At 45.7% G+C, this 477,681-nt stretch overlaps 1 long non-coding RNA gene and 1 other non-coding gene across 3 annotated transcripts; one reads left to right on the plus strand and one right to left on the minus strand.

The window, feature by feature from the left end:
• Window positions 1–17,609: 17,609 nt before the first annotated feature.
• LOC103164744 lies at window positions 17,610–320,598 on the minus strand. 2 transcript variants are annotated; one of them, XR_003755743.2, is made up of 6 exons: window positions 320,531–320,598; window positions 281,829–281,912; window positions 280,102–280,185; window positions 195,971–196,027; window positions 23,228–23,315; window positions 17,610–17,884 (listed from the first exon to the last, which is right to left on the minus strand). It is a non-coding gene; the product is annotated as an uncharacterized LOC103164744 (long non-coding RNA). The 2 variants fall into 2 exon arrangements; XR_003755742.2 differs by lacking the exon at window positions 320,531–320,598 and adding an exon at window positions 304,642–304,987.
• Window positions 305,838–305,975, plus strand: LOC114807764. The gene has a single exon (XR_003755837.1). It is a non-coding gene; the product is annotated as a small nucleolar RNA SNORA7 (small nucleolar RNA).
• Window positions 320,599–477,681: the final 157,083 nt, after the last annotated feature.

Below are 477,681 nucleotides of genomic sequence, written 5' to 3' on the forward strand. Positions count from 1 at the left end.
GACCTGATTATCCTGCATCTACCCTAGCGTTTAGATCTCTGTCTGACATAAAGAACACTCGATAAATAACATCATTAAATACTTTCAGTAGTGATTTCTTGGCAAAAATCAATCTGCCCGCTTCATAATGAATACGCTCCGTGTAGATTTAGAATGATGATAAGATCAGGTAGCTACCCAAAGCCAAGTAGAAATCGTCTCAAATCAGAGCTGGAAATAAAGATTTTGTCAGACTTCTTTTTTTCTTCCCTTTTTTTTTTTTTTTTTTTTCCCATTCCCCTCAGTTAATTCTGTTTTGCAAGTGAGCCAGAAAAATACTCCATAAATGAGCTCCCAGAAACACTGCAGATATAATTCCACAAATAAAAATGATCTGCGGTAGTTTATCATTTCATTCGTTTCAGAAAGCTCTACTGCCATTTAGTTCATGTCCTGGTTACCAATCAAGTCTCTGCTCCAAATCTGTCAAAATCTAGACATTTTTAACTTGAGACCACTTTTTAAAACTGAAAATGCCAAATCAATAAAATACGGTTCAAGCTGGTCTGTGGGGTAGAGTCGTGATTTTCTGCTGGTTCGCTCCGGGTTGCCAAGCGTGAAACCTTTCTGAACTGCAGTGTAAAACACTTTGTATCAAAAAGGGCTGAAGTTCACAAGTGGCTTACAAAATAAAAATAAGCAAAATCGGGGAATGAATTAATAAAAGGCACTTTAATATCTGAAAGATGTCCATAGGGAAGGAGCTGTATTGCTTTTGTTGTGCTCACTCATCTAGTAATAGATAGAGACTGCATTGCAGTTCCAGCTAACTTGGTTTCAGCCAACTGATCTCTATCTTTAAAGAGAAACGCCATCGCCGGGCCAGTTAACATTGGACCCGAAGGTGTAGAACACACCCGCTCGGGAGGGAAGGGGGAGGCCTTATTCGGTGTCCTAGAACCGTGCAGCATTTTCTCCTATCGGACAGGCTTCGTCAGACTGTCAGCACCTTGCGGGCAAGGAACGGGGTCACTTTGTTTCGGGAAGCAGCTTGGCTGAGTGGAAAGACCTTGGGCAAATCCCAACTTCTCTGAGCCTCATTTCCCTCTTTCGTAAAATGGGGATTCAATATTGTTCTCCCTCCTACCTAGACTGCGAGCCCCATGCGGGACCGAGACCGTGACCGACCTGATTATCGGGTACCTAGCCAGTGCTCAGTGCAGTTCTTGACACAAAAGAAGCCCGTAACGAATGCCACAGATTATTATGATTATTTGTACTTCAAGTGCTCAGTAGAGTGCACCGCACCCCGTGGGTGCTTAATAAATGCTGTTACTATTACTCCTAGAGCCAATTAAAATCTCAAGCAAGAGGCCCCTTTGCTTTAGTGGTAAGGTCTGAGTTTTTAGCGTTTTATCCAGGCTAGCCTCACATCTACTCTCTCAAATCATGGTTTTATTAGAGTTCAATCAGGAAAATAAAAATCAAGAGTCAGGCTTTTATTTACCTATTCATAATCCAAATGAACTTGTAATAATTAAAAATGGCACGCGTTAAGCGGTCGTTATGTGTCAAGCGCCGTTCCAAGAGCTGGGGTGGATATATGTTAATCAGTTGGGGCACAGTCCCTGTCCCATATGAGGCTCACAGTCTATACAGATTATAAACTTGTAGGTTATAAATGTCACGGCCAACAAGTCGATGAAATACATCTGTATGATCCACCAATCCGTAGAATTGGTTGAGCGGCTAATGGGTCCAGAGAACTCGCCTGTTAGAGTATTAACTAGCTGCGAGAAGGGAGTCAGTCCTATTTATTGAGCTCTTACTGTGTGCAGAGTATTGCACTAAGCCCTCGGGAGAGTACAATTTCTAGCAGACATATTCTCTGCCCATAGCAAGCTTACAGTCTAGAGGGAAAGACAGATAGAGAAGCAGCGTGGTTAGAGAAGCGGCCCGGTTCAGTGGAAGGAGCGTGGGCTTGGGAGTCAGAGGTCATGGGTCCGAAATCTGGCCCTGCCACTCGTCAGCTGTGTGACTGTGGGTAAGTCACTTCACTTCTCTGTGCCTCAGTTACCTCATCTAGAAAATGGGGACTAAGCTTGTGAGCCTCACGAGGGACAACCTGATGACCCTGTATCTCCCCCAGCGCTTGGAACGGTGCTCTGCACATAGTAAGCGCTTAACAAATGCCAACGTTATTATAGCAATATAAATAAATTACAGGTATGTACATTTACGTAAGGAGGGCATATAGGAAGTGCTCAGGAAATGCGATTGATGGTCAACCGATTGATTGGACTGTGCCCCTTCTTTATCCTGTACTTCCCAAGCAGCCACTACTGTGCACCACACCACGTGGATGCTCCATAAATGCTCCTGGGGACTGCACTAGCTATCACTGTGGGTTCTCTCCCAAATGTTTGGAACGGTGATCTGCAGCCACCAGCCACCCTCTAAATACCTCTGTCTGATGGCTTGGTGGAGGAACCAATCACCTGGGGCAAAAGTCCATCCACACGATCCCAGTCTCCATCGTTCAGCTTTTTCAAGCTGAATCATTTATGGTACGTCTTATCAGTTCAGACCCAGTCCCTTTCCCACATGAGGCTCACAGTCTAAGCAGGAGGGAGAATATGGATTGAATCCCCATTTTACAAATGTGGAAACTGAGGCCCAGGGAAGCTTCATGTCTTGGCCAAGGTCACCCAGCAGGCAAGGGGCAGCGCTAGAATTAGAACCCAGGTCCTCTGACTCTCTCACCTTTGCTCCTTCCACTAGGCCATGCCGCTTCTCTGCAATTCTCTGAATCGCAAGTAGATGTATAAAGCACAGTAAGTGCTCCTGAGCCACTCGGGCCAACAAGCAGCAAGTCATACATTGCTCATTCCATGGAGGCCCAGAGGCAGTCTGGGAACTGCGTTCCACCTCCGGCTAGCTGCACCCCAGGGAGACGGGCAGTAACAACCTGTAGGGGACTGTGGGCCACCTTTCCTCTTCCTATGACAAGTCCCAAAAAACAAGAAGAAAAGGAGAATTCTAACCTACAATTATTTTGACTTCATCTGAATTCCCTGGCTTCCAGGATCTCATTTAGTTGTACGTTAAACTAAAAATAACGAAGAGAGACTAATTGAGCTGAATGATAGTGACGGGAGAGAAGGTTATTGCACTGAAATGCTGTAGAAGGGAGCGTTATCCCTCACGCTGACATAGGCAACCCTCGGGTTTCACCCAAACAGCCAAAAGGAGGAAGATTTCTGAAGAAACTGAAGGCTGTGTCTCACAAGAGAGGCATATACCCCTCCTTGGCAAGTCAAGTTAGCAGAAATGCATATTGGCTTACTACAGAGAGTCCCTTCAGAAGTCAGTGATGATGTGTTCTGTTCATTTCCTTGTAGTATCCCCTTTGATGACACCAAGGAGGGGAAGAGTTCACACAATGCATAATTCAGGGTCTGAAAACGAATGGAAATTTTTATTTCGGGTTTCATGACTCTGAAAATGTGTGATTCCTTTCAGCATTGGGGAAAAACGACATATCCTCCAGTAGGGTACTGGTAGTTTTCTAGATAAGGTCCCCGCCCCCAAAATGACATCTGATCAGTAGGAGTAACATAGGAGCAGGAGTGGTGCCCACTTTATGCAGTGCACCGTCCTAGGCGCTTGGGAAGTACAGAATAGCAAAGGGACACATTCCCCGGCCCTCAAGGAGCTTATCCTCTAAAATCAATCGCGCTAAGGGGTTTTAATTTCTGCAAATTAATGTCAAGGGTATGAACAATAATGATCTCTTGTGAGCGCCTTTTGGGCTGGGACTGTGTCTGTGATATTACGATAGTGAACTCTCCCAAGCACTTACGAGATGATGAGGTTGGTATTCGTTAAGTGCTCACTAGGTGCAGAGCACTGTTCTAAGCACTGGGGGAGATACAGGCTAATCAGGTTGTCCCACGTGAGGCTCACAGTCTTCATCCCCATTTTACAGATGAGGTAACGGAGACACAGAGAGGTTAAGTGACTTGCCCAAAGTCACACAGCTGACAAGTGGCAGAGACGGGATTCGAACCCATGACCTCTGACTCCCAAGCCCGTGTTCTTTCCACTGAGCCATACTGCTTCTTGTTCCGCACATCGCGCTCAATAAACGGGATCGATTCACTCCTACAGTTCATCACAAGATTTTAGGATCCACACGCCAGGGGAAACTATACTGCGGCTGATAATTCCAGGCAAGTACTAGACGATGCCAATTCTCGATCATCTCTTTATGGGAGGGTGACGGTGATGTGTATAGAGGGTCATTCCAGTGAGATGCTTTTCTGGTTCACTGGGTTGTCAAACCCTGTCAATCATTTTCCTAACAGTTTGGTGTTACAGTGTCCTCCGCGGAAGCTGCAGTATGAAGTCACGTTGTCGAACCCGTTTATTCCGAATCTATCCGCTCTTTCCACTCAGCCTCAGTAGATAGGAAGCTCCTTGGGGCTGTAGAGCTTCCATCTTACTTTGCTCTATACCCTTCGCTTCCACTGTACTTCCCCAGGTGTCCAGAACTCTACCCATTGTACATGTACCAAAAATACCTACAGTTGATGAGCTGATGAGGCAAGCACTTATATCCGCCTTGACTACTTCATCGACCTCCTCTCTGAACTCCCTGCCTCCTGTTTCTCCCTCCTCTATACTTCCCTCTGCCCGGATCATTTTTCTTAAAAAAAAAAAAAAAAGAAAAAAAAAGAAATCTGATTGATACAGAATATCAGACAGTATCATAATAATCGGTACCAAAATAATTTGACCTGATCCCCATCCCCCTACAATGGGGATTTTCTCCAAGTTTCTGAGTACTGATTTTTTGAGGCCCTGCACTTTCACGGTTAGCTTGGACTTTATGGTATCTTTTTTGATGGTATTTGTTAAGCCCTCTCTATGTGCCGGGCACGGTACTCAGCACTGGGGTAGATACAAGTTAATCAAGTTGGACGCAGTCCACGTCCCACATGGCGCTCACGGTCTCAATCCCCATTTTGCTGATGAGGTAAATGAGGCCCAGAGAAGTGAAGCGACTTGCCCAAGGTCACGCAGCAGACGAGCGGAGGAGCCGGGACTGAAACGCAGGTCCTTCTGCCCCACCAGGCCCATGTTCTATCCACTACTGCCCATTGGCAGGTTCTACTTCAGAAGTCTGTGAGGGCATCTAAGGAGAATGAGGCTCTCTGTCTCATCCCCCTCAGCCAGTTCAAAGAAGTCTTGCCCCAAGTGGAATCTGAGAGCATGCCCACCTTGGTAGGATGGAAAAGGTGGGAGCAGAAGTCCCAACAAGGAACGGTGAAAACTCGACGCGCCTCTTGACGAGTGCTGCCTGCCATGCCCCGGGAAACCCTCTTCACTGAGACCAAGGAAATCCCATGCTGCCCCACTGGGCTAAAGTACTCTAGACTTTCCCGTGGAAAATAATGGGAAGAGCACCAGGACACCGCCAGCACCCAAAGAATAGACCAAAGCCATATAAATATATTTTAAAAGTGATGAAGACACCATGTAGTTAGAGAATCAGTGCGGCCTAGCGGCGGGAGCACGGGCCTGGGAGTCAGAGGACCTTCGTTCGAATCCCAGGTCCACCTCTCGTTTGTGTGGCCTTGGGCAAGTCACTTAACTTCTCTATATCACTTGTTTCCTCATCTGCAAACATTTTACTATGTGCCAAGCACTGTTTTAAGAACCGGGGTAGATACAAGCTAATCAGGTCCCACGTGGCGTTCTCGGTCTAATCGGAAGCCAGGTTTGGAGTCCCCATTTTGCAGATGGGGGAACTGAGGCATCGAGAAGTTATAAGCGACTCGCCCAAGGTCACACAGCAGATAAGAGGCAGAGGTCCTCTGACTCCCAGGCCCAGGCTCTATCTTCCGTGTCCTGCCGCTACTCTGATCTACCCCAGTGCTTAGAATCGTGCTTGGCACATAGTAAGCGTTTTACAGATGCCACAGTTAGTAGTAGTAGGTCTGCTCTGCAGTGAAGTGGATACCGTGTGGGGGGGGAAGTTAAGGGGGAATTTTGTTTCCTAGTAATTGTCTGGGTATGTACATGCGTCCTTGCTTTTGTCAGGGGGTTGTATGTGTTCTCGAGGGTCTGTGGGAGGAAGGGAGTGAATTGGTGCTCATGTGTTCTTCATGCTTGAAAAGGATGCCAATAGGGAATTACGTGCAGTACCTCAGAAAAATCAGAGGAGACCTCCTGCTGCCCAAGTGGAATTCTTCTGTTATTTCACTGACTCGATATTTAATTAGCTAAGGAGAACCGGATGCCATTGCCTAGAATTCACTCACTGCCGATAAAGGAGACATTAAATACGTTTCTTAATCAGCATTAATGCCGGCAGGTGGATGACTCAAAAACCTCAAGATAAGCAGTCTGAGGAAGAATTTTATGACATGATTTTTGGTCATCAAACCTATTCGTTGACCTCCAAGCGGTCACTTACCTGGAGGGACGTTTAATCTCTGTGATTTTAACGCTCCTGTGATTCATGACTTCTCCGACATGGCACCTAAACTCTCTTTAATTACTACCTAGATTTCCAAGGAGATACATCAGTTAGGTTGGCATAGTTCTTATTTTGACTGCTGAGTCTACCAAGCCCCAGATTCTACTTGGTTCTTGAGAACAGAATTCTTTCTTTAGGTTGCTTTCAAAATCCAAGAGACTGCCTGAGGAATTTTGAATGCACTTTCATCTTACCTTCTTCTGACTAGCTATTCTGTATTTCCCTAGAGGACAGAACAAGAGAAAGTAGGCTTAATTTACAGCAAGATGCAATCCAGCTAGACACTGGGGGGGACTTCCTGACTCTGAGAAGGGTAATGAATCCAAATACGCTTCCAAGAGAGGCTGATGGAAAAACATCAATAATCCCCTGTTCCTAGAAGGTTTGAGAATTCATCTGTCTGGTGACACAGGGATTGACAAGTTGACCTTTTGAGTTTCTTTTCAGGGTTTCAATACTTTGAAAATCAGTGTCATGTGATTTTCTGTTTTAGCCCAGCATTTAGAACAGTGCTTGGCACATAGTAAGTGCTTAACAAGTACATTTATTATCATTATTATTATTATTCTGAGACATGAAACCAAGTAAAAATACAAGGGACTTTAAAGACAGGTACTTAGTGGAACGTGTGTGAGTCCAGGGATTGGGAGACCTGGAAGCAGCACAGTCTAGTGAAAGGAGCAGGGGCCTGGGAGTCAGAAGGACCTTGGTTCTAATCCCGGTTCTGTCACGTGTCTGCTCTGTGACCTTAGGTAAGTCACATGTCTTCTCTGTGCCTCAATTACCTCATCTGTAAAATTGAGATTAAAACTGTGGGCCCTGTGTGGGACAGGGATTGTGGCCAATGTGATTACCTTGTATCTACCCCAGGGTATAGTACAGTGCCTGGCCAGTAGTAAGCACTTAACAAATACCACAGTTATCATTATTATTACCCGGACTCCAATCAGTGATATTTACAGACTATTATATGCAGAGCACTGGACTAAGCACTTGGGAGAGTATTATCCAACTGAATTAGTAGTCACAATTCCTGCCCACAACAAGTCCTAGCCCCACATCCAGTAGCCCACTGTGTGACCTTGGGCAAGTCATTTAACTTCTCTGGGACTCAGTCTCCTCATCTTTTAAATGAGAATAAAAATCCCTGCTCTTCTCCCTCTTCCTCAATCTATGAGTTGCACATGAGAGAGGGACTGAGTCCCATCAAATTACATCTATCCCACGTCTTAACACAATGCTTGGCACTAGCAAATGTATGACATGTCCTGGCCAGTTGATCACAGGCCTGGGAGTCAGAGGACCTCGGTTCTAGACCTGGTTCGGCACGCTTACCTGCTCTGTGACCTTCGGCAAGTCACCTCACCTCACTTCTCGGTGCCTCAGTTCTCTCGTCTGTAAACTGGGAAATCAATACTTGCTCAAAGACCTATTCTTCCTCTCCCTCAGACAGTGTGCCCCATGTGGAACAAGACCTGTGCCTGATCTAATTACCTTGTAGGTCTCCCAGTGCTTCGCACAGAGGAAGTGCTTAGCAAATAGCAAAATGATTACTATCACTGATCAACACCACTAATTATAAAAGGAAGTAAACTTTCGGCTGCCTGGCGCTGCTCATACGTGGGCAGAGATCTCCGCCCTCCCCACTGAGCAACTGGGCTGGACAGCCAGTGCTCCGGCAACTGAGAAGCCCGATTTGCGTGTCGAGAGTGACAGCATGGGGCGGCTTGTTCAGGGACCAGGACCCGGGCTCCGAGGCTCCGATTAGCTTGTATTCACCCCAGGGCCTAGTACGGTCCCTGGCATTTAACAAATACCATTGAAAAAGTTCCACAGCTGGGAAGCGGCACAGGATTCCGAGGAACCTGGGAGCGGAATGCAACAGCTTCAGAGCAAGGGGGCCTGGAAGGGTTAATTCCCCCACTCCCTCCCGGTGATATACGCTCAGCTCTGAGTAACCAGGATAAAGTTTGAAACCAATCCTCATCTTTGGTCAGCCGTGGTTACCCCACGTTGTGGTCGCTTTGCTTTCAGGCTCTGTCCTAACTGACCCACTGAGATTCCCACAGTATCCAAAATGGCCCAATGTTATGATGGAATCTGCTGGGTGCTTTCTCTGGGCCAAAACACGGTGCTAATTACCGGGGTGGATGCAAGGTGATCGGATAAGACAAAGCCACCGAAGTCTCCCATCGGCAACCACACGGGACGACGGCAGAGAATCATCAGTGGTCTTTTCTGACCACTTACTGCACAGGGAGAGGCAGCGGGACCTAGTGGAAAGAGCACGGGCCTGGAAGTCAGCGGACTTGGGTTCCGATCTCGGCTCTTCCATCTATCTGCTGTGTGACCTTGGGCAAATCACTCAGCTTCTCTGGGCCTCAGTTACCTCATCTTTAAATGGGGGTTAAAACCGCAAGCCCCACGTGGGACACAGACTATATCCAAGCTGACTAGCTTGTATCTAGCCCAGCGCTTAGTACAGCACCTGGCACGGAGTAAGCGTTTAACAAATGCCATAAACGACAAACTGAGCATTTGAGAGAGTAAAATAAAACAGAGTTAGTGGACAGGTTTCTCTGCCCACAGTGAGCTTAATCAGGACCAAAAGGCATCACTGCCCACTCTAACAATAGCAATGGTCGTACGTTCCCTAGTAAGTAGACGAGTTCACCAGCAGTCAGTCGATAGTATTTCCTGAATGCTGTGTGGAAATCACTGTACTAAGCACTGAGAAGAGTATAATGAAACAGAGTTGGCACATACATTCCCTGCCCACAACAAATACCAGGGAAAAAAAGAAAAAAAAAAGTTCAGTAAAATAATCTGGACACCTAGAGCATACAAAATGTTCTCCAGGACCAACGCCCTGAGAATCAATGTATTTGCCGAATCCTTACTTTATGCAGAGCACGGGATTAAATGCTTGGGAGAGTAGGACCAAATTGGTAGACCCAACCCCTACCCTCAAGGAACTTACAGTCTAACAGGGGAGAGAGACTTTAAAATGAATTACGGATAAGGGAAGCGATCGATGCAAGTATACGTGTATAAGTGCTGTAGGGATCAGGGGCGGAAGGGCCTGAATGCTTAGATGGTGGGACTAAGTGCATCTGAGAAGCAGTAGGGAGGGGAAATAGGGCAGGGGATTAGAGCTTAGCCTGAAAAGGCTCACTGGAGGAGATCTGACTTGGCTTCAGCTTCGAAGATGGGCAGAGTGCCGGTCGGTTGCAGATATAGGGGAAGGGAGTTCCAGGCAAGAGGGAGGGCACGAGCAAGGGCTCAATGGTAGGAGAGATGAGAGAGAGGCACAGTGAGTAAGTCGGCGTTAAGGGAGTGCAGTGTGAGGGCTGGGTTATATTGGGAGAGGAACAAGGATAACTAAGGGGGAGACAGCTGAACAAATCATTCTCAGCCCCTCTGAGAAAACACCGATTGGGTGCTTTCGAAACGAGAGAACATGTTTCAATCCCTGCTCTGAGGGTCTGGAAGGCTGCGGTCTTCTTAAAACATCCTGAGTTACCTCCTGCAGAACAGATGAATGTCCCTTGACTCTCATTGCTTTCTAAATTAGATCATTAATCTTTTAAGGGTGGGGAATGACCTTAAGAATAATGAATACCTACATGGAACAAAAAAGAAAAAAAAATTCTCATTTCAACCCATTTATTCCTCTGGAACCTAAGAACATAGGAGCCCCATTCAAGGCAGTAATACGAACAGGTTAGAATCATCTTTCAGCCCTGACTGTTCCTAAACGTCTTTGCATTATCCTCTCCCTTTCTCCTCCATGCCTCCCTTTGGTTCTCCAATTTGTCACCACCCATCTCATTCTGACTTCCCATCCAAACCTGATCCGGTGCCCCTGCTGAATGGCTTAGGGCTCCTATCCCTCCGGCTTTCCCTACCTGAAAGGTGTAAATCATATCTGTTGCTTGGATCTCACCACCTTCCCTGCATTCATTTTCCTAGCTGCTAGGAGAAATCGGTGCTATTTATTGAGCTCCTTCAACCCATGGCATTCATGGAGGGCTTCCTGGGTGCAGAGCGCTTAACTAGGCACTTGAAAGAGTACGGCAGAACATATATGGCCAACTCCCCGCCTATAATGAATTTACAGTCTAGAGGGGATACGGACATTAATAGAAATAAATAATTTGTGCATATGTGTGTAAGTCCTGCGGGGCTCAGGGTGGTACAAAAACAAAATGCCTCTAGGATACAACAGATCCGAGTGCACTGATGACAGGGAAGGGAGAGGAAGTCGGGGAAAAGGAGTCTTAATCTGGGAAGGCTTCTTGGATAAGATGTGACTTCAATATGGCTTGGAAGGGCGAGTGGTGATCTGGCATATATGGATGGGGAGGGAGCTCCAGGACAGAGGAAGGACATGGGAGGGGGGCTGACAGCGAGATAGACAAAAGAGGGGCACAATGAGCAAGCTGGTGCTAGAGGAGCGGAGTGTGTAGGCTGGGCAACAGTAGATCAGTGAGGTAACATAAGAGAAGGTGAGCTGACGGAGTGTTTTAAAGCTGAAGGTAAAGAGTTTCTGTTCGATGCAGAGGTAGACGGGCCGCGACTAGGGGCTCTTGAGGAGTGCAGAAAAGTGGACCGAATGCTTTTTTTTTTTTTTTTTTTTTTTTTTTTTTAGCAAAATGATTTGGTCAGCAGGGTGAAGTCTGGACTGGAGTGGGGAGAGACACGACGCAGGGATGTCAGTGAGACGGAAGCTCACCTCAAGCTCCATCGGTCAATCCTATTTATTGAAATCTTACTGTGTGTCGAGCACTGTGCTGAGCGCTTGGGAGAGTATGATGTAACAGAGTCGACAGCCACGTTCGCCGCCCACGGCGAGCTTACAGGGGGAGTACATCTTTAGGACTAGGCACGTGTGATCTTGTCCTCGGCTAACCGAGGGCAAAATAGATTCCTTTAAAGTTGCTTCCATCCCTCAATTTCCCCTGTGCTGCATTTTCAAACGTTAGGTGCTTTATGATAAGCAACTATACCTCGCCCACCAGCAGCAATAATATCCCTCCTTTCAAACTCTTCCCGGTAATATCCCTCTGACAGGCCCCGAACGACCCACGGGAGCCAACGCGTGATTTATCCGGTGACCTTCTCGAATACCCGTCGTGTTTCGCCGAGCTTTCCGATGAAAGATACTATGTAATCTTGTATGAGCTTCCATTCCTAAGAGCCTGTGCTCTCGACACTCCGTAATTAACTCTCAAAGCCATTCTAAGGTAAAAATAAAGGATTGAAATATGAGCTGCGCTGTACAAACAAAAATGATATCAAGGTAGAGTCCGGCTGCCGTTCTACGGAGCAGATCTAAGACTGCTCTCCTCCCAATATGTGCGCAATTCATTTCTGTGATAAACCAGAAGGGGTGACGGGGGAGTTTCAGATAGTTCCCAGGCCTATAGCCAGTTAGAATGACAGAGGCTGGTTGGATATTCTGACCTTTGACTAGTCACATTTTGCTACCGCACGACCCCAGGGCCGGCTGCCTTTCCATAACCAGTGCTCTCGGCTCTTCATCTGTGCTGTTTTTTTTTTTTTTCACGGTTGAGGCAAAATGAATCACAGGGGTAAATCACAGCTTAATTCTCGCAAAGAAATAGAATACCCCGGTGCCAAAAATGTAAGGGCACTAAACCAGGCAGGACCAGTTAGACAGATTCATCAGACCTCAGCTTTCTACTCCTGCCGGGCTGCTGACCTAGAGAGTCATTTATTCCAGCCCACCCAAAGTCTGCACTCTTCTAGCAAGAAATGTTCTCTCCTAAATCTTAGGGGAAGTGGGAGAGGACTTGTTGGAGGCTGAACGGTATTTTATTGGCTACTCCCAGTACTTCTATTAGTAAATCAGGGGTGAGAACATGAGCCGGGTGTGAATAGAATGTGTTGCACGGAATGAGAAGCAAGATGACCAAATGGGAAAAGCACAGGCCCGAGAGCCAAAGGGCTCGGATTCCAATTCCGGCTCTGCCACGTGTCTGCCGTGTGACTTTAAACAAGTCACTTAACTTCTCTGTGCCTCAGTTTTCTCATCTGTAAAACTGTGAGCCCCATGTGGGACGGGGACTGTGTCCAACCTGATTAGCCTGACTCTAAACCAGTGCTTAGTACGGTGTCTGGCACACAGTAAGTGCTTCACAAATATCCTAAAAAAGTGTTCCAGAATCCCAGGGTTCCAACTGCCAGCGGTGCCCTGAAAATTCAGATCTCCCACCTGCCTTCCCTTGCTTGTCTGCCCCTAGCGTGGCTCAGTGGAAAGAGCCTGGGCTTCGGAGTCAGCGGTCGTGGGTTCGACTCCCAGCTCTGCCACTTGTCGGCTGTGTGACTGTGGGCCAGTCACTTCACTTCTCTGTGCCTCAGTTCCCTCATCTGTAAAATGGGGATTAACTGTGAGCCCCACGTGGGACAAGCTGATTCCCCTGTATCTACCCCAGCGCTTAGAACGGTGCTCTGCACATAGTAAGCCCTTAACAAATACCGACATTATTATTATTATTGTTATTATTATTACCCACAGGGATTGGATAACATCTCAGAGTAGCCACCGTACACTCACGCCCTGGAGTCATCAGACCCCGGAGGGAAGGACACAGAGCTCCAGGGAGATGCTAGGAGGGCAGAGGTGTGGCGGATAATTCAGGGGCAATTCATTCAATCGTATTTACTGAGCACTTACTGCACGCAGAGCACTGTACTAAGCATTTGAGGGAGCACTATACAACAAGAAACAGGCACATTCCCCGCCCACAACGAGCTTACAGTCCAGCGTGGCTCAGTGGAAAGAGTACGGGATTGGGAGTCAGAGGTTATGGGTTCGAATCCCGGCTCTGCCACTTGTCAGCTGGGTGACTGTGGGCAAGTCACTTCACTTCTCTGTGCCTCAGTGACCTCATCTGTAAAATGGGGATTAAGACTGTGAGCCTCACGGGGGACAAGCTGACGACCCTGTATCTACCCCGGCGCTTAGAACGGTGCTCGACACATAGTGAGCCCTTAACAAATACCGACATTATTATTATCAGAAGGGGTGAGACAGACATTAATATGAATAAATAAATGACAGATATGCACATAAATGCTGTGGGGCTGGTAGGGGGAAAATGAACAAAGGAATCAGGCCAGAGCAATGCAGAAGGGAGTCGGAAAAGAGGGAAGAGAGGCTTAGTCAAGGAAGGGGAGCCTCTTGGAGGAGATGTGCCCTCAGTAAGGCTTTGAGTGGGGGGGGGGGGGGGGGGAGATTAACTGTCTAACCTCAACACACGCTATGGTTTTAGGGCCCAAAGAGTCAACAGTCACTCTGATGGCGACCGTATATATTTTCATTACCCTATTTATTTCGTTAATGAGATGTACATCACCTCGATTCTATTTATTTGCTATTGTCCCAGTGATACGTTCATCCCCGCGATTCGATTTTTTGCTACTGTTCTTGTCTGTCCGCCTCCCCCGATTAGACCGTAAGCCCGTCGAAGGGCGGGGACTGTATCTGTTACCGATTTGTACATTCCAAGTGCTCAGTACAGTGCTCTGCACATAGTGAGCGCTCAATAAATACCACTGAATGAATGAATCTGGCCACTGGGCCAGGCAAGACCATGGAGGACAGAGTCTCTGGGAGGACTGGAGGGGCACCCGATCACTCCTGGATTTTTAGAATTCGGTCTTGCATTGCCATTGTTCATCTAGAAATAAACCCAGTTTAGTCCCGTGCTGGAATGTGGTCAAAGTGAAGTGACCATTGGCAGAATTTCTGTCCCTTGAGATTTCTCTCGCCGTCACCTGGCAGTGACCGCTCGGTAATGTAAGTTAATTTACAGAGAACTCGAAACAAGCTTCGCCTCTGGGGAGCAGTCATTCGACGTGGCTTTGGAAGTGGTACAGAAATCGTTGATGTGCCACTTTAGAATGCTGCATTTTCACAACAGTTTGGCTGCAAGGTTGTGGGACAGCTGACAACAATGGTTGTGGATTCATTAATGCGGGGCAAAGCCTAGGAGACAAAGGCCTCCTTCATGAGCTATAACAGGGAGCGAGCTTGCATTCGCCAGAAAACTTTTAACATTCAAATGCAATCTAGGGCCGAATCAGAGAGTTTCCTTTTTTGTTTATTTTTCTATCGACCCGCCCGGGTAGGTCACTCCCTCGGGAAAGGATCGGATTTACAGTAGGGAATTCTGGGTGTAGAAAGAGGAATGGATTTTTCAGATTTATGAGAGGAATATAAATACCACCGAGATTATGGCTTACAGTTTTGAAGGGCATATTCAGTATTTCCGCAAAATCTGAAACTGACCATGGTCCGGGGATTAAGTATTCAATTTTTCTTTATCCAAGTCTAATGTAAGACTCTTGATAACACGTAGAGGCCATTTGTACAGTCCTGGCTTATGCATAATTGCTTCCTACATCAATCAATCTATTCATTAGTATTGATTGGACACCTACTGTGGGCCATTTGATTTGGCATGGGGCAGCATTAATCTAATTTTGGGAAATTTTCCATAAGCCCATCTCCCTGTTTTAGTGGTTGGTTAATTTGCCCAAGGCTTTTTTTTTTTTTTTTTAAATGGTATTTCTTAAGCGTTTTCTTACGTACGAGGCACCGTACTAAGCACCGGGGTAGATAATTAATAATCAGGAAAATCAGGTTGGACACAGTCCAAGTCCTACATGGGTTTCAGGGTCTTAATCCCCATTGTGCAAAGGAGTTAACTGAGGTGCAGAGGAACCAAGCGTTTTGCCCAAGGTCACACAGCCAGACAAGTGGCAACACCGGGACTAGAACCCCGATCCTCTGACAACCAGGTCTGTGTTTCCATCAGGCTACTCTGCTTCTCAAGAAAGCATCTTGTGTTCGTTAGGCAAAAGTGACAACCCCTATAACCCCAGAAATCTCCCAGGCTTCCCCCTAGTGTCTCCATTGCCCTGCCTCCCCTCCCTTTTCCCTTGAGTCTGCAGGAGGGACAACTGTCCTTGACCAAGGCATGGACAATAAAGTCCTCCGAGCACTGAGCAACCAGCATCCTGCTCACTCCTGATCCACTCTCTTCTCCCACTACGCTCCAGTTCTCACTCATTCTGCTCAAGCTCACCTGCGCAGTACCCCTTACAGAGCGACTGCTGACAGCACTCATCACTTGTCACTCTTCTCTCAACTTCCCTTCACCTTCCCCCACCCACACAAAACACTAAACAGCTGATGAATAATTCTAATGGTGGTATTCACTAACGACTTACTATGTGCCAAGGACTGCACTAAGCACTGGAGTAGATAATAATTGCTTTAGTTAAGTGTTCATCTTTGTGCCAAGCACTGTATTAAGCACTGGGGCAGATATAAGGCACTCAGGCCCCAGATGGTGCTCACAGTTTAAGAGGGAGAATATGGAACTCAGTCTGAGGAGGAAGAAGAACAGGTAATTTACCCTCGGTCAATCGTATTTATTGAGCGCTTACTGTGTGCAGTCCATTGTACTGAGCATTTGGGAGAGTATGATATAACAATAAACAGATGCATACCCTGCTCCTAACAAGCTCACAGTCTCACTTTACAGAAGGGTAAGGGAGGCCTAGAGAAGCAAAGTGACTCGCCTAAGGTCACAGTGCGGGCGACCAGTGGAGCCTGGGCTAGAATCTGGGTCGCCTGCTCTTTCCCAGTCCCGGGCCCTTCCCACTAGCCCACACTGCTTACCTTGGTTGGGAAAGAAGAATCCCACAAGAGTTATCACTGCAGCCTATTCCTTTACCCACCCTGCTCCCCAGCCCCACAGATCTTCAGGTGAAAAGACAGTCCTGCCAGAAGTATCTGACTTCCCCTTCTTCCAACATTCTGGCCAGAGTCTGGGACGAAGGGATGGTGGCATTAGTCGTCAGCATCTCATGTTCCCCCAAGAGATCCCATGGTACCACGAAGCCAGTCTGACTGGCATCCTCATATTTGACCAATTCCCCACTTTAGAGACGGCTTTACGAGGCGACTATTCCCTTCCGAGTCCATTAAGGTTTGATCTCATCATTTCTAGAAAACTGGGGCCTGGGCTGGGGGAGGAAGCAGGGTGGTTTTTCCCAGAGATTCGCAGGGAAACAGGAGAAAAGCCGAAGGAAGAAAGAATATTTTCTGTAAGTTAATCGTTGGCACGGAATATAACCATTATATGGTTGTGTTGTCTTCTTGTCTTCTCCCAGGCCCTTATTACAGTGCTCTGCACACAGCAAGTGCTCAATAAATATTATTGATTTGCTTTCCCTCCCACTTGTTTGCCGCTTATTATCAGGCTTCATAAAGTTCGCCAGGCTCATAAGGGGGAGAAAGAACACTTCTCTCCCTTCCACCTCTAACTCCATCCAGACTTCTCCTCTCCTAAAGGATGGGCAGACTGGAAACTTGGGAAACAGTGCCCGCTGCCATAAGCAGCAAAGACACCACGGTTGCTGATCGCCTGCCATTCCCACATTCCTGCGATTAGATCACTGCTGTAGAGGACTCAACAAGCACACTTGGGGGGGGGGGGGGGGGGTTAATGGTACTTTTTAAGCTCTTACTATGTGCCACGCAATGTACTAAGCGCTGGGGTAGATACAAGGTAATCAGGTTGGTTGCAGTCCATGTCCCACATGGGGCTCACAGTCTCAATCTCCTTTTTACAGACGAGGTAACTGAGGCACAGAAAAGCGATGTGAATTGCCCAAGGTCACAAAACAGACAGGTAGAGGAGCTGGGATTAGAACTCAAGTCCTTCTGACTCCCAGGTCCGTGCACTATCCACTAGACCAATTTTCCTACCAATCTGAACTTCCCTGGAGGAACCAACCAATCAGAGGAGGAGATGGGAGGGGCAGATCATAAACCAATGCTTGAATTGTAAATCAGAACAGTGAAAGCGTCTGGGAAGACATGAAAGTTATGCATTAGCATGTTTCGTTCTCTCTCGAGTGCTTAGTACAGTGCTCTTCGCATAGTAAGTGCTCAATAAATACCACTGATTGATCCATTAGCAAGCTCCAAACCAAGCCTTCCAAAGTGGGGCAAAAGGGGTTAGCGCATTTGATGTGACAACTGTAATGATTTGGAGCCTTCTTTATTGCTAATCATTAAATTGCTACACACAGTGGGGATGGGATGTTCTTTTCCAGGATGAAAATGAAACAGAGTTGTGTTAGCTGTAGAAAGGGGACTTCCTGCCTCTACCAAACAGCTCACTAACCTACCCAGTGCTCATCCGGTAATTTGCGTAATGTTGTTCAGAGATGACCCCTGCCACCACCAAGACAGTAATTGTGACATCACTTTTGATCCAATTCATAGGTCCCAGTGAATTTTCTGATAATGGTGTTCTCCTAGGAAAAGATGCAAAAATTGCAGCGAGTGATAAGTGGCTTATGCATTCATTTTAGCATGACAAAATCATTTAGGTAATTAGGTTGTAAAAGCAACACTTACTAATTCGACATTTATTTTTAATATTGTATTCCATATTCATTCACAGGTGGCTTTTATTTTTAACCTGCTCTCCCTCCCTCTTAGACTTGAGGGACGGGCACTGTCTTTGATCTGATTATCTTGTATTTTTCCCTGTAGTTAGGACAGTGTTCGGCATATCGTGAAGTGCTTAATAAATGTCACTGTTATTGTTGATATTACCGAATGTTTTGGAGAAAGATGCAGAATGTTTTATGATAACTGATGAGACTGAAAGGGGACAGAAACCCCAATGCAGGGCGAACTTTATATCAGAACATTAAAAAAGAAAGAGGGTCGTTTCCTTTTGATCCTTCTATGGGTCTGTCGGGAAGAGGCTGGGGATGGGAAAACTGATAGAAAATAGACTCTGTAGTACAAGGGAGATCCCAGAATAGTAAGAAACCAAAGAGGGATTCTTATTCTTATTTAAATGCTCACTATGTGCCAAGCACTGTACTGACCACGGGGATAGATACAAAATGATCAGGTTCCACATTAGCTCGCAGTCTAAGTAGGAGGGAGAATGGGTATTTAAATCCTGTTTGGCAGATGAGGGAACTGGGGCCCAGAGAAGTTCAGTGAGTTGGCCAAAGACAAAGTAGGTAAGCGGCGGAGCCGGGATTGCAACCCGGGAAGCCTTCTCTGGCTAATCTCTCATCCCATGATTCCACCTCCCTCCCTACTGCATCACCAATGCTTGCGGGTCCTCATTCCCCGAAACACTTGGGTGTCCACTCCTCCTCTGTTTCATCATCTGCACAATGGGGGCTCGATATCCGTTCTCCCTCTTACTTAGACCGTGAGGGAACTGAGGCTGAAGTTAAGTGACTTGCCCAAGGTCCCACAGCAGACCAGGGCCAGCGTGGGATTAGAACTCTGGTCCTAAGAGTCTCAGGCCTGTGCACTTTCCATTAGGTGACGCTTGCTTGTGTTAGAATCAGCGGATGGGGCAAAGCAACATTAGCTTGGAAAAAGAGATGAGGGAAAAGAGGACACAGAGCACTGAGGAAGTGGAAGTGGAGTGCAACTTTTCAACTCCGGGAAGGGAAATATTGTGCCCTCATTCCAAGCGGAGCACTGTGCTCAGTGCTTGGGAGAATACGACAGAGTGAACAGATTCACCCCTTGTCCTCAAATAGTTGATAGTCTAATGAGGGAGAGAGACACTAAAATACATTACAGGTAGGGGTAAGGAGGAAGAGATGAAGTGGGGAAGGGGTGCAGTGGGACAGGATTGGAACTCAGGTGGTTTGATTCCAGGCACACGCTCTTTCTACTAGGCCACAGTGCTCATAGATTCCCCCCATTATTGTCCAGGCACTGTTCATGGCTGGGCTACATCTGACCCAGTCTAAAGCAGGGAGAGCCGGGGCTTCCTGAAACCCTGAGCAGAGCAGGAGGAAGCAGATCTGAGACTGAGTTTGGCAGCACCATAAACAGAGCCTTTAAGGTTCCTTCCTTCCTTCCTTCATTTAGTCAATCGTATTTATTGAGCACTTACTGTGTGCAAAACACTGTGCTAAGCGCTTGGAAAGTACAATACAGCAATAAAGAGAGACACTCCCTGCCCATGATGAGCTCATAGTCTGGGGGCGGGGGGGGGGGGGGGGGAGACAGACTCAAAAGTAAAGAGGCATCAATATAAATAGAATTGTAGATAGATAGATAGATAGATAGATAGATAGATAGATAGATAGATAGATAGATATGTGTGTGTGTGTGTGTGCGTACTATGGGGCATGGAGACAGGGGAAGAGCAAAGGGAGAATCATGGTGAAGAGGAAGGGAGCGTGAGGGAAAGTGGGGGGCTGTTTTAAGGTGGCCCTGTTTGTGCATAAGAAGCCTTGTTCTGCGGTTGGAGCACGGACAGACTTGGATAAGGGAGAGGGCAAAGAGAGAGGGTAGAGAAAGGAAGAAGGGAAGGAAGGCCAGACTCCCGGAGAATAAAAGCAACGTGGGCCTGTGGGGATGAGTGAGAAAATTTGAAAAACTGCATCAATAAAGAGCAAGATGGCATAGTGGAAAGAGCACGGACCTGGGAATCAGAAGAGCTGGGTTTAGTTCTGACTCTATCAGCAGTCTGCTGTGTGACCTTGGGAAATTAATATAGCTTTTCTGGGCTTCCTCATCTTGTAAAATGTGGATTCAACACCCGTTCTCCCTCTTACTTGGACTGTGGGTTCCATGTGAGACAGGGACTGTGTCTGACCTGATTATCTTGTATCAACCCCAGCGATTAGGATACTGCTTGGCACACAGTAGGCACTTCTTACCCCTAAAAGACCAAAGCTCTGATACTTCTGAGATTTCCCTCCGGATCAAGGCGGAGAACAGGGGAGAGGATGAGTCGCGCATTTCTAAAACCGATAAATAAAAATAACCAACAAAATTAAAGAAGTACGGTAGTTAATCACAGAAGGATCTCTCGGAAAGGCAGATAGCTCATTTGCACTGGAAGGGAATTGATGAATGATGCACTACGCACTAAAATCAATGGAGATGATACTGATAGACTTGCATGAACAGTGACTTTGACAACATAACTCTAAAGGAATACCACAAAGCTGGAGGAGGGACAGTTCTCTGAAACTCAGTCAATCGTATTTGTTGAGCGCTTACTGTGTGCAGAGCACCGTACTGAGCACTTCGGAGAATACAATATCACAGCCACATTCCCTGGCCAGTACTGCAAATCCCAACAGTAATTCTGACTGAGTGAAGTCAAGCCACGCTGAGGGGATCGGGGAGATGACGTAACAGGGAATTCGCCACTGCATTTTCCATCATCTTTATCGTTATGTTCATTATTTAATCCTGAGCAAAAGACCCCCTTGGCTTCTCTTTCCACCAGAGAGCTGAGACAAACTAATAATAATAATAATAATGTTGGTATTTGTTAAGCGCTTACTATGTGCCGAGCACTGTTCTAAGCGCTGGGGTAGACATAGGGGAATCAGGTTGTCCCACGTGAGGCTCACAGTCTTAATCCCCATTTTACAGATGAGGGAACTGAGGCACAGAGAAGTTAAGTGACTCGCCCACAGTCACACAGCCGACAAGTGGCCGAGCTGGGATTCGAACTCATGAGCCCTGACTCCAAAGCCCGTGCTCTTTCCACTGAGCCACGCTGCTTCTCATGAATCCCCGCTGCCTGCCAGTAATGCCACACTGGGCTTCTGGTCCCGACATGGTGCAGGCCCACTGGGCTAACCAGATTTAAGCAGGCTCCCCAAATTTTAGGCAGCCTGCCACTCACCTGTCTGCTGTGTCAACCCGGTCACTTCATTTAACTGCTCTGTGCCTAAGCTTCCTCAGCTGTGAAATGGGGATTAAATCTTACTCCCTCTTTCTTAGACTGTGAGCCCCAGGTGGGACGGGTACTTTATCCAACCTGATTATCTTGTACCTACCCTGGCACTTAGTACAGTGCTTAACACATAGTAAACACCATTTTTTTTTAAAAAAAAAAAGGCCAGATCGCTTCTCATCACCACCAAAATTGTTGCACTGTGTACTTTTATGTTGTTTTGGATTTATACGATTTCATCTTTCATACTGTGACTGCCTTCAAATCCTTCTCCACCCGATTTTTTTAGATTATGAGTTCCTACAGGGCCACCTATATGTTCTTACCCAGCACCATACTCCGTGCTTAATAAATATTCCTAGAATGACGGCTAAATAATTAGTAATATGGTAGTTCTTCTTTCTTCTTTTTTTTTTTTCTATCTGTTAAGCGCTTACTATGTGCAGAGCACTGTTCTAAGCGCTGGGGTAAACGCAGGGGAATCAGGTTGTCCCACGTGGGGCTCACAGTCTTCATCCCCATTTTACGGATGAGGGAACTGAGGCCCAGAGAAGTGAAGTGACTTGCCCACAGCCACACAGCCGACGAGTGGCAGAGCTGGGATTCGAACTCATGAGCCCTGACTCCAAAGCCCGTGCTCTTTCCACCGCGCCACGCTGCGAAGCACCTACTGTGTGCCAAGCACTGCTCAGGTAGAATCAAGATAACCAGGTCGGACCTAGGCCCTGCCCCACATAGGGCTCACAATTTGAGCTACTTCCTGTCCTACCCATGCTCTTCCTCTGGTTCCCACCTTGTAAATAGTTTCTGGCTGACTTTCCCCTCTCAGACTGTAAGCTCCTGTGGAGCAGCAGGAGTGTGCTCTGTATCGGTTCTACTCTCCCAAACACTCAGTAGTTGCTCAACAACTGATGGAGAAACCAGCCAGAAGGAAAGTATTTCCACCAGGTAAATTTTCAGCGGAGGCGGAGTAGGCTGGAAGGGGAGACATTTGTTCATTTAATGTTCAAATAAGCCATTTTGAGGGGACTGGGTGTTGAGTTACACTCCACCTCCTTGTGGCAAACAATTACTGGGGGGAGAATTTGAAAGCTAATACCAAGGGAGCTAAGTACAAAGAGTTCTGGTTATCTAATTAGGGTGCCAAAACACTAGCAATACAAATTAAATTAGCAACTGAAATGTAATTGGCTTCTGAGGAATAATACATCTAAGCCAGCCCAGCGGAATATTTGCCTGCCTGTGGGTCCGGCCCACAGCCCCTGGCAAGGACTCTGTCAATGGACAGGGAATGTGACTGTTAATTGTTGTACTGTATTCTCCCTAGGGCTTAGTACAGTGATCTGCAAAAAGTGAGAGCTCAATAAATACCACACTGAATGAATGAACACTTCTGGGGGAGACCTGGCATCATGTGCCTTTAAGGAGTGATACACCTAGAGCTTAGTATCAAATTGAACTTACTTTTACTTATTACTCTTTTCTCTGTGGAAATGCTGAGTCTCAGACATTTTACGTGGTTTGGTGGCATTAATAATAGTCGCATTTCCCGGATGCCCACTTAATCAGTGGTATCTACTGTTTCCAGAGAACGGCACTGAGTGCTTGGGAGAATATAAGAGAATTAGGAGACACGTTCCCTTAGACTCCGACTTGGTCTCATACTGTCTACCGAAGTGCAGAACAAGCAAGTGTCCCATTCATCCCTTATCAACGAAACCGATGGCTCAGAAGGAAATCCAAACAAGAAATGCGTCCAATCTGATCACCTGCATCCTGCACTTCCACCCTTGCTTTGGGCGCACAAGACCCGCTTAAACAAGTATCATGAACCAAGCCTATATCCCACACACTCCGGAGGCTGGGGGAGATCCAGGGTCTCCGTAGACACACAGCTCTCGAGTCGACTCACCACACACTTTTCTCTCGACAGCAATCTGTGCTGGTTACCTCCCAGCCACACATTGGTTGTGTAGACTCTGCGGGTCGAAGGTGTTGCCCTGGAAGAGAACAGAATCAATTCGATCGTGTTTATTGAGCGCTTACCACGTGCAGAGCACTGTACTAAGCGTTTAACGGCCTTGGGAGTGGGCAGCAGCCGAGGAGCGACAAGGGCCCGGCTCCTAAACTGGGAGAAAAGCCCACCGCCCCTAGCCCCTTGGGTCCGGCAAGATGAAGCAGCGCATTTAGGAGCTGGTAAATGGATGCTCTCCACTAAAAGGGCATGTGCAGCTAGGAGATCAGGGATGCCCAGAAGAAACACTGGTTGTATTTCACATTGGACTTGCTCTTTGGATAAACTGTTATTACAGTGAAGACTGAGGTGCGTTAGCGTCTATACCGTCCCACGCAGTGGTTAGAGCAGGGGCCTGGGAGTCGGAAGGTCATGGGTTCTAACCCTGCCTGCTGTATAGCTTTGGGGAAGTCACTTCACTTCTCTGGGCCTCAGTCACCTCGTCTGGAAAATGGGGATTAAGACTGTGAGCCCTAGGCAGGACAGGAACTGTGTCCATCCCGATTTGCTTGCCACATAGTAAGTGCTTAACAAATACCATAATGATTATCATTAAATAATAAATATTAATTAAGCACTTACTAAGAGCTCAGCAGTGGGGTAGATCGAGGATAATCCCTTCAGACAGGGTACCCTGCCTCCTCACAGAGCGCAGAATATAAGAGGGAGAGCGGGGATACTTTCCCCATTTTACAGGTGAAGAAGCTGAGGCCCAAGGTCCCACAGCAGCAGGTCAGTGACAGAACTGGGACTAGAATCCCATTCTCCCAATTCCGAGACCTTTGCTCTTTCCGCTACATCACACCGGCTCCCACCCAGTGGCTTAAAGCAAGGGGTCAACCGTCCCCACTTTACCATTCTGACTAAAGAAAGCCTGGGTGGAAGGCAACCAACAAAGGGGATACTGTGGTCCGGTGGAAAGGGCTCTGGTCTATGAATCGGGGCATGTGGATTCGAGGCCCAGCTCCACCACTGGTCTACTGGGAATCTTGAGCAAGTCACTTCGCTTCTCCAAGGCTCCGCTCCTTTATCTTTATCCATCTCGCTCTACTTCCCAATGATGTGGTGTGGACAAAAGAAGGTCACTGATGTGAAAGCCTCTTGGACCTTTTTTTTTAAAATACTCTATCCTCGCAGGGTATATCAGGGAGGGAAAAAGAGGGCTGTGGCATTAAGATCCTTTTCCCATAGGTAAAAATAATGACTGTGGCATCTGCTAAGGGCTGAATATATGCCAAGCTCTGTACTGAGTGCTGGGGTATATACAATTTATGCAGATCAGACACCATTCCTATCCCACCTGGTGTTCATAGCCTAAGGGATGGGAAGAGCAGAATATCCCCATTTTTATTGACAAGGAGAGTGAGGTAGAGATCAGTTAGGTGAATGGCCCAAGGGAACACATCAGCAAATGGTAGAGCCAGGTGTAGAATCCATGTCTCTTTACTCCCATGCTCTTTCCACTATACCATGCTGCTTCTCGAGGTGCAAAAATCAATCAATAGTGCTTATGAAATGATTACTCCAGGCAGAACACTGTTCTTAGAGTACTCTACAACAGAGGTGGTAGACAAAATAATAATAATAATAATAATAATGTTGGTATTTGTTAAGCGCTCACTATGTGCAGAGCACCGTTCTGAGCGCTGGGGTAGATACAGGGTAATCAGGTTGTCCCACGTGAAGCTCACAATTAATCCCCATTTTGCAGATGACAGAGAAGTGAAGTGACTTGCCCGCAGTCACACAGCTGACAAGTGGCAGAGCCGGGCGTTGAACCCACGACCTCTGACTCCGAAGCCCAGGCTCTTTCCACTGAGCCACGCTGCCTCCAGCGCGTTCCCTGGAGTTTACAACCTTGAGATGCAGCATGGCGGAGTGGAGAGAGAGCACGGGCCTGGGAGTCAGAAGGCCAAGGGTTCTAAACCCATCTCTGCCACTTTTCTACTGTGTGACCTTGGGCAAGTCACTTAACCTCTGCGTGCCTCAGTTACCTCGGCTGCAAAACGGGGAGTGAGACTGTAGCCCCAAGTAGGACAAGGACAGGGATTGGGTCCAACCCAATTTGCTTGTATCCACCCCGGTGCTTAGTACAGGGCCTGACACATACTAAGCACTTAACAGATACCATAGTTATTAACCTAGAAGAGGGAAACATATAATAAATTGCAGATAAGTAATAAATTACACCCAAGTGTTTTGGAGCTGAGGGTGGGGTGAATAGCAATCTCTTAAATGACAGAAAGCCATTCTCCACTTCACAACTGCATGAGTAATAAGAAGTGTGGTATTTATTAAGCCTTACCCTGTCCCAATCAATGTACTAAACTCAGGGATAGCAAGGAATCCTGCAGATAAGAAGCCACAGGATTAGCAGACACTGACCAAGAATCATAACCATCCTTAGCATTTAGTCATACTGGAATATGAACCTGTGCATTCAATCAACGGTTGGCATTCACTGAGCGCTTACCACTGTAGGAAGTGCTCAGAAGAGCGCAACGGAATTGGTAGACTCGTTCCTAGCTTGCAAGGAGCCACATATTCATCTGTTGAGCCCGTCCTCTTCCTCCTGCTCCCCATATCTGTGAATAATTTTTCTCTCTTCCACCCCCCAGAATAGTGAAAGGGCAAGCAAGGGGCGGTTTGCTTCTTTTGGAGTCTTTCAAGGGCTTCAGTACAATGGTGTTCAGTAAGTGCCACTGATCCAGGGCAGATGAGTGCTACAAGCGGGCCCCTCCACGCACCTCTAGGGAGTGATCAGCCCCTGATCCTTAAAGCCCTCAGGCCTTCTCCTTGGGCTGCAGGAATTCTTTTAAAAGGGAAACCGACTAGGATAGGGAGCGGCACTGCCCAAGGCACTTGGCAAATCAGCAACTGGCCAATAAACCAAGTAAAAATCACACGAAGATTTCTACACTCACACCAGTTACACGACCGAGTTTGGGTGAAATCGCTGCGTGCAGTTCAACCACTGACCCCGACTTGATGCACCGCATAGTGGAAAAATATGAATCTTGAAAAAGATTTTCCCGGGATCACCAATCCGATCAGAACATCTTGCTCCCTTAACACCACAACACAAAAGCCACGAGCCTGATCCCTCCCTAAAAGGTCAATTGGAAGTGATTTAAGTGCTGGTGAGCTGACTCACCTAAAGACCCGGCGGGAGGTGCATCTGCAATTGGGAAACCTTCAAACGGGATGCAGTGATTCTTCCCCGCTCATTATTCTGTAAATCCCAAACCGCATGGATTGAAATTTAGACTCCCCAAGGGAGCAACAGTTTGTTTACTCCACGAAGACTTTCCAATTAACGCTAGATGAACAACAGGTGATAATGGAAGAAAACAATATGCTCCCAATTGAATAATTTAAATGATGTTAAACGCATTTATGTCCATGTGCTTAATATTTGAAGATATCGCCGATAGGCGAGGTGGTAAACGAATATACCAAGGAAGCCTTTCGCTAAAGTATTTCCCTGTCCATTTACCAATATCAAGATTCTCTCGCAGACTTTAATCATCCAAGAGTCCCTTTGTGCATAACATATATATGTTATATTGACGACCAACACGCCGGGCACATTTCCTGATCGCTATTCTGACCAATATGCATTCAGCCCGCTTTTGAAATCCGCAGAACTTGCCGTGGGCGTTAAAGGGACCCATGCAGCGAGTGACGAATGCGTCTGACTTCAATCGGGAACACAAGTGATGTTTTCATGGAAATCAAACACAAACCCGCACGACTACAGCGTGTGCACTTGGAGTTAATGCCACGTTCTGTTTCGATCATAATTAACGTTACAGATAACTGGTGCTGGGGGCCGCCCGGTCATCATTTCCTAAACACTCAGAGGGTTGCTCTGCAGTTTCGCTGCCTCTCAGCCCAGTCATCTCCTCGAATGGGTGCGGGGCGGTGTGATCCTGACCGCCCCTTTTCAGACCTGATGACGGTGGTATCTGTTAAGCGCTCACTAGGTGCCGAGCACCGTTCTAAGCGCTGGGGTAGATCCGGGGTCGTCAGGTCGTCCCACGTGAGGCTCCCGGTTACTCCCCATTTTCCAGATGAGGTCACTGAGCCACAGAGGAGGTGAAGGGACTCGCCCACGGGCACACAGCTGACAGGTGGCAGAACCGACTGAAATTGGCGGCGTGGGAAGATCCAGACCCCCCCCAGTTCCCAACCCTTCTCTCCAAGACAGAAGCACCGGTCGGTCCCAATACTGACCCCAGGAAGGACCGCTCCCCTAAGAGTCCACTTGGGGGGTCTTGTATATATTTTTATTACCCTATTTATTTCGTTAATGAGATGTACACCCCCTTGATTCTGTTTATTGCTACCGTTTCTGTCTCCCCCTTTCATCATAATAACGTTGGTATTTGTTAAGCGCTTACTACGTGCAGAGCACTGTTCTAATCGCTGGGCGGGGGGGGGGGGGGGAGATACAGGGTCATCGGGTTGTCCCACGTGAGGCTCCCAGTCTTCATCCCCGTTTTCCAGCTGAGGTAACGGAGGCACAGAGAGGTGAAGTGACTCGCCCACAGTCACACAGCTGACAAGTGGCGGAGCGGGGAGGCGAACTCAAGACCTCTGACTCCGAAGCCCAGGCTCTTTGCCACTGAGCCACGACTATAAGCCCGGCAAGGGGCAGGGAATGTCTCTATCCGTTGCCGAACTGTCCATTCCGGGTGCTCAGTTCAGTGCCCTGCACATAGTAAGCGCTCAATGAATACTACTGAATGAATGAAAAGCAGAGGAGCGAGAAACGCCACGACATCCGGCCGTGAATCTGCGGGGGCGGGGGGTGGGGGGGTCCCCGTACCGAGAAGCAGCCTGGCTCAGTGGAAAGAGCCTGGGCTTGGGAGTCAGAGGTCGTGGGTTCTAATCCCCACTCCACCACTTGCCAGCTGTGTGACTTCGGGCAAGTCACTTCACTTCTCTGGGCCTCAGTGACCTCATCTGTAAAATGGGGATGAAAACTGTGAGCCCCCACATGGGACGACGTGATCACCCTGTATCCCCCAGCGCTCAGAAGAGTGCTTCGCACATAGTCAGCGCTTAACAAATACCGTAACGGTTCCCTGGGCCCGCACGACCACGCCCGAAGCCTTGGGTTCAGAAACTCCAAGTCACCCTACTGAAGGCACCAAGCGACAGAGGCCCCATTACCTTTTCAAATGTCAAGATCACCCCCAAAACACCATTCCGCCGGTTGGGGAGAGGAGCCTAATGCGATTTTTAACCATCGAAAGGCCAGACAAGGATGCTTTTCCTGACCTGAGCCCATGGTGGCTTGGAAATCCCGGCTGAAGCACGAGGAAAATGCAGCACAGCTGGGGTGAGAGGGCGTGGGAATCTCCAGCTGGCCCCCTGCCGCTCCCGATGCTTCTCCCAGGCTCCGATTGGCCCATCCCACCCTCTCCCAGAGGGTCCTATCCTCCCCCCCCCCCCCCCCCCCCCCCCCGGCCCGGAGAATCTGAGGAATAATAATATTTATTGAGTGCTTACTTTGTGCCAAGCACTGTTCTAAGCACTGGGGTGGATACAAGGTAAACAGGTTATCCCACGTGGGGCTCACGTAATCCTTAATCCCCATTTTGCACATGAGGCACAGAGAAGTTCAGTGGCTCGCCCGAGGTCACCCAGCAGGCAAGTGGGGAAGTGGGATTAGAACCCGTGGCCTCCGACCCCCCCCCCCAAGCCCGCGCTCTTTCCGCTAAGCCACGGAATGTGGTCCCTCGGGAATCCGGGAAATCCAGTTCCCACAAAGGAAGGGATTTAAAGAACTACATTTCTTATTCCTTCGAGTTCACTTGAAACTACGGAGAAGCTCCATGGACTAATATTCATTCAGTACTAAGAGCCCACTGTGTGTAGAGCACTGTACTGAACGCTTGGGGAAGTTCAATATAATGATAAAGAGACACATTCCCCGATCATAACGGGGTTACTTTGTGGTATTTGTTTTGCACGTATTATGTGCCAGGTGCTCTGCCAAATGCTGGGGTAGACATCGGCTAATCTGGTTGGACACGGTCCCTGTCCCACGTAATAATGTTGGTATTTGTTAAGCGCTTACCGTGTGCAGAGCACTGTTCTGAGCACTGGGGTAGATGGTAATCAGGTTGTCCCACGTGAGGCTCACACCTAATCCCCATCTTACAGATGAGGTAACTGAGGCACAGAGAAGTGAAGTGACCTGCCCAGAGTCACAAAGCTGACAAGTGGTGGAGCCGGGATTCGAACCCATGAGCTCTGGCTCCCGAGCCCGGGCTCTTTCACACTGAGCCACGGTGCTGTCACGGGCTCGATCCCCATATAACAGATGAGGTAACTGAGACCCAGAGAAGTAAAGTGAGTCGTTCACGGTCACACAGCAGACGAGAGGAGGAGTCCGCACTAGAACCCGGGTCCTTTTGACTCCCAGGCCCAGCCACTATCCACCAGACCACTCTATTTGTCTAGTTGAAAGAGCCCAGGGGCTGCGGGTCAGATGGCCTGGGTTCTCATTCTAGCTCTGCCACATATCTGCTGCGAGACCCTGGTCAAGTCACTGAACTTTTCTGTGCCTCAGTTACCTCGGCTGTAAAATGGGGATTAAATCATCCTCCCTCCTACTCGGACCGTGAGCCCCGTGTGGAACCAGGACCGTTACCAACCTATTCACTTCTATCTACCCCAGTACTCAGAACGGGGTTTGACACAAAGAGAGTGCTTAAACACTATTAAAAAAAATGTTCCTTTCTGGAGCTAGAAGTAGAAGGGACCTCAATACGGATGACATTCTCGAACCTTAAAATTTTGAGGAAAGTAGCATAGCCTAGTAAGAAAGAGTATGGGTCTCGGAGTCGGAAGCCCTGGGTTCGAATTTCATCTCTGCCACTTTTCTGATGTCGCATTAGGAAATTCACAGCTTCGCTGTGCCTCAGTTCCCTCATCTGTAAAATGGGGATAGAATAATAATAATAATAATAATAATGTTGGTATTTGTTAAGCGCTTACTATGTGCCGAGCACTGTTCTAAGCGCCGGGGTAGACATAGGGGAATGGGGTTGTCCCACGTGGGGCTCCCAGTCTTTATCCCCATTTTACAGATGAGGGAACTGAGGCACGGAGAAGTGAAGTGACTCGCCCACGGTCACACAGCCGACAAGTGGCAGAGCTGGGATTCGAACCCATGACCTCTGACTCCAAAGCCCGTGCTCTTTCCACTGAGCCACGCTGGGTATGAATGTGAGCCCCATGTAGGACAGGGACGGTGTCAAATTTGATTAACTTGCACCTAACCCAGCCCTTAGTATAGTGCACATAGTAAGTGCTTAACAAATACCAAAAAAAAACAAAAACCCTGATTTGTTTTCAGTTTCCCTAAATGGGCTTTTAGATTAAATATTATTTCACCCCCTTCCTGGCGAGATCCATTTTACAGTGTAAATGATGAAAATAATATATTTTGGGTATAGCAATTTATGTTTCAATATCAAATTTAATGCCTGTGTCTTACCCGACCATTTGATTTCAAAGTCTAAAAACAGTTAGGGCTTTGAAAAGACAAAAGTATCTCCTATTAAGCCTACATTGACACAAACATTTTTGAAATTGGACATTTTGCTTATTTCAACGCATTTATCAGGTTCTGCATGTCGGTGTGAGAGAATGTGAGAGCAAGTAGATGTTAACCTGACGGTCATTTACTGGTCTAATGGGAAATTAAATGTTTGGACTCGAAGTGCAATAAATCACTAGTATTTACTGAGAACTATCATCATCATCCTTATCATTAATGGTATTTATTAAGCGCTTACTTTGTGCAGAGCACCATACTAAGCGCTTGGGAGAAGACAGTGAAACAAAGCTGGCAAGACCCGATCCCTCCTTGCAACGAGCTTTCAATCTCGAGGGGGAAACAGACTACTGTGAATAAATAATCTATAATATATCATTTAAATTCATTTATTCATTCATTTATTTGTTAAGGGCTTACTATGTGCCAAGCACCGTTCTAAATGCTGAGGTGGATAGAGGTTAATAAGGTTGGAGACGATTCCTGTTGCACATGGGGCTCACAGTCTAAGTAGGAGGGAGTATGATTTAATCCCCATTTGACAGATGAAGTAACTGAGGCCCAGAGGAGTTCAGTGACTTGCCTGGCATCACGAAGCTGGCAGGTGGCAGAGCCGGGATTAGAACCTAGTTCCCCTGACCCCTGGCCCACATCCTACCTCTGGCCGCGAATGGCCTCCCTCCTCAAATCCGCCAAACTAGCACAATTCCCCCCTTCCACGCCCTACTGAAAGCTCACCTCCTCCAGGAGGCCTTCCCAGACTAAATCCCCCTTTTCCCCTGCTCCCCATCCCCTCCCCATTGTCCCGACCCTTTCTCTTTGCTCTCCCCGCCCCCCCCACCGCAGCACCCGTGTAGGTATGTACATGTTGATCATTAGACTTCTACTCATTTTTATTAATGATGTCATAAAAGAATTCTATAGTCTACAAATATTACATATTCTATAGCCTATGATTCTATTTATGTATAATGATGCTACCGACGCCTGTTCACTTGCTTTGATATCTGTCTCCCCCTTTCTCGACTATGAGCCTGTTGTGGGCAGGGATCGTCTCTGTTCGTTGCTGAATTGCACTTCCCAAGTGCTTAATAACAGTGCTCTGCACCCAGTAAGTGCTCAATAAATATGATTGAATGAATGAATGATTCCCAGGCCCGTGCTCTTTCCATTAAGCCACAGTGCTTTCAGTCTGCTGTGTGACCTCGGGCCAGTTAGTTAACCTCTCTGTGCCTCAGTTACCTCGTCTGTAGAATGGGGATTAAGACTGTGAGCCCCATGTGGGACAACCTGCGTACCTTGTATCTACACCAGCGCTTAGAACAGTGCTTGGCATGTAGTAAGGGCTTGATAAATACCATTACGATTATCATTATTAAAAATAAGTGTTGTGGGGTTGAGGGCGGGGTGAATATCAAAAGCCTAAAAGTCACAGATCCAAGTGAGTAGATGTGTGTGCAGCCTCAGGCAGCAGAGGCCTGAGAGCGGACTTGGATCTCTGCTCTCAGGGAGTTTACAATCTACTGAGGGAGACACAAATGGAAAACCTGTTTATAAATGGTCCAAACGTCTGTCACCGGACGGGACTCTGGGGATTCCCGTGATTTTTCCCAAGGGGATGGGGAGGGTTGAGGCCAGAAAGGCCTCGGATTGTCTTCGGCGGAATAACCTCGCTAATAATGATGCCCTGTATAGGGCTTGCACATCGATTCTCTAGTTGGATATCTGTGAAGTAGAGAAAACAGGTATTTTAATCCCCATTTGGCCGAGGAGGAAACAGAGGTACAGAGCACCGAGATCACCTGGCAGGCCAGTGGTAGAGCTGACACGAAAACCCGGGTCTCCTGAAGCCCAGGCCCGTGCTCTTTCCGTTAGACCACACTACCACTATCGCCCGCCCCTGTGGAACCCGCTTCTAGTGAACCGTTTCGGGGCAGTGCGGCCCATTGCAAGAGGAGTGTTCGAACCTCGGGGCTGCCAGTCACCTGCTATAGGACCTTGGGCAAGTCACTTGACCCCCTCGGGACCTCAGCGTTCTCATCTGAAAAATGGGGATAAGAAGCCTGCTCCTCCGCCCTCCGAGAGCCCCCACGTGGGACAGGAATACGGAGTCTTTCACTTTAAGACCTGCATGGTAACTAAACTTATTTTGGACTGTCACTGTAGTGCAACGGACTTATAAAAATGCTCTGGGTGATTCACTGTGCTCCAAATATTTTATACCCAATTAATTCTAAAAATGTACACAGCGGTGTGAGATCCCCCCCAAAGTGTCTACCTACTGCAGTTCTCGCGCGCTGTATTCAGTCGCAGCTCAAGTTTCTCCCAGGCTCAAATCTCAAACTACAGGTTCCCCGCGGGACTCGAGGAGAACTCACAGACATAAACAACGTGACCCGATTCTCCCATATCTGGGGGCTTACGTAAACTCAGTTCTCAGGGATTATAACGGGCAAGCAGACAGATATTACAGAGCTCTTTGTGGGCCGGGAGTGGGTCTACCAACTCTGTTGAATCGTGCTCTCCCAAGAGCTCAGTACAGTGCTCTGCACGCACCGTGTATACCACGGAGTTCTGACTGATCGCACTTCTGCCCCTCAAATTCCCTCCGTAATGTAGGCGAGTCTCCAGGCACTTCTTCCTGATCTATCTTAATTCAGTAATGCATACCCCCCATTCTCCTAGAAAGTGAGGTTGGGTTCTTGCAAACCCTCATGTTGAAGAATACCCACGTTAAAAAGGCTCACCCCAGGGTCTTGTTGATTTTTTTATGGTATTCGTTACGCGCTTATCATACGCCAGGCACTGTACTTAGAGTTAGGGTAGATAGCAGCTAATCAGGTTGGACACAGCCCATGTCCCACATGGGTTTCACAGCATACATGCAGGCTTACAACCGTTTCTGCAGGCATCCCGCTGAGACAGGATATTCTTAATTCGAAAGGATATTACTTAATTCTTCCATCGTATATCCTATCCACAAGGTGCGGTGAACACATGTGATCTGGCATAACTTAGTGTTTTGGGAAAGAGGCAAATCATCGATCAAATAAAACGAAAATATAACTAATTTTACCTTAGGTGCCTCTCACCTCTGACAAAAGAAGCCCGTTGGACAAAGCCTTTTGGATTTATCCTACTGTCATTCACTCTGAAGTTAACATCACTGTGGGCCCATGCTGTATTTCAATATCCCTTTCTTCCCCCAGCGTGGTCAGTAGACATTAATACCTGTAACATGCATTTAAAAGAAACACTAAACTCCGTTCAAGTTGCCTGTTAACACATCATATCTCCAAGGGTTACCAGCTCCCATTTCTCTTAGCACCTGAGTAATTGCAAATGAAGCAATGATCTAGTTAAATTCTGAACAGGCATTATTCATTTCAGAAACTGTTGCTTTCATAGTGCAAAGGAAGCATTTTTTTGCACCTTTGGCACTTGACAATAAACTCATTCTGATCTGAATTGATTGCTGAGGGATTATCTTGCAGTCATTAAAATATTGCTGTATTGACATTCTCTAATGTCTTTAATTAGCAATTTCAAAGTCCAACATTTGGCATTAAGCATGCACAGGTACAGTTTCTCAAACCCCTAAAGTTGTTTGTTGTTTTTGTTTGGATAGTCATTAAGAGTATTAAATTTTGGAGCCTGAACTATAATATTCAAATATTGGCTTTCTACTGAGAACCGAAAGCTCCTTGGTGGCAGAGTTTGCTTCTACCAACTTTCTCGTACCGGACCTTCCCAAACAGCAGCATGGAAGAAGCATAGAAGCAGCATGGCTCAGTGGAAAGAGCACGGGCTTTGGAGTCAGAGGTCACGGGTTCGAATCCCGGCTCCGCCACTTGTCAGCTGTGTGACTGGGGGCAAGTCACTTCGCTTCTCTGTGCCTCAGTTACCGCATCTGTAAAATGGGGATTAAGACTGTGAGCCCTGATTCCCTTGTGTCTACGCCAGCGCTTAGAACAGTGCTCTGCACATAGTAAGCGCTTAACAAATACCAACAGTATTATTATTACTTATTACAGTATTCTGCACACAATAAGCACTCAATAAATGACGTTTTAAAATGGCATTTGTTAAGCGCTTACTATGGGCCAGTCACTGTATTAAGCACTGGTTTGTACATTCCAAGCGCTTAGTACAGTGCTCTGCACATAGTAAGTGCTCAATAAATACTATCGAATGAATGAATACAAGCTAGCCAGCTTGGACACAGTCCACGTCCCATATGGGGCTCACAGCTTTAATGCCCATTTTATAGATGAGGTGACTGAAGCACAGAGAAGTTAAGAGACTTGCCCAAGGTCACACAGCAGACAAGTGGTGGAGCTGGGAGTAGAACCGGGGTCCAACTCCCAAGTCCATGCACTTTGCACTAGGCCATGCTGCTTCTCAACTGATTGACTGATTTTTAAAAATGGTATTTGTTATATGTCAGGCATTGTTCTAAGCATTGGGGTAAAGAAATACAGGTTAATCAGCCCTGATATGGTTCTTGTGCAACGTGGGTCTCACAGCCTGTCTCTATGTGTTGCCGACTCGTTCATTCCAAGCGCTTAGTACAGTGCTCTGCACATAGTAAGCGCTCAATAAGTACTAGTGAATGAATGAATGAACAGCCTAAGCAGTAGGTAGAACAGGTAGTGAATCCCCATTTTGCCGTTGAGGAAACTGAGGTACAGAGTAGTTAAACGACTTGCCCAAGATCACACAGCAAGCATGTGGTAAAGGCGGGATCAGAACCCCAGTCTTCTAGCTCCCAGGCCCAGGTTTAATCCCTAGTTCACATTCGCTGCTGGGTTGATATTTCCGGTTTGGTGTTTTTTGTTTTTTTTTTTTAATGCTTACTCTGTGCCAGGCACTGTTCTAAGCGCTAGTGTAGATCTAAGATAATCAGGTTGAACACAGGCCATGTCCCACATGGAGCTCACAGTCTAAATCTCCATTTTATAGGGGAGGCAACTGAGGCACAGAGAAGTGAAGTGACTTGCCCAAGGTCACACAGCAAAGTGGCAGAGCTCTAACTAGAACCCAAGTTCTTCTGACTCCCAGGCCCATGCTCTATCCACTAGGCTAGCCCGATTCTCTTAAAGTAATTTGTTTCCCATCACTACTTTCCTAACCCCGGTCGCCAAGCTAAAAAGAAGAGATCATTTGAAGATGTAGAAAAGAATAGGTGCTTAAACGTCAAATGTCTTCCGCAAAAGTAGCATTAAAAACACAACACGGACCAATGGGGTGTTGTAAAAAAGAGAGAGAGAAGAGCCACCCGGTGGCCCGAAGACATCTTTTCAGTGAGGCTGCTGGTGGAGTTGCGTTCCAAATGGAAACTGAATCCATACTCAATAATTAAGGGATTAATATAAAAAGGATTAGTCAGGGCTCCGCAGGCCTCTTCCAGCCCGTGGGTGAGTCAATCGGTCAGTCTATCACACTTACTGAGTGCTTACTGTGCACAGAGTACTATACTACGCGTTTGGCCGAGTCCACTATGAAAACGGAAGGACACGTTCCCTGCCCACAGTGAGTTTACGGTCTAGAGGGGGAGACGGACATTAATATAAACGAATAAATTACAGATAGGTAAATAAGTGCTGTGGGGCTGGAAGGGGGAATGAATAAATGAGTGAATAAAGGGAGTATGTCCGGGTGACACAGAAGGGAGTGGGAGAAGAGGAAAGAAGGGGTTAATCAGGGAAGGCCTCTTGGAGGAGATGCGCCTTAAGAAAGGCTTTGAAGGACGGGAGAATAACCGTCAGTCGGATACGAGGAGGGAGGGCACTCCAGCATAAGAGGAGTGAGGTGCTCGGCCTGGGTTCTGGAAAGTAGTGAGATGAGGTAGGAGGGTGCTTTAAAAGGACCTGTGAAAACTTTCCATTCGATGCAGATGTGGACGGACAACCACTGGAGTTTCTTGAGGAGTGGGGAAACGTGGCCTGAACTTTTTTGTAGAAAAATGATCCGGGCAGCAGAGTGAAGTATTGGACCAGAGTGGGGAGAGACTGGAGGCAAGGGAGGTCAACGAGGAGGCTGGATAAGGGAATGGATTAACTCGGGTGCAGTTGGAATGGCGAGGAAAGGGTGGATTTTAGGGTTGTTGCGAAGGTCGAACCGACTGGAATTAGTGATGGATTGAACATGTGGCTAATAGCCTTCTGTGGGTCTGCCTCCGTTAAAGAGGCTACTAAATGAGCCATGCCCCCTCCCAGGAGGTAGCCAATCAGGAAAACTCAGAGGGTCATCCTTTCCCAAGATGTCAATCCGACTGAAACCCAGCACTTCGTTGGCTGCAGTCTTTTGGGGATTTGGGGTTGGCCCTCAGCTCCAGAGAAGGGAGCAGCGGGGAGAAGAGTGGGTGGGGCTGCACTGTCCCTACTCCAATCTTGCAACCAGAACCTCTTCCTACCCACTACCATAACCGGCTGCACTGGGGTCTTTGGAGGTCAGGGGCTGGGCCCGGTCCAATCGAGATCTCTCCCACCAGCACCCGCCACCACCCACCCACCAACCATAACTCATTTCTGCTGCTGCTGCTGCTGCTACTAAGTACTCACCTGTAGCTCTTCCCTGCTAAAGTTGACACATTTCTGACCCACGGCGACTCCGTGGACATATCTCTCCCAGAAGGACCCACCACCTCCATCTGCAATAGTTCTGGTCTTGTATCCTTAGAGTTTTTGCGATTGCTCCCTTCCAGTGGAGAAAATGCTAATAATGATTGTGCTATTTAAGTGCTTATTATGAGTCAGGCACTGTACTACGTACTGGGGTGAATATAAGCAAATCAGGTTGAACACAGTCCCTGTCCCACATGAGACTCACACTCTCTACAGGCTGTGCTTTGGCCAGTGCCAATGCAGGAATCACTGTTTGACTGTAAGCACGAGGAGGGCAGAAAGCCCAAAGGTGTTCCTCTCTTATGGGGTAGCCTTTCATCCCTAGGCACCTCCAGCTTTCTTTCATTTTGCGGATGCCCCGAGTCACAGTGCTCCGACGCCCTGCGGTGCTGGTGCCGTGGTGCCTTGTGGCTGTTTGGGCTTGGGCTCCTCCTGTCTCATGATTTTCTTAGAGCTTAGGTTCCTCTAGACTGGCAGATCCTTGTGGGGAGGCAACATATCTACCAACTCAGTTATACTGTACTCTCCCTAGCGCTTAATACAGTGTTCTGAATGCAGTAAACGCTCAATCAGTAGGATTGATTGAGTGATAAAAATTTCTCTGTCCTGGATTGCAGTGCTCCTTGCTCGTCTGTCTGCCATGGGTGTCTTCCAGGTTCCAACTGGGATGCGCCGGTATCTGAGATTTTGCTTCACCTAGTGGAGCCAACAGTGGTTTCAATGGGAAATCAGGGATGAGGGAGAAGTAACATGACCCAGTGGAAAGAGCACAGTCCTGGAAGACGGAGAACCTGAATTCTAAGCCCAGCTCTGCCACTTACACTCTGTGTGATTTGAGGGCAAGTCACAACTTCTCTGTGCCTCAGTTCTTCCGTTGACAAAATGGGGATTCAATATCAGTTGTCCCTCTTATTTAGATCGAGAGCCCTATGTGGGGCCTGATTACCCTGTATCTACCCCAGAGCTTAGTATTGTGCTTGGCACATAGTAGGCACTTGATAAATACCGCAATTATTACTAATTAGGGAGAAGATAGTACATAGCTTCTTGCTCACCCGGTGCAATTCAAGGCTATTGTCAGAAGAGTGTCCCTAAGCCTTCCCCGTGCTCTAGCCAAAATCTGCTGAGAGGACACGTGTCTTGGAAAGCCTGAGACTTTCAAAATATGCTGACTCTTCTTTCTTTACAGGTAAATGTGTTCAGCACTGATGATGACCATAACCAGGACCCCGGAGGATGAACGAGTAAAAAAGCTGGTCGTTGAAGAGAGAATTCTAAAATGAGATTATATACTACACTCCTGTGCATGGGCGTCCCTCAAATCATCATCAGTCTGAGAAGCACTAGGTATAGAAGTGGAACAATGACATCATTTTAGAATTCTGTGCGGCTTAAAAATGTCCCCAAATAACGACGCCTTGTGTTTTGTGTATGCTCTCTCTCGTGTGCCATTGTGGGAATGAACCGCAAATAATTATATTATCCTACCAAACTGCTTTTTAAAATTTGTGTGCTACAGTGCCATTTGTCACTTAATTTTAATGGGATGTTCTGAGCTGCAACTGTCGTAACTACTCGGCAGAGGATAGGAGTTCCGATTTATTACCCCGGAAAAGAAAATTAATAGGCACAGGCCAAAAAAACCGAATGGAATTAGACCCATGTGGCAGAGATGAGAAGCTAAAAAGCCTCAGAATGTGGAGAATAACAAAATCACTCACCAGAAAACATTCCAATGTTCCCCTTAAAGAGGAGCTTTGCATTTGTCAAAGGGAGCGAGGCACATCATCACTTGTCCTTTACTTCTACGGGTAGTTCACTTTCAGAGTAGTTGACAGATGGAAAGTGATTCCTTTGGACTATCACCAGCTGGTCTCCATATTAACATTATCAATCAACCAATCAATCAACCAGTGGCATTTATTGAACATTTACTGTGTGAAGAGCGTTGTACTAAATGGTTGGGAGAATACAGTGCAGTAGCATTGGTAGACACAATGCCCGCCCTCAAGGATCTTGCAATCTAGTGGAGGAAACTGATGCTAAAATGGATAATGGATAAGGACAGCAAGCAACTATAAGGCTACGTATGCAAGTGCTGAGGTGGGGAGGAGAGTACCTAAATCCTTGGGGATGGGACTAAGTGCATGGGAGAATAAGAGTTTAGTCTGGGAAGGCTTCCTGGAGGCGATCTGATTTCAGTAGGGTTTTGAAGTTGGGGAGATTTCTGGTCTGGTAGGTATGTAGTGGGAGGAGGTTCCAGGCAGGAAGGAGGGCAGGAACAGCATGGCGAAGTGGACAGAGCACGGGCCTAGGAGTCAGAAGGTCTTGGGTTCTAAGTGACTTGCCCAAGGTCACACAGCAGCCAAGCGGCAGAGCTGTGCTCTTTCCAGTAGGTCATGCTGCTTACCATTTTATTTTCTTCACCTCTCCATATTCATGCTATCACCTAAAATGCTCTTCAGGCATTTATCAGCGAAGCAGGATGATGTAGAGGATAGAGCCCGGGCCTGGGCGTCAGAAGTGACCCCGCCACTTGTCCGCTGTGTGACCTTGAGCAAGGCACCTCACTTCTCTGTGCTTCAGTTACCTCATCTGTAAAATGGGGATTGAGACCGTGAACCCCACGAGGGACAGGGATTGCATCCAACCAATTTGCTTGTATCCACCCCAGCACTTCCTAAGCGCTTAACGAATACCGTTTTTATTTAGCTCTTTTCATTCATGCATTCATTTATTCAATCGCATTTACTGAATGCTTACTGCGTGCAGAGCACTGTAGTAAGCACTTGGGAAAGTACCACAATAAATAGACACATATCCCTGACCACAATGAGTTTACAGTCTAGAGTGGGGAGAAAGACATCAATACAAATAAATAAACAGACAAAAATAAATGCTTGTACTGGTCTAAGCACTAGGATAAGCACGGAATAATGTGATCAGATCCAGTCTTAGGGCATGGGAGTTCTTTCTCCTACCCCATTATTGATAAGTACACTCTCTCTATCTTCCTCCTTGAGGGAAAAGACTGTCTTTTACTTTAGGGAATTTTCACTCATTAAGTCTTTAACGTTGAAAGGACTCAACCTCTGCCTGTTTTTCCACCTCCACTAACCTTCCAAAATCATCCTCTGTGAAGAATCAAGTAAAGTGTTTCCGTCTCTTCACCAGCACTTAGAGGCGTAAAATGTTTTGACTCAGGTTTCCTTCAAATCCACTTTCTGTAGTTCTTGTTTACAGTTCCATTTACAGCAAAGACGGTAGTATTCATGTGTGTAAAAAGTAGTTAGAGGAAAAAACTAAACGAGAAATAAGATTATGGATTCTCCGAAGTGACCAAATAGTAGTAGTGGAATTTATTGGCTGGCCACTACGCGATGCAGTGAACTAATTCAGCCTGGCGTATGGATAGAGCATGGGCCTGGGAGTCAGAAGGTCATGGGTTCTAATCCAGGATCTGCTCTGTGACCTTGGGCAAGTCACTTCACTTCTCTGGGCCTCAGCTATCTCATCTATAAAATGGGGCTTGAGACTGTGAGCCCCACGTGGGATAGGAACCCAATCTGCTTGTATCACTCTAGCGTTGGACAGTGCCTGGCACATAGGAAGTGCCCAACAAATACCACAATTATTATTATTCTTACAACGATGAAGTGTCATGTTCCCTGTTCACAAGGAGCCTAGACTCTCCTCTGCTGGGGCAGACTGCTGTACTAAGCCCTGGGAGAGAATACGCGGGTGGGAAGTAGATAGGGTCCCTGTCCCTCCATTGGTGGGGAAGGGGTGGGGGCTATTAACAATCTAACAATAAAAAGTGGGAGAGGACACTGGTGACAGACACATAAGAGGAAATAAGACAGCGTGAAGACAAAAACAGCTCTTCTCTAGACTGTAAGCCCGTTTTTTGTGGGTAGGGAATGTGTTTATTGAACTGAGGCAGAACTGAAGCACAGATAAATTAAGTGACTTGCTCAAGGTTACACAGCCAACAACTAGGCCACGTTGTGTCTCGTATCTGACTGAAATCTCTCCTGCTTCAATTTCAGTCATTACATTCAATCAATTAGCTGAGTGTGTACTGTGTGCATACCACTGTGACAAACACATGGAATAGTTTATCGGATTAGAGTTTACAGACTCCCTGCTCTCAAGAAACTTGTAATCTAATGTTTCCCAATGGGAAAAAGAAGAGTTTCCCATAAACTTCTTTTCAATGTTTCTCTGATCTAAACTACCTTAGTACCTCAAACGTTTCTTCATACGACTTTGTTTTCAGTCTTCTATCCTTTTCCCACTTTTCTCTGCACCATCTCCAGACCCTTTTTCAGCCTGGGGTTCAGAGGCAGTTCATTTTAATTATTCAGGTGGACTTCAAAGGCCTGAGAGCCACACATCTAAGCTAAAATAAAATCTACCTTTTGAAGTGGCAAGTGTTCTCTAAACATTTCCAAGACAAAGCCACCCCAGTCCATTGAATTTAGTCAAATGATAGTCCTGTGCATAATTCAAATTCCTTTCCGTCCACAGGAGGCAAGGATGTGTTAGCTCATATCTCATTACAAGAATAGGTAGTAATAAAATACTGGCATTTTCCAAATTGCTAACATAAAGTATCTTCGGGAAGATGTGGGTATAATGTCCAGACTCTCCAAGGGGTTAACCTTTATGTTATCTGTTTAACATGAATTATGTATTAGCCGCTCATATTTTTATATATGAAATTTGCCCGCTCGATCCTGTTCCATAGATGACCTTGATACAACTGGAGATATTACTGTACTTTCCCAAAGACATTAATCAATAACTCTATAAAAAGAAGCACTATGAATATTAATAGTGCTACCTTGAATAATTCAGATTTGGTGTCACTAAAGATAAAGCCAGTGTCAGGCCCGAGATTCCATATTTTAGCAATCCCTGTTCTTCCTGCTTAGCCGAGAGTGGGAATTTACAGAGGCTGGAACAATATGGCCGTTTTCTCTGTGCCTACTATCCTTCTTCCATCCGTCTGCCTCCTTCAGCACACACAACTCAGGCCTATTAATAAACGATCACCTTCCCGTGATAGTGACTTCTCCCGGAAATGCTGATAGTAACGATAAAGATGGAGTGTCCCATCGAGAGTGGGCGAAAACTTAGTCCCCCATCTTCAGGTCAGAAGGAAGGTAGCTCTAGCGGTTTGGGAAGTGGCACTCACACACCCTTGTCCCCACCAGTCCAGTCCCCCTCTGGGGCCTGGAATCCAACGAGAAAGGGATGCAGTACATGGCAAAGTGCACGTGAAGTGCGCTATCGGCCGAAACGCTCACACAGCTAACTGGTGCTAACACTGGGCCGTCGGAGCATGCCACAGCAGGCAATCCACTTAAGTCTTTGCCACTCACATTAGCCAGCTATTTTGGGGGATTCCTGCTGGGTTAGCCCACCCTTGCGGAACGCTAGAGATCTATCGATTCTTCCGGCTATGGTTGCTAACTCCATCCCATTCAGTTCTCACCTGTGGACAACAACGGCAAAACATCACTGTCAGAAGGAGCGGTCACCAAAGGAAAGGTTTGTTTAGAGCTCAGAGACTGGAAATGGATTTCTGGGCGGTTAAGCTTGCAGCAACCTCGAGCAGAAATCCAAACCTCCCCAGAGTCAAGAGTTCTTTCTCTCCTAGGTAACCTGGCCAACCAGAGAAGCCAGTTTACATTTTGAAATCTATTTGGTGTTTTTGTTACTGAGAGGAAATGGCTCAGGATTAAACTGTAATGTTACTTTTGATTATGTGCACTCTAACCCTGACTCTTAATTTAATATCTAGTGTCAACAAAATCCTTGGATCATTCAAGGTAGAACTGTGTTTTTACCTTGGTTGGGTTTTCCGCGCTTCTGTATTTCCCAACTTCTCCACTTTGTGATCTTTGTGATCTCATATCAGGTCAAAGTTGAGCTGATTATAGTGACTGACCCTAGAGCCATATTTGCAAATGTCTTCCTCGCAGAAAGACTCATCCATTCAATCGTATTTATTGAGCACTTACTTTGTGCAGAGCACTGTACTAAGCACTTGGAAAGTAAATTCAGCCACAAATAAGAGACAATCCCTACCCAACAACGGGCTCACAATCTAGATCAGACCACTGTAACCTGGGAGAAGAGGTGGGCCACTGAAGGGAGGCGTTCAATATACGAATATACCACTTACGGCTTTTTTAACCTATATTTGTTCCAAGAACAGTGCTCAGCACAGAATAAGCCCTCAATAAATATGATTGGATGAATGAATGAAAACATTTCTTATGCCTTTTTAAAGGCATTTTTAGGTGATGAACCTGCACTGTTAATATGCATCATTCTTGTCAACCATCTTTTTCATCATTCACCTCTCTATTCTTATCAGCAGATTATCTTTGAAGGGGCAGGTTTAAAGGAGAAGGTGGTGGAGCTGAATTGGGAATTTCAAGAGAACCTGAGAAATCCCTTGGAGTTCCAGGTATTTTTCATCCCTTATTTCCCTCCAGAATGACCGTGGCCATGGCCAGACGATGCTATCCAATAATATAAAGAACTACCCATCCTCAGCAGGTTGAAAAAAAAAAGGACCAATGGTTGTTCTGGTGGGTCAGCATAGCACACTTGTGTCACCCTCCAATCAATCAATCAAATAATCAATCAATAGTATCTATTGAGGACGTACTGTGTGCAGAGCACTGTACAATATAACAGAGTTGGTAGACACGTTCCCTGCCCACAATGAGCTTTCAGCCTAGGGTTTGGGAAGACAGGTATTAATATAAATAAATAAATGATGGGTATGCACAATAGTGTTATGGGGCTGATGGAGGGGTGAATAAAGGATACGAATCCAAGTTCAAGGGTGATGCGGTAAGGACTGGGAGGGTACGAAATGAGACCCTAGTTGGGGAAGGCCTCTTGGAGAAGATGTGCCTTCAACAAGGGAGAGTGACTGTCTGTCGTATACGAGAAGGAAAGCATTCCAGGCCCATGTGGATCAGGGATGGTGTCCAATCTGATTATTTTCTACGTGAATCCCAGCCCTCTGCTCATTGCTTGGCACATAGTTAAGTCCTCATAAATGCTCTTATTATTAGAATCGATAATAGTAGTAGTACTACTACTTAGAAGCAGTGTTGCCTAGTGGCTACAGCACGGACCAGGGAGTCAGAGGTTCCTGGGTTCTAATCCTGGCTCTGTCACTTGTCTTCTGTGTGACCTTGGGCATTTCACTTAACTTTTCTGTGACTCAGTTACCTCATCTGCAAAATGAGGATTAAGACTGTGAGCCCCATGTGGGGCAGGGACTGTGTCCAACCCAATTTGCTTGTATCCATCCCAGCGCTTAGTACAGTTCCTGGCACATAGTAAGCACTTAACCAGTACCATATGAATTATTAGTAGTAGTAGTAATAGTAGTGTCTGTGGAGGGCCCACAGAGAGTTTCAGTGTCACCACCAAGGTCTGCATCCCTTCTCTGGCCTGGGAAACAAAAAGACCTGGGTTATAATCCCAGCTCCACCACTTGTCTGCTGTGTGACCTTGGGCAAGTTACCTAACTTCTCTGGGTCTCTGATACCTCATCTGTAAAATGGGGATTAAGACTGTGAGCCCCATGTGGGGCAGGGACCGTGTCCAACCTGATTAGCTTGTATCTAACCCGCACCGTGGCGCAGTGGAAAGAGCCTGGGCTTCGGAGTCAGAGGTCATGAGTTCGACTCCCGGCTCTGCCACTTGTCAGCTGTGTGACCGTGACCGAGTCACTTAACTTCTCTGTGCCTCAGTTACCTCATCTGTAAAATGGGGATTAACTGTGAGCCTCACGTGGGACGACCTGATTACCCTGTATCTACCCCAGCGCTTAGAACAGTGCTCTGCACATAGTAAGCGCTTAACAAATACCAACATTATCATTATTTAGAACAGCGCCTGGCACACAGTAAGCAATTAACAAATACCATCATCATCCCTTCCAGCCATCGTACAGTTTGTACTGTGGATCTCAGGGGGAGGAGGAGAGAGAGTGTGGGTGGCTCAGTGTAAGCCATCATCCCTACTGTAAAAATGACTCAAACACAGGTGCTGCTGACTGTAGGATATTCCCTCCTCATTCCTCTAAACTCAACAAGCCTCTACAAATGGGCTTAGTCAGGATTCTGGCCATTCCATCGAGGAAGAGGGGGACATTTAGCTGGGGATTTTCCTACGTCTGAGTACTCCCAGCCCCCCGAAATGGTGAAGGTCCTAGGAAAGAAACTCGGAACACTGATAAGGATACAGGCCCGCCAATCCTCCCCATCAATATCGGACTGCTTACAGGAGCCTCCTCTCTAAGCTCTTCTATTGTACTGTACTGTCCCAAGAGCTTGGAACACTGCTCGGCACCCAACTAACGCTCAAGAAATATCATCGACTAATTCATTGATTGATCCTCTCATGACTTCTAAAGTTATCTCAAGAAACCAGTGAAGTTATTATTGTATCAAACATTACGTAGTAATAATAATTGCTATCTCCTAAACACACAACTCTATTCAACTGTGGAATTGTTGCTGAAATTATTATACTAGCCCACCAAGATCTGTTTAAGGTCTCTATTGCTTGATACTCGATCTCCATCATCATCATCATCATCATCACCGTTATCATCATCCAATGGGCATCTTCCTTTACTCCTCCTAGGCAGTGAAATGCCAATATTTACAAGGGAACCAGCCTTTGTTTAATTAACAAACACACTAGGGTACGGCAAAGAGATATTGACATCAAATAAACTAAAACAAACAGTTGAAGCACCACTAGGCAAAAGGAGAGGGGTTAGGACAGTAATGTTTTTGTTTGTATGGTGAACTAGGGCAACATTGACAGAGCTCTGAGCATCATTATCACCGACATCATTAATCAACTTCTATTTACTGGGTGTTGAGCCTTTGCCATCTTGTGAATGGCACTGAAAGGGGCTAAATATCTTATCTTTCCTAACAGTGTTTGACCATCAAGGTGGTGAAGTTGAAGCCTTCAAGAGGAATGGTAAGGAAACATCGTCATCATGATCATCATCATGATTATCATCAGTGGTATTTATTGAGCACTTACTATGTGCAGAGCACTGTACTAAGTACTTGAAAAGTACAATACAATTGTTCCATGTCCACAATAAGCTTACAGTCTAGTAGAACCACAATGAAGAAAGAGCAAAATTACTAAGAAGACTGAACTATAAGGATATTAAACTCACAAATTTCATAGCGTCTCGATTACTCTGGACAAGAAAGGAGGGGATCATTGTCCCATCCCGGAGATTTAATATTTATAAACATTTAACCAGGATATTATTTACAATCCCTGAAATCATTGCTTTGGCTGAGTGAATTTTAATGTATCATAATGAAGGGTTTATATCATGATGTCGAATCCGCATCTCATTACAGAATGTGTAGAGAATACAGAGTGTAAATCAAATACACCAGCGGGAGGCAGTGTGGTCTAGTGGAAAGGGCTCTCTGTATTCAGAGTAGGGAAGGCCAGTCTGTGCACTTTACATCACCCAGCTACACAAATCTCTCCTCTAGGGTTTCCCTCCAGATGTGGAAAACACAAGAAGACTCACAGGACGATAAAGAGCAGGTTCAGTTCATAGGCTTGATAAATCCTCCGCCGTATGAGAATTGAGCTAAATTTTCATTAAGTACAGCTTCATTAATCATCTTACTTAATGGATTTGGGGAACGATTACAATACGTCCCATCCAATTTGATTTTGGTTTGTTGTGTTTTCACTCCCATTTTCTCCAGTGGAAATGCAGTGGCGGACATGACGCACGTTGTCAGCATACACTCCGTCATCACCGTCATCATCATCATCATCAGTAGTCACTAAGCACACACCGAGTGGAAAGCACTGTACTTCAGCGTTTGGGAGAGACTACCAAAATCAAGCCTCCAGGGGTTTTTCAATCTAATGGGGTGGGCAGACAAGCAGAAATTATTTATAAAGAGTGGGAGGAGGAGAAAGAAAAAGGATATAAGCAATAGTCATACAAATCCAGGCACACTCCATGAAACAACGTCAATGCAGTCCTCAGAAAAGTGGCTGGATCACCAACGGTGCCATTGAGGAATATATCGTCACAAAAAAATGAAAACATCGGCATTACGATCCATTCCAAAACCTCTGGGAAGAAAGGTCATATTCTGGTACGTCCTCAAGTTAAGCATCACTAAACTCCAGGTTAACATTTATTATAATATATTCAAAGGCTCAGCATTAGGTAAATGAGGAGATGGAGTACATCAGTCAGTCAGTGGAAGTTATTGCGCCCTTATCGTGTACAGAGCGCCGTACTAAAAGCTTGGGAGAGTACAATACTGTAAACTTCTTATGGGCAAGGACCCTGTGTACCACTTCTGCTATATCATGGTCTCCCAAGTGCATAGTACAATGCTCTGCACACAGTAGGCGCTCAATAAATACGACTGATTGAGTTGGTAGGCACGATCTCTGCCCACACAGAGCTTACGTTCTATGAACCTTTGCAGGAGCCTGCAAATGTGGAAACTCATTCTGCTGACTGTCACTGTGGTCCTTCAACTTCAGTGAAGATTTTTTCCAATTTAGAAGGCATCTTCTTTCCCTCATAAAGTACCCTGTAGCTGCTCAACCCCTTCCGGATACCACTTCACAGCTCTGAACTCTCTATCTGGGTGTTTCTCAAAAATCTTTATCCATGGATTCACGTACATCCTTTTTTAAGAATCGATGAAAGGCTTCTTAATTTTTATGGCATTTGTTAAGCTCTTACTATGTGCCAGGCACTGTATTAATCACAGGGGTAGATGCAAGCTAATCAGGTTGGACACAGTCCATGACCCACATAGGGGGCAAAGTCTTAATCCCCATTTTACAGATGAGGTAACCGAGGTACAGAGGAGTTCAGTGACTTACCCAAGGTCACCCAGCAGACAAGTGGCAGATTTGAGATTAGATCTTTCTGACTTCCAGACCTGTGCTCTATCCACTAGGCAACACTGCTTTATTCCTGCATAATCAACTTGAGTTTATCAACTTGATTGCTGGTTTTATCACACTCTTTTCCCTATACTGGCTGATTCTACACTTTTTAAATTACTGACCTAAAGAGCATGTTAATTGTCAATTGTTCTGTACAGATTCTGTCAGAAGCAGGAGCCCTGAATTGGGTGCACTTGTTAGCACAGTAACATAATTATAGGATGCTGGAAAGGACTTCAATTCAGGAAGGGGGCAGCAAAATCACTTTCGTTAGCTACATATCGCTTCATCCTCTTTGTCACTATTTCCCTCAGGGAGAGAGAACCCAAAATATTTTTCCATTTCTTTGGAAAGGCAAGTTGACATTAAGCTTTGCTTGTTAATTAAAGATTCAATTTCCTCTGCAACAATTTCCTTCCTGGGATAATTTTTAACGAATCAGAATGCTTATTTCAAACGCTTCCTGAGAAGAAATTCAAATAGATGCTTGATTCTGTAAACTCTCTGAACCCTCTCTTTCTCTCAATCCATCTCCTCCATCCCCTGAAGTAGAGCAACCGATGTGTAGAGTTTTCTGCCATATCGTGGAGTGTGTAATCACCCATCATTAATATCATCATCAGTGTTCATTGAGCACCTACTGAAGGTGAAGCAGTGGGCTAAATACTTGGAAGAATCCACCAGAAGCAAGACAATCACTGTCCAGAAATTGACAATTTTTGTTTGGACCAGTGGTTCTTCTTCAACAGTAGTAACCGTTCTACCTAGAGTTTTTGTCTTTTTTGTGAGCCAGTCAATTGTATTTACTGAGCACTTAATGCATGCAAAGCATTGTACTAAGCACTTGGGAGAGCACAATATAACAATAAAAAGTCACATTCCTTGCCTGTTTTCTTCTGATAGTATGGTACTTACTATGTGCCAGGTACTGTACCAAGCACTGGGATAGGTACAAGCTAATCAGGTTGGACACAGTCCCTGTCCCCCAAGGGGCTCAAAGTCTTAATCCCCATGTTACAGATGAGGTAATTGAGGCGTGGAGAAGTTAAGTGACTTGCCCGGGGACACAAGGCAGAAAAGTGGTGGAGCTAAATTTAGAACCCAGGTCCTTCTGTCTCCCAGGCCTATGCTCTATCCACCAGGCCAGGCTACTTTTCCATCTCAGTGATGTTGTTTCTCACAGTGCATGCTACCATCCAACAGATTTCTTCTTTGTGCATGCACACACACACACACACACATACATTCTGTTTTCTAGCATTTCATTTTTACATTAGGATTTACTTATAGCCAGGTGGCATGAAAAACACAATTTCCTTAGCATTTAGCTCTCATGTTTGGTACATTTACCCTTGTCATTTAATGCTGTCCCGTCCTTTGTCTCTCTGTCTCTGTCTCTTTTTCTCTGTTTCCCTCACTCTCTGTCTCTCTGTGACTCTTCCTCGCTCATTTTCTCTCTCTCTCTCTCTCTCCCTCAACCTGATCCACCTCTAGCTGTTGCCTGCCTTTAGACAATTCTTTGCTCATTAGCACTCCCACTGAAGGTCTGGTAGAGCAGAGAGAGAGAATAACGAAACACGAATCAGTCCGTTTGACCCTTCGCCTATAGTTCCCACAGGAGAAGTGGAGGTGGATGGGGTTGAACTCATTAGCTAAAATGCAGACTCTCTCCTCTAAACTGTTCTACACCCTTGGCAACCCTCGTTGCTCTCCGGTCCAACCACAATGCTTCATGCTTCCGTGCTCTAATGGTGAGCAAAGTCCGCCTTTCACAGCTGCCTCACTGGTTAGTCTGAGGAGAAAATGTTCCCAAACGGTCTCACTCCAAGGTCAAGCAGCCACCCTGCCCCTGCTGAGACACGAAGCCAGATAGTCTACTGGCCAAGGCCTGGCAGGCTACCAAAGGCCTGCATTGAATCTGGAGCGTGTTCAGTAACAATCAGCGCGTGGTCTGGCCCGGTAGCTGCCGTCTGCTCCCAAAGCCAGAGCACAGAGCTGCAGCTTCCCTCATCCACAATTCTGCCAATGACCACCCCATCAAGGATCATCCTGCCAAGGCCCTTCTCCTGAAGGAAATCTCTCTCACCAGTAATTGCTAAGATTGGTGGGTTAATCTGGCCACCGGGAGTGACACCTGCTTACCTCGCTGCAGTACCCAGGCAAATATTAAAGTTGAAATTTTAGGGGCACTCTCTCTCTGCTAGCAGAGCTTTTGCTCATTGGACCACGGGGGCCCCTGTTTTTCCCCTATTGTTGACCAGGAAATCACACTTTCTCAGCTTAATGGCCCCTGCGGTGGTCCAATGAGAGATGCTTTTTCTTCTCGGGCCTCTCATTAGCAGGCCACAATTCCTCCGTGCTCCTTACCCAGCGCTCCCCATGCCGAGGCTTGGTGAACAAAGAGACAGCTGTTCCCCAAAGCAGGGTGGGGGGGGGGGCAGGTGGCATGGGGATCCTTTGTGAGAGTTCCTCAGCCTGGGCTGGTGATGGAAGCTTTCCCCATCTGCTCCTCCATTCCCCAAAATGGCTGCCTGGATCAGGGAGGGGACCGGGAGGCCGGTGCCACTTTAAGGACAGAATGATCACCCAGAGACTTCTTGTTTGTTGTGGAAGTCTTAGTTTAGCAAGCCAATGATGTATCGTATACCTCTCTCCGGCTTGAAGATGGAACCTTCCTCAATTTCCAAAGCAGGAGCCGGTGGGGAGAGCTTGTTACATATTAAGTACTTAATAAATATCATCATTATTATCCAGGGTATTAGTTGCTTGTGTCCTGAGGAAAAATTAACACAAGCAACAACTTGAGAAGCAGTGTGGCCTATCGTATAAAGCATAGGCCTGGGAGTCAGAAGGACCTGGGTTCTAATTCCCACTCTGCTGTGTGACCTTGGGTGAATCACTTAACTTATCTGTGTATCAGTTGCACCATCTATAAAATGGAGATTAAGACTGTGAACCCCACAGGGGACATAGACTGTGTCCAACCTGATTAGCTTGTATCTATCCCCAAATGCTTAGTATAATGCCAGGCACATAGTAAGTGTTTAGCAAATACCATAAAAAAATATCATCAATAGCAACTTTTTTCTATACAAAGGTGTGGGGGGGGGGGGGTGTGCGTGGGTGTGTGCGCGCGTGTTTGCTTCCTCCACAATATTATCTGTGGTGAAGGAATAATGGAAAGTTTACTGGAAGTAAACAGTGGCTAATATCTGTGAAGCTTCCCACTATTTGGTGTTTCATTATTGAAGTCACTACGGTTTTCAGTACTTCCACAGCTATTATATGAATAAGTATTGTCTCTGAGGTCCATTTAAATCATTAATGGAAACATAAATTGGAAAAACAGCAAAATGAAAGGAAGGTTTCAGCAGAGCACAATCGAGATGTTCCATTTGTCATTCACAGGGAAGGAGATTGGAGCAGTCAACCCTATAATCTGTCTGAGATCTCTTGAACATTCCCTCTCGGTCTAGACTCCATCTGATCTTTGGTCCTTTAATATCCTTCCAAGCCCCCACTGCTCTCTCATTACTGTTCCAGCTGTCTTTCCAGACACCGAAATTGGCTTCTGATAGCCTGCTTACTCCTCCACTTCGCTTCTAAACTTCGGATCTGCATTAGTAGACCCAACTCAATCAATCAGTCATCCAATCATATTTATTGAGCACTTCACCATGTGCAGAGCACTGTACTAAGTATTTAGAAGAGTACAATATAACAGAGTTGGGTAGATGTTCCCTGCCCTCATCGAGCTTATGGTCTAGAATAGTACTCCCTACTACTATGCCCTTCTTCCTATTTTCTGGAAGTAATTTCTGTCTTCTCCCCAAGAGTGTAAGTGCCCAGAGGGCAGGGAACACGTGTCTGGCTTCTGTTGTCCTTTCCCAAGTACACCTAGTGCTTCACGTTCAGTAGGTGCTTAGTAAACAAGACTGAGGATTGACTGAATGAATGACTTTCGCTCTTCTTTCCTCTTCGATCCCACTCCCCTGAATGGATTCCCCATTTCCTCTATTGCTTTAGGGAAATAGTCATTTTGCCAGTGGACAGGAAGAAGAATGACAAAATAATCATTTTGCCAAAGGACAGGAAGCAGAATGACCAAAATAGTCATTTTGCCAATGGACCGCAAGGCAAAAACGACTTCCTTCCCCAGACTTCAAGCACCAAGATCAAGATCCAGATGTCTCTCTTGAAGACTTCAGGCTACTATGTTTCAAGATGCTGAAGCAATTCCAGCTCCACTAAACTTGCTTGCTTCTAGTCACACTGGTTCATCTAGACTGTAAGCTCGTTGTGGGCAGGGAATGTGTCTGTTATATTGTTATAGGGTACTCTCCCAAGCACTTAGTGCTCTGCTCACAGTAAGTGCTCAATTAATATGATTAACTGACAGGCTGATTGACCCTTAAATGAACTGGGAGATGTGTGCCTGGGTTCTAATCCTGGCTCCACCACATGCCTGCTGTAGGACCTTGGGCAAGTCACCTGACCTCTCGGGGCCTCAGTTCCCTCTTGTGTAAAATGGGAATTAAGGCTGTGAGCCCTGTGCGGGATAGGGACGCTGTCCAACCTGATTATCTTGTATCTAACCAGTCCTGTGTTTCTGCAAATTCCACTTATCTACATGCTTAGCGTAACCTATGAAAAATGCACAGTAGTTTTTGATCCCATAGGGTTGTTTAGGTGACTCTTCTCTTATCAATTTAAATTTAAACTTTGGTTTCCTATTCCTTGAACTTGCCTAAATGACCGACGTTTTCATCCATCATTCCAGTCAGTCAATCAATAGTATTTACTGAGTGCTCACTGTGTGCAGAGCACTCTACTAAGTGCTTGGAAGAGTAAAATACAACAGAACAACAGAGTCGGTTAGACACATTCTGTGCCCATAACAAGCTTGCAGTCTAGAGAGAAAGTTGTTTTATGACAACTTTCAATGCTGCTTTGCTTTGGAAAACTCATAATGCCATTAAAGGAATGCTGGGTTTTAAAAATCAGAGTGAGATTGAAATTATTACATTTGTGGGGAGATAACTGGGGTGCTGATTTTCTGTCCATCATTTCTTGATAAACAATTTTTAGAACCAATTGTGAAATCCCATTGAGACTGCCAGTTGCACAAAACAACACACGCAAATCTAGGAAAATCTTGTTCCTAAAAGACTCATTAAACCCGCTGGTTTAATTGCAGAGAGGATTCAGCTGTTTTTTTGTTTAAAGGAATTTACTAGGGGGCTTCAGTTATTTCCAGCACAGCGTTGGTGGTTCCCTGGTCAGATTTACGAAGGTTTTTAAAAGGTAAGAACTTAATCCATTTCATGCTGCAAAAAAAATAAAATAACCAGAATTTGTGTGTCTGTGAAAGTTCCTTTCTCAGATTCAAAAAGTGACTCATTCCATGCAGGGTTTGCATAGACTGTGAGAATCAATCGATCAATCAATCAATCGATCAGTGGTGTTTTAAGCACTTTATGCAGCACTTTACTAAGCACTTTGTAATAAATACCAACATTATTATTATGTGACATTACTTGTGTTATTATTGTGTGACAACATGATTATGTGACAACCTAATTAGTTTGTATTAACACAGACCAGAACATTAGAACAGTGCTTTGCATATAGTAAGCGCTTAACAAATACCATAATTATTATTGACATTATTATTCATTAAATCGTATTTATTGAGCATTCACTGTCTGCAGAGCACTGTACTAAGTGCTTGAAAGACTACAATATAACAATAAACAGACACATTCCCTGCCCACAGCCTAGAGAAGGTAAAGTACAATACAACTGGGTTGGTAGATATGATTTCTACCCACAAGGAGCTCTCTGTCTAAATCTGAGGATCTCTGCAGACTCAAAGCTGATCTTAAAACTTTGTGGTTTATACCTTGGGTTTAGGTCTATGTATTTGATCATTTTCTTCAGACGGGCTAGTACCCAAGTCATTGAGAAAGTAATTAGTAAGACTTTAGTATAGTGCCTTGCTCTCATACAGTGACTGGCCCCAGTGAGTGCTCAATGAAGAAGCAGTATGGCCTAGGAGAAAGAGCGCAGGCCTGGGAGTCAGAGGACCTGGGTTCTAATCCCCCACTTATCTGCTGAGTGGCTTTGAGCAAGTCGCTCCACTTCTCTATGCCTCAGCTCCCTCGTCTGTAAATTGGGGATTCAGACAGTGAGCCCCACGTGGGACATTGGACTGTGTCCCACTTACAGTTGCTCGCATCTACTTTAGCATCTAGTACAATGCCCGGTGCATAGTAAGCACTTACCCAAGACCATTAAGAAACAACAACAAAAAATCCCATCACTTTGGGACTGAGAACCTACTGGGAGGAACTGATTCTAGGCCAGATGGCTTGTCCCCGGCATTCATGCTGGAGCACAGACCACAGTGAGCAAGTAGGTGGGAAGAAGGGTTGCATATCACAAAGAGCCCGTTACCGGGGAGTTTATCAACCTCCCCATGAAACAAAAACTCCTCACTCTTGGCTTCAAAGCTCTCCATCACCTTGGCCCCTTCTACCTCACCTCCCTTCTCTCTTTCTACTGCCCACGCCGCACATTCCACTCCTCTGCCGCGCACCTCCTCACAGTCCCCCGTTCACGCCTATCCTGCCGTCGACCCCTGGCCCACATCCTCCCGCGGTCCTGGAACGCCCTCCCTCCTCACATCCACCAAACTAACTCTCTTCCCTTCTTCAAAGCCCTTTTGAGAACTCTCCTCCTCCAAGAGGCCTTTCCAGACTGAGCCCCCCTTTCCCTCTGCTCCCCCTCTCCTCCCCTCTCCCCACCCTTTGCTCTTCCCCCTTCCCTCCCCAGCACTGTGCTCATTTGTATATATTATTTATTACCCTATTTATTTTGTTAATGAGGTGTAAATCTCCTTGATTCTACTTATCTTGATGATGTTGTTTTGTTTGTTCTGTTTTGCTTTGCTGTCTCCCCCATTTAGACTGTGAGCCCGTCACTGGGCAGGGATTGTCTCTATCTGTTGCCGAATTGTACATTCCAAGCGCTTACTACAGTGCTCTGCACATAGTAAGCGCTCAATAAATACTCTTTAATGAATTGAATGTCCTGGACTCATTTATGACGGAAATGACCATCGCTCAGTTCTGGAACTCCATGACCTAGCAAGATGCAGCCTCTGTAGCAGCCGCAGTCTTCACCGTCCGCTTTGGACCGCTATTTTTCAGAGCGGTGAACTTTTCTTTTTACGGACCCATTGCCCTTAATGTCCCTTCTTTCAAGGGATGCATCAGATAGGCAAGGGTGAATGCCATCTCCCCCATTCCTGAGGGGGAGAATCTGAGCAGTGTCCAAGGCTGAGCCCGACTGACCAAGGTGAAAGTCAGCCCCAGTACACCTTTCTGCAATTACTCTCCGCCTGCCAACTTGATGTCAAAATTACTGCCACAGTTCCCCTCTGCACCTACCCAAAAAAGTTGATTAATTAAATCCATTTGACAGGTTACATCTCACTTTACCTTGAGACAATAATTCTCATCCCTCTTGGCCTTTTTCTGTTTAGTTCTGTGTAAGGAACATCTCCAAATTTAGTTCACATCTGCATAGTTCATCAGTGTTACTGTTTGCTTGCTCTTTCAGATTATTAATGAAGACTTTGAGTAAAGCCAGAGCAAATATTGATTTTGGAGCATGACATGAGTTATCAGCCTCAAGAGGTTATACAGCTTTTGATCACTACTCTGCTTCTACCCAAGCAACTGGATTTTTGAATAAGGTTGCAGGTGGTACCGTTAGAGAAAGCTAAAACTCAGGTCACGGCTGACCTAAAGGATCCTCCGATCTCCTTTTCATTTAGTTCTATATTTGTTTTCAAATTTTATAATTAGTTCCTACTTATTTCTCATCTTCTATATCATTTGCCACAAATAGCATATTTCGTTGTCAGGAAAAATGTAGATTTTTGACTAGGTTATATTTCCACATTACTTTGGATAGAGAAGAGGCAAACTTTCTTAGGTCTAGGGCAGACTGCACTATGCCTATCAGGACTCCTTTCATGCCCCCAGTCAATGTTCCGTTGAAGAATAGGTGACAGGAAAATAACTACTTGCTGAGCCAGCATAATCCATCAGATAATGATACACAGATAATTTCATTTTGCCTCTAGATTAAGAAAACAGTTTCATTTTCTCCTGTCCTATCACCCTTTAGCCCCTTCCGTCTCCAAAACACCTTAGGTTTGATTCTATAGATTTCCTAATACTCAATAATGCATGTCAACTAGTTCTGGTAATTAATTCATTCATTTAATTGTATTTATTGAGAACTTACTGTGTGCAGAGCCCTGTACTAAGTGCTTGGGAGAGTACAATACAATAATAAACTGATACATTCCCTGACCACAACAAACACAGTCTAGAGAGGGGGAGAGAGACAATAATATAAATAAATAAATTACAGGTAGGCACATAAGCACTGCAGGGCTGGGACGGGGGAAGAACAAAGGGAGCAAGTCAGGGCGACACAGAAGGGAGATGGAGAAGAGGAAAAGAGAGGCTTAGTCAGGGAAGGTTTACTGGAGGAGATGTGACTTCAATAAGGCCTTGAAGGGAGGGAGAGTAATTGTCTGTCGGGCTTGAGGAGGGAGGATGTTCCAGGCCAGAGGCAGAACGTGAGAGAGGGGCCAGTGGTGACATGACAAGATTGGAGGCACAGTGAGAAAATTTGCATCAGAGAAGCCAAGCGGGCTGAGTTGTAGTAGGATATTAGCGAGGTGAGGTGGGAGGGGGCAAGATGATGGAGTGTGCTTTAAAGCCAATGGTGAGGGGTTGTTTTTTTATGTGTAGGTGGGTGGGCAGTCACTGGAGCTTTTTGAGGACTGGGGTGACACGTCCTGAATGTTTTTGTAGAAAAATGCTCGGGGTAGCAGGGTGAAGTATAGACTGGAGTGGGGAAAGGCAGGAGTCTGGGAGGTCAGCAAGTAGGATGATTCAGTAATCCAGGTGGAATCTTGTCTTATGCTGTCATGTCAGCTCCGACCCATAACGACTCCACGGACACACCTCTCCCAGAACGTCCCACCTCCATCTGTAATCATTCTGGCAGTGTGGAGGTTTTTTCGGTAAAAATACACAAGTTGTTTATCATTCGATTAGACTGTAAGCCCGTCAAACGGCAGGGACCGTCTCCATCTGTTGCCGACTTGTTCATCCCAAGCGCTTAGTACAGTGCTCTGCACATAGTAAGCGCTCAATAAATACTATTGAATAACCTTCTGCCATGCAGTGAACTTCAGTCTCCACCCTCCCCTCTCTCCCACGGTGCGGCTGCCCAGCACTGGTGAGTTTTGACTTGTAGCAGATTGCCTTCCATTTGCTAGCTACTGTCCAATCTACGAATGGAATGGGTACGCCTCGGCTTGACTCTCCCTCCTGTAGCCGAAACTGGTAGAGTATTCCACGTGCGACCCTGAGAAAATCCCAGGAGGTATAGAGTGACTGACTGTATTAACCTGGTAGCAGTTTGAAGAGGAAAGGGCAAATTTTAGCAGTGTTGTGAAGGTGGGACCGACAGGATTCAGCGATGTATTGAATAGGTGGGTTGGAATAAGAGAAATGAGTCAAGGATAAGGCCAAAGTTGTGGGCTTGTGAGACGGGAAAGTTGGTGGTGCCATCTGCAATGATGGGAAAGCCAGGGGGAGGATAGAAAGGTGGGAAGATAAGGAGTTCAGTTTTGGACATGTTAAGCTTGAAGTGAGCTGAGGACATCCAAGTGGAGATGTCCTGAAGTCTGGAGGAAATTCAAGACTGCATGGAGGGAAAGAGATCAGGGCTGGAGATGTAGATTTGTGTATCTTTCACATAGAGATGGTAGTTGAAGCCATGGGAGCTAATGAGTTCTCCAAGGGAGTGGGTGTAGATGGAGAATAGAAGGGGATTCATGCATGTATATGGTTTTGCCTCCCCTTCCAGACTGTAAGCTCACTAGGGGCAGGGAATGTGTCTACCAACTCTATAACCAACTCTCCCAAGCGCTTAGTAGAGTGCTCTGCAACTAATATCATCTATTGATTGACTGTTCAAATGTATATTTGCAGAAGACCCCTCTGTTGGTGAAGTTCACCTGGGACTGTGTGTGTCACTGGCGAACTGAGTGCATGTGTCACCCACAGTCCTGGCCCCTTTGGGCACACCTTATTGTGCTGTTATGTTTGATGGTTTGCAGCTTCTGATGATGTTTGCTCTTTTGCCGCCTTACGAAGCTTCTGCTCGAGAGGAACCACTTCTTTCTTGAGGACAATGTGCCATGCTGATCTAGCTCCAGCAACTGAACTCCCATTTTTCAGCTGGGTGCCACATTGCCTGAGGCTTTGTTTGCTGCGTTCTTAAAACACCTCCTCTGGCCTTCTTGCTTTTGGGTTACTTTCTTCAGTTATCCGTAGAACAGTTTTTTGGGAATTCTGTTGTTCATTTTTGTCACATGTCCCATGCAGTGTAGCATAGGTGAGCATAGCTTTGATACTGGCCTTCTCCTTTACTACAACACAATGGTGTAGATTTACTTATTTTTACTTGCCCCATAGAAAGTATGGTTTAGATGGTTATTTATGTAATTGGATAGGTCAGAGATGGCCCTCTCCTGCCTCATTTTCTGGGGGCATTCTGTATTCTAAAATATATTCTTTCTGCCAAGGTACACGGATCTCATAGATGTAAATAAAATTTTTGGACTTCATGAATGGTATCTAATGTCACTACTTACCTGCTGTGTGTCTTTGGACTAGCCACTTAAATTCTCTTTGCCCTAATTTCTTCACTTGTAAAGTGGGGATAAAATATTGTTTTTCTTCCCCTGATTGTGAGCCCCATGTGGGACAGGGATTGCATCTAACCTGATTATCTTATTTATAATAATAATAGTAATACTATTTACTTAACTCCTACTGGGTACAATATATTGTTAATAATAATACTACTAATGATAATGATGGCATTTGTTAACTGTTTACTCTGTGCCAGGCATGGCACTAAATGCTGGAGCGGACACAAGCAGATCGAGTTGGATACAGTCCCTGTCCCATGTTGGGCTCACAGGCTCAATTCCCATTTTATAATTGAGGTAACTGAGGCACAGAGAAGTGAAGTGACTTGCCCAAGGTCACACAGGAGACAAGTGGCAGAGCTGAGATTAGAATCCCTGACCTTCAGACTCCCAGGCCCATGTCAGTGCTCTATCCACTAAACACATACTGCTTCTCTGTTTGGAAATACTTGCTTGGAAAAGTGTAACACAGAGGCGTGAACCATTCCCTGCCCATGAGGAGCCAGTTCTTTAACAGGAAGAGCTAGATATAAAAATATTTACGTATAGAGTAATCAAAACCAATAGCTGAATAAACAAAGATGCTAAAAGCCTGAAAGTAGGTAGAAATAGGCATCTATAGGCTAGAGATGACAGATGGGCTCATAGAAATTGAAGTGCTGGGAATGAATCAGAAAGGTAAATAGGAGAAGGTAGAGTTTCAGGAGGCACAAAGGGAGCTAAGAACTGTGCTCTGCACCCAGTAGGCATCTAGTACAGTGCCCTGAGAATGGCAGGTACTCAGTACAGTGTTTTTCCTCTTATTTGACTTATAAAAAACCCTGTCAGGTAGGTGCAATCAGGTATTAATAATGAGTTTGTTCCATTTTGCCAAAATGCCACATATGTCTGAATGAGGTATTTTAGATTGTGACAAAGCTGACACTGGGAAAACATTTTATGCCTCCGTTTTTTTTTTTCTTAGCGTGAGAGGGTTTAATTAATGGCAAGGGCCTAGCTAGAAACCATGCCAAAAAAGTAGCATTAATATTGTTGTTTTAAGATAACAAAGAAGGCAATGAAAAACTCAATTTAGTGTTAAACATCACATCTTCAACAGTTGAGGAAAATGTGATCTAAAACACCATTAATAATGGAGAACAGGGAGCCAGGAGCCTTCCCGGAGAAACAAAAACAATGAAACTCTCAGAGAAGCCAGAATAATGAGTTGAAAAAATGCAGGCTGAACTATATTCATCACGACTTTGGCATTGGATCCTGGCCGAAACGCTTTTATTATTTTTAATTTATAGACATTTTGGAAATATATTCACTACTAAAAACTGGTCAGGTACTCCAGTAGGTAATAGCACTACTAGTAGTAATAACAGTAGAAGTAGTATTAATAGTCGTAGTCAGAGTAATGTTATTTAGCAAGAACCTGCTAGATACAATATCCTGGAGGTAGGGCATTCTGCCTCTCTGCGTCTCAGTTTCCTCCCTGTCAAATGGGAATAAGACACCTGCTCTCCTTCCCTCTTAGACTGTGAGCCCCATGTGGGATGGAGACTGTGACTGATCAGATTATCTTGTATCTACCTCATGTACTGTCCTTTCCCAAGCACTTAGTACAGGGCCTCGCACACAGTATGCATTCAAAAAATACCAAAGATGATGATGGCTTAGTACGCCGTAAAGGCTTGATAAATGTCCCCATTATTGTTTTTATTAAGCTTGGAGAGGTACAGCAGAAGCACGAGATGTGTTCTCTGCTCACCAGGAGCTTACGTTCTGGATTGACATAAAAATATTTGCAAGCAGTGAAGATGTCGAGGACTTATGGCAGCCATATCACAGCAGCCTAGTACACTTAAAACTGATATTGGGATTGATCCCCCAGTGCCCCCCATTTAAATTTCAGATCTATAATTTGGATCCTCCTTTGTTATATTAGTAGTAGTAGTAATAGTAGTATATATTTATTAAGTGCTTACTACGTGTCAAGCACTGTTCTAAGCACTGGGGTTTATACGAGCTAATCAGGTTAGACACAGTCCCTCTCCCACATGGGGCTCAAAGTCCAAGTAGGAGGAAGAACAGGTACTGAATCCCCGTTTTATAGTTGAGAAAACTGAGGCATGGAGAAGGTAAGTGACTTGTCTAAGGTCACACAGCAAGCAATTGGCAAAGCCCTCATTAGAACACAGGTCCTCTGACTCCCAGGCCTGCGCTCTTTCCCCTAGGTCACGCTGCTTCTTGTCATGAGTTTTGCTTTTCTGTCATGAGCTTCACAGATTCTTGTCAAAGTCTTTCAGTTCAAAAAATACACCACTTATTGTGCTTGGTCTGATTCTTCTGTTTTCTCTCTCACATTGATTCACGCTTCATTGGACGGGGTCCTTTACTGGGGCAACACTAACTTCTGGGTTGGCAGTGAGATGGTTAGTGAATTGCCTGGTCTCATCTAGATCCTGGAGCTATTTCATCTGTGCCACTTCCACGCCACAGTCAACACCAAATGGAGGGATAGTGAGGTCGGTTATGTTTTGACGAGGCCAGTGCTCATTACACTGTCAGCTCTCTGAGGGCAGGGATCACACCTTAACAACTGTGCTATTTGTTAAGAGTTTACCATGTGCCATTACCAAGCAGAGTGCCAAATACTAGTGCAGAAGCAGCATGGCTAGGGGATACAGAATGGACCTGCAAGTCAAAAGGACCTGGGTTCTAATCCCGGCTCTGGCGCATGTCTGCTGTGTGATCTTGGGCAAGTGACTTCACTTCTCTGTACCTTTGTTACCTCATCTGGAAAATGGGGATAAGAATGTGAGCCCTATCAGAGACAGGGACCTTGTCCAACCTAATTAACTTGTATCTACCGCAGCACTTAGAACAGTGCGTGGCACCTAGCCAGCATTTAACAAATACCATTATTATTATTATTATGCAGATATAAGTTGATAAGCTCAGACAAAATCCCTGCCCCACATTGGGCTCACATCTTGCCTTTCTATTCTTCTCTCCCCAGCGCTTAGAACAGCGCTTAGAACACGTAGAAGTCTCTCGATCATTTCTGACGATTGACCGATTTCAGAAGGTGTTTTTTCCCAGGATGTCAGCTTCCATCTCATGCCTTTCTGTTCGTTTTTTTTTTTTTTTTTTGTACTTTCAAAACCAACATGACATTTTGCCTCAACTTTTTACAATCCTTTTTCATGGATTTATGGATAGAAATGTTTAAGAAAACAAAATCCTACTATTGTTGGATGAAGAAAAGTATAACTAAATTTCTCTGACTCATTTTCTGTGCCCTGCTGAGAAAGATAAAATCGAGGATTTAAGTCATTGTACATTAAGGTTGTGGAGGAGTTAAGACTATAGGAAGGTTTGAGTCAGAAGTGGCATAGCTTCTTTGCAAACATAGGAAGCTGTGCAAAAGAGAAGAAAGACAGAGAGGATAATACTTGTCACAATGGAGAAGATACAATTAGTCTTTTATAACACATATTACCAAAAGGGTACAGGTTCTTTTTTTTTTTTTAGATAGGAACGAGTATTAGTGTCTGATCTGTTTTCTATTGTTGCAAGAATTATTCTGTCTAGAAAAGTGAGATTTAGAAGCTATAAGCGGTCGGGGTCTGAGCAGTGAACAAATTTTATTCTAGCGGTCTCAGGGAAGAATAAGAACTCTGAGGTGAAGTAGTCATTGAAAACAGCCAAGTGTCCCACAGGAAGTCAGAGACAGGAAGTGGGATTATCAGCGGGAAAGGAATAACATCTTTGTGGCCCTCTGTGGTATTTTTGTTACAGATTTAATCCATTTATTCACTAAAAAGGTGGTTGAGAAGCCTAATTATCAAAAGGAGACCAGAATGATGGTAACTGTCATTTATTGTTTGTTTAATGTGAAAGGCAGGGAGGATTTCCAGCTATGGTTGAGAGAGAAGTAAAATGAAAAGCGTGTTGCCCTCAGCCTTGTATATTCATACTTCAGACTCTAAGTCTCAGGAGAGCAAAATGGAGTTCCATCTTGTGTCTGAATATTTTGCAGTCACAAACAGCCAAATGAGTAGCTTTTTAGGCTGTAAGCTCCTAGTGGGCAGGGAATGTGCGTACCAATTCTGTTATACTCTCCCAAGCACTTAGTTCAGTGCTCTGCACACAGTAAGCACTCAATAGTGCTCAAGAAATACCACTGATTTATTGATGAGTATCTGAATCTATCTGAAAGTGTCAAGTTGTATACAAAAAGCTTAGCATGACTTTTTTTTATCAGTGGACTTAGTAAACTGAAAAGCGAGTTTGGAAACTATAAGCATACAAAACAGATTAAAGTGAATAATGCATTTGATTGGTAAAGCTATTAAAATGCCTTCCAGAATATTATTTAACTCAAAGAAAATAAAGCCATTCGGTATTTGCAAACAAGCCTGCTCTTAGATTGTGCTCTGCACCCCCACCCCTCGGCTCCCCCGAGGGACAGGGACCATATCTAATTCCCACTTATATTCTCTTCCAGTGCTTAATACCGTGCTCTGCGCACAGGAAGTGCATAATAAATATATTTATGACTCCTCATCCTCCGTAATATTGCGATTAAAGAGGGGCTGGAAATATTCTGCTGCACTTTACTGAGCACTTGGGTGTTTATAATGGAGATAGTAGTCACCATCTCTGCCCTCAAGGAGCTGACAATCTAGCAGGGAAGAACATTCCAGACTGTCAGACGTACACACATACACACACACACACACACACACACACACAATCAAAAAGATTTTTTGAGCTACTGGGCATAGACAGCACTGTACTAGGAGCCTGGAGAGTTAATAGACTTGATCCCTGCCCTCAAGGAGGTTCCACTCTAGCAGGAAAGAATAATCCTGTCACAGTCACAGTTGAAGTAAGCAAAAGGTGTTAGAGCTGACTCTCAGACTTACTATGAGGTCTTTCTTCCTCATACCCTTTCGGAAAAGATGTCTCATTCATTCAATAGTATTTATTGAGCGCTTACTATGTGCAGAGCACTGTACTAAGCGCTTGGGATGAACAAGTCGGCAACAGATAGAGACGGTCCCTGCCGTTTGACGGGCTTACGGTCTGATCGGGGGAGACGGACAGACGAGAACAATGGCGATAAATAGAGTCGAGGGGAAGAACGTCTCGTAAGAACGACGGCGACTAAATAGAATCGAGGCGATGTACAATTCATTAACAAAATAAATAGGGTAACGAAAAATATATACAGTCGAGCGGACGAGTACGGTGCTGTGGGGATGGGAAGGGAGAGGTGGAGGAGCAGAGGGAAAAGGGGAAAAAGAGGGTTTAGCTGCGGAGAGGTAAAGGGGGGATGGCAGAGGGAGTAGAGGGAGAAGAGGAGCTCAGTCTGGGAAGGCCTCTCGGAGGAGGTGAGTTTTAAGTAGGGTTTCGAAGAGGGGAAGAGAATCAGTTTGGCGGAGGTGAGGAGGGAGGGCGTTCCGGGACCGCGGGAGGACGCGGCCCGGGGGTCGACGGCGGGACGGGCGAGACCGGGGGACGGCGAGGAGGCGGGCGGCGGAGGAGCGGAGCGTGCGGGGTGGGCGGTGGAAAGAGAGAAGGCAGGAGAGGTAGGAAGGGGCGAGGTGACGGAGAGCCTCGAAGCCTAGAGTGAGGAGTGTTTGTTTGGAGCGGAGGTCGACGGGCGACCACTGGAGTTGTTTAAGAAGGGGAGTGGACAGGCCCAGATCGTTTCTGCGGGAAGATGAGCCGGGCAGCGGAGTGAAGAATAGACCGGAGCGGGGCGAGAGAGGAGGAAGGGAGGTCAGAGAGAAGGCTGACACGGTAGTCTAGCCGGGATATAACGTCAGGGAAAGGGCTGAAGGGGATTTTCCAGGAAACTAGGACTGGTCTCTTCCATTCATTGGATTTAATCCCAGATTGCAACTTAATAGAGGCTCAACCTGAAATAGTTGTCAACTATTCACTGTATCGTTATCCTTTATCTGCTGTAGTGTACTCTCCTAAGAGCTTGCTATAGTCAGCATACAGTAAGTGCTCAATATGTACTAATCAGTCAATCAATCAATCAATCATATTTATTAAGCGCTTACTGTGCTCAGAGTGCTGTATGTTTTATATGCTTACAGAGTTAGTAGACACTTTCCCTGCCCACAATGAGCTTGAGGTCTACAGAGGGAGACAATCATATGCCCATAAATGCTACGGAGCTGAGGGAGGGGTGAATAAAGGGAGCAAATCCAAGATCAAGGGCAACGCAGAAGGGAATGGGAGTAGAGAAATGAGGGCTTGGTCAAGGAAGGCCTCTTGGAGGAGATGTGCCTTCAATAAGCCTTTGGAGAAAGGGAGGGTGATTGTCTGTCTGTTATTGTCGTTCGCGGTTAATAGAGTTTTTGATTAGCCCACCTACTGTACCATCAACCTAACCACTGTCCCTTCGTCAATCAATCAGTGGTATGAACTGAGCACCCCTTGCGTCCACAGCACTGTACCCAAAGTGTTGGAGTGGAAAGAAGAATCAAAGTCATGCACATGGTCTCTGGATCTAAGGAGGGTATAATCTAATGGGGGAGATGGGTAGGTGCCAAAATATCTACATATAGACCCAAAAGAAAGATATGACCATTCACAGCTTGAATATGGCAGAATACATATAGGAACAAAGCTGTGCAAATCAATGCGAATATAGATGTCGGTGGAATAAACACAAGTGCTAAATGTCCTTGTTTAGAGGGTGGAGGGAGAGGAAAAGAAAAAAAAGAGAGGGGAAAAGCATCCAGGAGGAAGAATTTAGTGTTTCTGCAGTAATAAGTGGGGGCAGCGTGTTTTGGGGGAAAGAGTAGAGGTCTGTGAGCCAGAGGACCTGAGTTCTACTTCCTGGTCTGTCACTGGTCTTCTGTGGGACCTTGGGCAAATCATGGAACCTCTATGGGCCACAGTTTTCCTCGTCTATAAAGTGGGGATGAAGTACAGCTAATCCTCTCCTTAGCTCAAAAATGAGATTAGTAAAGCAAAAACACTTTGGAAAATGAATATCACCATACAAATTGAACAGGCCCACCTCATTCTTCATTCATGAGCCCCCCGGAAGGCCAGGGACTACTCCTACACACCTCTATATTATTTCCTCAGTGCTTAGAACAATACTCCACACACGGTAGGTACTCGATAAATTCCAAGAGTACCTTGACTAAAAAATTCAAGGCGTCATTAGGAAATGCAAACCCGAGAGGTTACTGCCTTTTTCCTCCTCATCCTTAGGGACTTGCCTACCTCGTAACAGGTGAAGCTGTAACAGAGATTTCAGAGCTACTTGTGGAAGAGCAGAGAGTTGTAGGAGGGCAGGTACACTGTGTGAAACCAAGTGGTGTGTTCCAGTTGCTTCCCAATCAAACACAACTGCAGGCTTTGCTGATTTATTGCGAAAAGTGTGATCAAAATCTTTTCTGGAGGGTCTTGGGGGCTCCTGCTTCTCCAAATATCGGAAAACTAATTGACTGTGGTTTAGTAATGAATTTTCTTAAGCTAGTTAGATATTTCCCTTAGGATTCTTAGATATATGTCATCTGGCTCTAATGGTTTATGAAAATTCAGCTTCTCCAAGTACACTCTCCTCTTGCTCGTTTTTAACCCTAACTGTCTGCTACTTAGCACAAATTCTATGTATTTAATTGTATGATGTAAGAATTTATTGAGCACCTACTGTGTGCAGAGCACTGTACTAAGCACTTGGGAGAGTACGATAGAGGGACAAGGTATGATCCCCGACCTCAAGGGACTGAGAACCAAATAAGGAAAAGTCACAGCACATCACACTTGAGGACAATCTTCATGTGGTTACAATAAGAGTCATAATGGTATCTACCGAGGATGCGTCTGGGTGCAAGGTACTACGGGAAACTTAACCTGCTAAGACCATTCTTGAAATCAGGCGTCATATCAGGTGACAACTGACAACCACCAGAAGTATTACCCAATTCATGATGATAGAGGAAATTATCTACGAGGCAACTGCTTGTCACATGAGAATGATCTTTGATAAATCCTGGTTTGCTATTCTGTGTGTGTTCACCTGCCTTGCTTTCTTGAGATCAGAACAAGGGGCTTTATCTTACAATTTCTGCTCAAACATTTCCCTAAATCTTTGGCTTCCCTTAATGAGATCAACCTTCTGACCCTTTGCACACACACTTACCAATAAAAACGATTTCTTTCTGACCTGACACCAGGGTCCAATGTGTTCTTCTACAGAGGATTTCACGAGGAAAGGTATCTCTTGACATATTGAATTCAGACAGTGACATGAGTGTCAAACAGATGTGCAAAATTGTTTGTTCATCTGCAAGTTCTTCCAACTAGTTTCTGTCCCATTTCTTGTTAGATTTTCAGTCTGGACTTTTGCCGGCCTCTCCTAGAATCTTCACTAAACGGCCTCTTTCACATTTTTGCTGATGGGAGGGGCCAGCAATGATCTTTGTAAGTTTAGGAGATTCTGGGATCTGGGCAGGGGGTAACTGAGAAGCAAGGAGTGTTTAAAAAAGCAGAAAGCATCAGGTGTTGCCTTGCAACAATCTCCATCAAGGCAGGTTACCTTGTGTCAAGGGGAAGACCTACTCTTTGGAAGCCCAGATGCTGTGAAAATCAGTCTGTCAGACTGGGCAAGGGAACGGCCGCCTTGGAAGAGTTGCATGGCGTTTCAGGGATAGCAGTGACATTCCCATGAATGTGCTATGTGATGGCAGCGTGTTCTGCTGAGTTTTCTTCATGCCTCCTCTAGAAATGATGCTACTGCAGATGATCGCAGATTAGCATCCTCAGTAAACACCACTACGATTCAGATAGACCATGGGCCTGAGAGTCACAAGGAAATGGGTTCTAATTCCAGCTCTGCCACTAGTCTGCTGTGTGGCCTTGGACAAGTCACTTCACTTCTCTGTACCTCAGTTACCTTATCTGTAAAATGGGGATTAAAACTATGAGCCCCACGTGGGATAGGGACTGTGTCCAACCCAATTTGCTTGTATCCACACCAGAGCCTAGTACAGCGCCTGGCACATAGTAAACACTTAACAGATACCACAATTATTACTGTAACCACATGAAGAATGCCCTCAAACGTGATGCCCTGTGACTCTTCCTTGTCCCCTGTGCTTAGTACAGTGCTCTGAAAACAGGAAGCGCTCCATTGATACCATCGACTGACTCACTGTCTGCTCTAGCTCAAGGGGAGGTCTAGGAACTGCCCCAGGAGTGATGTGGTCGGCAGCCCCCCGACCCCCTCCAGTGTAAGTTGGGTAACGAAGTCAATGGTGCGAATGCAAGTAAGACACTGGTGGATGGTTCACCGCCTAAATGGCTCGTGGCAGCCACTGCTTATGTGCAGAGTTCAGGACTGAGAGGCAAAAGCAGATTTAGTCTGATGTCTCCCACTGAACCTAAAGACTACTGAAACCGGGGGAAAACAACTTGTTACAGAAGAAAGGCATTTGTTTGCAATGCATCCTCACTGCCATTCAGGGCACCGAGGCTAATGAAAGGGAAGAATATCAAATATTTTTTTCAAAGCCATTTCAATAATAATAATGATACTAGTTCCATCTAAGCACTTACTATGGGTAAAGCACTGTACTAAGCATTGGGGTTGTTACAAAATAAGCAGATGGGGGTTCACATGGGGGCTCACGGTCTAAGAGGGAGGCAGAACAGGTATTGAATCCCCATTTTACAGAGGAGGGAACTGAAGCACAGAGAAGTTAAATGATTTACCCCAGGCAACATTATTGTTATAGTGTACTCTCCCCTGTGCTTAGTACAGTGCTCTGCACACAGTAAGTGCTCAATGAATACAATTGAATGAACAAGTCTAAGCTCCGAGAGTCCACCTGAACACGGGATTTTGGGGAGCAAAGTGGATTTTCCAAGAATTTCAAAAGCTATCTGTGCATCCTGCAGGACGGAGCATTCGTATATAGCGGGGTAGAAATGATTCAGTACAAATTTTAAAAGCTGGATCTTAATCTGATTTCACCAGATCCTAAAATAATCTTTTTTTTTTAAAATTGTTTTGCCATCCTGCAAACTTCCAATTTTGGACTTTCACGTTAACTCCATGAAATATTTAACCAGTCACTTTACTCGATAATTAGTCAAATCTTTATTTTAGCTTCTCTTTGGCTTGTGGTTATGGTGCATGTCAGAGAGGATTCTCCAACTATCTAACTGGAAGAGTAATTTTACGGAGCTTAATAGGCTTGTTGGCGGCTAAACAGAGAACTTTCCATTAACAAACATGCCTTTGTCATCTACATTCATTATTTCCTTCTGTAGCCATTAAGATCGTAAATGAAATAAATAGCTTGTTCATTCTGAATTGCGGGAGCTTCCTCAGAACTAATGCATTTTATGAAAAGAACCTTGCAGGCTCTCGACAGATTTCTTCCTGTGAAACCGCTAAAGAATACAAAGAAATCTCACATCTTTTTTTTCCCAAGGCAGAGAAATTAATATTGGTATGCCTAGCTGAGGGAGAGATCTATCCTCGTAGTGGTGTTATTTGGAACTGGAACGCACTGGCCGCTCTCTTTGGTATGTGATTGTAGATCTTTGGCTTGGAACAGGGATCTGTAGGAAAGGGGAGGTGGCTTGGTTCACTGGGTGGTAATAATAATAATAATAATAATAATACTATTTTCTAAGCACTTACTATGTGTCAAGCACTGTTCTCGGCACTGGGGTAGATACAAGCTAATCAGGTTGGACATAGTGCCTGTCCCACACAGGGCTCACAGTCTTAATCCCCATTTTAAAGATGAGGTAACTGAGGCCTAGAGAAGTAAGGTGACCTGCCGAAGATTACACAATGCATCCTGCAACTGTTATGTGGCAGAGCTGGGATTAGAACCCAGGTCCTACTGACTCCCAGGCCCGCGCTTTACCCACTAGGCCATGAGAACATAAGGACGGCTGAGACAAAAATAATAATTATGGTATTTTTTTTAAGCGCTTTCTAAGCCCTAGGGTAGATACAAGGTAATCGGGTGTCCCACGTGGGGCTCACAGTCTTAATCCCCATTTTACAGATGAGGTAACTGAGGCCGAGAGAAGTGAAGTGACTATAAGAGAAGCAGCGTGGCTCAGTGGAAAGAGCATGGGCTTTGGAGTCAGAGGTCATGAGTTCGAATCCCAGCTCTGCCACTTGTCAGCTGTGTGACTGTGGGCAAGTCACTTAACTTCTCTGGGCCTCAGTTACCTCATCTGTAAAATGGGGATTAAGACCGTGAGCCCCATGTGGGACAACCTGATTCCCCCGTGTCTCCCCCAGCGCTTAGAACAGTGCTCTGCACATAGTAAGCGCTTAACAAATACCAACATTATTATTATTATTGTCCAGAGTCACATCTGACAAGCGGCGGAGGCGGGATTAGAACCCATGACTTCGGACTCCCAAGCCCATGTTCTTTCCACTAAGCCACACTGCTTCTATATAATAATGACTGTAAAAATTCGTTAAGCACTTACTAGGTGCCAAGCTCTGTTCTAAGATAATCAGTTTGTACCACATGGGGCTCTCAGACTTAATCCCCATCTTACAGATGAGGTAACCAAAGCACAGAGAAGGTAAGTGATTTGCCCCAGGTCACACGGCTGATAGGTGGTGGTCGGGAATAGAACCGCTGACTCCCAAGCCCGTGCTCTTGCCAATGAGCCACGCTGTTTCCGAAATGTCTTCCTTTTCTCACTAGCCTACAAGGGCCCCATCTCGGCGCTCCAAGGACAGGAAGGATGGGTGTCCTTCCGAGGAGATGCTGGGTACCCGAGGCTGCCCACCCGGGGAAGTAGATGCCCCACTGTGTCCCCTGGCACCATCTCAGGAGGGCAAGAGGATGGCTAGGGGGTGGTGTGTCATAGGCCACCCCGGTGACTACCTCATGCCTATGCAGACCAGCCTGGGCTAAGTCATAGCATGAGAAGCAGCGTGGCTCAGTGGAAGGAGCCCGGGCTTGGGAGTCAGAGGTCATCAGTTCGAATCCCGGCTCTGCCACTCGTCAGCTGTGTGATTGTGGGCAAGTCACTTCTCTGTGCCTCAGTTACCTCATCTATAAAATGGGGATTAACTGGGAGCCTCACGTGGGACAACCTGATTACCCTGTATCTATCCCAGCGCTTAGAACGGTGCTCGGCACATAGTAAGCGCTTAACAAATACCAACATTATTATTATTATAGCATCAAATCCATCAATCACTCGTATGAACTGAGTGCCTGTTGAGGGCAGAGCTCTCAACTAAGCCTCTGGGAGGGGAGGACATTCAGTGTATTGAGTGGTTGGGAGAATACAATACAGTAAAACTCAAGAAGCTTACCGTAACTATCCTCGACACTCTTGTATCTATATTTATTTACTTGTATAGTCAATTATTTACTTTGACCACACTACCTGTAAACATTTTTATGCTTGTCTTCCCTGTTAGACTGTAAACGTCTACCCAGGAGGGAACATATGACTTCTTTTTCTGTACTTCAGAAGTGTGTAGTACAGTGTACAGCAGTGAGTGGGTGCTCAATACCCCTGCTACTACTATCCTCCCCTCCCAGGCCCACAGCACTTAGGTACAAATCTGTAATTCATTTATTTACATTAATGTCTGTCTGCCCCTCTAGACTGCAAGCTTGTTGTGGGCAAGGGAAGGGTCCGTTCATTATAATACTGTCCTCTCCCAAGCGCTCGGTACAGTGCTCTGCCCACAGTAAGTGCTCAATAAATACGACTGACTACTACTATTACCCTTTTCCTCAAGGTACTCGTAATCTAAAGGGGGAAAGGGGCAGACAGAAATGATTCATAAATAGAGGGCAGGAGGAAGAGCGATGATAAAATAATGAAGATATTTATTAAGTGCTTATTATGTGCCCAAAACTGGAGTTGATGCAAGATAATAAGATTAGATTCTTCCTGTCCTACCTGGGGCTCATGAGCAAAGAAGTAGGGAGGGTGGAGATCTTCAGCCCGTGTTACAGATGAGAAAGCTGAAGCCCAGAAAAGTTAAGTGACCTGCCCCAAGTCAAACAGGGGGCCCATGGCCAAGCAGAGACTAGAACAGGATCTCAGACAAGTGGAAGAGCCGGGATTAGAACTCAGGATCTTCTTATTCCCAGGCCCGTGCTCTACCTAGTAGGCCATGCCGCTTCTCTAACTCTCCTGAACTCTCCTCAGTGCTTAGCACAGCACTCCGCACTGAGTAAGCGCTCGATAAATATTCTTGCCTTGGGCAACCCGCGACAGAGAGGTGAGCCCCTGCCGGCTTCCACCACAGAGCAGACATCGGTTCTGTGCCCACCTAGGTGCCACGGAGCCCCACGCTTAGAGCTTCTGCTGCCATGGGGCATCCCTGGCCTGTGATCTTGTTGTGGTGAGCTCCGCGGGGCAGAGGAAACTTCAGCTGTGTCCTCTCCCTACCCACCGTCATCCGGGCTGAGCTCCAAGGGCAGAAGAGACTGGAGATGCTTCATCAGCTCCACAGTGTGGGTTTTACTCCTCTTCGCGAGGGTGGCCTCTGAGCTGCTTGTCCTCTGGAGCTAAAGCCATTCCCTCCCGACCCTGTCTCACTCACGGCAAGGCCTGGGGCCCTAAGTTGCCACTGCCACTGAGGAGCGGCTCCATGGTGCTCTGGAGTCTCCGTGCCCTCACCTCCAATTAATCCCAGGGCCCACTGCCCCCTGTCCACACCCACAGGCCATGGTGTACCTCCCCCGCCCCCAGCCCCTGCCCTGGAGCACAACCCCCTGTCTCCCCTGGGGCCGCCTCAAAAAACTGCCAACACCTGCCCCATCGCAGCTTGGGACTGGCCCTGGCACCCTGTGTGATCCCAACACCTTGGAATCTTGGGGTGCCCCCCAATCACCCCACCCCCCCCATGTGGCGCCAAGACGGCAGATCTGGCCACAAGGTGAAGGTCAATGGGGGCACTGAAGGAGGGATCGAGAGTGATGAACGGGTACCACTGGAAACTGAGGGCTGGCAATTTCTTACTGGACCACCAGGGAGAAGCTGCAGAATCCAACTGGTTGCATGGAGGACTGATGATGGTCTGCACCGGCAGGATTCACTACAGGAGGGCCAAGGGAGCTAACTCTGTCTGCTAGGGTTGGCAATTACATAAAAAGGAACGATTCTTTTAGCCAGTACCTGAACCGAGTGCAAAGACCTCCCGGGGAGGATTAGGATTAAAGGAACCAGACTTGGAGTATTTTATTGTCCATCTTTGCAATGGTATTTGTTCAGTGATTATTATGTACCAGGCATAAACACTGGAGTAAGTAGAAGCTAATCAGGTTGGACACGGCCCATGTCCCACACAGGGCTCCTAGACTTAATCTCCATTTTATAGCCAGGTGATTGAGGTACAGAGAAGTCGAGTGATTTGCCCAAGGTCATAGAGCCTAGGTCTTTCTTACTCCCAAGCCCACATTGCTTTCTATGCTACACGTCTTTGGGAGTGATAGCAAATACCAGCTGATAATGATCAATTTCTATTATAAATGGAAACCACTGAGGACAGAGCACTGCCTTAAGCACTTGGAGGAGTATGATACAGGAAGTAGACATCATACCAGCTTTAGGAGGCATAGCCAAATGCCATCTGATGGGCAAAGTGGCCTAATTCGGAATCGAGAAACCCCGCCCGTTCTTCCACTAGGGAGAGCGTGCATTTCCAGCCCCAACAGAGGATCTTGAAGACAACAGTCGAAGAGCAGTTTCCTGCTGAGCTATGCAAATCGGCACCCAAAAGATGCCCCCTTGTCAGGCTCAGCTGCCGGGACAGTCAAGATTAGCTCCATTACCGGGAGCAGCTTTTTGAGAGAAGTTCCATCATAAGCACCTGGGATGCAGCGAGAGAAACCAGCAAGTGACTCAGGCTGATCAGCAAATGGCTCGGCCTTGGGAAATTTGAGAAGGATGTATGTCAGCAGGAAAATTCAGCAGCAGCTGCTGGGTTATGAGTGGAAGAGACCTTGAACGCCGGCTCAAGAGGCATGGTAAGGATCCTTTGATGTTCCTCGCAGGACAGCCTGACAAAGGGGTGGGGAGCCAGAAGCCAGAGCCATAGAAAGATAATCTGGTAGCCGGCAGTCAGAGGAAATACAAGAGAACCCGCTAGTGTACTAGGAAACAGAGCAGCGATGCACTTCAGGCTAAATAATAATGGGCACCCATTTTGGTTCCCATTTTCCAGAGGGGGAAAACTGAGGCCCAGAGTATCCAAGTCACACAGCAGGCAAGTGAAAGGTTGGGACTAGAATCTGTGTCTTTCAACTGTCAGACCAATGCGCTTTCATTCATTCATTCAAGAGTATTTATTGAGCGCTTACTATGTGCAGAGCACTGTACTAAGCGCTCGGGATGAACAAGTCGGCAACAGATAGAGACGGTCCCTGCCGTCTGACGGGCTTACGGTCTGATCGGGGGCGATGGACAGACGAGAACAGTGGCGATAAATAGAGTCGAGGGGAAGAACGTCTCGTAAAAACGATGGCGACTAAATAGAATCCAGGCGATATACAATTCATTAACAAAATAAATAGGGTAACGAAAAATATATACAGTCGAGCGGACGAGTACGGTGCCGTGGGGAAGGGAAGGGAGAGGTGGAGGAGCAGAGGGAAAAGGGGAAAAAGAGGGTTTAGCTGCGGAGGGGTAAAGCGGGGGTGGCAGAGGGAGTAGAGGGAGAAGAGGAGCTCGGTCCGGGAAGGCCTCTCGGAGGAGGTGAGTTTTAAGTAGGGTTTCGAAGAGGGGAAGAGAATCAGTTTGGCAGAGGTGAGGAGGGAGGGCGTTCCGGGACCGCGGGAGGACGCGGCCCGGGGGTCGACGGCGGGACGGGCGAGACCGGGGGACGGCGAGGAGGCGGGCGGCGGAGGAGCGGAGCGTGCGGGGTGGGCGGTGGAAAGAGAGAAGGGAGGAGAGGTAGGAAGGGGCGAGGTGACGGAGAGCCTCGAAGCCTAGAGTGAGGAGTTTCTGTTTGGAGCGGAGGTCAACGGGCGACCACTGGAGTTGTTTAAGAAGGGGAGTGACACGCCCAGATCGTTTCTGCGGGAAGATGAGCCGGGCGGCGGAGGGAAGAATAGACCGGAGCGGGGCGAGAGAGGAGGAAGGGAGGTCAGAGAGAAGGCCGACACGGTAGTCTAGCCGGGATATAACGAGAGCCCGTAGCAGTAAGGTAGCCGTCTGGGTGGAGAGGAAAGGGCGGATCTTGGCGATATTGTAGAGGTGAAACCGGCAGGTCTCGGTAACGGATAGGATGCGTGGGGTGAACGAGAGAGACGAGTCAAGGAGGACACCGAGATCGCGGGCCCGAGAGACGGGAAGGATGGTCGTGCCATCGACGGTGATAGAGAAGTCTGAGAGAGGACCGGGTTTGGGAGGGAAGATGAGGAGCTCAGTCTCGCTCATGTTGAGTTTTAGGTGGCGGGCCGACATCCAGGTGGAGACGTCCCGGAGGCGGGAGGAGATGCGAGCCCGAAGGGAGGGGGAGAGGCCAGGGGCGGGGATGTAGATCTGCGTGTCATCTGCGTAGAGATGGTAGTCGAAGCCGTGAGAGCCGATGAGCTCACCGAGGGAGTGAGTGTAAATGGAGAACATTTACACTAGCGCTTTTCACTAGGCCACCAGATAAATTGACCCTCCAGACTCTTTGAGCCCCTTCTGTCAGAACGTGGGTTGTGTTAGTGTACTGTTGGTCAGTAGGCTGCCTAGGTAACAGTTCCGTGACAGCATTTAGCCGCGTTGCCAGTCTGAGAGTTTGGTTGAACGTACAGCTTCTGTAGTGCGCGCTGCTATATTACTGGGTTTTCCTCAGACTTTCTGTCAGTGCTCACCGCCAGGCAAATGTGGTGAAATGGTTTACAATAATTGGCTCGTCTTCTTGGAAGTGTGTCTCTAGAGCATAGTCAACGGCACCCGGCAATACCTGAATGACCGTCTCTAGGACTTTGGATGATACTCAAAGCCTATTGGGTTGGGAGAGTTTAACAAGTACCAGGGGTTTTCATCAGACTTTCATGTGCCTTCCTTTATAATTCCCGTTTCATAAATATTTATGTTATTAGGTTTGATCATTACCGAGTATATTACAGAAACATAGTTCCCTTGGTCTCCATAAAGTACCCAGTCACTGCTTCCAAAGCAATTAGAAATTCTTGAAATAGAAGGATGCAGCTGGAGGGTCGTTGTGAGAGGGGGACGGGGCACAGTGAGATAAAATGCTTCACAGACACTTGCTGAAAATAAAATTATCAGCCAATCAGTAGTCTCTGGAAAAGTACTTAGGCCTTAGATCAATCTATTGATGGTAATTATTGAGCACAAACTGTTCGCAGAGCACTGTACCAAACACTTGGGAGAGTACAGTACATTAGGGTTGGTAGATACGATCCCCACCCACAAGGAGCTTACCGTCTAAAGGAGCTGACCGATTTGGCCGAAATAAAGTTGAACTGCAGGAAAGAGAACGCCACGAGAGGATAGATGCTGACAATACATAGAAAGGTTGAGGAGGCCGTAGATACTGGGGTTCTCTCTCATAGAATCCTGAGGAACCTGGTGTTCCAAAATGGTGCTGGAGGGAGAGGAGGAGAGCAAGTGTGTTCCCACTGCATCAAAGAAATCTGCCTTCTTAGAGGAGTCGAAATTCAGTCCTTCTAGGTGTGTATTCTGGCAAGAAATGTTATCGGTCTGCAACCAGTCTCACACCCGAGTGGTCTCCAAGAGGTCTTCCCTAAGCCCTCTTTTCCCCCTCCCCCCTCCCCTCAGTGTCAACTATACATTTGGCCGTTTACCCCTTCCTTAATCGATTTATGATGTTCATCACTGGGCGCAGAACAGTGTATAGGCGCTTGGGAGAGTACAGTACAACAGACTCAGTGAGGACTTTGATTCTCACTCCAGCTCCACAGAACTTATGAACATATCCTTATAATTTAGCATTTCCCCGTTATCTAATTTATTTTAATGTCTGTCTCTCCCTGTAGACTGAAAGCTTGTTGTGCACATGGATCACTTCTACTGACTGTAATATTGTATTTTCCCAAGTGCTTAGTACAGCGATGACGACGATGCTGTTATCGGTTAAGCGCTTACTCTGTGTCAAGCACTGTTCTAAAAGTTGGGGTAGATACAAGCTAATCAGGTTGGACACAGTCCCTGTCCCATAAGGGGCTCACAGTCTTAATTCCCATTATATAGGTGAGATAACTGAGGCACAGAGAAGTGAAGTGGCTAGCCCGAGGTCACACAGCAGACAAGTGGAGGAGCTGGGATTAGAACCCAGGTCCTTCTGACTCCCAGGCCTGTACTCTATCCACTAGGCCACGCTGCTTCTACACACAGCAAGCACCCAGTAAGTGCCATCGATCGATCGGAAGCCACTGAGCCCGGTTCCGTTGCAGGGCGGGACTCTCACTGGATGTTGAGACCAAGGGACTGCCCGGAACTGCAGCACGTCCGTCTGATGGCGTGTGGCTGTTGGGATCCACAGCGCTGCGCTGTCAGGAGAAATGGGCCTGAGCACCCATGGGGTGTCAAAGCGAGTGAGCCAACCAACACGAGTAGTCTTCGTCTCGCCTCCTTCAAAGACTTATTAAAAGCACATCTTCTCCAAGAGGCCTTCCCCGACTGCGACCTCATTTCCTCCCTTTATTCACTCCCCACACTCCGCCCCATAGCACTTATATACATATCTGTAATTTATTTATATTAATGCCTGTCTACCTATCTATCAATCAATCAGTGGTATTTATCAATCACTTACTTTATGCTTGGCACTGTAGTGGGAGTGTCTCTATCTGCTGCCGAATTGTACATTCCAAGCGCTTAGTACAGTGCTCTGCACATAGTAAGCGCTCAATAAATACTACTGAATGAATAGTAATCGCTTGGGAGAGTACAGTACAACAGGACTGGCAGACACATTGCCCATAACAAGCTTACAGTCCAGGGGCTATAGTCTGTTAGTTCGTTGTGGACAGGGAAATGAGTGTCACCAACTCTGTTCTACTGTACTTTCCTGAGTGTTTAGTGGCATAGTGGAGAGAGCATGGGCCTGGGAGTCAGAAGGACCTGAGTTCTAAACCCAGATCCTCCACAAGACTGCTGTGTGACCTTTGGCAAGTCACTTAACTTCTCTGGACCTCAGATACCTCATCCATAAACTGGGGATTAAGAGTGTGAGCCCCATGGGGGACAGGGGCTGTCCAATTTGTATCTACCCCAGGATTTAAAAGAGTGCTTGGCACACGGTAAGCACATAACAAGTACCATGATAATAGTCATTACTATATTACCATATATATGTATCTCTATATATCTACTATAGTACATATAGTATTACTATAGTAATTATTATCAATCAATCATATTTACTGAGCCCTTATTATGCGCACAGTGCTGTACTAAGTGCCGGTGAGAGGACAACAGAATTAGCAGCCACGTTCCCCGCCCATAACGAGCTTACACTCTAGAGAGCACAGAGTAGGTGCTCAATAAATATGATTAACCGATTCAGAGTGGGGTGGGGTTTTGCCCCGGCACCCTGGGAGAGAAGAATATAGTGCTATGGCGGGGAGATGGACAGCACACATCGACCGTGTGTACGATGGGAAAGGTGGCAGCATACACTGGGTGTATGGTGGGGGAGGTGGACGAAGAGGTGGACAGCATACTGTGTGTACGGTCGGGAAGGTGGACGGACAGTTGGACACACACAGACGACTGGGTCCTGGAAATGGGGATGTGGAACCAAATTTCCACGGGGTGAAACACACCCCTGGAACTAAGGTAACACCTGCACTGGCGGTCTCAAAGAGACAAGTGGATTGTGTTGGAGCCACAAAGCTCCGTCCATCCTCAGAGCCTGACGTCAGTACCTCGACGGCTTGCATTTCAGGCTGCTCGGCCTGGCTTCTTCGGTCCGCCAATTGGAAACCTACTCTGCGTAGAGCACTGGACTAAGAGTTTGGAAGAGGCTAATTGAGTCAGAAGGCACAGTCTCTGTTCTCGAGGAGGTGACAGTCTAACAGGAGAGATAAGACTGGGAAATATTCAACTAAAAAGGTGAGAAAGGATTAGCCACGTAGCTAAGTGCTGAATGGGGAAAGTGTGTCAGTCGATAGGTACTGAAGTATTCTGGGTATGCAAGTGCATAATGTGCACAGGAATGCTGAAGTGGGAGCAGGAGTAATATGATCTGAGTAGAAGAAAAAAAAATGAGTGGAAAGACAGGTCACTTACTTCACTGGAACTTGAATAAAGCTTTTCATTCCAACTTCAGATCTCACAGACTCTTACAGTGATATCTTGAATGTTAAGTGATGCTTTCACATCACTTTTCTCATTTTTGGCCTCCAACAATTGTTGTGAGGTAGGGATAGGCAGATCTAAAAATCCCTTTGGACTGAGGAGGAAACTGGAACACAAGGAGGTTAAGTGACTTGCCCACGATCACAAAGCAGAATCACAATTATTATTATTACTACTATTATTATTATTTATGCAGAAGGTCAATAGGGAAAAGAGATATTAGGGAGCCAGGTTCCCCGAGCAAGTGCTGTGCTCATTCCATGAAGTCAGTCGTGCCTCCCTAATAAGCCCTTTAGCATCACAGGCGGATAGGAGGAGCAAACAGTTGAAATCAACACACACACACACACACACACACACACGCACAGGAACATACACATATATTTTCAAACAAATGTATTTTTTACACTTGTCAACCACTCACTATTTGCCAAACACTATACTAAGTGCCGGGGTAGATACAAGATTATCAGATGGATACAGTCTCCCTGACTCTTCTCCCTCTCGACTTTCTCCCTCTTTTTTGCTCTCCCAAAAGCTTCATACAGTGCTCTGCACGCAATTTAGCGCTCAATAAATTCGACTGATTTTACACTGATGGACTGACTCAATACTATCAATATGTGTAAAACAAGGAAATAGAGAACATCTCATTGCCATTTTTAATACCATGCGTCTAAACAGGCCAGTGCTTGGGTTAGTGAATATGTATAAAGGGAAAATACTAATTTCTCAAGGAATCTTATTTCTGTCAGAGAAAAACATAGAATCCATACTTTCACAATTAATCGCATTAATAAGATAGAAAAGTTTGGCAAATCAAAGATATAAAGCCAACACTGTTATCAGTTATCCCTTCACAGTGACCTCCTTTAACATATCAATGTGAATTTTCACTTTTTTCTCAGTTCTTTCATCTTTCCTTGCCAAACTGTAGCTTGCTGGTAGGGAGGGCTCAGTGAGTCTCTGTGCATATGGCGTTGGAGAGTTCACAAGGCGTACACCTTTCACTAAAGAGGATTGAAATTCAATCAATGGTATTTATTGAGTGCTTATTATGGGAAGAGCACTGTACCAAGCTCTTGGGAAAATACACTACAAGGGAGTTGATGATCACTCAATCAATTGCATTTATAGAGCGCTTACTTTGTGCGGAACACTGCACCAAATTTCATTCCTGCCAAATTTTGCTTGCCTAGCCAAATCTCATTCTTAAAAACCTATCAGGAAAAGAGATGTCAGGGAATGTCACGGAAAGTCATCCTCTTTCTTTCACTGAGTCTTTCCAGTCAGCAGCGGGCCCTGCGGCTTCCTCCATAGATAGCAGAGTGAAAAATGGGGCTTTGAGCCAGGCCATCCTGCCTTGATCCAGCTTCGTGCAGAACACTGTATTGAGTGCTTGGGAGAGTACAACACAACAATATAACAGACACATTCCCTGCCCACAGTGAGCTCACAGTCTAGAGGGGGAAACAAACATTAATATAAATAAATGGATTATGGACATGTACATAAGTGCCGCGGGGCTGGAGCGGGTAGTGAGTAAAGGAAGCACGTCAGGGCGATGCAGAAAGGTGTGTGAAAAGAGGAAATTAGGGCTTAGACAGGGAAGGCCTCTAGCTCACTGGGGGCAGGGAATGTGTCCTTTTATTGTTATACTGTACTCTCCCAAGTACTTGGTCCAGTGCTCCGCACAAAGTAAGAGCTCAAAAAATATGACTGAATGAATGAATGAATGAGGAGATGTGCCTTCAATACAGTTTTGAAGATGGAGAGAGTAAACTGTCCAACGGGGGGGAAAAGGGAGGGCATTCCAGGCCAGAGACGGGATGTAGGTGAGAGGTTGGCGGCGAAATAAATGATATTGAAGTACAGAGGGAAGGTTGGCAATAGAAGAGCGAAATAGGAGAGATTATGTGGTAGACATGACCTCTGCCCTCAAGGAACCTACCTGTGTTCTAATCCCAGCTCTGCCAAATGCCTGCTGTGAGGCCTTGGGCAGGTCAAGTAATTTCTCTGTGCCTCATTTACCTCATCTGTAAAATGAGGGATTAAATACCTGTTCTCCCTCCTCTTTAGATTGTGAGAGAGGGTCTGTGTGGGAAAGGGTCTGTGTTTAATCTGATCATTATATACCTTCCCCAGTGCATAGAACAGTGCTTGACACCTAGAAAGCCCTTAACAACTACCACCATTATTATTACTATTATTATTATTATTTATGCAGAAGGTCAATAGGAAAGAGAGAGATTAGTCAGGGAGCACTTCTTAATAGGAATTTTAGTAGGAATTTAGTAAATTCCTCATAGAGGCTTTTGGGAAACTAGAGACTCAAAAAAGACCAGTCCTTAGGACTGTTTGGCAGCCAATCCACAATTTACCTCCTCCACTTTCTGTTTTAGTGGCATTCATTGTTTACTATATGCCTAGCAAGGTAATCAGGTTGGACACGCTCACATCCGACATGTGCCTTACAGTCTTAATCCCCATTTTACAGATGAGGGAACTGAGGCACGGAGCAGTGAAGTGGCTTGCCTAAAATCACACAGCAGACAAGAGGTGGAGCCGGGATTGGAGCCCAGGTCCTCTGACTCTCATGCCCGTGTTGTTTCCACTAAGCCATGCTGCTTCCTGTCATGAGCTTCACTTTTCTGTCGTGAGCTTCTCATATGCTTGTCAAAGTTCCAAAACACACCACTTTTGGGGCTTGGTATATTCCATTTCTCTCCGACTTTCCTCCTTCCTCCCAAATCTCATTCTTAAAAACCTATCAGGAAAAGAGATGCCATGGAATGCGTCCTGCAGTCATCCTCTTTCTTTCACTGAGTCTTTCCAGTCAGCAGCGGGCCCTGCGGCTTCCTCCATAGATAGCAGAGTGAAAAATGGGGCTTTGAGCCAGGCCATCCTGCCTTGATCCAGCTCTTAGCATTAACTCCCATTTCAGCCTCTCTAGAGGCGACAGAGTCAAAGCTGTTTGGCATCAGTTGCCAGTTCTTCTGTGGCAAACTCAGAGGGGCAGTTTTTTTCTGGACTCCCTTGAAGTCAAAAGGCATCTGGGCACTTTCCAGTATGTGATTCGTGAAGTGAGCTGGAACCGTGAAGTCTGGCAGGAAACCGACATTAAATTTGGGCCTCAGAGGGCTCTCCTCACTAGGGCCCGTAGCTTTCTGCCAACATGTTGCCTCTCACCAGTTCGGCAGCTCTGATAATTAACAGGTCTCAAAGGTTCTGCAGTTTTTAACCTTTATAAAAGAGGCCTCCATTCGCGAGGGGTGTAGATGCCATTTTGACAAGGTCTCCTCCATCTCACATGTTGGCTCATCACTGAACAACAATGAATCTGCATTTTTCAACTTTTATTCGCCGAACAGCCCACACGACATAATTGTTCATTTTTTTCCAGCTTCCCAAGAACTCGATTCTATTTGCGTATGCCCCGTCAACAAATCTGCTGACAGGTAAGTGCCCAACCAAGCAGTTGATTTAATCAAAACATTTTCAAAAATCCCTTTCGGAACTTAAAATAAATGCCCGAGGCACCCACAAAAAAGGACATTTTGATCCCAGGAGAATTGGTTTGGTCTTAAACCTTTAATTTTGATCTTCAGTTGAATCTAATTTTAAGTTTGTGCTTTGCAGGTCTTTTTTAAAGGTCTTTAAGATGTAAATGTGTTCTTTCTTCTTTGTGAGAGCATTATATCCTAGTGGGAGGAGAAGGGAGCAAAGGCTGTCATGACTTTTGGAAGACTGCTCAAGGCAACCGTGTTGGATGGGCAATCAGCCTGGGTGTGGAGAACAGGGAGGCTAGGCAAGCAAGCCGCCTGGCCCTTCTACTTCCAAACTAAACAAACTGTTCTCAGAGAAGGTCAGGTGTCATATCCAGGGCTCCAAAGTTTCCCTTCGTTGTGCAGTTTTACGCTCATTTAGGAGATCTGGGAGATCTGAGGTATTTCGCTCGAAGGTAAAATTTTAATGACTTAATTCATTACCCTTGAGGGAGCGAATCTGTACATTTTCTTCAGATGGGCCTTGTGCCTTTTTATCATAAGAGCCATCCCTTGGATTTAATGAATTGCCATTTTGGGGAAAGTAGCAAGGTCATTAAAATTAGAACTTAGAAGTGTATCGCCAGTGGTAGCTCAACTTTCTACTTCTTTATCAGTCTTGGCTTCTAAGGTCTTTCTCGGTCAGCTGTGGCACGTCTTAGATGGAAATTGGAAAACTTCAAAGACCTTGGGGGGCAGCGGGGGACGTCAAAAGCGAGCTCCAGAATTGATGTAGGTTGAGTGAAATGGAGACACTGTAGAGGAGCACTTTCTTCATAATAAATGTTGTGTTGGCAATCATTGGCCACTGTGATTGTTGCCGAGTCATACTCCCGATGGATGAAATTATAACCTCTCTGACCAAAAGGGGGATCGATCGATCGATGGTATTTATTGAGAGCTTACTGTGTTTGGAGCACTTTACTAAGCACTTGGAAGAGTACGATACCAGAGAGTGGGCAGACATCTTCCCTGCCCACAGCGAGCTTACAGTCTAGAGGATGCGAACCCTAAACCTTTGTACTCTGCTTGCAAACTGATCTCTCCTTCCCACTCCGGCTCTCTAAGTCGTCTAGATCGTGAGCTCTTCTAGATGGTAAGCTCGTTGTGGACGGGAAATGTGTCTGTTGTTATACTGTACTCGCCCAAGCGATTAGAACAGTGCTCTACACAAAATGAGAGCTCAATAAATACGACTGACTGACTCTGGCCAAGTGGATTTCTAGGTATTGAAGTCAATTCAGGCATAATGATAACTCTGAGATCGTGTGCAGGGCAGGGACTGTGTCCAGCCTGATTATCTTGTATACTTGTATGTTGTATCTAACTTGTATCTTATATCTTGTAACTTGTATCTTGTGTCTAACACCCCAACATTCACCTGTCCCTGGGGGCTAGGGACCATGTTTAATTTTTACCTGCATATTCTTTCCCAACACCTAGTATTGTTCTTGACACATAGTAATTAAATGCCTAGCAGTGAAAGTCATTTTCAAAACATTAAAATCATCCTCATTTTTGCTCATTACTTTGTCCCAGCCTTTACCTATCCTCAAATTCCATCTCCCCATTTATTTCCTTCTCAACCCAGTTCAATTCAATCAGGGTATTTACTGATTGCTTACTGTGTGCAGAGCAGTCAGTCAGTCAACTGTATTTACTTAGCAATCATATGGCGGGCACTCTACTAAGCCCTTGGAAGAGTACAGTATAACAGACACATTCCCTAAGAATAAAATACAACAGAGTTGGTTGACAGTGCCCTGCCCACAACGAGCTTACAGACTAGAGGATGAGCAATTCCATCCTACTGCCTCATAAATTCAACTGGGGCCCCACATAAAACATCTGTAGCTGTTGACATCTTACGAGTTAGCTTTAGTCTTGTGCTTATTGTGCGTACTGAGGGGTGTCACCTCTAAAAATTTGTTCCCAGGCACTGGACTAAAACTGTTACAAGCAAATAGTCATTTGGATCAGAGTGGAACTGGGTATTACTTTCTCATTAGAGAGCACTTGGAGGAGCACTTAGAAGCAACATCTAAGAAGTGGGAATTGGTAGGAGTGTTCCCGGGTTTTGGCTTATTTATTATTTTCTGAAATTACACTAAATGCAGCAATCTTCCACCCCTCCACCCCCTCCTGAACACTGGCTGTTGGTTTATGATACATTTGGAACACAGTTCGTTTTGAAAGGATCAGGGATACCAGTTGGGAAGTCTTATTCCAAGCTTAATGGGCAAATCGCAATTTCATCTTGCTCACTTTTTCCAGTACAACAGCTTTATTGGTATTGCCCTTTTCTGCCAAAGCCCAACAAATGTACTTTTCATTAAATACTCTCTTCTACCACAACATGCCTCCTCCTCTCCTCTTCTGCTTCTTCTCCCTTGCTCAAGCCCTTCCCCTTCAAATCCACCAGACTACGGCTCTCCTTATTTTCAAATCCTCTTGAAATTGCACCTCCTCCAGTAAGCCTTCCCTGATGAATCTTCACCTTTCCAGGTCGCATCAATACACCCCTTAGGATTTACATCTAACCTTAACACATTTAAATATGTATATATATATATATATATATATATATATATATATTTGGGCATTGATATAGATTCTAGGCCGTGAGCCCATTGTGGGCAGGGATTGTCTCTGTTGCTCAATAAATACAATTGAATGAATATTCATATCAATCAATGTTTTTTTTTTAACCAATTAGTGGCATTTATTCAGCACTGACTGGGCGCAGACCACCGTTTGGGAAAGTCAAATTCAACAGAGTTGGTAGCCACATTCCCTGCCCACGATGAGTTTCCAGTTTATAGTCTGGATGGACCTGACGACCTGGTGACTATTCCAACCAAACAGTAACAGTTTACACATGTTTTTTCACTGATTTGTCCTTTCATATTCCTGCTTTCAACATTTGCAGTGGTCTATTCTCTGCTGCTTCCACTCTCTATAAATCATTTATGTCTATCTGGTTCCCCCATTAGTGTGCACATTCCTTGAGGGCAGGGCCTGTGTCTTTTCCCTTTCTTACATTCTCTCAACCAACAGCTCGACTGGATTGTGATTCATCTTGCTCAGTCTTGTGTGCGAGTAATAGTGGTCCTTCACAGATTGTAGAACATTGAGGAGGCAGTGGCTGCAGCTGGGATTAATTAGACTGACCCCCACCAGATGCAGGGCATGCTGCTCTTTTCGCCTCAGAACTCTGTGGTTTTATTTGAGTTCATTTTTGCATTTATCCCCATCCTTGCCCTCTATTTTGCTATGGTCAGGGAACGTGTCTGTTACGTTGATGTGTTGTGCTTTCCCAAGTGCTTAGTACCGTGCCTTGCACGCATGAAGTGCTCAATAAATTTGACTGATTAATTGTGATTTCATGTTATATGTTTCTTCTGTGTCCACTGTCAGTCCGTTGAGTATGACTGTCAGTCCAAGTGCTAGGGAATCTGCCTCCTTTTTTTCCTTTTCTTTTTCATTCTTATAGTATTTCTTAAGGGCTTATTATGTACCAGATACTATTCTAAGCTCTGGGGTAGATACAAGCTCATCAGGTTGGACATGGTCCATGTCCCACACGGGTTTCACAGTTTTAATACCCATCTTACAGATGAGGGAACTGAGGACAGAGAAGTGAAGTGACACCCCAGGCCACACAGCAGACAAGTGGTAGAGCCGGGACTAGAACCCAGGTCCCTCCGATTCACAGGCCGGCACCCTATCCATTAGACCGTGCTGCCTCTACTTCTCACCAGAGCATTCTTTGAAGGCACTTTAGTGCGGTGCTTTGCACACAGAAAGCTCCTAGTAAATACTACCACTATTATTATGGAGAACAGTCCTTTGCACTCGATAATCAGAGAATAAACAGAGAAGCAGCGTGGCTCGGTGGAAAGAGCCCGGGCTTGGGAGTCAGAGGTCATGGGTTCGAATCCCCGCTCTGCCACTTCTCAGCTGTGTGACTGTGGGCAAGTCACTTCACTTCTCTGTGGCTCAGTTCCCTCATCTGTAAAATGGGGATGAAGACTGTGAGCCTCATGTGGGACAACTTGATTACCCTGTATCTCCCCCAGCACTTAGAACAGTGCTCTGCACATAGTGGAGCTTAACAAGTACCAACATTATTATTATTATTATTATTAATAATCACTCAGTACAAATTATTGCTTGATTCATACTAATAATTTAGTAAACTTTTCCAAAGAAGTGAGCTACATTTTCTTCCCAAGCACTCAGGATAGAGCACTGCACCTCAAGGACCCTTAATAAATAATACTATTACTACTCCTTAGCACTAGTATTTCTAGTAGGAATAAGCATTACTACTATTACTATTGAGAAGCAGTGTGTTCTAGTGGAAAGAGCATGGGCCTCATGAGTCAGAGGACCTGGGTTCTAATCCCCACTCTTCCACTTGTCTGCTGACTTACCTTGGGCAAGTCACTTAATCAGTCAATCCAATCAATGGTATTTATTGAGCGCTTATTGTGTTCAGAGCACTGTACTAAGCACTTGGGAGAGTGCAATACAACAGAATTAGCAGACACATTTCCAGCCAATATGACCTTCTGGAGCTACCCGCTGGGTGATCTCGGGCAAATCATGGAACTTTTCTGCGCCTCAGTTCCCTCATTTGCAAAATGGGGATTCAGTACCTGTTCGCCCTCTCGTTTAGACTATGAGCCCCATGTGAGGCCTGATTGTCTTATATTTACCCCAGAACTTAATACAGTGCTTGGCCCACAGTAAGCACTTAACAAGAATCACGATTATTATTATTATTACTACTACTACTTATTTCAATCGTATTTATTGAGCACTTAATGTATGAAGAGCACTGTACCAAGCATCTGGGAGACTACAATAAAACAATAAACAGACACATTCCATGCCCACAAAAACCTTACAGTCTAGAGGTGGGGAGACGGACATCAATACAAATAAATAAAATCCCAGATACGTACCCAAGTGCTATGGGGCTGGGAGGAGGGAAGTGCAAGGGGAACAAGCTATGGTGACACAGAAGGGAATGGGCGATAAGGAAGGGTGGGGCTTAGTCTGTGAAGTCCTCTTGGTGGAGATGTGCCTTCAATAAGGCTTTGAACTGGGGGGAGAGTAACTGTTTGGATTTTTAGGAGGAAGGGCGCTCCGGGCCAGAAGCAGGACGTGGGCTGAAGGTCAGTGACTAGATAGGCGAGATCGAGGCCCTTTGAGGCGGTTAACATGAGAGGGGAGAAGTATGCGGGCTGGGTTGCAGAAGAAGAGAAGCGACGTGAGGTAAGAGGGGTCAAGGTGGTGGAGTACTTTAAAGCCAATGGTGAGAAGTTTATGTTTGATGTGGAGGTGGATGGCCAACCACTGGAGTTTTTTGAGGAGTGGGGTGACATGTCCTGAATGTTTTCGTAGAAAAATGAGCCGGGCAGCAGCGTGAAGTGTGGACTGGAGAGGGGAGAGAGAGGAGGCTGGGAGGTCAGTGAGAAGGTTGATGCAGTCATACTGGTGGGATAGAATGAGTGATTGCATTAACGTGGTAGCAATTTGGATGGTGAGGAAAGGGAGGATTTTACCCGTGTTGTGAAGATGGTACTGAAAGGATTTAGTGATGGTTTGGAGATAACTCTATAAATTTCAGATAGTATAGAGAAGCAGTGTCGCCTAGTGGATAGAGCGAAGGACGTGGGTTCTGCTCCCAGCTTCCCAACTTGTTGGCTGTGTGACCTTGGAAAAGTCATTTCACTTCTCTGTGCCTCAGTTACCTCATCTGTAAAACGGGGATTAAGGCTGTGAGCCCCATGTGGGACAGGAACTGTATCCAACCTAATTTGCTTCTATGTACCTCAGTTCTTAGTACAGTGCTTGGCACATAGAAAGCTCTTGAGAAATAGCATGGTTACTATTATTATTATTATCATTATTGAATATACAGTGTGTCTTGTGTTTGATTAAATAAAACTGGGATGTGCTAGATTGTTTCATTCTGTCTCTTCAGAATATAAGAAATATTTGACTTCTTTCAGTTTTATAATGACCTTAAGAATCTAAATTCCCCTCTGGACTGGAAGCTCTCTGTGGGCAGGGAATGTGTCTGTTATAGTGATACACTGTACTCTCCCAAGTGTAGTCAAGCCTTAACCCTGCTCATGTGTATAGGTACTTAGCGAATACCATTACTGATTATTATCAGTAGTAGTATTACTGTTACTGACTATGTTTAATAAACAGTTCATGTATATGCATTACTGTCACTGAATATGTATACTCATTCATTGTATCGAGTCCCATCTAGGTAAACAGTGACTGATAAGGCCAGGATCCACTTTATCGGCACCCTTAGCGACAACCAATCACTGACCGCTGGTGTAATCCTTAGACCCCCAAATTGTCAACAGTGAAATTCCTGAAGGCCATCTGCAGCCTTGAGACCCCAGATTATCAGCAATCCTGTCAACAGTGAATTCCTGGCCATAAACCCATAGCCTTGAAACTTTACACCTGCGTTTGCCGAAGACTTTTTGCTGAAGACTTCTCCGGCCACGGAGTGTCCGCTGGATGACCTCAAGCCGATAATGAAGGAGCTTGGTGTATAATGAGAGGCTAATGAAGACAACAACAAACAGGGGCGGAGCGGCACGTGATGTGCCAATCCAACACACGAACAAATGGGACTTGACGGGAGAGGTTGGACTAGAGGGGGGGACTTGGTGCTGCGTCACCCAAGGAAGGGGGACCGGTGGAAAATATAAGGATGGACTCATCCTCAGGTCTTCGTCTTTGTTTGGCTACCAAACTGCCACTGACCTTTTGTTGCAACAAAATGAATAAAAAGCTGGCATAACCCGACGGGCTACTTGGGATATTTTCCAACATAGGCGCTTAGTACAGTGCTCTGCACACAGCAAGCACTTAATAAATACAGGTGATTGACTGATTGACTGACACGGAAAAGGGCAGTAGTCTGTATCTTAGCCTTCCCTTTGGCCCCCGGACAATTGTTCTGCGATGTCCCTTTCCCCAAGACCAGCCTCATCCAAAATAACCGATTTACTGCTGGTTCACATGTTTCAACAATGAATTTTAAATGGGAAAAAAATACCATCCGTTTAAATCTGTGGCATACTTTCCCTTTTGAAAATACAAGAGAGAAGATTTATAGTGTGGATAATGATCAGCTTCCAATAGCTCCTGAGCTCTTGGAATTCAGGTCCAAGACATTAATCATGTGTGGTCATCATCAAAATATGCACATAATCAAGGCTTGGTGTTTGCTCTACGTGCCCCCGTCTGGAAACAAGAGTGACACTAAATTATGTCTGAGAGATAATATATAAGCCATAATATAATATATAAGCTTTCAGGTATAATAGAGTATTAGTCTTGTACATGTACATATATATGTTTATATATATATATATATAAATCTTCTCTCTGACTTTGCATATCCATAGCTAATATACACAAACACAAACATACACACACACACACACACCCCAATTGTCCTTATAACAGTTTGTCAAATATAATATGATGTGTATCTAACGTGTATAGCTTAAATTAGTTCCTTAGTGCAGAGCCATTTGTGAAAAATGCCTTTGATTACATGTTGTACCACACGATCTCAATTGCTCATGCCCATCTCAGCAGGGAGCCCAGTATTTGTTCAATAAAATTAGCCACCCTTTCGAGGGCTTGGTTTCCACGCATCTCTCTACCGATGCCTCCGCACTGGGGGCCCACACGGACTGACTTGGGGTTTATTCGATGCTTCCTGAGACTGTCTTCCACTCCCATTCTCTTTCCTCACACCTTTAATTCATTCGAACCCCTTCTAACCTAAGACCTTGAAACGGTTTCTTCCTCGTATCGTTCTATTTCGGCTTTCTTATTGCCATCCAGCGTGACTTTCTCCCTTTGCCTGTTCATTCACTGACCATCTGTGATGTCGATCCCGGAAGCGGAGATTCGACTGTCGGCTGCCACGAAGACCCATATCTGTGATTAGATGGGAATCTAATCATACTAACGAACTGTACCGATGTAATGTTCACCAATGAGCTTGTTTCGGACAGAGAACGTGCCTGCTATTTCTACAGTACTGTACTCTCCCAAGCGCTCAGTACAGTGCTCTGCAAATAGTAAGCTCTCGATAAGTACCACTGATTGATTGACTGCTGTGATGGTAGTAACAGAAGTCGTAACGGTAATAATAGTGGTAGCGATAATGATAATAATAATAACAATAATTGTGGTATTCATTAAGCGCTTACTATGTGCCAGGTATTGTTCTAAGAGCTAGGGAAGGTATGAGTAGATCAGGTTAGACGGAGTCCCCGTCCCACCTGGGGCTCACAGTTTTCATTCCCATTTTACAGATGAAGTCATGGAGGCAAAGGGAAGTTAAGTGACTTGCCCAGGATCACGCAGCAGACAGAAGTACGGAGGTCCTTCTGAATTTTTGGCCTGTGCTCTATCCACTGCACCGTGCTGCTTCTCAACGGTTGTAGTCATAGTAATAGCGGTAGTAATAACGATGGCATTTGTTAAGCGCTCACTATGTGCAAAGCACTGCTCTAAGCGCTGGAGGGGATCCAAGGCGATCAGGTTGTCCCAGGTGGGGCTCGGAATCTTAATCCCCATCTTCCAGATGAGGTCACTGAGGCCCAGAGAAGTGAAGTGACTTGCCCAAAGTCACACAGCTGACAAGCGGCGGAGCCGGGATTAGAACCCACGATCTCTGACTCCCAAGCCCGGTCTCTCCGCTCAGCCACGCTGCTTCTCGTTAGCAGCAGCAGTCGTCGTAGTAATAAAGTGGTAGAGGTAAAGGTGTATATGGGTAGTTGGGAAAGCCACGGAGTCCAGAAATAGTCTTTCCTGCTTTGTATGAAGCACAGTGTTTTGCCAACTGTAGGCATTCAATTAAATCACCCTGTCTTATTATGACGGTCAGAGAGGTAGACTGTAAATTCCTCGTGGGCAGGGAACATAGCTAATCATGTCTGCTGTGTTGGCCCCTCCCAAACATTTAGTAGAGTGCTCTGCTTACCTAAGCAGTCGATGAATACCACTGATGGATTGAAAGGAGAAAAACTGTCCCCATCTTCAAAGCCCTACTGAAATCACATCTCCTCCAAGAAGCTGGCCTCGACTAAGATCTCTTCCCTGATCCACATTTCCCCTCCCACTGCCTCACCCATGCAACTCGGTCCTATCCCCAAGCCTGTTAGCTTCTCACCCTAGCCCCACGGCGCCTATGTTTAGACTTAATCGCTTTCCTTGCCTGTAATTTATTTTATTGTCTACTTCCCATATTGGGCTCCTCGACGGCAGGGATCGTGTATTGTACTGTACTCTCCCAGTGGTTTATTAGGATGATCGGACCAAAATGAGCACTCAATAAATAGTTCTGACTGATCGATCAGGTGCTGCTCTTTATTTAAGCAGACGATACAAAGCGCATAGAGAAGCTGATCCGTTTCACGGTGCGCACGGAAGATGACAGGATAGTCGTGATTTGCTCTGTGTGGCATTCTAAGAACTCCTGGAGGGTTCGAGGTCAGATAATAATAATAATAATGTTGGTATTTGTTAAGCCCTTACTATGTACAGAGCCCTGTTCTAAGCGCTGGGGTAGACACAGGGGAATCAGGTTGTCCCACGTGGGGCTCACAGTCTTAATCCTCATTTTACAGAGGGGGTAACTGAGGCACAGAGAAGTGAAGTGACTTGCCCACGGTCACACAGCTGACAAGTGGCAGAGCCGGGATTCTAACCTGAGAGGACTAGGAGAGAAGGTTGGCAGGGGCTTTATTTTGAAGCAGCGTGGCTCAGTGGAAAGAGCCTGGGCTTCGGAGTCAGAGGTCATGGGTTGGACTCCCGGCTCGGCCACTCGTCAGCTGTGTGACCGTGGGCGGGTCACTTCACTTCTCTGTGCCTCGGTTACCTCATCTATAAAATGGGGATTAACTGTGAGCCTCACGTGGGACAACCTGACTACCCCGTATCTCCCCCGGCGCTTAGAACGGTGCTCCGCACGTAGGAAGCGCTTAACAAATACCAACGTTCTTACTATTATTGAAGGGCTGCTGTTTTAAATGATGTTGACAGCAACTGTTTGGACCGTGGCCTGCACTGAGAGACAGCGTTCCATAAACACATACCCGCATGCTATCCGTTGACATATTTCCACATCTCCTTTGTAGGCGCTTGAAAATAGCCGTCGGAATTATCGATTACTGGGGGAGAGCACTGGGGCAATGCGCTAGATGGCACCAGAGCATACGACTAGGTTACTCACAAAGCGATGTGACAAATCTGAAGAAGTGTCCCTTGTAAATCTGCAGCAGCTAGAATGACAGTAATCTGAGTGTGTTATATATGATAGAGATTTTCTCTCTAGGGAGATCTTGCTTCTCTACTGGCCTCTCCCAAGCGCTTAGAACAGTGCTCTGGACCTAGTAAGCCCTCCGTAAATGCCATGAATTGATTGATGTACCGCTTATTTGAAAGAAGGCAGGCCTGAATGTTCTGTGCCTTCCTGTCACTTGAAAGGACTGGACTGGTGAAGCTAGATAAGCGACGCCCAGGACGACGTTAATAATAATAATCATAATAATTATGGTACTTGTTAACCATTTACTATGTGCCAAGCACTTTTCTAAGCGTGGAGGTGAATACAAGATAATCAGGTTGGACACAGTCCCTGTACCCCAAGATGCTCCCAGTCTTAATCCCCATTTTGAAGACGAGGTAACCGAGGCCCAGAGGGGTTAAGTGAGTTGCCCAAGGTCACGCAGTAAAGTGATGGAGCCAGCATTAGAACCCAGGTCCTTCTGACTACCAGGTCCGTGCTCTATCCACTAGACCACTCTGCTTCTCATGCCTAATGAGCATGTTTTCAGAGGCCGAAAAGGTTAAAAAATTTCAATGCCCACTGAAAGTGTCGACGGCCCACTAAATTCCCTAAATTCGTACACATTCTTGAGAACAAATGTCTTTTTCCAATGATTCCATTTCACATCTTACGGGAGCAACAAGAATCCCTTGACTTCAGCATTTAAATTATTTTACCAGAATTGTATCTGGCAGGGAGATGAGGTCTTTTTTCTTTAATCTGGCTACTGTTGGAGTTCATCAACTATTACAATCTACCAATAAATTGGTTTACTGCAGTGACATAGATTTGGGGTGTCTCATGTAGTGTGGGTCTTCTAAAGCTTTGATTCTCCTGCAGAAACCTCTACCCAACTAAGATTTATATCAAAAATGAGAGGTGGATAGAGATATCTACCTGGGCCATCCTTCGAGAAAATAAATCTCTGAAGCCTTCTTTAATTAGTTGTCCATTTGATGCCTAGAATAGCGACAAAACTGATTTTCATACTGGAAGGCTATAAATAACGAAAATCCAGACTGGAATGTGTTTTTTTTTTTTTAAAAAAAAAAAAACTTGTCTTGGTTTTATTTCACTTACTAATATTCTAATTTAACTGGACTTTAATTGAATTATTAGAGCTGCCATAGAGATTTAATTCGTGTTGAAGATCATTAGTATTTCAAATATTAATTGAAAGGGAAGACTACCAATAAATCAATCATATTTATTGAGGGCTTACTGTGTGCAGAGCACCATACTAAGAGCTTGGAGAGAACTGTATATTAGAGTCGGTAGACGTGATCCTTTCCTACAAGGAGCTTACAGCTAGAGCGGGAGACAGACATTAACATAAATTACGGATATATACATCAGAGCTGGGGAGCTGAGGAAAAAGTGATTAAAGGATGCAGATCCAAGTACAAGACTAGGGATTTTTCTGACAGAAACCTGAAAGTATATGGACCCAAGGCCCCATCTCAAAATAACAATAATAATGTTGGTATTTGTTAGGCGCTTACTGTAATGCAGAGCACTGTTCTAAGCACTGGGGTAGATACAGGGTAATCAGGTTGTCCCACGTGGGGCTCACAGTCTTAATCCCCATTTTACAGATGAGGTAACTGAGGCACAGAGAAGTGAAGCGACTTGCCCACGGTCACACAGCTGACAAGTGGCAGAGCCGGGAGTCGAACCCATGATCCTTGACTCCAAAGCCCGGGCTCTTTCACACGGAGCCACGCTGCTTTCTATAGGAGGAAAACACCCAGTTAGTTATTATTTGTATCGAATCACCGTTTCCTGATTGTGTAATTATTGCTGGCACTATGCCAAACAAAAAGCAGGAAGAAACACAGTGTGGGGCTCTGTAATGGTGAATCAACCCTCTACACTAATATGCAGATCCTGAGTGAAGGTCCCCAAAACACATTAGCCACGCTGAGAGCCTGCTGTCCATACTATTCTACCATCCATGACTTAATTGATTTGGTGGGATAGAAGAGGGAATCGGGAGCAAGAGAAGACAAGAAAGAAGTAGATCAGATGAAAAATTTGAGACCCAGTAATAGTCATTGAACTTCAAATGAAGGATCATCCAGCATGAGCCTTTTCTGCATTCACTGATTTAAGAAGAATTATTATAATGACTGCGGTGTTTGTAAGGCTGTTACCATGTGTCAAGCACTGTACCAAGCACTGGAATAGATGCAGCATAATCAGATTGGACACCGTCTCTATCCAACATGTTTAAGGGGGAGGGAGAACAGGTTGTTAATCCCCATTTCACTGAAGAAGAAATGGCAGGACAGAAAAGTTAAGTGACTTGTCCAAGGTCACACAGCCAGCAACAGGCAGAGCCAGGATTAGAACCCTGGTCTTCTGACTTCCATGTCCGTGCCCTTTCCCCAAGGTCATGCTGCTTCTCATTTTTGTAACTTTTTTGTTTAGTCGTTAAAAAAAAATCACACTCTTGCTGTTGCTGGTTGTAGCTATATTTTTCCACCTGCCTCCACTGATCAAATGTACTTTATAGCTGGCTATGTCTGCCATTAGAATGGAAGTTCCTCAAGGCCAGGGAATCCAGGGAATGTGTCTTTTGTTTCTGTTGCACTGCATGCAGGAGTACTTGCTCAGCGTTATAATTTTTATTATTAATACTACGTTATTGTTACTGTTGTTGTTTTATTTATGTGCTTCCTCCTTGCTAAAGTACTGTGGTAGAGACAGTGAGATTGAAGGCAGATCCTGCCACAGGCAGGGCTCACAGAGAGGGAGGGAGAGCCAGGTTCTCTTACCTCCATTTTAGAGAGGAGGGAACTGAAACCCAGAGAGGATAAGCAACTTACCAAGGTCACACAGTAAGCCGGTGGCAGAGCTGGGGCTTCAATAATAATTACAACAACAACTGAGGTATTGTGAAGCACTGTACTAAGCATTGGGGAAGATTCAAAATAATCAGGTCCTACACGGAGCTCCACAGTTTATGGGGGGGAAGGAGAACAAGTATTGAAATCCCATTTTGCAGAAGAAGAAACTGAGGCATGAAGAACTTAAGCAAGTTGCCCAAGGTCACGCAGCAGATAAGTGGCAGAGCTGGGATTAGAACACACTGATCCTCTGATTCCCAGGCCCAAGCTCTTTCCAGCATTTTTTTTTTCTCTTTCTCTCTCTCCTCCCCATCTAACTAATCTATCTAATCTATCTGTCTGTCTGTCTGTCTGTCTATCTATCTATCTATCTATCTATCTATCTATCTATCTATCTAACTCCTCTCCACCACCTGTCTTAACCAGTGGTATTTCCTGAGGCCTGCTGTGTGCTAAGCCCTGTACTGACAGTCTGGGAGAATACAGCAGACACAAAAGATGCATTCCTTGCCTACATTCTCTTCAAGTTCATTGCGTTAAACCCGTAGCACTCGCAACCATGCCCTGCAAATTCTTCCATCAGACTGTATGTTCCTTGAAGACAGGAAGCGTGTGTTTTGTTTCTTTGTAACTCTCCCAAGGGCTCATTATAGTACTCGGGACCCGGTATTTGCTCAAATACCACCGGGTAAATGATTGGATCACACTGCCTCATAGGGCTGGGATATAAATAAGTCTTTTTTCAGAGGTGGGCCACCCATCTGGGAGGATCTTTGGTTTCTATTCGATGGATCTTCACTAAGTCTATTACATCTCCACAGGACTCAGGGTGTACCTCTCTCACTATTCCAACTGAGTGAGATACACCCCCCTCCCCCCACACACACACACCCCTTTCTCTGTCCCTCTCTTTCCCCCCACCCCCCACCCCCATCTCTCAGTCTCTCCCTTTCTTCCTCCCGCTCGGCATTAGAAACGCTGAGGCAGAAATGGCAGATGGGGAAAAAAAAAACAAAGCCCAGAAATGGTCACCCTTGGAGCCCTCTCCGCTGCCGCTACTGTCTACTCTGCTCCAGGGTGGACCCAGGAGGCAGAGCAGGAAAGACAGCCCTACTAGGTGCTGCAGCCGATTGGTAGCCCCTTAACTTTGTATTGTACTGTCCCAAGTGCTTAGTACGGTGCTCTGCATACAATAAGCACTCGATAAATACGATTGAATGAATTGAATGAATGAATTTAACCACGGCTCCCTTCCACAAGTGCCACAGAGGTCAGCCTTCTCCATGACCAGCCACATGATGCAGACGAGGGGCAGTCAGGGCTGGAGACGAGGGAGGGTGAGATGGCAGAGGCAGTGAGAAGCCAGACCTGCCAGACCTGCCAAATTAGACCCAATCTGTCTTCTGACTCTTCTCAGCTTCTTTTGGCTGTAGCTTCTCCTGCGTAAGACAGGTTTGGCCTAAACATTAGAGAGGGTCTGTGTGAGTCAGTAAGTTGTATTCATTGCCTTTCACCACTATTGGGAATGGCATGATTTTCCAGGTTAAAGATGTTATAATGATTATGGTATTTGTGAAGGGCTCACTAAATGCCAAAGCACTGTGCTAAGCACTGAGGTGGGTACAAGATGATCAGATCAGATCCAGCCCTATCCCATGCAGCATTCAATGCCTAACAGGGACAGAAAGCAGAGAAAGAGAAAGCATTTCACTGGCAAGCAAACTGAGGCTTAGCGATGTTAAGTGATTTTAAGATGCAAGATGATAAAATCGGACACACTACCTGTTCCACAGTCCTTTCCCTAAAGGATAAGCCAATATCTTATCTCCATTTTAGAGATGAGGAAATGGAGGCCCAGAGACGTTAAGTGACTTGGCCAAGGTCACACCGCTGGCCAGAGACAAAATTGGGATTAGAACCCGGCTCTCTTGACTCCCCATCCTGTATTCTTTCCCCTAGGATTTGCTGCCTCCAAAAGAAATATTTTGTCAGTTCTCTCGCAAACACTGGCTTGGTCATATGCCCGAGAGTTAAGATGGAAAAAGAAAACAACAGGAGCAGTGGAAGAGGAATTCACTGGAATAGAAAGCAAAGATGAAACTAAGAAAATTCTGCAGGAGACACGGACGGGATCCTGCTCCGGGCCTCAATCTGGTTTGAAATCGCGGTTGGGGGACGCTGGGCCTGCCTTGAAATGGAAAATAATAATTAGGGTATTAGATAATAATTGAGGTATTAGAGAAGCAGCATGGTGAAGTGGATAGAGCAAGGGCCTGGGGGTCAGAAGGTCACGGGTTCTACTCCATGATCTGCCACTTGTCGGCTGTGTGACCTTGAGCAAGTCATTTAACTTCTCTGTGGTTCAGTTACCTCATCTGTATAATGGGGATCGAGCCTGTGAGCCCCACATGGGACCAGTACAGTGTCTGGCACATAGTAAGCGCTTAACAAATACCATTATCATTATTAATATTATGAGTTGTCTTACTATGCACCATCCCTGTATTGAAATACAGGCCTGGGGGCTTTCAAAAGTGTTGGGGTAGATAGATAATTAAGTCAGGCATGGTCTAAAGGAGAAAGAGAACAGGAATGCCATCCTCACGGTACAGGTGAGAATACGAGGCAGAGAGAAGTCAAGTGACATACCCAAGGTCTCACAGGAGGCAAATGTCAGAGCCAGGATTAGATCCCCAGTCCCCTGCCTCTCAGGCCAGAGCTCTTTCCACTAGACCACACCTAATGCTAAGTACCCACGTAGGTACTAGACTCTCATGAATCGGGGCGAAGAAATAGTCTGCACTGAAATAAATCTCGGGCCAAGAAGATTCAAAGCAGTTGACCGGGTGAAAACAGAGCACACAGAAGGTAGGACTTCCAGGGGAAATTAAAGCAGAGCTTTCAACAAAGATGCCTTTGATGTCAAAGGAGAGACACCAACCTGCTTTGGGCCAGTGAAGGATGTAGCTCGCCTGTCACTTCCTGCTGTGTCTTGACTTCCAACGGGCACCTCCCAGCTGACAGAGACCTGGGATGAAACCCTGGAGCGGTGAGCCAGCGCGTCGGGGGAGAGGAGATAAACCCCAGAACTTGAGGGAGGTCAGGGGAAAGGCACAAACCCCTGCCTGGCAGACAGTCTGCCAACAAGCATCTTCAGAGTCCCCCTCTATCAGCCAATCAACCAACAGTATTTATAGAGCACCTTAAATGAGTAGAGCATTCTACTAAGTAATAATAATGTTGGCATTTGTTAAGCGCTTACTATGTGCAGAGCACTGTTCTAAGCGCTAGGGTAGACACAGGGGAATCAGGTCGTCCCACGTGGGGCTGACAGTCTTAATCCCCATTTTACAGATGAGGTAACTGAGGCACAGAGAAGTGAAGTGACTTGCCCGCACTCACGACCTCTGACAGGTGGCAGAGGTGGAATTCGAACTCACGACCTCTGACTCCAAAGCCCGGGCTCTTTTCACTGAGCCACGCTGCTTCTCTACTTGGGAGAGAGTACACCCTTCCCTCAAGGAGCTTACAGTCCAGTGGAAGAGACAGCTCTCCAGGGTCAGTGGCAGTTCTGGAGTGCTAGGGAGGAGGGTGATGATGAGAACGCCCTATGGTGTGGAGTTCAGACAGCCTCCTGGGACAAGGGGTCTGGGGAGGGCCAGGACCTCAGGTTGCAATCATACAGAGGCTCAGCACACGTGTGTGAATCCTGCCCTCCAGGTCCTTTCCTCAGAGCTGAGGAGGAGGAAGAAGGGGAGGTAGCTTACAGTCTAGGGCCTTGGTTTTCTTCTTGCAGAAAGATGAGCAGAGGGAAACAGAAAGGGAGAGAAAGAAAGAAGAAGGCAGAGGGAAAAGAAAGAGGCAGAGGAAGACAGAAGGAGGCAGTTTGAGACAGAGGAAGGTCAAGGGAAGCAGAGGACAATAGAGACAGAGGGAAATAGAAAGAGACAGAGGAAGATAGAGGGAGACAGAGGAAGGAAATGGGAGGCAGTGTGAAGCAGCAGTAGCCACAGAAGACTCATCAGCCTGGTGGTCAGAAATCAGAAATGGGGGACTGACTTTGTGCAGAGGCTTCAGGAAGATCAGGACACCCGGAGAGAAAAGAAGACAGTGCCAGGCACAGCAGGTAACTAAAGCAACAGTGTAGTGGGGGGGGAGGGGGGGGGGGTACTTGGACCTGAACATAACAGGACATAACCTGAACATAGTCTTGCCCCAAATCAAACCATCTTCCAACCTGAAGGACATCAATACTTGATGTGCGTGATGCAATAAAGCCTAATAGGATTCAAAATTATTGCTTTCTTTTCTAATTCACAAATGGAGACTGATGTGCCAGGTTTCCTTTGGAACAATTTTTGACTACTTGGAGCTATCTCTATTTTTTTTGCTCATTTAGGATATTGAGATCACCGTTTTAGAGAGAAACCAATAACAAAAAAAAATAATTAATGGTGGTTGAGATGAAGGGAGTCATGCTTTAGCCATCTGGCCAGGCATTACCCCAAATGCACGTTTCTGATTAAGAAATAAATTGTCAATGTCTCCTGAGTCCCTACATCTTCAGAAGGACCCGGGTTCTAATCCTGACTCTGCGGCTTGACTGGGCAAATCAGTTAACTTCATCTGTAAAATGGGGGTTAAAACTGTGAGCCCCATGTGGGACATGGACTGTGTCCAACACGATTAGCTTGTATCTACCCCAGCCTGGCATAAATTAAGCACTTACCATTAAGAAAGAAAAAAAAAAAAGAAAGAGAGGGCCACCCAGACCCCCAAACCCTCAGATCTCTAGAAGAATGTCAATGGTGCAGCACTTCTAAAATCCGAATCAGTGAAACTGAGACAGATCCTTGGGGAATCATTTTGAGTTTACAGGGGCAAAAAGGTGGCTGGAAGAAATCAGATTACACATAAGTAAGGATATCACCCTAATTCTCAGCATTTAACACAATAATAACAACTGATCTGCAAGCACCACCTCTATTCACCGACTCAGGCTTTATAAGGTCTAATTATAGTCAGATAGCTTATTTTCTACTGCAGCACAAGGAGATATCTAAACAGTTGAAAGCCATTTCTTAGGCTCACCTTAGCCCTCCAATCCTGGGGTTCTGATTTTTTATTTTAGCTCTGTCTGAGTAAACTATGCATGGGCAGGAATAAGCCTTGAGTTTCTGCTGGATTTCTGAAGGGCTATATACAGTGCACTACATTCTGAGGGTACGCCATACATATTACCACTATTGCAAACCTGAATTCTTCCCATCCAACTCTTATTTTTCCCCTCTTCTCTCAAACCGTAGGTTCCTTTCCCAGCTCTGCCACTATTCTGCTTCTGTGACCTTGGGCCAGTCACTTCACTTCTCTGTGTCTCAGTTACCTCATCTGTAAAATGGGGATTGAGATTATGAGCCCCATGTGGGACAGGGACTGTGTCCAACCTAATTTTCTTGTATCCACCCTAGTGCTTAGTACAGTACCTAGCACACAGTAAGTGCTTGACAAATACCACAATTACTATCATTATTATTTTGCCTCTAACCTATTTAATTTCAACTTCCACGCTTCCTCTAGATTACCATTTGTTTCCCTGATAGGCCTGTTTGCCACACGTCATTACTTCCATTTCTCCTTGCCCTCCAGAACCAGTGTTGAAGAGCCTGTATGATCTAAATACCCCATATAGGTCGACAACCTTGGTCTTATGGCTGCCTTTTCTTTTTAGAAGTCAAACAAAAATATAGCTTGCGGGAATGGAGCTCTGTCCTTTAAGCACTTGATAGTCACCCCACTCTCAGCCCCACAGCACTAATATGCAGATCCATAATTTATTTTAATGTCTGTTCTCCTCTAGAATGTGAGCTCCTTGTGGGCAGGGAACAATTTCTCTAGAATTATACTCTCCCAAGCACTTAGTACAGTGCTCTGCACACAATGCCTTACAAATACAAGTGATGGATTGATTAAGAACTGGTATTTAATCCCCATTTTATTGCTGAGGACACTGTGGCACAGAGAGGTGAGTTAGTCACCCAAAGTGACACGGCAGGCCAGTGGCAGAGGCAGGATTAGAATTCGGGTGTTCCGACTGTCAGGCCTGATCTCTTTCCAGTTAATGTTGGTATTTGTTAAGCGCTTACTATGTGCCGAGTACTGTTCTAAGCGCTGGGGTAGACACAGGGGAATCAGGTTGTCCCACGTGGGGCTGACGCTCTTAATCCCCATTTTACAGATGAGGTAACTGAGGCCCAGAGAAGTTAAGTGACTTGCCCAAAGTCACACGGCTGACAAGTGGCCGAGCCGGGATTCGAACCTATGACCTCTGACTCCAAAGCCTGTGCTCTTTCCACTGAGCCACGCTGCTTCCAGTTGGCCACACTGCAACACTGCGTCCCTACCACATCCCCCTGAGCACATCCAGTTCAGTCCAGACGATTCCTCACCAGCCCCCGATCTCTCACGGAGTATCGCTTTATAAACAACCTCCTTGAAATATACCTGGCAATTATCATTCCATCCGGTGGGATTTAAGATAGAGCAAAGAAATCCTTGCTATCGCAGAAAAAATTACAGCCGGTAATGTACAGTGCTGCAGCTAAAATATAAACGATTGGCCCTTCTCCTCACTATGTGGCAGTCGGGATTATTTATCAAGGTTTATGCTAATTCTAACCAAATGTACGAGCATTTAACGTAAAGAATGGTTCTCACAGAATAAACCAAACACCGCTACCGGGCGGAAATGATGATTATGTTTCTTCAACTCTTGAGAACATTAGGAACCTCTTCTGCCTTTCTCGTGAGTTATAGACCTTTTATGCACATGAGAAGAGATAATGGTTACAGTCACCTCACTAGTATTTACCACTGGCTGAATTTCAACTCTCAACCCTCTCTTACAAGTTGGGAGTGAGCTTCCAAAGCTTTGAGGAGGCTCCTGCTGTTCCCAAATTGCTGTTCCAGTGGGTCTGTCGCATGGCCTTGTTCAGTCGATGCTCCTCACTCCTTCCCTGGCTGTGAAACTAAAAAGGTGTTGGAGCTGCATACTGTACTCTGGCAGACGACTAAGACTGGGAAGGGCGGGAAGGAGAGAGATTTGAGCTTACGTACATAACCCTAACTTATTTCAGTGTCTGGCCCCCTTGGTGGTGTAGTAATATAATTTGATCGTGATGTTAAGCTCCTTGTGGGCAGGGAACATGTCTACCAACTCTGTTGTATTGCACTCTACCAAGAACTTACTACAGTGGAAAGAGCACGGGCCCGGAGGAGGACCTGGATTCTAATTCTGGCTCCACCAAGTAACTACTGTGTGACTTTGGGCATGTCGCTTAACTTTTCTGTGTCTCGGTTCTCTCCTCCACGAAATGGGGATTCAACACCTGCTCTCCCCACTGCTTAGATCCTGAGCCCCATGTGGGACCTGATTATCGTGTATCTACCCCAGCTCTTAGTAAAAGACTTACCACAGTTATTATTACTCTGCACACGGTAAACTCTTCATAAATACCACTAATTGGTTGATTTATTGATCGACACTGATCGATTGAAAGGACAGGCTAATTAACCCCAGGGAGACGATAGACTTAACCAAATACTATCGATAGACTGACAAACGGGTCCGGTCACATTCCACATTCATTCCTCACAGATGATCGGTCAGTCAATTGTATTTACTGAGCGCTTACTGTCTGCGCAGCACTGTACTAAGCACTTGGGAGAGAGCAAAATACCACAGTATAACAGACACATTCCCTGCTCACAGTGAGCTTACAGTTAGAGGGGGAGACAGGCATGAATAGAAATTAAATAAATGACAGATAGGTACATAAGTGCTGTGGGGCCGGGATGTGGGGATGAATAAAAGGGGCAAGTCAGGGTGCCACAGAAGAGAGTGGGAGAAGAGGAAAGGAGGGCCTAGACAGGGAAGGCCTCTTGAAGGCGATGTGCCTTCAATAAGGCTTTTAAGGGAGAGTAATTGTCAGAAATGAGGAGGGAGGGCATTCCAGGCCAGAGGGAGGATGAGGGTGAGAGGTCGGTAGTGAGATAGGATTTAGGTACAGTGAAAAGGTAAAAATGGGACCGCTTTTCACCATTTTGGAAACCGGCATCTTCAACAAGGACAAAGGAGCTTTCAGAATGAAGAGAATGAGCAGGGAGCGGTACAATATGACAGAGTTGGTAGACGTGATCCCAGCCTACAAGGAGCTTCCGCTAGTCTAGAGGAGGTGGCAGATGATGAATCTCTTCCCGTTACCTACTGAAGGGGCTGGTTTGTTGGACCTAAATCTAATTTATGGAAATGAAGGCAAAGGACGTTTCATTTTTTAAATGACCCATCGCCGGTCACAGACCTGCTGCGTGAACTTGGGCAGGTCACTTAACCTCTCTGTTCTTCAGTTTTCTCATACGAGAAGTGCAGGTAAGGGACCGGCTCTCTTTACCACCTACAGTGTGAGCCCTGTGCAGGACGAGGACTGTGCGATCTCAGAATCTTGTATCTACCACGGTACTTAGAACGGTGCTTTAGTTGAGAGCAAGCACTTAATATCACTATTAGCAGTGCAGAAGTAAAATTTCATTGTGACGTTAAGCTCCTCGAGGGCAGGGGTCATGTCTACTAATTCTGGTAAATTCTCCTAAGCGCTTAGTACAATATTCTGCGGATAATAAGTGCTCAATAAATACCACTCATTGTTCGCCACATAGCAGGCACCGAGTACAATGTTCTGCACACAGTAAGCGCCCAGTCTAGTGCTCTGCACACTGTAAATGTCCAGTCCAGTGTCCTGCAAACAGCTCTGTGCTCTGTACTTACTCTGTAAGTGCCCTGCCCAAGGCCTGTACACAATAGCGAACCGATACAGTGCTTTGCAATCCATCAATCAGTGGTATTTGAGTGCTTAGTATGTGCAGAGCACTATACTAAGTGCTTGGGAGAGTACAGTTTAAGAGCTGCCCACAGGGACTTACAGTCTTGAGGGGGAGACGGACATAAAAATGTTATGAATGTGTTCCTAAGTGCTGTGTATTTTTCACTCAGTGGATGTTTAATGCACTTAATTGATTGATAATACAGAACATTTGGATTTCTCTATTTTCAGCTGGCCCTCCCTAGGAATTGTGGCCTGATACAGTTTTGTCTGGCAGACCACTGATTTTACCTTTGTACCTGCACACAGTTGCTGCCTTTTTATGAAACTGCCCCTTTTTAGACATTCATGAGGAGTATCTGATTAAAAACAAAAACAAAAATTCCAAGGCCCTCTGACCGTCTCTGGTCTTGGAACAGGGAGGGCCGGGTAAACGGCTGTCTAAAAATTTCTGCCCAAATTCTGACAGCTCTGACAGTTTTTCCATCTGCACTGAAGTTGGTCCTGCTGCACTGATCCTGTGAACAAAATGACTTGAGTTGCTCTCCAAGGCTATCACTGTGGCATCTTCTGTCCGCATGAAAATTAATGAGAATATAAGGGGAGAACAAAATAACTCTCTTCACTGAGCTTTCACTACTGTTCCTCAGCCGTTTATTTATGAGGCTAACATTTAAGCCCAACAAAAACATTTTTAGACTAAAATCACATCTGTGCCTTTAGAGCTAGTGTGTTTTGATCTGAAAAATTAGGTCCTTGTCAAATAGCTTGGGCAGACTTTTTGTCCACAGCCTTGAAAACACCTCTTAAACTTGCTCATCAGGGGAGGGGGTTTCTCCTACTAGGCAGGTTCCCTCTTCGGACCTCCGCTCTTCCTCCTCCCTGTTTCCCTGCTCATTTCTTCAACCACCACTCTGACAGTAATAATGATAACTGTGGGATTCATTAACTACTTACTAAGTGCCATGTACTGTAGTGAGCTCTGGGATAGATAGAATATGAGCAGATGAGACACAGTCTCTGTCCCACATAGGCCACTCAGGCTAAGGGATGGAGAGGGGTGGGGGAAAGGCAGAACAGGTATCTCCATTTTATAGTTGAGGAGGCAGAGGAATAGGAATGTTAAGTGACCTGCCGAAGGTCAGACAGTGTACAAGTGGTGCAGCTGGAATTAGGTCCCTTTGGTCCCAGGCCCTTGTTTCCACATCAGTAATTGATCCTTGCCTTCCAGGTGCTCAAGGGTGCTTCGGGCCCCCAAATTGCTTTGTGTTGCTTTGTATTTTTAATGGTATCTGTTAAGTGCTGACTACGTGCCAGGCACTGTACTAAGAACTAGGGGAGATTCAAGCTAATCAGGGTAGACACAATCCATGTTCCCTGTGGGGGCTCAATAGTTTTAATCCCCACTTTACAGATGAAGCTACTGAGGCCCAGAGGAGCGAAGTGACTTCCTGTCACACAGCAGACTGGTGGTGGAGCCGGGATTAGAAACCAGGTTCTTCTGACTCCCAGGCCTGTCCTGTGCTCTTTCCCCTTGGCCACGCTAATCCTCAAGAGAACTTCTGAGTTCTAAGTCCACCGACATGGGAAGGAAAGATTCTTTGCCAGGGTGGCCAGATACCTTTGTCACTCCATGGAGAAGCTCCAGTGGAACCACCAGATCCCAAGCCTCAGACAGGCCCCAGTTATCGAGTGTGGCCCAGGTCTAGTTTCAGCCACCGACTGCCTTCTGACTAACGTGAACCGCTGTGGTTGCAAACAGGGACCATGTCAGCTGAGCTGTTGCAGAGTCATGCTGAATGTTCTGGTGACTTCAGAATCATCACTCTGGCTAATTCACCACAAAGGGGTTTGGGGTTGGTCTTCAGGCTGCTTGAAACCTTCTACGAGTCACAGGTGCCAAGTTCTCACTGGGCAAGTGGGGAAGGTAAAGATTGTAAGCTCATGGTAGGCAGGATTCGTGTCTCCTTACTTACTCATAGTCTTCTGAGAGCTTAGTGCAGAGCTCTGCACACGGCAAGAGCTCAGTTAAATAATTGTGGCATGTGTTAAGCGCTTACCATGGGCCAGGCACCGTTCTAAATGCTAGCGTAGATACAAGATAATTGGGTTGACACAGTCCTTATTCCACACAGGGCTCACAGTCTCAATTCCCATTTTACAGCTGAGGGAACTGAGGCACTGAGAAGTGAAATGATTTGCCCAAGATCACACAGTAGACAAGTGGCAGAGCCAGAGTTAGAATGCACAGCCTTCTGTCTCCCAGGCCTGTACTCTAAGCATTAGGCAAAGGGACAGACATTTTAGGAGAGCAGAAGACTGTGGGGAGTAGGTTTTACAGATCCAGCAGGTCAGAAAATACCATTTTGAGCTCTAACTGGAATCTCTCATTTCTTGTAATAAATCCTGGGCCAAGCCAGGCTGGGCATCCAGTCCAGGCGGTTGGGCTGTCCAAGGCCCCTGTGGCCCCTAATTGCCCCCATGCGTGGCGCCCGGGCCACGAGCGGTCCGTCTTTTTCAAGACCGCTGATTCCACAGCCTCTCCTTGCTAGCCTTTCAACGCCTAAAGTAGTAGGTGCCATCATAGTGGTATTTACGGAGCATCATCTGCATGCAGTGTGCTACAAGAGCGCTTGGGAAAATATAACAGAAGTCAGAATGACAACAAAGGGGAAAGAAGAAATTGCCATGTTTGTTTTTAGAGGGAAAGGTGAAGCTGATAACTTTCAGGACCCAGGAAAATATTGACGAGGGCAGTCGATGATCTGATTGGGGGTAAAGCGTGTCTGTTTAATGTATGGTTTAGGCCATAAGGTACATTCCAAGCGCTTAGTACAGTGCTCTGCACATAGTAAGCGCTCAATAAATACTATTGAATGAATGAATGAATTGTGTGAAACAGAAATGAACTTCTCCTTGGTCCTTCCTGTCATCCTGAGTTCTCCTTTCTCATGATGAATTTTTTTTATTTTATGGTATTTGATAAGCGCTATGTGCCAGGCATCGTTCTAAGCACTCGGGTAGATACACGCTACTAAGGCCCAAAATGACAGCTCTTTGGCCTGCTGGCTGACTTGTAATTACTACTGAGCATTCACGTAGGTTGGTCCCCTGAGAGAGTGGCTAAGGAAGAATCTTCCCCTTATCCCTTTAGGAACATTTATAGACCCACAGCAAGAATGTCAGGTGCCGCAGAGAGGGCCACAGTGCCTCAGCCCCCGCCGTCGAGATGGGAAATCCCAACCGTGCATGAAATCAAAGGGAAGACGGGCCCATCCCCTGAGAACACACGAGTAATTTCCATTCCTTGAGATCAACACTAATTCCTTTAGACCCACTTCCAGACTTCCTGTATAGTCATCTTCCACCAAATCTGATTATTGCAAGGACAGTGGCCGAAAGGGAAAATGAATGTCCTCACAATTCACTCGCTATTAGGGGCCCATCGCATTTTCCTTCTTCCAGGATAGGGAAGAGGCAATGTCATGCCCCAATCCACTACCACAGTGTGAGTTGTTGGAGCATTATCAATGGTAATTATTGAGTGCTTACTATGTGCAGGGCACTATACTAAGCTCTTGGGAGAGTGTAATACAAAATGGACGGGCACGTTTCTTGCCCAGAATGAGCTTACAGCCTAGAGACTAGCTCACAGCATTTAACAAATACCACAATTACTTTTATTATTTTTATTACCCCACTGCTTAGTACAGTGCATGACACAGTAAGTGATAAACAAATATCATCTGATATTGAATCATAAACATGCTTAAACATTGATTAAGTTAAGGAACCTGGGTTCTAATCCCAATTCTGTCACTTGCCTGTTGTGTGACCTTGGCCAAGTCAATTAATTTCTCGGTACCTCAGTTTCCTCATTAGCGGAATGGGGATTATATTTCTTTTACCCTTCCTCCTTAGACAGTGAGCCCTCTATAAGCCCCTTTTTGGCAGGTAAGCTGTCTATCACAGCTCCGTTGTATCGTCCTCCCCATGTGCTGAGAAGAATGCTCCGCACACAGTAGGCACTCATTAAGTGCCATTGATTGATTTTTTAATTAACTGAGGAATTACATTTGATCTCATTGAATTATTCCTACCCCAGCACTTGTACTGGGCTTGGCATGTAGTAAGCACTCACATACCGCAATTATTGCTAATAAATATTTTTGAATGACTATTCTTTCAGTCTTTCCCATGATGTAAGAGTGGATTCCTAAAAATTTATTTTGAGAAGCTAGATGTTACAATTCTTAATATAAAAGTCAACTGAATTTTTTTTTTTTTTCAGTTCATTTCCAAGTACAGATGAAATGCAAAATTCAAGCAGTAATTAATACACGGGTATTTAATTGTCTGTAATGATGAATGAGAGGTTCTAATACCATTAGATCCCATTGCTTCTGATGAACCTGTTATTCAGAGGTTTCTTTGATGCTCTTGCTAACCTAATATAGTCCAACCCATTAAATATGCAACGGAGCTGGAATCTTAAAGTTTTTAAATGTTCTCAGGATTCCATCATGACAGGTCTTTAATGTTTAATGTTGTCTAACCTGCAATGTATTAAATGTCCCTGCCAGATCAGATGTAGAGTTTATTAAAGTCAAAATGATTCCTTCACCTGAAAGGTTCAAAACACACTCAGAACCAAAAGGAGAAAAAAGAAATGATGTCTTGTTTCCTTGTTGCTGCTGTTGGTAAAGTTCACAGTGGAAAAAATGCAAAATTCCATACGTGTTTTGCTTGTTATTCCTTTTTGAAGTTGAAAGGAAGAACCAAATAAAAAAGGACACCTCAAACAGACCTGCCAAATGCGATTGTAATAAATCATCAAGGGGAAAGAAAAACAAAACTCACTTTTGGAATATTAATTCTCAGATAAAGCCACTGTGGTTTTTAAACAATATATAAATGAATGTCATTAAAAAAAACCAAACAACTGAAGTAAAGACCTCAGCTAATATTCTATGCATTTTTTTCCTTCATTCCCATTCTTGGACAGAGCGATGCATAGTTAAGATTTTCAATAATAGCGTATCACTAGCTGTCAGGTCATTGTTGCAAAGACTTCCTCTCACCAGCTTGCTCTTTCGAATTTGGCATCTCTATTTTGGACATTGATTTTGGAGTCACTGAACTCTCACAGGCTTATGCCAACACTGCCCATCCTCCTTAATTCCGGATCGCAGCCTTATTTATAGGTAAAAGAGCAAAATCTTCTCCTGTACTACCCATTCCCCACAGGCATCAACCTATTTCTTCCACTTCTACCATTCTGGCACATCTGCACCATTGAGCCACTTAGGAATTCACTATCTCCTTCCAACCACTGTGGCTCAGTGGAAAGAGCCCGGGCTTGGGAGTCAGAGATCATGGGTTCGAATCCCGGCTCTGCCATTTGCCAGCTGTGTGACGGTGGGCAAGTCACTTAACTTCTCTGTGCCTCAGTGTCCTCATCTGTAAAATGGGGATTAACTGTGAGCCTCACGTGAGACAACCTGATTACCCTGAATCTCCCCCAGCTCTTAGAACAGTGCTCTGCACATAGTAAGCGCTTAACAAATACTATCATCATCAACCATAACAATTGTTTCCATATCTTTAAACACTGTGGTTTCCTCCTACCTGAAACTTATTCTATCATCCCCACTAGAGTGTAAATTCCTTGAGGGTAGGGACTGTGTCTACTCACTCCTTGTCTTCTCCCTGGTGCTCAGTCCAGTACCCTCCTCAGAGTAATTGCTCAGTAAATAGTACTGATTGGTTGACTGAGCAAGCAGGTGCCCCAGGATACAGATTATTTGGAAGTGACACGAAACTCCAGAAGCATTCTTTTAAAATCAGAAACCAACATGGCAAAACATTCCAGTGGAGGGAGTTATCATCACGGTAAGTGCGGATAAACCATTTTCCTGGTGGGAAGAGAATCTCCCATTGCTCCTCACGAGGTGCACTGGTGCAACCTTAGATGAGATGGCCGCCAAGAGGATTCCATTTCACTGGAATGGAGAAGCTAGGAGGGTCGATCCTCAAAGGTGCCACTGCTCTTAGCTGGGGAGACACACAGAATGGCCACTGTCTATAGGCCCTGCTCCCGGTATCTTAATTGTGCTTACTTCCCCGTACCGGGTGAGAAAGCTACCACCTCAAGGATCAGGATTTAAAATTCAAATCGTGCCCGACAACACGGTGATGTGGGAAAATATGACAGGTAAAATTTAATACCGTCAAGAACAGGATAGATTCACTTAATGAGGGGGGAAAAACATTTCACCACAACACATGGAAGCTCAACGGAAAAGCTCTACATTTAGAAAATCAAACATCATTGCAGGTAGAACTGTCAGGAGAGGAGACTCAAAGCCTCAGTGCAGATGGCTGGGTTGGGTATGAAATACGGAGAGAACGGGGGTTCCGCTCATCACAAAGTAAGCCCGGCCTGCCCACATTACTGGTCAAACATGGGTATGAACACTGGCCCATAATTTGAACTCTACAACTAACTTTGATATGTTGTATCCTTTGAGGTCATTTTCTCAGATGATCTATACATAGGAGAAGCACTTTTGTCTCCTGGATACAGCACGGCCCCGGGAGTTAGAAGGACCTGAATTCTAATCCCAGGCTCCGTCACCTACCTGCCGTGTGATTTGGGGCAAGTCCCTGCACTTCTCTGTACCTCATTCACCTCATTTGTCAAATGGGATCAAGAATATGCGCCCCATGTGAGACGGGAACTGTGACCAACTTGATTAGCTTGCATCTACCCCCACATATTGGCACATAGTAAGCACTTAAATGCTGTAACAAATAAATAAATAATACAGTCCTGTGGAGAGTGGAGATGGAGCCATTATCATCTTAGACCAAGTCACCTACACAACCCGCCTTCCCCATTGAGATGGGGATGACACTTTGGGGCATAGAATCCAGTCGAAACACTTTAGCAAGAAACTAGCTCCTACTATAGCTTACAGAAGCAGCGTGAAGTAATGGAAAGAACCCGGGGCTGGGAGTCAGGAGACCTAAGTTCTAGTCCCAACTTTGACACTTGCCCACTGTGAACTTTAACTTAATAATGTTGGTATTTGTTAAGCGCTTACTAGGTGCAGAGCACCGTTCTAAGCACTGGGGCAGATACAGGGGGATCAGTTTGTCCCACGTGGGGCTCACAGTCTTAATCCCCATTTTACAGATGAGGTCACTGAGGCACAGAGAAGTGACTTGCCCACAGTCACACAGCAGACACGTGGCAGAGTCGGGATTCGAACCCATGACCTCTGACTCCCAAGCCCGTGCTCTTTCCACCGAGCCACGCTGCTTCTCTGGGCCTCAGTTTTCTCATCTGTAAAAATGGGGATTAACTACCTATTCTCCCTCCCACTTAGTTGTTGGTGAAACCCAGGCGGAGCAGCCTGATCTTCCTTTATTGTACCCACCCCAATGCTTGATACATAGTAAATGCTTTTTAGTAGCATTAATAGTCGTAGTAGTATAGCTTCTTCAGTCTATTTATTCTGCAGTCTTTTTATTTTTACACTGTACTCTCCCAAGAGCTCAGTACAGTGCTTTGCACATTAACTGCTCAGTGAATACAGTTGAATGACTTAAGGAATGCTGTCGGAGCCAGAAAGAAATGGGAAGGTTCCCCTCTATCTGAAGACATTCCTGCAGAAATCCAGCAGCTCAGAGGCGACCTGGTCTCAAAGAATCTGCATGGGGAAATGCTGCAGGACTTCAGAGATACCCCCATGCCTCCCGTACACACACGCGCACACAAACCCGCTCACCGCCTGCCAGAGGAAAAGAGAGAAGGCGCTGGCTGCGGAAACCCCCGGGGAGCCTCCCTGCTCTCTGCCACCAGAACCCTCTGAGCGGACTCACGGAGAAGCTAGTCGGTCGTACCTACCCCGACCCCAGTGCAGCTTTAGACCCGTCTGCGGCACCGCAGAGCTGATCTCTGCAGGGCAGCAGATTCAGGGAAAGGGCAGAGGGCGGCCTCCGAGGATCTCCCCGGCCTCCTCAGGCTCCTATCCGATGGAGCGTTCAAAGTCCGAGGGGCAGGTGCCCTGGCCGCCCCCTGCCCTGTAGGAGGCTCCTGGCCCTGTTTGACCCCACTCCCTGCCGCTGTGCTAGAAGGTACGGCATGTCAGAACACGCTTCCGATCTTCCGGCCCGACAGGCCCGTGTCTCGGGAGCGGGGCTCGGGTTGGTCAGGCATGGCTGGATTCAACCACTGCGCTGCAGAGACGCGTGCAGAGACAGACATGCGGACCACTCGGAATCGCATCACCGACTCCGCACGACATGCAGGATGGAAGATAAATCTGCAGCCAGTCACCGACCGGCTTTCGCCTGGGCACTGCACACAACTAACCGATTCACAGGGAACACAAATCAAGAGCTATCGAGCGAAAACCTCCAGTGGTTGCCCAACCGCCTCAGCATCAGTCAGAAACTCCTAGCTGTCGGTTTTAAGGCTCTCGATCAGCTCTCTGGCTGCTATCTTACCTTGCTGATTTCCTACTACAACCCACCCTCACACTCTTACCCCTCTAACGCCAACCTACTCTCCGTACCTCAATCTCACCTATCCAACCTCAGAACCCTTGCCCACTTCTTACGTCAGGCCTGGACCCCATAACTCTCCCCTTCTAAACACACAAGTCCTCCAAGGGGTCTTCCCTGAATAAGTCCTCAATTCTGCCCCCTCATAGACTATGCACTTGACTGTGAACCCGTTAGGCATTTCAATACTCATCCTAGCCCCACAGCACTTATGGAAATTTCCTTATACTCTCCTATTTCCTGTATCTGTATTTCATTTTAATGTGTGTCTTGTCCTGTGGACTTTAAGCTCCCCGCGGAGAGGGATCGCGTATACCAACTCTATCGTACTGTACTTTCCTAAGCAGTTAGTACAGAGCTCCTCATGCTCTTCACTCACTAAACACCATCGATTGATACGAATTAATACTGATGTTGATACTGATTGATAACATTACCGTGACCCTCCTGATTAGTTTGTGTCTACCCCAGCGTTTAGAACAACGGTTGACACACAGTAAGCACTTAACAGATACCATCATCATCGCTATTATCATTATTGATTGATAATGAGCAGAACCTAGAAGACCAGTGTGGCTTTTTGCAGATGGCATGGCAGAGTACGGCGACGATGGGTGCCAAGACAAAGGCTGGCATGTTGCTGTCCAAGTTTCTTTATGGCTGGACCCCCTGGACCACTCTCAGACCACCCAATAGCCTCTGTACTAAGTGCTCGGGAGAGTACAATTCAACAATAAACAGATACATTCCCTGGCCACAGTGAATTTACAGTCTAGAAGGAGGAGGCAGACGTTAATATTAAAAAGAATAACAGATATGTGCATAAGTGCTGTGGGGTTGGGAGAGGGGAAGATCTGAGGGAGCAGATCAGGGTGATGCAGAAGGAAGCGGTAGAAGAGAAAAGGGGGTGCTTAGTCAGGGAAGGCCTCTTGGAAGAGTTGTACCTTCAATAAGGCTTTGAAGGGGGAAAAAGTAATTGTCTGACATATTTGAGGAGCGCAGCTCACACCCTCCCACACCATTTCCCAGATGAGATGACTGAGGTACAGATGAGGTAACCAAGGTCACACAGCAGAAAAGTGGTGGAGCTGGGATTAGATCCCAAGTCCTTCTGACTCCAAGGCCAGTGCTCTCTCCACTAAGGCATGCTGTGAGCACCTGATTATCCGGTATCTACCCCAGCATTTAGTACAGTGCTTGGCACACAGTATTTGAATCCCACAGTTATTATTAGTATTACATGTAGCTTAGATCCCGGCTCCACCGCTTGTCTGCTGTGTGACCCTGGGCTAGTCACTTCACTTCTCTGTGCCTCAGTTACCTCCTCTGTAAAATGAGGATTGAGACTGTGAGCCCCACTTGGGACAGGGACTGTGTCCAATCTGATTGCCTGTATCCACTTCAGCATGGCTGGGTATTAAAATCAGTGCGTAACAAACCACAAAAAAATCCACTTTCAGACTGGCACTAGACTTCCCATTGCTCCCAAAATGCAATATGGGAAAGATTGTTTTTGTTTCTTTGGTCCCGCAGCCTATCATTTACGCTTGGCCTTGGAAGTTCTGTCGGCTGGAGATCTACACACCTCCTCCTGCCCATATGCTGTCCAGGGCTGGATCCTTAAACACAACTGCACCACAGCTCATCAGTCACTCACCGTACGGGTGATCAAAGTGTTCATTCGGCAGCCTCAGGGCTTAGTGAGCCCTGCCATGTGTCGGCTCTGATGATGCCAGATCACAAGTTGAGGGGAGTGGCGGGGGAGGAAATGCCAAAAGAACCCCGATCCGGCCTCCGACCCCTTTTCATTCTAGCTCCCCTCAAGGGGTTGGAGATGGAGCCGAAACCACAGGGCTCCTCGATTAGACCGCACTGGAAACACAGAGACCTGCGAAACCAAAGATGATGGATTCCAAGTATTGGTCCCTGATTACAGTAAGTCATTCTAAGAGTGGAATTCGAGGCCCTTAGGGGTGAGCGGGAGCTGAGGTAGCATGATGAAGGTGGAGATAGGAATGAAGTTAGCATTCCTCTGTGCTCTCGCTCAACCATGCACGCAGCCCTCTCCGAGCTAAACAGACCTCTCTTTAAAAAGCTGTCTTCCTTTTTGAAGCAAAACACATTTTTCCCACACGTGGTCTCTGCCACCCAAAGTAGCCTGTCTCCCTCACCGCCCTGCAGCTTTTGGCAACTTCTTCCAAAAACCCACATCTCCTCAGGGCAAGGAATAATCGCTCTAGCACCCAGACAGAACAAAGGAAATCAAATGCACCTTTAAGAGCATTTCCAATTAAAATGTCCCAAATTGCTTAATCCTGCTTCAAAGATGACTTTCTGGCCTGCAGACTTCAATGACATGCGAGTAAAGTGAGGCTATCATTAATAATCGCAAATCAGTATCAGAAGATTGCACTTGACTGAAAACTACCAAGGCATTTACAGATGTCATCAATCAATGGCATTATGCGACGTTTACCACGGGCAGCTCACTGTACTAAGCGCTTGGGAGAGGACAGTACAATAGAATTGGTAGCCTTGATGATCTCTGGGCATAAGGGGTGCTGTAAGGAAAGGAAAGCAGAGAAAACAGCGGGCTTGGACAGTGTCCAACCCGATTATCTTGTATCTATCCCACTGCTCAGAACAGTGCCTGGCATATAGTAAGCACTTAACAAATACCATTATTATTATCATTTCCTATTTTGTGACAAGGATATGTAAGGAAGAATCCTCTCCCCGTCCCTCAGACTCTCTCCTTTTCCTGGAACCCACATTAGGGGTTGGACTTGCAGCTCTCTGGGCAGTTAAGCACCCAGCTAAACAGTGGACGCCACTTGTGTAGCTTCCTCTATGTCAACAAGTGGCGTGGCTTCGTAGATAGAGTATGGGCATGCGACTCAGAGGACTAGGCTTCTAATCCTGGCACTGTCATTTGCCCGCTATGGCACCTTGGGAAAGTCATTTAACTTCTCTGGGCCTCAGTTGCCTCATCTGTGAAACAGGGGTTAAGACTGTGAGCCCTATTTGGGACAGGGACTGTGTCCCAACTTGATTATCTTGTATCTACCCTCAGCACTTAGTTCAATGCCAGGCACGTAGTAAGCACTTAAATACCACAATTATTATTATTATTATTATTATATGTAAAGTTGTCAAACAGGAAAAACTATTTATGAGATTAAGGGCGGCACTCCTTGTCTCCAGTAAGGCTACAGAATGTTGGGCGTTGTTTTATTGTCATTCAAGATAAAGAATATAAATTTGTGCCTTTTTCAACTAGATGAGAAATCTCAGGCAGGACAGCTGGCCTATGCCCATTAACACTGCTGTAACTCCACTTTTAATGAGGGCCCCCCCCCCCCCCCACCACACACACACACACACGTTCTTGGGTTTAAGGACCATGCAACCTTCCAGAAATCAAACAATCAAACACGCCTCCACACCTCCACTGTCTCTTACTCTGGATCCTGAACGCTTTTTGCGAAGTGTTTCTGTGTATATGTTTACATCTCCTCGCCCCGCTGCACTGTTTAGTGTTTTAGAGAGAAAGGCAGTTACTCTGCGCTCGGCTCTCCGGTGGATTATTGAGGTAAGAAGGCGCCGGTGGGATCAGTGAGATTCTGAGAACACTGAGGAAGATGGTGGGGGAAGAATGGGAGGAGGGATTTGAGTAGCAGAAGTTTTCGTTGTTCTGTCTTGCCCTGCTCCTGGGCTCTGAGCCATGTCAAGCAAAGTGGGTGAAGGAAAGGAATGTCTGGTAGCCTTAGATGCACATAGATCAGTACCTTTTAAGCACTTGATATTCACCCCACCCTCCGCTCCACCCTACTTATATATACATATATATATATATATCTGTAATTTATTTTAATGTTCATCTCTCCTTCTAATAATAATAATGTTGGTATTTGTTAAGCTCTTACTAGGTGCAGAGCACTGTTCTAAGCGCTGGGGGAGATACAGGGTAATCAGATCGTCCCACGTGAGGCTCACGGTTAATCCCCATTTTACAGATGAGGGAACCGAGGCACAGAGAAGTGAAGTGACGTGCCCACAGTCACACAGCCGACAAGCGGCAGAGCCGGGAGTCGAACCCACGACCTCTGACTCCGAAGCCCAGGCTCTTTCCACCGAGCCACGCTGTTTCCCCTTCTGGACTATAAGCTCCATGTGGGCAGAGAATGTGTCTACTAGCTCTGTAGTACTGGACTTTCCCAAGTGCTTAGTAAATTGCCCTGCACACATTAAGCACCCAGTGAATGAACAGCATTGATTGTTTGGTTGAATCAACACTGGTTGCCGAATGCAGCGGAAGCAGCATGGCCTAGTGGAAAGAGCACGGGCCTGGAAGTCAGAGGACTTGGGTTCTAATCCCAGCTCTGTCAATTGCTCTGCCAGTTGCTCGCTCTGTGACCCTGGGCAATTTAACCACTCTATGCCTCAGTTTCCTCAGTGGTAAAATGGGAATTCCATTTCTTTTCTCTCTCCTCCTTCAGACTCTGACCCCATGTGGGACTGTCTCCAACCCAGCGCTTAGAAAAGGGTTTGACACTTTTAGTCAAGTTAGTCAAGTATGGTACTAACAAGTACCATAAAACAAAAGGAATAATTCTCTCAACTAGCACCTCAGGATTTGGGTGTATTCACAACCACCTGTATCCTTTCAGAACATGGCTTGCACATTCAATTTCTTGTGATTATCTTGTTCTCCGCCCCCGTGCTTAGTACAGTGGTTTGCACACAGTAAGCGCTCAGTAAGTACCATCATCAGTTGATTGATAGCTGCTCAGCCCAGTATGAGCAGCCTGAGATCAGTGGCCAGGAGCCTTGGGGGAGATCAGCCTTGAAAGAGCCCCGACTGAAAGAAGGCAGAAGTCAAGCTGAAACAGATGCCAGGAGGAGTAGGGGGTGTTCGATGTGCCAAAGATCTGGTTTCTAAGGCCTACAGGACTGACTGCACTAAGGCCCTCAAATTGACATTCTTCATTTAAATGCTCACGCGCTGCTGTTAATGAACGTTGTTGTCAAAGGAGAGGTCCATGACTCAAGAGTTACTTTTGTCTTGCTGGCAGGACTCTTGGTAATGCAGAACTTTCAGATGAGGGAAAAGTCGCATTAAAGTAGTGCAAAAGTAAAAACAACAAAAAACGAATACAAATCCTTAGAAATAATTAGATTATGGCTGACTTGGCAAATGCAGGATACGGAAGTAATACTTTCCACATAAAACAATATCTGGCTTTTTAAAAAAAAACAATATTTGGCTTTGGGAGAAAAATTGCCACTTCTATATCCACTGTTAGGTAGTGATTTGGGGAAATGGGGTGTTTTTAGCACATCGATAACATTTTGTTAAATTTATGTGCCATAAGCTGTCAACTACCTCCAAACCCTGTTAGCGCTGTGATATGGAAACCTTTCACTGAAAACTTGCTAAAAACACCTCTGGGAATGTATATTCACGTCCATTTAAGCTAGTAGACTGACAGAATCTGCCTAACCCGATTGGAGAAAAAATCAATATAAATTCTCTTATCAACTAGCCTCCACGCTTTTTGGTCATTACTGGCTCCGTAAGCCATTTGGAGAGAAGTTCTGTCTTGATGTGACTTTGCGCTACGTACTTAACAGTCACACAATTTTATACACTCTGGAGTCACGTGGGATGTTCGTGGCATACTTGAATTCCGTCACATATCCGTTTATACTTGTCCTTTTTTTTTTGTTGGTATTTGTTAAGAGCTTACTATGTGCAGAGCACTGTTCTAAGCGCTGGGGTAGACACAAGGGAATCAGGTTGTCCCACGTGGGGCTCACGGTCTCCATCCCCATTTTACAGATGAGGGAACTGGGGCCCAGAGAAGTGAAGTGACTTGCCCAGGTCCACCCAGCTGCCAAGTGGCCGAGCCGGGATTCGAACCCATGACCTCCGACCCCCAAGCCCGGGCTCTTTCCACTTCATTAGCGAAGACGACTCCACTGGCAGGGAAATGAACCAATGAGCTGTGGCTGAAAGGGACAGTAAGGGATCCATAATCCCAGTCGCTTTGTACGCACAAAAACGCAGTCCCCACATTGTGGGTTTTTTTTTTAATGGCATCTGTTGAGCAGTTACTACATGCCAGGCACAGAACTAAGCAAGTCTGGACCCAATCCCCGTCCCCCAGGGGTTCACAGTCTTAATCTCCATTTTACAGGTAAGGTAACTGAGGCACAGAGAAGGGAAATGATTTGCCCTACGTCACACAGCAGATGAGTGGAGGACCTGGGACTAAAACCCAGGTCCTTCTGACTCCCAGGTCTGTGTTCTATTCACTAGGCCACTGGAGGGGATCCAGACGCCGTCTTGCATCCCCTGCCGCCAGGAGCCAATTCTTAGCAAAGCATGGGTAACTTGCTGGAGCACAGGCGAGCTGGGGACCAGCAGTGGCCCTGGTCTCCCCAGGCCGCCAGAATCGCTGCTGCCCAGGACTTGGGATATCAGGGGGAGCCGTGGCTGTCACCGGGGGGAAAGAGAAGCAGAATGGCCCAGCAGAATGCCCTCCCTCTTCATATCCTCCTCATACCGTGCATATCTGTATAGATCTGTAACTTATTTATTTGTTGAATCCATTTATTTATTTATTCATTTACATTAATGTCTGTCCCCGCCTCCAGACCCTGAGGTTGATGTGGGCAGGAATGTGTCTGTTGTTATACTGCGTTTTCCTAAGCACTTAATGCAATGCTCTGCACGCAGTAAGCGCTCAATAAATACGGTTGATTGAATGAATGAATGAATGAATGAATGAAAATCCGACAGACGATTACTCTCCCATCTTTCAAAGGGTTGGCAATTCATTCAAGGGATTTACGTGAAGGGAGTGAGAGAAGAGGAAAGGAAGGAGGGGTTCAGTCTGGGAACCATCCTCCCCATCTCACAAGCCCAAAACCTGGGTGTAATCCTTGACTCTGCTCTCTCATTCACCCCACATATCCACTTAATTTCACTGGGCCTCATTTCCCCCACCAATCAATGATAACAATAACTGTAGTATTTGTTGAGTGTTTATTGAGCCAGGCACTGTACTGAACTCTGGGGTGGATACAAGCAAATCGGGTTGGACACAGATACTGTCCCACATGAGGCTCACGGTCCTAATCCCCATTTTACAGATGAGGGAACTGAGGACCAGAGAAGTGAAGTGACTTGCCCAAAGTCGCACAGCAGACATGTGGCAGAGCCAGGATTAGAACCCAGGTCCTTCTGACTCCCAGGACCGGGCTCTACCCACTAGGGCACTCTGCTTTTGGAGATGGAGAGTCAATAACTGTTCTCCCTCTCCCTTAAACTGTGAGCCCCATGTGGGACAGGGAATTAGCGCTGTTCTAATTGCTGGGCACACAGTACGTACGTGCTTATGGAATATCACGGTTAGAATTCTCCTTTTTTCTTTGCTGCCTCTCCCCTTCTTCCATTTTACCTCTTCCTGTCTCTACCTTCTAATTTTCGTCTTAAAGAAAGGCAGGGTAACCAAGAGAAAGCACACTCGGAGATACAAATGGCTGTTCATAGTCCCTGAAGCTTGTTCACCAAGTCTGTACCAAGAGCGGGCTCCCCATCCCCACCAGGCAGCGTGTTCACACTGAGCCCTGGAGGAAAATTAAAGGAGGAATCAGTCAAACACATGCAGGCTTTACTGGAGGAAACAGCACCTTTTAGCCAGATGAATATGAAAGGGAAAACGTCCACGCTGTAGAAGCAAACACAGGCTGGAGGATTTGGGAAAGACTGCTAAATCCTTTAACGATCTGGCTGTTTAGAAGTTACTTGTTCCCACTAGCTCTGTAATGAATCGTCCTCCTTGAGGTGATAAATTATTTGAGTAATGAAGAGATCAATCAGTGGAGTTCTACAGCGGAAAGCCACCGCTTTTGGCAAAGTACTTTCTGGGCGTTTCCATTTATCACAGACTAGACCAGGCTTTGATACAGCCCTTTGAAAAGCAGGTATTAATCATGGTTGCATTACAACTGTGGGGTCCGAATAGCTTTGTAACTGTCAGAAATGTTTCTGATGACATGGTGCTTTTGATACTTAACCTTCTGAACAGCGATTTATATATGTAAGGCCCTACTCGCTTATTAGCAGGAGGGATGCGGGGAGGCAGCACGGCCTAGGGGAAAAAGCATCCGCCTAGGTCCTATTTTCAGCTTTGCCAGGTGCCTGCTGGGTGACCTTGGGCAAGTCACCTGCCCTCTCTGGGCCTCTATCTCCTCATCGGTACAACGCAGGGAAAATATTTGCTCACCCCATCCCTTTGACTGTGAGCCTCTCCCGGGAAGGGATCAGTGTCTGATCGGAATAGTTTGTACCTATTCCGTCGCTTGGCACCCAGCAAGAGCGTAAGAAGTATGATGATCATGAATAAATCAAGGGGTTCCAGACACACGGGCCAGGGAAATCTATGGTAGAGTGAGGGTCACCATCAGAAACTCATTTAGGGGGTGAATCTCATCACCCTGGCTATCATCACAATTAGGCAAGGGACATTCAAGCTTTGGAAGGTCACGCACTAAGTGTGGGAAAACCTTTGCAGTTATGATTGCTGCCCTATCTGGCCCAGTGATCCTTTTCCCGTGAGTAGTCCATGAATGAGCCGGGCCAAAGCAGCCATCCGTAAGTCAACTGTATTTATTGAGCGCTTACTGTAGGCAGAGCACTGTACTAAGTGCTTGGGAGAATACAATTCTCTGCCCACAGTGAGCTTACGATCCAGAAGGGGAGACTGCCATTAATATAAATAAAATTACAGATATGGACATGAGTGCTGTGGGGCTGGGAGGGGGGATGAATAAAGGGAGCGGGTCAAGATGGCACAGAAGGGAGAGGGAGGAGAGGAAAGGAGGTCTTAATCAGGGAAGCCCTCTTGGAAGAGATGTGCCTTCAATAAGGCTTTGAAGGTGGGGAGAGTTATTGCCTGTCACATATGAAGAAGGAGGGTGTTCCAGGCCAGAGGCAGGTTGTGGATGAGAGGTCGGCGGTGAGATAGACGGGATCGAGATAAGAGTACGAAGGTTGGCATTAGAGAAGCGAAGTGTGCGAGCTGGGTAGCAGCAGGAGAGTAGCCGTGCACCCACATGTGGGGCCCACGAGCAGGAGAACCCCATGTCGCAGGAGTTGATCTGCTCAACTCTCACAGTGGGCGGCCCCTCTCCCCTGGCCGCCGAGCAAGAAGATGAGAGGTAATTGAGAGGGGCCCCCGAAATCGCCAAAGGGGTGTTAATAAAGCCCAGAACTAGACAGTCCCAGTGCTGGCCTGAGAAATGGATTTCCTGATGGCAGACTGAGGGCTAACGGATTGCTTTGCATCTAACTTTATCGACCGACTCTTAAGACACCCTTGTTAGGAGAACACAGTTTTTTTTTTCCAAAATCTCCCTGTCTACTGTTTCCCGTGAGCCAGCGATCACCAGGGCCCCCTTAACGAATGGAGAGAAAGGATACAGAAAACTGTGTTACCAGGGAGGGGGTTATGATGGGCAAAAGGGAATACTGTTTGTGTGTGTGTTCTACATAAAAACGGACACACATGCCGGCCCACACATGCAAACACAGAAACATATGCCGGCACAAACATACGTTCCCCCTCACACGTGTCTTGGGGAAAGGGGAATTTTACATGAAGTGGGTATGATCTGAAGAAATCCTCTCAAAACCTGCGAAACTGCATGGTCTAGTGGCTAGAGCCCGGACCCCGGGAGTCAGAAGGAACTGTGTTCTAACCTCTGCTCCTTCACTTGTCTACTGTGTGCCCTTGGGCAAGTCATTTATATTCTCTGTGCCTCAGTTCCCTCCTCTGTAAAATGGGGACTCCATAACGGTGCTCGCTCCCATTTAGATTTATATCCATATGGGACCTGATTACCTTGTATCTACTCCAGTGCTTAGTACAGTGCTTGACACATAATAAGTACTTCAGTACCACGATTACAATTATTATTATGATTACTGTTATTATATAACAGTAATCATAATAAATATCTATTTATATAATGTAATGATAATGATTCCTTGGCTTCTAACATGGCTGTCTGGCTAGACATTCAGAGATATTCTGTAATACATTAATTGCATTCTCCAGATAAAAGCGGCCTTCTAGAAATGAGTTATTTGAAGGCAGGGATTGTGTCTTCCAATTCAATCGCCCCTCCCAGAGGGGCCAGTGTGGAGCTCTGTTCAATCCATCAATCAATCAATCAATCAAACTGGATATATTGAGCGTTTGCAGGGCGCAGAACACTGTACTAAGCACTTGGGAGAGTAAAATGCAACAGAGCTGGTAGACACTTTCCCTGCCCTCAACAAGTTTACGGTTTATTTATTCATTCATTCATTCATTCGTATTTATTGAGCGCTTACTATGTGCAGAACACTGTACTAAGCGCTTGGAATGTACAATTCGGCAACAGATAGAGACAATCCCTGCCCAGTGACGGGCTTAGAGAGGGAGACTGACATTAATATAAATCACAGATATGTGCATAACTGCTGTGGGGCTGAGGGTGGAGTGAATAATGGGCACAATTCCAAGTACAAGGGTGATGGAGGAATGGGGGCTTAGTCAGGGTGGGTTTCCAGGAGGAGCCGTGCCGTTAACAAGCCCTTGAAGGTGGGGAGATTGATGGCCTTTCAGATAGACCCGGAGAGGGAGTTCCATGCCAGAGGAGGTGACCAATAAGTACTGTTAAATATTACTGAGGGGGGAATCTGTTTTAATCACTCAGTGGTAGATTTACCGTGCGCAGAGGATTGTACTAAGTGCTTGGGAGAGTACCATGAGAAGCAGCGTGACTCAGTGGAAAGAGCAGACTTGGATCAGAGGTCGTGGGCTCTGATTCCGGCTCTGCCACTTGTCAGTTGTGTGACTTTGGGCAAATCACTTGGCTTCTCTGTGCCTCAGTTACCTCATCTGTAAAATGGGGATGAAGATTGTGAGCCCCACGTGGGACAACCTGCTCACCTTGTATCTACCCCAGCAGTTAGAACAGCGCTTGGCACATAGTAAGCGCTTAACAAATATCGTCATCATCATCATCGTCATTATTATTATTATTACAATACCGGAGTAGGTATAGAAAATCCCTGACCACAAGGAGCTTCCAGATTAAAGGAAATTACTAACTTTCCATCCCTTTTCACTGTCTTTAATGACGCCCGATCTCTCCATTCCAGACTTAAATACTTCCAGAGGGGTAGGAAATCTTCAGTAAGAGGTTGGTGTGCAGATGGTAGCTATTGGCTCATAAACAATAGAGGATTTGAAAATGAACAATACAATTATGAAATTGAGAGAGACGGCAAGCATTACGTTGCCTTGTTGGGGATGATTTGATACAGTTTGTCACTTGATTACGAAAAGCATTCCACTATCTAAATACGAAGTTTCTATGAATAAGGAATAAGAAATATAAGTTGAAGTTAGAACTAGGATGGATCACACAAACACCTTCCGCACCAAAAGCTAAACGGAAAAGCGACTGATTGATTCATAAACCCCTCTCCCTGACAGAAGAGCCTCTAATTTCCACAACAGATCATCAACATGACTGTTATCATTAGCCTGATAATTAGTGCAGTGCTCTGCACACAATAAGCACTCGATAAATACCCCCGATAAATTGATTTAAGCACTCCCTTTTGGCAAAGCACTGTTACTTACACTTGTGAGCCTAGCTTATCCACGTGGAAAACAGTCCCTGCTCTCAAGGAATTTAGAATCTAATGGACAAAGGAAGGAAATATGCCGATGCGAAAGGAAAAACAGTCCTTCGAGAACAAGAGCAAACAAAACTGTGGTACACAACAGTTTAAAGGAAACTCCACTACTTACACCTTCCTTTTTCCTCCCCTTCCTCCCTCTTTTCCACCTTCTGTTCAAGTGGGCGTGGGGAGCAGGGCTCGCTTCTGCAGAAGGGAGGTTGGGGCAGGAAGAGCTGGACAGAATATAATGCGCCACAGTAAACAGCCGTGTTTGACAGGGACCTTGTTTGACCTAATTAACTTGTACTTAGCCCAGCGCTTAAGACAGTTTTTGACACAGAGTAAGGGCTTAGCAAATGCCCATAAAAAAACAAAAACCCGGCAAAGGCAGGATTAGCACCCAAGTCTCCTGATGGGTTCCTAGAACGAAAGCTCTTCCTCTAGACTATAATAATGATGTTGGTATTTGTTAAGGGCTTACTATGCGCAGAGCACACTGTTCTAAGCGCTGGGGTAGACACAAGGAAATCAGGTTGTCCCAGGTGTCCCACAGTCTTAATCCCCATTTTCCAGATGAGGGAACTGAGGCCCAGAGAAGTGAAGTGACTGGCCCACAGTCACACAGCTGACAAGTGGCCGAGCTGGGATTCGAACTCATGACCCATGACTCCAAAGCCCACGCTCTTTCCACTGAGCCACGCTGCTTCTCTATAAGCTCACTGTGGGCAGGGAATGTGTCTGTGTACATTGTTGCTCTTGTGTTGTACCCTCCCAAGGGTTTAATACAGTGCCCTGCGCACAGTATGCATTCAATAAATTCTACTGATTGACTGATCAGGTCATGCCATTTTCTCCGTAAATGTGCACCATCATAGCTCTCTGGCTTGAGATATGGCAGGTTATGGTTTTATCCCTCTTTTCCCTAACCCCCCCCTCCCACATACACACCCCTCTCACTAGCTTAACTTCAGGGCAGCTGAGCAGGTTTGCAGTGTAGAAAGTGATTAAGCTTTCCTATCTCCTGTCTGTTGCTCAGTTCTCCAGAATGCGCCCAAGTAAAAAGAGAACTGCAGGGGTAAAGGGCGGGCTTATAGATGGTCCAGTCTCCCAGACGCAGCAGAAGCTCTCTCTCTGCTTCTCCCGGGTTCGCCTGCTTCCACAAACCGCTTGGAGAGCGGGAAGACAGTCCACAACGGGTGGACGTACTTATTTAGGGGAGGCGAGGAGAGGCTTCGGAGGGTCTGCTCGCACTGGCGCGTTGCTTCGGCAGGAATTGCAAGAAGCAATCCACCGATGCCTACTGGGTGCAGAGCACTGCACTGTGGAAAGAACCTGGGCCGGGGAGTCAGAGGACCTGGGTCCTATTCCAGCTCTGTCACTTGTCTGCTGTGTGACTTTGGCCCAGTCAATTTCTCTGTACTTCAGTTCCCTCATCTGTAAAATGGGAATTAGATAATAATAATGATGGTATTTGTTCAGTGTTTACGATGTGCCAAGCACCGTTCTAAGCACTGGCACTGTGCTACGATCCTCCTCCTTCCTACTTAGGCTGGGAACCCCACGTGGGGCAGGGACCGTGTCCAACCCGATCACCGTGAACCTAGTCCAGCACTTAGTATAGTGCACGGCACAAATCAAGCACTTAACAAGAGCCACGATTTATTTTAGTACACGCTTAGAGGCCACCCCTCAGAGGCAGAACAGATACAACAGCAAAGCACCAGAAAAGCAGGGCGCCAGTGAGAGCGGACCCTCCGAAGCCTCTCCCCGCTTCCGCTAAATACGTACGTGCGCTGCGGACAGCCAACCTACTGCGGACCGCCTTCCCGCTCTCCAAGCGGTTTGTGGAAGCGGGCAGACCCAGGAGAAGCAGAGAGAGAGCTTATGGAACAAAACGGAGGATTATGAACCGATGAGGTACGCCTTGTTAATCAATGCACGACCATTAATGATTCCTAGAATATTTAAACATGAATGACACCCAATCCGGAATGGAGGTGGCAAGCGCAAACACTGCTTACATTTTATCATCTTCCTTAATCCTCTTTGGTCCAGTTTAATAGCCTTGCTGAGCTGAGGCTTGTTAATTGGATCCAGTGACTGGAGCCTGAGGTAATAAAGGACTCCAAGTTCAATGATGCTTCATTTAGGGTTTTCATGCAAACTGAAATTACCTTGGGACGCCGATGGCAAATAAGTCACTGCTGCAATATGTTTCTCGCAGTTCTTAGGTTTCCTCAGTGAATCTGGGGAGAACTGAGATTCAGAAATACGCCGGTACAGGGGAAAAGGGAAGGCAAGTATATTCTCAGTTTACCCACATACTAGGAGGTGACATGGATTAGCACAAAGTGCCTGGGACTAGGAGTCAGGAGACAAGGGTTCAGGTCCTGGTTCTGCCGCTGGTCTACTGGGTGACCTTAGACAAGTCCTTTAACCTCTCTGGGCCTCACTTTCCTCATCTGTAAAGTAGGGATAATATAACAGTTCTCCCTCCTAATTTTTTTAATGTGTCTCCCCCTGTACCTTGGGCAGGGATTGTGTCTGTTGTGTACTAAGTGCTTAGTACAGAGCTTTGCCCACAGTAAGCGCTCAATGAGTACGATTGAATTAATGAATGAGTGTCGTATCACACTCTGTTGTATCGTACTTGACCAAGCTCTTAGTTCAACGTTCGGCACACAGTTAGTGCTCAATAAATGCCACTGAATAACTGAGTGATTGAGCCCTGGGTGACACAGGAACTACAGTAGTGAAAGTGTATCTTGAGCACCTATTTGGTGCCATGCCCAAAGTCCTTGGCAAGACATAAATTGAACCATTAATCAAATTTATTGAGAGCTGACTGTACAGAGCACCGTACCAAATACTTGGGAGAGTACAACATAACAATATAACAGACGCATTCCCTGCCCACGACGAGCTTAGTCTAGAGAGAGCTTAAGTGGCACATTCCCAACACATAAGCATCTTGCTCTCTAATTTGTGAAGTTTGAACTGCACATGCACTTCTACTCCAAGAGGCTTAGATTTTCAAATTTAGAGTGGTGCCTCGATGGGTCAATTTTTATCAAAACTAGTAAAGTTGGACCCCAAAAGATGGGACGGCAAGTTTACTTCACCCCATTATGTATCCACAGGGACTCTGCGTTCCTGGGTTATCCCACCGGTCAAAACATTTGGGGCGTAAATTTGAGCATCTGTCAATATTTTTTTCTATCTGTCAATAATTTTTTCTACCTTTCTTTCCCACTAGATTATAAATGCCCCGAGGACAGGGAGGCTGTGTTTTTCTTCCATCGTATCTTTCCAAATGCAGAGTGCAGTGCTAAGCACTCAATTCATGATCAACAAATACTGTAGATTCACTTAGTCCTTTTGAAATCTAAGATTTGAAATAAAAACATGCTTCTAATAGGGGAAATAGTTTCATCATCCAAACCTAACACAACTGTACTTCATTTTTCTTCCTTTATAGTTAGGGCTGCAACCAAAATGTGAGAATTTAGGTTGTTGCACATGCGAACACAGTTGGCTATATTTGCAGAACGACCTTTTTCGAAGATTATGAAGGACAGAAAAGCAAAAATCAAGTGATCAAAATGGCCTGTGTCTATACAGCTTTAATTTTGGGAATCATTTATGACTCCAGAACCAAAAGATGATAATGCATTGTGTTGTCAAGTGCTTTCACAGCAAACATCTCACTTTATCTCCACACTATTCCTGTGAGAGGGGGATAGACAGCTTTCATTATCCCACATTGTACAGATGGGGAAACTGAGTTCCAGAGAATTTTTTTCTGGTATTTCTTAAACGCTTCCAGGGCCAGGTAATGTACTAAGCGCCGGGGTAAATACAAGCTAATCAGGTTGAACAGGCCATGTCCCTCAAGGGACTCGCAATCTTAATCCCCATTTTACGGATGAGGTAACTGAGACACAGAGAAGAGATTTGCTCAAGGTCACATAGCAGACAAATAGCAGAGCTGGGATTAGAACCCAGGTCCTCTGACTCCCAGGCCCAGGCTCCTTCCACCAGGTCACGCTGCTTCTCACTGCTTTTTTGATTGCACAGTTGTAGCACAATCAGATTCAAAGCCAACTTTGGCTGAGTATTATAAAAAGAAACAGTTTGCTCTTCCTTGGCCGGAGGGTAGAAGTATTGATTTGCCAACTGATGGTCCAAGCACCCTGGATCACTTCCACTCAACTACATGAATTTAATGGAGTGATTACCGCTCGCAGTCAAATCTGTAACCACGTCAGAGTTAACTTGTAGTTGAAGCCATGTTAATGGATCCTGGGGGTAGGTGTCATTTCTGTTTTTTCAGTCCCACCAACCACTTTCTTCAGGTAGCCAACACATGACAGCTGGGAAACTGTGCTAAACACTGCAGAGAAAACCGCAGAAATTGTATTTGAGGAGTCCCTGGTCTGTTAAAGCCTGTGTGCTTTAGACTCTAGACTGTAAGCTCAGTGTAGGCAGGGAAGAGGCCTATCAACTCTGTTGATAGAGAAGCAGCGTGACTCAGTGGAAACGGCATGGGCTTTGGAGTCAGAGATCATGAGCTCGAATCCCGGCTCTGCCACTGCGGGCAAGTCACTTCACTTCTCTGTGCCTCAGTTCCCTCATCTGTACAATGGGGATTAAGACTGTGAGCCCCACGTGGGACAACCTGATTCCCTTGTGTCTACCCCCGCGCTTAGAACAGTGCTCTGCACATAGTAGGCGCTTAACAAATACCAACATTATTACTGTACTGTACTCTCCCAAGGGCTTAGCACACTGCTCTGCACAAAGTAAGCGCTCAGTAACTTCCACTGCTTGAATGACTGATCCCTCTAGATTGTAAACTTGTTGTGGGGAATAATAATAATAATAATAATGTTGGTATTTGTTAAGCGCTTACTATGTGCAGAGCACTGTTCTAAGCGCTGGGGGAGATACAGGGTCATCAGGTTGTCCCACGTGAGGCTCACAGTTAATCCCCATTTTACAGATGAGGGAACTGAGGCACAGAGAAGTGACGTGACTTGCCCACAGTCACACAGCTGACAAGTGGCAGAGCCGGAATGCGAACCCATGAACTCTCACTCCCAAGCCCGGGCTCTTTCCACTGAGCCACGCTGCTTCTCTAACAAGCTATAATAATAATAATAATAATACTAATGATGATGGGATTTGTTAAATGCTTACTATGTGCCAAGCACTGTTCTAAGCGCTGGGGTAGATACAAGGCAATCAGGTTGTCCCACATGGGGCTCACAGTCTTAATCCCCATTTTACATATGAGGAAACTGAGGCACAGAGAAGTTAGTGACTTGCCCAAAGTCACACAGCGACAAGTGACAGAGGCGGGATTAGAACCCACATCCTCTGACTCTCTATCCCAAGCTCAAGAGTTAGGACAAGGGTTCGAGGTCCTGTCGTGCCACTGGTTTGATGGATGACCTTGGGCAAGTCACTTAACCTCTTTGGGTCGCCATTTCCTCATCTGTAAAATGTGGGTAAGATCCCTGCTCTCCCTGGCTCTCAGATTGTGATCCTCATGGGGAAAATGGACTGGTTCCGATTTGGCTATCTCGTACCCATCCTAAGTGCCTGGCACAGTAGTTGACACTTTGGTGATAATCATTAATATCAACAACAATCACAACTTCCTCCTCCTCATCTACTCCAGCCTTTCTCTCTTTGGCATCGCAAGAGCTTTATCCGGGACAAAGTGGAACTGATGATTTTGTGGACGCACACACCGATACATATACACACACGGTGCGCTCTCTTTTTCACCCACCTCAGGGAATCCTAGATTTGCATTTCCTGATCCGAAAATTTGTTATACTGAAACGGACTTCATTTATCTTTGGTACAAACTCATGAAGAACATGACTGTTAATGATAATAAAGGCAGACACGATAACGCCGTGGGGCAGGACAAGGATTTGGAAAGGGGCCCGGGTACCTAGCCGTTGACGTGGATGAAACCTCTTCGCCTCTTTGGATCTGTACCCTTTGGGCACTTGGCATTCAGCCCGCTGTACCAAAGCATAAATCCGTAATTTATTTATTTATATCCATATCTGTTTTGCCCTCTAGACTGCAAGCTTTTTTTTTAAAAAAAAAAAGTATGCTGAGCGTTTACTACACGCAAGGCACTGTACTGAGATCTGGGGTAGGTACAGGCTAATCAGGTTAGACACAGTCCATGCCCTATACGGGGCTCACGGTCTTAAACTCCATTTAACTGATAAGGTAACTGAGGCACAGAAAAGTTAAGTGATTTGCCCGAGGTCACGCAGCAGGCAAGGGGCGGAGCTGGGATTAGAATCCAGGTCCTTCTGGCTCCAAGTTCTGCACTCCATCACCTAGGCCATGCTGCTTTGTTGCGGGCTGGGAACGCGTCCACCAACTCTGTTGTACTGTACTGTCGCAAGCACTTAGTACAGTGATCTGCACACAATATATACTATGAATCGATCAATCCCTATAGAAGAACAATGACCGAACCACTTCCTCTCAGACTTACTCAGAGTGCCTCAGCGCCTATGCAGCTTCCTCTGGGCTGATATTCAGTCCGTGCTTACTATGCGTTAAGCACTACGCGGAGACGCAAGGACTTTTCAGTCTCTCTGCTCCCTCACCCTTCAGATGCTGTCTTAATTTGCCCCATGAGGCTACTGCTGAGGCTGTGAACATCGACCCAAAAGGCTAACACGTTGGCTTATAGTGATAATGTCGGTATTGCAGAGCACTGTTCTAAGCGCTGGGGAAGATACAGGGTAATCAGGTTGTCCCATGTGAGGCTCACGGTTAATCCCCATTTTACAGATGGGGTAACTGAGGCCCAGAGAAGTTAAGTGACTCGCCCACAGTCACACAGCTGGCAAGTGGCAGAGCCGGGAGTCGAACTCACGACCTCTGACTCCGAAGCCCAGGCTCTTTTCCACTGAGCCACTTATCCCATCCCCAGGTATCATTCACCAAACCCTGAGTTAGTTGGCCCCTATTAAATTAGCTGGCACCTATCAAATCACTGGTATTTCTTTCTGACAACTGTGTGTCATTACGCTCACCTCACTGCAGATTCCTGCCTTGGTGTGTGCTGGCTCTGGGTCTGAGAGCTATCGGTGTCTGACCTATTAACTCCTGTTTTCAAACATCCAATTGTGCAATTTCTTCCTCCGCTAAAAGATGTAGTGATTGCCACAATTATGGGAGCAGAAGCAATTATTAACCTCCCATCTTTGAGTCAGAAATCATCTGGCCCCAGTAGCAGGCATGACTCTCTTCTATATGCCTTTAATAGTCCTGAGACAGGCCCAGTGCAGAATGAATTTTTTGTTTTCTGCAGAGGAGCCGAATGGAGTGGTTTAGGGAGAGGCTGATGCCCAAATCTGGCTCCTAATAGCAGTAACTGGGAAATCCTAGTGGAAAGCACTGGGAAAGAAATAGATCGATGAGCTCTAGACATGGGTCCGTTACTGCCCAAGGATTGCGGTGGGGCCTAATGGAAAACCCACGTGAGTGGAAGTCAAGAGACACAGGTTCTACTCCCAGCTCTGCCTCTGGCCTGCTGGAGGACTTTGGGCAAGCCCCTTAACCTCTCTGGACCTTAGTTGCTCCATCTGTGAACTGGATATCTGCCTTCCCTGTCTCTGAGAATCTCAAGTCCGGCATCGGTCAAGGACCGCGTCCAATCTGACCATCTCATCCACGTCCACGCTTAGTCGAGTACTTGCTCATCACTGGCATTTAATAAACATCATCATCATCACGATAAGAAATAGGGGCGTAATAATTGTAATATTAGGCCAGTCTCTATGTTTGCCTAGAGCACGTTCTACACTCTGCTTGCTTCCAGGCAGTAGATGCACAGTACCCAGTGAAGACAGGACTTTTTTTTTGCCAGTATGTGGCACAAGAAGCAGCATGACCTAATGGAAAGAGCCGGAGCCTGGGAGTCAGAGGACCTGTATTCTGATCCCGGCTCTGCCAATTGCTTGCTGTGTGACCTTTGGCAAGTCACTGCACTTCTCTGTGCCTCAATTCCCTCCTCTGTAAAACGGAGATAGAGACTGTGAGCCCCGTGTGAGGCATGGACTGTGTCCATCCTGATTAGCTTGTATCTACCACAGCACTCAGTACAGCGCTCGGCACATAGTAGGAACTTAAATACCATTTAAGAAGGGAATTAGACGTGCCTCCATCCTAGAGCCTGTTTACTGGAACGGGCTTTCACTGGATTCTGCTACCTAGCCAGGGATGCACAGATATAGACCAAGAAATAGAAAATCAATTTGCAAAGGCCAGTGTTTCTCTGGGGCGACTGATGGGAAGAGTGCGGCCACAACGGAATTTCAAACAGCATGCCCAACTGAACGTTACAGATCCATTCTACTTTCCAATCTTCCTTGTGTCTTAGGCTGCTTAAGCCTGTCCCAAGGGCCATACGGCTTCTCGGCAGCCCCGCCACTGTCAACCTCATGTCGAACCTGAACTGGAAAAGCAAGATGGAATGACCTACCGCAAGGTTCTGGAACACAATACTTCACCAGCAAGGAGATCGTGTTCATCTCCATATAGCTTTACTGGCCCATACAGTACCCATACGTCTCTTCTTCCCTGGTCTCCCTATCTTCAGTCTCTATACTCTCCAGTCCATACTTCGCCATGCTTCCCTCATCATATTTTGTGGTTCTCCACAGTCTTCCAAACCCTTCACCAGTTGGCCATTCCTCTCAACATCAAGCAATATTAATCAGTGGTATTGACTGAGCGCTTACCGAGTGCAGAGCACTGTATTAAATGCTCGGGGGAGTACAATACAACAGGGTCGGTAGACACGCTCCCTGACCTGACTGTAGGTTTCAAGGTGATCCACCGGCTCTCGCCTATCAACTCTCTTCTCTCACCACACCCCAGCTCGCACTCTTCGCTCCTCTCAAAGTCACCTCTTCACTGAGCCTCCCCCGCGTCTTGGCCTGAAAAGGACAAACCCGTCAATGCAATCAAAGACGGTTGGTTTTATGAGTAAGGCGGTAGCGTATACGTTCCTTATCCACATTGGGCATTCGTTGCATCAATAACTCGAGCGTCGATTATTCTGGGAACATTCCCCGCCGGTGCTAACGGCTGAACGGTGCCGGCGGTGGTGTTGAGTTTGTCGACGGACAGTCAGTTCCGAGTCCAGCGTCTGTGCGGCCATCTGCCGCCCGTGAGGGAGGACGCCGCCATCACAAGGAAACAATGCAGAGGGAAAAATGCAAGAACATTTCCAGGATGAGCAGAAAAGAGGAGCTGAAACAACAAGCACGCTACACTGCAGAAGCCCCAAGAAAAGGGAAGATGGACTGTTGAATGTGGATTGAGGCAGGAGGATATGAGCTGAGGAAGAGAAGCAGAATGTGGAACTAGTTTTACCGGCAGGTAGCAAACGGTCAAAGGGAGTCTTCCATTCCTAACCGAAAATTTTTGGTACGAAAGATACAATGACCCCAGGATTCCATTTCCATCTCTAAGACCAACATTAACAGTCTTATGACTCAATCCCTGTCCTCGGAGTTTCAGTGGTTTTCGGCCTCTGCCCTCAAGAAGGCGTCCCCAAGCCAAGATGAGATTTGACTTTGGAAAGTCATCTGCAAATTCATCAAATCAGAGATGTTTCCCAGTGTGGCTAAGGAGCTTCTCCCACCTCCTTCTCTGGAATACAGTAACTTTGCTATTTCCCAGTCGGGACGGCGGAGTAATGTAAACACAAGACCCAGTTGGACATTTTAAAGGAACGGCAGGTAAACAAACCTTTGGCTTAGTGTCACTATGGCAGCAATCAAATGTCTACAACACAGTAATGTCCATAATGGCCTTCTTTCAACTCATTCCTTCATTTCCCCTGCTCAAGTCAGTCAGTCAGTTGTATTTATTGAGCACTTACTGTGTGCACAGCACTGTAGTAAACTTTCGGGAGAGTACAATACAATAAGAAGCAGATACATTCCCTGTCCACAGAGAGCTTACGATCTAGAGGGGAAGACAGACAATAACATATAAATTACAGAGATGTACATAAATGCTGTGGGGCTGGGGGGGGGGGGGCGGTGAATAAAGGGAGCCAGTCAGTGTGAAGCGGAAGGGAGTGGAAGAGGAAAGGGGAGGCTTAGGCAGGGAAGGTCTCTTGGAAACATAAGGCTAAGAAGTGGGGGACAGATGCCTGCTGAGGAATGGACAGGAAAAACTGCACTGCAGTTGGAGAAAGTGCATATTAAAGTAAGGTTGAGAGTCTCTTTATTCAGAGAAAATTTCACATCTAGCACCCTCTTGTTTTCCTGCTGACTATTGGGTATTCACCTGTCACTCAAAAGTGGGGTCTACTGGAAAGAGCAGGAAGCCTGGGTTCCAATCTCAGCTCTGCCACTGCCTGCTATGGCACTCTGGGCAGATCACTTTTTCATGGTATTTCTTAAGCGTTACTATGTGCCAGGCACTCTCCTAAACACTGGGGTAGATACAAGCTAATTGGGTTTGACACAGTCCATGTCCCATATGGGTGGGGCTCACAGCCTTAATCCCCATTTTACAGAAGAGGAAACCGAAGCAGAGAAGTTAAATGATTTGCCCAAGATGACACAACAGCCAAATGATGGAGCTGGAATTAGAACCCGGGTCCTTCTGACGCATAGGACAGTGCTCTATCCACTAGGCCCCACTGCTTCTCTACATGGTTTCTATCATCAATCAGTGGTATTCAATGAGTGCTTTTTATGGTATTTGTTAAGGACTTACTATATGCCAGTCACTTAACTTCTAGGTGCCTTGGTTTCCTCATCTGTAAAATGGGGATTCAACACTTGTCCTCTGGAAAACAGAGACGGGTCTGTTGAGGACCGAGCCATCAGCACAGGATCTAGCAGAACCTCCCTTTTACACTGTAGACTGTAAGCTCATTGTAGGCAGGAAACATGTCTACCAACTCTGATATACTGTACTCTCCAGGTGCACAGTATAGTGGTGTGCACAGAGAAAACACCCCATAAATACAATTGACTGAGTGTTCACTGACCAGTCAGTCAAGCCACAGTCTCTCACGTGGCTGGGGGCTCACCATCGATAGCATCATCTTTGAACGCAAAAGACCACGTAGAGAAGCAGCGTGGCCTAGCGGGAAGAGCACGGTCCTGGCCAGCAGGGCACCCGAGTTCTTATTCCATTTCTGAAACTTGTCTGTTGTATAACCTTGGGCAAATCACTTCACTTCTCTGTGCCTCAGTTACCTCATCAGTAAAGTGGAGATTAAATCCTACTCCCTCCTACTTAGACCGTGAGCCCCATGGGGGACCTGGACTGTGTCCAACCTGATTATCTTGTATCTATCCCAGAAAAAAAAAAAATCTACCACTCGTCAACCAAGCTAGTCACTTTTACTGAGAGAAACAAGTCTCCTGCTGGCTGCTTTGTAACTCGCTGGTAAATTGTCTCTGAACAAAGCCGTGTTGGAGTCAGAAGTCCAGCTCAGAGCTACTTCGAAGCCCGAAGCAAACGGTCCCTGCAACGTCACTGACTTTTTGCCGCTCACCGCGTCACGTCGAGTTGACTTGTAATGAATTCAGTGGGCCCAGAATTAATGGAGCAATAAAACATTTGTTCACATTTTGCCTTTTCCCAAGCTGAAAATTCAGTTGTTTGATGATGCTGGGAAGCTGAGAAAAGCATTGTAATATGTATCATCTGAGATTTGTGAGATTCAGAAGAATCTGATAACCACTTGGAAAGTAATAAATGAACAGTTGCTCTGCAAATGTAAAACTAAAGAAAAATGGTAGGGATTTTTTATTCGAGAGACACAATGTAAATATTCAAATAGTACAGTGAAAACCCAAGGTGCTAAATATTAAAAAAAAAAAAAAGGGATAGAAAATCAGAAACCCTAAAGCCAATGTATCTTTTGTACCTCATCAATTACTGAGCCTCAACTGTGGGCAGAGCATGGTGTTAGGAACCAGGGAGAGAGTAATATAAGTAGAAAACATGGTCCCTGCCCTCAAGGAATTTACAGTCTAATAGGATAGACAGGCAAGTGTAGATTGGATATATACAGTGGGAGCAAGGGTAATGATGCGATAATAATTGTAGTATTTGCTAAGTTCTAGGTTCCTAGGTTCCTGACTATAATAATAATGTTGGTATTTGTTCAGCGCTTACTATGTGCAGAGCACGGTTCTAAGCGCTGGGGTAGACACAAGGGAATCAGGTTGTCCCACGTGGGGCTCACAGTCTTAATCCCCATTTGACAGATGAGGTCACTGAGGAGTCACTTAACTCCACCGAGAAGTTAAGTGACTTGCCCAAAGTCACACAGCTGACAAGTGGCCGAGCCGGGATTCGAACCCATGATCTCTGACTCCAAAGCCCGTGCCCTTTCCACTGAGCCAAGCTGCTTTCTAATACTAATAATAATGCTTTCTATACTAAGTGCTGGGGTATATTCAGGATACTCAGGTTCCATATGAGGTTCACAGTGGAAGTAGGAGAGAGAACAGAACAAAATCCCCATTGCGCTGATGAGGAAACCGAAGCCCAGAGAAGTTAAGGGACTTGTCCAGGGCCACACGGCACGTATGTGGAGGAACGGGATTAGAACCCAGGTCTAAGAGAACCTGTGCTCTCTTCACTACACCCTGCTGACAACGGGCAGCAAAAAAAAGGGTGGGGCATCGGGGGAAAATGCACTGATAAAATTCACAAGAACCAAGCAGGGCTGAGTAATCGATACGACCTGGGAGATAGGGATTACTCAAATTAGTCAGGGTAGGGAATTGCTCATCTGCAAGGTAACTGCCCTACCCACTTTCCCTCTCTACCGCCATCTCAGCACTTCCCCGTCACCGAAGTTCCTGCCTTCTCACACTCCCCCATAGCACTTGCTTAGGTTTATCTCTACGTGCTATTGTTTTTCCTCTACTATAACTGATTTTAGTGTCTGTCTTTCTTGCTAGATTGTAAACTCCTCGAAGGCCATGTCTAGTAATTCTACTGTAATTATGGTACTTGTTAAGCACTTACTAGGTGCCAAGCACTGTTCTAAGCACTGGTGTAAATATAAGCCCATCAGGCTGCCCCACATCACAATCTAAGTAGGAGGAAGTAGGATTGAATCCCCATTTCACAGATGAGGTAACTGAGGCAGAGACAAGTTAAGTGACTTGCCCAATGACATACAGCAAATAAGTGGCAGAGTCAGAACTGGAACCCAGGTCCTCTGACTCCCAGTCCCATGCTCCTTCCATCAGGCCAACCTGTCTCTCTACTATACTCTCCCCAGTGTTTTGTAATAATAATTGTATTTGGCTATGTGCCACCGCCCTGCAATAACCGCCCATTAACTACAATTAATCGACGGGGCATGGCCGGGGCGTAGGGGTAGGGGCCTTGAAGATGGAGAAAGGTGTGGTTTGGAAGATTAGAGAGGGGAGTAAGTTCCCCCACAGGGGAAAGGGATACCCACAGAAAGCTGCAGCCATTATTTTATTTATTTTTAATGCCAGGCACTGTACTAAGCGCCAGGATAGATACGATTTAATCAGGTTGGACACAGTCCCTGCCCAACACGGTGCTCAAGGTCTTAATCCCCCATTTTTCAGATAAAGTGAATAAGGCACAGAGAAGCGTTTTGCCCAAGGTGTCGCAGCAGACAAGCGGAGGAGCCGGAACTAGAACCCAGGCCCTTCTGACTCTCAGGCCCGTGCTCTACCCGCCAAGCCATGCTACTTCTGCGTCTATTGGTTTTGAGCATTTTCTTCGAGCACGTGTGGTAGACCTAGGATTAGAACCCAGGTCCTCCTGGCTCCAGAAGGTGCAGCAAAATCTTCTAAATCCCAGGTTGTTCCTTCATTCTACCATTTCCTACAGAAAAGAGCAGAAGGCTGGGATTCAGGAGACCTGGGTTCTCATCCAAGAATTACCACGTGCCTGTTGTGCGAACCTGGCCATGTCACCTAACCTCTCTGGGCTTCAGGTTTTTCGTCTGTGAAATGGGAAATACCCCTGCCTCTCTTTACCTCAAAGGTGCTCGTGAGAGAGATATGACATTAGACTCTTTGGAATATAAAAAGTTCATTACAAAACACAAGGGATTGCCATGGAAAGAAGGGAAAACGGTGCTTGCAGTTTACTTCCTCGTGATCTTGAAAAAACCGACGGACCTGAAGACAGCAGATATTTGTCCTTGACCATGCTAACTGAGCCTCAGCCTGGCCATTAGTCTTGGCTGGAGTTTCTGCAGAGGGGAAGCTATCCAGATCCCTTGTTTTACACACGTGATTACATACGTGACCCCCAATCTCTTGTGCAGGAGTTTGTCTCTTGCATCCCTCCGCTCTGGTTTTGGCCTTGTGGGGATGCCCAGCCAGCCATTTTGGAAGTGCGGCTCCCATTTTTTATTTTTGCAATGGTATTTGTGAGCGCTCACTCTGTGCCAGGCACTGTACTAAGCAGTGGGGTAGCTACAAGCTAATCAGGTTGGACACAGTCCATGTCTCACATGAGGCTCACAGTCTTAATCCCCACTTTATGAAGGAGGCACAGAGGCAGTGAAATGACTTGCCCAAGGTCACCCAGCTGACAAATGGCAGAGCCGGGATTAGAAACCAGGTCCTCCTGCCTCCCGGGCCCATGCGCCGTCCACTAGACATCACTGCCACCCTGCGAAGAATCACCAGTCTTGCCCTGGATGGTTTTGAGCTCCAGAGAATGGGGTCAAGTGTCATTAGCCCTGTCGCTGTTGCTCTGTGTCAGCAGCGAGACCGGTTCCGCCTGCCTAAGACTTCACTGTCCACGTGGGGCTGCCCCACGGGCTCCATCCGGAGCGGGCCAACTTCTCTCTCGTTCGTTCATTCAATCGTAATTCATTGAGCACTTACTCTGTGCAGAGCACTGTACTAAGCGCTTGGAAAATACAATTAAGCACTGAAGAGAGACAATCCCGAGTGTGAGAAGCAGCAGGCCAGACCCAGAGCCTCAGATGCAGGGGGACACTCCCACCAAAAGCTGCCACCCGGTCTCTGTTCTGACACAACACAGCACGATTCCCTCTTCATCGTCTCCAAGCCTAACACATCGGGACATACAAAGAAAAGAACCTCTCCATAGCTTCAGATCCGTTTTGTCTTCCTTCGGGTTGGGGGTGGGGGCGGCTGGCGGGTGTCACTTACACCTCACGAGGCAGTACTTCACCGAAGATGAGAAATAACCACGTCCTTGACTGTGCATTTCATTAAGGGTGAACCATTTCCACTGCAAAGACTTTTTTCCTATCAAAGTGACAGGTGAGGCTGATCATAAAACCACAGAGCGGAAGAGGGATACATTTACCGATGGTTACACCTAGCAAAATATGACGACCGAGAGCGATTTGGGACGCTGAAAGGGAGATATAATGCAGTAGACATAAATGGCAACCCAGGTAGAGGTAAAAAGGCCTTTCTATTTCTACAGTTTCTACGTCACTGGTTTCTTCAGACGGATTATGGGCTGACATGATAGATAGTTCCAGTTTTCCTCCATCTTATTCCCCCCTCCCCTGAGAAGCATCGATACTCCTCTGTGTCAAGAGGCAAAGGCTGGCAAAAGAGGATGTCTTACTCAACGCTGAGCTATGTGAACTGAATGGAAAGGGCACGCAGGAAGAGCGAGGGTTTTCGTTCCAGCATTTGGAGGGAAAACGCTAGAAACACTGGAGGGAACACGGTGGAAATACTGGAGAATGCTCTTCCCAAACCACAGCATGATCTGGCATAACGTGATGCACGCTTTGGCATGGGTTGACTGTGGGCAGAACTGAAATCCAGGAATCTGTATTGAGACTGCCGGTCACGGGGGGATTATAGGACTGTCTATCATGAAGCCCATTCACTCCCGTTGGGTCGTTAGTGGTCACTGGGACAGAGCATGGGCTTCGAAGTCAGAGGATATGGGTTGTAATCCTGGCTCCACCATTTGTCTGTTGTGTGATCTTGGGCAAGTCGCTTCGCTTCTCTTTGCCTCAGTTTCCTCATCTGTAAAATGGCTATTAAGAGGGAATGGCTGGGAGGGGGAAGGGGTGATGAAGGAGGGTGGGGAGGGAGGGTGAGGATGGAAGCCCAGGTCCACGAATCCACAGGACCACTGCTGAGGGCGGCAGTGGCTCTCTCTCTCTCTCTCTCTCTCTCTCTGAGCACTCCAGCCTCCTTGAACATGGGGCTCGCCATTCTGGAGGTGTACTGGTGCAGCAGAATGCCCAGAGAATTCATCTCATGGGCTGAGATCGGGGGGCAGTGAGGGGCGCGGATCTCTCTGGGGTGTAGGGTGGGGGAGAGCAGACCACCCCAGCTGCCCCGAGAACGAATTCTGATAGTTACGACCATAGACGCAGAGCTCAGGAGCTGTCCCCAGTCAAACCCTGGAATTGGCTGGGCCCAGAGCTTGGGATGAAATACAGTGTCATCAACCAATCACATTTATTGAGCTTTTACTATGTGCAGAGCATTGTACTAAGTGCTTGGAGAGTACAACAGAACAATATCACAGACACAGTCTGTGCCCACAACAAGCTTACTGTCTAGAGGGGGAGGATGATATTCATATAAATAACCATGTTCACAATCATGGGCATCGTGACCACTGATTTTAATAATAATGATGGTATTTGTTAAGCACTTACTATGTTTCCAGGAACTGTATTAAGCACTGGGGGCGGATAGAAGCAAATTGGGTTGGACACAGTCCCTGTCCCACGTAGGGTTCACAGTCTCGATCCCCATTTTACAGATGAGGTAATTGAGGCTCAGAGAAGTATTCACTCATTCATTCAATAGTATTTATTGAGCGCTTACTAAGTGCAGAGCACCATACTAAGCGCTTGGGATGAACAAGTCGGCAACAGATAGAGACAGTCCCCGCCCTTTGACGGGCTCGCGGTCTGATCGGGGGAGACGGACGGACGAGAACGATGGCGATAAATAGAGTCGCGGGGAAGAACGTCTCGTAAAAACGACGGCGACTAAATAGAATCGAGGCGATGTACAATTCATTAACAAAATAAATAGGGTAATGGAAATACATACAGTCGGGCGGACGAGTACGGTGTTGTGGGGATGGGAAGGGAGAGGTGGAGGAGCAGAGGGAAAAGGGGAAAAAGAGGGTTTAGCTGCGGAGAGGTAAAGGGGGGGGTGGCAGAGGGAGTAGAGGGAGAAGAGGAGCTCAGTCTGGGAAGGCCTCTCGGAGGAGGTGAGTTTTAAGTAGGGTTTCGAAGAGGGGAAGAGAATCAGTTTGGCGGAGGTGGGGAGGGAGGGCGTTCCGGGGGAGGACGTGGCCCGGGGGTCGACGGCGGGATAGGAAGTAAAGTGACTTGCCCAAGGTCACACAGCAGACAAGCGGTGGAGCAGGGATTAGAACCCACGTTCTTCCGACTCCCAGGCCTGTGCTCCATCCACTAGGCCATGCTGCTTCCCTAACAATAGTGACAACAGTTATCGGACTGTCTCCCCACTCTGCCCTCTAATTTTCTTCACATAGAGTGGGCAGCCTGGCTTTGTGGCTAGAGTCCGTGGCCTATTTTAGCCTTAAATATTGTCATCTGTAAAAGTGAGTACAAAGTACAGTGCCAGGCATCCCCTTTAGGGCTCACAGTCCTAACCCCCATTTTACAGATGAGGGAACTGAGGCACAGAGAAGTTAAGCTATTTGCCCAAGGTCACACAGCAGACACTCAGGGAAGTCGGGCTTAGAACTGGGATTGGAACCTGGGTTCTCCAGCTCCCGGGCCCGTGTTCTCTCCTTTAAGCCATGCTGCTCCTGCCTCCGTTTTAGACGGTGAGTTCTGTGTGAGACATGAACTGTAGACCATCAGATAATCTTTCATCTACCCCAGTGCATCGTGTTCCCTCGTTCTAATGTGAGGAATCATGAGCATTTGACCGCAGAGACCCATAGTAACTTCAGTCTAAGTTTAAACTCGGGACCACACAACTACATTCATTTAGCTAATTCCCAACCCAAAAAGGTCTATGAGCCTCAGATACCTGGATACTTCCGGTAAGAGTCATCATAATAGTAACAATGTTGGTATCTGTTAAGCACTTACCATGTGCCTATGTGTCATAGGCATCCTGACAATGAAGAAAGTATGTATCTGTCTGAATGAGCTGGATCGTTTCCACACCGAGGTCTGGTATCGTGTTGTATCAATGACTGTCTCCCCATCTAGACTATAAGCTCATTGTGGGCAGGGAATGCGTCTGCTAAATCGATATATTGTACTCTCTCAAGCACTCGGTACAATGCTCTGCGCACAGTATGCCGTCAATAAATATGATCACCTGTTTCATAATTGTGAAAAAGGTCAGCTATTTTGCTCTTTCCCCAAAAGTATAGAGTGCCATGCAGAATCTCTCACTTGTGCAAATGACCACTTTGCAGAAAAGAGTTCGGGAAATCCAGAAATCGGGGGTTCTCTACTCTGGTGGCAGTTTGTGTTCTGGGTGAAGGGAGCTGATTTGTGAGTTTAGCCAGGTCACTTGGAGCTGTACACTGGCCTTGTGTGAAAGGCTGACCCTGCAGCAGGCAGTTTCGTTTGAAATCAAATGACTGGGAGCCGTAAAAACTCACGGCAATATTTGTTAATGGCCCCGTGTTATCTCTCAACGACAGAGCCATTAACACGTCTCCCAGCCTTGGCCCGCACTGCTGTCTTATTTACTTCATTAAACAGGGCCCTGGCTGGACGTCCCAGGGAGACGGTTCATTTCGTGCTCTGAGGGACGTGAAGATAAACATTATGAAATGTCGGAGGGGACGCGGCTTCACAGATGCGCGACTCGGAAGCGGCTAAATTGAAATGTGCGCTGACTTCGTGATTCACCAGATTCAGCTGGATTCTTGAGAGCAAATTCAGTGCATGAAATGCCAGGATTGCATTAGCCGCAGTACTTGATTCTCTTGTCAGTTTGGAGATCGAGCACGTCATGGTTTCCTCAATGGCTTCTTCCTTGGGTCTGCAGTTAAGCTTAGACTGCAGTTACTATGGGTCTTGGTAGCCCACACATTTTGCTTCTTTACTGCCAACCTACTCACTATACTTCAATCTCATCTATCTCAGTGCTTTTCCCTCACTCTCCTCCTACCTCTGGCCTGGAACTCCCTCCCTCTTCATTTCTGATAGACAATCACTCTCCTCACCTTCATAGCCTTATCAAAATCACATCTCCAAAATAGAAGGCCTTCCCTTACTAAGCCCTCTTTTCCCCTACTCCCTCTCGCTTCTGTGTCACCCATCCACTTGCATCTGTACCCTTCAAGTATTATTTCATACTCACTGTACCCTTGGCCCTACAGCACTTATCTACCTATCTGTCCTTTTTTTTTCAATGTCTTTCTCCCCCTTTAGACTATAAAGGGCCTGTGATCAGGGAATGTGTCTACCAATTCTGTTGTACTGCAGCACTCACTATACACCATCGATTGATTGTCATTTCTATCTGAGCACCTGAAATCTCTCCCAGATGATCATCTCTGTGACATTCACAGAGTAATAATAACGATAATAACGCCTGTAACACTGGTTAAATCGAGAGGATTAATTGAGCGCTTACTAGCCCGTTATAGGCAGGGAATTTGTCTGCTGATTCTGTTGTTTTGTAGTCGCCCAAGCATTTAGTATAGTGCTCTGCATGTAGTAGGCCTTTAAGAAATATGTTTGATTGATTGACTGCGGACAAAGCATTGTTCTGAGCATTACCACAGCACTAAGAACGGTGCTTGACACCTAGTTAAGTGCTTATTATTATTAATGATAATAATGATACTTATGGTGTTTGTTAAGCACTTACTATGTGCCAGGCACTGTACTAAACACTTGTGCGGATACAAGTAAATCAGGTTGGACACAGTCCCTTGTCCCACGTGGGGCTCACCGTCTCAATCCCCATTTTCCAGATGAGGTAACTGAGGCACAGAGAAGTGAAGTGGCTTGCTCAAGGTCACACAACAGACAGGTGACAGAGCTGGGATTAGAACCCACAACCCAGACTCTCAGGCCTGGGCTCCATCCACTACATCATACGTAAGTGCTGTAAGGCAACTGCCCTGGAACCTGGCACCGTTTCATTTATTGAACCCCCACTGTGGATGTTCAAGTGCTAAATACAGAATGACTATTGCGTGCAAAGTCCCGTCCTGAGCATTTGATATTGACCGAATGGCTGCCGTTTGCTAAGGACCATACCGAGGAAAAGTACATCAAATGCTAGGCACTGGTATCCTGCCTTCAAGGAGCTACAGACAGACATCACCTATTTACAAATACACCCCTGCTCGCACCAGTCCTTACTGCCAAATGGAAGACAGTCACCTTGGCAGCCTCATTTGTATCTAAAGAGTCTGTTGCCAAATTCCCAATATGGCCTCTCAACCAGTTGCTGCTACAATCCCAACCCAAAAGCTCTTCGCTTGAACCTAATAGGCATGATGAAGTAAAAGGCAGCAGGGAGTGTGTGGTTACTGAGGCCAGAGGTTAATGGCGTCAGGAGAGGCAGGGCTCTTAAGTCAAGGGGAGCTTGATCCTTCCAGTCACAAAGCTTTCAGTTCTGGAGGAAACGGCCCTATGGCACCTTTAGCCAAGGAACCTGAATGAAGACCGTTTTTTAGTTTCCGCTTGTTGACTGCTGAAGAGAAATGAAGTACTTTAAATCCAGGTAAGTGAAGAAGTTCCGTAGAGATAGATGCTTAGGGATTTGTACTGTGATGTCTTTAAGTTGGACTATAGATAGTTATGCCCTACTTTCTTCAAAGACCTTCTGACTATATTTTAGTTTAAATCAATACTGTTACTGAAACACCTTCCAAAGTGTAATCTTTTATTTACCCTTGTGGTCTGGTCTGTTTATGACAAACTCTTCTAAATGTCTTGGGAGAACTAGTCTCCCCTGACTTAGGAGAGGCGTTGGTTGACGACACTGGTGGAGCGCTCGAGAGGGTGCTTTATGAACCGAGGAAGAGTTGAATCGCCCCCTTACATCTTGGAGAAGCAGCATAGCGTCGTGGATAGAGCTCGGGCCCGAGAGTCAGAGAGTCACGGGTTCTGATCCCTGCTCCACCACTTACCTGCTGTGTGACCTTGGGCAAGTCACTTTACTTTTCTGAGCCTCAGTTACCTCATCTGTAAATCGGGGATTGAGACTGTGAGCCCTACGTGGGTCAGGGACTGTGTCCAACTGGATTTCCTTGTATCTGCTCCAGGGCTTAATAAAGTGGCTGGCACAGAGTAAGCACTTAACAAATACCATAATTATTATTAGTTGTTATTACTGTGAGCAGAGCACTGTCCTAAGAATTTGAGAGATGAGAACACTGGTCTCTGAAAAGCAGCCATGCCTGGTCTGTTGTAAAGAGCATGGTCCTGGGAGTCAGAAGGACTTGGGTTCTCTGCCACTTGTCTGCTGGGGGATCTTGGACAAGTCACTTAACTTCCCCGTGTCTCAGTTACCTCATCTGTAAAATGAGGATTAAGACTATGAACCCCGTGTGGGAAATGAATTGTGTCCAACCCGATTATCCCCCCAGCTATTAGTATAGTGCCTGGCATAAAGTAAGAACTTAATACCATTTAAAAACAAAACACTACAGTGTGAGCTCCATAAGGATGGAGATAATGGCTACCAACTCTTTTGTATTCTACTTTATTCATCCCAGGCACTGAGTACAGTCCTCTGCTTTGCACATAGTAAGCGCTTAACGAATGCCATCAAAAAAAAAGGTGCTTAATAACTACTATTGACTGATTGACAGACCAGAAGGAAATACCCACAAGGAGGTTAGGATCTAATGGGGGGAGACATGCAGACAGAAATGATTCAGTGCATATTCAGCAACTTTCTCCAGAACAGAAAGGAAAAAGTGCTTTGATATTTTCTGGAAAGGGGCTGAGTTCAGAACTTTTCTTTACCATCATTTACCTTTTTTCATTCTCTGACCCTCTGAAGATCGCACCTGGAGGGTTTCCAGTCTGTCCGACTCAGCTGTAATAATGTTAGCATTTGTTAAGTGCTTACTACTGTGTGCCAAGCACTGTTCTAAGCGCTGGGGTAGATACAAGGTAATCAGGTTGTCCCACGTGGGGCTCACAGTCTTCAGCCCCATTTTACAGATGAGGTAACTGAGGCCCAGAGAAGTGAAGTGACTTGCCTAAGGTCACACAGCTGACAAGTGGCAGAGCCGGGATTAGAACCCACGACAAGTGGTGGAGCTGGGATTAGAGCCCAGGTTCTTCTGACTTAACTGGCCCACTTCTGTCAATCAGCAGCTATTTGACCTAGGGCAGGTCACTTAATTTTGCTGTGCCTCCTCAGTTTCCTCATCTGTAAAATGGGGATTCAATACCTGCCCTCCCTCTCCCTTAGATAGTAGGCCTCAGATGGGACAGGGAACGTCTCTGACCTGATTAGCTGGAATCTACTCTTTCTATAGCCTCTCCAAATTGAACATAGAGATGATTACCTGCCCCTGTGACTGGGCCCTACAATGGGGAGGCCAAGAAGCCCGGGAAGTCTTTACACACCTGTTTTTTGATGCTAGAAGTCTCAGGGCTCAACAGAAGTTGAATAAGGCACCTAGGACTTGGTGCAAAACGGTCCTGAGCTGCATAGCCTCGTGAACGCGGCATGGAACTGGGAGACAGGAGTCACAGGGTCTAAACCCACCTCTGCTACTGCCCTGCTACATGTCACCTCACCTCTCTGAGCCTCCATTTCCTCATCTGTAAAATGAAGGCAAGAAACCCGCTCTCCCTTACCTTCATCTGGAGCCCTGTATGGTTCAGGGACTGTGTCTGATTGGAATATATCATGCCTCACCCTGGAGTTTAACACAGTGCTTTGACACATGAAAAGTACTTAATCAAATTAACTAGACTTGATAATAATTCATTTCTTCTTTTTGTTGTTAGCCACAAGCCCTAAAAAGGAAGCCAGGAAAAGTCTTGCATCATTTTCACATTCTGCAGCAAAATAACAGAAGGGGCAATAGAAAGTTTGAACCGCCATCAGAGTCACTTAAGACAAAATCAGTGATTAATTATTGCCGGGAAAGCCCAATATGGGCAGTTCTGTGACAGTGATACACATTTCTTCCTGCAGATTTTCATTAATCTCGAAGGGAAAATTAAAGCGTTTTCCCAACGGCGATGAACTGTAACAATTATATCGTCAGCTACTCGGAAGTCATTAATAGCATTTTGAAGAGAAGCAGACCCGTCGTTCACTATGGGTGGACTTCGAATGTGTCACCGGCTGAAGTGTTGGGGAAAGTGACTTCCCCCACAAGAGGCAAAGGACACAGAGCGGACGTGAGGACTGATCACCCACAGGCGGTCATGTCACTGCCTCCACACAGTGTACACACTAAGCACACACAGCGCTCACACTGAGCATGTGCACACACACCAATACGCACTATCACTCATGGGCTGGGCTGCTGTTACCTCACAGGCCACTTTATTGCTCCCACGTGTTTGTTCCCTCGCTTGCTCGTGGAAAATGGGCCTTTTCTGCCAGTGATGACCTGAATATTGAGAGTTTTGGCAACAATGGGCTTAAATGGTAAGGTTCTTCGGGGAAAGCACCGTCTCTACCTCCACTCTTCTCTCCCAAAGGTTTAGGGCAGTGCTCTACGTACACGTAGAGAAAGAGTGTGTCCGAGCGGGCCTGGGAGTCAGAGGACCTGTATTCTAATTCTGCTTCCGCCACTTGTCTGCTTTGTGACCTTGGGCAAGTCACTCAACTTCTCCCGGCCTCAATTGCCTCATCTGAAAAATGAGAGATCAATACTCGCTCTTCGCCCTACTTTAGACTGTAAACCCCAGCTCGTTGTGAGCAGGGAATGTGTCTTCCAACTCTTATACTGTACTCTCCCAAGTGCTTAGTACAGTGCTGTACATATAGTAAGTGCTCGATAAATACAAGTGATTGATGTGGGATAGGTTCTCTATCCACTCTGAATATCTTGTATCTACACCAGAGCTTGACACATAGTAAGCGTTTAACAAATACCATATCATTACAGTTCATATAGCAATTGTTTTCCTCTGAACACAGGCTATTAACTTAGCTTGTGGTGCATTAATTTCTGCTGGTTGTGCAATTCCCAGTTTCTGTTATCCTTGCAGGTTTTTCAGGTCTCAGATTTCCTCCAGGATCTGCCTTCCTCCATGACCTGTCCCTCTATTCTCTACAAATAAAAGAGGAGGAAAGTGCTGCCACAAACAACCATGGTCCTTGGCAATCATCTTCCTTATCAGTGGTAGTTATTAAGTGCCAACTTGGTGTAAAGCACTGTACTAAGCTCTGCGGAGCATGTATTAAGAAGGTACAATAGAAGTGAGAGACAGGGTTTTTGCCCTCAAGAGGTTTACAGTGTCTGGCTGCTGGCTGAATGCACAAACCTTCAGAAAACTAAGTCGCTGGGTGGACAGCTCACCCACTGCCCTGTGGCCAGGAGCAAGCTTGACCGAGGAAGGAGAACTGATCTGTGACCTTGAGAAAGTCACTTCAAGTCTCCGTGCCTCAGTTACCTCATCTGTAAAATGGGGACTGAGACTGAGAGCCCATGTGGGCCAGAGACTGTGTCCAACCCCATTTGCATGTAATCACTCCAGTGCTTAGTAATAATAATAATAATGATGGTATTTGTTATGTGCCAAGCACTGTTCTAAGTACTGGGGTAGATATGAGGTAAGCAGGTTGCCCCATGTGGGTCTCACAGTCTTAATCCCCATTTTACAGATGAGGAAAGTGAGGCACAGAGAAGTTAAGTGACTTGCCCAAAGTCACACAGCAAACAAGTGGCTGAGCCGGGATTAGAACCTACGACCTCTGACTCCCAACCCCGTTCTCTTTCCACTAAGCCACACTGCCTGGCACATAAGCACTAAATAAATATCACAGTTACTATTAACATCGTTATTATTATGGAGGGCTCTAACCTTATTATTCTTCTGGAGTTCTGGTTAGAGTGCTGGGGCAGAGTTTGGCCCGAGATCCTCCAAGAACACTTTTGGAAGAAATGGATTGACCCTCCCACTCAAGGAGACTCTCCTGAAGGGTGAGAGCGCACCAGACTTAACCAGATCATGGGGTTCTCACACAGAAAGAAGGGGAAAGGGTGAGAGCGCACCAGGCTTAACCAGATCATGGGGTTCTCACACAGATAAAAGGGGACTTTCTGGGCAGGCTGTCCTACCATCTGCCAGGGAGATTTTGGCCTCCCTGTGGAAAGGAAAATAAAAACTCAACCCTGAGAGAGGGATGGGAGAATGGTTAACTGGGAGGTTGTTTATAACTCTGACATAAACCGTCCCCTGACAGTTAAGATTCTTGGTTTTTCAATTGTCGGCCCTTCCGAGAATGATGAAGCAGGGTGGCTCAGTGGAAAGAGCGCGGGCTTTCGAGTCAGAGGACATGGGTTCTCATCCCAGCTCTGCCACTTGTCTGCTATGTAACCTTGGGAAAGTCACTTAACTACTCTGTGCCTCAGTTCCCTCATCTATAAAATGGGGACTGAGACTGTGAGCCCCACATGGGACAACCTGATTACCCTGTATCTACCCCAGCACTTAGAACAGTCCTTGGCACATAGTAAGTGCTTGACAAATACTACTATTATTATTATCACTATTGTTTCTCTCTTTCCCTCTGATCACCCTCTGAATTGCATTTTATCATGTGTGGGGAAGTGATTCTTCATGGGTAAGGCTGGACTTAATGTGCTGAAGCTTATAGCTTCTTTTATTATGTTAGTGACATACCTTGTTAAATGAGTAGAACTACAGTCAGGGATATTTCCACTAATTAGCATTTCCTTTTAGATGTTTAACATTCCCTGGTCACCGGAATATTTGGCAAAAACAGGAAAATGCTTATATAATACCTTTCCCCGAGAATCTTCACTAGAAATAGGTCAACACCAGTTTTCTTCATTTTACCAAGCCACCTCTGACCTGAAAAAGAAACTTCCTCTACAAATGAGGATTTCAGATTCTCCATCTGTGGCCAGGAGAACTGCACTCAGAGAAGCAATCATTCAAATGTCTCATATGTTCTTTCCTGTTTCTCTAGGTCAGATGACTCGCTCATACCCAATTCAAAAATTAACCTTCTCTGCTACATCTTTTTAAGGGGTCTGTTAAGTAGCTACTGGGTGTCAAACACTGTTCTAAGCGCTGGAATAGCTACAAGTTAATTAGGTTGGACACACTCTCTATCCCTGTTTTCTAACACTGGTACATTACTCCTCCCTTCACAGACAGGCAAAGGGGGAGGGAGGAGAAAGGGATGAAGAAGGATGGGGAGAAGAGGAAGGATTCTATCTGATGATATTCTCAGAGTCACCTTAAGACATTTCAGCTAATCTTAAATATTCATATCCTAAATTGGGAAATATTTTAACTTGAATATTCAAACTCTAGAAGAACAGTAACATCAAATGCAAATAAAGAAGAGAAATCTACATTCCTGTGGGGAGAAAAAAATGCCCACCCTTTTTTTTTTTTTATAGTATTTCTACTGCAAGGATTTGTGCTGAAAACTGGCCGGATTTCAAAAGCTGTGTTCCAAAAGATTTCTTAGAAACCAATAATGACAATCCAATTTCTCCACGACAGGAAATAAAAGTTTATTCTTAATGAAAAGGGCACTCTCGATATGAAATATTTAAAGACTGCACTCTAAAATACTTACCACATTTCCAACATTGGCCTTTTTCCTTCCTGTTTTCAGCAAGGACACATCACGTGACAAACCAGAAAAAGAACTGAAATAGTCATTATACCCCTATCCGTCAAAGCTAAGCATTTGTTTGAATATGATATTTGAAAAGTATTGGTGATTAAAGACAGGGCCTGCTAGGAGTGGCAAGTGCTTGGGAATCAGAAGGACCTGGGTTCTAATCCTGTCTCCACCACTTGCCTGCTGTGTGACCTTGGACAAGTCACTTCACTTCACTTCTCTGTGACTCAGTTCCCTCATTCCCTCATCCGTTAAGTGGGGATTAAGACTCTGAGTCCCAGGTGGGACAGGGACTGTGTCCACCCTGCTTACCTTGTTACTACCCCGGTGCTTAGAACAGTGCTTGGTACAATATTATGTATTTAACAAATACCATAATTGTCATTATTATTATTTTCATAGGGGACTGCTTAACTGCAGGTAAGGAGCTAAAAGAAGACATGCAGTCAGTTGGCTGGAGATAGACAGCTACGAGTCTTTACTTTCATTCAATCAATCATATTTATTGAGCGCTTACTGTGTGCAGAGCACTGTACTAAGCGTTTGGAAGAGTACGCCAAATCAGAGTTGGTAGAGACGTTCCTAGAAGGGGAGACTGACATTACTATAAATGAATTATGGATGGTTACATAAATGTTATGGGGCTGAGGAAGGGGTGAATAAAAGGGGCAGATCCAAATGCAAAGGCGACAAAGAAGGGAGTGGGAAAAGACAAAGTGAGGGCTTAGTGGGGGGAGGCCTCTTGGAAGAGATGTGGAAAACGCTATGTTCTCCCCAATAAAAATCATAATAGCGCTTGCTAAGCAGTATTCACTCTCTGCTAAGCAGTAGGATAGTGGTGGTAGAAGCAATAACAGCATTTATTGAGCACCGACTTTATTTTTTTAGGGTGTCGGTTAAGCACTTACTATGTGATAGGCACTGTACTAAACTTTGGCGCAGATATAAGTTAATCATTTTGGACACAATCCCAGTCCCATATGTGATTCACAGCCTTCCTCCCCAGTTTACAGATAAGGTAACTGAAGTCCAGGGGAGTTAAATGACTTGTCCAAGGTCACACAGCAGAGAAGTGGAAGAGCCGGGATTAGAACCCAGGTCCTGTTGACTCCCAGGCCCGCGCTTTTCCACTAGACCACACTGCTTCTCTAGCCATTAGGCCATGCTGCATCACTTGGCATGACACACCGTCCTAGATGCTTGCAAAGTACAATACAGAGAAGACATTCCCTGAAATATATCCGTATCAGACACCATCCCCGTCCCACAAAGACAAAACAGAGAGGGAAGAAGAGCCAGCATCTTATACCTATTTTATGGGTCGGGAAACAGGGCCACAGAGTGGTTAAGTGACTCGTCCAAGATCTCACATAGACACATGGGGGAGCGGGGACTAGAACCTGGAGATGACTCAAAATTCCCATGAGCTTTTCACTTAGTCACACTGCCCTCATCTTTCTCTTCTAGCTTCACTCACGTCTGCCTCCTGGGCTACAATTTACCACTATGGGTGGGGAGATTTCAGGCTCACATGTGAGTTAATAGATTTTTTTTTTTATGGTATTTGTTAAGTGCTTACTATGTGCCAGGCATTGTATTAAGGGCTGGGCTATGCAGCTGACTGTTTCTGCCTCCCTCTCTGCGGAGATATACATTTACGCTTTCGGTTCTCTCTTTTGTAACCTGTTCTTCTCAATGTCTGAGCCCCAAAAGAGCCACCTTATTTCCAAATTTTTTAGTGGTATTTGTTAAGTGCTTACTATGTCCCAGGTACTGTACTAAGCGCTGGGGTAGGTATGAGCTAATCAGGTTGGACACAGTCCCCGTCCCACATGGGACTAACAATTTTAATTCCCACTTGACAGATGAGGTAACTGAGGGACAGAGAAGTGAAGTGACTTGCCTGAGGTCACAGAGCAGACAAGGGGCGGATCTGGGATTAGAACCCAGGTTCTTTCACGTACTGAAAGAGTCAGTCTGTTGCTGCTATTTCCCACCGGCTCATCAGTCTGATTTCCACTGTCTGAGATTGTCACAGCATCTTTGAAATGTTTCTTCTGGTCTTCTTGGTCACAGGCCCTCTCCCATCTCCCTAGTACACGTGTGTGTGCATACACAAACACACACACGCACACCCTGAGGTCCCCCATGTTGGACCTTTATGAGTATCCTGTTGTGATTCACTTTCTCCAAACAACCCCTCAAAGAGTCATGAATAACTTCAGGGTTAGTGGATAGAGACATTCATACGCATGCATAACTAAATGCTCAATACGATACAAAAACAACAAGAAATAATCCAGATCAAGGAAGGGAGCCTGAAGGTCAAAAGATACAAGTAATAGAATCTTGGGAAAGAAAGAAGAAATAGAAAGGAAATAGAAAAATTGTGAAAACAGATGAAGAAGAGAGGCTATTAAATGAACAACAAACACATGACACATTTCTTTTGTATTATTTAGGTATATTAGTTGGAAAAAATTTATATCACGCTTTCTGGTTTTCTCCTTGTGATATATATTGGAAATAGTTATTTCTTCAGAACTAATCATATCATCGCTATATTATCTTCTCACTCTAATATCCACAATACACATTATGCATCCTTCCATAAATTATTTAATGGCAGTATGAAAATAGAAATGGCAACTTTAGTCTGTGGCACATAAGCAATATGAAATTATCGGAAGTTTCATCTAGACTTTGTTGAGAAGTGATCTTTATTGAAACGGGAGGCTTCAGAACAAAAAATGGCAATATCAGGGGACAGAGAAATATACGACACAATGTTTTCTTCTGTGACTGACTGATTTTGACTCCATAGCTAACATTCCTAGTCTCCCAAAGACAACTGGAGTACACTGAATCCTCTCAAAATGGGCAAAGATTTACAAGGATTCTTGGTTCAGACTTCTCTCCCTGTTGCAGAGGACAGGATTTGGATGTATTTTTATCTGCCTTGAATACTGGTGTAATATGCCGGTGCAATTGCATATTCAATTATGTATTCTGCTTTTTCATCCTGACACATTCCTCCTCTTGCGCCCTCTATTTGTTCATCTTTTTCCCCCCAGGCTCTCTCCCCAGCCCACCGGTAGATCATAAATGCCCAGAGACCTGAAATGTGGGTCTCACTCCTGTGTATTCTCCCAACCTCCCCATCCTTTCATAGTATTCTGCACTCTGTACATGCTCAACAAAAACCACTGAGTTGATCAACGCACTGCATTGGGCCCAAATTATTTACAAACCCTTAACATTTTACTTCAGGCTTTTTCTATTCCGAGGTATCCCTTTTTAAAACAGGAAGAAGAGAGTCGATTAGCAAAGTTATTTTGTTTTCTTTACAAAGGAAACAGATAACGAAAAATAGAAAGAGGTCATTTTATAAAACAGCCTCCTTGATAGGATTACCTAGAAAATTTGCCTCTCTACTTTTGTCATTTTGGGCCTTGAAGAACCATCACTGGAATCCTCTGGTTTGACTATCCAAATAGTCAGTGTTAGCAGCAGTAGGTAAGCAGGGTTACTGTGACAGTGTGAAGTCTGATTCCTTAAGCTTTCAGCTCTCAGATCACATTCTACAACCGCTCTGTCCACCTTACTCCAACAGACACTAAAGTAAACAAGGCAGTCACAAAATACTGTCTCTTTTTGTTTTCCTTTCCCTGGTGGTCAAATGGAAGCGAGAGGGGAAGGAGTTTGAAAAGACAGTGGCTAAGTCCCCCCTGGATCCTATTAGATAGACCGGGCCAACAGAGAGCTCGCTAGCCGAAATGGACTTCTTACAGTACGTTTGATAAATTGACATCATTTCGGGCAATTTGAAGTAACGCAATCTTTATGTCTGAACAGGGTAATTACTAGATATGTTTCCAGGTCTCAGAAACACTTCAGATCAATCACCGGGAACACTCAGCGGAAGCTACTGCTGTTTGCTCCAGGATGATACAAAGCAGAAGCAGCTTAGGAAGAAGGTGAAGAGACCTAGAAAAATGAGATGGAAGCTTGCACATTCCCTCTTCCTCCACCAGTCATGTGGGGAAAAATGAAAGCAGAGAAAACCACCCTAGTGTAATGTATCTTGTACAGCCCTCAGAAGACGATAGCCAAATGCAACCTGTAGTCGGGGGAGCTTATTTTTCAAATGAGTAATAATCTAAATCAATGTCATGAAAAAGAAAAATTCAAAACTAGGCCTGGGACAAATTGACCACCTCCGAAAAAGGCTCAGAAGTGAGATCGAGGAACAGTAAAGCTCTTGACAAGGATGGGATTCTTTTATTTAATGGCTCTGGTATATTTTTCAGGCAGCAGAAAGACCCATTAGTGCCTTTTCCCAGGTATCTTATCCCCTTTATACAGATGAGGAAACTGAGCCACAGAGGGATCGAATGACTTGCCCATGACACACAGCGGGAAAGTGGGATTGTCCGCATTAGAACCCAGGTCTTCTGACTCCCGGACCTCTGCATTTTCCACTAGGCCATACTGATTCCTAAATCAGAGTGCAGGTGACAGCAGCATCATTTCACTGTGGCCGTTCTGTGTTCCAGGGATACCCTTCGAGGCTTCCCACTCACCCCCTAACTCTGCTCTCAATATTCTTTCGAGACTGTGAATTTCCCTTTAAATCACAATGAACGAGAGCGAGGTCCTTGGGTGTCTATTCAGCGGCCAATGAGTGCAATCCACTGTTTCCCCAGTCACTCACCCCAAATCGCCCAGCGGACGAGTGGCAGAGTCAGGACTGGAAATCAGGACTCCTGATTCCCTAGGAACACCTTAGGTAGTTCTTCAGTCAGAAACCTTTTTCCCTGATGGAACAGCCCCAACAGACATTCCCATGAGGCACAGCCTGGGTTAAAACCCCGTTCTCCTGATCCCCCCTGGCCACCCCTCTGGACAAAGACCAGGGCTTAGACTTTAAACACAGGGGAAGACTAAGAAGGACAAACTACAGTTCCGCGAACCAAAGACGGAACAAAAACATCACTCAAACAACAGTATTTACTGAGCTGTAAGCTCTTGACTGCTCACCCAAGACTGCAAGCTACTTGTAGGCCGGGAACACGTCTACCAACTTTGCTATATTCTATTCACCCAAATGCTCAGTATAGTGTTCTGCACATATTGACTGAGCACTTGCTGTCTGCAAAGCACTGTAATAAGCATTTGGGAGATCACCATCAATCGTATTTATTGAGCGCTTATGGTATGGAGGTCACTGTACTATGCACTTGGGAGAGAACAACTGAGTTGGTAGACACTCTTCCTGCTCAGGGTGAGCTTACAGTGTATCAGTCAATCAATCGATGGTATTTTTTGAGCACATACCGGGTGCAGAGCACTGTATTAAGCACCTGTGAGAGTGCAATCAATCGTATTTATTGAGCACTTACTGTGCACAAGGAACTGTACTAGGCGCTTGGGAAAGGAAAATACAAAGAGTTGATAGACATGAACCCCACCCACGACAAATGTAGAGTTTATCAATCAATTAATTGTATTTCCTGAGTGCTTACTGGGTGCAGAGCACTACATTAAGCGCTTGAAAAAGGACGATACAACAATGTCCCTTGTCCACAAAGAGCTTACGGTCTACCAATCAATCAGTGGCATCTATTGAGTGCTTGCTGTGGGCAGAACACTGAATTAGCAATAATAATAATGATAATAATGCTGGTATTTGTTAAGCGCTTACTATGTGCAGAGGACTGTTCTAAGCGCTGGGGGAGATACAGGGTCATCAGGTCGTCCCACGTGAGGCTCGCAGTTAATCCCCATTGTACAGATGAGGTAACTGAGGCACAGAGAAGTGAAGTGACTTGCCCCAGTCACACAGCTGACAAGAGGCAGAGCTGGGATACGAACCCATGACCTCGGACTCCCAAGTCCGGGTTCTTTCCACTGAGCCACGCCGCTGAGTGCTTGGAGACTAGAAGACAACAAAGTTGGTAAGTAGGTCCCCTGTCATTGTGGAATTTTCTGTGAAGTGGAATATGTGGCAGAAGATCCACTACCTAACAGTGACCAGAGCGGATATGTTTCCCCTCTTTCCAGAGCTCTCCACAGTACCAAGTTGAAAAAAAAAAAAAAAAAAAGTGGTAAAGAAAGCTCTTCCTTCCCCAGTCTCCTTGACTCCTTGCTGATCATTTTTTATGAGTACAGGCTTATGCTAGGAGATTGAATAATGTACACTATAAAAGTTTTTGCAAAGACGAGAAAGTAGGGCAAGCATTATCCAAAGCAAGTGCTACATCAACATTGGCTTGGCTACTCTGAAAATATTCCCTCCAGTTCAGGTTCCTGGGTTTCCTCGCCGCTGACTGAATGCAAACACTGACACAGCGGAGAGATCCCCTCTTCCTGCTGGGGCGGAGAGGGGCCAGGGCTCAGAGGCAAACACACGTGTGCCCTCAGTCCTCCGAGGCCACGGGCGCTGGGAGAAGTTGCCCCGACCGGGCTCCCCCACCAGCCGCACGGCAGGAGAAAAGTCTGTCTGAATGACCTCTCCAAAGCCGGGAAGGTTGTGGCGGCTTGGAACTCCGACCGTGGGCCTGGGGTGGCCCAGTGCCAGGGCACTGTCCTCTCCAAGACTTTTGTGCGGATTGGATTCATTCATTACCCTCGATACTCTGGCGGCTTTTACTTCGACTTGGTCTCATTGTGTCACCAGATTGATTACTACTCATTCACGGATTCGGCCTTTCGTTGACTACTTGCTGCATGCGAAGGCCCGTACTAAGCGCTTGAGAGAGTACAATATAACAATAGACACATTCCCTGCCTACGACGAGCTTACAGTCTAGAGATGAACTTACAACACTAGAAGCGGCGTGGCCTAGTGGAAAAAGCACGGGCCTGGGAGTCAGAGGACCTGAGTTCTAATCCTAGCTCTGCCACATACCTGCTGTGCGACCTCGGGCAAATCACTTCTCTGTGCCTCAGTTCCCTCAGCTACCAAATGAAGATTCAATACCTGTTCTCCCTCCTACTTCGACTGTGAGCCCCATGAGCTTAGTACAGTGCTTGGCACATAGTAAGCACTCAACAGGTACCACAGTTCTTATCATGATTATGGCATTTATTAAGATGATATTCTTCTGTTCTGATTGCTGTCCTCCCTCGAGGATTGAGAGCCCCTTATGGGGTGTCTAAATTGAATCCTCTTGGGTGGATCCTATATGTAACTTGAACTTAGGAGACATTTCTAGATAGCAGTAGTAAAAATAGGCAGTTAGTAGGTAATCCATTGGTCACTTCAGGGCTTAGTAAGATAAAGTGTCAGATATCAGGGAACAGACCAACCAGTCTGGTGCCTGGCAAACAACCAGTCAGTCAGTGGTACTCACTGAGTATCTACTGTGTGCGCAGCATGTACAATGCATTTGGGGGTGTATAATACAACAGAGTGCGTAGAGAAGCAGCGTGGCTCAGTGGAAGGAGGACGGGCTTGGGAGTCAGAGGTCATGGGTTCTAATCCCAGCTCTGTCCCTTGTCCGCCGTATGACCGTGGGCAAGCCGCTTAACTTCTCTGGGCCTCAGTTTCTTCATCCATAAAATGGGGGTTAATAAAAATGTTGGTATTGGTTAAGCGCTTACTATGTGCAGAGCACTGTTCTAAGCGCTGGGGGAGATACAGGGTAATCAGGTCGTCCCACGTGAGGCTCACAGTTAATCCCCGTTTTACAGATGAGGGAACTGAGGCACGGAGAAGTTAAGTGACTTGCCCACAGGCACGCAGCTGACAAGTGGCCGAGCGGGGATTCGAACCCATGATTAAGACTGTGAGCCCCACGTGGGGCGACCTGATTACCTTGTATCTACCCCAGTGCTTAAAACAGTGCTTGGCACATAGTAAGCGCTTAATAAGTACCATTATTAATATTATAATTATGTCCCCTGCCCACAAGAAACTTACAGTCTAGAAGGATCAGGAACGGAGCAGTAACTCGAAGGATCGTGAAATACGGGGGATAACCCAAAGGCAGCAGCAGACGTTGGAAGCAACAAACAGGACAGCTCACCAAGGCGCACACAGCACAGTGTGGTCACAACTCCGGGTTCCGCGTCAGCCTTTTCGCTGACTTGAGTCCTCGTGGGTGAATTTCCACCAGCGGTGGAGTGAAATCGACCCCAGTGGGGTAAGAACAAGTACACTCTAACCAAATTCACAGGAATCAGCATGATCTAGTGGAAAGAGCACGAGCCAGGGAGTTGGACGACCTGGGTTCTAATCCCTGCTCTGCCAATTGCTTGCTGTATGACCTTGTGCAAGTCACCTAATTTCTCTGGTCCTCGGTTTCCTCATTTGTAAAGCGGGGATTAAGTACCTGTTCTCCTTGCTACTTAGCCTGTAAGCCCCATGTGGGACAGGAACTGTGTTCTACCTATTAAATTTTTTACCTACCCCAGCAAGTGCTTAACAAATACCATAAAAAGTGGCATCTTCCAATACAACGACAACTAGGCATATATACTGATAAATCCCAAGCTTCTCCCTCGCTTCCCCCCACCCCCACCCGCATGCACATAAGTACCAAACTAAGCATGAAAGGCAAGGCACTCCAAGGGTAGTTTACCGAGCTTATTTATCATCTTCAGTGAAAAGCAACTATATTTTCAGTAACTGAAGCATAATCGTTTGAGATTCACTTTTCACCAGGAGGGAACACAGACTCACTCCACAGACAGTTTCTTATCTTCTCGAATGGCTGCGTTCAGCTTTCCCCCGAACTTGCCTTGACCTTGAAGCTTCCATGACTCCAGAGGGTCAGGGAGCTTAAACAATCCATCAAACTCCCCCTCAGATCAGCCAAGCCAGATGCTCTTGCTCTCTCCCTCAGCGATCAAACCCAGAATCCACAAGAGGCCCCTTTCACCACACAGCGGGTCTCGGGAGGCCCTCAGAACAAACTTCAAAAGCAAATCCCTGATTGCCTGACCAGGGGAAAGCCACCGCTACTGTGGACTTTTCCGCGGTGAGAAATTTGGAACCGTCGACAAGTCAGATGTGATTTACGGCTTGAATGTGAACTACTGGTCTTCCTGCATTCTCAACTTTCGTTTTATTATGGGATGAAGATATAGTGTGGTGAGGGGGGAAACAAAGCCAAGAGAGTGCTTTTCCTGTGCTCGTCTGGGGGCTCAACAGCTCAACCGGCTAGCTACCAATCAGGACTTCCCGCTGGCTCTTTAGAGCCCCTCGTAATGTCTCCGAGACCCCTCCCAGGAGCCCCTCCGGGACCCTCGGCCTCATTTCTCCCCCCATCTCAGGCTTATCCCTAGAGAGCCCAACGTCCCTACTGTACATCCATTCCAACCCACCCACACGCTGAAACCCATGGGAAAAGCATCCGTGCCCACTGGGTGCCTGGATCCTCTGCACTCCCGGTTCGGCCCAGGTGCCCTGGACTGTACTGTAAAATGCACCTCCTACCAGGGACTCGGCCAAACAGGGAGGAGAAAACACATCCAGTTTTGGTCCCATGCTGCCCTGAAAGCTTGGACAACTAGGGAGAGAGCACAAGAAAGGGGGAAAGGAGACAGGCCTTTCAGAGAAGCAAAAAGAAGAGGGAAAGGAGCACGGCTTATTTATGTTGGTATTTGTTAAGCGCTTACTATGTGCCGAGCACTGTTCTAAGCGCTGGGGTAGACACAGGGGAATCGGGTTGTCCCACGTGGGGCTCACAGTCTTCATCCCCATTTTACAGATGAGGTAACTGAGGCACCGAGAAGTGAAGTGACTCGCCCAAAGTCACACAGCTGACAAGTGGCCCAGCCGGCATTCGAACCCATGACCTCTGACTCCAAAGCCCGGGCTCTTTCCACTGAGCCACGCTGCTTCTCAGTGGATAGACCATGGGCCTGGGAGTCCAAAAGATCTGGCATCTTGGACAAGTCACTTCACTCTTCTGGGCTTCAGTGACCTCATCTGTAAAATGGGGATAAAGACTGTGAGCCCTATGTGGGACAGGGACTCTGTCTAACCTGATTTGCTTGTATCCAACCCAGTGCTCGTAGAGTGCCTGGCACGTAGTGCTCCAAAAACTACCTCAATTACCATTATTATTATTATTATTATTATTACTGGGAAAGAAAAGGTTCTGAATGGTTTCCGGTTCTAGAGAACTGGGAAGGAAGCTGGACTGTGAGGAGAAAGAAAGTGGGCTGGGAATCCAGAGACTTAGGTTGGAGTCCCAGTTTCACTACTGACCGCCTGTGGCAAGCTACTTAAACTATCTGGACCCCAGTTCCCTCATCTGTAAAACTGGATTCCAGAACCCGAATCTTCCTCCCTCGATCTGTCCCTCACGTGGACTTTTTAAGAGTTGAACGAGAGAACTTCGGTGAACGTGCTTGGGTAGACTACAAGCCCTCGAGTAGGACAAGGGACATCCAGGGCTACCAGGGTCATCGCACGGGGCCAGAAGATGTGACCGAGGCAGCGTAACGTGAAATTCACCTTGTTGAATTCCTGAAAGAGAGAAGGGTGTGTCTTCTCTGTGGGACATAGTATTATCTTAATACCATAATCATCATTTCCCCCTCTCGACATGTGAGCACACATGTCCACAGTGTGCTCAGGGAATGTAGTAATGTTGGTATTTGTTAAGCGCTTACTATGTGCCGAGCACTGTTCTAAGCGCCGGGGTAGACATAGGGGAATCAGGTTGTCCCACGTGGGGCTCACAGACTTAATCCCCATTTTACAGATGAGGGAACTGAGGCGCGGAGAAGTTAAGTGACTTGCCCACAGTCACACAGCCGACAAGTGGCAGAGCTGGGATTCAAACTCATGAGCCCTGACTCCAAAGCCCGTGCTCTTTCCACTGAGCCACGCTGCTTCTCTTATTGTTATATTGTACTCTCCCAAGCACTTAGGACAGTACTCTGCACACAGTAAGTGCTCAATAAATATGATCGAATGAATGAATTACAAAAAACTCCATTGTCAGTCATATTTATTGAGACTTACTCTGCGCACAGCACTGTACTGAGTGCTTAGCAGAGTACAACAATATAATAATAATAATGATGATGATGATGGTATGTCCTACCTCTGTCCTGGAATGCCCTTCCTCCTCATATCCACCAAAGTTGCTCTCTTCCCCCCTTCAAAGCCCTGCTGAGAGCTCACCTCTTTCAGGAGTCCTTCCCACACCGAGCCCCCCATCTCCTCTGCTCCTCCTCCTCCTCTCCCCATCGCCCCTACTCCCTCCCACTTCTCTAGTCCCGGATCTGCCAGTTGCTTGCCGTGTGACCTTGGACAGGGTATTTAACTCCTCTGATCCCATTTCCTCAACTGTAAAACACCTGTTGTCCCCCTCGCTTAGACAGAGTCCCACGCAGGACAGGAACTGGGTACGACCTAATTAATTTGCACCTATCCCAGGACTTAGAACAAGGTATGACACATAGTAAGCACTTAACAAATACCACTTAAAAAACAAATTCTTGCCCTAAGCTCCATCTCCCTAGAACTGCCCAAATCTGGCACCGTTATCAAGAGGAAAACAAAACTGAAAAGGCAAAAGCCTTGATACCAACTAATTTGGTGCCTAGGAGAGAATTTTTTTTTTTTAAATACAGTAAATGCATCTTTAAATCAATTGCTAAAATGCTCAAAACTATGTAATTACATTGTTCAGGGTGTAAGGCAATTATTGTCAGTTTTAATGCTTTGCCACCGTACCGTGCCTTAGGCAAATGCTCGCTGTGCCCATGAATGTTGGAAGAAACAAATCATAAATCCGTAAGCGGAACAGAAGCATCTTTCAAGCTGCCTGGAGCCGGGGGGGGGGGGGGTGGGGGGGGCGTTTACAAGGAAGAACATATATTTTAATCTGGCCACTGCTGTTTTCCTTAGTCGCCGTCCATCTAGCTGTCTGTCTTTCCACCTGGTGTCTGTCTAGACATCCATCATTTTCCCAATTAAGGGCAGGCGCCACGACGAGCACGACGGCCGCTTGTTGGCCAATGCCGCAGACTCTCTAAGCAGAAATGATTATGGCACACGAAGCGGATAGAGAAGCAGCATGGCTTATTGGAGAGAGCACGGGCCGGGGAGTCAAAAGGGCCGAGGTTCTAATCCCAGGTCCACCTCACATCTACTGAGTGACCTTGGGCAACTCACTTCATTCCTCTGGGCCTCTGTAACCTCATCTGTAAAATGGGGATTAAGACTGTGAGTCTCATCTGGGACAGGGACTGTGTCCCACCTGATTAACCTGTCTCTACCCCAGCTCTCAGTATGGAATTGGGCACATAGCAAGCCCACAACAAAAACCCGAATTATTATTATCTATTAATAATAATGATAATCGGGTTAAGGGCTCACTACGTGCCAGGCACTATCCTGACTGCTGGAGTGGATACAAGTAAATCAGATTGGACGCAGTCCTTGTTCTAAATGGGGATCACAGTCTTAATCCCCATTTTAAAGATGAGGTAACTGAGGCACAGAGAAATGAAGTGACTTGATCAAGGTTGTGCAGCTTTATGGCGTAGTCCTCACCCGCGGGGATCTGACCACCCAAATGTATTCGCTAAGCACTTGACACATAAGTATTGGGATTGGTTCAAGCTAATCAGGTCAGACACAGTCCCTGTCCCACATGGGACTCACAGTCTAAGAAGGAAGAAGAGCAGGTAACAGCCCCATTTTAAAGATAAGGAAACTGAGGCTCCAAGAGGTTAAATGCCTTGTCTGAAATCACTTGGGAGGCAAATGCAAGAGCCAAGACTAGAACTCGGGTCTCTTGACCCTCAGTACTGGATCAGATCGTTCGAAAATGGTAACGGATGAAGTATGCAGATTTAGGGAGGCTCCGGCCCTGATGTTCCCAGATCCCTGCAGGTCAGTCTGAATCCCCCACCTCACAGAGGAGGAAACTGAAGCACAGAAAAGGTGACTTGCCCAAGGTCACACAGAAAACAAGTGGTAGAGCTGGGATTAGACCCCAGGTCCTCTGATTCCCAGTTCCCTGCTCTTTCTACTAGGTCATACGGCTTCCCTTTTCTTTTTTCTTTGTGCACCAAGCCCAGGTATAGAGATATATACTATTCCAAAGGCCATTTAGACATTTTGTTTTCATTGCCAGTATTGGCACTGAAATACTGACAGTATTCTTATAGGCTAAATAGAAGAATATATTAAATGAAATCAGTTCATCTGCCGTGTGCGGGTTCCGGTGTACTCTCCCAAGCTCCCAGTACAGGGCTGTGCGCACTGCAGGTAATCAATATCACTGACTGATCGCCTGTGTTCTCGACGAACCCCACCGTTAAGGAAAATCTGTGTTCGTTCCCTCTCTCTGTGTCCAATGCCGCGTATATATTCACAGTCTTTCCAAAGCCGCTGCTGTGTAATCTAACCAGGTAGACGTGCATTGTTGAAGAACTTTCCCTAATTCTGCGGTTGCCTTCTACACCTGAAGCTTCCTGAAAGCATGAGTAAATGAAGGAGAAGTGGTGTGGCCTAGTGAAAAGAACATGGTCCTGGGAGTCAGTAAAACTGGATTCTAAGTCTGCCTCCACCACTTGCCTACTGGATTACCTTGGGCCTCAGCTTCTCTTTGCCTCAGTTTCCTCATCTGTAAAATGAACCTCAGATGAGGGTCACCTGTCCTCCTTTCCCGTTTGGTCCCCGTACGGGACGGGACTGCATCTGATGATTTTTTTTTTAGATTAGACTGTAAGCCCGTCACTGGGCAGGGGTTGTCTCTATCTGTTGCCGAATTGTATGTTCCAAGCGCTTAGTACAGTGCTCTGCACATAGTGAGCGCTCAATAAATACTATTGAATGAATGAATTAAAAAAAAAAAATGTTGTTAAACGCTTACCATGTGCCAGGCACCGTAATAAGCACTGGAATATATGCAAGGTAATCAGTTTGGACACAGTCCCTGTCCCATATGGAGCCCACAGTCTTAATCCCCATTTTACCACTGCAGTAACCTGAGGCACGGAAAAGTTAAGCGACTTGCCCAAGGTCACACAGCAGACAAGTGGTGGAGCCAGGATTCGAAAACACCGGTCCTTCTGCCCCAGGCCGGTGCTCTACGAGGCAACACGCTGCTCCTCATCTTTACACTGTATTTCCTCCAGTGCCTAGTCAGCACATACTAAGTATTTTAGACTGCTATTATTAGTACTATTATTGCTCTCACAAGTGGGCACCAGTTTCTCAGCTTCACTGTCTGTTACTCCTATTCCATTTCACTTCCTCTTATTCCTAGTTAGAGGAAACAGATGCACACTCAGACCTGGTCAGCCTTCTCATCCTGCAGCAATAGGAGTGAAAAGGCTCGTGAAGGAGTTAAGTAGAATGGAGCCACTTTAAAATCCCAATTTATCTTCATCCCATTAGACCGTAAGCTCCTCGACGGCAAGGACTGTATCTCCTCACTCTAATACCCTTTTCAAGGGCTTAGTACAGTGCCGTGTACACAGTAGGCACTCTCAATAAATATGCCTGAGTGATTGACTGTTCGATGAACTTTTCTGGGCCACAGAGTTCAGCAGTCGATTCCAGAACCTAGGTGGTCTGATGGTCTTGAAGGATTTTGGAAAAACTCCGGTAACTAGCTAGTGGGCTCAATCTTACTCCCTGTGCTGGACCTGTGTCTGATGGATGAGAAAGATTAATGACTGCCATTGATCTGGACAACTTTGGCAATTCAGGATCAATCAGTGGTATTTATCGAGTGCTCAGTGTGCGCAGAATACAGTACTAAGCGCTTGGGAGAGTATACTATAACAGAGTTGATAGACCTTTTTTCATTAATGACATCTGTTAAGCATTTACTATGCTTCAAACACCGTTCCACATGCAGGGGTAGGTACAAGTTAATTAGGCCGGACACAGCCCCTGTCCCGCACGGAACTTACAAACTAAGTAGGCGGGGAGACCGGGTATGGGGGACCGTAAGCCCGTCAAACGGCAGGGACCGTCTCTATCTGTTGCCGACCTGTTCATTCCAAGCGCTTAGTCCAGTGCTCTGCACATAGTAAGCGCTCAATAAATACTATTGAATGAATGAAGGGTATTTAATCCCCATTTTACACCGAGGAAACTGAAACACAGAGAAGTTAAATGACTCACTCGAGGTCACACAACACAAAATGGCGGAGCCGGAATTAGAACCCAGGTCCTCTGCATGCCAAGCCCGTGCTATTTCCCCGAGGTCATGATGCTTTTCTGCCTACGGGGAGTTTAGAGTCTAGATGGGGAGACAGATGTTATAGTAAATTATGGCTTTGTACATAAGGGTCTGGGTGCTCAAGGGATATATATCAGGAACCGGTCCACACGGATTCTGGACTGTGATCTCGCCAACAGTGGTGAGCGGTGGGACCTGTGGCACTTTCCTCAGTCTCCTCAATTCCTGCGTGGCCTTACTTCCAACATGGCAATACTTTTTCCCAACCTGCTTCCATTTGGGTTTCTGAGGCCAGCGGGAATGGATTGTGACAGTGTTGACCTTTGCCCTGATTATCATCCCCAGCTTCCTAGGGGAGAACAACGATGCTGCATCACTCTCCGAAACGACCCTACAGAGCCGCTTCCGTGTTGGACGGCCCTGCTGGAAAGGTTCCACCGCTCTAATTTGATTCGCCAACTGTTCCATTCCCACGGGGCAAATAAATATGTTGAAGCGCTGAGGGAAATTATTAAAAATTTATGTCACAGTGTTCCTCTCCAGGCTTGGCCAGGCAAGCAGCTCCTTGATGAGGACTGGAAATATCCCACCTCTGATGTCTTCCGTGGCTTAACCGGGGGAGAAGCCAATACAGAGCCAAGGGGCAGAAGCTGGTAAGGAATCATCACCCCTGCGGGACAAGAGCAGAAAGGCTCTGCTGCCTTCCTCCCTCCCTCCACTGTGGGTAAGTGAGGCTCCGGGCCTGGACTCAGAGGATCCAAAATAGCTTCCACAAGAGAGGCAGAGGTGCTGCTTCTCTTAATAAAAACGGTGGTATTTGTTAAGCGCGTACTATTTGCCAGGCACCGTACTAAGCGCTGGGGCACGTACAAAATAATCCGGTCCCACTTGGGGCTCACAGTTTAAGTAGGCGAGAAAAGGTACTGAATCCCGATTCTGCGGATGAGGGAACTGAAGCCCGGAGAAGTTAAGTGACTTGCCCAAGGTCACACAGCAGCTAAGATAGTAAGTGCCTTGCTGCTTTGCTACAGGGGTTGCTACGGAATGGTACTGCGCACCGCTATACAACAATACCTAGCACTTTCTGATGCAGCCCTCCCCGCCACTCATTCATTCCTTCAATTGTATGTTCTGAGCGCTCACTGTGTGGAGAGCACTGGGCTAAGCGTTCGGGAGAGTACTATACAATAAGCAGCCACGTTCCCCGCCCACAGTGAGCTTACGGTCTAGAGGGAATGCCACTGTGGCCGGTGGCCGGCCTACGCTGACCATCAGAACGGTCATTAGTGGTAGTAAAAATAAATGTTGATAATCGTTAAGCCTTTTTTTATATGTGCCAAGCATGGTACTGAGCGCTGGCATAAATACAAGACAAGATGGTACACGGTCCGTGTTCCACGTGGAGCTCACCACCTTTATAGGAGGGAGGACAGATAGTGAATCCCCATTTTGCAGATGAGGAAACTAGTAGTAGTTACAGCATTTATTAAATGAGTATTGTGTGAAGAGCACGGTATTAAGCAATTGGAAAAGACTACATGGGCTTGAATTTAAAAAGGTCCCGTGTTCAGAAGGAGCTCACAGCTGTAAAGTGGAAGAGGGAATTGGCGAAGGAACACATAAGGAAAGATGAAACAACAAAGCAATAAGGGCAAGGAAAAATATCCTCAGTAAAACTCAAAATCAGTAGAGCTCTGCGGGTAGAGGGGCAGGTCACGAGCAACCGGGCGACCCCGGGTCCCAAGTCCGGGTGTCCCCCTGCCAGCTTCTCCATCGACACAGGCACCGCTTCCAAGCACGGCACCTGGTGGCAGGAGGGATGTTGAATGATGAAAATGAAAATTGCAGACACAAAGGTGGCCTATGTCATCACTCTACCAGACGGGGCAAACTAGTTGATCACCGGATCAAAGTCCACCCTCTGCCTAGCGTTACCAAGCGCAGACTCTTCCCCCGAGTCTACGACCGGAAGTAGGATTCTGTAGACTGAAGGCTTGCAGTGGGCACTGCAGAGTTCTGCCCACAGAAAGTGCTCAGCAAATACCACTGATGGTGATGATGAAGTAGGATTCTGTATTTGGCTGCTATCTCACTGTCTAACTCCAGAGTAGACGGCCTTCTTCACTTCACAGTCACTTCCCCCGCCCCCCCCCCCCCCCCCGCCATTGCTAAACTACAAGAGCCGGGAGGCAAAAATAATCTCTCTGAATACAATTTTTTGAATGGTCTCTGTTAAGCACTTACTATGTGCCAGGCACTGTAGTAAGCACTAGGGTATATACAAGCTAGTCAGGCGGACTCAGTCCATGTCCCACCTGAGGCTCAGAGATTTAATCCCCATTTTGTAGATGAGGTAACTGAGGCCTAGAGAAGTTCAGTGACTTGTCCAAGGTCCCACAGCAGACAAGTGGCGGAGCCAGGATTGGAACTTGGGTCCTCTTATTCTCAGGCCTGGGCTTTTTCCACCAGGCCACGCTGCTTCGCAATCACCTGTGCTGACGGTGCGTATAAGATTGGGCCGTATCAGCTAATAGGGTCCAAGAGACACGTGATCCTTCTCACTCCAGGCCTGTCAAGCCCAGAGTGACTAGCCCGGGATGGCCAGATAGATGACCCTGCTCCAGTAATTTTTCCAGAGATCTATCAGTCGGCCTGAAGTTGTCTTTCGGGGCCTGCCAGTGCTCAGACTGACTCCTCATTCATCACTGACTCTTTTCTGGCTCTCATTCATCTGCCCACTCCGGCTGGCGAAGCAGCCCTCTGATAAGGGAAGCAGAAGCAGCAGCAAAACGTAGTGGCAGGAGTAGGGGCTTGAGAGTCAGCGGTCCTGGGTTCTGATCCCAGCTCCGCCACTTGTCCGCTGCGTGACCTTGGGCAAGCCACTTAACTTCTCCATGCCTCAGTTGCCTCATCTGTAAAAATGGGGATTAAGACGACGAGCCCCTCGACGGTCAACCCGATTAACTCCGCAGCACTTAGTATAGAGCTTGGCACATAATAAGCGCTTAACAAATACCATAATTATTATTATCATAAGGGGACAGGAACTAACGGTCTCGTTTGTTACCCTTTTTGCGGGAATTAGAAAATAGGCCTTCTTGATGGCAAGAGTATTTCGACAAAGTTGCCTAGTAGAAAGGGCCCAGGCCTTGAGTCTCCTCTCCGGACCCTGTGTTCTAAGCCCGGCTCTGCTATTTGCCTGCTGTGGCACCTAGGGCAAGTCACTTCACTGTGTCTCAGTTTCCTCATCCATGAAAACAAACACAAAAAAATTGCGAATCAATGCCTGTTCTACTTCCTATTTAGACTGTGAGCCTCACAGGAGACAGGGAGTGCATCTGACGTAGTTTGTTTCTACCCCAGTATTTAGAACGGCGTTTGATATACTGTAAATGCTTAAATAGAAAAGTAACAGCAATAATAAAAATATCACCTCTTCTGGAGTAAAAACTTTCCCATCGTGTATTTGCCAGGCTGATAATTACAATGTATTTAATACATTTTATCATCTGGATAGCTACTCAGTTCTACTTGAATTTGCTGTGGAGACCCAGGAACCTTGTACACAGGTAAACCAGTAGACCAGAGATCAGTAAATTGCATCACTTCCTTTCCTGGTTTAGATTAATCACCATCAGTAGCATTTATTGTGCATATGGAGAGAAGAAGCATGGCCCAGTGGAAAGAAAACCGAGTTCTAATCCTGGCTCTGCCACTTGCCTGTGGTACGACCCTGAACAAATGCCTCAATTATTCTGTGCCTCAGTTTCCTTCTCTGTAAAATGGGGATACGACACCTGCTCGCCTTCTCCCTTCTACTATTAGTCCCATGTGGAACAAAGACTATGTCTGATCTGATTATAGTGTATCTACACCTACACTTAGCACAGGGCGTAGCAGAAATTAAGAGCTTAAATACTACTATTATTATATACAATGTGCGGTGCACTGTACTAGTCGATCGTGGGACGTGGGGCAGTTTCCTCAGGCTCCTCAACTCCTCTGTGGCCTGACTGCGAACGTGGCAATACTTTTCTCCAACCTGTTTCCATCTGGGTTTCTGAGACCAGCGGGGATGGATTATTACACTGTTGACCTTTGCTCTGATTACGATCCCCAGCTTCTTAGGGGAAAACAACGATACTACATCACTCTCCAAAACAATCGAAGTGAAGTCGCCGTCCCCACCCTCGATTTGCTTACATTACGGTGGGCTGCGGGCAGATGCACAGAAATGGCCAAACATGAACTAGGTGGAAGAGCATGAGTATAGCTAAAAATAATGAAAGGAAAAGCAAGAACTGAAATCAACTGCTAAGATATTAGCATTCAGCATAATGCTTGGCACACGATAAGTGCTGAATAATCATAATAATAACTTTGGCATTTGTTAAGTGCTCACTATACTAAGCACTGGAGTAGGTAACAAGATAGTCAGGTCCCACTTGGGGCTAACAGTCTAAGGAAGAGGGAGAACAGGTGTGGAATCCCCAGTTTACAGTTTAGGAAACAGGCAGAGAGAAGTTAAGTGACTTGCCCAAGGTCACAGAACGGGCAAGTGGAGGAGCTGGGATTAGGACACGGGTCCTCTGACTCTCGTCTACGCACTTTCCACTAGGCCGTGCTGTCTCTCCACCGTGGTTCTTCAATAAGCAGAGCTACGGGGAAGTCCAACAGCTCTTTTAGTCGCCCTCACATAGAGAGCCAGAGGATAATTTCACCGTCTGTGACGTGGTTTTCCAGTTTGAAGTACAGCTATGTATTCTACAGGGGTAGCTGAGGAGACAGGAATGGGGAGCTGGGGATTAACCAGGGAGTGCCACCTAAAGAGTTAAAGGTGCGGAGGGAAGTGGTGGCTTGGTAAGATTTGAGAGGGAAGAGACCTCCATGCAGGGGGAGGGCTCAAATCCCGAGCATGGGCGTGGGGGAAGAGCTCCAGGTGTGGTTCTGACCACCAGATACTGTTTCCAGAGGGGTGGCTACCACCAAAGAGTATTTTTCTCACTCAGCTTCCTCCCAGAATGTGCCATTTTAGAACAGAACCTACCCCATTCATCCTCAACCAAGTTAGTTGGAGAGTAGCCTTAGAGCAGAGCCCAGTGTCCAGACAGGACAGAGGAGGAAGAGGGCTAGAGAGAAGACCAGGTTGAATATTACCTCGGACGTCAGCTGTTCATACTGTGGGCTCACAGACCAATCAGGGAGCAGGACAAGGAAGAGACAGCATGACTGGACCATGAGGAAGACCTTGTGTTTTCAAGGAGAAGCTGGTAGAGGAGCTCAGGATGGTAGCTTCTTCTTGGAGCAGGTAGTACCCATTAACTCATAATCAACATCTAATATAAAGGTCTGCTTTCTCCCTACTCACACTCTCTCCTCTTTCTTCCCACCCCCCCCCCTTCCTTCCTTTCTTTTCCCTCCCATCTCTCTCTACTTCTTTCACTCCCCCCGTCCCTCTTATTCCCTCTCACTTTCCCCTTCTTCCCTCTCCCTTCCCATCCTGTTTCACCCACTCCCTTTCTCTGAAGTAAATGACGCCGATGGAATGGAAAGTGCCTGTGAAGTTCCTTTTTCAGGAGAAAGTAGGAAAGATAGGATGCTATTTACCGGCAAACTAAAATCTCCAATCTCCAGTTTTTTTCCCATTTAAATTAAATCTTGTCCCCTGTGTTGACCCTCCTCCCTCTTCTCTTTCTGTAACTGTTTCAGGTTGTCTGAGGTTGCTTTTTGGCAGTTCCACTTTAGGTGATCGCTTCAAAGCCAACAATCAGCTCGATTATCAGTGTTTTGAAGAGGCGAGGGGCATTCATCAGTCAGAAAGGCATCAGAGCAGAGCGATCTGATTTCACGGACCTGTCTCCGCCAATCTGGTGGCATATATCAATCGAATGGGGCGATGGCTACGAATTCAATCCATATGACAGCAGATATCATTCAGTGAAATTACTGTTACTTGTACTGATTGGTGTGTTTTGAGGTTTACTGTGAAATTATTGGATCAACCTTTGGGCTTTTATTGTACAAAGTCACATCTAGCATTAGAATACTGATAATCTCTGCCAACTTTAAGAGTACCTTGAGGTAGTCTAGGGGAAAGAGTTCAAACCTGGGAGGCAGGGGACTTGATTTCTAGTTCCAGCACTGCAAAGGGCCTGCTGTGTTACCTTGGGCAAGTCATTAACCTCTCCGGGCCTCTGTTTCCTCATCTAAAAAAGGAAAGATAACTATTCTTCCCAGAATGGCAGATGGATGGTATCCAATTTGATGATCTTGTGTCGAGCACAGTGTTCGGCACAAAGTCGTTAATACTACTGTTAAATGGGCATGGATCAGTTCTAACACTATTGTAACTTTTTCAAACACTGGAAATGATACGAGAGTGACATTCTGGTGCCACAGCTCACAATGACCTGAGTCAAATATTTCAGCAAAGAAGAGAAAGCAAGTATCTTGGGAAGGAAGAGAGAAACTCCAGAGCTTCACTAGCCTTAAAAATAGTGTGGGCTCTTTGGTTTTGAAAAGGAAAATTTACTTCTTTCCTCTCCCTAACTTTGGGTAATTATTTTAAAAACAAGCTTCTTCGATCCCTCAATTAAGGAAAAGTTAAGAACAAAGAAAGGATGCAGTGGAGTGAAAAAAGCCCAGTCACCATGGCAAACTGAAGCCTGCTGTCCCTCACTGCCTCACTCACTCAATATTTCTCTTGAAATTTAATTACGCAATTTTGTTTCCAGCTATAGACTTCTTTTGTTTCAAGGGTGCCAAGGCTCACCTGCCATTATTTATTTAATCATTGGATTTAAAAAAAATCTAGACTATTTCAACTCCATGCCACTCTCTCATGGTGCTCCCATTCTTTGATCCTCTCTCTGATTTAAGGGACAGTCCTCTACACACAGTGAGCACCCAATAAATACCATCGATTTAAGGTGATTCATCTAGTGCAGGGTGGTAATATGCTTTTACACTTTCCTACAGTGTACCACTCTCCCCTCTTTGACCCTCAATCATTCTCCATCCTCTCCATGGTAAGAACCCACTTCTCCTCCTCCCCTTACCTGAAATCCAAATGAGAAAAAAAATCCATCAGCAATCAGTGACTTTTATTTGAGGAGCATGTGAGTTTGGAGCCTTATACTAAGAAATTGGAAGACACTAATAGAAAGAAGCAGGACGCATTCCCTGCCCAAAATGAGTTAACTAAATTTGGAGATCCTGACTGGAAAGGTGAAATTATAAAAAAAAGCAGAGGGGATTAGGGTACAGATTTCTAGGAACCCAACAGCCCACTCCTTTAATGCCAAAGAGAACACCTGATTTAGGGGTTCATTCTCCCATTTCCTCGAGGTCACAGATCCCCATGCTCTGTTTATTATTTTATTAAGCACTTACTATGTGTCAAGCACTGTTCTAAACATTGGATTGGATAATAGGTATTTAGCCCACCCTCAACCTCTTAGCACTTATGTATAAACCCTTACCACATGGAGCTCACAGTCTTACCGTCTATTCTCCCGTGCACTTAGAATTGTGAACCCTAGTTGAGGCAGGGACTGTGTCCAACTGAGTACCTTATATCTACCTGAGAGCAAAGTAACCACTTAAATACCAATATGACTATTATTGTAATGCCTGGGGGTCACTGTCTGGAATTTCCTCCCACTTCAAATCCACCAGGCCCTGGCTCTCCCACATGGTCAGAGCCCTCCTGAAATCCCATTCCTCTTCCTCCTCCTTTGGGGGGGGGGACTCTCCTGATTGCATTTCTTCACCTCAGGTCATCCCCTCCCACCAAGCCGATGGACTCTGAGTCCCTTTTAGTGTATATATATTTATCTACATCTATAGATATATCTATAGATGCAAAAGCATTACAAATACAGTGGTTTACAATGGTAAATTGAGTGCTTGAGTGCTTACTATGTGCCAAGCACTGTACTAGGCAATTGGGAGAGTACAGTATAACAGAATTAAAGGATATGTTCCCTGACCATGAGGAGTCTACAGTCTAGAGGGGGAGAGAGATAATAAATAATATGAATAAGTAATTTCTAATATATAATTTAAAGATTTATATATAAGGGCTGAGAGGTTGGGGGTGGGGCAAAAATCAAATGTCCAAAGGTCACAGATTCAAGTGCACAGATGACACAAAAAGGAGAGCGAGCCCGGGAAAAGAGGGCTTAATCAGGGAAGGCCTCCTGGAGAGATGGGACCTTCATTTGCTTTAAAAGTGGAGAGAGTGGTGGTCCGGTGTATATGGAGAGGGAGGGAGCTCTAGACTAGGGGGAGGACATGGGAAAGGGATTGGCAGTGAGATAGATGAGAATGGGGCACAGGTAGTAAACTGGTGCCAAAGGAGCAGAGTGTGCAGGCTGGGCTGTAGTAGGAGATTAGTGAGATACGATGGGGAGAGCTGATCGAGTGCTTTAAAGCCGATGGTAAGGAGTTTCTGATTGATGCGGAGGTGGATGGGCAGCCACTGGAGGTTCTTGAGGAGTGAGAAGACGAGGACTGAACATTTTTGTTGACAGATGATCCGTGCAGCAGAGTGAAGTATGGATTGGAGAGGGGAGAGACAGGAAACCGAGAGGTCAGTGAGGCGGTAGATGCAGTAGTCAAGGCGGGATAAGATAAGTGCTTGGATCAGCATGGTAGCAGTCTGGAAGGAGGGGAAAAGGCCGATTTTAGTAGTCTCGTGAAGGTAGAACTGACAGGATCTGGTAGATTGAATATGTGGGTGGAATGAGAAAGAGGTGTCGAGGTCATCCCTCTTATTCTCTTGTTCTAAGTGGTGGCATCTCTCTTTCTTCCTGTTAATAATTTAGCTTCTGCCCTTGTCCCCCATTAGAATGTAAGCTTCTCGAAGTCAAGGATCATATCTTCTAACCTGACTGTACTCTCTCAAGTGCTGAATTCTGCCCAGAGTATGTATGGGATGCAGCTCCGGGCTTCCGCTAAGCATTAAATGACTACCATTGGTTGATTGATGGAGTTGAGCCTGGAAAATATTCCTTTCCTACTGGCAACAATACTGGCTCTTCCTCCCATATACATAAGAAAGAAAGTTTCCTCAATACTGGCTCTTCCTCCCATACTCATAAGAAAGAAAGTTTCCTCATCTGAAGAACCAGCCATTCCACAGCATTCAGCCCTCCTCAACCAAAAACGGATTTCTCACTTTTCTCGTAACACTGTAAAACATTGAAGTCCACCAGGAGTAATGACTTCTTTGCCATTTCATTGTCTAAAAGTACCAGCTGCTGAATTGTGAAATAAAACAAATGCTGGGAAATAATCCCCATAAAACCTCCCGGATTACAGAGAGGAGAGGGAGGAAGCCTAGGCTAAATTAGTCAAACATTCAAATGGAAAACTAGTGTTAATGCAGTTTAATTCTTTTTAAATTAAATGTGCATCGACTTCAACATTGCGACAAACGTAAGCGAGCTCTTTCTTCTTGCGGTTGGCACCGTCCTGTCAGAGCTAAGACTGTGCTGATAATTTCCCCTCCCCAGTGAGTTGAACTGACTCATTAGCAGACAGCCACTCCTGCTCCTCCCTATCCAGAGAGAGGGCCAGGCGATGGTTGGGGAGGAGAAGTGAATTGATTCCTGCCCCGTCCTGTTTGAGCCCTGGGAAGACAGAAAATTCAACCTCTGATCTCCCCCTCAACTGGGCCCAGATCCACAGGAGGTCCCAGAGTGAGCCAGAATGGGACTGAGGGGTAAGAATTGGGGGATTTGGGGACTTCTATCGCTACAGCCCAGTGGTCTTGACTTTTTCTTCAGTGTGCTCTTGCAGTGCTTCCTCTGCCCTCCCTGTTTCCCGTTTCAGCTCTTTGGCTATACAGCCGACGTCCATTCTCCACACAAGTGCCACCCAACGATGGTGGGGGTGTGACAAGAATTGCTTCGAAGTAGGTGGATTTGGGGGATGTTATTGTTTTTGATCTCGTTTTTCTACTAGGGCATTTGAGGACCATTTTACTCTCCTAAACACTTAGTACAGTGCTCCCCAAAGAGTAAGCACTTAATAAATACCATCGATTAACATGGGTGGAACGGCTCCAGACAGTGGATGTCCCAGGCATTTTGATTGGAATGATCTTGGAAAATCATATTAACTGTACAAACGCCAAGCTGTTTCCCCCTCAATGAATAAGAAAACAATTAGAAACACAGATCGACATTCACAGTGCACTCATCGTCTCAATTCTCCCGCTGTTTGAAAGGTGTACACTTTCATATCTGGGGACATCCGGAAACATCAGTCTTATCCACACCAATGCACCGTGGTATATCAAACCTGGATGTATGTAATCCCTTCCAAATGTAAGAGGACAGAGTCCCCTGGAAAGCACATGCCTGGGAGTAGGAGGACCTGAGTTCTAATCCCGGTTCTGCCACTTGCCTGCTGTGTGACCTTGGGCAAGTCACTTACCTTCTCTGTGCCTCAGTTACCTCATCTGTAAAATGGGGATTAAGACTGCGAGTCCTATGTGGGACGTGGACTGTGTCCAGACTGATTATCTTGTATCTACCCCAGTGTTATGCACAGTGACTGGCACATTGCAAGCGCTTAAATGCCATTACAGAAAAAGCTATAGTTGGGCACTTGTGTTTAGCAGGCATGTTTTCCAATGTAGAAGAGAAACTCCACTAAGTCTACTGAAATTTTGAAGATGTCCATAAGTATTAAAGGCACAAAATGTTCAGTTGTGCCCTTCTTGTTCAGTGATCAATCTACCAGAGTGAAACATGGAATGCACATTTTAGCCTGGAGTCCTGGGCACACGGTGGTGGAGAGGGTCGAAAGGGAACTTTGACAGACCATTAACAAGAACACTCAAAGAACGCATCTCTATTTTTCTCAGCGCCAGGCTGCTGTGGAACGAATAATAAAACATTTCTAAGCAAATGTGACAAAGGAATGGGATGATCTTATAGCCCAGCACACTAGTTGACAGTGCTAGTCAGCTGGGATCTACGTTACCCAAGGTGGATGGGTGTCAATATGTGTCAAGAAATCAGGTATAAATGTGTATTTTGTATGTAGCGGGCATCCCTGCATTTTATTTCCTCTTGTCGCTACGACACTTGGGAAAGCCTTTTATATCTTTTTTTCTCAAGAAAGCTTTACCAAACCGAGATGGATAATGTACGTGGATCAAAACTGCAAACCTTTTGGAGAAAAGATACTTCAGCTTTCTTTTTGTGTTTCTACTACTTTGAAATGCTGAGGTCAGATATTTCCTCAATGGTCTGAAAAGGTTGCTTGGATACAATCGCTGAGACTGCTAATAAAAACAGCTAGCCAATAGGTTTCAGGAAAAGAGTCCCAACACATTTACACTTATCAAGATGTTATTGAACAATGGACAGTGGACGGTGAGTCCATTAGACCAAAGACAGAAGACAGGAAGGAATTCGTCCTTTCTATCGTACTCCATAAATCAGTGGTATCCACTGGGCCCTTACTGTGTGCGGAGCATTGTACTAAGTGCTTGGGAAAGTACAATTTAACACACTTGGTAGGTCTGATCCCTGCTCACAGAGCGCTTACACTCTATAGGGACTGCAAGCTCGTTGTGGGCAAAGAAGCTGTCGGTTAAGTCGTACTCTCCCAAGCCCTTAGTACAGTGCTCGGTACACAATAAGCACTCAATATCGATTGATTAAAATAAAATTTAGATAAGGGAAATCGTAGAGTGTAAAGATATTTTCCTAAGTGCTGTGATGCTGGGATATCAAAAATCAAAAAATAATAGAAGCATCAGTGATTGTGGCATCTGAAAGCATTACTACGTGCCAACCACTACGCAAAACTCAGGAGAAGACTCGAGGTAGTGAGGTCAGGCACAGACCCTGTCCAAGGGAGGGCTCACACCCTACGGAAGAGGGAGCTGAGGCAAAGAGAAGTTAAGTGACTTGCACACAGCAGACAAGTGGCAGAACCAGAATTAGAACCCACGTCCATTGACTCCCAGCCCTGCACTCTTTCCACTAGGCCACACTGCTTCTCTAAACTCCATTATAAAGACACGCTGAGCTCATCAAACATGATTTGAGATTAACTGACATACTTGCTTTGTCTCAGCCCAGAGAAGGTAAGGTTATAATGAGTCAAATAGCATGAAAAAATGAGCAGGGCTACTGGGCCATATTTAGATATTGTTCTGCACAACTAGGCTTGCCAAGTTGGACTAAGGACGCTTCGGAACAATTTCAAACCAACTTTTGGACTTGAAACCCACAGTCCAGTGAAATTATGGAAAATTCACAGGTCATTGTTTGTGCAGCCAATAAAACTATCCTCCATCAAACTCATAGAGAAAACCATGGGACCAAAGGAAGGAAACTCTTCCAAACTAGCTTAAGATGAAAAATAAAGGTTTTCAGCACTCAAAGTTCTCCACCTGATTCTCTTTGCAAAACCAGGATGATCAAACAACCTCCAGTTAAGGCAGGGGGACATCTGGATGTGGATAAATTTATTGTTAATTTACACTTCTCACATTTTCCCCATCCTTTCATTATTTCAAGCAGCTTCCGATATTTACGAGAAATTTATCACTCAGGCAAAATCTTGGTAAACATCTTTCTAGGTTCCGGACTGAATTCTATCCTGGATCTGAAGATATCTGCTCTCTGAGTAAAACTTTCATAAAATACATGGTGGGAAGGACTTTAACAAATCACAGAGTGCATTCCCCATGAAGCAAAGCAGGGAAGGCTTCAATAAAGTGAACTGCAGATTGAGCTCATAACTGGATAATCCATCAACTCTTGATTTCCAGTGTTTTATTCACCTATTTTTTCTCTTCGGGCTAAAAGCAGTTCTGATCAGCCTCCTGAAGATAAGACCCTGGAAATCCCATGAAAGATTTAGAGGTATTCCTGTGGGTAAGGAAAAACGTTGGAGGAGTGGCAAAGTATTTCAGTAGATTACTTGGGACCGCGACCTTTTAAAATTTATCCATTACTCCTCGCAAATGAATTATGTACCAAAATGTATGTTCAGCAAGTAAGCTGAGAACACATTTTCAAAAGAGCAATCGCCAGACATTCATTTTTAATTGAATTAGGAAGAAAAGTTTCTGCAGTGAATTTGCCCTACTGAATTGGACGTGCTATAAAATCTGAGTGTCTTTACAAGGGAGCTGGAGAGTTGTGGTCCAGGCCTATCCTCCACAAACGATTTTCTCAATGAGTTATGAGCTTCCTCCCACATTTTGTATAATGCTTATCGTGGGATACACAATCCATCTGCCTGGTCATAAAGTCCACCAGCCAATTTATTTGACTACATCTATGCCAATATGTTGAACACTTTTGACTGGTATAATAAAGTCGGACGCAGACCTTTGGGATTTTTTGGTTTGGGTTTTTTTCCCCGCTACCGGTTGTATGCTGAATGTTGCACATGGTAGGAGTAAATTTATTTGTGGAGCACCTACTGAGTACAAAGCACTGTATTTAGCACTTATAAAAGAGAACAGAAGCCAACAGAAGCCAAGACACTCGCCCTGTCACAAGCAGCTTCCATTTTAACCCAAAAGACAGGACATAAAATAATAGTACTTGTTAAGCACTAACTATTTGCCAAGCACTGATTTAAATGCTGGGGTAGATACAATTCAATCCAGTGGGACTTAATCTCTGTCCCACATGGGCTCATAATCTAAGTAGGAGGGAATAAGATTTAATCCACCTTGTACAGAGGGGATAACTGAGGCACAGAGAAGTTAAGTGATTTGCCCAAGGTCACACCGCAAGCAACTGACAGAGTAGGGATTAGAACCCAGGTCCTCTTACTCCCAGACATGTGCTCTTTCCACTAGGCCACACTGCTCCTAATTATACTCTCCCAGATGTTTAGTACAGTGGTCTGCACATCATAAGTGCTCAATAAGCAGCATGGCCTAGTGGAAAGAGCACAGGCCTAGGAGTTACAGGACTTGTATTCTAACCCCGGCTTTGCCATTTGCCTTCTGTGTGACCTTGGGCAAGTCCCTTAACCGCCCTGTTCCTCAGTTTCTTCTTCCGTAAAATGGGGGCAAAATCCTTCTCCTGACCACAAATTAGACCACAAATCATATGTGGGGACAGGGACTGTGAACAACCTGATTATCATTAACCTACCCCAGAGCTCCCCTCTCGGGGTGCACCTGGAGAGTTTCCAGTTCTCTACTAGCCTTGACTACGAGATGGAGAGTCAAGCAGACGCATACCCATTCAGTTCCTAGCTTGGGCAGTGGCTAGTGAGTGGAAGGCAATCTGCTACAAGTTAAGACTCACCTGTGCTGGGCAGCAGCAGCATGGGAGAGATTGGAGGGTTGAGACTGAAGTTTACTGTGCGGACGGAGGCAGTGGTAAACCACTTCTGCATATTTACCAAGAAAACACAGTGGATACACTACCAGAACGATTGCAGATAAAGGTTCCCTTATTTGTAAGATGGGGATTACGACTGGGAGTCCCATGTGGGACGTGGACTGTGTTCAACCTGATTACCTTACATCTGCCCCACCACTTAGTAAAAGCACTTTACAAATACCACTTAAAAGGAAAACCCACAAAAACACAAGGCGAACCCTAGAGTGAGGAGTAGCCCACTCTGTTGTTACTGAGAGGAAGACGACCCAAGCATACGTTTGACTGAAGTTAGGGTTTTAATGTGCTTTATCCACAAGAAGAGACTAATTAGCTCGGTATACACCAAGCTTCCTCTGAAATGGTCAAGGTTACCAATTCCTGACAAAGAATACTTCTCTGAAAATATATGTTTAATTGTATCGTTAACTAATTGTAATAATAATCTTTTAATCTAACACCGGTTGCAATTTGATATTTATTTAGTTGAGAATGAAATGAAAAACTCTACATCACTGAAATGAGTTTCTTTTAAAAAGCGTTTTTCTAATTGTTCCCTGTTTCTATCCAAATGCACAGAGCATACAGAGGAAGACTTTTCAGTTCTTTTGAAAACTGTGCAATGGGTGAATATTGCAAGGTCTCGAGTTCTATAGAAATGTAAAAGGCTTTGTAAACTTGACTGCCTTAATTCTCACAAATGAATTTTAAGGCCCGAGAAAGAGGTGACACATTGCATTCAGGCTGACCTCTTAAGAACACAGATATATGAAATTCAAGATTCCCTCTGCTCTTCTGTGTGGAGACACTGACGAACCAACTGAGAAGATTTGCGACTGTCTAAATATCAAGAATAATGAATGCTTCACTCTGGTATTCAACTCTCAACTTCGCAGTATCTCACAGCAGCCCAAACACCTGCCATTTGGTTGCATTTCCTATTTTTTTCTTTTCCCCTGGTTTTCCCAAGAGAGATAAAACTCCTCCCAACCCTCCTTCCCCCACCCCTAGGGCCCTGACCCTTACAAAGCCACTCTGAAGCCTTACTTTAATGATGGCTTCTAAAAGGTCCAGGTGTATTTGCTACTGCTGAGTTCTCAGAGGTATTCTGTTCTGTGACCAGAGATAACCAGGGAGCAGCTGTGTGATTTTGGGCAAGGCACTTGACTTCTCTGGGCCAAAGTTCCCTCATCTGTAAAATGGGGATTAAGACTGTGAGTCCCACGTGGGACGACCTGATCACCTTGTATCCTCCCCAGCGCTTGGAACAGTGCTTTACACATAGTAAGCGCTTAACAAATGCCAACATTAGTATTTATTCACTCCTCTCTCGACCTCACAGCACTTCATGTACAAAGCCAGAATCTCTTTGTATTAATGTCTGTATCTCCCTCTAGACTGCAAGCTCATTATGGGCAGGGAACATGTCTGCCAACTGTGTTATAGTCTACTCTCCCAAGCACTTAGTATGGTGCTCTATACATAGTAAGCACTCAAAAATGTGATTTATAGTGTGTCCTACCACTTATGCTGGACGCTCACTAATTAATCAATCAGTCATATTTATTGAGCATTTACAGAGCCCTCTGCTAAGTGCTTGGGAGAGTACAATATAACAATATAACAGACACATTCCCTGCTCACAACGAGCTTACAGTCTTGGAGGTTAGAGTTTTCACTGAGCCTCTGCACTCTCTCACTCAGACCTTATGCCCAGGAGCACATATTGGAAGGCTGGTAGGGAGGACAGTTGTTATAATGTTGGTATCTGTTAAGCGCTTACTCTGTGCAGAGCACTGTTCTAAGCGCTGGAGTAGATACAGGGTAATCAGGTTGTCCCACGTGAGGCTCACAGACTTCATCCTCATTTTACAGATGAGGTAACTGAGGCACAGAGGAGCTAAGTGACTTGCCCACAGTCACACAGCTGACAAGTGACAGAGCAGGGATTCAAACCCATGACCTCTGACTCCCAAGCCCGGGCTCTGTTCACTGAGCCACTCTGCTTCTCTGATGAGGGATTGCCTGAGTATCCTAACTATCCTGTTCCCGGTGGGCCCCCAGCACGGCACTCTGTACCCAGCACAGGGTACCCAATATGTACGAAGGAGGAAGAGGAAGAGGAGAAGAATGATATAGAGAAACCAACGGCTCCCCCAAAATGCCATCCGCTTTCCTCCGCTCTAGAAATTGCTTTGCTTTCATCAGAGGCAATCCAGGACATACCTACAAGTTCCTTTCTATTCTGCACATTTTACACAGCAAAGCACATCACCTCTGTTCTTCTCACTCAGCTCGTTATCAATACAACATCTGCTCAAGGCTATAGTAAGTGTGGATTTCATACCGGGAAAGGAACTATGTAATTACTTGGGCACAGTTCTGGTGGACCCATTAATGAAATTTGCCTTATTGTTTTCAATCCTCTGGAAAAGAGCCCAATTTTCCTTTTGGAGGTGTTTCTCCCCAACAGCTAATATTGTCAAGGCTCATGTGTTTCTCAACTGCCCGGATAGGCATGCATGTTTATGCCTAGGTTGAGTCTGGGGTCTACCTACTATTCCAGAATCCCTTTGTGATACACGTGAGAGAGTAGGGGAATTGAGGGCTGAAATCTTGCAGTTTAAAGACAAAGGTAAAAAAAAACCACCCAAAACCCACTCAAGCCCGCTCCCCCTCAGTGACACACAATGAAAAGCAAAGCTTAGCCAATGAGCACCTGAAGAGTCACAAAGAAAACGTTCTCTATCCTCCAACTCCATTCAAATCACTAATTAATCCAACAACTTCGCCACCAATCTTAAACCTTAGCAGGAGATAATAAGCTCCTTGGAGGGCAGGGAGCATGTCACTTGCCTTCTGTGTGACCTTGGGCAAGTCACTTCACTTCTCTGAGCTTCAGTTACCTCATTTGTAAAATGGGGATTGAGACTGAGTCCTATGTGGGACAGGGACTATGTCCAGCACTATTTGCTTATATCCTCCCCAATGCTTAGGACAGTGCCCGGCACCTAGTAAGTGCTTAACAAATACCACAATTATTATTATGTTCACCGACATTATCATATTGTACCCTTCCAAGTGCATAGTAAAGTGCTCTGCACCCAAGAAGTAATAAATAAACATCAGTAGCGTTTCACATTCAGCCACCCTAGTTACGATTTTCTTCTTTGGGCACGTGTTTATGAAAGAACTCTAACGCTTCAATGCCGGCATCACTGACCAGTCCCGGGACCAGTCACTGAATTAGAGACACCAACTTCAATAGCGGTATCTCACATCTGTCAAATGCAGCAAAGAACACCTTGGCTCGAGTGCTTCGTTTCATTCATTCATCCAATCGTATTGATTGAGCACTTACCGTGTGCAAAGTACTGTGCTAAGTGCTTGGGAGAGTATAACATTCATTCAATTCATTCAGTCAGTAGTATTTATTGAGCGCTTACTATGCGCAGAGCACTGTACTAAGCGCTTGGAATGGACAAATCGGTAACAGATAGAGACAGTCCCTGCCCTTTGACGGGCTTACGGTCTAATCGGGGAGACGGACGGACAAGAACAATAGCAATAAATAGAATCAAGATAAATAGAATCAAGAACAAACACATTCCCTGTCCACAATGAGCTCACGGTCTAGACGGGGGACAGACCTTAAGATACATAAATAAATTACAGTTATATACATATGTGCTGTGGGAACGGGAGAGATGATGAATGAATGGAGCAAGTCAGGGCGTCACAGAAGGGAGTGGGAGAAGAGGAAAGGAGGGTTTAGCCAGAGGAGGCTTCTTGGATGAGATATGCCTTCAGTAGGGCTTTGAAGATGGGGAGAGTAATTATCTGTCTGATATGAGGAGGAAGGGCATTCCAGGCCAGAGATAGGATGCGGGCGAGAGGTCAGTGGTGAGATAGCTAAGATCGAGGCACAGTGAGAAGGTTAGCGTTAGCTTGCCCTTCCTGCTCCTCCCACCCAAACCCCATGGCTCTACCACTCCTTGAAGAAGGGAGTCTCTACTAGACTGGAAGCTCTTCTAGGGCAGAGTTCCTGGCTATTAAGCATCGTACTCTCCTTAGTGATTAATACAGAGCTCACTCAACAAATTCTTGAGCCAACTGAACGATGGACAATAATTATTCTCTCTACAACTTGGACCACCTGCTCAACTCAGCCTATTACCAATTCCAGGTCAGTTTCCCTACAGCTCCTATCCCAAGTCCTCAGATCCCAGAAAAGTCGTGCAAGTGGTCTGCTGGAAGGAGGAGTATTTCCATCCGCTGGCCAGAGAGGTCCAGCTGGGGCCAGTCCAGGCTTGGAGATGCCCAGGGGCAGAGCTGAACCATCACGTCAGGCATGGACAGTGCCTGGATGAGCATCAGGTTGGGAGAGGTAACATTTCTGCCACATTGGCACATCACTCTTCTGTGCTGGTGGTTTCTTCCAGAAAGATTTTTATCTGTGTGTCTGTGCATGAGGCTGATAAGAGCCTTGTGTGACCAGAAACGCCCCCGGAAGCTTGTGTGGATTAAGATGGTCCCTCCCTGTACTTGAGCCCTGTGGCGCCTTGTGTTTTTTTTAATTTTTTATCAGGGCCTCTGATGTCAGGATCTCTTCAGAAGCTCAGTTTTAACGCAGTCCCCATTCCTAACTGTTTCCAGCCAGCCAAAGAGGCCACATGTCCAGATCGAAACCGTGGTGATAGCCTGTTTTTCAGCTAAAGGTCCAGTTCTTAGAAGGCACTGAGTGTCTTTATGTCCAATATTTGTATTTTCAGGGCCTGGCCTCCCTCTGCCACCTCTCCTATCACAGAATCCAGGAATCCTACTTTCTCCAGCATCAATCAATCATATTTATTGAGCACTTCCTGTGTGCAGAGCGTGCTAAATACTTGGGAGAGTACAACATAACAGAGTTGGTAGACATGTTCCCTGCCCACAAAGAACTTACAGTCTGGTTTACAGACATTAACACAAAACCAAAAATTAAATTATGGTATATACAGAAGTGCTGTGGGACTAAGGGTGGTGATGAACAAACTAGAACGGGGCAACATAGAAGGAAGAAGAAATGAGGGCTTAGTCATAGAGGACCTCTTGGAGGAGATATGTTTTTAATAAGGTTTTTAAGTGGGGAGAGTGGATGTCTGTTAAAGCAATATACAAGCCGAGGAGTGTGTTTGGCGGGGGGGGGGGGCGGGGGGCGTGAGTAGGAGGTGGTTGTACTGAGTGTGGGACGGTATGGGTGTGGTTAAATTACTGAATCCCTAGCATTTTGTGTTTTTGTGATTTTGTGATTGCCAGGGCTCCTTTGATTCTCTAGTTTGATTAAGAGAAGACCACATTTAAAACGCAATCTTCAGCAAGGTAGTATACATTATCACATCCTACTATTTAATATGATCAGAAACAAAAATCAGCCGATGAAATCTATTCTAAGGGTCAAGTCAAAAGATCTAAGCCCATCTCAACATAGCGTCTGAATCTTCTCTCCCTTGAGGAATCTTAAGATCGACTTTGCCACGAGGAACGTGAACAGCTTATAAAAGCCACACAGACTCCTTCCACCGTCTAATTTATATCTCTTTTGCTCCACCCAGGCCCATGAACCTGAATTTGCATGCCATTCAAACTCTGGGAAGACTTCGAGAGCTATTTCTTCATGTGGCTGTTAAGAGGGATTCTTTGCTAATCTTTGCACGGTCTTATCTGATTCTCTCATCTACTCCAAGAAGAGTGCTTTGCCCATAACAAGTACTTATGCCACACTGTCAATATTGTCATCTCTCATTGGAAGCTGAACATCAACTTCCAGAAAGTAGTGGTGGTGATAATGTTATTTGCTGAGTGCCCACGGGGTGTGATGTACCGTACTGAGCGGCTTGAACCTTAGGAGAGGCTAGTTTATCACCTTGGTACCGACTCCGACTCTACCACAGAGAAGTGTACGGTCTTGAAATAGCCAACCCCGCACCTTCTGGCAGTTCTTAATAAAGCCAGATGCTTGAATTAGATGGTGCGAAGGAAAAGAGATGTGATTGGAGAATCCTTTTAGAGGCCAAAAACTTTAGACCACTTGGAAGGCAGGAGGAAAAGAAAACGGCTGGAAATTGGGAGACAGTTCTTTGGCTCTGGGGTGATTTAGACGTATTTATTTAAAACGGTGCATTCCCAGGGTTATTTTTAAATATACTCTAAGAGTGCACCAACGGGGAATTTAAAATAACGTGTTTCTATTTTTAACTCATCTCTTCCCATTGTGTCTTATTTTCAATGGCTGTAACGGTATGAGGGTCTGAGCTGATCCCGGGGCCCAGGGAAGCTCTGCCTCCGTTACCCCATTACACCTCTGCATTGGTGATGATAACAGTTACTGAATGCGCTCTGGGTGTGGTAATAATCTCGGTGATAGCTTTTTCCCCCCTCCTTATGGTATTTCTTAAGCACTTATTATGTGCCAGACACTGTACTAAGGACTGGAGTAGATACAAACTAATGAGTTTAGACACACTCCATGACTCACATAGGGCTCAGTCTTAAGCCCCATTTTACCAATGAGGTTACTGAGGTACAGAGAAGGGAAGTGACTTGGCCATGATCACACAATAATACACAGTCTTAATCCCCATTTTGCAGATGAGGTAACTGAGGCACAGAGAAGTGAAGGGACTTGCCCAAAGTCACACAGCTGACGAGTGGCAGAGCTGGGATTCGAACCCATGACCTCCGACTCCCAAGCCCGGGCTCTTTCCACTGAGCCACGCCGCTTCTCGTAACAGACAAGTGGCAGAGCTGGGATTAGAATCCAGGTCCTTCTGACTTCCAGCCCACGCTCTATTCACTAGGCCACACTACTAGGCTCTTCCTATCAGCTGGGGCAGAAGCAAGATAATCAGCTTGGATCCAGTCCCCATCCCACACCAGGTTCACAGTCCAAGGGGGAGCAAGAACAGGTATGGAATCCAAATTTTACTGATGAGGAGACTGGAGGCCTGGAGAAGTGAAACGACTTGCCCAAGGTCCCCCAGCAGGCAAGCCTCGGAGGCAGGATTAGAACCCAGGTTCGTGCTCTTTCTGTCCACTAGGTCATGTTGCTTCTCTATTTAGCAACAGTGCAAAGCACCAAAGTAAGAGTGGGCCCAAAAGATGCTCCGAAGTTAGAGGGGAGATGGAGGAGCGGGGGGGGGGGGGGGGGGTGCAAGGGCTGGCGCCTCACTTTACCCTAAACACGGGCATCTGACATCATACCCCGAGATGATCTCGGAGGAAATCAGTTTGAAGCCCTTCTCCACGGAGCTTTGGGGATGCCGCTCTGAGCCTCTCTGCTGGAATAGGGCACAAAGGGAGGTTTTATTTTTTTATTTTTTAAGATATCTGTTAAACTCTTACTGTGTGCCAGGCACTGTACTATGCCCTGGGGTAGATACAAGGTTGTCAGGCTGGACACAGTCCCCGTCCCACAAAGGGCTCACAGTCTTAATCCCCATTTTACTGATGAGGTTACTGAAGCAAAGAGAAGATAAGTGACTTGCCCAAAGTCACACGGCAGACAAGTGGCAGAGAAGGGATAAGAACCCAGATCCTTCTGACTCCCAGGCAGGTGCTCTATGGACCAGACCAAGCTGCTTCTGGCTGCTTGTTCCGGCTCTGTAGGGGATGGACTAGGCTGAGGCACAAACAGCTCTCTTCCTCATTGCTGTAATCAGAGTTTGCCACATCGAAAATCAGCCGGAGGAAGCAGAAGGGACACGGGATGACAGAATCCTGCCGCGTTGTGGACAGGGACAGTATCCCGGCAGCGTGAGACAGTTTGGCCAAGCTCTGGACACTTTCAGAGGGAACAAAAGACATTAATTAATACAACCTTTGGCTTTGCTTGCTCAGTGCCGCTGGCTAGGAGTAGCAGAAAGCCAAGTTGCAGGCCGGGAGGGAAGGAGGGAAATTTTATCCTGCTCATAAGAGTTCCTCTGACTAATTAACCTCTTATGTTACTTTGTAAAGTTCTCCCAGAGTCCCAATCACTTATTTTATTTCTCAAGAAATCACATTATTTTCAGGAGATTGGGGGTGACACGGGGCAGGTCATCCAACATCGAAGCCAAACGAACAAACCAGCGGATAGAATTGAATTTGGAAACTTTGACCCGGCATCTGAGAGACATCTCCATCCTCTCCCTTCCGACAATATCCCAGGCCCAGGAACCGGGGAGCATCCTGAGGTATCCAGAGTGGGATGGAAAAACCTGAGCATTCTAGACTCTTGCTCGGCAGAGGACACCGCCTTGCCTTGTTGGAAGGAAAGAGTGCTGAAAGCACAGCAGTCGTATTGATGGTATTTATTACGTGCGGAGAATTGAACTAAGCACTTGGAAGAGTTCAATACAGTTAGTAGATACGATTTCTGTCCTCAAGGAGCTTCAAGTCTAATGGAGGAGACATATTAAAATAAATTAAAGGTAGAGGAAAACAAGAGACTCTAAGGGCATGTACAAAAGTGCTGTGGGAAGATCATTCTCTCTACCTTCAAAGCCATTTTAAAAAGCACATCTTCTCCAAGGCGCCTTCCCCTATTAAACTCTCATTTCCCCGTCTCCCACTCCCTTCTGCATCACCCTGACACTTGGATCTATGTCCTTTATTCACCCCACCCTCAGCCCCTCCTGTATGGCCTAGTGGATAGAGCACAAGCATGGGAGTAAGAAAGACCTGGATTTGAATTCCAGCTCTGCTACTTGTCCGCTGTGTGACCTAGGGCAAGTCACTTCACTTCTCTGTGCCTGAGTTCCCTCGTCGGTAAAATGGGGATTAAGAATTTGAGCCCTACTGTGGGACAGAGACTGTGTCCAACCCGATTATCTTTTACCTACCTAGTGCTTAGAACTGCGCCTGACACACAGTAAGCACTTAACAAATACCTTTATTATTACTATTATGAACACCTCCATAATTTATATGAACGTCTGTCTCTCCCTCTAGTCTGTAAGCTCCTTGTGGGCAGGGAACATGTCTACTAAATCTGTTATGTTGTACTCTCCCAAGTGCTTAGTACAGTGCTCCATGTAAGTACTCAATAAATAAGACTGATTGATTGGGGGTGCTGAGGGGATATGGGCTGAACTGCATTAGGTGACCCAAAAGGGAAGGAGATTAGGGTGGGAGAGGGGAAGAAGTGAGACAATACTCCAGAAAGGCTTCCTGGGGCAGATGAAAATGGGATTTTAGAAGGCAGGAGGGAGGATGGGAGCAAGAAGCACAGTAAATACATTGGTGGTAGAGGAGCCGAGTGTGTGGCTTGGGTTATAGTGGGAGAGGAGGAAAGAAAAGTAGGAAAGAGGGAGCAGATTGAGTGTCTTTCAGCCGAGAGTGAGGAATTTCCATTCGATATGGAGCTGGATGGAGGACTACTAGAGGTTTCTGGGGAGTAGGAGCGCACGATGAGCACCCAATACATACCACTGATGGACTGATTGGCCGAGCCCCAAACTCCAGAAGAATCCAGAGAGAAGATTACAAACAAGCAATGCCTCTGCAGCTCAAGCTCAGGCCCAGAACATCCACAATCCAAAACCAGGCCCCCTTCTGCAGCTTGCTGAATTCTTTCTCCGCGGATAGTCTCTCGAGACTATGGGCTCGTCGTGAGCAGGGAATGTCACCGTTTATTGTACTTTCCCAAGCACTTAATACAGCGCTCTGCACACAGTAAACACTTAATAAGTATAATTGAATGAATATAAAACCGTAGTTAATAAGGGACCTGTCTACGATGGAAACACCAGACAGGCCGAGCTGTTGCCCTGTTACTGCCCGACGCACGCCTCCACTTGTAGTCCCGCTTATTCCACTGAGGGGAAACTGTACCCAGACTCTCATGGGAGAGTACATCTGGTGGGAGCTGAATAGATACATTTAAATCCCCTTCCCTGAGAAAGAGACCTTAAATCACTTGGACAGTTGCTGGCGAATAGGTGATTGAATCATCCGTCGTTGAAGATTCATGATTCGGTGGCTCTGTCCTGGGCCTGAAGAACCGCAGCCAAAACAGTCAGTAATTTTCCTTGGTGCCGATTACGGGGGATTTTATTGGAAGGACAGAGAGCCCTGAAAGGTTCAAGCCACAACTGCACCTGGGATGGAGTGTCAGGTAGTTTGGAGTAGTGGATAGAGAGAACAGGCCTGGGAGTCAGAAGGTCACAGCTTCTAAACCCAGCTCTGCCACTTGTCTGCTGTGTGGCCTTGGGCAAATCATTTCACTTCTCTGTGCCTCAGTTTCCTCCTCTGTAAAATGAGGATTGAGACTATGAGCCCATGTGGGACAGGGATTGTGTCCAACTTAATTTGTTTCTATCCACTCCAGCACTTACTACAGAGTGTGTCACAGAGTAAGCAATTAAATACCATAATTATTATTACTCGGCTAATTTCCTTCAGGATTTTCATTCCTTTCCCATCAGGCCCCAAATAACCAGGTTTAATCAAACTGGAGTTGTTGACATCAAGAAGCTCGTTATGGGCAGGGAACATGTCTACTAATTCTGTTGAACCACACTCTTCCAAGTGCTTGATATAGTGCTCTGCATATATAGTAAGGGCTCAGTAAATTCATTCAATCATATCTGAGTGCGCTTACTGTATGCAAAGCACTATATTAAGTACTTAATTGATTACCACTGATTGATTAGAAGAATGAATTCCCAATTAATTGATCACCATGGCTTGCACCTCACTTAACCTCTTGGCTCTTTTCATCATCCCATAGCATTCCTGTGCATATTAATAATAATAATAATAATAATAATGGTATTTGTTAAGTGCTTACTGTGTGCCAAGCACTGTATTAAGTGCTTGGGTAAATATAAGATAATCAGGTCCCAAATGGTGTTCCCAGTTTAAGTAGAAGGGAGGACAGAGACTGAGTCCTCATTTAGCAGATGAGACAACTGAGGCTCAGGGAAGTCAAGTGACCTGCCCAAGATCACATAGCAGGTACGGGGCAGAGCCGCAATTAGAACGCAGGTCCGTTGACTTGCAGGCCCCTGCTCTTCTCACTAGGCCATGCTGCTTTCCTATCCTATTGCTCACACACTGTCTCCTGGATATATCCCCTTTTCCTTCTTCCTCCTATCTGAGATCGATTTTGGGGTCCACCCCTCCTCACTAGACCGGAAGCTCCTCAGGGGCAGGAATCATCTCACCTATCACAACTGTACTCTCCCAAAGCTTGGTGGAGTGCTCTGCACACGGTTGGTGTCCATTCAGTGTGACTGATAGATTAGTTTTCTTGGGGAATGCTTAACCCTCCTTGGTGTGAAGTTGCTTTTCATTTCCTTTCCTCACAGCTTTTCACCTGGCATTCTGTCTGATAACAATAATAATAATAATAATACTGGTATCTGTTCAGCGCTTACTATGTGCAGAGCACTGTTCTAATGGGGAAAGGAGTCCTCAAGCAGCTCTCCTTACACTCTGGATGTTGTTCCAGACAAAAGAATTTCTATGGCCTGTTGTGGAGGACAACGAGTGGCTTCTTCTCCATCTTCTAGAAAGATTTGGTCCATATCCCCATCTCTTTAGAAGAAGTTTCGGACAGTAAGCGTTACCACGTACCCCACAGCAAAATGCAATGGATGCAGTTCATCTCAATTTCCAGTGGATCTTAATATAAGGAGTCACTTGTTTAATTATGATGGTGGCAGATTAAGGGTTCAAAATAAAGATATTAGTGCTCATTAAAGAAAGATTCACTTCATTATTTTTTCAATTATTAGAAAATGATTCATATTATCTGCTTCCACATGTAATATGATCCAGTAAGAAATCTTAAATTAGCTTTTATATCACAGGCACGGACCTCTGCAATAATACCACACGTGGAAATGCCCTGTGATATGTCTTAATCAAATCAACGGAGCCAATTCCAGGTGAAAAAACTGTGTGGAAAGGAAATGAAAAGCAACGGTCTATCTAGGAATAAAATGCAATGTCCTAGTGGAATGAAAATTACAGTTCAGATTTCCCTCTAGTGAGCTCTTTTTAAGAAAATATCTAGTTACCTCCCCACCCCCACCCAAAACAAACCCTGATAAAGATTCACAATTCTTTTTCAATGGTATTTGATCACTTTGTGCAGAGCACTGTACAGAGCACTTGGGTCTATGCATTACAACAACAATAATGATAATGGGACATGTTAAGCACTTATTATGTGCCAAGCACTGTTCTAAGTACTGGGGTAGATACAAGTTAATCAAGTTGGACACATCCCTGGCCCATGTGGGGCTCACACACTTATCCCCATTTTACAGATGACAAGTGAGGCATAGAGAAGTTAAGTGACTAGCCCCAGATCACACAGCAGACACATGGTGGAGTCAGGATTAGAACGCAGGTCCTTCCGACTCTCAAACCCGCGCACTATTCATTAAACCAAGCTGCTTCTCAGTATTGGTAGATATGTTTCCTGCCCATAAGGGGCTTACAGCCTAGAGAACAAGTGACCAGGGAGATCCTCTCTTGCCAATTTCACCAAAGAGAGGCAGAAGGCACCTCGGTTTAACATCTCATCCAAAGGTCAGTTCCCAGTAGGCTCAACCAGTCTCAGATTGGGTCCTGAGCACCCCACCCCCACCATCTCCAGCTTCAAGCCACATGGGTATCTTCGCTCCAAAACCAAATCCACATTTTTCTGTATCCCCAAACGCAGAACAAAATCCTTCATCCCCCCACCCAAAGGAGGCAGCAGTAGAAACCGAGCGAGACGTGACCTCTGCGCTGAGCAATCCCTCTCCACCTTTGGAAATTCACCTCACCCCATGTACCACCAGTGCATCGAAATAAACACAAGCCACTGTTATCCTTCCTTAACAGAGCTGAAGGCAATCTTAGATATAGAAATGATGAAAACGCCCATCATCGATGATATTTCCTGAGAGGTTACTGTGCGTAGATCACTGTATTAAGCGCTTGGGAAGGGTGCAGTAGAGTTGGTGGACTTTCCCTGCCCACAATGAACTTACAGTCTAGAGGGTGAGAAACACATTAATATAACTAAATAATTCAGAGCTATGTACATAAGAGCTGTGGGGTTGAGGGTGGGGCAGATACAGACGATCACATAAATGCTATCCCAAGAAACCTTCCAGAATGAAGACTTGAACCCAGGCTCTGGATGAGCCAGAACAGCCTGGATTGTTGCAGATTATCCTGGACATACACCAGGAATAGTTTGCCTATAGATTTAATCAACCCCTGTGCACCAAATTAACCTGAAAACATATAACCTAACTGGGTTTAAGACATTCTCTTCAGCAATGACAAAAATCATAGCAAAATTTCTTCTGCAGCCAGATATTGCAAGATTGAAAACCAAACCAGAAAAACAACTTCACCTTCATTTCATTTTTAGCTTCCGATATCCTCCTCTTTAAAATGTCCCTCCAGGACTTAGTGCTCTCATACAAGGAGAGGCTTTCATGGATCTGTTTTGTCTCTCTTCAGCAATTTTGATTAATCAATTCTTAAAAAGACCACCACGAACTCAAAACGGCAAACTCTTCTTCTCATTAGACAGGTGCTCAAGTGCAGTTCACCAACAGAGGGAGAATGTCCTCACAAGGTTACGTGAGAGTCAAATCCCAGAGATCTTTGAGTATCTCTGATCCAGGTTCCACCTCATGGATTACAAATATAATGTATGTGCCATTTTATGACACTGGGTTAAACCAGGGTCAATGAGAAAACCAGGAAAAAAAAATCTCTACTTGCTCAAGCCATTCTCAAACCACCGCAGGTCTTGGGCACGGGAATTTAGTCTTAATGAAAAGAGAGTGAGGAAAATGGAGAACTGGTTGATTCAACTGTGTGCACTTTCCTCGATTATCCAGGCTTCAATAGATAGACTTGCAGAAATACATAAGGAGATGCCAAAAAAACCCCACAAAGCTCAACCTTTTTAGGGGCTCAAGCATGTGTACTCACGGTTCATCTTTTGAAGAGGACAGGTGGCTCGTCAAGAGTGTAGACTTCACATCCCAGCTGTTAAGAGTGAGGGAGAAGAGAGAGTCAAGTCATCTAGGGTCTCTTCTCCACCCCCTCTCCCACCTGCCTGCCCCCCATCCAATATGCTGCTTTTGCATCTTGGAAACTGGAGTTCCCTTTACCGTAATAAGTGTTTTGATGAGTGGATTATTTCTGTAGCACCAATTCTTTGGTTTCAGGGTTTTCCATGGAGGATTGATTCAAGCAGGAAATCAATCAATAGTATTTATTGAGTGCTTACTGTATGCAGAACACTCTAAGCACTTGGGAGAGTATAACAAAATTAGCAGATGCTTAATGAGCTTACAGTCTAGATGGGGAGACAGACATTAATGCGAATGAATAATTTCTAACACGTAACTTAAAGACATCTACATAAGGTCTGTGAGATTGGGGAAATATCGCTGGAGCTCAGTGCCTAAGAACAATGGAGGCCACCTGGCTTAGGGGACAGAGTATGGATCTGGGAGTCCGGTCACCTGGCTTTGCTGCGTGATCTCGGGCCACTCAAAAAAGCTCCTGTGGGCCTCCGTTTCCTCATCTGTAAAATGGGCATATGGTCTAACTGTTCACTCTGTTGAGCCTATTCTTGGACAGGGAAGGGTCTGCTCTGGTCATCTCACATCCACTCTGGGCTTAGCACGTAGTCAGCCCTTGATGCTAAGATTGATGCTTTTAGTTGTGATGATGATTCATCCTTCAACCCTGGAATTCTAGATAACTCCAGATTTAGTGACACACTAAAAGTTGTCTCTTCGTGTTTCGAGAGAGATGAGTCCATGACCCCATCAAGATCAACCTGACTCTGCTTCGCTCCCGACTGCTGCTAAAGGCTCACGCTTCCCATTGGAAACCTATCACTCATTTTTATCGTTACTCAAAATCTGTGAAGTTTCTGATGGTAATCGCTGCACCATTTACACAACCCCACAGCTCACTTCTGGGATTCACAGCTGGCCGCTGCCATTTACGTACAAAAACACCATCTTTGTTTATCCATTTGCCTCCAGAGACACTTAACCGAGTGCTGCAAGCCACAGGCCAGATGCTACTGAATTCATTCCAAAGTTCCAGAGTTTGGGGCAGCAGAATTATAAAATCAGACCATCCGCCCTTGTTCCAAACAGTTAATCCGGAATTGCGCATGAAGAGAGGGAGTCTTAGGACACGCTCCTATAACGTGGGGGTTACATTCATCCTGAACCCCGGTACTCTAGTGCCCGTGTCCTATCCAACATGGCACCCTTGGCACAACTGCTTCTTCCGACCTTGTATCGTCTCCTATCTCAACAGATGTGCGTCATCGAAAAGCCCTCCCTGACATCCTAGCTGGCATCAATCCAAAACCTGTAGGGCAGCTGCACCTTATGGTGGAGAATAAGGGTCAGAAGGAGACAGACAGAAAGAAAATACTTTTTGTAAATCCACTAGTGGCTTCAAAGAGATGGACACACACTGCAGCTTGCCGATGGATTTCAGTTACAGCCCAACTAAAGCCTAAGTGTCCCTGATCCTTGTAAACGTGGGCAAATAACGCTAGTCTTCTGCAGCAAAATATGGTTCAGGTTAGCAAATTGAGTGTAATTATCTTGTTCAGTTTGGAATGTCCACTCCCTACAGAGCTCTTTGTTAGGGGTCTGAGAAGGAAACAAAGCTCAGTCGAGCAATGGTATTTATTGAGTTCTTAATATGTGCAAATTATCTGAAGCTTTGTGGGTACAGAAGAGAGGATCAAAGACCATAAGCTCCCAGGGGCAGGAACTTATCACTGAAGGCCCACAAAGCCTTATTGAAGGCACATCTCCTCCAAGAGGCCTTCCCTGACTAAACCCCCCTTACCTCTTCTCCCATTCCCCTCTGTGTCGCCCTGACTTGGGCCTTTTATTCATCTCCTGCTCAGTCCCGCGGGACTTAGGTATTTACGTATGTATATTACTGTCCGCCTCCCCCTGTAGACTGTAACCTCATTATGGGCAGGAAATGGGTCTGTTTATTGCTATACTGTACTCTTCTAAGCACTTAGTATAATAATAATTATGGTATTTGTTAAGCGCTTATTATGTGCCGACCACTGTTCTGAGCGCTGGTGTGGATACGAGGTAATCAGGTTGTCCCACATGGGGCTCACAGTTTTAATCCCCATTTTACAGATGAGGTAACGGAGGTACAGAGAGGTTAAGCGGCTTGCCCAAGGTCACATAGTATAGTGCTCTGCAAAGAGTAAGCACTCAATCAATACGATTGAATGAACTTAAGACAGCACCCCCTGGCAAGGACATAGCAGATCACCACCACCGTGCCTTGTTCTGCCACAACCCATGTTTTCAGCTATAAACTGTGGACCGAATGCCTTGAGGGATATTAGGGAACATTCTAGCAAAAGCGTGGGTCTCTGTGGACTGGGCAAGGTGAGGTATTGGGAGAAACTCACACAGACACTCACACGCACACACACACAATGTTGATCAGCTCTTGGGTACTGTCACAGTAGTTTGTTTTAAAATAGTGTTCATAAAGAATCTAGGCCCCGTACAATGGCAGGAGTCGACTTAGGCTCAATTCACCATCCATAGCCTGTTCTTTATTTCTCTCGCATATTCAAATTCAGTAAGTTGCCAAGTGTGGGAAAACATATACATATTTATAAAATTAACATTTAAACCATGCGCACTTTTTAATTTTCCTAGGAAGGTAAAATGATGGAGTGCATATGGAAACTGATATTCCACAGTGGTAGATGAACCATTTTGGGGTCGAAAAACTGGACAACAGCTCTTATTTTGATTGGATAAAACCTCCTCGTGCAGTTTTATTTATGAAGTGTGGAGGTTTAGGGGAATGAGAGTGTCATTCCTCTTTAAGTGCATTTATATAATATAGGTCTGTAGGATAAGTCAAGTTAGATTTGTCTGTTCCATCCTGGGTGATTTGATTAGCTTGTCTAGCTGACTTGAAGAGGGTGTCCAGTGCAATGACTTCAGTCTGACAGACCCCATGCAATGCTTCCAAAACATCATGCTGCTCGGTCAGTTACAAAGGCATGCCCTAACTCCTGCTCACTCTGTTTTTCTCTAAATATTTGGGTCATTCGGGATTTGGGGGAAACTTGGAAAATAAAGAAATGTATTTAGCCACTAAGGCCAAAAGAGAATGCTCAACCCTGAGAACTCCAGTCTCTTCTAAGGACAGGGACTGCAGAAGTAACTTCTGATAATCTCCTCAAGTCTGAAAAGACCTTTGTAAGAACTGCATTTACCTAGCAATTACTAGATCAGTAGGTGGTTGAGAAGTTGTTCCAGCTTCATTTTACTCTAATTTGACTGCACTTTTCACATCAGTTGCCCATAAAAGTGGGGAGAATTTCCCTGAATTGCAGAGTTGTCAGAATGTTAGAGAAGCAGGGCAGTCTAGTAGAAAGAGCACAAGCTTGGGTGCCAGAGGACCTGGGTTCTAATTCCAGGTCTGGCCCTTACCTACCACCTGACTGTAGGCAAGTCACTTAATTTCTCTGTGCCTCTGTTTCCTCATCTGTAAAATGGGAATTCAATAGCTGCCCTCCCTCCCCATTAGACTGTAAATCCCAACTGGGACAGGGACTGTATCTAAACTGATTATTTTGTAACTCTCCCAGAAATTAGTTCAATGTTTTTCAAATGATATTTGCTAAGTGTTTACTATGTGTCTGGCACTGCGTTAAACGCTGGAGTAGATACAAGCTAATCAGGTTGGACATAGTCCAGGATCCACATGGGGCTCACAGTCTTAATCCCCATTTTACAGATGAGGGAACTGAGGCATAGAGAAATTGGGACTTGTCCAAGGTCACAGCAGGCACGTGGTGGAGCCGGGATCAGAAGCCAGGTACTGTCTCCCAAACTTGTGCTCTTTCCACTAGGCCATGGCTGCTTCCTTAATTGTGCTTGTGCCAATTAATTGTGCCATCAGTGATGGCATTTTATTTAGGGTCTTTGATGAACTTGGTGGCCTTTCAGATTTTCTCTCTCCCCTCTATCTCCTCCCAGTATATCAGGCTATTTTAGTAAATTCTTGGGAAGGCTCAACAGATGCAGTAGACATGTTTCCTGCCTACAAGGAGTTTATCCTCTGCCCTGGGTTGTTCAAAGAAAAATATATGCTAAGTGTAGAAAAGGCTAAATCTTTTCAAATCACATGCAAATTAGAAACAGGAAGCAACTACTTTAAAAGATAATAATAATGTTGGTATTTGTTAAGCGCTTACTATGTGCCGAGCACTGTTCTAAGCGCTGGGGTAGACATAGGGGAATCAGGTTGCCCCACGTGGGGCTCACAGTCTTAATCCCCATTTTACAGATGAGGGAACTGAGGCACCGAGAAGTGAAGTGACTCGCCCACAGTCACACAGCCGACAAGTGGCAGAGCTGGGATTCGAACTCATGAGCCCTGACTCCAAAGCCCATGCTCTTTCCACTGAGCCACGCTGCTTCTCAAGATACTGCATAACTTTCTCAAAAAGAGAAAGAGGAAGAATCCTACCTTTGATCTTTCCCCCTCTCCCAGCCCCACAGCACTTAAGTATATACCTGAAATTTTATTTACTTATATCGATGTCTGTATCCCCCCATCTAGACTGTGAGCTCATTGTGGGCAGGGATTCTTACTCTTTATTGTTGTACTGTACTCTCCCAAGCGCTTAGTACAGTGCTCCGCACACAGTATGCACTCAAATCCGACTGAATGAATGAGCCTCTCTACTCCCGCACTTAGCACCCTCTTAACAAAGACCACAAACTACCTAAACATCCAGACTCTGCCAACAGGGAGTAACCAATAAAATGTCCATTTACAAAGCCGTAGAAACATCACTGCTAAGCTGAAATTCCTGTACAACTCATCAAGTGCACCACCCTCATAAGAGTTGTGTATCTTCATTCTTCCCTAATTAAAAAAAAACAAATTGTAATCAAGGCACAAGGAAATGCAGTCACCCAGTTGAAATCGAAGCAGCGTGGCTCAGTGGAAAGAGCACCGGCTTGGGAGTCAGAGGTCATGGGTTCGAATCCCGGCTCTGCCACTCGTCAGCTGTGTGACCGTGGGCAAGTCACTTCACTTCTCTGTGCCTCGGTTACCTCATCTGTAAAATGGGGATTAACTGTGAGCCTCATGTGGGACCCTGTATCTACCCCAGTGCCTAGAACAGTGCTCTGCACATAGTAAGCACTTAACAAATACCAACATTATTATTATCCTGCTCCCTGGGCCTACACTCTAAACGATACGCCAAAACGCTGGTCATCTACCTTGACTCTGTGAAGGTGGGTGTGAGCCTGTGTGGAGGACGGTGGGGAGACACACAAAGAGGCTGGCACAGAAAGAGGTAGGCAGACAACTTGTAATACGCGATTTTGATCGGGCGGTCAGCCCCAGGCCTGCCGCGCAAAGAAAGGGTTCTGGGCGGCTTCCACCTCTTGGGCCCACTTCTTACCCTGGGTTTAAGAACCACTACGACAACCTTCTCCTTGAAGTGAAAATTTGTCTTGGTATTCATCACTGTCTTCATTTGCATATTTCAGTGAACTCGCTCATCTGACACGGCATTTTATCATCCAGGCTTCTTATCCCCAGATTACTCCCACTCCTGGCTCTCTGTTGGCACTGTTCCCCTCTGTTGACTTTATTAATAGGATACCAACCTCTCCCGACCTGCTCCCTGAGCCTACCTCCCAGCCGAAGGGTATGCTAGCACAGACAGAACGTTGGATTTTAGCAGTATCTATCCATCAGTCGGGGGTATTGATTGAGTACTTATTGCGTGCAGAGTATGTACTAACCATTTGGAAGAGTCCAGTGCAACCGAGTTGGTAGATGTGTCCCAGCCCATGAAGAGCTTACGGTCTCTGGGGAGAAAACAGTGCTTTAGGGATACAGGTAACAATAATAATAATAAAGAAGAAGGAATAACTGAATCCGAGTCATTTACTGACATCGAGATCCTAACGGGATGGGCTGAGTGGGCCAGATTTTATACATGGTCGTGGGTTCTAATCCCAGCTCCACCACTGGTCTGCTTTGTGATCTTGGCCAAGTCACTTCCCTTCTCTATGCCTCAGTTCCTTCATCTGTGAGCCTTATGTGGGACAGGGACCATATCCAACGAATGTTCAGTACAGTATCTGGAACAGAGTAACCCTTAACCCAGAAGCAGCATGGCATTGGGGATAGAGCACGGACCTGGGAGTCAGAAGGTCTTGGCTTCTAATCCCGACTCCAGCACATCTGCTATGTGACGTTGGGCAAGTTACTTCACTTCTCTGGGCTTCAGTTACCTCATCTGTAAAACGGGGATTGAGACGGTGAGCTGACCTGGGACAGGGACTGTGTCCAACAACCTGCACCCACCCCAGTGCTCAGTTCTGGCACATAGTAAGCACTAAATACCATTATAATAATACTGTAATTACTATTATTGACTATTTTTTTTAAAAAAACAGCTCAGTCTGAGATCTCTTTCTGGAGATGCGATCCGAAGGGTTTTGAAGATAGGGAGAATAGGGGTCTCCCACATGGGAAGGCAGAAATGAGGGCCTTGGCAAGAGGTTGGCAGGGAGAACAATTCACTGAGTCCCTCTAGACTGTAAGCTCGTTTGGGGCAGGAAACAGGTCTATCAACTCTATTGTCTTGCACTCTCCCAGGCTCTCAGTTCAGGGCTCTGCGCACGGTAAGCACTCAATAAATACTAAGTCGGCTTAAGAAGGACCTGGTTCTTCCTCCTGCCTCCACCATCCATAAATCATTTCTGGCTGACCGTTGCCTCTCACAAACTGACTGTAAGCGCCTCAAAGACAGGAACCCTTACTTCTGTTTCACTCTTCCAAGTCGCTCAGTACAGAGCTGGGCAAACAGCAGACCCTCAGGAAATGCCACTCACTGGACTGAGATGGAGCTGGAGAAGTCTGAAATGATATCAAATCAAGGCAGAAGGAAAGAAGGAGATAACCGATACACCCCCACTAGCACGTGCCTGTCTGTCACCCTGGTATTGACTCACACACAACTCAGCAGCGACTGAATCTCACTTCTCTGCGCTTGCCAAGCAAATGATCTGTCGCAGCCACAGTTTTGCACTGGAATATTCACTATTTGGCTAGCCACGGGGGTTTCTGTCTTTGGGAAAAATAGAGGTCTCTGGGGGTTAACACCCACTTGTATGCTTTAGCCCAAAATCGTATGTCTGGCTTTCATAATGTTTGAACATTCTGCCCTTTATGCCTCCTTCCCTAATACAGCCTAGAGCTAAACCACCTCAAGCTGTGCTCTTGTCAGATCTTATAAACTGAACAGAACTAGGTTGGATTCATATTTTAATAGATGACTTTTAGGTAAAAATCTAGGGGATCTACAGAGGCCAGATCGAAATATTTTAAGACCCTGGGCCTGTGTTAAAAAAAAAAAAAAAAGGGAGCTCTATTTTGGACAAAATTCAAGAAGCCATCCTAAGCATTTTTATGATTGTCTTCTGGCAATTCAAAGGCATGCAATGCATAGTTTTGAAAAGCTGCACAGCATGGTGCTTCAGAAAAGTTCTAAAACAGTTTGATAAAACTTTTTCAGAAAAAGAGTGTTCCAGTAAGTTGGATATGAAAAGTTAGAGAAAGGTAAATACAATTTTGGGGGCTCCAGAAATAGGATTCCCAGACATTGCTAATACCCTCTCTGGCCTGGTCCTGATGATAGGAAATGATGCTAGAGATGGAATAGATGCACTTGGAGTCATGGGTCTCGCTGTCGGCAGTCCTCACCTGTGGTATCCGATGAGCACTCGCTACGTGCCAGGCACGGTACTAAGCGATGGGGTAGATGTGAGGTAAACAGGTCATATACGGGCCCCAACCCTCCTAAGGCTCATAGTCTAAATTGGAGGGAGAGTAGATATTTCATCCCCATTTTACAGATGATGAACCTAAGATCCAGAGAAGTTAAATGACTTACCCAAGGTCTCACAGCAGGCATGTGTATTTTACTTTGCTGTTGTTTTTAAAGACACCATTCTGCACATATCTGCCTACTCCTCAGAACTTCTAACGGTTTCCATTCCTCTCTTGCCAAGTCAATTAGTCATTTATTAAGCCCTTACTGTGTGCAGAGTACTCTACTAAGCACCTGGGAGAGTATACTATAACAGAGTTGGTAGACATGTTGCCTGCTCACAGCAAGCTTACGGTCTAGAGAGTCTTAGGGTCTTACCCATAAAGCTGAAACTTACCTTCTAACCCATTACTTCTACCTGTAATTTATTCAAGTGTCCGTCTCCCCTGCTAGATTGATTGTCCACTCCCGCTTTGAGCCCCATGTGGGGCAGAGCTGTTGATAGTAATAATAATAACCTTGGTATTTGTTAAGCGCTATGTGCCAAGCACTGTTCTAAGCGCTGGGGTAGATACAAGGTAATCAGGTTAGCCCCTATGGGGCTCACGGCCTTCATCCCCGTTTTACAGAAGAGGTAACTGAGGCACAGAGAAGGTAAGCGACTTGCCCAAGGTCACACAGCTGACAAGCGGCAGAGCCGGGATTAGAACGCACGACCTCTGATTCCCAAGCCCGCGCTCTTTCCACTAAGCCACGCTGCTTCTGCTAGCCACACTGCTTCTGTTAATCCTGTATCTAATCTGATTATCCTGTATCTACCACAGCACTTAGCACACAGTAAGTGCTTAATAAATACCATAATGAAAATGAACTCCTTGAGAGCAGGGAGCATATCTTCTAATGGTATAGTGGATAGAGCATGGGCCTGGGAGTCGGGAAAGTCATGGGTTCTAATCCCAGCTCCACCGCTTGTCTGCTGTGTGGCCATGGGCACGTCACTTTTCTAGGCCTCAATTACCGCATCTGTAAAATGGGGATTGAGACTGTGGGCCCCAAATGGGACAGGGACTGTGTCCAACTCGATTTGCCTGCATCCATTCCAGAGCTTAGTACAGTGCCTGGCACATTTTAAGGGATAACAAATACAATCCTTATTACTATCATTATACTACTCTCCCAAGTACTTAATACAGTGTTTACACCCCCAGTAGGCACTCAATAAATACTATTGAGGAAGATGACGCAGAAGCAACTCCCGACCATTTGCTTAAAGGAACTCCATCAGCTCACTCACTCTCCTATGCATCCACTCTTATCCCACTCTCTCAGCTTCCACCTTTCGTTCTTCCTAATATAACATTTCCATTGTACCTCATTTTTGATTCTCCTGCTTCTGACCCCTTGCTTTTAAGCTGGGGATCGTGGTGATCCGTGGCTTGGAGGGAAGGGACTTCCAAGCAAGAGCAAGAGGCTAGAAGCAGGGAGGTCAGAGCAAGACATGACAGGGTTCACTTAGAAGGACCAGAGAGCAGCAGGCGATCAGGGTAGATAAGTGTGAAAAAGAAAGAGTATTCAAATTCTCTGTAACATCCGGCACCGTATCATGCTTAGGAGCGTCCATTAGCATTTAATGCCATAAAAAAATAGATAGTTAATAGGATCAAAGCTCCCCGATAATGTCTCCTGTTTGCTTAGGACACTGTACTTCCTTAATAAGGAGACAAAAGCAGAAGCAATGCCAAGTCAAGCAGAGGTATATTGGCAGTGACTGATCCAACGGCAAAGATCATAAGATCAGTGAGGCATTAAGCATATTCAGAAAGCAACCAAAAACGGAGTTATGTTTTGCATATTAATGCCATCTCAAGTGATCATCAGCGATAGTTCAGCAGTTCGGAGAAGAGTTAGAAAGGAGAGGAGACTTTGATGAGCCGAACTCCATAGGAGGTGTTGACGGGCAGGGAGGGGGAGGGTGTGGGGGAATGCAACAGGGAAATGCAATTGGGAAGATTGGAACGGAGAACAAAATTAGCAATTAGCTGGCCTCAGTGACACTCCCTTGAAGGAAAACTGGCGATCAGGGGTATTCGCAACACAGTTCTCTCCTCTAACACCTTTCAACCTTCTAACACCGCAGAAGAAAAATTCAGGTGAGATGAGGGAAAATGAGTTTCAAGCCCCCCTTCACGGAGAAGGGCCTCAACTCCAGGGATAGGTTAGGACTCGGCTGGGTACCGGTAACATGAGGCTGAGGAGAGACTACTAACTGGAAGAGGCAGAGGCAACCATAGCTTTTCCTGAGTGAAACTTGAGGAAACTAGACTGTGAGCTCCTTGTGGGTAGGAAACGTCTGTACCAACTCTGTTGTATTGCAGAGCTCACCCAAACATTCAGTAGAGTGTTCTGGACGTGGCAAGAGCTCAATGAATACTAGTGCCTGCTAGATTGCTAGGTAAATGCCCACGTCCAAGCCCGCTGTAAAGCCATAGCTAGCTCAAATGTGTAAATACTTGCCCTTTCCCCAACACTTCCATGCCCATCGTGAAGTTGGCACCCTCTTCTGACTGACCCACATGCTCCACAGATGTTTCCCTGATGGTTCTTCTACTTCTGTTTCTCTTGCTGGCTCCATTTCCTGTGATTTTCCAGTCTTATCATCTCAAATACTCTCTCTCCCACCCTAACGTTTATTTTTCCTCCACCTTAGGAGCCCCGCTCTGAAGGAGAGTGGGGACAAATGTGTAAGGAGTGAAAGGAGGGAGGAAAAATAGGGACCGGATGGATTTTGATCTTGTGTCTAGCCTACAGTTTTGTACAATGCTTGTGCCTTGTAAACACTTCACAAACACAATTATTATTATCCAAAGCAGGGTTTCCCTCGGCATAGCTCACCTAAGGAAACATTCCCCAGTCTCCACTCTATGAGTTGTGTATGATGTCCTCAGGCTTTGGCAAATACACCAAAATATGATCTTGGAGTCGGGGTATGTGGCAGAACGCACCTCAGCCTGGCCTCCCCCTGCAGAGACTCTGAAATGGAGGAGTTGGAGAAGCCAGGAACCCACCCACCTGTGCCCTCTCATGCTTCCCTCATGCTGGACACCTCCCCCCACCCCAGTCTCCCCAAGCATAAGGTTGTGGGGCATTTTCATCAGTGCCTTCGTGACCGTTAGCCCATGTTCTCCCAGAGTAATGTGCTAAGCTAAGGAAGGTACAATAATAATAATGATAATTATGACGGTATTTCTTACGTGCTTTCTGTGCGCCAGGCCCTGTACTAAGCTCTGAGGTGGATACAAGCAAATTGGGTTGGACACAATCCCTGTCCCACATGGGGCTCACAGCCTCGATACCCATTTTACAATGAGGTAACTGAGGCCCAGAGAAGTTAAGTGACTTGCCCAAGGTCACACAGCAGACAAGTGGCATAATTGGAATTAGAAATCATGACCTTCTGACGCCCAGGCCAATGCTGTATCCATTACACCATGCTACTTCTCGTAATCAGGACAGACAATCCCAGTCTTACATGAGGATCGGTCTAAGCGGGTGGGAGAAATCGTCTAGAGAAAATCATCATATAGATGGTATTTACTGAGCTCCTGGGAGCTAAAGACTGCACTAAGTACTTGAGAGTACACCAGAGATATAAAAGACACCATCCCTGCCCACAAGGAGCTTACAGTCTCCCCAGGACAAGCCTGGGTAACGACGGAGCTAAAGTAACCAGGTCTTCCTTTCTGGAGGCAGGACCTAGTGCTCTTCTGAGGCCACCAGGCTACCGCGCCCACCAGGCTTTCCGCGTCAGTGTAATTGGCAGGTCACCCTTCAGGCTTCTCCTTCCTTCAGGCCATTCCCTTCACCCTGGTATCTTGAGTGGTCCCCAGGCCCAGAGTCTGGAACGCAGGGCTGAGATGAGGGCCCGATTTACTTGTATTGCCCCCTCAGCACTTAGTACAGTGCTTGGCACATAGTAAGTGCTTAGCAAAAACCATTATTATTAGCTAGAAGGATCGGATAAGAGCTGTCAATCAGTTCACAGCTGGGCCTCTCAGGAACCATGCACAGAAAAGAATTTTTACAAAAAAAAAAGGTATATAGACCACCTTCAGCAGCAGGACCTCAACCGACTATCTCAAAATCTTTATGCTGGATTGATTCAAAGATTAGTAGCGGCAATCCCCCCATCGTTAGCTGGATAATGAGGCAGATTTCATGAGGGCCGCCAGGAAGTGTGGATTCTGCAATTTTTTTTTTTCAAATTAACTGTAGATTTTTCCCCATGTTAGCCTCAGCCAAGGAATATTCACGGAAGTTGACATCTGCAGAAGAACCAGGCAAGCAGCTACTAGCTATGAGGCAAACACAAACCAGGAGAAGAGGTTCTTGAGGCAATAATAAACTAACAATAATAATAGTAACTACAATCCATTAAGTACTTGTTCTATGCCACACACTAGGGTAGGTAAAAGATAATCAGATCAGACTGGCCTTGCCCCACACAGGACTCTCAATCTAAGATATAAAAGTGGAAGTCCAGTGAGGTAAAGTGACTTGCCCCAGGTGTCACATGGGGGGCAGTGGCAGAGTCGGGATTAAACCCCGAGGCTTCTGATTTCCAGTCCCATACCCTACTCACTTGGATACTCTGCCTCAGGAACAGCCTGGTTCAGAGTTGTAGTCCTTTCAGACTTATAGTGGGCCCGGCCTCTTCATCTCCCTGGCAGGTCCAGGCCAGCGGAGGGAGGGCGGTGGGACTGGGAAGATGGGGGTTTCAGGATCATAAGAGAACCAGAAGGAAGCTGACCCAAGATCCTTCTGCTGCTGAACACACAAGCGTGCGTGAATACGTACACACACACACACACACACACACACACAGAGCCCTGTGGAGAAGGCCCGGGGGCCACGGCCTGGGACATTCACTCTGTGTAAGCCTTTCCAGACTATGTCCTGATGAATTCCAAATACCATGTCAGTGACATAATTTGCTATGATGTGGTCACTTAAAATGACTTCATAGATTCATTTGACCAAAGCCCCTAAAAATAGAGAGTTGAGGTTAATTAATGACAAATGGATAGCACCGTTCATCAGGGGATATTGTTCCTCTTTCGGGGACTGTGATGCAATAAAGATTAAGGTTTTCCCCTCTCCTTTATAATCGATCCCATTCAAGTAGCTGAATGTTTGGGAGAACCCAAGGCGTGTATAATCAATGGTGTGGGGAGGGAGAAGCAGGCAGCAGCAAGGCCTAGTGGAAAGAGCACGGGCCCGGAAGAGAGAAGACCTGGGCTTTCATCCCAGCTCTGCCAGTTACCTCTGTGGGACCATGGGCAAGTCACTTAATTGAGAAGCAGCGTGGCTCAGTGGAAAGAGGCCGGGCTTGGGAGCCAGAGGTCATGGGTTCGAATCCCACTTCTGCCACTTGTCAGCTGTGTGACTGTGGGCAAGTCACTTCACTTCCTCTGTGCCTCAGTTCCCTCATCTGTAAAATGGGGATTAACTGTGAGCCTCACGTGGGACAACCTGATTATCCTGTACCTACCCCAGCGCTTAGAACAGTGCTCTGCACATAGTAAGCGCTTAACAAACACCAACATTATTATTATTAATTATTCTGTGCCTCAGTTTTCTCATTTGTAAAATGTGGACAGGGACTCTGTGCCCAACCTGATTATCTTGCATCTACTCCAGTGCTTAGAACAGTACTTGACACCAAGAAGCAGTTACTGCAGGAGGCCTTCCCAGACTAAGCCTTCCCTTTCCCTTTGCCCCCCTCCACATCGCTCCATTCCCCCACTCCCTCTTTCTGCTCTTTCCCTCTTCCCTCCCCACAGCACTTGTGCATATTTGTATATATTATTTATTACTCTATTCGTTTTATTAATGATGTGTATACATCTATGATTCTATTTATCTTGATGGTATCGATGCCTGACTACTTGTTTTGTTTTGTTATCTGTCTCCCCCGTTTAGACTGTGAGCCTGTTGGGCAGGGATTGTGTCTATCTGTGGCCGAATTGTACATTCCAAGTGCTCAGTACAGTGCTCTGCACACAGTAAGCGCTCAATAAATGATTGAATGAATGAATGCCATCTGAAACAAAAACCACAGACCAACACCAGCTTCCTGCTGGGGATGGATGCCTGCAGATGCCCCATGAAGCTGTGAATGTCCCCAAACCTTGCACCCATTTGAGCAGTGGTGTTTAAAATTAGAACGGATACCAGTTTGTGTGAGGATTAGCTATAACTGACATGGAACAGGATAATAAAATAAAAAGCAAAGAAAATGGGGTTCGAACACCTGCACAAGTGTCTGCATAAAGAAAGAACTGAGCGCTCACAGCCGCACCCACGGAAAGGCTTCTGCTAGCTTAGCATCACCGCCGGGAAGATGAGAAGCATTTTCTCTCTCTAAAGACAGAGGCTAAATCCCATCTTCTGATGCTTGCTCCTCACCTTCCACTGAAGCAAAGAGAAAACTGCCTACCCTGACAGGAAAATTTGACCTTAATATTCTCATTGCCAGTCCAGGTTCAACCTGGAGGTCTTTAGCCAGAGAGGAGTATTAGAGTTTAATCATGAGATCTCTATGATGTCTCTCCCACAAGGGGCCAAGGAAAAATGTGTTTGGCTGAAGATTTTATGCAACGGGGGAGCTGCCCCTCCCAGATCAGTTATTACAGCACTTGGAGATTTGAGTGCTTGATCTGCCCCGTAACCTGGCTCAGGGAGAAAGTATCGGCTATCCGTTGCAATGATGACCCACTAAACTTCCATAATCAGAAGAAAGAACACGAGATAAATAACAGGCGAATTAATGCTCATGGCATTTACTGAGCTTAATGCACTGTAAAAATGTTAAGTGCTTACTACGTGCCCAGATCTGCACCAAATACTGGGGTAGATATAAGCTAAGCAATCCGGACACAGTTCCTGTCCCACATGGGGCTCACGGTCTCAGTGGGAGGGAAGATGCATATTGCATCCCCATTTTACAGATGAGGAAACTGAGGTACAGAGAAGTGACTTACCCAACTTCACATGGTAGGCAGAATGCTGAGGCATATTAGAAGCCAGATCCGCTGACTTCCAGGCCTCTGCTATTCTACTAGGTCATCCTGCTTCCCTGTACTAAACATAGCATAGATAAAGAGAGATGCCGACTTTGTTAGCCCCAGGTGCCTTTGGCTGAACGGGCTGGTTAAAATAATGCTTAAAAAGTATTTACATTTTGGTCCCAAAGAAAGCATTCAATTCAGCATATGTTTATATTGTTATTTGATCATATTTTGTGTTTTTATCCCAATTAAATATATTTATATTTTTACCATCAATCGTCTGAATCTTGGAAAGATCTTAATGCACTTTTCAGTATTCTTTATGGGAAATTATACTCCTTTTCACCCTCTTTTGCTTACGCTACATTTTCATGGAGCGGTACGAAATGGATACAATTATATATTGTTCAAAAGACCGTATAAACAAAGGCACAGACAAAACAAAGCCACACAAAAGTTCCCATAAATTCTTAGGAAATACTTCAAAAGAAATCAGTCAGCCAAGTCCAAGTACCTCAGTCTTTGAACTATTTAATATGAGGACAGACTGCCAAACCCAACAGAAAGTTGACTAAGATTCTGCCGAAAGAGTGTTCTGGTTTTAAAACTTCTTCTAGGAGAACAGTTAAAATACCTAAAGATCCACCCAGCTAATGTGCGCTGCGGGATAAAACTAGAACCCTCCCCTGTCTGATCACTTTTGCGATCCATTTTCCAGGGGAAAATTGATAGTAATGATATTTATTAATTGCTTAATATGTGCCAAGCACCGTGGTAGATAGAAGGCAATCAGGTTGGACACAGTCCCTGTTCCACATGGGACTCACAGCCTCAATTCCCATTTTCCAGGTGAGGTAGCTGAAGTATAGAGACTTGACTTGATCAAGGTCACACAGCAGACAAGGGATAGAGCCAGGATTGGAACCCATGTCCTCAAACCCCCAGATCCACACTCTTTCCACTAGACAGACCATGGTGCCTCCTCTGAGCAGACATGGCTCCCATCCCACACAGGGCAAGGAAGGTATCTTATGACCGTTTTACTGATGAACTGAAGCGCAGAGATATTTGTTGACTTGCCCGAGGTCACAGAAGCAGGTCAGTGAGAGAGCTGAGACTGGAACTCACGTCTTCTGACTCTCACCCTCATGTTCTTTCCATTAGGGCAGACTGCTTCAGTCTTGCAGAATGATAATAATAATAAGAGTAACATTACTGGATATCAAGCATTGTAATAAGCAGTGGGAGAGATCAGCAGTATTTAGTGAATGCTTACCATGTGCAGGGCACTACACGCAGCGTCTGGGAAAGTACAATACAATAAAACTGACAGCCACATTCCCTGCCCACAAGTTTACAGTGTAGAGATGAGCTTACTGTCTAGAGATGCAAGTTAATCATGACAGACTTAGTCACCATCTTTCTTGGGCTCATTGTCTAAGTAGACGGGAGAACAAGAGGAGGAATCACATGTGAGACAGGGGCCGTGACTGATTTATCTTGTATCTATCCCAGCGCTTAGTTCAGTGACTGACGTGTAGTAAACACCTAAATGTGTTAATAATAATCACCCCCATTTTACAGAGGAGGAAACTGAGACCCCGACGTTATATGTGACTTGCCCAAGATCCCACAGGAAACCATTAGGCTGTGCTGCCTCAGCCTTGCTGAATAACACCAGTGGCATGGTAGGCACTTATTCTGTGACAAGCCCCGTATTAAGCACTGGGGTACATGCAAGTTAACCAGCTCAGACTATCTCCATCCCAGTTGGGGCTCACAGTCTAAGTAGGAAGGACAATAATCATTCCCATTACACAGAAGAGGATACTGAGGCCCAGAGAACGTAAACGACTTGTCCAAGGCCACACGGCTCCTCTCATCAGCAAACAGACAATTAGGTTGCTGAACTGGAAAGGAAAAAGATCACCTCGGGACCCTCATACGAAACTGAAAAAAATCTGCTTACATGTGAATGTGCTCCTATTTCACCCCGATATCAAAATTACAGAGCCATGCCCTGAGGTGGCAAATTAAAAACAAGAGAAAATGAAACCCACAGTGTGCCCCGAGGAGCACCACGAGGCAAACGTTTCTCATTAATGCCCTCACCCAGAGCACAGCAAGCAAGCCGGGATCTGGATGGAGGCTTGTTAGAATTGTGTGGCAGCAGATCGAATGCTGGGACCAGATGGCGCTTTGGGATACTGCGGGTATGTAGCTGAGATTACCGCACATTCGCTAGAGAGAGGTCACTGGCTGTATCGATTAAGGGAGAAGCACAATCAAGGGATGGATCATTTGGGAAGGAGCACGGCAACCAATGCTGGAGTTTCGCCTTGAAGCCAGTCGAATCTCTCGGAAATATCCTGGCATGTAAATAGCTATTCCGTGAGATAGCTATCTGTTAGAGCACAAGCCTAAAACAAATAACTGTGTGATTTACAAAGCATATGTGCCAAGCACTGCGGTACACACTGGAGTGGGCAGAAGGTCATCAGATCGGGCTCTGTTGCTGCCCCACCTGCAGCTCACAACATAGAGGGAGAGCAGATCGCTTAATCTCATTTTATTATGAGGTAACAGAGGCCCAGAAAGGTTAACTGACTTGCTGAAGATCACACGGCAGGCCAGTGGAAGGCCTGGAACTCATGTCTATCATCTCCCAGTGCTATGCTCTTCACACTAGGCACCGAAAATCATCAAGATCATGTGGCTTTTTGAGACGGCAATTTCAAGTGAGAAAAAATCAGGCTGAAAGTTGTAGGCGGAACAACAATCAAGTGGGTGGAAGCCACTGGTTGATCTGTGGAAGGTTAGGGTGGACCCTGACTGAACTTCTTTACCTTCCCTCTTGGCAACTGTGAGGAGGGTGGGGGGAGCACAGAGGGGTTAAAAATCTCCCCGAAGACTGCAGTGTCCACCCAACAAGTACCAGAGCTTTGGGGAACCAAAGATTGGGCATGACCGAACATGCCCCAGTCCAAGCAAAGAAGCTTCAGAGCACAGGGAAACTCACCCTTAGCATGGCCTGAGTACGCTCCAGTCAAGGCTTAGAAATGCAAACGATTAAAATAAGCAGGAGCAACAGGTTGAAGCATGGGAACTCGACAGTTTTGCCAGGACAATCTCAGTTCAGAGACATCAGTGTTATCTACTGAGCACTTACTGGGTGCAGAGCACTGTACTAAGTGCTTGGGAGAGTAATTGTGGTGTTTGTAAAGTGCTTACTATGTGCCAGGCACTGTACTAAGCACTGGGGTAGATACAAGATAACCAGGTTGGACACAGTCTCTGTTCACATAGGGCTCAAGAGGAGGTGGCTTTTTTGGGAGATTATGTAAAAAGGAAACAGTATGGCCTACTGAAAAGAGAACAGTCCTGGGAGTCAGCAGACCTGGGTTTTAATTCTGACTCTGCCACATATCTACTGTGTGACCTTAGGTAGGTCACAACTTTGTGCCTCAGTTCCCTCACCTACAAAATGAAAATTCAATACCTGTTCTTCCTTCTACTTAGACTGAGAGCCCCATGTGGAACCTGATCTCTTGTATCTACCTCAGGGCTTAAAACAGTGCTTGGCACAAAATAAACACTTAAAGATCACTATTGTTATTTATAAAAGGCACTGAATATTTTATCTGCATTTAACCCTGCCAACACTTCCATCTTCCAACACCCCTCGATCCAGCAAAATAGCTATTAGAGGACTGGAACAGTAATAAGAATACTGTACTCTCCCGAGCACTTAGTACAGTGTTCTGACCACAGTAAGTGCTCAGTAAACACCATTGACGATGATAAATGCTAGAACCTGTAAATGTGATCAGTGGAGATGGGAGACATACACAGGTGTTCTCAACCCGGGGTTGACAGCTACTAGTCAAGGACCTTAAATAGGTTATAATAATAATGTTGGTATTTGTTAAGCCCTTACTATGTGCAGAGCACTGTTCTAAGCGCTGGGGTAGACACAGGGGAATCAGGTCGTCCCACGTGGGGCTCACAGTCTTAATCCCCATTTTACAGATGAGGTAACTGAGGCGCGGAGAAGTTAAGTGACTTGCCCAAAGTCACTCAGCTGACAAGTGGCAGAGCTGGGCTTCGAACCCATGACCTCTGACTCTAAAGCCCGTGCTCTTTCCACTGAGCCACGCTGCTTCTCTAGAACAAAAAAAGACAGCACTCAACTTACCTTAACTTAAGGTTATCAGACCTTAAGTAGATTGAAGGCATTGGAATTGACAGATAAACCAGCTAGGTAAAGAAATACCTACCTCTCACCACAGCAGGATTCTTATAATAATTAAACCACAACCCTCACATTATGGGAGAATTGACTGCAGAGTGATTTGCCATCGTCTCTCTAAGAAGCCATCATCTTCTTGAAAACAGCCTCACTCTTCAGCCTTCTTTTCCCTAGGCGAAAAGAACTCATTTGTTCGAGCCCTTCCATGGTGTTTCCTCACCCCGTTCCCTACCACTGCGGCTCTCTCTGTCTAAAAAACAGCAAATGTGGCAAGCAGCCTGTATTCCAGTTCAGTGTTTCCCCTCTAAAGATCGAGCCCTGGCAGTGGGTGCGAGCTGAGACTTGGACGGCAGCAATCTTTGCTGAGTGTTCAAATTAAAAGTCCCCAAATGCTCACCAATCAATGAGGCAGCATAATCTCAGGATGCCCATCAGCTGCTACACCTCAGCTGTTCCTGATTCCTCCTAACGAGCTCTCTGCTTCTGCTTCCGAAAGAAAAGGCATTTTTTTTTTTTTGGTTTCACATTCATCCACTGATTTTTACTGCAAAAATATAAACACAGAACGGAGAAGAGTGCCTGCGATAACTACTTCTCAAAACATCGGTGCTGGGGTGAATTCTGCAGTGACCCCTTTACTAACTTCTCCCTCCCTCTCTCCCTTACCCCCACTTCTGGGAAGGATGGAGGCCAAGCCTGGCAGGGCATTCTGGCCACTTCTAGACCCCAGATATCTGTCCCTCTAATGGAAGAGTTTGCTTTTAATCCACTCATCTCTCAATTTACCCCTCTCTTGAATTCCAGTCAAAGCTCAGGAGAGTGAATGGGAAAAAAAAGGACCCAGAGAGGGAGACAAAGGGACAACGCTTCAAGTGCTGAGCAGGAAAGAGAGGGCCGCTGGGCACATGTATGACAGGCAGGGGTTTGTGCCTCTTGACTGACCATACAGCTGTAAGCCCGTCAAAGGGCAGGGACTGTCTCTATCTGTAACCGATTTGTACATTCCAAGCTCTTAGTAGAGTGCTCTGCACATAATAAGCGCTCAATAAATACTATTGAATGAGTGAATACAGCAAAAACTGAAGACAAGAAGTTGCTGGCACACTAACTTATAATACTATACATTCCCTCTCCTTGTCTGAGAGGCAAAAGTATACTTTCACACATATCCAAACCAGCCCTCTCGTCTCTCTTTGGGGGTGAGGTGAAAGTTTGCACAAACACAATACCACCGTACTTACACTTCCCTTTCCCTAGGTACGAGGCACAGATATATAGACAAAACACCACACTTTTTCTCTCTCTGTGGGTGGGAGGTGAAAGTACACACACACACGTACACACACACACCCCTCCCCCCCCCCCACAACACTATACAAACCCACCCTTTTTTCTCTGTCTGGGCATGAAGCCAAACACATACACACAAAGTCACATAGCACTGAGCTGCTTCTCTTTACCCTTTTCAAAAACCTGCTAATACCGTATATCCATTCCCATCGATATTTTAATAATAAGCCACTAGCAGGGTCTCTTCTTTCTTTGCCTAACTTTTGTGCAGCACCTGGAGCAGCCCCACCTACTTCTCAGCTCAGGATTGTGACTTGAAGATGATCTAATAATAGAATTTCCTCTACCTATTCATTGTCTACCAACTCTACTACAATGTACTCTCCCAAGGGCTTAGTACAATATACAGAGTACAGTATAGGAGATTGTAATGAATGTGGAGAAACATCTATTAAATGCTCGATAAAGCACCCGATACCATTGATCGGTTGACCCGACTCAATCTGCAAAGAAGCAGCTGGTTCCTTGAAAAGAGTTAGGGTAGGGGGTCATTTGGGTAATAATTCCCACATATTTATTATTTGAGATGTGTTGGAATTTGCCTGCTTAGGAAAGCAATAGGACTTCACTGTGCTTTCCCAAGTTTCATGGATCTAGGAATTTTTAAACATTTCCCTAAAAGTAACACTGACTATACATTTAACCATGGTCGAAAAGCTCTAGTCGAAAATTCAGATCTCACCTACTTGCAGTGAGACTCCTGTTGCTTTCACTGACTAGCTTCACCTACTCCACAGTGTGGTCTGTTGGCCTAGATTTCACATCCAGCCTTCTGGACACTTACGGGTGCTTTTCGCTGTTATATAAGGAAGGTCTGGATAGACATATTGCAGTGTGTCTCATTAATTAATTAATCAGGCAAACTGCAATTTGAGAATAATTTATTCAGCACTTGGCAGAAACACAGACTTTTATCGGCCAGTTAATTTGTCAACAAGAGGAAGCTTGGAAATTTTAAATGGCAATGTGAAAAAGTAAAATCCCATATAAAATCCACCAGAGGAGATGTGTACGTGATGGACGGAGAGCTCAATGAAACATCAAGGCGATGGAAAGACTAGCGTTGGCCTAGGAGGCTTTTGGAGATGAGGAATTATAATAATGATAATTATGGTACTTGTTAAGCACTTACTTTGTGCCAAGCACTAATCTAAACACTGGGGAAGATACAAGTCATTCAGGTTGGACCCAGTCCCTGTTCCACATGGGACTCATACTCTTAATCCCCACTGTACAGAGGAGGTAACCAAGGCCCAGAGAAGTGAAGCGACTTACCCAAGGACACATAGCAGACACAATAATAATAATAATGTTGGTATTTGTTAAGCGCTTACTTTGTGCAGAGCACTGGTCTAAGCGCTGGGGTAGATACAGGGTAATCGGATTGTCGCATGTGAGGCTCAAAGTCATAATCCCCATTTTCCAGATGAGGTAACTGAGGCACCGAGAAGTTAAGTGACTTGCCCACAGTCACAGAGCTGACAAGTGGCAGAGCCGGGATTTGAACCCATGACCTCTGACTCCCAAGCCCGTGCTCTTTCCACTGAGCCACGCAGCTTGAGCCAGGATTAGAACCCAGATCCTTCTGACTCCCTGGCCCATACTCTGTTCACTAGGCAGTGCTGCTTCTTTGGGAAGAGAAAGAGAGCCTGGCTCTTGCCAATTTCTAGTTCTGGTTCCAGCAGAGTGGTGTGGGACTCTGAGCCCTTTAGGAGGTTCTTTGTGAGATGACAGACTATATATGTGAAAGTGAGCAGACCTTCTATAGGAAAAGCCAGTCGGACAGAGTTACCAGGAGAGGGGTCTGCCAGATTTGCACAGTGCCCTTAAACACTCAAACTAGGGCACAGAAAGCAGTGCAATTTTCAAAGTATAAGAAAGGAGAGGAGGAGGAGGAGGAGAAACTTAATCCAAATGCACATATCTCCAAGGTCCAGAAAGAGATAGCCTTAAACCAAAAGGATATTACTACATGCCTCTGGAGACCCAAACTCCTAAGCATACACAGACAGGGTTCCTTAGGTTCTGAGCGGGAGTACTCACTCGCAAACAGCAAACAGCAGGCTCTTTCCTCATACAATCCTGCAGTTCAGCTCTCGGACACACAGAGAAATTAAAGTGAATGTGTCTACCAAATCCGTTACACTGCATCCCCCAGTACAGTCCTCTCCCCACAGTAAAAATTCAGTAGATACGATGTGTTGATTGACTGGCACAGAGAAGATAAACAACTTTCCTAAGATCCTAGAGTAGGCAAGTGGCAGAGTTGGGATTAGAACTCAGGTCCTCTGACTCCTTGACCCATTCTCTTTCCACTAGGCCACAATACTGCTTATTATTATGTTCATACACTTACAGTATGGGAGGCATTGAGAGGGGATTCAGTACACATAGGCTAAGGTGAAGCGGGAGCACTAGAGTGGTAGGACGGTGGGGAAAAAGAAGGGATAGGCCATGTCAAAAGTGCACTGCTGTCTTTGAACTTCAGTGGAAGACTCTATCCCCGAGGTCTTCTGAGGAATATGGCAGATCACTTGGAGAGCCAGCCTCGGAAACTGAGTTCAAAACCATCGCTCCCCAGACCACCGTCACTTCAGCTATGGGAATTGTATAATAATATTACCCTAAGAGTAAGAAAGAGTAAGTAGTAATAGTAAAACTAGGATTATGGTGAAACCCACTTTGAGGACATGGCTTACCAACTTGATAAAATAGCTATAAATCCCAAGGAAGGAATTGGAGAAAGACCAGTGTGGGAGGAAATCCTGTATGAGTGCCCGACTGAGTTTTACCACAAAAACCTATCCCTGAGAGAGACCTAGGGCTTCCTCGCAATAATCCCCCCTACAAAGCAGCCTGTGTTACTTGACAGATACCTCAGAGTAGAAAGTGAATTTATTTTCATGGGCTTATCAGTTTCGGCTGTCTGCCGTTGGCGATAGATATGGATGACCCTCATTCAACTAATTAACCAAATGCAAACTTGTTTCTCTGTCATTAATGGATCTTCCACTATGAGATGAAAGTAAAATTAATCTTCTTGGACTAACCGACTGACTGCTTAAAGCACCAAGCCCAGGACAGGGAAGATAGAGTTGTGTTCATTGTGATAGAGGACAGAATTTTGCTTGCAGAACTGAATGAACCATCTACAGCTTCCTGATACATCAGACCGGGCAGAGGTGAATGGGGATGGCAGTGCCGAGACATGCTATTGACAGGACAGAGATTCACAGTTTGGCTACCGGCTAGCAGAAATCTCTGTGGTCATAGGGTTAGAGGCCTGGGTGTAAGGAACCAATAGACTCTCCAAACCCTCCTGCCTAAGTCTCTAAACTTCTAAATTTCCCACTTCAGTTACCTAAACCACAGAGATAGAAGCACAGGTTGATAGAATCCACCATTCCCACAGTCATGCCACAATTCCCTTTTCCTCACCCAGAGTGAGGAATGAGAGCAGACTGACGGGCATTCCAACAACAGGACAGAGGTTGGGCATCCATAAAGAAGTCACCGTTCTCAGATAGAATCCACCATTCCCACAGTCATTGCCACAATTCCCTTTTCCTCACCCAGAGTGAGGAAAGAGAGGAGACTGACGGGCGTTCCAACAACAGGACAGAGGTTGGGCATCCATAAAGAAGTCACCGTTCTCAGCAGGACCTAAAGACTGAGCCATGGGTGCCTGACTCCAGTAGTGGAATGCAAAGCCTCATGGCTCCACGGCTGTGTCCTTGTGCTAAGAAACAAGGGGTGGGAGTGACTCTGGTTAGAGCCCAGAGATTAAGAAACTAAATTTTCTTCTTGGGAATAACCATCACAGACCATAAATATTCTGAGATTTCTCTGAGTTGAGTGGGGTGTGTTGCTTTAAACAGGCATTCTGGGTTACACCTTGTATAGAATTTAAAATAGGAATCTGAAAACAAAATGCAGGTGCCCCTATTGTTTTTGAGTTAGGGTATTTACTGAGCATTTAGTTTGTGCTAAGTGCTAGGGAAGAAGTAGCAGTGCTAGTAATATTTACTGAGTATCCACCAGACAATAACTCTCCCCACCTTCAAAGCCTTACTGAAGGCACATCTCCTCCAAGAGGCCTTCCCTGATTAAGCCCTCCTTTCCTCTTCTCCCACTCCCTTCTGCATCACCTTGTCTTGCTCCCCTTACTCATCCCCCCTCCTGGCCCCACAGCACTTATGTACCTACTTGTAATTTATTTATATTAATGTTTCTTTCTGCCTCTAGGCTGTAAGCTTGTTGCGGACAGAGAATATGTCTATATTTTTATAGTGTACTCTTCCAAGCGCTTAGTTCAGAGCTTTGCATCAGTAAGCATTTAATAAATGCAATTGAATGAACAATGGCCATGATGAACTGTAGTAGGTGCTCAGGAAGCACACAACAAAAAGTAACACCTTCCAAGCACATCAGTCAAACTTGATTGAATTTGACCTTGGCTTTCTGCTCCTGACCATTACTCCACAAGAGAAGAGATTTGACAGTGAGAAGAAAGAAAGAGTAAATCACCTCTAGTGCCCCTGCCTGGTTAGTTGATCCCCAAGTAACAGATGTGGACAATAAACCATTACAGTCTAGAGGACTGTAAGACTGTGAGAAAAGTGGAGACCTGGTTTCTTATTCCCACTTCGTAAGTGAGGAAGATGAGGAACAGAAAATTAAGTGACTAGGGCCAGAACTGGGGGCCTTGCTGCCTCGACTTTACAGAACATTGTTCCCTTTGCTCCACCAGGGGTATTTGTTGCTTAACCTCTCAAACGCCTGTGGTGGAGAAGCCCAGAGCCCACGAGTGCTGAAAGTAGATCGAGGGGGACAATGGGCGATTCTCAGCGGGAGATTCTCAGAGACTGAATATTCCAACAGACTGGTAAACTAGGCATCACGAGGCCTGGATTTAACCACTGGAATTTCACCGTTTCTAAAAAGGACAAAAATATCCAGATTTAAGTTGCTGGTTTTGTGAGAAGGGAGAAGGAAAGGAGAAATGAGGGAAGGAACAATAGGTAGGTGTGTGCCTTGTATCGTGCTGTGTGCGATTCCACCAGAAGAGCCATCTGGAAAGTGCATAAGTAACTTAAGACAAGTGCCTCTCTTCTCTCTCCAACCTCTCCTTTGTCTCCCAAGATGCAACTGGGTGAGTGTATGGCAGAGTGTGTGGCACAGTGACAGTGTCACAGGTGCATCCTATTACTGCCACCAGCTGCCCAGGGACATGGTATTACGTGAACTGCCCCGGCTTCTCCCATCCCCTCGACAACACTGGCTGCTGCTGTCTCTGCCTTTCTTTAATCTTTGCCACCTCCAGCCCTGATGCCCCTCTCCCACATTAGGCAAACCTCACTACCCACCCCCGAGCCCATACCAGGTCAACCCTGCTGCTCCTCTCCCCCACATCCCATACTGAGAGGGCCCTGCTCCCTTCCAAATCCCCACACTGGGTGGGCCCTGCGTCTCCCCAACTGAAACAAGACTTTCAAATTCACAGCCACAGTGGGCAACAGAGATATTGTTAGCCACTGAGAGTGGATCTAGGCTTCCGGGTGTGTCCGGGTGACCGTTCCTTATATACTGTGGCAACTGATGGAACACCCTTGCAGCAAAAACAGTTGCTTTGAAAATAAAACAAGTCAGTAATAAACAGAGTGGGTTCTGTAAAATATTTCCATTTTTAATAGCGAGGTGACTTTTTTCTTGGTCTAGAAGGAGATAATGATAAAAGGACAAGTGTAATGGGAAACAATGGGAAATAAATATACTTCAGGGAGGCATGAATAACAAATAGAATGAAAAGGAAACTAGGGTGAGAAAATTTAGTACCAGGCTATGGTGTCTTCATGACTATTTTAGAATTTTTTTCTTTCCAATATCAATTTTTTTAAAGCTTGATTGATGCAAGGGCTCCAAAGTGATTTATAACATTCACTGTGGCTAATGACCGGGTTTAAAAATTTTTTTAAAGCCTAATAATAATACTAAGGATAATAATAGGTATTATTATGGCATTTGTGAAGCACTTACTATTTGCCAAGCCCTGGAATAAATACAAAATAACTAGGTCAGGCAGAGTCCTGTTTCACATGGGGCTCACAGCCTAAATAGGAGGTCGAACAGATATTAAATCCCTATTTTAAAGATGAGAAAACTGAGGCCCAGAGAAGTGAAATGACTTGCCGCAGGTCACAGAGCAGACAAGTGACAGAGGTGGAATTAGAACCCAGATCCTATGACTCTCAGGCCCATGGTTTTCCACTAGTGCAGCGATCAATCCATGGAATTTATTGAGCACTAGTTGAGAGCAGATCATTGCACTAGGCACTTGAGAGAGTGGGAAAAATGACAGAACCTCTGCCCCCAAAAGGCTTCCACTCTAACTGGGACCTAATACATGCTTTCTGGAGATGGTGATGATGATAATGATAGTGACAATGACGACAATGATGGGTGATGGGTGATGCTGATGATGAGGACATGATTTCGATGAGGATGGTGACGGTGGCTCTCTGAGCCTTGAGGTGTCTGCTCAGTGCATTTGCCATTTCCTTCTGGAGATGCTAATTGCCAAAAAAATCACTGGTGGATGAATTAACTTTGTAGTAGGTTTGGGTGCACGATCATGTTGTCGTGCTAGCTTTGCAAGCTCTCTTCCGGGAAGGACTCCAGTATGTTTGAATTTCCGAACCTGGAAGACTCAGATCTGGAGCAGATGAGCTCTGACAGGTAGGAAACAGGGAGGCTAAGTGACACAGACTTTCTGTTCTCTACCTCACCGATCCTCTTGCCTCCAATACATGACCACCTGATGTACTGCTACAGGATCTTAAGATCAGTATGTCTACAAATAAAACTCCTCATCTTTCTCCCGTCTCAATTTCCCCGCCACAGTGGACACCATCACTATTCTCCCTGTCTCTGACGCAGGCTCTCTTGGCACTATCTTTGACAATCCTCTTGTCCCTAACTTCCATAGTCAATCCCTTTCTAAATCCTTTCACTTTTTTTCCTCCACTATATTTTCCAGATCCACCATTCCCTTTCTATCCAAACAGCCACCATCCCCCAATACAAATATCATCAGGAATACATATGGTGATGACACCTCCTATCAGACTAATCTATATTTGATGAAAGAACGGCAGATCCAGCAGACCGAGAGGAGAGACAAATCTACTTTGTTGTCCACAAGGCTCTACCCAGGATGCAAATCCATCCAATGGGACAAGAGGTTCTAAATCAATCAAAGGTATTCATTGAGTATCGACTACGTGCTGAGCACTGTACTCAGCACTAGGTAGTGTGCATATCCTGGTGGGTGTCCCAAGTGATCCTTGAGGAGTCGTATCCGGAGAGAGTGTCCATTTGGTGAGTCACAGTCCCCCTGAGGTGAGTGTGGGATGAGGGGGGAGGGTGGGCCCTAGATCTGGTCAAACTAACTCTCTTCCCCTCTTCAAATCCCTACTGAGAGCTGACCTCCTCCAGGAGGGCTTCCCAGACTGAGCCCCCTTTCCCTCTGCTCCTCTTCTCCTCCCCTCTCCCCCTCCCGCCCTCTGCTCTTCCCCTTTCCCTTCCCCTCAGCACTGTGCTTATTTGTATATATTATTTATTATCCTATTTATTTTGTTATTGAGGTGTATATCTCCTTGATTCTATTTATCTTGATGATGTTGTTTTGTTTTGTTCTGTTCTGCTTTGCTGTCTGTCTCCCCCGTTTAGACTGTGAGCCTGTTACTGGACAGGGATTGTCTCTATCTGTTGCCGAATTGTACATCCCAAGTGTTTAGTACAGTGCTCTGCACATAGTAAGCGCTCAATAAATACTATTGAATGAATGAATGAATCTGGTCTTGGGGAATGGTTTGAAGAGAGTCCTGATGGTTATGGCCATTCCTCTCTGACTCAAGAAGAAATTCCTGACTATTGGCTTTTCTGCTCTTACTTATCAGCTCCCTTCTCCCACTTCCCCTCAGCTGGAACTCTTCATTCCTCCCAAGCCGAGCTTCTCCCTGTGCCTGGAACTCGGTGGGTTACAGAGTGATGGGTGAAGAAGACCAGTAGGGAAGAAGGAGGAAACTGAGATTTTTTTCTTGAGGTGGAGGGAAATGGGCAGCCAGTGGAGGTATTTGAAGTGAGGAGAGATGAGCAGAAGTATATCTTAGGATGATGATTTAGACTGTGGAGAGTAGGGTGGAAGGCTGAAGGGAAAAGCCACAGGCTAAGAGACCAGTGAGGAGACTGAGAGATTAATCAATCTAATGGGGAGAAGATGAGACTTTGAACTTGGCTGGTGGCTGTTCAGGTGGAAATACTAATAATGCACTTACTGCATGAATGAATCGATCTGTACATGAAACGCTTTCAATTTCTTGATAGAGTTATTATATTTTTCTTTCCTGAGATATTTTCAGTGGGAAAGAGTCACAGTCTCCATCTATCTTGGCACAAACCTCTCACCCAACTCCTGCCTCTGGCTTAGAACATATCCCTTCTTCATATCTGACAGACAATTACTCTGCCTTCAAAGCCTTAATGAAGGCAGAACTCCTCCAAGAGGCCTTCCCTGATTGAGCCCTTTTTCCTTTTCGTCCACTCCCTTCTATTTCGCCCTGACTTGTTCCTTTTATTCATTCGCCCTCCCAGCTCCACAGCACTTACGTACATATCCGTAATTTATTTATTTATATTAATGTTTGTCTCACCCTCTGGAGTGTAAACTCAGTGTGGGCAGGAAATGTGTCTGCTATATTGTTATATTGTACTCTCCCAAGCGGTTAGTACAGTGCCCTGCACACAATAACTGCTCAATAAATATAATTAATTGATTGACTGGCCTTCAGGATTGACCTGGGCAATATTAACATTTTCACTGACCATCATCCCTTAGGTGGGAAGCAAATAATGAATGTGTTCTCTCCAGATAATTTTGCTAGTGCTTCACTGAATAGTTTCACTGATTATTACAGACATCTGCATCTCTCAATGTCTTTTCTCAACCCAATCAATCAATCAATCAATCATTGACATTTATTTAGAATTTACTGTGTGCAGAGCACTGTACTAAGTGCTTAGGAGAATACAATGCAACATGGGTAGACACAGTCCCTGCCCCCAGTGAGAAGCAGCATGGCCTAGTGAATAGAGCATGGGTCTGGGAGTAAGAAGGACCTGGGTTCTAATTCCACACTGCCACTTGTCTGCCATGTGACCTTGGGCAAGTCATTTAACTTCTCTGTGCCTCAGCTACCTCATCTGTAAAATGGGGATCGAGACCATGACCCCAACGTGAGACAGAGACTCTTTCCAACCGAGAAGCAGCGTGGCTCAGTGAAAACAGCACAGACCTGGGAGTCAGAGGTCATGGGTTCTAACCCCGGCTCAGCCATTTTTCAGCTGTGTGACCTTGGGCAAGTCACTTAACTTCTCTGTGTTTCAGTTACCTCATCTGTAATATGGGGATGAAGACTGGGAGTCCACGGGGATCAATCTGATTACCTTGTACTACCCCAGCACTTAAAACAGTCGTTGGCACATAGTAATCATTTAACAAATACCCCCTTCTAGCCTGTGAGCCCATTGTTGGGTAGGGATTGTCTCTATCTGTTGCCAAATTGTACTTTCCAAGCACTTAGTACAGTGCTTATTGAGCACTCTGTACTCTGTATTGAGTAAGTGCTCAATAAATATGATTGAATGATTACCTTGTATCGACCCCAGCGCATATTACAGTGCCTGGCACACATTAGATGTTTACAAACACCATAATTATTATTACTATTATTATTATTATTTAACAACAACAACAACAAAAAGCTTACAGTCTAGAGGTACTCTCCAGGGTCCCTCTTCACTATATACAATCAATCGAGTAGAATAATAATAATGATAATGATAACTATCACTATTATTATATATATTTTATAGCACCATCAATGATATTTATTGACTGCTTACTATGTGCAGAGTACTATACTAAATGTTTTGGAGAATACAATTATATATAATGAGTTATATATAATATTATATTGAGAAGTAGCATAGACTCCTAAAAAGAGCATGGACCTGGGAATCAGAAGACCTGGGTTCTAATCCCATTTCTGCCGCCTGGCTGCTGTGCTTGGACAAGTCACTTAACTTCTCTGTCTCAGTTTCCTTAGTTGTAAAATTAGTATTAAATCCTAGTCCTCCCTATGTAGACTGTGAGCCCCACATGGGAGAGGGACTGTGTCCAACCTGATATCCTGTATCTACCCCAGAGCTTAGCTCAGTGCTCGGCACACGGAAAGACTTAACAGGTACCATAAAATCATTTTTATTATTTTTATTATAATCACTGTTGCTGTTGTATTGGTTAAGTGCCAGCTATCTACTTATTGCTTGAGAAGATACCAGATAATCAGGTCAGAAACAGTCCCTGTCCCATATGGGACTCACAGTCTGAGTGGGAGGGAGAACATGTATTCCATCCCCATTTTACAGATGAGGAAACTGAGACCCAGAAGAGTCGAGACATGTCCAAGGTCTCTGAGCAGGCAAACGGCAGAGATAGGATGAACACCCAGCTCCTCTGACTCCCACGCCCTTCCCCCTAGGCCATGCTACTCCCCATTAATCCATACATAAAGAATCCAGCCAACTCTCACGAACCGGGGGAGAGCAAAAGATGACTTCCCTAATGGGCAAGAAGACCCACTTGACAAGCTCACTCAGCTTATGCTGAACCACCCTAACCACTCCTTCTCGTGTCAAATCCCCCTTCGAAAAGGGAGATTCTGTAATAGCTGGCACTCTTAATTACATTCTCGTCACAAGGAAATTAATGAGCTGTAACATTTAGCCAAATAAAATCTTGCAGAGAGGTTAACTGGAGACCGAGCATTGGAACGATCAGGGGTTGGAATGTGAGGCGCGGAAATGAAAGTCGGGCCTGCTCTATGGCAGTAGTTTACCTCATCAAGGGAGAGCCCAGCCTGGATTACTTCCTCAAGGTGCTTGGGGATCCAAAGGTGGGGGAATGAAGACTTTGGGCAGATAACTTCTCTGTGCCTCACTTCCCTCATCTGCAAAATGGGGATTCAATACCCGTTTTTCCTCCTACTAAGACTGTGACCCCGCTATGGGAATTGATTATCCTGTACCTTCTCCAGTTAGTACAATGCTTGGCACAGAGTAAGTGCTTAACAAAAACCACAACAATTATTATTATAATACCACATGATACTACAGTTATTATCTAGTTCTCACCGCTAGATTGAGGTTGGCTTTCTTTTGTTTGTTCTGATTCTTCTGCCTTCAAGTCCTGGCTCCACGGGCACGGGGAAATCAAGTTTAGGTTGGCCCTCTCCAACCCATTTATGATTCCGCAGACTTCAAACCTGGCCCTTCTCAGCCTGTATCTTTCCAGACAGTAGAGTCCTAGCCTGTCCTTTCTATTGTCTGAAATAATAACTATCTCTACCCTGCTCCACCCATCTCGGTTGCCCTTTTCCAGTTCTGTTCTCACCCCAGACTCCCCTCTCTCCTGTCCGCTCTCACTGGAATGTGATGCTCTTTGTGGCTGCTGCTAGATCCCTACTCGTCAAGTCTGGCCAAGCAGCACCTTTAACAGAAGAGGAGGGAGAGGAAAAGAGAGAGGGAACTGAGGGAAGAATGGAAGGAATGAAAAAGAGGGGTGGATACAGGGAGGAAAGGAGAGAGGAAAAAGAAGGCGGAGGAGAGGAGGGAAGAAAAAGAGAGAGAGGGAAAGGAGAGAAGGAAAAGAGAAAGAGAAGGGGAAAGGAGGGAAGTGGAGAGAGCAGGTAAAGGAGGGTACCAAGTAGCTATTGGACCCTAATGTACATAACCATAAATTACTTATATTAATGTCTATCACCCCCTCTAACCTCACTGTGCCTAGGGAAGGTGTCTACCAACTCTTTTATACTGTACTCTCCCAAGTCCTTAATATAGTGTTCTGCACACTCTAAGTGCTCAAGAAATACCACTGATGGATGGATTGATTGATGGCCATGGCATAAGTTCTTAGTACAGTTCAAGCACTTAGTACAGTGCTCTACACACAGTAAGCGCTCGAAATATAGGTTTAAATGAATGAATGAATGTGCCCCTCACATTGATATCTCCAAACCACTCTTGCTGTCCTCCCCTCTCCAAGAAGGGAGATATGGATGGGGTCAAGGAATGGTACTGAATACCATTCTGAAACACAGTGTCTTGTGATTCCTCTAAAATTGTTTCCTCTAAGAGAAAAGGGTTTGAGCAATTGCTTCCAATCTCTTTTTCAGCTGTTGTTTTGGGGTTTTCCATCCTTGGGCTCAAGTGACAATGTCACTGCAGTGAGAGCACTCTGATATTGGAAAACCAGTTTACTTAATATAATACCAGGAAGGGAAGTGTTCTGGGCTGGAGTGTATGAGGAAAAGAAAGAAGTGTATGGGGGGGGGGGGGCGGGGTGTGTGTGTGTGTGTGTGTGTGTGGAGAGAGAGAGAGAGAGAGAAAGAGAGAGAGAGAGACTGGTGAGAAATATCATCTGATTCCCAAGATACTTGTTACCCAGTTCTAATGTCAGAATCCCAGCCAACGAGCTTCCAAATTGGCATCACACTAAAACATCCAGGGGAAAAGAGAATCTTGCAGATTCATCTGATCCCTTATTGTATTTTCTCTACTTTTCTTAATTAAACATATCCTCTCCCAGGCATTTCAATCAGCTTGAAATTTAGCAAGAGGGACCCAGTGTATTTTAGGTAGTGTTAGCAGATAAATAAATCAGGAGTCTTTCTTCTTTTCTGGAAACTCAGTCAGCCACAACCCAGAGAGACTCAGCTTGGCCGATGGCAGCATTCTAGAAAGAAGCCAAGCAAGCCATAAGTCCAAATACAAGTCACTAGGCCATGGGCAAGAGAGCTGAGTTGACTTGGAAGCCTCACGATTTACCCAGAGAGTGATGAAACTTGGGCTGGGTGATAATTATGCGTGGCTATATCTCCTTTTCAAAATGAAAGCACACCCTGACATTCAGATAAATTATTTTCCTCTTCATTACTTAGACTTGGCTTGGCCTGAGGGACGTTAATTTTTTATTCAGGTTTGCTGCTTGGTCTCCTCTCCTAGACTCTACAGCCCCTTCAGGGATTGTCTGAGTATGGATGATACTGACTCATCAATCAGTCTATCGGTGGTATTTACTAAGTGCTTATTGTGTGAGTCGTATTTCACTATGTGCTTGGGAGAGTACAATAATAATGTTGGTATTTGTTAAGCGCTTACTATGTGCAGAGCACTGTTCTAAGCACTGGAGTAGATACAGGGTAATCAGGTTGTCCCACTTGAGGCTCACAGTCTTCTTCCCCATTTTACAGATGAGGGAACTGAGGCACAGAGAAGTGAAGTGACTCGCCCACAGTCACACAGCTGACAGGTGGCAGAGCCATGATTCGAACCCATGACCTCTGGCTCCGAAACCCGGGCTCTTTCCACTGAGCCACGCTGCTTCTCTATGCAACGGAGTTGGTAAACATGTTCCTTCCCTCAAGGAGCTTACTGTCTAGCGGGGGAAGCAGACATTACAGGGAACTTTTCAGCTAACTCTGTTGTAATGTCTTCTCCAAGCGCTTAGCACAGTGCTCTGCACACAGTAAGCCCTCAGTAAATGCCATCGATCGATTGATTGATTAAAATAACCCATACTCTATACAATGGTCATGGTTGTTTGTAGGATGCCATGTTACAGTGTGGATATTTATTAGAAAATTATGGAGAAATAGAACAAAATTGGAATTTTAAATGTTTAATTTTTATTTGTTCAGTAGAGAAAATCTTCCCTTAATCCCCATCCATTTCTGCTATAGTTCTCTGGTCATCCCATCAGCCAATCAATCAATCAGTCGTATTTAGTGAGATGTTCTGAGTGAGGAGCACTGTATCTAGCCATTAGGAAAGAATATCAGAAGCAAGATACACGGTCAATGTCCTCATGAAACTTGTTGTTACTGATATTTGTTTAGAGCTTACTCTGTGCCAGCACTGTACTAAGCTCTGAAGCAGATACAAGATAATTAAGTCAAACACAGTCCTCTGTCCCTCATCAAGCTCAGAGTCTAAGTAGGGAGGAGCACAGGCACTGAATCTCCATTCTGCCAATGTGGAAACTGAGACACACAGAATTAATAATAATAATAATAATGTTGGTGTTTGTTAAGCGCTTACTATGTGCAGAGCACTGTTCTAAGCGCTGGGATAGATACAGGGTCATCAGGTTGTCCCACGTGAGGCTCACAGTTAATGCCCATTTTCCAGATGAGGTAACTGAGGCACAGAGAAGTGAAATGACCCCCACAGTCACACAGCTGACAAATGGCAGAGCGGGGACTTGAACCCATGACCTCTGACTCCGAAGCCCGGGCTCTTGTCACTGAGCCACGCTGCTTCTCTATAAATAAATAGAGTGACTTGTCCAAGGTCACACAGCAGGCAAGTGGCAGAACGAGAATTAGAACCCAGATCCTCTGACTCCCAGGCCCATGTTTCCCCGGTCCCCCCCAAAATCAGCTAGCATCTCCCAAGGCCACTGCCCTCGCCCACTGCACCATGTCAACTAGCAGACATGAGCCGAGAGCCTCAGTGTAAAAGCCCCAAGGGGCTTGGCAGTTTCCGGCAGCTCCAGAGGCACCGGCTGGCTCTGGAATCCAGGAGGATTACGCTCCCTCATTTCTGCCGGAGGACCTTTTCCCTCCACGCTCTGGGCTAGGGCACAGCGGCACACCCGAGGAACGTTCCAGCTCATTGCCATCAGACCCACACAAGGGCCCAAGGGCTACGGGGTTGGGACCTGATAGGTCGCCTTTGTTTTTAATTTTCACAATATCCCTGATTTCTAGACCCTCCTGGCCAGCAGCTCCTGGGAGAGAGATTGCTCTCTTTCACAAAGATCAGGAATCCCAGACAAAGGCTGGAAAACAGAGACAGAACCTGTTTGGGAACAAGCCTGTCAGCTGAGAGAGGATCTATCGAATGCACACGTTCGTGTGGAGGGAGCGTCCATCAGATCTCGACCCACCCAGCCACATTGGTACACACAGGTAGGTCATGGGGTAGTGGAAAGAGCACGGCCCTGGATGTCAGAGAATGTGGGTTCTAATCCTGACTCTGCCACGTGTCTATGTGATCTCAGGCGTATCACTTAACTTCTCTGTGCCTCAGTTACCTCATCTGTGAAATGGGGATTAAAACTGTGAGCCCTTTGTGGGACAGGGACTGTGTCCAACTTGATTACCTTGTACGTACCCCACTGCTTTGAACAGTGCTTGGCACACAGTACTTGCTTAACAAATACCCCAATTACTAGTATTATTTTTACCTCTGAAAACTTAGGAGAACCCAGTCAAAATTCTGAAGGAACTCTGGAGGTTACTGCTGGGTTTTTTGGTTTTGTTTTGTTTAATTTTTGGTTGGGTTTTTTTTTTATTGTATTTGTTTAGCACCGGGGTAGACGTGAGCTAAACAGGTCGGGCACAGTCCGTGTCCAATTTGGGGCTCACGGTCTTAATCCCCATTTTACAGATAAGGTAACTGAGGCACAGAGAAGTGGAGTGATTTGCCCAAGGTCACACAGCAGACGAGTGGCAGAATTGCAATTAGAACCCAGATCCTTCTGGCTACCAGGCCCCGGGGTCTATCCTCTAGGCCATGCTATTTCACTGCTGACCTCACTAAGCCTTTTGCTACATAGGAATACTCTCTGAGAAAGGTTCTTCTTCTTCGATCCTTCTGGGCCTCGTTCTTGGTCAACTTTTTCTAAGTGACTATGTGAAATTAGACCTCTCTGACATTCTCATCCAGGCGGGAGCAACCACTCTTCTCTAAAATCCTAATCCTCCATTAAAGTTACTCTCTAGGCACTAAATTTTTTAGAATTAGTAATTATGACCGCTAATTGCGACGTAATTGTGGCTCTTTGGTCTTACGAAGCATCGAAGAATTTTAAACTGCAGCACGAAAGTGCATTTAGAAACCAGTAGCCCAGATGGGAGGCAATTGATGGGCTTACAATTTTGTTAGCAGGACTGATGGCTAGGTGGCGTGGAAATCGATCTCAGAAACGTTCGCTTAGCTGGAATCTTATTTGTCAAGTAATCAATGTGTTTACTGAATGATGAAGTGGTGTCAAAAAGCAAACAGGACTGGTGGTATTTGGAAAATGAAATTCCCTCCACTCGAACTTTACAATCATTAATCAGATTAGCTGATTTGAAAGAGACAGCTGCCTGGATCTTTTCCCCCAAAGGAAAAAGGATGAGATCAGTAAAGTGTCCCCACCAATCAGTGTAAAGGAGAGGGGCGGGAATAGGGGCAATGGGAATGAGTGCAGCCTCCTGCAGAATGGAGACCATGTCTAATTCCCACCTTTGGATTCTCTCCCAGCTCTTGGTATGGTGCTCAAGCACATAATAAATAATAATACTCCTACTGGTGGCAATTTCCAGGAGGGAAAACTCCTGAATTTTAAAGAAAGTCAGTTAGAATGTCAGAACACTATGCATGTAGTGAGTGTATGGGGATGTGTGAGAGAGGAGAGAGTGTGTGTCTATGTGTTTGTGTAGATGCATGTTCATTTTTGCAGTAAAGAAGCTGGAGAAGGGGGAAACTTTGATCTGACAATAAGTATCTGTGTCGGTCTGGATAGGGAGTGGCGTGTTGCCAAAAGAAGCGGTTGGAGATCCCAGTGTGAAGCCAATCAAGTTGTGCATATTATCCCTCCGTTTCCCATAAAACATTCTCCTGCTTCTCTCCCATGCTCCCAAGCCACCAGAACAATGCTCCGCATCTTGTAGACTCTCAGTAAATACTGATGAGCTGATGAGGTTGAGGAGAACAGATTTGAATAACTTATATTGGTGTGACTCTGAATCCCCTTTTATCATCAATCTTCCAAATGGCTTGAGGACATTTTCTATTCCTCTATTTGCCTTGGTGGAGAGCATTCGGGCTGTGAAACAGAATTCAGGGACACAGAGTTCTGTTGTAAACTTACTGTTCTTGTTAGTAATCAAGCACTCACAAGGTACCAAACACTGTGCTACGTGTTAGGGCAGATATAAGCTAATCAGTTGTTAATTTTGTTTTTAATGTCATTTACTCTACTAAGCTCTGGGGTAGATATGAGCCGATCGGGTTTAGTCACAGTCCATGTCTCACATGGGGCTCATGGTATTAATCCCCATTTTACAGATGAGGGATCTGAGGCACAGAGAAGTGAAGTGAGTTGCCTAAGGTCACACGCGTGGCAGAGTGGGGATTAGAACCCAGGTCCTTCTGACTCCCAGACCTGTGTTCCTTCCACTAGGCCATGTTGCTTCTCTGAGTCGCTTCTGACACGGTGGCTGAGAAAGCTGTAACACAAAGATGATGATGGTGCAGCGCCATTCACACTCTCTCATCCTGCCTGCCGTATTCTTCCTGGGGTATGGAATGCAACCAGTGAGTAGATGGGTAGGGTTGCAGCACACGAAGCATTTTTTTGTGCAGGACACATTGATGATCACATGGGCTGCAGCACAGTGCACTGCTTTGCTACAGTGCCATAATTAGAAGAGTAGCATTTTTTAAGAGCTCACATTGTGCCAAACATACGCTGTTCTAAGTGCTGGGATAGATATAAGATCATCAGAGCAGAGGTAGGAAGTAGAACAAGTATTAAATCCCTGTTTGACAGATGAGAAAACTGAAGCACAGAAGTTATAATTGTTAATAATAATAATAATAATGAAAGCAGTGGTATCTGTTAAGCCCTTACTGTGTGGCAAGCACTGTTCTAAGCACTGGGGTAGATATGAAGGTAAACGTGTCAGACACAGTCTCTGCCCTAAGTGGGGCTCACAGTCTAAATAGGAAGGAGAACAGGGATTGGATCCCCCTTTTACGGATGAGGAAACTGAGGTACGGAGAAATGAAGTGACTTGTCCAAGGTCATCCAGCAGGCAAGCGGCGGAGGTAGATTAGAACCCAGGCTTTCTGACTCCCCTGTTGAGCACTCTCTGCCCTTGACCACCCTGCTTCCCATGATGTAGCCTTTTCTCACCGCTCGTGTCATCCAGCTGTTTTTCAGGATTACTACTGGACCCGTCCCTCCCGCAAAGGTGATGTCTGTTTACTTGTTTCGATGTCTTTATCTCCCCTTCTAGACTGTGAGCCCACTGTGGGCAGGGATTGTCTCTCTTTGTTGCCGAATTGTACTTTCCAAGCAGTAAGTACAGTGCTCAGCACTCAGTAAGCGCTCAATAAATATGACTGACTGATTGACTGAATGAATGAATGAAGGATTCAGAAACATCCCCCTCTGATGGCAGCTTTCCCCCAAGATAGAAGCGGGGTTCCCAGAGCCACGCCCCTGCCACTGGACCCACAGCCGGGCTAGAAATACTGCTAATGAGTCCTGCTGCCCAGCTGGTCCAAATCCTTCAGCGGAGTGGATGAGTACATCATTCTCTATTTTCTTTAATTGCATTCTTGAACTGAGGGATTAGACTGTAAGCCCGTCAAACGGAAGGGACTGTCTCTATCTGTTGCCGACTTGTTCATCCCAAGCGCTTAGTACAGTGCTCTGCACATAGTAAGTGCTCAATAAATACTATTGAATGAATGAATGAATGAATGAATGAATGAATGAATGAGGGAACACAAGGTTTTCATTAAACACAAACACTGAAGTTCTATTTCAAGCACGGTTGTAGAAGAAACAAATTCTCCCACCATCAGATGGAAGACTCTCTCAGGATCAAAAGGAGCAAAACTGGCTGTTTGTATATCTGTGTGTGGGGGTGGGGGGTGCTGGAGGGGGAGAGTGGTTAGGATAGTTTGACTTAAAAAAAATAGAGTGACAGATATTATGAAGAAAAATGTATTTTTCCCCTCCAATAGAGCAAGACCCTCCTATATGAGTCATCTGGGAAGCAGATGAAAGCGCAGGCCTGGGAATCAGAGGACCTGAGATCTACTTACAGCTCTGCCATTTGCCTGATGTGTAACTTTTGACAAGTCACTTAAATTCCAGAAGCACTCAATAAATACCACTGATTAACAGATATCATTTAAAAAAAAATTATCCCTGCCTACAAGGAATTCTAGTCTACAGAGGTGCTAACAACCTAAGAAATACCTCTTTTAAATGTGATTCCCTGGTAAGGTCCCATTATGAGCTCAATCAATCAATCAACACTGTTTACTGAGCTCTTACCAGGTACAGAGTACTGTACTAAGCACTTGGGAGAGTACAAAGTTGGTAGACATATTTCCTGCCCACAGTGAGCTTTCAGTCTAGAGGGGGAGACAGATATTACTGTAAGTAAATAATTTATAATATATAATCTATAGATATGCTCAAAAGTACTGTAGGTATGAAGGTGGGGCAAATAAAAGTCCAAAGGTCACAGATCCAAGTGCATAGGCAACACAAAAAGTATAGCAGTGTTGTCTAATGGAAAGAGCATGGGCCTGGGAATCAGAGGACCTGGGTTCAACTGTTTACTGTGTGACCTTGGACAGGTTATTTAACTTCTCTGTGCTTCAGTTCTCCTGTTCTCCCTTCCCCTTATACTATGAGCCCCATGTGGGACAAGGATTGGATCCAACCTAATTAACCTGTATCTACGTCAGTGCTCAGAACACTGTTTGACACATAGTAAGCGCTTAATAAATTCCATTAAAAAAAAAAAAAGAAGGGAAAGGAAGCCTGGGAAAAGACGGTTTAATTGGGGAAGACCTTTTGTAGACCTCAATCTCAAACTGGGTAATTGGCAATGAACATCAACTTAAGTAGTTTAACTGGCTTGGCTGCATACAACTCAGATATTTGGAAAAGCCCTCTGCCATGCTTTTCTCATTCATTCATTTATTTAATCCTATTTATTGAGTGCTTACTGCACTAAGCACTTTGGTGAGTACAATATAACAACGGACATATTCCAGGCCCACAACGGTTCTCACCTCTTTGATGTGTAAATTTCTTGCGAACAGGGAAATGTCGTTTTGTTATTCCCAAATGCCTAATGCAGTGCACTGCACCAAACGTGTCCTCTTCCACACCTTCTGCCCTCCCCGAACCCCAAGGAGAGGGACAACAGACTGATGTCCTGTGCTCTTTTTCCACAGTAAACAGTGATTGACTACTGGGCAGTGATTGTTGTTAATTGCTGTTGATTGACAGTGTCTAATTGACAGTGAGGGACAGTGGTGAATGGACAGTGAGTGATGGACAACAATTATAGAGGCAGTGATTGGTGGATGGACAGCAATTGTCCAGATAGCGACTGCCTGACAGTGACTGCTAGCAATAGACTGATGAACAGGGTTTAAGGAATGGACAGTAATTGACTGGTGGCATATGTCCTTCAGGGCCCCTCTTGCTCCATCAATTTGCTAAATGTCCTTTAGAGAATCTTAGGGATCTTCCATCTTTTACCCATATCCAGGGCTGCCCATGTTCCCCTAAAGACACTGTTTTCCTCCAACGGCTTGAGAAAAAAAGAGAGGCTAGTGGAGAGAGACTCTCATGTCCAGCTGCAACTTCCAAAGTGATTGCAAAAATTTGCATTGTCAGTCAGTCGTATTTATTGAGCAATTACTGTGTGCAGAGCACTGTACCAAGCACTTGGAGTAGCACAATATCACGATGAACAGACACATTTCCCACAATGAATTTGCTGCCTGGGGGGGGCAAAGAGACATTAATCTAAATAAATTGATTACAGTTATGTACATAAGTGTTGTGGAGCTGGGAAGTGGATGAATAAAGGGAGCAAGGCAGGGTGATGCAGAAGGGAGAAGAAGAAGAAAGGAGGGCTTAGTCAGGGAAGGCCTCTTGGAGAAGTGACTTCATTAAGGAATTGAAATGACAATTGAATATTGTCTGTTGGATATGAGGAGAAAAAGCATTCCAGGCCAGAGGCAGGACATGGGCGAGAGGTCAAGTGGGGACTCCTGGCCGACTCATGTGAGGTGGGGAGTGAGTGGCGTTTTTCCCCGGCCCCTCTGCCTCTGTCAGACCACAGTCGGCTTGGAGGACAGGCTGATGACGAAGGCATGGGTCCAAAAAGATCCTAGCCTCATGCCCCGAGGAGGGAGAGAGGGAGGGAAGGATGGTTTGCCCATGGTTCAGGGCTTCAGTACGCCCATCCCTTCCACTGTCCCCTTGGGGAAAGGAATCAGGCTGCACAAGGCCTCCTTTGAGTATGGGAAATTGACACCAATTAGCTGCACACATGTCTGCCGTTCTGTTCCTTTTTCATTCCTGTTTTCTCAAGCTGTTCCTTCTCCGTGCTCATTTTCTCCAGATTCAGAACTCTCTCATGTGAATGTAGAATGATCTGGCAAGGGAAAGCCTCAGAAAAAAGGGCCTTTTGTTTCATAATAACAATCCGAATGACTCTGAGGAGGAGGAGGATGAGTAGGACGAAGGTGATAACTCCTATTTGGAGAACTTTGAGTTTCTCTACACGCTTCATTGATCTCATTTCACTCTCTCAGCAGCCCCATGGGGCGGGGAGAGGCAGGGGCTAGTAACCCATTTTACAGAGGAGGAAAGTGAGGCCCAAAGAGGTTAGATGGTCTCCTGACTCCCAGTTCCATTCTGTTTCCACCTGAGCAAAATATTAGTGAAGTTAAAAAGAAACCCCCTTGGTGTGAATGAATGAAGTGTCTGAAGTGTGGAAGGGGTTTATTTAAGGGTGCAGTTTTATTACTCCTGGCCCTCTCTTACTCACCCTAATAACAGGGTTTCTGAAGGACCTGAGATTCACCCTCAGAGTCCTTGCCAGAGAGAAAGTGAAAATAAAAGAAGACAGAGGTTTTCTGAGAAATTTTACATGCCTCACGAGCACAGGGGCCATGTCTAATTCCCACCCGTGTATCCATCCTCTCAAAGCTTAGTACAGTGCTCTGCACACAGTGAGTGCTTAATAAGTACCATTATTCCTAGTGCTAGCAAGACCATATTAAGGAAGCTCCCAGGAGCTTGGGACATAGAGAAAAGGATTCCCCTCTGAAAATCACTCTCAGTCGCCCACAGACAAGACTATCCCTACCCTCTTGAAGAAGGGAATGGTGTGCTCTTGGACTCTCTCAACCCCTTTCCAAGCCCAACCCTCCTCACCTCAGCTCCTCCCTTCCTTCCAGTTCTGTCCCCCACAGATATCGTCTCACTCCTGTCTTGACCCCTACAACCGTTATAGTGTAATAATAATAATAATGTTGGTATTTGTTAAGCGCTTACTATGTGCAGAGCACTGTTCTAAGCGCTGGGGGAGATACAGGGTCATCAGGTTGTCCCACATACAGATGAGGTAACTGAGGCACAGAGAGAAGTTAAGTGACTTGCCCAAGGTCACACAGCTGACAAGCGGAGGAGCCGGGATTCGAACCCATGAGCTATGACTCCCAAGCCCAGGCTCTTTCCACTGAGCCACGCTGCTTCTCTGTACTCTTCCAAGTAGTGTAGTGTACTCTTCCAAGCACTTAGCAGAGTGCTCTGCACACAGTAAATATTCAAAAAAAATGCCACAGATTGATTCTCCTGTACCAGATGCTTTTTCAGGCCTATTACAACCATAACGGCGGTGGCTGTGAATGTGTTGAGCCCTGTGCTCAGCTCTCCAGCTAGAATAAAGCATAAGCAGATCAGACACAGTCCCTGTCCCACCTCGGACAGCAAGTCTAAATTAGGAGGGTGAACAGTTACTGAATCCCCAGTTTACAGATGAAGAAATGGAGGCATGGAGAAGTTAAATGACTTGCCCAAGGTCACACAGTAGGCGAGTGGAAGAACCGGGAATAGGACCTGGGTCTATTGACTCCCGGGCCCCTGGTCTTTCCATTAGGTCACACTACTTCTTACGGCTTAGCGTCTTGCAGTTCTGTGGCTCAACTCAGACTAAACCTTTCCTTCCATCTCTTTTATGACTGTAGACATTTGCTTGTTGGTGACATATTTCTTTATCCACTCGTGCTTATTTGACCCCCTCTCTCACTCTTCCAACTATTTCATACTTCTCAGGGAAAGGGTGCTTGTCTTCCCGCATTGGGCTGTAAACTCCTTGAGGGCAAAGATCATTCTTCTGCTTTGCCAAACTGGGAGCTCCAGGGCAGGGACCGGGCCTGTGTCCAGTCAGATTATCTTGCTCATTCTCCAGCATTTAGCTCAGAGTTAACACCTAATAAGTACCACCAATAAGTAAGTCTAATACTGTGTTTTTCACGCAGTAGGTGCTTAATAACGCTTTTCATTCTAATTCAAACGCGGTGGTGGCATCTTGAATATCCCAAGTCATGAAGCTGTTCTTAACCTAGTTAAATTCTGGGGCGTTTCTGGAAAGTAAGTTGGGTTGCCCTGCAGACTCTGTAATTTGCAGTCAGAACTGTGATTTGCAGTTGTTTAGATGATGTGACACCCATGCCGTGAATATGATCAGAACTCATTCTGGCCATAAATTATTGTTAAGAGACGAAGTACGGTCTCTTGCGTAGACACACTGTTCGTTCCTTGGGGGAATATTTTTTTTTTGTCTGCATTGCTGTTTCTTTCACAGTGGGTCTGTGTCCTTCCTTCCCATCTTCCTGTAGACAATAACTACTGGGACTTATTCTCTTTCAGTCTCCTTATTTTGCCCTCACAATAATGCCTGGCAAAATTGATGCACTTAAATATCAGAATTTAAGTGTTTCAAGTCACCCAGTTTTACATTTCAGGTGAATTCTGAAATCAGTCATTTAATATCACCAGTAAGTACACATGAATTAAAATATCAAAGCTCATGCAGGCATTTATAAGGCAGCAAATCTGCTCAGGAAAGTAACCGAGAATTCAAGTGACTGTAAATCTTGTATATTTGTGGCTAAGCCATAAAACTCTACAGGATGTACCATTCCATCAGCAAAACCAACGGTGTTAATAGCTCAAAAAAATCTTCAAATATTCTCAAATCATTTGGGAAGTAAAAACAATTAAAATTAAATTTAGAAAAGGACACAAGCCTTTGTTTTGGCATTTCAAAATATTTGAAGAGCAAGGTACTCTACAGCTTCATATTTAGGTTTTCTATTCCCCAGATTTATGGGGCATTTTGCCCTAATGCATATATTGATGAACACTGTAAACAAGGGGCTCAGCAAGAAGCGGTAACTTTGAGAAATACAGTATTTTCTGTTCTAAGCCTTTATGTCACTTCCTCTTTTGGACCACATGACGGTCATAGAGAGGGAATGAGGTTAGAGGTAACAGTAAAGGGTGCCAATTCATGGGGGCTATGGTCACACCCAGATTTGGACTGCACCTTTCATTCCCCCTCCCCCTACCTCCCTCACACCTTCCCCTCTCCCCTGGCCCTGGGCCCCATCTGACCTTCACCTTTTATCCCTTACCTGTTCCTCTTCCGTTTCCCCGACCATGTCTTCCACCCCCCTCCCCGCAAGTCTCATAGCTCCCTCCCCTTCTACCCTTTCTGCACTTTCCACTCCTCACATTTCCTACAATCCACTGTGCCTCCCCCGCACCGTATCTCCTACAATCCCCCTCATACTTCTCATGATCCCCTGCAAATCCCACAATCCCCTCTAGCCTCCCCCCACTGCCCTTACAGCAATACCTGTGAGAGAATAACTCCCATTCTCTCCTAGACCCCCTCCAATCTGGCTTCCGTCCCCTCCACTCTACCGAGACTGCTCTCTCTAAGGTCACCCGTGACCTCCTTCTTGCCAAATCCAATGGCTCCTACTCCATTCTGATCCTCCTTGACATCTCTGCTGCCTTTGACACTGTCGACCATCCCCTCCTCCTCCATACCTTATCTCACCTTGGCTTCACGGACTCTGTCCTCTCCTGGTTCTCCTCTTACCTCTCTGGCCGATCATTCTCGGTCTCCTACGCTGGAGCCTCCTCCCCCTCCCATCCTTTAACTGTTGGAGTTCCTCAAGGGTCAGTTCTTGGCCCTCTTCTGTTCTCCATTTACACTCACTCCCTCGGTGAACTCATCCGCTCTCACGGCTTTGACTACCATCTCTACGCAGATGACACGCAGATCTACATCTCCGCCCCGTCCTCTCCCCCTCCCTTCGGGCTCGCATCTCCTCCTGCCTCCGGGACGTCTCCACCTGGATGTCGGCCCGCCACCTAAAACTCAACATGAGCGAGACTGAGCTCCTCATCTTCCCTCCCAAGCCCGGTCCGCTCCCAGACTTCTCCGTCACCGTGGATGGCACGACCATCCTTCCCGTCCCGCAGGCCCGCAATCTCGGTGTCATCCTTGACTCGTCCCTCTCGTTCACCCCACACATCCTATCCGTTACCAAGACCTGCCGGTTTCACCTCTACAATATCGCCAAGATCCGCCCTTTCCTCTCCACCCAAACGGCTACCTTACTATTACGGGCTCTCGTTATATCCCGGCTAGACTACCGTGTCAGCCTTCTCTCTGACCTCCCTTCCTCCTCTCTCGCCCCGCTCCGGTCTATTCTTCACTCCGCTGCCCGGCTCATCTTCCCGCAGAAACGATCTGGGCGTGTCACTCCCCTTCTTAAACAACTCCAGTGGTCGCCTGTCGACCTCCGCTCCAAACAAAAACTCCTCACTCTAGGCTTCGAGGCTCTCCATCACCTTGCCCCTTCCTACCTCTCCTCCCTTCTCTCTTTCCACCGCCCACCCCGCACGCTCCGCTCCTCTGCCGCCCACCTCCTCGCCGTCCCTCGGTCTCGCCTATCCCGCCGTCGACCCCTGGGTCACGTCCTCCCGCGGTCCCGGAACGCCCTCCCTCCTCACCTCCACCAAACCGATTCTCTTTCCCTCTTCAAAACCCTACTTAAAAATCACCTCCTCCAAGAGGCGTTCCCAGACTGAGCTCCTCGTCCCCCTCTACTCCCTCTGCCATCCCCCCTTTACCTCTCCGCAGCTAAAGCCTCATTTTCCCCTTTTCCCTCTGCTCCTCCACCTCTCCCTTCCCATCCCCACAGCACTGTACTTGTCCGCTCGACTGTATATATTTTCGTTACCCTATTTATTTTGTTAATGAATTGTACATCGCCTCGATTCTATTTAGTTGCGATTGTTTTTACGAGATGTTCTTCCCCTTGACGCTGTTTAGTGCCATTGTTCTCGTCTGTCCGTCTCCCCCGATTAGACTGTAAGCCCGTCAAATGGCAGGGACCGTCTCTATCTGTTGCCGACTTGTTCATCCCAAGCGCTTAGTACAGTGCTCTGCACATAGTAAGCGCTCAATAAATACTATTGAATGAATGAATGAATTAGTCATTAAAGGTTCAAGAGATGGTTTCTGGTGAATCTCCAAAGGAAGCACAGATGTGATCTGGCAAAGCGGAGAAAAGGAGGAGAAGTTGGGTGGATTGAACGGGAACTTCCAGGAGGAAAATGAGCTGGTTATAGGCAGAGGGGGAAGGCAGCTATCAGGGGAAAGATCCACTGAAAAAGCCTGGAAGTCATGGCTCAGAGCTTTCATTTGATTCAAAAGACCACAGGGAGCCAGTCGGCATTTAAAGAAGAGAGGGAAGTGATTGGATTTGCACTTGAGAGTACTATTTTTGTGAAGTTTGGAGAGGCTGGAGGCAGAGTAATCAACAGAGAGATGGTTAAAATAGCCTAGTCAGGAAATGGTGAGGGCTTGATATCAGTCGTCTGTGCTGGGGCAAGGAAGGGCAGCAAACTTCTGATGTACTGGGTTTGAGGATGTGGGAAAAATGGTTTGGGGGCAGGAAGAAATTCAGAGCAGGAGAAATGAGCAGCCAGATTGGAGGACATGGATTTGTCTCTCATCTGCACAGGCAGGGTGTTGGAAATTTTGAAAACAAATGCGAATGAGTGAAAAGGAAGACGAGGGAAGGACACAGTTTGAGGCAAAATTAGAAAGGCAAGATTAGTTCATCAGCCTCCTCACTGATCTCTCTGCCTCCAAACTCTTTCCCTCTCTAATCTAGACTTCAGGTAGCTGCACAGCTCATCTATTTGAAGTGTCACATCCTCTATCTCTCTTCAAGAACCTCCATTGGCTTCCCATTTCCTTCTACACCAAGCAAAGACTCTTGAAGATTAACTTCCCAGCTCTCCACCAACTCCCCCATCTGAGGACCTATTAGCTCTCCTTCCCGGCTAATCCCCAGCTCACTCTCTTAACCCCTCCCAAGCCAACCTTCTGGTTGAACCTCACTCTGACCCCCACTCTCTCCATCTTCAAAGCCCTACTAAAATCACATGTCCTCTAGGAAGTCATACCTGACTAACCTCTCATCTTCCCATTCTTATTTTCCCTCCTTAATGAATCAACCATGCAACTTGAGTCTTGACTCCCTAAACACTTACCCCACTCCATAATCCTAGGGCACTTATGTGCATAACTTCATAGAGCTTACTTCTCCAACCTGCAATCTGTCTCTCCCAAGTACTTAGTACAGTACTCTACCAAAGGTAAGTTTTAAGTAAATACCAATGACCGATGGACTGACTGAAAGTGAATTTTCTGGAGCAGAACGGGCATCTTTTCCCGAGAGGCTGTGGAAAAAGAGGCCTGGGGAGAGACAGAGGGTGAACAATATTGAGAAGAGGAAGGGGTTCCTTGCGGAACCCAGGTCTCCTGATTCCCAGAGCTCTTTTCTACCGATCCAACAAAGGACAACGATAATGACTACAGTTTCAGATGGAACGAGGTAAAGAGACTGGAGGTTTCAATGGGAGGGGAGAGCAGCAGGCCTGTGGAAGGGAACTGACAAGTTAAGAAGTTGAAAATATTCAGTGGCGAAATCTGATCTCAGAAATGGGACCAGATTTGGTGGAGAAAATATGGTGGCAGTAATAGCACTTATTGAGCAACTCCTGGGTACAAAGTATTGTACCTATCCCCTGGGAAAATACAAAAGAAATACGAGTCATAAGCCCTTGTCCACAGAGGGCTTCCTTTCTAACACGCACCCAGCCTGCTTATTCATTCTTAGGGTTTTGAGTTTTTCTGAAGGTAAGTTGAGAGGATAACTTTTCATATTTGGTACTTGCCCATTTCTACTGAGTGCAAATGGGTCTCCAACATTTATGGGCTTTCTAGTGGTTTTCATTTTTGCTGAAATAAAACATAGATGTAATATTGATTACTCTGGGATTCATAATGCACCATACATGCAAGTCAGAACCTCATCTGGCTTTAATGATGGGGTAACTCTTACCACCACCAATAGTAATTTTGCATTCATCCATATTGAAAGAAGAATCTTTGTGTCACAAAGCTTTATTCAGCAGCTGACAGGATTTGTGGTTTGACATCGGCTTACTGTTCGTTACCATTTTTGACAGCTGCTTCTTTTTGATATTACGGTGGCCAGAAATTAAATTAGTGTGACAAGTAGAATGGTTTCTGTACTAAAACTTTCTTAAGGGTATAATCTCTTCCTCAAATGCTATTCTAATATTTCACCGACTTCACTCCATTACCCTTTTATTAGACAACAAAAGGGTATGAAACAATGAAAAGCCATTGGAAATAGCCGGGGAATGAGCTATTTTCTTTTAGGAAAAAAAAGCAGAAGAATCTTTTAGAAAGTTGTTCGTTTTATATAACATTCAGAAAAATGCCTGCTGGTTGTGAATTTATTGAAACCGTGATTCTACAGTACTCAACCACAGTGCCTTAAATCCATTTATCTCGTGGGGGACACAAGCAAAACCAGAAGTTTTTTGCCCCGCTCTCTGCCTTCCCAGAGCTGACAGCTGTCAGGTATGGGTGCGGACCCCCTTGGTCAGTAATACGGAAACATAACGTGCAAGTCAAAAAGAGAGATCCTCCTGAGATCCTACCGAGATCCTGTACTGTCTGTACTCTCTGGAGTAGAATTTTATCTGCTGACCTACACTGTTTTCCAAATTCATTATAGACACAAACACACACGCACACACATGCACACACACACTTTGCACAACTCTCCTAAGGCTTCGGAGATGATGCTAGTATATGGAAACTGTAGGCACAGACTTACATTTCCCAGAATCTTTTAGCCGAAAGACACAATGGGCAAGCCAGGCTGAGATTTTCAATTCAGGATAGGGGCTGCAGGCCTCTCCCCCTCATGGCCCCCAGCTGACTCCCTGAGCCAGCCAAACACACTTGGCAAATGGGCAGTTCCAAAAGGTTTGCGTGGCTACAGAATTCTGTGTTTGGCCAGAAATTTGTGAGCAGACCTCAAGATGATGGTGTGTCCATTAATGAAGAGGCTGTATTAGTACCTGGCCCAGCTTCCTTATCATTAGCCTCTTGTGTATTTGTGACTCTGTTGAGGGGCGGGGAGGGTGATGGGTAAGAATGTCTGGGGTAGGGAAAATGGGACCGACTTCTCCCTAATCTCCCAACCCAAATGCTGGAAGACTGATTTTCTGCGCATACAGTCAAGTGGGTAGCAACAGCCATATGGAGCACAAGCTGGGTCCAGGACCCCTGAAAGAGCTCAGTCTATATAGGAGTCTGCAGTCGGTCAGTCAATCATATTAACTGAGTGCTTACTATGTGCAGAGCACTGTACTAAGCACTTGGGAGAGTAGGATATAATAATAAACATAGTCCCTGACTGCAATGAGCTTATATTCTAGAGACAGACTTTAATATAAATGAATTTCCTCCTGCAGAGGAGGAAATCTAAGTGATAAACTTCTCTCCCTTCCCCTGGATCTACTAGATCCTTTCTCTTCATTCCAAAAGAACTCATCTGACAGCAGGCAACTCGTGGCTTCCCTGCTTTCATGCGATGTTTTTCAGTTTTACTTCGTGTCAGGTCGATATTATATAATATAATCATTCCTGTCATTTGTATAGTGTTTTCATTTACCAAAGGACTTTCACGCTGTCTATCTCATTTTTCTCCTCACAACATGTCTGTGAGGGTAGGGAGAGGTCAGGGTTATTATACCCAATTTCAGAGGAAGAAATTGAGGCTCAGAGAGGCTGTGACTTGCTCAAGATCACACAGCAGGCCTGTCCTATGACTGAATTAGGATCAGAAACTGGGTCTTCTAACTCCAAGTCCTGCACACTTTCTACTCTAGCATTCTTCCATTCTAGGCATGGCAAAGGGTCTGATGTGCCCATTTGGTTTCATTCTACCAATTCACTGAAGTAAGTACATGAAATGATTTCCTCAGCAGAACTTTATTTCTATTGAGATCTTCCTCATAAACTTCCTGGGGAATTTTTATCATTCTTCTTCTTCATCATCATCCTCATCACCTTCACCAACACTTGATGAGTGTGTCTGGCTACCACTGTATTCTCCTATGTCCATGTGCTCCACTGCCTATGTGACCGTGGGCAAGTCACTTAACCTCTCTGTGCCTCAGTTACCTTGTCTGCAAAATAGGTTTAATTCTGTGAGCCCCATGGGGGACACAGATTGGGTCCAACCTGATTAGCTTGTATCTACCCCAACACTTAGTACAGTGCCTGGTACATAGTAAGCTCTTAATAAATACCTTTAAACATGTGCTTAATAGTAGAGTGCCCAGAACTCAGTAAACTGTCACTGATTGACTGATTGACTGATTGAATGTCTACCTGTGCAGATGATTAAACTGGCACTTGACTGTATTTTGGAGAAGCATGAGATAATAATGTTGGTATTTGTTAAGCGCTTACTATGTGCCGAGCACTGTTCTAAGCGCTGGAGATGTGCCTGGTCTTTGACCTCAGTGAGTTTATAGTTTAGCAGAGGAATCCAAATTACCCAGATGGACACAGAATAACTAAAAGAGGGGAGATCATGTCTACTGATTCTATTGTACTCTCTGGAGTTCCTATTACCATGCTTCGCACATAGTAGGTGCTCAGTGAATACCAGTGATGGATTGAGAGCCTATGAATATTAAAAACAGATGAATGCAGCAGCCAAGGGCAAATGAGTGAATTTATAAATGTAAAAGGATGCTGAGGGAACACCAAAAAGATGGAGAAATGCCTCCTGGGGTGCAGAGAAATCTCCCTTATGTTCATCGTCCAAGGTTTAACTTCTTAAAGATGGATAGATGCATTTTCACACAACCAACAGCTTCATTCCCATCCAAATTTAACATTTTTCTCTGGAAGCCATGCCACATGGCCACTGTCTGAGTTGTGGGCTTATCGATTGGGAAATGAAACAAAATGAAATGAATTGAGAGGAAAGAGCCTGGGCCTGGGAGTCAGAGGACCTGGGTTCTAATCCTGTCTCTGCCACTTGGCTGTTGTGTGACCTTGGGCAAGTCACTTACCTTCTCTGTGCCTCAGTTACCTCATGGGGATTAAGACTATGAACCCCTTGTGGGAACCAGACTATGTCTAACATAATTATGTTGTATCTTCTCCAGCGCTTAGCACATAGTAAGTGCTTGCCAAGTACCTTTTTTTTTTAAAAAAAGGAAAGATTTTCAGATCCATTCCATTTCCCACAGGGATTTACACCCAGGCAGTAGGCAATCAGAGATTAGCGGTTACTAGGGGACCGGAATCTGAAATGATTTTTTCATAGTAGATATTGGCCAACCCTTTACCTGGGATAATTCGGCAATAAACAAAAAAAAAAAATGAAAATGGCTATCTAAGGCATAATATGCCCCAACTTTGAACCGGAGTCAACGGGCATGTCCGTGTAAAAGATGAAATAGAAAATAACTTATACTCGTGGCTTTATGATGGTGAAGAGCTTCTTAAAAAAACTAGTGCACAACACCGAGATTTCTTACTAATTATGAGACAACTGACTCTGCCTCTCTCAATACATCAATTACTCATGCTCGGGCAACTTCAAGGACAATAATGAAGTTGCATGTGCCGCTTCCAGTGGAATTGCAAAAGGCATCGTCATCAATCAGGAGCCAATGCTGCCCTTTTAAATATCCACATGAGCAACCTTTAGGCATCAACGTATCCCTCTCAGGTGTGTGATCAGGACCGATCTAAGATTCATGCTTCTTTGTTGGTTCCGGGCAAGGGAAAGAACACGGAGCTGTTGGCCAATATTCCCAGCAACCTCTACTCCGGCTGGACCCCGAAGCAGATCAGGTTAGTTCAGCACATCCTCTCCCTGGTCACGCAACAGCAGGATGGAGCCTGGGACTGAACAATGGGTTTATGACCCTACCAAGCCCATTTGCAGGCTCACAGCCATATTGCCCCACACTTCTCCTCAGCACCCCCACAGGGAGGGGCAATAACAACTGTGGTATTCCTCAAGTGCTTACTATGTGCCAAGCACTGTACTAATTGCTGGGGTAGGTGCAAGTTAATCATGTCCCACATGGGGTTCACAGAGTAAGAGGGAGAACGGTTCAAATCCCTATTTTGCTGATGAGACAACTGAAGCACAGAGAAGTTATGTGACTGGCCCAAGATCACACAGCAGGTAAGCAGTGGACCAGGGAATAGAATCTAGGGATTCTGACTTCCAGGCCCATACTCTTTCCACTAGGTCGGCTACTTCCCAATGTTGGTGCAGTGTTAATCACTTTCTCTCCCACCCACGTGGTCTACTACACAGATGGAGAGACCAAGATGGAGAGAAATCCTCCATAAATTCTCCATCCAAGTCGAACGAAATCACAGCTTGGATGGACAGACACATTTTCACCCAGCCAACTGTTCTGGTCACGATCAACATCTTTTCCTAAAAGCCTCGGAGTCCATCTGAACTGGGGACCCATTGAGGAGGGGAGCACTTTTCTCTCCTGCGTCTCTTGTGAAGAAAAAATTGACATCTTTGTTTCTGGACCAGTGTGGTCAAGTCAGTTGTTTTTTTTAGGTAGTCAATTTCACCTACATCTCCGCAGGATTTCTAGTCTGTTTCCAACTGTTTTTCAGCTATCTTCTAGCTCCCTGCATTGTTTTGCAACATCCTTGGCACTTTGCACACACAAAGCTTTATTGCTGTCATCTTGGTTCTTGGGAATGCAAACCTCCCCAGCAGGGGCATCCCAATGTTAATCCTTTTATTCCCCAGTGGGCTGGGGGCCTCGACACCTGGGTTCTAGTCCTGACTCTGCTCTTGGCCTGATGTGTGACCTTGGATGAGTCATTTAACCTCTCTGGGCCTCTGTTTTCTCTCCTGTAAAATTGGAATAAGATACCCTCTCTCCCTCCCTCTCAGACACCTTGGGAGGTCCCGAATCTGATTACAGTAAATCTATCAGTGGTGTTTAAGTGTTTGGTAAGTATAGAGCACAGCACTAAATACTTAGAACACAAAAGAGGTGGTAACACAGTGTCTGCCTCCAAGAAGCTTATATTCTAGGTCCTGTATTTCCTCCATCACTGAGCACAGTGGCTGGAGATGCAGTTTGCTGAAATCAAACACTCTTAGTATTGTTTTGTCATTAGCAGTAGTATTGGATTGCCAGTGCACAGGCATTGTTGAATCATTATCGTCCATCCACTCCTGTCTACATTCTATATAAAGTTTGGCTTTCTCCTTGAAGTGAGCTTCGTTGTGCCCAATCCTTAGGCTTATGTTCCCTGGGATGGATCTGATCAGTCCCGAGGAAGGTCCTGATGAGATAATTAGCTGCACCTGCAGAACAAGCCAGCCTGAGCTTGGGAAATCTCTAAATTTGGACTGGATACTTTCAGTGACTGTCTTAACCCAGTCATGTTAATGTTCTGCCAATGATCACTGGATTCTCGAGCCGCAGTCTGATCACCATTTACGCAGCCGTCCACACGATTGTGCCTAGCCAGAGACCAGAGTTCCCCTCCCTGTGTTTCCTGTTAGGAGACATCCTTGATAGGCCAGTATGTCTGATCACCTTTAATGGGGCTGTCTACAAGATTGGGTCCAGCGGGGGACAAGCATCCAGCCTCTACTGCAAGAATACACACCAAAAAGGAGCAGCGTCAGTTAACCGGACGGTGGGAGGTCAGGTCATTTTTTTTAGTCCTGGACTTTTTTTATGGTATTTGTTAAGTGCTATGTACCAAATAATGTTCTAAGCACCGGGATAGGTACAGGTTAATTAGGTCGGAAACAGTACCTATTTTGCAGTAAGGAGGTAGAACAGGTATTGAAACCTCATTTTACAGTTGAGGAAACTGAGGTAAAGAGAAGTTAATGACTGACCTAAAGTCACACAGCAAGTAAGTGGTGAAACTGGGATTAGAACCTAGGTCCTCTGACTCCTAGGCTCAGGCTCCTTCTACTAGGCCACCCTTGTGGACTTCACCCAGCTTTATTCCTCTCTCTTCTGCCTCCTACTTGGCCATGTTTTCTCTGTTCCCTGTGCAGTCAGTGAGTGTGTCAGGAGGAGGGATGAAGCCCTGGCAGCAGTGGTCTGTCAGTTTTCTCCAACACCCTAGCATTCCTTAGAAAAGTCTCAATAGCACTGGACCAGTCCCTCCCCTTGTGACTTTCCCCTTTCGCCCCACCTCAGGTTAATCCAAGCACTTAATCTAACCCTCCTTGATTACTGCATCACCCTCCTTGTTGACCTTTCTGCCTCCTGCCTCTCCCCACTCTACTCTATACGTCGTTCTGCTGTCTAGATCATTTTTTCTACCAAAATGTTCAGTTTGTGTTTCCCCACTCCTCAAGAACCTCCAGTGGTTGCCCAACCACCTCTGCATCTAACAGGAACTCCTTACCATCAGCTTTAAAGCACTCAATCACCTTGCCCCTTCCTACTTCACTGAGCCGCTCTCACTACGACTCAGCCTACACACTTCATTCCTCTGATGACCAACGTGTTCACCGTACTTCAATCGCGTCTATCTCACCTTCAACCTCTCACCCATTTCCTGCCTCTGACCTGAAATGCCCTCCCTCTTCATAACCGACAATCACTGTCCCCACCTTCAAAGTCTTTTTGAAGGCACATCTCCTCCAAGAGATCCTCCCTGATTAAATCCTCCCTGATTAAATCCTCATTTCCTCTTTTCCCACTCACTTCTGCGTACCCCTGATTTGTTCCCTTATTCAACCTTCCCTCAGCCCCAAAGCACTAAGGTACATATCCTTAATTTATTTATATTAGTGTCTATCTCCCGCTCTAGACTCTAGGCTTGTTTTGGGCAGGGAATCTGTCTACCAACTCTGTCATATTGTATTCTCCCATGTGCTTAGTATAGTGTTCTGCACACAGTAAGCACTCAACCAATATGATTGACTGATTGATAGGAAGCCATTAAAACACTGGGAATCAAGTCATTAGCTCCTCTGGGGTCTGCTGAGCTCCCCAGAGCTGGGCCCAGGGCCAGACAGGGATCTCCTAGCTTCCTCACATGGCTGGCCAGCTCACTTGCAGAGACAAGTACCCGGGGAGTTTGAACCCTTTTAGGAAGGAGATTTTTCAGGTAAGAAAGTTGGCCATCTCTTCTCGGGAGGACCTTCTTTTCTAGATGGAAGAAATAGTTTAGAAAATACACCCACCTTCTCCACAGCAGGTGGACCCTGGAGTAAAATAGCAGGTGGTGGGAGAGGGGGCAGTGGGCGGGAGTGGGAAGGGGCAGGGGTCCAGCCACTCTGATTCAGAAGGAAAGAAAAGCAGAGCTCTGAAAGAAAATCTCCACAGTTGTATTTTGAGCAGGAGAGGGAGGTTGTGCCGGTCAAGGAGAGAAGTGATCACCCTTGGAGCCTGGACTGGTGATGGAGGAAGTGACACAGGACCTGCGATGTCTCTGTGGACTCACACTGATCCCAGGAAAGGTGTAGAGGTGCAGGGAAGTGGATGGACTTAATGAGGTTAAACAGCAGGTGAAGGTTGTGGATTGGGTCCAAGGGCTGGTCTCTGGAGCCTTAATTGTGCCCAGAACCTGGACAACCATCCAACAAGCCCTTTGGAAAATGCCGAGATTCCTGCTTTGACATTCCTGAACTTTTGACCAGTGCTGGATTCTATTTTCAGTCTTCTTTAGGTCTCTGGGAGTTGCTGGGAAGGCAGATTTTATTTTTATTTTCCACCCTAATTTATCAGGCATCAGCAATGGGCTCCTTCTGGGCCGAGCTTGTGCCAAGTAAATTATAATTGTGTAATGTTCTCGATTACAAGGGGGAGAAAATGTAGTGGAGCAGAAAAGGCATGGACTTGTGAGCCAGGAGACCAGGGGCTGCCTCTTTGACCTTGGGCAAATCACTGAACCTTTGTAGACTTCAGTCTTCTCCTCCATAAAATGGAAAAAAAGATCCCCACTCTCCCTTTTTAAAGTGTGAGTGCTAAGGGGAACTAGGAAGCTGCCCCATCCAATTATCTTGTTTCTTCTGTCTTGGCACCTTGTTTATTGATTGCCACATGGGAATGCTTATTAAATAGATAACTAATTCCTACTTTGGCATGTAATTATAACAATAATTGTGGTATTCATTGAGCACTTAGTATGTGCCAAACACTGTACTAAGCGCTGTGGGACATACAAGATGACGTCAGATACAGTCCCTACCAACATGGGGCTCACACCTCTAATTTTGTTTTGTAGTCAAAGTTTTCTTTCCCATAACATCACCTCTCTTAGGTTCAGCTCAATTTCTTTGGAAAAATTGTGCTCATTATTTTACATAATGTTGTTACTCCATTGCATATCCTCGAGTGATTTCAGAAAGTTATCTTCATTTTTTGTGAACATGGAAGACGGTGGAAATTGGAGCCATTCACACCGAAATGCCAAACTCTGGGCTAATTTTGAGCCCAAGTTAAAAAAAGATCTGACACTTGGGCTCTGACTATTAATTCTCTCGCCTTTAGGAAGTCACAGCAGCCATCCTCGGGGGGCTCAGCGCCCCTGGAAGGTCCCCAAGCTCAGTTGCGTCAAGGAAGACGTGCTCTCCCCATTATGACAAGGTTGGACCTGAACGGAGTCTCAAAGGAATCTGGACTCAGGGAAGGGGCAGTACCCAGGTTGTGGCAACCCATTGTCACCTCCCCTCCCCCCCCAGTACTTCATAATTATGACATTTATCAAGCACTTAATATGGACTTAATATGAAGCAGTGTGGCTTAGTGGGAAAAGCATGGGCTTGGGGATCAGAGGATGTGAGTTCTAATCCTAGATCTGCCACTTGGCTACTGTGTGAACTTGGGCAAGCCACTTAGCTTCTCTTTGCCTCGGTTACCTCATCTGTAAAATGAAGATTAAGACTGTGAGCCCCACATGGGACAACCTGATTGCCTTGTATCTACCCCAGTGCTTAAAACAGGGTTTGGCACATAGTAAGCACTTCACAAATACCATCATTATTATTATTATAATGGACTAAGCACTGGGGTGTATACCAGGTAATACCACTACATACAGTCCCTGTCCCACATGTGGCTCACCGATGAGGAAACTAAGGCCCAGAGAGGTTTCAGTGACTTGTTCATGGTCACCCAGCATGTTAATGGCAAAACTCCAACTTGAACTGGATCATTTGACTTGCAGTAACCATGTTCTTTCTACTAGGCTAAACTCCCTCCCATCTTTATAATAGTAGTAACACCTCCTCTTTCTAAAGTGCTTTTAGCTTTCCAGAATGATCTCATTTTATTCTCACAGCTCTGCTGGGAGGTAGGGAGAGGCAGGTATCACAGTCCGTGTTTTATAGATACAGAAACTAAGGTGCAGGGACAGTAAGTGACTTGCCTGAGGTGGAGTTTCTTTAAAATTAGAACTCTCATTCCCTCCCTGGTTCCCTCAGAGTGTGTTGCCAATTCCATTACTGCTTTCCCCAGCTCTCCTCATCTTCAAAGCCTCCTGAACTCCGACTTCCTTCAGGAAGCCTTCCCTGATTTTGCTCCACCTTCCCAGCTACCCTATACATTTATGCTGATTCATTCATCCGTTTATCCTTCCATACTTATGCTATCAACTGTAAATAACCCTCTACTCATCTCCCCAATTAGACTCAAATTCCTTGAGGACAGGGACTCTATCTCTTATTCAGTTGAATTCCATTTCCACAGGTGATGATCAACAAAGCTTGTTAGTAATATGAATATGAATGATGTTCCTTTGAAAATCCTCATAAAGGTAACCAGACTTTGCCAAAGCTTTAAAATCTAATGATTTATAATTTTGCAGTGAATGTCAACAAGTCATCAGTAGTAATTGGGCATCTACTTTGGGCACAGCTCTTTGTTAAGCACTTGGGAAAGTTCAGTGGAGTTAATAGACACAATCTCTGCCCTCGAGAGATGACAAGCAAATCGGCACCTCGATCTCTTCCATCTCATCACCGACCCCTTGCCCATATCCTGACGCTGGCCTGAAACTCCAACCGCCCCCCCCCCCCCCCTTCATATCCAACAGATTATCCCTCTCCTCACCTTCAAAGCCTCATTAAAAACACCTCTCCTCCAAACGCATTGTTGGCATGAAAGTGTCAAGGTGGGAGTTGGGGGATACATGTACCCATGCATATTTTAGAGGTGAAATAGCCACTGGGAAGGTTAATGTTGATGAGCAGGAGTCGGGGGACGGTTGAGAATGAGTTGACCACTCTTGACCGCACAAAGTCGCCAGAACCGGTGAGCCTTAGTGGCCTATCTCAATGCTGCCGATTTCCGAGACCGATTTCTCCTTTGCATAAGAGGCAAACGCCCCCTGCCCGCCCTGTGCATGGTTTAAGATGTTCTTGACATTTCAGCTTTTAGGTACCTCAGCAGGGAGTCAGCGTGCGTCATAGCTGCCTGCTCTCCTGGCGATTCTGGGCTGTGTCTGCCCACCCCTCCGAGCAGCAAGAGGCGCTGAGGAATTGGGAATGGGCCTGGGCCAGGAGAGATACTACCAGCAGCAAATGAATCAATCACACTCAATTAGCAGCAGAATCCAGACCGAAAACCAACCCTTTTCCCCAGCATTCATTGCCACTAGTAGGGGTGGGGGAAGGCATATACTGAGTGCCCTCTGGGTATAATGCCTAGTACTGAGAATTTAGGATTACAAATCAAAGAAGTGATGTTTTCCTGTCCCACAATGAGCTTACTTTCCTGCCTTAAGATCACAGCCATTATTCCATCTGGGGTGAAAAAGAGATCGTGGTCCTCGAGAGAGTGGAGGGTGGGCAGGGAAGACGAGAGAAGGGAAAATCACATTTTCTGCACAAGGCTACTCCAGCTTCTGTCCAAGTTGCCTGAATTGGGGTCTTGTGGCATAAATGGAAAGGGCAGGAGCACAGATTCCTGAGGGCACAAAATCTTTGAGGTATAGACTTTTTTTATGGTATGTCTAAAGTGCTTACTCTGTGCCTGGAGCGAAGTATTAAGCATTGGGGTACATACCAGCTAATCAGGTAGGACACAGTCAGTGGAGCTCACAGCCACTTTACAGCTCCACTTTACAGATGAGGCAACTGAGACAAGATGAAGTTGGATGACTTGCTAGGGTCACACAGCAGACAAGTGGCGGAGCTGCAGTTGGAGCCCAGATCCTCTGACTCCCAGACCTATGATCTATCCACTAGGCCATACTACTTCTCACGACCAGTTATCGCTTTCGATCACTCTGCTTACAAACACTTTAATACTTGTTTCCCCAGTTAGATGGAAAGCTCCTTGGGGGTGAGGAATGGTCACCTGTTTGTTTCGTACATCCCAAGTATAAGCCATTTCTCCCAGGAGGTGCTCAGTAAAATGCCATCACTACCACTTCTAGTGCTGCAAAAAACATTAAGTCCTGTCTCAGGGATCAGGTGTTTCCTGCGTTTGCAGTTGCCCTATTTGCAGCGATAAATTAATGTCAATTACAGGTGGATTCAGATCAGATCACAGCTAAGAGCGGCTTGGTAAAAAACTCTGTTAGTTACGGGAGGAATTTGGGGAAAAAACAAAAGTCAGCAGAAATGAGGAAGTTTTATTCAGTATGTGGGTTGGGGGCTGGGGAATGGGAAGAAGAAGAAGAGAGTACCAATCTCTGCCACAGATTTCTTCTAGAATGGAAAATAACCATGGAAATAATATTCAGGAGAGAATTTTCTAATCTGAAAAAAAAAACCGAAATGTTTTTCCTGGAATGCATGTGTCTGGGGGGAACATGGGAGCTCCTAGGAAACTGTGGTATAGCCTGAGAGGCGCCTGGGAGAGCATTCTCTCACAGCCTGCTGCTGCTGCTGCTGCTGCTGCTAGTTCAAATCTACACATTCATGCTCTAATTTAATTTCTCCTTCTAGTCAAGCCGGCCCTGCCTCTTGCCTGACATTGATTTTTAAAGAAGCCTTCAGAGGTCAGAGGTCTCTTTAAACGGGTGAAGGCCAAAAAGAAACAGCAAAGCATTGGTGAGCCGGGAGAATATCACCCAATTAGAAAGCTAAACCTCATGCCCTTTGGATTAAATGTGTCTGCTTGCAACAGTTCTAGGGCTGCTTCAGTTCTAGGGCTGCTTTGCCTCAGCAAGAATTTGAAAAATTCATATCATTGGCCTGGTAATTTCATGTGTAAATTATAAAGGTACCATCTGAAGCAGAAGTAGGAGTGTACAAATCGGCCTTTTCCAATGAGGAATACAGTTGATGTCTTTATCTGATCCCTATTATACTCACAGTATCCCCACAGCGCATATGGATGCATATGTATATATCTGTAATTTATTTATTTATTTTAGATTAATGTCTTTGAGCTTGTTGTGGGCAGGAATGTGTCTATTTGTTGTTATACTGTACTTTTCCAAGTGCTTAGTACAGGACTTTGCGCACAGTAATCACTCAATAAATATGATTGAATGAAAGAATGAGTGAAGAGTATCTCTGAGGTAGGGAGAGGTAGGTATTATTAGGCCTGTTTTACGGGTGGAAAGCTGAGGTCTTGAGAGGTGCCAGGGTCACACGGCAGGCCAGTGACAGAGCTGGAACTAGAACCCACATCGCCCAGTACTATGCTCTCGCCAGTGTGGCCACACTGCTTCTCATGTGTTTCGGAGAAAGAAGTGAAAAATGATTTTGAAAGCACAAAAATATTCTCTCCAGGAAAAGATATTCATTCATTCATTCAGTTGTATTTATTGGGCGCTTATTGCGTGTAGAGCACTGTACTAAGCACCTGGAATGTACAATTAGGCAACGGAGAGAGAAAATCCCTGCCCAACAACGGGCTCACAGTCTAAACGGGGGAGACAGACAACAAAACAAAACAAAACAAATAGTCAGGCATCGATACCGTCAAGATAAATGAATCATAGATATATACACATCATTAATAAACTGGAGGCATGGATTGGGAAAGAGTTAAAAATAAGGCAAATAACAGATGAGTGAAGCATGGCCTGCTGGAAAGAGCACAAGCCTGGGAGTCAGAGGACCTGGGTTCCAATCTTGGCTCTGTCACTTGTTTGCTGTGTGACCTTGAGCAAGTCACTTTAGTTCTTTGTGTCTCAATTCCTCATCTGTAAAATGGGGATTAAATCCTACTCCTTCCTACTTATACTGTTACCCCCATCTGGACAGGCACTGTGTCCAACCTGATGATCTTGTATCTACCCCAATGCTTAGATAACATGCACTATAATTATTCTTTTTTTCCCTGTGACAATATGATCAATCAATCAATCACTGGAATTTACTGACCACTCACTATGTGCAGAGCACTAGACTAAGTACTTGGGAGTGAAACAGCACGTCTTAGTGGATAGCACAGGGGCCTGGGAGTCAGAGGGTCCTGGGTTATCCTGGCTCCGCCACGTCTGTCATCCACGTGACCTTGGCAAGTTTTTTCACTTCCCTGGGTCTCAGTTACTTCATCTGTAAAATGGGGACTAAGAGTGTGAGCCCCACGTGGGTCAGAGACTGTGTCCAACCTGATTAACTTGTATCTACCCCAGCGCTTACCAGAGTGCTTGGCATGTAGTAAGCACTTAACAAGTACCATAATTATCAGTTATTATTACAATGTAACAGAATTAGCAGACACGTTCCCTGTCCTTAAGAAGCTTATGATGGAAGAGAAGGCCCTGATAGAGCTTTGTATAGAGAAGTGTCACCTCTCATGACCTGTATTCCGCTCTTGCATGAGCACATCACAGGCAATACATATTTGCTTCCTGCTGAGCACGGCTCCTGTCATGGGAACCACTAGTCCTTTGGATCAATCATCAATTGGAAACTTTACAATGCTGGCAACTTGGCCATCCGATCGAGCACATTGTGTAGAAATCCATTGGCTTTCTTATGGTTCTCTGAGAGTGTTTCATTACTAATGGTCCCCAGTGTATTGGGAATCTGTTAGCCAAACCACTTTCTTCTAAGGGGAAATCAATAAACCCAAATAGAACACAGACAGGCCATCAGCAGCCAACTAGTTAATCGGATCTCTGAGGACAACCCATTTTTAAGAAAGTGTTGCCCTTCCCACCCCTTTGAGATCCTCCAAATGATACATTTAAAAAAGAAAAGGAAATGGATATTGAATGGATGCGGGAAATTGTGCCTTGAGCTCCGGATCTCTAGTGAACTGATTCCCTATCAGTCTCAGGGGGGATGGGAAAATTGGTCATAAAATATTGAGAAAATTCCAGATAATGGGAGCTGACTTTGGCTAGGTCTACAGTATCCATAAACAAGCAATTACTTCCCAAAGAGGGAGCTCAAGGGGGTTACCTTTGGAATTTGCACATTTTCAAGGTTTTGCCAAGAAAAAAGATCCTCATATCACTATGAGTAAGGAACGTGCCCACCAACTCTGTTGTAGTCTCCCAAATGCTTAGTACAGTGCTCTAAATACCAGTGATTGATCCCAGATCCCTTACCTCTGCCATTAGGCTATATCATGGTTATTATTGTCATGGCATTCGCTACCCACTTAACTCATGTGCCAAGCACTCTGCTGAGCTCTGAAGTCGCTACAAAATAACTGGAATGTAAACACCTATCTGCAATGTGACCTGGGCAAGTCACTTAACTAGTCTAGGTCTCGGTTTCCCCATCTTGTAAAATGGGCATTCAATACCTGCACTCTCTCTCTCCTCATTAGACCCTGTACCATATGGAGCTCACAGTCTGTGTGCAACACGATTATTTCACATCTACCCCCGTGCTCAGTATAATGGTTGGCACACAGTAAGCGTATGACAAGTGCCACTATTTTATTATTATTATTATTGCTATATTATCAGATCAGCATATAAACATGTAAATCAGTGCAAAATTTAAACAAATTTTAAATTTTAAATTTAAATTTTAAATTTGCCACTGACTGATGCATGCTGAGGATAGGAATAAAATACATACGAGCTAAGAATGGCTGATAGGTTTACATACAAGGGGTGTGGAGAAATAATTCCTTTCTGTAAAATGAAAGAACCCTGAGACAAAGGATTTCTCAGGAGAAATACATTATTTTTCCCCAAATCAGGGAGTTCCATATCCAAGTCAATCCCCTGTCTGAGAGGCATAGAGCAGATAAAATTTCTGTTTGGGTTTCTGCTGCAAACCTTTGCCTTGCCGTTTAATAGTCATAAAATTAGTGGGATTATTTGAATGCCACCTGGGTGCAGGGCACTGTACTAAGTGCTTGGAAGAGAACAATAGAAGCACAGGACACATTTCCTGCTCATAAGGAACTTATACTTCAATGGGAGAGACTAACTACAGCAGTCTGAACAAATAATCGATTGTACAGTTGATTATTTCCATGTACATTTGGGCTGAGGAAAGGCAGATCGGCTGTTGGGCGGCTGTTGGCTTGGTCTGGCGCAGGATGTTGAGGAGTAAATCAGGAAGGGCTTGTTGGAGGAAGTGAGATTTTAGGAGGCTCAGACACGGTGGGAACTGTGGTCCAGTAGACTCACTGGGGATGGATATCGAAACCAAGGAAACTATGGGAAGGAAGGAATGAAGAGAGAAAAGTTCAGAGGGAGGTGCAATTAGAAGTTAGTTTGGGAGCAGTGGGTAAAAATAGCAGATGTGTAGGATGGGAAAAGGCTTTGGTGCAGAATCTTCAAGCCAGTTGTGAAGACTTAGGTAGCCAGTGGTGAGATCTGAGGAGAGGAGAGATTAGGGGGATGATGACCCATGCAGCAACATGTAGCAAAGGTAGAGTCTGGAGGCAGAGAGACCAGTGAGGAGACGGATACCACTGTCTAAGCAACCCAAGCTGAACCTTGGGGATGTTTGAGATCCCAAGAGGCAGACTCAAAACGAGGGTCCGATCTTGCAGGAGCACAGTAAGGACATCTTATTTGGTACAAATAGATGGGGACATTTTTCCTCACTTTTCACAAAATCATTTTAAGTGTCCGTTGGTGTCTTGGAAAGAAAAGAGCATCAGTGAAGGGCTAATGAAAAATAATTCATATATGAATGGACCCTCAAGGAAGTTTTTCTTTGTAGTTAATTAGATGGTCCTATATAGAATCTATAAGAAACGCATTAACTGTTTCAGAACACCGAGGTGGGCAGTAGTGATAAAAGTGACGAAAATGAATGAGATACAGCTGAAATTTTAGACTTCCTATTTTTTAATTAGTGGCAAAGTTCAGATTTGGAGGCTGCAGAGTTCCAGACTAGGAAGAACTTGCCCCATCTTGAGCGAGGAAACGTGCATCAGGTATAATCCGGGAGGCGGTGCCCTAGCATCACCCCAGACAACTCACTCAACAGCAATTACCTGATGCAATAATCTCCAAAGGCGGCGTTTTAATTAAAATGTATCCGTCTCGTTAGGTGAAGGATTTCAGGGTCAAGAACTATACTAATAAAGGGAAATGAATAGACTTAAGAACTTATATCTTAATGCAGAGCTCATTTTGTGTAGGAAAAATGATGACATTAAAGTATTGTTAGCATAGTATTTAATTTGCTTACCGTGTCTCAATATTTGAAAAGATGAGTGTTTGTGAGGGGATTTCAACAGCAGTGGCCATAATGTTTGTAATAAACTAGCTGTTCGTGGGCTTAATTTGATAGAAACATTCGTTACACTCTGTTGAAAATGTAGGAATGCCAAAGAAAATAGCTCTGTATACTGAGGAGGGCATTGTCTGGGATCCCAAGAAACCAAATTTTGTGCTTATGAAGCCCCTTGGCCTATCATTATCCCTGGCATGATAAAGATCATGAAGCGGCAGATGTTCCTTACATTTTGGCTTATGAGGTGGAAGGTGACTCCTTTTTTAGGGGAGATTTTTTTTTTCCCCAGTACTAATTTTTTGAAAAGTAGTTCTTCTGAATTCCATCTTTCCCTGCTTCTGTACAAATCAGTTTGCTAGCAGAGCCACATCTGCTCAGGTGAAGGAGATTTGTTCAATGAATTGTTCTTTCCCTCCTGCACTTCTCCCCCTTCTCTCTTTCCCTATCCCTTCCCTCTTCTCTTGCTGCCATCCTCCTTTCTTCCCCTACTCTCCTCCTCCTTTCTCCTGCTCCTTCTTCCTTTCTTGCTCTTTCTCTCTTTCTCTCCACTCTCTCCCTCTCTTCTTTCTCCCCCCTCCTCTCTCTCCCTGCCCTTCCCTCATCTCTCTTTCTCCTCTCTCCCTCCTTCTTTCTCTCTCCCTTCAACTTCCTCATCTCTCTCTCCCTCTCCTTCTCTCCCGTCTCCCTCTCCTTCCCTCCACTTGCTCTCTCTTCTTCTTTTTCTCTTCCTCTGTCTCCGTCATTCTCTATTTTTCTCCCTTATTCTTTTTCTCAATTGTAGTTGTTAAGCACTTACTATGCGCCAAGTACTGAATGAAATTATGGGGGTGATACAAGATAATCAGATCAGACGTAGTCCCTGTCCCTCTTGGGGCTCACAGTCCAAGTAAGAGGAAGAACAGTTATTGAAACCACATTTTACAGATAAGGAAACTGAGGCATGGAGAAGTTGAGTGACTTGCCCAGGGTCACACAGCAGGCAAGTGGTGGAGAGTGGGATTAGAATCCACTAGGTCACATTTCTTCTCCTCCTATTTCAATTACTGGAGAGTAGGTATGTGATAGAGAAAAGCTGGGGAAATGATTAGGACAACTAGAAGACTCTAAACTCCTGTGGATGGGATGGTGAACTCCAGATAATAGCAAGTTAACTAAAGTGGAGAACCAGACTTCCCCCGTCTTCCATACTGTGGTTTGATCCCCTGCATTCCTTCAAGGATTGCCTGCCCTCTTCATTTCATCCCCCATTTGGAGACACGAGACTCTGCGAACGGAAAGGGCAATGACATGCCTAAGTCAAAACTCTTTGGGGATTGACACTGGCACCTTACTGACAGGGAGAGAAGCAGCGTGGCTCAGTGGAGAAGCAGCGTGGCTCAGTGGAAAGAGCACGGGCTTTGGAGTCAGGGCTCATGAGTTCGAATCCCAGCTCTGCCACTTGTCGGCTGTGTGACTGTGGGCGAGTCACTTCACTTCTCTGGGCCTCAGTTCCCTCATCTGTAAAATGGGGATTAAGACTGTGAGCCCCACGTGGGACAACCTGATTCCCCTATGTCTACCCCAGCGCTTAGAACAGTGCTCGGCACATAGTAAGCGCTTAACAAATACCAACATTATTATTATTATTATTATTATTATTATTATTATTACCCCGCAGTGTGTGGACCACTGTGCTAAGCACTTGGGGGAGTAGAGTAGAGTCAGCAGGCCCAATTCCTGCCCTTGAAGGGCTTCCAATCGAAAGGGTGCCATGGTGGCTGACAAGATGCATGACAACAGTCCCTTCCAAGTGGTCAGGTGAAGGTCGTCCCTAGATGTCTGTCCCCTGGGCTCCCACTGACCTGACACCATTCAGATTTCTCCCTCTTCATGCCACCATTTCATAAAACCTCATCAAACAATTACCCCATTTTGAACCTATTAGACTGTAGGTTCATTAATCAATCAATCAATCAATCAATCATATTTATTCATTCATTCATTCAATAGTATTTATTGAGCGCTTACTCTGTGCAGAGCACTGTACTAAGTGCTTGGAATGTACAAATCAGTAACAGATAGAGACAGTCCCTGCCCTTTGATGGGCTTATTGAGTCCTTACTGTATGCAGAGCACTGTACTGAGCACTTGGGAGAATACGCTATAACGGAGTTGGTAGACACATTCCCTGCCCACAGTGAGCTCAAAGTCTAGAGGGGAAACAGTAATATAAATAAATAAATTGCAGATATGTACATAAGTGCTGTGAATAGAGGTGAATAAAAGGAGCAAATCAGGACGATGCAGAAGGGAGCAAGAAAAGAAGAAATGAGGGCTTAGTCAGGGAAGGCCTCTTGGAGAACGTGTCTTCGGTAAGGCTTTGAAGGAGTGGAGAATAATTGTCTGTCAAATATGAAGAGGGAGGGCATTCCAGTCCAGAGGCAGGAGGTGGGTGAGAAGTCGCGTGGCTCAGTGGAAAGAGCACGGGCTTTGGAGTCAGGGATCGTGAGTTCGAATCCCAGCTCTGCCACTTGTCGGCTGTGTGACTGTGGGCAAGTCACTTCACTTCTCTGGGCCTCAGTTCCCTCATCTGTAAAATGGGGATTAAGACTGTGAGCCCCACGTGGGACAACCTGATTCCCCTATGTCTACCCCAGCGCTTAGAACAGTGCTCGGCACATAGTAAGCGCTTAACAAATACCAACATTATTATTATTATTATTATTATTAAGTCGGCAGAGAGATAGGTGAGATCAAGGTACAGGGAGTAGGTTGGCATTAGAGGAGTGATGTATGTGTGCTGGGTTGTAGTAGGAGAACAGCGAGGTAAGGTAGGAGGGGGCAAGGTAATAGAGTGCTTAAAAGTAATGATGAGTTTCTCTTTGATGTGAAGGTAGATAGGCAAGCACAGGAGGTATTTGTGTGGGAAAAAGAGGCCTGAACGTTGTTGTAGAAAATTGATAAGGGCAGCGAAGTAAAGTCTGGAGTGGGGAAAGCCAGGAGGAAGGGAAGTCAGTAAGGAGTCTGAGCTAGTAATCAAGGAGGGATAGAATGAGTGCTTGGATTAACCTGTTCACAGTTTGGATGGAGAGGGAAGGGTGGATTTTAGCGATGAGAAAGTCAAAATGACAAGATTTAGTGACAGATTAAATATGTGGGTTGAATGAGACAGAAAAGTCAAGGATAATGCCAAAGTTGCGGACTTGAGAGACAGGAAGGATGGTGGTGCTGTCTACAGTGACGGGAAAATCAAGGGGAGGACACAGTTTAGGTGGGAAGATAAGCAGTTGAAGGCAGGTATCGTGTCTACCCACTGTATTGCATTGTACTATCCTGAGCGTTTAGTACAGTGCTCTGCATCCAGCAAGTTCTCAATAAATACCATTGATTGGTTGAATAGCCAATCCAAGAGCTAACTAATGCAGTTACTCTTATTATCCTTGAATCGGTTATCCGAGTAAAATCCATCCTTTACTCATCGGTGTGGCCCACTCTCTTTTCTGAAGCAGCAAAGGGATGGAATCGGAAGTTTTAGCTTCCCCTGCACTGGAGCTTAAGGAGAAAACAGGCAGCCCCAAATAGCCACGCTAAGGCTAAGAACAGGTCACTTCCTGTCTGCATCGTGCAGGGTTGGAAGCTCCATTGGATTCTCGGCATTTGGGGCAGATGTGAGGCCGAAATGTACTGGTAGATTTTACCCGGGAACAAACGGGTCCTTACTTTAAGTTCTGATTCTGCCTCACCCCCAGAGGGATTTTAGAAAAACAGTATTTGGAAGATACGTTTTCATGAGCACTCACATCCCCTGCCGCTCTGCCACTGGAATTTCAAACTTCAGGGATGGTAAAGATAATGTCCAGTCCCCGAGGGGTTGCATCTGGTGGAGCCCCTCCAGCCTAAGTTAAAGTGCTCGGCCAGCTGGAAGAGCGGAATGAATTCTAAGCCCATGGGAGGCTCGCCCGGGTTCATCGCTGACCTCTGACCTTCATCACGGTTGTACGTCACGTCTCTGCCAAGCATTCTAGCTGGTTGTTGAGTCCTGGCCGGTTGCCTTTGGAGATCCATCTATTTTCTCGAGCACCAAGGACAGAATCTTAAGAACGCCTGAAAACCTCAGCACATTTTGGTGACAAATGGCACAGAAGTGAAGGTTTAGAGGCATTTGTTTCCATCGGGGCCAGATTTGAAGTGAATACTCGGTGGGATGGTTCGCTCGATAACCCAGGATGCCCAGCTCTGAGGCTTAAGGATTCCCAGATTTCAAGATGCACATCTGAAGGTGTTTTCATTGTGTGAAAATGTGGCTCAATCATTCAATCAATGAATGGCATTCATTGAGCTCTTACTCTGTGTAGAGCACTGTATTAAGGCACTTGGGAAGGTACAGTGCAATAGAGTCGGTAGACTCGTTCCCTGTCCAGAAGGATCATATAGTTCAGAGAGGGAGACAGACATTAAATTATGGATATGTACATAAGTGCTAGGGAGCTCAGGGTGGGGTGAATGTCAAGTGCTCAAAGGGCACAGATCCAAGTGCATAGTGCTCGTGGAGTAAATTCGGTTCTGTGTAAATCTCCAAGGTCATTCCCAGTCTCATGGATATTTAGGGCCCTTTGTGCTCAAAGAATTGCTGATTGCATGATTTTCCGTAATAATGGGGAAAAGGGACATAGTCATTCATTCAATAGTATTTATTGAGCACTGATTATGTGCAGAGCACTGTACTAAGTGCTTGGAATGTACAAATCGGCAACAGAGACAGTCCCTGCCCTTTGACGGGCTTACAGTCTAATCGGGGGAGACGGACAGACAAGAACAATGGCAATAAATAGAGTCAAGGGGAAGAACATCTCATAAAACCAATGGCAAATAAATAGAATCAGGGTGATGTACATCTCATTAAACAAAATAAATAGGGTGATGAAGATATATACAGTTGAGCGGACGAGTACAATGCTGAGGGGGTGGGACGGGAGAGGGGGAGGAAGAGAGGGAAAGGGGGGAGAAGAGGGTTTCGCTGCGGAGAGGTGAAGCGGGGGTGGCGGTGGGTAGAGGGAGCAGAGGGAAAAAGAGGGGAGCTCAGTCTGGGAAGGCCTCTTGGAGGAGGTGAGCTTTAAGTAGGGATTTGGAGAGGGGAAGAGGATGAGAGGATGAGTAAAAGACATGGATAATCCAAGGTCCCTCATTTTATCTCCTAGCTTCAACAGACCCCCTCCCCCAAACCTTTTTTTTTTTTAACCAAGGCTGTACATTCCAGGAAAACCTAACAGATGGAGTTTCATGACAATAACCATTCTCTTGGGGAAGTGCCAAGAGCAGAGAAATGGCCAAGAGATGCCCAACAGAGGAAATAAGCATCAACACAGTATGTGGACAACCCCTCTGGTAGAATACACTGCTGATTCAAGATGGCAATTTGGAATGCATTTGCCCCAGAATAATAGTTAATAATGATAATTATGGTATTTGTTAGCGCTTACTAAGCGCCAAGCACTGTTCAGAATCTTTGGCCTCATATTCCCTTTTCCAGATGTCAGTGGTATTTGGATGAAGAGACCCCAGACATGGTACCCGAGTGGGTACAATGTGATTAGCTAAGACAAAAAATGAATACAGATATACCTGCGGCCAACCTGAACAGAAGGCAAAATTCCGCCTTGAACCAGTGTGGCCTAATGGAAAGAGCACAGAGCCGGGAGGCAGAGGTTCTGGATTCTAATGTCGGCTCTGCCACTCATCTGTTGCGTGACCTTTGACAAGTCACTTCATTTTGCTGTACCTAAATTCGCTCACCTGCTAAATGGGGATTCAATACTTATTCTTCCTCCTACTTACACTGGGAACCCCATGTGAGAAAAGGACTATGTCCAATGTGCTTGTCTTGTTTGAACTGTAGTCCTTACAGTCCTCTGGACTGTAAGCATGATGTGGGCAGGGAATGTGTCAGTTTATTGTATTGTACCCTCTCAAGTGCTTAGTACAGTGTTCTGCACACAGTAAGTGCTCAATAAATACTATTGAATGAACAAATGAACGCAGTGCTTGGTGCACACTAAGTACCTTGCAAAAACTCCCATTGCTCTTATTATAATAGCTATAATATTGAGAGATGTCTACCTGAAGGGGAGACGCCCAGGCCACCAAATTCTTCCTGCCACCAAAGCCAGCGTGGGTCTCGCCTATCACGGGCACCTCCTGAAGTGAGGAATTTCTCCAGAGCCGCAGTCGCCTCCTCCCCATCTTCCCCCTTCCCCCCCACCCCCTTCCTACCTTCTTCCTCCTTTCTCCTCTTTTCTCTCTCTCTTCCCCGACCCCCTCACTTCCTCCTTTCTCCTCTTTCCTCTCCTCCTTCTGTAAGCTCACTGCAGGTAGGGAACTTGTCTGTAATACTGTTATATTGTACTCTCCCAATAATTCAGTACAGTGCTCTGCACACAGTATTAAATTCAGTAAATACAGTTGATTGCCTAACTGACATTTCCTCCCTCCCCACTCCATAGGCAACTGGTGGTAGTGGCTTCCTCACCATTCCCTCTCTCTGGGGCCATATGGGCCCCCCATATCACCAATAAACCCTGCATTCCTCCGCCCCAACGCTTTACAGTGAGCTAACGGGAGACATTTTTGCACTTCAGCACCACTTTAGCACTTGGGGATTCACAACACTCTGTAGCCCTCTGTCCAATCCTATCATCTGGTACAATGCTAATTTGGCCCAACGTTTGGCACAGAGTGAGTGTGGGCCTTGGCTGGGACCTCGGGTCACTTCTGGCCCAGATCGCGGCTGCTTCCTAAGGAGGCAATCTATCGGTAGTATTTATTGAACACTGTGTGCCAGGGGTTATGGGAGCATACCATGGAAGTAAAAGACATGGGCCCTGCCCTCAGGGCAAGAGCCATTTCATGGGAGGCCAGAGAGACAAAGAGTATTTATGAACAGGGGTGCAGCAACCAATCGATCAATCAATCGGATTTATTTATCACTCACTGTATGCAGAGCACCGTACTAAGCACTTGGGTGTAAACAATATAACAGAGTTGCTAAGCATATTCCCAGCAGCAGAAAGAAGCAGCATCAGGGCCTAGAGAACACAAGCCTGCCGGTCAGAGGACCTGAGTTCTAATCCTGCCTCTGCCACTTGCCTGTTGTGTGATCACAGGCATATCATTCAACTTCTTTGTGCTTCAGTTTCCTCATCTGTTAAATGGGGAATCAATATATTTTCTCCTTTCTACTTAGTCTCTGTCCCCCGTATGGCTCGTAGGCTGTGGCTGATCTGATTAACTTGTATCTGCCTTAGTACAGTCTTTGGCACATAGCAGATGCTTAACAAATGTCATTATTATCATGAAACGAGGATATAGTACTTAATATGTATATGTTAGGATGAAAGAGCTGAATTAAAAAAATTGAACACACACTGAATATATGTACATATGTTCTAATAATATCATTATTATTTGTTATGTGATTAGTCCGTGTCCAGCATTTTACTGAGGGCTGGGGTAGATTTGAGCTAATCAGGCCCCATGTGGGGCTCACAGTCTAAGTAGGAGGGAGAACAGGTACTGAATCCCCATTTTAAAGATGAGGAAACTGAGACACAGGGAAGTTAAGTGAATTGCCCAAGGTCACACAGCATGTACACGGCAGAGCCGGGATTATAACCCTAGTTCTAGAGTAGATATAAATACGTAAGTGCTAAGAGTAGCCTTTGGCCTGATGCAACTTCGGGTATTGGGAATTAGTTGGAGAAGGCCTCCCAGAGGAGGTGAGATTTCAGAATAGCTTTCAACTGTGGGGAGCTGTGAACTGGAAAATTTGAAGGGGCAGGGGATTCCAGGCAGGGAGAAAAGTGTGAATAAAGAGTCAGCGATGGGAGAGCCAAGGGTGAAGGACAGTTGGAAAGTGAAAGGTGAGCTTAGGCGGAGTAAAATGTGTGGGCTGGAGAGTGCTGCTGTGGAAGATGGAGAGCTGGTGGACAACTTTGCACTCTGTACAATGTAAGCGCTCAATAAATACGATTGAATGAATGAATGGACTCAATCAACGACATTTATTGAGTACTTACTGTGTGCAGAGCACCGTACTAAGCGTTTGGGAGAGTATAGTACCACAGAGTTGGTAGACATGTTCCCCCTCCACAAATAGCTTATAGGCTTGTCAGGGAAACTATCATTAAAATAAATTATGGCTATTAGCATAAGTGCTATGGGACCAGATTTGGGGTGATTATCAACTGCTTTAAGTGAATAGGTTATCCAGAATGGAGAGGGAATTGAGGAAATGAGGGCTTAGTTGGGAAAGGCATCTTGGAGGAGATAATAATAAGAGTGATGGTATTTATTAAGCGCTTACTATGTGCCGAGCACTGTTCTAAGCGCTGGGGCAGGTTCAAGGTAATGAGGTTGTCCCACATGGGGCTCACAGTCTTAATCCCCATTTTACAGATGAGGGACCTGAGGCACAGAGAAGTTAAGTGACTTGCCCAAAGTCACCCAGCTGACAAGTGGCAGAGTCGGGATTAGAACCCACGACCTCTGACTCCCAAGCCCGGGCTCTTCCCGCTAAGCCACACTGCTTCTCTGATTTAATATGATTTAAGAAAGGCTTTGAAGGTGGGGAGAGAGATGGTCTGTCAGATATGAAGGGGGAGGGAGTTCTAGGCCAGAGGCAGGACGTGGGCACAGGGTCAGTGGTGAGACAGATGAGATCAAAGTCCGGAGAGTAGGTTGGTGTTAGAGAAGTGAAGTGTATGGGCTGGATTGTAGTAGGAAATCAAAGAGGCAAGCTAGGAAGGGGCAAGGTGATTGAGTGCTTTAAAGCCCATGGTAAGGAGTTTCTGTTTGATGTGGAGATTAATAGGCACCACTGAAGGATCTCGAGTGGGGATATGTGGATTGAAAGGTTTTTTTGAAAAATGATCCAGGCAACAGAGTGAAGTAAGGGCTAGAGTGGGGTGAGAAGGGAGGCAGGGAAGTCAGCGAGAAGACAGATGCAATAGTCAAGTCAGATAGGATAAGTGCTTGGATCAGCATAGTAACAGCCTGGAGAGGAAAGAACGGATTTTAGCAACGTGGTGAAGTTAGAACCGACAGGATTTGATACACATCCACTACGTGTGTTGAATCTGAGCGATGAGTCGAGGATAATGTGTTCCTCTAACGCTAACCTTCTCACGGTACCTCCATCTCGTCTATCTCTCCACCGACCGACCTCTCGCCCACATCCTACCTCTGGCCTGGAATGCCCTCCCTCCTCATAACACACAGATAATTGCTCTCCCCCATTTCCAAGCCTTATCTAAGGCACATCTCCTTCAAGAAGCCTTCCCTAAGCCCTCCTCTCCTCTTCTCCCACTCCCTTCTGCATTGCTCTGACTTGTTCCCTTCATTCATCCTCCCTCCCATCCCCACAACACATATGTATATATCTGTAATTTATTTATTTATGTATTTATGTATATTAACATCTGTCTCCCCCCTCTAGACTGTGAGATTGTTGTGGGCAGGGAATGTGCTTGTTTGGCGTTGTACTCTCCCAAGCACTTAGTAGAGTGCTTTGCAGACAGTGAGTGCTCAATAAATTCAGTTGAATGAATGAATAATGCTAAAGTTACTGGTTTGTGAGACAGGGAGAATAGCAGTGTGGTCTACGATGATGGGAAATACAGTGGGAGGGCTGGGTTTGGGTGGGAGGATGAGGAGTTCTGTTTTGGCCATGTTACGTTTAAAGTCTTGGCAAGACAACTGACCTGATGGCAGGAGAAAAGGCAGGACTACCGAGGAAGAGAAAGATCAGATTTGGTGGCAGTCGAAGTCATGTGGGAGAATGAGTTCTCCGAGCGTATGTAGACGGAGAATAGGAGGGAACCCAGGACTGAATCTTGAGGACCTCCCACCGTTAGAGGGTGGGAGGCAGAGGAAGAGCCCACAGAAGGGACTGAGAATGAGCGGCCGGAGAGAGAAGAGGAGAACCAGGAGAGGACAGTGTCAGAGAAGCCAAGGTTAGTTAATGTTTCAAGGAAAAGAAAACAATGGTCAGGAGATTCTGAGTGGAGCCTTCTTGGGAGAAATAGACTCTCTAAGCACATGACCCCAGCCCCACAACATTTATGTACATATCTGTAATTTATTTATATGAATAATATGTATTGATTATTATTCATTTATATTAATGTCTGGCCTTCCTTTCCAGACTGTAAGCTCCTTATTGGCAGGGCTGGCATCCGCTGTACTTTCCCAAGCGCTTTGCTTGGTGCTCTGCACACAGTAAGCACTCAGTAAACATGAATGATTGATGATGTATATAATATCTGTTACTAGCTCACTTCCACTGTATGTGTAAAAACCCAGGGCTGTCATAAGAAAGATAAGACCAGTCCTGGGAGCTCTACTGAAACCCTGGATTATATTTGCAGGTCTTTCCGGAGCATTTAGCTTCTTTAACAGATCTGGGTTTGGTCAACATGTAAGGACATTATATTGCCAGAAAATGTAATCAAGATCCTAAGGTCAGAGTTCATTTGGTCTTCTATCTTGGTTCCACCCCGCAACCCATCCCCACACCCAACCTCCTGCTGCCCCTTTCCCATTACTGCTGGGTAAAGGTGGGGCCCTGATAGATCAAGCCATTGGTTTGATGCTGCAGGGTTTGAGGGCCACATATGAAGCCAGCAGTGCAAGAAAAAAAATCTTTCCACCCACTTAAGGTGAAATAGATTACCAATAATCACAGGATTAAGCCACCTGCTCATGAAAAGAAAGGATTTCAGCATTAATAGTGTCCCAGTCTAATAACTATTATTATAATAATGGTGTTTGCTAAGCCCTTACTATGTTCCCAGTATCAGGCTGGACACAATAGTTGTAGTAATCGTATTTATTATGCATTTTACTGTGCACAATGGCCTAAGCACTGGAAAAGAGTATACATGTGGGAATTAGGCATGACCTTCAAGGGACTAACTTTCTAAATAGGAGTGTGAATAGGTATCGAATCCCCATTTTACAGATGAGGAAAATGAGGCCCAGAGAAGTTGTGACAGTCTCTAGATTATAAAATTGTGATGGGCAGGGAACGTGTTTGCTAATTCTGTTGAATTGTACTCTCCCAGGCTAATTCTGTACTAACTGTACAGTGCTCTGCACATAGTAAGCACTCAAAAAATACCATTGATTGACTGAAAGTGACTTGGTACAAGGTCACAAAGCAAACAAGTGGTGGAGACGGGATTAGATTCCAGGTCCTCTTACACCCCGGCCCAGGCTCCTTCCCCTAGGCCTCGTTGGCTGGGTCTTTTTTTGGTCTCCCCATTTGTTTCTTGGGCTGTTGATCTGCTTCTGTCTCTCCCTTCCTCTTCTGTGTCTCGCTCCCCCTTTCTCTCCTTACCCCTGCAGCAGTGTAAATGCAAGCAGTGGAGTGTCTTGCAATATGGTGCACTGACTCTTCAATGGTCTTTAGTCCTCCGCATAGCTTGTGTGGGTAACAATAACTGTGGTACAAGTTAAGCACTTGTAAGGTATGAGCCCAGCACTGTACTAAGCACTGGGGAAGATACAGGATAAGCAGTTCGGCGCGGCTCAGTGGAAAGAGCATGGGCTTTGGAGTCAGAGGTCATGAGTTCGAATGCCGGCTCTGCCACTTGTCGGCTGTGTGACTGTGGGCAAGTCACTTAACTTCTCTGGGCCTCGGTTACCTCATCTGCAAAATGGGGATTAAGACTGTGAGCCCCACGTGGGACAACCTGATTCCCCTATGTCTACCCCAGCGCTTAGAACAGGGCTCGGCACATAGTAAGCGCTTAACAAATACCAACATTATTAGTCCCTGTCCCCACGTGGGACTCACGGTCTAAGTAGGAGGGAGAACGGGTATTTTGGAGATGAGGGAACTGGGGAGGTGAGAACAATAATAATAATAATAATAACAATGTTGGTATTTGTTAAGCGCTTACTATGGGCAGAGCACCGTTCTAAGCGCTGGGGGAGATACAGGGAAATCAGCTTGTCCCACATGAGGCTCACAGTCTTAATCCCCATTTTACAGATGAGGGAACTGAGCCACAGAGAAGTTAAGTGACTTGCCCACAGTCACACAGCTGACAAATGGCAGAGCAGGGATTCGAACCCATGACCTCTGACTCCCAAGCCCGTGCTCTTTCTACTGAGCCACGCTGCTTCTCTGGTATTTGTTAAGCGCTTACCTTGTGTCAGGCCCTGTACTAAGCGCTGAGGTGGAAGCAAGCATATCAGGTGGGACACAATGCCTGTCCCATATGGGGCTCAAAGTCTCAATCCCCATTTTAAAGATGAGGCACAGAGAAGTGAAGTGGCTTGCCCAAGGTCACACAGCAGAAAAAAAGAGGAGTGGGGATTAGAAGCCATGACCTTCTGACTCCCGGGTCCATGCTCTATCCACTACACCACGAGAGAAGTAGAGTGAATTGACCAACGTCACACAACAGGTTAGAACCCAAGTCTCCCGGGTCCCAATCCTGCACTCATCCCACTAGGCCGCACTGCCCTGGGCCCCGCATGGAAACACCTCCAACTTGGGTTCCTACTGGGGCAGTGGCGGCAACAAGCGGGTAGGAGGGCAAGGGTGCAGCACGCTGGGACGGGTGTGCGAGAATTTTACCCAGGAACAACAGCGTGTGAGTGGCGCTGCCCGAACCGCCAGAGCTGGAATCCATTCCCCCGGCGCAAGTTCTCGGCCCCGGAGTCCTCACCGGACCGATCCTCATCCATCATTTACAGCTATCCTCAATGACAAAACCAAAATGCACCCATCCGGCTCCCATTCGAACAGAGAATCTGGAGGACCCACCAAGACTAAGGATCTCTGCAGCATCCCGGTCAGGAAAGGCCACAGGGAAAAGACATGGAAATGAAGGAAATCTTCCCAAGTCCCAGCCTAGACGGGGTTGGGAATCTCTTCTATGCTTCTATTGTCACTGATTTAAAGCCACTATTCATCTCAGTGACGGAGCATATAGCAGTAAGTATCATTTTCACGCTTACGTTATGATCCTACTGCTTCCCTCGATTAATTAAGTTTTCAGATGTTTGTTTTCTCCTTTGACATAAAACTTAATGAACTCAAAAGGGGTGTCAATAAGGAATTAATAACTGAATTCATTAAAAGATTCAAAAGTAGCTGATTTCATAGTTTTTTGTTTTTTTACCAAATGTCATGCTGTAATTGAAAGGCTTAGTCTAGATGGTGATATCACCAATAAATATCAAGTGGGCATAGTGTTAATTAGTGCTGTATTTTACAATAAATTGTGCATAAAGGAATCGCAAACAGCTGCAAAAAGAAATGCCACTGCTTTTGTAGAGTGAAATTCCCAATGGGTAATTATGGGAAAGTAAATATCGAAGACAGATCCCTTCATTTCTTTATTCCACCGAACGGTTTTGTAATGACTGCATTTTCTGACATTTCTAAGATGGGCTAAACCTGGTGAAACTCTTATGAGGGACCTGAAGAAACTCGGACATTTCAGCTCCCCTTCTCCAAGACGGCGGGACTTGAGAATCCAGGCCAACACTGAGAGAAGTTTGTCACACATTGGCCTCTGCCCCACCGCAGGGTCACCGGAGGAAATTCTTACGTGCTTTCACCCTCCGGCTGAGCCTTGACACTTTACTGGTAATATTTTTTTTCCACCTCTTATGTTTCTTGTTATCCTCAAAATGTTTACCGGGCACCTATGATGTGAGAAGATATCAATCTGCTCGGTCTCACTGCTCCACTCAAGCCAAGGGAGTCATGAGGATGGTTGAGGGGGTGAGCAATTTCGCTGGCCCGTAGCAAACGTAAAAGATTTGACAGAAGGCAGCTGGTGACCAAAGGGAGGCAGGGTGATGAACTGCAACCAGTGGACAGCTAGCGGCATCTTCCTCCAACAGGGGCCCTCTAGCTCCTGCTGCATCCCCGGTGGGAGAAAGCCAAGTCCTCTGAGTAACGAGGTGATCTAATAATAAATAAATAAACTCTGGTATTTTTTAAGCGTTTACTATGTGCAGTGCACTGTTCTAAGCACTGGGTGACAGAAGGTGATCAGGTTGTCCCACTTGGGGCTCACAGTTTTAATCCCCATTTGTCAGACGAGGTAACTGAGGCACAGAGAAGTGAAGTGACTTGCCCAAGGTCACACAGCTGACTAGCGGCGGAGCCGGGATTAGAACCCATGACCTCTGACTCCCAAGCCCGCGCTCTTTCCACTAAGCTACGTTGCTTCTCTGTGTTAGTAGTAAACGTGGCATTGGTTAAGCGCTTACTCTGTACCAAGCCCAGGGTTGATTCAGGATAATCAGGCGAGACACAGGTCCTGTTCCAAATGGGCCCACAGCCTATGAGGGAGGGAGAACAGGTATTGACTCCCCATTTTACAGATGAGGAAACTGAGGCACAGGGAAGTCGGGCAGTCAATCCTATTTATTCAGCTCTTACTGAGTAGTACTGTGTACTAAGCGCTCGGGAGAGTACAATAAAACTGACACATTCCCCGCCAAGTGTCTTGCCCTAGGTCACAGAGCGATCAGGTGGCCAAGCTGGGATTAGAACTCAGGTCCTCTGACTCTCAAGTCCACGTCCGAGATGATGTCACCAGGTTGCGTGATCCTGGCAGCGTAAGGAAGCTGATCGCTGTTCTCCACTATGAGAGGAAAGCTGTCGGTTTCAGGACGGGCTCTGGGATACCGTGAGAACTCCCTGGTTCCAAATGGGAGGCATTTTCCTTGAGAAAATGCCAACTCTGCACAAACCTAAGCTCAGTTTTCTCTTTTCCACTAAGGAGGATTCTCTTGATCAATTTTTTCTAAAAAACAACTCATGTGCACATGACAAAACTTAATGAATTTTTCTACAACTCGTGCCTTTTTTAAGTAATCAACCCCGGTTGGCAGATAAATGTTGCAATCATGCACTTCCATAGCACTTAAATACTGGATCATAATTGGACCACTAACTTTCTCGTTTTCAAAAGATCAAGTAAACCTTTCAAGATTCTCAAATCTCTATGTACAGTCGGCAGTGGTGGGTATCCGTGTGAGGCTATGTAGGTGGGTTTTATTTCATCTGTTCTATCTGCAGAGCAAATTTTATGTGAGTTCATTTTACTTTGAGCCGCAGCATGGCGAGGTGGATAGAGAACAGGCTTGGGAGTCAGAAGGTCATGGGTTCTAATCCCGGTTCCACCAGGTATCTGCCGTGTGACCTTGGACAAGTCACTTCACTCCTCTGGGTCTCAGTTACCTCATCTGTCAAATGAGGATTGAGACTGTGAGCCCCACGTGGGACAGGGACTACGTCCATCCCAATTTGTTTGTATCCACCCCCGGCGCTTAGGACAATGCCTGGCACATAGTAAACACTTAAATACCACAACTCCTAAGAGTGGCCTGTACAGGGCGATTGGCGTGTGTAGCATTAGGCTTCCTCATCTGTGGAGTCGCTCTCAACGGCCTGCCTTTTCGGGCCCCTCACCAGTGTGAAACCTTCACAGAAAAAGATCCAAACCCTTCATGGTTTTGTAAGCACCTCCCATCCCCCAGGCCTGTCAGCAAGCGTCCTAGATCCCGGCTTCTCAGACGGATCGATCAACCCATCGATGGTATTTATTGAGCGCATGAGAGAAGCAGCATGGCCTAGTGGAAAAAGCACGGGCTTGGGAGTCAGAGGTCACGGATTCTAATCTCGGCTCTGCCACTTGTCTGCTGTGTGCCTTTGGGCAAGTTGCTTAACTTCTCTGTGCCTCAGTTACCTCATCTGTAAAATGGGTATTAAGACTGTGAGCCCCATGTGGGACAACCTGATGACCTACCCCAGTGCTTAGAACAGTGCTGGGCACAGAATTAGCGCTTAACAAATACCAGCATTATTATTATTATTATTATTATACTGGGTGCGGAGCCCCGATAGCCCTGGCCTCGTCTTTATACTTCTTCCAGGGGATTGGAATTCTCCTTTACTTCTGCTCCGACCATTCGGTCCAAGAACACTCTTCTTGAAGGGGAAGCTAAAAGCGAAGAACTGCGAAGTCCTTGAAGGATCATCTTTGTTTTAAGGACAATCCTCGGAGATGGATTACTGGGTAATGGCTGACCTTCTGACAGAAGTCAAGTGAGCCACTGACGGCCTGCTGCCGCATCACCTGAAAGGGCAGGGGCCTTTGGCAGCTGACAGAAATGGATGGACTCAAACCAAATACTAAACTAAGGTCGAGCTTGGAAATAGACGAAAAGGGAAAAGATGCCTTGGCCTCTTTCTGCACTTAAATCTGCCCGCTTTAAGCATGTGACCCCATCCCCACAGCTCTTATGTATATATCCCTAATTCATTTATATCAATGTCTGCCCTACCCTTCCAGACTGTAAGCTCTCTCTCGTTGGAGAACATGTCTACTAACTCTGTTGTATTCCCCCAGGTACTTAGTACAGTGCTCAGTAAATGCCACTGACTGCTTGATTTGATTCTGCTAGAAAAAAGGGCATTTGAAAATTGAGAATAATGATAATAATATTGGTATTTGTAAAGCGCTTACTTTGCTCCAGGCACTGTACTAAGTGGTGGGGTGGATACAAGCAAGCCATGTTAAACGCAGTCCCTGTCCCACATGGGACGCACAGTTTCAATACCCACTTTTACAGACGAGGTAACTGAAGCCCAGAGAAGTGAAATGACTTGTCCAAGGTCACACAGTAGATAACTGGTGGAGCTGGGATTAGAACCCATGACCTTCTGACTCCCAGGCCCTTGCCATGCTTCTTTCCACTATGCCATGCTGCTTCTGTTGAGAGCAATTCCACAGGTGAGAAAGCCCTCAGCCACTTGTGTCAATCGCCTCCCCCGAACAGGCCATCCTTAGTAGTTGTGATATTTATTTGGTGCTTACTATGTGCCAAACACTGTTCTGAGCACTGGGATAGATAAAAGATAATCAGGCTGAACACAGTCCCTGTTCCGCATAGTGCTCGGAGTCTTAATCCCCATTTTACAGATGAGGGAATTGACACCCAGAGAAGTGAAATGACTTGCCCAAGATCGCTGTGGTGAGCACAAGTGACTCCATTTTCTAACACAGAAACCATTTTATGAGCAACCATCATTTGACTCCGTGAACAACAGCATGGAAGGAGGAATTTGAGGAGGGACCGATAACACAGAAGGAGGACCTTAAGGAGGCACGGAACCGTCTTGCCATCGGGCAGAAGGAGGACTGCCGGAGGTACACGAGATAAGCTACGTGGCAAAAACAGCCCGCGGGGTGGGCGCGGGGAGAGGGGTAGCCGTCCCCCCCGGCTTTTCCCCAGTAACAAGCTTGAGACAGCTGGCAAGTCAAAGAAGTGAATCAGGAGCTGCCACAACCCCTCTGAAACAACCAAAAGAGGAGGGGGAAGCAACCGAAAAAAGAAGAGGGAGCAAGGAGGGCAAGCGCGCGTCGAAAAAGGGGCCCAAACAACTGAAGCAGGTGGTCGCCATGAGCTAAAGAATCCGACCCCGGGCGGCGGCAAAGACCACCTGAGCGGAGACGCCTGCGGCACAGCCGCCAAGAACCACCTAAAAAGTTGCACCAGAATGACGTGCTATGAGCGGCCAAGCTCCTCCAACTCCTCCGATGTGGGACCAACCGCATGAACTTGGGTAACACAGTAGGAGAGGGTAGCTCTGTGTATGTGCATATGCATTTACCCCTTCAATTAGACTGAGAATTGAATAAAGCTTTCTGCTGTATACCGTGGTGGTTCGGTTTTACCGTGGTTTGACTTGTCACTGAGTGCCCGACAGGCTGAGACAGAACCAGGGATGGACTTAAAGAATAAGTGCCGGCCGGGGTGAAACAGTACCAGGGACAGACTTAGAGAATATGTGCCTGACGGGGTGAGACGGGCTCACGACAGTCACACAGCAGGCAAGTGGCAGAGCCAGGAATAGGACTTACGACACAAGTGGTTCCTGAAATCACTGCGTGTCAGGACCCATCCTCCACAGAAACAAAGCGATAAATGAGGAATCGGTTCCTCGGTTGAAGTCAGATACCCCATTTTCGCCAGTTAGGCAGAATTGTGTTTTCAACCAATTACAGATAATGGTGCTGCTTCACTGTACTTCTATTGAGTCGGAGAGATCCCCCATTTTCACTTCACTGAAAGTACAATGGATGGGTCTCCCTCCCCTCACCCCCGCATCCCACCGGCAGAAAAGGTTGCCGGGGCACAGTCCTGAGGAGAGACACCCCACAACTCCCAGACCAGGTCTATAAAGCCCAGGGAGGTACCATCATGTTTTCCAAGGACCGGTTAGCTTTGATCCTTAGAATGGCCGAGCCAAAGCATGACACACAGGGTTTTCAGGGCCTCCTCACCTCTCCCTGGAGAGTTCCTGAAGAGCCGGGCTGCCCTGAGCTCTACTGGTCTCCCACAAGCCAGGAACCAGGGGCCCTTGCCTGGATCTTAAATTGCCTTTAAACAAATTCCAGAAGTGTTTCTCCTTTTAAAAGATGCTTTCCCTCCATCTCTCCCTGAAAAGAAAGCGGTAACTAAAAAGAGTGGCATGTCAAGGACTAGAGAGGTGTAGTCCTCATGTCTTTTTACACTCATCTTGCTTCCCTCCCCTTTCAGGATTCCATTCAGGCATAAGTCCTTGAATTCTCACCTCTCCTATGGCCAAGGCTGGGGAAAGTGGGAAGAGCAGAGGAGGCGGCAGGGAGTCACGGGTGGTTGGGGAGAAGGAGGCAGAAAACGATTTGAAAATAGTGTCTAGTCTTACCCCAGAATTTTACGGCAAGCGATTAATATTAATGCTTCGTTGGAATTTGTGGTCGTGCTCGGCTCCGTAAATCACAGCTTCTTCCTATGAAAAGATTTCACCGTTCAGTCAAATCAGCGTTGCGAGATTTGCCACAGATTTCTCTCTCAGAGCCTGGCTAGAAAGAGGGGAAGAGCATCGGTCAGTTCGTATTTATTGAGCACTTACTGTATGCAGAGCACTGTACTAAGTGCTTGGGAGAGTACAATATAACAGCCACATTCCCTGCCCACATCAAGTTTAAAGTCTAGAGGGGGAGAAAGACATTAATTTAAACAAATAAATTACAGATATGTACATAAGTGCTGTACCTGTTATATTGTTATATTTTACTCTCCCAAGAGCTTAGTACAGTGCTCGGCATCCAGTAAGTGCTCAATAAACACGACTGACTGGCTGCTGTGGGACAGTAAATAAAGGAGCAAGGGAGCAAGTCAGGGCAATGCAGAGGGGGTAGAAGAAAAGGAAAAGAGATGTGCCGTCAAGAAGGCACACACATTCTATCTTATTTATAGCACGCAGGAAAGGGATGACTCTCAGATGTGTGTCTCCATGTCCACACCCTCCTTGAGCCACCTATGGTCAGTCACACTTCTCTGGGCCTCAGGTTCCTCGTCTGTAAAATGGGGATTCAATACCACTTTGACTATGAGCTGCCATGTGGGACAGAGAATGTGTTCAACCTGATTAGCTTGCATCTACCTCAGAGTTTAGTATGGGGCTGTCATATAGTAACCGCTTAACAAATACCATAAACCCTCCACAGAAAATGGAAATGTTTAATTATAGGTTTAAAATGCTCCCAGTTGGTGCCATTCTAAATTTCCGGGGCACTTTCCAAAGGAACCTTCTTGGTGTAGGGCTGAAACTGCCTGGAAGTGCATTGCATTCCCTGATATCCAGTTCAGTAATACAGCATGCTATTTTTATGGATTGCTGACCACAGTGCAACTCCTACAGAGTGACCTTTGCTCCTAATAATAGTATTGGTTAAGCGCCTATGTGGCAAGCACTGTACTAAGCATTGAGATAGATACAATATAAGCAGATCAGACAGTCTCTGTTCCACATAGGGCTCACAGACTAAGGAGGGGACAGGTGTTTAATCCCCATTTTATAAATGAGGAAATTGTGACACTGAGATGTTAAATGACTTGACCAAGGTCACTCCAGCAGGCATGTGGCAGAGCCTGAATTAGAACGCCGGTCTCCTGACTCCCAGGCTCACTGTCTTTCTACTAGGCCATGGCATTGGTTCACCCAGCCAGGGAAACGATTCTGCCACATACCATCCACTTCATGCCAGAATCCTGCAAGCTGACTTTTTTTCATTGTATTTCTTAAGCTCTGACCGTGGGTCAGCCACTATACTAAGCACTCACAGGCAATATTTCCTCCTCTTTCACCCTTTCCATCCCAATCCCCTTACTCCCTACCACCCCATATGCCAGGAGAAGAGAGAGGCAGGGTCTTACTGGGACAGCTACCGCTGTTTCTACTGACTAATGTACTGTCATAGGAAATGCCACTCTAAGGGAGAGTTTGTTCAACCAGAGCTGGTTTCCCTGGGACTTGGGTTGTGCTTTTTAATTGCTAGGTGCGAAGCACTACACTAAACGATGAGGTTGACAGAACACAGTCAGATCAATGTGCCAGCAAACTAATGATTCTCTCCCAAACACACTCACACAGATGCAGTCTCCTCTCCGATAGCGCTGTCTTTGAAAAGCATCCTCTGTGCTCTCCTGTGGTCACAGGTCCGTCCTAAGCACCTGGGTGAGGAAAGCAGAAGCTAAACATACACATCCTGCCCATATAGAGTTTCCAGTTTAAATTTACTTGGACTGTGAAAATGCTGCTCTTGGTGATATCCCTAGATGATCAACTTCTCCAGCAGGGACGGGGGTGGACTTCAGCCTGAAAGAACTTTAAGAGTTGTCATTCCACAGAAATGCCACACAACAGGAATTTTCTTCTGATTTTGACAGAGGAGAGAGTTTGTAAAATTGAAGCTGGTCCTTGGTTATCTCGCGGGAAAATCTTTGAGACAAGGCACCTCCTGGGTGAGTTAAAAAGGAGGAATTACTGAGTGGGGGTTGAGTAAGTTTCTGAATAAACCAGTGGCTAGAAATATCTTGCCAAGGATTTTGTTTTGTATTTGAATTATATGTTTCCTTCTGAAATGAAAAATTTGGTTAGTTGGCACCACGAAACATAATTAATTGCCAAATGTGTTACTTTTTTTTAACATCAAGGGTGCATTTGAGTTACACTGTCGAAAAAATGGTATCCCAAAATAATCAACTTTTACTCTTTTGACAGTCCTCTTCGTTGATTTAACACAAGCTGTCTTCATCTTCTAGATTCTAACTTTGTCAGGAGCAATTTTTAAAACGCTTTTTCAAACAGTCATCTACAGCAGTGCCATTGACAGACCGTTAATTATCCCATTGACGCAATAATGAAGAGGAAGAAACGAAGGATGGATATCTTGATTACCCAGTCAGTGCAGTCTATATCAGCTATTTGGAATAAAGCCCCTTAGACCACAGATAAGACTAATTACCCTAGGACTTAATGGGCAAATGAATTTTAGGTCATCAGTAATGTTTTAAGACTCATATTAGTTGCTTTATAGCTATTGCCACTTTTTTTCAAGGTTTGTATGTTCTATCTATATGCCAGTTGAAAGGTGAACTTTTAACTTGCTCAGTTTTAGAAACTTTTCTAATAAGGAGACATGTATGATATACTCTTTGTCACACTTTGTAATGAGGTTGCTTAAATGATACCATATGCATTTGATTACCTTTCATCTTTGGGCCCACTAGAGCAAGAAAGTCACTCTAGACCTTTAGTCAGCAATTTGCAATTTATTTCAAGAAAAATCTCTGAAAAAGGTAGCACAAACACTTTGATATGTTTTCCCACTCGGTTATAAGCGAGCTTTGAAATGCTCTCATGGGAACTTGAGTAGTTTGATAAGGAAGGAAAGTGAGATGGTTGGATTGCTAATGTTCATATTCATTTCTGGATTTACAGATATATTGCTACATATAGAGAGAGAGCCATCTAAATGTGAGAGGGACTTGCCATTTACTTGCTATGTGACCTGGGACAAGTCATTCAACTTCTCTATGCATCCATTTCCTCGGGTGTAATTTGAGGTTTCAATCAATGTCTGCTCTCCTTCCTACTTAGATAGTGAGCCCCAAGTAGGACAGGGACTATGGCCAACCTGATCGTCTTGTATCTTCCCCAGTGCGTGCCACATAGTCAGTGCTCAACAAATACCACAGATTATTATTAGAGAGCTGTAAGTTCGTTGTGGGCAGGCAATCTGTCTGTATATTGTTGTATTGTACACTCCCAAGCTCTTGGTATAGTGCTCCGCACACAGTACGTGCTCAATAAATACTATTAACTGACTATATCTCTACGTAGCGAGAGAAAGGGAGGGAGGATGAGCAGGTCTTTCAGTTTGGAGATGATGCCTCTTACGTGCAGGTGGTCACGGCTCTAACCCTTTCCTATCACATGCAGGCAAACAAATCAGGTTGGACATAGTCCCTGTCTCACATGGGGCTCACAGTCTTCATCCCCATTATACAGATATGGTAACTGAGGCAAAGAGAAAAGAAGGGACTTGCCCAAAGTCTCACAGCAGACAAGTGGCAGAGTCAGGATTTAGAACACAGGTCCTTCTGACTCCCAGGTCCATGCTCTTTCCATCACGCCATGCTGCTTCTCAAGCTTACCTAGCATGTCATAAGCTTCACAGGTCACTACCTACTGTGAGAAAGGCATCGTGGCTGCCCCCAAGATCAAAGCAGTGGCACCTCATTGACGACGGATGTGCCTGCTTATAGTTATACTCACCCAAGTGCTTAGGACAGTGCCTTGCAAACAGTAAGTGCTCAGTAAATACAATTGAATAAAATGAATGAATCAATTCCGCCCCCCAGACTGTGTGCTGGTCGTGGGCAGGGATTGTTTCTCTTAATTGCTGTATCGTACTTTCCCAAGTGCTTAGTATAGTACTCTATACACAATAAGCACTCAATAAATACGATCGAATGAATCCAGCAGCATGAGAAGCATGCTGCTGCTTCAAAACGGAGAAGCAGCATGGTTTAGTGGATAGAGCACGGGCCTGGGAGACAGAAGGTCATTGGTTCTAAACCCAGCTCTGCTACATAATAATGTTGGTATTTGGTATTTGTTAAGCGCCTACTATGTGCAGAGCACTGTTCTAAGCGCTGGGGTAGATACAGGGTCATCAGGTTGTCCCACATGAGGCTCACAGGCTTAATCCCCATTTTACAGAAGCTAAGTGACTTGCCCTCAGTCACACAGCTGACAAGTGGCAGAGCTGGGATTCGAACTCATGACCTCTGACTCCCAAGCCCGTGCTCTTTCCACTAAGCCAGGCTGCTTCTCTATGTCTGCTCGGTGACCTTGGACAAGTCACTTCACTTTTCTGGGTATCAGTTCCCTATCTATAAAATGGGGATTAACAATGTGAGCCCTATGTGGGACAGGGACTGTGTCCAACCTGACTACCTTGCATCTACTCCAGTGTTTAGAACAATGCTTGGCACATAGTAAGCGCTTAACAAGTACCATAATTATTATCCAGCAGACCCTGAGAGTGACTAGACCTTCTAAGGATTGATCATTACGCAGAATCTTTTGGGTAGCTATTCCAGTGACCAATAGCTCTGCACCTACTGAGAGTCCACGGTGACACGGGAGGGGACAGGGCTGGGAAGCCAACTTGAGGCTCTGTTAACTACTGATTGAAAGTCATTAGAATGATTACTGGCCTTACTATCAATAAATGAGCTGCTTAGGCTTTAATGACCCTGCCATTAATTACTTATCATTTCTTCAGGTGTTGTACAACTTTTGTCAAACTTTGCTCTCACAGACATTTGGTTTCCCCTGCTGAATCCTAAAGGCGATAAGGGAGATGTATATGTATGTAGAAAAGCTATTCTAGAAATCTAGATATGCACAGAAAAGCATTCATTTTTCTATACGTATCATATTTACTTGCATAACAGTCCCAGAGAGGTGGGGGTGTTAGGCAGAGTCATATAAGAATTAAGTCTCTCAACCAATGGTATTACTGAGCACTTACTAAGTACTTGGAAAGGTACAATACAGCAGAGTTGGTAGAGACGTTCCCTGCTCACAAAGAGCTAAAAGTCCAGGTATTAATATAAATAAATAAATAAATAAATGACAGTTATGTCTTTTGGAGTTGAGGGTGGGGTGAATGTCGAGTGCCCAGAGGTCACAGATCCAAGTACCTAGATGATGCAGAAAGGAGAAGGGAGAAGGGAAGAGAGGGCTTAATCAGGGAGGGCCCGATGATTGTCATCATCACCATGAGGATTTACTGAGCAGCTACTAGGCAGAGAGCAGTGTACTATACACAAGGCAGGACTACAGATGATTTGAGCCTGGCCCTTAAGAAGCTGATAAGCAAATGAAGAGACAAGTGAAAATGGAAAACAGGTACATACAAAAGAGGAAAAAGTGCTACTATCATGGGTATCAAAATACAGAGCATGTGTGTGTGTGTATGAGAGAGAGAGAGAGCTAGATGTATTGATGAGGGTAGGAGCCACTGAAATGAGAGTCTCGGTCAAGGATGAGTGTGATAATGGAGAGAGACGTAGCGAGGGAGGCAGGGAGGGGGAGAGTGTTTCCAGCAGGCAAGCTGTAAACAATATTTAGTAAAATTAGACCCAGAACAAATCACAGTTGGGAAAATCTGTGCTACAAACAGAAGCAAATGCCTTCAGGTTCACGCAATAACCCTGTGCTCACTCACTCCCCGCACTGCACTCTGGGTGATGTGGGAAAACCCTCTACCAAGGAGGTAAGAACACAGAGTGGCAGTCTGGCAACGAGAGCCTGGCTACAAGGGAAATGCCAACTTCCTTGGCTCAATCAGCCTCCGTTCCTAGGGGAAAGGGTCATAATCTCAGGAGGTCAAATGGGTTTAGAACGGTGCTCCAGCGCTTAGAACGGTACTTGGCACATAGTAAATGCTTAACAAATACCATCATTATTATTATTCTCCAATAAATTGTATTTACTGATAATCTACTGTGTGCCCAGTACTGCACTTGGCACTTGGGACAGTATAAGCGAGTTAGTAGACACGGTCCCTGCCCTCGAAAAGTCAGGCTCCATCCTATTAATTCCATGCAGCGGGCTGCAAGGGAAAGGAGCGGAAACCTCCCTTGGCCAGACGAAGCCCCTCTCCTGCCAGGTCCGTGGGCCGAACTGGACAGTAATCCAAGGTTAGAGCCGGAATCACAAGGAGAGACACTAAATCCTGGAGGACCAGAAATACTGATTGCAACCTGTATGTCTGCTGGCTCTCCAGCCCAACCGTTTAGAAGACTGCGAATCCAAGAAGAGTTTTCTGTCCTTTTTAACCAGTTAAGGAGTCCAAGATCCTTCTTCGCACTACGGTCTGACTGGAGCTGTGAATATCACCTATGTCAATTATAGAATCCTGGGGTGCCTCAGTCTCTCTTTTATCATCACAGTATTCTGTGCTAGGAGGCTTTACTCAGAGGCTAACAAAGATACTCAATTAAACCTCAGGTATGTAATTTGATCATTTTCCTAATTCAGGAACACATTCTGAATATGATAGCAACAGCAGATTAGTACACCCATCTCATTAGCTGCAGTATGGAAAGACATTCAATGCTCTTATGTCTGGGAAAGCACCTGAGGATGACCACAGGGACATGTTGCCTTTTCTTTTCCTATATATAAATTATTTCAGTGTCTACCTCCCTTCATTGTCTATCTCTCTTGTACACTCAAAGTCAGGGATCATGGCTACTAACTCTACTGTACTGTCCCAGGTCAGTGCAGTGCTTTGCACTCAGAAAGCACTCAATACTATTGACTGATCTCCTGGAACCTGATGTGGAAACAGTCAGGCAATGGTGGAGGAGGAAAATAGATGGATGAGAAGAAAGAGGAACAAGTGGAAGAGAAAGGAAGGCAGTTTTTCTTCCAATCCTCTATTTACCAGCTTTGCTGGTGTTTCTGAATCAAGCCTCCAACACCACAACAGAAGTAGGGTGACAGGGAATTCCTCGGTCCATTTCAAGTGTAATGGTAGAGTCCCCAGAATTCTGACAGTACTGCCTAAGATGGAGCTGCTGGGTCTCTCTAATAATGAAATCCAGTGATCCTAATTCCTTTTTAAAAAAATGGTAATTTTTAAGTGCTTACCCTGTGCCAGACACTCTACTAAGCACTGAGTTAGATACAAGCCCTCAAATGTCTCAAGTTCTTCCCTCTCTCTGGTCTACTCCCTCACCTCTGCTAACCCACCCCTCCCCCTTCTCCAGGAATTTCTTGCCTTCCCCAGGGCCTAGTTGAATTTTCCCCCATTTCTTTGTGCTTTGAAACTCCCACTAGCCTAGGCCAGGAGCCATTCTGCTGTGGGAATGAATGGATTTCCCGTTTGTGCCAAGAGGAGATGACCCCCCCCCCCCCCACCCCATTCCACAGATGCTTTTCCAAGGCCTTCCGATTTGGGGGACAGATGACTCTTTTAGTCCATTCACTAATCAGGGATCCCACAACCATAAATCAAGGACAAAAATAGACTGCAAGAAAATCCGAGCTTTGGTCCCTTGAACAAGATCGGTTCTTCTCCATCTGGTTGTCTCTAGACATTCCCTCAAATCCACGTAGAGATATGTAATTCAGGAACTCAACGGCACAATTCAGAGAGTCAAAGCATGACTTGTCTGTTTCTAAGAATGGGCAGTCTGAAGACAGAGACCAGCAATAAAGACAGATGACCGACTCGACTCATCCACCAATAACTTAGACGTTCATCTGTCCCAGCCCCGGGCAATGCAGGGAGCTGCACCCACAATCAACTCTGAAACTGTCTGAAAGCACAATGGCCCCTAAAATGTAGACTGTCCTGCTGCTTTCCAAAGCCCTTTCACCACTGTGATCTCCTGAAACTACAGAGAGGCAGCTATTATTATTTCTATTCGACAGATGAGGAAGCTGTGGCCAGAAGAGCTAAGTGATTTGCCCAAGGTCACCGGGTGTGCCAGTGGAGGGGCTAAAATTAGAGCCCAAGTCTCCTGACTACCTGACGTATTCACTTTCCATGAAGACCCTACTGGGTCCTCCTATCTGATAAGAGCCCCACAGCTCCAAGAGACCCCAAAGTCTAGCATTTACCAGCAGGGTAAAAGACTACTAGCTCATTGTGGGCAGGGAACGTTGTCTATCAACCCTGTTAGACACACTCTCCCAAGCTCTTAGTACAGCGTTTCACACATAGTAAGTGATCAGTAAATATCAATGATAGACTGATTTCCAGAAACTGAAGGGCTACCCTAAATCTTCACAGCCATAAGCTTGTTGAGAGGATTCTTCAGCCTTTCTGTCTCAGAGGGCAACAACTTTCTTTCGAAGCTTTGCTCTGAGATGAACAGGAATCAGCTTGGAAGGGGTTTTCAACCCATTCTCTTTCCATATATCTTATCAATATAGGAAGATAACACAGGAAAAAAATCAGCAAAAGGTCATTAAAAAATCTCACTTCTCCTATGTTCTCATGAGAAAGGCAGAAAAAGAACAATTATCCTATTCACAAATGAACGAATCCAAACATCAAAAATCAGGTTTATAGTCAATTTACCCCTGCACTTAGAACTGTGCTTGATACATAGTAACACTTAACATATACGATAAAAAAGTACAGCTTTTGAAGGTGCTAAATTCCTCACTTTTTGTTGTGTGTATGCCATCCTTGAAAACTCATGACAGTGAGATTTTTTTGCTATGTTATTATTATTATTGCATTTGCTAAACACTTACTATGTGACAAGCACTGTTCTAAGCATTGGGGTAGATCCAAGTTAATCTTGTCTGGCACAATTCCTGTCTCACATGGGGCTAACAATCTAAGTAGGGAGGGAGGGCAGATATCGAATCCCCATTTTATGGATGAAGAAACTGAGGCACAGAGAAGTTAAGCAACTTGTCCAAGGTTTATCTCTCTCTCTCTCTCTGTCATACATACACACCATTCACTCAGCTATCATTTTTTTCTATACATATTCACTCTCCTCTCCTATATATGAATTCTTTCAGTGTCTGTCTCCCCCACTAAACTACTTGGGAGGCATATGAAGAGTCTATAACTCTAAGAAGGAGAATGTGGGACTTAGATTGTGTCCAGTCTGATTAACTTATATCTACCCCAGTGTTTAGTATAGTGCCTGGCACATAGTAAGTGCTAAACAAATTACATAAAAGTTTTTGGAAAAAAATCAATACTGTGGATGAGATTTGCAGGGTTTGGAACTTATGTAGGGAGGCAGTGTGGCCTAATGAAAAAGAGCATGTGACTGGGAGTCAGGAGAGTTGGGTTCTAATCCAACTCTAACACTGGCCTATTGAGTGACCTTAGCCAAGTCATTTAACCTCTCTGGGCCTCAGATTTCTCATCTACAAAATAGAAATACTACCTACCCATGCTATCCCTACCACCCAGACTCTGAGATTCATGTGGATCAGGGACTGAATCCTAAGTGATCCTCTTGTCCCAAAGCTTAGGACAGGGCTTAGGCCCAGTGTAAGCACTAACTACATACCATAATTCACTTTCATGAATCTAAAAAGTCTCCATTACAATCTTTATGCCCTATAGTACATGGGTTAGCAAAAAGGTCATTAGCCTCAACCTCGAATGATTGCAGTGATTCGGTAACTTACAGCTTACATAGGGAGACAGTGTATGAAAGGATATGGGCCTTGGAGTCAGCGGACCTGATGATCTTGTATTAACCCCAATGCTTTTAGCACAGAGTACGTGCTTAACAAATACCATAATCATTATTATTATTCAGTTGAACCTGTCAGTATATTCAGAGGCAGAAAAGCAATTCCAAAACATATGAGTTTCAAAAGTGGAGCTGGACTAATCCAAATTCCTGTCAAATGCCAAATTCTTTACCCTTATTAATGGCACTTTTTCCTGGAGATGGTGGGCTCTGCAGAATCATTAAGAAATGCTCTCTTAACCAACCTCTTTCATCATCATTACATCATTCGTCTTCCTCCGTTTGGGGCTACTTTGAGCCACTCATCAATGTCTTACTATTTCCAGATTGACATCCTGGCTGGGTATAAAAGCCTGCTCATGGAACTGATCCCCAGCCTCCAAACTCCTCCCAGCCTGCCTCAAGTCTCCCCTGCAACTCTAGTGATAATAACAATAGTAATCATAATGATAATAATAACTGAACCATTTGCTAGGTACTTATTATGTGGCAAGCACTGTACTAGGCACTGGAGTAGATAAAAGATCATCAGGTCCCACTTAGGGCTCACAATCTAAGTAGGAAGGAGAACAGGGATTAAATCCTCATTTTGCAGATGAGGGTACTGAGGCACAGAGAAGATAAGTGACTCGCCCAGGGTCATACAGCAGGTAGGTGGTGGAGCCACTGAATGAGCATTTGACCCCGACTTCAGGCCTTGTGAAATTGGGCTCTCTCCTCTCTGGACCCAAAACTGGCCCTCTCAGCTCGAGCCTTCACCGTGCAAAGGCTGAACCAAGTGAGTGCACACTTTTCATCTCCGCTCAATCAGAAGGAATTGTGGAGCAATCAACCAGTCCATCAGTCAACCTCAAATATTCACTGAATGTCTACGGGCACCACGAATTAGGATCCGAACTTTCCTCGACCTCAGCTGGACCTGGATCAAAAAGAAGTAAACCAGGCCAAAAGTATTTACTATTGTGGGTGGAGTGCTGTACTAAGCACTTGGGAGAGTACCAAAGAATTAGCAGACATGATCCCTGTCCTGAAATGGTTCCCAATCTAGTGGCAGGGGATCGACACTGAAGTACATTACAGGAGGAAGATGTAAGAGAGTACAATGATATGTTCGGAGCTGTTACGAATGTGGGGCTGGGGGGAGTGTGAGAGGAGGTCAGGTGATGCAAAAGTGCTGAGGGGGCAGTACATGTTTTATAGGGTGGGAAGTTAAATTAGAGAAGACCTCCCAGAGAAGCTGCTGTTCGCTATGTTCCACTAAGAGATGGCAGCAAGATCTAATAGAAAAAGGCCAGGCCCGGGAGTCAGAGGAACTGGGTTCTAATCCAGATCTGCCCCTTTTCTGCTATGTGAACTTGGACAAGTCATGTAACTGCTCTAGGCCTTGCTTTCCTCATCTGTAAAATAGGGATTCAATACCTCTTCTCCCTCCCCGTGAGATTATGAGCCCCACTGTGTCCCACAATTATCTTGTATCTACCCCAGCTCTTAGTAATAATGATGGTATTTGTTAAGCACTTACTATGTGCCAAGCGCCGTTCTTAGTATGGTTCTTGGCAGATAGTAAGTGCTTAGCAAACACCACTGACATTATCATCATCATCACCACCAGAGGTGATCTGAGCAATCCAACTGTCGTTTCTGGATAAGATCTTTCCGCTGCCCAGAGTGGAAACTTCCTCCACAGTGCACTTCATTTTCCTATATTTTAAGACCAATATGAACAGGGTTATTCAATTCCATCTTTCAGTTGTTCCAGAGTTATCAGCAGGATGGCTAACTGCTGAACATCAGAGCAAAATAAACTAACGAGATCTTTGGAACTAAGAATATGTAGCTGAGCAGTCCAGATGCAGGTTTCACGTGGGGTGCTGAGGATTTTTTCCCTTTATCTAGACCAGCATTCCCCCATCTAGACTAGTTTGGCGTTCCCAAGGCTCACTGGTCTTTATAGTCCTCTTCCTTCCCGGGATGTGGTAATGATGCACAGGTCTCATTGTTTTCAGAGAAGGTGCTACTGACAGTGAGATCCCATCCCTGTGCTGGACAAAATGGCGTTTGACCAATAACCCCCCGGAGACACACATACATTGCACCGGGCATGTGCACAGACTAGTGGGAAGAGCATGAATTTGGGAGTCAGGGGAACTGGGTTTTAATCCCAGCTCCACCACTTGTCTGCTGTGTGAGACCTTGGACAAGTCAGTTAACTTCTCTGTTCCTCATTTTTCCTCATGTGCAAAATGGAGATCCAATCCCAGTTCTCCCTCTGGCTTAAACTGTGAGCCTCATGTGGAACCTGATTATCTCATGCGGTGCTAAGCACTTAGTACAGTGCTAAGAGCTTAGTACAATCCTTCGCACAAAGGAAGCACTCAATAAATACGATTGAATGAATGAATTGTATCTACCCTACTGCTTAGTACAGTGCTTGGCAAATGATAAGCACTTAACAAATACCACAGTTATCACTACTATTATTATTCTCCTTCCTATGCTTATGTGTTTGGCCCACATGGGGTCTGTCTCTGATCCTGGGCTTCCTCTTGGTGGTCTGTTGTTCACAGAGCCTCTGCCAGAGGAGGGGTCTCTCCCCAGCCCCCCGCCAAGAGCTGCTCTCTAAGTTGGTCTGCCCACTGCAGTCTGCAGCTGCTCTGTTGCAGTGTCTGACGCTGCATTTCATTACTAGGTCCTGGAATGCAGTCAGCTTAACAGCACAGAGGGAACATTTATGGCAACACAGTTTTACTGGATGGTTATGAGGGCAGAAAATGGACAACTACGGGGGAGCGAAGCAGAGAATAATAGTAATTCCCTCAAGACTGTGAGCTCACTGTGAGCAGGGAACCTGTCTGCCACCTCAGGTGTATTGTACTCTCCCAAACGCTCAGTACACAGTAAGCTCTCACTAAATACCATTGCTGATGATGATAGTAATGATGATAATAATAATATTAATAATAAAAAATATTACTAGCCTTTGTTAAGAGCTTACTATATGCCAAACCCTGAAAGAGACTCCTAAACGCTGGAAGGACAATCAATTTAACAAACTATGCCAATGATGTGGATTCTCAAAGCCCTTTATCTGACCTAACCTGCTGAGAGCTATTTTAATTCTCAAAAATTTAAACATCAGCCATCTTAATCTGACAGGAACTGTACTGTGGATTTCAGGGAACAATTCAAAACGTAAGCAGTGTAGAGGAACGGCACAGTAATTTGGAAACTATAAAAATTAAATATCTAGAAAGACATAATAGTCAAAAAAAAACTGTAAATGAGTTCTAGAAACATATCTCTAGGCAAATAGTAAGTAGGCTAGATGGGTGAACAATGAGACCAGAGCATTCAATTCATGGGGCTAATAAGCAGGTGTGTGCCTGTATTTGAGTGCATGATGTGTAAAGGGTCCTTTTCATGTATTTTTATTTGTGAAGGTAAAGTTTGCTAAGCTATTTTCAGAACACAATTTCCCTTCCAACTGACTTGTCAGAATAAGAGATTTCTGCTAAATAAGACTCCCCTTCTATTCTCCATCTACTCCCACTCCCTTGGAGAACTCATTCACTCCCACGGTTTCATCTCTACATGGATGATTCCCAAATCTACCTCTCCAGTTCCAGCCTCTTTCTTCCTCTGCAGTCTCACATTGCCTTCTGCCTTCAGGACATCTCTTCATGGATTTCCCACGGACACTTCAAACTTAACATGCCCAAAACAGAACTCATCTTCCCACCCAAACAGTGTCTTCCAACTGTCTTCCCCAACACTGTAGAGAACACCACTATCCTCCCTGCCTCACAGCCCCATAACCGTGGCGTTATCCTTGACTCAGTCTCTCTCACTCAACCCACAAATTCAAAGTCACCAACTCTGTTGCGTTGTACTCTCCCAAACACTTAGTACAGGGCTCTGCACCCAGTAAGCATTCTATAAATACCACTGACAGATTGACCAAATCTTGTCGTTTCAACCTTCATAACTAAAATCACTAAATCCTCCCTTTCCTCTCTAAGCTGCTGCTACACTGATCCAAGCACTTATATATCCCCTTGACTACTGCATCAGCCTCTTCGCTGACCTCCCGGCCCTCCTGTCTCTCCCCACTCCAGCTCATACGTCACTCTGCTGCCAAGAACATTTTCTTAGCAAAAAATTACAGCCCATGTCTCTCCACTCTTCCCGAAACCTCCAGTTGTTGCCCATCCACCTCTGCATCAAACAGAAACACCTTACCATCGGTTTTAAGTCACTCGGTCAGCTCTCCCCCTCCTACCTCGCCTGGCTCATTTCCTACAGTAATCCAGCCCACACTCTCCACTCCTCTAACGCCAACCTACTCACTGCACCTTCATCTCACGTGCCATTGACCTCTTGCTCGCATCCTACCTCTGTCCTGGAACTGCCTCCCCTTTCATATTTGAAAGATGATCACTCTCCCCATTTTCAAAGCCTTCTTAAAATCATATCTCCTCCAAGAAGCCTTCCCTGACTAAGTCCTCATTTCCCATATACGCTCTCCTTCTGCATCAACTGAATTATCCCTGAAGTATCCCTTCAAAGGGTATCCTTTGAGCATGTGATATTCACCTCGCCCCCACTTACGTGCATATTCTTCGACCCCGCCATTCCTCCTATCAGTATTTCAGTGTCCGTCTGGCCCTCAAGATTGTAAGCTCCTTGTGGGCAGTGATTGGGTCTGACAACTATTATATTTTACTCTCCCGAGTGCTTAGTACAATGCCCTGCACACAGTAAATGGTCAATAAATACCACTGGCTGATGGACTGAAAGTGGAATTATTGGTCCTAAGCCATTAGCTCTCATTTCCCCTACTTCAGAAACAAAACTAAGAATATTTATAAGGTGAAATTTAGAACTTCATAACAGTTCTAACTGCGTTTTCTTCTTTTTGGCATTTCCACAGTCGAATGATGTTTGCAGATGCTTTGTTCAGGAAGCTCTTAAAAATATGCTGAATCCTTACTGAACAGCATAATAAGCAGCCAGTGCAGGTAAAGAACTGTGCTATATATATACTTAATAACAGGCTTCTAGCTTTTAATGACCTGGTACAAGAAGGAGCAGAGTGCTTTAAGCAATGCAAGCACACTGACTCAGCTCAACCGATTAAATTTTGATATCAACATTTTCTGATATTAAATTTTTTCTTTTATCAGACTGGCTTTGAAGAAAGAATATGGGATTGGGAAGCAGGAGACCCGAGTTCAATTCCAGTTCTACTACTAGACTGCTGGGGGCTTTAGGCAAGTCACTTAACCACACCAGACCTCAGTTTACTCATCATAAACTGGGGATAAAATACCTGTTCTCTTGCCTTCTTAGACCAAGTGTCTCATATGGGAGAGGGATTGCATCCCATCAGAGTATCACAGCTATACCAGTGCCTAGCAACATAATAAATGCCTAAGAAATATCATGTTTAATGTCTGTCTCCTCCTGTAGAATGTAAGCTTTTTGTGGGCAGAGATCGTGCCTGCCAATTCTGTTGTATTGTACTTTCCCAGGCGAATAGTACAGTGCTCTGTGCACAGTAAGCGCTCAATAAATGACACTGATTGATGGACCATCATTATCCTTATTATTATTGCCCTAAACCAGTCCCTATTTCTTTGCCTCCCATGTCCTTTACCTTTAATTCTCGTGATGCTTGGTAACCTTTCCATTATCTGTTGGGATTTCCTTCATATCTGAGAGGAAACTTTCTATTGGATCAGAGGAGGATTATCATTTTATTTTCACGTCTTTGCTAAGCCATCAAAGTCAACATCCATGGGACAGGACAACGCAATGTCTGACAGCTCTAAGCTGCCTTCACTAAGCAACGCTGCCCACAACGGCAGGTCCATGCAGGATTCCTGATTAAGAAGAAAAACTTAGACTAAAGCCTGGACTTTAAAAAACAATGTTCTTCTAAGGGTGACTTAGCACCTAGTATTTCCCAGTAGATCTTGATAATCTCAGACATCTTTCTCTGTAAGCAATTCAACCAGGAGTTCATTTGTCGAAGTGGATGAACATCACAAGATTCTCATTTGTAAGTCAGAGGCTAGCCATGCCCAAGGATACTTCATCTTGACAACATTAAGGTGGAGGTTTGAGGAAGATGGCAGAGGAAATAAGCTCTCTTCAGTGCTTGTGGCCACAGAGAGACCCTGGGCTTCTGTGTTTTCCTAGCAACATTCTGAGCCATGTCCCCTAAACATGTTCAATGTGGGGGCGTAGGAGGTAGTAGGAAAGATGGTTGCAGTTCACCGTGGGCAGGTATATGTCTGTTGTTACACTGCACTCTCCCAAGCGCTTAGAACAGTGTTTTGCCCACAGTAAGCATTCAATAAATACGATTGAATGAATGAATGAATATGAAATAAACTACATTAGCTGTGGGCTGAATTATTTTCAGCCATCTCATTCGCCCGGAGACCCACTAGACCCTACAGTCCATCAGAATATAAATTCCTTGAGGGCAGGGATACTGTTTCCCAACTCAGCAGCACAGTCTAGTGCATAGAGCAAAGGTCTGGTAGGATCTGAGGATCTGAATTCTAATCTCGGCTCTGCCACTTATCTGCTGTAGGACTTCGGGCAAGTCGCTTCACTTCTCTGGGTCTCAATTTCCTCAACTGTAAAATGAGGATTAAGACTGGGAGCCCCATGTGGGATATGGTTTGGGACCAACCCAATTATCTTACATCGACTGCTATGCTTAGTACAAGGACTGGCTGTAAGGGCTCAAAAAGTACTATTAAAACAAAACAAAACTCTGTTGTACTGTTCTCTCCCAAGTGCTTAGTGCACATAGTAAGCCCTCGATAAATACCACCAATGGATTTTTATGCTATTTCTTAAGCACTTACTATGTGCCAGGAACTGTACTAAACAGTGGGGTAGATTCATGGTTGTCAGGTTGGACACAGTCCCTGTCCCACATGGCATTCACAGTCTTAATCCCCATTTTACAGGTGAGTTAACTGAGGCTCCAGAGAAGTGAAATGACTTGCCCAAAGTCACCCAGCCGACAAGTGGCAGAGCTGGGAATAGAACCGGGCCCGTGTTCTACCCACTAAACCATGTTGATTGATAAGCTTTAGGGGCTGAAGCCCATAGTCTCAGGCAAAGGGGTGAGGGGGACTCTCTCACAAAAAAATCCATAATTATACATATGAATCTATAGACACCAAATATTTACGAGTGAAATATAACCCCAGAAAGGCTTTATGTTAATTAAAAGGCAAGTTCATAGCCTTAAAACTCAACTAATGAGATCTTAAAATTACAAAAAAAAGGACATGCATTCAGGGGCTCCACAAGGGGGTTGCTTGTTGATTGCGATTGTGGTTGATTGTGCACACCCCTATTTCTACACGAACATAGCTTGTAAAAGCAATCACAGCCCATAAATACAGCTTATAGAAAGGAAGGCTGATCTTCTACTGCTTGATTATCTCTCGGGCTCCGGAGCGACATACACGCCTCCCAACAGTCAGTCTATCGGTGGAAGAATGCCGAATAATGAAAAGCATTATTACGGTCACGAAGGAATAGAAATGATATATTGGAATGTTCAGGCCTCCTTGGTTTTCCTTGCAATACTCCACAGAGTTCTTTTAATCTGCGTCTTGCCGTGTGTGTGTGTGTGTGTGTGTGTGTGTGTGCCCAACTGTAAGGACACACTGTTTATGCAGAAAGAGGAGGAGGAAAGAGGAGGAGGAGGAGGAGAAAGCTTGGCATTTTATCTTTTCATCTTTGGGTCTCTGAGTTGCCTTGATTAGGTATTCTCTTTGGGCTCTGCCGGGCCATACGAGAAAATCCCTGGCTAATGCCATCGCTTTTCTCTCTCATCAGAACAGGGATTGTACCCGTTCAAATTCTTCATTTGCCTTTCCCTCTGAATGTACAAATTCTTCCTGGGAGCTCAGGCACACTTCCCATCCTCTACCCTCTGCACCTCAGTAATATGGCATTTGGGGCAGAAACCATCTTGAATTTGACAAGTGCTTTCACTCCCCCAAAGCACGTTTGATGCCTCTTTACTTGTTTTGACATCATCAAACCAGTGTCTCCCAACTTCTAGACTGTAATCCCACTGTTGGGTAGGGAGTGTCTCTATTTGTTGCTGAATTGTACTTTCCAAGTGCTTAGTACAGCTCTCTGCACACAGTAAGCGCTTAATAAATATGATTGAATGAATAATCTCATTTGGCCTGGCAACATCCCCGTGCTGGGGGATGTTGGAAATCCAATGATTTGTCCACCACGCTGTTCTCAGTATGGGGGTAGTATGGTCTAGTGGAAACAGTGTGGGCCTGAAAGTCAAAAGACCTGGGTTCTAGTCCCAATTCCACCACTGGCCTGCTGTGTGATCTTGGGCAATAATAATAATAATAATGTTGGTATTTGTTAAGCGCTTACTATGTGCAGAGCACTATTCTAAGCGCTGGGGTAGACACAGGGGAATCAGGTTGTCCCACGTGGGGCTCACAGTCTTAATCTCCATTTTACAGATGAGGTAACTGAGGCCCAGAGAAGTTAAGTGACTTGCCCAAAGTCACAGAGCTGACAAGTGGCAGAGCTGGGATTCGAACTCATGACCCCTGACTCCAAAGTCTGTGCTCTCTCCACTGAGCCACGCTGCTTCTCTGCAAGCCATTCAATCGCTCTGAGCCTCTGTGAAATGGGTATGAGACTCACTCTCTCCAAGCCTTAGACTGCCAGACCCCATGTTGAGATAGTGATGTGCTCTATCTGGCCTTCTTGTATTTATCCTGGTGTTTAGCACATAGTAGGTACTTAATAAATACCATCATTAACTATGATTTGCAATGTAACATGGGCTGCAGCACCAGGGCCTGGCTTCAGCAGTACTCTCCGGTCCCTGGAAGTATCATCTGGAAGTCGAACCAGAAAGCAGGCTCTAGGAAGGGTCTTTGCCCACGGGCCACAACAGCGCTGTCAACCAAATGCAGAATGGCAAGGATTAGGATTCACATGGATTCATTTGGCATTTCCAAACACACACAGGCAAGCAGATGCTTCCCAGGACAGGGATACTGGCATTCCCAAACACGTACAGACTTTGACATTCTCAAATCCCCACGGGTGAACAGCTGTTTTCCAGGACATACATATTGGCATTCCTAAGTACAAACACACACGCTCAAGCAGGTGTTTTCCAGGACCTGGACACTGGCATCCCCAAACACAACTAGGTGAGCAGGTGTCTTCCGGGGCTCAGGGCTGCTGTGGTGAGCTAAATCCACAAACAGACCAAAGCATTTCCAAATGGGATTTTTGTTCTGACTAATGCGTGCTGACCTGACTCAAGGGAGAAGACCAGTCAATTTTCCTGGCACAGAGTGGCACCACATGGGACAATCTGGGTGAGGGCACGGTGCAGCTGGGACTGGAGTCCTGCATTTGCCATTTCGGCTGCAGTCCTCCCCCAAGAGTGATTTCCACTGTCAGTGGTATCTCCTTTGAGCCCCAGACCAGAGATATACATGGGCCGCCAGCTCTCCTCTCTGTCCACAGCACCCAAACAGTCACCAAGAGATGGACAATATGTATATCTGCCTCCCCACTTCCATTCCCTGCCCTCTGCCACAGGCATTGACCCTCTGAGCTAAGGTGGCAGGAAACAGCCATCTCGGCAGTAGAGGGTAAGTTGCCAACTCTGGGTACAGGGAAGGGTATCCCCTCCCCCTGTTCACTCTGGCCAGTCCAGGCTCCACCCCCTCAGGAGCTGAGGAACAGCTAAAGGAGTGTGGAAGCCAAGGGTGGGGTCTGGAGCAGGGGAACACCAAGGCCACCCCACCATTTACGCTCACCCATGCATTTGTGTACTCCCAAATGCCTAGCAGCACTTTCGTACCCACCCAATTGACCAGTGGTATCAATGGTAATTATTGAGCACCTCCTGTGAGCAGAGCACTGTGCCAAGAGCTTAATAATAATGGTGGAATTTGTTAAGCACTTATTATGTGCCAAGCACTGTACTAAGCGCTGGGGCGGATACAAGATAATAGGGTTGGACAGAGTTCCCATCCCGTGTGGAGTTCCCAGACTCAACCCCCATTTTCCAATTGAGGTCACTGAGGCTCAGAGAAGTGAAGTCACACAGCAGAAGGTCACACAGCAGAGAAGTGGCTGAACCAGGATTAGAAGCCATGGTCTTTTGACTCTCACACCTGTACTCCCTAATCACCCTATTTCCTAAGCACTCAACCTCAAACATTGCCACTTTCCTCCTTCCTCCTCTCGGCCACTTATTTCAGTGTCCCCGTCCCATGCTGGGCTGAAAATCCTCAAGGGCCGGGAACATGTTTACTACTTCTAGGGCACACTCTCTAGATCTTAGCACACTGCTCTGCCCTCAGTAGGCACTCAAATAATAAACGGTGGGCTGATGGACCAGCCCCTCTACAATCCTATCCCTTCATATGCTCTTCCTTTATTTTGGATTCCTGATTTTTAAGATGCTATCATTTTCTGTAGCATATGCTTTTATCCCATATACCCGCCCAACCATCCACCCCACTAGATTGCAAGCAAGACAGCTATTGCTTGTTTTTTGTTTTTAAGATGGTATTTGTTAAGAACTCACTAAGTGTCAGGCACTGTACTAAGACCTAAGGTAGATACAAGCTAATTAAGTTGGACAAAGTCCATGCCCCACATGGAGTTCACAGTCTTAAACCCGATTTTACAGATGATGAAAGTGAGGCACAGAGAAGTGAATGACTTGCCCAAGGTCACACAACAATCAATCAACTGTATTTATTGAGGACTTTACTGAGTATGCAGAGCGCTGTACTGAACACTTGGGAGAGGACAATATAACTGAGTTGGTAGATATATTCCCTGCCCACAACAAGCTTACAGGTATGAAAGCTTATGAAACAAGCTTATGAAAGAGACAGATATTAATATAAATCAGTAAACTACTGGTATGTACAAAAGTTCTGTGGAGCTGAAGGAGGGGTGAATAAAGAACGCAAATTAGGACAACATAAAAGGGGGTGGGAAACGAGGAAATGAGAGCTTAGACAGGGAAGGCCCTTTGGAGGAGATGTACCTTCAGTAAGGCATTGAAAATGGGGAGAGCAGCTGTCTGTGAGATGTGAAGAGGGGAGATGTTCCAGGACAGAGGCAAGATGAGGGCGAGAGGTCGGCGGCTAGATAGATGAGATAGAGGTACAAGTGACAAAGCCGGAATTAGAACCCAAGTCCTTCTGACTTTCAGTACCATACTTTATCCACTAGGCCACGCTTCTTCTCACGAGGGGGACAGAGCTGTGTCCGATTTGACCCCTCCTACCTCACCTTGCTTCTCTCCTTCTACAACCCAGCCCACATACTTCACTACTCTGGTGCTAACCTTCTCACTATACTTCGACCTCGCCTGTCTCACTGCCGATCCCTGGCCCACATCCTGCGTCTAGCCTGGAACACCCTCCCTCCTCAAATCCGACAATTACTCTCTGCCCGTCAAAGTTTTATTGAAGGCATATCTCCTCCAAGAGGCCTCTCCAGACTAAGCCCCACTTCTCCTCATCTCCCACTCCCTTCTGCATTGCCCTGACTTGCTCCCTATGGTCTCCCCGCCGCCCAGCCCCACAACACTAAAGTATATATCTGTAATTTTATTTATTTGCATTTATGTCTGTCTCCCCCCTTCCCTCCCCCTGCCCCCCCGCCCTGTCGTGGGCAGGGATAGTCATTGTTGATTGTTGTATTGTTCTTTCCCAAGTGCTTAGTTCAGTGCTCTGCACACGGAAAGCACTTAATACAAATGAATGAATGAATGATTTGATGATCCTAAATCCACTCCAAGGCCCATCACAGTGTTTCACCCCGAGGCAGGCATTAACAGACACCATAACTAACTAAATCGGACTGGACAAAACCTCAGTGTCACCCCTTCCTTTATCCCCAAACTCCACGTCAAGGTTCCAGAGACAGCTGGTATTGAATACAGGGACAAAGAGGAAGTGAAGAAGGAAGAGTTAAATGCAGAAGTTGCTCCCTCCTTTCCTCTCAGATTGGGCAGACCACACTCTATTTGGGTGCACATTCTTTGAGCTTTATCACTGTTCAGAGAGACCAATCGTTTGAAAAGGGCTTCTGGGAGAGCATGAGGATTTATATTACAGTCTTTATTGCAGCATCAAATAGGTCTCCTCCGATCAAAGCACACGCCAGCTTGAAAACTCAGAAAGAATAAGTTAACAGCTCCCATGTGCTTCTTAGAGGCACAAATGGTAACCATAATAATGATAATTATTAACATTAATAATAATTGTAACATTTGTTAACCTTCTTATTCTGTGTCAAGCACTGAGGTAGCTACAGGATAATCAGGTCACACATAACCCCAGTCCCAACTGGGGCTCAGAGTCTAAGTGGAAGGGAGAATGGGTTTTGAATCTCCAATTTACAGATTTGGAAACTGAGGTCCAAAAAGGTTAAGTGACTTGTCCAAGAGCATAGCACAGGCAAGTGAGAAATCCAGAATTAGACCCCGGGGCCCTCTAGAGCCCATGCTCTTTCCACTAGGCTACACTGTTTCCTGGTTTCCTGGGTGAAGATAAGGAGAAACTTTCGTTGCAGTTCAGCTCACTGAGCTGGAAAATGTTCCAAAGACCTCAGAAGAGACAGGTTATTTTTAAAGGAATTAGGCTCCTCGTGTGTTTCCCAAGACAGGTCCTAGATAAGGCGTTGGAATAGCCTAGAGGAAAGAACACAGGACTGGGAATCAGGAAACCTAGGTTCTAAGCCCGGCTCTGGCCCAACCTGCTGTGCGACCTTGAGCAAATCACCTACCCTCTCTGGGCCTCAGAAACCTTATCTGGGCAGTGGCGATCAAATACCCGTTCTCACCAATTCGGTTTTTGAGTCCCATGTGGGAGAGGAACTGGGGCCGATCAGATAATCTTGTATCCAACACAAAACTTAGCAGAGTGTTTGGTACTGAGTAAGCCAGGAATAAATACCAGAGCCAAGTTCTCTCTCCCAGCTTTAAAAGCCTATCTCTTGTGGACACATTCTCGGGGACGGCTTTCATTAAGCCAAGCTTATGATGGAAATGACCTCGATTGAGAGAATACATTAGATTAAAACCTGGAGAAACACTAGGTGATACTGGGACTCACCTTCCTCTGTTCCTTTTTGAGCCTTTACAGATGATTTTTTTTGGGGGGGGGGGGAGGTTAAAGGATTCCAGCAAGTTCTCATGTACTTTTCACAAACTTCAATTGGTCCTTTAGAATACACCCCAAAACAAAAAATGTCTGGTCTAAAAAATCCTCCCCAGAAAATCGGGGAAACTTCGCCTGCCGGGGGGCAGTGAAATCGGACCGCTTCCAAGGCCGGCGGTGTCCGGGCTCACATGATGACAAGGGAGGCCGAGCACGGCAGTCCTAACGGCGGCTCCGATAAGCCGGGCTTCCCGGCGCCACCGTCCTCCGCCTCCGCTCTGTGGCCGATTGGGATTCAGAGATGTGGTTTGGATGTGAGAGCCTGCCCTCGCCTGTCCTCAGAGCCTGCCCTCTCCTGGTTCTCTTTCTCTCTCTCTGATTGCTTCTTCTACGCCTGTTTTGCGGGCTCCTCCACTGCCTCTCACTCCTTAACTGTGGGAGTGCCTCAAGGCTCCATTCTGGGTCCCTGGCTATTCTTCCACCTATAACCACACGCTAGGAGAACTCATTCATTCCTTTGGCTACAACTACCATCTCAAAGTGTATGATTCCCAAATCTAAATCTCGAGTCCTGACCTCTCTCATCTGCAGTATCTCATTCCCTTCTGCCTTCAGGACATATCTAGTTGGACGTCCCACCAATCCCTCAAACTTAACATGGTTGCCCATCCACCTCCATATTAAATGAAAACTCCTCCCATTCAGCTTTAAGGCACTCATTGGGATCATCCCTCCTATCTTACCTCACTGATCTCCTCCCACCTAGTCCTCACTCTTCACTCTTCCAATACCGACCTAATTGTTGCACCTCATCTCATTTATCTTGCTGCCGACCCCTTGCATGTATCCTCCCTCTGACCTCGAACGCTCTCCCTCTTCATATCTGACAGACCATCGCCTTCAAAAGCCCCCTAAAATCACATCTCCAAGAGGCCTTTCCCGACTAAGCCCTCATTTCCTCTACTCCCTCCCCCTTCTGCATCGGCCTTACACTTGGATCTATCTCCTTTAAACACCTGAGGTTCATCCCACCCTCAGCCCTCAGCACTTTTGCATAGACACATAATTTATTTTAATGTCACTCTCCCCCTCTAGACTTGTAAGCTCCTTGTGGGCAGGGAACATGTCTACCAACTCTGTTGTACTGTACTCCCCCAAGTGCTCAGTTAGAGTGGTCCGCTCACAGTAAATGCTCAAATAGTACCATTGATTGATACTGAGATGCTCTTAAAAAATACCATCAACGCATATAACACTGATACCAATTCCTAGTTGCAGTGTCATCTGTCCACAGCTCATTCTCGCGGTGACATTTCTCTCGAGTAAAGTCTCTGCTACATGGTTAATCGCTCCAACTTTCACCTGGGTGTTTCTGCTTTGCCTTTTGTGCTACGATAGAGAAATACTGTGTGTCGGAGGATTACCGAGAGCCTTAGAACGCCGACTGCAGCAAAACAGGAACGGGGAAGAGAAAAGGCACCAGAGAGCCAGAAGCCGCTGGAGGCCAATGAATTATGACCGCCAACCTGAGCCGGTATCGTTTAAGTACTCTTTAGTTTCTGATGATGAAGCACTGGCTGAGCACTTTGCTGACAAAGGCAAAGCCCCGGGGCCCCGCCTTCAGCTCCGTTTGTTAGCCAGCCAACTGGCCACCGGAAACTGACCCGCACCCCGGCCCCTGCTCTGCTCTGAGGGCCGCCCCGCCACGAAGATGGGGGCGGGGAGCCATGTGAGATCACTCACGGCATTCTGAGTCTGCGCCTCGTTGGCCCAGGGCAGCCCCTTCTGAGAAGGTAAGGGTTTGTGATGTCACAGAGGATGGGGTTGGGGGTGGGGTTGGGGAAGAAGCTATATGGGGTCACCCGTGGCATTCTGAATCTGGGCCTTTTTGGTCCAGGGCAGCCCCTTCTCAGAACGTGGGGGTTTGGGATGTCACCAGAGCCTACGCTAAGGAACTCACGCTGCTGCATGCCACTGAGTCCCACGAGCACAAGTGTTCTCCCAACACACTGTGGCCCGGGAGTCAGGGGACCTGGGTTCTGATCTCAGCTTCTGCTATGTGCCTGCTGAGTGGCCTCGGTTAGGTCATAACTTCTCTGTGCCTCTCAGTTTCCTCATCTGTAAGATGAGGGTTAAATCCTATTCCCTCCTACTTAGATTTTTGAGCCCCATGTGGAACAGGGATTGTGAGCCCCACGTGGAAGTATTTAGCAGTGCTTGAAACACGGTAGGACTTTAACATGTACCATTATTACTATTATTATCAGCAGCAGCAACACGTTCACGGCCACCATACACAGGAGGATGTGACTTGTCAAAAAATATTTCTGCAATCACGTCCTAGACAAGGTGCATCGTGAAAACAGGTGCTCGGCTATAACCGAAGCACTGGAGCCTCCTAGAGTATAGACCATCATATTGGGAGTCAAAGCCCTGGATTCTAGTTCCGGCTCTGCCACTTGCCTGTTGCGTGACCTTGGGCGAGGCACTTAACCTCTCTGTGCCTCAGTTCCTCATCTGAAAAAATGGGGATTTTTACAGATGTGCTCCCTCCTCTTTGAACTGTGAGCTCCATGTGTGTCCGATCTAATAATAATAATGATAATGGTACTTGTTAAGCCCCCTCTCAGTGTCTCACCTGGAGAGTTTCCAGTACTCTACCAGTCTCGGCTACGGGAGGAAAAGTCAAGCAGAGGCCTACGCATTCCATTCCTAGCTTGGGCAGTGGCTAGCAAGTGGAAGGTCATCTGCTACAAGTCAAAACTCACCCATCCTGAGCAGCAGCAGCAGCACGGGAGAGAGCCGAGGGCAGAGACTCAAGTTTACTGTGCGGAAGGCAGCAACGGTAAACCATTTCCATATTTTTACCAAGAAAACTCTATGGGTGCACTACCAGAATGATTGCAGATGGAGAGAGGGGCGTTCTGGGAGAGATGCGTCCGTGGTGTCACTAGGGTCAGAAACGACTTGACTACATAAGACAAGACTTGTTAAGCGCTTTCTATATGCCAAGCACTGTTCTAAGCTGATTTTATTGTATCTACCCCAGTGCTTAGTACATAGTAAGCACATCACAAATACCACAATTATGACTATCGCCTCCCCCTCTCTCCATCCTACTGCCTCCCTTCATTCCTAAGCCCAGGTTGTCCAGTGGAGGGAAACTCCAGGAGACTTCAGGCCTCAGCAGGACCCTAGGCTGCTCATGGTTCCATCTTGGCCTCACTCCCAGAGGAAGGAAGGAATGCCGAGAGCTGCCACTGCTGCCCAGATAACTTATCCAGTCTCCCCTCCTGATACCTCGCAGGCCTCAGCTGGGGGCCGAGGATGACAGAAAACCCACATTTGTCCCACTAAAGACCCCCCCACTTGGTGGGTGGATTGAGGTATGTCAGTATCCATTACTTCTCTCTGACTTTACGGAAGAGATGGGTGGAGGGTGGATGGCTGGATGGTGAAGACAGCTGCGTTGGACAGATATATTTGGCATGAGAAGAATTCTCTGGACTGACCCACTACCCTTTCTTGGCTTCCCTGTTCCTGCATTCATCTTGTATGTGAGAAGAACCAAGGAAAGTAACTAGTCTCCCTACCATCCATCTTGGGAACTTACGGCTCTTCTAAGCCCGCAGCAATATGCATGAAAGTTTTCGGTAAAATCTATAGGCTGATCAATCTTGAGCATAGCTGCATAGCACCCATCTGTCATGGGCTGTAACTTACTTTCCCTCTTGCTCCCAATTTTCTAAGACCTGAATTTATTTTGTCAGGTGATCCTACCAATATGCTGCCCTACCCAGAATCACTCATCTGTGAGCCACACTTTAACAACCCCTTGCTCCTTTCTATCATCGCCTGCCTTCGGAAGGATGGCCGTGTTAATGTCCAGGAAGCGGGACAAATAAATCACGGCAGACTTGGAAATTCCAACAGAAATTGAAAATCCCAGCATAAGGGATGGGCAAAAGAACACAGAGAAGCCATGTGGGTTAGTGGAGAAAGAACACAGGACCTGAGTCTCTAATCCCAGCTCTACCACTGGTCTGTTGAGTGACCTTGGGCAAGTTGCTTAACTTCTCTGTGCCCCAGGCCACGCTGCTTCCCTAATTTGCACAGTTTGTTTACCAGTGCCTCCATCCCATGGGAGGGGCCACGGAATCTCCAAATGGCGGGTGGATGATACAACAATCTGACTCTAGTGAACCTGGACCCTCGTTCCCTGGGGTCTCTCAGGAGTGGGACAACTGCATTCCTGGGTGATCTGCCCCAACTCCCAACCCTGCAGGAAGGAGAAGTCACAGGTAACCCTCATTCCTCATCCACCACCACCCCCCACCCTCGACACACAAGGCTAGATGTTGGCAGGCTGTTGGAAGGAAGTTCCCCAACTCAGGCATCACCTTCAAGGACACAGTGTGAAAGCATGTTTTCAGGCAGACCTGGGGGCTTCACACACAAGGGTGGCCATAAAAGTAGACAGCAGGGAAAAATAGACCGGTCTTTTCCCAAGAACTAATCCTCTGGGATAAGAGTTTGGTCTGTGGAAGAGAGAGAAAAAAGGGACTGTTTCACTGCCAAACATTGCTTGGTCTACAGAACAACAGGGTGCTGTTAGCAACAGCACCTAAGGAACAACTACCTTGTGTAACTCACAGTTCTGTACCCCAGGAGAAACTCCAAAATGATGGTTAGGAAAATGTCCTTTGTCCTAGAGGAGATTACAACCTACCTCCACCCCAACCCCTCTTGCCACTCCTGCCTCCCATCAGAGATTCATTCATTCAATAGTATTTATTGAGCGCTTACTATGTGCAGAGCACTGTACTAAGCGCTTGGAATGTACAAATCGGTAACAGAGACAGGCTCTGCCCAACGACGAGTTTACAGGCTAATCGGCGGAGACAGACAGACAAGAACAATGGCAATAAATAGAATCAAGGGGAAGAACATCTCATTAAAACAGAGATGCAGCCACATGGCTGTTTCTTGAGCTGAGGCTCTCGGTCTTATTGTGCCTTTGGTTCGTGGCTCTTCAGTTGCCAGAGTTTGGTTGGCCCCAACTATAAATACACAAGAACTAGTGGCCTAGTGGAAAGAGCACAGGACTATTAATGTCTGTCTCTCCCCTCTAGACTGTAAGGTCCTTCTGGTCACGGAACTTCTCTTCCAGTTCTGTTATATTGAACTCTCCCAAGCACTTAGTACTGTGTGACTGATTGACAGATTGATGGGAGCATACAAAAGGGGAAAAAAACCTTCCCTCAGAGAGCTCACCATCCAGAGTGAATGGGTGCAAGCGTGGAGGCTGGAAGGAGAAGTGAGCCTTTCATGACCTGGAGAATCCTTCCACCCACAAGAGATCAAAGAACCCTTCCAACTGGCAATTTCAATATACCCAAGGGGTGTGATTTTTTATGAGGTCTTGAAAAACTGTCAGTCCTTAAACACCCAGAGAGTGTTCACTGTGAGCCAATTTCAGGTAACTACACCTTGTAAAGATGACATGGACATTCAAAGCAGGGAAGATGGAGCAGGTGCTTGAAAGAGAGTTGTAATCAATATGGCTAGGGAAGCAATGTGGTCTAGTGGAAAGAGCATGGGCCTGGGAGTCAGAGAACCTGGGTTCTAATCCCACCTCTGCTGCTTATCTTCTGTGTGATCTTGGGCAAGTCAATTCACTTCTCTGTGCCTCAGCTCCCTCATTCACAAAATGGGGAGTCAATATCTGTTCTCCTGGAATCTGACTATCTTGTATCTACCCCAGCAGTTAGTGCCAAGCAGTACAGTGCTTATCAAGCTCTTAAAGGGACCAGATCCAAGTGCAAGGGTGTCATAGAAGGGAGAGGGAATCGAGGAAATGAAGGCTTAGTCAGGGAAAGCCTCTTGGAGGAGATGTGATAGTAGGGGGCTTTGAAGGTGGGGAAACGTGGTGGTCTGTAAGCAATTAAGGGGGAGGGAGTTCCAGGTCAGCGGGAGGACATGAGCAAGGGGTCGGAGGGAAGAAAGACGAGATGGAGGTACAGTGAGCAGGTTGGCAGTAGAGGAGCAAAGTCAGAGGGTTGAGTTCCAGTAGGAGATGAGTGAGGTAATGCGGGAAGGGGAGAGCTGATTGAGGTCCATCCAGTTGATGGTGATGGTGAGGAGTTTCTGTTTATTACGGAGGTGGATGGGCAACAGACGACTGGAAGCTGCGGGAAGATCACCCTGATGCGTGTCTGTTGGGAAAAGAGTTGTCTTCTGGGGCAGAGCCTCTGGGAAAATAGACTTACCAACAAACAGACAGATATTTGTGTGGAAAAGGACCATTTCTTACGTTTGAGAGCATGTATTAGATTGTTGGTCATACACTGCTCTTTTCATGCATGGAGATGATCTCACATTCAGTAATATCTACAGTCATGGAAATATGCATATGCATACATCACCTAAGTCAATAGCCCATTTTTATGCATTGCAGATGGCTAAATGACAGGTTTAGTTGAAGCATCTGTAAAAGTGAAGATGTCTAGCATTTTAAGGATTCAAGGAATGAAAATAATAATCCAACCATACATGCTAAAAGTTAAATGTCAAAATTTCTTGAGGCTAGGTCACAGCATTATTCTACATGTCTTTTGTCTTCTTTTACCCTTAGGAATTCCTTGAGGGCAGAGAATGAGCCAATTCTTGGCACTGCATTCTGCAACGCACACCAAGGGTGCTCAATAAATACTACTACTTCTTTTACTTTTGCTATTTTGCAAACAACCAGGATGATTTTGTAAAAAAAACTCATGAAAAATTAGGAAGAAGGGAGGAAGAGATATCAGGTAATCAACAATAAAGTGAGCTGCTATTTAATTACCTTTGTTTTAGGCCTGGGTTTGAGGACACTCATTTCCTTTACCCTTCTTCCAGCTTGAATGTGATGGGAAAAGGGGCAGGGATATAGGTATTGATCGCAGTATCTTCAGCTAGGCACAATAATAATTTTCTTGCAAAAACAGAGGATTCTTGCATTGGCCTGTATTTCACAAATGACCAGAACAAGTGATCTTGCAGCTTTTCAACATCATTTTTTTCCAGTTTTCAAAAATTAAATGGAAGAAATAAGGAAAGGATTCATCAGGTGCTCTTTCATTTCGTTTCCCGCCCCCCCCCCCCCAACCCCCCCACCATTACCTTCCTATCAGGTTCTCCACAATTTCCGATATGTCTCAGATATAGTCAATGGTTTCTCTCTCGTCTAATTTCAGAGACAAAATAACCCAATATAGTTTCACATCTGAACTCCTTCTCTGCCCTTCTACTTGCTTCCAAACTGACTCCTGGCTGTGTGACTGATGGCAGTTAAAATTGTTCAAGCTTTACTCACTTGATCTTGATCCCAACCTCTGCCTCACAGCCCTTATGTGCATAACTAATTTATTTGAACGTCTGTTGTCCGCTCTAGGCTGTAAGTTCCTGGGGGGCAGGGAACACGTCTACCGACTCGGTTGTATTATCCTCTCCCAAGTGCTTAGTATTGTGCTCTGCAGACAGTAAACTCTCAATAAATACCATTAATTGATTGTCAACTCCATGCTCATTTTGGCCAGGTAAACATGACAACCAAATCTTTTGTATTGTACTCTCTCAAGCATTTAGTACAGTGTTCTGCACACAGTAAGGTCTCAATAAATAGCATTAATTGATTGTCATCTTTAAGTTCGTCGTGGGCTGGTAACATGTCTACCAGTGCCTGCCTGCTAGGTACAGACCTCTAAGCTTCTTGTGGGCCAGAAATGCTGTCATCTTTTTATTCTGATCTTGTTAAGCCTCTAGAACAGATCACCCCACCAAGATCACCCCCCCAAGTAGGTGCTCAATAAATGCCACTAGTATGACTAGTACCACAGTAGAAGTAGAAGCGGTTTGGCCTAGTAGATAAGATTCAGCCTGGGAGTCAGAAGGATCTGAGTTCTAATCCAGGATGAGCCACTTGTCTGCTGCATGACCTTGGGCAGGTCACTTCACTTCTCTGTACCTCAGTTCCCGCATCTGTAAAATGAGAATTAAAACTGTGAGCCTCGTTTAGAGAAGCAGCGTGGCTCAGCTGAAAGAGCCCGGGCTTGGGAGTCAGAGGTCATGGGTTCGAATCCCGGATCTGCCACTTGTCAGCTGTGTGACTGTGGGCGAGTCACTTCACTTCTCTGTGCCTCAGTTACCTCATCTGTAAAATGGGGATGAAGACTGTGAGCCTCACGTGGGACAACCTGATTACCCTGTATCTCCCCCAGTGCTTAGAACAGTGCTCTGTATATAGTAAGCACTTAACAAATACCAACATTATTATTATTACTATTTGGGACAGGGACTGCATCTGATCTGATTAGCTCCATGCTTTGAACAGTGCCTGGATCATATTAAGCGCTTTACAAATGTCATTAAAAACAAAAGACAGGATCCCTTGTCCTCAAGGAGTTTACAGTTTACAGTAATAGGATTATTATATCCGGAAGGTGGTGGGCTCACATTGCTTGACCCTATGGTAAGCGATTCGGAGACTACATGGTTGTTTGTGTCCAAACATGCAGGGGGCCGCCACATCCACAGTCTTCATCATCAGTGGTGTTTATTGAGCACTTACTCTGTGCAGAGCGCTGTACCGAGAGCCTGGGAGAGTACGATTCAACAAAGGTGGTAGGCACATTCCCTGCCCACAATGAGCTTACAATCTAGAGGTCTTAATGTCTTAAAGGTAGAATAGCTTGTCGAGACCCAAGTTTACTAATAGTACCCATAGAGGCAAGATGTGCTTTTGGATATGTGAGGGAGCATTTGATGCTGCCATGAAGTTTCTTGGAGATATAAATGATGGCATTTGTTAAGCGCTTACTATGTGCAAAGCACTGTTCTAAGCAATGGAGAGGATACAAGGTGATCAGGTTATTCCACATGGGGCTCACAGTCTTAATTCCCATTTTACAGATGAGGTAACTGAGGCACAGAGAAGTTAAGTGACTTGCCCAAAGTCACATAGCTGACAAGCGGCTGGGCTGGGATTTGAACCCATGACCTCTGACTCCCAAGCCCGTGCGCTTTCCACTGAGCCATGCTGCTTCTCTATCTTTGTTGTCCAGGAGTCTGACTTATAGGCATCGGAGTGGTTTGGACATCATTGTGTAAAATAGTTCTGCCCACAATAGTTCAGTATTTTACACCCAAGGATTATCCATCTGAATCCAGCTATGGTTTATCTAGCACTCATTAACATATATCAGGACTGTGAAATATCAGGACTGCGATATGTTGGTAGTGTTACTCAGAGTGGAAACTCCTTATGGGCAGGGATAGTGTCCCTTTCTTTCTGTCATATTTTCTGAAGCACCTAGTACCGTTCATTGCGTCCAGGGGCTGCACAACAAATACCATCATTACCACCAGTATTCAGAAACTTTGTCTATTCCTTTTCCAAACATAGAACTGCCAGAGAATGCTGATTTGTTTTCCAGAAATTTCTTAAAATCAAAAGCCCATTTCATTTAGACTGTGTTCCCAAAGTTGTGGCAAAGTTTCCCCCAGGCTAGAAAAATCAGTAGACTATAAGGGACGAGAATGCATTGTTACATTAATCCAACAATTAATTTATGCTTAAATTAGTTTCAACTGAATCAGAATCATCTGCATTCCACTTTCAACACAAAGGCAGGATTAAAACTCAAAATGGAAAAATATGTAGGACAGAATGATGTGGAGGTTAAACAGTCTATGATAGAGAAAAATAATGGCTGACAGACTCTGCCAAACAGTAAAAGTTGGCTGATCCCAATTTGACTCCTGCATTAGCCTCCTCGCCAGCCTCTTCTTTATCCAGTCCATACTTCACTCCACAGCCCAGATCATATTCCTAAAATGTGATTCTGACTACGTCTTCCTAATACTGAAAATCTTCCAATGGTTGCCCATTCCTCTCTAAAGGCAAGCAGAAAATCCTGACTATTGGTTTTAAGACCCCCAGTCAGTTCTCTCCCTCCTACCTACACAATCTTCTCCCACTGTGGTCAAACTCCCTGTTCCACTTAAGGTTAACCTTCTCCCTGTGCCTTGTTCTTCTCTCTCCCACAGCCAGACTCTAGCTCACATCCTCCGTCATGCCTGAAATGCCCTTCCTCTTTAGATCTGTTAAGACCTCAACCTTTCCCATTTTCAAAGCCTTTCTAAAATTCCAACATTTCCAGGAAGTCTTCCCTGTCTCAGTTCTAATCTCCCCTGCTTATAGCTCTCCAATGGCCATTTCAACACTAGTGCGTCACCTAAAAAATACCCATAACTTGCCTCAGCACTTCTCTCACATTGATTAATTAAGCACAAAGTTTTCCTGCTTTCTCTCATCTGTGAATGATTTGGAGGCCTGTCTCCCCTGTCAATCAATGGTATTTATTGAATGCTTCCTGTGTGTAGAGCACTGTATTAAACAGGTGGAAGAATACAATAGAACAGAGCTGGTAGACACGTTCCCTGCCCACACTAAGCTTAAGGTCTAGAGCGATTACTACACTGCAAACTCCTTGAGGGCGGGGATGTTGTCTACTCATTTTATTGTACTTTTCCAAGAACTCAACATATTGCCCTGCACAAAGGAGGTGCTCGAAAATAGTACTGATGGGCTGAGTTTCTTCTTCTAGATCCAAATTCAGTTGAATCCGAGGAAAGTTCGGGCCCTAATTCCAGGCACAGATGAGCGGGTTTCTGGAGGTAGCTTACACTTAGAGCTTCTAGAGGACATGAAATATAATAATGTTGGTATTTGTTAAGCGCTTACTATGTGCAGAGCACTGTTCTAAGCGCTGGGGGAGATACAGGGTCATCAGGTTGTCCCACGTGAGGCTCACAGTTAATCCCCATTTTACAGATGAGGTAACTGAGGCACAGAGAAGTTAAGTGACTTGCTCAGAGTCACACAGCTGACAAGTGGCAGAGCCGGGATTCGAACCCATGACCTCTGACTCTGAAGCCCAGGCTCTTTCCACTGAGCCATGCCGCTTCTCATTGCTTTTGTAAGGTCCTTCTGACTGCTGGGCCCATGGTCTATCCACAAGGCCAAACCTGCTTTTCATTTAATAACTTTCCATACTCCAATCAATCAATCAAAGGTATTTACTGAGTTCTGACTGTGTGCAGACCACTGTACTAAGCACTTGGGAGAGTAAAATTCAATAGAGTCACACTACATTGAGAAACAGTGCACCTTAGTAGATAAAGCAAGGGCCTGGAAGTCAGAGAGACTTGGGTTCTAATCCCAGCTCTACCACTTGTCTGCTGTGTGACTTTGGGCAAGTTACTTCACTTCTATGTACCTCAGTTACCTCATCTGTAAAATGGGTATTAATAAATGGGCATTTATGTAGGACATAAACTGTGTCCAACCTGACTAGCTTGTAACTACCTCAGTGCTTAGTAAGGTTCTTGGCACCTAGTTAGCACTTAACAAATACCTTAAAAAAAAAGGTAGGAAGCATGTGGGAAAGTACAATACTTTGGTAGACATGTTCCCTGCCCACAGTGGGCATATAGTCTAGAAGGGGGGGGGGGGGGTTACTGATAGAGGACGTGTCCAGGAGATAAAACAGTCCCCGACTGGGGTTTCTTTGGAGGAGAGAAATGTATGATTAATAGCATTAGCGATATTGTGTCTTTCAGGACCAGATACTGCAGTGGAATCCTGTTCTTCTGTGTCTGGCTCCCAATTGCTCCCTTGGTCCCTGATTTCCATCCATAATCTTCATTGAGCATTTTCCATTCAGAAACGTGCACATGTGCAGTCAGAGAGCAAGATGGCGGGGTACTCCACAGCAAATTAAGTATCCCGCATTGAGGACTGATTTTTATCAGCAAGGAAGTGTCTGATAATGTGAACTTTTCAATTAACCCATGTTAAGGAAATAATTATTCTAACCTGACACATACAAAGAGTCTTCTTATCAACAGGCTGCATGAAATTGCAATCCATCAATCGCGGCTGACAACCTCGCAATGAAACAATCAGTCTTGCCCATCTTAAATAACCAGTGAACGGGATGTGGGAAAAATTGAAGCCTGTATTCAAAGGAATTAGAATATGCATGTATTTTCCCCCCCTCATTGTAACAAAACTCTCGCTGACAAAGAGATTTGGCCACAAACTGATATTTGCATAACGGTCAAAGTGATTCCGTAAGGAGAAAATGTTCTTGAGAGTAGCATCTCTAGTTTTTCATTTGCACCCTCAAAGTGTACCTGCTTATGTCAGAGAGATTGTAGATTTTTAGATCAGACAGAAATGGACCCAAATAGTCAGCCAGACTAAGCCCACTAATGACTTTTGAAGATTTCCTAAATAGAGATTAGACTGTGAGCCCCACGTGGGACAGGGACTGTGTCCAACCTGATTAACTTTTATCTACCCCTGAGCTTAAAACTATGTTTGACACCGAGTAGGTGCTTACCAAAACACCACAGTAATAATTCACATAGCAAATATAAAGCATGTTTCTAAATTCTTCTTCCTACTTTCACCATTTGTAAGAAACGTCTGCCTGTCTCCCCGACTAGATAGTAAATTCTTCAAAGAAAGGGATTTTGTTTTTTTTTAATTCTATTGTACTCTCCCAAGTGCTTGCTAAAGTATTCTGCTCATAAAATGCCCTCAAGAATTACCATTGACTGATTGGCTGAAAATCAGCTTTAGGTTGAGAATAAGCCTGCATCCAAGTGACCCAGAATACAGCTTTGTAGAATCCAACAGGTGAGCCCCAGTGGAAAGAGGACAGGCCCAAAAGTCATATTCTTGTCCCAGCTCTACTACTGGCCTGCTGGGTGACCTTGCACATGTCACCTTACCTCTCTGGGCCTCCATTTCCATTTCCTTTTTTTTCCAACTTAAAAAGGTATCTGTTGAGGGGTTATTATGTGCCAGGCACCGTACACTGGGGTGGATACAAGCAAATAGGGTTGTTCACAGTCTCTGTCCCAGATGGGGCTCATAGTCTCAAGCCCCCTTTTTACAGATGAGGTAACTGAGGCTCAGAGAAGTGAAGTGACCTGCCCAAGGTCACAAAGCAGACAAATGGCAGAGCCAGGATTAGCACCCAGGTCCTCCAGCTACCAGATCTGTGCTCTTTCTACTAGGCAACACTGTTTAGGGGCAAAATACCTCATCGACTTTCCTCTGGGGCCGATCCGATTACCTTATATCCATCCCAGTGCTTTGTTTGAATCAATCAGACATCTGAGAGACACATATGTTATCTGCGCCAGGTAATTCTGCGTTCTCTGCTGCATCTGATGACTAGCGATAACAGCATTGATCACCAGTATTGGAATCTCTGTGGCTTAGTGATTTCATGATTGCTTAATAACAAGTTTGAAACATGAAAGTACAGGAGAGCTGAGTCCACAAGAGATGACAGTACCCTGATAATTGCAACAGACAACTCTTTTTGCTTGAACTGCAGAGATATCTGCAACTGTAGCGAGGTGAGAGATTATACACTGGGCAGAACTCCATATTCAGTTCCCGTACGCAACAATGCATAACATTACAGTCATCGGCAGAACTGTGGCATTTAATAGTCCTCGCTCTATGGCCTAGTGAGAACTAGTGTGGCCTGAGAGATACAGCACTGAGTCAGAGCATTTGGGTTCTTATCCCAGCTCTGCTACTTGCCTGCTGTGTGACCTTGGGGGAGTCACAACCTCTCAGTTCCTCAGTTTCGATCAATCCATCAATGGTATTTATTGAGTTCTTACTGTGTGCAGAGCACTGTACTGACCCCTCGGTAAGAGTAAAATATATCAGACTTGGTAGACACGTTCCCTGCCCACAAGGAGTTTACAGTCTTCTTTAAAATGGGAATTCAATACCTGTCATCCTTCCCTCTTAGACTGTGAATGCTATGTGGGAGAGGGGCTGTATTCAAACTCATTTTCCTATTTCAACCCCAGTGCTTAGCACGGTGCTTGGTACAATGTTCCACAAATACCACATTTATCATTATTGCTATTATTATAGCTGGTACACTAACAATGTTGGTATTTGTTAAGCGCTTACTATGTGCAGAGCACTGTTCTAAGCGCTGGGGTAGACACAGGGGAATCAGGTTGTCCCACGTGGGGCTCACGGTCTTAATCCCCATTTTACAGATGAGGGAACTGAGGCACAGAGAAGTGAAGTGACTTGCCCACAGTCACACAGCTGACAAGTGGCCGAGCCGGGATTCGAACCCATGACCTCTGACTCCAAAGCCCGGGCTCTTTCCACTGAGCCACGCTGCTTCTCCTATATATCAATCAATTCTCCAAGTTGCTCAGTAAAGTGCTCTGCCCCCTGTAGGCACTGGATCAATATGATCAATCTATCGACTGATGGATATACACACATGGCCTATTTCCCCAAGTGGGAAACGGACAGTGTCCGAGTTGAATACCTCGTACCAACCCCAGCACTGTATTAAACGCTTGGAAGAGTACAAAACATCTTTTGGGCAGTCTGTTCTGCAGACAGAGCTTCTGGGCTCTGTGTCCCTCCCCTACTCTCTGCGAGAATTCCTTCCATCCATCACCTAGGTTGATAGCAGAGCACCGTGAAAGCAGAGCAAAACACCAAATAAAGTCATCCCAAGCAATGTCTTTGCCAAAGGAATTTGGCCCTTTGAGATAAATGCAGAGCTGAGTTTCACTCTCCTGAAGGAAGTGAAGCCAACCCAAAGGCGCAGGCAGGCATCTTCCCAAACCCCATAGACCTGGAGCTGGCAATGCTACCAGCCCACTTCTGCCCCAGCCTCTGCCTTGATGGCTCACAAGGGATCGGACCTGGGAAGAGGGGGAGGAGAAAGGTGGGAGAAAGAGGGGTGAGGGAAGAGTAGGAGGAGGAAGAGCAATAGAAGCAGAATGAGGCTGAGGAGGAGGAGGAAGAGGAGAAAGAAGGAGAGGAGGAGGAACAGGAAGAAGAGAAGGTGGAGGACGAGGAACAAGAGAAAGAGAAGGAGAAAGAGGAAGAGGAGGAGGAAGGAGATGGAGGAGGAGGAAGGAGATGGTGGAAAAAGAGAAGGAAGAGGAGAAGAAAGAGGAGGAGGAGGAAAAAAGCAGGAGGAGGAGGAGGAGGAGGAGGCTGCAACTCCTCTGTCCAGGGCTCTCCCTCCATCTACTCCCACAGAATCATGTTTCCATAGCCAACCAGGCTTTCACAATAAAGCAGACTATTGATTAATCAATCAAGTTCAATCCATTAATATATGTGAGCGAATGGAAGTTTCTCTACAAGATAAAGAACCAGGAGGCTGCAAGAAACCCCTTATATATATGGGAAATGTCGCTTCCCAGCAAGGAAGCCAAGCAGTGTTAACATCCAAGTCATAGGAAAAACTCACTCTCCTCCTCTTTCCTCCTCCTTCCTCTCAGCTAGTTGGTGTCTACATCCCTCCCTAGATGGTACCCCAAGCACCCCAAGGTCAGGGATCATGTCTTCTAACGCTACTCTCCCAGTTGCTCAGTAAAGTGCTCTGCCCACGGTAGGCATGCGATCAATATGATCGATCGATCGACTGATGGTTATACACACATGGCCTAATTCCCCATATGGGAGACAGTTTCTGAGTTGATTATCTTGTACCTACCCCAGCACTTAGCACAATGATTGGCACAGAGGAAACATTCATTAATACCGTAATTATTGGATCTGCTTTAGAACCAGAAGGAATAAAACCCACATGCCCAGGGCCAGAGCAAGGTTCCCACTGTGTCCAGGACTGGAGGTGTCCCTGGTTGGTTTTCCTCAGCCCCACAGCACTTTGTACGTACCCATAATTTATTTAATATTAATGTCTGTCTCCCCCTGGAGACTGTAAACTCGCCGTGATGCATGTCTACCAATTCTGTTAAACTGTACTCTCCCAAGTGTTTTAGTACAGTGCTCTGCACACACTAAGCATTCAATAAATACCATTGATTGAAGATTGATTGAGCCAAGAGAGACAGATGACCTCATCCCAGACCTTCAGTTGTTTCTCTCAACGTTCCTACTCCAGGCCCCAAAAGGCCAGCACATACCTAGCTGGACTGCTGCCCTCTGAATCCACTCTCTGCCAGCCACGGGCCTGAGAACCCGAAGGAAAGAGCGTGGGCCAGAGATTCAGAGGATCTGCGTTCTTATCCTGATTCCACCCCTTGTCTATTGTGTGACCTTGAGCAAGTCACTTCACTTCTCTGTGCCTCAGTTATTTCATCGGTAAAATGGAGATTAAGACTGTGAGCCCTATTCATTCATTCCTTCAATTGTATTTATTGAGTGTTGACAGTGTGCAAAGCAATGTACTAAGTGCTTTGGAGAGCCCAATATAACATCAGGCACATTCCCCGCCCACAGTGAGCTCACAGTCTAGAGGAGGAGATAGACACTAATATACATAAATAAATAAAGAGATAAATAAATAATCACAGATAGTTACAGATATATTCAAATGTGCTGTGGGGAAGGGAGCAAGTATGAGTGGTACAAAAGGGAGTGTGCAGGACAGGTAAGGTAATGTGTCCAACCTGATCACCTCGTATCTAATAACAGCACTCAGTACAGTGCCTAGAACATAGTAAGCCCCTAACAAATGCTATAAACCCCCCCCCCCCAAAACTCCCTTGTTGGTGTTCCTAAATTCAATCAATCAATGGTATTTATTGAGTGCTTACTCTGTGCAGAGCACTGTACTAAGCACTTAGGAGAGTACACTACAACAGAGTTGGTGAGACTTGTTCTCTGCCCACAATGAGGGAGATCAAAGGAATACCTGAACCCGTCTAGCAGGATCTCGCAATTAAATTCGACCAAAGAGAAGAAGAAAAAAGTGTCAGAAGCTGCAGAAACTCAGCTTGGATCCTTTCAAAAATAGATTCGGCAAAGGGTGAAGGAAGGAGGAAAACAGCTCGGGCTTTTGGCTCCATCGACTCTTTCTTCCTGGAAACGGTCAATTGTTTTGACATGTCTGTGATGATGACGTTAACGGTATTTGTTACCTTCTCACTATGCACCGAATACTATACGAAGCACCGGAGAAGATATGTGATGATCGGATTGGACACAGTCCTTGTCCTTCCTGGGGCTCACAGCCTAAGGGAGGGAGAACAGGTATTGAAACCCCATTTTACAGAGGAGGAAATTGAGGCCCAGAGAAGCGACTTGCCAAGGTCACACAGCAGGCCAGTGGCAGAGCCGGATTAGAAGCCAGGTCCTCCGACTCCCGGGCCCATGCTCTTTCTGTTAGACCGCATTGCTTCTCTAAGCAGCATGAGGGTTAGCAAAGCCTCAAGACGTACCAACATTACCTAAAACAAAAAGGCTCTGGGTCCTCACATCTTTCCAGCGCCCCTCTGGGTGTCATGGAAGGTGGGCAGCTGGGGCCAAAGAGGTATCCTAGAGAGAAAGGCTCTCTAGGATGAGTCACAAGGGAGTCATTGTTTACCCCACTGGGCGGGGCTGGGATTCTACATTTATTCCTCTGGGATGAGTCAAAACGATTCTTCTCATTAAGGGCCAATCCATTCACAATTGGATAGGGCCAGGTCTTCATTCAAATTTGGGGCAGATCCCGTGCCGTGACTGAGAAGCAACTCTTACAGGGAAATCTTTCTGGACTTACTAGAGCCGACCGACAAAAGGAACTGGCCATCTGTCTTTTCAAAGAGGACAGATTATATCCACTTAAGAACCCAAAAGGTCAAAACAAAACATTTCTCTCAACTTGAGGAATACAGTTATTTTTAAAATTTGCATGGGCAAAAGACATGTCCTGTAGTTAGTTAATTACCCAGGTATCCTGGCAGCACAAGAACCAGTGTTACTAAATGGTTAGAGCGTGGGGCTGGGAGTCAGAGGGACTTGGGTTCTAATCCTGGCCCCGTCACTTGTCTCCTGTGTGACCTTGGGCAAGTTACTTTACTTCCTCAACCTCAGTTGTCCCGCCTGTAAAATGGGGACTCAGACTGTGAGCCCCATGGGGGAAAGGGGCTACATCCATTACCTCATACCTACCCTACACTTAGTACAGTGCTGGGCACATAGTAAATGCTTAACAAATACTACTAAAAAAATACCGTTACACTGATAACAAGTCAGGGCACAGCCAATTCTCTGGAAGAAGACTTTTCTTATGACTCCCTTCTTCTGCAAATTGCTCCAAGGCAACAGAGTCACTGAAGACTAAGGTTCACGTGCTCTTCGGTCAAATCCCGCAGAATCGTCTCGTCCAGATGGTAAGAGGCAGGATGGAGCAAAGCAGCTCAAAGGTGAGATCCGAAGAGCGTGCTCACTGCTGATGTCGGCGACGTGAGCCGTAGCACGTGGAGTTTCTCCGGTGAACGCGACCGCAGGCTTACACAGCAAGGTCTCTGGCTGCCCCCGCGGGGATCCTGGAGGAAAACCAGGCATTGGGGTAGAAGGCAGAGCCCCACGTGGGGCAGGCAGCCACGGTGGCCAATCTGGAAGCCACAGGATCCCCCTTCCTTGGCTCGGAAGTGGCACCCTTGTGCCCGGGTACCTGGAATGGGAGTGCAAACCTGGAGCACTTTGGGGGCCAGGAAATGGTCCGAATTCAGGGACACGCACAGGTTTCTGCATGACATCATCACTTACGCCGCCTGAGCACGTCAACCAAGGGGGAGACAGATATTTATACAATTTATAGATAGGGGACAGAGTACAGTACTAGTCCTTCTAGACTGTGAGCCCAATCCCGTTATTGGGCAGGGATCGTCCCTATCTGTTGCCGAATTGTACATTCCAAGCGCTTAGTACAGTGCTTTGTACATAGTAAGCGCTCCATAAATGCTACCGAATGAATAAAGGGTGAAAAGTGGGTGGCGATCCTGGGCCGGAATGCAGTGCTTGGAAAGGCGAGGAAAAGCACGAGGTAAGGATGGACAAGGCATGTGGGGGTCAGAAAGTCAGAGAGTTCAAAGGATCACTGAGTGCCCTGATCAGAAGTGGATTTCACGCACACCTCATGCAGACCCCTCTTCTTATGAGCTAGCTTTTAGAGAAGCAGCATGGCCTTGTGGATAGAGTATGGGCCTGGGAGTCAGAAAGACCTGGCTTCTAACCCCAACTCTGTCACTTGTCTGCGGTGTGACCTTGGGCAAGTCACTTCACTTCTCTGTGCCTCAGTTACCTCGTCTGTAAAGTGGGGATTGAGACCGCGAGCCCTATGTGGGGCAGGAGCTGTGTCCAACCTGATTAGCCGTATCTTCGTCAGCACTTACTATAGTGCTTGGCACATAGTAAGCACTTAACAAATACCACAATTATTATTAATTATTGTTATTTTTAATAAGCACTCACTATGTGCTAAGCACTGGAATAGCTGAAGAATAAGCAGATAGGACAAGGTCCCTGCCCCACATGGAGCTCCCTATCTAAGATAATGGGACACAGGGCATTTAATCCCCATTGTGCAGATGGAAATGGGCCCAGAGAGGTTAAATGACTTGCCCAAGGTAACAAAGCAGGACAGTTGCAGAGAGAGGAGTAGAACCCTAGTCTCCTGACTCCCAGTCCCATGTTCTCTCCTCTAAGCCACGAGGCTGCTTCTTGATCTCTTCGGTTTCAAGGTTTATAAGCATTTCTGTGAAAACCATGAGAAGCAGTGTGGCCTCGTGGAAAGAGCATGGGCCTGGGAGTCAGAGGGCCTGGGTTCTATCACCAGCTCTGCCAATTGCTGGCCATGGGATCTTGGGTAAGTCTCTTAACTTATCTGAGCCTCAGTTCTCCTGTTCTCCCTCCTATTGGCACCCAGTTAGCGCTTCCTGAATACCACAATCATCATTATTATTATTATTATTTAGACTGTGAGCCCCATGTAGGGCAGGGATTGTGTCCAATCTAATTAACTTGTATCTACCCCAGTTTTCAGAATAGCACTTGACACATAGTGAGCACTTAAATATCACTGAAAGAAATCATGCAGTATTTACTAAATCCTATTTCACAGAAGACATTAATGCTTAGAAAATGGGTTGAACATTTGGAGGCTGCAGGAACAAAGAGAAGTGACCAGCAAAATGCATCCTTTCTGCTTCTTCAAAGAGGAATTCACTAAGGTAGCACCGTTGCAAATCGTCCTAAGGTCTCTGTTCATTCATTCAATCGTATTTATTGAGCGCTTACTTTGTGAAGAGCACTATACTAAGCGCTTGGAATGTACAATTCGGCAACAGAGAGAGACAATCCCTGCCCAATAACGGGCTCACAATCTAAATGGGGGAGTCAGACAGCAAAACAGAACAAAACGAAACAAGTAGTTTGGCACAGATATCATCAAGATAAATAGAATCATAGATATATACACCTCAATAACTAAATGAATGGAGTAATAAATAATATATACGAATATGCGCAGTGCTGTGGGGAGGGGAAGGGAGAAGAGCAGAGGGCAGGAGAAGGGGGAATGGGGAGGGGAGGAGGAGCAGAGGGAAAGAGGGGCTCAGCCTGGGAAGGCCTCCTGGAGGAGGTGAAGAAGGTGTTTAGAAGGGAAGGTACATCTGTGTTTTTTAAAAATGGGATTTGTTATTATTATTAATAGTAATAATAATGGTATTTGTTAAGGCTTACTATGTGCCAGGTGCTGTACTAAGCGCTGGGTTGAATACAATCAAATCAGGTTGGACACAGTCCTTGTCCCACATGGGGCTCACAGTCTCAATCCCCATTTTACTGAGCCTCAAAGAAGTGAAGTGACTGGCCCGAGGTCACACAGTAGAAAAGTGGTGAAGGTGGGATTAGAACCCAAGTCCTTCTGACTCCCTGGCCCTTGCTCTATCCACTACATTTCGCTACTGTGTCAAACACTGTTCTAAATGCTGGGGTAGATACAAGTTAAGTCAGACATAAAAATCATGGATCCAAAGAATCCCAAGAGCCTTTTCCACCCAAGAAGAGGAATCTAGAAAGGATCCTGGGTTCTTCGGGGATTACTAGGAATTGCTGTCTGACCCTGTCTTCTTCACTCGGATTTAGACACACCTGACCCGGGAAGCTCTTTTCTCCTGTCCAGCAGCTCATTTCACACACAGTAGTCTGCAGATCATAAAACGCTGTTTCCGGTGATGCCTCTGATTTTCTAAAGTAGATGCATGGACGGAAGGCAATGCTTTAATTCCTCTATGAAAACCGAATGGGATTAAATGGCCAGCTTCATTTTTCAAGTGCCTATTAGGGTCTGTTCTAATGAAGGCTCCAGAATCGTTCTTTATGTGAACTGTTTAGAGCCACGCCCGCACTGTAGCTTCAAGAGTTTTTAATTTATACTAATGTAGGCAATAAAGTGCAATTACGGCCCAATTAAAGCCGTGCTGTAGTTGAAATGTCGGGAAAAGAACCAGCTCTTCTGGGGCTCAGCCTTCTCTGCTGCACCACAGCGGTGCTAGCTGGGATGGGACAGAGCTAACCTTGTGGACAGGTTTTTGGAGGAAGATTCTTGATTTGGAAGGAGAGGAGCATGGACCCTGCTGGGGCTTGGGAACAGCCAGGAAGGAAGAGTGGGCCATGCTTGGCTAAAATCCAAGGTGACCAGGCTGCAGAAAAAGCTCTGAGGGCCTGATTGAAATTCATCCTCTAGACTGTAAGCTCATTCATTCATTCATTCATTCATTCATTCATTCAATAGTATTTATTGAGCGCTTACTATGTGCAGACCACCGTACTAAGCGCTTGGAATGAATAAGTCGGCAACAGATAGAGACGGTCCCTGCCGTCTGACGGGCTCACGGTCTGATCGGGGGAGACGGACAGACGAGAACGATGGCGATAAATAGAGTCGAGGGGAAGAACATCTCGTAAGAACGATGGCGACTAAATAGAATCGAGGCGATGTACAATTCATTAACAAAATAAATAGGGTAATGGAAATATATACAGTCGAGCGGACGAGTACGGTGCTGTGGGGATGGGAAGGGAGAGGTGGAGGAGCAGAGGGAAAGGGGGAAAAAGAGGGTTTAGCTGCGGAGGGGTAAAGGGGGGGTGGCAGAGGGAGTAGAGGGAGAAGAGGAGCTCAGTCTGGGAAGGCCTCTCGGAGGAGGTGAGTTTTAAGTAGGGTTTCGAAGAGGGGAAGAGAATCAGTTTGGCGGAGGTGAGGAGGGAGGGCGTTCCGGGACCGCGGGAGGACGCGGCCCGGGGGTCGACGGCGGGACGGGCGAGACCGGGGGACGGCGAGGAGGCGGGCGGCGGAGGAGCGGAGCGTGCGGGGTGGGCGGTGGAAAGAGAGAAGGGAGGAGAGGTAGGAAGGGCCGAGGTGACGGAGAGCCTCGAAGCCTAGAGTGAGGAGTTTCTGTTTGGAGCGGAGGTCGACGGGCAACCACTGGAGTTGTTTAAGAAGGGGAGTGACAGGCCCAGATCGTTTCTGCGGGAAGATGAGCCGGGCAGCGGAGTGAAGAACAGACTGGAGCGGGGCGAGAGAGGAGGAAGGGAGGTCAGAGAGAAGGCCGACACGGTAGTCTAGCCGGGATATAACGAGAGCCCGTAGCAGTAAGGTAGCCGTTTGGGTGGAGAGGAAAGGGCGGATCTTGGCGATATTGTAGAGGTGAAACCGGCAGGTCTTGGTAACGGATAGGATGTAAGCTCATTGTGGGCAGGGAATGTGACCATTTATTTTTGCGTTGTACTCTCCCCAGTGCTTAGTACAGTGCTCAGCACACAATAAGTGCTCAATAAATATGAATGAATGAATGAAAGGGTGACCCGTCAGTTCGGTTCCATGGAAGCTTCCACTGACCCCATCGCCTGCAGCAACAATTACTGCCTTCAATCAGTAAAATGATTTATAGTATTGATTGAGCACTCAATGGGTACAGAGCATTGTGCTGAGCACTTGGAATCCTTTAATCAGTCAGTCTATTTATTGAGTACTTACTGTGTGCAGAGCACTGTACTCAGCACTTGGGAGAGTACAATATACCGGAGTCCGTAGACACGCACCCTGCCTAAAACGAGCTCACGGTCTAGAGGAGAAGACAGACATTAATATGAATAAATTACAGATTCGTACAGAAGTACAGTGGGACTTAGGGAGAGTTGATAAAGGGAGCAAATCCAACTACAAGGGTGTCACAGAAGGGAGTGGGAGAAAGAAATGAGGGCCTAGTCGGGAAAGGTCTCCAGGTACTTGATAGACAATGTGGGAAAGCATAATTTCACTTCTTTCTTTTGGAGCTACGCTCTACATTATAGGAAGCAGTATGGCTCAGTGGAAAGAGCCCGGACTTGGGAGCCAGAGGTCATGGGTTTGAATCCCGGCTCTGCCACTTGGCAGCTGGGTGACTTTGGGCAAGTCACTTAACTTCTCTGTGCCTCAGTTGCCTCATCTGTAAAATGGGGGTTAAGACTGTGAGCCTCACGTGGGACAACGTGATTACCCTGTATCTACCCCAGCACTTAGGACAGTGCTCTGCACATAGTAAGCGCTTAACAAATACCATCATTATTATTATTTCTACTCTTTATTCTTTCCACCCTCAACCCCACAAAACTTACGTGTACATCCATATTTTATTTTAATGTCCTTCTCCCTCTCTAGATGATGAGCTCCTTGTAGTCAGGGAACATTTCTACCAATTCTACTGTATTGTACTTTCCCAAGTGCTTAATATGATGTTCTCTGCACGCAGTAAGGGCTCAGTAAATACCACTGATTAATTGACACATACGAGCTAATCATATCAGATACAGTCCCCGTCATTCATTCATTCATTCAATAGTATTTATTGAGCGCTTACTATGTGCAGAGCACTGTACTAAGCGCTTGGGATGAACAAGTCGGCAACAGATAGAGACGGTCCCTGACATTTGACGGGCTTACGGTCTAATCGGGGGAGACGGACAGACGAGAACAATGGCAATAAATAGAGTCAAGGGGAAGAACATCTCGTAAAAACGACGGCGACTAAATAGAATCGAGGCGATGTACAATTCATTAACAAAATAAATAGTGTAACGAAAATATATACAGTTGAAAGGACGAGTACAGTGCCGTGGGGATGGGAAGGGAGAGGTGGAGGAGCAGAGGGAAAAGGGGAAAATGAGGCTTTAGCTGCGGAGAGGTAAAGGGGGGATGGCAGAGGGAGTGGAGGGGGAAGAGGAGCTCAGTCTGGGAACGCCTCTTGGAGGAGGTGATTTTTAAGTAGGGTTTAAAGTTAAAGTTAAAGTAGGGTTGTATGCCGTCCCACATGGCATACAATCTAAGCAGAAGGGAGAGTAGTAATTTAACCCCCATTTTATAGATGAGGAGACTGAGGAATTGGAGGTCTTCTGGGATAGAAACTGTGTCCATTCGGATAATCTTGTACCTACCCTAGCAGTACGCACAGTAAGCCAATCAATCAACCAGCAGCACTTATCGAGCACTTACTGTGTACAGAGGACTGTACTAACTGCTTGGGAGAGTATAATACAACTGAGCTGGTAGACCTGTTCCTTGCCCACTGGGAGCTTACAGTCCAGCCATTAACAAATGCCCTAGCTTTTGAAAACCCGAGGTTGCAGATTCATTCACAGGAATTTACGGGAGTTCTCTGCGTGGACTTGGAATATCAGAGTACACGGGTCCATTATCAGGACCACCAAAAGCGGCATATATCTACACGTCCGCGGGGAGACTACAGACTCCACTAGTCCCAGTCAAGTGCTCGACAACGATCCTGACGGTGGAATCTGGGAAGGAGCTCGAACTCTGACTCCCCAATGGAGTGTGCGCAGAAGTGGTAAGAGTGTGTGCCACCACCAACACTTTTACAAAGAGATACAATGAAATGATGAACCACAGCTACAGCAGGGAAATGCCATGATGAGACACCAATGACCAGGACACCTCCCCAAAGTCGCTCTTCACCCTAAACTCCCTCCAGCTCTTTGGGGCCTCATCTGGGGTCTTCGTTTCCCCTGCGACCATTCATTTGAACAAACAATCAGTCAGTGGTATTTATCGAGCACTTCCTGGGGGCAAAGCACTGTAGTAAGCTTTTGGGAGAGCACGATATAACAGAGGTGGTAGACACGTTCCCTGCTCACAAGGAGTTTACAGTCTAAGGGAACACTGTTGCTGTATTTCCACTTTTCCTATCCGCAAGTACAAAGGGCCTTTTCTGCCACGTTTCTCCATCCCTCCAGATCCATTTTAATAACAATTATAGTTGTGGTATTTGTTAAACCACTTATTATGTGTCAAGCATCGTTCTAAGCACTGGAAAAGATACAAGATAATTAGACACATTTCTCATCCCATACAGGGCTCGCTGTCCAAATAGGAGAGAGAACAGGTATTGAATCCCCATTTTACAGACGAGGTAACTAAGGCCCAGAGACGTAAAGTGATTTGCCCAGGTTCACAGAGCAGGCATTTGGTGGGCAGGATTAGAACCCAGGTCCTCTGACTCTCAGGCTTGTGTAATCTTTCCTTGAGGCAATACTTAGGTAGATCCACCCCCTCCTTCCAGATGGATCAGAAGGTGCACCTCGGCTGTCTCTTCAGAGAGACCCAGCCCGGGGCCGGGTGGAAAACCTCCCTGGCTTGGTCAGTGTTTCTCCAAGTAGGATGCTATTGCCCTAGGGTTTTTTTCATGGTATTGGTTAAGCACTTACTATATGTTAAACACTGTTCTAAACACTGGGGTCGATACAAGTTCATCAGGTTAGAAACAGTCCCTGCCCGGCATGGGGCGCACCGTCTAAATAGGAGGGAGTAGGATTTAATCCCCATTTCACAGTTGAGGAAACTGAGGCCCAGAGAAGTGAAGTGACTCACCCAAGGTCACACAGCAAGGAATTGGTGGAGCTGGGATTAGAACCCAGGTCCTCTGACTCCCAGGCCCGTGGTCTTCCTACGAGGCCATGCTGCTTCCATTAGGGCTCGATGCTCAAAGGGAATCAGCATAGAAAAAGCTAGGGTTGAGAAGGAGCAAACAGCACCCAAACAACTGGGCTCCCCTCTGGCAGGCTAAGCGCCTAGTTCTTTAAAGAGAGAAGTAGCGTTGCCTCTCTAGCCTGGGACTCAGAAGGACCCGGGTTCTAATCCTGGGTCCGCCTCTTGCCTGCTGTATCACCACACACCAGTCACTACACTTCTCTGGGCCTCAGTTCCCTCATCTGTACAATGGGGATTGAGACTGTGAGCCCCAAGTGGGACACGGACCGTGTCCAACCTGATTAGATTGTATCTACCCCAGCACTCAATACAGTGCTTGGCACATAGTAGGTACTTAACAAATACCATAAAAAAAAAGAGAAGCAGTGCCACCTGTGGGCAAGAGCTCAGGCCTGGGAGTCAGAGGACCTGGATTCTAATCCCAGCACCACCATGTGGCTGCGTTGTGACCTTCAGCAAAGTCACTTCGCTTCTCTGTACCTCAGTTTCCTCATCCGTAAAATAGGGATTCGATACCTTCTCCTCTTCCTACTTAAACTGGGACAGGGACTGTCCTGATGACCTTGTAACTACCCCAGCACGTAGTAGAGTGCTTGGCACATTAATAAGTGCTTACAAATCCCTCAGTATTTTTATGTGCATTCTTCTACACCCGTTTACACCGTCCCCTCCGGTTTGAAGGATGCGAAGCTGTGTCTTCACAGCTTCTGGGCCGCCATGTTTCCAGAATGACTGAAACTCACCCTCACAAGTCAGTCATCTCTGTCCCCGTCCCCGCACCACATATTCCTGTATCTGGGGCTGAATTTCACTTTGAGTAAAATGGACCCGTTCAGTAATTGGTGTACCTACGGACAGGGAACAGCCTAGCTCCAACTCGAGCTCAGCTGCTGAGATTCCATCTTGGGTCACTGTATGTCCCATGTCATTATAGAGCCAGGCTGAGGGTAACATGGCTTTCATGCCAAATTGGTAGCCAACCCATACCCAACAACAAACACAGTCAACAAGCAACCCGTCTGATACTGAAACAACAGCCTACCTACTCTACACAAGCATAACCCCAAGCCAGCACACCCAATCTCGTACACAACCGATAGCCAATATACCCAACACCCAACAAAACTTAGTCCTTGCTGACTTCTAAGCATAATAGAGCTCAGCATTTTGCTAAGCCTTCGTAACACCCAAGATGTCTCCGGAAAAATACAACTTACAATTTATAATTACAATTTATTTACAATTTATAGGGAATCAATGAGTTTTTCTTATTTTCGGGGTTTCACGTTAACAATGACCATTGTTTTTCTTCACTTCTGGGCTATATTTACAGGTGCAAGCTGGGGATTAAGTGCTTCAAAGAGGTGAAAACTCAAAGGAATAAAACTAGTATCTGGTTGGGGGCTTTTTGCGACTCTAGCTGCCCCTAGAGTCAAAATAACTGATGGAACCAAAGATTTACACCAAACCCTGAAATCAGTGGGAATTAGTCACTGCTGTTCTGAAGCAATTGTCAAAGGTAGCTAAAATTAAAACCTCAGACTTGCTCGATCATGCCAGCAGTCTAAATCCCATAAAAGGTTTGGAAGGAAAAAATCAGGATAAAAGCTCAAGGGTGTTTCATGTTCAAAAAAGCACAGATCCCACGTCTGGGGAATGGTAAACAGATGGATTTTTTTATTCCTTCCATAACCAATCTTGCTCCACTTCCCCACCCCCACCAAAAAATGTGCCCTTAGAATCCATAAAGAGATTTTAAAGCTTACACTGGCCCTTCCTAATGATCATAGTGTTCGGTAGATGCGGGGTTCCCGGTTTAACACCAAACTACTCACCTGTGAGAGAAGCCCTTGCTTTGACCTGCTTCCCACATGTCCAACCCTGTTCCCAGCCTGACCTTTATACAACCTATCACCCCAACACCGTCTCCAAACAGAAAACGTTAAGAAAGAACTGTTTCAAAAGAAGCCATCCTCCCTATTCCCCACCCACTGCCGGAGGAGTGACTGCTAACCTCGAGCCAGCTTCTGTGGCACTGGAACCTGTGGTTTCAGCAGGCTGCCCAGGGCACGTATATTCACCTGTGGGACAGTTCTTCAGAGGTGAAATCAGGGGTGCCGGCCCCTGGAGGAATGTAAGAGTGGATGTCTTAGGGGGATCTGTCTCACAGCTGGTTGCACAAGAAGAGCCCAGGTTGGACTCCTTGCTTCAAAAATGTCAGGTGCTCGATCGTGTGCAACACGTTCTCCCTCAGGAAGGGCAGAGAAGTCACAGATCCTGCATAAACACAAAAGAGTTCCTGGTTTAGGATCCAGGAAGGTTACATCGGCCACCTGGGCAACCCGCTGTGAGAGAATAGTCGAAACAAATATTAATGAAGACAGTCCAAAAGGCTCACGATAGATCGAAAGCTCACTGTGGGCAGGGAATGTGCCTGTTTATTATTATATTGTAATAATAAGGTTGGTATTTGTTAAGCGCTTACTATGTGCAGAGCACTGTTCTAAGCGCTGGGGTAGATACAGGGTCATCAGGTTGTCCCACATGAGGCTCACAGTCTTCATCCCCATTTTACAGTTGAGGTAACTGAGGCACAGAAGTTAAGTGACTTGCCCACAGTCACACAGCTGACAAGGGGCAGAGCAGGGATTCGAACCCATGACCTCTGACTCCCAAGCCCATGCTCTTGCCACTGAGCCACGCTGTTTCCCAAGTGCTCTGTGCAGTGCTCTGCCCACAGTAAGGGCTCAGTAAGTACCAACGGAATGAATTCACCACACTACTCCCTTAAAAATATACGTGGCACCCATAGAGAATAAATGACGCCTCACTGATTTCCTGAGAAAAATGTTAAGTCCCTGCCTTCCTTCATGAAGTCGATCAAGCACATTTGCCCCGTCAGCATTCCTGTCCCGTCTCTGACTGGCCTTAACTGATTTCAATCCCGGGGTTTCTCTCTCCCTCCAATTCCCACGACCATCTTCCTGGGAAATGAAAATGGTTCTGCTACATAAAAGGGAAATAATGGGGAAATCCAGGTAATTAGCATTCATTTCCCCCATTCAGGCTGGGGCAGAAAGTATCCAAAGAAGTTAAAGGGTTTGAATAGTCTCTTGGGAGAGAAGTCTGGAATGGGGTCCTGGAGGGAAAAGCTTAGGAAGTTGGTGGGAACAGGTAGAAAAGTAAGGAAGCTCAGAAAGAGTTTTGATTGGTGGGAGATGCTTTGGCCAGAAGGCAAAGTTTTGGCAGTTGGTCAGTCTGACCAAGAGAGAGCAAGTTCTATACCATGCCTTCTTCCCACCTCACAGGATGAGAGCCCTCAGAAGGACAGAGACTTTGTAGATTCTCTCCTAGCGTTTAGCACAGAGCTCTGCCCACAGTAAGCGCTTAATAAACATGATTACTACTAAGGTGAGTGGCGTTTAGGACACACATTCGATCTGGAGCGGCATTACTTGCTTTGAGGAATCAGGCCTTTTAAGACAGTCAAATTGAATCAAATATTACCCCAAATGCTATTTTATTGTAAAAAGAAATGTGTCCACATGGAAATCTGAAAGGATGGAAAAAGCAAGTGAGACCTTGAGAAAAGAACTTCTCTAGACTGTCAGCTGCTTGTGGGTGGGGAATTGTTTACTAACTCTGTACACAATAAGCACTCGATAAATATCCCTAATTGATTGATTGACTGCGGGCCCATTTACATCTCCCATGGGCTGAAAGGGAGAGACCTGATGAGACGCAGTCTGTTGCTGCTCAGAGTACCGGCATGAGTAATGAAACAGAAGCAGTCTGGCCAAGTGGAAATCATCAAAAAATCAATCGCATTTATTGAGTGCTTACCGTATGCAGAGAACCGCCCTAAGTACTTGGGAGAACACAATATAACAGAATTGGTAATAATGTTGGTATTTGTTAAGCGCTTACTTTGTGCAGAGCACTGTTCTAAGCGCTGGAGTAGATTAAAGGGTGATCAGCTTGTCCCACGTGGGGCTCACAGTTTTAATCCCCATTTTACAGATGAGGGAACTGAGGCTCAGAGAAGTTAAATGACTTGCCCACAGTCACACAGCTGACAAGTGGCGGAGCCGCCGGGATTCGAACCCCTGACCTCTGACTTCCAAGCCCGGGCTCTTTCCACTATCAGAGGAGACGAATATTTAAAATAAATTACAGATACAAACACGTAAGTGTTGTGTGACTGAGGGTCAAGTGAATAAAGGGTACAAACCCAAGGGCAAGAATGACACAGAAGGGAGAGGGAGTAGGGGAAGTGATGACTTAATCGGGGAAAGCTTCTTCAAGCGGTATGGCCTAGTGGATAGAGCATGGGCCTGGGAGTCAGACGGATCAGCATTCTACTCCCAACTCTACCACTTGTCTGCTGTGTGTGACCTTGGGCAAGTCACTTCACTACTCTTTCCTCAGTTCTCTCGTCTGTGAAATGCAGATTAATACTGTAAGCCCCACATGGGACATGGACTGTGTCCAACCTGATTAGCTTCCATCTACCCCAGCGCTTAGTACAATACCTGACACATAGTAAGTGCTAACAAATGTCATAAAAAAGACGTGACTTTAATAAGGCTTTGAAGGTAGGAATAGTGACGGTCTGTCAGAGATGAAAGGGAGGGAGTTCCAGGCCAGAGTCGGGATGTGGGAGAGGGGTCAGTGGTGAGATAGACGAGATCGAGATACAGTGAGTAGTTTGGGAGAGGAGCGAAGTGTGCTGGCTGGACTGTAGTAGGACTGGGTTGTAGCAGGAAATCAGCGAGGTAAAATAGGAGGGGGCAAGATGATTGAGTGTTTTAAAGCCAACGGTAAGGAATTTCTGTTTGATGTGGAGGTGGATGGACAACCACTAAAGGTTCTAGAAGAGAGGGAAAACAAGAGGATGGAATGGATTTGTAGAAAAATGATCCGGTCAGCAGAGTGAAGTATGGACTGGAGTGGGGAGAGACAGAAGGCGGGGAGGTCAGCAAAAAAGCTGATTCAGTCAATTGAGTTGGGATAGGATAAGTACTTGAATTAGCATAGTTGCAGTTTGGATGGAGAGGAAAAGGCAGCTTTTTGCAATGTTGCGAAGGTTGAAATAACAGGATTTTGTGACGGACTGTATATGGGGATTGAATGACAGTGAGCACCGTGATGGGAAAATCAGAGGGAGGATAAGGGTTTGAGTGAGAAAATGAAAAGTTCTGTTTTGGAATCAGAGGACCTGGACTCCAATAATAATGTTGGCATTTGTTGGTATTTGTTAAGCGCTCACTACGTGCAGAGCACTGTTCTAAGCGCTGGGGTAGATACAGGGTCATCAGGTTGTCCCACGTGAGGCTCACAGTTAATCCCCATTTTACAGACGAGGTAACTGAGGCACAGAGAGGTGAAGTGACTTGCCCACAGTCACACAGCTGACAAGTGGCAGAGCCGGGAGTCGAACTCATGACCTCTGACTCCGAAGCCCAGGCTCTTTCCACTGAGCCACGCTCAGTTATTGGACACATTTGCCTACTGTGTCACTTTGGGCAAGTTACTGCTCTGTGCTTCAGTTTCCACCTCAGTTTCCACTTCTATTAAATGGGCACCTGTTCTCCCTTCCCCTCAGACGCTGGGCCCCTCAGGATACTGGGACTGTGTCCGACCTGATTATCTTTATCTACCTAGCGCTTAATATAACACTTGGCACAGCGTAAGTGCTTAGCAAATTCCACAATTATTATGAATATTGTTATTATAGAGAAAACTTTCTCATGTGATTGAGGATGATATTTCTGACAGGGTCACCCAACCAGCACATGGATGTGCTAGACAAAATCCATCTTCTACTGACCAAGGAATCCACACCAAGGGACATCTTATTTTCATATCCAAAATTAATTTACATTAATATCTGTCTTCCCCTTTAAACTAAGTTCCTTGCGGGCAGGGAACTTATCTACCAACTTTGTTGTATTCTACTCTCCCAAACGCTTGGTACAGTGGTCTGCACAGAGGTAAGAGCTCAATAAATACCATTCATTGATTATGATCTACCCAAGGCTTAATATGGTGCTTGGCAAATAATAAGCGCTTAAAAAATATCACAGTTATTAATTATCATCACATTGTCTCCAGCTTCGGCCTTTTCACGGTGGGTGCGAAAAAGCTGGAATTACTGGACCTGAACAGCAGGGTCTAGACAAGCAGCCCCAGTTATGATATCGGAGCGGAGGAAACTGATTAACTAAATATCCTTCTTGGACTGTCTATCTCAGCAAAGATGATTCTTGGCTTTGATATGCACAGAGTCTGGTGGAGCACATATTTGAGATAAGGTCCTTCTTTAAAATAGCTGTGTCCCACTTTTCTTGAAGGATTATATATATATTAGCTTACAGTAGAAATATTCTTCCAATACGCGCCAATGGTAATTAGCATTATTCAGTTTATGGCTGGCTGTGCTGTTTCCTCCACTTTGGCCAGAGGGCAAGGTCCACAGATACGGACTTATTTTTCTATTCCCGAGCCTCCTCCTCATTCTCAGTGCTATCAGATGATGGGTGGTCTCACTGCATGGGGGCGAGGCAGAAGGGGGAAGGCGGGGGCATTCACAGCTGGCTGGACTCCCAGTTACCCTCACCCCAGGTCCCTGACTAGACTTGAGAGTTTTTAGACGTCGGGGCTGAAAAGATCCAAAATGGTTTCTGGGTTGGGAGGTCCTTGAGGTCTGCTCCCATCCCTCTAAAGTCCCGACCCCCTCACTCCCTCGGTAAATTGGTATCTACAGAATGGGCTCCCGTTGGTCCACTCCTTCCTCATCATCCTACCATATGAGCAATCTTTTCTTATGGCATTTGTTAAGTGCTTATTATGGGCCAGGCACTGTCCTAAGCATTGGGGTAGACACAAGCTAATCACATTGGACACAGTCCCTGTTCCACACTGGGCTCACAATTTTTCTGCAATTTTTAACTGAGGTGCAGAGAAGTGAAGTGACTGGCCCAAGCTCATGCAGCAGACAAGCGGTGGATCCAGGATTAGAACCCAGATCCTCTGACTCTCTGGTCCATGCTCCATCTCCTAGGCCACGCTCTTTCCTTTCCAATCAGAGTTTTCCCTGTGAGCACTCCTCCCCTCTTTCAAAATTCCAGGAGGTTGCTTATTTACGGATCATTCTTACCTGTCTTGCTCCCTTCTCAAGTGAACTACTTAATTCCCCCCGCCCCATGTCACTGCCTCACCTCTAATCCCACCCCCTTCCCTGGGAAACCATCTGTAGAGGACCCTGGGGTAAACAGACTCAGTGGCTCAATCTCCTCCACGATGGCTAGGAGGCTAGGGGGAGGGGAGCCAGCCTTCCCCAGAAGCTTCCCTCTGCCTGGGCTGTGGCATGGAAGATCATGGGAGTCCCAAGAAAAAAGAGGGGTGCTTACCATGCTGGCTACTATCTTGCTTCCTATTCTGCTCTGGATCAGAGTGGGGTTTCCTCCCCTTTTGGATCCAGACCCCCTCAACTCTTTCCCTGTTGGCCTCCCTGGTGAGAACCCCCAATTAAAGCCGGACAATTGCAGCTTCTCCTCCATGTTAGCCAGGAAACACAGGACAGGTGATCGCTCTTCCCCAGAGTCCCCGCCCCCTTTTCTGGACTAAGTCAGGGAAGGGACATGAAGGTGGAAGAAAAAGCTAAATAATGATAATAATAATAATGATGGTATTGTGAAGAGCTTACTATGTCCCTAATAGAAAAAGCTTGGGCCTGGGAGCTGAGGGGCCTGGGTTCTAATTCTGGCTCTCCTACTTGCCTGCTGTGTGACCTCAGGCAAGTCTCTTAACTCCTGTGTACTTCGGTTTCCTCGTCTGTAAAATGGGGATGAAATACCTGTTCTCCCTCCCTCTTAGACTGTCAGCCCGATCGGATGATCATTTACCTACTCCAATGCTTCGGACAGCATTTGGCACATAGCACTTATCCTATTCCGTCTTGATTCCTGCTACACTCGTGATTATTGAGCATCACAGAAAGCAAATATCCCACCTTGATTACTGAATCACTTTCCTTGCTGACCTTCCTGCTTCCTGTCTCTCACCACTCCAGTCCCTACTTCACTCAGCTGCTTGGATCATTTTTCTACAAAAACGTTTAGTCCATGTCTCCCCACCCAACAAGAACCTCCAGTGGTTGCTTATCCACCTCTGCAAACAGAAACTCTACACTATCATCTTTAAAGCACTCAATCACCTCACCCTCTCCTACCATACCTTGCCGCTTTCCTAATACAATCCAGTCTGCAAATTTCACTCCTCTAATGCCATCTTATTCATATCTCATTCTCGTCTATCTCACCACAGACCCCTCACCTGCATCTTGCCTCTGTCCTGGAACCCTTCATATCAGACAGACCATCATCACTTTCCCCATCTTCAAAACCTCATTAAAATACACATCTCCTCCAAGGGGTTTTCCCCAACTAAGCCCTAATTTCCTCTTCTCCAACTCCCTTCCATGTCTCCCTTGCACTAGGACCTGCACTGTTTATTCACCTTTCCCTCATCCACAAAGCATTTATGTACATACCCAGATTTATTTTTACATTAAATGTCCGTCTCCCTTTCTAAACTGTAAGTTCCTTGTGGGCAGGGAATGTAAGTGCTTCCCAAATACCACAATCGCTGTTATTATTATTAAGCATGGTGCTGAGTACTGAGGTAAAACCAGATAATCAACTGGGACACAATCCTTGTACCACATGGGGCTCCCAGTATAACATAAAGAGAAGGACGGCTGATCCTGCTTCATGCCCTTCTGCTGTCTGGATCTACTTCATTCCCTCCTAAAATGATGCTGCTGCTGTATAGAATGCCATATTTTCCTGCACTCTCTCTACATGGACAGCATTGGTCCATAGGAGAATTTCCACATTCGGAAAGCACCCTGGCTGCTCAATGAATGTTCACACGGTGTGGGAAGGGAAGGAGAGTGAACCAGGGTTAAAAGTCACCTGGGGACACTAATTCAGGCCTCTCAGAGAGCCCAGGGATACTTTCAATACATGCATTATATTCATTATGTTCAGTTTCAAAGCCGGCCCCTGGAAAATCAGGCAAAAGAGAAATTTAGAGCGGTGATCTTTTTTTGAATATATTTTCCATTATTCTACAAAAAGTCAGTGCAAAATGGCAGATGTGACTGATAAAGAACAGTTACTAAGAGTATTATATCTGCTATGCAACACTCAACCAATTAGCTAATCTTTGACAACACCAGAGGCTTTCATCAACATCATCACAATTACTACTCTCATACTATGTTCTTTCTTCTCATATCAGCTTGCTTTCACTGTAAGTGGAGTCAGTTGGGCAAGAAACTAAAGCCATCGAAATATTTTCAATTACTTCAACTACACTAATTGTGTAGCATTTCACAGCTATGACATTGGAAGTGGAAAAAAGTTATTAAACAAATGACATGACTGAGAATCAGGACTCAAAAACTGATCAGAAGGTGGGCTTTGATCAAAAATTAATTGACTCTCGACCCTTCAGTTTCTGACCCTCAGCTTGGAACTCCTTCCCTCTTCTAGTCCACTAGCTCACAGCTCTCCTAAAATCATCATCGTCAGTGGTATTTTTGAGCACTTACTACACCAGAGCACTGTACTAAGCCCTTGGGAGAGTACAGTACAACAATGTCACCAATGCAGAAAGCTTCCCTGACTGATTTCCAACACATTAAGTCATCAGTTAATCAATCAGTGGTATTTATTGAACGTTTACTATATGTAGAACAATGCACTAAGCGCTTTGGAGAGTCATGACACTCCAACAGCCACCCAGCACTCAAGTATTTTTATCTCTCCAACACTGAGAAGTAGCACTGCCTAATGGATAGAGCACAAGCCTGGGAGTCAGAAGGGCCTAGGTTCTACTGCTGGCTCGGCCACTTGTCTGCTATGTGACCTTGGGCAAGTCACTTCACTTCTCTGTGCCTCCGTTACCTCATCAAAAAATGGGGATTAAGACTATGAACCCTGTGTGGGACATGGACTGTGTTCTACCTGATTATTTTGTATCTACCCCAGTGCTTAGACCACTGCCTAGCATATAGTAAGCGCTTAACAAATACAATTTAAAAAAGGAACACTTTTGAATATTTATCGTCACTGGTATTTATTGACCGCTTACCGTGCACAGACTACTGTACTAAGCACTTGGGAGACTCCAATACAAATATTAAATTGTGCATTCAATTACACATTCAGCTATTTCACTGAGACATACACATTCTACTCCCAATTATATTCTTCTTCTTCTCCAGTTCTCCCTACCTGTAAATAATTTGTGTCTGCCTACTTTCCCCATGGAACTGTAAGCCCTTTAAGGGTAGGAGCTATTCTCCTTGCTCCTAAGTTTACTCCCAGACATTTAATACAGTGCTCTCTACCCAGTAAATAGAATTGATGTACATCACCTTGATTCTATTTATTGCTATTGTCATTGTCTGTCTCCCCTGATTAGACTGTAAGCCCATCAATGGGCAGAGACTGTCTCTATCTGTTGCCGATTTGTACATTCCAAGCACTTAGTACGGTGCTCTGCACATAGTAAGCGCTCGATAAATACTATTGAATGAATGGATGAATAATTGTTGATGAGATAATAGTGAAGTGGAGAGTTTACGTCTTCTACTCAGATGCTGGGATCACTTCCAGAGTTGCGCACGTGCATACACACATGCACACTTCTCCCTTTCTTTCCCTGGATCTTTCCCTTTGCCTTTTTTCTTTCCTCCTCCGCCTTCAAGTCTACAGACACGAGCCATTCTTTGATACTGTCAGGGCAAGCAACCCAAGTGGCCAAATGGCAGAGAGAAGCTGAGGGCGACAGTTGAGCAGGCCCTCTGATAGGAGGCCTCAAGCTTCACAGCGTGGGACTTCCCTCAGATCCTCGGGGTCACTTCGTCCCAGAGGGTAACCGAGCAGCACCCACGGCCCCATCGCTCTGCGGACCCCAAAGGGACAGACGGGGAAGGGCTGGGCTCCCCACATTCCTAGCTGATAACCGGGCCCCTTCCAGGCCACAGGCAGAGCACCATGAGGGAGTTTACACTTCAGTGACTGTGACCCCCCCGGCAGTGACGGTGAACCAAGGGCCGGAGCCTGAGGCCGAGTCTGACCTTCAACCACCCTTCTTCATGATCGTCTCATCTCGTCACGTGTTTGGCCCTCATGATATCAAGCCTGGGTCAATCCTCCTCGCCTCCCTCAAGCACACATGATGGGGTGTTTCTGAAAGGTGAGGATGGATTTGCAGTAGAACCCCCAGAGGAACAGCTCCCAAAGGGGGCACTCAAAATGCAGCCTTGGGAGCAGGAATCCAATATGGTAAAACTGACCATCTCCATCGCCGAGAGAATGGTGTCTGTTCTGAGTCAGCACTCTGCTTAATAACCCCTCCTGGAAATTCTTCAGGGATCAAACTGGAGCCCCTGGCATTTCCGTTCCCAATCTACCGAAGATCCAAATGAGTCACACTACCTAGAATCACCAAGGTATCGGCAGTGGCCCTGAATGAGATCGGCCCCACATCCCACAATATCTCCTCAGCGATGGCTTTGAACACGGTCGTCTCCTTTCCTTCACAGTAAAGTCACAGGGTGGATCAGATTGAACTCCCTTACCGCTTAGGCAATTAGCCTCGTTCTGCAGCTGTGTGCTTGGCACCACTGAACCCGCAGATAGCGTGGCTCGGGATGGTAGGCCAAGAAGAACCTGGTGGCCGTGGGCCAGGGAGTTTTGAATTCACTGAAAGCCATTAGTCAGGTCTTTCTGCAATGGGTATGCTCCTACCCTGTCTCTCTTTTCTCCCACAAAACTTCCAAACCTGGAGCTCTCCCTAACAAGGCGCTGAAACGTTTAGATAAAACAATATAAATAAAACATAGAGAGACTTTTATTAAATGATCTGAGCCGCAAGAATTCCCGAATCCTCTCGTGCATTATGAGAGAGCATTTTAGATGGGCAAAGGAGACGGTCGAAAGGCTGAATGCAGGTCTCGATCATGCCCCGTTTAAAAACATCTCTTTAAAGGCACGCATGGAAGTCAAGTGGGGGGATGCTTCTAATGGAATACAGCGGCAGGCACATAAGCTATAAGAGAAGACAGTGATGTATTCTGTTCAAATGGACAAGTGTGGGCTATAATAATAATGACGGTATTTGTTAAGCACCCACTATGTGTCCAAACACTATTCTAAGCACTGAGGTAGAGACAAGTCAATCAGGTCAGACACAATCGCTGTTCCACATGGGGTTCAAGTCTTAACTGAAGGGAGAACAGGTTTTGAATCCCTAATTTTACATTGAGGAAACAAACATAGAGAAGTTAAGTGACTTGTCCAAGGACACACAGCAGACAAGTGGCTGAGCCAGGATTAGAACCCAGGTCCTCCGACTCCCAGGCCCGGACATTTTCCACGAGACCACGCTGCTTCATTCTTACTCAGCAACACCGCTGACACTCCCAGCATACACCGTTTGTCACCTGATTCGTAGAAACGACACGTACAAGGTCTGGCCGTGAGATGTAAGATCTGGCCCGAGTCTGGTCCAAAATCGTGTTCACACATTTCTTAATCAGCTCCCACAACCCACTCCACCCTCCACCTGATCTTGGTAGGGAGGAAGCAGGCGTCTCAGCAACCCTGACTCCTGTTTCACACAGGAGCTGAGAAGAGACTCAGTATCTACATGGGGTCTATGCTCTCCCGGAGCCAGATGGAAGAGGTCTCTATTAGCTCAGCTGGAAAATTCTAAACCCCACTGCCTTCTGAGACTTCCTTTACTGCCAGAGGAAAGGAGAAATAAGCCACTCCTGCGATCTGGTCTCCAGGCCTGAAGGCAGAGCATGCCCAATGAGCTGGGATGGATGAAACACCCCATCAGGAAAAATAATTATGGCATTTGTTGAGCACTCACTATGTGCCAGGCACTATACTGGCAGACCTCAGGGCTGAGACTTCAGCATGAGCACTTGCATGAAGGAATAGGTTCTAGAGCTAATGGACTGGGGCAGAGGCACTCACTCTCTAATCCTACTCACCCAAGTGCTTAGTATAGTGCTCTAGCGCTCAAAGAATCAATCAATGGTATTCACTGGGCACTTACTACACACAGAGCATCGTACTAAGCTCTTGGGAGAGTACAGGACAACAGAATTAGAAATATATATAACAATTAGCAGAAAAAATACAATTGAGTGATTGATCTCAGCCAGCTCCGTTCCTTCTGGGGCCTAGAATGGAGAGAGTAAGCAAGCAGCGGAGGGGCACATCGTGACGTTTATGGGCGTGCTTAGATCTGTGACCTTTAGGTATTTGATAATAATCACGGCATCTGTTAAGCACTTATTGTGTGTGAGGAACGACAAGTAAGCACTGGAGAGGATACAAGCAAACCGAGTTGGACACAGTCCCTGTCCCACGTGGGGCTCACAATTTCAATCCCCATTTTACAGATGAGGTAACTGAGGCACAGAGAAGTGAAGTGACTGGCCCAAGGTCACACAGCAGATAAGTGGTGGAGCCAGGATTAGAACCCATCACCTCTGACTCCCAGGCCCATGCTCTATCCACTAAGCCATGCTGCTTCTCAGGCATTCACCCCACCACCAACCCTACTGCACTTAGGTACATATCTTTAAATTATATATTGTAAATAACTTATATTAATGAATGTCTGCCTCTCCCTGAAGACCGCAAGCTCACTGTGGGCAGGGAACTTATCTACCAACTCGTTCATTCACTCGTAATTACTGAGAGCTTACTGTGTGCAGAACACTATACTAAGCGCTTGGGAGAGTTCACTGTAACAATAAACAGACCCATTCCCTGCCCACGACGGGCTCTGTTACACTGTACTCTCCCGAGCGCTCAGTACAGTTCTCTGCACATAGTAAATGCTCAAAAAATGCCACTGATCAATTGACTGGTCTTTGCGCATGTCAACCAGCTTTAGGCAGATTCGACACTTGAATCTAGGTCTCCTGAATGCCAGGACTGGGCTCTGTCCTTGGGACCAACTGCAGGGCTCCCAATAAGTTAGGTCATTAGATCCATTTCAGCATCTCAAGAGTTCTTTTGACCCGTCGGTTTTCAAATACTCTGGCCTGCAGAGTATTCTGAGCCACAGCCAAGAAAATACCATTTTGGGAATTTTCTTGGATCAAAGGAAACTTAAAGAGCCGGGTGTTTTAAGCCACTATATAAAGCAACTGACATCTTCTTTGGTTCCCTATTGATCACACTATGCATCATCTTTGGAGGAAGAAGGAAGGAGGTGAAGCTTGTTTGAGATCACGAGGAAAAGAATACAAAAAAGCCGAAGCTGACATCAGGGGAGAAAGAGCAAAGGATCAGATCAGAATCCCCCTAAGGGAGATTGTGAGGGTAAAATGACCGAGTTGATGTGAAAGTATCTGGGAAAACATAAAGGCCTCCAGATTTAAGGTGCAGTGAGATAAGCAGAAAGGTCAAGGTGTCGTCAGAGGAAATGAGGGGATTCCGTAGACCGGTGACAAATATACAGCACAAGCGAAGTCCATTCATTTAATGAAATGTGTATTCGTTATCTTTCCTGGGTTTGGGCCGAGACCATCATCAGTATGAAAGCTATTTATTGAACAGAACAATCTATAAGGCGTCTATTTTGTTCAGAAATGCTATACTGGGCACCTACTGGGTGCTGAGAGCTGTGTTGGGCAATCCAATACCAGGAACTTCCTGGGTTCACAAAGCACTGTACCAGACACCTCCAGAGCAGTGTATTGAGCATCTCCTGGGTAGTAGAGCACTGTACTGGGTGGCTCCTGAGTTTAACAGAGCACTGTACTGGGTGTCTCCTGTGTGGGCCAAGCACTGTACCAGTTCAACCCCTGAAGAATTTCCAGGAAGGGTTAATAAGCTGTGTGCTGGCTCAGAATGAACACCAATTCCCTCGGCCACAGAGACGGTCAGTTGTACCGTATTGGATTCCTGCTCCCTTTGGGGCCTATTTTTCTAGAGGTTCTGTTGCATATCCATATTCACCTTCACGAAACATCCCCTGGTGCGTGCTTGAGGGAGGTGAGAAGGATGGCCCCGGGATTGATATCATGAGGGCCAAAGTAAGCACTTAACAAATGCCATTAAAAAAAAGAAAACTATCACATGACAGGTGCTGACTATTGCAAAGACCGCCTTATAAGAACCTGGGACTACTAACCCAGCTAAAGCAGGACGTATGGTCAGCCTATAAAACGGTCCTTATCTCTACTAATGAATAGTAAAACTCTTATGACACCCTGGACTGCAGACAGGTAATAAGTCAATTTTACTTTTTCGCCTTGGCAAAACAAAGCATAATCGTGTCATTTCCAAGTTACTTTCAAAGAAGTATCAAAATAGGTGGGGGAGGGAGAAACAGTGTGGCCTAGTGGAAAAACACAGGCCTGGGAGCCAGAGGGCCTGGGTTCTAGTCCCAACTCTGCCACTTACTTGGAGTGTGACCTTGGACAAGTCACTTAACCTCTCTGTGCCTCAGTTTCCTTAAAATGGGGATTCAATACCTATCCTCCAAACTACCTAGACTGTAAGCACCATGTGGCCTCAGTGCTTAGCACATAATGAGCGCTTAACAGATGCCCCAATTACTATTATTAAATCAAATTTGGATATGGCCAGAACTGTTAAAAAAACTAATGCTTCCATATTTTAAAAATCCTCAACTTTTATATTATATACTATTCCAAACCTGGGCTACAATATGTTGAAAATTTGCCTTAAAAAGCATTCCTGCTATTTCTGACATCACATAAGAAGTGAATCGTATTCACTTTCCCCATCTCGCTCTCCACGTTTAGTTTCACAGAACCCGTGTTAAGAGGAAAACATCTATAATAATATGACGAAAGCTATGTTCAGTGGAAAACGTCTACAACAATACGATGAGTTTCCCAATTCTGAAATTATCCTGTACAATCCTGGTCCAAGAGCTAGTCCAGGCCCGAGGAATAAAATCTATATGAGAGCTGCCCTTTGCTTTTGAAGACAGCACTAGGGATGGTGAGAAGCCACACTCGCATGCGACTGTGACTGGAAAGGCCAATGTGTGGCCCACGTTCCCGGCCGCACTGCTGCACAGATACGCTTGCCGCTCTCGATTGTTAGCTCGCCGTGGGCAGGGTACATGTCTACCAGATCTGTTGTATTGTCCTCTCCTAAGCACTTACTATAGTGCTCTGCGCACCATAAGCACTCAACAAATACCACTGATGTACTGGGAAACACACAGCATCTGTCTCTCCTTTCACACCTGCCTCTTGGCAATCTGATCCTTGGGACGCTTATCCTTGAGGAGAGCAATCCTCTTCCCACTGGCTGCCTGCACCAGGCTGGTCCGCTCCTTGCACTGTTCTCCCAGTGGTTTGCCTGCTAGGTGACAATGTTTTAGGATGAACCCCTGTGTCTCTCAAAAGCTTATTCCATCCTCCAGACTTACCCATGTCCTATTTCAGAACACTCTGCAACAGTCGTCTGGGTATCCTTTCTCATCCATTCTCCTCACAGATGACACTCGGTGGGCCTGTGTTGTGAGCGTGGCCTCAATCCTGATGAGCTGCCTGCTTGTCGGAATCAATCGATCAGTGGTATTTATTGAGCACTGACTATGTGCAGAGCACTGTTCTAAGCGCTTGGGACAGTACCATACAAGAGACAGAGCAGAGCGTTCCTTGCCCATAATGAGGAATAAAACAGGATAGAATTTCTCAGGTCTCGGTAAACTCCTTTAGGGCATGGATTGTGTCTACCAACTCCCAGGCGCTTAGTACAGTGCTCGACGTACAGTAAGCATTCAGTAAATACCAACTGATTGAATGTAGCCTCCCCTTTTTCCTCATCCCCATGTTCCACTCTGCCAAGACTGACCTCCCCATCCAAGTATCCTACTCCACATTCTGGGTCTTTTCCCATTCACAACCAGCACCCAGAACACCACCATTCTCCCAGTTGAGGAAACAAACGTCTTCCTTTTCACTGCTCAGTGGAAGGAACACGGGCTTTGGAGTCGGGGCTCATGAGTTGGAATCCCAGCTCTGCCACTTGTCGGCTGTGTGACTGTGGGCAAGTCACTTAACTTCTCTGGGCCTCAGTTCCCTCATCTGTAAAATGGGGATTAAGACTGTGAGCCCCACGTGGGACAACCTCATTCCCCTGTGTCTACCCCAGCGCTTAGGACAGTGCTCGGCACATAGTAAGCACTTAACAAATACAAATACCATATACCAAATACTTAGCGACCCTCTGGGGGAAAACCGTCCCAGTTAACCAGCAAGGAAGGCGGTAGCTCTCCGACATCTCTTTGCCTAGTCCTTTGCAAGCCCTATTTACCCGAGTTTTTCCACACTCCCATCTTCACAAGATAGCACTTGTGTAGAAGCCCAGAGCCTGTTCCAAATTAATATCAACAAAAAGCTGTGCATCTTACGGCTTATGGAGAGAAAACAAATAAATGCTACTGTTTTCTTTGGAGGATTCCAAAAACTAAACACTACCCGGCTCTGCCACCTGTCAGCTGTGTGACTTCAGGCAAGTCACTTCACTTCTCGGTGCCTCAGTGACCTCATCTGTAAAATGGGGATTAAGGCTGTGAACCTCATGTGGGACAAGCTGATGACCCTGTATCTCCCCCAGCGCTTAGAACAGTGCTCGGCACATAGTAAGCGTTTAACAAATACCAACGTTATTATTATTATTACTTTTATTTGAATTTCACTCTGAACTGTGGCCTTCATTAAGCAGAGAAGCAGCGTGGCTCGGTGGAAAGAGCACGGCCTTGGGAGTTAGAGGTCATGTGTTTGAATCCCTGCTCTGCCACTTGTCAGCTGTGTGACTGTGGGCAAGTCACTTAACTTCTCTGTGCCTCAGTTACCTCATCTGTAAAATGGGGATTAAGACTGTGAGCCTCACGAGGGACAACCTGATTTCCCTGTATCTACCCCAGCGCTTAGAACAGTGCTCTGCACGTAGTAAGCGCTTAACAGATGCCAACATTATTATTTGCTAAGTCCCAAACTCTACTCTAAGCACTGCGGTAGAAACAAGACAATCCAAACGGACACAGTCCTTGCCCAACCCGGTACCCGAAGACCAATTGTTAGGGAGACCAGAAATCTCTTCCCCTTTCGATGGATGAGGAAACTGAGGCCCAGAGAGGTTAAACGACTTGCCCAAGGTCACACAGCAGAACAGTAGAGGAATTGGGGACAGAAATCTGGCTATCTGACTCCCAGGCCCAAGCTGTCTCCACTAGCCTATGCTCCCTCCCTGGAAATAAGAGCAGTACTGAAAAAAAGTTTCCAGAGAGGGTCCTCTGGTTTCAAAGCCAGGATATTTGCAGCAGTGTTTTCCACCTCATTTCCCTTAAAAAGATTTGAGGTCTAGTCAGCGTCCTACATCCGCCACTGTGGAATTCACTTATGATTTTATTCATTAGCTTGCCGCAGCTGATGGAACACTGCCCCGACTTCAAGAGAAAAGTCACAGTTTACAGTGCTGCCGTTGTTTGATGGCACAAGGATCTGCTCCTAATTTAATTAAAACCCACTCATACACGCTGTCGTTACTACGCGCACTTGTCCAAGTCTCAGAAGGCTCCTAGGATTGGGAAGCCAGGTTGTATCCAAGCCTATGACAAATGTGCAAATTCATTAAAAACTGCAGGTTAAAAATATGAATCTGGTCTTTTCGAGACCTGGGGTGAATCGGTTACATTGACAGAGACTAGGGTGAAAATTGAAAGGACATGTTTATTTTATAATACTTTCAAAATGATATTTTTACTGTCCCATCTCCTCCAGGAATAAAATAACATTTGGTTGAATGTAAACGACAGCTGGGCCCGACAGGACGGTAGCGGAGGGAAGCGCTTAGCCTGATTGCTGACGACGATTCAGCCTATTTGCCAGCTTTATAATGCAAGATCTCATTGCCTTTAGGATGCTCTCACACAAAGCCAACCCACTGGTGAGGATATTGAGCAAAGGAAACCGTCTTGTTCTTCGATACTTGCGTTTCTCTAATGGCGGGGCTGTCACGATCTGCCGTCCTATGGAGAGAAACAGCTAAGCTAGGCCTTGACTGGTCAACCGGCAATTAATCGAACCCTGGCTTGTCAAGGTTGCCTTCTCAAATCCATCTCGAAGGTATATGATGTAACATTCCTAACTTTTCTCTCTGTATTCATTCATTCATTCAATTGTATTTATTGAGCTCTTACTGTGCACTGTACTAAGCGCTCTGTGTAATACTAATCATTATAATTACAGTACTTGTTAAGCGCTTATTACGTGCCAAAGACTGTTCTGAGCACTGGGGGAGATCCACCATGTCTGTTGCATGGCCTTGGGCAAGTCACTTCACTCCTCTAGGCCTCAATTACCTCATCTGTAAAATGGGGATTAAGAGTGTGAGTCCCGGTGAGACGGGGACTGTGTCCAACCTGATTAACTTGTATCTACCCCAGCGCTTAGAATGGTGCTTAGCGCATAGGAAATGCTTAATAAGTACTATTATTATTATAATTATTATACAAGTTAGGTGGGTGGGACTTAAATAGCTCCCAGGCCAACTCTGAGAGAGAACAGGCATTGAATCCCCATTTTACAGCTGTGATAGCTGAGGGAACTTAAGCGCTTTGACGTTAATTTCATTGTGAAGCAGGGGAGGATAAGATAGGCCATCATGAGAGGACCCCAGCTCTGCCACTTGGCAGCTGGGTGACTGTGGGCAGGTCACTTACCTTCTCTGTGCCTCAGTTCCCTCATCTGTAAAATGGGGATTAACTGTGAGCCTCACGTGGGACAACCTGATTACCCTGTATCTACCCCAGCAGTTAGAACAGTGCTCTGCACATAGTAAGCGCTTAACAAATACCAACATTATTATTACCGGGTAGCTGTTGCCATAATTGAAAGGCAGTGGGCAGCACAGAGAAACGTTCGTTATCCTCTCTTGAGTATGGACATTGTCCAAGCTTGTCCCCGAGCAAGGGAGAGAATTGGGGCAATTACACCCACTCTCTCTACCCTGCCTGGTGAGGAACTGGATAGCTCTTACACCCGCTGGCCACCGGGATAGAGTCCCCTTCTGAGTGGGGTCATTTTCCTGTGGACAAATACCCTGTGTCCAAAACACAGATACACGTCCCACCTTCCTGGTCTAAGTGGGGATATAGAGGCCAATTTCTGGGTCATTTACCTGTAACTGGAGCTGCCAGCACTCCACTTCCCTTAACATACTTCCTGTTCCCACCTCAGAGGCAGTTTGCCCCAGGGGAAATAGCACAGGACTAGCAGTCGGGAGACACAAAAGGTTCTGACTCCAGCATTGCCACTGGAATTCTATATGACCTTGGGCAAATCACTTTCCCTTACTGCGTCTCAGTTTTCTCATCTGAAAAATAGGGGTTAGATCCCTGCTTTCCCCTATGAGGGACATGAGGGACAGAGATGGTGTCCAATCTGATTTTCCACAGCACCCTCAGAGAGTGGGGAACTGAGACGCATCAGGGGCAGCTGCCCTAGAAGGCACTGCTGTCCGGGTCATCGTTCTTTGTGGAAAGCGGAACGTAGCACGCTTCCATGGGGAAATTGGGAAGAAAGAGCTGGAATTCATGGAAGCATTCGTGGAAGCAGCAAGTCTAGTGAAGAGAGACTTGAGTTCTAATTCCATCTCTACCTCGTGCCTGTTGTGGGACCTTGAGAATGTCACAGCTTCTCTTTTTTTCCAGTTTCCTCATCTGTAAAATGGTGGTAAAATACCTAATCTTCTTCCCTCCTAGACTGTGAGCTTCATGGGGGTCAGGCCTGTGTCCTAGCCAATTATCTCTCATCTACCCCGATGCTTGGTACAGTGCTTGGCACACAGTAAGCACTTAACGAATACTATGACTGCTATTATTAATTTGCCCTCCACAGTTTCCAAAGCTACCATAGGAGCTAGAATGTCAGACTCATTTACTCTGTGATACAGGAGAAAAACAGACAGAATCATTTTGTTTCGCCAACTTCACCATCTTGCCAGTTGGTCCATAATTCTCTAGTCTGTAAACTTATACAGTGTGGGCTCATTGTGGGAGGGGACTGTGCCTACCAACTCCCTGTCCCAAGTGCTTAGTACAGTGCTCTGTACACAATAAGCACTCAGTAAATACTACTGATTGATTGGTGGAGTGTTGGCAGATACGGGCCTCTTTGCTCACAGGGACCAGTGAGCCATTGGCTACAGGGCTTTGAGTTACAAATGCTAGAATCCACTGGCTGCCACAGGAGAACTGAGAAACCTCACACCTTTATATCTCCGGGTTCTTAAGTGGAGCGATGATCTTTAGCGCAGATCTGAATTTTGTGGTAAGTGAAAAGACTTCCTCCAATCTGCCTAAGGACTGGAGCAAATAGTGGCAAAACAAAACAACAAGGGGGTTGAGTCTACTTTCTTGTTGGGGGAGATTTTTGATGACAATGATGTAAAAGAGCATTTTTCACACAGTACTTGAAAACTGATGTCGGACGAGCCAAGCTCTGACCGGACGTAAGAGAGGATGATAAACAGAAAGATTAGCATGGAAACAGAACTGGGTTCTGAAGAAAAACAGTGAGCAGTTTATAGATGTTGTCCAAGATTTACCGGTTGACTCCGGCTGCAAACACGGATTACAATCTCTTGACTGATGAATGGGATGCCTAACCCTTGCCGTGAACAACAGATGGCCCTCGCTAGAGATTTCCTTCACTGGATGAGGCAGCATTGCCTAATGGCTAGAGCACGGGCCTGAGCATCAGAAGGACCGGGGTTGTAGTCCCAGCTCTGTCACTTGTCTGCTGTGTGACTTTGGGCAAGTCACTTAACTTCTCTGTGCCTCAGTTACCTCATTTGTAAAATGGGGATGAAGACTGTGAGCCCCATGTGGGATAGGGCCTGTGTCCGACCTGATTAGTTGGAATCTACCCCTTAGAACAGCGTCCGGCACATAGTGTGCACTTAATACCAAAAAAATAAAGAGTGTACAGTGGAAACAGAAAGGAAATGTCCAGGTTCCCCCGTATCTTCTAGGGTTGGGCTGAATTTCTTCACCTTACTCCAATTTCCCCAGGAAGACCAACCAGGAGAAAATGTGTAAACCGGCAACAGACCCATTTCTGGAACAGGCGGAGTGTGAGAACGGTGTTGAGCTGGGCTCAACTCAACCTCCTATGACTGTTCTGCCAAACCCAGAGAAGAGGCGGTTCGGTAGTGAGGAAGGGAGACATTTTCTTTTTTATGGTATTTGTTAAGTACTTATTGTGTGTCAAGCACTGTTCGAAGTACTGCTTCTCCATTTACCAGGCCTGGGAGTACAGGAAGCAGCAAGTCTGACCCCAAACCTGGGCTGGCGGGGGGCGACTCAGAAGTGCCGTGCAGGACTGGAGCTGACCTTGGTGCCAGTGGCTTTACAGTGCCCAGTCTTTACAATGCCCAGGTTGGGGTGGGAGCGATAGGGGGCCGGTGCCGTGGTGGAAGCAATTTGGGGCATAGATTATAAAATCCCTGAAGGGAGGGATTACATCTAATAACTCTTTTGCAATCCACAATTCAATGTTTTGCACAGAGTAGGTGCTCAATAAAGAGGAGGAGGCAGCAGAGTCTAGTGGAAAGAGCACAGGACTAGGAGTCAGAGGACCTGGCTTCTAATCCTGGCTCTGCCACTTGAGTGCTGTGGGACCTTGGGTAAATCACTTAACTTCTCTGGGTCTCATTTGAAAAATGGGGATTACAACTGTGAGCTCCATGTGAGACAAGGACTGTGTCCAACCTGATTATCTTTAACCTATCCGACCCCTTAGTATATTGCCTGGCATTTAGGAAGGGTTTAAACCAAATTTTGTAAGAGGAACGTTCTGAAAGGGAGGGGGAATGCTTTATAAAATGTGGCCGGGGGAGAAGAGATTTTCTGGATGACGAGATGATGCCCCAGAGGTAGATGGGTAGCTGCCCTCAAAGGCAATCCAGAGGGAGTTATCGCTATTTCTGGAGAAAGAGAATCCACCAAAATGGAGACTTTTCTGTAAGTTTATTTTCCTCATCTTGTTTTTACATACTCTCATTTCTCTGCTCCTTCCTTTTCCACACACCTATACGCACACACACCCCGACGCATCTGGAGCTCCTGTTCCAACCTCAGTGGAGAACTCTAAATTTTGCAAGTGCTGAATTTATCCCCTTGGACCACTGGATTACAGCGTCATTATCTACCCTACCTTAGATGGGTCCACCCTGCATCTCATCCCCATTGGCAACAGCTGTGCTCAATGGTTGTTTTTCAAATCGTTTCCTCCCACTGTGATACTGAGTCATCTCAGGCACATTTGTGGATAGGGATGGGGAAGGGAGAGAGGAAGAGAAAGAGAGAGAGAGACAGAAAGGGGGGGGGGGGTATTTCTGCCACTGTGTAATTCTTTCTTGTTCCCTGACCTTTTCCACATATCTATCTTTGTATTGTTCTTTCTTCTTGCACTCAGGAATCAGACAGTGGTATTTACTGAACACCTAATGTGTGCAGAGCACTGTACTAAGCATTTGGGGGAGTACACTTCTCTCTCACCCTCCCGCTGCATTTTCCTCTTCAGTCTTTTTCTCCTTCTCACCTCCTCCTTTCCGGCTGCCCACTCTTAGAGAGCCAGTCTTGTCCCTATTAGCACCTCACTCTGCCCCACTACAAGTCTGGACAAGGGAGCCCCTTTACTCACCTGTCGGGATGCTTGAGGATTTCCTTCCTGATAAGTAACCACTCAACAGACACCATTTATTGGCTGAATGGAAAGAGCATAGACCTGAAAGTCAGAGGACTTGGGTTCTAATCCCCGTTCCATCACTGCTGTGTGACCTCGGGGAAATCACTAAATTCTCTTTGCCACTCTCACTCTTTAAAAATAAATTTTGCTTCAGGGCAAGTTTTACTCAGCACAATGGATTGTAATTAATAGAAATGCATTTTTTCTACCAAAACCAAAATGAACCTAAAACTGATTTTCATTCACTCCGTGATATTTTTTGAGTACTCACTATCAATAATAATTATAACTGTGGATTTTGGTAACCACTCACTATGTCCCAAGTACTGTGCTAAGCACGTGGGTAGTGCAAGATAATCAAACACAGTACCTGTCCCTCATGGAGCTCACAGAGTAAGTAGAACAGGTATTTAATCACCATTTTATAGATGAGGAAACTGAGCCATAGAGAAGCGAGGTGACTTGCCCAAGGTCACAGCAGGCAAGTGGGAAAGCCAGGATTAGAACTCACATGCCCCGACCCCCAGGCCAGACTTCTTCTCCTATGCCTTCCTCTAGACCGCAAGCTCATTGTAGGCAGGGAATGTGCCTGTTTATTGTTATATTGCACTCTCCCAAGTGCTTACTTAGTACAGTTCTTTGCACAAGGGTAAGTCCTCAATAAATACAACCGACTGACTGACTAGGCTACACTGCTTCTCGTCTCTAGCGCTAATCAGCCTCTGCCTGATGTTAGTAAGTGTTCGATAAATTCCATTGATTGGTTTGGAACTTGGATGGAGTGTTGGCCATTTTGTAGGTTGCTTTATAATATACATGGCCAACGCATATATAGATGCTTGTGTTATGTGTATGTCTGTGTGTGTGTGTCTGTGTGTGTATAAATCAATAATATATATTGAATGTCTACTGCATGTAAGACTCTGTACAAAGTACTTGGGAGAGTACAATAGACTTAGTAAACGTGATCCCTGTCCTCAAGGAGCTTAAAATTGAGTGTGGAAGATGGACACTAAAACAAATTCCAGGTAGTAGGAAGCAATGGAATATCAGGTTAAGTACCTAAGTGCCAGGGTGGCAGGGGAGAACCCAAGCGCCTAGCGGACAGGCAAGAGGTGAAGTGTCAGGGGGCAGAGAGGTGGCAGAAAGAGGTGAAGCGACCTCTTTCCTTAATCAGGAAAGGCCTCCCGGAGATATGACTTCTCAAGGGTTTTGAAACAGCCAAACGCTATATACCGCAGCAGCACTGCAAGAAAAGACAGTGAAAGGAGAAGAAAAGCGGGGAGCCAGAGCTGGCCTGGCTTACTTTAACGGGGAAGAGAACACTCCCCAGGCTCAATCTGTCTCTGGAGCCACTTCAAGCAAACTCTGGAACGCTGACGTGTCATTTGTGTTTTATCAAAGTCCCAGACACTCATGTCCCCTGCTCACTCTGACTCAGGCCAGCATTGGGAACATCCTGCAAGTCACCGAAGTCTACGGGTTCATTTCAACTTCAAGGGCTCTTTTATTTGGAAGGTTAAAAAAATTGGCAATTTGGGACCAAAAGAGAAAATGCCCCATCACCTCCTGACCGCTGGTAGAACTCCCTTCCACTTCAAATCCACCAATCATAGCTTGGACACTGATGAAAGAGAAACAGTATTTGAACACTGATGCAAAGCAGTGTGATTTTAATGGACAATGAACAGGCCTGGGAGCCAAAGGACCTGGGTTCTAATCCCAGTTCCGGCGCTTGCCTGGTGTGAGACCATGGGCAAGTGGAAGCAGCGTGGCTCAGTGGAAAGAGCACGGGCTTTGTCGTCAGAGGTCATGGGTTCGAATCCCGGCTCTGCCACTTGTCAGCTGTGTGACTGGGGGCAAGTCACTTCACTTCTCTGTGCTTCAGTTACCTCATCTGTAAAATGGGGATTAAGACCGTGAGCCCCATGTGGGACAACCTAATTCCCCTGTGTCTACCCCAGCGCTTAGAACAATGCTCTGCACATAGTAAGCGCTTAACAAATACCAACATTTCCTCAAGTTTCCTCAACTGCAAAATAAGGATTCAATACCTGTTCTCCCTCCTACTTGGCTGTGAGCCTCATGCAGAGCAGGGCCTGTATCCGGCCTGATTAGCTTCAATCTACCCCAGCGTTTAAAACATTGCTTGACTCACAGTAAGCGCTTTAACGAATACCATTAAAAAATACCATTAATGCCATTAAAAAAGAAACAGAGGCTGACGCTGAGCTCTGCAGTTCTGTTCTAGAGAATTAGCAGATATGGATCAAATCCTCATAGCTGAGGGAAGAGCTTTGTTTTGATCCTACTGTATTTCCACTGAAAACGGACCTCGTCGCAGATTTACCAGCCCAGTTAGCCAGACCTCCAGTAGCCAGATGGTTTGGGAAATAGTCTCAAGCACCCTTCCTACAGGATGGGATCTGGCTAGGAAGACACTATTACTTGTACCCTTCCATAAAGAGTGAAAATGGGGTTCGGTGATGCTAGGTTGAAACATGCCAATTATACCTTATGCTTTAGTGTTCCTCTACTGTGCGCCATCTTAATTTTTCCCAGGAAAGGTTTGATGTCTCTCCAGCTGTGATGAACTAATGAGATTATAGCCACCATCGAGCAGCTCTGTTTTTTTTAACTGAAACGTAACTTTAAAATTCATTCAGATGTGCTCATTTCATACGGACGCTTAATTATTTTTTCCACTGACATTTGTTTAGAATTTAACATCTGCACATTACAGTGCTACATTCAGGGATAAATAAAAGGATCAGTAGGATTCCCAACTTTCTAATCCATCCCAGGAAGTTAAATGCTCCAACAGGGAAATGGGAGCTGCTGACTGCTTCTAGGATTTGTGACATCAGAAAATATCATTATCCGGTCTAGATTAGGTGCACTATGGGATGGGAACTGGAAGCTCCCTGTGAGCAGGGATCATGTCTACCAACTTGTATTTTATTCTCCTAATAATAATGATAGGGGTATCTGTTTGGCGCTTACTATGTTCCGAGAACTTTACTAAGTGCTGGGGCAGATACAAATTAATCACATCAGACACAGTCCTGCTCTCAAAAGGAGATACAGTCTAAATGGGAGGGAGAATAAGGTATTTAATCACCGGTTTACAGATAAGGAAATTAAGGCACAGAGAATAATAAGAATAATAATAACAATAATTCAATAATAATAATTTTGGTGTTTGCTAAGCGCTTGCTAGGGACCAAGCACTGTTCTAAGCACTGGGATAGAAAAAAGATAATCAGGTCAGACACAGTCCCTGTCCCACGTGGAATTTATAGTTTAAGCAGGAGGGAGAACAGAAGCAGCATTGCCTAGTGAAAAGAACCAGGGCCTAGGAGTCAAAGGGCCTTGGTTCTAATTCCAGCTCCATCACTCGTCTGCTGTGTGAACTTGGGCAAGTCACTTAACTTCTCTGTTCTTCAGCTACCTTATCTATAAAATGGGGATTCAATCCTCCTCTCTCTGTTTAGACAGCGAGCCCCATGTCGGACAGAGACTGTGTCCAACCTGAATATCTTGTAACCACCCCAGCACTTTGTACAGTGCCTGGAACATAGTAAGAGCTTAACGAATACTGCAATTATTATTACTGGTGACGCTAATAGTAATAATAATGCTAACAGAAACTAAATCTCCATTTTCAGATGACGAAAGTGAGGTTAAGTTACCTACCCAAGATCTCACCGCAGGCAAGTGGCACAGAAGGGATTAGAACCCAGGTACTCTTGACTCACAGGTTGTGCTCTTTCCATTAGACCACACTGCTTCCCAGCAGCACCAGTAAGTGCCCTGCACACAGCAAGCTCTCAGTAAACACTACTGATTGAATGATTAGAAAGTGTGCTGGAATATTAAGGGAGGAGTCTCTGGTTCTCCCAACAAAATCAGATCTGTGGATATCTTCAGACTACTCAGCACACACTTTCCTCTTACAGGTAGAAATATTAATCTGGACCCAAGGGGAGGTGAGTAAACTCTTCCTTTCTCCTTACCCTTCTGTTGGATGGACCCCACATGGTGAAAGGTGTCAGCAAAGGCTTTTAGAATGTCTCTTTCTCAAATCAACACTGGAATGCCTGGGTCTTCAAGAGATTATAACCTGGAGTTCATCATCAAGAACATGATGGTATTTATTGAGCACTTACTGGGTGACAGGCACAGGTGAAGTGCTGGGGTAGATACAACCAAATTAAGTTGGGCACAGTTCCTGTCCCAGGTGGGCTCACAGTCTCAATCCCCATTTTACAGATGAGGGAACTGAAGCACAGAGAAGTGAGGTGACTTGCCCAAGGTCACGCAGTGGACACGTGCAGAGCTGGGATTAGAACCTATGACCTTCTTATTCACAGGCCCATGCTCTCTCCCCTGTACCATGCTGCTTCTCATAAGATCAGGGGCCCAAGACAAAGCTGGGGTTTGGGGACTAAAGAGGATTTTCCCCAGTCTCCAAGTTCCTTCAGGCTCCACCTCACATGCTCTATTTCTTTCTGGATGTACTCCTCATCTGCTTGGTGCCACTTGCAGATTCAACTTGACTTCCTCGGGAAAGCCTTAACACCCAACCCAACACCCCCGCTCTGCCGTCAGTGAAAGGAAGTTTGGGAAGCCCTGCTTTATTTTGTTTTTTGAATGTTTTTTGTTAAGGCTTACATATATCAGGCACTATGCTAAGTATTGGGGTAGATACAAACTAATCAGTTTGGACTATGTCCTACATGGGGCTCACAGCCTTAACCCCAATTTTACGGATGAGGTAACTGAGGCGGTCAGACGTTAAGTTACTTGCCCAAGGTCACCTGGCAGGCAAGGGGAAGAGCCGAGACTAGAACCCAAGTCCTTCCGACTCCCGGGCCTGTGCTCTATCCACTAGGCCATGCTGCTTCTCTGTTTCACTCATCAGGGCAAGGCCGTGGGATCCCTGAAGCTTGCAACATCCTAATAGCTGGGTGGGGAGGAACCCGTGAGCAATGCGCAGAAGGCGCTCCCAAAAGAGGCATTATGCAAATGCCAGCATTTCGCTAATATGCACTGTAAACTCATCACTGTTTGTTTATTTCTTCTAAAACACAACAGAGATTATAGCCGTAATGCCCTCATTACTGAACAAAGGCGCTAAATGCTTAAAATGACACTGCTCTGGCCTTCCAATCCCACACAATCTTGAAATTAAAGCACACACTAGGTCAGCTTTGGGAGATGGAAAAACTCAGTCCCCTTCCCCGTCTCCCAAGCTTATTCGTTTCTTCGGAATATTGCTACCATCTGTCCCTCTGCTCCCTGACCCCAAATCAGTGGCTGATAGGGAGCTGAGGAAGATTGCCCCGAGTAAGCTTTTCCTCTGGACTGTAAGCTCCTTCTGGTCAGGGAATGTGTCTATTAATTCTGTTATATTGTGCTACCAAGCGCTTAGTACAGTGCTCTACACTGGGTAAGCAATCAGGAAATACTGTTGATTAATGTCATATCATGTTCTTCCAAGCACTCAGTACAGTGCTCTGCACACATTAAGCGCTCAATAAATACAATTGCTTAACTGATCTCTCAGCTTAAGGGAGAGATTCTCTGAAAGTCCTGGAGAAGAGACATTTTCAGCTGTTTCCACCACTAGCTGATTCACCAGGCTGAGGCTCTTTGAAAACCCTATTGATTATAATATTCCCTCTTTTGAATGTCAATCAATCAATCAAATTTATTGAGCTCCTGAAAGGCAGAGAACATGTATATCGTTACCGTTGTAGTCTCTTAGTAGAGTGCCTGGCACTCAGTAAGTGCTCAATTAATACTAATTGATTGATTTTTACCTGGCAGATAAAGTGTAAACCAGCTGTATATGTCAGTAATCAAAGTCATCATCATGATCACCAACACTTATTGAGCATCTAGTATGGGCAGACCACTGTACTAGGTGCTTGGGAGCGGAGTACTGCTCTGTAAAATATAGGGCTCAGCCTTTGAGGACTTACGCTAATAATTCTGGGAAGGTGGAACATGGCTGAGAACCAATTTCTCATGATGTTGTCTATTTAAAAAAAAAATTGGTATTAAGTGCTTATGTGCCAGGGTAAGGACTAGGGTAGATTCAAACTAACCAGGTTGGACACAGTCCCTGTCCCACATGGGGCTCAGTCTTAATCCCCATTTTAAAAATGAGGTAACTGAGGCACAAAGTTGAGTCACTTGCCCAAGGTCACCCAGAAGAGAAGCGGTGGAGCCGGGATTATTTGCCATCATTTCCTCTCTGTTCTTCCATTCCTTTCCCCTCTACCTACCCCACCCAGATCCCCACATTCCTTCCCAACATCCATGATTTCATTTCTATAAGACATCCTATCCCCGATCAAAGTTCCTCGGCCTTTCTAGACATACTTTATAGAAATTTAACGTATAAACACTTCTGCTGTTGGGCTACTATTTGATTTCCTAGATTCTCATTTTCACTTACATCACCTATTATCTCACACCTTTTGCTGACAAGGGAGTTACGCCAACATTCCACAGGTACCAGGAATGAATTCACAATAGAAATGAAATTTAATTGGATTCCATCGCCAAAATTAAAAAAAAAAATCCACAAAAATGAGTTTAGGCTGGAAATACTTCAAGCACTGCAGAGAACTAGAACTAACATTTTGTTGGTTAAAGAAGCATTACAAATAATTTGTATTTCTCGGTGGGTGTCACGGACCAGGGTGATGGGCTAGATAGTTCTCCAGCATATGGGTGCCCAATACTTCAGCCAATACAATACTTAAGATGCAGCTTGTATATGAAAGGCAGACTGGACAGTTTGTCCTTACTCTTTAGGTGTTCATGAAATGAAAAATTCATTCCCATCCCAATTTGTATTTTTGAAATGGTCAGAGCTGTGCTTTAAGCAGAAGGGAAGTGCACTGAATTGGAATAAACACCTGTACATCGATATTAAGAAATGGCTTCAAATGTAACATGATATGCCTACATTTCGGATATCTTTTCTCATCCGCGGTACTGTCTTTGCGCATAGTGGGATGAAAAATGAGTTTATTCACCCTCATGGAGGGACTGTTCTGTTTTACTTCCCAAAGTATGTAATTGCAAAGAGTTCCAGCGTGTAATTAGAAACAGTGGCTGCAAACATATTTTAGAAGCGTCCTTGGTAAAGAAAGGCGTTTTGCAAAAGTGAACAGAAATGATAAAAATGATACTTTGTTCCTAAAATAATCTTTTCACAAGTACATTTTTGATAGACATGCAGCTATATACGTATAGAGTACATGTGAGTACCACCCCCCCAAGACGACAGGCAGACACGAACGAACCACTTCTCAGGATCCTCAAAGCTCTATGGATCGACAATTATTCCAAAGAAGACCGAGATTTCCCATCAGCCCGCAGCTCGCAAACCCTTCACGCAACCGAAAATCAGCGGCAGCGACCCAGAGCTGAGTGCCATCCCTGAATGCCGCTATGCGAGGACATGTTGTCCAACGATGCAAGGAAAAGACAAGGAGGGAGAGAAATTGAACCAAGAGGCTTCAGGGGGTGGCACCAATCTGGCATCAACATCCAGACGAACCTGAGGGCCCATCGGACCAATGGAGTGTTCTTCCGGACCTACCACATTCAAGAAGTAGGGAGCCTAGTAGATAGAGCGCGGGCCTGAGAGTCAGAAGGACCTGGGTTCTAATTCGGGCTCTGACACGTGTCTGCTGTGTCACCTTGGGCAAGTCATTTCACTTCTCTGGGCCTCAGTTATCTTATCTGTAAAATGGGGATTAAGACTGGGAACCCCATGTGGATCAGGGACTCTGCCCAACCCTATTTGCTTGTATCTACCCCAGAACAGTCTCTGGCACATAGTAAGCATTTAACAAATGACACGGGAAGCAGCGTGGCTCAGTGGAAAGAGCCTGGGCTTCGGAGTCAGAGGTCATGAGTGCGACTCCCGGCTCTGCCACTTGTCAGCTGTGTGACTGTGGGCAAGTCACTTCACTTCTCTGGGCCTCCGTTACCTCATCTGTAAAATGGGGATTAACTGTGAGCCTCACGTGGGACCACCTGATGACCCTGTATCTACCCCAGCGCTTAGAACAGTGCTGTGCACATAGCGCTTAACAAATACCTACACTATTAGTAGTAGTAGTAGTAATAAAAACCTTGAGGTTATTTCTGCCAAGGCCACAGACGTGGAACCCTTGACATCTTGCTGGCCAAGCAGGGTCACAAGCACCAAGATTCATTCAACCCTATTTGAATGAAAATACAGCAAAGCACCGTACTAAGCTCTTGGGAGAGTACAATACAACAATAAACAGACATATTCCCCGCCCACAGTGAGTTTCCGGAAACCAGCGGGGCCTCCATAATAAAAGCAATGTTCTGTCACCTCACACCTCCACCAAGTATGACAAATGGAAGACCACAAATTTCCCAAGCAGCTACATGGAGGTGGCTGAAACCACAGAAAGATGAGCAGAAGAAACCCCATTCAAGCCCCAAAGCCTCAAATGATAATAATAATGATAATAATTGTGGTATTTGTTAAGTGCTTACTGTGTGCCAAGCACTGTTCTAAGCACTGGGCTAGATATAAGGCATTCAGGTTGGACACAGTCCCTGTCCCACTTGGGGCTCACAGTCTTGATCCCCATTCCACAGATGAGGTAAATTGGGCACAGAGAAGTTAAGTGATCTACCCAAGGTTACACAGCAGACATGTGGCAGAGATGGGATTAGAACCCATGTCCTCTGATTCTCAAGCCCGGGCTCTTTCCACTAGACCACAATGTCTTCTTGGTGTGTAGCAACCAGAAATGGGGTTACCATCTTGGAAAAGAAGCTTTGGGGAGATTAGAATTTCGAGAGACAGCAGCCGAAACAGACAGGTGCTGTTTCCTTGAAACAACCTGGACCCTGTTTCCATTTGTTCTACCAAGTGAACACGCATCCTGATCGATAACTTTGGACAGAGGCGAGAACTGGCTGAGTTTTCCTTGACCGTTGAAGGCCGAATCCCTCTTCCTCACCCATCAGGTGAATCCTAACCAGAATCAGGTCCAAAACCATTTCCTCCACAATGAGAGTCTAGCGGCGGAGGGAGGATAAATCCCATCTGAGCCTTCTTTTCCACTGCCCACCTCTACACATACACAGTAAAAATAATCCATTCAAAATGGATACTTTACTTTTTTGCTGCTTGTGTTGTCACTGGGGAATGCTTTCTAGAAACGGTCCTGTGAAGAGAAGGCCACTGAGGGTCTCGCCGGATCCTGAGTAAAGATCGGTCCCTTGTAAAAATACAGCAGGGATCTGGGAGTGAGTAAAAGTGACACGGCCATAGGAAAATTTGGAAGATCTCGGGAAGAAGTGCAATTCTGTGAATTCAGCCTATCACACTGCCCCCCCTTGTAGGCCATCTCTACAGAATTCTGAACACACGTTTCCCTAGTCAGGGCCTGGATTTCTAGCTTCATGCAAACAACAGAGTGCTTCAGAGATGCACCTTTAAAATTTGCATTACAAATAAATTCAGATGTCCTTCCATGTGCCAATAAAATACCATACTAGGGTCAACTTTGAAAAAAGTCCTGCTTTTTCAGTCTCTCCAGTAGCAGCAACTCAATTTTACAATTTGCCTAACAAGGACCAGAATAAGTTGACTATAGAAAATAGAAGATCACACTGATGATTTTGGGCCCTTAGCAACGGAGTTTGAAAATTCATATCTGAGCCTTGTTTCACAAGCCCATTACTCTGAAATCACATTAAAAATATGAAACCCTCACTAATGGTTAAGTGGCATAAAAATACCCTCTAAGGAAACCTTCTTCATGCTTTTCGTGTCCCGTCTAGGAAGGGGAGCAAAACTATATTTCCAAAAACTGAGAGTGACAAGGCAAAACCCATAGCATCTCGGTTTCGATAAAACATTTTACAGGTTTCTCGAGAAAATGTGTCATTCCATTTTACATGCTACTGGATTTAAAAATGGATCCTGTTTATTTCACTCATAGAGCCGCAGTAAAACTACCAGTACACACTGTTTGAAATAGTTGCATATAACAACATGAATAATACATTGTGCATCATTAAGAAGGTGGTCCACACGGAGTGGCTATGCTCACCTGTGCAAGTAGGATACTTAACTGCTGCTCCTCACCACGGTTTAATAACGAGACAATGATCCATTCTTAGCTGGTGCAAGAATCAGAATTAAAACTCAAGGCTTTGAGTGCAAGGGGTAGAGGGTTTATGATCGACACATAAGGAAAAAAAGAGATGGAAGGAAAATATTTATTCTGTTATACTTTCTCAGAAAATCGGGGATTAAGACTGCGAGCCCCAGGTGGGACACAGAATGTGTCCAACCTGATTAGCTTGTATCTACTCCAGCAATTAATACAGTGCCTTACACTTAACAAAATACCATAAAAAATAAGACAAAGGGTTGTTCACGCGCTGGAAGATCTGGCAAGAGGTGCAGTCTGGTGCGAGGTCATATCCAGCTTGGGTAGGAATCGGGATCTGACGTTGGCAGAATTTGAACATGAGGATGCACTTTAATATCTCTAGATTTAGCAGATCCAACTAGTTCTCATTTTCCCTTTGATTTGGGAAAATTTATTTTACTGCCAATTCCTGTACAAACAGTGAGGAAGCCATGATTCTTAGCCTCTCTTTCCCTCCAGAGACCCCCGCCCCCCACCAAAACAAAACAAAAAATCAAGGGGCTCTCCCTTGGCCACTTCTGTCCCATTACTTTAGAAATTTTGTAGCCTCCAATTAAATGGAAAACATTCAGCACCGCAATCACAAAGAACTGATTGTTGAGGCTTTTATTTTACCATGTAAAATGAATCCTTAATTAAATGAAAGCTAGCATTCTTCCCACAGTCTTTATGGCTGAACTCAGATGGATTGAATTGGCATTTTAGAGTGAAAAAAATATGTTGAAATGCAAATGAATGATTACCTTGAAATGCCAGGTTTTTAAAGGAATTCCATTTTTGACCCTGGTGAGCCTGGGTTGGAACGACCTGACTCCGCTACTTGCCTGCTGGGTGACTTTAGGCTAATCTGTGCCTCAGTTTCTTCAGTGGTCAAATGGGGATTAAATACCTGTTTTCCCTCCCGCTCAGACTGAGTGTCCCTATGGGATAGGAACTGTGTCCAATCTGATTGTACTGTATCTATTCCAGTGCTTAGCACAGTGTTGTAGTGAGTGCTTAACAAATACCGCAATTGTCAGTATTATGGTGGCTGAGACTATAAAAATCCCATAGGCGGGGAACAGGAGTCATGCCTGTTTGTTAAAGAATCCAACCTGTGGTGGCTTTGTTAGGACCCTCAACACTGCTGGAGAGCACCTTTTCAGTACATACTCTGAGAAGCAGTGTGACCTAGTAGAAAGCGCACAGTCCTGGAAGTCAGAGGACCGGGTTCTAATCCCAGCTCCACCACTTGTCTGCTATGGGACCCTGGGCAAGTCATTTAACTTCTCTGTGCCCAGTAACTGTAAAATGGAAATTAACACTGTTAGCGCCATGCGGAAGATGGGCTGCGTCCAACCTGATTACCCCACTGCTTAGTACAGTGCTTGGCACATAGTACAATTATTACTTCTATTGTTACAGTAGCAGAGAGTAACTGTGAGCGCCTTCAAGGACTTTTTTATGGTATCTGCTACTGCGTGTCAAGCATTGTTCTAAGCACTGGGGTGGATATAAGTTTATCAGGTCTAACAGTCCCTGTCCCACATGGGGCTCACAGTCTAAATTGGAGGGAGGAGGGTTTAATCTCCATTTTACAGATGAGGTAACAGGCACAGAGAATCAATACATCAATCAATGGCATTTATTGAGCATTTATTATGTGCAGAGCAATGTACTAGGTGCTTGGGAGAATACAACAGAATTAGTAGACACGTTCCCTGCCAACGAGAGCTTACAGTCCAGAGTAGTTAAGTGACTTGCCCGGGGTCACACAGCAGACGAACGGCTTAGCCAGGAACAGAACCAGGGCATCTGACTCCCAGGCCTGTGCTTTTTCTACTAGGCCACGCTGCTTCTCTCAAAAAGCACACAGTAAAGGAAGAGAAAGAAGTTAGGGAATATCCCTCACCGGTCCTCACGTGCTTAGTTTTGAAGAAACCCACAAGACTTAAGGCCTCTTCCCTCATACCAGTGCTCTTGGGAGCACTGGACTGTCAGCTGGGAAAATACACCGGTAGGAAAATGGGAAAAAGATGCCAGAAGAGAAGGGTAGAAGCAGCTTGGCTTGAAAGAGCATGGACCTGGAAGTCAGAGGACTGAGTACTAATCCCAGTTCTGCCACTCCTCTGCTGTGTGACAATGGGTAAGTCAATTCACTTCTCTGTGCCTCAGTTCCTTCATCTGCAAAACGGGGATTCAATACCTGTTTTTCCTCTATTTAAACTGTGAGCCCCATGTGGGACCTGATTATCTTATATCTAATCCAGCTCTGAGTACAGTGCTTAACAAATAGTAAATGCTTAAATGTCACGATAATATGGAAGAGATGCTGACTGAGCATTTTGAAATACTATTTTTCTCACATGCTAATACAGTGGGAGAGGGGTTTTTTTATTTTGGCTTGGTTTATAAAGAGTGTTATCCATCCAGATATTCCAGGGGGGTTACTGCCAACTATCAGGAAAAGAGCTTTTATTTTTATTCTTTTTCTAGATAAAACAATTAAATGGGGGTAGGGAGGGGAAGCATGTATCATGTAGAAACAGGAGAGACATTTTCAGAGTTTAAAAGGGTTGTATGACAAATCATCAAAAATGAAATGACTAAAATCAAAACGTATAAAATCATCATCTCGTATAATCGTCTGGATTTCTCAGAAAAAGGAGAAATAACTCTTTCCAAGATGTCACCTTGATTCTTCAACAACCACGAACTTCAGTCAATTTCAGTCTCTGCAGACGACAAATATTTCAGTTCTTAAATAATTTGACATTACTTGTTTTTTATGGAGACAATCTGTATTCAGGATGTTTGAATGGGATCCTTTAAAGCATTGATAACAGGTTTTTTTAAAGAGAAGCTCTCTTTCCTACCATTTCTCCTCAAGAAGTTGGTGAGGCGCTGAGACAACCCTGCCTGATGAACATTTGCTCAGCATGTGATGGCCTTTGCCGAACTGGAACAAGATGATCAGATCCACCCCATTCCTGGTGGATTCCCACAACCTAAGAGGCAAGGGAGAACGGATAAACTCCCCCCTTCTTTAGTTGTGGAAACTGAGGCACAGGGAGGTTAAGAGACCTGCAAAAGGTCACATAGCAGGTCAGAGGCAGAACTGAGAAGAGAATGCAGGTCTAGGCCACGGTGCCTCCTCAAGTGCTCAGCTTTAAGCCCATCCAGAATGATTAAAATCTGAGAAATGCTGATACTTCCCCAATTACTGCATTTCAGTGGAATTTATTAAGGAAACTATTGCATTTTCCACATTTCTCCTAAAAATATGAAAGTGTTTCGGTGGAATTAAACACTAACGCGGGGTACATTTATTACTTCTTAGAAGACGATGCTATACTTTGTGTTTTTTTGCTTTTAAATGCCTTTTTTTCTTTTCTTCCTTTTATTCGCTTAGGGGCACTTTTCCGCAGAGTAATGGGGCAGTGAAGATTAAATGAGTGCGCATGGAGTCCAATGAACTCAGCGGACTGCTTATCTCGAAACTATCCTTAATCTAAATAACCTTTTTCATGCTCTAATGCAGTGGCATTTCCAAGAGGCTGTCGAGTAGTGAGTAAGTGTGTATGTCAGTATGGATTTGCTAGACAAATCAAACCTCACTGAGAAGTACATCTTTTCATTGCTATTTACTACACACTTCGGGCTGAAGGACACTTTGTGCGATCGGACCATTAACATTTACTGTCATTTGATCGTGTTTCCAAACTTTTCATCCTTTTACCTCCTCGTTTGCCCGTTGAGGGTAACGACGCTGCTCTCTTGGTGAAACGGGCTTTCAAAGGAAAGATCACCTCGCCCGCGTAGGGAACCGTAAATGCCTGAGCAGGAAACGTACCTACCAACTCTGTTGCACTGTACTCTCCCGAGCGCTTAGTACAGTGCTCGGCACACAGTAAGCGCTCAATAAATATGATCAGTTGATTAATCTATTCCAGAGTTTAATCGAGTGCTTCACAAATACCACAGTTATTATCATAATAATTCATTCAATCATATCTATTGAGTACTTGCTGTCTGCAAGGCACCCTACTAAGCGTTTGCACTGTACTAAGTGCTTATGATGTTAATAAATGGAACTGGGGGTCAGGAGGCTCCGGCTCTAGTCTCAGTTCTGCCACTCACCTGTTACATAACCTTGGGAATGCCACTTAGTCTCTCTGAGCCTCAGTTTCTCCTCTGTCAAATAGGAACGAGATACCTGTTCTCCCTCTCTCTCAGACTAAGTCCCATGTGGGGCAGGGACACCGTCGCATCTCATTATCCTCTATCATATTAATTAATCTTGATGAATAATGATGAGTTTCCTAGTTTGGCAAACTGCATTGAGTGGGTGTCCTCAATCAAGACTAGCTAGAGGCTGTTCAAATACGATACATGGTGCGTTATTAATAATAATAATAATAATTGTGAGACTTGTTAAGTGCTTACAATGTGCTGAGGTAGATACAAGTTAATCAGGTTGGACACGTAGGGCTCCCAGTCTCAATCCCCATTTTACAGTTGAGGCAACTGAGGCGACATGCCCAAGATCACACAGCAGAGAAGCAGTGGAGTCAGAATGAGAACGCAGGACCTTCTGACTCTCAGGCCTGTGCTCTATCCACTAAGGCATTTCCTCTCACGGTGACTTCAGAAAATGAGTTTGGATTCCCAGGATGCCTGGGATTGACTGGAGAATCCTTGGGCTTTCATTTTCCTATCCCAAGAGGAACAGTTCCCTGGGACGAGAGCATCACCCAGCTCAGCCTGTGGCCCTCTAGACTATAAGCCCATCTTCTAGACTGTAAGCGCTCTGTGGGCAGGGAATATCTCTACCAACTCTGGTGTGTCTCGCACTTGGCTCGTTCCTGGCAAAAGCAACCCTGCTTCCAAGAAGTCACCAGGGGCATGACTGCCTGTCTTGCTCTCCATGCACATATGCACAATCCATTCATTTATGTGACTCTCAGAGAGAAACACAGATCTAGTAAATACAAAACATGGCATCCCCATTACCCACATCAGTGAAAGGCATTTATTGAGTGCTTACTATGTGCAGAGCACCAAACTAAATATTTAATGAGGGTATTTGTTAAGTGCTTACTATCTGCAAGCATTGTTCTAAGCCCTGGGGTAGATACAAGCTAATCAGGTTGGACACAGGTCCCTGTTCGATGTAGGGCTCACAGTCTTAATATCCATTGTACAGATGAGGTAACAGGCACAGAGAAGTCAGGTGACTTGCCCAAGATCACACAGCAGGCAAGTGACAGGGCCGGGATTAGCACCCAGGTTCTTCTGACTCCTTACATTAGAACTGATAGACCCATCTCCTGCCCACAAGGAGCTTACCATCTAGAGGAGAAGATAGACAGCAATATAAATCATGGATATATTTGTAAGTGCTGAGGGTGGGGTGAATATAAAGAGCTTAAGGGGTTCAAATCTGAGTGCAGAGGTGACACAGAAGGGAAAAGGAGTCAGGTAATGAGGGCTTAGTTGGGGAAAACCTCTTGGAAGAGATGTGACTTTAATAAAGCTTTGAAGGTGGGGTGAGCGGTGATCTGTCAGATATGAAAAGGGAGGGAGTTCCAGGCCAGGAGGTGGTGGAGGTAATCGAGGTAGGCCGATGCAGTAATCGAGGCAGGATAGGCTAAGCGCTTGGATCAGCTAACTGCTTGGCTCAATATGGTAGTGGTTTGTATGGAGAGGAAAGGGGAGATTTTAGAGATATTGTGAAGGTAGAACCGACAGAATTAGGTGATGGATTGAATGTGGGGGGTTGAATGAGGGAGATGAGTCAAGTATGTTAGGCTTGTGAGAAAGGGAGAGTGATGGTGTTGTCTACAGTGATGGGCAAGGCGGCGAGGCGGAGCAGGGTTTGAGTGGGAAGACGAGGTGTTTGAAGATGTTGGGTGAGATACCCAAGCAGAGATGCCCTGAAGTCGGGAGGAAATGTGAGATTGCAGAGAAAGAAATTGGTCAGGGCTGAAGAGAATGATAGCTGAAGCCACAAGATGGAATAAATTCCCCGAGGGAGTGGGTGTAGATGCAGAATAGAAAGGGACCCAGAACTGAGCCCTATGGGACCCCAACAGTTAGAGGGTGGAAGGCAGAGGAGGAGCCTGAACAAGAGATTAAGAAAGAACAACCAGAGATAAGAGAAGCAGCATGGCCTAGTGGAAAAAGTCCAGGTCTGGGAGTCAGGGGATCTGGTTCTAATCCCAGCTCCTTCACTTGCCTGCTCTGTGGTCTTGGGCAAGTCATTTAACTTCTCTTTGCCTCAGATTCCTCATCTGAAAATAGGGATTAAGACTGTGAGCCCTAGGTGGGATAGGTACTGTGTCCCACCTAATTATTCTCTATCTACCCCAACACTTAGTACAGTGCCCGGAAACATAGTGAGAACTTAACAAATATCTTTTAAAAAAAGAAGATAGGTGAACCAGGTGAGGACTGTATCAGTGAAGCCAAGGAATTGTTCCTCTAACTGTTTTATGAAGGAAATAACATTTTAAAATGAGAAATATATTGTCTGACATACGGTCTTAATTCTGTACGGAGAAACAGCAAAATACCACCAGGAAGTCATCTGTTCTGAGCTGGATAAATGAATTTGATGGATTAAAGAGCTTTCGGTAGTTCAGATAAGCTTCTGAACTTTGCCGAACTTATTCCAAACTGCACAAACAGCTAAGCCTTCAGAGCTTGGTCTCTCACAGTGGCCTAATTAAATACAATTCTTCATATTGCAATATTCTTGCTAAGCATTTCTAGATTAAGCCCTTCATTTTCAGGGCTTTATCACTCAATGAAACAATCGGTCCAAAATTTGAAGTTTCTCAAGAAGAGGCAGAATGCACCAAAGCCATTTTAAGTAAAATGGAATAAAAAGTAAATACAATGAAGCTATAGTTGATCTGCATCCTCTTTGTCCAAAAATAGCGGCCATTTAAAAACAAGCTCTGTTTGGGGAGTGGGAGAGAAGCAAGAAATCCTAAAAGGGCAAAAAAAAAAATCAATTAATTAATGGTATTTACTGAGTGCTTACTATTTGCAGACCACTGTACTAAATGCTTGGGAAAGTACAGTACCATAAATATGATCCCTGACCACAAGGAGTTTACAGTCTGTGGGAAAAGTAACCCTAGTGATTGCTGATCTATTCCTCTCTTGCCACTATTATCATTACTATTATTATATTTATTAGGCACTTACTATGTCAAGCACAATGATCTAAGTGCTGGGGTAGATACAAGGTAATTAGGTGTCCCAAGTGGGGTTCACAGTCTTAATCCCTATTTTACAGATGAGGGAAATGAGGCACAGAGGAAGCGAAATGGTTTGCCAAGGTCACACAGCAGACAAGTGATGGACCCGGGATAAGAATCCACATGCTCTGACTCCCAAGCCTACGTTATTCCCACTAAGCCACGCTGCTTCTCTGTTGTCTCCCTTCCAACCTCCAGTCAAGCAACCAAATTTATTGGTGTTGTTGCTTGTTTATGGTATTTGTTAAATGCTTAGTATGTGCCAGGCACAGTTTTAAGTGCTGGGGTAGATATAAGTTAATCAGTTAATCATCCCACATGGGCCTCACAATGTTAATCCTCATTTTGCGGATGAAGGAACTGAGGCCCAAAGAAGTGAAGCGACCTGCCCAAGGTCACACAGCCGACAAGGGGTGGAGCCAGAATTAGAACGCAGGTCCTTCTAACTCCCAAGCCAGTGCTGTATTCACTAGGCCATGCTGCTTCTTATTGACCACCTGTAGAGCCCAACGTACTGCCCTAAGCACTGTGGTATGGACAACAGAGGTGGGGCACACAAGGAGGACACACTTGGTTTCTCACAGAGCCTTCCACAGCACCAGCCTTCCCCTATCCTGGGAAGGGATCTTGCCTGAAGAAATTAACTCTTTAGGGTGATATAAAGTCAATAATTAGCCAGAGTTCCCATTACCCTGGGAGTCAGAAGGACCTGGATTGTAATCCTAGCTCCTTCACATGTGACCTCGGGCAAGTCACTAAAATTATCTCAGTCTTGGTTACCTCATCTGTAAAATGGGGATTAAGGGTGTTAGAGCCCCAGGTGAGACAGGGACTGTGTCCAATGTGGTTAACTTGTATTTACCCCAGTGCTTAGGAAAGTGCTTGGCACATAGTGCTTAACAGTACCATAATTTTTATCATTACTATTATTACCTTATCATACCTCACATGTTAAGCTTATAACTATGAAGCAAAGGAGAGTGAAAGTATGCTAGCAAAGAAAACTACTTATGCTGATTTTAAAGATGTGGAATTGGTATTTTTTTTTCCACAAAACTAGACAGGTTTGCTACATGTGTTAGTTAAAAATAGGTCTGTGGGGGGGGGGGGGGGGTAAAATATCTGCTGTGCCAAAGACCTGATCTTCCCATTATCTCCAACAACACTACATCCAATGACTGCTCCCAAAATCCCTTTAGAAACCACAGAGGATGATTTGGGCAGGTTTTCAGCAGCAAAGCAGGAAAATGAGTGGAGAAACATTAATAAAAGCCGAAAAGCGCAGTTTCTCTGTCATTTGATTCATCTTCCAAGCACGACAGTGAACTCGAAGCTGGAGAAATAATGGCAGAGAATGGGAAGACAAGGGTTCAGCTAGCCCCAAGGAAGATCAGGAAAACTGACCCCCAAATAAGGGTTCTATCATCCTTCCCTTTTAAGCTGCTCCCTACTGGTTTCTTTCAGCAAGCCAGAGGATGAGATTTTGAGGCGCCACTGTTGCTTCTACCTGCTGAGTTTAAATACAGCCAACTCTTAACAGCTCCCCTTTGGTGACCATTTTAGCAACAAAGAATCATTAAGGCCCAGCTGAGAGGAGGGAGCTGATATTAGCTGAAAAGAAAGAAAAGTTGAAGCAACTAAAGAAAACAGAAGCAGATCATTAATATTAAAAATAGCTTTTTAGGGTTTAAAAAAGATGAAACCTTAATGGTCTTTGGTCTCAATGACATATTAATTTCTGTAATTCCAAATAATTTTCTATTCTCATGCAGGCACAAAACCCTAGCTGTGTCCCCCCACCGTACTTTCACACCTATATATCCACTCTGTACATGCATCCATTTGTGAGAAGTAGTTCACTGAAAATAGGATTGCAATTTAAATGCAAAAAAAAGTCCAAAAGTTACTCGGCATGAACCGAACCAAGTTCTTCGCTAATATTTCCATTTATCATCTGAAAAGACAATCCTTCCTTTGCTCTCCCGAAGCTTTCAGGAGGAATGGAGCTACTATCTCCACAGCAGAAGTTGTATGCGCAATTTAGGAAAAGGAGTCCTTTTTCCCACTCTTTTTTTTAAAATGGTATTTGTTAAGAGCTTACTACGTGCCGGACACTGTACTGATGGGGTAGACACAAGCCGATCAGGTCGCACACAGTCCGTGTCCCACATGGGACTCATAGATAAGGTAACTGCAAAGCAGGTAAGAGAGGTTCCGGTAACAACCCATGCCACCTGGAGAAAAACAGCCCTCACCCCACCGCTCATTCCCCACGTAGGGTGATTTCCTCGAGCCAGTTTTCCTGTCTCCTGAGTAGCTGAACAAAGAGCAGAGTTGCCTAGTGGACAGAACACAGGCCTGGGAGTCCAAAGACCTAGGCTTTAATCCCCATTCTGCCATTTGTCCGCTGTGTGACCTTGGGCAAGTCACTTCACTTCTCTGGCCCTCGGTTACCTCATCTGTAAAATGGGGATTAGATTATGAGCTCCTCGTGGGACATGGGCTGTGCTTAACAAATTAAAAAAAAAAAAAAAGACACACCGCTATCGCACCAATCACTTTTCTTCCCGGAGGCAAAAGGATCCTCTTGGAGTCTCAACTATGGGTGCTTAAGAAGGGAAGGGGGGCTTTGCATATTGGCCTCCAGAGAATCAATGTTATTTATTGAGCACTCTACTGTATGCCGAGGCCTGTACTAAGTGCTTCACTGGAGGAATATGAAAGAATAGCCAGCCTCGTTGGATGAGCCAGGGAGAAGCTCAAAAACTGTGCTTTTTATAACTGAACCACCACAGAAAGCTTAGGCCAAGGACTTGTCTTTCTACATCTATGGGGAGAGAAGAGGTAAAATCAGACCAGCATGCAATGCTGACCCCACACCCGCACTGTACCAGCTCCAATAAACACGCCAACGTCCACATGCAAACAAGCGAAGTTCTGTAAAAACCCAGACAAAATTCTCTAAACCTGTAAAAGTTCAGGGGGAAGAACTCACCATGCAGTGGAAACTCTTCAAGGGAGTAGAATGAGAGAGGAACACAATGATCCCCAATTGGAGCATCTCTACTGTCCCCCCAACCCTCACCACTCCACAATGTAAAAGCTCTGCTGACTGGCTGGGAATTATCCAACTGGAAGATTTCCCTTAACCTGAGGACCCTGCAAACTGGAGCTCACCGTGCTGTTGGGAAATGTAGACCCCAAGAGAATGTCACCAGAATAAGGGCCCTCACCTTCCTTTCATCTCCTTTTAGTTCAGTTCCACCTTCAAACACTGGCCCGTCCAGCTCCGCTCTCAGATTTACAGGGGCTGCAGGCCCACAGATTATCTGATTTCTGGAATGGCGGGGGTTCATCTAGTTGGACTTTCTAGTTGTCCCCTGCACCTGACCACTAGAAGCACCTAAATGTAACCAGGGTTAGCTAATTAGGTGCCTTTCTCTAGCCACTTGTGTTATCTCTGCAGACTTGCTCCAATTCGAAAAGCAGCATGCCCTCGTGGATAGAGCACAGGCCTAGGAGTTATAAGGTCCTGGGTTCTAATCCCTGCTCCACCACTTACCTGTTGAGTAAGTCATTTCACTTCTCTGTGCCTCAGCTTTCTCATCTGTAAAGTGAGGACCCCCCTGTGGCACAGGGACTGTATCCAACCTGATTTGCTTGTATCCATCCCAGGGTTTGGTGCAGTGCCTGGCACATAGAAGACACTTAACCAATACCACAATTATTATTATTGTTATTATTTCTGCTGCCTCTAAACTTGAAAATGTTAATGGAATTGTTGCCCTCCATTGACTTTTTATGGTATTTGTCAAGCACTGTTTCTAAGCACTGGGGAAAGAGATAAACCAATCAGGCCATATATCTTCCCTGTCCCACATGACTTTGGGCAAGGCAAGCCATTTCTCTTCTCTGTGCCTCAGTTACCTCATCTGTAAAATGGGGCTGTGAGCACCCCCCGGCGGTTGGGGGGGGGGGACGACGGACAACCTGATTACCTTGCATCTACCCCAGCGCTTAGAACAGTGCTTGGTACATAGTAAGCGCTAACAAATACCATCATGTATTTATTTCCCTTCTAAACTGTGAGCCCATTATGGGCAGGGATTGTCTCTATTTGTTGCTGAATTGTACTTTCCAAGCGCTTAACACAGCTCAATAAATACAACTGAATGAACATGAGGCTTACAGTCAAATAGGAGGAAGAAAGTACTGAATTCCTATTTTTTGCAGTTCAGGAAACTGAGGCTGAGAAATTAAGTGACTTACCCAAGGACACGCAGGAGACAAGAGATGGAGCCAGGATTAGAACCCAGGTCCTCTGTGTCCCAGGCCTGTGCTTTATCCACTAGGCCACCCTGCTTCCCAACATTAAGAAATCTTGGCCATTTGACCAAGGGAATAATAATGACTGGGATACTTGTAAAGTGCTCACTTTGTGCCAAGCAAGGCACTAGCCACCGCGATAAAAAAAAAAAAGACAAAAAGATCGGATCGAAGTCCCTGTTCCGCACGGGGCTCCCAGCCTCAGGTCACCCCGAGAAGTTGAAGGAGTCAACCATGGGTGACCGTCAGTGGACTAAATCCCAACACCATTCTTTCTCTGCCGCAGCTCCCTCCTCTGCCTCCTCTCTCGGGAAGAAACGGCCCCGGCAGTTCTCAAAACGTTCAGAGCAGAAGGCCGGAGAGCCAGTGACTGGTACTGAAGCTAATGCGGAACTTGTAGGCAAGTTCCCAAAATGTGAAAATGTTCCACATTTTATTTTGCACATTTCTAGTGAGAAGTAATTTCTGTTTCCGCAAGTTGCATCTCAAGCCAGAAGTTTTACTCCTTCTCGGTAAATGAGAGACAGAGTGAGGGAGCGGGAAGAGGAAGTGAGAAAAGGGAATGAATTTTCATGAATTTTCATCAGTTTGCAACAGACAGAATTTTTCCAGTTTATGGCTTTAAAAAATAAAGCGAAGTGAAAATGCTTTATATTTTTTCTAAGGACCTGTGAAAATCTTGTCTTTCGTGGTCCACGGATAGGAAGCTCAGCCCAACTGTACATCAGCTCTTAAAATGGCTTTTCTGTCCCAAACATCTTGAAATGCTTCATTTTGGCCGTATGCTTTCGTTTAAAGCCTCTCTTCCCTTTTATTCTGGGACCTTCTGTTTATTTCACCTGGATTCTTTCCTCTTTCCAGCTTTCCTAAACATTCTGCCCTTTGATCCCATTCAGGGCTAGGAATTACTCAGGAGTGAGCAGTGGAAAACTGAGCTGATGATTAAGAACTTTATTCTCCCTTCGAAGGAGAAGAAGGCCTGAATAATGAACCCACGCTCCTCACTACACTGGGGGTTGCACTTCCATGAGAACTCACATCAGTCTGAGCTGACTGAAAGTGAGTATTCAGGAAAATCAACTAGCACTTATACATTTGTGCATAAGGTTGTGACTAAAAAGAAAACCTCATTCGAATGCCTTCCTTTGGCAGGTATCTTCCTATCAAAATAATAAATAAGAATAGTACTAAAAAAGGGCGGTATCTGAAAAGCGCTTTCTAAGTGCCAAGCACTGTACTAAGAGTTGAGTTTGATGCCAGATGATCCAGTCGGACATGGTCTTTGTAGAATGGAGAACAAGTATACAATCCCCATTTTACACATAAGGAAACTGAGGCAAAGAGACATTAAGTGACTTGCCCATGGTCTCACAGCAGGCAAGCGGTGGACCCGGGATTAGAACCCACTTCATCTGACTCCCAGGCCAGGTTTCCTTCCCTAGTCCACAGTGGGCTACAAAAGCCTTCTGGTGATTAAATTATAATTTAAATTTCAATGATGATATTTAATAATGTTGGTATTTGTTAAGCGCTTACTATGTGCAGAGCACCGTTCTAAGCGCTGGGATAGGTACAGGGTAAACAGGTCGTCCCACGTGAGGCTTACAGTTAATCCTTATTTTACAGATGAGGGAACTGAGGCACAGGGAAGTGAAGTGACTTGCCCACAGTCACACAGCTGACAAGTGGCAGAGCCGGGATTCAAACCCATGTCCTCTGACTCCCATGCCCGGGCTCTTTCCACTGAGCCATGCTGCTTCTCAGAATAATAATGGTGGTATTTGTTAAGCGCTTACTATGTGCAAAGCACTGTTCTAAGCGCTGGGGTAGATACAGGGTAATCAGGTTTTCCCACATGGGGCTCACAGTCTTCAACCCCATTTTACAGATGAGGTAACTGAGGCACAGAGAAGTGAAGTGACTTGCCCACAATCACACAGCTGACAAGTGGCAGAGCTGGGATTCGAATCCATGACCTCCGACTCCCCAGCCCGGGCTCTTTCCACTGAGCCACACTTGCACTACTCTGTACCACGCCCTGGGGTAGATGCAAGATAACAGATCAGACCCAGCCCCTGCTCCCCATGGACTCACAGTCTAGGAAGGAGGGAAAACAGGTATCTTATCACCATTGTACATGTGGGTAAACTGAGGCACTGAAATCAATTATTTAATCTGTGGGATTTATTGAGCATTTCTTGAATGCAGAGCACTGTACTAAACATCTTATGCAGGGTGACGTAGGAAACCAGGGGCAGAACTGAGTTCAGAACCCAAATTTCATGACTCCCAGCCCTGTGCTCTTTCAATCAATCAACCAATGGTATTTATTGAGCGCTTACTGTGTGCAGAGCACTGTACTAAGCTTTTGGGAGTGTACAGTACAAAAGAGTTGGTAGACGTGATCCCTGTCCACAAGGAGCTTACCATTAGACTGCACTGCTTTCCTTATCACATAGGCAGCAAAAGGAAGAGAAGCAGCGTGGCTCAGTGGAAAGAGCACGGGCTTGGGAGTCAGAGGTCATGGGTTCGAATCCCGGCTCTGCCACTTGTCAGCTGTGTGACTGTGGGCAAGTCACTTACCTTCTCTGTGCCTCGGTTACCTCATCTGTAAAATGGGCATTAACTGTAAGCCTCACGTGGGACAACCTCATTACCCTGGATCTACCCCCGCGCTTAGAACAGTGCTCTGCACATAGTGAGCTCTTAACAAATACCAACATTATTATTATTACTGAGAGAGATATGCCCTATTTTAACACCTACCTGTCTGATTTACACATTAGGACTAGTAGGGGAAGGAGAAAGAAGAGGAGGAGGAGGAGGAGGAGGAGGAGGAGGAGGAGGAGGGAATGTGCCTACCGACAATTGTATTGTAATAATAATAATAATGTTGGTATTTGTTAAGCACTCACTATGTGCAGAGCACTGTTCTAAGCGCCGGGATAGATACAGGGTAATCAGGTTGTCCCACGTGAGGCTCACAGTCTTCATCCCCATTTTACAGATGAGGGAACCGAGGCACAGCGAAGTCAAGTGACTTGCCTAAGGTCACACAGCTGACAAGGGGCAGAGCCGAGATTCGAACCCATGACCTCTGACTCCGAAGCCCGTGCTCTTTCCACTGAGCCACGCTGCTTCTATTGTACCCTCCCAAGTGCTTAGTACAGTCCTCTGCACACAGTAAGTGCTCAGTAAATACAACTGATGGCTTGATTGATGGTAGTAGCAGTAATAATGATATTGATTGAAAATCTACTAAATACAATGCCCTGTTCTAGATCATAAGCTCCTTGGGGGAAGGGATCACGTCTACCAACTGCTTAGTACTGTTCCAAGCACTCAGTACAGTGCCCTCAGTAAATATCACCGATTGATGACTAAACACTCGTTCCCTCTCCAGGGGCTGGGTCCGCGTCCATCAAAGTGAAGAGGAAAATGAGGTTTTAGCTGGATATTTCAAAGCGCCAATGTACTTTCACCTGAAACACGGTGTGTGTTTTTAGTTTGGGGGTTTCCTGTTAGCGGGAAGAGAGAGCAGCCTGTAGGACCCGTAAGATTTTCCCCTTCACTTCCCTATGGTAAACCTGTCCTTCACGCCCCTTTCCCGGGTTTATTTTTGGAGTGGAGAGAGACGAGTGACTACTTGTTGCCATGGTTAAGGTGAAGGGGCAAAGTGAGTGCAACCTCGGCAGTAGCGTCCGGTGGAGTCATCAAACAAACCTCAGCCAGGAATTGAGAGGCGACCACTAAACCCACTGAATCCATCTCTATTAAATTCAAAAACGATTCTCCACATTTCTACATTCCTCTTTGGAAATTGATCCCCCGTGGGCTCTTTGGTACTCTCCATCATCCTTCTCATCATCATTTACGTATGGAGAGGGCTGTACTGGGTACCTCCAGTAGGCAGTGTACTGTACTGAACACCTACTAGGCATAGAGCACTGAACTGGGGGCCTACTACAAGTAGAGTTACATCGAGGGTCCAGAGTGTTGATCTAGGTGCCTTCTGTGGGCCGAGCACTGTTTCGATGCCTACTAGGTGTAGAGCATCTAACTGGATGCCTACTATGTGCAGAGAGCTGTACTGGATGCCTTCTGCTAATTCTGTTGCACCTTACTCTTCCAAGCGCTTAGTACTGGGTTCCGCACAGACTAAGTGCTCAATAAATGCCACTGATTGATTGATTCCATGTGTAGAGTATTGTACTGGTTCTTAATGTGCCCAGAAGACTCAACCGGATACCAAGTGTGTGCAGAGCCCCGTGCTGGGTGTTTACTAGACATAAAGAGCTGTGTTGGGTGCCTACATGTGCTTCGTGTACATGTGCACTTCTCTCATGCTCACCTACTCACTTTCTGGACTCTGTGCCCCATGAAGAATTACCGCTGGCCCAGTCAGTCACTCAGTCACTCACATTTATTGAGCTCTTACTGTGTGCAGAGCACTGTACTAAGCACTTGGAAGAGTACGCTATAACAACGGACACATTCCCTGCCCACAAGGAGCTTACAGTTTAGAAGGGGAGACGGACATTAATATAAATACATAAATTACAGATCTGTACCTAAGTGCTCGGTCTGAGGCTCATCCCTTGTCCTGAATGAAACGTTCCATCATCGACTGATCTTACAGAAACACTTTCATTCCTACCTTTGTCCCTGTAAAAAGAGTCCTTCTGAGAAGTGAAAAGGATACAGACTCAGGTGCTGGTCCCTGCTCTGCTACTGCTCTCCTGGGTGACCTTGGGCATGTCACTTAACCTCTCTGGGCCCAGCTTCCTTATCTGTAAAATGGGGATACAATACATATCCACCCTTAGACTGTGAATCCCATGCAGGGCAGGGACTCTTGTCTGATCTGATTAAATCTACCTTAAGACTTTGCAATCAATCAATCAATGGTAATTATTGAGCACTTACTGTGGGCAGAGCACTGTACTATGCTTGGGAGAGTACAATATAACAGATTTGGTAGACCCATTATACATGCCACGATTCATGTTTTATTCATTATCTGGGTCTTATTAGAATTAATACTAGTAATAAGGGGAGGGGGAGGGAGGAAAGGAGGGGAGAATGTAAACTGTAAGTCCATTTTGGGCAGGAAACAGCATCTGCTAATTCTGTCCTATTTACTTTCCTAAGAGCGTAGTACAGTGCTCTGCACAATGTAAATACTCAATAAATACCACTGACTTCCTGATTGATTGGTTAATTGAGAAGGAAGAGAAAGGTAGAGGGCACTTGAAGCTGCATCTCTTTCTTCTGTGGCACTCTCCCAAGTGTTGCATACAGTAGGAACTTCGTGAAATAAACCTGGCTCCCTTTTCACCTTCCTCTCTTATTCATTCAGTCGTATTTATTGAGTGCTTACTGTGCGCAGAGCACTGTACTAAGCACTAGAGAGAATACAATATAAAAATAGACACATTCCCTGCCCACAACGAGACAGCATCCATCTGTTTCTAAGAAGAAGCCCCCCTTCCCGCTGTTCCGCTGTTAGCCTGTCTCAATCAATCAACTGTATTCACTGTGTGCTTATTAGATGCAGGGCACTGTACTAAGCACTTGGGAGAGTACAGTACAACAGAATTGGTAGACACGTTCCCTATCCACATCTCTGTTGCATTATCACACTCTAACCCTTATCCGCCTTCTACCCATCGCATGCTATCTCCGCTTCCCATTATGTGGTACAAAAATAACCTTTTATTTCCTCCTCAAAAATCAGGGTGGGAGAATTAAGTGATGGAGGTAATTATGCAAGCATATACGGTCATCTCTCAAAGGCATCCTTGCACTATATGCTGTTGCTTTTAGAGTTGGGAAATGAAACTGAAAAGAGAATAGGTCAGGATCAGAATAGGAAACAACCACTTAGAAGGAGACCCCCAGCTGGGCCCTTGTGATAGGTGATATTTTTCTCCTCAGAACTTTATATCAACTTCTAGATGGATTCTCTGGCCAGGCACCGTGTGGGCAGTGTGCCAGAGGGAAGGCTGGCAAAATCTGTTTCCAGTTGGAAAGGCTCCTTCTTCCATTCTTTAGGGAGATGTTTTTGCATAAGCATATGACACCTGGGGATTTGGGTGGCAGGGAATGCATGGCACCCGTCGGTTTTCCTTGGGAAATGTGACAGCATAAACGCACATTGGGTTTGATTGACAGGACAAATTCGCTGAACTGGTCCGTCCAAAAACACAATTTTAAAGTGATGGTTTTTTCCAGCAGCCGTTGACATCTGACCATGAATGCCACAAAACCATTATGCAGAATTATTAACAGGATTTTCCTCAGACCAAATTCAGTCTCCCCAACCCTAATATTCACACCCAATAAACACTGATGTGATGACAGTGAAGCTTATCAATATGCCTCTAGAGTGTCAACTTACTGTGGACAGGGAACACATCTACCAACTCTATGATAATTGTTGTATTGCACTTTCCCAAGTGCTTAGTAGAATGGTCTGCACACTTTGAGCGCTCAATAAATACAATCAATTGATTGATGTGGGCTAGGAATATATCTACCAATTCTGTTGTATTTTACTCTCCCAAGCGTTTAGTACAGTGCTCTGCACACAGTAAGTGCTCAGTAAATACCACTGACTGACTGATTTGGGCTGGGAATGTGTCTACCAACTCTTTTGTTCCGTACTCTCCCAAGCACTTAGGACAGTGCTCTGCACATAGTAAGTGCTCAACAAATGCCAATGATCAATCAACCAATCAATTGTATTTTATGAGAATTTACAATGTGCGGAGCACTGTACTAAGCACTTGGAGAGTACGATATAAAAATAAACAATAACAAAAACAATGAACAGATATATTCCCCGCCAACAGCGAGCTTACAGTCTAAAGAGGAAGACAGACATTAACATAAATAAATAGATTAGGCTACATCTCTCTTGACTGTAAGCTGCTCGTGGGCAGGGAACGTGTCTAGTAATAATAATAATAATGTTGGTATTTGTTAAGCGCTTACCATGTGCAGAGCACTGTTCTAAGCGCTGGGGTAGATACAGGGGAATCAGGTTGTCCCACATGAGGCTCACAGTCTTAATCCCCATTTTAGAGATGAGGTAACTGAGGCCCAGAGAAGTTAAGTGACTTGCCCACAGTCACACAGCTGACAAGCGGCGGAGCCGGGATTCGAACCCATGAGCTATGACTCCCAAGCCCAGGATCTTTCCACTGAGCCACGCTGCTTCCCTACTCCTAACTACTACTAACTACTACTACTAACTACTAACTACTGTCCACTAACTCTGTTCTACCATATTCTCCCCAGAGCTTAGTACAGTGCTCTGCATACCGTAAAGGTCTCAATAAAAACAACTGAATGATTGAGAGGGAGAACAGCATAATGCCTCCCAGGTCATAAATCAGTTAGCAAGTGCCAAAGATTCAAAGCCAGGACTTTTGCCGCAATTTTTCTCACTTCATTTTACTTTAAAAGTTTGGCAATTTAGCCAATGTTCTACATCTACCATTGTGGAAATCTCTTTTGATTTTATTCATTAGCTTTGCAGCAGCTGACGAAACATCTCCCCTGCTCCCGGAGACAAGTCACAGTGCCAGTACTGTTTGAGGACACAAGGATCTGCTCCTAATTTAATTAAAACCTCTCTATTGTTGCTACCACGCTTCACCTAGAAAACATATTGTTCAGCAGACAGATGTAGAAATAAGGAGGATTACTATGATATTTAACACTTACTAGGCGCCACACGTTGTGCAAAGCGCTGAGGTAGATTCAGGGTGATTGGAACAGATGAATTTCCTGTTCTACATGGGATGCAGTTTAAGGGAAGCAATGTGGGCTAATAGAAAGAGCACGGACCTAGGAGTTAAAGGACATGGATTCTAATTTCGCTCTGCCATTTGACTGCTGTGCAACCTTGAGCAAGTCACTTAAACTCTCTGCGACTTAGTTTTCTCTTCTGTAAGATGGAAATTAAACCATACGCTCTCCTACTTAAACTGTGAGCCCCATGTGGGTCAGGGACTGTGTCCATCCTGAATACCTTGTATCTACTCCAGAGGTTAGAGCACTGCTTGGCACACAGTGAGTGTTTAACAAATACCGTGAAAAAAAGAGGAAAGAATAGCAGGAATCCTATCCCTATTTGACAGAAGAAGCAACTGAGGCCCAGAGAGGAAAGCAGCATGGATGGTGGATAAAGCACAGTCCCAGGAGTCAGAAGATCTGGATTCTAATCCCAGGTCCACCACTTGTCTGCAAGCAACATGGCGTAGTGGATAGAGTACGGGGCTGAGAGTCAGAAGGACATGGGTTCTGATTCCTGCTCTGCCACTTGCCTGCTGTGTGTCCTAGGGCAAGTCACTTCACTTCTCTGTGTCTCAGTTACCTCATCTACAAAATGGGGATTGAGACTGTGAGCCCCACGTAGGGCAGGGACTGTATTCAACCTTACTTGCTTGTATCCACCCCAGCGCTTAGTACAGTGCCTAGCATATACTAAGCACGTTACAAATACCATAATAATAAGTCATTTAACTTCTCTGTTCCTCAGTTCCCTCATCTGTAAAATAGGGATTAATAATGTTGGTATTTGTTAAGCGCTTACTATGTGCAGAGCACTGTTCTAAGCGCCGGGGTAGATACAGAGTAATCAGGTTGTCCCACGTGAGGCTCACAGTTAATCCTCATTTTACAGGTGAGGTAACTGAGGCCCAGAGAAGTGAAGTGACCTGCCCACAGTCACACAGCTGACAAGTGGCAGAGCCGGGACTCGAACCCATGACCCCTGACTCCGAAGCCCAGGCTCTTTCCACTGAGCCACGCCGCTTCCCCCAAAAGACCGTGAGGCCTATGCGGGATGGACTGCGTCCAACCCGATCAGCTTAAATTTACCCAAGCACTTCGGGTGAATGTATATGCCTGGCACATAGTGAACGCTAAACAAATGCCATAATAAATAAAACCTTAAATTAAATAAAGGGTTGAGTGATTTTCAAGCTCTTAGTACAGTGCTCTGCACAAAGTAAGCGCCTAATAAATACTATTGGTTGATTGTTCAAGGTCACACACAGCAGTCCTGTGGCGGTGCTGAGACTAGGGCCCGGGTCCCTCAACGCTCAGTACTACGCCCTTTCCACCTGGCCTCACGGCCTGCGTTGGGTGAAAGTCCTCCCCACCACCCCACCCCTTCTAAATGTCTCCCCTGGCCGTCCCCGTCCCCTGGCTAAGCAGGCTCTTTAGCGGGAGTGAATCCCTTCAAAACTTTCCCATCGATTTTCTAGTGGATCAAGAATTCCAATTAAATATTAAAAAACAAATTTAGCTTAATAGAAAACGTGCCAGCAATTAATGCTTCATTAGCCCATTCTACTTCCTCTGACGGCGTCATAAATCACCTGTAAAGTTGCTCTTGCCATCCTTTGAAGGGCAAATTCCAGGCCCGGTCTCCCTGGTCTGGTGCACCAGGGCCGAGATCTGGAAATCATTCTAAGGGATGGTGAGCAACCCAAAATACATAACGAGCATAATGGGAAACTTAGAGAAAGGAGGATGAGGGGCTCTCTGCTAAAATCTACGTGAAGAGAAAATCGGCTGGAGGGGCACATTTCTTTGTTCTTTTCTTTCCTCGCCTCTTCTTTTCTTTCCTTTTTTATAGTATTTGTTAAGCGCTTGCTATGTGCCAAGCACTGTACTAAGGGCTGAGATGGATGCTTAGTGATAATCAGGTTGGACACAGTCCACGTCTCACCTGGGGCTCACAGTCTTAATCCCCATTCGACAGATGGAATAACTGAGGTAGAGAGAAGTGAAGTGACTTGCCCAAGGTCACACAGCAGACAAGTGGAAGAGCTAGGATTAGAACCCAGGTCCCTCTGACTCTCAAGCCCGGGCTCTACCCACTAGGCCACGCTGTTTCTTTTTTTCCACTATTCTTTAATTCACTACATCTTCACGGGAGGGCCTTTCTTACAAAATCCATTTTCTTGGGGCTGAGCCGGCTTTGCTGACATTCTAATCAGGCATGAGTACTAGCTGAGCACCTACCGGGTCAGAGTACCGTACTGAGCCCCGAAAAAAGTCCAATAGAGTTAGTAATCACGAGTCCTGCTCTCAAGGGGCTTTCCTTTCAGCTTCTGGGCTCCAAGGGGTGAATTTCTAGCATGTGGGTCTGGTCTCAAAAAGGGAAATTATATTCTCATTGGCTGCTAAATGTCACAGCAGCCTGGGATGGAGTCAACCACTAGGCAGGATATTAACCCCATTGAGCAGGGAGGTGGCGGACAGAGCACGGGCCTGAGAGTCAGAAGGTCATGGGTTCATTTATTCATTCATTCATTCATATTTATTGAGCGCTGTGTGCAGAGCACAGTACTAAGCGCTTGGAAAATACAATTCAACAATAGAGACAATCTCCGCCCACTACCGGCTTACAGTCTAGAAAGCGGGAATCTAGAATGGACTCTAATCCTGGCTCCCCCACTTGTCTGCTGTGTGGCCTTGGCTAAGTCACTTTTCTTCTCTGTGCCTCAGTTACCTCACCTGTAAAATGGGGATTAAGGCTGTGAACCCCACGTGGGACAGGGACTCTGTCCAACCCGATTTGCTCATATCTACCCCAGGGTTTACCACAGTGCCTGGCACATAGAAAGCGCTTAAATATCACACATTATTATTACTCTGTCCTGGCGGACATGGAAATTCCTCAGAAATCGGGCCCTCACCCCGCCTAATCGTAGGTGGGGTTCCGAGAGAGAGACACGGATCAGAAACAAAGCCCTGCAGGTCCTAGGGAAGGGCCCTACAAGGTTCACAGACTCGTAAGGAGGGAGAACTCCTTTCTACTTGGGAGAGTACAGTTAAAACAAGAGAAGCAGCATGGCCTAGTGAATAGAGCACAGGCCCAGGAGTTAGAAGGGCCTGGGTTCTAATCCCTGCTTTGCCACTTGTCTGCTGTGTGACCTGGGGCAAGTCACTCAAATTCTCTGGGCCTCAGGGACCTCATCTGTAAAATGGGGATTAGCTACGCCCGTGCTTAGAACAGAAGGTGGCACATAGTAACTGTTGAAAAAAATACCACAAAAAAAAGAGAGACAGCGTGGTCTAGTGGAGAGATCCTAGGAGTGAAGACATCCGGGTTCTAATTTCAACTCCGGACCTGGCCTGCTTTGTCAACTTGGGTGAGTAATTTAACCTCTCTGGGCCTCAATTTCCTCATCTGTACAAATGTGGATTAAATACTCATCTCCCTCCATAGATTGTGAGCCCCATGTGGGACAGGGAATGGATCTGATCTGATTATCCTGTATCTACCCCAGCTCTTAGCACAGTGCTTGACACTTAGGAAGTACTTTACAAACACCATCATATGTGTGCCTAGATGGTTCCATTTCCTCTCAAGCAGTTTGCCATTAAAATTGCTATTCCTACATTGCCGGTTTGACTTGTTTGCTGGGATTTTTCTTCTCTTTCCTTTTCAATCATTCCCTGTAGTCGACCCTTTCAAGAGGGCTCTGCAGGGAGACAGGGGAATGGATGGAAAGAGATAAAAATAGCCCCGCCTGTCAGAATGTTTTTAAGTAAGCCACTGTTTGCTAAACTTGTGGCAGTCATAATCTAACCCTCGTGTTGTGTGGAGCCAGTGGTAAATGTTCATTACCAAGTGTTCTCAAAGTAATAACGTCGGTGGTTCCAGGATCAATCGATGGTATTTATTGAACGATTACTGTACGTAGAGCACTGTACTAAGCCCTTGAACCTTATACAGTATGTGTTAAGCACTTACTTTATAACCAGGCACTCTACTAAGAACTAAGGTAGATACAAGCTAATCAGGTTGGGCACAGTCCATGTCCCCCGTGGAGCCCCCAGTCTCATCCCCCATTTTACAGATGAGGTAACTGAGGCATAGAGAAGTTAAGACAGAATTAGAACCCAGATCCTCTGCCTTCCAGGCCTGTGTTCTTTCCACTAGGCCACGCTGCTTCCCATCTCCCTCTGAGAGGCTCTTTGAGGTGATTCGATGGTAAGGTGCTATAGAGTAAGGAGGTGTTCTGGCTGAGAATTTTGGTGAGATTACAACAATGAATTTCTCAAGCCTTGGCATGTCGTTTGTCAGCTTTGATCCCTTGGTATTCACCCCACCTCTATGCCCACAACATTCATGTACACATCCTCATATTTTGCCATTTCCCCCATCTGTAATTTATTTTAATGCCATCTCCCTCCGTAGACTGTTAGCTCCTTGTAGGCGGGGATCATGACTACAAACTCTGTCACACTGTACTCTCCCAAGTGCTTCGCACAGTGCTCTGCACAGAGTAAGCACTCAATACATACCGCTGATTGATTGATCGGTGGGTTCTCCACCTTCAGTCTCACAGAACGTTTGGTGAGGTGGTCGGTAGATTGAAAACAAGTTCGCCGCTACTTATTAATGTTTTAAACTCCTTTGTGTTTGACTTGATCTGAGAAGGAGTTTCACTTCCATTGCTCCTTTGCCTCATTATTCACTGAATAATAGAGTTCTCTTCCTATAATTAAAGAGATATTGTATCTTTACCCTGCTAAGGGGACTCGAACCGATTGTTAATTAATGGTAATAGGAAGTCATTTTCAGAGACCGCTTTCCTCCAGGGCCCTCCAGCTTTCTGTGAGCGGTGCCAGACTCCACACCATCTCTCCCCCTTTCGCATCTTTTTCTGAGATGCTACAAACCAGGACAAACAACAGATTTTGCTACTCACCACCAACGCTGGCAGAGTCAGACACTGTTCCCCCCTTATCTCGGAGGGAAGGCAGTGACTGCACGTTGTGGAGCTTAGGGGTCTCAGGTGGGGAGACAAAGCAATCCGTCAGCCCATCCATCAGTCAGCCCATCAATCAGTATGCACTGAGTGCTTACTGTGGGCAGAGTACTGTCCTAAGCGCTGGGGAAAGTACGATACAGTAGAGTTAGTAGACACCATCCTTTGCCCTCGAGGAACTCAGAGAGAAGGAGTGGGTCTCTTAGAGGACCACGGCGGGCTCCACCCCAGGCATAGGGAGAACCACACCCTCCAGCGCATGGGAGACTGGCTGTCGGACTATCGGTTGTATTTAGTGGGTGCTTACTGTGGGGAGAGGATTGTACTAAGCGCCTTGAGAAAGTACATTGCCATTGGAAGACGATACCAGGACTCAGGGAACTTTATTTACAGTCTAACTAGACCAGACTGCCAAGGCTGGTAATGAATCCACACACTGCTCCTTGATCTTGGAGGTCTTATCTGCTTCTGTGCCTGTGGACAACCCTCCCTGTCCCATCTCTGTGAGCCCTCTGAGGCCAGGGATAGTATCTGAAATAACACCCTTGTTCTCGTCCCCAGTGTTCCCACAGTGCTCTGCTTCCAGTTGGTATCCAGTACTAAGTCCTGCAAACAGTGGACACTCATTCAGTCCCCTGCACACACAGTATGCATCCAGTACAATGTCCTGAAAACAAGAGGAACCCAGGACCTTATCCTGCACACAGTTGGTGCCCAGTACAGTGCTCTGCACACAATAAACAATAAACCTTGCACACAATAGATACCCAGCTTAGTGTCCTACAGAAAGTAGGCATTCAGTTCAGTGTCCTGCATACAGTAGGTGCCCAGTACAGCTCTGCACAAAGCAACCAGTGTTTGCTCCTAGAAAGTGCTGAATTATTACCACTGAATGAATGACAGAGTGAAGAGCCTAGCCTCGCAAGTACAAAGTCAGAAAGGCCAGAGCAGAAAATGAGTTGTATCTAGCAAAGGACAAGCATTTCCAAATGCATGAAAGCAAGAGTGAAAAATAGAGCCATATCCTTGAATAGGAAAGGGAAAACGATTAAGGGAGTAGACAGAATAGGACACGATTTTGAATACCCATTCGGTTTCAATCTTTCCAGGAAAGGTTAACTACACTCAGAGGCCTCATAAAAACCCTACCCAGAAAAGTCTAAAAATTAGAGTGAAAATAGAGATCAAACCGATTAGAGAAAACTTCACCACACTAAAGTGGTTTCAAACCACCCAGGCCTTGTGAAATCCACCCAATAGCTCTGGTAGAAGTGGTTGATGAAATCTCAGAGACTTTAACAATTTGTGAGAGGACATCTGGTAGACCACTGAGAGAGGATGTGAAAGAGAAGAGCGAACAGAAATTTTATAATTTTCTACCAATTGGATAAGTCTGGGCAACTGTACTGATTGGACAATTATTTCCCTAGCACAGGGACAATGGGAGCCTGCACAATATCAGTCGATTATTAATAATAATAATAATAATAATAGTGGTATTTGTTAAGCACTTACTCTCTGCCAGGCACTGTACTAAGTGCTGGGGTAGATATAAGCTGTTTGGGTAGGACACAGTCCCTGTCCCACATGGGGCTCCCGGTCTTAATCCTCATTTTATAAATGAAGTAACTGAGGCAAGAGAAGTAAACTGTCGAGTCCATAGTCACTCAGCTGACAAGTGGCAGAGCTAGATTTAGAACCCAAGTCCTTTTGATTCCCAGGCTTGCGCTCTATCCACTAGACCACAGTGCTTCTCTTATAAATCAATCGCATTTACTGAGCGCTTACAGTGCGCAGTGCACTGTACTAAGCACTTGGAGAATACAACAGAGTTGGTGGACACATACCCTTGTCACAGTGAGTTCACAGTCCAGAAGGGGAGAAAGACATTTTTATAAACGAATAAATTGTGCTTCAGATCTGGCACAGCCCTGCTCTCCCCACCTTCAAAGCCCTTCTCAAATCACATCTCCTCCAGGATTGTCTGCAGTGCCCCACACAAATCCCTCCCCATTCCTTCAAGCTCAGTAAACCCTGTTTGAGACCCAGTGGATTTGAGTCCAGCCGGACAGTGTCCTAGACTTTGTTGGCTAATTCTGTTGTACTCTGTATTCTCCCAAGCCTAGTACGGTGCTCTGCACACAGTAAGCACTCAATAAACACCATTCATCGATTAATTATCTTTTCAGATAGAGCACGGGCCTGGAAGTCAGAAGGACCTGGGTTCTAATCCCGGCGCTGCCACTTATCTGCTGGGTGACCATGGACTCATTCCACTTCTCGGTGCCTCAGTTACCTCATCTGTAAAACAGAGATTAAGACTGTAAACTCCATTTGGGATATGGACTGTGTCCAACCTGATTACCTTGTATCTACCCCAGGGGTTAGAACAGTGCTTGGAATATAGCAAGCGCTTAACAAATAGTGTAAAAAAAAAAAAGAAATCCAGTCAATCAATCATATTTACTAAGCAATTACTGTGTGCAGAGTGTTGTACTAAGCACTTGGGAGGGTACAATAAAATGAACTTAGTAGGCACATTCCTTGTCCACAATGGGCTTACAATTTAAGGATCATTATGGCATTTGCTAAGCACTTACTATGTGCCAAGCATTGTGCTAAGTTCTGGAGTAGATACAAAGATCATCAGGTCCCACACGGGGCTCACAATCAAAGTAGGAAAGGAGTACAGGAATTGAATCCCCATTTTGCAGATGAGGGAACTGAAGCACAGAGAAGTTGAGTGACTTGCCAAAGGTCATGCACCAGGTAAGTGGCAGAGCTGGGCATCGATGGTATTTATTGAGCACTTATGTGTGCAGAGCACTATCCTAAGCACGTGGGACAATACAATAGAACAGTTAGTAGACACATTCCCTGCCCAAAAATTAAGTTTACAGTCTAGATGGGGGGAAAGCCATTATAAATAAATGAATTACGGATATGTACATAACTGCTTTGGGCTGAGGATGGGGTGAATACCAAGTGCTTAAAGGACTGAGTGCATGGGTGAAGAAGTAGAGAAGTAGAGAAGCAACGTGGACAAAGCACAGACTTGGGAGGCAGAAGGATCTGGGTCTAATCTCACCTCCGTCACTAGTCTGCTGGGTGATGTTGGGCAAGTCACTTAACTTCACTGTGCCTCAGTTACCTCATCGGAAAAAAGGGGATTAAGACTCTGAGCTGCAAGTGGGACGTTGACTGTGTCCAACCTGATTAGCTTGTATCTACCCCAGTTCTTACAGTGCCTGGCACATAGTAAGTGCTTAACAAATGCCATATAAAAAAATAGGGAGAGAAAACAGGGTGGGGGATAAGAATTTAGGATAGACTTTGAGAATGAGCTATGATTTTAGAAGAGCTTTGAAGGTGGGAAGATTAATGGTCTGTTGGATACAAAGGAATTTTATTTATTCATATTAATGTCTGTCTCCCCCTCTAGACTGTGACCAATGTGGGAAGGGAATGTGTCTGTTTATTGCGATATTTTTGTCTCCCAAACGCTTTTGCACGGAGTAAATGTTCAATAAATTCCAAGCATTTAGTACAGTGCTCTGCACATAGTAAGTGCTCAAAAAATGCTATTGAATGAATGAAGTACAACTGAATGAATGAATGGAGAGGGAGTTCCAGGATCATTATTATTATCATTATTAGCAGTATTAGTAGTAGCAGCAGTAGAGGTGGTAACAACTCCAGCAGAGAAGATTAAATTTGTCTTGCGATGGGGTTCTTCACAAAGACTTTCTGTTCAGTTTCTGGTGTCTCGAGCCTTTCCAGCCGGTGGAAAATCGATCGCTCGGTCACGTGTCTCCTGCCTTTCCAGATACCAGCGTTCAGCTGTCAGCAGTCACCCATACCCTTCCCTGTATCCCTCTTTAAGGATGGCTCAGCCGGGGACCCCTCCCAGTCAGTGAGGGCACCTGAAAAATGATCATTATGGTTTGTCCTATGCCCCCACTGAGAGCCTAGTCGTGAATTAAGGGCTCGGGAGAGAACATCAGCCACAACTGTGATTTCAGTTGCAGCCTCCAGGTAGGATATCTCTTCCGGCCTCCAGTCTGCCCTCCCGCAGCCTCCGTGGACACGAACACCCTACTGCCTCACCACGATGTTTGACAGCGTCTATTTTGGGAAGAAAGCTAAGGTTTTATAAATGCTCGAATGTGACATAGGGAAGTAGGGCGGTCCTAATTTCAGGTAATATTTCACCATAAGAAAGAAAAAAAACTTTCATAAAAGATAGAGAATGCAATAACTAGAATGAATTATAGAATCATTACTAATGGGACCAAATCTTCAAATAAGAGGCCTGGGAAGTCCTTTTATAATACATATTAGAAAATGAAATAAAAAGTATCTAGCCTCCAAAGAGTTTTTCTATTTCTCCTATAAAATGATACTTTAATCCTCCATCCCCACACACTGAATGCAATGCTACTATATTGTGGCCCATGGACAGTGGATGGAGGTTTTAAAATATTGTGCCCATCGCTACTTTGGTTTGTGGAGCTCACCTCTCTTCAAGAACCTCCCATGGTTGCCCATCAACCTGTGCATTCATTCAATTCAGTTTCATTTATTAATAATAATAATAATGGTATTTATTAAGCATTTACTATGTGCCAAGAACTGTTCTAAGTGCTAGAGAGAGCTTGCACTGTGCAAAGCACTGTACTATGTGCTTGGAAGGGTATAATATAATGACAATCAGACACATTCCTGTCCACAATGAGCTCACAGTCTAGATGATCTACATCAAGCAGAAGCTCCTTATCATGGCTTTCAAGCTCTACCCCTACATCTCCCCTCGATGACTTCCTACTACCTCCCAGCCTACACACTTCAAAGCTTCTCCAAGAAGACTTCCCCAACTCACCTCTCATCTGCCAGCCTTAGACTCCCTCCCTTCTGCACCATCTGTGAACTTGGGTCTGTACCCCTTTAGTAATTTGAAACTCTACCCTCCCCCCTGCCCTGCCCCAGCCCCACAACACTTAAGTATCTATCCTTCTACTCTGTCGTTTTCCCTATGTGCGATTAATTGATTTCAGTGTCTGTCTCCTCCAGTTAGACTGTAAGCTCCTTTAGGATAGGGATTATATCTGCCAACTCTACCGTACTGTACCCTGCCAAGCACTTAGTGGGACAGTTTCTAATTCTTTTCTGCTTCCGAGTGACTTGTCCAAAGCCACACAGTAAATAAGTGGCAGAGCAGGGATTAGAACCCAGATCCTTCTGATTCCCCGGCCAGTGCTCTATTTATCACCTATATATCTAAAGTGCTTACTCTGTGCAGGGCACAGTACTAATTACTTGGGACAATACAGTATAACAGACACATTCCCTACCCACAAAGAGCTTACGGTCAAGAGGGGGAGACAAACATGAATATAAAGAAATGAATGACAGATGTGGACATAAGTGCTGTGGGTTAGGGTTAGGGAGGGGGAGCTGATTGAAGGGAGCAAGTCAGGGTGACGCAGAAGGGAGTGGGAGAAGGAGAAAGGAGGGCTTAACACTGAATAGTCATTCAGCTCCCTAGCCCTGTTTCAGTTCCTTTTTGTCCACTTGGCTTTCTTCATCAAAGTGGAATGTCCCTGATAGATATATTCATAAAAATGGACCAATGCTGCTTGATAATATCATAAATGATGAGATAACCCCACAGGTTCGAAGAACTGATTTTCTTTTTAGAAGACAGGCTACACCTTCAGCGTCTCCCATGTCAGGCTGATTGTTTGGGGGTGGGTGAAAGCACTATGGGTCCGCTTTATTCCCTGTCACTCATGTGGCAAGGAATATTCAACTAAGAATTTGAAGGAGTGTTGGGGGAGGGGGAAGCATTGTTGAACTTTGAGCACAGCAACAGTTGCTGCTGTCAGCCCACCCTCCTCCCCAACCAGCCCCAGACATCGGTAACAGGCTGGGAAGAAGAGTAGGGGAAAGGGGAAGGGAAGTGAGGGAGGGCTATTATTATCATTATAAGGAAAGGAAAAGAAAAGGGGAGGAAAAGGGGAGGGAAGGAAGGAGGAGAAGGAGAGGAGGGAGGGGACAAAGGAGTAGAAAAGGAAAAACTGTAGTGCAATATTCACATTTTGACTTATGGCACACACATACCCTTAACCATTTCTTTGTCCACTGCATCCACGCACATGCTCCTAACCATTACTTAGTCCACCAAACTTACAGGTGCTGATCTGTGGATTGCCCTCCACCCAATCAGCTATAAAGGATTCTATCCAAATTGCAAAATGAAAATATACAGTGTAGAATCAATAAATTAATCATTCATTCATTCAATCGTATTTATTGAGGGCTTACTGTGTGCAGAACTCTGTTCTCAGCTCTCAGAGAGAGTACAGTACAACAATAAACAGATACATTCCCTACCCATGGTGAGCTTACAGTCTAGAGGCGGGGAGACAGACATTAATATAAATTACAGATATGGAATTCTGCTCAACTGCTGTGGAGCTGGTATTTATGGAGCACTTACTGTGTGCAGAGTCCTGTACTAAGCACTTGGGAGAGCACAATACAACAGAGCTGATAGAAACTTTCCCTACCACAAAGAGCTTACTGTCTAGAGGGGAAGAAATGATAATACAGACCTCTGTATAAAGTAGGCAGTCAGTACAGCACTCTACACCAATAATCAATCAATCATATTTACTGAGCGCAAAGAGGGTGCTCCAAAGAAATGCCCTTAAATATTATCAGTGGATCCCTTAAGATCTCTAAAGATCTGCAAGTATCATAGGTATCCTCTGGACTGTAAGCTCGTTGTGGACACTGAATGCTTCTACCAGTTCTGACACATTATATTCTCCCAAGAACTTTAATGCAGTGCTCTGCACACAGTAAGGACTCAATAAATACCATCAATTGATCGATTGGTCTTAAAAGGCAGGAGGGAAAGATATTAATGGAGAAAATGCAAAACAAAAAAGGAGCAGGGCAACAAAATTGCCCTTATAAAACAAAATTCAGAGAACTTTTTTCAATGAAGTTGTAACACTAAAATAGAAGTGAAGAGTGTAATCTATTTCTTCCTGATAGGCCAAAGTACATGTTTTTCATAAGACTCCATCAATCTTACTTTCCAACACATATCTATTAATCAGTGACCTCTATGAAGTGAAGATTCGCTAAGCTATAAGTCCCAGAGGGACTTAGAAGTTTTGTATTCTCACTAGCACTTTGTACAGTGCTCTGCACAGGGTAAGTGCTCCATAAATACTAATGATTGACTGATAAATTAAGCATATGATAAATCACTGACATTTATGTTATGAATTTTCTAGGCTTAAAATTAATATTTTAGGCTTTAAGCTCATAAATAGATCTTCTATTAATGTTTAAATTCACATTAGGGATTACAGGGGTGGAGTTAATAAATTCAGAATCTTTCCAAAGTACATAAAGAGCTATAAAACGCTTTGTTGGAGTAAACCTGACTCCTTTTTCCTCTTGTGTAATCCCCTATTACCCAAAGAGGAATGCAACAAGTAGAGAAGAAATCAAAGTATCTAAGCACGACATCCATTTTCAGGTCCCTCATCCCGACCCCCACTTTCCAGTGAGACAACCGGACACAAAAGCCATTCTATCTCAACCCACACAACTGTGAGTTCCCACCTTGTAACTGATCGCGTTTGGCACGTCCACACACACGCCGTCCGTGTTTATGTGGACGAGGAAATGGGTTCTTTGTGTGATCATTTGCCATAGGTCTCCTCCAAGCATCACGTGGGTGCTAAGTGTTCAGGAGAATGGGGAAGATTGTTAGGTGGTGGTGGTGGTGATGTAGGTGATGGTAATGCTGCTGATAGAGGTGGCAATTGTGGTGATAGTAACGGTGATGGGGGTGATGGGGGTGGTGATGGTAATGATAGTAATACTGGGGTGGTGGTCACAGGTGATGGTGATGATGGTAGTGGTGGTGGTGATGCTGTCGGTGGTGGTGGCAATTGTGGTGATGGTGACGATAATAACAGTGGTGGTGACGATGATGATGATAGAGGTGATGGTGATGTTGACGGTGGTGATGTTGGTGATAGTTGTGGTAGTGATGCTGGTAGTGATAACAATAGTGGTGGTGATGATGGAGGTGATTGTCATGGTGATGACAGCGGTGTTGGTGATGGTGAGAGTAATTGTAGTGATGCTGGTGATGGTGATGATGGTTTTGATTAATGAAGAGGAAGACAGTGTGAATGTGGCTGGGATATAATATATTCTATTATATAATGTTATAAATAATAATATAGCATCATCATTCACAGAGAAGCAGCGTGGCTTAATGGATAGAGCACAGGCCTGGGAGTCAGAAAGTCATGGGTTCTAATCCTGGCTCTGCCACTCTCTATGTGACCTGGGGCAAGTCATTTCACTTTTCTCTTGTCTCAGTTACCTCATTTGTAAAATGGAGATTGAAACTGTGAGCCCCATGTGGGACAGGGACTGTGTCCAACCCTATTTGCTTGTATCCCTCCCAGGTCTTAGTACTGGGCCTGGCATGTAGTAAGCACTTAAAAGATACCAGAATTATTATTATTATCATGGTATTTGTTAAGTACTTACTATGTGCCAAGTATTGTTCTAAGTGCTAGGGTAGATACAAGTTAATGAGTGGAGAGGGAGTGATATATAAATCAGGGACAATGCAAAGCATGGTGTGTAAAGTGTTTAAACATTTTGACGGCAGTGGCAGCATCTTCAGCCTCTAGGGTATAATGCCTAGCACTCAGTCAATCAATCAATCAAATTTATTGAGCATTTACTCTAAGCAGAGCATTGTACTAAGCACCTGGGAGGGGACAATATAACCATATAACAGACACATTCCCTCACCAAACAGAGCTTACATTCTAGAGAACGAGCTTACAGTCTAGAGGGTCCAGGCTCAGTCAATCTCAGCCTGTGAGATTTCTCTAACAGAGTCTGGCGGTCGCCCAGCTGGGCTTCCTAGATTAATAGTTTCCGATTCCAGGCCTGAGGTGGAAATCCACCCCACAGAGAACACAAGAGCGCTAGTGGAAAGCCTGGCAAGAAAACATTTCAAACAAGTGTTGTGTCGAGAGACACTGCTGTTGAATCAGGGACAGCGGGTGTCCGACCTTCTCCTCTCGACCCTTGCCAAGGCACAGACACAAACTGACATGTGGCTGCAAGAAAACAAGTGTTTCCTTCCGCTGCCTCCAAACGGGCCACTTCCTCCATTAACGCACAGATGCCTGTCACTCATCTTGTCACGGACGTTAGAGGTTGAAACGCTTGACACAACATATCAAGCTTAATATGAAAAGACAAGAACCGGGACAGTTAATTTCGGGGAGAAAGAAATGAACTTCTGAACAGAGATGCTGCATAATTCCTCTACTGGAATTTTATAAGGAAATGGGTCCTCCTGAGGAAATCTGAATTTTTCTTTTAGGTTTCCAGACAGAAGCCAAAAAAATCTAACTGGATTCACCGTTACACATGATTATTTCTATTAAAGTCACAGGGACCCATGAAGAGTCCAAGCTCTCCATATCTTGTTGCCTGAAGAAGATCTCTTTACCATGAAAGTACAGTTTTTCTTCTGGACAAAGTCAAAGGGAAGATTTTTGCTCAATCTGAAGAGATCTTATGGACTCTGAAGAGTAGTAATAGTATTTATTAAGCGCTTAGTGTATGCAGAGCACAGTACTAAGCATCGGGAAAGAGTATACAGATAAGACTGTAAGCTCATTCGTTATGGGAGCGGAACGTGTCTGCTAATTCTGTTGTATTGTACTCTCCTAAGCACTTAGTACAGTGTTCTGTTCATAGTAAGTGCTCAATAAATATGATGGATTGATTGATTGAATTGTCATCATCATCAACGGCACTGATTGAGCACTTAATATGTGCAGAGCATTGTACTAAGCATTTTATGAGACATGGACCGTCTCTCCACTCCAGTCCATCCTCCATTCTGTTGCCCGAATCATTTTCCTTCAAAAACATTCAGACTGTATTTCCCCACTCCTCAAGAAACTCCAGTGGTTGCTCATCCACCTTCGCATCAAACAAAACCTCTTCACCGTTGGCTTTAAAGCACTAAATCACCTTGCCCCCTCCTACCTCACTTTGCTACTCTCCTACTACAACCCGGCCCACACACTTCAATCTTCTAAGCTAAGCTTCTCACTGTACTGCGACCTCGTCTATCTCGCCGCCGACCACTAGCCCACATCTTACCTCTGGCCTGGAATGCCCTCCCTCCTCATATCAGACAGATAATTGCTCTCCCTCACTTCCAAACTTTATCGATGCACAGGTTCTCCAAGAAGCCTTCCTTGATTAAGCCCTCCTCTCCTCTTCTCACAGTCCCTTCTGTGCTGCTCTTACTCGCTCTTCCCTTCATCCTCCCTCCCATCCCCACAGCACATATGTATATAACTGTACATATTTGTAATTTATTTATGTATTTTTCTATCTACTTATTTATTTTAATGTCTGTCTTCCCCTCTAGACTGTGAGCTCGTTATGGGAAGGAATGTGTCTGTTGTTATACGGTGCTTAGGACAGTGCTTTGCACATAGCGCTCAGTAAAGAACAATTAAATGAATGACTAAATGGACCCTGTCCCTTGAGGTTCTCGTAATCTAATATAAGAGGTGGGGGAGGATTGGATACAGACATATCGGGCAGTAAAGCACAAAAACACTAAAACAGCATAAAGGACAAGGACTGGTACATAATACACAAAATAAAAAGAAGTCGGTACGGATCTATGGCCAGAGGAACAGAATTTCTCCTTGTGATTCAGAGTCCAGAGCAGTGGTTATGCAGTCACCGGTTTTCCAGAGGATCTCTGAAACATAAGGCTGCAGTTGCTGCTTTCATTCCCGCTGGGGTGGTAGGACACGGGATGGGGAGGGAAGAGCTAAGTCGAGATAACCACTTGAGAAAAACTCAGAGCATTCATCCTCCTAGGATTTGACTATCATACATTCCTGCCCAGGTGGTCGGGCAGTCAGTCAATCGTAATTACTGTGTGCAGAGCACTGCACTAAGTACTTGGGAGAGTACAATATAATAATATAACTGACACATGCAGTCAAGAGCTTATGAGCTTGCATTGGCTTATTTGCAGGGGGAATTATCGGGTAAAAAGGGTTCAATTCAGTGTGTCAGCATATTATGGCAAGAAATAAGCAAGAATAACCTACTAACTTTTATCTCACTCTCAACTGTCTCACTGTCATCCCTTGTTCACCCTGCTCCCCCTGCCCAGATACCGTCAATGTATGATTAAAGCCAACGGTGAAGAGGTTTTGTTTGATGCGAAGGTGGATGGGCAACCACTGGAGTTTCTTGAGGAGTGGGGAAATATGGTCTGAATGTTTCTGAAGGAAAATGATTCGGGCAGCAGAATGGAGGATGGACTGGAGTGGAGAGACGGTCCATGTCTAATAATAGTACAGTGCTCTGCACATATTAAGTGCTCAATCAATGCCACTGATAATGATGATGATAATTCAATCAATCAATCCATCATATTTATTGAGCACTTACTACATACAGAACACTACTAAGTGTTTATAAGAGTATGATACATCAGAATTAGCAGACACGTTCCGCACCCATAACGAATGAGCTTACAGTCTTATCTGTATACTCTTTCCCGATGCTTAGTACTGTGTTCTGCATCTTCAAATGGTATTTGTCATTTTTTCATCACTTATTATATGCCAGGCATTCTACTAAGTGCTGGGATAGGTACAACTATTCAGGTTGGACACAGTCCCTGTCCCACATGGGGCTCACAGTCTTAATCCCCATTTTACAGATGAAGTAACTGAGGCACAGAGAAGTGAAGTGACTTGCCCAGAATCATACAGCTGACAAATGGTGGAGCCAGGATTAGAATCCAGGTTCTTTGACTCCCAGGCCTGTGTTCTATCCATCAGACCACATTTCTTGCCATCTTCAAAACCCCCTGAAATCCCATCCCTTCCAGTGGTCCTTCCCCAATTAATCTCCCTCCTCCCAAGACACATAACGCTATTTAGATTCGCTTTGTACCAATCTACCCACGCAACTCAACCAATTGGCTGTTTTTTTCTCCATTCCATCCTGACACCGAGCTACCACACCCAGTTCTATTCTTGACATTATTCTTCCTCCCACTGCTTCTGTCAATTAATGGTATTTATTGAGTGCTTACTATGTGCAGAGCACTCTCCTAAGCACTTGGAAGATTATGCTACAGCAGAGTTGGTCGACACATCCCCTGCCCACATTGAGCTTACACTCTAGAGGGGGAGACAAACTTTAAAAGAAATAAATACATTATGGATATGTACTTAAGTGTTGTGCAGCAGTGAGTGGGGTGAATACTAATTGTCCAAAGGGTACAGATGAAGTGCATAGATGATGCAGGAGGAAAGTTGTTTCCCAGGTCTTCGTGTCTCCCACCATCTCCCATATTAGATTGTGAGATCGTTATGTGCAGAGAACCTGGCTTTTCCATCCTTCAAACAACGGTATTCATTGAGTTTCTACTGCTGTACAGAGTTACTCCTCATCTTCCCAACCAAACCCCATCCTTCCCCTGAATTTCCTGTCACTGTAGCAAAACCACTTTCTTTCTGTCTCATAAACCTGTAACCTTGGCATTACCTTTAACTCATCTCTCTTTTTTCAACCCACATATATAATCTATCACCAAATTGGGTCCATTCTCCCTTCCCGACATCTCCACACTCCACCCTTTCCTCTCCATCCAAAATAATAATAATAATGTTGGAATTTGTTAAGCGCTTACTATGTGCAGAGCACTGTTCTAAGTGCTGGGGTAGATACAGGATAATCAGGTTGTCCCACGTGAGGCTCACAGTCTTAATCCCCATTTTACAGATGAGGTAACTGAGGCACAGAAAAGTTAAGTGACTTGCTCATAGTCACACAGCTGACAAGTGGCAGAGCAGGGACCCATACTGATTCAAGCACTTATTCTATATCCTGCCTTGATTACTGCACCAGCCCCCTCGCTGACCACCCATAATTCACTCTGCTGCACGTATCACTTTTCTAAAAAAAGTTCTGCACACTGTACAGTGCTCTGCACATAGTAAGCGCTCAATAAAAAACATTGATTACAGTAAAACTGGAAACTGGAAAAATACTAAACCCTTATTTCCCACCCACCCTCCCCTTTGTGTTGACTAGGCACCTCTTAAATGCTTTGATAGTCACCCCAGCCTGACAGCACTCGTACATATTCATGCGTTCATTCAATCGTATTTATTGAGTGCTTACGGTGTGCAGGGCACTGTACTAAGCACTTGGAAGCAGCATGGCTCAGTGGAAAGAGCCTGGGCTTCGGAGTCAGAGGTCATGGGTTCGAATCCCGGCTCTGCCACTCGTCAGCTGTGTGACTGTGGGCAAGTCACTTAACTTCTCTGTGACTCAGTTACCTCATCTGTAAAATGGGGATTAACTGTGAACCTCACATGGGACAGCCTGATTACCCTGTATCTACCCCAGTGCTTAGAACAGTGCTCTGCACATAGTAAGCACTTAACAAATACCAACATTATTATTATTGAAAAGTACAATTCAGCAACAAGTGGAGACAATCCCTACCCAACAACGGGCTTACAGTCTAGAAGGACTAATACTGTGCTCTGTCCCCTATGTATAAATTGTGTAAATATCTGTCTCCCCCAGTAGACTATAAACTCCTTTTGGGCAGGGCATTTGTCTTCCAACTCTGTTGTATTGTACTTTTCCAAACACTTAGTTTTAGTGTTTGGCATACAGTAAGCACTCAGTAAATACTATTATTCATTAATATTTATTGAAGCAGTATGGTCTAGTGGAAAGAGTACAGCCCTGGGAGTCAGAGAAACTGGATTTTAATTCCACCTCTGCCAGTTGTCTACTCTGTGACCTTGGGCAAGTCACTTAACTTCTCTGCGCCTCAGTTATCAAAATGAGGATTCAATACCTGTTCTCCCTCCTACTTAGATTTTGAGCCCCATGTGGGATAGGGACCTTGGCCAACCTGATTAACTTGTAACTAGCCCAGCACTTGAAACAGTGATGCATAGTAAGCACTTTACAAGAACCAGAATAATCACAGTAACAGTGATCGAAGATAACTGTGATCGAAGATCGAAGATCGAAGATCGAAGATAGAAGCAGCGTGGCTCAGTGGAAAGAGCCCGGGCTTGGGAGTCAGAGGTCATGAGTTCGAATCCCAGCTCGGCCACTTGTCAGCTGTGTGACTGTGGGCAAGTCACTTAACTTCTCTGTGCCTCAGTTACCTCATCTGTAAAATGGGGATTAACTATGAGCCTCACGTGGGACAATCTGATTACCCTGTATCCACCCCAGCGCTTAGAACAGTGTGCGGCACATAGTAAGCGCTTAACAAATACCAACATTAACATTATTATAAAATTCTTTGTAAAACAAGATTGCACACAAACCTCTATAAAATGACTACTGCCATCCTGGGATAAAGTCAGTTCTTACCTTTCCCTACGGGCTCAGACATTCTGGATAATAAGTAACGAGTTAGAACAACTGTCCCCTTATAGATGAAGACACACACACACACGTGGGTTCCGGAAGGTCAAACAGTGTTCGGGTCCCTGTGCTCAAGTCTCTGCTGCTAAGGAGCCAAAGAGCAAATTATCCCAGTCCACTATTTCTCTACCTCAAAAGGCTGAACTTGCTCCTGCTGGGATGTTAGTCTGTGCCTTAGAGAATCAAAGACATATGAAGGTCACACTACAGCCATCCAATGTCTCCAGTTTGTGCCAAGAGCAGAGAAGTTTGTGAAGAGAAAATTGTTCGCCCCCCGAAATAAATAGGCTGTACTCAAATATCTAAATGGTGTAAAGAAGACTACAAAATCACAAGCCCATTTAAAGAAAAGATGAGAAGAAGAAAAGAAGGAGAGTTTGGCGAAGCACCAACTCAGAGAAATTAGAATTCCACCTGGGGTGCTTAAGGTTACAAATCCCTAGAAGAGAAAGTAGCTGTGTAAGGTCATCAGAAAGGAGGTGTGCTCACAGGATGAGAGAAAGGAAGAACATTAATAAAAAGCTCCTGGTGAGGGGGACTATTAAGCTGTGAAACAGTCTCCTAACGGGTATGCTGAAATCTCATCCTTCGGCTCATTTAAGACTCGAATAGTCAAAGCTCTAGAAAGAACATGGCCAGTTGTATCATGAGATGTGTTTCCATTACACTGTTTGCATGGAGCAACGCTGGAAGAATAGGGGAATGTTTTTCCTGTAAAGTTTACTTTATTTCATTTTAATTGTACTTGTACCTTGATTACGGCATCAGCCTCTTTGCTGACCTCGCTGCCTCCTGTCTCTCCCCACTCCTGTCAATACTTCACTCTGCTGCCCAGATCAGTTTTCTACAAAAATGTACAGTCCATAATAAACATTACAGTATTTGCTAAGTGATCCTGATATCCTGAGGCACCCTACTGAAGGCAAGGAAGCTGATCTGGTATGCTATATTCCAGGTTGTTCTGTCTGCTGTGATCCCAAAGTCACCTGCTAAAAACCACACTGTTAGACACTGCGATTCTGGCTACATCTTCAGAGTTGATTCTACTCTTCCTGTTGTGTGTGTCCCATTTCTGTCCAAATCATGGCACCTGCTCAGGTATCCAACTCATATCCATTCTCCTCACATGTCCTGCATTTGAAAGCTGTTTGGCACTGGGCATTGTCTCAGAGCGAAGGAGCTGATGTGTTGGTATCTGGAGCAGCCCACTGACAATGAGTTATGGTATTTAAGAAGGCAGGCTGGGGAGGTTAAGGGGAGCAGAAAGTTTACCCCCTCTTTGCAGAGGAGGAAGCGGAGACTCGAAGCGGTTATGTGACTTGCCCAAGGTCACATGGCAGGCCGAGACAGAGTTGGCACTTAGAATTCGGGTCCCCTGACTCTCAGTTCTATGTTCTTTCCGTGCTGCCTCCCAAAGAGCTAAAATACCCAGTGTGCTTTCTTCAATTAGAGTCAGTTCCTCTGACCTATCAACGATGAAAAAACATTGGGCAATGTGAATCTAACATTTACTCAGTCAAATACAAGGCAAAGAATTCACTGACCTCTTTTTTTTTATGTTATTTGGTGAGTGCTTACTATGTGCCAGGCACTGTACTCAGCCCTGGGATGAATAAAAAATAGTCAGGTCGGACACAGTCCCTGACCCACATGGGGCTCACAGTCTTAATCCCCATTTTACAGATGAGTGAATTGAGCCAAAGAGAAGTGAAGTAATTTGCCCAAGGTCACACAGCAGATGTGTGGTGGAGCCAGCATTAGAACCCAGTTCCTTCTGACTCCCAGGCCTGTGCTCTATCCATTAGGCCATGCTGCTTCTCACCTCTTGACGCTCCAGAAAACATTTTTGCCTCATGGCAACAACTGTGGGCAAGTCACTTCACTTCTCTGGGCCTCAGTTACCTCATCTGTAAAATGGGGGTGAACTGTGAGCCTCACGTGGGGCAACCTGATTACCTTGTATCTACCCCAGCGCTTAGAACAGTGCTCTGCACATAGTAAGCGCTTAACAAACACCAACATTATTAACTGGCCTCTTGTTGCCCACTCGGCTTCCTGCTCTGGTTGAGTTTGAGCAAGCTTTCATTCTAGCACATATCTATAAATTATAGATAATAATAATAATGTTGGTATTTGTTAAGCACTTACTATGTGCAGAGCACTGTTCTAAGTGCTGGGGTAGATACAGGGTAATCAGGCTGTCCCATGTGAGGCTCACAGTCTGAATCCCCATTTTACAGATGAGGTAACTGAGGCACAGAGAAGTGAAGTGACTTGCCCACAGTCACACAGCTGACAAGGGGCAGAGCCGGGAGTCGAATCCATGACCTCTGACTCCCAAGCTTTCCACTCGTGATCTTTCCACTGAGCCACGTAGATTACATTATAAATTATTTATTTCGATTACATCTGTCTCCCGCTCTTAGCTATAAGCTCCTTGTGGGCAGGGAACGTGTCTCTTGTGTCCGTTGTCCTGTACTCTCCCAAGCACTTAGTAGAGTGCTCTGCATGCTTATTATAAGCACTCGACAAATATCCTTGACTGATTGATAACCTTTTTCAGTCTCGGGAGAACTTCCTCCTTCTCTCTTCCTCCTCTTCTCTCACCTGTCCAGCTTCCCACTTCCTCCTGACCCTCCCAGATCTCCAGCTCACCCTCTGCACCCTGGTCAACCCAGTCTGATCAATGAAGGACGAGGGCTGTCCTCCACTGACCTCTCTCTTTCCCTCCAGGACGGCTCCGTGGACAGATAGATACCTGGGCTCTGGGAGGGGTTCCATGGACCAATTAGCATTGCTATTTTATTTCATCTGAATCACTCTAGCACAGAGAGATGCTGGGTTATAAATAAACCATTGTTTCTGCAGGAGACAAACCGAGCAGGCCTTGTCACTCCGCGCTCTCTGCTGCCCGTTGAATCGCAGCTGGCAGCTGCCACTCATGCTGCATCCAAACCGTGCTCATCGCTTCCACGGCCAAAGCCTGAGTGATTGGGGCACCTTGGAGGAGGGCCATTTCAGGAGCAGAATCCCAAAGAGACAGGCCACGGGGCAACTGGGATATTCCATCTAGGGTTAAGTCAAGTGGGACCTGAGTTTTGGGACTCTTCAGGGCACAGAAATGAAAAGGACATGAAAGTCTCCCCCTACCCAACACCCACCCATTAAACTGCAAAACATACACAAACCCTAATATATTGGGATTGTAGTTTAAAATAGTTTTTTTTTCATAAAATTTAATATCTTCCCCCTACACACATATTGGGATTTCATTTTTTTTTTTTTTGACTGCTGGAACACATGAACATCAAAAAGAAGCAGTGGGGGAAGTTTTCTATTTTAAAAGGAAAATCAGTCCCTCCCCTGAATGCATGCAACCCGGAAACAACAATTCACACTTCAAAAATAGATATGCTTAACTGGGATTCTAAGATGGCTTTGGTGAAGAGATGCTGAGATAACTGGGCAAATGAGAGGGGAAAATATAGGCTGCTTAAGTTGATCCTTTGACACACCTCTGCAGGACTCCTCTCCTTTAACCTCTCTACTACTGCCAATGGCCCACGTATTTCTAAGAGGTAGAGAAGCAGCAGCCCGGTCTTGTAGATAGACCATGAGCCTGGATGTCAGAAGGACCTGGTTCTAGTCCCAGCTCCACCAGTTGTCTGCTATATGGCCTTGGGCAAGTCACGAAACTTCTCTGTGCCTCAGTTAACTCATCTGTAAAATGGGGATTAAGACTGTGAGCCCAATGTGGGACAGGGACTGTCTCCAATCTGATTAGCTTGCATCTACCCCAGCACTTAGAAAAGTGCTTGACACATTTGGTAAGCATTTAACAAATAGCTTTATTGTTATTATTACTAAGTAGACCCTTCCTCCTGCTGCTTTTGTTCAACTTATTCAGTTATCTAATATGAGTCCTATTTGTTCATTTATTAAGTGCTTACTGAGCACAGAGCATTGTACTAAGCACTTGGGAAAGTACAATACACTAGGGTTGGTAGACACGATCCCTGACCACCTGGCGTTTACAGTCTACAGGGGCAGATGGACATTAAAATAAATTCCAGATGGGGAAGTAGTAGAGTATAAGAATAGGTAAATAAGTACTGTGGCGTTGAGGTGAGTATAGAACTGCTTAAGGGGTACTTAACCAAGTACATAGTCAACACAGAGGTGGGCAGGCAGAGGAAATGAAGGACTTAGGGAAGGCCTCTTGGAGGGGATGTGATTTTAGGAGGGTGTGGTGGTGGGGAGAGTGTTGGTCTGTCGGATATGAAGGGGGAGGGGGTTCCAGGCCAGAGGGAAGACTTGGGAAGGGCCTTGGCCGAGGGCTATACAAGATTGAGATACAGAGAGTAGCCTGGCATTAGAGAAACAGAGTGTGTGGTTTGGCTTGTAGCAGGAGATCAGTGAGATGAGAAAGGATGGAGAGAGCTGACTGAGGGCCTTAAAGCCAGTAGTAAGGAGTTTCTGTTTGATGTGGAGTGGGTGGGCAAGCCCTGGAGGTTTCTGAAGAGTGGGGAAATATGGACTGAATGAAACGAGTCAAGTATGGACTGGAAAGGGGAGAGACAGGAGGCGGGGAGGTCAGCAAGGAGGCTGATGAGTATTCAAGGTGGGGTAGAATAAGGTATCAGCCTGGTAGCACGGGAAGGAAAGGGTGATTTCAGTGATGTTGTGAAGGTGGAACCAACAGAATTTTGCGATGGAGAGGAAAAGGTGGACCGTAGTAATGTTATGAAGGTAGAACAGAAAGCAAATAATAGACATGATTATAAACTGGGTTTGGATTTGGGGGTGGGGAGGGAGCATTTATCCACTGCAACTGTTTTTCAGTCCTCAACATTCTCTCTGAAAATGGTGGGTTAAACCTGAGAGAGACATGATCTGAGGATGAGGAATGGTGACTGAGGTTATTGTTATAACTTTTTTAAAATTTATGATTTTTTTAAGAGCTAACTATATATCAAGCACCGTTCTAAGTGCTGGAGTAGATACAAGTTCATCAGACGTGGGGCTCCCAGTCTAAGAAGGAGGGAGAACATGTTTTGAATTCCCATTTTCCAGTTGAGGAGACTGAGGCCCAGAAAAGTTAAATGACTTGTTCATCATCACAGAGCTGGAAAGTAGCAGAGCCAGAATTAGAACCCAGGTCCTTCTGAATCCCAGGCCCATGCTCTATCCATTTGGCAACACTGCTTCCCTTCCCGGTGAAGTCAAAAAAACGATTCTTCTTGTGGCCATTAAATCCAATAAAGATGATGACGAAGGAGGTCACATGGTGCAGAGGAAACACCACAGGAGATCTGGATTCTTATCCCAGCTCTGTCACGGTCCTGCTGTGTGACCTTGAGTGAGTCACTTAACCTCTCTGGGCCTCAGTTTTCTAGTCTTTAAAATGGGGATAAAACACCTGCCTCTCCCTCCCATTTACACTGTGAGCCCCGTGTGAGAGACGGGCTATGTCTGATCCGATTGTTTCCATATCAACTCCAGCACTTGGAACATAGTAACAAAGTATGAGCTTAATGACTAACATGATTGTTATTATAAATCACTAACTTCTTTGAAGATGATAACTTAAAAGCAGAAGCATAAAATGTAGGAGAGCCCTTATTAAAATATTGTGTCTACTTTGGGTCCTCATGGAATAAAAAGGATATGGGAAAACTGGAGATAAGCCGAGAAGAGACAAAATGATTAATGGAATGGAAATTAAGGTGCATGTACGGAACGTTAAGTCATGGAGTTGTTTAACTCTCTGTCAGAGGGCCCCTCTGTGGCTTTGTCTGGCTTAGTGGAGGGAGCACAGGCCTGCGAGTCAGAGGACCTGGGTTCTAATTCTGACTCCACCACTTGTCTGCTGTGTGATCTTGGGCAAGTCACTTCACTGCCCTGTACTTCAGTTACTTCATCTGTAAAGGGAGATTATTAAGACTGTGAGCCCTCTGTGGGACAGGGGTTGTGTTCAGCCCAATTACCTTGCATCTACCCCAGCACTTAGTTCTGTGCCTGGCACACAGTAACTACTTCACAAATACCACAATTTGTCTTTCTCTTTCTCCCTCTTTTTTTAATTATTATGAGCTTACTATGTGCTAAGCTCTGGAGAGATGGAAGGTTATGAGATCCCAAACTGTTCCTGTACCACCTAGAGTTCATGATCTATCACGCCTATTTTACCTACGAGAAAACTGAGGCCCAGAGAAGTTAAGCAACTTGCCCAGGGTCACACAGCAGGCCAAGGAGGGAACTTGGGTTTGAACTCAGGTCTCTGGACACCCAATCCTCTGTTGTTTCCACTGGGCCATGATATAGCTCTCTTTATGTCTCTAATTCTTTCTTATGCTCTCCATCTCTCTTCCTTTTTGGTTTTCTTCTCCCACCACCCTGATATTGCTGCCCCAGCCCCTATTAATGATGTTGGTACCTAATATACGCCACGCACTGTACTAAGCATGGGGTAGATCCAAGACAATCAGTTCAGTTCCTTTCTCACATGGGGCCACAGCCTAAGTATCTCCACTATCACTGATCCTGAAAGCAAACAATATCGGCCGATTCATCGATTTCACTTTCTTCTGGTCTATTCAATCATTTTTTTATGGCATTTGTTAAGCCCTTACTAAATGTCAGGCACTTCGCTGAGCACTGGGGTAGGTATATGCTAAAAAGGTTGGGCACAGTCCCTCTCCTGCACAGGGCTCACTGTCTTAATCCCTATTTTACAGATAAGGTAACTGAGGCATCAAGAAGTTGAGTGACTGGCCCAAGGTCACAAAGCAGACAAGTGGTGGAACCAGGGTTAGAACACAGGTCTTTAAACTCCCAGACCCATGCTCTATCTACTAGGCCATGCTGCTTCTCCAATCGTGACCCATTAGAAGGCCAATAAATTTACAAGGATGCCTGGGTAATTTACCATGTCCCCATGTCCAACCCACCCTCACAGCCAGGCCAGGGAAAGGAGCTTGGACAAGCCCAAATCAATCTTTTCCACCTCACAAAGGCTAACAACTTGCAACAAGGCTAAAAAGATGCTTCTTAACAATGTAAATATTCAGGATCAGATCCCAACCAACGTGTCCCAGTTCTGCGCTACTCAGACATAATAAATCAATGTTATTAAAACCTCACGATGAGAAAAAGCATCCCCTGCCTAAGCTCAGGGCCCAGAACTTCCCACTTGAATTATTAGCTTAGAAAAATGTCAATATATAAACGGCCCACACTAGAGATGCTATAGCTTCTCAATACCGAACGAGACATCGTTATCACTAAAACCATAAGTGGTTGTTCTAAAAATGCAAAACAGTCGTACCCTGATCTGAATCTCATCTGCAAATCACAGAGTTTAGCAGAAAATTGAGAGCCACTAACAGGACCTTGTGCAGTTTGTTCACACCACAAGCAGTAAGGAGTCATGCATGATGCATGAATGCAAGTGCTAACAGCAGCCTCCTGAAGATCATTAAGTGAGAGCCAGCAGATCTGGAAAATCTTCTGAACACATCAAAGTCCAGTTTTGCTGCCATTGCTCATTCCCTTAAGTTCCACTGACTGGAACCATCCCGTGACCCAGTCCCTTTAAAAGTTACCCAAAAGCTCTTCGCCACCCTCTGGGAAATACTCAATAATGGACACTGTAGTCTTCTTTAATATAAATGGTATTTGTTAAAGCGCTTACTAAGTGCCAAGCACTTTCCTATTCAATCATTCAGTCATATTTACTGAGCGCATGCTGTGTGCAAAGCACTGTACTGAGAGCTTGGGAGAATACAATAGAACAATAAACCCACACATTCCCTGCTCATAATGAGCTTATCTTTGCCTTAGGAAGAAGCCAAACCCAAGTGAGAGGGTGACTGATGAGAGTTAGGGAAGGCATGCGTCTCTGGGAATAATGGGTCAGGTAGGCCTTCTCTCCCATCAGTAATAATGTCCATCTCAGTAGAACAATGGGAAGACCAAGTCCCCCTTGGGGACTCAAGCTTCAATGTGGCAAGCATCTGTTAGAGTCTTGGATCTGCCAAAGTGGCCCCACACTGGCATCTCCTGGGCTCCAGCATAAAGGGAAACATCCATGACCCGGAGGAGGATGGGTGGGGGAAAGGAGGGCAAGGCAGAGCCGGAATTAGAACCCAGGTCCTTCTGACTTCTATGCCCAGGCTCTTTCCACTAGGCCATGCTGCTTCCTTTGTCTGCTATGTGACCTTGGGCAAGCCATTTACCTCATCTGGAAAATGGAGATGAAGACTGGGACCCCCATGTGAGTTTCTCTCTGACCTCCCTTCTTTCTCTCTGACCTCCCTTCCTCCTCTCTCGCCCCGCTCCGGTCTATTCTTCACTCCGCTGCCCGGCTCATCTTCCTGCAGAAACGATCTGGGCATGTCACTCCCCTTCTTAAACAACTCCAGTGGTTGCCTATCGACCTCCGCTCCAAACAAAAACTCCTCACTCTAGGCTTCAAGGCTCTCCATAACCTTGCCCCTTCCTACCTCTCCTTCCTTCTCTCTTTCTACCGCCCACCCCGCACGCTCCGCTCCTCTGCCGCCCACCTCCTCGCCGTCCCTCGGTCTCGCCTATCCCGCCGTCGACCCCTGGGTCACGTCCTCCCGCGGTCCTGGAACGCCCTCCCTCCTCACCTCCGCCAAACTGATTCTCTTTCCCTCTTCAAAACCTTACTTAAAAATCACCTCCTCCAAGAGGCCTTCCCAGACTGAGCTCCTCTTCCCCCTCTACTCCCTCTGCCATCCCCCCTTTACCTCTCCGCAGCTAAAGCCTCATTTTCCCCTTTTCCCTCTGCTCCTCCACCTCTCCCTTCCCATCCCCTCAGCACTGTACCCGTCCGCTCAACTGTATATATTTTCGTTACCCTATTTATTTTGTTAATGAATTGTACATCGCCTTGATTCTATTTAGTTGCCATTGTTTTTACGAGATGTTCTTCCCCTTGACGCTGTTTAGTGCCATTGTTCTTGTCTGTCCGTCTCCCCCGATTAGACTGTAAGCCCGTCAAACGGCAGGGACTGTCTCTATCTGTTGCCGACTTGTTCATCCCAAGCGCTTAGTACAGTGCTCTGCACATAGTAAGCGCTCAATAAATACTATTGAATGAATGAACCTAATTAGTTTGAATCTACCCCAAAACTTATTGTGCGCACAGCACTGAGAAGCAGAGTGGCCTGTGGAAAGATCATGGGCCTGGGAATCAGAGGAGCTGGATTTTAATCCCAGCTCTCCCCCTTGTCTTCTGTGTGTCCTTGGGCAGGTCACTTTACTTCTCTGTGCCTCAGTTACCTCATCTATAAAACAGGGATTAAGACTGTGAGCCCTCTGTTGGACAGGGACTGTGTCCAATTTGATTAGCTTGTATCTACCCCAGCACTTAAGAGTGCCTGGCACGTACTAAGTGCTTAACAAATACCATTAAAAAATAAAATTAAAGAAGAAAAAAGAGCCAAGAGTGGGTGGCTGAAAAGACTCATGGTCTGTTGAGAGGGGGGTGACCCCCAGGAGAACTGGCTTCCTCTGAGGGAAAGTGTCATGGGATCCTCTTTGTTTCTCAAACGATAGAGATGTGGAGCATTGCAATACACCTGCTGCAGCCTGACGTCTAGCGAGACAAATCTGCCCGAATCAGCTTGTCGGAGCAGAGACCGAAACAGCCGTGTCAAAGGCGTAGGGCTCTGGGCCTGTAATACACCTCCCTCCTTCCAGACAGTGGCTTCTCGGCCGACCTCCCTGGCACGGTCTCAGGAGAACCATCGATCGCTCGACTGACAAAAATGAAATAATTTAAAGGATTTCTACTTGAGTCGATATAGGTTGGTGGGTATAGTGGAGAAGGGGCCCTCTGCTACCGATGGTGCGGGCTTCCCCTCAGGCAGGGCGAGGACCGCTGGGCTGGGACCCCAGAGGTGGCGGCCGATTGCAACGGTGTGTGACGTTCATGCAGGGCTGGCGATGGTGAGGATCAGGGGCTTAGAGCGAGCTGGCAGCTCCACTGCCCATGGGAGTATCCCGTTCGGATGTGGATGACTTAAAATGTGCATTGCTTTCTTCCTCTTGAAAGTGCCACAGCCCAAATGCCAGGCCTCACTGTCGGCACCTTCTTGGAAGTGAGGGAGAGCGGGCCACTTACCATTTAGCACAAGAAGAGAAGAGGCCCAGAGAGGTTCAGGGGCTCGATCGAGGCACAGAGAAAGCAGCGACAGAGCTGGGATGAGAATCGTGCCGGCCCTTGCTCTGTTGCAGGGAGAGACCGAGACAGCTCCGACTCATGGCCGTGTAGTAGACGGTGATAATGAGGACCATCATCAAGTGAAGTGACTTGCCCAAGGTCACACAGCAGACAAGCGGCAGAGGCTGAGATTAGAACCCAGATCCTCTGACTTTCAGGTCCTTGATCTTTTCACCAGGCCAAGCTATTTCTCAGTCTTTAGCACATAGTAAGCACTTGATAAATACCCTAAAAAATCCTCCAGAAGGTGCTGTTCCTCCCATTTTCAGAGCCCTTCTGAAATTCCACCTACACCAGTAGGTCTTCACCAAATCATTTTTCCTCCTCCCAAACCTTATCATCAAATCTAAACCACCACCTCAGCACCCTGGCTACCAGGAGTACTGTGGGACAGAGTGAGTTTTTGTTCTCTGCTATGGAAGTCCTTTCTAGACTGTAAGCTCACTGTGGGCAGGGAAAATGTCTACCATCTCAGTTCTACTGTATTCTCCCAAGTGCTTACTCAATGCTCGGCACACAGTAAACCTTCAGTAAATACTACTGGTTGAAATGAGCACGTATTTATTCACCTTTCCATTCTGTCATCTCTCACCTCTCAGAATGCTTCTTCCCACTCAAACACTGTCCTCCTCCTGATTTTCCCGTCACTGCAGTCAGCACCACCATCCAACCTGGCTCACAAGCTCATAAACTTGGCATTATCCTCAACTCATCTCTCTCATTCATCTCACACATTCAATCTGTCACCAAATCTTGTCATTTCTACCTGCAAAATATCACTAAAATCCGCCCTTTCCTCTCCGTTCAAACTGCTACTACATTGATCCAACCATTTATCCTATCCCATCTTGACTACTGCTTCAGCCTCTTTGCTGACCTCCCTACCTCCTGTCTCCTGTCTCTCCCCACTCCAGACCATATTTCACTCTGCTGCCTGGATCATTTTTCTAAAAAAATGTTGAGTCATATCTCCCCCACTCCTCAAGAACCCCCCGTGCTTGCTTCATCTATCTTCGCGTCGAAGAGAAACTCCTTACCATTGACTTTAAAGCACTCAATCACCTTATCTCGCTGATTTCCTCCAAAACCCAGTATGCTCAATCACTCCTCTAGCACCAACCTACTCACTGTACCTCAAGCTCTTCTATCTCACCACAGACCCCTTGCCCAGGTCCTGTCTCTGGAACTCCATCCATCCCTCTTCAAATCCGACAGACCATCATTACTCTCTCCACCTTCAAAGCCTTATTAAAATTGCATCTCCTCCAAAAGGCCTTCCCCTAATTAAGCCCTCACTTCCCCTTCTTACACTCCCTTCTGTGTCACCCTAGCTCTCGGAATTGTACCCTTTATTTACCCCACCTTCAGTCCCACAGAACTTATGTTCATATCTGTAATATATTTTAATGTTCTTCTCCCCTTCAAGACTGCAAATACTCTATGGGCAGGGAGCTCTGCACACAGTAAGCGCTTAAATATTATTGACTGATGGATTAATTGATCTCATTCCTTTTATCTGTAAATAACTTTGACTACCTCCTCTGTTTCACTACAAGCTATTTCAGGATATGGGTCATGTCTTCTACCTTCAGTTTACTTTGATTCTCTGCCCCCAGTAAATATTTGATAGCCACTACTGGTTGAATGATGGATTGAGAGAAAATTCTTTTTCCTAAAGAAAAAGATGACACCCCAAATTCCATATTTTAACCAGTTTCTTGAGTATTTTTTGGATCAATCTTTTAGAATCGTTGAGCAACAGTATGGCCTCAGGGAAAGAATGCCGGAGTCAGAATCAGAGGCCCTGAGTTCTCATCCTAGCCTCCACCGCATGCCCGCTGTGCAACCTTAAGCCAGTGACTTAATTCTCTGTGCCTCATTTTTGGGGGGCTTTTTTTATGGCATTCATTAAGCACTTTGCATGTGCCAGGCACCGTACTAAATCTAATCATCAGATTAGACACAGTCATTGTCCTATGTGGGGCTCACAGATTCAATCTCCATTTTACAGATGAGGTAACTGAGGCACAGAGAAGTTAAGTAACATGCCCAAAGTCACACAAGTGAAGGATCAGACAAGTGGAGAAGCCAGGACTAGAACCTAGGACCTTCTGACTTCCAGGTCTGTGGTCTAACCACTAGACTACTCTGCTTCTTTAGATGCCAGTTCTCTCTTCCCTTTAGGCTGTAAGCCCCATGTGGGACAGGGACTGAGTGCGATCGGATTGAATTGTATCTACCTCAGCACTGAGCATAATGCTTGTCACATTGTGAGCACTTAAATATCACTATCATTATCATTATTATTGTTGTAGGGAGTTACAGTCAGTTAAAGAAGTCCATCTCCACCTCAATAGTTTGTTTTTAAATGTCAGCAATGTACAGCACATTGCACCTTGAGCTTTCTAGTCTTCAGAGCAAGGACTGTGAAGTGAACATTCCACAATTCTGGCATTTTGAAGAGCAGATTTACTCAACAGTTAGATATGAACTATCTTGATTCATTTTAATTAATGCGTTAACCCCACTACAGCAAAGACACAGAAATACGGGCCCCGAAGGGGGCACTAAATGGATAAACTAGAATAGATTCATTTATTTGAAATATGCATTTTAAATAATGGGCAAAAACTAATGATCTACTCAAGAGGTGGAAAAATCTTTAAGTTCCCAAGGCAATTTGTCAAGCACATACATAACAAATTCTAAACAAACACATGATAAACTATGCCCAGTGGATTCATAGTCCTTTATTGCGATGCATCTTCATTTGTCAAATACCCACTTGCACAAAATCACTCAGTTGTATTTATTGAGCTCTTATTGTGTGCAGAGCACTGTTCTAAGGGGTTGGTAGAGTACGACACGACAATCTACGGACCCATTCCCTGCTCACAACAAGTTTACAGTTTGATAATCTTAGGGCAATACGTGCCATGGGTGTGGCTTCTGTGTTTGTTTTGCTTTATGGTACTTGTTAAGCACTTACTATGTGCCAGGCACTGAACTAAGCACTAGGGTTGATTCAAGCTAATGAGGTTGGACACAGTCCATCTCCCATATGGGGCTCACGGTCTTAACCCCCGTTTTACAGATGAGGTCGCTGAGGTGCGGGGAGTTAAGCGCCTTGCCCAAGGTCACACAGCAGACAAGTGACAGATCAAGGATTAGAACCCAGGTCGTTCTGACTTTCAGACCTGTGCTCTATTCACTAGGTTATCCTGCTTCTCTGATTGGTGAAAGGTGTGGGGAATCGTGGAAAATGTACCCTCGGTGAGGCCTGGAGGAAAGGAGAGCAATTTTCCATCATTCTGGAAGCGCCGAGGACCTCTTGGGAGCCAGAGCAGGAGGACAAAGGGAGATCAAATATCTTATTCCCATTTTAAAGATGAGAAAACTGAGGCCCAGAGAGATTAAGTGACTTGCTCAGGGTCCCGCACCAGGCCTGTAGCCAGCACGGTATTTACTGAGTGCCTATTACCAATCAATCATCAATGGAATCAATTGAACACTGAATACATGCAGAGCACTGTACTAAGTGCTTGTGAGCATGCAATACAATTGGTAGAAACGCTCTATGCCCCCAAGGAGCTTACTGCCTAGTAGTTCCTGGGGGGCTATGCACCATACTGAGCCCCAGAGAAGGCAGCGTGGCTAGAGAAGCAGCGTGGCTCAGTGGAAAGAGCACGGTCTTTGGAGTCAGAGGTCATGAGTTTGAATCCCAGCTCTGCCACTTGTCAGCTGTGTGACTGTGGGCAAGTCACTTAACTTCTCTGGGCCTCAGTTACCTCATCTGTAAAATGGGGATTAAGATTGTGAGCCCCATGTGGGACAACCTGATTCCCCCGTGTCTCCCCCAGCGCTTAGAACAGTGCCCTGCACATAGTAAGCGCTTAACAAATACCAACATTATTAAGAGAGGAGCACAAGAGTTAAAGCTCAGACAGGAAAGCGTGGAAGAGCAGAGTCTTAGAGTCTCATCTGCTTTATGAGCCTAGAGGCCAGGTGATAATAGCTGATTTATGAATTCTGACTATATAAAATCATTTTAAAAACCTACTTTCAGCAGATATGCTTTTACCTGCGATGTCAGGAGTGTTTTTAAGAAGCTGAATTACCCTTTTAGAGAGTTATATTCACCGCACATGGGACTGGACTTGTACGTGCATCAAATACCCATACTCTTATGTAGGCTGAGAATATACCAGGCAATGTTTCCTAGAACCAAGATAAATGTTTTCTCGTGAAGAGTCTTCCCTATCGAGAGTAGAACTGGGAATAAGGTGTGGGACTGGAGAACCACGGAGTTTGTCTTTCAGCACTTTGCTCTTTAGCTCTTTTTACCGTCCAAAACACCCACCTCCCTCCCGGGAGAGAGCTACCATTTACTAAGCTGCTTTTCAGCTTCAGGCAGCAGGATCGTTACCGTGAAATTCGGCCCGAGACGGCTCCTTTTCAGCCTGCTTAGCCCTTACGAAGAAAACCTCGCAAGGAGCTTAAGGTTTGAACACTTCAAGCTTGACATTTATTCAGCCCTCAGAGGGGCCCGAGTGTTTTTACTGAGCAGAAACTGAGCCATTTGTAGGACGAGAAAGGCCTCTGAAGAAAGTTCAGGGGCTGCTCTGAAGCGCGGTTTTGAGTTGTCATGATGGCTTTTGTTTCTTCCAGAGCCTAATGCAGTCCCTTTTTGAAGTGTTTCGCCTCCATCTTAATTGAGTCCCCGAGTCCATGCCTGTGAGTGCCCATTTCTAAAAGGACAATGCTACAGTGTACACTCCCAAGAGCTCAGTCCAGTGCACTGCACATAGTAAGCGCTTGCTAAATCCACCATGGTATGTACTGAGTGCTCACTATGTGCAGAGGAAGCTCATTGTGGGCAGGGAATGTGTCTATTGTTATATTGTACTCTCCCCAGTGCAAAGCACAGTGCTCTGCTCAAAATAAGCGCTCCGTAAATACAACTGACTGAATGAATGAACGCAGAGCACTGTACTAAGTGCTCAAGAGAGTACGGGATTAGTAACAGTTTACAGTCTAGAAACGAGTTGACAAGTAATGAATAAAGACCACTGACTAATCTACTGATTCTCTGTCTTCTGATGGTAGAAGAAAACACTAGTCGCTTCCTCTGATCTATCTCGCCTTCATCCGGTATTTCTCCAACAGCTTTTATGCGTTTTGAGGAGAGCTTTGAATTCGAGATTTGAGGTGCTGGGGGGAGGTGGAAACCAGCAAATACAGGTGGCGGTGACAGCCTTAATCCTAGTCTTTGCAGGAGGCCGCCAAAGTTGAGCACGTAAAGAGCTTTCTCAAGAGGACAAAAAGAAGATAGGCGAAGCAGGCAACCGCAACTCAGAGATCCCAGTTCCTAAAGGTTTTCTGGACCACTAGATCATCTAGACTGTAAGGTCACTGTGGGCAGGGAATATACCTACTAACTGTCACATTGTCATATTGTAACTCTCCCCCATTCGCTCAGTACAAACCATTAGCAAACACATTCCCCGCCTATAACGAGCTTACGGTCTAGAGATGAGCTTAACGATATTAGTAATAATAATAATGATACTTGTTATGCACTGACTATGTGCCAAGCACTTAGACTGTAAGCCCGTCAAACGGCAGGGACTGTCTCTATCTGTTGCCGACTTGTTCATCCCAAGCGCTTAGTACAGTGCTCTGCACATAGTAAGCGCTCAATAAATACTATTGAATGAATGAATGAATGAATGATTCTAAGCACTGGGGTAAATAGACGTTAATCATGTTGGAAACAGTCCTGTCTCACATGGGGCTCTCACTCTTAAGCCCCATTTTACTGATGAGGGAACTGAGGTCCAGAGAAGTGAAGTGAGTTGCCCAAGGCCACATAGCAGATGTGTGCCGGATCCGGGACTAGAACCCAGGTCCTTCTGACTCCCAGGCCTTTGTTCTATCCACTAAGCCATGCTGCTTTTCAATCGAGCTTACAGTCAATCGATACCACTGATTGACTGATTGATCTTCTGCCTTCTGGTGGCAAAAGAAAACACAGTTGCTTCCAGTAAGCATTCAGAAAATACCACTGATTGATTGATGGATTGACTGACAACATGGAATCAGAAAAAGCTTTCCACCTGACTCTCCTAAATTCTTAAATTTAGCCTATGAGTGTTTCAGTTTAGAAATGCAATGATATCATCATAATTCATAGGCACCCTTTCCTACGTACCCACCAGGCAAGGCTGCGCTACGTGACTCATGACCGGACATGCCAAACTCCAAGTTCCAGGTGCCTCACTGCAAGTTTCAAGATGGCAGCCTAGAATTGTCTGTGCTGGAGTGGAGCAACCACACAGTCCCGCTCACACCGTTCGGGACAGGGTCAGGGAGCGCACACCCAAAAGGCGACAGAATAGCCTTAAATTTTGATGAATTTCTCAGGACGGACTGACAGACAGGAGGTTGATTTTCTTAGCAACTGCCAGAACCCTGGAAAGGAGCGTGCCCTAGTGGAAAGAGCACTTGGGCCTGGGAGTCAGAGGACCTGAGTTCTAATTCCAGCTCAGCCATTTTCCTACTGTGTGAAATGGGCAAGTCACTTAACTTTCCTGTGCTTCAGTTCCCTCATCTGCAAAATGGGAATTCAGCATCTGTGCTCCCTCCTACTTAGACTGTTAGCCCCATGTGGGACCTCACTATCCTGCATCTACTCCAATGCCTGGCACATAGTAAACAAGTAAACCACCACAGTTACTTTGATGGTGTAAGATGCTTCCGTGAGGACTAAGGAGACAAAAAGTCCTTCTGTAAAACATAATTCATAAAGTCCTTCTGTAACTTTAAACTTGATTAGCTTTTGATGTCCATAGAATATGAAGACATTTTAAATAGCCCTGAAAAACATCATTCATAAAGTTTTACTGCAGTGGAGATTTATTTCTTCTCCCTGCTGTTATTGACTTCAGTCAAGCAACCATAGCACACAATTAACCTTCTCTTCTTCCATCTCTATATTCATAAGTCAGGGATCTGAACTTAAAAGATGCCATTTAAAGTATATGGCTTGTAAATAATTCTAATAATGCTGTAAAGCAACTGTATCAATTGTGCTTTCAGGTAACATTGAAAAGTCTCTTTCTCAAATATGTCAAAAGTTATTAGAGTTTGAGGTTACACAAAGAATTTCTAAGCTCTGGTGTGTGGAATGGGCAGCAAGAAGAGAGAAGAGGAGGAGGACAAGAGAAAGAAAAACACAGAGAGAGAATTAGAGAGAATGAGAGACAAAGCGAGCAAGAAAAGCAGAGGGAGCTGGAGAGAGTATGTTCTTAATATATTTTTTTAAGTTAATCAGCTCGAAAAGAGTCTTTTTCCCATATGGGGCGCACGGTTTAAGTAGGAGGGAGAATAGGCATTGAATCCCATACAAGGAAACTGAAGCACACAGACATTTAATGATTTGCCCAAGGTCACGCAGCAGGCAAGTACAGAGCTGGAACTAGAACTCAGGTTCTCTGAATACCACGCTTCCTCTGTGCTATGTACTGGGATAGATCCAAGACGATCAGTTGGGACACTATCCCTGTTCCACACAAGCCTCACCATCTAAGAGGGAGGGAGAGCTGATATCATGTCCCCATTATATAGAGGAGAAAATTGATGGTTAAGTGACTTCTCCAACGTCATACCGTAGGCCAGTGTCATTGCTGGGGCCAGCACCCAGGTCTCCCGATGATGAGTCTTGTGCTATTTCAATTAGGACACGGTTCCACTTTGACCTTTACCACTCCTGAGTGGCACACGCCAGACTACTGTGGCTTCTGCAGGCACCCCTAGATCGCTGCTGGTCTCCCAGGGTGAGGCTGCTTGTCACTGTGATTTTCAAACATTTATCCTGCCCTCTCAGGTGTAGGTGTGCCCAATCTCAGGTCTCCATGCAGGTGCTCCTTGGGTCTCTTGCTATGTCACTTGGCTTTTTTATGGTATTTGTTAAGCGCTTTCTACATGCCAGGCGCTGTATTAGGCGCTGGAGTAGATACAAGATGAACAGGTTGGACACAGTCCCTGTCCCATATGAGGCACACAGTCTTAAACCCCATTTTCCAGATGAGGTAACTGAGGCCCAGAGAAGTGAAGTGACTTGCCCAAGGTCCCGCACCAGACACGTGGTGTAGCTGGAATTAGAACCCAGGTCCTTCCGACTCCCAGGCCCATGATCTATCCACCGGATCACACTGCTTCCCTGCTTATGAATCTGGAAACACCAAGAGCCCAGAGCTCATAGCCATACAGAAGGCTGAACACCACCATAGTGCCGTGGACATCCACGCCCTCTGATAGGAAGCTCCTGACCACCAGGCTCTGCCTTTTGGGGCTCTAATTTTTCCCCTAGGGGTGCACCGTTGGACAATGGGATGCCCAGGGAATGGAATGTGGGGGTCTCTAAACTCTTGGGGGCTCGCAGGGCTTAGCCGCTGCAGATTGGTACCTCACCTCAGCCTCTTTCGTGGCTCTTCTGACACTTCAGAACCGAGAACACCAGCGGAGAAATTGATGACGCTATTAAAGGTGCATCTCCTCCAGGAGGCCATCCCCGACTAAGCTCTTATTTCCTCTTCTCCCTCTCCTCTCTGTATCGCCTGATTCGCTCCCTTTATTCACCCCTCCCCCAGCCCCGGAGCACTTATGTACCTGTCTGTAATTTATTTATATTACAGTCTGTCTCCCCTTCTAGACCGTGAGCTCACTGTGGGCAGGGAACGGTGTCTGCAGACTCTGTCATATTGCATTCTCACAACCACTTAGGACGGTGCTCGGCACACAGTATGTGCTCAATAAATATGATTGATTGATTGATGACAGTGTCATTGGCTTGCTCAGTTCCACTCACGCACTCAACCCTGCCAGTTGTGTTCCCCCATTGGGGCCGAAGTGCAACGAGTGAGCGGGTGAGCACGGGGGCAACACATTGTGAAGTGCACGTGCTGTGTTCACCTTCATTAGACAGCTACAGGCTGAGCCGGGACTAGAACCCAGGAAATGATCGCGGTATTTGTTAAGCACTTTCTGGGGCAAAGCACTGTACTGACTGCCGGAGTAGATACGAGATCATCATTCAGTCCCTCATGGGGCTCAATCAACCGAACAGTCGATGGTATTTATTCAGCGCTTCCCATGTGCAAAGCACTGGATTAAGCACCTGAGAGAGTACAATACAAGTTTATAGACATACTAGCTGCCCACAAGGAGTATATGGTCTAGAGGGGGAGAGAGAGATTGATATAAATAAATAAGTCATGAATATGTACATAAGTACTGCGGGTGGGGTGAATATCAAGTGTTTGAAGGATACAGATCCAAGCGTCTAGGCAACCCTAAATGTAGAGGGAGTAAGGGAAAAGGGGGCTTAATTGGAGAAGGCTTCTAGGAGGAGATATGATTTTAATAAGGATTTGAAGGCGGGGAGAGTGGTGGTCTTTTGGACAGGAAGAGGTAAGGAGATCCAGGCCATTGAGGGGGTGAGGGGTTGCTGCAAGATTGAGGTACAGGGAATAAATTGGCTTTAGAAGAGTAAAGTGTACAGATTGGGGGCTATAGTATGAAGTCAGTCTAAAAAAGAGAACAGGTATTGAATGCTCACTTTACAGATGACAAAACTGAGCCACAGCGAAGTTGAGTGACTTGCCCAAGGTTGCACAGCAGGTAAGGGGTGGGGTCGGCATTAAAACTCAGGTCACCTGTCTCCCCTGTCTGTGCTCTTTCCATTCCGCCATGCTGCTTCTCATTACCAGAAGAGTGCCCTCCCCAACTGGGGCCCTGCAGGCCTGGAAAACTGAGATCCTGGGCCCGGATAACTGAGACCCCGCAGCCACAGAGTCCCAGGATGATTTTATGGATGATTCATGGCTTCTTCCAGCCTGTTTCCAGCGACCAACGAAGATCCCCACCCAGCACGGCTAGTGCACCGGCTGTCGATGTTGCTCAGAGATCTCCGAGCTGGAAGCATTGCCTTTATGAACAATAGAACTATAAACAGATGCATTCTCTGCCTACAACTAGTCTAGAGGGGGAGACAACCAGGGTAGCCCTCCCTGTGTCAATCTATCACTGTAGACTGTGAGGGTAGTCTTGGGGGCAAATGAGGATCTAGATCCAGCCTCACAAACCCTCCGGCTCTCCTAAGTCTTGTGAAGGAATCGAAAAGTCCTAGCCTTCGCACTCAAACCTGGGTCCCTTGGGAAATTCACGATGAACTCAGTCACACCCTGGGAGGGGCCCACCGGAGGTGAAATGATGGATCATTTGCAGCAGGAAAATCCCCTCCCAAGAGACTCACCTGTTGTCATCTGGCAGTGGCTTAGAAAAAAAAATTACTGACTTTGGAACTTCAGTTTCTCCAAATTAGGGTACTAAAGAAACCCAATTCCCCATTCCCCCTTGCAACCTTCCACCTCTCGGGCGCAATCGGAACGTGATAGTCTCCAGGGAAGTATGTGGTCGTGTTGCCTGGGTCGCCGACCTTCCAGAGAAAGCCAACCCACTTATTTCTATTTCACTGGCTCTCCCGTCGCCACCTCTTTCCTTCCTGTCTTCCAAAACCCTTTGTGGAGCTGAGAGCCTTCACGGGTGGGTTTGTCAGCAACACCACATCATTCCCAAGCCCTTCAGGCCCCTGCCTGCTAAAAAACGGAAATGGAAAAATGATCTAAGCATGAGGTCCTGACCCCGTGACCTGCCGGGCTTATTAGAAATCCCTCCGAATGCTCTGCGGCTCCTCTGAGGGCAGGGAATTCCAATTTGGAAGATTGAAAAATCTCCTAATGGTAAGAAATGGCCAAATCATTCTAAATCAATCTGCACCGCCTCGTTCCCCAAAACTCATATCGCTTCCCATCTGAAGGGGCTATAAAAAAAGGCGAGAGACGCCGGTAAAATGAAATCACGATGTGCAATATGTGCTGCTGAGAGAATCCGGAGGAAGTGTGCACACTCTGTAGGGAAAGGAGCCAATTCAAATGGTTTTAACAGCTAACCTTCCCACTCTTGAGCTAGGCCAACCATCCATCTGCTTGGTCATGTTTTTCCTGCCATATTTGTGATGTCCATTTCGAAGGGGCTTTACCTAGCTCAATTTTTATCTTGCAAATACTGAAAATAACAGAAAGCCAAAAGAAGAATCCCTTAGTTGGACTCAAATAGCTTAGCAATTCATGCAAGGAAAGATTTGTGAAGTTAAGACCAAAACAGGCAAAGGAACATCACTGAGGGGAAACAGTAGTACTTAAGTGTTTACTATGTACCAAGCACTGTACTAAGCTCTGGGGTAGTTACACCATAAGCAGATCAGACATGGTCCCTGTCCCACGTGGGGCTCATCAATCAATAGATCACATTTATTAAGTGCTTACTATATGTGCAAAGCACTGTACTAAGCACTCGGAAGAGTACAGTACGATAGAATTAGCAGATACGTTCCCTGCCCATAATGATATTACAGTCTAGAGGGTGATACAGACATTACTATGAATAAATAAGTAATTTATAATACATAATTTAAAGATATATATATATATATATACATAAGTGTTGTGGGGTTGGGAATGGGGTGAATATCCAGGGTCCCAAAGGTCACGGATTGAAGTGCAAAGTCGAGCCAAGGGAAAGAGGGTTTATTTAGGTAAGGCCTCTTGGAGGAGATGTGATCTTAGTAATGTCTTGAAGATGGAGAGAGTGGTGGTCTGATATATATGGAGGGGGAGGGAGTTCCAGACTTAGGGGGAGGATGTGGGAAAAGTGTCGGCGGTGAGATAGACGAGATTGGGGCACAGTGAGTAAGCCAACTCACAGTCTAAGGGTAAGTAAGAACAGATTTTTGGGCCCCATTTTACAGATGAGGAGACCGAGACATGAAAAAGTGAAGTGACTTGCCCAGCAGGTAAATGGCAGAGCCGGAAATGGAACCCAGATCCTCTGATTCCCAGGCCCATGATGTTTCCACTGAGCCATCAGTTGAGCACTCAATGAGTACGGAACACTTAGCTAAGCGCCCAGGAAGTACAACAGGAGCACAAGATACTTTCCCTGCCCACGAGGAGCATCCATTCTGTAAGGTTCATCGATATTAATCTCACTGGGGGTGAGGCCATACAATCCAGTGGTGACCAGCAATTTATCAAGAAGATTGGAAAATCAATGGAGGGCCATTGTCAGAAGGAAAACACACACTTTGGAACAACTGAGCCCCACTGGCCAGAGACAAAAGAGTCCAATTTAAGACATACTTTCCAGGTAGGGAAGGCGGAGTTTTTAGCAATGCTTCGGCAATAGAGCCAGAGATTGAATCCAGCACAAACTCCCATTCGGGACGCTGATTCAGCCAGGGTTGATGTGGCTATTTTTCCTCATTTTAACCCCAGATGATAATAATGATACTAGGAATAATTGTCGTATCTGTTAACCGCTTACTATGTGCTAGGCACTGTAGGACAAGCAGCATGGCTCAGTGGAAAGAGCACAGGGTGGGAGTCAGAGGTCGTGGGTTCTAATCCCGTCTCCGCCACTTGTCAGTTGTGTGACCTTGGGCAAGTCACTTAACTTCTCTGGGCCTCGGTTCCCTCATCTGTAAAATGGGGATGAAGACTGTGAGCCCCACGTGGGACAACCTGATGACCTTGTGTCTCCCCCAGCACTTAGAACAGTGCTTGGCACATAGTAAACGCTTCACAAATACAATCATCATTCTCATCGTTCTCTTCATTCACTTGATAAGATACAAGCTAACCAGGCTGTACACAGTCCCTGTCTCACAGAGGCCTCCCAGACTCAATCCCCATTTTGCAGATGAGGTAACTGAGGCCCAGAAAAGTGAAGTGACTTGCCCAAGCTCACACAGCAGTCAGGTGGTGGAGTCAGAATTAGAACCCAGGTCCATCTGACTCCCAGGCCCGTTCTCTATCCACGTGGCCAGAAATCCAAAGGATAGACAAGAACCAAGATGCAAGGGGATTCCTGACTTCGGTGGGAACCTCTGATGGTATAAGCAGGACAGAACAACTGCACTGAGAGAAAAAAGAACCGACAGCTACGCTCTAAACTCATCTCTGGACTGTAAGCTCCTTGTGGGCAGGGAATGTGTCTGTTTACTGTTAAATCATACTCTCCCTAGTGCTTAGTACAGTGCTCTGCACACAGTAAATGCTCCATAAATAAGATTGAATTAATGAGCAAAACGCAAGCTTTGAAATTCCGTCACACAAAACCCACCCAGTCGATCTGATCGTGTTCTATCTACCCTGGTGCTTAGCACAGTGCTGGAGCATCGTCAACTCTTAATCATTATGAATATGAGGAACCATCTGGAGTGTCTTTGGAATTTTATCCGCGTCCTACCAGACAGAGAAAAAAGCTAATAAGCGGTGTCAGGAAAAGCACACGAGGATTCCATTCCAACTACGAAGAGGCAAGGTCACGCTTGATCTCTGCTCTCAGAGGTGCTTACAGGCAACTTTGAATGGATTCCAATTATGGACCAGGTCATTAAGTGGGATGACTGACTCGCTCATTCTCGCTATTAATAAAGAACTCATCTCGGAGATTTTCTGCACGGCTGTATGGCTAACCTGAATTTATGTGGACCTCAGCAGTTCACGGCCTGAATTAGTTTCCTTGAAACAAGCGTATCCTGAAGTTTATTAGCATGGAAAAGAGTTCATCATTCATTAGCTTATTCTGAAGGACCGTCTACTACGTAAGACACCGTGGGTGTGGTTCCGTTGGAAGGAAAGCCGCTTATTTCCACTCGGTGGAGGAATATTTCTAACGTGTGACAGATTTTATAACTCGGAGGAAGGGAGGAGAAACTCCTGGCTGGATTCCTTTCTCTTTAACACAAGCTCCTTTAAATTAGAATTATAGTACACGGCAAATTTAATTACCTGTTTAGATGGCAATTAATTGTTTCTTCTCCTGAAGGTGCGCCCTTCTCAGGTCAAACCTTCTAAACCATCTGGGGTGTTTGGAGATGTAAGGAGAAGCGTAGCTTCGTGGAAAAAGCGCAGGCCCAAGAGGCAGCGGGCCTGGCTTCTAATTCTGGTTTCTCCACTTGTCTGCTGTGTGATCTTGGGCAAGTCACTTAACTTCTCTGTGCCTCAGTTACCTCATCTGTAAAATGGGGATTAAAACTGTGAGCCCCAAATGGGACAACCTGATGACCTTGTATCCCCCCCAGTGCTTAGAACAATGCTTTGCACATAGTAACCGCTTAACAAATGCCATCATTATTATTCTCTCTGCCTCAGTTTCTCTAACTGTAAAATGGGGATTCAATACCTATTCTCCCACATTGTGAGCCCAAGGTGGGCCAGGGACTGTGTGTCTGAAAGAGCTCGGGCTTTGGAGTCAGAGGTCATGGGTTCGAACCCCAGCTGTGCCACTTGCCAGCTGTGTGACTTTGGGCAAGTCACTTAACTTCTCGGTGCCTCAGTTCCCTCATCTGTAAAATGGGGATTAAGACTGTGAGCCCCACGTGGGACGACCTGATTCCCCTGTGTCTACCCCAGCGCTTAGAACAGTGCTCGGCACATAGTAAGCGCTTAACAAATACCAACATTATTATTATTATCAACTTGACCCTACCCCACGGCTTGACATATAAACACTTTAACAAATATAATAATAACAATGATGATGATAATAAAAATAGTGATGATGATGATATAAACAGGATCTGATGGCTTCCTGGAGGGAATCTTTGGCAGTAAATCACTTGGATAAAAATATCATGATTATCAAGCGATAAAGTTCGTTGAGCAATTGCTTTTTTTTTTACAGCACTATGACGAGTGCTTGGAAGAATTAGTAGTGATGATCCCTGGCCTCAAGGATCTTACAGTTTAGTGGAAGAGACGGACACTTAAAGAAATTATGGGAGATTTTTTAGAAGTGGCAAGCTCCTTTGGTGTACTGGTTAAATTAAAGCCCCTAATACTTAGAGGCCAAAAAGTGTTCATTTGATAACACAAGCGATTTCATTGTATTTAATATCAAAAATAATTAGAATAATGATAATGGCGGCTTACTATGTGCTAAGAACTGGGCTGGTTTCAATATACGCAGATCAGAAACAGTCCCTCGTGGAACTCATAGTCTAAGAGGGAGGAAGTGCAGGCATTTATTTCCCATTTTACAGATGCAGAAATTGAGACACAGAGAGGTTAAGTAACTTGCCCGTGGACACACAGCAAGTCCCCTCACTCCCAGGCCTGCTCTTTTTCCACTCGGCCACTCCACTTCTCTTGAAATTCTCTTTGTGCCCATGCATCAGACAGAATACCAGAAGTCAAGCAACAGCAACAAGAAATGATTTAGAAGAAGAACAAAATGCCTCCAAAATGGCATTTAAAATAAATGACCAACGATGTGCTCACTGTGCTTTGGACGACTGATAAGTTGCAAAACATTCTGTTCTCAAGAGCAGTGGGAAAGAGGTATCTAAATGAGCTAATTCACTGTGTCTGTGCATTCTGAAATGACCTGCATTATGGTTTAAACTGTCTGCCCAGGTGTTCTGCAGCTGGCAGCAAGTGAGCTCACTAACATGCCATGGCTGTCCTGGGGAGGTGAGCTGGGTCTCCAGAAAACAGGGGGTGCAGAGAGGAAAACAAAGGGAAATCCAATTAGCTTTTTTTAATGGTATTTGTTAAGCGCTTATTCATTGATTCAACTGTATTTATTGAGCGCTTCATATGTGCAGAACACTGTACTAAGCATTTGGAAGAATACAATATAACAATAAACGGACAAATTCTCTACCCACGACGATCTTACAGTCAATAGCTTACTCTATGTGCTAGGCACTGCACTTAGCACTGGGGAAGATACAACTAATCAGGTTGGACACAGTCTATGTCCCACACGGTGCTCACTGTGACTCAGGCTGATAGACCCAAAACACTCCTCACTGAAGTGTAAGCTCCCTGGGAGTAGGGAACACATTTCTTCTCCGGGTTGTACCTTCCCAAGCACTTAGAATAGTGCGGTGCACTCGATAGGGGTTCAATAAATACCGTGACTCCTAAGACAACAGTAACAGCCACATCCTGGGTGGGAAAAGGATCGCCAAAATGCAGTCAGGAGAGACCGCCTCCCCTACTTGGTTGCGCTAGAGGTGGCCTCTCCTTACCCCTGCCATGTCTCCCTTCCCCTCCGTGGAAGAGTCTCTAGGGTGCTCGCATACAAACAATGACAATAATAACAACAACAATTATTAGAGACAGAAGACATGAATTCTCATCCCGGCTCTGCCAGTTATCTGCTGGGTGACCTTGGGGACGTCACTTAACTTCTCTGAGCTTCACTTCCCTCATCTATAAAATGGGGATTAAAACACTGCGAGTCCTATGGGGGACGGGAACGGCGTCCAATCAAATTATCTTGTATTTATCCCAGTGCTTAGTACAGTCCTGGCCCATATTAAACTCTTAACAAATGCCACAAAAAGTGATTTGCCCAAAGTCACACTGCAGGAAAGCACTGGAACCAAAAGGAGAAGCCAGGTCTCCCAACTCCAGCCCTGCACTCTTTCCACCAAGCTATACTGCTTTTCCTTTACACCACTCACTAAGGTCACTTTTTGTGGCATTTGGTAAGTGCTCACTATGTCAGTCACTGAACTGAACGCTGGCATTGATACAAGATGATCGGGTTGGACGCCATCTCCGTCCCTCATCGGGTTCACCGTTTAATTGTTTCTCTGGGCTTTGCATTCCTTTTCCTGGCTCTCAGAAAGGTGCTTGGGAGAAGGAGGCTAAGGGAGAGATGGGGTGAGGAGATTAAAATGAACGTAGAAGAGGAAAGAAATAGGACAGAAACAGAAAAGGAAAAAAATATGAGGGAAAGAATCCAAGAAAAGTTGGAGGCACGGGAGGTTTGGAGAACTAAAAAAAGCCCACTGCTTAAGCCTTTGCTTTATTTATACAATTGATAAGTTAAAAAGTACCGTCACAAGATCATCTGGGCACATACGATTGAGATAAATCTCTCTCCTAATTAATTTCCTTGTTCTCTCCACAAAGAACCTGAAACGAAGAGTCTTTGCTCGAATCCATTTGATTAAGAGACCCGCTAGCAGCTCGCTGTTTGAATGGATTTATTTTCTAGTCCTTAAAGTTCAAATCCAGGTAGCTCTGGCAGCCACGGTGCGGAATACAAAAACTAATTTCTAACATAATCTGGGCCTAGACCTCCTGGAACTTTCCAAAGTGAACTATTTTATTCTTGTTGAGCTCTTTAATATTTATGGGGTCTATTTTTCAGAGCCACTCGGTGGTCTCCATATGTTTTAGGGAGTCGAGAGTTCGAGGCTGTAAATCCCGTGTAGGCAGGGACTGTCTCTCTTTATTGCTGAATTGTACTTTCCAAGTGCTAGTACAGTACTATGCACACAGTAAGTGCTCAATAAATACAACTGAAAGAATGAATGAGACCAGGTTCTTCCTGATGATTGGTCTAATGAACAGGCTGGCTCCTCCTAGAAGTTAATCAATAAATCAGTTGTATTTACTGAACACTTACTGTGTGCAGAGAAGTATGCTAAGTGCTTGGGAGAGTACAATATAGCAGAGTTGATAGACACTATCCCTGCCCTCAAGGAACTTACAGTCTAGGGCAGGGAGATGGACACTAATATAAATAAATCATTTACAGATATGTACATAATAATAATGTTGGAGTTTGTTAAGCGCTTACTACGTGCAGAGAACTGTTCTAAGCGCTGGGGTAGACACAGGGTAATCAGATTGTCCCACGTGGGGTTCACATTTTTTAATCCCCATTTTACAGATGAGGGAACTGAGGCCCAGAGAAGTGAAGTGACTTGCCCACAGTCACACAGCTGACAAGTGGCAGAGCCAGGATTTGAACCCACGACCTCTGACTCCCAAGCCCGGGCTCTTTCCACTGAGCCACGGAGTGGGGTGAATAAAGGGTGCAAATCCAAGTGATGCAGAAGGGAGTGGGAGAAGAGGAGATGAGGGCTTAGTTGGGGAAAAGGCCTCTTGGAAGAGATGTGTTTTTAATAAGGTTCTGAAGGTGGGGAGAGTGAACATCTGCTGCATATGAAGGGGAAGGGAGTTCCAGGCCAGACGCAGGATGTGGGTGAGGGGCCATGGGTGAGATAGATGAGATAGAGGTTCATTTGTATTTATTGAACGCTTACTGTGCACTAAGCACTATATTGAGAGCTTGGGAAAGTAGAACAGGTTCGAAGACATGATTCCCTGCCCTCTAGGAGCTTAAAGTCCAATGCGGAAAACACAATGCTCTATTTCCTCCAGGTCATTTTCCTCAAAAGACAACAATGGTGTCTCCATTTCTACTGGGACACTTCTTTAATCTCTCATCGGTTTGCCCGGGTGCTTTAACTCTAAGGGTGGAGCCCTTAATGATTGGGTCCACAGGTTAATAAAATTATGACTGCGGCATTTGTTTAGTGCTTACTGTGCGCCAAGCACTGTACTAACTGCTTGGGTAGATACCGGATCATCAGGTCAGACATCATCCCACACGGAGTTCACAGTCTAAGTAGGAGGGAGAACGGGCACAGTTTACAGATGAGGAAACTAAGGCACAGAGGCGTTTAGTGATTTACCCAAAACCACCCAGCAGGCAAATGACAAAGCCAAGATTAGAACCCAGGTGTCACCTGACTCCCAGTCCTCGGTTCTTTCCACAAGACCACGCTGCCATTCTTGGCTCTCTCCAGAGTTTGCTCATTTTACAGAAATCAAGACCTTTCATTTGTGCTTGAGGCCAGGCTGCTAGCAACAGCCTCGGAACCGAGCACAGATACAGACTCGGAGGCTGGAGCTACGGGAGCCGTACCGCTGGAGCCTGCCGTCGTTCTCCCGAGCCGGCTTCCTCGGGCTAAGCGCTAGAGCCGCCACGCCAATCAATCCCTAGTATTGACTGAGCGCCCCTTATGGGCCAAGCGCTCCACTAAGCCCCATGGTATCAATCATAAATGGCATTTCCTTCTTCTCAAGAAACTCCAGGGGCCGCCCAACCACCTCCGCATCAAACAGAAACGCCTCACCGATGGCTTTAAAGTACTCAGTCACCTTGCCTCCTCCAACCTCACCTCGCTACTCTCCTACTACAACCCAGCCCACACACTTCGCTCCTCTAATGCCAACCTTCTCACTGTACTTCGATCTCGTCTATGTCGCCGCCAACCTCTCGCCCACATCCTTCCTCTGCCCTGGAACACCCTCCCTCCTCATATCTGACAGACAATTACTCTCCCCTACTTCAAAGCCTTATTGAAGGCCTCCTCCAAGAAGCTTTCCCTCACTAAGCCCTCCTTTCCTCTTCCCCCACTCCCTTCTGTGTCGCCCTGACTTGTTGCCTTTATTCATCTGCCATCCCAACCCCACAGCACTTATGTACATATCTGTAATTTATTTCTTTATATTCATGTCTGTCATCTCCCCCTCCAGGCTACATGTTCGTTGTGGACAGGGAATGTGTCTGCTTATTATCATGTTGTACTTTCCCAAGTGCTTAGTACAGTGCTCTGCACACAGCAAGAACTCAAAAAATACTACTGATTTGCTTCTGAAATCATACAGCTTCCAAGAGGCCTTCCCAGATTAATTTCTCATCTCCCCCCCTCCACCCCCCAACCCCCTCATCAGCACTCTCATACCACTTTAGACCTCAATCGAACAACGATACTTACTGAATGCTTGACTGTCAGCAGAGCGCTTGGGAGAGCACATTACAACAGAAATGGTAAACACATTACCTGCCCACAGTGGGCTTACAGACCAGAGGGGAAGTATTCATAACCCTCTAGAACATTTATGTACATGCCTTTATACTCTACTGCTTTCTCCTATCTGTAATTTACTCTGAAGTCCACCCCCCCAATAATAATAATAATAATGATAATAATAATATTTGTCAAGCCCTAATTACCTGCCAAGAACTGTACTAAGCACTGGAGCAGATACAACATAATCGGGTCCCCCATGGGACTCACAGTCTAAGGAGGAAGAACAGCTATAGGATTCCCATTTTACAGATGAGGAAACAGAGGCACAGAGAAGTGAAGTGACTTGCCCCATGTCACACAGCAGGCAAGTGGCAGAGCTGACATTAGAACCCAGGTCCTCTGACTCCCAGGCCTGGACTCTTTCTTTTAGGCCACGCTGCTTCTCATTAGATTTTAAGTTCCTTGAGGGCAGGGATCGTGCCTATCGATTTCCTCAAGGGCCTAATACACCGTTCTGTATGCAGTAGTCATTCATTAAGTACTATTGATTGGTGACTTATTGAGCACCTACTGCAGGCAGAGTACTGTGCTAACTACTTGGGAAAGCAGATGATGGATTTTCCCACCAGCCCAACTGCTTATTAAATGTCACCATCATAAAAATAGTTATCATTTATTTTGTTCAGGCTCTGTATGCTCCATCATCAATAGCAATGACGGTGGTGGTAGTTATTACTATTATTTAACGTACAGAGCCAAAATAAAACACATCTATCCCTAAGAAAAATATCAGGGCATCTGGGTAGACGTGAATGGTGATCATTTAACCGATGTACTGTGACTCTTAATTTTACCAGGGAGGGTGGGCGTGCACTAGCTGTGAACATCTTAGCAAATTCAATTTCCTCCCAGCCTGATTTTGTTAGACTAACATAAATTATCCTAAGAATTTAATAAAGTGGGGAGTTAAAGGGATTTCATCTATTACCTCCAGAATAAATAAGATTAGCAGGATAAGATACGGAGAAAGAAAACTATCTTAAGTGAGAAGGTAGGCTACAGATTGAAAAACTTCATGTGATGATGGAGTCAAATATTGAAGGATATAATTAAAAAATGAAAAACAAAGGTTAGCCGGCGGGGCAGACGTAGTTTCTTGCTTCATGAACTACTTCATCTTTGAACACGACTGCACAGAGGGTAGTTTCTCTGTCAATCAAGGAGCCAGGCCTATTTCTTCAGGACGTCAGATTGTACCTGGTCATCAATCAGTCAGCCGATTGTATTTATTGAGCACTTGACATGTGCAGTGTACTGTACTTAGTGCTTGGGAGAATACAATATGCCACTATAACAGACCCATTCCCTGCCCACAACGAGCCATCCTGAACCCTAGCCAGAACTTGATTTCCTCGAATACCTGGTGAGCGGGTTTGTTGCTCTAGATGCGACTCTCAAATTTCTGCCGGGTCAGAGACTTGCCACGGCAACTTTGCAGCCGACGAGAAAAACGTAATTGCTTCCAGCAGCTGGCACGGTACACCGTGTCTGGAATAGGGGTCCAGATAATACAAATACTTGCAGGTGGATTTTCCCGGTGGTTAAATCGATCGATAGCATTTACTGAGCACCGACTGTGTGCGAAGCACACTTCTACTGGATGCAGAGTGCTGTACTGAGTGCTTACTGCGTGCAGAGAGCTGCAGTGGGTACCTATTGTAAGTAGAGTGCTGTGCTGCATATCTACTGGCCACAGAGCACTTAACTGAGTGCCTAACGGGGCAGAATGTGGTATTAAGTGCCTATTGTGTGGAAAGGGCTGCATCGGGTACTTACTGTCTGCCGAGCACAGCCATGGATGTCTACATTGTGCAGAGCACTGTACTGAGTGCCTACTTTGTGCTGAGCATTGTACTCAATGCTTGAGATAGTTCATTAGCAGCATAGCTCAGCGGAAAGAGCCCGGACTTGGGAGTCAGAAGTCATGGGTTTGAATCCCAGCTCTGCCTCTTGGCAGCTGTGTGACTGTGGGCAAGTCACTTAACTTCTCCTTATCTCAGTTACCTCACCTGTAAAATGGGGATTAAGAAAGACTGTGAGCCTTACGTGGGACAACCTGATGACCCTGTATCTACCCCAGCGCTTAGAACAGTGCTCTGCCCATAGTCAGTGCTTAACAAATACCAACATTATCATTATTATTATTATAGCAGACACATTCCCTGCCCATAACGAGCTTAGAGTCTAGAGGGAGAAACAGCATGAATATAAATCAATAAATTACAGATATATACATTAATACTGTTGGGTTGGGAGGGTTGAATGAAAGGAACAGGTCAAGGCAATGCAGGAGGGAAAGGGAGAAGAGGAAAGGAGAGCAGAGCTCTGTACTAAGTGCTTACTGTGTGGAGAGCCCCATGTGGGTCATGGACTGTGTCCAACCTGATTAGTTTGTATCTACCCCAGAGCTTAGCACAGTGCCTGGCACACAGTAATAGTTAAAAAAAAAAACATTAAAAAAGAGAGCCAAGTGCACCAAGCATATTAGAGGAGCCTCAGAGATTCTGTTATCCAAATGCAAAACCAAGAGAGACCTCATATTCCACCCATCCAAGCCCTTCATGATCCAAATATTAAAAAATCTCAAATTACAGTCTCTCTATATATAAATCATATATATATATATGATTTTTTTTAAATGGCATCCGTTAAGAGCTCAAAGCTAAGCCCTGGGGTAGATTTGAAAGAGTCAGATGAGACAGAGTCCCCTGTTCTCTCAGAGGGAGAGAGAAGAGTATCTTATGCCCCATTTACAGATGAAGCAACTGAGGCTCAGAGAAGTTCAGCGGTTTGCCAGGGTCACACAGGAGGTCGGTGGCAGCGCTGCAGCAAGTACCCTGGCCTCCTAGCTTCCACCCTGGTGTTTGTTCCACCAGGCCACCTTCCACCTTCCAATTTGATTTGAAGGGGGATCTCATTCAATCCCCTTTAGTCCCCGTCTTTTCTAGAGGGGAGTTTTCCATTCTTCTGTGTGTCTATAGACCTGCCCCAAGACTGTATCCATAAGTCTAATGAAAGTTATTCAGCTGTGAAAACATCCCTGAAAGGCTGCACAGGAACCCTCAGAGACTCTACAGGGCAGGCAAGAGTGTGAAGGAGGGCTAGGGAGAGCTGGGGAGAGGCTCATGGGAAAGGGGCAAGACGGGCAGTGTGGGGGACGGGGCAAAATGTGAGACTACAACACTATAAGCCTTCACGACCCCAGAGGGAAATGTGAAATCAATCTATCCATGGTATTTATTGAGCACTTATCATGTCCTAATCTTTGGTTGGGAGCCTGTGATCCACTGCTGGCAGTCCCAGGCACGCAGACATACACACAAACAAATCAAGCCCAAACCGTTCCCAAAAAGGAAAGGAAAAAAACAATGAAATTCCTTCAAGAACCGAAGTGGAATCAGAAGGTACTGTGGGTCGTACTAGTCAGGAGTTCTGACCTTCGTGACCTCATCAGTTTCACTGTAATTTTCAACTTTGATTTAGAAGCAAGACTGGAATGGAAAAGAAAATCCGATTCTCCCCAGGGGGTAACGTGTCTAATCTGTCCTCTACCACGGGGGCTGCTCTCCTCTCCTCCCATTTCTCCACTGCCCAAACCCACCATTTTCTGGAGGCCCAGGGCAGCTCAGGAGAGCGGCGGGGACGAGTTGGATGCACGGGGACCAGTCTGTCCATCAATCAGTTGTATTTACTGAGCGCTTACTGTGTGCAGAACACTGCATGGAGCCTAAGCCCCTGGAGGGTACAATTTAACAGAGTTGGTAGACATGCTCCCGTCACATTTGAAAGGCTTTATGCCCTCTCTTTTAATGCGGGCCTCCATGCAATAAGAGCAGAATAACCAAGTTCATGCTAAAGTTTGGGAGGCACCAGTGAACAGAGGAAGGGACTGGAACTCAGGAGACAGGAACCTGAGGGTTCAAGCAGGTGATCCCGCTCACCTTTCCTTCCCCATCCTCCCTTTCCTCCACATCACCCTGGAACAACTCCGTTGTATTGTGCTCTACACCCCAAAGAATAACCCGGATTCGTGAATTGATACAGGCACAGAGGGGCCTCTTGTTCCTGCCACAAGGCTGGAGGGGGTTTACGGGGAGCTGCCACACTGCCCCCGACCCCCGATCCCCCAAACCTGGAGCGTCTCTCTTGGGGAGACCGGCCCCCATTCAACCTCTAGAATTCTGTTTCCCCTCACTGGAGTCAGTGTGAAGTCTGAAACATTTTCGAGCTGTGGCAGTGAGGCTGGGGGGTGGAGGCGGGCACCAGAGTGTGCGATGGACAGGCCAGCCGGAGCCTGACCAGTTTCACGCCGGACAGCTGGCCGTCTGCCTCACCCCACCTTGGTCCTACAGACATGCTCTCTCCAGAATATCCCCCCCAGCCAAAAAACCGATGGGATAATCCATGTCCAGACACTTCTCCCGTGAGCACGCTCATTTCTTGACTTTTCTCTTTTGCCTGGATTCAATCGGTCAATCAGTAGTATTTATTGAGCGCTTACTGTGTGCAGAGCACTGTACTGAGTACTTGGGAAAGTACACTAGAGTTGGCTGATATGATCCCCGCCCACAATGAGCTTATGGTTTACAGGGGGAGACAGACATTAAAATAGATTAAGGGTAGGGAAAATGGAGGCCGCCCCCCGCCCCCCCAAAAACTCTTCAAACCACTACGCTCGCCATCGCCAAAGCCTCCTCATAGCCCACTTCCTCCAATCAATCAACCCATCAATCAATGCTATTTATTAAGCACTCGCTGTGTGCAGAGCACTGTGCTAAGCACTTGGAAGATTACAACAGAATTAGCAGACACGTTCCTCGTCCATTAAGAATTTGTAGTCTACAGCCTTTCCAGGAGATGTTCTTTGATCCTTGTGGGCAGGGAATGTGTCTGTTTATTGTTGTATTGTACTCTCCTAAGCACTTACTACAGTGCTCTGCACACAGTAAGCGCTCAATAAATACCATTGAATGAATGATTAATCTTGATTCTCCCCAGATCATAAGCATCCAGCTCCCACCTGGCATTTTTATACCATCTTCCCACTTGGGCTCTCCCAACCACCCACAGCTTAGTATGGTGCCTGGCATGCAGTCAGCACTTTAAAAAACAACAACCAAACTGCTCTGGGAGAAAATATCCTTCAGTACCAGTGTTCTTAGGGATTTTAAGAAGAAGCAGCATGGCATAGTGAATAGAGCACGGGCAAGGGAGTCAGAAGGTCATGGGTTCTAATCCTGGCTCCACCACCTGTCTGCTGTGTGGCCTTGGGCAAGTCACTTCACTTTTCTGTGCCTCAGTTCCCTCATCTGTAAAATGGGGATTAAGACAGTGGACCTTATGCGGGACAGGGACTGTGTCCAACCTGATTTCCTTCTATCCACCCCAGCGCTTAGTACAATGGCTGGCATATAGTAAGAGCTTAACAAATCCCACAAGTATTTAGCTGGACAGTCCTCATTCATTTGATTCCATTGGAGTGTAAAAGCACTTCTTACTCTGGTGTTGTTGACTCACACAGCCTGACTCTTCTTCATTGGCAGTTAATTATAGTGACTACGGCAGGCGTGATTTTAATTCACTTTATGTTAGCAACCAGAATGGTTGTTGAGGATCTGGGCACCGGCCAGTGACGTGGGCAGGGTTCTGACATGGGACTGTGCACACACATACACAGACCGAGCCTTGCTGCTTTTTTTAATGGTATTTGTCAAGTGTTCACTACGTGGCATACACTGTTCTGAGCGCTGGGGTAGATACAAGATAATCAGGATGGACACAGTCCCTGTCCTGCATGGGGCTCACAGTCCTAATCCCCATTTCACAGATGAGATAAATGAGGCCCAGAGAAGTGAAGTGACTTGACCAAAGTCACACAAGCAGCAGAGCCGAGATTAGAACCCAGGTCGTTCTTGTCTGTCAGGCCCATGCTCTATCCACCAGGCAATGCTGCCTCTCTGTTGGTTGATATTATCCCTGCCCAGGAGGAGCTTAGGTAGGGGAACTGATCAAACTTGAGTCTGCATGAGCCCATAATCAAATCATCTATCTAACTGGAACAAAGGCTTTGTTCTTCTCATTTTCATTCCAGGGAAAGGAAACAAAATTGGGTTGTGTGTTGCAGGCAACGCACTCCTAAATATCCCAGGGCCCTTCAGAAAGAAATAGATTATTAAAGCGAGGTGAAACGATGAGTGGGTAGCAATCAAGGCAGACATCACGCCCAGAGAAACCTCGCTTCACCGGCCCAGGCTGCAGCCAAGTAGACACCGTCAAGAGGAGCCGAGGACCGGGATACAAAGAAAGAGAACAGATAATGTCGGATTTTCATTTTTCAGTGATACAGTTTGGAACCGTGCTCTTTCCCAAATGTCACCGGGCCTTTCTGCGGAGACGTTTTTATTATGAGAGCAGCATCCGCTCACCGAAAAAATTTGGAAGTGAACCAATTATGTACGAGGGGACTCTGGACCCAGGAATCTGGGTTTTACAATCAACTAGGGAAGCAGCGTAGCCTAGTGGATAGAACACTGGCCTGGGAGTCGGAGGATCTGGGTTCTAATCCTCGCCCTGCCACTTGTCTGCTCTGTGACTTTGGGCAAGTCGCGTAAGTTCTCTGGACCTCAGCGTCCTCATCTATAAAATAGGAATTAAATCCTACTTGCTCCTACTGAGGCTATGAGCACCATGTAGACAGGGACTATATCCAACTTGATGACGTTGTATCCACTCCAGTGTTTAGTACAGATGTTTGGCACATACTAAGCGCTTAACAAGTACCCTAATTAACTCTGCATAGACCTGTCCTAACCCCTGCCCATTTGTCTGAGCTGGGTTTCCGGCTCCACTCCACGCTTATTGCATCTGACTTGCGTTGGCGACATCTGGAAAGTATGTGTGAAAGGGAGGCACGGGTCAGCAAGCACATTCCAAACAGGATGCTTCTGAAGGTGTCTGGGACACGGCGGGATATCGGCGGGGGGGGGGGGGGGGGGGGGGCCTCTCTGAGCAGGGGATGTCTCTGTTTCCAGAGGCAGCAGGGATGTGGAGTTGGGAGGGGGATGGAGGCATTATAACAAGGCTGGGAGCAATTTTGCAGAAAGTGATCAGACAGAAACCAAGTAGTGATTGCAAATCTCAGTCATTGAAAGGAATGTGCTAAATGAGAAGAAAGGACTTTCCTTCAACATTCTTTCCTTCAACATTTCTTCTTGATCATTCTGAAGGTGGTCCCCTACCCATGCAGTCACATGACATTGAACTGCATTTATGCACTCCCTTTTTTACTATATACATGAGAATAAGTGCTAGTACAGTGCGCTGCACCCAGTAAGCACTCAGTAAATACAATTGAATGAATTAACTACAGAGATGTCCTGTATTTATTTAGGTGGACTTCATTCATTTTGATTCAAGTGTTTGAGTATAGGGACTGGGTGTTTTCCTCCTCTGTACTCTTCCAAATACCTAGCTCAGTGCTCAGCTCACAGTAGGCATTCTCTACAGTGCTCACAGTGTCCACAATGGGAGCTTGGTTGACTGCTCTAAAAAAGGTGTGCTCCCGGTACAGTGTAAACTCTAATCTGTAGGCTTGTTGCAGCCATGGAATGTGTTCCACCGACTCTGTTGCACTGTATTCTCCTAATCACTTAGTACAGTGCTCTGGACACAGTAAGCGCTCAATAAATACCATTGATTGTTTAAATGGTGGCTAAGGGAAAAGCTAGCAGCAGCCTTTTTTTAATGGTATTTGTTAATCAATTAATCAATCGCATTTATTGAACACTTACCGTGTGAAGAGGACTGTACTAAGTGCTTTGGAGAGTACAATGCAACAGAGTTGGTAGAGCGCTTACTATATGCCACGCTCTGTATTAAACCCTGGGGAAGATATGAGCTAATCACAATCTATGTCCCACATGAGGCTCACAGTCTTAATTCCCATTTTACAGATGAGTGGTTAACTGACTTGTCCAAGGTCACACAGCAGACATGTGGCAGAGCTGGGATTAAAATCCAAATCCTCTGACTCCCAGGCCTGTGCTCTTTCCACTAGGCCATGCTGCTTCCCCTAAAACAATCCATAAATGTAAGTCACTTTGGTGTTGGAAAAGGTAGCCAAACGATAGTATAAATCCCCAGCTCAGATAGAGGATCTTCACTGCCGTCATCCAAAACGTGTCCACCGAGAGACACTGTCCTTAGACCAGGGTCTAAAGGGCAAATGATCTGCCTGTCGGAGGACATTGGCCCTAACAAGAAAGTGACCAGAGGAGGAGTTGACTGAAGGCAGCTTCTCAGTGTGAGCATGAGAATGCAAAGGGGGCAGAGATTTTAGCACAAATGAGGACCGGCGAAGGGAGCAGGCTTCGGATTGCTCCACAGGCCTGAAAGACCCCAACTTGAGTCTTTGCAGAGCTGATTGGAAGCTCTGAGGTCTTGACAGAGTCCTGAGGTGAGCGAGGCTGGGCCTCCACCTCCCGCAGCTGTGGACCCGCTAGTCATCCCCGGCGGAGCACTTGTGGCGTTGACCCTTCAACCTCTGAGGGGATGGAAGGGTGGAAAATGATTGGCTGAGTCTAAGTAGGACAAGGAGGCTGCTGTATCCTTTTTCCCTAAATGAGGAACAGACCGGAAGACACAAAGCATTTTCTTTGGTTCTGGCTGATAGTCAAGGCCCATGATGACCAAAGGTCGACTGTCTTGACACGGAATGACACGCAGAAGGTCCTCGGAGGGGGTATAAAGGGGTGGAAATGGCTGCTATTTGGAATATTTCTGCTATTATTTCCTCCGTGCCCTAAAATTAAAATGTTAAACTGTCATCCCAAGACCTCCATGAAACTTTGTAGTGCTGCTAAAAGTCATTTTCTATAAAAAATACTTTAAACAAATACACGCTGTAGCCGCAATGCATGTAAATATTTCGAACCAAACCAAAAACCTCATTGCTTTTCTATTCTTGCACTTCATGCCAAAGAAATGGCTTTAAAGGAAAGTTCTGCAGGAATCATTTCCAGATCTACCAAGAAATTGTAACAGAATTAAAGTTGCTTGATTTGATCCATTCCCCAAAGGAAGAAGGGTTGAATGAGATGAGGTGTCCCTCCCTCCATCCCTCCCACTCTCTGCCCCCTTCACATCCATGCCACTCACCCCCTGAGGGTGGGTGGGCCTTGTCCACCTCGTCCCGCTCTACGATTACATCCAGATGTAACTGTGGGGACAGGACAAGTCAGGAAGAAGACAATGTAAAATCGGATGTCTCACCAACCCCTGAAACTAACATGTCTAAAACAGAGCTCCTCATCTTCCCACCCAAACCAAGTCCTTCCCGTATCTTTCCCATCACTCTAGGCAACGTCACCATCCTCCTTGTCTCACAAGCCCTAATTTTGGCATTATAATAATCTCTCTCATTCAGTGCACATAATCTATGACCAAATCCTGTCAGTCCAACCTTCACAGCATCGCTAAAATCTGCCTTCTCCTCTGCGTCCAGTAAGTATTGCTGAACTGTAACGCTGGTATTTGTTAAGCGCTTACTATGTGCAGAACACTGTTCTAAGCGCTGGGATGGACACAGGGGAATCAGGTGCTCCCACATGAGGCTCACAGTCTTAATCCCCATTTTACAGATGAGGTAACTGAGGCATAGAGAAGTTAAGTGACTTGCCCAGCAGTCACACAGCTGACAATTGTACTTTCCAAGCACTTAGTACAGTGTTCCACATGTAGTAAGCGCTCAATAAATATGACTGAATGAATAAGTGCTCAATAAATAGCACTGATTGCTCGATCTATACCTGAGCTACTAACAGGGTGTGTAAAACATAGGCTGAAATGCCACAGGTGATTGTGAATTCACAAGTGTACTGCTGGCACAGAAATGCCGAGACGAGGTGGTAGTTCCGATGGGGGTGCTGGGGGAAGAACAGAAATTAATTGGAAAAATCAACAAGAGAACAAGAAAAAGTGTTCTGGGCAAAACCAAAAGGAAATTTGGAATCTCTCGCTTGACTACAGAGATCTTCCCACAAATCCTGACTTAGCCGCCTACTCTAGGTTCTCCAATTTATTTTACTGTCTGCCTCCGCTACTGGATTGTAAGATCCTTCAGGGCAGGGACTGTCTGTTGTCCCGAGTTCTTCCCCGTTTTTTTACGGTATTTGTTAAGTGTTTAATATGTGCCAGGCACTGTTCTAAGCACAAGTTAATCAGGTTGGACACAATCCATGTCCCATGTGTCCTGTCCTCCATAGGGCCCATAGTCTTAATCCCCATTTTACAGATGAGGTAACTGAGACACAGATAAGTGAAGTGACTTGCCCAAGGTACAAAGCAGACAAAGAGCAGAGCCGGGATTTGAATCCATTACCTTCTGACTCCCAGGCCCGTGCTCTATCCGCTATGTCATGCTGCTTCTGAGGCTGCTCAGAGTTGGCAGACACATTCCCTGCCACAAGGTACTTATCTGCTAAGAGCTTACTATGTGCCAGCAACTGTACTAAGTGCTAGGGTGACTCAATATAAGAAGATCGGACATGGTCCCTATCCCACATGGCAGCTCACAGCCTATACAGGAGGGAGTTAGGATCGAATCCCCATTTTACAGATAAGGAAATTAAGGAATAAAGAAGTTAAGTGATGTGTCCAAGGCCACAAAAACAGACAAGCAGTGGAGCGAAGAATAAAAAACAAGATCACTCTTCTCCCAGGATGGTGGTCTTTCCACTAGACGATGCTGCTTCTTAATCAATCAATCAATCAGTGTTCAATGAATCAATATTCATTCATTCAATTCATTCAATCAATCGTATTTATTGAGCACTTACTAGGTACAGAGTGCTGTACTAAGCACCTGAGAGTGCACATAGAACAGAATTAGCAGAATTTACAGTCTAGGGATATTCCCAGGATCCACCTGGTTCACTTAATAATGATGATAATAATAGTGGCATGAATTAAGCACTTGCTATGTGCCAGCACCCCCCCCCCAACAAGCCCTGGGATAGCTAGAACAGCTGTAAGATATCATGCCCCCTCTAATCCCCCAACCACACATGTATACATGCACACAGTTGTGCCATAACGTGTGTTTTCAAGGTGTTTTTGAGATAGGACATCACTGGAAAGTCAGGGAGCGTTCTTCCGACCATTCAACTATGGTGTCGGAAAAACCAGTTGAGTCCAGGCAAGTAGCTGTGATAATGAAGGCCTCCCGTATGCTGTACCATGGGTTTTCCTTATCGCAGTCAGTCAGTGGTATTTACTGAGCGCTTACTGTGTGCAGAGCACTGTACTAGGCGCTTGGAAGAGTACAATATAACAGACGCATTCCCTGCCCACAGTGAGCTTACAGTCTAAAGGGAGCTTACTTCAGGAACTAATCCCATAATCAGTTCCGTCACATCTGAAGAAATACACAGAAACACAGTCAGAAGTGCCAATAGAAGTCAAAGTAACACACACAGTGTACCTAGGATACCATAAGGAACAATGGGCGTTACATTCAGTGGGAAGGTTTTAGAAGCCATCAATCACTCATTGGAATTTATCGAGTGCTTACTATGTGCTGAGTGCTGTTTTAAGTGCTTGGGAGAGTACAATACAACAGAGATGGTAGACACGGTTCCTGTCCAAGAGGAGCTTACTATCTTTAGGGGGAGATATTCATTAAAATGAATTACCGATACGCAGATAAGGTCTATAGAGCTGAGGGTGGTGTGAATATGAAGTGCTTAAAGGCTACAGATCCAAAGGCAACAGCAACACAGAAGGGAGAAGGAGTGGGGGAAATGAGGGCTTAGTGAGGGAAGGCCTCTTGAAGGAGATGTGATTTTAATAAGGCTTCCAAGCTGTGGAGAGTGATCATCTGTTGAATATGAAAAGGGCGGGTTTCCCAGGCCAGAGGCAGGAGGCCGATGAGAGTCGGCAGCAAGAGAAATGAGATCGGGGTATAGTGAGGAGGTTGGCATTAGAGAAGCGAAGCATGTGGGCTGGGCTGTAGTAGGAAATCAGAGACATAAGACAGGAGAAGCGAGCTGAATGAGTACTTTCCAGCCAATGGTAAGACAAAGACACAAAGGTCATATGGGCAAATGTGAACAGGCTGGTTTCGGAAGCCTGATTTTTTACCACTTCTGAAACCCCTTCATGCTTAGTGTAGCCAGTGAGGCAAAATGGAACCTTTCACTCAGAGGAAAACAACACTGCCTTCAAGACAGTCCCCTAAGGCATTCTCCACCTGTCCAAATTTTCTAATATGCAAACTGGGTACTCTTCAAGTCTAATATGTTCAGAGTCAATATAATCCTATTTCCCATGTTTGATCTTCCCTTATTAATGAAATGCATCCTGACATTTCTCACCACTCGTTCATAGTGGGTGACAAACCAGCTAATAGGAAGTAATTTGGGGGCTTTTATCTCTTTTCATCAGATACTAATCTATGTAAATTAACGAGATGAAATTACAGAAAGTCAGAGAAATCTCTGCCAGCGGGCCTCGAACTAAATCAGTTTGGGTCCATTTTTATTGGTTTTGCAGTTAATATTTAGTGGGAAAAGGACAGGTAGAAAAACCACAGGGCTAAGAGGCACATCACAGCTCAGTGCTGATGTGTAGGAGTTCAGTCTGAAAGTACTGACACTCTGACAGTAAGAAGCAATCAGTCACTCTTCGATATTTTCTGAGAACCTACTGAGCCCTGGGCACTGTACTAAATGCTTGGGGAGAGGAGAGTAGCAGTCAGACTCCCGTTCCCTAACCGCAGCTTTCAAACCCCTGACCAGTTTCTCAGCGGAAAATGTCATTCCCGTTCTTGGAATCCGAGGCCATACGGCCATGCCGCCGTGAACGTGCCCCATCTCGTCTGCTCTCGGAAACTAAGCAGGGTCAGGCCTGGTTAGAGCTAGGATGGGAGACCGCTTGGGAACACCTAGCTGCCGTAAACTACTCTCTAATCTGTAAGGTTCACTTCGGCCAGTGCTTGAGTGAAGGCCACTGCACATCCACAGCCCTGAGCTCCAGTTTTATATTTGCCCCTGACATTTTTTTTATGATATTTGTTAAGCACTTACTATGTTCCAGGTACTGTGTTAAGCAATGGGGTAGATACGAGCTGATCAGATTGGACACAACCCCACATGGGGCTCACCGTCTTATCTCCATTTTACAGATGAGAAAACTTGGGCCCAGAGAAGTGAAGTGACTTCCCCAAGGTCACAAAGCAGACAAGTGACAGAGTTGGGATTAAAATCCAGGTCCTTCTGATTCCCAGACCCATGCTCTCTATCCATTAGGTCACCTTCACCAAACTCATCCTTCCCTATTTATGGCTGTCATGTTTTTATGGTATTTGTTAAGCACTTATTATGAAGTTGCATGTTCTCCCAGCATTGCCAAATTCGGAGCTAATCATACCCAAAGTCCTCAAGAACACACACATACACACAATAATGATAAAGAAATAAGAAACGAAGACATTCACCCAAAGACACAGGCAGACACCCAAGTACACACACACAGAATTAATCCAATCAATCAATAGTAATTACTGAGCACTTACTGTGTGTGCAGAGCACCGTATGAAGTGCTTGGGAGATTACAACAGAGTTGGTAGACACTTTCCCTGGCCACGGTGATCTTATAGTCTTGAGGAAAAAAAAATGTGGTATTTGTTAAGTGCTTACTATGTGCCAAAGCTGAAAGACAAACCAGGGACGGTTATATTTTTCATGGTGCTACCACTGTCTAATGTTTGCAAGCTTTGGGAATGGAGGCATTTGACAAGTGGCTGGAATGATACATGCAGGAGTCATCCAAGAGAATGGTTATTCTCAAAGATTTAGTCTACAACCAAACCTTCAAAAAAGAAGCCACCTCCCCAGTGGGTCAGCAGGGGAGATGTGTTTTTCCTCACACAGATGCCTCTTTCTCTTTCATTCATTCAGTAGTATTTATTGAGCACTTACTATGTGCAGAGCACTGGACTAAGCAACTGGGAAGGCCAACTGGGCAACAGATAGAGACAATCCCTGCCCAATGACAGGCTCACAGTCTAAACGGGGGAGACAGACGGCAAAGCAAAACAGAGCAAAACAAAAACAAGACAACATCTCCCTCTGTCCAGGAGGCACTGCCAATCTATCAGTTGGTAGGAGTGGTGGATCGCCATGCCACCAAAGTCAGGAAATTCTGGGAGCAGGGGAGGGGCCCTTCCCCTGAATCAGTGGTCTGTAAGCTCCTTGTGGGCAAGTATTGCATCTACCAACTCTATTGAAGTATACTCTCCCAAGCGCTAAGAAGCAGCACAACCCAGTGGAGAAAGAACAGACCTGGGAGTCAGAGACCTGGCTCTTCTCCGCTCTCTTCTGAGTCATCCTGACTTGCTCACTTAATTGATCCACCTTCTCAGCCCCACAGCACTTCTGAACATATTTCATATTTATTTATATTAACGTCTGTCTCCCCCTCTAGACCGTAAACTCATTATGGGCTGGGAATGTGTCTGTTTATTGGTATATTGTACTTTCTCAAGCGCTTAGTACAGTGTTTTTGTACCCAGTAAGTGCTCAATAAATGTGAATGAATTGATTGCATAAATTAATGAATGAATGGGCAACTACTGTGTGCCGAACACTGCACTGGGAGCCTACCATGTGCACGGCAATTGACAGGGTACCTACTGTGTGCAGAGTACTGGGCTGGGCAACTACTGTGTGCAGAGCACTGGACTGGGTGTCAAGTGTGTGCAGAGCACTTCCCTGAGCACTTGGAAGAGGAGAATAGAGTTAGAAGACATGATCTCTGCTTCCAGAAGCCTTCCACTCCAGGTTAAAAAATGACCATTTCCTGAAGTAACTAACAGGGTTTATAACTTCCTGACTTCCCGTCCCATTTTCTGGGGTGTCGGGTTGACAGAAGTTATGATAATATTTGGCTTTCTTCTTGAATTATTTCCGTCCACATTTTCAGATTTTGTAGATGGGGTGGTTTGAAAGTTCAGGCCTTTTTATAATGCTAGTACATCATCCTAAAGGGCTATGATCCTCCCGGAATGAGAAATTGTACACTCTTTTACTGAACCTTCCTCTAGAACACTTGGGAGTTCCCCAGATTGCTTCAAACAGCGGGCAGAGTTTGAGGCACAGAAAAGATTGTATTTACGTTTTGATTACTTTATATCTGGCCTCCTGAGAGCCAGGCAGGGGGAAGGTGCATTATAAATATAATTTATTATTAATAATTCATGTCAGGATTGTTTACAGTAGAAGAGGAAAGGGGAAGCAGCCACGAAAAGTCCCTGGGAGAACTTAAAAATGGGCCTTCCTCTGAGCACCAAGGTTTGCACTGGGAGTAGAAATTTGGTCTACTCCTTTGGCCTTGTCCACTGTGGCCAGTGTTCTTCCTTAGGGAGGAAGCGGGGGTGGAGGGGGAGAGGGGGAAGGAGGGTACGGAGGAGTGTCTTTATCAATGTGGATTAGAGGAAGGAGCACAAGGCTGAGAAGCTGCGAAGCCTAGTAGATACAGCACAGGCTTGGAAGTCAAAAGGACCTGGGTTTTAATCCCGGCTCTGCCACTTGTCTGCTGTGTGAACGTGGGCAAGTCACTTCACTTCTCTGGGCCTCATTTATCTCATCTGTAAAATGGGGATTAAGGCCATTAGACCCACTTGGGAGAGGGTCTGTGTTCATCCTGATTAGCTTGTATCTACATCACCGCTTAGTATAGTGTCTGGCACCAAGAAAGCGCTTAATACGTACTGTTAAAAAAAAAAAATCAGAGGACCTGGGCTCTAATCCCAGCTTTGCCACTGGCCTGCAGCATGACCCTGGGCAAGTCACTTAACTTCTCTGGGACTCAGAGTTCTCTTCTGTAAAACAGAGATTCAGTAACTGTCCTCCCTCCTGCTTAGACTGTGTGTGACAAGAACAGTTCTATCCTGGTTATCGTGTATCTACCCCAGCACTTAGTTCAGAACTTGGGACCCAGTAAGCACTTAAATACCACCATCATTATTGTTATCATTAAGAGTAGTAGTAACAGTATCATCAATCAGTCAATCAATGGTATTTATTGTGTGCTTATTATTTGCAGAGTACTGTTCTAAGCGCTTGGGAGAGTACAGTACAACCGACTTGGTAGACAATTCCCTGCCCACAACAAGTCTACAGCTCAGGAAGGGAGACAGACTGTAATAGAAATAAATGATTTATGGATACGTTCGTAAGTGTTGTGGGACTGAGGGTGGGGTGAATATCAAGTGCCCAAAGGGTACAGATCCAAGTACATAGATGATGCAGAGGGGAAAGGGAGTTGGGGAAAATAGGGTTTAATCATGGAAGCCCTCTTGGAGGAGATGTGAGCTTGGGTCATCAAACAGAGCATCACAAAGGAACATTTCTGCTTCTCCACTAGGCCTATTATGGCATTCTTACACTGAACTAAGCACTAGGATAGAAAAAGGTAATCAAATCAGTCACAGACCCTGTCCCATGACGGGGGGTGGGGGAGGAAGGCGGGCTAACAGTCTTGGAGGGAAGAAGGGAGAGAAGAAAGGAGGGAGGGAAGGGAGGAAGGAAGGAAAGCGGGGATCTTTAACCCATTTCCCAGATGAAGACATTGATGTCCAGAGAGTTGAAGTGACAAATCCAAGATCACACAGCAATCCAGGGATAGAGTTGAGACTCGAACCTAGTGGTACTGAATAACAATAAGCATTTCAAATGAAAGGACTACCTCTCCTATTAAAAGAGTATTGTTGAAATCTTGAACGCAATTTTCACCAGGCTGAATCAATAACACACAGTCCTTATTAAGGTGATAAATTTCCCATAACTCTCTAAAACAAGTCAGCTCCACTACTATTATTATCATTAATATTATTATGTCATCTGTTAAGTGTTTACTATATGTTCTAAGCGCTGGGCTAGATACAAGATAATCAGGTCGGACACACAGTCCCTGCCCCACACAGGATTGACTGATTCATTCATTCAATCATATTTACAGTGGGTTTTCTGTGTGCAAATCACTGTACTAAGCACATGGGAGAGTACACTATAACAATAAACAGACACGTTCCCTTCCCACAATGAACCTACAGCCTAGACGATGGAAATAAGTCACAGTTGTAATCCCCATTTTACAGTTGAGGAACCTGAGGTACAGAAAAGTTAAGCGACTGGCCCAAGGTCACACAGCAGACAAGAGCTGAAATTAGAACCCAGGTCTCCTGACTTCCAGTCCCCCATTCTTTCCACTTTTCTGATTCATTCCCACAGTCGATCCATCAGTGGTGTTTATTCAGTGTTTGCTGTGTGCAGAACATTGTACTAAGCACTTGGGAGTGTGCAATAGAGTTATCCATGCTTGGGAGAGTGCCTTAAAGAGCTTACATTCCGGTGAGGGAGACAGACATTAAAATATATTTCAAGATGGGGAAAAGCAATAAGAGTTTAAAGATATCTGTAGAGAGGTACTTTGGGAGAAAGAGAGGGAGTGAATACCTCACTGTTAAAGGGGTGAGGACTCAACTTCATAAATGACAAAGTATTAAGTGGTAGTACAGACAAGGGGCAGACATAAAGTGGGGAGGAGAAAGATTAACCGGGGAAGGCCTCCTGGAAGAGAGGCAATTTCAGAAAGGCTATGAGGATAAGGGGTTTGGGAATGAACGATCCCAAGTACCTACTGCAGTTCCCATTCTGCTCTTTAAAGATGAGGCAGCTTTGATAATAACTGCGGTATCTGTTAAGTGGTTACTATGTACCAGGCAATGGGGTGATGAGGTAGATACAAGTTAATCGGGCTCAACACAGTCCCTGCCTGACATGAGGCTCACAGTTTAACAAGCAGGCCGGGTGGGAAGCAGCACGGTCTAGTGGATAAAGCCGGGGCCTGGGAGTCGGAGGACCTCAGTTCTAATCCCAGCTCCCTACCACTTGTCTTCTTGTGTGACCTTGGCCAACTCACTTCTCTGGGCCTCAGCTACTTCATCTGTGAAATGGGATTAAGACTGTGAGGGCCACGTGGGACATGGACTGTGTCCAACCTGATTAGCTTGTAATGTACCCCAGTGCTTAGGACAGTGATTGGTACATAGTAAGTGCTTAACAAATACCATTAAAAAAAAAAAGGAAATGTCCCCGGCTGGGAGTGCATCTGGGAGGTTGCTCCCAGCATCCCTGACAACTCGTGGGCTTCCTGTGTCTCCCTGAGTGCTCCCTGAATGGCCTGGCCCCAGAAACGGATCCTGTCACCCTTTCTGGGACCCGGCCCAGCCTTCCCAGAACGGGAGTTCGGTTTGGGGGAGATTTCAGCTGGTTTCCAGGGACCAAGCTGCTACAGGCACAGAGAAGGGGACTTTCAAGAACTTTCATAGACAGAACAGTTGGGTTCCTCAATTATCTTTAAAAGCTTTTCCATAAGAGCCCCAGGAGGGCTAAAATAAATCAACAGAGGCTCCTCCTGCTCCTCCGGGACCACAGCCACTGGGCTGCCAGCATTAACTGCATCCCAGGATGCATAAGGGGAAAGAGATAAGGCAAATAGGCTTGCTTAGGGAATGAAATGATGAAGAAAAGCTGACTGCTGTATCGTCGGATGCCGGGGTGCCTGACCGCCCACTCCGGCAGGGTAGCAGATTTACGCATTCAGCTCTTTGGGGCGTAGTATTTTCATTCCCCCGGCACAGCACAAGAGAACTGAGGAGGAAGAGTCCAGGGCTGGAAGGGGAAGCTATTAAAGATGTTGTACTACTGATTGCTGTCCCCGTCCTCCCTTGAAGGACTGGATCCCGGGAGCTGCTGGGCTGATGGAAATTCAAGCCCTGCTAAAAGAAGAAAAGATTGGCTTTTTATCATTTCCTTCTGAACGGCAATTCTAGGCCCCAGCTGGGCATTCTGAGGGAGGGAATAATAACAATAATAATTGTGGTATTTGTCAAGAGTTTACTATGTGCCAGGCACTAGACTAAGAGCTAGGGTGGATACAAGCAAATTAGGTTACACACAGTCCCTGTCCCATGTCGGCTCACAGTCTTAAGCCCCATTTTATAGACGAGGGAACTGAGGCACAGAGCCCATTGGGGGCAGGGATTGTCTCTCTTCCTTGCTGTACTGTACTTTCCAAATGCTTAATACAATGCTCCGCATTCAGTAAGCACTCATTAAATACAATTGAATGAATGAGTGAATGAATGAATGAATGAATGAATGAATGAATGAATGAATGAATGAAGTGACTTGCCTAAGGTCACAGAGCAGACAGGTGGTGGAGTCGGCACTAGAACCCAAGTCCTTCTGACTCCCAGGCCCGGGCTCGATCCATGAGGCCACACTGCTTCTCTAGAACACGCTGCTTCTTGGGGTATGGCCATCTGTAAATGGGTCACCTCCACCTCCACCCTCTCTGGGGGAAGGAGATGAGGGAACCATTAGGACGTTCAGAATGTCTCCATTATCCATCTGAATTACACTTCCCTGTCCTCCTCCATCATAGCAACTCCTCAGCATCTTTTGAATACCCAGCATTTAGCACAGGGCTTGGAATGCAGTCAGCACTCAATTGAAAACCCTGATACTAGTTGGGTACCAGAAGCGGGAATCTTATTTTCCTAAAGTAGTTTGATTTTGGGGGGTGGGGAAGGGGGGTACTTTTGGCATCTTTAAAATATGTTCCCATAATAATAATAATAATGATAGTATTTGTTAAGTGCTTACTATGTGCAAAGCACTGTTCCCATTCCCCTGGAGTCAAACACTGCCACATCACAGCAACTTGGTAAGTGGTATTAACTTGGGAGGTGGCTGGGCATTGGGCGAGGAGCGATTTTGGGGTAGGGAGCTTTGAGAGCATTTTGAGGGGAGGGATCAGGCTTCCCTGGGCATCACCGGCCCTCAGTCAGTCTCAGGGGTGGGAGGATGGACAGTTGATTTATGTGACTGTGAATTCCCTGAAACTAATTCACTCTCCCCTGCTCCCCTTCTTTTTAATGGTAACTGTGAAGCACTTACTATGTGTCAAGCACTCCTCTAAGCACTGGGGTAGGACAATCAATCGATCCTATTTATTGAGCATTTACTATCTGCAGAGCACTGTACTAAGCTCTTGAGGGGGTGCAGTGCAACAGAATTCGCAGATGTGCCCCTACTCATAGCAAGCTTATAGTCTAGAGGCTGAATTCCCTACAAAACCCATTTGTCTTCCAGAAGGCTCAACACCAAGGAGCAATCCAGCTGTAAGGCCAGGGCATCAGTGATGGCGTGGACTCCGTTTTTCTCTTTGATTTTTACATCCCTCACATCCAGTCGCTGCCCCTTTGAGAGCCCCACAGAAGTGTTTCACGGCTGGTGTTTTACACAAAAGGCAGTCACTGCTCAAGAGCTTAATTGTTTCCCGGGTGGCTGTTCAACAGCCGAAATGTGGCTCCGGAAATAGCCGAGACAGAGAGACATGAAGAGGGCGCTTATTACAGACCACAGGGGGTGTTAGCTAGAAAAGGAAGAAGATGCGAGGAATTAACCATGGTGGCCCCAGAAATCTCTTCCTGAGGTTTCCAATGCCAGGTGCCGCTTTCCACCCGGGGCTCGCTGCTAATCAGCAATCAATCAATCATATTCATTGAGCGTTTACTGGAAGGAGAGACAAACAGTGAATGAATACATATGTGCTGCAAGGCTGAGGGAGGGGTGAGTAAAGGGATCAAATCAGGGCGACACAGAAGGGTGTAAGAAAGAAGACAGCAGAGCAGGGAGAAGGAGGGTATGGTTCCTTCCCAACCCAGAATATTTTTTTGATTGTATTTTTTAAGGGCTTACTATGGGCCAGGCACTGTACTTAGCTCTGGGGTGGATACAAGCAAATCTGGTTGGACACAGTCCCTGTCCCACATGAGGCTCCCAGTCTCATCCCCATTTTATAGATGAGGTAACTGAGGCCCAGAGAAGTGAAGTGACTTGCCCAAGGTCACCTATAAATTTCTGAATCCTGGTCCGTGCTCTATCCACTACGGCAGGTACCAGTGATGGACCGAGGTGTTGAAGAAGACAATAGCCACCCTGGCATGTGGAACAGTGGCTTATGTAACATGGATAAAAACTAAAGAGAAATTCACATTTTCTTCTATACGTTTTGGGTACTAAGGCACTTAGTACAGTGCCTTGCTCAGAGTAAGCACTTAATAAATACCACCGATGGATGGATTGGAACTGTGTGGGAGTTAAATCCTGGTTCCATTAGGAAGAGTATATGAAGGTGAGATAAACTAGAGAATCAGTACAATAAAGTAGAGACAATACCTGCCCTCTAGGAGTTTACAGTCTTGCAGGGGAAAAAGACATTAAAATGAATTACAGGTCAGAGAAGCAACTAAGTATAAGGATAGGCACAGAACAGGTGCAGGTAGGGTGGGTGCATAACTGCTTAGGGTGCATAGACTCAAATGGATGGGTGCTGCACTAGGGTGAGAAAATAGGATGAGGAGATGAGACATTACTCAGGGGAGGCTTCCATTCCAGGAGGAGATGTAATTTTAGTAAGACTTTGAAGATGGGGAAGAGTAATGGCCCCTCTGATGTGATTTGTGAGGGAGGAGAGGAGTCCCAGACCGAAAAGAGGGTGTGAGCAAGAGGTCGACAACGAGGGAGATGAGAGTGCAGCACAGTGAATGAGTGGGTTGGTATTCGAGGAGCAGAGTGTACAACCTGGATCCAAGTGGGAAAGGAGCAAGGATAAGTAGGTGGCGAGAGCTGACTAGGTGTCAGTGGCAAGGAATTTCTGCTTGATGTGGAGGTGGATGGGCAACCATTGGAGGTTTCTGAGGAGTGGGGAGACATTTGCAGAACAGTGTCTTAGAATGTGATCTGGGCGGGAGAGTGAAGTAGGGACTGGAAAGGGGCGAAGCTAGAGGCAGGGAGATCAGAGAGAAGGCTGGTGTAGTAGTTGAGTCGTCAGTAGTTGAGTCAGTTCTTGGACCAGCGTGGTGGCAGTTAGGATGGAAAGGAAGGGGTGGATTCTGGAGGTGTTCTGAAGCTAGAACCAACAGGATTTAGTGACTGACAGACTGAATTTGTGATTGAAGGAGAGAGATGAGTCAAGGATAATTCCAAGTTGCCGGCATGTGAGACGGGAAGGACAGTGGCATTGTCAGCAGTGATTGGAAAGTCTGGTGGAGGAGAGGGGAGGAAAGAAGAGTAGTTCAGCTTTTGATCTATTGCGTTTCAACATGAAACACCAATCTGGACCCTGGATTACTTCAAAGAGGCTCCCAAACTACTAGTTGGTTTCAGTGTCCAGCCAGCCCCTCCCTCCACTGACAAAGACTAGCATCTTTAATGACGGGGCCAAGACCAACACATTCTGGCACATAGTTTTATGGAAGGTAGCTCTTCGCCACGCTGATGACTTTATCGCACCCAGGCTCTGTCTCTGCTCTCGAGTTTGCCTCCTGGCAAGCCCTTCACGAAACCTTTGCTCAAAGTGAGCAACCCTTACCTGGCTGAATATCCGACAGGCTGGTCTGTCCTCTGATATGGTTTCCCACAGTCCTCCGATTCAGACAGAGGCCTTTGAATCAGTCAACCCCCTTCTCCTCCTCGAAATCTTTTCAGAACTTGGCTTCTAGGACTCAGTTTCCCCTTTGCTGCATTATTCAGAGTAGTAGTGTGGCTTAGTGATTAAAGTATGGTCCTGGGAGCTAGAAGGACTTGGGTTCCAATCCCAGTTCCACCACTTCTCTGCTGTGACCTTGAGCAAGTCACTTTACTTCTCCGTGCCTCAGTTCCCTCATCTGTAAAATGGGGATTAAGACTGTGGGGCCCATGTAGGATGCAGACTGTGTCCAACCTGATCACTTTGTAACTACCCCAGCACTTAGAACAGTTCCTGGGCACATAGTAAGTGCTTAAAAAATACCATTAAAAAAAATATCCGCCTACTGGCTCCTTCTCCCTCCCCAGCTGACTGTCTCCTCATTTTCCCTTAGCCCTCTATAATTGTGATGGGCTCCAGTCTGGATCTTCTGCTGGCTTTCATTTGCATCCACTGTTTTGGGGGACCACTTGGGGAGAGGGAGGGGCAGAGGAGGCTATCCGCAGTGTCTTCCTCTCTCTAAGTGCTCTTCCCAAGGCCCAGATGAATTTATCTGACACAGACATGAAAAAATGGCAGCCTGGGAACACCTAACTAGGATGTTGTAATCTACTGGTGTCCCTCTGTCAACAAGTTTGCAGATTTCTCCCAGGGAGAGGAAAGAAAGAGGGAGAGACACTGCCTTTGTCTGGCTTGATTTGTTTTTCTTCATTATCGGAAGGTCAGAAGCCAGGCAACGAGGCGATAGTCTCCAGATTCCTCGGTCTCATTCAGGGATGGAGCCCCTCTTCCACGGTCCCAACCCACAGGACGAAATTAAACAAGAGATTCTTGAGAAAACGAAGCCGAGCATGACTAAAGCCTCGTCTCCAACACATGTCAAGCCTGGTTAAAAATTAGGCCCCCCCTCGGATACGGCGGAGACAAGGAGAGTCTCTTGTCAGAGTGACACAGCATGGGAGAGCAGGTCTTGTATTCGTTTTAAGAGATTCCCCGTTGTATGTCGCTTTTGTATTTCACAGCACGTCAGTTCGGGAGAGGAAAAAAATGTCTCCCAGCAATTTACCTTTATTGTTTCACCGAAGGAGGCCAAGCCAAACATTTTCAATCAGAACTACTACATCCTGTTACTCCTCAAAGTGGGCTGGCCTCCCCAGGGTTAAACTTCTTCCTTTGAGACAGGTCCCCAGGAGGCTCAACTATTAAGACCTCAAAGCAGAGGGCACCTCCACCGCTTTGGAAGAAAATTCCTGGGCTGCCTGGAATCGAGGCTCCGAATGGCCAGTAACCTGGGAATAAAGTGAGGCATTCCAGAGATTAGGGATGTCAGATAGGATGTCTCGGGAGATAGGGTGCTCCCTTGCTCCCTTAATGTGGCCCTGAGAGGCCTGGGGCAGATATGGATCTTGGAAGTGTTGGCTTTCTGTCACAACCATTTGTCAGTCGGTCAGTGGGTCGGTCATCAGTTCCCAGTGAGTTGAGGAAGAGTCCGGAGCCAAATGATCTGGTCTCTGAGTCCTACACCTCCTCCCCTGGGGCTTGGGCTCAAAAGAGTTGTAAACCCAAATTTTATTTCTGGCCTTAACCTTAGGCCAGTTGATTCACTTGATTTTCTTTTTTCGGTGAGAATCTCCCACTCACTACTTGGCACTTCCAAAGTCAGGCATTTCCCAAGAAGCACTGGCCAGCTCATTTCAGCGGCACATTCACTTCGGGTGAGGAGGGAGGGAGGCCCATTTGAGGCTGAACAAAGTCCAGGCTAATATTTTTACTTCTCCCCCCATGCCCATAAAATCCAGTCACTTAATGAAGGCCAGATCTTAAATACACATCCTCAGTGGATTAGCCAGTATCAGGGTTCCCTGACACTTGCGACGAAGGATTAACATATTTTTAGACCTACGCACCATGAGTCCCGGATTAAAAACTCAAGAGAGATAGCAGGACAGTGAATCTGAAGAATTCAATCGTTACCTGTCTCTATGGATCCCAATGGTTTTCCCTTTAATACAGCATTTGCTTTATAATCTCTTTTTAATTGATTAGAGTGTCCACCAGTCTGAGGCTATTAGGTGGAATTAGAGGAATAATGCCTTTAAGAAAGAAGAAAAAGGAAGGATATTTCACTTGCACTTCACTGCTTTTGTGCACCTTCAGTATGCTTCAGAGATCTGCACAATAATAGGAGTTTCAGTGAAGCTGATCTGTGGACTACTTTATCATTAACCTGACCCATAACGGTTGGTTAAATTTTATGTATTCAAAGCCCTTGGTCCATTTAGAGCAGATGTGTGAATGTGTTGTAGGATTCACAGATCGGACACAAGTCCCTGTCCTACATGGGGCTCACAGTCTAAGAGCAGAGGAGCACAGACATTTTATCCCCAGATAGTGTTTACCAATCCTGTCGTAATGTACTTTCCCAAGCACTTAATCCAGTGCTCTGCTCACAGTAAGTGCTCAGTAAATACCACTGACTGATGTAGAGAGGAATGGACAATGACTGGAAGTAGATGCACACAAAATGATATTTTCGAAAAATGATTTAGGCTGTAGAGTGAAATATGGGCTGCAGAGAAGAGAAACTTGAGGCAGGGAAATCAGCAAGTACCTGGTTCAGTAGTCCAGATGGAATATGCCAAGTGTTTGGATCAGCATGGTGGCAGACTGGATGGGGAGGAAGGGGAGGATACTGGAGATATTGGGAAGATAGAACCAACAGGATGTGATTAATATGCAGGCTGAAAGAGAGAAGGGAATCTAGGATAATACCAAGGTTGTGGGCTTGTGAGTCAGGAAGGGTGGTGGTGTTGACAACGGTGATGTTCAGGGGGAGGAGAGGGTTTTGGGGGCAAGATGATGAGTTCAATTTGAGACATGATGAGCTTGAAGTGTTGGCAGGACATCCAAATAGAGGTGTCCTGGAGGCAGGAGGAGATGTGAGATTGTAAACAAGGGAGCGAGGTCAGGGCTGGAGATGTAGATTTGGAAATCATCAACGTAGAAATGGTAGTTGAAGCCATGGGAGTGAATGAGTTCTCCAAGGGAGTGGGTGTAGATTGAGAATGGAAGAGGTTTCAGAACCGAGCCATGGGAGACCCCCATAGTTAGGGGTCTCCCCTCTATCTACCCCAGCATTTAGAACAGTGCTTGGCACATAGTAAGCACTTAATACCATCATCATCATCATCACCATCATCACTTCTGCCAGGAATTCCACAGCCCCCACCCCCCTCTTGAGCCCCTGTGTAGCCCAGGCAACATCATCTTGCCAGAGCTAATAGGATGCCTCATGATTATTATCATCATCATCATCATCATCATCAAGCTCATTCACTAGTTAGTACTGAACACCAACTAAAGATAGTAGAAGAACAGAAAGATTCTCTCTTCTCAAATCTGGGGAGGATTTCAAGATGAATTCACCATGTGTCTTTTGGCCCAATGATCTTTAAGCTCTCAATTGCCTCAAGACCATTATTAAAATGAAGGCTAGGACTTTATAGGCCTGAAAGCCATTTTCAGACAGATTTTTCAGGTAAGAGACTTGATCCCATTCAGAGACTCTCTGCGGGGAAATGAAGAGAAGATTAAAAGGCTGGGGGGGGGGGGAGCATCAAGTGGGATCAAAGCAGAAAAGACTTGTAAAATGCATCAGCATAAGAATAGCAAGATTAAAAAAGAATCAAAAGAAAACAGCCTCAGGGTCGAGGGATTTCCTCAAGAAGTATGCTCAAGGAGATGTGTCAGTTTTATTATCCTTTTAGCCACCCAGACTGCAGGAATGTGGAGTCATATACGAAGACAACCTCTGACCCTTCTACTTTGGGAATTGCTCTCCCCCGCCTCACTGAGAGCTGGTTCATTAGTCTTAGTCCCTTCTTCCTTAAGAAGGCATCAAGCATGTGCAACTCGTGGCAAATTCCAGCTGACCATCCATACGCCAACTTCCTGTTGCTGTGCAAGTTTTCGATAGGTGTGAGCTTCCTCTGGGGAAGAATATGGACGTCTTGGGCATTTCTCCTTTGCCCCTACCCGGCAACATCACAATTCCCGGCCAGGTCCCTGGGAACACGGCACGGCCTGGTGGAAAGGGCACAGTCCTGGGAGTCAGAAGACCTGGGTTCTAATCCAGGCTCCGCTACTTGTGTGCTGTGTGACTATGAGCAAATCACTTAACTTTTCTGTGACTCAGCTGCCTCAGTTGTCAAATGGGGATTAACCCTGTGAACGCCACACGGAACATGGACTGTGTCCAACTTGATTAGCTTGCATCTACCCCAGTGCTTAGTACTGTGCCTGGCACATTATAAGCATTTAACAGATACCATTAAAAGAAAAGCCACAGGTGCCACTTCCAAGACACCGAACTCACAGGCAGGAGCTGGGGCAGAAAATTAAAAATTACCGGTGCCATATCTGTAGTAGGCAGGGGACAGACCAGCTGAAAACCAAATTGTCATCACAGTATCAAACTGGTTAACCGGGCCACTGCGTGTCTCTCTCACTGCCAAGCACAGCTCCTCTAAAACAGGGATTTTCAGGTGTTTTCTCTGGATAAATGACCCCATTCCAGTTTTCTGCCCATGACCTCATGTTGGGAAGGAAGAAGGGAAGTAGACAGCAGGGAAATAAAGAAGGAGAGCTTAGGCCTTTCACAGTCTTTGAGGTAACGTAGCTCTCTAGACTGTAAACTCATCATGGTCAGGGAACATGTCTGCTAATTCTGTTGTACTGTATTCTCCCTAGTGCTTAGTACAGTGCTCTGCACATAAAAGCGCTCAATAGATACCACTGACTGATAGATTGATGGATTCTAGGTGAGGTCAAAGTGCTGATGGAGAATACCCGGACTCGATTGTGAACTAGGTGTGGCAAGATTTAAACCAACCTCTTTTTGTACCTGCCCTTGGTAGCCTCTTCCCTGGTCTAAACCCCAGTATATGCTGCCAAATATGTAGAGAGTTTAGCTGTAGGTTATTGATCATCAGGTCCCTTTGCTTCTCTTTTAGCTACCATTAATTTGCAGCATAAACCATCTGATGCTTCCCTTGATCTTATGTTATAGTTTAAAGATGATTCTTCTTGGGGCACATTCTGTGAATATGTTTTACTTTCCCTCATTGGTGTTTCCTGCTTAACAACCTGAGATTAATTTAAATCGCATTCTCTGCTCCCCATACCTCTCCGATATCAATAATGTGCCGGTATCACTTTAGGCTAAAATGAACCTAAGTCCCTTGAAATTAACTCTGCTAATGTCAAAAAGTTCAGTGTTCCTGTTCCCAAGACTGTTATTTTAAAAAATATTTCAAGTTAACATCACTGAACTCCAGAGCTTTCTTTCTTACTTGACCCTAATTTATCTTATCACCTTGCTTACTTTCTAGGACAAACTCAGGCTGCTGAAGAAAAGAATCCTATAAAATTTCACTAAAAGTAGGTTATGCTCTTGAAATTGTTCAGAGATGATTTCAGTTGGAAAGACTGTAAGCTTCTTGAGGGTAAGGATCGTGTGTACAAGGGTCTGTCACAGTAGGTTCTCCATAAATTCTACTGATGAAAAGAAATGGACTGATGGAAAGAAAATTCAATCATATTTATTGAGAGAGTACACTACAACAATAAACAGACACATTTCCTGTCCACAATAAGCTTACAGCCTAGAGGACAAGCTTACATCCCAAAATACCTCTGTTTTCAATCAATCAATTAATCATACTCATTGAGCATTACTGTTTGCAGAGCACTGTACTAAGCTAAAGGGAGAGTACAATACAACAACCTTGGTAGACAAGTTTCCTACCCACAAGGACCCTACAGTGTAGAGGATGAGCTTGACAGGGTTCTCTATTTTCCTTCCCCTCTCTGCCTTAGTGGGCAAAGCAAATGGAAAAAAATGTGGATTTTTCTTCAGTCTTTATCCATATTACATAAGCAACGGTTCCAAGTGTGAGGGTGGCTCTTGTTTTCCTCCCCAGCCTCAACACTGCATTCCACCACCGGTACCTCTTTTACCCCGTTGAATCTGCTCATTCCACTAAACTCTGTATTGTAGTTTGAAATCCCAAGTATTTCTTGCTTCAGAGAGAGGCTATGTAGAGCACTATGACTCCTCTTTGAGCTAAGAGAGCTAAAAGAATTCCCATATGGAAATCTTGCAGTTCTATGTGTTCTGAGCAGGGCAGAGAATACACATCTGTTCTGTGAGGAACTGGGAATATGTTGGTTTGGGCCTCCATGGGTGGGTTGTTGTTAAAGCTTTCAGACAGAGGTCATTGTTGTATATTTTGAATGAGGCTGCTTAGGGGTCCTTCCTTCCACCAAATTAGAACCCCCTTCACCACTCCTGTACCTACCCATCTTTAATTTATTATAGATTATAGATTTATAATAATAACAATTATGGTACTTGTTAGGTACTTACTATGTGCCAGGCACTGTGCTAAATGCTGGGGTGGGTACAAGCAAATTAGGTTGGACATAGTCCCTGTCCCATGTGGGGTTTACAGTCTCAATCCCTGTTTTACATATGAGGTAACTGAGGCTCAGAGAAGGCAAGCAACTTGCCCAAGGTCACCCAGCAGACAAGTGGCAGAGTCACATTAGAACATTAGAGAAGCTGCTTGACTTAGTGGAAAGGGCACGGGCTTGGGAGTCAGAGGTCATGGTGTTCTAATCCTGGTTCCACTACTTGGCAGCTGTGTGATTTTGGGAAAGTCAGTTAACTTCTCTGTGCCTCAGGTATTTCATCTGCAAAATGGGGATTAAGACTGTGAGCCCCATCTGGGACCATCTGATAACCTTGTATCTCCCTGAGAGTTTAGAACAGTGCTTGGCACATAATAAGCGCTTAACAAATACCATTAACACCCGCCCCCACCCCCAAAGAAAACATGACCTTCTGACTCTCAGGTCCAGGCTCTATACTACACCATGCTGCTTCTCATAATTTAATGCTTGACTCTCCTTTTAGTCTGGAAGCTCCCTCGTGGCCAGGGATCTTGACTATCTACTCTGTTGTATTTTCTTCTCCAAAGTGTTTAGTTCAGTGCTCTGCCCACCAGAAGTACTCAATCAATGCTACTGATTGATTCTTAGGTTGTAAGCACCTTGAGAACAGGGATCATGTCAACAGAGAAGCAGCATGACCTAATGGAAAAAGCACAAGTCTGGGAGTCAGAGGACCTGGGTTCTAATTCTGGCTCTGCCAAATGCTTGCTGTGTGACCTTGAGTGAGCCACTTAACTTCTCTGTGCCTCAGTTCTCCGGTTTTCCCTCCTACTTGAACTGTGAGCCCCTTGCAGGACAGGGACTGGGTCCAACCTAATTCACCTGCATCTACCCCAGCACTTAGAACGGTGCTCGACACAGAGTAAGTGCTTCACATATACCATAAAAAAATTTACTGTACACTTCTGAGCTCTTCAGGTGGTGCTCTGCACACAGCAAGCACTCAGTAAATACCAGTGATTGAGTGTGTTTGTTTCCTTTTTTCTTTTTACAGCCTACATGCTCTCACTTTTCAACCCAGTGGGGTTCTAGGTCATGTGGGAGACCCCATGTTGACTTGTCTGACTTCTTCCAGAAGCACAAACAGAGCCCTCCACCCAGTGAATTCTGAGGCAAATGGTCAGGGGTGATGACACTAAAAGCTCCAGGGAGTCGAAGTGGTAGGGGAATGGATGAGAAAGTTAAAAAAGAGGTCTGGGAGAAAATAAGATGGGAAAAAAGATTTTTTTTAAACTCCACATGGAACTTGGAGGGAAAAAAAAACTATTGAAAAATGTGTTTCCTTTTCAATACAATAAACTCAAGCACAGGGTAGAATCAAGCTGAGAATGAAAACTTCCTTCCTCAGGGTTGGCTGATCAGCAGTTCTTCAGATTCTTTCCAGCTGATCTGTCTGTCTGTCTGCCAGAGGACACAGAGGCAGTGAGCAATGAAAGGGTCCCTTATGTTTCTCTGGACTCAACTGGAAGGGTCTAGCTTCTTCTCCATTCTCCTTCCTCCTTCCTGTTTCTCCCTGGCCCTCTCCTTTCCCCCTGTTCTTCTCAGCCCCATGCAGGCACATCTGCTCCAGACAGATAAGGTTCAAATCAGCAGCGTGACCAGCGGGCCTGCCCTTCTGAGGAGATAACTGAAGCATGATGAGATAACTAACGGGGGTCTCTCACCTTGCACCTCCATTTCTAAAAGAGGTTGAAGGAACAGAGAATTATTGTTTCAGTTCAAATATATTTCTGTACAAGATACAGAAATAGGGAGGGAAACTAGTCACCAAGGTTCACCTCCATGGCATCTTTTGGGTAGAAAGAGAACCAAGGCTCAGCCGTTACTCTCCCCCTCTAGACTGTAAGTTCATTATGGGCAGGGAATGCGTCTATTTACTGTTATATTGTACTCTCCCAAGTGCTTAGTTCAGTGTTCTTCACACTGTAAGCACTCAGTAAAAATGATTGAATGCCATTTGTCTGCTGTGTGACCTTGGGCAAGTCATTTCACTTCTCTGGGCCTCAGATACCTCATCGGTAAATGGGGATTGAGAGTGTGAGCCCCACATGGGACGGGGACTGTGTCCGACCCGATTTGCTGGTATCCATCCCAGCACTTAGTACAGCATTTGTTGAGTCCAGTACAGTACTAAACATATCTTAGTAAGCCCTTAAATACTTTGTTTTAATTATTAACGGGTCGTGTGATTCTTACATCACATACCTCCAAACATAGCTTGAGAAACAAACAAATGGGCATGAAGGGCAGATTGTAAATTTGCTCGAGAAATTTGGTCACCAGAATGAGAAGGAACATGTCTAGACCTGAGTCAGTAAACAGAAACTCTAGCTTCCCACACACACATTCCATTAAAACCAAGGGACCATTTGAGAAACCCAGTTTTCAAGGGTCATGCTTAAAGTCATCCAATGAATTGATTCTTAAATCCACTTAGTCAAATCCAGTCACTCCGAAAGGGCAGGAGACTATCTCCTAATGACATGTACAACTTCCTAACGATTGCCCTGGTTTCAGAGTTTGTTTGTTTTTTAATAATATTTGTCAAGTGCTTACTCTATGTCAGGCACTGCACTAAATGCTGGGGAGGATATAAGTTAAACAGGTTGGGAACAATCCATGTCCCACAAGAGGCTAATGGTCCTAATCTCTACTTTACAGATGAGGTAACTGAGGCATAGAGAAGTTAAGTGATGTGCACAAATTCACAGTAGACAAGTGGCAGAGCAGGGATTAGAAGCCAGGTCATCTGATTTCCAGGCCCATAGTCTTTCCCTAGGCCATGCTGCTTCATCATCAAAGGAGTTTATTGAGAGCTTACTATGTTGAAAGCGCTATGCTAAACCCATGGGAGAGTATAATACAACAGAGGTAGTAGACACATTCCCTGCCCACAGTGAGCTTATAGTCTAGAGGGGGAGACAGTCATTAATATAAATAAATAATCTCCACCAATTCTCTAAGCCCAGGATTTCTCTCTCAACACAGTCAACCACTTCAAGGAAAATCCACTGGTCAAATACCAATTTCTCAGTGAGACAGTCTCACTGCTTCCTTTGAGTCATTTTCTGCCTCCCTCATTCTCTAAAATCCAATGTGTCAAGCTTGCCAGTTATCTATTGAAGGACGTTTACAGAAGCGATTAATTCCTGTCTCATTCGAGCATTACCAGTCAGTGAGGCTCATCTCTGAGTCTCCCACTATTATCTAAACAGGATAAAAGGCAGTTCATTCCTGTTTAGAAGTTCTTCAAATGCGGCAAGTGATGTCTTACTTATTTTTCGACAGGTGGGTCAGTCTTCCATGTAGGAAGTGGGCTGGTATGGTGAATACCCAGCTCCTCCATGTTCAACAATTTGCCCCAAACAAGTAGAAGAAAGCTCTACAGAACTGTGTACATAAGAGGAGGCTGCCAACAGTTGCAGAAGTAGCATGTCATCTTGCAGAGAACCCATCACTTAGTACAGTGCTTGGCCCTTAGTAGGTATTTCACATCCACCTCTGTATCAAATGGAAACTCCTTACCATTGATTTTAAAGCACTCTAATCAGCTTGTCCCTTGCTATCTCACTCCCCCCCCCCCCCCCCCCCCCCCGCGATCTCCTGCTACAGCCCAGCCCAGCCCGCATACTCATTCGCTCTCACGGCTTTGACTACCATCTCTATGCAGATGACACACAGATCTACATCTCTGCCCCTGTCCTCTCCCCCTCCCTTCGGGCTCGCATCTCCTCCTGCCTCCGGAACGTCTCCACCTGGATGTCGGCCCGCCACCTAAAACTCAACATGAGCGAGACTGAGCTCCTCATCTTCCCTCCCAAGACCGGTCCTCTCCCAGACTTCCCTATCACCGTGGATGGCCCGACCATCTTTCCCGTCTCTCGGGCCCGCGATCTCGGTGTCATCCTTGACTCGTCTCTCTCGTTCACCCCACGCATCCTATCCATTACCGAGACCTGCCGGTTTCACCTTTACAATATCTCCAAGATCTGCCCTTTCCTCTCCACCCAAATGGCTACCTTACTGCTACGGGCTCTCGTTATATCCCGGCTAGACTACTGTGTCGGCCTTCTCTCTGATCTCCCTTCCTCCTCTCTCGCCCCACTCCAGTCTATTCTTCACTCCGCTGCCCGGCTCATCTTCCAGCAGAAACGATCTGGGCGTGTCACTCTCCTTCTTAAACAACTCCAGTGGTTGCCTATCGACCTCTGCTCCAAACAAAAACTCCTCACTCTAGGCTTCGAGGCTCTCCGTCACCTCGCCCCTTCCTACCTCTCCTCCCTTCTCTCTTTCCACCGCCCACCCCGCACGCTCCGCTCCTCCGCCGCCCACCTCCTCGCCGTCCCTCGGTCTCGCCTATCCCGCCGTCGACCCCCGGGCCACGTCCTCCCGCGGTCCCGGAACGCCCTCCCTCCTCACCTCCGCCAAACTGATTCTCTTCCCCTCTTCAAAACCCTACTTAAAACTCACCTCCTCCGAGAGGCCTTCCCAGACTGAGCTCCTCTTCTCCCTCTACTCCCTCTGCCACCCCCCCTTCACCTCTCCGCAGCTAAACCCTCTTTTCCCCCTTTCCCTCTGCTCCTCCCCCCTCCCTTCCCATCCCCTCAGCACTGTACTCGTCCGCTCAAGTGTATATATTTCCATTACCCTATTTATTTTGTTAACGAATTGTACATTGCCTTGATTCTATTTAGTTGCCATTGTTTTTACGAGATGTTCTTCCCCTGGACTCTATTTATGGCCATTGTTCTTGTCTGTCCGTCTCCCCCGATTAGACCGTAAGCCCGTCAAACGGCAGGGACCGTCTCTATCTGTTGCCGACTTGTTTATTCCAAGCGCTTAGTACAGTGCTCTGCACATAGTAAGCGCTCAATAAATACTATTGAATGAATTCTTTTCTCCTTCAGCCCTCCAGCTTGCTCTCTGTTCCTCCATCTCATCTATCTCGCTGCCAACCCCTCGCTCGTGTCCTCCTTCTGGAGTGGGACTCCCTCCCTCCCCACGTACACCAGACTCTCCCAACCTTTAAAGTCTTATTAAAGTCACATCATTCCCAAGAGGCCTTCCCTGATTAAGACTTCTTATTCCCAACTCCCTCTTCCTTTCATTCATTCATTCAATTGCATTTATTGAGTGCTTACTGTGTGCCGAGCACTGTACTAAGAGCTTGGAAAGTACAATTCAGCAATAGACAATCCTTGCCCACAACTGCTTACTCTATATCACCTGTGTAGGACCTGTACCCATTAAGAACTTGATATTCACCCCACCCTCAGCCCCAAAGCACATATTTTGCAATTTATTTCTATTAATATCTGTCTCCCGCTCAAGACTGTAAGGTAGCTGTGGGCAGGGAACGTGTCTACTGACTCTGTTGTATTGTACTCACCCAAACACGTAGTGCTCTGCACACATTGTGTTCTATAAATACCAGTTATTCATTGATTTAACAAATATTGCAATTATGATGATGATGATGATGATGATGATGATGATGATGATAATGCACCGACAAACTCATCTGTAGGCCCAGCGGACAGAGCACAGCTCCGAGAATCAGGACACCAAGGTTCTTGTCTCGGTTCTGCCTGTAGCCGGCTAATGTGGAAGAAGACCAGATCACGCATTTTGCTATTGCTGCACCCTTTTCAACCTCCTCTCTCATGGCACTCGGTGCCCCAGCGGGAACACAACTGGCAGAGACAACAGATGGCGAGTGGCTTTGCCCAAGCCATCGGCACCATTGCCAATTCCTCCACGCGGGTTCTTGGTTCTGAATCCTCTGAGCTGGGACTCATCGGTCAATCTGGACAGGTCACTCCATCATGGTCAGACACGTGCACCCACACACATGCCCTCACCCTTAGCTGTCTGCACAGACGCTCTGCAGAAGTAATGCTGTGCAACACAGAGAGAGGGTGTCTTTTCAGAAGGCCTGAGGAGTCTCTTCATTTATGCTACAGAATCCCTGAACAAGCCCACTAATTAAAAACAACTTAAAAAAACTCTTTCGGTAGGGCTAATTGTATGCTAAAAAAAGCCTTTGGTTTCTTGTTTGTGCTAAATCAACAGCTTCATTCAAATAGCAGCATGGCCTGTGATCGTCATCATCATCATCACTATAATAATCACCATCAATGAGATTTATTGAGCACTTGTGTGCAGAGCACTGTACTACGCACTTGAGAGAGTACTTAAGTACATATCTGTAATTTTATTTATCCCTTTGCTCTTCCCCCTCCCAGCCCCAAAGCACTTATGAACATATATGTAATTTTATTTATTTGTACTGATGTCTTTCTCCCCCTCTCTAGACTGTGAGCTCATTGTAGGCAGGGAATATCACTGTTTACTGTTGTATTTTACTTGTCTAAGCGCTTAGTACATTGCTCTTCACACAGTAAACGCTCAATAAATACGATTGAATGAATGAATGAATGAATTCAATGTAACAGAGTTGACAGGCATGTTCCCTGCCCACCACAAGCTTTCAGTTTAGAGGGCCTAGTGGAAAAAGCACAGGTTTGGGAGAGCCCGTATTCTAATTTGAGCTCTGACAAGGGTTTGCTGTGTAACCATGAGCAAGTCACTTAACTTCTCTGTGCCTCAGTTTTCCTGTTTTCCCTGCTACTTAGACTGTGATCCCCGTGCGGGACAGGGGCTGTGTCCAATCTAATTAATTTGTATCTACCCTCAACCTAGGACTTAACACATAGAAAGCACTTAACAAATGTCATTAAAAAATAGAATGTCCTTTCCCCAGAGATGTGAGAAGAAATAAAAGGTCTCCAACAGTGTCACGGAGATCCTCTTCTCACAGTTTTCAAGGGATCAAGAAATGTTTTCACGTTTATAATGTTGAGAGGGAAATAGCCACTGGCATGAGGCTGGCCCTGACTTTTGAAAGGCGGGAGAAAAACATGGAAACATCAGCCTCTAAGGTGGCCCACAGTGTAGAGGCTGTGCTCCCAATGAGCCATATTAGTATTAATGACAATAGCAAAAAAGGAAAAAAAAAAACTTCCCACAAGAGCGTCTCTTGGCAGAGCTCCAGATTTTTTTCTTTGTGACATTCCCTGACCCTGTTCGCCTTTCTAAGCCTGTAACCCTAAACACAGAAGCTATTTTAGACCAGAAGCTGTAGCCAGATATACAGCTGGCCCCCTGGCTGAAGATGAATCCTCGATTTAAACCTTTTGAGAGAGTTGTAAAAAATGGTTCCAGATGAGTTTGGATCAGCATTTCCCTCCGCTTCCTTTTAGTTTGTTTTTTTTAAGTGTATTAAGTGCTGGAGTAGATACAAGATGATCAGGTTGGACACAGTCCCTGTCCCACATGGGACTCACAGTCTTGACCCCCATTTTACATATATGGCAACTGAGGCACAGACAAGTGATGCTACTTGACCCAAATCACACAGCAGGTAAGTGGTGGAGCCGAAATTAGAATGCAGGTCCTCTGACTCCCAGGCCTGGTCTCTTTACACTAGGCCATGCTGCTTTCTCTTGAAGGTCCCAGGAGTTGTGGCCCATTTACCCTCCCCTCTCTCCGAAGTCACACCAGTTGGAAAACTGTCCCATTGGACGATCCAAAAGAAAGCTCTTCAGATCAGACGGACATCATTATCTCCATCTTCAAAACCTCATTAAAAACACAACTCTTCCAAGAGGTCTTCCCCGACTAAGCCCTCATTTCCTTCTCCACTCCCTTCTTCACTGCCCTCACACTTGGATAACACCCTTCATTTACCCCTCCCTCAGCTTTGCAGCACTTATGTACATATCCGTAATTTATTTCCATTACTATTTCCCCCTCTAGACTGTTAGTTCCTTGTGGGCAGGGAACGTGTCCGCTAATTCTGTTGCTCTGTACTCTCCCAAGTGCTTAAAGGAGTGCTCTGCACATAGTACTGAGCCCCACTGATTGGATGAAAGCTGTCCTTGAAGCCCACCCTTGGAAAGTTGCTCATGGCTGGTCTTTGCCTCTTCAAGATGCTTCGTGGTTCAGTGGAAAGAGCCCGGGCTTGGGAGTCAGAGATCATTGGTTCTAATCTCAGCTCCGCCGCTTGTCAGCTGTGTGACTTTGGGCAAGCCACTTAACTTGCCTGTGCCTCAGTTACCTCATCTGTAAGTGGGGATTAAAACTGTGAGCTTGTAGGGATGATTGTGCCCCGGCTCTGACCCGCCATGGTCTCAAGGCCGAGTCGTGCGCACTGCTGCACCTTCGCTGTTATGATATGCGCCCTGGGCATGTGCAGTCCGGGCAGGTAAACACTTTATGTAAGCTGTTTTGCTTTTGTAATGATGTCACATGGCATACAAAGGGGTGGTCCTAGCTAGGCGGTGCGTGGTGTGTCTCCTGTGCCCTGCCGCCATCCAGGGCTGTCCCGTAAGTAACTTCCCCAAATAAACCACTTTTATATATATATAGATACATAGAGAGAAAGAGAGAGAGAGAGAGAGAGAGAGATCACTAAGCCTGACTGGCGTGGTCTGCTTCCTTTTCTGTAATCTGGGCAACTCGACGGCCTGTGTCAGTACAGAGCCCCACGTGGGACAACCCGATCACCTTGTATATACCCCAGGGTTTAGAACAGTGCTTTGCACATAGTAAGCGCTTAACAAATACCACTATTAAGATGCTTCCCTCCTCCATGGTTGGGTCCACTTCCTCATTCAGATGCAACGAAGAGAATTCAGTTACCCGGTGTAGACCCCAGGTCTGGCCAGATGAAGGCTGATTCTATCAAGGGCTGGGAGAGAAGTAGTGTGGCAATGGAAGGTCATGAGTTCTAATCCTGGCTCTGCCACTTGTCTGCAGTATGGCCTTGGGCAAGTCGCTTCACTTCTCTGTGCCTCAGTTTCCTGAACTGTAAAATAGGGATTCAATACCTGTTCTCTTTCCTACTTGACTGTGATTTCCATATGGGACAGGGACTGTGTCCCACGTAATTAACTGGTATCTACCCTGACACTCAGAACAATGTTCAACACATAGTAAGCACTTAAAAAATACCATTACAAAAGGAGGAGAAATGTTTTAGTGTGAGATCATTTAGGTGGAGAGAGCACAGGCCTGGGAATCTGGAGAATTGTTTTTTTTAATCCTAGCTTCACCACTTCCCTATGTGAACTCAGGTAAATCACTTCTCCACACTTCAATTTCCTCACTTGTCAAATGGGGATTAAATACTTGTTCCCTCTCCCCGCTAGTCTGGGTCCCATCTGATTATGTTGCATCTAATCCAGCATTTAGCACAATGCTTGGCACGTAGTAAGCGCTTAACAAGTGCCACACTTCTTCTAATGATCAGGGAGAGCAGGGACCACCCGACTTTGCTCTCCTCTTCCCCCTCAGCCCGAATGAACCCCTTTCGACTCTAGAAAGGATCAGGCCCACTAATATCTCGGGCAGAGAAAGAGGAGAAGAGGGCACGGCTCACAGAGGAACGAGACGGTGTCAGATAGGGCAAGGCACGTACGTCCTGTTTCTATTGTCAATTTCCACAAACGTTTACTCCAGTTCTCTGAACTCCATAGGGTCTAGTCAAATACCACCGATTGTTTTTAATCCAAAAAATATCACTGGTTTACAATCCCTGCAATGACTGAGCCCCCGCTTCCTTTTCTCCCACCCCGTTCTGTGCCAAGAAGACGAGCAGCGTGGTGTAGTGGAAATGGCAGGGGCTTGGGAGTCAGAGGTCGTGGGTTCTAATTCCAGCTCTGCCACTTGTGTGCTGTATGACCTTGGGCAAGTCACTTAACTTCTCTGTGCCTCAGTAACCTCATCTGTAAAATGGGGATTAAGACTGTGAGCCCCACATGGGACAGACTGATTACCTTGTAACTACCCCAGCGCTTAAAACAGTGCCTAGTACATAGTAAGCACTTAACAAATACCATAAAAAAAAAACCTTGTACTTGGATTTGACCCCTTTAGTCACCCACCCCTCAGCCCCCCAGCATATCTATCTCCCCCTCTGGACTGTAAACTCATTGTGGGCTGGGAATTTGTCTACCAACTCTGTTATATCGTACTCTCCCGAGCATCTAGTAGAGTGCTCTGCACACAGTAAACTCTCACTTAATGTGATCGATTGATTGAAAGACAACTTGAAGCTTTAAGTAGTTCATGACTGTAGTCTTGATGAAACATGGGTGAACCTTTCAAGACCCCTCCTGCATTTCTCTCCAGTGGCTCTCATTGTCAAGAAGTTGTGTTCCCCGCTACAACAGTGGTGGAAAGCTCTGTGGCCAAAATCTCAGGACAGTAAAGGGGATTTCAGGCTGCCAGACCTGGCAGAGAGAAAACCGTGCTTCACGTCTGCTTCCTCGACCAGTTTCGGAGCACTCGTGTGTGCAGGCTTGCAATCCCCATAACAGCCGGCACACACGGGTGTGTGTAAACATTAGATATTCTTTTCCCACATGAAATGGGAAGAAAAACAACCCAAAACTCAAATAGCTCGTAAAAGCCCCGGAAAAATGTGTTTGCTTTGCAACTCGCCCTAGCTGGTCAGGAGGGAATACATGTTTAACAGCAGAATCGAATATCAGACCTCAAAGTTTCCTTTTGCATAACAATTCGAATTTTCACCAGAGCCACGTGCTCCATGGATCTGGGGATTTTTTTTTCCTTTAAATGTACATCGGAAGAACAAGACATTTTGCAGGAACTTTGAATTCTACTGGGTCTCATTTCATCATTCCACGACTCTAGATTATCATCTCACTGCATGCGATGAGGAGACTGAGATGAAGGAAAAATCGGACACCTTCCAGCAGGGAGAGAGAACTCAAGGAAGATGCCATCAGAAAGGACATTCAAAGGGCTGCTTCTCTATTTTTTTTTTACGGCATTTGTTCAGCCCTTACTGTGTGCCAGGCACTGTACTAAGCACTGGTTTAGATATGATTCATTCGTTCATTCAATTGTACCCACTTAGCACTTACTGTGTGCAGAGCACTGTACTATAATTGGGTCGGATACAGTCCCTGACCCACAAAGGGCTCACGGTCTCAAACTCCCTTTTCTGGATGAGGTAACTGAGGTACAGAGAAGAGAAGTGACTTGCCCATGGTCACAGAGCAGGCAATTGGCAGAGCCGGGATTAAAACCCGGGTCCTAATTGCCCAGGAGCTTAACCAGGACACCAGTAATTCTTGCCAGAACTAAGTATTGTATAGTGCACCCAGTGGGTGTGCAATTAACATTCTTTCACTAGTATTTACTGAGCTGCAGATACAGACAGGTAAAGCACTGTAGTAAGTGCTTGGGAGTATATGTACAAGTATATGATCCCTGTCCTCAGGAGCTTACAATCTAGTGTGGGAAGATGGGCACTAAAATAAATTGCAGATACCTTTAAAGCCTATTAAAATCACAACTCCTCCCTAAGGCCTCGTTCCCCCTATTTCTTTCTGCATTGTCCATTCACTTGGACCTGTACTCTTTGAGCACTGGATATTCATCTCACCCTCAGCCTCACATCACTCATATATATATATATATATATATATATATTCATATCCAAAATTTAACCAACCAGTCAATGGTATTTATTGAGTGCTTTCTATGTGCAGAGCACTGTACTAAGTGTCTGGGAGAGTACAGCAGAAATAGCAAACAAGTCCCCTGCCCATAACGAGCTTACGGTCTAGAAGGGGAGAAGCTATTTAGCTTAATGTCCGCCTCCCTCTCTAGTCTATAAACATACTGTGGTTAGGGAACATGCCCACCAAGACTATTGAATTATACTCTCCCAAGCACATAGTACAGTGCTCTGCAATGAATATCACTGATTGCCTGATTGATAGGTAGGAAGAAGTAATAGTCTAAAATCATATGCACCTGGGAGAAGAAGGTCATGGGTTCTAATCCTGCCTCTGCCACTTGTCCGGGATGTGATCTTGGGCAAGTCACTTAACTTCTCTGGGCCTCAGTTCCCTCGTCTGTAAAATGGGGTTTAAGACTGTGAGCCCCATGTGGGACAGGAACTGTGTCCAACTCGATTATCTTGTATCTACCCAGTGCTTAGAATAGTGCCTGGCACATAGTAAGCACGTAACAAATACCATAATTATTCATTATTACTATTATTACTCTATAGAAGAGAGGGAAGCACCTAAGTACACAGGTGATGCAGAAGTGCTGTGGGCAGGGAATGTGTCTACCTAATCTGTTGTACTCCCCCAAGCACTAGGTACAGTGCTCTGCACACAGTAAGCACTCAATAAATACCAGTGATTGATTGCTGAAATGAACGGTGGAAGATAGGAGGTAAGAAGCTACTTGAGGGCTAGGATCTTCCAACGCTATTATCGTGTCCCCTCCCAAGTGCTTAGTACAGTGCTCTCCCCATAGTAAGCTCTCAATAGATACCACTGATTGAGAGATGAGAGATTCCCAGAATGGGGAAGGCTCCCTTGAGGAGTTGGGATTTCAGACCCCACAGCCCTTATGTCCAAATCTTCAAATTATCTACTGCAAATTATTTATTCATATTAATGTCCGTCTCCCCCTCTAGACGGTAAGCTCATTATGGGCAGGGAACTTGTCTGCTAATTCTGTTGATATGTACTGTCCCGAGCACTGAGTACAGTGCTTTGCACACGACAAATACTCTCTATGACTATGATTGAATGAATGCTCTCCACACAATCAGTGCTAAATAAATATCATTAATTGGCTCAATACCATCGGGATCACAGGTATTATCAGTTGGCTTTTCCCTCCTACTAAGACTGTGAGCTCTGGGTGGGACCTGATTATCATGTCTCTACCCCAGGGGTTAGTACAATGTTTAGCACGTAGAAAGTGCTTATCGCGTGGCTCAGTGGAAAGAGCCCGGGCTTGGGAGTCAGAGGTCATGGGTTCGAATCCCAGCTCTGCCACTTGTCAGCTGTGTGACCATGGGCAAGTCACTTAACCTCTGTGTGCCTCAGTTACCTCATCTGTAAAATGGGGATCAACTGTGCGCCTCACGTGAGACAACCAGATTACCCTGTATCTCCCCCAGCACTTAGAACAGTGTTCTGCACATAGTAGGCTCTTAACAAAGACCAACATTATTATTATTGTAATCATTAATAATGGTAATAATAGTAACACTAGGACTACTAGTTCAAGATACCCAATCCCCAAGACTACCTTAGTCACTAATGTCTAAGCCATTTGGAAGGGATCGAAGTTGTCAGGCAGTGTCCAAGTGAAGCCGGGCATGGCAAGTCTCTTCCCTTTGCAGCTGGGAGGCTCTGGCAACTTAAAGCAAAGACCCGAGACCTCGTTGACAGGAGAACTGCACCCAGTTTAACTGATGATCTCCTAGGAGTTTCCCCCCTTTTAAGCCCTTCGGAGGTGCAAATGTAGCAGAAAGCCGGTCTCTGGGGCCTGGACAATCTCCGTCGGGAAGGGTTTTCCCCGTGCGTTCCCGCTGGTTTCCAGCAGTGACTTTTCCCCTAGATTAATTCTCCCCATTGATTAGGGGTGGCTGAGATTTAACCGGCGTGCTGAGTGGAGGGGGTGCTTCGGTCTGAAAACTCAGATTATCGCTCCAGGAGGAAAGGGATGCAGATTTCATTCAAGTTTCCAAAGCCAGCGTTAAAGTTCCGCTGGGCTTTGAGTTAAGTTTAGAAAAGCTAGACAAGGCTGGATGGTATTTACAACTTCCCACGGCTTCTGGGTTTTTCCATGGGAAAACTGGTTATGGTTGCATCAAGAGCCAAAGAAAGTAGAAAATCGCACTGGATGCACACAGACATAAATGTGCACAGATGAAAGTGCACACAGACACACATCAGCACAAAACTGCACACAGATGCACAGAAAAGTGCACACAGACTCTCCAAAACACAAAAGTGCACACAGAAACACACGTACAGTCTGGAAAGATGTTGATTCATTAGGAAAATTTTGGTGTCTTGGATAATAGAAAAAAGAGTCTATTTCCTTTTTTATTTCAATCATGACTGTGGAGACAAAGAGAAGGATTCATCATTGTAGGTTGGACCTCCTCAAAAATGGTAATAATAACAATTGTGGTATTTGTTAAGTTCTTACTATGTGACAGGCACTGTTCTCAGGCTGTGATGGATACAAACAAATTGGATTGGACACAATCCCTGTCCCACATGAGTCTCACAGTTTCAATCCCCATTTTACAAATGAGATAACTGAGGCACAGAGAAGATAAGTGACTTGCCCAAGGTTACAATGCAGACAAGTGTCAGAGCTGGGAATAGAACCCAGGTCCTTCTGACTCCCAGGACCTTGCTCCATCCATTAGGCCATGCCGCTTCTCACAAGAAGAATTAACCCCCATTTCAGTCCACTTCTCTGCCAAGGTCAGAGAAGAGTGAGTTGAGATTAGCAAAGTCACAGGCTGGGGGCTGGGTGAAGGAGGACAAGGGAGTCAGAGGACCTGGGTTCTAATTCTGACTCCGCCACTTGTCAGCTGGGTGACCTTGGGCAATTTAGTCAGTCAGTGAATCCTATGTATTGAGTGCTTACTGAGTGCTGAGCATTATACTAAGAGGTTGGGAGAGTACAATAACACAATGAGTTTATAGCCTAAAGGGACAAGTCACTCAACCTCTCTGTGCCTTGATTCCCTCATCTGTAAAATGGGGATTAAGACCGTGAGTCCCATGTGGCACATGAACTGTGTCTAACCTGATTAGCTCGTATCTAGCCCAGCGCTTAATACAGTGCCTGGCAGCTGGTGAGCTCTTAACAAATACCATTTAAAAAAAAGAAAAAAGAAAAGTGTGATAGCCTTCTCTAATTTGTGGGGATGGTAGATAAAGAGAGAGAGGTGCTACTTTCTTAATTATGGTACTTATTAAATACGGAGGTACCAATCACTGTCCTAGCGTAGACACAAGATAATTAGATCGAACACAGTCCTTGTCCCAAACCGTCTAAAAAATAGAGTAGATATCCTACCTAATTCTACTCTAAAAATGAGGAAACCGAGGCCCAGAGAGTTTAGAGACTAGCCCAAGGTCACCTAACAGGCAAATGGCAGAGCTGGAAATAGAACCCAGGTCTCCTGACACCCAATTCTGTGTTCTTTCCACTAGCCCACACTGCCTCCCGATATATCTGTTTTCTCCTTTGGTTTTAATCTTTATTAATACTCTACCTAGAGTGAGTCCACCAATCTCAATATGCACTTTTCTAGAATAAAAGCACACACGACCTGAGCTTAATTTATTTTCCACATCCCTCTCACTCTATTTAATCAAGATGCATCAGGAATAACACCTGAAAGGCAGGGATATTTAGTTCAGAATGAATTGACTGGGCTAAAACACTAGTAATTAAGGCTGATAACCAATTACAAAAATACCTGGCAAACTTAGCCTTTGGAAGCTCCTGATTCCATGGGCAAAAAGCAGAAACTGCTGAGGAATAATGTCACTGTGACCTCTCAGTTTCTTTCACCAGCTCTTCCTCTGCCTCCCACGCCCTAACTGTGGGAGTCCCTCAAGTCTCAGTTCTGGGTCCCCTTCTATTCTCCGTCTACTTCCAGTCCTGTTTCTTTGTGGTATTTGTTAAGCATTTACTATGTGCCAGGTACCGAACTAAAAGCTAATCAGGTTGGACACAGCAAATGGGGCTCACAGTCTTAATCCCCATTTTACAGACAACAGAATTGAGGCTCAGAGAAGTGAAATGACTTGTCCATGGTCACACTGCAAACAAGTGGGGGAGCCAGGGTTAGAACCAAGGCCTTTCTGACTCCCAGGCCCCTGCTCTAGCCACGAGGCCAAGCTGCTCCTCAGCACAGGAGTTGGGAAGAGAACTGCAGCTGAGCCTGATGGTCTAAGTGTGAAGATGACTGAGAGCTGCATCAACACGCCAAAGGAGAACCATCTTACAGTCAACCAATCGATGGTGTTTATTGAGAACTTACTATGTGCTGAACACTTTACCAAGGACTTGGGAGAGTACAGTATAACAATAGAACGGATACATTCCCTGCCTGCAAGGGGCTTAAAGCCTAGAGGCAAAACTCTGCCCCTTCAGAGAACTAATCCAGGATGGAGAGAACTGACTGGAGAAGGCCAGCACAGGGGACTGACGGGGGTGGCCATCTGCCCTTGCCCGGATACATCTCTGGGGTCACACCCCACACCGGCTATGGGCAGACAGCGATGGCTCGGATGCCTCCCTGGGCCGATCATCTGGATCCACACACGGGGCTCCACACGGGGCTCCAGGACCACACTGCTCATCAATACTTGGAAGCCGCAAATCACAGCGTTTGGAGAAAAAGCAGAACAAAATTCCTAGCAGCCTCAAAAATGCACCCTCTGAGAGCATTCCTCGCAGGGACTAACCGTCAGATAGTCAATATGTTGCTAAAAATCGAGAGGCAGA

Source organism: Ornithorhynchus anatinus, chromosome X3 (assembly GCF_004115215.2).
Source record: "Ornithorhynchus anatinus isolate Pmale09 chromosome X3, mOrnAna1.pri.v4, whole genome shotgun sequence".
Classification (NCBI taxonomy): domain Eukaryota; kingdom Metazoa; phylum Chordata; class Mammalia; order Monotremata; family Ornithorhynchidae; genus Ornithorhynchus; species Ornithorhynchus anatinus.